A 576,716-nucleotide genomic window follows, 5' to 3' on the forward strand; every position below is an offset into this window, starting at 1 on the left:
CTTGATGCTTTTACTTTTGTGCTTCACTGATCCTCATTTTCCCCACTTTATCTCTCCCCCAACCCTTACATATACTATAGGGGGTCCTTGGGGAGTGGTGAAATTTCCAGAACAATTATTTTACTGAGAAAGCACACATAACTTTAGGCTGTTTGGTGAGTATTGGCTTATCACATTTTGAACAGGTGGGCTGGTGCAGGAAATAGAATCCAGACTTTGACATCAAATTTAGTTCCAGATTATAACTTCACCACTTCCTAGTTCGGTGTTCTCAGGGCATGTTAGACAATCTGTATTAGTCTCAATTTCTGAATTTGCAAAATGGGCATAATAAAACTTGGCAGGATGTTGTAAGGAGTCAGTGTAGTCAGGTGGGTATAGAATCTGGCACGGAACAGGGACTCAGTTTGTTAGCAGCTTCTTTTCATCTCTGTGCCGTTGCTGTTAGAGAGAAGTTAGTTACTAGGTTTCACTTATTGCTTTTTTTTTTTTTTTCAAATTGTTGCTTACTTTCTTGTTCCCTGATGATATCTCTTAGATGTAATGTTGTTCAATTGACTCACATCCTTCATACTTTACATAATATAGTGCTTTACCTAATGTTAAATTTAGTACTTTACATAATATTAAAAGAACAGAACTGCCTTGGAGGTAGATAGAGTCTAGATATCGGGTCATTTTTGTCCTAGTTTGTGAATTTAGGGTTTCTACTTTCATCCAGTTTCTTGCCTGTTTTTGTGACTGTCCCCTTAACCTCTGTTATCAGAGCATCTAGAAATAGTGAAGAATTCACTAAATTAGTAGTCTGGAGTTCAAAGGGCAATTGTTTTATGTAAGTGTTTTAAAAGCTTATCCTCCGAAACGTAAGCAATCCAGTAAATCTACCCAGTGTAAGTGTGTTATGATTGTGATGGATTAACCTCATTCCACTAAAAGAGAAATGCAGAACTCTATGTTGCAGCCAAGGTGCACTGGTTAATGTCCATCATGGATTGACAAAGTGGTTGTTTGGTTGTAAGCTGACATTTTGCTTTCCAACCTCAGAATTTGTTCATGAAATTGGTATGTGCCTTAGAGTCTGCTTAGAGTGAATAAAGGATATGTGCATGTGTGTATGTTTGCTTTGGGAGGAGGGGACTGAATGTGGCCTTGGAAGTTCATAGAAAGGTCATGATGAGTCACCAAAGATCATAATGATAAAACATTATGTTGTGCTTATAATGTTGAGGCCCTATTCTAAGTGCTTCATATATTAATTAATTCACTGAATGCTGACAACATCTCTGTAAGGTAGTTATGATTATTATTCACATTTTACAGATGAGGATACTGAGGCATAGAAAAGTTAAATGACTTGCCCATGATCAAACAGGATTGGCATACAAACTAAAATGGGCCAGCTTCAAATTTGATAATGCCAATTACTATGCTGCCTCTTGCATAATGATGTGGGGTAAGAAGCATTCAGACGTCTTTCATTACCCTTAAAGCCATATTTTTCAGCTAAGTAGCCTCAGCAGAGGCTTCCCTGTGAAGAAACAGCAGAGTGTACTGCTCTTCTCAAGCCTTGTCACTGATGGTGGCAGTTTGGCTCAACAGAATATCTCCCAGTCAATGCTGGGAGGGTTCTGCTCTCCACCTCAGCAGGAGAATATGTAGGTCTGGCTCTAGGGTCTCTCATCATCAGCTCCAGAGATCAGCAGACATGCCACTGTGAAGGGTTGTTGGTAGAGAAGTTGCATTTGATTCTTGAGAGATCTCTGGGAGATTGTACATGGATATTTCAAGGCAAGGAGCAGAGGCTGCTATCTTAGAAGCTTCCCAGTGCAACACTGTAGTGACATCCATGAGGAAGGGAGCAGAGAAAGAATATCACCAGGGCCCAGCGGGACTGTTCTAAGGCCATAAGTGTGAGAGCAGCTGGCTTTCTTACTAGAATCTGGAAAAATGTAACCATGAAAGTGAGATGCTTCAACAACATTTCCATCTGAACCGTACCTTAGGGAGAATTCATATGCCAGGTGGCTTCAAACACAAAATATGGCTGCTAACAGCATTAGGTGTTTTCTATTATCTTAGTCTATTTTCTCTTCTATAACAGAATACCACAGACAGGGTAACTTATAAAGAACAAAAATTTAATTGGCTCATGGGCTTGGAGGGTGAGAAGTCCAAGAGTGTGGCGCTGGCATCCGGCAAGGGTCACCCCATGGCAGAAGAGCAGAAGGTGAAAGCAAATGCACAAGACAGAGAAAAAATAGTGGTTGAACTTATTTTTTTCAGGAGGCCACTCCCACAATAACAGCATTAATCCACTGGCGAGGGCAGAGCCTTCATGCCTAATCACTTTTTAAAGGCCCTGCCTCTTAATAGTGTTACAATGGCACTTAAGATTCCAATATATGAGCTTTTGGGGGACACAATCAAACCATAGCACCTATATGAATGGGTCTGTAAGCATAGGATGCATTCTCTTTGTGTTGAATCTATTCCCAAGGCTAGTCGCTCATTTGTTACTTTTCAAAGTATTTTTTTGATGTTATGTAGGCCCCTGAAATGAATAACTAAACAAATGATTAACCACAGAACTCAGCATCAACATAGGCACATTATGATGCTTTGCATCATCTCTCAATGAGAGATTTTGTGTGACATTTTCCCTACTGCAGGAGGGCTGGAGAACAAAAGATACTCAGAAAATCTATCCTAAATTCAATAATCAGTAATTGTAGTAAAACAATTTAAGAAGAGGTATTTTCTACCTCTATCCTCAGCCTCATAGGAGACCTTTGTTCTTTTGTCTCTGCAGTGGGGAGCATCTTTCCTAAGAGGATATGCTATCTTATGCATTTAAGAGAAAGGGAGAAAAAAATGTGTAATAAGCTAGAGTTACACATGTCTAAGATGTTATTCTCAGTTGTTAATTCAATCAGGGGACTTATCCAGCTTTTTGTCTAGTCGAACGAAGGCATTTGATACCTTGTCTATATTCAAATTGATTTCCTCTTACAAACTAACAGGCGCAAATGACTGCTTAAAATGGATTGATTGATACCATACCCTAGCGTCTGCTAACTCTTAAGATCATAGCTGTTGAGAATCTCAAAAAAGATTTTGGCTCATCGGCCTGCAGTGGAATCCCAACGGGTGTAAAAAAGAAGTAAAGGAGCTGCTGTTGCAACTCCTGCCCTACAAAGGAGGAGAAAGAGCCCACTTTCACTCGGCTCTGTGTTGCCAGGACCAAAAATGACCTTGTTTCTGTTCTCTTGCTTCCATTGCCTGGATCCTATTCTTTATGTCCCTATGCCTCCTTCTCCTCTTCTCTTTCCTTTCTTTCCCTTTTCTCTACTGTCCTGTTTTGTCCTCTTGATTTTCTTCTTTTCCCTTGTCTTTTCATTCTGAGTTTTCCCTTATTGTCATGACAAAATTCAATTTGTGTTTTTCTAGTGGGTAACTATGCTGAACATATTTTCATGGCTTATTTGCCATCCTTTTATCCTGTTTGCCCATCTTTTGATTGGGTTGTTTGTTTTCTTTTGATGGAGCTTGAGATGTATAGATAGATATATATTACGGATATAAGTCCCTTGGAAAATTATTTCATTTACAATTACTTCCTTATCATCTGTGGATTTCATTTTCATTCCCTTAACAGCTTATTTTAGGGTCGGGCGTAGTGGCTCACTCCTGTAATCCCAACACTTTGGGTGGCCAGGGCAGATGGATCACTTGAGGTCAGGAATTCAAGATAAGCCTGGCCTACATGGTAAAACCCCGTCTCTACTAAAAATACAAAAATTAGCCCAGCATGGTAGCACATGCCTATAATCCCAGCTACTCGGGAGGCTGAGTCACGAGAATCGCTTGAACCCAGCAGGTGGAGGTTGTAGTGATCCCAGATCGTGCCACTGCACTCCAGCCTGGGTGACAGAGTGAGACTCTGCCTCAAAAAAAAAAAAAAAAAAAAAAAAAAGTTTATTTTGAAAAGCAGAAGTAGGCCAGGCGGTGGCTCACGCCTGTAATCCCAGCACTTTGGGAGGCCGAGGCGGGTGGATCACGAGGTCAGGAGATCAAGACCATCCTGGCTAACACGGTGAAACCCCATCTCTACTAAAAATACAAAAAATTAGCCGGGCGTGCTGGTAGGTGCCTATAGTCCCAGCTACTGGGGAGGCTGAGGCAGGAGAATGGTGTGAACCTGGGAGGCAGAGCTTGCAGTGAGCTGAGATCGCACCACTGCACTCCAGCCTGGGCGACAGAGCAAGACTCCGTTTCAAAAAAAGAAAAGAAAAGAAAAGAAAAAACAAAAAAGAAAAGCAGAAGTTTTAGATTTTTGCAAAGTCTGATTTATGTAACTTGTTATTTTATGGCTTATGCTTTTTGGTGTTGTACCTGGAAATCTTTGCCTAACCAAGGTCTCAATGAATTTCTTCCATATTTCCTGATGAAAGTTTTATAGTTTTAGGTTTCACAATCATGTCAATGGGCTATTTCAAGTTATTTTTTGGGTATAGTGCAAGATATGAATAAAAGTTCATTTTTTGCATATAGATATCCAATTGTTCCAGCTCCATTTATGGAAAAGTCTATTATTTCTCCAGTGAATTGCCTTTGCAACTGTGTCAATAATCAGTTGAGCATATGTGTAAGTCTATTTCTGGACACTCTGTTATGTTCTATTGGTTTATTTGTCTGTCTTTATGCCAGTACCACACTTTTTAGCTCATGGTAGGTTTATATTAAAACTTTAAAACAGGTAGTGTTAACACTCCAACTTCGTTCTTCTTCTTAAAAGTTATTTTGAATATTCTAGGTCCTGTGCAATGTCATGTGTATTGTAAAGCAGCTTGTCAAACACTACACAAAGTCTGCTGGGATTTTGACTGGGATCACACTAAATCCACAGACAAATTTTGAGATATTTGACATCTTAACAAAATAGAGTCTTCTAATTCATGAATATATCTCCCCATGTATCTATATCTTCTTTAATTTTGCTCAGCAATATTTTCAGTTTCAGTGTGAGATTTTTTAAAAAAATTTCTGGGTATGTAGTAGGTGTATGTATTTGTGGGTTACATGAGATGTTTTGATACAGGCATGCAATGCATAATAATTACATCATGGAGAATGGAGTATCCATCCCCTCAAGCATTTATCCTTTGTGTTATAAACAGTCCAATTATACTCTTTTTGTGATTTGACAATGTACAATTAATTTTTTTTACTGTAGTCACCCTGTTGTGTTACCAAATACTAGGTCTCATTCATTCTTTCTAACTATGGAGTTGGTGGGGGAAGAAAGGAGGGTTATTGGGTTCAGTGTTATATTATCCCTAAATATTTTGTATTTTTGATGCTGACATATGTGGCATTTTAAAATTTTAATCTCAGATTATTTGCTACTAATATTTAGAAAGCCACTTATTTTGTATATTGATTTTGTATTCTGAATCCTTAACAATCTCACTTATCAACTCCAGTAGCTTTTGTAGATTCCATCACATTTTCTACATAAATGATTATGTCATCTGAAAATAAAGACAGTTTCCTTCTTCCTTTCTAATATGTACACATTTTATGTCCTTTTCTTGCTTATTGCACTGAAGAGAACTTCCAGTGCAATACTGAATGAAAGTGATATGTGTACATATTTTGCATTCTTCCTGGTCATAGGAATAAATATTCAGTCTCCCACCATCAATTATGATGTTAGCTGTGGGTTTTTGATGTATGCTCTTTTTCAGGTTGAGGAAGTTCCTTTCTATTCTTAGTTTGCTCATTGTTTCAATGAAGAATGGATGTTGGATTTTGGCAAAAGCTTTTACTGAATATTTTGAAATGATCATATGATATTTCATTTTTTAATAGGGTGAATTACATCAATTATTATTCTTATTCTTATTCTTATTCTTATTCTTATTCTTATTTTGAGAGGGAGTCTCACTCTGTCACCCAGGCTGGAGTGCAATGGCGCGATCTTGGCTCACTGTTCAACTTCTACCCACCGGATTCAAGCAATTCTCCCACCTTAGCCTCCCAAGTAGCTGGGATTACAGGCACCCGCCATAATGCCCAGCTAATTTTTGTATTTTTATAGAGACAGTGTTTCACCATGTTGGTCATGCTGGTCTTGAACTCCTGACCTAAGGCGATCTGCCTGCATCAGCCTCCCAAAGTGCTGGGATTACAAGTGTGAGCCACTGCCCCCAGCCTTAATTTTTAAATTTTAAACTAACCTTGCATTTCTGGGATAAATTCCACTTGGTCATGATGTAACGTCCTTTTAAAAGTAAACATATTATTGGATTTAATTTGCTAGTATTTTATATGTTTATATTTATGTTCGTGAGAGATACCACCTGTACATTTTTTTGTAATGCCTTTGTCTGATTTTGATATTAGGGCAACAATGGTCTCTTATAATTACTTAAGAAGTGTTTCCTTTCTTCAATTTTATGGGGAGTTTATGTGTGATTGGTATTATTTCCTCTTTAAATGTTCGGTAAAATCCACAAGGTCTTTTTCTGGAGGGTTCTGGAGGGTTTTATTTGTGGGAAGGTTTTTTAACTAAAAGTTCAATTTATTTTGTAGCTATAGGGCTATTGAGATTATCCATTTATCCTTGAATGAGCTTTTGGTACTTTGTGGATTTCAAGGGACTTGTTTACTTCATCTTACCCGTCAAATTTATTGAAATAAAATTGTTCATAATATTTTATTCTTATGCTACTATTATATGTAGTGATATCATCTCTAGTGATATAATCTCACTCTCTATATTAATAATTTTTGTCTTTTTTCTTTTTTTCCTAATCAGTCTGGCTAGAGATTTGTCAATTTTATATTCTCACAGAACCGGGTTTAGGTTGCATCCACTATTTTCCCCACTGTTTTTCTGTTTTATATTTTATTGGTTGAAACTTGTATCTTTATTATTTCCTTTTTTCTATCTACTTTGTTTTAATTTGTTCTTTTTTCTAGTTTCTTAAGCTGGAACCTAAGGGCATTGACTTGACACCTTCCCTCTTTTCTAATGTGGGCATTTAGTGCAATAAACATCCCCTTATGTACTGTTTTAGTGGCATCCCACAAATTTTGATATGTAGTGTTTTTATTTTCTTTCAGTTCAAAATAGTTCCAAATTTCTCTTTTGAATTCAAGGAATAATTTATACTAAAGTCCTCATTGTAGACCATGTGGGCTGCTACAGCAAGAAGACCATAGACTTGGTATCTTAAAAACGATAGAAAATTATTTCCTATAGTTCTAGAAGCTGGGGTCAAGTTACCCACAGAATTAGTGTCTGGTGAGGGCCTGCTTCCTTGCTTATAGATGGCAGTCTTCTTGCTGTATCCTAACATGGTGGAAGGGGTCAAGGGAGCTCCTCCCTTTTATCAGAGCACAAATTCTATTATGAGAGCTCTGCCCTCATGACCTAATCACTTCCCAAAAGCACCACTTCCAAATACCCTCACGTTGTGGGTTAGGTTGCGGCACATGAATTCTGGGAAGACACAAACATTCAGTGTATAGTAGTTCACCTGTAAGATAAGCGTAAGATAACAAAACGGGCAATGTCTTCAAAATATACAAATAGAAGTTTCATAATGGTGCTAGGTCGGGGGTCTAAAGTTCAATCTAATCCCATCATTTCTTTGCTCAGAAAACTTCTGTGATATCCCAATGCCTCTGAAATAAAGCTTGAATTAATTTTGCTTCGAGAATTTGAGGCTCTTGAGATCTGGCACCAGCTCAGCTTTCCAGCCTTACTTCCCACAAGTCATGCTCACTTGACTAAACTATATTAGCTAAATAGTCCCCTCATGTGCCCTGTGATTTTCCATGTTGCTTTCTTCATATTTTTCTCTCTAAATGAACTAACTCATCATCACTACTACCCAATCATAATGCCCACCTCAAATGTCACTTTTCCCAGGAAGTGTTCCCAAATTATATTTGTCTGAGGCCATCTTTTCTTCCTCTGAATTTCTGTAGCACCTTTGTTAGTTTTCTGTAGCTTCCATAACAAATTACCACAAATTTAGTAGCTTTAAACAATACAAACTTATTCCCTTACAGTTCTGTAGGTCAGAAGTCCAAGTAGGCTAGGATGGTTTTGCTGCTCCAAGATTCACAAGGTTGAAATGAAGATGTTTGCCAGCTAGACTCTTAATTGGAGAATTATCTTCCAAGATCATTCAAGTTATTGGTGGCATTCAGTTCCTTATGGTTTTAGGACTAAGGTTCCCATTTCTTTCTGGCTGTCATCTGAGGGTCTCCTTAGCTCATCAAACCTCTTCATTTCTTGCACGTGGGCCACTATATCACAGAGCAAACAAATGACATATCTAATCCTTATCATGCCTGAGATCTCTCTGACTTTCCGTTCTATTGTATCTCTCTTCTGCCAGCCAAAGTTCTCTGCTTTTAAGGGCTTATGTGATTTAATTGGTTCCACCCAGATATATCAAGATGATCTCCTATTTTAATGTCCAGGATCTTATTTACATCTGCAAGGTACTTTTTTGCTATGTAAGACAACATATTCACAGGGTCATTGGAGGAGCCTTTCTGCCTACCACAAAACTCTGTTTGAAACTTATTTTCTATCTTGCACTTCAGCTGTTTGCATGTATGTCTTAACTCCTTTTCTAGACTATAAGACCCTGGAGAACAGAAAGTACATCTTATTCATCATTGTGTTACAAAAAAGGCCTAGGACTGGTATATAGTAAATAATCATATAATGCTAGCTGAAGGAATGAAATATAATGATCCTCTACAAAAGCTCTGAGTTACGTATAGCATTCACTCTTAACTTATTGGAGAGATATCTGGGTGGCCAAAGAACTAATGAGTAAGACCTATGGTGTTTATTTAGGCAAGGCAGGAACTGAAATGTGTTTTGGTCTTAATTATAAAGCAGATTATTTTGGTTTTGGGTGTTGCTCCCCATTTTATTGTTTCTGACAGCATTTCAGTTAATTATCCTGAATTTCACAGGTACACCATAATATATATTTAAAATTTTTTAAAAATAATTTTTGTGAGTACACAGTAGATATATATGTTTATGGGGTATGTGAGATATTTTCATACAGGCATGCAATGGATAATAATCACTTCAGCATAAATGGGGTATCCATCACCTCAAGCATTTATCCTTTGTGTTACAAAAAATCAAATTGTATTCTTCCAGTTATTTTAAAATAGACAATTAAATTATTATTGACTATAGACACCCTGTTTGGCTATCAAATAGTAGGTTTTATTCATTCTTTCTATTTTTGTACCCATTAACCATCCTAACATCCTCCACACTCCACCACCCTTCCCGGCCTCTGATAACTATCCTTGCACTATCCATGAGTTCAATTGTTCAAACTTTTAGCTCCCACGAATAAGTGAGAACTCGTGAAATCTGTTTTTCCATACCTAGCTTGTTTCACTTAACATAATGATCTCTAGTTCCATCCATGTTCTTGCAAATGACATAATCTCATTATTTTTTATGACTGAATAGTATTCCATTGTGTATAAGTGCCCCGTTTTCTTTATTCATTTGTATGTTGATGGACACTTAGATTGCTTCCAAATCTTGGCTATTGTGAATAGTTTTGCAATAAATGGGAGTGCAGATATCTCTTTGATATACTAATTACCTTTATTCAGGGTATATACCTAGAAGTAGGATTGCTGGATCAGATGGTAATGCTATTTTTAGTTTTTTGGAAGCTCCAAACTGTTTACCTCAGTGGCTGTACTAATTTACCTTCCCACCAATAGTGTATGAGGGTTCTCTTTTCTCCACATCTTCACCAGCATTTGTTGTTACCTGTCTTTTGGATATAATTCATTTTTACTGTGGTGAGATTATATCTCATTGTAGTAATGAAGACAATCCCATTCTGTGGATTGTCTCTTCCCTTTGTTGATTGTTTCCTTAGCTGTGCAAAGGAGTTAGTTGTGGGATGATTTTAGGACTCCTTTAAATAGAACATTCCCAAGACAGTACTCTAAGTGTATTTTCAATAAAACATTAATAGATGGTCTCTGACTGCATGAAGGTACCATCATAGGTTAGGAAATTGCCACAAGTATAACAAAGAGTTTTGAAAGTTCTAGCTTATAGCTTACTTATTCCAAGCAACAGTGAACAATAGAAAAGCTAGGCCCTCTGATTTCACTATTATTGATTTTGATTTGTATATTTTAGGACTGCTCTGAGAGAAAGAAGAGTGTTCCTGAATAAATTACTAGATTTCTCTAGGATGAAAGGAAAAATCCTAATGGGCAATATAACTGTTTTCTTTCACAAATTTAGATTTCCAGTAAAAGTAATTTTATGCTAAAGTAACCAAAGACCCTGATATTTTTATTAAAAAGTATATATATACATATACATACACATATGCATGTATGTATGATTTACAACATAAAAATACCAAGTTCCAGGCTCCTTAATATGCCTTAACAATTCCAGTAGTATTAGGCATCAAGACTTGCAGTAAACATAATACAGAGGATATTTATGTCTTATTTTATTTTATGTCATCACATCTTGTTTACATTATTCTTTGATGTTCTCATAAGATATAGATTCCTTTCAAATACTCTTGTCAATGGCATTTTGTAAAGGAAAAGCCAGCATTCTAGGAAATCACCATTGTATCTGGAGTTGTAAGAATGTTTTAATATGTTATGACTGTTTGCTTCAGATACAAAAACTCCTGTATCTTTTTTTCTTTTTTTATTATACTTTGAGTTCTGGGATACATGTGCAGAACGTGCAGCTTGTTACACAGGTATACATGTGCCATGGTGGTTTGCTGCACCCATCAACCTGTCATCTACATTAGGTATTTCTCCAATGTTATCCCTCTCCTTACCCCCTACTCCCTGAAAGGCCCCGGTGTGTGATGTTCCCCTCCCTGTGTCCATATGCTCTCATTTAAAAACTCCTATATCTTAATAAACCAGACTTTGTGAATAGATTCCTACGTCATTGTATAATTTGCAGAATTTTGCAGCCATTAAAAAAATAAATTCCTTCCTGAAGATGAATGAATAAACACGTATCTTTGTTTAACTTACATAGGTTCTACAATTGGTTCAAACATATTCTAGTTGTGATTTTAAAGCCTTATAAATATTCAACAAATATTTAAATATTCATCAATTGCTTGCTACTTGAAAGGCACTATGGGTGTTACAAAAATGTATATGACATCAATCCCAGGGTCAAACACACTGGTAGGGGAGAAGATATGTGTATAAATAACTGTAATAAAAGCCCTAAGCTCCAGGTGTGGCTCTAGTAAAATACTATGGAACTTCAGAGGAAGGATTAGGAAATGCATAATGGAGCATATGGCATCTGTTCAGGGAACGGCAATAGCCCATTGAGGTTGTGATGGAAGTTGTATGAAGGTAAATAGACTGCAGTCAGGCTAACAATTTAGGTTGAGATCAGAATTTGAAAAACCTTGGACATAACAATAGGAAATTTGATATTTCCAGAAATTAAATGTTTTTTAATAGACAAGATACTTGATCCCTTCTAGTGTAATCTATCAACCTCTTGACCGCTCTCTGTCATTCACTGGAGACCTTGGCTGACAATCTTCCTCTCCATTCCAAGCCCTGCCACCATCATCTTTGGTGAATCCAACGTCCAAAATGGACAATCTTTCAAATACTCTGGCCTCTCTATTTCTTAATGTTCATCAACTCTCCACTTCAACTACCCACTTCCAGAGCAACACTCTGGACTTTGTCGTTACTAAAAGCTGCTTCATCTTTGAAATCTTGAATTTTTCCACTTTATCAATAGCCATCCATTTTTCCAGTTCTTTCATTCCATTGCTTTTATTACACCTGTACATGGACAGCATCAAGACCTTTATTAGTCCCCTCTCATTATTTCCTTTTCTATGAAGCCTAAATCCTATTGTCCATAATTCTATATTCTTATTAGTATCCTCAGATATTTGAACTATAATTTTTTGCCTTCTTTATATCTATACCAAGGTTGCTGGGGGAAAGAAATCTCCCCACCACAAAAATGAATGACTAAATACCCACCTGGTGTTCAATGTCAACTAGGACTTCCACATTATTCAGCAAACCATCTGTATTTCCCTTATCTTCTGCTTTTCTCTTTTCCACTCCAACCCTATGCTCTCATTCTCACTGTATGATCTCAACTCCTGATTCATGGAGAAAATAGTAGCCATCTCAAGTTAAGCCATTTCTTAACTTCCTTGTACGTCAACTACAAACTAACCAGCCTCCACATCCTGTATATAGCCAGTAACTGAAGCCATAGGGAAGATTAACATTGTCCAGGATGCACTATGTGTATAGAACAGTGATATATTTAGAGTCTATATGGATCACCTACGATGCTGGATTAAAATAGATTCTAGAGTGCTGTGAGGTTATGAAATTGACTAAGGGGCAAGGAAATTTGTATTTTTTACTAAGCACCTTAAGTCATGGTGACACAAGTGTTCAAAGAACCACACTGAAAAATAATGGTCTAGACTAAGACTAGAAGAGAGCTAAGAGCAAAACCTTGCATCACATCGTTATTTAAGAGGAACCCATAAGGACGATCAGGTAGGAAAGGGTAGAGGGGAAAACCAGGAGAGCACTATTCCACAGAAAAGAAGGGAAGAGGGAATTTCAAGTGGTCAAGTGAGGTCAATAATGCCAAATATTCCACAAATGTCAAGTTAAATAAGTGTATTGGATTTATAATAAAATTGAAGGGTGGAGGAGATAGTTGATGATTTGGTAAGAAGCATTTCGCTCTGAGAGAAATGGTATATTACAGTGGCTTATGGAGTGGATTGAAGATAAGGCAGTGTACAAAATGAATATAAAGTTTTCAAGAAGTGCAACTACAAAGGTGATGACATCAGGGCAGCAGCTAGAGGGGATCGTGATATTCTAGACAGAAGACTCCAGGCGGGCAGGGATTGTGTGTGTCTTGTATTATCAAGACCCAGCCCAGTCCCACTAAATATTTGTTGAATGAAATAATTCCTCCAGTTGTGTGTACTTATGTGTTTCTTTCTGTGATACCAACTTAATTAGAATAGTTCTCAAAGATCCTTAGTGGTAAAGTCTGAGGAGGCAAATGGGTGATGATCCTAAACTGCTTAAACGCACTAGTAATTGGGCAAGAAAGAAAGAAAAAGGAGGTGTGTCACTTTCTACGGCTGAGGGACTAACTAGTGGGGCCCCGCCACGAACTGAATATGTCCCTGCAAAATTTATAAATATATATACTTATATATAGATTGTGTATATATATACACATATATAAATATATAAATTATATATATACATATATAAATTTATGTATAAACTAGAAATTATATATATATGTATATATAGTGTTTTTTTGAGACAGGGTCTCACTGTGTCACCAAGGCTGGAGTGCAGTGGTGTGATCTCAAATCACTGCAGCCTCAACCTTCTGAGCTCAAGCAGTCCTTCCACCTCAGCCTCCCAAGTAGCTGGGACTGCAGGCGCACACCACCATATCCGGCTAATTTCTAAATTTTTTGTAGATACAGGGGTCTCACTATGTTACCTAGACTGGTCTTGAAATCCTGGATTGAAGCAATCCTCCTGCCTCGGCCTCTCAAAGTGTTAGGATTGCAGGCATGAGCCACCGCGCCCAGCAAAATTCTTATGTTAAAGCCCTAATCCTCAATGTGTTGGTATTTGGAAGTGTGGCCTTTGGGAGGTAATTAGGATCAGATGAGGTCATGAGTGTGAGGTTCTGGACTGATGGGATTAGTGCCCTTGTAAGAAGAGACACCAGAGAGCTTACTTCTTCATTCTGTCTCCCCCTCTTCACCATGTGAGGACACAGAAAAAAGGCAGCTGTCTGTAAACCAGAAAGAGGGCCCTCACCAGGGAACAGAATTGGCTGGCACCTTGGTCTTGGAATTACCAGCCTACAGAACTGTGAGAAATAAATTCCTGTTGTTTAAACCACCCAGTCTATGGTATTTTGTTATGGCACCCTGAGCTGACTGATACAAGATCCTATTGCTTTTCTTTTGTTCAATGAATGTTTGAATCAGTAAATGTGTGAAATAGGTAGGAAGAAGTTAAGTGTAGAAGTGTGAGTGGGGCTAGATCACATCAGGCTTTGAATTCCAGGTAAGAAATTTGTTATGCTGGACAATTAAAAGTTTTGAGCAGAGAAGTGACAAAATCCATAGACATTTTAAGTGAACATTCCAAACTTAATTATGTTGGATCCTAGATGCCAAATATGAAATATACCTCTGTCTTTCTGCTCACAGTATCTCTAGTCATTTGCTGAGAGACAATGGAACAGAGTGTTTAAACAGTCTGGTAATGGAAAAGACTGGCTCAGGAGTCAAATAGACTTGCTCTCAAATCTGGCTCTGCCACTTATTCTTGGTGTGTCTTCAGTGAGTCTTAGTTTCCTCATCTGTAAAGTCAGGTCTCAAAGGTTAAAATAGATAATAAATACAAAGTATTTGGTATAGGTTAATCACTAAATACATGTCAGCCAACATTACTGCTATTATTGAGAATTAAAGGGAAGTCCTGCTAGGGTTCTCTCTCCAGGTAGTACCTGCTCCTCAGCCAGAAAAAAAAAAAAAAAAAGATTTTCTTTTCTCAGAGCTCTACAAGCTTGGAGGTAACAATAGTGCAGATCATTTCAACTGTTACATTAAATACATCTTAATACCACATGGTAATTCACGTGAAGAATTAGGGTGAAGATAGGAAGTAATAGTTGCTGATAGCTTGACTACTACTGTGTCACTTCACAAAAGGAAGTTGTGATACTTGCATTCTAAGCCCTTCCATGTTTTTGTTTCCAGAAAGCTTGTAAGAGACCCAGTCAATATTGACCAGAATTATTGTTCCTATCTCAGCTAACACAAACATGCTAACACTGAGAAAGTTATAATACAATCTTGAGTAATTTTATTTTGCTGGTCAAATTTAAAACATATACTCTCCTGTACACTCTGCAGCTGAGACTGCAACATCTGAATCCCAGGTGGCTTGCTTCCGTAGTAGAGACAGACAAGGAAGTTGGATCCATCTTTGCTTTCAGTAGGGCATTAAAGAGTCTGCTAGTTATCCATCTCTCTGCACCAATTTTTATGTAATTTTTCAAAGGATTGAGCTATAAAATGCCCTTTGTGGGCACACAGCACTTAAAGTTAATATTTTGTTAACGATTTGTTTAGCTGATTGCCTTTAGCTAAGATAAAATTACCCGTCAGGCTCTGTTTCAAGCCCTTGGACATCAAATGGGAATTTTTAAGCAATTAGAGTGGCATCACCTCTTGCTTTTGAGATCCCCGAAGCAATAAGTTGATGCTTAAACTATTTTTAATTCAGTAGTGGCTGAAAGGACAAATTTCTATGTATTTCTTGTAACACAACCACATTAGGTTCTTCCTTTAGATATTCTTCAATTGTCATAGAATAGCTTCCATCATGTCCATTCCTGGTGTGGATTTTAGATCCTCAAATATCATTTAATAAAAGATTTCACAGGCCTTTGGTTGTAAATATATTTTCAATACCAAAAATATTAGAAACTGGATTTTGAAATGTGAATCATTAAAAAAAAAAAAGAAAATTCACCTTAGGAAAAATAATCTCCTAATGGTGAAGGAATGGGGAAATCTCCAACTAACATCCTTAATGTGGGTTGATTTTTCTAATGCATGGGCTAGTAGTTGCAAGAAGTATTACAAAATTAGAACATAGAAATAATGGCAACTTCTAATTTGTCTGTGTTTTAATCAGACCATGTTTTTCTCATTTGCTCCTTTTTCTCTATTCTCAAAACTTCCTTGAGTATGAGCCTTTTAGCCAGGACTGGCTACATAATTTGGGGAGCTCAGTGAAAAATGAAAATGTGGGGTTTTTGTTCTAAAATTATTAAAAATCTCAAGATGGCAACAGCAGAACTTTAAACTAAGTGCAGGATCCTTCTATGTGTGGGGCCCTGAGTAACTGCACAGGTCACACACCCTTAAAACCAGCTCTGATTCTAGCTTTATAGAATCCCAATATTGAAAACTTCATAGATAATATATCAGCTTTCTGTTGAGTCCACAGTCTGATGGTGTTCAGTATTTTCCAGTGATCAAGACTTTTATCTTTTATCTTCTGTCCTTTTTTTAATGTCTCTTATGCTATATCTTGAAATAGAGGAATATTTTGATATTGTAAGAATCTTCTAAGGTTGTGCTTCCTTTCAGATTTTGTCTTTGATCATTGTATTGAGAAATCTTGCCAAAATATCCCTTGGGTGTGCATTGAGCTTTGATGACAAAGCCACCGTGCAGTAGGTGTTTACTCTCATTGGGGCTTCTCTTCCTCCTAATTGCTAGATTTGTGCTACTCAGTTTGATATTAGAATGCATATATATTTTTTCTGTTTGTTCTCCTAATCAAGAAATATATGAGACCTTTATTTCATTTATGATTGTAGTTTTTAAAACTCAAGTTTAAGAGCTACTTCTCAAACTCTTAACCTAGGAACTTCTTTTCAAGCCAATCTTATCTTCATTCGTAGCTCTATTTACTCTGGTTGTTACAGTCCAAAGCTTTGAGATGATTTTCAGCAATTATCCAGTAATTGGATTAAGGATCTGCTAAATTTTTCATATAACAGATTGCCCTTTTTCAGATTGTGTTAATTCTCTCATTAGGAGCTCTTGAAATTCACAGGTTTGTCAGCATTGGTATATTTACGTGAAGACTTCGATTGCATTGTAGAAAAAAAAATTTGAGTGTTCTTGATTTTACTACCAATGTTTTTCTTCATTAACCTTCTTTACAGATTTGTTTGTTTAGAATTTCATTTTATGCATTACTTTTCTATTCTTTGGGCTATCTACACAAACACTGCTCAATCATGTATCTCAATATCACTGAAACTTTAAAAAACATTGGTCTTATTTAAAGAAGTGCGTGGTACAAAGCTAAACATGTAAAGCGTTATCTGGAAGACTTGTTTTAAGGTAACTGAAATTATCCAATGATGTTATGAAGAACACCTTCCATGGAGACACTACTACAAGAAAATGGTCATTTTTTTCCCTTTTTCGACTTCATAGCAAAGTATCCAGACTCCACTTTTGCATCAAGCCTGAGACCAGACTCTGTAGGCAGTAAGAGTTCATTTTGACTCTGAGGTAGGGTCTTACTCATTTGGCATTTCTGAAATGAACTCCATTATTTTTTGCTTCCCAGTGCCACTTTTCTCCTTATCAAGGGAAGAAACTTTCGCTTGGAGTAGAGCTCAGGCTGCTCAAAGAACAGCAGAAATGGTGAGGTTGGCACTCTCTGTGCGTGTTATGTAGCCATAATTGATTGCCTACTAAACTCTTATAGGGCATGCAAGATCTCTTGCTTCTTTTCTGGCTGTCAGCTCACTTCAGCTTCTGTAAGGCCTACTATTCTTTTAGAAAGCAAGTGGGTCACAACAATTGTAGACCAAGTCAGGCACTCTCGCAAAGCCCAATGTATACAATAGTCCCCACCCACCTTATTCGAAGTTCTGCTTTCTGCAGTTTCAGTTACCTGTGGTCCACCATGGTCTGAAAATATTAAGCGGAAAATTCCAGAAATAAACAATTCATAAGTTTTAAATTGCTCACTGTTCTGAGTAGCATGATGAAATCTTGCCCGTTCTGCCCTGTCACACCTGGGACAGGAATCATCCCTTTGTCTAGTATATGCATGCTGTCTACACTACCTGCCTGGTAGTCACTTAGTAGCCCTCTCAGTTATCAGACTGACAGTCATGGTATTGCAGTGCTTGGGTTCAAAGAACCTTATTTTACTTAAGAATGGCCCCAAAGCATAAAAGCAGTTAAGCTGAGAATTTGAATGTGCCAAAGCAGCCATGAAGTGCTTCTTTTATCTAAAAAGGTGAAAGTCTTGAGATATATATATATATATATATATGATTTGGTATTATCTAGAGTTTCCACCATCCACTGGGGGTCTTGGAATGTACCTCTCATGGATAAGGAGGACCCACTATATTTGCGTCATGTAATATCAAGGAAGCAAGAACTCCAAGCTGCCCTCTGAAAGTGGTTCCTCCCAACTTCTTGCTCTCCCCCACCTGCTAAACTCAGGGTTTGGGGTAAATTTGTGGATGGAGGTCAATTACAGAGGAATTCCGTTCATCTACTTGATAGTAAAGGTAGTCACTAAAGATCAGGAAATTTCAAATAAGTATGAGATATCCTGGAAACTGTTGACTACTTTTTGCTTTCAGGTAAAATTACTGGAAGATATCCGATTCTAATGTCACTAAGCGATGTGGCGTTTATGGTTTCACCTGATATAATTTGTGTGATAAGCGGACTGAGAGGGCTCTCAAGCTTGGCTCAACAGCTGTTGCTGATCATCCAGTGGAGCAGAGATGTATCCATGGTAATCTTCCTGTTGCAGCCAGAATAAGGTTTCCCATAGGGCTTAAAAGCCTGGCATATTTTTGGCATCCTTAATAAATAAAATACTGCATTGCATAAGGGTAAATCTGAAACCTCCTTTTAGAGAGAGGGTGAAAGTGGTGACGTTTGCTATATTATGTCAGTAGAGGGTAGGTAGTGAGAAGGGATTCAAATTGGAGGTTATTAAAACACCTCTATTCTTTTAAGTGTTTCATTTTCTCCATTCTTTTATCATGTAAATGACCAATGAACAACATTCCCAGGGGTATGCGATTGATTGCACATTACAGATGATGAGAAGGATGCTATGTAGAGGGAGACAAATAGTAAATTAAGCAAATTTTATGGAGAAGCATTTTCTCATTTAATGTCCTGTTTGTTTGGGAACATTTAGGGAACGGGGGGAAGAAAGGAAAAACATGTGACAATTTAGAGAACATCTGTAGCTGGGTATGGATGAGTATAGGTCAGGGATTTGCTTATTTAAAGCATAATGAGAACAATATTAAATCTTTTTCTTCCTGCCTCTTTTTAATCGATGCTAGCATATATTTCCCAGATGAGGCAACAAAAATGGTACAGGTTTTGAGAGCAAAGGGAAGGAATTCTAAAGGCAATGACATGGTCATTGGAAGCCTCTGACAAAAAGAACATGCCTCTTAGGAGCTGAGGGGTGACATGTTAGTACATCTCAATGAGTAATTTAACAGTTTGATTAATTGTCACTTTGAGAATCCCACAGGCTCTGATTCAGAGAAGGAAACAGAGGATATCTCATTGGGGATAGTAACATAAGTCACTGATAGCTATGGAGAGCAATGGGCAGCGGGTTTAGAAGGCTTTTAAGAGTGGAGTGGAGTGCTGACAGAAACACATTCATGGTGAAATAGAATAGCTATATCCATGGCTAATAAAGAAGAAGTCAGAGGCTTCGAGGAAAGGCTTTAGAGTCCTAGATAACAGAAGCAGATAGGCTGATGAATTGCATGATACATTCTACATTCTAGTTAGAGCTCGTTGATGAAATTGAAGCAGTGGTTCCCAATTGTTACGGGTAGGGATATTTGTCCCCTCCACATCTCGTGTGGGAATGTGATCCTCAATGCTGAAGGTGGGGCTCAGTAGGAGGTGACTGGATCATGAGGACTTATGCCTTGTTAATGACTTGGTGCCCTCCTCATAGTAATGAGTGAGTTCTCACTCACACGAGAGCTGGTTGTTGAAAGGAGCCAGCATCTCCTCCTCCTTCTCTTGTTCCCTCTTGCCATGTGACATGCGAGCTCCGCCTTTGCCTTCCACCACCATTGTAAGCTTCCTGAGGTCTCACTAGAAGCCAAGCAGATACTGGTGCCATGTTTGTACAGCTTGCAGATCTGTGAGCCAAAATAAACTTCTTTTCATTATAAATTACCCAATCTTAGGTATTTCTTTATAGCAATGCAAAACGGACTAGCACACAAACCCTGATGTTTCTGATTTTAGTAGCCATGAATGGGAATCAAGAATACAGATTCTTAGGGTGTTTAGCAGATGCTGATTCTTGACCAAGCTTGGCAACCACTGTTTTAGGAGAAAGCAATTGCCAAATGACGCGAATTCCATCTAGGCTATATTATCCTATTGTTTAGAAAAAAAAAAGAGTTGTATAATAAAGAATTTGCAGAAAATATGCATTTTTAAATGTGTCATATTTGAGCATCAGCCCCTCTCTCTTTATAAGGCAAGGAGTTTTAATATTACCATAAAACCATATAGTTTAACAAACAGCCAGTGGATCTACTGCTGTTTGGTGATAAAATGCTCAAGTATTCAAGGTTCTTTCTGCGTATGTTTTGTTTATCTGTTGGTGGTGAGACACTTTTTCTGACTTGTTTGCTTGAGAGGGGAAGAGACCAGGTTTAAACAGTCGATCCGCTACACCTTGAATTTGGAAGGAACAGCAAACATTATATGAGTTTATATAAATGAATTATGTCTCAGATGAAAAATATAGTTAAAAAAACCACTAACAGGCATGATTCACAATAGCCAAGAGGAGGAAGTAACCCAAATGTCTATCGAGGTGTGAATGGAAAAACAAAATGTATTTATATACAGTGGAATATTATTCAGCCTTTAAAAGGGAAGAAATCCTGTCACATGCTACTACATGGATGAACCTTGAGGACATTATGCTAGGTGAAATAAACCAATTACAAAAAGCCAAATGCTGTATGATTCCACTTATATGACTATTTAAAGTAGTCAAATTCATAGAAACAGAAAGTTAAATGGTGGTTATCAGGAGGTGGGGGAAGGAGAAAAAGGGGAATTGTTGTTTTAATAAGTACAGTTTCAGATTGCAAGATGAAAAATTTCTGGAGGTTTGTTTCACAACAATGGGGATATATTTAAAACTACTGAATACACCTAAAAATAGTTGAGATGGTAAATTTTGTGTTATGTATATTTTATTATAATTAAAAAAACTTGGCAGTCTCTTACAAACCATCAAGCCATATAGGACATTCTTTTTCAAGCATGTGATAATTTTGAACTCTTGCATATATTTGTACTGAGCTTCCAATAAGTTGTTTTAAAATAGTTTTCAGAAATCGTGTAAATTATTGAAAATATAAACTTTTTAGCTTTTTTATGTCCACAGTTTTTCCATGGATCTCCCTTGCAAATATTGAGTGCACAATGGATTTATTTCTTTGCTTTTCTATTCTGGATTTCATTGTATCATGATCACCATGAAATGGGAAGTACTTGTGGGAAATGCAAACTTCCTGTTCTTCCTTACTTTAGCCCCAGATAGCCTACTCAAAGTTCATATACAGCAAAGGAATATTTTTGTATTCATGGCATTTACATCTCCCAGGTAATCATGATGCTTTCTGTCATGTGCTCTCTGTTTATTACCCCACTAGTGCTTATACAAACTCATGTCTATTTCCATTTTCTTTAGAAGAAGTCTCTGCAATCCATCTCTTATTTAATCATGCCATTACACTTTTCAGAACTCTCTCTAATTTGTTTTGTCTTTCTGGTCTTGAAGAGCCCCCAAATAACATAATTTCTGAGTTACAGAATCTTCTTTTGCCTAAGAAAACTTTGGTGACTATATCGTCCAGACAACACTGGCCTTATAGAGTATAAGAAATGCTTGGACACTCCATAACAACATTTCAGACTTTTGCTATGCATTGAATGAGAAAATGCACAAATGACACAAAATTACCGTGAATTCAGTAACAATTGTTGTATCAATCACAACATCTAGGCACACTTAAAAAGTAAGAGTACACATGTGTGAAGGATGCATTATTTATTCAATCAACAGACAATATTTATTGGGCATATAATTCTAGGCAACTTCTCTAACCTCAAGCCACCCTCCCACCCTCAAAGAGCTCTACAATCCGCTGTTTAGGAGAACCAGTCCTTGATTCCAAGTAAATTTCACTTAAGTCACTCCAGAGAGAGGGTTTTTTAACCTGTCCTAAACAGCTCCAGCAAAGGAGATTCCACAGGCTTGTGCTTCCCATTCCACAAGCTAATGTTGCAGCACTTAATAACTAACTCCTTCATTTCAGGCTCCCTGCCAGCCTGAAACATCTGTGTCAGTCAAAGGCAGTGACTCTGTTTTTCATTCTACTGCTCCTTCTGCCCAAGCCAATATGTACAGTCCTTTCAAAGATGGCCTATGCCACCCAGCCTCATGTTGCAGAGGTGAACAGCAGGGAGCCAGTTCAAGGGATGAGGATTTAGAGACACCAAGGCTCACATCAAATGCTATTTATTGTTATTTCACATGTTGATCTCGAACAAGTTGCTTACACTCCAAGTTTCTGTAACCTTGTTTGGTAAATGGAGGCAAAAGTAGTTGACAGACCACTGTGGGGCTTAGCTAATTAAACTTCTGGCTCTGGACTTATGTTTTCTAAAGGCTGCAAAGCTGACAAATTGCTGCCCTCCTTCTCTTCAGGATCATTAATAAAGCTGTTAAAGAAATTGTGCTCAATACTGACCCCTTGGTGGATAGCTACACCCAGATGAGAAATAAAGTGTGTAGCTATTAATTACTCTCATGGCCCTTGAGGTGCTTTAGAATTCATAGGGATTTTTCTTTATTCAAGTATTCTGATTTAAAAAATACTGTATTAGGCTGGATGAGGTGGCTCACGCTTGTAATCCCAGCACTTAGGAAAGCCAAGACTGGCGATCATCTGAGGTCAGGAGTTCGAGACCAGCCTGATCAATATGGTGAAGCCCCATCTCTCCTAAAAATACAAAAATTAGCCGGGCATGGTGACTGGCACCTGTAATCCCAGCTACTGGGGATGCTGACGCAGGAGAATTGCTTGAACCCAGGAGGTGAATGTTACAGTGAGCCGAGATTGTACCACTGCACTCCAGCCTGGGAGACAGAGCGAGACTCCATCTCAAAAAAATAATAATAATAAAAATAAAATAAAAATACTGTATTGTTATGACTTTGTTCGTGGAGGAAAATGTAGCAGGTAGCATAGTATCATTAAAAGAGTACTGGACAGAAATCAAATGACATCTGTCATTGGCTGATTTTATTATCTTAAATAACAATCTCACCTTGTCTGAGCTTCAGTCTTGTCATGTGTAAAGTGAGGTGATTGAGTGGCTAATCATAAAGGGTTCTTCCAGCTCTCTTTCCAAGATTGTGTGCAGATCACGTTGCAGTCAATTGAGGCTGATGGAATTATTTTTATTTTATTTATGATTATCACATAATAATTGTGTATATTTATTGCATGCAATGTATATATTTATTGCATGCAACGTGATGTTTTGATGCATATGCCCATGGTATAATGATCAAATCGGAGTAATTACCATATCCATCACTTTAAACTTTATTTCTTTGTGTTGACAACATTCAAAATCTTCTCTTCTAGCTATCTTGAAATTTACACTGCATTGTTATAGTCACCCTATTCTGTAATAGAACATCAAAACTTATTCCTCCTGTCTAAAGGTAACTTTGTACCCATTGACTAACCTTCCTGGTGCCCCCCGACCCCTTATTCTTCCCAACCACTGATAACCACTATCCTACTGTCTACTTTTATGAGATTAACTTTTTTAGATTCCACATATGAGTGAGATCATGCAGTGTTTGTTGTTCTGTGCTTGGTTTATTTTACTTAACGTAATGTCCTTCAGGCTGATCCATGTTGTTGCGATGATAGGATTTCATACTGTTTTATGGCGGAATAGTATTCTATATATATATATATATATACACACACACACTATTATATATTTATTCCATATATAATAGTATATATAATATATAATAGTGTTCCATATATATATATACACATATATACAGAGAGAGAGAGAGAGAGTATTCCATTTTATATATATATACACATCACATTTTCTTTATTCATCTGTAGACTGGCATTTATGTTGATTCCATATCTTGGCTATTGTGAATAGTGCTGCCACAAACATGGGTGTGCAGATGTCTCTTCAACATACTAGTTTCATTTCTTTCAGATATATACCCAGCAGTGGGATTGCTGAATCCTATGGTAGTCCTATTTTTACTTTTTTGAGGAACTTCTGTCTGTTTTCCCCAGTAGCTGTACTAGTTTACATTCCCATCAGCAGTATATAAAATTTCCCATTTTCGCCAGAATGTGATTTTTAATCATTTTTATACTACCCATTCTAATTGCAGTGAGGTGTTATCTCATTATGGTTTTGATTTGCATTTCTATGATGACTGATGATCATCAGAGTGATGTTGAACATTTTTAAATATATCTGTTGGCCATTTGTATGTCTTCTTTTAATAAATGCCTACTTAGGTCTTTGGCCCATTTTTATATCAGATTATTTGGTGTTTTCCTATCGAGTGGTTTGAGCTCCTTATATATTCTGGTTATTAATCCCTTTTTAATCCCTTGTTAGATGTGTAGTTTGTAAATATTTTCTCCCATTCTGTAGGTTGTCTCTTCACTTTATTGATTGTTACCTTTGCTGTGTGGAGGTTTTTTATTTGATGTAATCCCAATTGTCCGTTTTTTGCCTTGGTTACCTGCACTTTTGAAGTCAAATTCAAAAAATCCTTCCCCAATCTAATTTCATGGAACATATTCCCTATGTTTTCTTCTAGTAATTTCATAGTTCGGGGTCTTACATTTAAGTATTTAATCAATTATTGATTTTTTTATATGGTGAGAGATAACAGTCTAGATTCATTCTTTTGCATATGGATATCCAGTTTTCCTAGAACCATTTATTGAAGAGTTTGCCCTTTCACTATTACGTGTTCTTAGTGCTTTTGTTGAAAATCAGTTGGTTGTAAATGTGTGGGTTTATTTCTGGGCTCTCTTTCATTCCATTGGTCTATGTGTCTGTTTTTACTGATGGCATTACTTTAGAAAACCTATGAACAGTATAACATATAATATGTGATTAAAAACTATACAATAACATTAGACTAGTAACTCTACAAATAGGTATGTTAGACTTAGCATCTATAATCAAATGATTTTCAAAATAATGAATACTGGAACATTTTAAAAGGCTGTGCCTAGACCTTGGTAGCCTACACCATTCTCCACCTAAAGAAACTAGGGCAACACAGATAACTGGCTGATTTCAGGGCAAGGCCAGGGAAGGTACAAGATAAGCCTAGAGTATCTTGTTATATCAGAAAGCCACGAACTGCTCAAAAAAATAGTGGGGGCATGTCACAAGGACAGAAGAACCAGTTTGGAGGAGCTCCCATTGGCCAAATCTCAGACAATTTCAGTATTAAAATAATAAAGTAATAATCATAAATACTTTTGGAAAAATGTAGAAAATCATGAGCTCATATCAATAAAAAATAAATAACTGTGGAGAAGTGCTTGCTTATAGTAAAATGCTGAATGCTGACTAGTAAGTGTGGAGGAAGTGCTATAGTTAAAAGGTCAGTATTTTGTAAGCATCAAAATAAAGATTGGATAAAATAAAAATCAGTAGATATTAAATCTAGGTAGAAATATTGATGAAGAGGATGTTTAGATGGAATTAAAGCAATCTCACAGACTGCTTATTAGTTGCAAGTGGAAAGACAGTACTTATGCAATGGAGAAGTTGGACAATTATTTGACCAGGCGATCAAAATTAGCATCACGAATGAGGAGCACATACACCGCATGTGTCTTCAGATGTGATTCCTTGAGAAGATCATTACCGTATAACCTACCCTTAGAAAGCACAGCTTATATCTAATCATGAAGAAATATCAGATAAACCCCCTAAAAGGGACATTGAAAATATCAACATCATGAAAAAGAAGAAACTTTATGGAATGTTTCAGATTAAAAGAGGTTAAAAAAAAAACATGACAACTAAATGTAATACTTGACCCCAGACTAAATTCTGTACTGGAGGGAAAAATGCCACAAAGGACATTATTAGGCCAACTATAAAAGGTATGATATGAATATACAGACAGTAGATTAGAAAAAACTAGTATATCAATGTAAATTTATGAAGTTGATAACTTCCACAAAGAAGTTATTCTTACAAAGTGTACACCTGAGGTATTTACAGGTAAAGACACATGATATATGTAATTTACCTCAAATAGTTCAGAAAAAGGGTTCAGAAAAATGCTGTAGTCCTAATTACTCTGGACACTGAGTCAGGAGGATCCCTCGAGCCCAGGAGTTCCAGGCTGCAGTGAGTCATGATCGTGCAACTGCACTTCACCCTGGATGACAGAGGGAGACCTTGTTTCTAAAAATAAATAAAATAATTCAGAAAAACAGTTCTCAAGTAGTTCAGAAAAAGAGGAGATGGAAGAGAGATGGATGGGAGAGAAGTAACTGATGAAGCAAATGTATTAAATGATAGCAAGAAGTGAGGCTAGGTAAAGGTTATAAAGGTGTACATTACACTATTCTTATTTTTGCAACATTTCTGCACATTTTAAATGGTTTCCAAATAAAAAGGTAAAAAACTTTAAGGAGTAAGATATTTCTTTGCTACAATGCCAAAAGCACAATCCATAAAATATTGATAAATTGGACTTCATCGAACATAAAAACTGCTTTTGAAAGACACTGTGAAGAGAATGAAAAGACAAGCGCTAGGCTAGGGGAAAAACATTTGCAAGTCATCTAAAACACTTGCATCCAAATAAAAGACTTATATCCAGAATATATAAAGAACTCACAAAACTAAATAATAAAACAAAAAGAAACAATAAAAATGACGAAAGTATTTGAACGAGCTATGTCACCAAAAAAGGTATATACATGGAAAATAAGCATATGAAAAGATGACCAATCTCATTGGTCATTAGGACAATGCAATTTAAAACAACAATAACATACCAATTCAAACCTACTGGGACGGTTCAAAGTAAAAGACTGACCATATCAATTGTTGATGAGAATATGGGAGAACTGAAACTCTTATGTACTGTCAGTTGGGATTTAAAAAGGTACCACTATTTTGGAAAATGTTTTGACAGTTACTTTTAAAGTCAAATCTGCACTTATCATATGACTTAATCATTACACTTCTAGGTATTTACCCAAGAGAAGTCAAAGCACATTTCCACACAAACACTTCTATAAGAATGTTCACCACTCTGGACAATATGGCTAGACTCCATCTCTACAAATTTTTTTTTAATTTGAAAAATAAAATTAGCCAAGCATGGTGGCATGTGCCTGCAGTCCTTGCTACTCAAGAGGTCAAGGTGGGAGGATCCCTTGAGCCCAGGAGTTCAAGGCTGCTGTGAGTCATGATCATGCCACTGCACTCCAGCCTGTGTGACAGAGCAAGACCTTATCTCAAAAAAAAAAAAAAAAAAAAAAAAAAGAAGAAGAAGAATGTTCATAGCAGCTTTATTTTTATATCCAAAATCAAGAAACAACCCAAACCTGCATCGTGAGGTAAATGGATAAACAAGTTTAGTGGAAGATTACTCAGCAACAAAATGAAGTAGCTATTGATACATGCTGCAATTTAGATAATCTCAAATAAAAATGTATGCCAAGTGAAAGAAGTAGACAAATGAACGTACACACTGCATGGTTCAATTTATATAAAATTCTTTTTTTACTTTTATTTTAGGTTCAGGGGTACATGTGCAGTTTGTTATATAGGTAAATTTGTGTCATGAGTGTTTGTTGTACAGATTATTTTGTCACCCAGGTACTAAGCCTAGTACCCAGTAATTTTTTTCTGCTCCTCTCCATCCTCCCACCCGCCACCCTCAAGTAGGCCACAGTGTCTGTTGTTCCCTTCTTTGTGTCCATGAGTTCTCATCATTTAGCTCCCACTTATGAGTAAGAACATGCGGTATTTGGTTTTCTGTTCCTGCATTAGTTTGCTAAGGATAATGACCTCCAGCTCCATCCATGTTCCTGCAAAAGACATGATCTCATTCTTTTTTGATGGTTGCATAATATTTCATGGTGTCTATGTACCACATTTTCTTTATCTAATCTGTCATTGATGGGCATTTAGGTTGATTCCATGTCTTTGCTATTGTGAATAGTGCTGCAATGAACATACACATGCATGTGTCTTTGTGGTAAAATGATTTATATTCCTCTGGGCATATACCTGGTAGTGGGATTGCTGGGTCAAATGGTAGTTCTGTTTTTAGATCTTTGAGGAATTGCCACACTGCTTTCCACAATGATGGAGCTAATTTACCTTCCCACCAACAGTGTATAAGCATTCTCTTTTCTCTGCAACCTTGTCAGCATCTGCTATATTTTTACTTTTTAATAATAGCCATTCTGACTGGTGAGAGATCGTATCTCATTATGGTTTTGATTTTCATTTCTCTAATGATTAGTGATATTGAGCTTTTTTTCATATGCTTGTTGGCATGTATGTCTTCTTTTGAAAAGTGTCTGTTCATGTCATTTGCCCATGTTTTAATGCGATTGTTTGTTTTTTTCTTGTAAATTTGTTTAATGAACCACTGCATGGTTTCATTCATATAAAATTCTTGAAAATGCAAGCTAATCAAAAGTGACAGCAAGCAGAATGATTGCCTGAGACAGAGCAGGAGGAGGGATTACAAAGGCTCATGAAGAAACTTTTGGGGGTGAAAGATAAGAAATATTATCTTGATTATCGTGATGGGCATATGCATATGCCAAAACTTACCAGATTATACACTTTGATTATGTGCAGTTTATTGTATATCAATTATATCTCAATACATGAAGGCTCCATGCTTTTCCTTTCCTAAGTCCCACTCCTCACTCTTTACTACACAGTAAGTAGTGCAAATAACACTGTTTTTCGTTATAGTAATTTTTTCAGAAATTTGAAGACAAAAATTAAAAAATGATTTACAAAAACCACACACACACCAAAGCTGAGCATCAAAAAAAGTGACAACCATTTTCCTGGATGTCGATGGATAAATGGATAGATAATTGATAGATAGATAGATAGATAGATATCTTCTCCTGCTTCTTCCACCTAATTCTGTTCCTTATCTTTTTCTTCTTCCGACTACTTCTTCTCCTTCTCATCATTCTTCTTTTGACAACTAAGTTTTGAAAAGATTTCATGAAAAGAAAACCATCAGCACCTTGAGATATGGCTTTCCAAGTCCAATTAAAAAGCAATAAAAAATGTATATTCCATTTCAAAGTAATTGCAACTCAAAAATGTATGGGATATAGGCAGTTACATGTCTATTTAATAACAACAACAACAACTTAAAAAGGGACTAATTGGTCCTTATTTCTTCTTAACAAAGATGAAGATTTGGAGGGTAGCACATTTTGGGGGGATGTACGCCTTGTTGAATAAATGAGATGAGGTTGGGAAGGATGGGTTTGAGATAGAAGACCAGACAGGGGATTCCCCTTCATGTATGCAATTGAAGTGAAAATGTCCTTGCCCCCAGACTTAGAAGTTTTATTTGAAGCAAAGGCATTTATGATGCTTACATTAAGTATTAGGTGGAATAAAATATATGATCTCTGCAAACATTGACTCTCTTCTGAGTAGAAACTGATATTAATATTGGGAAAGAGTTCCTGTCTGCACATATTCATCAGTGCAGAGGATCAAAAGATAGATTATTGTTAATGTTTATTCTGACTTCTTAGAGAGGTCATCGAAGTTGTGCAATGTGTGTTGTTAAGCAGCAGCAGAATAAAGATAAAGGATTGAAGGGAAGAATGAATTAGCAAAAATTACATGATAAACATTAAATCCATGTTTTAAGTGGGGCAAGTCCTAATAAGCAGAATATATCCTTGTAAAGATATTAAGCAGAAACAATGTTCTAAAGTATTTTGGTGTGTGCAAATAATTTAAAAGCTTTATAAACAAAATAAAAAGGGTAAGCTTCTTAAAGATTCTCATTTTTTTGGCAACAGAGATAACTTTTGAATTTTTATGTAGTGCAGAACAGTAAACTATGCTTTTCTCTAAAAATTCCTGTGAGTCTTTGGAGACTGAGAAGAGTTAAGAGAAAATATGATGGCAGCATAAAAGCAAAGGGCCCTAAATGGGTACATGGTAGACCAACAGAAAGAATAGAGCTAGCTAGCAATTGAAGGGATGACATCCTAAGTGAGATGAAGTGGATATTTACAAGGCTTTGATGTTCCATGAGGAGGAAAAAACAAGGAAGCTGGCTTCTCTGTGTAAATAGGAACATTAGAGATTAGATTAGCAGTGGCAGCACTCTGAAGTTATACTGAGTTTAAGATCAAGGTAAGTTTTAAGGAGGCTGTTGCTAAGCCAGGGAAGGGAATCCAGGGTAGAATTCATTCAACATCTGAGACTTAAGAAAACGTATCCATTTTTACCTATTTATTATTATTATTATTATTATTATTATTATTATTATTATTTTGAGATGGAGTTTTGCTCTGCTGCCCAGGTTGGAGTGCAGTGGTGCAATGTCGGCTCACTGCAGCCTCCACCTCCTGGGTTCAAGTGATTCTCCTGCCTCAGCCTCCCAAGTAGCTGGGACTACAGGCACCTGCCACCACACCCGGCTAACTTTTTGTGTTTTTAATAGAGATGGGGTTTCACCATGTTGACCAGGCTGGCCTCGAACTCCTGACCTCAGGTGATCTGCCCACCTCAGCCTCCCAAAGTGCTGGGATCACAGGCATGAGCCATCATGCCTGGCCTATTTTGTTTCTTAAAATTCATGTTCTTTATTATGTTTTTATATGTAATCATCTTCTAAATATGATAGCCAATTGTGTTTGTAGATGGTTTAAAAAGACAAAGAAAAGAAAATGAGCAATCTTTGATTAGATTGCAACTTTTTAATCTGCTTCTCAATTCTGTAATCCTGAGGAATGCCAAATTACAGAGATATATGCTACACTGACAGGTGCCACTAATGAGGCAGTGACCTTAATGATAGATGTGGTACCAAGAAGACACTAACCACTCTCTGGACTGTTGAGTGTTTCATAAATGTCACCTAATCCAGCTAGGTCTGATCAGAACGAGATTTTCAATTCAGGGAATCCAGTCATGAAAAATGCTTACGCGGTCTTAAATGTAATTACACCAAGTTTTAGTTCATCTAGGTGTCTCACTATCTCTTCATTAGAACCCAACTAGGGAGAAAACAAGACCTGAAAAGCAAGTAAGTAAATAAAAACAGAAAAAAAAGATTATTAAGGTAACCAAGTAATTTATTTTCACAAGAACAAGATTTTGGAAGCCTAGTTAGTAAATGTAAACCACTTCTAAGATTCCAAAGGAAACAGGCAACTTATTCTTTTTCACACATGCAAAACTTTTCTGATCCTTGAGAAAATATAAGCTTCTTTTCAAAACCTATTTTAAAATTTGAAAATGAAGGCAGAAATGTGATCTTACAATGCAAAAAAGAGAGTTTACATTTGCCAGATTTTTTGAAACCGCTGAAATGCTCATCAACTTTTCAAAGGCTGGTGACAACGCCAAACCATTCAGAGGAGTCCCTTCAACGTCTTCCCCGGCAGTCTCCATCTCTGTCTTTTTTCCTTATGCTTTCGTTACCATGAGAATATCTGCCTCTTTTTCCTTTTCAGCCAATCTATATTCCAATATCATCTTCTCTGTTTCCTCCATTTTTCTTTGTCCACCCTCCATTAATTGGTTACAACATAGAACAAGGTTTTTAAAAAGACAATATGCAAGTGAAATGTAACCTTTTAATTTAAAAACAAGAGGACTAGAAAATCCTATATTTGCTCCTCTTGAGAGAGAAAGAGATCCTTTTTCACTTAGATGATCTTGGATTTTTTCCCCTGTGGGTAAACAGCCATAAGAAAAAGTTCCCTACCCTTAATGTGTGTAGTCAGGGCTGGGCACTGACAAGGATGGCAGGATGAGGAACCAGCAGGAATCCAGGACAAATTCTGCTCCATTCCCTGTTGGGAAGCTTGTTTCTTTATTAAACTCCTGCCTTCACCCCACTTCCTGAGCAATGGAAGAAAAATGTCCTTGCCTCCCCTGCCATGGAATACAGTCATTACTTCTCTTTGCGGGGAGGGATTTGGCGCCTCCTGACCACATAATGCTTTGGAGCTGTAGGAAGACTACAGCTTTTTTTCCTTGTCAGAAAAAAAAAAAAAAAAGTCCTGGTGGGTTTGGTCATGGGACTTCCTATGCAGCAACATCTGGGAGAGTTGCTAACCCTCTCGTTGCTTTCCTGGTCTCCTTCATACTTAATCCTCTGGCTCTCCCACATCCTGTTGCTGTGTTGCCAACAATTCCAGAGGCCCTGGGACACTAACATTTACTGAAACACCATCTTCCATATGCTTGTTTAGGCTGTGAAGGAAATGTCACATGGGGCTTTGTAATCAGAAGATGCTGGTTGAAACTGAACATGTTCACAAACAACATGCTATATTTAATGGATTTTTCTCTACACCCCAGCTTCCTTTCTCTTATAAGAACACGGTCTAGAGGCTGACTCACTATTCTAACTTAAATGAGTGTTCTTAAATTTATCTTATACTTCCTGAACTTTGAATCATAACCAATGCCCAAAACTGCTCTTTTAACACATTAAGTCCTCATCATATGCTGTGAACAAAATAAAAAGTATTGTTATCAATGGAAATCGAGGAGTTCAGTCATCAGAGAATCTTCACGTTAGATAAGACCTTAGTTTGGTTGCTGTACAATGTTTATAAAAGGTCTCTGAACAACCATAGGGCAGCCAATGTCTTATTTCAAATAGCCATGGGATGAGAGATGTGTTGGCTGTTTCTCCTTGCTTAAAGACAGTCTCACTCTGTCGCCAAAGTTGGAATGCAGTGGCATGATCATAGCTCACTGTAACCTTGAATTTCTGGGCTCAAGCGATCCTCTCATTTCAGCCTCCTGAGTAGCCGTGACTACAAGCATGTGCCACCACACCCAGCTAGTTGTTCAATTTTTTTTTTTTTTTTTTTTTTTTTTGTAGAGGCAGGAATCTCACTACGTTACCCAGGCTAGACTCGATGTAGAGCAAAGTGAGAAAAAGGAACCAATTGTTAGTTCTACTCTCCCTTTCTGCAAGAACAGTGATATGGATCTCCAGCATCAGGATGTCACATTGTATTTCAGCATCATCAAGAGCAAGCATAGTAGATTTTCAACCCCACCAATATCTAGAGGGTGGTAGTGACAATTGTGGTTGAAACACAGTTTCAGTTTCAGAGACCTTGGTGGATTTCTTTGGGGCCTGCATCTGTGGATTCTAAGCTCTGCTAATTGAGGTGGTCACTGACAAACAGGACGAATTTTTCAGCAACTGTCAGCACCCACTGGAATTCTCAGAAAAATTCAAGGTATCTCAAATCTTGTATTGGCTATATTGGCTATACCAGCTGTACATTTCCTTTATAGGTTGTATAGAAAAGAAATAGGTGGGGTCTGGCAGAGACGGCAAGCTTTGGATGCTGATGATGCAATCTCAGTACAATCTGGTTAGTGGAATCTGGGGAAAACAGCCTACATTTATATGAACCTTCAAATCCATAAAAACATCCCTCAAATGAAGGGATTGGGTATTGGGGATGGCATCTGTTAATGATAAAGATGTAGAGCAAAGTGAGAAAAAAGAACCAATTGTTAGTTCTACTCTCCGTTTCTCTACAGTGATGGGACAAAAATAGTTAATTTGTGAGATCGTTATATTACCTATTTCCTCCCCTACCCTGTGAAGGAACATGACAATTTTGCTTGTAACTGCATAGCACATCCCTATCTGATATTTTCCTTGTTGATTTATTTATATGATTTGTTGTTTCTCTCCCCATGCTAGAAGGTAAGCTCCAGGATAACAGGAGTTGTTTCTGCTTTTGTTCACTGCTGTACCTCCAACACCAAGGACAATGTCTGGCACGTGGAAAGCACTCAATAAAAATTTGTTTGATGAGTGGATAAATGAATATAGTAAACTGTTTGGAAATTTAAGTGACATTCAACAAAAATAAATCAAATATTTGATGAGTGGCCAAAGTATATCCTTCCAATCCAAAGTAGTGGGTTTTTTGGAATGAGGATACAGTGAATTCTACAAGTGCCATTTCCATTTTGCATTCGTCTGACACTTGTGTAGCGTGTGTGTGTGTGTTTCAACAACTCATGTTTCATAAGAGTATCGTATAATCTGGACTTCAGAGAACAAGATCCTCTGAAACATAAATCACCCTAAGCCTAACAAACTTTAATTAAATTCACATGTCTCTTGTTTCCACAAGGGTATTTAATTATATGTTAGAACATTACCAGAAATTAAACTTGCATTAAATGTCCTTGTATTCACCATAGCATCTTGCATGGTATTGTGTGTAGAGAAATCAATCAGTAAATAGTTGGAGAATTAATGAAGGAGTGAAAGAATTAAACCTATCCTAGCACCCAGTAAATTTAGATTATTGTCCTAAACTAGTTGAAATAAATAGACAACTATGAATCTGGTCTAACAGTAGTTCCCATTTGCTCTGGTAGCTGAAGTAGGAGGTTTGAGATTTACACTAATATGAGTTATGTGTTCTTCAAGTTTTCTTTCTTTTTTCCTTTCTTTCTTTTTTAATTTTTTCTTTTAAATGAACAGATCTCCCAGGACTTTGTGAGGGCTGTATTGGTTTCCAGGGCACTATATTCGAAAAAAAAATGTTTGTAAACATTTTTGAATGTTACTCCTTTTACAATAAAAATATATATGATAAAATCACAGCAATTTTTTGAACATTCAGTAATTTAATTAAATCATTGGATCAGGCACATTAAGGGAAAAGAAGACAAAGTCATGCCTGTGACTCAGTATCAGAATTCTTCAGTTTAGGAAGAATATCTGTACTCACAAAAAAAATAAGAATTTTAAAAGTTTAAAAAATAAAAAAAGAAGAATACCTGGTGCAAAGAGATGAATGAGTTTGATAGAAAGATATTCAAAGTACATACTGTCATTCTTAGTTTTGGAAAAGGAAAAAAAAATAAGAAATAGTGGAATTGAAATGGAAAACCAAGAACCTGTGATCTTAATGTTTTTATAAGAGAAAGAGAGGGAGATAGAGAGAGCAAAAGTTGATTAAGCATATCATATGAACAACGAAAGCAGTATAACTATTTTTCAAAATTAGTGTTAATAAAGAAACTACTTCATAACTAGATTGAAAATTGATTTTAGACAGAGTATGTAGCCTTCTAACCAACAGACTTTGAGGATGAACTAGTCCAAATGAAGAAGTAGCTGCAGAGGCAGGTAGGTTGGGGATAGGCAATGAGAAAATAGTGGTTAAAATCAGATTCTGGCACTTACCTATGATTGAGTGGTGTCCATCCACAGTAGATAATTTCATTCATTTTCTGGCAGCTACCAACGCTGTAGTGTCTAAAAGTGAATCACTAGGTCAACGTACATATTACTTTTATTCCTTCAAACAAATACTTACTGAGCAACTACTGTGTGACTGGCATTGTGCTAGATGCTGAAGATACAGCAGTAAATAAGTCAGACAAACGCCTTGTTCTTAAGGAGTTTCTACTCTAGTTGAGGAGATAATTTCAATTAAACAAATGCGTAAATATGTAATTCCAGATGGTAGTATGTGCTTTTTTAGTTTTGCAAAGATGATGCTGCCCTAACGAAAACACCTTAAAATAGTGTAGCTTCCATAACATACACTTACTTCATTCTCATCTAAAAATCTTACAGGGAGAAGTTCAGTTTTGTAGGATAGCTCTGCTTATGAGGGACATCATTTAGAGAAACACATTTCTTCCATATTGTTATTCTAACATCTCCCAAGACATTACTCTTATCAGCATGGTTGAAGCTAGGTCACTGACATTTGCATTCTGGCTCCCAGGAAGAGGGGAAGAGAGGAAGTCATTTATTTACATAAGCAACTTCTGTTTAAGCAAGTGAGGCAGAAGTTGCACATATCATTTCTGCTCACACTCAACTGGACAGAATTTAGTCACATGACCACACCTGGCTGTGAAGGAAACTGGGAAAAGTGGTCTCTGACAAGGCAACTATGTGCCCAGAAAAAAGAGAAGAAAATATTTGGAGATGCCACTAGCTTAGTGCCACACATGTCATGATGGAAAATTATAGGAGCTGAGGGAAACCTAAGATAGTAGGGAGATCTGGAAAGCTTTAGGGTTTTGGTAACAAAGGTGTCCATCAAAGACATCCCTGCTGTAATAAACAGAATTTGTAAATGAGTCACATATGGCAAAACAGCCTTTGTAGACATATTTGAGGTGACTGATCTAAACATGAGAGATTATCCTGGATTATGCAGGCAGGCCCAATCTAATCATATGCACCTTGTTAAAAGTAGAGAACTTTCTCTGGCTGGAGGGAGAAGAGATGTGATAGAAGGAGAAGGCAGAGAGATTTGAAACATGAGAGGGACTTGACACACCATTGCTGGTTTGGAGATGGAGAAGGCCACATGGCAAGAAATGTGAGTGGCCTCTATCTGGCTAGCTGCCAGCAAGGAAACACAACCCTCAGTGCTACAACCACTTGGAAATGAATTCTGCCAGCAACCTGAATGAGCCTGAAAATGGATTCTCCCTAGAACCTCCAGAAAGGTGCACAGCCCTGATGCCACCTTAATTTGGGCCTTGTGAAACCTGAAGCAGAGAAACCAATTGAGCACACATGGATTTCTAAGTTATATATATGTGAGACAATAAACATGTGGAGTTTTTTTTTCTTTTTTTGAGACATGTCTCACTTTGGTGCCTAGGCTGGAGTGCAGTGGCCCGATCTCAGCTTAGTGCAACCTCCACCTCCCAGGTACAAGCGATTCTCATGCCTCAGTCTCCCAAATAGCTGGGACTACAGGCGTGTGCCACCATGCCTGGCTAATTTTTGTATTTTTAGTAGAGATGGGGTTTTGCCATGTTGCCCAGTCTGGTTTTGAACTCCTGAGCTTAAGTGATCCGGCCGCCTTGGCCTCCCAAAGTCCTGGGGTTACAAGTGAAAGCCGCTGTGCCCGGCCAAAACATGTTGTTTTAAGCTACTGAGTTGGTGGTAAATTATACACTGCAATAGAAAATTATACAGATTTGAAATCTGAAGGCTGAATCTGGAAGGTAGAGGGGTGGAAAAGACAAACAGTTATAGGCAAATGGGTTAGCACATGCACAGGTCCTGGGCAGGAGAAAACATAGAAGTGTGAGGACTGGATCACGGTGAGAGACAGACATTAGCACAATATGATCTTGGAGAGAGAGAGGCAGAAGCCAGGTCATGAGGAGCTTTGGAGTCATGGTAAAACATTTTTTATGAAAACAGTGGCGAGTCGCAAATTTTTGGCCTCAAAATCCCTTTATGCTCTTAAAAATTATTGACAGCCCTCCAAAGATTTTATTTATATGAATGATATCTATCAATATTTGCTTTATTGGAATTTAAGGCTAAGATTTTAAAAATATTTTCTTGTTAATTAATTTATAAACAATAATAAACCCATTATACGTTAACATTTTTATTAAACTAGCCGTGTTTTCCAAAACAAAGCAAAAATAGTAAGAAAAGTGACATCGTTTTACATTTTGCACATCTCTTTAATGTCTGGCTAAATAGAAGAAAGCTAGGTTCTCATCTCTCCTTCTGCATTCAGTGTGTTGTGATGTGTTGTTTGGGTATAGGGATATGGAAAAAAATCCAGCTTCGCAAAGGTATATCGTTGGAAAGGGACGAGGTAATTTAGTAGCCATCTCAGACAATTGTGGATATTCTTCTTTAATACTACAGCAAACTTCAATGAGTGATCATTTCTAAAGAATTAGCTGCAATATACAATCTGCAACCATATCAACAAAATTTTACACTCGTACTTTAAAATCCATTGATCTATCTTGCACTTTGAATGAATCTTTTACCCAAGCATGATTTTGTAACATCATGCCTTGGTTGTCTGAAAAATACTGATACAGTGAGTTATACAGATCTTCCAAATGTTGACACGTTACATTATACAATATCATAAATCACATTCATCAATATCATTTCCAATCTCATCAGAAAAGTCTTTTGTACTGGAAATTTATCGGGTTCACAGTTGCAGATGGAAGTGTTTCAAAATTCTGATTTTCACTTGAAGGCAAAAATTGTATCATTGGTAAAATATCATCAGTTGTTTTCCTATAATTGACAAGCTCACTTATTTCATTTTTGAGAAAATGTCTGCAAAATACACAAGGCTGCATAACCATATAATTTTGCCAGTAGTTCTTTCATGTAAAAATGGTGTTTCATGTAAAAAAGTGGCTAGTACATCTTACAACTCAATTACACAGATGCGTCTCCTCAAGGCAACCATCTTTCTTCAGTATATGATAGAAATGGATTATGCATAGTTTCCGTCTTGATAACATAGAATATTAAAAAGATGTACCCACAGGTTAAGATCTAATAAAAATAATAATATTTACTGATTTATCAAGGACAGTATTATGTGCAAATGGCTTTGTGTATTTTTTTAAACTCTGAGTGTGTGATGGTAAAGAATACAATTACTAACTAGTACAGTTTGGTGCTACTGCCTTGATTTGTGCCAAGGCACCAGCAGTTTTACTCTCTGTTATTTTTGCACTGTCAGTAAAGAAAAAGGCTATAATGTCTTAGTATTATTATGAATATAGATTTGAACTTGTTGACACCCTGTAAGGGTCTTGGGGATGTCTAGGGGTCTGTCCACCAGCCACACTTTGAGAATTTCTATTTACAAAAAAAGAACACTGTCTATGATGGATTTTAAGCAAGGCAGAGACATGACCAGAATTGATTACAGTCAAGAGTTGCCAAAGTTGAACTAAGCACCAATGATTGTATAGTAATAGTATATACACCACAAGCAGTACAATGGCATCAGATGCTCAGACCCTCAATTTCAATTTAAGGTGTATTTACCAAATACCTCCTTTATATTTGTTTGGAAAAAATATGCAAATAAGAAACCTGAAATGTAATAAGAGTTTAAGACATACAAAAATAACCATAATGCAAGGTAAAGAAAGGTAAATTCTAAGAAAGATACAGAGTAATTTGGGTGTTCCGAGGAAGGAAAGATCATATCTATTAATATCTAGGATTATCAAAACAGGTGTCATCAAGTAGGTGCCCATTGAGATGAGCCTTGAAAATAGGATAGTGTGGAAATTAGTAGAGAAATGAGTGTTGGGATATTCTAAGCAAAGGATGCATTATAACGCAAGGAGGTGGGAGAGTGTATTGGTCAGGGTGCTTCAGAGAAACACAACCAATTATACGCATACATATATATATATATACTCGTGTATATATATGTATGTGTGTGTGTATATATATACTCGTGTATATATGTATGTGTATATATGTGTGTGTGTTTATATATATATACACACATGTAATTGAAGAGAGAGAGAGAGAGGGAGAGAGGGATTATAAGTTATTGGCTCTTACAGTTATGAAGGCTTAGAAGTCCCACAATCTGCCATCGTGTGTGTTAGGGTTCTCTAGAGGGACAGAACTAATAGGATAGATGTATATATACATCTCTCCTCCAGTATGTGTATACATCTCTCCTACAGTATGTGTGTGTGTGTATGTGTGTGTATATACATATATATATACACACACAAAAAAGAAAAAATGCATATATATATGCATCCTCTCTCCTTAATAAGTTCTTAATAAACTTAATAAATAATATATGGGAGTTTATTAAAGACAGAGTATGTATGTGTATATATATATATATATACACACACATATATATAGGAGAAGAGATGTGTATGTATATACAATATATATATTCATCTATCCTATTAGTTCTGTCCCTCTAGGGAACCCTATATTTATATATAGGGGAGTTTATTAAGGAGTGTTGAGTCAAACGATCACAAGGTGAAGTTCCACAAGAGGCCATCTGCAAGGTGAGGAGCAAGGAAGCCAGTCCAAATCCCAAAACCTTGGAAGTAGGGAAGTCAAAAGCTTCAGTCTGGGGTCGAAGTTCCAAGAATTCCAAAGCTGAAGAACTTGGAGTCCAATGTTCGCGGGCAGGAAGCATCCAGCATGAGAGAAAGATGAAGGTGAGAAGACTAAGCCAGTCTAACCATTCCACGTTCCTCTGCCTGCTTTTATCCTAGCCTCGCCAGCAGCTGATTAGATGGTGCCCACCCGGATTGAGGGTGGGTCTGCCCCTCCCAGTCCAGTGAATCAAATGTTAATTGCCTTTGGCAACACCCTCACAGACACACCCAAGAACAATACTTTGCATCCTTCATTCTAATCAAGTTGACACTCAATATTAACCATCACAGCCATCTACAAGTACCTTGAAAGCCTGAGATATGCAGATCTGCTGATGTTGATTTCAGCCCAGGACTGAAGCCCTGTGAATCAGGAGCAACCAAGGGTAGGAGAAGATAGATTTTTCAGCTCAAGCAGTCAGGCAGAGTTACTTCACCATTTCTCCGCCTTTTTGTTCTATTCAGGCCTTCAACAACATCAGATCGGATGAGGCTCACCCACATTGGGGAGGGCAATCTGCTTTACTTAGTCTACCAATCCCAATGTTAATCTCTTTCAGAAACACCTTCACAGACATATCCAGAAAAGACCGTGGAGACTCTTAAACTCTGTGCTAAGGCATTAGCATTTCATTTGGCTGGCAAAGAGACCCATCAAATTTTGGGTGTTTCGTTTCATAGACTGCAAGACGTGATTTTTGTACCATGCCAAGTATCTCAGGAGTTGGCCAGCGTGCTTCATTACCAGGGAAGGACACAGTGAAAGAGTTGCCCATGTGGAGTGGTTTTGTGACTATGAGGAAAGTCAAAGTGAGAGCAAAGATAACCAGTGTTATCTAGACATATCTGTTAATTAAGAAAGGTAGCAATAGTTATTTAACAACTAGCATCTTTGTTAAATGAATGAATCCTGCAAATGCCTGCTGCCTTATATTATTTGAAAAGAACATTGTGGATGGATTTGGATTGTTCTAGCTTTCCTAAAAAGTAGTTATACTGACAGTACGTTTTTAAGGTAAGACATAGATTGGAATCTCAGCTCTGCAACTTTGCAGCTGTCAGACCTTTCACAAGCCACTCCAAATGTTTGAATCTCAGTTGTCTCATCTGTGACATGAGTATAATAATAGTGCCGACTATACATAGTAAGATAATGAGATAATGCAGGAAAACATCCTTAGAATAGAGCCTGGCTTGTAGCAAGTGCTCAGTTAATGTCAGCCATTATCATCAACCCTGGTTGAAAGTTTAGGTTTTATTGGACTAAAACAATTTTTTGTAGTAAGTGCATTTTATTTATTGTTGAAATATTAATATGAATCTACTAGGTGCAGAGTCACATTCAAATGCCTAAATCAAAGTGACAAAGTTTTGTTGTTTCACAAACTTTGTTTAAGATGAAGAAGGTTCCCATATACCTGAGTAGCCTCTCCTGCTCCTCAGTTAACCCATAGTTCTGAGTATTACAGTGAGCTATTGCAATTACATTGATACGTACATTTTCTTCCCATCAAGGAGAGATTCTGCAGGTCTCTTTAAAGGAATATGTTTAATGTTTTCACCATAACTATCCAGTCCTCCAGTGCAGGGCAGGAGTTTGACAGGTCTGGGTTACAAATTCTGGCTGTCTTATGTCCCTGATTGATAATTCTGAGCAAGCCATGTAACCTGACTGGATTTCAGCTTTTGTATCTGTAAAATAGGAATAATAATACATACCAAGTAGAGGTATTATGGAGACTAAACAGGAAAAGTATGATCCTTGCTCTAGATATGACAGAGAAAAATGTTAAATGTATAGGTCCATCCTGTTACCAGCTGTTTTAGTGAGTACTAACAAATTAAGAAGCAAGGCTGTTTCCTAAGATTCATGAAACATCAAATCCAAATTCATTTTGTTTTTTCATTTCTGCATAGTCAGGGACAGGTACATGTTGGCCTGATTTAGCTGGCAAATGGCTGGAGTTCTCATTCTCTCTCCTGAAGATAGAGAGAGATGCAGGCTTTGCTAGAGGCAGCCTCACTGCCCTATGTTTAACCCTACAAAAAAAGGCAATGTTCTCAATGTACTGGACAACAGCAGATGAGAAAATGACATCTGACTCAAATTCTGTAGCCCAGAGTTGTTTAGCAAGATTATTCTGTGAAAAGTAACATATTTGGGGCTGGGCGTGGTGGCTCACTCCTGTAATCCCAGCACTTTGGGAGGCCAAGGCAGGCGGATCAGGAGTTCGAGACCAGACTGGCCAACATGGTGAAACCCCGTCTCTACTAAAAATAAACAGATTAGCCGGGCATAGTGGAGGGTGCCCATAATCCCAGCTACTGGGGTGGCTGAGGTGGGAGGATCGCTTGAACCCAGGAAGCAGAGGTTGCAGTGAGCTGAGACTGCGCCACTGTACTCCAGCCTGGGTGACAGAGCAAGACTCTGTCTCAAAAATAAATAAATAAATAAATAAAAAGCCACATATTTGGGAGTCACAAAATTGCTACTTGGATTTATAAGAAAGAATCTAATTAAAGTTTAATGTGTAAGTCTGCTATTTATAATGCTAATGATCTAATATTATTTGTAATATCCTAGAATTGCTCTTTGCTTTGTAAATTAATTACGGACATTTCATCTTGAGGTATTGTGTGAAGCAGTAAATACAATATGAAAGAATTGGAAAAGTGATGGAGACAGAGCCAGGCAATTTCACTTTTGCAGCCCTGTTTGGTCCTTGGTCATACCTCAAGCCTACCACCCACAGTCCTTTCCATATGAAGTAAATAATCAAGTGAGTCAATACTTTCATCCTATTTTTGTTCATTTTAATAGGAACCAGAAATTCTCAGATTTTCATACTAATGTATAGCTCTTCATCTGTAAAATATATTTCAGCATGTTGAAATTAAGCATGAAAAAAGTTAAGCATTTTATTTAAAGATCGGCTTTATCTGATTTAATATTACAGCCTAGATTCTATCTAAAAATCATATTATGGCTTTTCAAAAGTCAATCGGACATGTGCCCGGTGGCATAGGGTACAGCCTGTACTTTGTGCGCTTTTAAAGTAAAAGGAGAGTCAAGCCTTTGGGAACATCCTTGGTTTGCTTTGTGTGGGGTTGTCGCACTCTGTAGCAATCAATCAATTATTCCTTAATTGATAGGGAAAATTGTGTACCATCCATAAAGTCACGTTTGGACATGAAAGTACAAGGTCTATATCTGTGTGTGCTTGCTCCATTTGCTCCTGAATGACAAAACCTGCCAGATTCTCCCTGTAGGCAGTTTGTACAAAGACATAAACTTTTGCAACTGTGTCAAAGAACTTAAAATGTAGACTGCTGAAATGGAAAGAAATCTGAAACGTTCAGATTCCAGAGAAACAATCGCTTCATTTTGTTGAGAATGAAGAAAATAAGACTCAAATATGTGACTGACTTGCCTATGGACACAGAACAAGCCAGAAAGAAGTAGACTCAAACTAGGACCCAAGCATCCTCCCAGGCCGGTGCTCATTCTTAAATGTAGGCTTTGTAAATTGGCCAAGTCATGGTACAATATTGAAAGCCAATAAAAGACAAAAGATTTTTATATCCAGCAATATTTCACAGAAATATTATGATTCCACAGATATATCTCATTCCACATAAATAAAAAGTAGCATTGCTAAGGTACATTTGCCAAGAAACAACCTCAAAAGTGTCAATAAAGGACTTGAAGATAGATTAGAAATGTCTCTGATCATTTTTATGGGGGAATTACCAGTTTGGTTACGATTCTCAGGATCAGGAGAGTTTTATAAATAATCATAGAGCACTTTTTTTTTTTTTTTTTTTTTTTTTTTAGATGGAGTCTCCTTCTGTCGCCCAGGCTGGAGTGCAGTGGCGCGATCTCGGCTCACTGCAACATCTGCCTCCCAGGTTCGAGTGATTCTCATGCCTTAGCCTCCCAAGTAGCTGGGATTACAGGTGCGTGCCACTGCATCCGGCTAATTTTTTGTATTTTAGTGGAGATGGGGTTTCACCATGTTGGCCAAGCTGGTGTCAAACTCCTGACCTCAGGTGATCCTCCCACCTCGGCCCCCCAAAATGCTGGGATTACAGGCGTGAGCCACCACACCCAGCCACTTCTTTAAATTAAAATAAGTAACCTTTTTCTTTTCACTGGCATGCAGAGAAACTATTGGGAGGGAGGTAGAGGAAGAATTATTCAATAAATGATACTGAACAAATGGCAAGTCATTTGGAGGGAAAATTAAGTTAGATTCTATTTGATGCCTTAAAGCAAAATAAACTCCAGGTTATTTAAAGATTTAAATGTAAAAAAAGAAAAGAAAAAAAACTAAAAGTACTATAAGAACTTAACGGTGAGTATTTTATTTTTATAATCTTGGAGTGGAGGATGCTTTTCCAAAGACAGCATAAAAGGCAGAAGCTATTGATAGACGTAAATATATAAGTACGAAAAACGCTTATAGATAGTAAAAACACCATGGTAAAGGTAAATTTCAAACTGGAGAAAACTCATTGTCACACATTAAAAAGGGTTATTATGTATAACGTACAAAGAGCACTAACATATCAGTGACAAGTGAATATCCAAATAGAGAAGTAGGGAAACAACATAAATAACAATTTACCAAAGATACCAAAATTTTCAGTCCAGTACACGAAAAGACAGTCAAATTTACTAATAATTAAAGACAGGGTGAAAAATGGGCTTTTGGGGGGCCTATCAGGTAGCAATGATAGTTTGGTTTTTATTTTGAAATGCTTGTGGTTGGAAAGTGAGTATATTATTCGGGTCCTATTCCCATAGGTGTCATCACTGTCATTTTATTTTCCATAAACAACCAGTTACCAGATTCACGGAAGCCCATTGTTGAGTGTTAAGCAAATCAAAGGCTGCGTTTATTTTTGCCAGGCAAATTCTCTATTCCCTCTGAGTTCTGTGATGTTGTGTATAGCTGAGTAGGAGATATTTTCAAAGTCTGGGCCTTCAGTTAATGTGCACTGTGCATGCCCATGGAGTGATGTGTACATTAGGGAATGAAGAGCTGGCATGAAATTGTGAAATTACTCCCACTGGTATTATATTTGGACAGGCTGACATTAATGGTTCCACAATAATACCTGACAGTTAAACACAGTTTGAATGTAATCAGTTTCCTCAGAAATCAGTAAACCCTGTAATTTGAAACATCTTAGTGACCTTAGTCTATGTTTTTTTTGTTCAACTTTTTTATTATAAGATTTTTCAAACATACAGAAAGATTGAAAGAATAGTACCATGAACACTCGTACATTCACCATTCCGATTCAACAATTAAAACCACGATATTTTAAATGCAGTGGAGGCTTCTTCCTAAACATCCTTCTAGAGCTAAACACATACAAATTTGTTTAGCTCTCACAGGAATGAGATAACATATATATGTACAGTGGAATATCATTCACCTTTAAAGAAGGAAATCTTGCCATTTGTGACAATTTAGATGGACCTAGAGGATGTTAGGCTAAGTGAAATAAGCCAGATACAGGACAAATATTGCATGTCCTCACTTGTATGTGGAATCTATAATTCTGTAAAACACATAGAAGCAGAAAGTAGAATGCTGGTTACTAGGGATGGAGGATGGGGGAAATGGAGAGATGTTGTTCTAGGGGTACAAAGTTTCAGTTATGCAAGATGAATAAGTTCTGAAGATCTAAGGTATAGCATGGTGGCTATAGGTAATAATATCGTACTGCACTGTTGAAATTTGCTAAGAGGGTAGATACTAAGTGTTCTCATCCCCAAAATAGAAAAGGCAACTATGTGAGGAGGTAGATATATTAACCAGCTTGATGGTAGTAATTATTTCACAATGCGTGTATACATATTTATATAGGATATGTATATATATACACCAAGTCATCAAATTGTACACCTTAAATATATACAATGAAAAAGAACTGAGGGTCAGCGCAGTGGCTCACACCTGTAATCCCAGCACTTTGGGAGGCCAAGGCAGGTGAATTGCTTGAGGCCAGGAGTTCAAGACCAGCCTGGGCAACATAGCAAGACTTCGTTTCTACAAAAATTTAAAAAATTAGCCAGGTGTGGTGGCATGTGCCTGTAGTCCCAGCCACTTGGGAGGCTGAAGCAGAAGGATTTCTGGAGCCCTGGAGTTCAAGGCTGCAGTGAGCTATGATCAGATCACCACAGTACTCCAGCCTGGGTGACAGAGTGAGATCCTGTCTCAAAAAAAAAAAAAAAAAAGGAATGAGGTAATGAGATCACACTTTACATATTCTGTTGTTCTGAATATTTTTTAAATGTTTACTTAAAATATATTATAAAAGCAACACTAAATATTCCTCCACAACATCATGTTTAATGGCCGCGTAATATTTTCATAACAAATCCCCTATGGTTAAACATTGGTGGTGATTCCAATTTCTCATTATGATGAAAAAAATGAGATCAATGAACATACATGCATCTTTTTCCCTTCAGGTGGTAATATCCCTGGGTAAATTTCTAGACTGGGATTGAAGAATCAAATGACATGCACATTTTATATTTTGCTAAGTCTACTTTCAGACAAGATTAAATCAGCAGACAGCTCTAAATGTCTACATTTGAGATGTGATGACATCATTTAAATGCTATCATCAGATAATTAGTAGTTCTTTGTAAATAAAATTTCCAGATACCTGAAGCATACCTTGATACCAAATACTTTTTAGCTACTTAGGCTAAAACCCATCTGTAAAATGTACCACATATTCCTCTGACTTCTTAAACAGATGATACTTAAAATCACTTCATAATTATTGCTTTTCTGGATGAAGATTCAAGTCTTGTGATAAGTTTTTCTAGGCTATTTGTTCCCACACTCACTGTCCCCAGATTCTGTATTCTATTCCTGGCACTATCCTTTCTAGTGTATGGAATACAACATCCCTCTCTTTTCTCTTTTCCCCTGCCACACTTGGATAATCTAATATCATATTGCAAGAACCAAGGAAAAAAAAACCAAGATATCCAAACTTACTAAGTAATGATTTATATCCAATTCTAAGTCAATAGAATCTGACCTGAGGCCACTTTTTCTGCAGTGTTGCACATCACTTCTCAGAGTCCTTTTACGCTGACTTTCTACTTGATACCTGGTTGAGATTGCTAAGAATCTGATCTGAAGATAATCAGGTATTTCCACCACAATGCAATAGACTCTTATTTATGTAAACTAATTTCAGTTAAGGCCAAGTCTACATAAAATTTGTATTATTTTTCTTGAGTCAGCTTTGTCCCCAAGCCTAGCCTCTCCAACAAAAAGAGGGAAATATTGGAAGCAGCAGTGCTCGCTCCAGAACAGACTTTTATTAAACTATTCCTTTCCAGTAATTGTTTCCTATTATATATTAAATAGCAAGTCCTACATGTTTATTATGTAAAGCTGTAGTTTTGTACTTGAAACTGGCTTATAAACATAGTCTGCAGATCACATTTTATGGGAAGGAAAAAATATACCCATGTAGCAAGGAATTATCTAAACTAGCAGCATAGCTCTTACTTAAATTCACTTACACTCGAGCACGAGCTGGGTCTACATAATCAAAGTGAAGTGGAGAATTAGAGTAATTTGAGATAATTCAGACCAGAAAAGTCTACCCCAGAACCTTTCACCTAATTGCATCAATTACCTAATTGAAGGAAACCTTGGGGAATTGGGGCTTGAATCATTCTGATAATTGATTTAATTTTCATTTAGTTTGTGTATGAAAATACACCCACACACATTCTACCTTGAAGCTTTCTATTTAGTAACAGGCAAAAGCAGCCTCCATCTCTGGAACTGATATAATTTGTCACTTGTGGTTTCCTCATGTTGGCATATCCCAACCATGAGATTTCATTGGCATGGTCATAATACATCCCTGGAGGAAAGTTTCCATTTTCTACAACTTGAATTATGTAACTATATATTAATTGTTTTTTGAAGGTGAGGAATGGAAAATTCCTACATTTCTCGAATTTGCGTGTCATCCTTGTGCAGGGGCCATGCTAATCTTCTCTGTACCGTTCCAATTTTAGTATATGTGCTGCCGAAACGAGCACGCCTACATTTCTCATGTAGATTTGTTCACCAATTATTTTCTTTTCTTTTTTAAAAAAATGATTTCTTGCTTTTTTGGCATATCTAACATTTTTCAGAAGAAGCTTGAAAAACTTTAGTTGGAGAGAAGAAGGACAGGGGAGATTTTCACTACTAAATTCTGCCAATTCAACAAGAAAGCATTCATATACGATATTCATACAGAACTCAAAAGATTCCACAAAGTACCCAATATACAACTCTCAATATTAACTAAGCCCTCCAAACTGGCAGTAAAGAGCCACTGGTTAGTCCCTTGTTTCTTAAAAGAAAATCATCTCCCTTCTGCTTTCTTTCTATTCCTAGTTTGTTAAGTATTTTTATCGTGAGAAAATACAGTTTCGTCTAATACTTTTTCTGTATGTATTGAGTTGATCATGTGATTTTTATCTTTTGTTCTCTTAATATGGTGTGTTACACTGATTTCTGTATGTAGAAGTAACTGCATTCCTCGGATAAATCCCTTTTAGCCATGGTATATAATCCTTGGTATATGCTGCTAGATTCATTTTACTAATATTTTGTTGAGGATTTTTGTATTTATATTGATATAAGATAGTGATTTTTAGTTTCTTTTCTTGTGACGTTTTTGTATGATTTTGGTGTCAGGGTTGTAATGGCCTCATTGAATGATTGGTAAGTGTCCCCTCCACTTTCATTGTTTGGAAGCATTTGTAAAAAATTAGTGTTTTTTTTTGTTTTGTTTTGTTTTGTTTTGTTTTTTTAAACATTGCGTAGGATTGACCAGTGAAGCCATCTGGGTCCGGGCTTCTATTTTATTATGAATCCAACCTCTTTACTTATTATAGCCCTCTTCAGATTTTCTATTTCTTTATGAGTCAATTGTGCTCACTTGTGTCTCCCTAGGAATTTGTCTTTTTCATCTACATTATCTAACTTGTTGACATGCAATTTTTCATAGTATCCCATTTTATCCCTTTTATTTCTGTAATAATAGGTAAGAAAGACCCATCTTTCATTTCTGGCTTTAATAATGTAAGTCTTTTTTTCACTGTGTCAGTCTAGCTAAACATTTTCCAATTTTGTTAATCTGTTCAAAGAACCAACTTTTGGTTTTGTTGATTTTTATCTATTGTTCTTCTATTTTCTATTTTCATTTATTTATACTCATCTTTATTTTTTCTTCTTTCCTCTTGATTGGGGTTTAGTTTTCTTGTCTTCTTCCAACTTCTGAAAGTAGATAATTTTGTTTCTTTAAATTATATTAGCAAAATTTTCACCACAAGGGCTCTGAGGGTTATCTTCCTCAATTATTTTGGTAACTGGCTTATGTTTTTCTCCTCTTTCCTCTCTTCCTCCAGTATATATTTGATGACTTTGGCACTGATATCCTATCCTCAGCTCCACTAAGCCCCAAATCCATGCTACCTTAACCACCCACCACACTGCTCCCTCTCTGAATCCCACCTCCATGAAGAAATGCTCCTCTGGTAAGATGTTGCACTTAGTTTTCCTCCATTAAGCACAACTTCCATTCCTGCCTCTAACCCCCATTTCCCAACCACACTAGACTGGCCTTTCACCTTCTACTTACTTTGTCTTTTTTTCTGTTCATAAAGTCCCATAACATTCTTCCGCTTATAATTAATTCTATGTAGCCTGGACTCCATTAATTGCCATTTTAGTTCTTTGCTATTCCTTACTATTCTGCTGTGCTTGACTCTTTTCCCAAATTAGCCCCATTGCTCTCTGTCTACTACTCCTGTTTCCTGGAGGCAGACTATGATTGGTTGTAAGAAAGCATGAATGCATTCTAATTTGGATCAATTATTCCTTCCAAAGAATAACGACTGTTACCTGTCTAACAAGTCACTAGTATGGTGCCTGGCACATATTTGAGACACTATGAATGTGACTTCTTTCCCTGTTTCTTCTTATTCTTTCTCTTGTTGACTCTTGTCCACATACTCTTTAATTGCTAATTCTAATCTTTTCCATGCAACTCATGTCTCACATGTTCTGCTCACTAAGCTCTCTCATTCACTTACTTGTCCTTCTCTGTTCCTAGGAAGATAGCAGCAATGCAACATGAGTTGTTTAACCTATCCCCTCAATACCTTTGCCCATCTTCCAAGGCCTTTTCTTATATCTAAAGGATATCAATCCTGCCCTCTCAGTACAGTATTACATTTCCTTCAGTTCACTGACAAACTCCTAGATTGACTGGTTAGCAACAGTTCCATTATGGAGTGGTAGTTTCACAAGGCCTAAACGTAGGTTGGTGTAAAAGTTCATGTGGTGAAAGGAAGTGGTCTCTGCCTCTATTGTCTTTTCTTTGCATCATCTATATGCTTGCCATATAATAGACATTTAATAAATATTTATTGAGCAAATTAATGTACTACACATTATGTCACTGGTTTCATGTACTTTTGACACTTCTGTGATGTTTCCAAGCATCACATCATTTTCTTCATCATTTGGGAGATCAGAATGTGGAAATTCCCCCTCCTTTTTCCTCAACAACCACCCTCATGCTACACCTGTAACTTAAAGCTCTTTATGCAAAAACAGACGTGTCTGATTCCACGTAGTGAGCAGAAGATTACATATAGATTAAAAATCAAAAGAAAATGAACTCTGCTCCAGTGTTAGAAAATAGAGCCAAGGATGGATAAAACCAGAAGATCAGGAATGATGACACAATGCAGTGGCAAATGTTTGAAGAATGGAATAAGGTGCTAGCATTTCTTTCCTGAGATAAAGGTACACGGATAGTCGCTCAGGAAGTCTTCTATGTACTTTACCACAAGGTAGATGAAGTATGCTGTGTAATTTTTTTAGAAGAGTTTTCAAGAAAACTTTAGGTGATTAATGTAAATATCTTACAGCCATGGTTAGCAGAATAAACCTTTTTCTGAATAATATAACAAAATCTTCCTGGTAAAGAAAAGCATGTAAGATATTTCCTTTTGCTTCTGGGAACCAAGAAGCAATAAGGAAGAAATGGTTTAGACACTGAAATGTTAAAATTTAGGAGACATTTCCATGGCCTTGTGAGAGCTGCAGATTTGAACTTGGAAGGCAGCTTAATGGACTAGAAAGAACATGAGTGTCGGGGCTGGACGAGGCATTTAATTCTGGCTTTGCCATTTAGGCTTTTACCTTGAGCACATTCTGAGGAAGAACAAAAAAAAAAAGGTGCCTCTTGGTGACTTACAGGAACACAGTTTCATGGCCTATAATAATGGAGGTGGCCTGAGATGATTTCTTGTTTAGATAGAAAAAGAATGAGGTTTGTGCTGAGTGAGCGCAATGACCTACGTCAAAGCAAACTATTTAGAACCAATTTGGTAGTATCCAGTACTACTTCAGAAATCACAAACCAGTTCCATTACTGCTTGATAGAATCAAAGATGTTCAGTGGCATCAGAAAGGGAGTGTAAGAGATTTTATATCTATGTATTCACAACGACTTCTAAAAGCCTCTGGGCCTTTCCAGCAGCTCTCACTGGGTGATGCAATTAAAATCTGTGTGAATTGAAAAAAAATAAAATTCTTTAAAACTACTCCTCTCAAAATGTTGACAGTAAATGTTTTATCACCCTTGACTCCCTCTTGCTACATTTTGCTAAGGTCCTTAAACCTTGTTTTCCACACTGTTAGGTTGTAGAGAGTCATTTCTGCTTGCCTTTGACATGCACAGTGAGGTAACCACTATGTGCATAGTGAGGTGACCACTATTCAAAGGCAAGCAGAATAATAAGCATACAATAAAAGAGCTTCATAAAGAATCAGGTCTTGGCCAGGCATGATAGTTTATGCCTGTAATCTCAGTGCTTTGGGAGGCTGAGACAGGAGGATCACTTGAGTCCAGGAGCTCAAGACCAGCTGGGCAACATAGCAAGACTCTCTAAAACAAGCTGAAAAAAAATTAGCCTGGCATGGTGGTGTACGCCTGTAGTCTCAACTATACTCCGGAGGCTGAGGCAGGAGGATCCCTTGGCCCAGAAGTTCAAGGTTACAATGAGCTAAATTGCACCACTGCACTCCAGCCTGGGTGACAGAGTGTGACCCTGTCTCAAAAAATTTTTTAATTTAATTTAAATTTTAAAAAGAACCAGAACTTGACTTCTACCCAAGCTTCTGTGACCACATTCACCAAAATATCAAATAAAAATCAGGTATGCTGTATGACAGAAGTCTTGTGTGCTGCTTCTGAGTGTGACAAGTGAGGGATGCAACTTGTACATGGAAATGTTTGAACTTGGGGGCCATTCCCATGATATATAGACACAGATAACAGGGTTTTAAAATCCAGAGTCAGCTTTCTATGGTAGCAGAGAGTAAGGGCATGTGGACAGAGCCAGACGTTGGAGCCACTGAGGCTTGGGTTTGAATTCTAGCACTGCTACATACTACCTGAGTGATCTGTGCTTTAATTCCTTCATCTATCCACATGGACATATTGCTACATAACTCCCAGGTTTGTTTTGGGGACTAAATAATTTGATATTTATAAAGGGCCCGCCCTGTAATAAGTGCTCCATAATTATTAGTTTATGTGTTCACTCATGTATTCATTCGATAAACATTTATCGAGCACTTGCTGTGTGTGGCAATCATTGTACTAGGCGTTGAAACTCAGACAAATGAGATAGAGTGTCTGTTCTTAAGGAGGTCACAATGAAGACAAGAAGACCAAGAAATAGACAATTTAGTTACAGTGTGGAAAATACCACAATATAAATCTGTGCATATGCTGTTAGGAAGGAACAAAAGAGAGATTAGGGCAGGCTTCCCAAAGCAGGTGATGAGCCTTGATGGTTAATTGGGAGCTCTTCCAAGTTACGAGAAGGAGAAAGGCATTCCATAGATAGAAGTAACATGAGCAAAGCCTCAGGGGTGAGAAAGGTGAGAAACAACATAGTACGTGCAGGAGACTACCAGCATTTGGGTATTGCCAAAACATAGTACATGAGGGAGGGAGTTGCCGGAGGTGAGAATGGGGATACGGGCAGGGAAGGTATTGGCAGGCCCTCTTTAATCTTCTCTTCCATCCCTCTTTAATCTTCTCTTCCATCCTTTCTTGGAAAATTCAGAACATGTAATTACAGTAGTTATCGCCAGAGGAGCAGAAGGCCGTTCCTCTCCTGACTGTTTTTGTGGTACATCCGGTAAATAGAAGGGTCATTTTGAGACCACCTACCCGCATTGCCACTTGGCAATCATGAGTACCAGAATGTGTGGAAGAAGAAAACAATTCTTTTGTTTTTTGTTTTTTTTCTCTCTCTCTCTCGGGCGAGGGCAGAAGATTTAAAAGCTGTGAAGTCAAGCTCTCATCAAAGTAGAACTTAGGCAATTAAAAGTTTGGACTCTGGATTCAGACAGACCTGCATTTTAAATTTGCCTTACTATATGTCTTATTACCTCAAGATAGTTATTTAAACCTCCAGGCCTTAGTTTTTCCAGCTGTAAAATGAGTTTAATGAAATCATGCATGTAAAGCACTTAGCACAGTGGTAGGCACATACAAATGCACTATATCAATGTGCTATTGCAATTGTCTGAACACAGTTGGCCAAGATTTTCATAGAAAAGCAATGGGCCTTGAATTTGGACTGGTTATCCCCGTGATGATTTTCAAGTCTTCCTCTATCACCATTGCTTTGACTTCATACCACTTGAGCTTGACTTGACTACACTTTAGGAGGGTCCCCAAGCTTCCGTATTGTTACACCTGTGGCCATAACAACTAGGAATATAACAGACTGTTAACCTGAAAATGTAAAAAGCTATGTTTTTCTTCCTTCTTCTCCAGGCAAGTTCGTGTTAAGGGAAGAACATCCAGGGAAACATAGAAATTAGCCTATGCATTATCAAGCAGATAATGGTCTTGTTTTTAAGACAATGTACCTGCATAAGATACTAAAATGTACCAATATGACTAATTATCTAATTAGAAGGCAATTTGAAGAATTCATGTTTTTGTATAAACTTACTTTGAATTTTAAATTCAACTTCACAAATGGTATTGAGGAAAAATTTTACTTAATTAAGCCTATGTAGCATATTCATTTACAATCTCTTTAAATTCAATTAAATTTAGAAAAGAGTGTTAAAAACTATGGCTAAGAACCCATTGGCAAAATGCTGAACATACAGCTACTATATGAGCCAGCAATTCCAATCCTAAGTATGTACCCAAGATAAATGAAAACACATATCCACACAAAAACTTGTAAAGGAATGTTCATAGCAGCATTATTCAAAATAGAATTTCAACTGAAATGCCCATTAGCTGATGAATGGATAGACAAAATGTGGTATAATCATACAATGGAATATTATTCACCCATGAAAAGGAATGAAATGCTGATCCATGCTGCAACATGGATGAACCTTGAAGACATTATGCCATGTAAAAGAAGCCAGACAAAGGATGCCACATAATACATCATTCCATTTATATTAAATATCCAGAATAGGTAAACCTACAGAGACAGAATGTAGATTAGGAATTGCCAACAGTTGTGAGGAGAGGAGAAAGGGAAGTTAGTTCTTAAAGGGTATAGGGTTTCTTTTCGGGGTGATTAAAATATTCTAAAATTAGATAGTGGTGATGATTGCACAACTCAATGAGTACACTAAAAAGAATTGAATTACACGCTGTAAATGGGTGAAATGTATAGTGTGTATTCAGTGTTTATTGTTGAGATATAATATCTCAATGAAGTTGTTAAAAATCTCTCATTGGCACGCTCCCTATCTTGGAATTTAGAATGTTTATTTCACTTCTGAACAATCCACTTCTCCACTACTGCTGCTTACAGTGTATGGTGAAATGGCTAAGCCTGTCAATGGAAGTGGAAAGGCTAATCATTGTGATTACATATTTGTAAACAGTAAAATAATTCCTTTGCTTTATGTTTAAAAGACTTTCAGAGTAAGTTTCTCACGTTTGTCCTTAGCTAGATTGATTAATTTCATTTCCTGAGTGCTAGCTCACCCCAAGTGCCCCCTGTCCAATTTATACCTTTGCCTAGATAAGTTGCCACAGCCTACCATTACTTCCACAATCAAGTATTAATGACACTTTCCCTCTCTTGAAAAGCTAAGGAAGTTCAAACTGCTGTTAATTAAAACTGTAATCATTTCCTAAATAGGCATAAATAAAAGGGATGTTCTTGCTGTTAAAGTAGAAGCTAGGAGTCTAAATTATCTGTTGCAAGCAAGCACTCGACATTTCTACATGGGGATTAAAAAATAAAAAGATTTTTCTCACATAGCTAGATTTAACAAAAGGATACCAGATCAGGTTAGCACTGAAAGCATATGAATATGGTAAATGAAATGGGAAAGGTTCATTCATGGCTCCTTTACGTGTCAAATTAAACAAGGTCATGATCACTGAAAGTTTTCTTCTCCCTTTTTATGAAAATAATACATTTTGGTGTTATGTAGGACATGACTTAACAGTTCACAGCTAAGGAGTAAATAATTACAGGAAGGCAATGAAGTGAAAGCTGTCTAATGGCCATGTCTTGTGTTCTGCATCAGATGATTAAACAGCAAAATCTTAATTTTAATTAACTTCTTCTACATGATGGCAATAGATTATACATTATCCCATATATTTGCTTGAACTGGAATAGCTGCCTAAAAGCTCTGTTATCTCCAGATAAAATCTAATAAAATTATTTTAAGAAAGAGATTTTCATGGGCACTGAATTCAAGGATAAAGGTATGTTTGGGGCAGAGGGAATAGCAGCTCATTTCTTACCCCCATGAGTTAGTAGTTGTCAGTCTACCACAATTAGGCTATAATATTCACGTGCTAAGACAGGCCAGAGCCTAAGAGATAAGACAACAGTTTGTAACTCACACCTGAGGGAATCTTCAGGATCTGGAAAGAAACTCACACAGCTCCAAAACATCTTAAGAACTACAATACCTTCTAGCAATTCTCAAAATTGGGTCTTTTAAAGGATGTTTTGAACACAGAGATGGGGTGAGGATTAATCAAGGGAACCTTATAAGGAAGTAGTGCTTTGGAGTGTGGGAGACCAAAGTCCTTATTTCAAGGAAACAGCAGAGTCAATAGGAGGATTCTAGAGAGATTCATGCTGCTTTTACTTTTGTGATTGGATCTCTCTCCCACTAGAATGTGGGCTCCTGTCAAGTCAATTTGTTTGGTTCATTGCTGACTTCCTCAGTATATAGTGCATAGTAAGTGCTCTGTAGATTCTTCTGACCTGTAATGCATCAGCACCAAAGAAGTTTGAGAAGGGCTAGGAATCAGGAAATTTGTGCTGTGAGTACCCTTGAGTAGTTCCTTTGTGACTCAAGGAAGGTGGAGGAGTGAGCCCAGTGATGGCCCCATATCAGTGGTTTCCAACCCTGTATGCATACCTAAAATCACCCGAAAAGCTTTTAAAATGCAGATGCCAGGGCCTTACCCGCCGCCCCCCCCCACACACACACACTGAAAATCTGATTTAATTGCTCTGGAGTGGGGCTGGCCATAGGTGTTTGGGTGTGTGTGTGTGTGTTTTAACTAAACCTCCAGTTGATTCTAGTGTATGGCCAAGGTTGAAAGCCACTGCACGATAGGCATATTTGAGGAATTCAATCCACTGACGATTGTGGGTCCTACATGTTGGTATACCAGAGAGTTATCTTTTTGTTTAAAATATGGTTTCTTTGGGCCCACGCCAAGAGATCCTGAATTGGTAGTTTGGCAAGATGCATGAGCCAAGAATCTGCATTTGTAGTAAGCACATGATTCTAATGCAATAGGTCTGAAGACCACACTATCAAAAACAATACCATAGAGCCACTACCTTTGCCATACGAAAGCATTTGGGTAAATTTTTAGACAAGAAACCAGGTAAATGGCTTGGAGGTCTGTTCTTATAATGAAGTGGAACTGTTTCCTTCCTTAAGCCATTAAACACAGGAGGAGGATTGATTTCTCTAATAAGTAGTTCAAAGGTACCAAATTTTCACTGCCTGGGCATTGCTTATCTCAAAACTAATTTGAAATGCAGGCTGGAAACAGCCACTTGTTCCTTCTGCAGTCCCATTGGTCCCATTAAGCCAATCATCTCACACATTTTTGATCCAGTGGACATTACGGTAAACACGTTCGTTTCCTTCCCACCCAGTAGCCTTGCATGAAGTGCAAGAGAACAGTATTCTCATTTTGAAAGACGGAGAGATTAAGGCAGAAACTGACCCCAACGTAGTGTCTAGATTAGATTGGGAAAAATCAAAACCCTGATTTGATCTGTGTCAAAAGCACTTTAACATCCCTGACCTAATTTCATCCTTACTAATCCCTTTATAAGGCAAGGCAGGGGCAGGTGTCATTCTCTTCAGAGCTGACCTTATCCATGGGAGAAGCAGGCAAGCAACTATTGATGGGACCTGAAGAGCGCCTGAAAACCCCACTGCCAATAGGCCTCCCCCATCTTTGATGGCTCAGGTTCCATCTTGAGTAGTGATTCCTTAGGGCTAAGTTTTGTCTTCCCTACAGGTCTTTCAACATGCAGATATTCTAGTAATGGGTTGCATGACATTGGATATATTTAGCAGGTTACCTCTTCTTTGCTAGGGGAGAGAACAAGGAGGGGGAGAGCACTGAGAAACAAGGAAAAGGGGATAATTACTCAAAAGGTCAAGAACCCGAAAAGAGGTAATTATGGTAGGAGGATGTTTTCAATCAGATTCACCTATTTTCCATGTTGCCTGAAGCAGGCCCTGATCCCCAAGTGATAAGTGAAGTTGTTAAGGGACTTTGCCATGTTTCTTAGAGATGTGTTCAGGAATATGTTCCTCACTAATCACAAAAATATCAACACTGAAGGGAAATAAATTGTCTTAGAATTAAGATATCATCTACCTAAATGACCTTCTCTTTTAAATGTTGACAATTGAAGAAGAATCTAGTATTTCAGTACTAAATCAGTCTGGGTGATATTGAATTACACTCTTAACATAGGGAAGAAGTCCTCTTATTTTCCTCTTTGGTAGAGGAAAACGTTTCTCTTTAACTTCTCCCCACCCTGGGTTAATTTGAAGATTCAGTCCATCTTTGCTTTACAGACTCTTTTCTCCTTATTTCTGTGGCTTGTATTAATACAGTCTTTGAAATGAAGAGAAAGTGATCAGGATCTAACTTTAAAGGTGGTAGATAGAAGTTGGATAGGACCCAACAGAAAAATCTAGACTTATAATCCAGAGCTCAGGCAGGCTCCAGAATGTGGAAAAATCGAAATATGGTTACCTCACTGTGGAATCTGCTTTATGGGGGATGTTGACATGGAGATATGAGTCCACATGGCTAGTTCAAAGCAAACTACTAGGCAATGTGTGCTCTTCCCAGAGTTCAATGTAGAGCCCAGGGCCCAAAAGTTACATGCAGGGTAACTGGGTGGTCAAGGTCAGACAAGAACTGTCCTTATAGATGAAAGGATGTCACAGGCAGGCAAATGCCTTGCTGTGACCAACAGAGATAAGATTCAAAGCTAAAGATAAGTGGGTAAACAGTCATGTTAGCTGTCTATAGATATTAGTAGCTGGCACCTTGAATCTGAGACACAAATGACAAAAACACAGTGCTTGCGGAGTTGGGTCATAAGGGAACAGCGGGAAGCCACTGACTCAAGACTGATCCACAGGACCACTGAAGACCTGGGTTCTTGGTCCCAGCTCTGCCATGAGCTTATAGTGCAGATGCCAGGAAATTCACTCATTTATAAAATAAAGAGGCTAAGATACATCAGTCGTTTTAACCATGATATGGCACTGGTGTACTGCAATGATCTCTTATCATTTGTCACTCACAGTAAGGAAGTGTTCATGACCTTGGCCACACTCAGGGAAATGTGTCCTGCACAGAATTATCATCTAATGTGTGATTGTCAAGGGAAAAGTTTGATAATTACCAATCTAAAGCACTGTTTCTCCAATTTTAACGTGTGTACAAGTCATCTGGGAATTTTGTTAAAAGGAAGATCCAGATTCAGTAGATCTGATATGGAGCCTGAGGCTCTGCATTTCCAATGAGCTCCAGGTGATGTCGGTGCTGCTGGTCTATGGACCATGCTACGAGCATAAAAATTCTTACAAGGCATCTTATCAGCTCTGAAATTCGATGATCCCATGTATAACTTCTCACTCTCTTCCAATCAGCCCCTCTCGCCACTCTAGGTCAAGATTGGCCCCAGATATGGGTCCTTGATGAGTCTCCTGATGAGGCCAAGTAGGAAAATCAGAAACTAAGAAGACCGTTGCCCCGTTCTGAACCCATATGCTAACTTCAGTTGCTTGTATGCTGTATGCCAGTAGTCCTGATCTGGGATCTATTATGCTACCAGCTCTTGGCTTTAGTAGAACTCTTTGCCACATCAAATTAGTGGGCAGGATTGGCAGCAAGATCCTCTCTAGGATTCCATGGCATCTTAGAGTGGGGTAGTCTATTTTCATTGGTGAGGTAGGCCCATAAAGACAGAGAAAGAGACACTATTGAGAGGAAAATGTGGTTAATCCATGTGAGACAATTTCCTAAGACTTCTAGAATTAAAATATCCATCTCACTTTTACCTTTTTGCTTTCATGAATAACTACCTTCCACTTTAGATGGTGAATGCTCCTTTTTTATCACTATATACCTATGGCCTAGCACAATACCTAGTGCAGAGCAGTGTTCAGTAAACATTTGTTGAATGAATGAATGAATGAATCAGTCAAGCAATTGGAGCTGCAGTTTACTTAAAGGAGACTTGTTGGGGAATTCAGCCAAAGGAGCAACAGAAGTAGCAGGAGCCAGAGAGCGAGGAAGCATGCACTCATCCAGTCATAATTATCTAAAGTGCCCCTGCCCTTGCACTCCCCTTTGTTGTTCAGTAATACACAACAGGATGCACCTGCCCAGATATGGAAACTCTAGCTGGGTAGATAGGAAAGCTGATACAAAGCCCCTGTTAATTAAAAAGCATTTGCAACTGGAATTGTCTTCTGGCTAACACAAAGTGCCCTGCCTCCTGATGCATTTAATATCTACATGCTTTGAGAATATACAATGAACAGTCTCAGGATTATCTCCTAATCCTGAGCCCAGCAAAGGAAAAAAGATCTATCGAAAGTCACCCACTTTGTTATTTATGATGTCAAAGCCAAAAATTAAATTGATGAACAGCCAGATGGCCAAGGAAATAAAGCATGTTTTTCTATGGGTTTGCGAATGACAATGAAGTTTAAGGGTTTTTTTTGTTTGTTTTTGTTTTGCTCTAATTTTCTCTGATTTTTTTTTCTCCTACTTTTGTCTGAATTTCTAGCCAAATAATAGCACCAATGTTTATGCTAGGACTTTTGGAATGATCTACTCAACTAATTTACACTAAGCTTTGCAAAGTTTAAGGGAATTTCCAATTCAAAAAGAGGATATTAATTAAATCAATGGGATGATTGAAGAGAAGGTGAGTGAGGAAAAAGTGGCAGTGGGGAGAGAATTCTCACCCCTCTTACCTAGAAGTCATCTAGGTAGGCCACCTTACCTATCTGCTATGCTTGTTAACTAGGACCTCTCTGGCCCCACTAAGCAGATTTACCACCAGCAGATTAAAAACAATGTGTCACGGCCAATCCAAATCCATTAATTCTGCAGTTGCATTTTCAAATTAGCCTAGGAAAATCTCCCCTATTGAAATATTGGGACAGATAAGAATTGGTCTGTTTGGCTTAAAGAAGGACTGTTTAGTTGCCTCCTCATCACTCTAAATGACCTGGCCCTCAAATTGGGCAGACTGGGGTGCAAAAAGACCAGAGAAGCCAGCGAGTATTTTGTGAGTTTCAATTGAGAGATCAGTTGTGCTCCCCTGTGACCAAAGACTGAACTGCAGCACAGAAGGGGAGACCCAAAGCAGAGGTTCTTCCTGCTGTAGCCTCACCATAATTACTGTGTGGCTGCTTTGTTTTCCAGGGCAAAGGGGAAAGGGGAGGATATTTAGAAGAGATTTAGGGGAAAACTAAATTCTGCTTCCAGTATTCCTAATTTTCCGCTTGAAAATTAGCAACTCTTTAGTAAAACCCTTGCTAGAGCTCCATTAAGGTTTATGTGTGACAAAGAGTAGCTACTAATGGCCTTTAATGATGAGTAGGTGGATTGCTCAGAATATTACTTATTTAATGAAAAGTAATGGCTGTCTCACTGAAGCGAGGAGAGTAATGCTAAGTGGCCTCTTCACATGTATGTTCCTTTTAGCGCTAGCCTTTGTCGGGGCATACACACTCGAGAGACTCTAAACAAAAAGGACTCATCCCCACCTGGTAACAACCACAACAAAACACACCCAGAAATTGCTTTCAGTCCATTTTCCAAATGCTCCATGGTGCTTCCAACTAATTCTCAACCTCTTTGTGGTTCTAAAGATTGGAGACCACTGATCTAATGCAAACGGACCAGAGAGTAAGACAGTCTAATTTTTTCCCCTCTGAACCAAATCTCCACTAAGTAGCAAGATGATGTCAACGATGACATCTGTATCTTCATTTGGAAAATGAGAGGCTTGGGCTTGAGGGCCTTAAGGGCCATTCCTTGCACCTCTGTTTTTCAGTGCTCCCAAGTTTCTGTTCAGTGTGAAAATGGAAAGGTGATATTACTGAAGCACACACTTGAAACATAATATTTGTTGGTTGATTAAAAGAAAAAACACTTTTCTGGCTTGCTGGCTTCTGGATTTATTCAGCTTGCCAGAGGGTGGGAATAGCACCCTATATCTCTCCTTGCCCAAAAAACACTTGAGAGCTGCTACCTTTCCATTATCTTTTAACAGATTACTCTTTAATTCTTAATACAATTTTTCCCATCTTGTGGTGTGCGGAGCCTTTGCCAGGATTTTTTAGTTAGTTCTTGTTATAATCAGTAAGTTACAATGGAACTAGCCTTTCTTAGACTTATGTCTCATCTTTTCAACCCAGTGACCACAATCATAACAACAACATGACGAGGACTTACTGAATGCCTGCCATGTGCCATGTGCTGTGCTAACTACTTTATACGCATTATCTAATTGAACACTAATGCTGTCTCATAGGGATAGGTATGATTAACCCCCATTTAACAGATGAGTAAGCAGCCTCTGAGAAAGCGGAAACATGAACTAGGTAATACAGCGTGTAAGGGGTTAAACCAGGACTTGAATCCAAAGTCTGACGGACTCCAAAGTCCATGCTCTTTCTACATTAATCCATGATCATGATAATCGAGCTCACAAGCCCGGGCCAGATAGCTTGGGAACTACTCTGCCACAATTCAAGGATAAGTGAATCCTTGTGAATTCTAAAATTATAAAATAAATTTTAAAACCTAGTACTGCGACTAAACTGAATATGGATTTATGAAGAAAGTATACGTGTCTTTTTTGGAAAGTCATCGTCAAAATGATTCTGCTTGCCTGGAGAGTTAACCTGGGAAAATAACTTTTCTTTCGGACATAGGCGATCATGCTCTCCTACAAACACCTTCACTTCTCAACTCGACATCACACTCTTTTCTCTTTTTTCTTTCAGCAAATGGCTTCTGTGGCATTATTATATTTATTAGCTTTGCTTCATTGTGATACTAAGTTACCATAAATATTATAATACTATTAATGCTACTTTACAGTACAATAAAACAAACCAGTAATCCTACAAGAGAAACTATAACAAGCAAACAAACATGTTAGGAATGCATGTAAATAAATAAGGGAATGTAGATTCCAACAAAAAACTAAAATGAGGTGCCCCTTCTCTATTTGGGAAACGCCTATGTATTCTGTAGGAACCAACTCACACAAGTCTGCCTACGTTCTAGAAAAACAGGTAAGCTCATCTATTGAATCCATTCCTCATTTTTATTCCTATGGAAATGTATACTCACCTCTGTCATCACAGCACTTACTACGTTCTTTTCTCCTTATCTACCCCAGGAGATTGTGAATTTCTCCAAGGCAGTGCCCATATTTTATTCATCTCAGTGTGTCCACAGCACCTAGAATGATGCCTAACTCATTAGGAGCTCAATAAACATATACTGAGTAAATGCACCATTTATGCACATTATTCAATAAAAAAATTAATTTTAGATTGCTGTGAAGGGAAACCCATCAGCTACTGGTGTCATTACATAATACAGTCCGCCCTCCATATCTGTGGGGTCTGCATCCATAGATTCAACCAACTGCAGATACAAAATAAAATATTCAGAAAATGCCAGGTGCGGTGACTCACGCATGTAATCCCAGCACTTTGGGAGGCCAAGGCAGGTGGATCACTTGAGGTCAGGAGTTCGAGACCAGCCTGGCCAACATGGCAAAACCCTATCTCTACTAAAAATACAAAAATTAGCCGGGCGTGATGGTGGGCACCTGTAATCCCAGCTACTCTGAGGGCTGAGGCATAAGAATAGCTTGAACCGGAGAGGCGGAGTTTGCAGTGAGCCAAGATCGCGCCACTGCACTCCAGTCTGAGCGAGACTCCGTCAAAAAAAATTCAAAAAATTAAAAATAACAATACAACAATAAAAATAATACAAATTGAAAAGCAATACAGTATCACAATATTGGCCAGGAGCGGTGGCTCACACCTATAATCTCGGCATTTTAAAAGGTTGAGGTGGGCGAATTGCTTGAGCCCAGGAGTTCAAGACCAGCCTGGGTAACATGGTAAAAGCCCATCTCTACAAAAAATACAAAAATTAGCCGGGCGTGGTGGTGCACACCTGTAGTCCCAGCTACTAGGAGGCTGAGGTAGGAGGATCGCCTGAGTCTGGAAGGAAGAGGTTGCAGTGAGCTGTGATCATGCCACTGCATCCCAGCCTGGAAACAGAGCAAGAACTTTTCTAAAGAAAAAAAAAGGCTATTTACATAACATTTATAGTGTATTCGGTGTTATACGTAATCTAGAGAAGATTTAAAGTATACAAGAGGGTGTGTGTATTTGTAGGTCATGTGCAAATACTGTGCCATTTCATATAAGGAGCTTGAGCATCTGCAGGTTTTGGTATTGACAGGTGGCCTGGAACCAATGCTCCTGCAGATACTGAGGGGCGACTGTACAATGGTATGACATTTTTAGGGCTCAACTTGTATCAAAAGTCATAAAATGTTACCAGCCTCATACTCAGTAAACTCACCTCTGTAAATTTATCTTCAGGCAATAATTCAAAAAAATAGATATAAGAACAAATACATCTATAATATTATAATAAGAAGAATATAGAAATCACTTAAAAAGTCCAACAATAGTGAAATTATCAAGCACATTATATCAGCTTGGTGGAATAGAAAGCCAACATTGAAATGCTAGACAAGAAATTTTGTAACAATGTGGAGTGTTGATGAAACACTGGAAGGTTTCAAAAGAAGAATGCAGCATTGTCTATTTATTATGATTACAACGACATAAATTTTCTAAGTATATAAATAACGTTTGGAAGAAGATGAAGGGAAAGGAAAATAGTTGTACTAAAGGTTAAAAATATTGTCTTTAAAAAAAAATATTGTCTTTTAAAAAATGTCCTTTAATGGGGTTATAACATATTTTAATACATTTCTTAAAACTAAGTTAAAAGTTGGCCCTATTTTAAAAACAGATTACATATCTGACATTCATCTATAAGTCAGATGTCTGGTACACCAAAATATTATGCAGCATGGTTGTGTGATTTCAAAATATTCTACTGGAGTTAACCAAATTATAACTGCAACACTGTGAGCTTTCAGTATAAAAGTAGTATAAAACTACATTGTTGGAAAAAAATGGAAAAAATGAGACTTTTATGCTTCTTTTGAATGCCTGTGGTACTTAAGGAAAAGCAGGTTTAATTAGAGGAAGATGAGAAAGGTAGGCAGGTACCTTTGTTGAGATTCTGAAGGGATCTCTGGACAGTTTCAAGGACTTCAGCAGATTAGGGCACTGGTTCATTGTCTAATTTCATGTTGTAATTTATGAATTTCTCCTTGATTCAAGTGCATTGCTAGCATTACTCTTAGGCATTTTTGATTAGGGTCATTATTTTTTTCTTCTTGACACACAAATGAGATGACTGTGGAGGGAGACAGAAAATAAACTTTACTAAGACAAAATTATAATTGAAGCAGAAAAAAAGGACTAAAAGATGGTTGAAGCAGATGTGCCGAAAAATGTAACAAAGAGGCTGAAATAAAATTGTATATATGAAGACAAGAGTGAAACTCTGTGTAAAAAAAATTGAAGACAAAGCCAAGTTTACTGCTGGTAACATAGCAGAGTAAGTATCTTGACTGACCCTTCTGCCTTAAAAAAAAAAATGTTGAATGAAATCTTCAAAAGATCTTAAGAGCTTCAAAGAGCAAGCAAAAGAGTTAGTAATTTCCAGGCCAAAACGTAAGTCAAAACTGAAACCCAGGGATTTAGCGGAGCATTAATAGTACTTCTGAACTAAAGGTATTTACTATACCTGGGGAATCACAATTTGAATTTTCATGGCCTCCTGAGCTATGGGTGACGGAAGATTAAGTTCAGCACTATTCAAAGTAAAAAGTCTAATATTGATTATATAATTATCATGCCTTGTAGGCCTAAAAGAACAGAATACAAACAAAAATCATCGCAAGTATATCTATCTCTCTATCACAGGAGAAGAGCAAATGTATTTGGTGTTCTAAGATTTAATAGTTCTCCAGGAGAATAAGAATATGATCAAAATATTTTTGATAAGTTAAGCATGCATGTTGCCATTTCAAAAATACCCATTAAAAGAATAGACACAAAGTCCATAACTTCCAAATTAAGACAGAGGAAAATGGAATGATAAAATAAATTAAATCCTTCTAAAATAATGAAGAAACATGGAACAGAGAGTACAAATAGAAACAGAATGGCTGAGACAAATGAAAAGCAAAAAATAATATGATAGATATAAATCCAAATAGATCATTAGTTATATCAAATGTAAGTGGACTAAAAGCTCCAGGTAATAAGAAAGATGTTCTGACTAGATTAGTAAAAAGACCAACTAAATGTTGTTTATAAGAGATACATCAGAAAGATAAAAATACAGAAAGATTGAAAGTAAAAATATGGAAATATGCTAAAGAAATATGCTAAAGAAAAATTGAAATTACCTAGGTTAACATCTGTTAAAATAAACGTTGAGACACAAATGATTTCTAAAGATGAAGGCAATCACTTTGAAATAACAATAAGCTTAAATCACAAAAATTATATGATGATTATAAGTTTTTATCTCCCAACACTATAGCCTCAAAAAATGTATAAGCAAATGGCCTATAAAAAGAAATAAAGGCCGAGCGTGGTGGTTCATGCCTGTAATCCCAGCATTTTGGGAAGTTGACAGGGGAGGCCAGGAGTTCAAGACCAGCCTGGGCAATATAGCCAGACCTTGTCTCTATTAAAATTACTAAAAATTAGCTGGACATGGTGGCACACACTGTAGTCCCAGCTACTTGGGAGGCTGAGGTGGAAAGATTACTTGAGCCTGGGAGATCAACACTGCAGTGAGCTGTGATCATGCCACTGCACTCCAGCCTGGGCAACAGAGCAAGACTCTATCTCAAAAAAAAAAAAAAGAAGGAAAGAAGTTCACAGTAGTCGAAGATTTTTAATATACTCCTCTCAGTAATCCATAGAACAAACAGGAAAGAAAAGAATATAAAAAATTATACATATAATAATACATATACAAAAATAATACATATAACAAGTCTCATGATACATATACAAAAAAGAATAAATATAACAACTGTCATAGGGACAAATAAAGATCTTGATACCCAGCAACTGCAAAATACACAATTTTTCCAAGTGTTCATAGAACAGTTTTATGAAACTAAAGCTTCAACAAATTTTCAATTTTCAGAGCCACAAAGTTTACTTTATGTTACAGCAATGAAATACAGTTAGAAGTGAATAACTGAAAGTGACATAGAAAATAGATTTGGAAATAGAGAAACACAATTTTAAGCGGGAGAAATAATAAATTACAATGAAAATTAGAAAGGAATTTGAGCTGAATGATAATGAAAACCATAATGAGAGACTACTACATACCCATGGCATTGACAAGAATTCAGTTGTGTGGCAATACCAAAGTTTGGTGAGTCTGTAGAGCAAAGAGAATGCTCCTGTGCTGCTGATTGAAACATAAATTGGTACAACAAAGTAAAAATCCCAGTAACCTACATGAACATATGCATACTTTATGACCCAGCAATTTCACTCCTAACTATATACCCTAGACACTTTTGCACATGTGTCCCAGCTGTGCACAGGACTGCTCATCGCACTGTCATTTGAAATAGCTTAAACCATTAAGTAGCCCAAATATTGATGATGATAATGCTGATGAAAATAACAACAATAACATGAATGAATACATTGTGAAATAATGCTGATAATGCTGATGATGATGTAGATGAATAAGTTGTGAAATATTCTTACAACAATTTTTTTTTCAAAACAGGCTCTTGCTCTGTCATACAGACTGGAGTGCAGTGGCACGACCATAGCTCACTGCAGCCTTGACCTCCTGGGCTCAAGCGATCCTCCCACCTCAGCCTCCCAAGTAGCTGGGACTACAGGCAAGCACCACCATGCCCAGCTAATTTTTGGATTTTTTACAGAGACAGGGTTTTGCCATGTTGCCCAGGCTAGTCTTGAACTCCTAAGCTCAAGTGATCCTCCTGCCTTGGCTTCTCAAAGTGACTGTATTACAGGCATCAGCCACCGCACCCAGCCACAACAGAATATTTTATCACACAGCAGTGAAAGTGAATGAACTACAGGTACATGAAGCAATATGGAACAATCTCACAAATATAATGTTGAGTGAAATATGCCATTCATAAAAGTATACTGGATCGTTCTATTTATATGAAGTTTTTAAAAAGCAGACAAACTAAACTTTAGACATGCACATCCAGGTGGTACTACTATAAAGATGAGCAGGAGAATGATTAACACAAAATCAGCACTGTGGGTCTCTCTGGGAGGAAGGGTGAGGTGGGGACATGAATGGGAAAGAAATAAAGGGAGCCTCAAAGACTTTGGCATCATTCTACTTTTAACTGGGGTGAAAGTTACATAGGTGTTCTCTTTAATATGATTTTTAAAAATATGACTATGCTTTATATATTTCTCTACATGACATATACTTCACAAAATTAAATCTAAACAATTATATAATTTTTAAAACAGCAAAAAATTGATCATTTTCTCTTTAATTTCCTTTTTTCACTCATCAAGGATTCACTAAAGAAATATCGAGTTCCTACTATGTGCCAGGTGTTGTTTTAGAGAAGACACTGGAGACACAGCGAAATATAAGACAAAGTCCTTGTCTGAAACCTTTTGCGTTACAAGTGACAGGAGACCTAGCACAAAGTGGATCATGTAACTGAAATGTCTAGATTTAGTCTCAGATGAGGTTTGATCTAGCAACTCCATGATGTCACCAAGGTTCTTTCTGTCCTTCTGTCCTGTTCTCTGCAGTGTTACCATTATCTTTAGGTTTCACACGATGCCCCTAAGCAGTGTCAAGTGCCTCTGGATCATAAATGGCTGTAGCAGCTAAATGTCACACATCCTCACACCCATGGAAAAGGGGGTCTGTGTCTCAGCATTTACGGCAAATGTCCTGAGGTTTACCTTAATTCAACCAGCTTACCACTGAGTATATTTCCATCTGTGAAGCAATCAGTAGAACTTTAAGAGAGTGAATCAATTATGTGGCTGGGCTTGGAGTAGGTCATGGCGTCAACATATCCACTCCAAGCACATGGCTGAAACTTATACTTGGGACATTTCACCAATTATGAATCTGGAGCTGTTGCTAGGAGAAAGGAGAATGAAAGTTAGAAGGCAACTAAAATCCTTTTTACCGTCCCTGTTGTTGTGGAGCATATTTTCTTGGGAGGGGTGGGGGACCTGACAATAATCAAGTAAACAAATAAATAAGCAAGACAGAAATAGTAGTAAGTGCTATGATGGTAATAGAATGAAATGCAAGATCCATGAAAACCAGGATTTTTTTTTATCTGTTTTGCTCAATGCAGTACTCCACCTGCCTAGTCCAATGCCTACCTAGCACATAGTAGGCCCTCACTAAGTATTTGTTGAGTTGCGTTGTACTGAATCATAAACAGGGTGAATTGAGAAGCATTGTCTTCCACACACCTTTGTTTATTCCTCCCACCTGAGACATCCTCCACTTTCTGTTTATCCAGGTCTGGTACATCTTTGCAAACTTTGTTGAAATTCTGTCTTCTTCAGGAGGCTTCCATGACATCTCTACTTCTCTTTAACCTCTCTCCTTCCTGATCATTCCCTGCCTCCATCATGGCATTGATCAGCAATGTGCACTTTAGGCTGGGGTTTTATTACATTTTGTAATTTGACAAATACTCATTTGTAATGTAAGTTAAAATTATTTTCTATTTACATGTTTTTTTCAATCCCAAACAGAACATGATTCACCTATGGAAAGGTAGTGTCTCCTTTCCTAGCTTAGCCGTTTACTACCCGCATGTGACGTTGGGTAAATTATTTGGCTGCTCTAAGAGTCAGTTTCCTAGTCTGTAATATGGGGAGAGTACCTCTCTTGTACTGCTTCATCTCTGAGTACTGAGATTTATATGTCAGTGCCTGGCACATGGTAGGTACATGATAAACAGTAGTGGTGATGATGATAACAATAAGGAATTTCCTCTTTTTTCTCCCCCACTCCCTTCAGCACTTAGCCCAGTTAAGAATACATAATTTCAAATGCCTAATAAAGACCTACTGAATTGCCCAAAGATCCTCACTCCCTAGAAATGCCTTGAACTCTATCCCAATTCTGAGCCTCAGTATCTTGAACCTCTTGAATGCATGAGCCAGATCCCTTCAGCAAGAAAGCTGCAGGTTTGACCCCTCTTGCTTGTTTGCCACTGATGTAGAGACCCAGTTGCTGGCCCATTTTGACTTCAGTGTCGACAGGAAATTCCCTGAAGCAAAACCTGTTTAGTAACCATACCGCCGAAATGAAGAAGCTGGGATGGGAGAAAGCAGCAGGAGTAACAGCAGCAAGCACCCTACCCATCAGGGTTTAACTGATCGGTGTATGTAACTGATAGACTCAGCCATTAGTTACATCCACGGTGCTAATACTGAACTAATGAGCACCTGTCATCAGCGTGGGCAGAGTGGCTGAAGAGACACTCGGTAGCTTCCTAATTGACTCAAATGATGGTCTGCGGGTTCCTGGGTGCTAGCTGAGCTGCCACCGGGGGTGGAGGTGGTGCTATTATGCTAATTCTTATGCATCCCATGGGTCATAAAAGAACAGATACTTCATCTGCCAGAGGAGGAATGACAGCAATTAAGGCCATCACGATGCCATGAAGTATTAACGAAACAAATGAGGACTCTCTCTGGGTAGAATCACCCTGGACTTTTGAGGGCGGAAAAAGCCCTGCCTAAATCATTTCTCTTTACTTTTTGTGCTTATAGCCCATGATTGCTCCATTAGATCATTCATGAGCATGGTGTCCCAAATGGAAAGAGTGAGATGCACGGGCTTTCCTCTAATCCCAGCTTCTCTGCCAGCTGGCTTTTCGGGATTAGAGCACATCTGCTGTCTTCTCAGCTGCAAACTTCCCTGCACGATAATTTGGACACAACCCCTTACCCAAATCCACGCCATCCAGCACCACTTCCCATCCTGGAATGAGAGTCAGGGCTAGTGAAAGTCAAAGTCAGTGCCTGGCAAGCAGGTTGAGTAAACAAAGCCTGAGGTCCTCACATAGACATATCACTGGCAGGAAAAGCTGCCGTAAGTCTGTTCCTGGTGTGATTATTCTAGTAATTCAGAGGAAAAGTTGTGAATTAAATGGACTCATTTTTGTTTTTGTTTTTTGACAGAGTCTTGCTCTGTCGCCAGGCTGGAGTGCAGTGGCATGATCTCGGCTCACTGCAACCTCTGCCTCCCGGGTTTAAGCGATTCTCCTGCCTCAGCTTCCCAAGTATCTAGGACTATAGGTGCGCACCACCATGCCCAGCTAATTTTTTGTATTTTTAGTAGAAGTGGGGATTCACCATGTTGGCCAGGATGGTCTCGATCTCCTGACCTCGTGATGTGCCCAGCTTGGCCTCCCAAAGTGTTGGGATTACAGACGTGAGTCACTGCGCCCAGCCGACTTGATTTTAAATGTTGCTATTAATTAGTTATGTGGCCTTCAATAAATACCTAACTTCCCTAGGGTGAAAAAATAGGACCTACTTCATAGAGTAGTTATGAGAATGAAATAAAATAATCTATACGTGGTGTTTGGCACAAATTGTGTGTTCAATAAATGTTAGCTCTTATTATAATTATTGGCAGGGACTGTGATGATATTTGAGAGTAATGACTTTGACCAAAGAGCTGGGAAGACTGATGGTATCTAACATCAGGGTCAGCATGTAGCTGTTCAGTCAGGCTGGCCTTCAAGTAAAATTGGCTAGTTTCATAGACCATAGTGAGCTAGGACATCTGCAATTTGAAAATGAAAAATATTTCCTATGAAGCCTTAGTTGTCAGTATCCAAAAGGTACATTTGGTTCCTGCTATCCCCTGGGGTTCAGCTGGACCAAATGGCTTCAAAAAGGTATAGATGGCAGTTCAGGGTCATTATGGACTAGCAACCTGGTCTGATGGCTAAATAGTAACCTGCAATGAGACATGTACAGTAGGCCTCTGACCCCAGCCCCAATTTACTCCCTTGTTAATTAGTGTGTTAGTTTGGGACCTGCAAGAACTAGATACAGAGACCGGATTAAGTGTTCAATGATTTCACTGGGGGGAACGTGTGAGAGAAAATGGGACTAGAGCCAGAGAGGCCCAGAGTGGCCTCAGACTGCAATGTAAGTCTGACCTTGAAAAATCAAACAGAGAGAGATCAAACAGCAGAGTACGGCAGCTGGAGCCCTTGGTCAGGGATGTTCTCTGTAGTTGGAACAGCAATGCACATTACCATGGCCGCCACAATCAATGACATGGAAGAAATATCTAAAAGACAAAATGATCAAGTTTGCAGATGACACTGAGATGCAATGCTTAGAATCCGGTCTTGCAAGGTTTTGAATGTGTCCTTTTTCAAAGCTGAACATATACAAGAGCTCCTTATATGAACCCATCAGCTTCTTGGGATGCCTCCCCCTATTCTTTCATTGCAGTTGTATAATCAGAATTATATTTTGACAGGTATGAGAAATTATGCTGTGGAGAAATACTTGACAGCATTAAAAGGTATTCAAGTTATATTTTGAATTTAAAGAAAACAGGTTAAAAACTGTCTTTACAGCATGATTTTCATTTTCTTAAAAATTACATATGCATAGGAAAAAATAAAGAAACAGATAAACATAAAAATATCAAAAGTGGCTATATTTAATGTCTTTTAAGCTTCTTTTTGTGTCTCTGCGGTTTCTATTTTCCCACAGTGTATTACTTCTGAGATATTCCCAATGCTGTGGAGTGATCTTCCCTTTCAAAATCCCCTGTACTTACATAAGTGGACCTTCCAAGGGCTGTGTATGCCTCTCACTGGCTCAGCGTTTCTGAGAAAGGATGAAATGAAAAAGTGGTTTATCTCAAGTCTTGTCACCATTTCAACTACCTTCTTAGCTTTTTGCCTCTTGACTTGCTTCTGACCACTGAGAATTGCTAACTCCCTGCCTAGGTCACCATGTCCCCCTGCTGTCCAGACACTCAGCTTTACTTAACTTGAAGCTGCTATGGGATTAGTCCCCTTCGGACCTATTAGCAGTAATAATATCATTCATACATTTCCCTCACTCCTCTGTTTCCTAGAAACAATAATAATGTATAACATTTAATTGAGTGCTCACCACATGCCAGACACTGTGCTAAATACTTTAAATGTATTGACTAATTAAATTCTCTCTATAACTCTGTAATGTTGGTACTATTATTATCCATATTTTACAGATGAAGAAACTGAGACAATGGAGAGTGAATTAAGTGGGCCAAACTCACTCAGCCAGTGAGTGGCAGGGCCAGGATGCTTGCCTACCTTTGCCTGGGGGATTTTTTTTTTTAGTTGCACTCACAAATAAGATTTATCACAGCTAAAGGATACAATGCAAAACCTGCAAAGGGAAAAGGCATGAGAAGGGAAGTCTTAGAGGAAGCCATGTACAAGCTTCCAAGAGTCCTCTCCCTGTGGAGACACATAGGACATGCTTCATTTTCAGCATTACATTTAGAAAACATACATGAAATGTTGTTTACCTGCCTGGAGGATTGATTGCCTGTTGTTTCTTGATCCTGCCTCAAAATGGTCCTATCAACTGCCACTGGCCCACATCCAAGTATGAAAGATCTATATGCAACATTTCTTCAGGCAAGGTACCCCAAGAAGCATCCAGCTATGACTTTGAGAAAGTTATTTACATCCTCTGAGTCTCAGTTTTCCCATCTGTAAACAGGATTAATATTCCTTTGCAGAGTTCTGAAGATGATTGAATGGAAAAAGGTATGAGAGATACCTGATGCCAATTCCCAACACAGGACAGTACTCATTGAGGAGAAAGGTGAAGAAGACATGGAAACAGTCACCTTTAGTTAATGGAAGAGGGAACTCACCTATGAGCACTTTGAAACATTCATTTTCAGAAATCAGAAAAGCACAAGACTGTTCAGAATGGATTTTCAGAGCAACAGCTTTCAAGGTTTGGGCATTTGAAATTTTAAACAGTGGATTCTGGATATTAGCCCTTTGTCATTCTCAGCAAACTAACACAGGAACAGAAAACCAAACACTGCAGGTTCTCACTCATAAGTGGGAGTTGAACAGTGAGAGCACATGGACACAGGGAGGGGAATGTCACACACCAGGGCCTGTCGGGGGGTGGGGGGCTAGGGGAGGGGTAGCATGAGGAGAAATACCTAATGTAGGTGATGGGTTGATGGGTGCAGCAAACCAACATGGCACGTGTATACCTACATAACAAACCGGCACGTTCTGCACATGTATCCCAAAACTTAAAGTATAATTTAAAAAAAAAAGAAATTTTAAACAGTGAAGAAACCACATGACTAACACCTTGTTGGGAAATGTACTGTCATTCAGGTCAATGCAGAGTGCGATGGAAGCATGAAGAAGCTTCCATAAATGAGGAGACCAGAGAAAGGGCCTAAGAAAACTCCCTGGAGGATGTTCACATTGAATTGTGAAGGGTGAGCAGAGCTGATCAAGAAAGGGGGTTAAGGCATTCCAGATACAGAAAACCACATGCACAGAGGCCCAGAGACAAAAATGGCATCGTCATTGTCATTGTCATCATCATCATTGTTCCTATCTTTTGAGTACCTTCTATGTGCTAGACACTAACAGTAGGTGCTTTCTATGTTATTTGAAATCCCCACATAACGTTATAAAGTAAGCATCCTTATACACATTTTACAGATAAGGATACTGCGATCTTAAGAGGTTCAGGCGAGCCATGTAAGTGGTAAAGCATGCAGACTCCAAATCCCAAACTCATTCTGCTGTATGGAGACCCTCCTTTGGAACATGAAAAGCCATGATGAGTTTGCGGAACTGTAGAATACCCAGTGCAGCTGAGATGTATCCAAGGAGTCAAGGGAAACTAGGCTAGAAGAATAAGCAGGGTTTAAGTCCCACAAGGCTTTGAAGGCCATGCTCAGGCATTTCGACTGTATCCTGAGGGACAGGGAATTTTGGAAGCAAAACAGTAAAATGGTGGTGGAGTGACATGATCAGTTTTGTGTCTTTGGTAGCAGTATGCGAATTGAATTAGAAGATCAAGATTGGATGTAAGAAGACCACTTGGGAGCAGCTCAGTGCTTAAGCCCAAGAACAAGGGGCATAAATTATTCAAGTATCTGCTACTTTGGTAAATGGATTTATCAGAAAAATGTCAGAGGTCTTAGTCACTTGTTTCCAGAATCTTCACAAAGTCTTTGCTGCTTCCATTCTCCTTCTTCCTACCTCCCTGCTTCTATTCTTCAGTATGATCACAGACTCCTAAAACAGGGTGCTGTCTAGGAAGGAAATCGCGCAACAGTGGAAAGCTATTACTCACTCTTTTTGGAAGCTTGTTCCCTCAATACTGTGGCAATAAAGAAAATTCTGAGTTTAACGATGGTGGGGATAGAATAGAGGAGTGGTGGAAGCAAGCAGCAATTCTGCCAGTGACACCAATGAAGCCATGTGGTCTTTTTAACCAGGGTACAAGGAACACTTCTCAGCTCTGGATATATTACTCAGATTCTTGCATGAATCAAATAGTGAAAATTCAGGCACACTTTCAGACACCTATGGAAATCTTGGCCATGCTTAACCAGAACTTTATAGAAGTTCATATTCTTTGATCCAATACTTTCATTTCCATGAAATCATTCAAAATACAGCAAAGTTTCATGCATAAAAATTTTAAATACAGTGATATTTATAATAATGAAAACAAAAAAAGGCTAAATGCTAAATCAGTTGGAAAAGGCTAAACTGTACACTCGATCAATTGATTACTATGTAGGCTTTAAAAAATTACATAGCAGGGGAAATGTTTATGCTAAGATACAATTTTAAAAGATAAAATTGTGAAACTTCACAAAGTTACATGTATTCTTATGATCATGTAAAACAAACAAATCATAAGAAAAATTATGCATAAAAGAAAGACTGGAAGGAAATATAACAAAATGGTGAGACGGTATAAATTTTCTACCAACTTTTAAAATATGAATCTATATTTCTTTTATAATAGAAATAATACTGTGGGCTGGGTGCAGTGGCTCACACCTGTAATCCTGGCACTTTGGGAGACTGAGGCAGGTGGATCACCCGAGGTCAGGAGTTCAAGACAAGCCTGACCAACATGGTGAAAACCGGTCGCTACTAAAAATACAAAATTAGCCAGGCGTGGTGGTGGCTGCCTGTAATCCCAGCTACACGGGAGGCTGAGGCAGGAGAATCTCATGAACCCGGGAGGTGGAGGTTGCTGTGAACCAAGATGGCACCACTGTACTCCAGCCTGGACAACAAGAGTGAAACTCCGAAAAAAAAAAGAAAAAGAAAAGAAAGAAAGAAAGTAAGAAAAGAAAGAAAGGAAAGAAAGAAAGGGAAAGAAAAGAAAGGGAAAGGAAAGGAAAGAAAGGAAAAGGAAAAGGGAAAGGGAAAGGAAAGGAAAACAGTTTATTTAAAATTCTGTTTAAAAGTATCTAGAATGCCATGAATTATAAGATGCATTCTGACTTCTTGGACAATAAAATGTCCAAAAAACTTATGTGAGACCCTAGGACTGCCCAACTCTAGCCCTACAAAACAGTGGCCAACTCTGCCCCTCTTTATCCATTTGATTTTGGGCAAGTCACTTAAACTCTCTGAACTTCCATTTATGCCAGGTATAAAATAGAGGTTACACAAAACAGCTTAGCACCAAGCCTGGCTCTTGCACTCAATAAAAGTTAGTTATTATTGCTTGTAATAGTATTGCAATGTCTTCCCTCTAATTCTGATAGAAAGCAAAGATGATTAGAGAAAATTTCCAGCAAGAAGTTTTCCTTTTTGTATGTGAAAATGTGAGGATGGTTTTGGTAGGTCTGCATCCACAAAATGACTTCTCTAATGTTTATATTTTACTTACATTAATTAACACAGAGTCATGACACAGGCAAGGGAGGCATCTAAACAGCAAAGGTCAGATAACAGGTTTCTTTTATACATTTATTTCAAAAGACTCATTGTACTATGTAGAAAAAGAGCATGGGGTTTATGAAACTGCAGGTTACTCGTTTAAACTCTGGGTGCCACACCTCACTGTAGGATTAGAAGGGGGCTCTCTCAGGCATTAGCCTCCTCCCCCAGCACTACTTCCAGGAGCAAACAATTGCAGTCCTTGGCATAAGTGGATTGTGACAAATCTACCTGTGTGAACATTCAGAAAGTCGGTTTATTTATTAATAGCTTTCTCTTGCCCACAATAGATTTCAGACAGCTACATTTAAAAAGAAAATGGGGAGAGCCAAAGCAAGGAATAAGTTCCTACTAGGAACAGATGTATGGGAAAGTATTCTATATTGCATGGAAGGAAGGGGAAATAATGTGGGTCGTTGTGTTGGACTGTGTGGGAAGGTAGTTCAAACCATGATACTAAAGTAAAAGGAAATTTTAATGTACATACACACACACACACACACACACACACACTAGCAATCACAGCAGGCAGCCATGAGCTGCCTAACTCTCCATATGCACAGAATTCATATTGAGCAATGCCAATTGATACTGAACATTCCAAACTCTCTTGCAGGACTTTCACCCTAAAGTGTGCAAAGAATGCATCTTGATCCTTTGAAGAATTACAGAGATGTCTCATCTTTGGAAATTCTTGGAAACCGGAGTTCCTGGAGATTAGAAAAAGGCCAGCTAAAAAAAAATCTACCTTTTCGGAAAGGATAGAGAGTCAACATAGAGATGAAAGATTGAATAACCCAATTTTACTCACAGGATAATATGTTTTTAAAATTCCTCAATGAAAATAAAAAGAACGATAAGAATAGCACAGAGTACTGAGTAACAATCAGCACTACATTATGAAGAAAATAGTCATGCTGACCCAATCTAATTTTTGTTGGGTAACAGATGACAAGCCTAATGGATTTGGGGCAGCAAACAACATAATATGTATTAACCTTGGAAAGGCTTTTGATTCTGCTCCTGGCCGTGACTTACTCATTAACTAGCTTGAAAAATATGGTTCACACCACATACAAATGGCACTAGTGGATGATAGTGACCAGCTGGGTTTTGATAGCTCAGTAAGAACCGGAGATAGGGAATCACAGTGCATATTGTTTCTCAGGGAACTGACCTAAGTCTGATACAATTTAATATTTTCATCAAAACTTCAGTGGGTGGAAGAGAAAACATGCCTGTTAATTACAGGAAAATAAAGGAATGAAGATTTTTAAACCCAGAGATAAGAAAATACATGATAAATGGTAACTATTTTATCCTCTACCTCTAACAGCAAAATGAAAACAGATTTGGAAGAATATAGGAACGAAGGGAAGAAGGGAGATAAGACACTACTAATCTTTGACACGTAGCACCTTCTAGAATAGACAAAAAGGAGGTCAAAGAGTGTGAAGATGAGAGAGCAAGTAAATGATGGGGATCTCAGAGAAGGAGTTCTTTATAAGTGTACAGATAAGGGGAGCCAGTGGAGAAAGCTGAAAAGTCACTTACAAATATAACTGCAGGTCAGGATCTGACAGTGATATGTGACTAGCAATCCATAGGCCTGTTGGAAAAAAGTACACCAGGCCACAAATTGCCAAATATGCCTTAGGAATATGTTTAAGGCACAACTCAGCAAAAGGTAAAATACTCAGCTAAAATGGATGGCATTCGTCATGGCATTTTTTTTCCTGTGAGGGTAAATAGTTAAGGGGTTGAATGTGGACAGAATCTTGATGGAATGTTACCATGGTGCAAGAACATACAGGTCACTCAGAAATCACAAGCATTCAAGAAAATGCAGAATAGGAAGGCAAATGCTTTCAACAAGCCGAAAACCCTGATAGAAGGTTCCAGGTGGTCATAAGGAAAGTGTGGGGGCAATTCTACAGGTCCAGGAATGGATTTGTCATTATTAGTCCGGGGAAGAAAGAAGAGGAGGGGGAATAAGAGATAGAATTGGCTGAAGCAAGAATTCCCCAGAGCCCCAGGAAGCAAATTGTAATGTTTTATACAAAAGGCCAATCTAGCCAGATCACAAAACTCTGATGACAAGTACTAAAAAGTACATGATTGTGTGTTAAGTGACTTAGAAAGCCCTAAAGTGAGACAGGACACAAAAAGTCAAGAGAAAAACATTCTTCAATTAGTTAAGGCAACAAAGGAGGCTGAAGGTAAGAAAAACATGATTTTCCAGTCATCACTCTTGTTCCTCCCCTCAGCCCCTCACATCGTCCCTCTCGGAGAGCTACTGCCAGATGACAACCAGGAAACACTCATAATACAAGTGAACTGTGTGGGCCTGAAAAGAACAAAATTAAGGGGTATTAGGAGCATGTAGTTGTTAATCTCCATCTCATGCAGGTCTTAGCTTTTTGATTTGTTATTGAGGATTATTTGGGTACCTGTGAAACTTTGAGAAGAGAAATAATAACTCTTATAATCCTGGTAATGTCTTTTTAAAGAAATTTATTTTTAAATTTTATAATACATTAATACCTGCTCATTGTTAAAAACATAGAGAGAAGTATATAAGGCAAAATATAGTAATGTTCCTTCACATTGGCAATTCAAATTCTCTCCGCAGAGCTAGAACTAATTAGTATTATCAGTTTGGAGTGTGTTCTACCAGATCTGTTTGTGTATATTTACACACACACTTCTTTAAGTACATAGACACACACACACAGTTCTTTAAGTACATAGACCAGAGATTGGCCCATGTCAGTACATGCAGTTCTGCCTCACTCCTTTTAACAACTGCATATCCTATGGTATTGATAGTTTATTTATTACTGGCCTGATTGATAGACAATTAGATTGATTCTCATTTTCCCCATTTTGTTCTAATTAATGCTGTGATGAAAGCCTTTGTACACACAAATTTGGGCACATACTGAATATTTCTATAGGAGAGGAGACATGCCTCAGAGTCTAATTTCTTGGCATATGCATTCAAATTTTTGATAGAAGCTGCCAAATTGCCATCCAGAATTGCTATTCCAATTTACTCTCAAGGATATATGACAGTATCTCTTGATACTATCAAAACCTCTGGATATTATTTTTTATTTTTATTTTTGCCTGTCTGAGAGGCAAAAATAATGCTTTTTGTTTGGACCTGCATTTCCCCATTATCAATACCTACATTATCCAGTGAGATTAAGCACCTTTTCAAATGTTAGTTTATATTTTTTCTGTGAATTGCTTGTTTAATGACATACTTATTTGGTATGTTTATCTCTTTTTTATGGGTTTATATAAGTTCTTTGTACATTATGGATGTGAATCCTTTGTCATATGTGGTATAGTTATTTTCTTGCAGACTATCATTTGTCTTCCATGTATTGTAACATCTTAAAACAACCTTTAGCCCTAGTGCTGTGGCTCATGCCTGTAATCCCAGCACTTTGGGAGACCAAGGCAGGAGAATCAATTGAGGCCAGGAGTTTGAGACCAGACTAGGCAACATAGGGAGACCTCATTTCTATAAAAAATAACAAAAAATTAGCCTGGAGTTGTAGGGCACACTTGTAGCCCTTAGCTACTTAGGAGGAAGGCTGAAGTGGGAGGATTGTTTGGGCCTAGGAGATTGAGGCTGCAGTGAATTGAGACTCATAAGCCATCTTGTACTGATGTTTCTTTCACCACCCTGTACAGGATTTATGTGGCATAATGTAAATGAACCTCATAATCCAGCCTTGAGAGAAAAGTCTGTAGTAAGAAGGATAAAAAAAATTCTCTGTCCCATCCCACCCATAGCCCGCCACGCATGTTCAATGGGAACAGAATCTGTCATATAAAAAGTGCCAATATGCACCACAGTTTAGTAGCTTGCTGCGTAACTGACAAAACCAAGCTCATAATTAGCTGACAGATTTACAGATTGCATACCCGGTCCCCTTCACCAGGATTTCAGCGCCAAGGATGGGTGTAAATAGATTTTCTTTATTCTCAAACACTGTGGATGATATTTGGTAAAACACTTACATTTCCTGGCTCTCTTCCATGTTTGCTATCTTCCCCATGCTTAGGTCCCATATGGAAAAACAAGAACAAGAACGCTGAATATTTAGAGGGCCTTGATTTCCCTCCTGGCGCCATACACCATCTGCACAGTCACTGCACCATCTTGTGGCCATGCCTGGAAACTGCACACTCCCTGCTCGTAGGCAGCCTGCCAAGATCCCCTCTGCTGAAACCTTGCAACCGGTCTATCACCATCTTGTCTCCTCTTTGCCTCTTTCCAACCACCAAATTAGAAAGGAAAGGCAATGCTAGCGAAGCTTATCCATGGTGTTTTCTTATTTTTCTCTCTTTTAGAGGATGTGTGTGTGTGCACACGTGTGTTTGTGTGTGTGCACACGTGTGTTTGTGTGTGTATGTGCCTACACACCCTGTCAGGACTGCTTCAATGCCTCAACCGGCTTTAAAGGCTCAATCAGGAATCCTGAAATTCAGATAATGGGACTTCCAGAATAAATACTGCACAAAGGTCCTATTCCCTTCAATCATCGATATCACCTTCCCCAAATAGCATCTCTGTATTTGATTTGTAAAAGAATTCCCCTGTAATACTATATAGCTTCTGAAGTGATTTTGACAGAAACAGACACATTTTGCTTCGGCAGTAAAAATGACCCAAAGTAATGCCCTCATTAAAAGCAATAGCAACAAATAAACAAACCAAAATTAGCTTAAACACTACAGAAGGAAATCACCTTACGAAGTCAGTAAAATGGTATGTCTCTGAGGTGTATGATGATGTGACATATTTAACAGAGTTTCCATCTAAGTAGACTGAGGCTGGATCAGTGAAACAAGAAATATGTGACACACTCAGGCAGTGTTGATGAAAACAGGTCACTGCCTTCTTTTGTAAGGGAGTATGGAGCATTTGACAACTCACAAGCTCCAAAGAGTAAGGGTTCAGTCAAGGCCATTGCCTTGGCTTTGTAATGTGTCAACTTGGGTAGGCTTGACCACATTTCCCAGCATTCGCTGTCCTGTATGTTTTCTTTTGGTTGTTGTTTGTTTGTTTTTGAGATGGAGTCTCACTCTATCACCCAGGCTGGAGAGCAGTGGTGCAATCTCAGCTCACTGTAACCTTCACCTCCCAGGTTCAAGCAATTCTGTCTCAGCCTCCTGAGTAGCTGGGATTACAGGCGCGTGTCACCACACTTGACTAATTTTTGTATTTTTAGTAGAGGTGAGGTTTCACCATGTTGGCCAGGCTGGTCTCGAACTCCTGACCTCAAGTGATCCGCCTGCCTCAGCCTCCAAAAGTGCTGGGATTACAGGCCTGAGCCGTGGTGCCTGGCCCTTCTCCTGTACGTTTTGATTAGAGTGTCCACACTCTAATCATCTGTCCACAAGACAGATTCTTGGGGGCCATTCAGAAGGTAGAGGGGAAGCAGCAACAATTTTGCAGCTCACACAGCTTGTTGCTTATGTTCTGGCTCCCTCTGTTGGTGTCAGGGCATGGCTGGGCCTGCAACTGCTCCGTCTCTCCCTGTATCCTCTTTCTCCTTCTCCAATTTTTGGGCCAGGTGTGTGTGTGTGCTGGTCTCTGTAACAGTGTCCTAGCCTCTGCTGGCGGCCTGTGACATCAAGGTCAAGGCAGCAAGTATTAACACACCTTTCAGTCAATCCTCACAGCTTCCACTGTGTTCCTGCTTTCCCCAACTTTACATCCATCTTCACTTCCCAACTGCCCATCCTGTAGACGTCAAGCTTCAACATCAGACACCAAAAACTACCTTACAGAGATGATTTAACCAGCTCCTACAATTACGTGATTTCAAATCCCTGAAACAAATCTCTTTATAGGTAAGCATGCATACTTGTAGTTCTGTTTCTCTCATTGAACCCCTGATGGATACAGCCACATTATGGAAGGGCCTCACACAAAGAAAACCCACCACACCATGAGCTGCCCTTGAAGTTAGTGAAGCTTTTCCAAGAATATAAATTCAATGAAGCAAGGCCTCATAAATTTCCTCTCGGAAAAAATTTAATCCAAACACATGTCTTGAGTGTCTGCTATGGGCAAGTCAATAATTGGAGATGGATAGTGTCTAAAAAGCACATTCTTACCCTAAAGAATATATCCACAGTTCAGTAAGGGAGATAAGGCAGGCACACAAAAATAAAATGTAAGGCAAAATGTGATAAGCTTTGTAAGAGAGGTTCAAAGTGTTGTCAGATTATCTTCCTGACCAAGGATCTAATGTCTAACTGTGTATAGAAAGAACCACAAACACTCCACTTTATCACCTCCAAGGACATGACTACTTGCTTTCAAGTTTTTCAAAGTGTACATAAATCAGGTAGGACAACATCCTAATTAGTCACATGAAAGGCTGTTTATTGCTTGAAGAGAGCTCCTCAGGAGGAGTTGCTAAGTTGGGAGGCTGCCCAAGACCAGGGGTCAGTATGCTGGGTCATGTGCAACTGGGGCCTGTTAGGAAGTGAGCTGCTTGGATGACTGAGATGGAGCGCCCCCTGCTGAAAATGCCTCCATAACCTCAAGAACCACCAGCTGGAGGATTGATATGGGCCTGCTGATAGCCCAGGGCCACCTGCAGAGGAAACTCAAGATGGAAAACATGGAGATCAGGGATGACTAATTCTATTATGAGTGATCCTTCATGACAAAAGCCTTTACAACAGAATTCATTTCAATCTCCATCACTCATTGATTAATTAATTCAATAAACATGGTATAGTAGTCCCACTTTATTTGTGGTTTCCTTTTCCGTGGTTTCAGTTACTGTGACCAACTGCAGTCTGAAACTATTAAGTGGAAAATTCTAGAAATAAACAACTCATAAGTTTTAGATTGCACACTGCTTTGAGGAGTGTAATGAAATCTCGTGCCTTCCTGCCCCATCCTGCCTAAGATATGATTCATCCTTTTGTCCAGTGGATCCATGCTGTAGACACTACCTGCCCATTAGTCACTTTAGTAGCCATCTCAGTTATCAGATGGAAAAAACATAGTATATACAGGGTTTGGTACTATCCATGGTTTCCTGCATCCACAAGGAGTCTGAGAACGTGTACCTCATGGATAAGGGGCCACTACTGTATTGGGTATCTAAAATATTCTTCCTCTCCTGTGATAGCATGCCTTTTTGCATGGTCAGCTCCTTCTCATCCTTCATGTCTCCATTTAAATGTTACCTCCTGGAGTAGCCTTCCTTGATTAACCTAAATGTACTCTCTCTGTTACCCTTTATCACTTTCCTCTATATATTTCATTCGTGGCACTTAGCATGGTTTGGCATTCTAATTGGCTTGGAAGATGTTTTGATTAACATCAGTCTCCAATGCTAGACTGTTAGCTCCACAGGAGCAGATACTGCATCTCTTTTATTCATGTCTGAATACCTGGCATGAGCAGACCGTGGCATGTAGTAGGTTAGGAACTCAGTAAATATTTGTGAAATAAGTGAATAAATGAATGAATGACTACCAAGGCACAGCAAAAGGTGTGGCTCTATGAAGATGACTGGCATAGTCCACCTCTCTGCCTTCCCCAAGCCAACAATCTAGTAAAGGAGACAAATGAGTGGCCATGAGAATGAGTGAGGGAAGTGGCCACAGGCAGTCTTACTTATTACCTCCAAAAAATACACACACATCTACCAAGTTTTGGAAAATGTATTTAAGTCAAGGCAGATAGGATCCTAATTCATCACACAAAATACTATTCCTTACCTTACTGGAATGAGTGCTGGGATGGCAGCTGACACAGTGAGAGCGGGGCACAGAGGAGAGAAAACTAAATTCGGTTTCAGGAAGGTCAGGGAAGACTTGCTAGAAGTGGTAACAACTAAGCAGGATCTGAGGAGAAGTAGGAATTAACTAGGCTAAGATGGTGTATCTACATGCATGCATGTTTGTGTATGTGTGCGTGTGTGTGTGTGGGAGTGTGTGTGTATTATTGAGTGGAGGAGCATTCAGTGATAATGGAGAATAATAGAGTGAAACAGATAAGGAATAGCATGGAAGGCAGAGATTACCACATGCAAAATGTCTAGAGGTGAAATGAGAGATGATGGCAAGAGAGGAGAACTCAAAGAGCTCCTCATGGCTCATACCTGGAGTGTGAGAGGCAAGTGTTAAGTGATGGGACAGGCAAGTCAACAGAGGCCAGATCATGAAAGGCCTTGAATGCCAGACTAAATAATTAGGAATGATGCTTCAAGATATTCACTCAGTGTGCTTTATTTACAAAGATGCCATTTCATTGGTTATGCATCGCCAGGGATTAAAATGAAATACACAAAAAAAATTAACATTTAGTACTAATACTACAGATTTCCCTAGTTTTTCAGGACAAATACTGGAGCATGTAGACACACAGTGGAATAGAATGATAGAAACTGTGATTGCCATGGAAAATGAAGAGCATGTGGTTGATGTATATATTGCCAATGCTGTATGCAACACACAAGAAATCCGAAGGACCGAGATGAGGACACCATATGCATCCATTAACTAGTAGGCATTGTTGGGACTCAACATTGACATTGTTCTTATCCACCAGAAAAAAAGACATCTGCCAACATCAGGCAGATGTTACTCTGTCCAACAAAGTGCCCACTATGTGTAAAATGCAGCACAAGACTCCATGAGAAGAGAATGAGAGAAAATGTCCAGCAAAAAAGAAATCTAGTCTCTGCAGGGATTTCAGGTAGAAGCATTTCCTTTTAGCTATAGTGAATTCAATTACTGGGTAACCTATCAGAACACAATGAATGGGGAAAATAATGTAAAACCCTACCGAGAAAAACAGTGTAGGTGTTCCATAAAAATATACTGAATGAATAAAACATGTTAGTCAAAAGCAATAATCAATTGCTTTAGTGCTAGAAATGTTTGCCACTATTGATCCAATTAAATTGCCAAGCACCAGAACTCTGCTCTAAAATACGGTGCATGCTTTAATTCATTTAATCATTCCCACAAATCTATGGGTTGAATACTGTTATAAATTCAACTTTAGAAATGAGGAAAGTAAGGCTCAGAAAGATGATGTGACTTACGTCAGGTTACACAGCTAATATGTGGTGGAGCCAGGACTATGGACCCCCAAAATTTGGCTCCAGAGACTGTGTTCTTGACCACTATACTATTGTAATAGAAATCCATTCCATTAGGAAATGGAACAGAGTGTGCAAAAGAAAAGTAAGGTAGAAATCCTTTAAAAAATATTTTATTAAAACATTAGTGTAGTGCTGTGAACACTAGCCACAGAGAAACCTGAGATTTTGTCTCAGCTCTGCCACTAACTCCCTGTGTGACCTTAGGCGAGTCAATTGTTCTCTCTGGACCTCAAGGTAAAATGGAAAAAGAGGGGTGGAAACTTGACATGGTTTTGTATGATGGTGTCGGAGTTGAAAGAAGCTTTAAAAATGCTTTTTGATGATTTCAAAAGAAATTTTGCTGCTTCAGATGTATCCCACCCACGAAGTGTGGAGATCACATTCTCTCTTCGATTTACAAAAGTACAGTGTACAGACTGTGTATAGTGATGGTTTTTAATAAGAAATGCAATATATAAAGCACAGAGGGCCCAACTCAGACCAGAGAGACCAAACTATTTTGTTGAACGTTAAAAATATTATCTAATGCCCTCCAGTTGGACCAGGAATTAGGCCTGTGGAAAGCAAAACACAGAATTATTGGTCAAAAACCCTGACACCAAGGGCCAAGCTTGGCCGCTTTCATTTACGAACACTTGAAGAATATTTATGGGTCTAGTAACACTGTGTTCAAGGACCAGGGGCTCCCAAGCTGCCTCTCCAAGGACAAAGTACCAGGCAATTCCCTCCCAAAAAATGTGAACTGGCTATCTTCAGGTCCAGGGCCAAGCACTGAGCAGGGAAAGAATCAATGTCCAAAGAACCTGAAAGAAGGCAGTTGCTTTGTGAATATTCCTAATTGGAAAAGAACCCACTGTTAATTATTAAAGAAGCCAGGAATGATTTCCTAGCTTGGCAGTATCAGGAGCTCAAGGCCCTCCATTCCCCAGTGCTATCCTGGAAGAAGTTTTTGCTATAGAAGAAAGCTCCTGTTTTAGCAAAGAAAACACCAGCAAAGCAAAGTCTTTGGAGGTAGACAAACCTGGGTGTGACACTCAGATCTGCCGCTTGCTAGTTATGTGGCTTGAGACACTCCTCTCTGAACCTCAATTTACTTTTCTGTATAATGGGGAGATAATAAAGTTTACCTGCAAGTGTTTTTAGAAAAATGAAATAAAGCTTCTTTCAGAGATACATACATAACAAAATATATACAGATGATGTCTGGGAGTTGCTTTAATATATTACAGATTGTAGAGAAATTAGTGAGGACACAGATTAAATTAGATTGGCTGAGTTGATAATTACTGAAGTTGAGTGATCGGGAAAGGGGGTTCATGATGCTGTTCTCCCTAGTTTTGCAGATAGAATCTTTCCATAATAAAATGTTTTAAATCATGAATAAGGTGAAGATATTGCACTCTGGATTTAGAACTAGGCTTGATTCTAAAGTGTTAGGCAAGTTAATGAAGCTCTCCTGAGTCTCAGCATATTCCTCTGTAAAATGTGGGAAAGAATTTTTCCTGCCTCACTGGGTGGTTGTGAAGATTAAGTGAGGTGATGCAGCCCAAGCACAGTGGCTCATGCCTGTAATCCTAGCACTTTGGGAGGCTAAGGCAGGAGGATTGCTTGAGCCCAGGAGTTTGAGACCAGCCTGGGCAAAATGGTGAGACTCTCATCTCTACAAAAAAAAAAAAAGAAAAAAAAAATGAGGTGATGCATAAAAAGGCTTAGTACACTGTCTGAGCTGTAATGTAATTTCCACAAATATTAACTGCCACTGCTGCTGTTATATGAAGGGCCAAGAAGAGCTCCTGGCATGCAGTAGGCACTTAATAAATGGTATAGATCATCATCATTACAATTAGCATCAAGAGTCAGACTCTTCACACCTGGTCAGAATAGGCATATATTGGCATTGAAGTCTCCTGGCTGAAGAAGAACTGTCTTCCCTTAGTGGTGTGGGGCTGTAATAACTGTTTCAGTGCCTGAAGTTCAGAAATTTCCGTCCAAGAATAGGACCAACTAAGTAGCTTCAAGTTAAACTGTCAAAACCATCCTCCACAGAGCTTCTGGAGCAGGAGACAGCTGGACATTCAAGAAGGCAGATTCAAGATTCAAAAAGGCAGGAGACAGCTGGAGATTCAACACCAGGTTGTTTCATTCATGGCGGGGGAGCAGTTAGAGCAGTGCTCTTGGCCCCAGGAAAGGGATACAGCTGGGAATCACTTTCTTAATAAGTATTCTCTGACCTCCCTCCTGGCTTCCTGCTTCACTGGCCCTAACTCACAGTAAAATGCTCAATACAGGTTTGTCAAATGAATGGGCTACAAGACAGAAATCAAGTTACCAGAAGCTGGATGCTAGATCAGCAAGCTAGAGCTAGGTAAATAAATGCTTCCAGGCCAGGGTTGGCAGCTCATGCCTGTAATCCCAGCACATTGGGAGCCAAGGTGGGAGGATCACTTGAGCCCGGGATTTCGAGACCAGCGTGGCCAACATAGTAAGACCCTGTCTCAACACAAAATAAAATTATCCAGGTGTGGTGGCTTGCCCCTGTGGTCCCCACTACTTGGGAGGCTGAGGTGGGAGATTCTGATTCTGCAGTGGGGCCTAGAGAATCTGTATTTTTGAACCACATCAGGGAGGATTCTGAAGCCACAGGCTCATAGCTTCTGTTCTGAGAAAGTTTTAGGAAGATGAGCCTGGTGGTCAAGAAAGAGGCTGAAGACAGAAGGATAGTTAAGAAGACATTGGGACCATCCAGGTGGGCTGCATAGAAACCTGCCCTAGAGAGGGAGTGCTGGGAATATGCCAAGGTCCTGGGAGTTTGGAGAAAGCATGTGGACACTGGGAAGGGATGGGAAACTCGACAACTACTGATGCTTGTTAGTGCTTCTTAGGTCAAGCCCTTTTTTTTTTTTTTTTTTTTTTTTTTTGAGACAGGGTCTCGGTCTCTCTTTGTCGCCCAGGCTGGAGTGCAGTGGCACAATCACAGCTCACTGCAACCTTGACCTCCCAGGCTCACATAATCCTCCTGACTTGGCCTCCTGAGTAGCTGAGACTACAGGCACACAATACCATGCCCAGCTAATTTTTATATATTTTGTAGAGAGAGGTTTTGCCATGTTACCTGGGCTGGTCTCGAACTCCTGGGTTCAAGCGATCCTTCCCACTCAGCCTCCCAAAGTATTGGAATTACAGGGATTACAGGCATGAGCCACAGTGCCCAGCCTTCAAGCTCATCCTTGATAAACGCTATTCATCTTAACTAATCAGTGTTCAGGCTCCTTATTTCAACTTCCTTCCTATGTGTTCAGCCTTGTGAAGCCAGAATCCATCTTTTTGACCAAATTCATAATATCTTTGCCATATGGTCTCAAGGGCCTTGATGAACATGTAATCCTACTCTAGGTAGTTTCAGGGACAGAAGACCTCCTTCAGGACTGAGAAAAAAAAAACAATCTTGTGTTTTGGATGAATCCATGAAAAGGCTGATTAAGGTTGGCTCTAGTTGGCTGGTTAGGTCCTCTCAAGCTATGGTGTAGCACTCTCTTTTAAGACTTGACTGTTCTTCTCAGGTCCTTATAAGTCACATGAAATCCAGTAGAGCATTTTTAAGTCACAAAAACTGTTAAACTTTTCTTAGGCCCAGTTAGGCATCATTAAATCTTACTGATATTAGTGAAGTCACAAGATTGAACCAGGCATAATGAAAATAGAATTTGTACAACTTAATGAGATTTGATGAAGATTATTGAACCTTATTCTGTCCTTAAGGCAATAGGACTAAAATTTAAAAATTCAAATTGGATAAATGCAGAAGTTCATTTTTCTTCTTGTTTTTTTTGTTTGTTTAAGTAAAGTGAGCTAGCTGAATTTACAAGTCCTGCGTGTCCCATTCCCTGAGGGCCCTCTGTGACTGCTAATTTGAAAACTAATATGTGCTAACTTTTAATGGGTTATTCTCTCTCCTCCCTCCTAGGTGGCATAAATGCATCTTAATAGGGTCTTCTGGACATGCTCCTTTCCCCCACAGAAGAGAACCTTGGAGTGTAGGCATTCCAGGTACCAAGCCAGGCCCATAAGGGAAGCAGCTAGACCTTTGGAGTCCTCGCAGATCTCATCAGGCAGACAAGCCCATACTCCAGCAATGTTGGGTGGAGAGATGAGTGGGAAAGGGGCAGGGCTGGAAGTGAGTCATCCTTGGCTAAGTGTGATAAAGTAGGTCCCCAATCAGCCAGAGACACCAGATAATGCCTTTTCATTGCTGGAGAGAGAATCTGTGACTCACTTGGCATTTTGTGGGTTACATCTTTCAGAATGTTTCTGTCACTGGCTGCATTTGAAGCTCAGAAGTAAACTTTAAGATAAGTCTTTATACATTTGATTATGTTACATTTGAAACACATTTGTTTTATTTTTTAGAAAGGTTTCCTTAAATTAGTCACAACAGGAAATATACTCTTTTTCTTGCAAATATTTTTAATTCTTGATCTCAGAGTCAGTCTTTAGCTACTGAAGATATAGGAATTCAGCAGACATCTAGTCCTTATGCTAATAACAGTAATAATGCTAATTATAATACTATCAAACACATATACAGTTTATTTTATCATGCCTGTAATCTCGGAACTTTGGGAGGCCATGGCGGGAGGATTGAGCTCAGGAGTTCCAGATCAGCCTGGGCAACATAATGAGACCTTATCTCTACTAAAATTGTAAAAAATTAGCTGGCAGTGGTAGCGTGCACCTGTAGTCCCAGCTACTCGAGAGGCTGAGGCTGAAGGATCAGTTGAGCTCAAGAGGTTGAGGCTGCTATGAACTATGATCACACCACTGCACTCTGACCTCAGTGACAGAATGAGAGTCTGTCTCTAAAAAAATAAAAAGTAAAGTTTATTCTATATCAGGCACAGTGTTAAGTGCTTTACAGATACTAACTCATTTAATCCTCACAACTCTCTGAAGTTACAGCTTTTATTTTCTCCATTTATAGGTGAAGAAACTGAGGCATGGAGAGATTAGAGACTTTCCCAAGGTCACAGAGCTGGTAAGTGGTGGAGCTGGGATTCAAACCCAGGCAGCATGCATATAGAATCTATACTCTCAACCTATAACATCAGCAGTGGTCAATTTGGTTGGGATAAACCATCCATTATATTCCTGTTTTGGAAGGGAATCCATGATACACTGTTGAACTTTTTCATAAAAAAAAAGAAATCAGGTAACAATGAGAACAATATGGTTTTATCCTTTTAAATAAATATATGTGTTTGTGTGTGCGGTTGGGTTGGAGGAAGAGCAGGAGGGAAGGGGGAGGGGGAGAGATAGCAGATTTGAATGTGGCTAGGACAAGGAGGTCTGGAGGAAATCATAATCACAGTAGTTATTTTGGGGACGTGGGAGTTGTATATATAGGTAATTTCACTTTTTAATTTACATACTTATATATTGTTTTAATTTTTAAAAGCATGCGATAAAACACGTACACACATGCGCACACTGCAAGGAACTGGCAGGCATCAGCAATCTAAGACTAATGAAGAACTAATTAAGCTCTCACCTATAATTACTGACACAGCATGTGGCTGGGATTTCTGCAATCCTGAGAGAAAAGACCAGGTTCTCCCGTGCTCTCAGGCCTAAAAGCAGTGACTCTCACATAGTAGGTACTCAGTAAATCTTGTTTGTGGTGGTATGGTATTAGAAAGTATGTTGTTTGAATCACATCCTTCTATTCTCTCGGACTCTGGGGTTATTATAAACTCCGCCAAGTTTTCAATACTTAGGAAATTTTGATTGGCTCTCTAGTTCCAGGGCTGACCAACTTTTTCTTTGTGGGGCAAGAAAATAAGTATTTTAGGCTTTTGGGGCCATAAGATCTCTGTTGCAACCACTCCTGCCGCTGTTGCATGAGAGCAGCCAGAGAAAATATGCAAAGAAATGTGCGTGCTGTGTTCCAATAATACGGTATTTACAAAAGCAGGCAGAGGGCTGCATTTGGCCCCAGGACAGTAGTTTTTGGACCCTGCTCTAGCTGCTCAGAACAGTGCCATTTGCACTGAGAAACAGCTCATTTGCTTTGTTTTCAGGATAGTTTTCTCCTGAAATTCTGAGGGCTTTGCCCATTTGTGAAGGTCTGAGGGATGTACTTTGGAAATTGTGAGGTGTTGATCAAATTCCTTGGACAGTTAAAACTGTCAGGCGGCCTCATTCTTGCCAAGTGAGAGATTTGAGTTGACTTATTCCACAGTCCCAGAGGGTTACGTTCAGAGTCAGCATACTCTGTTTTTTGCTAGAACTTTCTACAAAGTACTCGGCTTTTGTTTCTTTGCTTGGTTCAATCTCTAGAGAAGACAAGAGAGAAGAAACTTCCAGTCCATCTCTGATGGCCATTTGTGCAAAAGGAATACCCTGTCTCCCCTTTCCCAACTTTCAGTGTCAAAAGCAGTGTCTTCAGGTCAATGAATGCAAGAAAGCTGTGGGTTGCACATCGCCAACCTGGACTATTCTATAGTTCTCTTCTGTGACTCAGACCCATCATGCAAATTTTATGCTTCTTTTTACCCCCGTACTCCACCCATGGAAGGAAACCATCCTTCCCATTGTGACAGCTTTATTAGACCCATCACCCAAAGGTAGTCCTGGTTGTACTTGGTTATCACCCCTATTGAGAATCCTAATTAAGTCCTGAGGAACAGAGCCAATTCGTTGTTTCTTCATTCTAGCTCCTCTCTGGGCTGCCTCAATAGTTCATTTCCTTAGCAGGTTTCCTGTCTTTTCTCCACTACAGTTAGAGCGCCCTCCTGTCCATGAGTACCTACCCTCCTCAGGGGAAAAGGGAACCAACCTTTATTTCTGAAATATTTCAAGTTCTTGGACTTTATGTTCCTGTTCACAGATCCTCCCAAGGGGGTGTAGGATCTTTATACAATCAGGCCCTTTGGCAGCCCAAATATTGATCAAGAAACAGTTGACAGGCAAAACCACGTAAGCTGATATGGTTAGACTTTGTGTCCCCACCCAAATCTCATCTTGAATTGTAATTCTCATAATCCCCATGTGTCAAGGGAGAGACCAGGTGGAGGTGATTGAATCATGAGGGTGGTTTCCCCTTTGCTGTTCTTGTGATAGTGAGTTCTCACGAGATCTGATGGTTTTATAAAGGGCTCTTCCCCCTTCACTCAGCACTTCTCCTTCCTGCCACCTTGTGAAGAAGATGCCTTGCTTTTCCTTCACCTTCTGCCATGATTGTGAGTTTCCTGAGGCCTCCTCAACCATGCAGAACTGTGAGTCAATATTAAACCTCTTTCCTTTATAAATTACCCAGTCTCGGGCAGTTCTTTATAGCAGTATGAAAATGGGCTTATACAGTACATATGAATAGTTTACAGGCTAAGGATACTTAACTACACCTCCAACCAAATTTGTAGCTGTCTTCCTCTAATCCCTTGGGACTGACATTTAAAGTCTCTTTGGAAAAGCGCAAGGACAGATCATACCCCACTCCCCCATAGTGCTAACTATAAGAGTTAGTTTGAAAAAATGTGCACATTTTGTGTTTGGGACTTTAAAAACCAATACATTAATGCTTACATTTAAACTCTACCCTGTGGATAGAAGGGAGAATGAAGAGCACTAGTTTTCCTTTCTACATGCTCTTAGATATGCAAGTATTTACTTTAATAAGTTTTAACTTAAAAGATATGCCTTTTCATTTGCATAGCAAACATTGTTTTACACCAGTAGTGTCCAATCTTTTGGCTTTCTTGAGCCACACATAAAATATACTAACACTAATGATAGCGGACGAGCTAAAAAAAAAAAAAAGTCTATGCATAAATATCATAATGTTTTAACAAAGTTTATGAGCTTGTGTTGGGCCACATTCAAAGCCATCCTGGGCCGCATGTGTCTGGTGGGCTGTGGGTTGGACAAGCTTGTACAAAAAACATGGACTCCCAGAAGGAATAACCCCAAATTAAGGCCATTTTAGTGTGAGGGATTAGAATGGGCCATCTAATTTTCATACCTGGCTGCCAAGAGGAAAAAAGGAAATGTCTTGTTGAAAAAAATTCTGTTCTGGTTTGTGAGATCACAATGTCTAGTGGCTGCAAATCTTGAAATTATGAGATTACTCAGAGCCTGTAATTTAAACTTTATTTCATATCTATTGTTAAATTACACAAAATCAGTGAATGGTTTATAAAGCTACACCAATGGACAGATGTTTACAGTTGAAATCATGGGATTTACATAATGGCAAAAATGTATATTTATAACATCCTCTATATACAATAATCAGTATAGACGGAGAAAATGCACTTAATCTTTGCAAATCATGCACACCACAGCAATAACACAAAATGTTTTTTCTGTAACAAGCTTTTCCACTGGCTCAGGCTTCATCCTGCTTTCCAACAATACCTATCAGTTTTAAAAGCAAACATTTTCAATTAAAACTAAAGAAAATTGAAATACCATAGTGATCTACTAACTATTTTAAAAACACAATTGTACACAAAATAGTTTTACTCTAAAACACTGACTTCAAGGTGTGGAAAAATTCCTTTCAGTTTTTTAGCTCTCAGGATTTTCAGGACTGCAATACTGTCAGACAAAACAAAAGCTAGAAATACTGATACAAGCTCAGAGTCAAGAAAATCTATTTTAAACCCAAATACCCAGCTTCTTGTCCAGTTTGTGGCTATATTACTGCAGATGAAACACATGAGCAGATTGTACAAGATCTGACTTTATGGTCACACTTCTAAGCATGTCCCTTGTGAAAACATAAATGCCACTTTCAGTCACTTTGTTTGATTTACAGCTAGGAGGTTAGTGTAAGTCCTTGCATAAGTATATAGCAAAATCCATAGTAAAATGAAAACTGCCCAGAATCATCATGCTTGACAGCACAGTGGGTTACGTACTTCTTTTTATCTTGATCAGCTTGTAATAGATACCATAGAAGTATTTTTGCATCGACTTACACTACCAAATTACTCTGCTCAACTCATATGTTCCTGATATGTAACCTCACTACAGAACACTTTTTACTTTTGCTCTTTTCAAAACAAAAACTTCGTAGAAGGGTTTGCCCACATTATCAAGGTGCTATTGAATAACTCTGGCTAGCCTTCCTAATGCTTATTTTATCCTTTTTTGGCTTTTGTAATTGTCTACAAATCTGTCAACACGAAAAAGAACTAAAGGGCTAGAAATAGTTGGCCCAACTGGAAACATTACAATAGAGATGTACAAAAAGTAAGTAAGAGTTCACATTTTAGGTTAAATTCTATCTGATCAAGAATAACTTCAGCAATATTTTTAGACACATTATCCTGTTCAAGTTTCTTGATTAGGACCTCACTACACAAATATTGATAAAATAATTCTATAGAAAGAAAGTCCTGACTTTAATCCAGGATTATATACCACAATAACTTCAGCAACACACCATTTAGATGATGAAGAAAGATTCTATACATGGGTTAATTTGGAATGAGCACAATTCAGAGAAGCCTTAAAATGAATGAGAAGCAGCGCCAAAATGATTCCAGTATTGTTGAAATTACAGTGCCCTGAAAGCGCCTGGAAATTAGATCTTTACACTGATATTTCATTTTGAAAAAAAAAAAAAAAAAAAAGGTGTTTTGTTTAATGTGAGATACACCCTGTTTAAAACCTTTAAACAGTAGAAGGTAGAAAAAGTTTAAAATTTTAAACATCTCTTAAATATCAAGATATGAGTCCTGTTCTTGAAAAGCCAATATTTTGACATAAAACTACCCATGTTTGGAGAGGAATTTTTTATTTTCTACAGCTCGGTAAGATTCACCATCAGTTGTTATTCTATTTAAATAGATTTCTTGTTAAAATCAGAAGAAAATAAAAGGTTTTATGTTTCATTTTAGTTGCTTTATGTTTATACTTATTCTCACCCCTGGAAAAAATGTTTGATTCCAAGATTGGGTTTTAACAGTGTATCATGAATAATTTAAAGTCCATTTCTTAGCCATAAGTTAAATGGTCACATTTTATGTTTTCATTTTGTCTCCATGACTAATTTAAGAATTTCTTAAAATATCTAAACAGCAATTTCTGGTGAGTCTGGTTTGGCTTTCAGATTTCATATTTAGTCCAACCCCAAAAAGACAATTTAATTCCATGTTGACATTTGTTTTACCTACGCACAGTATAACACTGAATTGAAAGGCAACTGTAAAGGCAACATCTAAACTTTTTTTTTAAACTTCCCCAATGAAGGAAGCAGGACGTGTTTGGACACTTTCATCTTTTAAGCTATGCCATCTTTTCAGTGGCGCTTTGGGAGAAGTACGTACAGGCCTTTTTGAGCCATTTAACGCCATTTCTCTACACTGCCTATGTAGTCGTTGGTGCCATTGCTGGTGTTATCATTCTGCTCCTTGCCTGAGTTCTGCTTCGGGCTTTCCCGGTTCTGCTTCTGGCTTGAACTCTGAGTCAGATTCTGCATCAGATTCTGCATCAGATTCTGAGTCAGGTTCTGATTGGCATTCGGATTTGGGTTCTGACTCTGATTCTGATTCGGATTCTGGCTCTGGCCCTGACCCTGGCTCTGGAAATGGGTCTGAAGGAGCCTTCCCTTCAGAAATTTGCGTTGTTCCTGACGCTTTCGCCTGGCCTCCTGATGCTCTTTCTGCCTCATAAACTGATACCTCTGCAAAAAGAGGTCTTTGGCATAGCTGTACAACTCCATATCCAGAAAATTCAGTCCCTCAATACGCTTTTGAATTTCCTCATTGATCTCTACACTAGAGGCCCTAGTGGTATTATACTGGGTAAATGGCGAAATAAAGTTCATGTTGAAAGTTTTCTCAAACAGATATTGGGTCTTCCGCTGAAACTCAGTGAGGCCGAAGAACGCCATGTGCTTCAGATTTGATTTGGCACTTTCCAGAAGGACCTTGTTTCTTTGCTTTTCAGGCATGACAGAGAGGTTGTAGCAGCCTACCAGGGTCAGGTCGGAGAGCATGCGAACCTGGCGGTTGTTGGCTAGATTGTAGGGACAGTCCATAAACTCTTTGAGGGGGCAGCCAGACCAGTCATCGCCAGTGTAGCAGCTGGGAAGTTCTTCGGAGGTTGGAGGCCTTCCATCGCAGACATGCAGGGATGCTTTCCATGTTGCCCCTCTCTGGACATGCCTCCACTCACTCAAGTACCGGGACACTGGGTCTCGGAGGATGGTGATGTAGTGGAAGTTCCTATGGATGAAGCACAAAAACCAACAGTCAGAGATATGGGTGAAATAAGTGGAGTCATAGAGGTACATGGCACATGTGGTATTCACTGGCCAAAAAGGAAGGCAAAGCAAAAATGACAGGGATCTGATGGCATTTGTCCTGTAAACTGTACTGCAGTCCCCTCTCTGAGTCTCACTAGCCTAGAGATAGCTAATTTTTTCAACCAATTTGCTGATACTTCAGCTAAAACAGGTATGAAAAGGTTAGATTCCAGACATCGACCTTGTCGTGCTTCACTCCCGTTCGCCCTTCCCCTCTTTTTCTCCCTCTCTAACCAAAGACAAAATCTTCCCAATGACACCATTGGCTAACTAGGCAACCACTTTATCTCATGCCCCCCACTCTAAACCACTTAGTGATCATGAAATGGAGACTCAATGGAAGCACATGCTTTATTGGAATGAAATGGAGTTGACAAGTGGGTTCAAATTCTAATCTTATTAAATATGCAATAGCATTTTTTCTAATATCCAGTCTAATCTGCGTATCTTTATGTTTTTAAAAAACTCATTAAATGAGTGTATGATATGATACTCTTGATTCTGGCTGTTGTCATATTATGGCTCATACATTATAGAAGTGGAATGTAGAGATAGGCAGAGTAGCCCAGGGCCTCCAGCAATAAACGCTGTGGTTAGTCACTGACTGAAATAGACATGGTAGCTGCCAATGGCATGTATGCAAGCTACTTACTTGGTTTCCACCTTTGCTCATATGATAATATTCCCAGGATAGGAAACTTAACTCTATCAGCAGCTTCAAAATGTCCCTTTTCCTTATCTACTGAAAGGGCACGTGGATGTCAGCAAGTGTGGAGGCTTTGCTGTATGGCTGTCTTCTCTTTAGGGCTTCAAACAAAGTTCTTTGCTCAAATAGCAGACTAGCAAATATTTAAACCACATGTTAACATACTCACACCATACATGGTAGGCACATGCCCCAGAAACATCAAGTCCATGATACAATAAGGCATACTCAAGGAGAGAACCGTGTCGTTGTGCTTTTCATGAGAAATGAGTTACCACTCAGGTACAGAAGATGAAGGACAAGGCCACAGAAGGGCATATTGTGGAAGGAAAGCAACAATAAGCATTGAATATTAGCATTTAGCTTCTTAAAGGAAACCTGGAGAATGGCTTGCAACTTTTCTGAAATATTCATTCCCATCTGAGGCAGTGGTTATTCTCTACATATGCATGAGGAGCCACAGGGAACCTGCTCAGCCACCTGCTTGACTGAATATTGGCTGATGTCCATTGAGGAAACGTTTCTCCCAACTGGGGCTTCCAGCAACTCAGGCATCCTGAAATCTATCTCCTATGCCTCTATCCTGTACATGGTGCTTGTTCTGCCTGCCATGATCTTCCCTCTTTGGCTGGAAAATTCTACTCATCCTTCAATACCAGTTCAAGTACCATCTCTTCTGTGAAAAAATGTACCCCACTCTGTGTTGCCAGTTATCATTTCTTCCTCTGTGTTGCCATAGCACTTCCATACTTAGCCTTTGTTAAAATATTTGTGATACTGGGGCTGGGCACGGTGGCTCATGCCTATAATCCCAGCACTTTGGGAGGCTGAGGTGGGTGGGTTGCTTGAGGTAAGGAGTTTGAGACCAGCCTGGACAACATGGTGAAACCCCATCTGTTAAAAATACAAAAATTAGCCAGGTGTGGTTGTGCGCTCCTGTAATCCTAGCTACTCAGGAGGCTGAGACACGAGAATCACTTGAACCCAGGAGACGGAGGTTGCAGTGAGCTGTGGTTGTGCCACTGCATTTCAGCCTGGGCAATAGAGCGAGACCTTACCCCTCCACCCCACTGCCCCCCCAAAAAAAATTTGTGATACTGAATTACAATTAATTGTTTATATTTCCACTTAAACTATGTTTTCAAGGACAGGGGCTCTGTCCTATTCTTCTATATAACCCTCATCCCATCCATTCCAGCTTTGTACATTGGCCTTCATCCCTGGCATAAAGCAGAATCTCAGTAACTTCTTTAACTGCTTACTTGATGAACTATCCTGGGGAAGAGGAAGGAGAGAGCTAGGGACATGCCTCATGACATAAAAACTCTGGATAATCTTCCAAGTGCCTTGTAAAAAATCACAGGAAGGTTTTTCTTAAAATAAATCACTTTATATATTTTTTCAGGAAGAAACAAGCATTGGGCACAGGAGAAGCATCTGGGAGTGAGGATGGAAAAGGGGCCAAGAGGGCTTTCACTTGTCTCACTACTTTCCCTAGGACCTGATCTTGTTGGTGTCACTAAAATTCATCTCTATAAGAAGCCACTGCTAAAGAGTAGCAGCTTTTGTTCTCCAGTAGCCTTTACCAACAAAGATGACTACTAAAGCCCTGGGTTCCCTCCTTCCACTCCTAGCTTTAGTACTCATCCATTCAGTGCATACTTATTGAGCCTTTATGCTAGCCCTGAGGCAACAGTTTAGTGGAAATTAGTCTGATTATTTGGAAAAAATAAGAAATTTATTAAGGCCTGTGACACATTTGGATTAACCTTTCAACCAGCTTTTCCAGGCATGCATTGTAATGGGGGGCTGCTCGGTGTTCTAACCCCCCAAAATGGAGTCACCTTCATGCTTAGCTGGAAGTCCTCTTGCCCTAACTTCTTGTATTGGTTTAAGCCTACAGTGACATCTTCTGGTAAATATTAAGAGTGCACCACAGTGCAAGTCTGCAGCTCTCCTTCCTAAACATTGTGCCTAGCCTTTCAGAGCAAATACATCCCAACCACCAGGGTTAATGACACAATCAATGTTTCATAAGCACTACCCCTACCCCAACATGGATAGAGAGAAGGCAACACAGAGACAGACTTTCGGAGAGGGTCTCTCATGTTATGGGTGTGTGGATCCAGTATGCATTCAACTTGAAGGTCACCTAGTGCCCTTAAGAAATACGACAGCCCAACGTAGGCAGCCTCAGTGTCTACACTGTAGGGATTTTCACTGCAGCAGAGAAATTAGAGGGGCACACACATACACACACTCCTGCCTTGGTGATAACAGCCACCTAGACTCAGATGACAACACCTGCAGATATTCAGTGAGTGACAACAGCCCCCTTCTTCCAGGGCAAATAGCCTTGGGGACCCAGAATGCCTCAACTGAAAGCACTTGATGCTGCTTAGAAATACTCCACGTGTAAAAAGAAAGAAAGATCTGCTGAAGGGTAGGTGTCCAGTGTCCAGGGGTCTCCTGAATTGCATGGTGTGTTGGAAGTAGGAAGGCAGGTAAAGATAACACCTGGGAGGTTATGTCAGAAAAAGGATCCAGGATGCTCATTATATCCAAGGAAGAGCTTTTAGGGCAATATCAGAGAAGCACGCTGGGGAATGTGGCTGGGTTGGGGGGCAAACAGAGACATGGCCAGTTTTCCCTCAGTGGTCAGGTCAGGTCAAGACTTGCTTAGTCTTGGCACCTAATGTGTGCCTGGCGCTATGGCAGGCACTGGGGATACAGACAGGGATAAGACATGGAAACCCGGGGAAAGTGTTTCAATTGTGTGTGCCATGAATGCTTGGAGCAAGTGCAGGGTATGATTAAAAAAAAAAAAAAAACGCCTCACACTGATTTCTAACCTAGCCGAAAGATAAGACAAGGGTTTCTGCAGCTTTATTTTGAAAAACAAGAATTAGATGAGGCAACTGGGCATGGTGGGTCACACCTGTAATTCCAGCACTTTGGGAGGCCAAGGCGGGCAGATCACTTGAACCCAGTAGTTCAAGACCACCCTGAACAACATGGTGAAACCCTGTCTCTGCAAAAAATAGAAAAATTAGTGGGTGTGGTGGTGCACACCTGTAGTCTCAGCTACTTGGGAGGCTGAGGCGAGAGGATCACTTGAGCCTAGGAGGTAGAAGCTGCAGTATGCCATGATATCACCACTGCATTCCAGCCTGGGTGACAGAGTGAGACTCCACCTCAAAAAAAAAAAAAAAAATGAGTCAAGGAGAGAGGAAAGGAGTATGAGACAGAAGGATCAGCATGAGCAGAGGCACAGAGGCATAAACCAACCTATTGTGCAAGAGAAACGTGCATCAAAAAACCTCCCGGTGAGTGAAGGAGTAGTGGCAGGAATTGAAGATGGAGACAGAGCCCAGGACCTGGTTGTGAAAGGCCACAGATGCCATATTAAAGCATTCAAAGTTAATTCTGCAGGCAACAGAGAGGCTTTGAAGGGCTTTAAGCAGGGGAATGACATGATGAGGTCTGTGTTTTAGAAAGGTCATTATGTATATGAAGATGAAATTTGTGAAGTTAGTTAAGAGGCCACTGCAGAAGACAAGGCAAAAGAGAAGGAGGAGCAGACTAGAGAAATATTTAGCAGGTAAAAGTGACAAAAGGGATTCAGGGGAGAAAGAGGAAGAGGAGTTAAGGATGCCTCCTAGGGCTCTGGAGGAAGGTCTGAGGTGCCTGCGGGACATCTGAGCAGAGATGAATGAACAGATCTGGCACTCAGAGAGTAACCTGGGCTGAAGATAAGATACGGAGTGGTCAGCACAAAGTGGTAATTTCCAGACCATCATGGTCTATTTAGGGACCTTTTTAAAATTCCACTTGTGTGGCTTCAGATATTCGAAGACAGCATTTACCCCAAGGCTTCTCTTCTTTTTTTTTTAGTTGCTGTTCATAAGTTTATTGTCTATATCTGAAAAAATCATAGAAAATTGTTGGGTTTAGCTCTCAGCAGCCCTTCTTTATGCTGAAAATGGTTTTCAACTATTCTCTATATAGCTTCAAGGCCCCACTATCCTGTTGTCTGCCTGCAAGTGCATTCCACTTTATTGGAACATGGCCCTCTAAGCATGATCTGACAAGCAACAAGAAGGGACAGCCTATCACCTTCCTCATTCTTGACACCATTTCTCTTAATGTGGCCTCAGATCACATGGACCATTTTGGCGGCCACACCATACCACTGATACACAGTAAGCTCAATTGTTTCATTCTTTCACATATATGCCACGCTGGAACTCAATCTATATTGTCAGGAACTGATGCAGTGTATTTGTGGCCCTGTTTAATCTCTTCTTGATGGAGGAAATCTGAGCCTGTCAAAAGACATCTACATTCTGATTATATCCCCCAGTATCTTCACCATACTTTCCTGTTCCTGTTGGCAATGCCTGGATTCAGGCATTGATCAAAACAGAGTAAGATGCAGGTGAGAGCAAGTCTCTGATAGTTGCTGGAAATCTTTCTTCAGGTTGACATGAAACTGAAGGGTGCTGCTGAATGGACTGACTTAATTTTAACTGAATGAGACCAGTTCAGCCCCAGGAAAATCATACTCCGCCTGTTTCACTTAGTAGTAATTGGACAGGACTTTCTTGTGACCAAATGTATCACCTAATTAAAATGACAAGGTGTCACATTTTTAAATTGGAGCCATGACTCCCCATTGGGTTACATGGGTTAATTGAATGGCTGATTGGTGCTTCTGTATGCCCATGGTGCCTTTACAGGCACTACACAATTAAAGGTTTACCACCTTCTACTGAAGGACACTTCTCTGGGTGGCCTTGGACCAACACAATACTCCCCTCATTCTTGCTTGTCATTCTTAAGAATAACTGTAGAATGTGCTGGGAGTGCAGCATCCTGAGCTAGGGAGGAACTGCCTGAAACAGCAAGAGCCTTGTTCCAGTCCTTCCTGGAGAATCTAACATCTTGAGATAGGGAGGAACTGCCTGGGACAGCCCAGCCTTTGTTCCTCTCTCTCTTGGAAGCAGGATGTCCTTCAAAGCTTTGCTAAACGAGTCACATGGCCCCTGAGGTATATAACTCAAGAAAGGCTGCCTTTTGGGGTCCCTCAGCTATGGTGCAAGTGAGGCATGCTTAATCGAGACTCATTCACCCAGGCAGCTTTCTTGAGTCTTGGGAAACCATCTCACAGTGGATCCTAGGCTTCTTTTGTCACTTGCTGCCTATCTGTAAGTAATAAACCCACTTCATGTAACTTGTTGCTTATGAGTGTGTTCTGTCTCACTGAACCCATATAAGTTTATAAACAATGCACAGTGAACCTGCTTTGTGTCTACAAGTTTAGGCCAACTTTTTCCTGTCACTGATAAGCAATTGTCGAAATAATAGCAACAAATGAAAGAGTTGTCCAAGCAAGAAACCAAAGGGCCATCCTTGACTCTTCTAATCTCCCCTCACTACTAAGAGCTAAACATTCACTTAAGTCCTTTCCAGTTTCTAATAGCTCTGAAATCCATCCTTTGCACCACTGCCTGGGGTCAGGCCTTCATCACTTCTCTACTAAAACATTGCAGTAGCATCCTGTCCTACCCTTCAGGTCTCCAGTCCCATGCAACTTCCACACCCCCAGATGGCACATATCTGACCTGTCATTTCCTAATTAAGCACTCCCAATGGCTCCCTATCAACTATGACATGAAGCCAAGCTCCTCCACATGTTAGAGACAGCCTTGTGGAATCCAGCAACCACCTTTCTTTCTGTCCAGCCTTCTCAAGTGAGCTCCCTCTATACAAGTCTTTCTCAATTGCGAGTGATCTTCCATCTCCACTCCCCAAACCCCAACTCTGGGCCACTTGGCAATATCTGGGGATATTTTGGTTGTAACGACTTGGGGAGGGGGTTGGTACTGGCATCTAGTAAGTCAAGTCCAGGGATGCTGCTAAATATCCTATCGTGCACAGTCCCCCTACAACAAAGAAATACCCTGCCTCAGATGCCAATAATGCCAAGGTTGAGAAACCTTGCTCTATACCCTATATGCTGAATTTTCCAAATCAAAGTCCCAGGCAGTGACTCCACAGGTGCTTTGCCTCTGTATATGGAGTGCCCACTCTTTTGAATGGCTTCTATTTATCCTTTGTAGGTTACCTGGCAAAGTCTTTCAAAACTCAACTCAAAGACTGTCTCCTCCGCGAAACCTTCCTTGACCTCCCTGGACAGAGTTAAGCACCCCCTTCTCTGCTCCAGACGCCCTGGTGTTCTCCCATTGTAACATGTATCACAATGTGCTGGGATTGTCAAGCGATTTTTCTGCCTCTTCCACTGGACTATGAGCTCTGGGAGGGTAAGAACCATGTATCTATCCTCAGGGCCTAGCACAATGTTTGACATAAAGTAAGCAATTCATAAAAGATTGTTGAATGAATTTCTGCAGGAGAAGCAGCAGAGCTTATGATGAGCAAATAGGAAAATGCGTATCTTATTCTTTGATAATAAAAAGCCACTAGATGTCACTATGAAATAACAGATATACCATTTTATACCTGTAATGGACATTTTAAGGAGATGTAGCTGTGAAGGAGATTTAGTTATATTTAGCTGTTGTCCCTGACTTTTTGTGTAGTATCCCAGTTTAAAAGAAGGCTGGAGTGTTTAAGGACGTTAAAAATAACTAAACAGTTAAAAACAAGAATCTTATTTTGTATTCTCCTTTTAATAGAACATTCTGAAATAAGTGCCCAAGTTCTAAGTCACAGAATCCTACACTCGTCAGAACAGGAGGAAACCTTTGAGACAGTAAATCATTTAGGTCAAACCCTTCACTTTAAAGGTGGGGATACTGAGGCCCAGAGAGAGACAGGCAAGGACTTGTCCCCAAATCACACCTTGCCAGTAGCCCTTGAGAATCAATCTACCTGAGAGAACTATTTCTGGGCTGTGAAGGCCTGTTATTTTAGCAGACCCTCTTTGTGTCTGCTAGTTACCTAGGATGGCACACTCAACCAGGCCTGAAAGAACTCACTAACCCCCATGAAGGGTAAACAGTTGGCTGCTCAAAGAGGACACTTTCTTACACCAACTACATAGCCAGGAGCTGGGGGTGCTCTGTGCCTGACACTTACACATTAACTCCCAACAATCCTGTGAATCATATATTATTATTCCCTTTTCCAGAATGAAGAAACTGAGACTCAGAAATGATGTGACTCTGGGTCACGCCTCAAGTTAAGTAGGTGTGTTCAGGCTTCAATCCAGTCTCTCTCACTCTAGAAATGGTATTCTTTCCATCCTGGTGCTAGGGCACAAGCCCAGGACTTCTGATTCTATGAATTAACTAAAAAAGTGGTTCCTAAAGTGTTAGCCCAGAACCATCAGCATCAGCATCATTTAGGAACTTGTTAGAAATGCACACTCTCAGGTCCACTCACTGAATCTGAAACTCAGAGGCTGGGGCTTGCCAATCTGCATTTTGGGAAGCCCACCCAGAAATTCTGATATACACACAGTTGAGTTTGAGAATCATTGTCCTAGGCATGTGGCTTCAGAGATCAGAAGTCTCTCAGAAATCCCAGGTGGTATCTAGAGTGTAGACAAGCCAACTGTGCCCCCAAGTGCAAGCCCTATCTTCTCTCTACCCCTTGGAGAAACCCTGGGGGCACCCATTTCCATCGAGGGAAAGTCCAGGGAATGTTGCCTGAGCAAAGTTCTGAGGATCATGCTGTAAACATTTACTTTCCTTTGAGGCTACTGGTTCACGAAAGGCCATGATAAGGTTTTCCCTGCACTACTCAAAGGGGAAATAAATATCAAAGACATTTTTTAATAGAAGGCCAGAAAACCCGTAGCAGTTAAGGTCATAGGAGTGATCAATAAAAAGTTAATTTAAGAAAGGAAACAAATTCTTATCCCAAATCAATAGGAGTGAACATTCTATTATACCTGTAGCATATATATATATATGCTATATATATATATGCTATATATATATTATATATTATATATAATACATATTATATATAATATATTATATATACATATATAATATATTATATATACATATATAATATATATATTATATATATATAAAAGTTCAGCCTTTGCACATCTTGTTCTTGGAGAAACAATGAGTGGTAGAAAAAGAACTGTGGTTGGTGGTCCTAAGTAAACTCTGCCAATAGTTGGGGGGGTTGTATATGACACTGAGTCATTAATGTTGAAGGTCTGGTCTCCTTCCTTGGCTAATGAAGTCTAAAGCAACCACATGGATCCTCCCATTGCATGTAGATCACTGGGTCAAAGCAAGGAGGAAGGCGTTCAAATCAAACAACATTAATAAGTGAGCACAAACTAAATAAAAGTATGGTAAATTGAATCAAAGGCAAACATGCTTCTGATGGAGCTGGACCCCTTAAGCCCTGGAGGTGCTGTTTTAAGTGCTTTTCTTGTGTAGCTCGTATTAGTAGTCCCCAAATAGGAGTTTAATAAATGCTGTTACCAGCAGTGGCAGCAGTCTCATAAAAGAAGTGTGGGACTTCACAAGGGGACTACTTTGAAGCAGACAGACGTGCCGCCTGTAGATGTGCTGTTTTTGGCACATTTGTCACAAGTTTTACGGCTTAGTAGTCATGCTTTACCTAGTGAGAAGAGTGAGCTGTTGCATTTGCAGACAGTGGGTTGCATAGAGGAGTGTGACACATGACTTCATGTAATTGTCTTCACAACACTAGAAAGACCTAAATGATCTGGATGCTGAACCTCTTCCTTTCCCCTTCAAGTTCATGCTGTGGGCTGCTGACTTAGCCAGACTTTCTGGGCTACCCACAGGAGGTGGGGAAGCAAGGTGAACTCTTGGGAGCACAGTGATCTATGAGACAAGCAAGACTTATTAGACACAAGATCTACCAGACACAAAACCAAATCTGAAGAGGCTGAAGGTCTTGCACCCACCAAACATGCTATTAGTTCTCCTTGCAGAAGTTTTCTGCTCTTCTTCACACCTCACCCAAAGGAACAGTTCTGTGGATATAAAGTAACACCTTCATTCATTGATTCTTTTCCTCTGATTAACTAAAAGTAAACCCATCTGTGTGTATTGTGGGGAGTGCCCAAAGGAGCACAAATGGGCTTTCATTAAACAGAAGGATGTTTTTCTATGCGATTCTTTTTCTTTAACAAAGCAGATTTTTTTTTCCTTTGTTGAAAATAAAGAAGATTTCTAATGCCTTTGAATTCAAACTCAAGGTGGAATTCTTCACACAATCAGTCCTGGTGATATTTACTTCTTTTTAAAAGAAATCACTCTCCTCTTTCCCAAAGCCCAGTAGGTTTCAAAGTATATCAATCTAAGGGCTTTTGCAAATAATGAGAAAGCTGAGTTCTTTAACAAGATGTGAAATTCCAAACTTTATGACCCATAGTTGCAGGCCTTTACCCAGAATCCATCCAATTGCTTGACATCATGAAACATTTTGTAGATTACACTGCCTTTCTCCCAATTTTTTGCATTCTAAAATTATTTTGTGAGTCTTGGTTCATTAATAGTCAGTGTATTTTTGAGGTGGAAGAAACTTTTATGAAAATACCCTACAGCATGCAGATTAGGGGAGTGGGGTCCCATGAAGGGATATGATCTGCCCAAGTCACATGGAGACCAGATCTGCCACTGATTAACACACTCAAGCTTCCTGCCTGACTTTCCTTCTAGGAACTCCTCCCTCCACATATGGAACTTCTCAGCTTACTGAGTGTTTCTATGTGACATCTTCTGTCAAACTGCCATCCCTTGAGGACTGGCATCTGGAACTGCCAGAGCTAGGGGTTGGTTCTCTTCCTTCTCCCAACCCTGAAACAAGAGTGCACAGAGGGGAAGAATCATAAGCTCCATGCCACAGTGGACGGGAGGAGGTTGGGGAAATGTCTAAGTGTCCCCACTGGGACTACCATGGTTTGCTCTTCAGATAAACATCCCTAGTGCCTCTTGTCCAGGAATCCATCGCTTTGGTCCTGCCTTTTGATTGATTAGTACATACACATAAAACCCTGCATGTTTCAGGTCTTAACTAAAAAGTAATAAAACTGGTACTTTCATGAAACTCAATCCAGAAACAGCATGTGCAAAGAGGGTACATAGTGCCCTTTTAGCCCTGGAGGTGAGGGGCTTGGCCTTGGGTTGCAAGACAAATGTTTAATCAATCCAAGAACAACATATCAACTCTGAGTGACCTAGAAGTCGCCATAATTAGAGCTGTAGGCATGGTGAGGAAGTTGCATGTATATGGATGCCAGCTTTCAATGGGCTTAGAATTGGAGAGATAGGACTACTATTCAGTGGGGGAGGGGGCAGATAGAGGCACAGTATATTTCAGTGCTAATTGTGTCATACAGAGATTAAGTGAGAAATGAGTTGGGAGAAGAGAGTTGACTGTATTATGGTCATCAAGGAAAGCTTCATAGAAGAGGAGGAATATGATGGATTCTGAAGGACAAAAAGGATTTGACTAGGTGCCTGTATGGTGGTGGGGTGGGTGGACGGCATTCTGACATCAGCAAAGAGCAAAACAGACAGGAAACTAATAAATGTTTTGATTTAACAGGTGCCTGCAGTATGTCAGACACTAGGCTAGAAGCTTTTTTGGAAAATCTATCAAATAGGTGTTAATCCCTTCATTTTAATCACAGTGTATGTCATGAAAAGGGCTTGTTCTAGAGCTGCACTGTCCAATATGGTAGCCATCAGCAATATGTGACTACTGAGCTCTTGAAATGTGACTAGTCTGGACTAAGAAGTGCTTTAAGTTTTCAAGCATAGTAAGATTTCCAAGACTTAGAGGTAGAGAAAATATCTCATGAATTAATTATTATTTATACTGATTACATGTTGAAATAATAATGTGGATATATTGGGTTAAATAAAATATATTATTAAAATTAATTCCATCTGTATCCCCATTTTTTATGTGGCTACTACAAAATTTAAAATTACATAGGTGACTTGCATCATATTTCTTTTTTTGAATTTCAACTTTTATTTCAAATACAGGGGTACATGTGCAGACCTGTTATATGGATATATTGCACGATGCTGAGGTTTAGGGTATGGATCCCATCACTCAGGTGGTGAGCACAATTCCCAATTGGTAGTTTTTCAACCCACAACCCCTTCCTCACCCAACCAAGTAGTCCGTGGTGTCTATTGTTCCCCTGTTTGTGTTCATGTGTGCTCAATGTTTAGCTCCCACTTAGAAGCGAGAACATGAAATACTTGGATTTTTGTTTTTGTTTGATTATTTTTGGAGATGCAGTCTCGCTCTATCTCCTAGGCTGGAGTGAAGTGGTGCGATCTCAGCTCACTGCAACCTCCACCTCCCAGGTTTAAGTGATTCTCCTGCCTTAGCCTCCCGAGTAGCTGAGATTACAGGCATGCACCACAATGCCTAGCTGATTTTTGTATTTTTAGTAGAGATGAGGTTTCACCATGTTAGCCAGGCTGGTCTCAAACTCCTGACCATCTCAAGTGATCTGCCCGCCTCGACCTCCCAAAGTGTTGGGATTACAGGCATGAGCCACCACACCCAGCAATATTTGGTTTTCTGTTCCTGCATTAATTCACTTACGTTTATCGCCTCCAGGTGCATCCATTGCATTGTATTTCTATTTGACAATGCTGATCTACAGCCAGACTGCCTGTGTTCAAATTCCAGTTCTGGCAGTTACTAGCTGCGTCATCTTAGGCAAATAATCTCTCTGTGCTTCTACTTTTCTCATTTACAATGCATGAAAACCATAGAGTCTTTATGAAGATAAAATTTGGTCTTTATATTTGGTCTTTGTGTCCTCACTGACAGATGTGTCTGAGCCTCCAATGTGTGTGCTCTCACCCACTGGGCTGTTCATTCTCATTTGTGCCTGAGCACAGCCTCAGGAGTCACAGGCCAGGAGCACAACTGGCCTGAATGCAGCAGGACATTTGAGTAGGAGGCAGTTGGATATACTGGGATGTGAAATGAGGGATCCAATTATGTGGTTTTTGTGGGCCCCTTACAGAACTGTAGGGCTGGGATCTGAGCATTTTAGAGCTGAGGGGCCCGGGGCAGGGGTATAGCTGGATACCATTTTAGAGCATACTTCGTATTCCACGGATCCTGAAACCAGATAGCCAGCTCCCTTTCCACATCTCTAGATTGTGAGAAATCCAGAGACATACAGAATCATTTCTTTAGGGACCTCCACAGAGACAAGAAATCAAGTAAGAGGCCTTTTTCACATGGTAGGCCATCAATAAATATTAAGGCAATTTTGAGCTAGTGATAGCCAGTCCCACGCATTCACCTGGGCCTGCTGGACATGTGCCGTCTGGGAGGCAGGTACCCTAACTGTGCTTTGGAGAAATCGTTAGAGGAAACCTAGTCAGGAAAAATGCCTGCTCTCAGCATTGTGCTATTTTCCAGAGCAGCACAGGGAAAAAGTTTTCCCCCTAAATGAAGGTTTCCCTTCTTGAGCCCTGGGTTGATTTTGATGAGCTCTAATATTGCTTCAAGGTGCTGAGAGATATGAAGTGCAAACCCTGGCTTTTTCTGGGGGGTGTGGGGGAACAGAACTTTTTAACCATTTGAACTGTAAAGAATTAGAGCCATTCAGAATTTCAAGGGCTGGCAGGGTCATGCCTCCTTTCACCTGGGAAAGTTTTTCCTTCAGATATTCAAGCTGCAAAAGGCATAATTACTGAATAACATGGCTGGGCTACATGTGTGGGGAAATAAGCATTCTATACAGTAACAGGCACAGCCTTGTTTCTTTACATTGATAATACTGGGTGGTGAAAAAAACTCATCCATCCCCCATCCCACCTCTCTAGCTAAGGAATGTGATGTCACACTGGGGCAAGTACAGGAAGGAGGACTGAAGACATGAAGATCCTGATTGAGCAGAAGGAATTATTTTGAAGGTTATGTTAGTGCTGAAACTGACAAGCGTTCTATAAGTTTTGTGCATCAGAGGTTTCTTTTTGATGGCACAGAGACTTTGGACAACTGTGTTTCCCCTTTAAGGCAAAAAGGAGACCTTCCCTGAAATCAGTGGCCTAGTACCGGGGAGTCACAGGGCAGTTGCCCTCATCATCCCTTCTCCACGCACAGTATATTCCTCCAGATTGCAATTTTACATCACACTGCATTGTCCTGAATCCTAGAGAAAAGACATTTTTGTCCAAAATGTGACAGAATAGAAAAACAGTATGTGAAATTAGACAGCTTTGCATGTTGTAAAATATAAGCCATGGCTCTACTTTGATGAAAGCATGAACATTCCATAATTTTTGACAGAATAGAATCTTTTTTTTTTAAAGTGGCACTTTACAAACCTCATCTTGTGCAAAACAGGCTCTTACTTCACTGAAAGTGGGTGGGGCCATTTTACTCATCATGGTTGGGGGCCGTTCAACCAAGGGGGAGCCTGAGAGTGTTCCACACCTCCCTCCATGCACACAATGAGCTCTGGATTACTCTCTCGTTGAGTAAGAGCCATGTCCTATGTGTGGAAACTGGCCACCCGACGAAGGGCAAGGTTCCTGTGAATGGAACCAATGAGAGCCACTCACAGATGAAAAGTGACAAACTCATATTTTTCACAGAGTAGATGGTTTGGCAGACCTCTCAGAGGTTACCTGCTCCAATCACTTTAGCAATGAGAATGCTAAAGCCCAGAGGTGAAGGATAGGGATTCGTCCAGGGTCATTTGACCAGTTTATGGCACAGAAGGGACCCAAAACCAAGTCTCTGACTCCTTGTTCACTTTCCTGAATATCACCCTTAAGATGACCAACAAACAGGAATCAGCTTTAGGCAGAGGCAACCCCTCTATTTGGTTGACGTTCACTTATTCTTTACTGCAAGACTTTAAACCCATAAAAAAGTACTCAAAGTCAATGCTCACATTAAGACAGATGTCTGACGCTGACTTTCCAACTAAGGCAAATGTTAGAGGGCAGAACCTCCCTTGGATTCTTCAAGTCATCATTTACTGTGAGGACATGTCAATGAGAAGAGAGATCTGCTTGCGTGCTGCGTGAGCCACCTACAGAGCTTTCCCTCCTGGCTTGGGCTTTTTTGCCTAGAATTGAGCTTAATTCTCAGAAATAGTGACTCACTGCAAAGTGGATTTAAGGCCAGAAATAATTACTCTAAACGACATTGCCCTTCTCAAAATAGTTTTTCAGAAAAGTCATCTGAAGAAAATTCATTGATATCAGTGCCTGAGAGAAGGAAGGAAGGAAAGAAGGAAGATGGGAAGGAGCGAGGGAGAGAGGAAAGGACAGAAAGAGGGAAGGGAGGAAGAAAGGGGGGAGGGAGGGAAGGAGGGAAGGACAGAAAGAGGGAAGGGAGGAAGAAAGGGGGGAGGGAGGGAAGGAGGGAAGGACAGAAAAAGGGAAGGTGGGAAGATAGGAGTGAGGGAGGGAGGGCTGATTAATCACAATCAGAAATTTGAAAAGGTTTCCACTGTTTTTATAACGTTAGTTTCTCACTCAATCCTATGAAGTATACAGGACAAGATATAAAATTCCCATTTTACAGCTGAGGAAACTGAACCTCAAACAAAGGAGGCAACTTTCCCAAGGATATATAGTTGGTCAGCAATGGGTCTAGGACCAGAACCCAGGTTTCCTAACTCCCAATTCAGTGTTTCCCCCATGTTTTCTCTGTTGCACATTAAGCCTCAAATAAATGGCTGCATACTCCATTTCTCTTATTTTGTCTTGCAAACCAGGCTAGACATTCCTTAAGAGCCAAACTATTTGATATCTCTGCTGTCTGTCAACACATGGCCCAGCACCTTATGGGAACTCAGACTGGTGGGTTAATTGATGAGCCTTCTAGCATGAAGCCTTGAAATCACCCAGGATGCTCCATTTTATCCTCTCCCATCCCACTGCACATCAGTTCCTCCTCCCACCAATCAGAAACAAAGGGCATTGTCCCCTAAACTACACAGGCCCTGAAACTACACAGTCCCAAAATGACTCCACCTCTGGCTGGTGCAGTGCCTCAGGTCCCCAGGTTGGCATTTCCCCAGTCAGAAGAGACTGCTGCACCCACAATACAACTTGTAAGGGTAAAGGAGGCCCCTTCTCCTCCAAATGTTCCCCACTGAGGCCTTAAATCCCACCCTTAGTTACTATTTCTTTGGTCCTTTGTTGTAGCTGGGAGACCTCAGCCCTCCAAGCTTCTCCATTCCTCCTCCTACACCTCCCCCTTCTTCCAGCCTTTCCCCCACTGGACTCTCTCTCTGGGCTTAGTCTGTTCAAAATCTGAGACCTAGAAGGAAAGTCATTAGAAAAACTCATTTCGTCAAAGTGTCATGTACTTAGCACCACCAGAAGCATTTCCATTTTAAAGGGGCAGCCCCTAAGGGGCAATGCTATGCCCTCTTATGGTAGAATTTCAGGCAGCAGTAGGGCAAGTTCTATGGGGCAGGAGGCCATCCAAAAATCACAGAATATAGGAGACCAGCTATTGTGCACAGGTAAAGGCTGCTTCAATAGTCATAATCAGGAAACCTATTCCTTTCTGCTCAAAGAAAGTAAAGGAATTTAAAATGAGGTCTTTTGGTGACAGTTTTGATCAAACACTTTTTCCTTTTCAGAGCCATGAATTGGTCATGAACACACTAAGTTAAAACAAGATTTGATTTCCCCAGGGCTATTTTTGAAGTCCTGTTGTTCCCCTATCCCACCTCCTTCCATTTAACATTCATGAGTTAAGGTGTTACTAGAAATGCACGCAGGGAGAACATGTCGACCTTCACCTTCTACGTGGTGGAAAGAATGTGCTGACAGTTGAAATATGGGCAGGTACATTTTTGGGAGACTGGCATTGCTGCATTTCAGCATACCAAGCACAGTTCAGGTGATGAGTGGGTCACCTTTGAGGTTTTTAAATAATCAGAAGTATTTATATTTCTCAGTTCATTTTCAAGGATTAAAGAGCTATTATTCCAAATCTTTTGAAAGGAATAGCACCCTCTTTCTCGTCTACTTCTAAAAAGTTCTTTATAGCAAATATATATTTATTTTTAACAAAGCACATCTTCTTCCTCATAGAGCCTTACAACATGACTGAGAAATAGACAGCTCCAGTCCATTTCATAGACACTGATATTGGTGCACAGAGAGGTGAAAGGTCACACAGCCAGTAGGTCATCAAGTTACATATGTTTTAAACCCAAGTCTAGATATCCAGACTCATTTTGCTACCCCATGCCACTTTGTTCATTTTATTTTAAAAGGTATTTTGCATGACAGCGAAGAGCTTTCTGCAACACCATAATGGGACAGGCAACCAGGGCCAGCCTTGTGGGGTGTCATAAGTTCAGGAATGCTGGGAAGCACAGCCCCTCCCCAACACAGTTGGCCAGAAATCCACAATGTAAAGTTTATTCCTTTGGTTTAAGAATCTGCCTCCTGTGCATAGGGGATGATAGGAGATAAGGAGTACAGGGTCAAAAGCAATGAAGACTTGTTGGTCATTTGCATGGGGGAGGGACTAAATGACTTCTAAGATATCCCTCCTGCTAGGTGTGGTGGCGTGTGCCTGTAGTCCCTGATACTTGGGACGCTGAAGTGGGAGGACTACTTGAGCCCAGGAGGTTGAGGCTGCAGTGAGCCATGATAGCAGCTCTGCACTCTAGTCTGAATAACAGAGCAAGACCCTGTCTCTTAAAAAAGAAAAAAAAAAGTCGTGTGTCCAAATTCAGGACAAGAAGACAGGCCTCAACTCTAAGTGTACCTGGAGCTCACAGAAGGAAAAGAGCAAGGCCATCTAGTTGGAACACCATGCAATGTAAGAGCCTTTCAGTGGTGCACAGCAGGCAGTCAAGGAAGACTACTGGTGGTAAGGAGAGTGTATTAGTTCATTCCCATGCTGCTGATAAAGACATACCCGAGACTGGGTAACTTATAAAGAAAAGAGGTTTAATGGACTCACAGTTCCACATGTCTGAGGAGGCCTCACAGTCATGGCGGAAGGCAAAGGAGGAGCAAAGGCATGTTTTACATGGCAGCAGGCAAGACAGTGTGTGCAGGGGGACTGCCCTTTATAAAACCATCAGATCTTGTGAGATTTATTCACTATCACAAGAACAGCATGGAAAACCCACCCCTGTGATTCAATTACCTCCTGCCGGGTCCCTCCCACGACACATGGGGATTTTGGGAGCTACAATTCAAGATGAGATTTGAGTGGGGACACAGCCAAACCATATCAGAGTGCCCATATGGACAGGACTGAGATCATAGAAGTGAGGAGAGAGAACATCTCCATCTGCCTTTCCCCTCAGTTTCCTTCCTCTCTCAGTCTCCTCCATGTCCCACCTCATGCTGTGGGCATCCCCTCTTCTTTTTCAGTGACTTCCTCCTCCTCCTGGTTGTTTTGCCATTCTCTGTTCATCTTTTTTCCTGTCCTGACACCATAACTCCCCTTTCTCCCCCTCTATCTTCTCCACCCCTCCAGCCTCTATGTCCCCTCATTGTATTCTGATGAGTCCTCTTTGCTCCACTGTCTCTTAGTTTCCCTTGTCAGTGGCCAAATCAGCTGAAATAAGGCCCAGAGGTGAGCAGCAGGAGAGAAAGCTGAATATGGGTACCCCCAAAGCTTCAGCCTGGGGACAAGCAAGTGAATCCTCAACATGCCTCTGGGAACATGCCTCACTTTTCCCCTTATGCCCCTGCTGGAGAGACCCAAAACTCCTAGGCAGGCATGGTCTTTGTCCAACTGTGTCTTTGGCATCCATCTCCTCTCCTCCCTATACCCATTGGCTTTATTCTTGCTCCTCTAGCATCTGTGCAAACACTGGTAGGAAATGAATGACGTCAAGTTGTTGGATGCAAGAGACTTAACCATGGGACAGGAGGAGAGTGAAGTTTGGCCAAGTGTTTCAGGAGGACAAGAAAGCCTTCCTACCATGGGCATGGGGCACTTGCAAGAGAATCCAGGCAGCATGTCTGACAACAGAGGGCTTTTATAAAATTTCTTTATGCAAGGCAATATAATATAGATCATGAGCATGAGCTCTGCAGCCATTCTGTTGAGGATCTGAATCCAGCTGTACCTCTTATGAGATAGCTGTGTGACTTTGGGAGAGATGCTCTGACTCTGTGCTTCAGTTTCTTCATAAAGTGAAGATGATAATTCTGTCACTTGCCTCATAGAGTGGCTGTAATAACTAAATGAATTAATACTTAGAATTGTGTTTGACACATAGTATAAGGTCAGTAAGCACTGGCAATAATTGTTTGCATAGGGTTGCATGCAGGACTTCAATGACACCTCTAAAAACTGCTTGATTCATGAGTCAGACTTACACATTTTGGGCAGAATGTGTTCTCAGTGCCTGAAGAAGCTGTCCCAGGGCTGAATAGGGTTCACTCTAAGTCACTTCCAAAGTCAAAGGCAGTGGTACCTGTCATTTGCCTTGGAACCACAGACTTTGTCTGTGCACTTCCCGTGGGTCCCAATGCATGAGGACCAAGTGAAAAGTGCTCACAACCTGGCCAAATCTGACCCTGAATGGACCACTTCCTCAGTATGCCAGTGGAAATCAACTACATCTCTCAGCTAAAACAACTGTATTTATCATTCTGAAATCAAATTTTGAACTAGTGGATGGTTCCGGAGCCCTAGGCTTTTGATGTCATTTAACACTGAAAATTGCATGTGGAAAGACAAAAAAAAAAAAAAAAAAAAAAAAAAAAAAAAAAAAAAGCTTGAGTGTAAAAACACAGAGAACAAGTTTAAATTGTAGGCAGATGTAGAACAGTCTAATTTCTCTTTTGTAAGCCTTCGGCTTCTAGTTCTACCTAACCTATACCTGCGCTTTTTGTGGCTGGTTAACAATTCCAAAACGGGGTGGAATTCTCGATCTCTCTCTCTTTTTACTTTCTTTCATGCCTTTAACCTGGTGGTATGGGAAAGCCATCACTTTGACTTACAGTCTGATTCTTGGTTGGGTCAATGGAGATATTATCTTTGTGAGTGGCAAACAAACAACTAACGGGGATAGCTATTCTAGTCCTGGAGCCCTGGGAGGAGGTTCTCAGAGCTAACTAATGTTTCTAAAAGATCCTGAAATGTGTGTGGGGTAACACATATTTTATCATAGTTATTCTGGCTCTGCAAGTGCAATGAAAATGTTAGCCTAGGCATATCAATCGTGTTTTACAGATGACTGTAATTTCCTGAATGTCAAAACTCTAAATTTTTCTACTAAGCAAACTTTTCAGTGGCAAAACAGATTGCCTCCATAATGTATCACTGTGGGCAGGAAAAATGAAATCTTTATGCACTGTATTATGAATCAATGAGGCATTGAGATTCTTGGAAGGATGAGTGGACTCTGGAAAATGAAAAACTGCTGCTATTCCATCTCTACAAACTGCTGATAAGGGAGTGGAGGCTTTGGTGGCATTCAGCATGTGGGCCACAGAAATATCGAATTCAAGTTGAAACCAGTTCCTGTCTTTCCCTGCATTTTGATGGGGTAAATGTCACTGTAGACATAGTGTGAGTCAGGGCATTTAGCAAACCCTTGCCCAAAAGCCCCCTAATGTGATTTCCTTCTGGAATAATGGCTCAGTTGGATTATTGCCACAGGGAGCCAGAGAAGACTGCACCTTTCCTTAAGGGAAAAATGGGCATCAATAGCAAATAATTGTGGAATGTATATCATATGTCTTGCACCATGCTAAGCATTCTACATGGGTTATCTCATTGAAAAATCACAACTCCAGGCTGGGCACGGTGGCTTACGCCTGTAATCCCAGTATTTTGAGAGGCTAAAGCAGGTGGATCATCTGAGATCAGGAGTTCAAGACTAGCCTGGCCAATATGGTGAAACCTTGTCCTACTAAAAATACAAAAATTAGTTGGGCATAGCGGTGGCCGCCTGTAATCCCAGCTACTTGGAAGGCTGAGGCAGGAGAATCTCTTGAACCCAGGAGGCGGAGGTTGCAGTAAGCCTAGATCATGCCACTGCACTCCAGCCTGGGTGACAGAGCGAGACTCTATCTAAAAAAAAGAAAAAAAAATCACAACTCCAAAGTAGGTGATTACAGATGAGGAAACCAAGATTTAGAGAGGTGAAGTAATAAACACAAGCTGAGGCTTGCTGCCAGAACTTCCTGACGCCAGAGTCTGAACTCTTAACTAGAAAGCATTTATCAGTGGTTGGCTATTTTTCAAGATTCTGGGCCAGCTCAGTCCATGGGAAGAGAGGAGTAAAGATATAAAGAGGACTTGCCCTCTTTCCAAGATGTCTGCAGCCTTAAAGGGAAGAGAAGACTTGGACATGAATACACATGATAAAGTCAGATGAACAGTGTCCCCTAAGAGAAGTCCAGAAAACCCATTCTGGAGGTTCAGAGGAAGGTATGGCTGCTTCAGCTGTTGAACATCAGGAGGAATGAAGTCTTGAGAAGTCAGTCCTATTTGGACAAAGAGGTAGAGCTGGAAATGTGTCTGGAGAGAACAGTATGAGCCAAGGCATGGGGTGGCAATGTGCGGCTCAGGGAGTTTGGTTTGCTTAGAGTATGGAGGTCAGTGTGCAGGAGAACAGTGATAGGATGGAATATGAGCTTGGACCAATAACTTGGTGATACATTGTGGACATCTTTCAACTAAAAATCAGTCTGCTCATTTTCTCTGTAAATCCTTGTGCTTTGCCTTTAATATCTTTGCTTTCATATTTATTTTTAAACCAGAGAGTCCTCAGCCCCAGCAAAATTCTAAGGCAGCCAAGTTTGCCTTTGGGGTCCTCAGTGATCCTTCTTGGCCTCTTTTTCTTTCCTTAAAACTCGGTCTCGGTGCCCATCTCTATAACATGGCTTTTACACCCCCTTTTCCAATTCAACCCACCCCTGCCCCAATGCAGGATATGATTATTAAATCCATAGGAGGGTTCTCTTTCTCTTCTTTTTTGTTTTGTTTTAAGAGATGAGGTCTCACTCTGTCGCCCAGGCTGGAGTGCAGTGGTGTGACCACAGCTCATTGCAGACTCAAACTCCTGATTCTTGCATCTTAGCTTCCCAAGTGGCTATGACTACAGGCACATGCCACCACACCTGACTAATTTAAAACAATTTTTTTTTAGAGATAGGGGTCTCACTATGTTGCCCAGGCTTGTCTTGAACTCCTGGTCTCAAATTATCCTCCCACCTTGGCCTTCCAAAGTGTTGGAGCTCAGGCGTGAGCCACCATGCCCAGCTGGGATAAACGCTTAATGGCATTATTTCTGGTCTCAAATCTCTCTCCTACCACTGTAGGAATTCCTTTGAACATTAGAGCAACTAACATATGTATTAAGCCTCTAGTACTCACTATTTCATATTTATTAGCAGAGTTTATTAGAAAGTAAATAAAGTTCCTTGCAGGTATGGAATACAAGACAGGGAAGTTTTGCTTGGAAGGAAAGGCAATACTTGGAGAGTACAGCTGCTGGGAGAAGGAAGTAAAAGGACAACCAAGGGAAGACTGGAGCAAGTGCCCCAAATACTTCCCTCATTTAACCACTTCCCCAGAGTTGATCTATTGTATAAAGTGAGAGAGCCCCGATCTGTTCATGTTTCCATATAATCATTCTCTTCTATTTATATGGTACACATGGATTCAACTTTCAGAAATAGTTCTTAAATACTCTTAGGCATGAGTAAGAAAGGCTTTGGAAGTCATCTCAAATCCTTTGTGGAAGTAGGCAGGATCTAAAAAAATATGTGGGGCAAAAACAGCCTTTCCTTCTTGTTTAACTTCAAGATGTCTTACAAATTGATTTAGAGGCCTTTATTACTCTGTGAGTCACACATTTGGCTTATAGCAGGTTTTGAAAACCAGACTCCATAAAAAGGGCCTAACAGATTGTGAGAAAATTCCAGAGGCACTCTCACCCTGATGGTTCCTGAGTTCACTGCTGGGCCTGCCTGCCTCCTGATACCACCCAAAAAATTGAGAGAACTGCTAGGGCATGAGAATCAGCAGCAGTAGGTATTATTCAGTACCCTCTTCCTCCAGGGGGTGGCATATGATTGGCACACCAAGGGGCTGTTTTTAGGTAGTACTCTCACAACTTGTGTGGGTTGTTGAGAGTGGGAAGGATTTGAGAGATTCCAAACCTGTTATGCGCAGGCAAAAGACAGGCACCCACAGTGCTCACCTAACAATGAAGCTGGGCTTTTCTTTTCAGTTCCTTCCTGCTTCAAACCTATGCTGAAGAGGCCCATTTCTCATTTAGCAGTCAGTCCTCAGAACCTCAAGGAAGCAAGGCTTTTGGAGGGCTCTGCAGGCACAAGCCAGGCTTCCAGTAGTTTCGTGGCTGTTGTTTTCATCCTAGCCACCTCCACAAAGTTCTCCAGCTCTAATGATTCAATCTGTTACCCACTTAGCAATTTTCTTCATTTCTGTCCCTAGACAGTTTCTCTCACACCTCCCCCTATTGTTCTGTTTCTTCTATCTCCAGGATGATCGATGACCCAATAGGCATTTACATTTATAAAGCAATCACATTTACATAAGATAGCTCTTATCTACAGCTGAAAAAGGCACAACTATAATACATATATAATAGAGAGAGCGCCTATTCATCACCCACATTTACAGCGCCTTCTAACAGGATAGACTGTTCTAGGAATTGGTATACGGGGGAGAGAGCCCTATAAAATTTATCACTAAAGGTAATCAATGAGTTCCAACTAACATGCTCCACACCTTGAGGTGAAAATATGCCAAAAATACAGGGAAAACATATTTACTCCTTAAAGTTTGCTGAATTTAATTTGAGCTTTCATCGATTTCATTTAATACAAAGATTATATAATCAGAAAGTCGGCAGCAATTGAAAATACCAAGTCTAGTGTTCACCCATCAGGGCATTTTGGTAATATCTAGTAATGGCAGGAGATTCTCATTTAATTGAATTGGAAATGCAACGTATATTAGCTTACAGAAGCTTAATCAGTGTGATCAAATTAAAACAGGCCACTAAGACATACCATCCTGATTAAGGCACTTGCAAACATGCCACAATTATCAGAGATTTGTGGTGTTAATGATTTAAACTCAGGTTTCTTCTCTAGGGATTCAGACTTAGATTTTTTTTAACTAGACAATTAGAAAACGCCACCCTTTATTTTGAAAAATGTTGCAACAGTATTACTGACATTAATTCTCAAAGAATGCAGAACAGTAAATACCATGTGCTCGTAGTTTTTTTTTTTTTCTTTTAGCGGTCACTGCCTTCTCTTTAAGATGAGGATCATTAATCTCGAAGCTTTAGCTCCTGGGAGTGGTAATGAAGTTTGGCAATGGTGAAGTGACCATTTTTTAAAGTATTAGGGGAAAACTCCACTTTTCTGCTTTCTGCAAAGCAGCTCTAGGTTTCACCAAAAGAGATTTGCTTATAGCACTATTCAAAAAACGCTTTGACTGAACTGGCCTGCTGTCCTGGGTAAAACACTACAGAATTAGTCCATTTCTTTTCAATGTGTTCTTAATAGACCATTATAAACACTATCTTGGGAGATGTGAATTACTTTTTCCCTCCTTTTAAAACTCATCTTCTTGGCCCACCACTTTTAGAATGCAGCAGTATTAAACTACCTGGAAAGGATCTCGTGTTTCTAGCTCCATTATTTGTGTTGATAGTGGTGATGGGGGCTTGTCTAATCATTTGTTTTTACTTTAGTCAGCAAAGCCAGCCCCCTCATTTAACAGCAGAGAAAACAGATTCAGAGAGGCTAGGTGACTTTCTCAAGGTGTCAGAGTTGGTTAGGGTTAGGTCTGGGGACAGACGTGCACAGTCATTTGACTCTCAGGGTTTTTTGCATCCAGCTTAGTCAATTAAGACAAACCCTAAGTCATTGGAATCTGCCTTAAAAGAACTGTGCACTACTGAGTAAGTAACTCTGTTAATGAAAGGACTACTGTGGGTTGAAAGAGGGATGAAGATGAACAGGAGGAGGAGAATGTTGTGCTGAGATGGGGTAGGGGATGCAACTTTCAACAGACACTGCAGCAGTCTTAGATGGCTGAAGCCAGGTCAAGGAAGATGGTTCTAACATCCATCAAAAGCACAATCAGGTCAAACTCATAGAAGCAGAAAGGAGAATGGTAGCTACCAGGGGCTGGGCAAGGGGGTGGTGATGGTTAAAGGGTACAAACTTTCAATTACATAAGATAAATAAGTTCTGGGAATCTACTACACAGCATAGTGCCTATGGCTAACAATACTTGGTTTTATATGTAAAATTTGCTAAGAGGGTAGATCTTATGTTGTAAGTGTTCTTATCAAAAAACAAAACAATAATAATCATGGGGCAGGAGGAAACCTTTAGGGCATGATAGATATATTTATGTCCTTGATGATAGTGATGATTTCACAGATGTATATTTACCTCCAAAACTCAATGAGATATATACATTAAATATAAATAAATATTAAATATATGCAGCTTTTTATATGTCAATCATACTTCAATCAACTGGTTTTTAAAAAGTACTCTCAGGTACAATTTCTCAGATTCAGAAAGGCAGGGACAAGCAGTAGGTTCAAATAGAAGCGCCTGTAGGGTAAGTGTACCCCAGAAGTGCTCCTAGCCCCTCTCTGTAACATCATGAGGTTCAGGGAAATGCAGTGTGTACTATAGTTCGCTCAATACCAAAATCCTCAACAAAATGCTCTTTGTTTAAATAAGCTCAAGAATCTTTAAAGTTCAAGGAGGAAGAATACTTCTTTATTTATCCATTTATTTTAGAACCTTTTCACATATCGAGTTACAGTGCCTGCACTTTCTATGAGATGCTATAAGATGGAATGAGAGAATAGGTGGTCTTTTCTGGCATGTGTTGTATACCTATTCTGTTTACTGCAGATACTTTGCAGATACTTTACTACAGATACTGCAGATACTTTACTCACATCAGCGCATACACTGAGAGCTCATTTTGTACTTTGGTAGGCTCTGTGGAAGATAAAGAAGTACTCCCACTCTTCCTCAAGGAGCCACAGCCAGAACTTTGCTGGAGAGATAAGCAAACAAAGGGAAAGTTAACAAGAAAGAAGACAGTTGTCATTTCCAGAACTTTTTCTTCCAGTGGAGACAGTCCTCCAGCTGAGTCTCCAGCTGCACCTTTCTTATAAAGCACATAGCTTTGTTCCTTGTATTCTAGTTATTTTTGTATATGAATATCTTCTTTACTAGAAAATTAGGTGCTTAAGAGCAGTATCTGTTTCAGCCCTGCTGTCTCCACCTTCTCTCCTCCTTCTTTCACATCCACCTCTCTATGCCCACCCTGCCCCAGCATCTGGTACTGTGCCTATCACATTCTAAATGCACAATAAATAGTTGCTCATTGAATTAATAAACAAATGAATGGCACATCTTAGTGTCTGGTTCAATGCTAAATAGATGCTATTCAGAGGAGGGAGAGATGCCCTCAGGCTGCATCAAGGGAGACATGATGGAGTAAGGGGCACAGTAATTGTTTTGAAATATAAGTAATAACAACGATTCCATTTAATGAGTACCAGTATGTACCAGAAGATTTGCCTGTCATCTCAGTGAACATTCAAGGAATTTCTAGCAGAGAGGGAGGTCCAGTTATTATTCCCATTTTACAAATGAGAAAACTGAGGCTCAAAGAGATTAACTTGTCCAAGGTACTAGAGCTGGGATAGAAACATATATCTTATCTATTTCGAAAGAATGAGCTGTTTTCAATGAACTAGTATTTGGACCTGGGTAGTTGAAGGACACAGGTTATTCAAGATAGGTGCAATGGTATGGAAAAGCAGACATTTTATAGACAAGAAGAAGACCAGTATAACCAAGGGGATGAAGGTTGGGCCTGATGATAACATTATATTGTTGGTGATAAGGTTGAATTTGTTAGTGAATATAATATAAAGAGACAATTTAAAATTTATTTTAAAAATTGTTTATAGGGTTATATAAAATAGCTACAATGTGTATGTATAGCATACAATGAATATGAGGAAAACTCATGGACCCCCTAATGACATTTAAATTAAAAACAAAGACTCCAGCCTAACCATCCGCCTATTTTTTGGGAGAGGATGGCTTAAGCAACTAAAATAATCCTTTCCCCAAGCAAATGGTCTTTCTTCCCCTACAGGTTTCATTACAGCCTAGCACAGAGGCCAGTTTAAGGAAATGGAGTGGAAATAGTGTGTGTTCATTTAGTCTTGAGAGCAGATGCCAGTCGGGGAGCATTACTCAAAACCTGTGGCATTTTTTTTTCCTCCAAGTGTTTCAGATTCAGCCTGGGTGTAGGCTGTAATCTTAGGGAACAATCACCTGTCAGTCTGGTCCTTTTCATCTCTTCAGAGCAATTTGGCCATATGAAAGGAAGCATTTCTTTTTTTCTTCTTTTTTTAAAAAAGCTTGCAAAATTGAGAAAGGGGATTGTGAGATTGTCCAATAGCCAGAACTGCTTTGCCTGTCACTGGGGAGCTGAGGCATGGTGGATAAAGGCGGTTTTCCAATAAAAACCTTGCTCCCTGAGTATTCTCTGGCTGGGTCTACACTGGTAGTTATCAGTTCCTTCTTAGCAACAGGGCTTTTGTATTTTTTATTTATTTTTATTTATTTTTATTTCAATAGCTTTTGGAGTACAAGTGGTTTTTTGTTATATGGATGAATTACATAGTGGTGAATTCTGAGACTTTAGTGCACCCGTCACCCAAGCAGTGTACATTGTATCTAATGTGTAGATTTTTATCCCTGGCCTCTTGAGTCTCAAAGTCCATTATATTGCTCTATATGCCTTTGCAAACTCATAGTTTAGCTCCCACGTATAAGTGTGAACATATGGTTTTTGGTTTTCCATTCTAGCAGCAGCAGGGCTTTAAAAAATGAAATCTAGGCAGATCCCAATATGTAAAATAGATTAAAATGGAGTCACTCAGGAAGAGGTAGAGTGAGGGCCTGGAGCCCCATCTATTTACCACTTCAGACTACCCCATCACTTTCACTCATGGCAGGCTTTGGGGTCCTCCCTCAGAACCCAAGGGCTGTACAGAACATAGACTGAAAACCACTGGTCTACACAGAGGAAAGACATGGTAAGTGCATTGCAATGGCTCTATGAACTCAGGCTCAATGGCCTGGGTGGCTTCTTTATACCTCTTTTAGTCCTTTTTCATCTGCTAGAAGCCAGAATTGGAATGAAGAATGGCTACTGGCAGGCAGAGATTCCCCACCAGGAGGCATTTGCAGGGGAGAGGGACAATATGCCTTTTACTTGGTATTCCTGTTGACTAACACAAATGCCTTGTCCATTGTAGGCATTCAGTAATGAATGGTCACACTGCCTCCCAAATTACAAGAAAGCAGAAAAAAATAACAACATTATGCATGTGTTTCTTCACCACCAAGTGGGGGAATAGAAACCCAGATAATCAGGTAAGGAAACTCGTAGTCTCCAGACTTGATGTGTTTTTTAGGACAAAGCTGGGTATGTGTAGTTAGCCCCTGAAAATATGGCTGCCAATGGAGGGCAAGTGAGAAATGAATAGTCGGTGAGACACTAGGCAAGTGGTTGGGAAAGGACATAACGATCTGTGGGAGAAAAGGGGCAACCTCTGCAAACCTGGCACACAGATGGCAAGAAGACATTCTCAGGGAAAAGGGTAAGAGTCTATCAACTTTACTTGTATGGAGATGCACTTTTTTCCCCCAAAGTTACTGAAAACCACCATGAAGTATGTTCTTGTAATTATTTATTTTTTTTGTAAGGTCTTTGGAGACATTATATTGCTTGTTTTCATATCCTCCTGGTGATGCCAGGAGGAGTGATGAGAATGATTACCTGCATTTCACAGAAGAAGGGGGAGCAGTACTAGGAGAGTGGGCAGTGGCAGCATACTATTAGGTTGGTGCAAAAGTAATTGTGTTTGCCATTAAAAGTAACGGCAAAAACTGCAATTACTTTTGCACCAACCTAATATTTTCTGACAAATATCACAACTGAACAACATACCCTGGTGCCTAGGGTGAAGGCACAAAATGGCTTGATCATCCTTGAAGGGTCCATAGGCACGTATTGGGGAAGTGAAGATAAACATGCAGATGTTGGGTAGAGAACATCTCATTAAAGCCTGTGGAGCACAAATCTCCTCCCCAACCATGATGAGAAAGAAGGACACTCTTGAAGAGCCACTTGGAAGCAAGCCCAGCCTTCTTAATTCCATTAATTATGGTCTTTGATGCCAAAAAAGCGAAACTCTTTAGACTCCAAAGCTGGGAGAATCATTACCTTGGCTCAGCTCCACAATCCAGCCATGCTGTGTCTGCTGAAAGTACCCAGACATCACCCCAAAGAGAACCTTCAATATTTGGGTATGGGCAACACCGTCTAAGCTACTGATGAACTCTCTCTGAATCAACGTCATGGAGTAGTTCTCAGGATTAAATGAAATAATGCATGCATTTAAAGCACTCTGAACAGGGCCTGGTGCGTAGGAAGCACTCAATAAATGTTATTTCTTATTATTTAAAAATTCCAGGCCCTTGCTATATTTGGCAGTCTCTGGCATCTTTGTTGGAATTGAAGTCTGTAAGTTTCTCTACCTGCCTGTAAAGGTGTAAAATATGGTTTTTTCTTTTTTTTTTTTTTTTTGGTCAGGTATGTAAAATTATTTGACTCTAATATCAGAGCACCTTGTGCTTTGGCCAAAAAATACTTTAGGATTTAGAGTTAAAAGGGCCCTGTTTTGAATCATGGCTCTACCGCTTACTATCTACGTGGCTTTGGGCAAAAATATGCTATTTCTCTCAGCCTTAGTTTTCCAATCTGTAAGATATAGATATAATTCCTGCTTCCTAGGATAGTGGGTAAAATTAATTAAATGAAATAACAAAGAGAAGGCTGTTTGCAAATTATAAAGTACTTTACAAGCAAATTCTTTTTTAATTAGGAATTTTAGGCTTAGCCAGACTTGCCTCCCTTCTTCCTTATATCCCTGAATTCACTATGAGCTTTGCAGACAGTGATGGCCAAACATATTATTACACCTGCCATACTGCATGGGCCTAGCCAGTTGATCATTTTGATTAAATGATCCAGTCAACTCAAGAAAGCAGTTTTCTCAGTGTCCTCATCCCCTCCTCTACTCAACCCCACTCAGGTGATCCAAAACACTAGCTCCTGTGATTTCACATAAATATACCCTTGAAGCAACACGATATTCCTCTCAGAACATCTTCACCATCCACAATCTTTCCAGGGATGCTAGGCACCCATGCACTGATGATTTGTGCTTCAAATGCATGTGACATCTTAATTATCTAGTGCAAATGCTACTTTAAGCAAGCACTAACAGATGGTGGCCTGAATTTTATAGCATTGCCAGCATTTTCCAAGCAAAATTTATAGTGCAGTCATCAGTGAGCTGAGTCCAGCCTCATTTTTCTTTTTTCGTTTAAACTTTAGCAAGCGACCATCCTGAAAACCCAAATCATCTTTTCTAATGGAGTAATAGCTATTGCCCGTAACGTTGTTTTATTTCTGTCCTCCCCACTTCCCATTCTTAGGCTGCTTGCCCACAACATATATAGTAGTGAAAGTGTCAGAGCCAGGTGCTGGTATTGGAGTGCCAGGCAATATTGCCCTTAATTGCCCTTATTCTCAAGTTGAAATACTAAAGATAAGGTGGTATTTCACCACTCCCCATAGCCCTTGTAGAAGCTTTTAGCTATATAATCCTATCCCATCTAACTGAGGCCTCCAGCAGCAGGACCAGTCTTCTAATATTTGTGAATCAAAGTCTAGTCTAATATAGTCCCTAAGCACGCAGGTTGTCTTCAGAAGGGGTAGATGAACTTAGCCTCGTGAGACAAGCTCAGATGTGATCTGAGTATTGGCCCTATCACCTACTATGTGACCTTGGACAAGTCAATGTCTTCTGAGATTCCTCCTCAGTAGAAAGGGCTAATAACCCTTACTTTATAGGCCTATTATAATAATTAAACAAGATAATATGTAAAGCACCTTGCACAGTGTTGGACACACAGAAAGTACTCAATAAATTATAATTCATAAAAGTACTATATTTTTGCTGTATGTAAAGAACTATTCCAATTTCTTTACATGCATTAACTGATTTAATATAAATCAAGCCCTTCCTCAAATGTCACCTTTAGTGATGTTTCCCTCAACTACTTTAAATTTACAAGTTTCTTGCCTCCACCATTCCTTATAACTCTCCCCTGCTTTTTCCAAATTATGACTTATTCCCTTTTAAAATAATACATCTTTTACTTGTTTAATGACTGTATCCCTCCATTATAATGGGCATAAGGACAGGGAATTTTGCCTGTTTTGTTCTCTGCTGTATGCCCAGAGCCTAGTGTAGCATCTTGTACCTACTATGCACTCAGTAAAATTTTTGAATGAATAAAGAATTTAATCCTCAAGAAAACCCTATGAAGCAGACACTACTAATAGCTTCTTCTTATAAGTGAAGAAACTGATGCAGAGGGAGAGCAGGTAACCTTCCGAGGGCAATGCTAGGCTTTTAAGGCAGTAATTAGGCTCCAGCATTTGCTGTCTTAACCATTATACTATACTACCTCTTTCAAAGAAGAGAGAGCGAGACAGAGAATATGAATGAAAGAATGAGAATAATGAGAAAAGTGTATATGAGTCTATGAACTTTAGGGTTTATTTTTCTTCTTGTTTTTCACTTTTTCTCCTCCACCTCCCCCTCCTCCCCATGAATAGGATCTACTTTTCTCTGATAAAATGTATCTGTGCAGTACTATGGGAATCTAGCTTTGGACATGCAATAAAGACAGAGATCAACCATTTGTTCCCAAAATAGCATCTTCAGAGGACACTTCCATTGTTCAACTATCTCTCCATTGTTGTATGTGTCTTTTTCCAAACTTAAGTGGGTAGAAATTATTTACACACCAAAAAACTCATAGCTATTTGTATTAGTCCATTCTCACACTGCCATAAAGAACTGCCAAAGACTGAGTAATTTAGAAAGGAAAGAGGTTTAATTGACTACTCACAGTTCTGTATGGCTGGAGAGGACTCAGGAAACTTACAATCATGGTCTAAGGTGAAGGGGAAGCAAGGCACCTTCTTCACAACGTGGAAGGAGGAAGAAGTGCTGAGCAAAGAGGTAAGAGCCCCTTATAAAACCGTCAGTTGTTGTGAGAATTCACTATCACAAGAACAGCACGAGGAAACCGCCCCCATGATTCAATTACTTCCACCTTGTCTCTCCCTTGACACATGGGGATTATGGGGATTACAATTCAAGATGAGATTTGGCTGGGGACACATAGCCTAACCATATCACTATTCAACACTGTATTAAAGGTTTTAACCAGTGCAATAAGGCAAGAAGAAAAAGACATCCATATTGAAAAGGAAGAATAAATCTGTCTTTATTCACAGATAACAATCATCTATGTTGAATATCCAATGAATATCCAGTGGAATCTACCAAAAAAAAAGCTCCTAAAACTTAGTAAGTTTTGCAGAATACAAGATTAATCTACAAAAATCAATTACACTTCTGTTATCTATTAGAAACAATCAGAAATTGAAATAAAACAATACTACTTACCATAGCACCAAAAGTGTGAAATATTTAGGGATATATCTGACAAAAAAATAGGAAAAGCATGTATCCTGAAAACTATAAAACACTGATGAGTGAAATTAAATAAACCGAAATAAATGGATAGATACCCTGAGTTCATGGTGACTCAATATTGTTAAGATGTCAGTTTTCTCCAAATTTGATATACAGATTCAAGGCAATCCTTGCCAAAATCCCAGCAGGCTTCTTTTTTCTTTTTCTTTTTGCAAAAATTTATAGACTGATTCTAAAATTCATATGGAAATGGAAAGGACGTACAATATCCAAAACAAGTTATAAAGGAAGAATGGTTGGGTGCATTGGCTCACACCTGTAATCCCACCACTTTAGGAGGCCAAGGCAGGAGGATTGTTTGAGACCAGCCTGGGCAACATAGTGAGACCCCATCTCTACAAAAAAATTAGCCAGGCATGGTGGCATGTGCCTGTCGTATCAGTTACTTGGGAGGTTGAAGTGGGCCATGATTGCACCACTGTACTCCAGCCTGGGTTGACAGTCTTATCTCAAAAAAAAGAAAGAAAAAAGAATGAAGTTGGAGAGCTCACAGCACCTAATTGCAATACTAGTATAAAGCTGTAGTAATCAAGACAGTGTGGTGCTGGCATAAGGATAAACATATCAATCAATGGAATAACACTGAGTCCAGATATAGACCCAAATACATATGGACAAATGATCTTCAAGAAAGTTGCCAAGGTAGTTCAAAGAAAGCTCAGTTGAGAGCCAGAAAAATGGGGTGGAAGAATTCATAGATCAATGAACAAACAGATGAGGAAAGGAAGGAGGGAAAAGTGAAAGAGAAGGACAGAGAGAGAGAGATTTGCTTTTTATTACGTGGAAAAAAATAGCGTACTGTTTAACATCACTCTTCCTTGCATTCCTAGACTTTCCCAATAGGGAGAGAGATGAGTGGAATTCCAGACAGTACCTGGGAACTGGACAGAACCCTGAGCTCTGCTAGAGCAATATAAGTGAGAATTTTCAACCATGTATGACACATGAGGTAGAAAAAGAGTCACTGAGGACCCCTGTTCTAGAGAGCAGCAGCACATTGCCTCCCTGATTTTTGTATGGCAGTTGAAGGGAGAGAAAAATGGTTCCTTCTTTTCAAGGCTTGATTAACAGAACACTCTTCTTGACTAAGCTATAGAAGCATGACCAGCATGGAAAGTCATATATGTGGGGTTGGGGGGGGGCGGGATTTATTATGTCATGAAGTGTACTGTATATCCTAACCATCACAGAGATGCAGGTGAACTTGCTAAGAAACATTTCCATGGCTGGCCTCTTTCTTCCTGGATCTGTTACTCATTTCTTGTAGCATCTAATCTATGGGCACTGTTTATGTTATTATGTTATATTGTTATTATGGTGCTGGGGCTTTTACTTCCACATTTCAGTAACTGGCGAAAGCAGACAACCAGAAAAACTGAGGCAACCAGAGCTCATCAGAATCATACTGGCCAGGTCACACTGTCCCCTGCTGCAATACATTGGCAGCTGAAACAAGCATAATCACTAGTTGACATTTATTGAGTGCTTGTCATGAGCCAGGCACTATGAGAGCCTTACTTAGTTTATGACATTTAATCCTCACCAACAGCCCAATGAGGTAGGTACAAAGTTAATGAATGGTAGAGTCAGGACTCAAATACAGGTCTATTTAACTCCAAAGCTGATGTTCTTTCAAATACACACAAGGCTGCCTAATTTATTTAAAGATATCTTTGAACAGCCCTTTGCCACAGCTGATTAGCACTAGGTTAAATATCAAAGCATGTCCAGCCTATGTTATTTATCCCCTGTTATTGAAAGTCTTTTTCAAATAGCTTAGGCTAATTTCCTGCCTTATTAATAAATGCACTTTCTGGGATAAACTGGAATTTTTTGTTGTGATCAAAGGTCTCACACTATTCTTGATGGGGGACTACTGAAGGAAAAGGTAGTTAGGCTATAAATGAATTCATCCTTGAGCACACTCCACTAAAAGCCATCTTTAGGAATACATTCTGACATCAGTTTATGCTTTTGTCGTTCATCTTTTTCTACAAAGGTGCAATTGCAAAAAAAAAGAAAAAGAAAAAATAAGCAGTAATATTAATGCTTTCATTTGTCACAAGCTTTTGTGATATTAGACTTAGTCTAATAGATAAACTAAGGAACTATTGACATTATCATCACATAAAACTACAGCAATTACTGGCAAAGTCAAATACTTGGCCAGTGGATTGCTATGTTCATGCAACATACAACCATTTTGAAGAGAACACACACACACATACTTTCATACACACACATACTTTCATACACACACAGTGGCAAAATTAGTGGGGGTTAGCAACAGTCACAACCTAATGTCTTAGAAAAAATACATGGGTCTCAATTAGAGGAAAAAACATAATCACGATATAATATGCAGGACTCTGGTGCCAGCAATGGACATAGAAACAGCTGAAGCCAAACATGAAAATGCACCATGCTGAGTCCAAACAGCGCAAACAAGACTTCATTTTATCTTTCATTTTTTTCTTTTCTTTTTTTTTGAGACAGAGTCTCACTCTGTCACCCAGGCTAGAATGCAGTAGTGTGATCTCAGCTCACTGCAACCTCTGCCTCTTGGGTTCAAATGATTCTCCTGCCTCAGCCTCCCGAGTAGCTGGGACTACAGGCGTGTGCCACCACGCCCGGCTAATTTTCTGTATTTTTGTAGAGATGGGGTTTCACTGTGTTAGGCAGGGTGGTCTTGATCTCCTGACCTCATGGTCCGCCCACTTCGGCCTCCCAAAGTGCTGGGATTACAGGTGTGAGCCACCACACCCAGCCTTCACTTTATTTTTCTAAAGCCGAAAAGTTTTTCATTTGACTCCTGCCAGCCAAAAGCAAAGGGGTGCTGGTATGTTTAGTTTATTTATGAAGCTATGTGCTCTTGACTACTCTTATCTGGATACTACTGAATAGATAAACAGGTTTGTTCACTATAAGGTACTTCTGGCAAAGACAGGTTAAAGCTGGTCTTCCTGTGGCATCTGCTACCAGAGTCAGCTCCAAGTAGATTTGTGGAGTAAGCAGGGCTTGACTTGATCATCTCATATTCCCCTTCTGTACAGCTTCTTTTTCTCCATTTTAATATCCCTCCTTTGCCTAGCTTAATTCATTTAACCCATCACTTATAGTGCTTAATTCAACATTTATAGTATCATTTGCCAGGCACTGTGCTTGGTTGCTCTGCCCTGGCCCCGTAATATTTGTGGCCTTCACTAGTACTTGAAAACTGGACTTGGTCCTTGTTATTCCCTAGCCTGAGCCTATGTGAAAAACATCTCAGACTGAGAGGAGTGATCGAGTTCCATCATCATCTCAACTTTGGGCAATTTAATTTTTAAATGGATGCCTCTGAATGTCATACGTAGATGTAGATATACGTGTGTCTGTTTGTCTATCTACCTATCTAATCTACATCTCCTTAGCTTTGGTTGGCTGATTTGAGGGAGAATAGCTATAGTGATATATGAGTTCTCTATTGCTTCATTGATGGAGTAGATTAGAGGCTTGAGATGGCTCAACAATACTGTTGAGGAAAGGTAGCTGTCCAAATAGAACCAGAAATACCATTATTTTAGAAGAAAAAAATGAAGCAGTTGAGAAGTACATGCTTTTTCCTTTCATCACCGCTACTGCTACATTTTTTTAAAAGTAGGATGATTCTAATTTTTCCAAAAAGTCTCCATTTTCACAGTAGCTGGCAGAGCCCACACAAAAAGAGGGAAGAGCACCTGGCTGGACATCCTGAGATCTGGCTCCTGGCCTCCCTTGGTGCAATTAGCTGAAGTATCTTGCTCTCTGGGAGAAGAATTGTAGCATACATTGCAGTGGAAAGATCATGGGACAAGTATCAGAAGACCAGGTGTCTAGGCTGCCCTCTGCTAGTGGCTAGGTGTGTGCCTCATGGAAAGTGACTTACCTTTCTTGAGTCTCAGTGTCCTTGTGTTCAGCAAAATAATTGGTCTCATGTAAAGTATGAAAATGTTCCAATACCAAATGAACACTATAAAGGCTCTTGGTGGCTACTACACATGCCCAGCTTTGACAGTTTAAGTGCTTTCTGGGGATAATCCAATGGGTCAGCAAATGGATTGACTGTGGTCTGCTGTGTTGGCCAGAATAACAGGCTCACATTACCAAAGGGAACCATATGTGAGGCTAAATGCAGTGGTCTGGCCTGATTGGTCATGAGTCAACCTCTGCAAAACCTATGCTTCCTGATCTCAGTGACACAGTTCTGCACTGATTTTTTTTTTTTTTTCTGTCTTGTCAATTTGGCTCACTGTTGGCATAGAAGAAACTGCTTGCACCTCCCTGAAAGTCATTTCCAGGGTAGTCTGGCTCTGCTGCTCAGACATATCCCATTCCATCTGTTCCTGCCTGAAACAGAGGGCTGCCTACCCAGCTTCACATCCAGGCAATGAAATAGAGCAAGCAGAACTGACGCAACATTCAAGCTGTAGGTTTCCTAAGCGACTCAGCATGCTACACTGAATCTCAGTAGGCTCCAAATGGATTGAAAGTCGGAAAAAGGTGGAATTAGACATTTCATTTTAGCTTTGACCTAATCCACAACTCCAACGTGTTCTGACCAAGACACAGAGGATTCTGCCCCTCTGGAGTGACCGACTTGCATTTTCTTTCTCTAACCTAACCTTGCTACATGAAGGGTAAATGGATAAAATTAAAGAGCTCAGGGATTGCTTCTCAGGAGCCTTTATTGATATCCTCATATGACCTATTTCCCACCCCAACCCTGGCATCAGCTAGGGATTGTAGCACTTAAATACCACGTTGTCATCCTCTGTCCTCCCTACTAAGTCTGTGAGCTGCTTGAGGGCACCTATAGTATTTTATATTTATATGGCCCCAGAGTCTAGTGCAATGGCACAAAGTAAATGCTTAATATATTTTAATTACTACTACTATTATTATCATTGGTGCCAAAGAAGGTTTTTTACCAAAATTGTTCATTTGGATACCTCAGGTGGGCATATGATTATCCTCTTGGAGCCTCAATTTCCTCATGTGTGCAATAGAAATAATAGTGCCTGTTTCATGAGCTTTTGGTAGGCAAGGATTAATGAGACAAAATGTACCAAGTGCTTGGGATGCAGGTTGGCCCATAACACTCAGTCAACACATATTCCTTATTTTTAGCCATGATGCATATTTGGGGCAGCTTGACTTTTGCATTTTTGTTTTCTTCAAAAACAGAGAAGACTGAATTTCTTTTCAGAGAAGAAAAGAACCCTCCTTCTATCTCCCAGCCTGTGTCTGGCCTCAAAATAACATAGGGAAATTCTTAAAAACTGCTCTATATCCTATTGTCATTAGGTCAAATAACATCAGAACATGGCATCCTCTGTGCTGGTTGTTGTGAAAATACACCATGGGGAAAAGCCTTGGGGTGGAGACATCTACCTATCCCCCCTCACCACCACACACACCAAAGCTAACGAAATGCATAGACAGTGCAGCAGGAACTGGCAATCACAACTCTCTCTGAACTAGAACACAGTGCCTAAACATCCATAGGCACTGTTCTATAAAGTGTGAAAAATGCCCTTCATAGTCTCACCATATGCACAGAAGGTCAGTACTGCTCCTGTTGAAAATGATATCCCAAGAAGGAGAAAATGTACAGTAATGGAAAAAAAAAAGAAAAATCTCCTGAAAACTAATGGGAGAGGACTAAGAGGAGGAGCACAGTGCAAGAAACCCTGGCACACATATCTAGGAAGAGGATGTCGGAGAACTTGTAATTTTTCACTAATAACCAACAAAAACAATGAAGAATTCAGAACTAGCTCAGTCTGTGAGTCACTATACATGACAAGTAAAAGACACCTATCTCAAAATGTGCAAAGAGAAAGACCCTTCACCATGGCAGAAGCTTGGGATGTGACCAAGTATGGCAAGTGAGATATAGATCATTTTTTATCTCCTTAAGAATGTATTTATTCAGCCCTCCCACTGTTGAAAACCTGGGTATGGTATTAGGTATGCATTCTCTATGTCATCTTAACTCAGAGTCTACCAATTGCTCCTTTTGTAGCTCACACGGAGATTCTTCACTCAAAAAGTAAGACAGTGAACTCCTGCAAAGCCAAAAGAAACAAGGGAAGGCCCCTTTGGAAAGGCAACAGCAAATCACAAACATCCATAATTATACATCAGGGACTAATAAATGGAGATTGTGCCCTGTGGTTGTTGGTGTGACAGGTAGGTACAAGGTGCCCAGGTAGGGTCTGCCATTGTTGTAAGCATGGAGTTAAAAGAAGTTCTGCAATGCCATCCCTGTTAACTAAGAGTGTGTGTTAACAATGAATTGGGACTAATTTGAAAACATTCAGCTGCCTGGGAATGTGTGCATCAATTCCCTTCCTTCATAATTTATACAGCATTTTGATTGTGGTGCTCAGCAATAAATAACTGAAATGAGTTCTAACTGCTTGGAGATTTAGTTTTATGTCTTTAACAGTGTTTTTTATATTCTGCAAGATAACCCGCATTCAACTTTATATGCAAACCTGAAATGGTATTCAGAGGAAAAGAAGGAAAAAAAGGCAGCCAATAGATCTTTCACTTTGGGAATTGAACATAAGATCATATTCAAAGTGCAGCATTTACGGTCCAATGCTGAATACATAAAATATATGACCATTACAAATTCACCTTTCATTGCAAAGCTGTGCTCTTGTAGTGACATATCTTATTGCTAGATTAGAGCTTTTAGCATGATGAAGGCATCTTTCATCTTCTCCTAGATGCAGGCTGGGTGCTCTTTCTGGACTGAGTTTCTGCCTGTCACAATGCCCCACACCCTGGAGAGAGAGCTTACAGAGCACTCGAGCCATTCACCACAGGGTTGAAGCAACTTCCAAGGGGGAAGTGTCTAATTAGAGGTATGTCATCTGCATGGGATCACACTGCCTGAGTTTGCCACACTTTGCTGAAACCAAAGGGAGAGATCGGCTGGTGTTGTCTTCTGGAATAAGCCCAAAAAAAGTCAATCTAATATCGCAAATATTCAGCCCATACAAGTTTTGGTAATACCAAAAAGACAGCTTCATGTAGGACTTGGTGCATGTTAATTACTAGGAAAAGAATATACATATCATATAAATCAGTGATATGGTTAAAACATAAATGTACTTAAACCAGGAAATTTATGGAAAGGCTTACCAGATTCTTCTAACTCAAGCCTAAACCTCAGTGTATGGATCAAGACAGGTTTTCATGGACTTTGTAAGTCATAAATCAGTGCTGCTGCTGCTGCTTTAATTCTTAAAACTTGTAATCCAACTCTTACATTGCCCTTATGGACTTATGTCCTTGCCCTTCACAGTCAGCCCTAAGCTATCTTTCCAGAGTCATCTCCTGACTTTTCTATCCCTCTCCTCCCTCTTCCCTAGTTCTTCATGCACCCAGTATTACTGACACATGCCTTGCTTGTTTCAATTCCCCAGTGACGAGCCCAGTGGGAGGCACACAGAAGACACTCCACAAATCTTTGTTGAATGAATATGAATAAATGACAAAAGGAGGACAGCACTTGACTTTTTGACAGCTATGTCAGATGTACAGGAGCACTTTTTCACTTACTTCCCACTCTTAGATGTGTTCCGGGTCTTTGTGGATGACGGAGAGTTGGCGCCTGCGTTAGTGTTTGGAGAACCCCGTTTATCCTTACTATACCCACAGAAAGAATAGAAAACATATACACAACAAGGACCACAGAGACAAAAAGCAATTAGTCACTTCATTTAAAGACTTTCAAGGCCAGCTTGCATATCCCCCCACCGCCCCCTGGCCAATCTCTCTCTCTCTCTCCTGTCAAAGTATGATCTTATCCAGTTGTGCCCTTTAAAGGTAGAGAGTGGGAACCACTGGTCAAGTTCAAAGAAAGCTATCCTTTTGGCATTCAAAGCTTGAGCTCATGGATTCCATCAATGATAGCACCACAGCCCAGGCCCCAAGGGGGCCTCTAGTTTAAAAAAAAAGTATAAAAATAACTAGTCTTTAAAATAAAATCCTTTCTTTCCAGGCACTGAATTCTCTTCATTACATGTTCAGTTCTGAAGCTGCTGACTTTTAGTGAATTATGTGGATGCCAAATGACTTCTAAAAGTCTTTGGGAGATACTATCAGATGAATTAATAATTTTCACTCATAATGTTACATGGGAAGTCCGTGAATTCAGATATTCTTTCAGGAGAAGCACCACCTGCTTCATGAGTAATTGAATTTAAATCTCCACCTTCAATAACTCCACAGCTTATGTCAAACCTTGGAAACAATTACGAAATAAATCACAAGGAAGGCCTGCTTAATCTCATCAGGTTAATAAACGCAGACGAATTAATCACCTAAAGGTAAACAAAAAGGAATAATTGATTGGAGTCTTCTTGATTACTTTATTCTATTTCCTTTATCAAACTATTTTACCATTATCTTCAGTTCAGCTGCTCTGCCTTGAAATTATTCCTTTACTTCATCTTCAGATTTCCATGGAAACCAATTCAAAGCCTTTCTCTCCACTTGAAGATGTGTGGAATTATTTATCCTGATTTCATCAGGAAGATTTTTTGTTGTTGTTGGTAAGTTCTACGTCAGCATAACCTTTTATAAAAAGTGAAGGTAAGAAAGAAAAATATGTATCTTTGCTTTTAATGTGTATAATAGAACCTTCCAGTGGCAAAGAATATTGTCTCAGAAAATGTCAAACATCTTTTCAGATATTTATGAACCTTTTAAGTATCTCCAAAACAGGTGTCTGCAAGTAGCTGTATTTATATGTGGGGTGGGCTGGGGGTCACAAAAGATATTCTGCCATGCACCCATCAGCTTCAAATGACTTCATGGATATGATTGGAACAAGAGATAATGATGGGTTCCTGGTGATTGCAAAGGTAATAAAGATGTGTGTGGGTACGGAAAAAGGCTGATCAGGAAAAGTCAGAGAGATAGCAACTGTCCAAGCACTTAAGAGTCAGCATCTAGGCCGGGCGCGGTGGCTCATGCCTGTAATCCCAGCACTTTGGGAGGCCAAGTCAGATGGATCACGAGGTCAGGAGTTCGAGACCAGCCTGGCCAACATAGCAAAACCCCATCTCTACTAAAAATACAAAAAAAAAAAAAAATTACCCGGGGCATGGTGTCGGGCATCTGTAATCCCAGCTACTTGGGAGGCTGAGGCAGGAGAATAGCTTGAACCCGGGAGGTGGAGGTTGCAGTGAGCCAAAATCGTGCAATTGCACTCCAGCCCGGGCAACAGTGCGACGCTCCGTCTCAAGAATAAAACAAAACAAAAAACGTCTAGGGGGTATGAAAAGCAGCTCTTAGAAGTGGGAGATACCCATGTGAGCTCTGGCTCTGCTGTTGGAGTGGATGGCTCTGGAGAGAGTGGACACACATTCTATCCCAGAGGAGGGGGCAGAAATCCACTGGAATGAAGTGCTGGGATTCCTGCACAGTGCAGGGACCATTACCCTGTACCACTCACAGACTCACCAGAATGTGGCCACATTCTGAGTGGGGACTGAAGAACTCACTTGGTGCTGCCTCTATCCATCCATGATGACTTCCTGGCAAAGGATTCTTTAGGGACCTGAGACCAGGGACCATCCTGGCTATACTCCTCACAAATTCAAAATTGTCTCTTCCAGAAGTTTGGCATAGCCTGATGCAAAGAATGCAATATGCTAATATGCTCTGTGTCACTCTTGCACCCTGGTCACTGGCCACTGAGCCTTCCTTCTCCTAGCCCCTCACTTAAGCAGTAGGCAGTGGGAAACTTGGCTGGAAGCATTCAGATACAAGGGATGTTTTTGACGTGTTTCATGCACACTACTGGGCTCAGAGTAGGTGGTCATTTAAGTCATCACTAAATCACTAAGTGCTGAGTCACTAAGTTCATTCATTCACTTTTTTTTTTTTTTTTTTTTTTTTTGATAAAGCAAAATCCGCCACTGCTAAATTCCCACGTCTGCGCCTTGGGCACTAGGGTCCTGTATGGTTTACATTATAACTGACCCTGTTTAAGCTCAATGCAGGAGACAGTAGGACATCAGGGAAAGCTATCAGCTGGCAGCGGCAGCCTCATTATTGTCAACTGGTGCTCTAGCGGGAGGTGGTCCTTTTAAAGGAGCAGTAATCCTTTAAAAGATAGGAATAAGGGCCCCTCTGACCTACTGCCAAATCCCCCAAGTGCAGATATTGAGGAAATGAAAACAAAAACATTCTCAGGAATAAATCACACAGGGAAGGCATTGCACCAAGAATAGGGGTAAAATTAATCAAGTAACTGGAAATGTTTGTTCTGTGCAAATAACAGATCCATAACAGTGATGAAATGTATCTGAAAGGGGGATCAAGAAGAACTTGTGGCTGGCTTGGATCCTCGGAGCTTAATTTTGTAGATGTACTAATTACTGTGGTATAGAAAAGTTTACCTAACATTGACAGAAAAAGTCTTCATTCCTCCACCAAAATCCAGGTCAGTTAGATAAGCCTGGGCAAGATGCCATAATTCTGAAACTCTGAGAGAGAAGGAGATCTAAAGCAGTGATATCAAGGACACTGCAGTTTCTAGAAGGGTCCCATGAGAAATAAAGAGAAAATACTGCAGCTGCAGACTGTCTAGGAACTTCAAAGATCTTTGGGGCAAAGACCTAAAGATTAAGATCCTGCCAAGAACTGTGGTCACTGAAACATCCCGCAATCCCAGGGATTTACAAGAATAAACCCAACCTGTTTCAAAGACACATAGATATAATTTTGGATATATGGGATTGGTGGGGGATGGGTGCTCCTTGATTTAGAGTTCCTAACTTACATATCTGAAACAGATCTACCCCAGTAGTTATTCTTTTGATTTGCCCATTTCTAGACTACTTGTCAGCCCTCGTCACTTTCATCTTGTCTTTGAATTGTAATCTCAAACCTTATGTCCTACAATTTCCAAGGGTATGGATCCAGGCTTCCTCTACCTCACCTGAGTAGCTATCCTTTTCTATGGATAAGCTGCTTGCCTCTCTCTAGTGCCTTACAACCAAGCCTCATTAAAGGCCTGTGAAAACAATTACAGGTGAGTTTCTGTTGGGAAAAGTTAATGAGTGCTAGCTCTCCTTCTGTCTGGTTGGCTGTTCATCTCCATCTATCAAGAAAACCCTTTCCCACAGGTTCCATAAATGTCTCCAGCACTACAAAAGTGAAAAAACAATTTGCAGTATTATGCGCATTGTATTCAGGTGGGAAAACTGCAACTAACCCAACTCTTCAGCATTTTCAAAGTGTTTCTGATTGAATGATTTGATGCTGAAATGGTATCCAGTGTGCTTAAACCAAAATGGCAATCAGACCCACTCCAATCTGAGTTTTGCTGTTTGGTCAAAGCTAATTGTGGGAGAAGAACCCCGTGGCTTAAAACACACCTGACTCACTTTTTTGATGGGTGGCATATAGAAACTTCTGTATCTCCTTTGTAAGCTCTTTTTGGAATTAATTCATCTCAGATCCCTGAAAAATAGTTGTGCTGATACAACTACAATAGTACTGAAATTTTAAGAATTAATTTTCAGGGTCCCAGTAAATTGAAATTGTATTTCAAAAGAACAGGTTTGGCTATGATATTTATTGTCTACATATCTTTTACTAAGCACTTAGCATGTGGTGCTCATAGTGTTGCTTATATTTCATTATTTATCTGTCTCTCCAACTCACTTTTAAATGGGCAGTCAAAAAATATTCATTGAACAAATAAATGAAAAAGCTGCATTTGGGCTCAATGGAAAGAAGTGTCATGATTGAGTATTAATGTCTTGCACCAGTTTGAGAGAAGGAAGTGGTGACACATGTCACATATCTTCCATCCCTGAAGAGGAATGGTCTGGGAGAATTGGACTCCAGTCACTGAAGGTTGGTCATCATGTGCATCACAAAAAAGGTGAGCTTAGAAAGGATTCTCAAGCAAGCTTGCTTGGAGGGTTGCAGAGTGCCTCTGAAATAACATATCTGTTGCATTTGTATAGTCCTTAATGTTTTCCAATGTGTGTTCTTGTAAGTGATAACTGAGATGAAACCCACTTTATTGTTGAGGGTTTGTTTCAAGTCCCTCTGAGGGAAATACTGGCTATTCTTTACTCCCTAGAGATGCCTCTAGGCTCCTGAACACTCCCTGACTGAAAAAATGCACTTAAAACAGATAGACTCTCCCAGGGATAAAAGCTCATCTAGTTGGCCTCCCCAACAGGTGCTTCAGGCCCCTCTCCAACAGATACACCAAGTCGTCATCTTTTGAAAGGTTTTTCAATCATGGTTGTTTCCCCATGAAAACCTGCTTTTCTCTTTTCTAAGAGACTCACATTTCTGAAGTATGTTTGCCCTCGTTCTATTGTTGAGCAAGACAGCTCTTCAAATATTGATTTCCTTTAATTAAAGCTGATAATACTTTTGCATTTCATTTTTTTCTATCTTGTTAGGTTATGTCCTGAGTGGTTTTCTTTGTTCCAAACTTTTTCATTTCTTTTGCCCGAGGTGTCTAAATTAGAGTCCTTTCCCCTTTAAGTATCTTACGCTCATTATCTATATTTCTGATAATCACCTGGCAAAGATAGTTCAGTTCAATTAGATGTGCTTTTATTTAGCATCCTCTTCTAGTTTCCCTTTGCCTAACTATGGATAATAACAGGATTTCTGAGAGAAGGGAAAAGCTCATTTCTATTGCTATGAAGCCCAGTGTAACTATGATCTCAGAAACAGCCTCATAAGTTCAAAGCATTTATTCAGGAATCCCAGGTTCTAATCCTGGCTGCCAGCAAGGCATTTAACTTCTTGCTGTCTTAGTCTTCTTATCTACAAAGCAGAGGGAATTATACTGATCAGGTAAACCATTCACAATGAAGCTCACAGTTACTCTGGAATTGAAAAGCTCTTGGAAAAGGCAGCCAGGGCGCTCACATTATCTTGCCCTCTCCCCTTCCATTAACTTTTCACTCTAGCAGCTCACCACAGGGCATCAGGGACTGCAGCAATGGGCTCATTGATTTTTGTTGCTATTTTGCACTCTTCACCTCTTGGTACATGTTGTTTTTTGCCCAGAGAGTGACAGTCACATCCCTGAATGCCTCATTGGGATCAAGAAAGAACATGAGTCAGTTTCTAAATTATATTATTTTCTCATTTAAGCTGACTAATCCCATGTGTCTTTACCAACAGTATGGACCGTAGTTACAGACTATCAGAGGCCAATAGAACGGTATCTAACAATTGTAAGTGGTATTATACAACTGTTGTGTTCGCATCTAACTCTGGGCTTCTCCATCACATCAGGGATCGAGGAGCAGAAACCATAATTATGGAATTGGATGGTTTGGGGTAATTGAGATCTGAAATATAATGAGAGGCTGGGCTGGAATGGCAGTTAAGGGGTGGAAAGAAACTATGCCTGGCATGGCAAAAGAAAATATGACAGAACTTGGGGATTGACTATGTTTGGGGAATGAGAATAAACCCTAAATGAAAGTCACTGAGAAGGTTTGCAAGTTGGATGACTGAGAACAAATTTACTCTGCCAGTGAAAGAGAGAGTAGTTGGGAGGGAGATTTGGACTAGAGGAGAAGATGACGGATTTAGTTTGGGGCCTATTGAGTTGGGGTATTGATGGACAGTGTCCCAGTAGGCAATTAGAGAGACGGAACTGGAGCTCAAGAAGAAAGACAAGGCAGATGTGCGGTCATTGCTCCAAAGTGGGACTCAAAGCCATGAGATAAGCAGTGAGGCCTGATGCGACAGTGATCCACTATGATTAAGGAGTGTTTCAAGAAGCATCCTATGCCAGAATCTGTTTACTCCCACCCCACTCTATGAGGATTTACAACTGCGTTACAAAGACTTGTATGCCAGAGGTCCAAGTAAAAGCGTCTAAGCCAGGTAATTTAGTTATGTAGAGATTAATGCTAAGGTTAATGAGGGAAAGTGAAGGCCTCGTTCCTGGTGCAGGCCAGTGGCTTTCTTCATCCCATGCCCATAGCCTGCTTCTCCCCATTCTCCCAGCCCACCCAGATTGCTTACAGATGACAAGGCAAGCTGGGTGCCAAGAGATGGGTGGCAATCTTTGGCAACCCATTCCTATAACAAATACCTCACAGAGTACATCCTATGCCGTTTTCACCTTGACGTAAGAAGGACACCCTGGCAAATGAGCAAAATTGAGCTTTCTACCTTGGCTTCACTTGCAGTTCACATCTTTTCTCTTTACCACGGACTAACCGAGTACTAGGATTTATACCTCCAATAGTACTAAAATCTCCTTTTTTTTTTTTTTTTTACATGATTCCCTTCCCTCTTGATTCTCAGTCTCTGCACGTGTCTCACTAACTGGCAACCTCAGCTACCCTCTCTTAGCATCCTGGGTTTGGGGGCAGAGAGCAACCTGTCTGGGAGTAAATCAAGGGCTTTGCCCTTGAAGAGCCGAAGTATCCCAAGCTTCCTGAGTGGAGTTTAGTGTATTAGGCCGGTTTTGAGGGACCTGTGGCCATCACCTTTCCCATACTGAGGTAAGCTTTTGTTGTTAGCCCTGCCTCTGCAACTTCTTACCAACTGAATCCTTTAATGTCTCTGGGTCTCAGTTTCCTATTCTGCCAGTCCTACTTCTTAAGGCCATTACCTAGTTTTGAAAATTATACAATGTTAACCAATTTATCCATTCAGAAAATATTGAATGTGTTTACTCTGTGCCCTTTAATGTGTGTTTACTATGTAGCCTTGGGGATACCACGATGAGTGTGACAAGGTTCCTGCCAGCAGGTGGCCCCAAGGCTAGTGGAGAAGGCAAGCATGTTAACAGCTACATAACAATGCAATGTACCAAGTGGAATAAACAAGTGTGAAAAAATGCTAGGGAAATAAAACAGGAAACAACTGCCTATGCTTGGGAAAGTTAGGGAAAGCAAAGGTAAATGTGAGTTTCCATTATGAAAATTAGAATTTTTGTTTTTGAAGAATTGTAAATCAGAAAAATAGAGTTATGAGAATTTTCACAAAATAGAATGAAATTATGCTTATCCTTAGTTTGAAACAGTTCTCTCTCAATAGTGGGCTCATAGACTTAATCGTACATCAGATAACCTAGAGTATTTTTAAAATGCAGGTGGCAGGGACCCCCAGAGTTTCTGATTCAGCAGGTCTAGGATGGGACCTGAGAATTTACAATTCTATCAGGTTCCCAGATGATGGTAATGTTTCCTGTCTATGGCCCATACTTTGAGAACTACTGCCTCACAGGAAGCATGAGACAACCACACTTGGTGGAAATTGAAAGAGAACAATCAGCCGTATCCATTGTCTCTACTTTCCAAACATCAAAATTCAAATCTGCTGGATAAAGTGCCCACCTGTAGGGCTTCTGAGGAGGGCAGATGAGAATGCAAAGGGCTGCTGACATCCATCTCTGCAAAAGCTCCTCTTTCCTGGGGAAGTGGCAATTACTGCAAACACCACAGAGTGGAGCTCCGTAGCAGGTGAGACAAAGATTGGATCTGACAGCATTAATTGAGCCCGAAGTTCTATTTACTGAAAATGATCCGGCATAATTAAAAATTCACAACTGGAGCCTAGTTGGTGAACATTATACATTAGGGAGTCCCCACAGTAGGCCAGAAAATTCTCAGTGAACTTTTTAGGAAAAGCCAAAGGAGCCAACTGCAATGGCAAGAATTAGCACACGGAGAACAAAGAGAAGTCAGTCAGCCTATTCATTTGGAGGTGAGATTCTGATTTTACACTACAGAATGATACGAACTAAGTGTTGGTGGAGAGGCTCATTTCCTCCTCCCTGGTGAATTACCACTTTGTTTCACTTTCTACTTAATATGTTCTTATGGGATTTTCAAGAATGTCCACTCTGCCTGCACATTACATATTAACTTCTTTAAGGACAAGGGCAAATTGTATTCACAACTGTTCACAATATCTCTGATCACACTTGCCACATACAAGGTTTTCAGCACCTGCTGACTGAAAACCATACCTGGTAAATTAGGCTTCTAACATGTTTACTGAATTGAATTGACTGACTGACGCAAACTAGGTTAGAGGTTTACTAAAGGAGTCATGTGGCTTTGGCTTTTTGTTCAAATTATATGTTAACTCACACTTTATGACTAAAAAGTGACAGCCTATTGCAGAAGTATTTCTTAGCTCTAGTGCCCACAGATAGGAAACTCAAGTAGAGTAAAACCAGTGAGAATTAGCAACTTTGGAGAATGGTGTTACCATACTAACTGGAAGCAGCCCTGGTGTTGTGGAAAAAGCTTGGGCACTGAAATCAGGAAGAGCTGAGGTCATATTCTGTCTTTATAGCTAGAACTTGAACAAGTTGGGTCATTGAGGCAGGGTTGGTCCTACTTAACCAAGACTGCTGATTTTGACATTGGGGCATGGGGTATCCATTCTCTAGCTCCATGTTGTGCCCAAAGCCAAGAGTATTCAAATATTTCCTTATTGCTGAACTTAGCATCTTGAGTACTTTCTAGGGGGCCAAATGCATCTAGTACCTAAAAGTGCATCTGGGCTAGGTGTGGTGGCTCACGTTTGTAATCCCAGCACTTTGGGTGGCTGAGGCAGGAGAATTGTTTGCGCTCAGGAGTCCAAGATCAGCTTGGACAACATAGTAAGACCCTGTCTCTACAAAAACAAAAACAAAATTAGCCGAGTGTGGTAGCACATGCCTGTCATCCTAGCTACTTGAGAGGCTGAGTTGGGAAAATGGCTGGAGCCTGGGAATACAAGGCTGCAGTGAGCTGTGATTGCACCACTGCACTCCAGGCTGGGCAACAGAGCGAGACCTTGTCTCAAAAGCAAACAGTGCATCTGGCTCCTTAGAAATCAAGTAGAAGGGCTATGCCAACAAGATATTGAAAATGCCTTCTGGGGTAGTAAGGAAAGAAAAGTTCCCCCAAACTGTGCGTTCATGTGTCTGTTAAAAACACTGACCCTTTAAACCAAAGGACTTTGTGCTTTTCTCTTCATGTTTATTTACAGGGACAGATGAAACTATTTCAATTTTTAAACTACTTAGTTATCACACATTCAGGCATCATACCTTTGTTTGAATGCGTGTTATTTCTAAGTAGGGTCTCCTTTGCAAATATTATCTATTCTATGATCTGTATTGACCACTTTTAATTTTCCTTTCCAAGTGAAACCCAATTGTCAGCCTCTTTGTGTTGTGTTATAATTTGGAAAATTGAGAATTATTTTAGTGTGCATGAAAACAGAAGACTAAAATTCTGACAATTTATGAAAACAAAGCACATCTTTTTTATATCATCCACTAATCACTGTTAAACGCTAAACCTTGTATAATTTAAACCAATCTACTTCTCTTCATGCACATGAGTTTTTAATCACAGTCTGGTTAAACCCAAGATGCTTAACTGAGCCAAAGAGTGAGGCTCTTTATTGACCCCTCCCCAGACAAGGGAAAGACTCCTAGAAATATAGTTAGAGGAACCCTTAGAAATACAAAAGTAAGGTCCAGAGAGAAGGGATGTATTGAAGGTAAGTATCCAAGGATGCAGTACTGACTTGACAGAACTTAGCTAGCATATAGCAGACAGGGCCATAGCCACCACGGAGTACAGAACAAGGCCAGAAGGCATGGGATCAAAGATGCTGTAACATGAATTAATTATGGCTCCATTTGCCAATATCAGCCATACAAGAAGGGTGGGCAGTCTTATCGGGGAACCTGCCCTGATAGTCACGTAGGTTCTTTTCTGTTTTCCCTAAGCGTCAGCCGGTTTGAGAAATAAAGGGACAGAGTACAAAAGAGAGAAATTTTAAGGCTGGGCGTCCGGGGGAGACATCACATGTCAGTAGGTTCCATGATGCCCCACAAGCCACAAAACCAGCAAGTTTTTATTAGGGAGTTTCAAAAGGAGAGGGAGTGTACGAATAGGGTGTCGGTCACAAAGATCACATACTTCACAAGGTAATAGAATATCACCAGGCAAATGGAGGCAGGGTGAGATCACAGGACCACAGGACTGGGGCGAAATTAAAATTGCTAATGAAGTTTCGGGCACCATTGTCATTGATAACATCTTATCAGGAGACAGGGTTTTCAGAGCAACCGGTCTGACCAAAATTTATTAGGTGGGAATTTCCTCTTCCTAATAAGCCTGGGAGCGCTATGGGAGACTGGGGTCTATTTCACCCCTATAGCCTGGACCATAGAAGACGACCACACCCGGAGGGGGCCAGTTCAGAGACCCACCCCCAGGCGCATATTCTCTTTCCCAGGGATGTTCCTTGCTGAGAAAAAGAATTCAGCGATATTTCTCCCATTTGCTTTTGAAATAAGAGAAATACAGCTCTATTCCACCCAGCTCACCAGCGGTCAGAGTTTAAGGTTATCTCTCTTGTTTCCTAAACATTGCTGTTATCCTGTTCTTTTTTCAAGGTGCCCAGATTTCATATTGTTCAAACACACATGCTCTACAATTTCTGCAGTTAACGCAATTATCACAGGGTCCTGAGGCGACATACATCCTCCTGGGCTTAGGAGATGACAGGATTAAGAGATTAAAGTAAAGACAGGCATAGGAAATCACAAGGGTATTGATTGGGGAAGTGATAAGTGTCCATGAAATCTTCACAATTTATGTTTAGAGACTGCAGTAAGGACAGGCATAAGCAATTATAAAAGTATTAATTTGGGGAACTAATAAATGTCCATGAAATCTTCACAATCCACGTTCTTCTGCCACGGCTTCAGCTGGTCCCTCCATTTGGGGTCCCTGACTTCCCGCAACACAGCCTTCTTTTTTTGTTGGGGAGAGTATGTGGAAGAAGATGACATGTTCAGTTTTGAGCTATGTTGAGTTTTGTGTGCCTGTTGGTACCTCTAGGTAAGATGTTTAGTTGGCAATTGGATAGATGGATGCAGAACTTAGCTGGATATAGAGATCTCAGCTGAAGAATGGTCTTTAGAGATTTGGGAATCTGTGGTAGTTCAAACCTTTAGAAGAGATTACATGAGGAGAGTGTGTAGCATGAGAAGAGAATAGCCTTGGAAGAAGATTAAGGAGGACAGGCCAGAGAAGGAAAAGTGGGCTCAAAGGAGAACAACACCAGAAGGCTTGGGATCAAAGGAGAAACTAGATCTGGGGGCATGAGTATTCCCATCATAATAGACTCATTTGCTGATGGCTGGGCATGGTGGCTCACACCTGTAATCCTAGCACTTTGGGAGGCTGAGTCGGTGGATCACCTGACGTCAGGAGTTCAAGACCAGCCTGGCCAACATGGTGAAAACCCTGTCTCTACTAAAAATACAAAAAAATTAGCTGGGCATGGTGGTGGGTGCCTGTATTCCTAGATACTTGGGAGGCTGAGGCAGGATAATCACTTAAACCCGGGAGGTGGAGGTTGCAGTGAGCCAAGATCAGATCGTGCCATTGCACTCCAGCCTGGGCAACAAGAGCAAAACTCCATCTTAAAAAAAAAAAAAAAAAAAAAAAAGCCTTGTGTTTTGGGTTTCCAGCCGTTACATGTTGCTTTTTCCCTGGTGCACTTATCTGATTAGCTGTGGTATTTCGTCAGTCATCCTGTCCTTCATCCCACCAAGGAGCCTTTGTAATTACATGCAACCTGTTCTCATCAATTCCTGGCAAAGATGACCTGAAGTATGCTGAAGGAAGCATCATGTGCCAAACAAATATAGAATTATTGGCTTTGGATATATTTTTGTTAGTTTGGCCTTATTTATTGCAACAAAAGTTAATTAAAAAAAGAAACTGTTTTAGTACCTCAACTAGATGCCATAACTGTTTTAAAGTTTATGCAAATATGGTTATAACTTCCCAAAGAAACAACAAATCCACCTTTGATTATTGTTCCTGGTTTGTTTCCTTTATTATGTAGAAAATCAGAAATGGGTCTTTTTGCTCTCAACTTGGCTTCAAAACGTCAAGAAAGTCTTGGCTCTGATATAATCAGAATTTAAGGGCTGGGCATGGTGGCTCATGTCTATTATCCCAGCAATTCGGGAGGCCAAGGCAGGAGGATCAATTGAGGCCAGGAGTTTGAGACCAGCCTGAGCAACATGGGGAGACCCCTGTCTCTACAACAAATTAAAAAATAAAAAAAAAATTAAGTCAGCCTTATGCCACGACCTACTTGATGAACACTTCCAAAAGCCTGTGCTTCCTGAGAGTCATGATATCATCTCCATCACCTCTTTGTAATATAGGTTGTGGGCTTTCAAACAATGGTCCTCTGGTTCTCTCTAGCCACAAAACAATCAACTTCTTACTTAATAAATTCTTTAAACCTATACAAACCTGGTGTCCACCCATTTCTCTATACTAAGCACTTTAATCACAGTGCAAGATGTCACTGTCTGGAGGCACTTCTTGGCTTAGAGCAGATGCAGAAGTGGAGAGGTAGAAAACTCCAGTGATAAAAATATGAAAGGTAGAAATCATGCTTATTATTTAAAATGTCTAATGTCTAAATGACATAAAGAGCAAACTCCTTGCAGAGAATGTTCTCATTACTGGCGGAGCAGATGCTACTACAGGAAGAACCTGCCCTATCCCTGACTTCCCTTAACGTTGGTGAGAAAATGGCAGTCTTCACTCTGTTACTGACACTGTCAAGGAAGAGATGCCATAAATGTTAAACCATATTAAACAATTTTCAGACCCCCTCTCAATGGAGGATGTATGAGTCTAGACACCTCAGAAATATACGTTTTACAGAATGATTCTATGTGAGATGGGAAGATAATGTAAGCTGTGAAAGGCTAGAACCTTCACTGGGGCTCAAGAATGTCAGTCTATCATCATGCCTTGGGGAAGTAGACCAGACCTTCAGATCTGAAAGGAGAAGGCCCTGCAAGTAGCAAAGAAGTTTCCAACAGCACAAAGTAGAATTGGCATATAAGGGAACAAGATAGTATTTATCTCAGGGAATCCCAGAATTGGGAAGAGGGGCATCCAGCTAGCTGCCTCGAAGGGATATAAACAATCCTTTGTGGCTTGGGGGCAAAAGAAATGACCTTAAAAAGCTGTTCAGTGCTTCTCCTGGGATTCTTAGAATTATGGATTTTTAGACCCCATCCACTCTAATGACGTTTACTTTTTTTTTTTTTCAGAGCAGTTTATTAGTTACCTTTGACATTCTCAGCTTTGTCTATGGCTTGTGAGAGGCCAGTTCAGCATTGAAGTTTCAGAAGCCCAAGGGGGAAATAAAACCCTAGAAGGCGAGTATGCCCCTCTTACTCTCAAAAAGTTCTGCTGTTTCTTTTAAAAAATTTCCCAGGCCAGGCACGGTGGCTCACACCTGTAATCCCAACACTTTGGGTGGCTGATGCAGGATGATCGCTAGAGCTCAGGTGTTCAAGACAAGTCTGGACAACATAGTGAGGCCTCATCTCTAAATGATAATAATAATAATAACAATAATAATAAAATGATCCGGGCATGGTGGCGCTTGCCTGTAGGCCCAGCTACTCCAGAGGCTGAGATGAGAGGATCACTTGAGCCAGGTAGGTCAAGGCTGCAGTGAGCTATGACCACACCACTGCACTCCAGCCTGGGTGACAGGGTGAGACCCTGTCTCAATCAATCAATCAATCAATCAATCAATCGAGGTAAACAATTAAAAATTTCCCTTAAGGACTCTTTCTCTACTCGTCCTTCGTATGCCTAGGTGGGCATTTTATTTCAGGTAAGGGGTCATGTCCTTTACAGCCTGCTTGCCAGGATGTATCCATGACCTATGGATAATAATGGGCTGTGGAGAACCAACTGCTTTCAGGCATGGGCCCTGACCTATCTAGTTTTAGTTTCTGAGCACAGTACAGAGCCTTTGTTTCCTGCTCAGACTGTCTCTTCTGGAATAGGCTGTCCCCTTCAAGAAATTAGCAGATAGAACAGAGGCAATTTTTAATTCCGTCAAATGATGGTCACAAACTGAAAGTCAAGTAAGACACCAGGTAAAAAATCCTAGCATCCGTAATTGCTACAGGTCAGCACTCCTAGTGCTGGAAGGTTCTGGTTTAAGTGGAAATTTTCTTCTTGACAGCTTTATACAACCAGCTCCAGAGATAAGAAAAAATATTAGAGAAATGCATGCTGCTCTTTGCCTCCCCATCCCCACTTGTCCTGATATTTGGGGGCATACAGAAATTATAATTCATTACTAATATAGGAAAAAAGCATCAACTCTAGTGTAAAAATAGGGGCTGTAAGTAACAGAAATCGATTTTATTTCAAGGAGCACCAGGTCAGAGCAAGTAGCATGGGCCAGGAAGAACACAGTTTGGTGTGTTCGGACCATCACAGACTAGGGTCAGAGCACTATTTTTTATAGTTTATAACCCATCGAGTACCCCAGTTTTGAGAAAGCTTATCCTAAAGCATACCTGTAATATGACCCTGGGGAAGAACAAGATCAGTAGAAATATTTTAGAAGGGATAAGAGACTCATTCTCAAAATCTTAAAGAGCAAGATTACTGAAATTGAATGCGGGGTTAGCTCTGAGTTTCCTAGCAACGAAGGCAATAAACATTAAAAGAAACACGCTGGATAATAGCTTTCTCAACTTGTGATAAAAGAGAAGGTATCATTTTGTCAGGAGAATCAAACTTATTCCTGGTGCCAAAACTATGAAGCACTGATTTTTACAGGATATGTAGGAGCAGTCTCCACAGGACAGTGTCATATATATATATATATATATATATATACACACACACATATATGTATATATATGTATATACAGAGACATTTTAAAAAGTCAAGTTAATTGGGATATACTTTCCATTCAGTAAAATTTACTCATGTCCATTTTTTTTAATAGCAGCTGGGGAAACCACATTGGAAGGTAGGCCAGTAACAGCTAAGCTAAAGTGGCAAATGGGCGGCCTTTCTGTGATCTAACCTGATCCTGGAAAGATGGTGAAAAACCAGGAGGCATGAATTTGAATGCAGGCCTTGGACAAGTGGCTCCCTAAACCACCTGCTCATGGAACAATAGGAAGGATTGCTCCCACTAGATCACCTTGTACCATTGCATTTGGGGCTTTCCTTAGCAGCCCCTTCCCTAGCACAGCTCACTTGTCTGGATCCTGCCCTCTCATCAGCAGTGTTATCTGCTGTCTACATCCTTTTGGGAGCTAGGGAGACTTATCCAAAGGCTGCAGAGAAGCACTCTGATTTTCCTTGGGTCTCTTTCTAGTTATTTGTTCAGGACTCATGAGGTGTTGCTCTGTTGTCCAGCTCTAGCACTTGTTTTCTTTTATCATCATCTACTTCCACTATGTGCAATTCTTTTTCTATGCCTCCTAGCAATTCCTCATGAAAGCTGTTCCTGGGAACAGGGCATTGGCTCATCACCTAAACAATAAATTCAACGATTTGATGCTCTCTGAAGACTAAGAACCCACTTTTTTCTTTCTTGTCTATAGGTTACCGAGGAGCACAGTAAAGAAGTAGATATCTTTTCCCAAAGATATATTCACCTGTAATCAAAGAGGACACACACAGAAAGGTACCAGAGCAAACAGAGGCTCCCTCTTAAGACCTTAACAAATTAAAACCCTAACAAATTAAAACCCATATTAATTAATTCTCTGGCCCTTTATTTGCTTCTGGATTAAATATATTAAGGTGATTTTTCATTCTGACCCAGGTTGTCACAAGCTCAATAATTCACTTAGGGAATTCTGACATCATGTATTTGGCCCTGCATGTCTATGGAGTCAAAAGGAGTAACTCATTAGCAAGCAAGAGATATTAATTAAACTTTTGTAAATTTACACTCATGAAGGATGCTAGCTCCATCCAGATTGTTGGAAGGAGAACCATGCTCATAGTTACTTGGCAAATGTGGAGCCAGTGTAGGCGGTGTGACAAAGTATTGAAGCAGATCTTTAGCAAGCTCACGAGGGCCTGTGTTATACCCAATGCATGCTGGTCCTCTCAAAGTTGTTACCCAGAGAAGCTGTATACAGATTCCAAGGATACTGCTGGCATTCACATTTCCAGAGCTGTTCCCTGGGAACTATCTTCATAGACAGTTATGAGCCACATGAGAAATATCACTCATGACTGTGTAGTCACACCTCACTTCTGGCCCCAACCATAGGACCCAGTCTGATCATCCAATTAGTACATCATCAATACCTTCTCAGGACATTTGACTGATTCCCAAAATTCAATCCACTCTCAAAGGACAAAGATATCTCGCAACCAAGCAGAGTCAAGAGAACATGCTACAGCTGTCAAATGTACTAACCAATACAGCAACATGCAAATGTTGAATATGTTGAAGAAATCAGCACCCTTTTCCATTATGTCAGTTCTGCTATGTTTGTTAAAAATAAATCCATTGCATTCCTTTATTCACTATAGTGCTTTGGCATCATTTTCCCTTTGATTAGAAATCAATCCTAATATTAGTATTCCTAGATAACTTTTCATTAATTTTCACAGTAGAAATAGGTGAAAGGACCAGGTACCAAGCTGAAATGTCCCCTGCCACCAACTTTTAGCTCCTCCCAGCATGTGATCTTTCACTGACTTCTTTAATGAAAAGAGTTCTGCTGACAGGTGAGAAAATGGATTCATATGTCAGTGCTTTCAAAGGTCTATTAAATATAATGTTATTTAAAAGCGTATTAACTATCCTAACCAGTGTCAGACAACAACTAGGGAAGTGCAGGAGCTTGAAGACTAATGTAGATTCTTAAGATGCTGAATGCAAATGTAAATCACAATCCTCACTAATTAAAACTTTGGCCCTTTGATTGCTCCTGGAGCAAGTTCACAAGAGTGATTTTTCATCTCTGCTTGGGTTGACACAAGCCCAATAATTCACTCTGGCATTCTGACATCACTTGCTTGGCTCTGCTTGTCTGTGGAGTCAGAAAAAGTATCTCATTAGGGAAGGAGAGGTATTAATTAGGCTTTTGTAAATAGCAACAGTGTGTGATGCTAGCTCCTGATTTCATCCAGATTGTTGAGAGGAGTGCCACATGCAGAGCTGAAAACCTGGAGTTCTTATTCTAAGCCATCACACCAGTCCCCCCAAGTGATTGGTATGCCTTGGTTCACACAAATGAAAAATAGGATAAAAATAATCCAAGCTTGCCACCTGACTTCGCAGAGTCATGATGCTTATAAGTGGGAAATGGCAGAGTACAATAATGTTTTTATAATTAAAATGTGGTGATGATTCTGGTGCTATACTCATTATGACAGTATAGGCCTTATTGTATAAGTTCACAGCTCAGATCTACTGTTGTTGCAATAACAACCCACTTACCACCTGCTACGGGCAAAATGCTAGTGATACAAAGATATATCTATTATGTGGTCCATACTTTCAAAGAAAATTACTGAATTGTAATATGGAATTCTAGGACACTCCAATGAGCCATCTTCCTTGCCCCTTCAAGCTCAGTCATAGAATGTTTAGAAGAAATAAAGAAATAATTAGTCCATGCCAGTCTGGCTTTCTGCATCCCTTCTAGACCAATATGAGTCCTCTGTTGTGACCATTGTATTCAGCGCTTTTTGTTCTTTGCCAGTCTTGAGCTTCTTTGCCATGCTGCCTGTATGTCTTCTGTCCACTTATCATCTCTCTTTCTCTGGGCAATTTGGAATAGGAGTTGAGACCAGGTGTCTTGGGGAACTCAGCAGAAGGAGAAGGGAGGAGGAGTTTTGATGGTCCCCTCAATGTACTACTTTCTCCTGGGAGAAGGCAGGATAATAAAAAAGGAGAGCCAGGGAACCATGCTCATTTGGATATATATGTTCTGCTATGTTAAAGCAGAAGACTCATTACCTTATCGTGTTGCTGGGCTTAATGAAGCCTCTTGCTGGAGGAACAATCGTACCTGGGGGCAATATAAACATTCATTGGCCCCAAGAAGGGCACTCTTTCAGCCGCTGGGGGAGGGGAGAGTTAATGGAGAGTGGCAGCTGACGGATCAATACTTCTCCGAATGAATTTGATCTTAAGTGACACCTCTTTGGGATAAAAAAAGGGCTGACTGGAAATTATTCAAGGTTATCAGCTAAATGATAGTTTCTGGAGTATTCAGGTGCAACATTTGGAACTTAAACTGGTGGTCCTACAAGAAATCATGACAAAAGCTGTGTTGTCTGTAACCAGCCCAAACAGAAGACACTAGTCAACATTTTTTTTTTTTTGAGACAAAGTCTCGCACTTGTCCCCCAGGCTAGGTGCAATGGCGCAATCTCGGCTCACTGCAACCTCTGCCTCCCAGGTTCAAGTGATTCTCCTGTCTCAGCCTCCCCAGTAGCTGGGATTACAGGTGCCCACCACCACGCCCAGCTAATTTTTGTATTTTTAGTAGAGACGGGGTTTCATCATGTTCGCCAGGCTGCTCTCGAACTCCTGACCTCAGGTGATCCACCCGCCTCGGCCTCCCAAAGTATTGGGATTACAGGCGTGAGCCACCATGCCCAGCCAACATTTCTGACAATCCTCATACAAATCTTCAGTCTAGCAACCAGACTCATCAGAAGATAACTCTGTTTTGATTTCAGAGAAGGTTCCTGAAATATAAATTTAAGCTAGTTATAATGATTTTAGCAGAGCAGAAAAGCCAGGGGATGGGGATGACAGGAACCTTTCTCCTAGACTCCACAACAGCCAAAAGTAAGAGAGCTATGAAAACCCATGAAAAATGACATGGTCTCCAAAATAACATGTAATTGAAAATATATGGTCATAATGGTATGAAACTATTGATTCAAAATGTAAGAAACAATTATGAAAATTACAAAAGTACAGTACTGCATTAGTCCATTCTCATGCTGCTAATAAAGACATACCCAAGACCGGGTAATTTATAAAGGAAAGAGGTTCAATTGACTCACAGTTCAGCATGACTGGGGAGGCCTCAGGAAACTTACAAGCATGGTGGAAGGGGAAGCAAACACATCTTTCTTTGCATGGTGGGAGCAAGGAGAAGTGCCGAGCAAAAGGAGGAAAAGCCCCTTATGAAACCATCAGACCTCCTGAGAACTCACCCCCTATCATGAGAACAGCATGGGGTTAACCACCCCCATGATTAAATTACCTCCCACCAGGTCCCTTCCACAACAAGTGGAGATTGTGGAAACTACAATTCAAGATGAGATTTGGGTGTGGACACAGCCAAACCATATCAAGTACTCATTAAAGTAATCTAGTTTGAAGAGACAGTGATGCAAATCTGAAGCTTAAAGGCCCTTGGTCCTCTTGGCTAGCAGAATAAATTTCAGCAAGTCGCAGAATTCTTAGATCTAAGCTCTAGCTAATACAGGTGCTCAGTGAAGAGGAAGAAGGCAGAAAACTGCCTTAACTGTATGGGCTTCAAAGACAGCTAATCAATGCAAAATATGTCTTGAAACAGCATAAGAAATGATTCTTAGGTTGAATGTCCCAACTTGTAAAATGTGTCCTTCCTGACCTTCCAATGCTGATCCTCAACCCCTTCATTTACCTCCTGGTCATCTGTCCCAAGCTGGAATCAATCCTCCTTCATCCTAGTGAAGAGATCCAGAGAGAAGGTTCGGGTGAGCATTTAAATTCCTGTTTGAGTCCCATTATTCAAAAATGCCCTTGGAAAGCACAGCTTGGTATGGCATTTTGGTGGGAGATGCCATAACAAATAAGTAATTAGCCAGAAATCAGTACAAACAACTGCTTGTTTCCACAATCTGCCTGATAGGAAGTCTGTTGCTGTAGAGGTATTATAAATTAGAATCTACAGCATTTTTTTTAAGTCAAATTGCTGACTTAACCATTCAGGCTTTAACTACAGCTAATCGATACAAAAGTGTCCTCAAACAGTCCGGGGACCCCATTGTTTGCTGCTGGTTATATGAAGCTGGTTGTTACAAAGAGCAAATGAAAAAAATTCCCCTTAATCTCATTTTGAATTACTGGGAAGCTTAATATTACATTTTAGAAAATTGAAATATTTGACGTACCTCTATGGAATACAATTTATAGTTAGACAGGAAGCATAATATTCCACTTTTGTAACTTGTTTCTAAGTACAAGTCATTGAATTAAGTTACATTGAACCAGATTATCCCAATGTCTAAACTCCCCTCTGGTTAAGAGCTGGGCTCCAGAGAAAGTTATTTAACACTTTCAGATCATGAAGATACTTCAGTTTGAAGCAAGCTTGTACAACCCGCAGCCTGCAGGCTGCATGCGGCCCAGAATGGCTTTGAATGCAGCCCAACACAAATTCGTAAGCTTTCTTAAAACATTATGAGATTTTTTTTTCGCTTTTTTTAAATCTTCTCAGCAATCATTTGTGTTCGTGTGTTTTATGTGTGGCCCAAGACAATTATCCTTCTTCCAGTGTGACCCAGGGAAACCAAAAGATTGGCTTAAAGCAAGAGTTGACAAACTCTTTATGTAAATGGCCAGATAGTAAATCTTTTCAGAGTTGCAGACTCTGCTGTTACGGTACAAAAGCAGTCATACACAACATGTAAGTGAATGCATGGCTGTGTTCCAACAAAACTTTATTTACAGACATTGAAATGCGAATTGCATATATTTTTCAAATGTCACAAAACATTGTTCTTAATTTTTTCACCTGTTTGAGAATATAAAAACTATTATTAGCTTACTGGCCATACCAAAAACAAACAAACAAACATGTAATGGACTGGATTTGGCCTGGGGACATAATTTGCCAACCCCTGATGTAAAACCCTAAATTGGCAACTTCCCTAGGAAATGGAAAGAATCTTCAATTTCCCAAAGTACTAACTTCCAAAGCAGAAAGTAGTTGAAGCTCTGGGAGATTCAGGTGTTTTATGTTCAAACATTAGCTGTTTATCCCAGAGAATATAGGAATTTTGAAAAAAGAGTCAACTTTGGTTTGTTCCTCATACAGAGGTTTCTCCCTTAACCTCTTTCTTTCTCCTTAGCCTGTTCCCTTTATCTTCTTCTGTTTTGTCTCCATCCCAGTAACAACAGTTTCTTTTTCGTGTTTTTGGAATTCAAGAGAAGTATCTGGAAATCCATTATCAGCATTTATTCCTGACTTTAAATCTTCCATTGATTTGTCTCCTATATCTCCTCACTGTACGTTAAGTCTATTCCCATTCTGAGACAATTTTATTTTACACGCAGAATATTTTAATGTTTTTATCTACAAATCCTTTAAGAAATTACAGGAACATAAAGTGAAACCTTTCTCAGCCCTCTTTTTAAAAAAGGAGTTCAAACTCCTCTTTGGGTAAGGGATCCCAGTCTACAACACACTGTCCTTTAAAATGCCACCAGTAGAGCCATGGATAACAATGGGAGTTCAACACAAGATGTTATGGTGAAAAGCACTATGCAAACTATAAAGTGGTATCTATGTTATCGTTGGTGGTATTATTATGCCAAGTGCCAAGGATGCTAACTTGTGAAAGTGAATTTTTGTGAAAGAGGCAATGTTTTCACTGGACTACTGGAGTTATTCCCAAGAGACAGATGAAGTACTGCTCCCATCGAAGAAGGCAAAGCAGCTGGGTTATAGACCCAATTCTAGCTCTGCTTCTGCTAAGGACCAGTCGAGGACAAAGGGTAAGTCATTAACTTCTGTGAGCCTTCCTACTTATCTTGCAAAATGGAAAGGTTTGGGAAGACCCTTAAGGGCTCTTCCATGTTATGATCTCTAAGGGTTTGGGCTGTAAATGACAACAGAGGAGGAAAATGAACCTTGCTGAGCAACTACTAGGTGCTACCTCTTAACGTCAGAAAAATGATCACATGAAATAACTCCCTAAACCACTCTTGTCTGGTTGTCCCTAAGCATTATAGGAGCAAAGCAGGTTGTGGTTCCACAGTCAGTTACTTCATGTGTCAAGATTGCCTGGTTGCTGCCATGGTCTTCCCCAAAACAAAGTTTAGATCTTTCTTAAAATTTGTGACTATTTATTACATATCTGGAAGGTTAAGCACAGCACAACCCCAAACAAGAAAAAGTCAATAAGCCCTAAGGTTGTTTTACAGAAATATCTCTATGGGCTGCAGTATTTGAATGCTTTGGGCAAAATAAAACCCTTCAGGACAAAAGCTACTTCTAACACATCATTGAAAAGGCAACAACCGCTGAGGGCTTTCTCTATTCTTTATCTTGAAATCCAGGCAGTTTCTCCCCAGTTCTGTTAAAAATAAATCTCTTTACCCTCACTAGACAAATCTGAATAAGTTGCATATTTTTAACAGTTCCACACTCCTTGGGTATCTTGTCTTAGTCTGACAAGGTACAACATCATGAGTGATCCATATGTGAGGGACAAAGGGGCACTGTGGCTGGCAGGTGTTACCTTTTGACTTCTGCAAGGCTCAAAAGCACTGGCTAAAACCCATGGGGTGAAAAAACAACAGGAAAAGTATCTGTTTTCAAGTTTGCTGCTTGGAGTCTGGGAGGCAGGGGAAGTTAGTTGTTTATAGAACAATTTATGGTTACAATTTCAATGGCTGATTACTTGATTTCTTCATCCAGCTCTTAATCACAGATCAAACACTGGTTCCAACAATGAAGTAATTTTAGGCATGATTACAGTCTCCTACTGAGGACTTTTGCCTAGGAACAAGGAGCTCCCAGCCCACGCTCAGTTTAACAATGATCAGGACAAGTGATGCAACTGCAGTTCTTCCGCCCGGGTGACACAGCCCTTAGGAATATCACTTCCCCCCTTTCACACAGAGAGTTGTTTGCTCGGTGTGGTCAGTGCGGTGATGGTGAGAGTATGGTATTTATCCATCACAGTGCCAACCCGCTCCCTTCTGTGCTCCACAGTTAAGCTACTATTATCTTTGGAAGAAACAGCTATTTTCTCCTTCCCCTGCTTGATAACCGTACGCAGCTCCTTATTGCCTACCTAATCAGGTCTACGTCTCAGCATGGCTTTCAATACCCTCCGAGATGGAACCTGGCCTTACATATTTTCTAAATGCCACACCACAACCCTTCCCAGATCCTCCATGCTGGTCCTTGCCTCTGGGCCTTTACAAAGCCACTTTCTCTAACAGGATAGCACTTCCCCATCTTCTCCTCTCCATAAAATCCTGTTTCTCTTTGAAAACCCACATCTGCCTTTCCTGTTGAATAGTCTTCTCTACAGCCTCAGGCAACAACAAATCGCTTCCTCTTGGCTCCACTTTGCTCAGACCTGATTATATTGCACTGATTCATAAGCTCTGTCTGTACCTTTCTCACTATTTCCACCTTCTGTGGATTGCAGGCTTTTTGAGGGTATGTGGACCATATCTCATGTCCCTATTTCCCCCAACTCCTTTACACCCAGGCTGTGTGGTGCTCGGCAAATGTTTGTTGAATGAGCCTGGATGGCATATAACTGTTAAGTGTTTATTTGATTTATAGCAGAGGGGGTAACAGAAAAATCCTCTTTTGTAGGGGTATGAAATGACCTCCTCCACTCCTGGTAGAAATAGCTACCTATTCTTGGCCACACTCGTGATACCATTTTCCCTCCCACATAGGTAAATGTCTCATATGACGAATACGGTAGATATCAGGGCAGGCAGAGCAGACCCTGTGGACTGACCCAGGTAATAGGCTACAAGTCACAATTACTTTCAGGAAATAGAGGGCTTGAAGTCTAAAACTCTGACATTTGCAGGCAGAGCTGGTTTAAGAGCAATACTAGAAATGGGATCAGAGTCCTGCCACAGCTTCCCAGCCATTGGTGTAGAGGCCAATGCTGCAGAAGTGACCTTCATAAAATTCTCAGACAGCAAAGAAAGCAGGATTTACTAGTGGTATCAAAAGGATCTAGGAATAAAGAGTTTCAGGGAAGGCCAACCTTCTCTAACTGGTGTCTAGGGAAAGATCTCAGAGGGCAGAGCCTGGAAGGGGGAGCAAGATATAAGAAGAAAAGCCATTCCTACAGTGGTGTTTTGAACTCCAGTAGATAGTTAAATAAAGGAGAGGCGATAAAGGAGATGAAGGTTGAGCTCAGTTAAAATTATTAGGGAACCCCATGTTCACTGTGGTTCAATGTGGTTTTTCACCACCAGCCGAGTGTTAACTGTCTAAACCACCTGTTAAATATCTGTCCCTAAAGTCATTAAGATTTTGCTTGAACCCAAGGATAGCTTTTGAATTTAAATAGCCCTTCCAGTCTAGAAAGGGGATTTTGAAAGGGAAGTAAGCTAGTTAATACACAAGCAGAGATTGAACTTTCTTATTTCCCTAAGACACTGAGGATGGTCTCAGCCACCCCCACAACCTGTGTGCACTGAAAACCTCTAAATCACATGTACAGCACCATGTCACCCGTCAATACTCAGGGAATAGGTCTACAATAAATGCACAGATTTTGTTTTTCAAACATATTCCCTGAGAAAAACTGAGAAAGCAATCACAAACATTCAGCAATTTAACGTGTTTTAACATAACCAATTGTTTGAAAATAAGACTCGTGCCCTCATCCCACAAACACTGAGTGCCTACTGGTGCCAGGCACTGTGGAGGGTACTAGAGAGACAAAAATGAATGAGACAACAGCACCAGACTCGAGCGGTGCACAGCCTGGTAAGGGATACAGATGATTCAAAAACAATGTGGGTCCTCTTCTACCACTTGACTGCAGCTGCCCTCTAAAAAGTCATCAGTGACTGCCTGCTGGCCAAGACCAGTGACCTCTTTTTAAGAATTGGACTCCTTGGCAATCCTATTCCTATGACATTTCAAGAAAGACTGGAATGAACATAAGGACCCAGCCCTGCAGATATCTAGGGGAAGAGCATTCCAGGTAGAAAGAGGAGCAAATACAAAGGCCCTGAGGCAGCACGAGGCCTGGTATATTTAAGGTAAAGCAAGGAGAATGGTGTGATTAGAGAGAAATGGGCCAGAGGCAGGGTAATAAAATATAAAGTCAGAGATGGAACTTGCAGGAACCTTGCAGTGTTGGTTGTTGAAGGAGATGGAGAGCCACTGCTGGGCTGGGAAAAGAGGAATGACAACATCTCAATTAACATTTTTATCACTGTGGTTAGACAAGACCGTGGGGTCCAATAGAGGAAGCAGGGGAGCCAGCTAGTAGGCTTTTACAGAAGCCCATGTAAGAAATGATGGCGGCTTGGACTAGGATGACAGAGGTGATGGTGGCGAGAGGCGGTCAAATTCCAGATATATTATGCAGGTGAAGTAGACAGAATTTGCTAGCGGATTAGACATGGCCTGGGGGAGAAAAACATATGCAAAAGATACCTTGAAGATTTTCCCCTGAGCAACTGGTAAGGACAGAGATGCCACTCACTGAGGCGGGGAAGATTGGGAGAGGACCACGTTCTGGGGAAATGTCAGGAGTTTGTCTGGGGGCAGGTGAAGTTTGAGATCCCAACTCGTGAGAGTTGCAGGAGTCTGGACCCCAGGGACGAGGTGGCTCTGGAGATATATGTGGAAGCCAAGCCTCTCTTGTGTCTTTCAGCATCCTCTCTCACTAGCTACAATGACTCAACCAAACCCATCCGCCACTTGGTATAAGAGCAAGCTTGACTGCAGCCAGCCTGGCTTCTTCATCCTCACACATCATGCCCACCCTAGCCTGTGTTCTCAGGGCTCACTTGTCCTGGAAGAGTAAGGCTTCCAGTGATGGCAAAAACCTCTTAAGAAAGTATGGGTGAAATACAGATTGTTATCCTAATGGGTGCAAACAGATTGTTATCCTAATGCACTATCTTTCTCTAAGGAAACACAATTTTGATGGAGTTGCTTTTCATAGATTCTTATAAAATGTACTAGCATCAAAATGTGAAGCTCTAGATGTATTCAAATTGGTGTCCCAGATACCAAAGGAGTTTCTTGAGAAACAAATGCTTAATCAGATTTTCCCAGAGGGGTACCTACTATCAGTTCATGTGCCCTCAGATTAAACTATTGGGGTATTATTTTGGGGAAGGCTGATAAATTATAAGCAGTCAAAGTAAGAAAAATCACACTATATTACTTCTTGCAAAAACCAATGAAAGTGAAATAAACCAGATACTAAAATCCATCTGTAAGTCCTCATCATTTTGCTGCACTCACTTGAGTGCATTGTTAGCACCTTACTAAAGTCATTTGCTGGCTGGGAGCTCGACAAGTACTAATTATTCTCTTCATTTCCATGCCCCTGCAAACAAGACTCACAAAAGTTTAAAAGTGGTTACCTTTGAAAGCCTGGTGAACACAGCCTGCTTAAAATTATCCATAGAACATTACAACCAGACAGATATCCAGACAGAAAGGTGGACAAGAATATGCATGGTAGGTTATATGAGTTTTTTCATCCTCAAGTGTTAAGAGTTAGAAGAGTAGTCTGAGTTCTTCTTCCATTTGGGCATCAGAGGTCATTTGCAGATCCTGACATAACTAATCCTCTGAGTTGGTGGAGGAAAGGGTCAGCCAAGCCAGTCAGAAAAGGTCTGAACGCCAGCCTCCAGGAAGCTGGGCAAGTGCAAGGTAAAAGGAAATCTGCCAAGTTTTCGCCATGGCAGTATCAAAAGCGATGAGACGATTTTGTGGATCTGGCTGCTGCTCTCTGTGATTCACAGTTCACTGGTCTACCACGATTTGGGCTTTGTTCTATTTTTGTGAAACTTGTGTATGCATGTATGTGGCCAGTCTGTCTGTCTCCATGCCTGCCCGTGTATATTTTTACCTACCCACCTGCCTGCCTTTTCATTTACCTAGCAGCTAAGAGTAGAACCAGGGAGTTGGTAAGTTCTATAGAGTCATAGTCTAGTCCATCCCTTCATCTTACACATGAAGAAACCAAGGCCCAGAGAGCAGTGACCTGACCAAGGTCTCTCAGTGAATTTCATGATAGAGTTGGAAGGTAATCAGTAGGGTGGCTGATTTTCAGTTCTTGGTCTCTGTCCACCTCTGGCTCAGCCTCTTGCTACTTTCTCTCTCTGTGTCTCTTTATCTTTGCATTTCTATTCCTGTGCCTGTCTCTGTGTCTCTCACAAACACACGAGTTTTGGGAAATTAACCTTGGTTTGGCAGATGTTCTACTGTTTCACTACTTTCTTACAAATGAACACATCCTTATAAATATTTAGTAGACTCCCATTATTTTACTGCAGTACCTCAGCTCCAAACTTTGGTCATGTTTCGGTAATATTCCCTTTTGCAAAAGGTCACACTAAGCGCCTTTATTATGACACAGATGTTGCTTTCCCTGTGGGACTATTAGGAAATATCTCAAGGCTAGTTTCTTAAATTAATTTTTATGATACCTCTTCTTCCCACAAGTTGACCCTTACCTCAGAGTATTTAAAATACTGCACATATTTCCCCATGGCAAATCAAGAATTCACTTTTAATTTGATCCATACCTTCCAATGTAACTTGTTGATAGTAAAAAAGAAACGAAGAACATTGCTTGCATTTTCATCAAATAACACTGTAATCTATTACATGTCATATACAAAATACCTTTTAACTTGAAAAGTCACAAAAAGAGAATACTCTCTAGGGGATTTTCCCAATCCTGTAGAATGTGACTTGCCACTTTCTGTTTTCTTTGATTTATATGAGAAGGGAAATGAGCATATCAGGTGTGTTGGATATTCTTTCCAGTTTGTTGTCTGTTTTAGATTATAAGCTCCCAGAAGACAGGGCTACATTAATCCTCTGTTCAGTGTCTATCTAGTGTCTTATGCAAACAGTCAATGAATCTGTGCTTTTGGCTCAGATTTGCTACTAGAAATGGAGTTGGTGTTGCAAAAAGAAAAAAAGAGAAGGAAAAATTAAGGCCGGCTCTTCACAACAGGTCACATGAGAGTTATTCTGAATCGGTCTGGTTCTACATTCAAGAAGAAACCACAGAATATTACCTATAAAAGCTACTTATTTTGAAACTAGACCTCACCATTCTACCTGCCTTTAAAACTGGCAGATAGATTGAAAGTGTATGCATGTGAATCATGCCAAGAGTCCAAAGATATTTATATGAGGTGAAGAAATGAACATACCTGCCCTATCACTAGCTTTAGCAAACCATAGAATAGTTCCCTTAGTAGTTTCTGACCCAACAACTCAACCTAGAGCAGACTCCTTGAAATACCAAGTATCTACGTTTATACATATTAGTATGCACTATATTCTGCCACAACGGTTAGTTCTATCTCCCAAATTCAATGTGAGCTCCATAAAGACAGGATCTCTCTCTGATTCACCTCTATACTCAAAGTGCCTGGAAGAGTAGTTGCTCAAGTAAACACCCATGGGGAATATCAATGCTTCTCAAAACAGGGAGCTAACATCACACTAAAGATGCAATTAAATGGCTATCATTGGCTTCTTCTTATTTTACAAAACCATCTCTATTAGATATCCTTTAATGGGGACATGTCTAGAATGATCACTAAAGGGACATGGTAGATACCACTTAAGTTAGTACAAGAAGGAGCACACAAGGGGTCCTCAATTCTTCTATCATGGCTTCCTTTGTCTGTTCATCTTCATCTTGACATTCTAGCTTATAACATTCTTGCCTTTCCTAGACTCAAATTGATTGTATCTCATCGAAGTGGTGTATTAGCATTCTACAGATTTATTTGATACAAAATAGCATAAATGAAACTCCACTTTATTTGGACTAATGAAATGAAAGAACTAAATTATAATTATAATTGTGACAGAATCAAATTTCACATGTACTACATAGTTTGGAATGTCACTGAATGTTTATTTTATGTACCAATATAACAGCTAAAGTACATTTGCCAATGATGACAAGGGTTGACCAGAATTGAGGAGAGGCAGAGAAACGGAGACAGTGCTGTTGGTAGCTATAGATGCCTAAATGCTCACCAAAGGATAACACCCATTGCTGGAGCCCTTTCACTGCCTTTAAAAATATGGGCGTGCTTATCACTAGTTAGTGTAGTATATATTTTTACTGACTCTCAAAAATATTACAGTAATTACATATATACCCTCATTTGGGGGCAAAACCTTTATCAATCAATTTGATCTTCCACTATATATTTATAAGACCTGGCCCCATATCATTTTTGATGTTTCCAAAAATCAAATCCATCCACAAAGGATAAGTTTGCCCCCACAATGAGGTTATTCCAAAGGCTACACATCCCCTATCTAGCACTCCACTTAATTCTTTCATAACATTCATCACAATATGGACACATTTTGTTGACTTGCTTCCTCCAAATTATCTATATCTGCCACCAGAATATAAGCTCCCTGAGAGCAGGAACTATACTTGTCTTATTCAATTGTCATATCTCTAGCATTAAGAATAGTGCTGAATTATGGTAGGTGCTCAATAAGTGTATCTGTAATGACTGAATTAATTAATGTAGTAGTACATTTTCAATCACATTACTGGATAATCACCAAGTTAAGAGGCCCCCTCCAGTTTCTCCAAATCTATTGAAGGACACTACCTGTTTTCCCTCAGCCCCAGAATGACCCAGAGCCAATTGACCTATGATTGTAGGCTATGAAAATTAGTGAACAAAAGTACCCATTGCCAAGACATAAAATACCTCCTGCATGAGAAGGGGAAATCAGAGATCCTGTGCTTAAGATTGTTGTAGGACAGAAAGCTAGGGGCCTTTCCCCAACCCCTACCCCAGTTATCCCACTTTGACTCCAAATAGGGAAATATTCAGGTACTCATGTTAAATTACAGTTACTGTGGGTTAAATTTAAAATCAGCCCCAAGAGTGTTGTTTTATTTATACATATTTTGATAGCATTGTAAAGGAGACACTGAATCTGCTCATATAGAGAGGAATAAATGAGGCTTTCTGGACTCTCCTGGTGGATTGCTTTACATGTGATTTTCATGATCACTGAGTATTAAATCACATGGCTCTTCAACAATAAAACATTGTGTTGTTTTCAGAGAATCTTCATCAAAAAGCTCTTATCCCATTTCATTTTCTCATATAAGATGCAAGCATTTATAATTACAACTAATTCGTTTTTTGAGACTCTCTATTTCATCTCTTATGAATTTCAGAAAACCTCTATTAATTAGGAGAGGTTTTTCCAGCAAAAGAATATCACAGTGACCACTTTCCCCTGCACAGGTTCAGAAAGTGGGTTATCGTCTAAAAGGTGTGAGTCAGAAAATGGCTCCTGCCTAAAGCATCACACAATGTCCATTTCTTCCCTGTAGCTTTTATTCCTTTTCATGCAAACAAGCAGCAGTGAGCTTAAGAAACACTTTACTTTGCCTCATGCATCATCTATGACATTGTCAAATCAATTCATATGAAAAAACGGGAGAAAGACTATGCACAGTCTCCTCACACAGCCTCATGTGGATTTATATGTCAATATAGAAACAATCAGTAAAGGCCATTAAAGACCTATCTATGCCAGTTTAGGATGACTCTGACATTCCACCACTGTACATAGCAGCCTTCTTTTAGGTCTCCTGACAAATGAACAAGAGCTCCCAGGGAAGAGAAGGCAAACTGTGCCCTGTGGTGAGCAGAAATCAAGTTAGAATTGTAGAAGCCATGAGAAGAAAGACCAATGCACCACCAAATGCCGTTTACAGATGGTTTGTACCATACCCATTGCCCAAATTAGAAAAGTGGAAAAGTTTTGAAACCACACAAGATCTTGATGAAGCTCCCTTGTAATTCTAGTGTCTGGCTGATGAGGCAAGGTTGAGAAAATCAATGGAGGTCTGGAAAATCAATGGAGCCCGTTGGATAGTAAGCCAATGAAAGTGAAGGGACAGGAAGCTTCATGGTAGCACAGTGACTGTCATTTTTTTCTGAGGTGCAATTTTAAGCTTTTGGAGAAGAGCCATTTGTCAAGAGGAAATCTTTCAATTCCGAAAGAGGAACAGAAATAATCTAATAGTTTCTAACTTGTTAAATAGTGTTCTCCATTTTATGTGCACACAAGATCATATATATATATGGTTGTGCCATGAGTGCCCTGGTCAAGACAGTGAGACCAAACTAATGGAAAACATTACAGATGAAAAACCTTACAGAATAGAAAAACAGAAAGACAAGGAGAAGGCCACAAATATGCCTGGAAAGAGACCCAAAATACTGAGAACCCTAAACAAAAGACATTTCAATCTTCAGATGGAGAATGGGCTACAGCTGTCATTAAGAATGAGCATTAAAGAGATGATGTGTACCTTTAAATATGGATCCCCAGTCTATAGCCACAATCCTCTCTTTCTTCATTTTATTTTAAGCTAAATATTGAGTTTTAGGCTTTATTTCCAATCCAACCACTCTCACCTCTATGCGATCCTGTACTATCTGTCAGCTGGCCCCAACCCCTCCAAAACAAAATTCCTTTTACCTGTTTCTAAGGGATTTTGTCCACCTTTGTTGGTAAAGTTCTTTGAGCATAATGAATTAAAAGTGCTGGCAACAAACGTAGCGCTAAGAATTAAACAGCAAAAGCAAGCCAAAAAATCAGCGAGTTTAGTTAATTACAAATCAAGATACTGGATAGGATTCAGTTGACTTGTGTTCTTCTCTTGCATCTGCCACTAATTAGCTGCATGTACTTAGATAAGTCATTGTCTTGATGTGCATCTATTTTCTCACCTGCAGAAAATAACAGCCTTTTCAATTAAAATCATACAAGGACTCGCTGTGCTGTGTGCCTTCCTCACTTCTTTCTCTATGCCCCACTCTTTTTCTATGTCAAGAACCTCTGTGACTGTAAATCAGAGTTGCATTTCTAGGAGTTTCCAAATTCTCTTGGTTCCTCTTCTCCTGAAGATTCCTTTACCACAGAATCATGCTCAGCTTTTCTCTGGATTTTTAAAAAAACTGCTTTCCTAAAATCTAGTCATGGAGTTGATTGTTGTATTTAGAACACAACCAAGTATCTGAGTAATAAGTGGAATAGTAAGTGACAACACAGAACTTTTAAAGAAGGGAGATGCAAGGGTACTTGGGATATTGGCAACATTCTGGTGCACCTTCTCCAAACCCACCCCACCTGTTTCCCCATCTTCTCCCACAGAGCTCAATGGGACAGGACGGGAGGTGCGGGAGGAGTTAGGGAAGGCAAACTTTCTAACTCCTACCTCAGTTCCTACCTGGGGCTTTAACTAGGTGCTGAGGAAGACAACAAAATGATGGCTGGAAGAATCCGAATGGCCTTCTAAGAGTTAACATGCTTTTCTTGGCACCTAACTCACTAGCAAGCAACACCTATGCCATATCATTTTGAAACCACCAAACATTTTAGTGGTGTTTGGCTTTTTAGTTTTTTGAAGATTCCCCGTGGTCAAGCTGAAAAGACAATGAACTTTCAGATATTCACATTTAAGAAATTGACAATTGAATCTGCTGTGCTGAATTGCTGCTCTAGCTGGCAGAGGTTAAAACAAGACACAACGTTTTAAGTTCTTGTGACATTTACAAGAATTGTAAAGCTAGCTTTTGCCGGAAAATGTATGCTTAATCTAAGCAATTCTAATACACTGGAAAATGTTCCTACATATCCACTTTACAAAATTAAACAGCATATTGAAAAGAGATTTTGGCTCCGTCTCTGAAAACAACTAATTGTACTACTTTCGAACTAAACAGAACCTCCAGGATCATCTATTTAACTTTGAACACTAATTTTAACAATAGCTTTTCCCTTTACAGAAATAGGCAAAGCTAAATGCTTACTCTTTTTTTTATTAATATTATTATTATTATACTTTAGGCTCTATGGTACATGTGCGCAACGTGCAGGTAAGTTACATATGTATACATGTGCCATGCTGGTGCGCTGCACCCACCAACTCGTCATCTAGCATTAGGTATATCTCCCAATGCTATCCCTCCCCCCTCCCCCCACCCCACAACAGTCCCCAAAGTGTGATGTTCCCCTTCCTGTGTCCATGTGTTCTCATTGATCAATTCCCACCTATGAGTGAGAATATGCGGTGTTTGGTTTTTTGTTCTTGCGATAGTTTACTAAGAATGATGATTTCCAATTTCATCCATGTCCCTACAAAGGACATGAACTCATCATTTTTTATGGCTGCATAGTATTCCATGGTGTATATGTAAATGCTTACTAACTCTTAATGCTTGCATTTTTCTTTCAACAGGTAGTTTGCCTTGAGTAACAAAAATGCACTGAGTAATCAAGTAAAATATCCTTAAAGGATTAGCATCCATTTATATTCTATAACAGGGAAGAGCGTGAACATGCTGAATTCTAATACTGACTACGACAAGAAAAGTGTATTTGACAGGAGACTACATTAGTTTACTCTTCAGGACTAGCTGAAGGGAGGTGGTCCTAATAGTAAAGTGGCAAGAAGCAACAAAATGAGAATGCATACCGAGTCCAGGATATCATGAAATGGAGGAAACCAAAGGACCCAAAGTGTAACTGAAGTCTGTACAAAACCAACAAAAGCAAAGAGCAAAATTCACCTCCTCAGGTAGGCCTTCTCTGATCACTCTCCAACTGTCTGACCATTCTCTGTCCAATGTGTTTGATTTCTTCATGGCACTTACCACTCTCTGTGATAATCTCGTTCATTTACTTGTATACTTTGTTTTCAATTTCCCTCCAACGCACACACACACACACACACACACTTTAAGAAACACAAGAGCAGGGACCTTGTCTGTCGTATTGTCCCCCGTGTCTAGAACAGTGCCTGGATCATAGTAAGTGCTCAATAGATACATATTGAATGAATACATCTAAGAAAGGAAAGAGAAGTTATATTATGATTGATGAAAATCATGAGAATAAAGGCATTTGAGACTCTAAATTCAAGGATGTTTTTAATCATTCTTACCTCCAGTGAGAATAACAGAATGTCTCTAACTCATGCAAGGCAAAGGAAACAGAAGCACTGGCCAATATGCACATCATTATAATGAGAGGTTTTGTGCTGTGAGAGATCTGAAGGAGAAGCTAACATAGTAGAACAGAGGGTGGCTGCCATCTACATAGCTCTGACAGGAGCTCTGGGCATCCAAGTAGATCTCTAGGTTTACTGATGCAGTGAAGGATCCTTGGGACCTGAGAGGGACCATGAAGGGGACTTTGAAACTGACAGCTGGGACCAAGAACACTTGGAATTGAGACTTACAGACAAAGGCCCATGCCAAATTTCTGAAGGGGAGAATGGCGTGCAACCATGAAGTCAAGGAACTCACAAGTAGATGATTCCCACTTGGAGGACAAAACGGTCTTCAAATATGCCATATAGTAGTAGCTCAAACAGGAGTGACTGTACTGCATTTTGAGAAGGTAGAGAATGGGACCATTCTTCTGCAAAAGGGATATTGTCCTCTGTGCTAAAGATACCAGCCCTGAGCCTGCAGTTTCTGTAGAAATAACTCATTTACAACTAATTCTCCTGACAATAGTACACACATTAACCAAGACTTGTCTATTCCTTTACTCTAATTAAGTTTTAGAGTTAGACATAATCATTCTTACCCTGGCTTGAAACACTGGCAAGCCAACTTGAAATGTAAAACCCCAAAGCAATTCAATATTTACTAAATTTAAAGGAAGTAATCAATTTCTAATTCAGATTTATGTACATTCCTTTCCCACTTTAACACTGTCTTATTTCCCTTAAGTTCCTCTTTGGTCATTAAGATTGTCAGCAAGATTATGGCCATTGAACAATTTGTGACATGTTGCAGATATTTCTAAACTAAATTAAATTGTCAATGTACCTGCATATAACAAAAGAAAAATGTATTAGACACTTAAGGACAGAGACCCTATATGTTCTATATTCACAGCTGTGTTGCTCCACAGAGAGCTTGGCATGTGCTGTAAATATCTACAGAATGAATGAAAGAAAAAAATCTATCTATCACTGATAGAATTATTTGCACACATTCAAAATCTCAGGCACACCTGACCCAGCATATGTGTATGTGTCTACACACACATTTGCTCTCACAAAATTCCCACCTGCTCATCATTCAAGTTGAGTACATCATCTTTCCCCTTGGCATGTGCGTTTCTTAAACAAAACACTGAAACAAGATTAACCATAATAAGTGTCCAAAGAAAGACGATTTTGGCCAGGCATGGTGGCTCATGCCGGTAATCCCAGTACTTTGGGAGGCCAAGGTGGGTGGATCACCTGAGGTCAGGAGTCCAAGACCAGCCTGACCAACATAGTGAAACTCTCTACTAAAAATACAAAATTAGCCAGGTGTGGTGGCACATGCCTGAAATCCCAGCTACTTGGGAGGCTGAGGCAGGAGAATCGCTTGAACCCAGGAGGCGGAGGTTGCAGTGAACTGAGATCGCGCCATTGAACTCCAGTCTGGGTAACAAGAGCGAAAAAAACTAGTCTCAAAAAAAAAAAAAGAAAAGAAAAGAAAAGAAAGATGGTTTTAATTAACATTTCTTCCAAACATGCCAATCTTCCAGCACCTAAAAACTGAACTCAATTTTCATCTTAGAAAGCTGTTCCCTTATCCCTAGAAAATATAAACCTTTTAAAGTTCCAACTGCCAATTGACAGAAATTCACAGTTTATCTGTTATGCCTCCCCTGGAAAGCTCAGTTTGAAGCACTTTGCTAACTTAGACCACTGTTACTTCTGCTCAGACTAATGCTCCACACTTGTGCCTCGTTTTCAACCCTTAATACCTCTGAAGCTAGATTCCTTCATCTGCATTCCTGAGAAGGATGACAAAAGCCAGACTATGCTTTCAGTCTCCTAGGACATCCTGCCCTGGAAAGTCTCAGCAGGCAATTGGAAATTAGAGTTAGCCTGGAGCTCCAGAATGAATTAAGGGTTGGAGAGGTCAATTTGGGAATCATTAGTGTAGAGGTTAAAGGTGAAGCTATGTGAGGAGATGAAATTACCCAGGGAGAAAATATAGCAACAGAAGAGAAGCAGATCAATGACAGGACCTTGGGAATTGCTCTATTTAAAGGGGCAGTGGGGGAGGGAGAAGATGTGGGCACACGTGTGTGTGTGTGTGTGTGTGTGTGTCTGTGTACGTATGGAAAAGAGATCCCAACAAAGGAAACCTAAGGAATGTAGAGAAGACATCAAGATAGATTATGAACCCTTTCAAGCAAGAGAATATGTGCAAAAGTGCCAGAATCTCCAAAGAGGTCAAGAAGACTGAGGCCAGGGAAGAGGCCATTGAATTGTGAAACATGGTGATCACAGGTAACCTTTGGGAAAGCAGTCTTTCTGATGCAAATCTTATGAACTTGTGTGCCCAAATATGCATGTGTACAGGTGTTATGTGTAAGTACCCCAAATCACTGTAAGATTAAATATACTATTGAGTGAGGCTGCCACTGGGTATGCCAAAAAACGATGGTAATAACCACCATTATCGACTGTTTACTATGTGCCAGGAACAGTGCTAAGCACTTGATATGCACGATCTCATTTTAATCCTCAAAACAAGCCTATATACTGGCTACATTTCACATATAAGAAAACTACCTGAAGCCAACAGAGATGAACTAAATTACCCAACGTCACACAGCTGGAAAGTAGCAGTGCCAGGATTGGACCCGAGGTCAGTTTGACTCTAAACACCTACACTGTCAGTCACTGATGTAATGTTTCCACTATAGTAATGTTAATTAGGTAATCTATGCATGAAGGAAAGAGAGCTGATATTGGTTGAGTGTCTCATTGCCAGGTGATTTGCATAGAACATCTCCTTTCACACATATACCATCAACATTATGGCTATGTTTAGGTAAGCCTTATGAGGGCATATTTTTAAAATTCTGATTCAGTTGTTTTGAAAATAAGTTGAAGCTATATGATTCCCAAACAACCAGTTATCACTCAAACTTACTATAATAGTTCCCAATGTTTGAAAGGTAAAAAAAAAAAAAGTGTGGCATCATTGATTTGGTGGCTGTTATCAAGATTCAAATTACTGACAATCATACTCATCTGAAAAAGGAGGGAGTGTGACGGGATGATCTTAAAGCTCCCCTCCAGCCTGGACTTTCTATGATTCTTGTATGCAGGTCTAATGCCAATAATTTTAAAGATATGCAATATGTAGTAGATTGTAAATGCAGCAGCAGAACTGATTGGCATGTCAGCATCCTTTTATTCATTAACTTTATAGAGGTCTATTGTTAAAATATTATAAAAATAAGTCTGGCTGTTCAAGGCATTGATTGCTAACTGAAACTTGGAAACTCCATTACAAGATGATACACTGAAAATCCAACAAAATAATTTGCTTACAGTCAACTGCAGACTCTATGATACAGTTGGCTATAGGAAAAAGAGAGAGAGATTGACAGGCACTCTGGCTATTAATGTTTTTGCTGTCCTTAGAAAAACAAATGAGGTTCTGGTCTGAAGCAATTAGTATCGCTGTTAATTGTGCATGTGTGTAGCAATAATACTAGGCATTTGGGATGGCTTCCACTGATTGTTCCCTTTTTTCTCTGGATTACAAAAATCTATTCAGACAACTAAAAAATAGCAAGTACTTATGCAAATTGTTAATTATGAGGCAGAGATAATCATAATCTTGTACATTTATGAAACTGCATATACAATGGGGATTACCAAAAATATTATTTGTTTTATTACTTTACTAGTGGTTGAAAAATATGCTAGCCTTGCAAATAGTTTTCTTACATCATTCAGCTCACCAAAATTCAAAAAGAGCCCCATTGATATTTACCAAAACTGTTTCTTTCCCATCTCACCATCTGTACTCCTCTTTTTTTCTCTCATTAAGACCAGGTATTAGTTGCTCTGGCAATAATTTCTGGTCCAACTAATCAACACCATAATAAAAATAAAGAGTGTGTCAGGATTTGCTTTGTTATACAGCAAAACTGTTTTAAAGAGATGGTGCTATCATCTAGCAATTTTAAAGCAAAAAGAAAACAAAATTCTCAAGACTTCCCCATAAAAGCTATTATAGGGATAGTAGTACCTATGTTATTGACCATTGTCTTAATGGTCATCCACTCCATTTTATTTTACAGGCGAGGAAATTAAGGCTCAGAGTGGAGCTAATGCTTGACAAAAGTCACCTCATTAGTAACAGAACTTGGTACTTTGCCTCCATGACACACCCAATCTATGATATTTAAATGTTCTCCCATACTAATACTGTGTGATTAGGTGTCTATGTGTGTCTGTGCCATTTAGCTCAATAAATTATAATCTGACTACAAAATTAAACACTAAATTTACTATTCTCAGCTGTCAAGTAAATCCACTGAGGCTGTAATGGGAGTATGGAAGCCCAGCTACAGAAAGCTAAACTGGACATCCTCAAAATGGCTCAAGTAGTCTATTTTAATGGGAGTCTGTCCTTGTGGAGAAATGCCAGAGCTACAGTCTTTGCTCTTGCTAACCTATTTGGCCAGGGAGCACAGGGTGGATTGTAGGTGGGTATTAAGAAAAAACAGAGGCACTAGTAAATATTTCTGGAGCCAATAAGCCTACAAAAAGCCAAAGACAGTACTGGTGAGCATCATGACCTTAGAAAACAATGTGCCAAGCGACTAGAGCACACATTTCCAAAATGGCTTATGGTTCTTGCTAGCCTCTCCGGTTCTGGTGGCAATATGATGGTACAGCTCTTAGCAACAGTTGTTGCCTGCAGGGGCATCATCCGGGAGCATTCTCAGCATCCCTCTTCCCCACAGAGAGGAACTTTCTTGTATTTGATTAGATTTGCTCTCCTGCAGGGTTCATGTCATAAAGGCCTCTGGCCTATGGGATTACTTGTAAATATGCAAGTCTACGTATTTACATACGTTAAAAGCCCTGATGTTTTCAAATAATTGATTTCCCTTCAAGGAAACGCTGACCTACTTGTTCTCTAAATCACAATCCAGCCTAGGGACTGGCAGACGTGCCTGAAGCACTGTAAAGAACACTTTGCCAACGGTTGGGGTTTTCTTAACAACACACTCTACTATGTCATCCTATTTCAGCAAAAAGAGGAAAAAGAGCTAATGACCTACTACACACCTGTCTGGGGTGATCGCCCTGAACATTCATCCCCCTTCTGAACTAAGTCAGCCTTCAGAACTGAGACTCCAAGCCTGGGTAGTTTCAGCTGTTTTAAACTAAAAAAAAAAAAAAAAAAAAAAGCCCTGGAAAGAATTTGTCCAAGCCAAAAAGTTAATTATTTGTTGTACTGAAATTAAACTGACAGGCAACTGCAGAGTCTCTTTTTTCTAGCTTACTTGGGTTCAGTCAAACTAAAAATACATTGTTACTTACCTTGCTGCATCTAGAATCTGAAAAATCCTCCACCTGTTAAAGGAACAGTAAAACCAGTCGCTAGCAAGAGCTTGGTAGGAGAGGAGATAAAATAATAAAAGTTTTCCATTGTACTTTAAGAGCATATTTCTCCAGCTTCCCAAACCTCAGGGAAACAGCTCATAGATGGCTTCTCCACTTTGCTCCCCACTGGCTCCTCTCAAGTAATGGGGAGATTCCCAATCAGAAGGCTAAAAGGGGCAAGGCTGCACTGAGAGCCAGATCCCTGGAGGGCTGTGGTCTGGGAATGATGGATCTACCACTCACTCATGCTAATTCCATTCCCCTTCACAGACAGCAATGGGAATCTAGGTAAAAAAAACAAAAGCCAATAAAACAAAACCCAAACCAAACCCAACCCTGTGGTATCACTGAAATGGAAATGACTGATTGAAAGGTCCTAGGAGGAATTGGCAGGGATTTTTCATATTATCAGGAATATATGAAACACAAATAACAAAAGGAAAATAAAGAACAATTAGACTTTACTGATGCTCTTTAAAAAGATGAAAATTCAAAGCACACATAAGGTGATATATAAATCATCTCTCTAGTCCCTTCCACCCAAACACAAGACATCTATCAAAGTAAGCAATGTTTCCCCATTCAAAAAACATGCTTAGCTGTTTTTATAATGTATGTCTTAAGGGTCACAAAACACTCATTCCACTGTGTGAGTTTCTGATATTATTAGCAGGCAGAGACTGTGAAGTTATACACAGGTCAGTTGCTAATTTGAGGGTTCAAATGGGCTCAGTTAGCCTTTTGTTTTTTATTATGCCAGAACAAGGAATTTTACAATGTAGCAACACTTCTTTTATGCCCGAAGTGGGCTATATAGCCTGTGCCTTTTCTTGGGAGAAATGTTTCTTTACAGCAAATATGCTTTGCAGGCCTTAGAAGTTAGTTAAGAGAGCCTTTTTTAATAGCATGGCTAGCAGCAGAGCCTTTGAATCATCTTTTGAGAAGCAATACATAGCTCTTTTATTATCAGTCTCTGGTGTGGTTAAGCCCCCTTTCCCTGTTTCTGAGCTGTTAAGACTGCTGGGGAAGCAAATGTCATGAGAAACAAAAGCGATATACTTGGTGAGGCCTAACATCAAATCTGTTAGATAAGACACTCCTATTAGTGGACTTACCATCCAGAGCCCAATGTGCTCGTCTTCTACTCCAGCCGCAAGAAATAAGTAATCTACAGTGTACTGACCTACCCCATGATTTAGAGTCCCTACACAGTGAAGAGAGGCTATGATCCCTTCCACAAAATTTGGCCTTGTGAACAAAAATAACACAACTTTGGGTGAAAAGACAAAACACACACACACACATACACACAAGAAAATATTTTTAAAAGGAAAACATAAAGCCATATATTGATTCCTAGGATCAGAAAATTCCAAAGTTAAGTATGCAGCAGTTTCCAAAGCCATAATTTTTTTATTTCACTGTACTAATAGAAATTCTCAAATAATGTTAAGTGTATAAATAATTGATTTATATGGGAACAGGATCAAATTTAACTTTAATCAAGGAACTATTATTGTCTCTTGAGATTTTTTTTATTTCTAGGTAAACTTCTTGACTGCCTTATAAAATTTGCCCGGTGATTGCACTGAGAAGACTTTTGGAAGCTCATTGCCTTACCTGGGAGCCCAGGTGGGAAGAGGTGGAGTATTGAATGACGATCCGTGAAGACGTTACAGGTGTATCAATCAAAAGGGTGGCCAGTCATCGGAAGTGAGCCAAAGTTCATAGGGAAAAGGTAAAACAAAAGATACATACGAATTAGAAGAAAATGAATTAATTTTAAGAACCCATTTTATGCATATGCACACACACTCTCTTTGGGAAGGTTCTTTAATGAAATCCTTTTAAAAGGCCCTTTAATCATGATGTTTTATTAAAAAATATTTATTATCTATTATGTGCTAGCCGTTGTTAGAGGTACTGAGGATATAGTAATGAATAAAACAGACAAAAATCCCTGACTCTACAGAGTTTACAATCTTGTGGAATATTTTTAGGCCATCTGCTTGGAAAAGAGTTCTACAGAAATGTACTGTATATTATCAATTCTAGGAAAGAGTTTCTCCCTGTTTTATTTATGCCTTTGTTTATGTATGGAGAACATACTTGATGGCATCAGATTAAACATTCGCATTAGAAAGAATTCTCTTTCAGATTGGAAGGGACATTATAAATTCATAATTTCTCCTTGTGGAAAGCCCTCCCAACAGGCTGTAAATCAGGTTTCTTTTCAGCTGGGCCATTTGCTGCCCAGAGAATGCCACGTGGTTGCACCTTGAAATACTGTAAAAACAGGAAGCCTCTAAGTGGCAGTTTCATAATACTGTAGTCCCACATCCCAACAGAGTCTTTCTCATTTGTTGCTGTCATGTTCTTTAACAGCTGGCCTGGCTGACACTCTAAGATGGGATTCATCAGCCCTCAGCAAGCCACATCCTGGGAAAGCAGCAGCACTGGATGGACAAAAGGAGCTGTGGTTATCATGCCCATGACCCAGACACTGGCTGGAGAAAAGGCCATAGGAATAACCCTCCTCTGAGCCAGCTTCCAGAAGATGTGACTAAATGTCACTCAAATGGTACTTAGGCAACTGACTAAGCATCCAATCAGCAGGGAAGGCAAAAGATGAAAATGAAGAGAACACATATATAGCACTGGAGTAATGGGAATAGCGGGAGACTTGGGAATCCAAAAGCTCCAGGTGTGGATTCATCCTAATCAGGAACCTCAGACCATGACACTTATGCTTGGCATTTACATTCTCAGGGTGGGTGCTTAGGGCCTGAGAAATGAAAGTGAAACGATTCACTTTCGTATGAAGGATCCAAATTAAGACCTGGAAAACCCAGGATGAGGTAAAAATCCAAGAGCCCTTGACTGAGAATCAGGATCCCTGGTTTTTAATCCAGGTTTTACCAATGACTCATTTGATCTTGGGCAAATTCTCTTCTCCACTCTCCCAGTGGGCTGTATGACACGAAGGAGCTTGACAAGATAGTTTCTAAAATTCCCCCAGTTCCAATATTCTTTCATTCTCTAATAGCTTTCCTTTGAATTTGCATGCCATGTTACTTAGAAGTATACCAATCCCTAGTCATTTTCTCAGTACAACATGCTATTAGTAGTTCATAGAGCCCAGAGCACAGCCTTCAAAGAGTTTATGAGTAAATGGGAGTATGTCCAAAATCATAATGGCCAAATTTAAATGCAGCTGAACATCATCCTGTCCAGAGAAATAGCTTTGTTAATTTGAAACATAGAGTGGCAGATTCTTTATGATGGAAAAATTATACAAGGAAACTTAATTGAGAAAAACAAGAAAAATCGAATTGATGAAGAATTGACCCTCTGGCACCGCCACCACCCTCCACATTTCTCTTTCTGTTCATGCAGGTTCTTCATCTGCCAGGAGCCTGGGATATTGGTGATGGCTGTTCATTAGCAGAGACCTCCACAGCCACACACTTCCATATAACGGCTAGAGAGAAGGAAGTTGTTAAGAAACCCACACCAACACTGTTTGGGTCAGATTGCAAACCTGCAGCAGATAGTACACTCTATGATAAATAACTGCTTACCACTGTTCCAGAGCTGCCAAGCAAATGGTCCATTCAACCTCTCTGTTTTCTGACACTGAACTGGTGTGCTCACCCTCCCTTTAACTGCCACACCAAGAGCTGATGTGTTTTAGAATTTCCACGTTCTCCCATGTAGAATGCCCTTCCACCATCATTCTGGTCTCACCTACTCTATTGCTGCTCAGAAACCCACCACTTCCTTTTGTATCTCAAGCCACCTTCCTCATTTGATCTCTGAAGGCCAAATACAGTATATCCTAGCAAAAAATGCCTTATGTTAATACATGCTAAATTTTATTTCCCTAAATGGAAAGGGGTGTGGTGCCCCCAAAGTCCCAGGCTAAGGACTCTTGCTCAAACTGGTGGAGGTGAATGGAGGAGCCAGGCAAAGGACCTGGGTGTTTCTTAAGGCCCTATGCAAAACAAGCTGCTGGTCTTTTTTACTTGCAAAGTGTTAAAATGCTTGACCTCAGCCTTTTGCTTATGCACAGTCCTGAGAGGTGGTATGGGACCATGAAATAAGTCCAGTAGTCACACAGACTGGATTCTGGTCCTAACGCTCTTTCACTTACCAACTGCATGACACTGCAAAGGCACCTTAATCTCTCAGCCCTGATTTCCTCACCTACAAAATGGGGACAAGCTTGGGCATGGTAGCTCACGCCTGTAATCCCAGCACTTTGGGAGGCGGAGCAGGTGGCTCACCTGAGGTCAGGAGTTCGAGATCAGCCTGGCCAACATGGAGAAACCTCGTCTCTACTAAAAATACAAAAACTAGCCTGGCATGGTGGCAGGCGCCTGTATTCCCAGCTACACAGGAGGCTGAGGCAGGAGAATCACCTGAACCCGGGAGGAGGAGGTTGCAGTAAGCCGAGATCATGCCACTGCACTGCAGCCTGGGTGACAGGGTGAGACTCTGTCTCAACAAAGCAAAACAAAACAAAAAAAACAGCAAAAAACAAAGTGGGGACAAGTATAGTTTCTACACTGGTGATGATCACCATCTTTAACAACAGATATGGTATCGGAACTGACCAATCAGAAGAAAAGACAGCCCTATCAGAGCAGAAACCAACAGCAAACAACATGGGTAGGTACGCCCATGTGTTTCAGTCTAGAAGGGTAATTCCTAAAGTACTTGGGAGGATTAGATGTGATCATGCATGTAAATCATGTAGCAGAATGTCAGGTCCACAGTCATCATACAATACGTTTTAGGCATTATTACTGTCACCTAGGGAGGAAGATCAATCAGAGAATTGTCTAGAGGCATAGTGAGTCTGCGGCAGGCCTGCCACACAGCTCGCAGCCCCCTGTAGCTGAGCCATCTTGTTGCCCTGGGAAAAGAACCAGCTTTTCAAAAGCAGAGCTCAAAGACACGTGCATGTAAAGGCCATGGGGAAAGTAACCACATCACTGATATGGGAGAGGGCTGTCCCCTACATCTGTGTTCTACTGTTTGACCGCTCTTAATTCCTCCTTGTTCCATGCCAAGTCCACTGGAAATCATGCATACCTCATGAGAGAGAGCTCCTTATGTTTGGCATGAGAATACTGGAACCCAGAATATTCTTTCAAATATGTATTCTTTGAGTATTTGTTTTAACATCCCAAGGAATAGCCTTTGGCACAACTGTGAAGTCCCCTGAGGTTGTCTTGACTGCTCTTTTCAGTGTCTGCCCTCCCCCGAGATACTAAACCTGGTTTCCAGACCTACCCTCCCATCCTTTCGTTCCCTGCCAGCTGACAAGGATTCCAACCTGATCCTTGCTTTTGGGCAAGAGCATCTCAAGACTTCAGAGCCTTCTAGATCCAGAGGAATGATCCTATATTGGTTTGATCTCCAGTCCTATGACATTTAAAAAGGACATATTTTTGATAGGGATGTGTCCTCATATCTTTCCACTTGTACTACCTTAAATGACACAATCCATAAACACAGAGCTATTCTAGTTATGTCAAAAACTCTTAGGTTCAGAGCCATTGGTCACTTATTCCCTAGAATGGACATTGGAGGAGAGAGAAAAATATAGCACAAGGTAACAGAAAGAGGCCTGGAATAGAAATAAAAAACTGATACCCCAATGCCAGCTCTGCCATTAACTGGCTGTGAAACCCTGGGCAACCCCATTCCCAAATGAAGATGGCTGCCCGTTTCCCTATCTCTACAGTGATGGTGTTGGACTAGCTGATTTCCCAAAGGTCCCTGTTCATGATAACATTTTTTTTTTTTTTTTAGATGGAGTCTCCCTCTGTTGCCCAGGCTGTGCAGTGGCTCAATCTCGGCTCACTGCAACCTCTGCCTCCCAGGATCAAGCGATTCTCCTGCCTCAGCCTCCTGAGTAGCTGGGACTACAGGTGCCCGCCACCACACCCGGCTAATTTTTCGTATTTTTAGTAGAGATAAGGTTTTGCCATATTGGCCAGGCTGGTCTGGTCTCAAACTCCTGACCTCAAGTTATCCACCTGCCTTGGCCTCCCAAAGTGTTGGGATTACAGGCATAAGCCACCATGCCCGGCCAATAACATTCTAAGACTTTATAATGAATTTGACTCAATCAGGAACATTCCTATGAAGGATAGCCTAGGTTCTTACAAGCAGAGACTTAGACAAAAACACTCATTCATTCCTCTAGCAAACGCTGGGGCCAAAGTCAGAGTAGATAAGTCTGTCTTCAGTGTGCCACTCTTCCCATCAAGTGCCCAGAGCCCCTGCCCCACACTGGCTCCTTAGGGAAGGACACATGGGCATGCCTGAGATTCTGGCTGGTGCCTAGCACACAAGTGAGGGATCAGGCTTAACTTGGACATAATGAGCAAATTTGAGGGGACCTACTGATGGCTTAGTGTGGTAACTCTCTGAGGTTATATTTGGACTGAGCCATAAACCTAAAACAATGACTAATACAGGCAAATAAGCCCCTCTGTGTTGGCAAATCATTTCGGTACCATCCTACTGACAGCATAGAGTCACCTTCTACCCCAGGGTGCCTACCATATCTTGTTCGATTCGGAACTCAAGTGGCTGCTATGGATGACTGATATGGGAAGTTCTGGCCGAACACGGTGGCTCATGTCTGTATTCCCAACACTTTGGGAAGCCAAGGTGGGAGGAACTCTTGAGCCCAGGAGTTCAAGACCAACCTGAATAACATAGTGAGACCCCATCTCTACAAAAAAATACGAAAAATAGCTGGGCATGGTGTCATGTGCCTGTGGTCCCAGCTACTCTGGAGGCTGAGGCAGGAGGAGCGCTTGAGCCCAGGAGTTCAAGGCTGCAGTGAGCCATGATCATGTCACTGCACTCCAGCTTGGGCAACAGAGTAACACTGTCTCTAAAACCAAAACAAAACAAAAGTTATTTCTGTAATCATCAATCATAAACTCAGGGATATGTCTTCTAGTGATCTTTTAGAGACCTCTAGTGTCACCCAACCCTTCCCTGACCCTGAGACTTTGAGAGGGCAGGGACTTGCCACAGATCACAGAGCACATCAGTGCCAGAGACAAAACCAAGTCCATTTGTCCCTTTACTTGACAGCACATCATCCACCCTGTGTCCATCAGAGCCTGCTAGGGGCAGCAGACAAGCAAGCACCTGCTCTCCCAGACTCAATCACACAACACTTCAGAACAATTCACAGAGCAAGGGCTGCAAAAGATTGGGAAAACAACCATAAAAGACCCCAAGGATTTGAAATTCTTCCTTCTCAGTAGCTGTTAAGTTGTAAACACATTCTCCTGTGCTTCTCTCCACATTTTGTTTTCTGCCTAAATGTGCTTTCACTACATCACATGGTAACAATCAGAGATTCTTGTATCTCTTTCATTTTGAGAAATAATGCCTTATACCTGGATCGTATATTGCCAAAGCACCGACTGCATTTTGGAAACCAAGTGGATCTGATAGGGAAGACTGCCAAACAGCCCTTTTCAAATAGTGTTTTATCTGTTGGCGATCCAGTCAATTCTCAGTTGCACATGTCTTGTCTAAGCTGTTTGTCTGTGGTCTGCAGTCCTTACAGAAACTGCCCCCTCCTCATCTCCTCTCTCACACCCCTGCCCAGCAGATTTTAGTAAAAATTTCCCATTTTGGCATCATAAGAGTGCCCTCTAGTGCTGATCTAATTAACAATCTAGACACTGAAGGATTCTTGTTTTTGTGGAAAACGAGTTTGTCTATAACTTGTCCTTGGCTATGGCAGGATACATTGTTTCTGAAAACATTCCCACAGCACCTATTTGACAATTTAGTCTTTCAGAAAGCAGTGAAAAGGATGTTTTGCCATTGAACAAACAAAGTAAAACAAAATAAAACAAAATTGAAGGCCATAAAATAAAAGCTGGCTTGTTTTCCCTTCAGAGAAGCCTTTCCACTCATGATGTGGGGGAGCTAGTTGAGTTATAAAAAAAATGTGCATAGGTACAGGCTGACTTCTTCAACTGAAACTTGACAATGATTTTCATATGTGTTTTGGAGTTCTGCAAACGCAAGCACCTGTATTTGTATGGTAGGTTCCAGTGATGAATTTCAATTTGATCATATACATACAGTATTTTTGACTTAAAGGAAAGAAAGAACGAATAAGGAATCCCTTAGAAATTTTCTGGGTATAACAGGGCCTGCTTTCTGTTAATAAAGGCTGAAAAGTTTCATTTACAAGGTAAGTATATATATGTGTACTGGGAGTTATTTTATCCCATTTTATTTCCATGTTTCAGATCTTTGGGTCTGGAAGGTCCACAAATGATGCTATTTCAGCACTGTTTCAAATCAGAAGGAAGGTTTTCATTGTATCTTTTACACAGCATCACAAGGGGCTGCTACTCTATGGAATCCAAAATATTTTATGCTGACACAGGCCAAGGATGGCAAGCTGCCAACACAAGATATAACTGCTTCATTCACATTTTTACACATTTAAAACACAGAGAACGAAAAACTCCCTAACAAGTAATGATTTGGCTAGTGCTAAAATAAGGATCAAGATCATTCTCAGGGAGTATTCCACCAAGTCACTAAAAGGATCAGACAATGGAGACACATGAAATGGTCCATTTGGATATATGTCACCTGCTTTCAGCAAAGGAGCTTAGGTCTCTGCTGAAGTCAAGGCATGGTGGGAACCACTGGATTTGGTCTGAAACTTCCTTCCAGCCAGCCCCAAATGAAAAGAGGCCATGTGCTAGAGTGAAGTGAGCACAAGCACAGGAGTTGATGGAACTATGTTCATATCCCGGCTCTCCTACTTTTCATTGGTCACTTCAAACCTGTTAGTCTAATTTTTCTCAATAAAACTGTGACTTCCTTGTGATCAATAATACCTAACAGGGCACAAACCAGGTGATTAATGAAACTTGCTGAATTTAATACAACTAACGGTTTTGATGAAAGATATGAAAACTACCCCCACATTGTCCAGATGTTTCCAAAGATCTGAGTGTCCGGGGTCAAGTACATGAAACATCTGGATAATTAACTTCATTGTCAAAAATCCATGAAAAAGGCTTTAAGCCATTGCTGTTCTTGTCCCCATGCACCTTGCTAGTAGTCTCTGTCACTGTGGCAAATCCACACATCCAGGGCTGTGCTTGAGACCCGTGGCTAAAGGATTCTTTCTGTTTCGCAGGTGTAATATTCATAATTGGATTAACACCGCTGATCCCGATGGAGGCGCTATTTTTGAAATATCATGACCACTTCAACAGTTTTGTGGGCTTCAGACAACTGTCTACATGAAGGTGTAGCACCATTGTGAGCGCAAACTTGCTTTCCATGAGGAAACAGGTATCCTTTTATTGGAGGAGTCTCAGTTTCATGTCTTACCTGTAGTTTCAAAACCAGGACCAAAAAATACCCAGTGCTTTTTTCCTAAGCATATAAAATATGGACCAAGTTTGCCAAACCATCTGGCAGAGTACACAAAACATCTTTTCTAGAATTATTGGAAATTTTACCTAAATGACAAACAATAACAATCATACCATTAGCTAACATTTAATGAGTGCTTACTACATGCCAGATGCCACACACTATAGGAATTATCTCATTTCATCCTGAACAAAAGTCTATACTCATTGCCTAAATGAGAAAACTGAGGCTCAGAGGGACTTGCATGATAAGTGGTAGAGTCTGGATTCAAATCCAGAGTTGTAGGATGCTGGGACCCAAGCTCATGAGCCACTCAGCTGTACTAACTATATTTCATTTTGCCTTGACAGCAACCCTGTGAGGTAGGCAGCATTCTTCTCACTTTACAGGGAAGTCAGAGAGGCTCAAAGAGAAATTTGCTCAAGGTCATACAGTTAATAAGTGAAGGCGCTGAGATGGGAATATTCAATATTTCCTGTCTCCAAATCCTACACCTTGTCTAATTCTAATGCACTGTGTACCATGCCTACACAAGGCACTAATGTGGAGAGGGATCACTGTATATAATCTCTCTGGGCATATCACACCTCCACTGAGAGCTGGGGACTGCATCCTACTTACTGTACAAGGCTGCAGCACACTCTGAAGTGCTTCCTGTTTGCCTCTCTTTAGGCCTCTCATGGGACTATTTTTCATTTTGAATTCCAGAATTCAAGTGCTTGGCTATGAGTGCCAAGCACTTGAATACACAAGGAACAGAGGTAGTAGCTCATTTGAAGATGAAAACCTGGTATAAATCTTCACCATAGCTATGCTGCTCCCCTAGGACATAAATCAGGTAGCAGTGGATGGGCCAGGGACCCACAGGGAAAGAGAAGTTGGCAGACAGATCAGGTCTCTCTCTCTCTCTCTCTTTGAAGCAGTGGGGGGTGAGGTGCTCCTTGCTATTATACCTATATTTCTTATCTATAGGAAAATGCAATCAAATTACATATAGACAGAATCCAAAAAGTCCAAGCCAAGATAACCAAGGGGGGGAAGAAAGTGGAAGAAGCTAGAGTATGTGACTCATTCCAGCAGGGCCCATGTAACTACAATGGTAAGAAGGGCAATGTCGCCTTGAGAAAGAGTTGTGCTTGCCAAATGATCAGGGCCATTCTCTAGCACAGTGAACCAGGCCATTCAGAATTTGACCTTGACATCATTTAAAAACCTATCAAAGTTGGAAGGTACCCTTAAAGACCATCAAGCCCAAACTCTGCATTTTGTAGGTCCTGAGAGAGAAAGGGACTCAACCAAGGTCACACAGTCATAACAGGGTCAAAACCATCTCTCAGACCTTGTGAATTCCAGTTCAGGAGTCTTAAAAGTACCAAGGTCCCTCTACAATAAAATGAATGCAGCAATCTATGCTAGAGAGATAGGAGGAAAAAGGTGAGTTGAGAGCCAGTGGCAGAGATCCAGGCATGAGGACTGGACATTGTTTAATTAGAACAATAGCCCCTGTAAGATGCTCTTTCCTATCTCCTTTTACAGGTGAGGAAATCAAGGCTCAGAGGTAAAGGGCTTTGACAAGGTCATTCATCTAAGACATAAAGAATGGGACTTGCAGGTTGATCTGACTCCAAAGCCTATGTGCTTTTCACACTAGCAATGTTTTGGCCCCTTCGTTTCTCTGTGGCTATCTCCCAATTAGAAATGATGCCCCTTCAAGTTACAAGTGAGTTTTCACATGTTCATTTTTTGCAATTGTAATGAACATTGAATGAGCCCTCATCTGCAAACCCAGTTCTGACAAAGCCTTGGCTGATGCCTGATTCTCACTTCCCAGGAATAACTTTGGACTGCCCTTGTCTTCAGGATCCAAGGAAAACAGGCAGAAAGCCATCAGAATAGCTTGTCAACTCCTTCATAACCACAGAGGGCTTTATAATCTCCCCACAGAAACTGCTGTACCACCTAAGGTTGCTGGGGCTGCCTGTCTGACTGTGACATCCAAGCTACTATTTAGCTGGGATGATGCTGTGGGAGTTTCTTCCTGCCTAAGGGCAAAGGATACAGCTGCAGTCTGCATCCAACACTAGGCGGTACTTGCCTCCACACACAGCCCCACCATGGTTTCCCTGTAGCCATGGTGTCTCTTCTTTCAGAAAAGCTGATAGACACTGAAGTAGTGGGGACAGCCCCTGGAGTAGGAAGAAGAATTCAGAACTGCTTATTTGAAGTTGAACTTGCTGAATTGCTAATTGTATAAGTGGCACATCATTAGACTGCTTGCTCATTCCTCCTCATGAAAATGGGGACACCCCATATATCCTACAGGCAGTGCAGAAATCATCAGGCAGCTGGGTTTGTGTAAATCGAATCCTAGTTTCCCACTGACATACATTCTGATCAATCTCCAACTGCCCAACAGTTGGCAGTTGCCCTTCACACTCTGCCTTTAAGCTACTGTGCCCCCAGCCCCTCATCAAGTAGGTAATGATCTGGAAACTCACATGAATTGCTGCTGAGAGGAAAGCCCAATTTAAAGGGATCTTTCCAAAACAACCAGAAAATAAATAATAAAATGGAAGGAGTAAGTCCTTACTCATCAATAATAACACTGAATATAAACGGACTAAACTCTTCAATCAAAAGACACAGAGTGGCTGAATTTATTTAAAAAAAAAAATGACCCGATGATTTGTTGCCTACAAGAAACACACTGCACTTATAAAGACACAAATAGACTGAAAATAAAGGGATGGAAAAAGATATTCCATGCCAATGGAAACAAACAAACAAACAAAAAAAGAGTAGGACTAGCTATACTTGTATCAGACAAAATAGATTTCAAGACAAAAACAATAAGAAAAGAAAAAGAAGGTCACTATATAATGATACAGGGGTCAATTCAGAAAGAGGATATAATAATTTTAAATATATATGCACCCAACACTGGAGCACCTAGATATATAAAGCAAATATCATTACAGTGAAAGAGAGAGATAGGTCCCAATACGATAATAGTCAGATTCCAACACCCCACTTTCAGCATTGGATCTATCTTCCAGACCGAAAACCAAGAAAGAGACACCAGACTTAATCTGCACTGTAGACTAAATGGATCTAATAGATACTTACAGAACATTTCATCCAATGGCTGCAGAATACACTTTATTTTCCTCAGCACATGGATCATTCTCAAGGATAGACCATATGTTAGGTCAGAAAACCAGCCATAAAACATTTTAAAAACCTGAAATAATATCAAGCATCTTTTCTGTCTGCAATGGAATAAAGCTAGAAATCAAAAATGAGAAGAATTTGGGGAACTACAAAAATATATAAAAACTAAACAATATGCTCATGAATGACCAGTGGATAATGAAGAAATTAAGAAGGAATTGAAAAACATCTTGAAACAAATGATAATAGAAGCACAACATCCCAAAGCCTATGGGATACAGTAAAAGCAGTACTAAGAGATAAGTTTATAGCTATAAGTGCCTACATCAAAAAAGAGGAAAAACCTGTCTTCAAAGAGAATGATCTAACTTCTTGTCATTTGGGGTGACTGTTGTAAGCTTTCATTAGATTCTGCTTATCAGGTTAAGAAAGTTCATTTTAATTTTTATTTGCTAAGAGTTCTTCAAAATCATGAATTATTTTGGAATAATAAAAATTCATTTCCCCCATCCATTGAAATATTTATTTCTTTTCTTTTGCTGAAGTGGTTTAATTATACTAATTAGGTTTTCTAGTGTGAAGCCATCTGAAATTGGACTCCATGCATTATTTATTTTATACATTGCTGGTTCAATTTAATAATAATTGATGTAGGTACTTTTAAATTTATGTTTTAAAATAAATATGGCTTATTATCTATCCTTCTTGCAAAAAAGAGGAAAAACTTCAAATAAGCAACCTAACAATGCATCTTAAAGAACCAGAGAAACAAGAGCAAACCAAACCCAAAACAGTAGAAGAAATAACGAAGATCAGAGCAGAAATAAATGCAATGTAAATGAAGAAAACAATACAAAAGATCAGTGAAACAAAGAGTTGGTTCATAAGACTATTTTGTGATGCATTAAATAATTTACTATTGCAAAGTTGGGGTTTTTAAGGACAGTTAAAAGCTTTCAGGTATGCCAAAATAATGTTGAAAACTTTTCATGATTAAAGAAAGTCACAATATGCATTAAAAAAGGGATCAGGTAATTTTTAAAATAAATCCATGCTCTAAATGTTATTTAAAAGTTTTCAGGTTGTTCCCCAGAATGTTTTTGAAAAACAGGTGTTTTTGTAAAACAACTCTATGGAGAAATGTTAACATTTTCATAATAAAACTAATAGAGTCCAGTCCTGAGAACAATGCCAGATATACGTAGTAGAAAAAGACCACAAATATTTTTGAATACATGAAGTAGTATTTTCCATTAGGTTTAGGTCCCAATTATGAATTAGGAACAGTCATGTCATTTGACAAAATATACAGTGAGGCTAAAGGAAAGAATGCTTTGTAGAAACATTGTGCTGTGAAGGTGATTGAGATTTCAAATATTCAAACATATAGGTGTATTAAAATAAAATTATGTTATAAATAAAAAAACAAACAAAAAAGCAAACAAAAACCCCAAAAAGTTGGTTTTTCTTACTAAGGGAAAAAGAGAAAAGATCCAAATAAATAAAAAATCAGATATGAAAAAGGAGACAGTCCAACTAATAGTGGAAAAAGTCAAAGGATCATTAGTGGCCAGTATGAGCAAGTATATGCCAAAAAATTGGAAAATCCAGAAGAAATGGACAAATTCCTAGACACATACAACCTTGACCAAGACTGAACCATGAGGAAATCCTAAACCTGAACAGACCAATAGCAAGTCATGAGATCAAAGCTGTAATAAAAGACTCCTAGTAAAGAAAAGCCCTGGACCTCATGACCTCACTGTTGAATTCTACCAAACATTTAAAGAAGAGCTAATACCAATCCTACTCAAACTATTCTGGGAAATAGAGGAAGAGGGAATACTTCCAAACTCATTCTACCAGGCCAGTATTACCCTGATACCAAAACCAAAGACACATCAAAAAAAGAAAACTACAGGCCAATATCGCTAATGAATATTGATGCAGAAATCCTCAACAAAACACTAGCAAACTGAATTCAACAATATATTAAAAAGATCATTCATCATGACCAAGTGGGAAATATCCTGGATGCTAGAATGGCTCAACATACACAAATCAACCAGTGTGATACATCATATCAGCAGAATGAAGGACAAAAACTATATGATCATTTCAATTAATGCTGAAAACACATTTCATAAAATTCAATCTCTCCATGATAAAAACCCTCAAAAAAATGGGTATACAAGGAACATAGCTCAACATAATAAAAGCTATGTATGACACAGCCACAGCTAGTATCATACTAAATGAGGAAAAATTGAAAGTGTTTCCCCTAAGATCTGGAACATGACAAGGATGCCTGCTGTCACCACTGTTAACCAATATAGTACTGAAAGTCCTAGCTAGCATAATCAGACAAGAGAATGAAACTCGCAGTTTTGGCCGAGCACAGTGGCTCACACCTGTAATCCCAGCACTTTGGGAGGCCGAGGCGGGCGGATCACAAGGTCAGGAGATTGAGACCATCCTGGCTAACACAGTGAAACCCCATCTCTACTAAAAATACAAAAAAAAATTAGCCAGGTGTGGTGGCGGGTGCTTGTAGTCCCAGCTACTTGGGAGGCTGAGGCAGGAGAATGGCGTGAACCTGGGATCACACGGGGCCACGGCCGAGATCGCGCCACTGCACTCCAGCCTGGTGACAGAGCAAGATTCCGTTTCAAAAAAAAAAAAGAAAAGAAAGAAACAAATGATGGCATCCAAATTGAAAAAGAAGAAATCAAATTAGCCTTGTTTGCAGATGATATGATCTTATATTGGTAAAATCTGAAGACTCCACCAAAAACTATTAGAACTGGTAAACAAATTCAGTAAAATTGCAATTACAAAATCAACATAAAAAATCAGTAGCATTTCTATACGCCAACAGTGAACAATCTAAAAAAGAAATTTAAAAAGTAATCCCATTTACAATAGCCACAAATATAATCAAATACCTAGGAATCAACTTAGTCAAAGAAAACGATCTCTATAAAAAAGTATGAAACACTGATGAAGGAAATTGAAGAGGACACCAAAAAATGGAAAGATATTCCATGTCCGTGGATTGGAAGAATCAATATTGTTAAAATGTCCATACTGCCAAAGCAATCTACAGATTTGATGCAATCCCTATCAAAATAACAGTGATATCCTTCAAAGAAATAGCAAAAAAATCATCCTAAAATTTCTACGGAACCACGAAAGACCCAGAATAGCCAAAACTATCCTTAGCAAAAAGAACAAAACTGGAGGAATCACACTACTTGATTTCAAATTATATTACAGAGCTATAGCAACCAAAACAGCATGGCACTGGCATAAAAACAGACAGGTCAATGGAACAGAGTAGAGAACCCCAACACAAATCCATACATGGACAGTGAACTGATTTTTGATAAAATTGCCAAGAACATACACTGGGGAAAAGACAGTCCTTTCAATAAATGGTGCTGGAAAACCTGAATATCCATATGCAAAAGAATGAAACTAGACCCCTATTTCTTGCCATATGAAAATCAAATCAAAATGGATTAAAGACTTAAATCTAAGATATCAAACTCTAAAACTACTACAAGAAAACATTAGGGAAAGTCTCCAGGACATTTGTTTGGGCAAAGATTTCTTGAGCAATACCCTACACGCACAGGCAACCAAAGCAAAATGGACAAATGGGCTCACATGAAGTTAAAAAGCTTCTGCAGAGCAAAGGATATAATAAATAAAGTGAAGAGAGAAATAATATAATATAATAATATAATAAATAAAGTGAAGAGAAAAAATATTTTCAAACTACTGACATTACAAGGGATTAATAAACATAATACATAAGGAGCTCAAACAAGTTTATAGAAAAATCTAATAATCTGATTAAGCAATGGGCAAAAGATTTAAACAGACATTTCTCAAAAGAAGACATGCAAATGGCAAACAGGTATATGGAAAGGTGCTCAACATCACTGATTATCAGAGAAATAAAAACTACAATAAGATCTCATCTCACCCCAGTTAAAATGGCTTATATCTAAAAGACAGGCAATAACAAATGCTGGCAAGAATGTGGAGAAAAGGGAACCCTCATACACTGCTGATGGGAATGTAAATTAGTATGACTGCCATGGAGAACAGTTTGGAGGTTCCTCAAAAACTAAAAATAGAGCTACCATACGATCCAGCAATTCCACTGCTGAGTATATACGCAAGAGAAAGGAAATCAGTATATGGAAAAGATATCTGCACTCCCATGTTTGTTGCAGCACTGTTCACAATAGCTAAAATTTGGAAGCAACCTAAGGTGTCCACCAACGGATGGATGGATAAAGAAAATGTGGTACTTATATATAATGGAGTACTATTCAGCCATAAAAAAGAATGAGACCCTGTCATTGCAACAAATGGATGGAACTGGAAGTCATTATGCTAAGGGAAATAAGCCAGGCATAGAAGAACAAACATCACATGTTCTCACTTATTTGTGGGATCTAAAAATCAAAACAATTGAACTCATGAAGATAGAAAGTAGAAGGATAGTTACCAGAGGATGGGAAGGGTAGTTGAAGGGGGTGGGGGGAAGGTGGGGATGGTTAACGAATACAAAAATAGAAAGAATGAATAAGACCTAGTATTTGATATCTCAACATGGTGACTATAGTCAATAATAATTTAATTGTACCCTTTAAAATAACTAAGTGTAACCGGGCTGTTTGTAACACAAAGGATAAATACTTGAGGGGATGGATACCCCATTTTCCATGATGTGATTATTATGCATTGCATGCCTGTACCAAAACATCTCAGGTACCCCAGAAATATATACACCTACTATGTACCCACAAAAAATTAAAATTAAAAATTAAAAAATAATAAAAAATAAAAAGTAAAGGAATCTTTTCCTAGAGAAACCCTTTGAATCTAGCCAGGCAGTTATTTTATATTTTAGATGAAGGTCTCTCCCAAAACACAGTCACACTGGTTTTTGATTCAAATTGTATTCTTTACTTTTCTGACATGTATCTAAATTTCTAACAGCTTTATGGAGGTATAATTCACATACCATGCAATTCATCCAATTAAAGTATACAATGGGTTTTAGTATATTCACAGACATGTGCAACCATCACCACCAGTCCATTTCTGAACATTTTCAGTCACCTCCAAAGAAACCCTGTACTCTTTAGCTGTCCCTGGCCTATCTGGCTATTCCTTCCAGCCCCTACTACCATTCATCTACTTTCCATCTCAGTGGATTTTCCTATTCTGGACATTTCAAATAAATGTAATCATATAACATTGACATTTTGTATCTGGCTTTTTTTTCACTCACATAATGTTTTCAAGGTTCATCCATATTGTAGCATTTATCAGTACTTCATTCCATTTCATGGGCTGGATAATGTTCCATTTTATAGATATCCACAATTTTTTTTAAAGTAAAATGCATCTAAACAGTCTCATCCCCTTATTAAAGCTGAGATCTCTCTCTTACTCTTTTTGAATCTCCATAGGCCAAATCTCCTATTTTTCTACATCCTGTCCAATTTTTATATCTCATTTTTGAAAAAAGTGTTTTTAGTGAATAGTAATGAAACCCTAATCAAAACCCCAATATGACTGTTTATGGAACTTAAGTTTACTTTGAGGTTCATTTGAAATAAATAACCTTAAAAAAAAAACTAAAACTAAAACAATCTCATCCCCACTCACTCGACAAATCCATAGATCTGTTCTGAGCACCAGCTGTGGTAGAACTATTACTAGCATTATTGGCGGGGGCATAGAGATGAATAAAGAGGAGTCACAAACATATTCATTCATTCATTCAGCAAATATCTATTGTCTCCTATGTGCTGGGAATGGTGCTTAGGCACTTGGAATTCAAGGGTGAACAAGACATGGTCCCTGCTTTGCATGAGCCCACAGTGAAGACAGCAATATGGGAAACCATACATGATATCTCCACAGTATATAACTATTGAGTGTCTACGAGTTATTGGAAGCCCATTTCCCACTCTGGAAGAGTCCACGGCCCAGGCTTGGGTTCCTTATTCCACAAACATTCATAAGAGAAACTAGCTCGAAAGAGGGTAGCAGCCACAGATTCAGATGTTTTGTTTTGTTTTGTTGTTCATTTGTTTTGAATTTTTTATTGAGGAGAAATTCATGTAACACAAAATGAACCATTTTAAAGTGTGTAATTCAGTGGAATTTAGTACATGTCGTGCAGCTGTCACCTCTATCTAGTTCGTCACCTTAGAAGAAAACCTTGTACCCATTAAGTAAAGCAGTCACTCTCCCTTCCACCCTCCCCTCAGCTCCTGGCAATCATCTGTTTTCTGTCTCTACGGATTTGTCTATTGTGGATTATTCATATAAATGGAATCATACAGTATGTGGTCTTTCTTGTCTGGCTTCTTTCACTTAGGGCATCAAGTTTCTGAGATTCATCCATGTTGTAGCATGTACCAATCAGCATGTCAGTCTTTTTTACAGCTAAACAATATTCCATTGTATGGACACACCACGTTTTGTTTATCCATTCATCCATTGATGGGCATTGGGGTTGTTTCCATTTTTTCACTATCATGATTAATGCTGCTATGAATGTTCATGTACAAGTTTCTATGTGGACATATGTTTTCATTTCTCTTAGATATATACCTAAGAGTAGAATTGCCGGATCATATAATACTCTAACTTTTTGAGAAACTGCCAAAGTGTTTTCCACAGCAGCTGCAACATTTTACATTCCCACCAGCAATGGACAAGGGTTCCGGTTTCTCCCAGGGATTCAGTTTTATTTCTTACTTTCAGAGAAGAGTTCCACTAAATTGGAAACACTCAATTAGCCCAAATGATTGACCCTAATGGTGGGCTTTTGAGTCTGGGCCTCTTAATTAATGCCTAGGCTGGTGGGAGAAACAAAACAAATAAGGACAAGGCAGCGGGTGTGGGAGCCTCCCCTCCTCCACAGCTCTGAGAGTACTTCTGCGCATGCTCACAGCCTAACGCGGGCATGTTGGCAAGATGGCTGTGGAACTGTCCCCTGACCCACATAGATGGGATTCACAGCATCAGGCCCAGCAGAGGGCTGAGGAGAGAACATTCTTGGCTGTAAGAGCCAAGCCTAGGAAAACCCAGAAGGTGATTTTATAAAGGGAATAACATGAAATCAATAATGACTCTGGCAATAAGGGAAAGAACAGCACGGCCTTCTTTATTAAACAAGAAATTGGAGGAAGCTTCAATGGGTTGTGAAGGCACTTAGATCCCATGGTATTCAACACTGGCTCCTGTCCCTTGGAATGAAAGTTCGACATAAATCTAGGAAATAAATAATAATGATGAATGTCTAGCTCTAAAGATGACGACATATATCACTGAAACTTGCCCTTATGGCCCATCTCTCTGCTTCAGTGATCAGACAGCTCGACAAATATTGAATCCCCTCCACCTTCAGCCTGTATCACTCCCTGGGCAGGTCAGTCCCATTGTGAAGTGGCATTAAATCTTTCAAGTCATTCAGTGGCATTTTCATGTGCTAAGACTGTCACTGTCAAGACGACATGCCAGTCACTGTCCAGGAAGAGCTGAGGCACAATGCCAAAGGACCCTCCTCAAAGCCCAAGAGTTTGCATCCTTAGGGGAGAAAAATCCCAGTGATAGGATCTCAATCAGCTCCCAAATCCTTCTATCTTCAGTAACCTAAGATTAAGGTGGGTGAATTTCAAACACTTTTAGAAGCAGACTCCTTTTTTCAAATAAAATCTTCCAGGAACTTCATTATATAAAATAGAAAAACTGAGCTGCTTAAATAAAGAGGGGATACAGTGAAGGGGGAGGGAGAGAGAGAAGAGCTGCCATTCATTGCCCAGCAGGATGGGCACTGTACATCTCCAGGGAGTGCCATTCAGGTAGAGAAGCAGTTCTCAAAGTGTGGTATAAAGACACTGGTGGTCCCCAAGATCATTCAGGCAGTCCGTAAGGTCCTCTCTTTTCCAAATATACGTCTGTGTGAGGCTGGATTTTCTTCATATACTTCAACCAAAACAACATATCACAACAGATCAAATGTAGAAGCTGATAGGAGAATCCATGTATCATCTATGGAGCCAGATATCAAAGACATTTGCAAAACATAAAACAATGCCACTCAGTTATTTTTTTTTACTTTGGAAATAGGTTTTTTTTTTATAAAAATATGTTAATATGCAATAGGTACTATTGTTCTTTTAAATGGATTAATACATATTTTTGAAAATTTCTCAGTTTTAAATAATGCAGTCAATATCAACAGATAAATCCCACATGAACCAAAGCTCTTTGAGGTCCTCAGTCATTTTTAAGAGTATAAAGGAGTCCTGAGACGGAAACGTTTGAGAACTGTTGACATAGACTATGATGTGAATGGCAGTTTGTTCTTGAGGCTCTAGGTGGTCAGTTAGAGGGTCTGGGTTCTGCCTGCTCAGTCTCCTCTTCCACCTTCCATACCCCTGAGGCAGCCCTCAGGGTGCCTCCTCAGAACCCTGAGAGTCCAAGTTTGAAAATAATTGATCGAGTCCAGCCTCCTCATTTTAGAGACCAAGAAACTTAAGGAAGCTGAGATTTTGGATCTGCAAGTCAAGAAAAGCAGAAGAGCTGGGGTTACATCCAAGTCTTCTTCAGGGAGCTTCTCTTCCCTTACACTGCGCTGCCACTACAATAACACAGCAGCTATCATTTGTTGCACTCTCCTCTGTGCTCAGAAGCTGTGCTAAGAAGCACTACGCCCTGTGCATTCCAGACTGAGCCACCCCCTCACTGCCTCCTTGTTTCCACTCAGCAAGCACATTTGGCCTGTAATGCTCCATGTTTGCTAAAGTGACAAGGAGAGAAAAGCAGGCAACAGGCTGCCCTCTCTCCTCTACCATATCCATATCTGAATCAAGCCGGCTCTGGCCTTCTCAGTGCAAGGAATTTAACCTGGCATCAGCTTCCCGAGAACATCTTGATAAGCAGCATGCAACCCACCAGAGAGGGATTTTCGAAAAGCCAGGAATCAATTAATTTAATCAGGTTCCTGCATAGTTCAAGAAAAGCCCATGTGGGCAACAACTGGGAGGTGAAGAGCAGCGTCATGGCGGCTTGCCACGTTGTGACTCCACAGAGTGTGTCTTTGTGCCTCCTGCCCTCTGCACAGCTCCCATCCTGTGAAATCACTCTGCTCGGAAGGGGTGAGCTGAAAATGCGGTTGAGCTAATCCCTGTGCCACCAGAATACAGCAGCAGGACACATAGTTCCTGAAAAGGCCCCTAAAATTGCCCATTCATCTTCCAGAATGGCAGAGCTGGGAAGGCCCACAGAGACTGGCCAGCCAGGAAACTAAGCTAGAAGTACACATCGGAGTGACCTGGGAAGGCATTGAAACACACAGACCTGCAGAGCCCTGCCCCAGGGGAAGCCCTGCTTTAGTTAGCTGGGGATGGACTCTGTGTGTGTGTGTACACATATACACACTCCTGGTGGGTACCAATGAAAACCCAACACCCTCTCCTCATCCTACAGATGGGGAACAAAGATAGAGGGCAAGAGATTTACTTTAGGATACACAGAGAGTTCAAGAAACAGCTGGAATGAGAACCCAGATATCCTGACTCTGATGCTCCCATGCTCAACTGAGGGGAACTGACTCCCATGCTCAACTGAGGGGAAAACTAGTGTATGCATGCATGTGTGTATGTCAGGGAGTGGAGGAAGGTAAGGGAGCATTCAGAAATAACGAAGCCACTTTTATTTGATTCATCCTCTTCATTTCACATTCTCTCCCTTCTCTTCCAATGTAATCACTGACTGGGTCCAAGCCTCATAGTTTATAGATGAAGAGCCTGAGGGCCAGAGTGGAGATGGGAGTTGCTCTGGATCCAATTTAGGACCCAGATCTCTGTGCTTTCTTGCCTGTGTTCCTTCTACTACATTTTGACCCCTAAGATACATCCCGAGAGAAATATATTATCATAGACGGTATTTCATTATTATTCCTCCTACCAAGAGGCAAATCTTGTTAGAAGCCAGCACACTCGGACCGGGCGCAGTGGCTCACACCTGTAATCCCAGCACTTTGGGAGGCCAAGGCGGGCGGATCATGAGGTCAGGAGATCGAGACCATCCTGGCTAACACGGTGAAACCCCGTCTCTACTAAAAATACAAAAAATTAGCTGGGCGTGGTGGCGGGCGCCTGTAGTCCCAGCTACTCGGGAGGCTGAGGCAGGAGAATGGTGTGAACCTGCGAGGCAGAGCTTGCAGTGAGTGGAGATCACGCCACTGCACTCCAGCCTGGGTGACAGAGTGAGACTCCGTCTCAGAAGAGAAAAGAAAAAAGAAAAAAAAAAAGAAAAGAAAATTGGGGAAGCCAGCACACTCCGTGGTTCTACAGCATCAGCCTGCCCTGGGAGCTACTCTGACTGCTTTTTTTCCAACCTAAACTCATATTTCAGGGCCGCCCTGGAAATATTGGTAAAGCCAGTGCTGCTAATACAGACAAATGATGGCAATCCTAAAGGGTAGTGTTGCACTGAAATAAATTATTTGCATAGGTGGGATTTCTCTTTTAATTTTACTATGTTAAGGTTACAAATTGTTTTCTGGCCTTTATGTATAATTAAATATAGATGCTCTTGGAGCTTAATGTCAGTTTAAATTTTAGTCTTTGGAAAGTAATTTGTTTGCACGTTCAATGAACAAACCATTTCTTATTGGTTTCAAAGACCCAGGCTCATGCATCATGAATCAAGGTTGCCTTTATCAAAGCTAAAAAGGTCAGGCAAAGTAGGCTTCTAACTCCAGTTTAGCCACCCCCTACAAGAGAAAAATCAAGGTTTTGGTTCTCTGTCTTAAGTGCACATATGACTTAGTTTCGTTAGGCATAGGAATAATAATACAAATGATTCATCTGTTCCCTCTCCACACACACAAGACCAGTTAAATACTGCTTGATATGGTTTGGCCATGTCCCCATCCAAATCTCACCTTGAATTGTAATAATCCCCACGTGTCAAAGGCGAGGCCAAGTGGAGATAATTGAATCATGGGGGTGGTTTCCCCTATGCTGTTGTTGTGGTGGTAAGTCTCACTAGATCTGATGGTTTTATAAATGGGAGTTCCTCTGCACAAGGTCTCTTACCTGCTGCCATGTAAGATGTGACTTTGCTTCTCCTTTACCTTCTGCCATGATTGTGAGGGCTCCCCAGCCATGTGGAACTGTGAGTCCATTAAATGTCTTTCCTTTATAAATTACCCAGTCTCGGCTATGTCTTTATTAGCAGCATGAAAATGAGCGAATATGCTGCTCATTATGCTACCAAGGATCAAACCATTGGGAGGGCTTTGAACTATTCCTCTGCTCTCTGGGCCTCAGTTCCCTCATATTACATTTAAAGAGATCTCTGAAGTTCTTTCAGCTCTGATAATCTAAGGTAACTAGACACAGAAAGGTATCCCTAGCAGTAATTTTAAATGACACTGGTTTGTCTTAAAAAGCAGTTTATAAGGCTTGAAGTGTTTTAGGCCAAGCAATCACCAAGGACATTAGAGCCATGAGTTCTTAGGCAACCTTCTTCCTCTACCTTTCCTCCCTTTGTCCTCTACTCTCAGAAAGATGTCAGCTGTCTCTGTCCCTCTCTCAATGGCTCCAAGGATATTCCCACTCCTTTAGACAGCCCTGCAGTTCCAGAAATCTCTTCCTCTCATGCATTTTCCAATCTCTTAGGGTTCCCCTACTAAATGTGCATGTATACTAGGGCTCATAAGGAGTTATTTGCTCATTGACACTACACGACCAAGATATATTGTTAAGTGAAAATAAGAACAGGCTATTAAACAGGATATCTAGTATGATACTATTTCCCCTACCCAAACCCCACAAGTAAACCAATCAGCCACTCTTTCTGGACATGGATTAAGTCTAGACTAGCTACGGGTCTCTTTTGCTTGCCTCTCAAAGTTAACAAAGCAGAATTTTGGAAGTCACCTCACAAGTACTTACTAATGAGCTCTCTGTTTTATCTTTCTTTGAGCTAATCTGAGGTATTAACATTTGCAGAAACTCTCTTTTTCAAAAGATGTTGAAACTCTACTTTAATTTGAATTCCTTACATGGTTAAGACCATAGGATTCAGAACAGCAAAAAGCTTTAGAGTCTAAATGTTCCATATTAGAAAGATAAGATTTAACAGTAAGCACGGAAAGGTCTAGAAGAGTGTTAGCAGTGGATCTGGAACTGAGGTGATCTCATGTAGAGTTCATCTGATGCTAAGTGTTTTATGCTATTTTCTCATGTGATTCTAACAACCATTCCTTTACATGAGGTATTTTCATTTCATTTTACAGATGAAGCACAGAGAGATTAAGCTACTTACCCATGATCAAAGCTAGCAAATGGTAGAGATGAGTGGAGACTTGAACTTAGTCATTTCTTTCTAAAGTCTATGAACTTTACCTATATTTTAGGGTCATGTGATGTTAAAAAAAAAGCAACAGTCTAGGAATCTTAGACTTGAGTTCTAGTCTCAGCTTAACTACTAATCCTCTGACTCCCTGAGACAATGAAAACTCCATACTAGATCACCTCTTAGGTTACTGGCAGCTCTCAAATTTCTTGATTCTTAATAGAATCAAGAAAACTTGCATTAATATGCAGACGGCAGAGAAAGGATGGTGACGGAATAGCCCAAGATGACAGTGATGTTTCTATCTTGGACAAAAAAGTGGCACTTAATTAACAAAACGGGAAGGCATGATGATGAGTTTGGTTTCTGATTGGTGGGTCTAGAAAGTTGGCAACACATACTTATAGGAATGTCCATGAGGTCTTTAAGAAATCTAAGAAATCCCAGTTAGAGAAAGGGAGAAAGAAGACCTAGCAACAAAGAAAAGCAGGGAAAAAAAATCACAGAAATAACATATCAATCAAGCCAAGACAAGATAGCATTTTAAAATGGGAGGTGAAATAAAGTGGTCAGAGTTGGTGAAAACTAGGCGAGAGAGCCAAGTCACTCCCACTTGTGAACTCTCACAGCCTTTTCCCCTCCCTGAAGATATGCATTTCCCCACATGGGCTCCCAAGGTAAGGGTGAATCTCCCCTTTTCTTTAGATTCCTGGTTGTAATAGGCACTCAGTGTTCTTCCACCGAATTGAATTGCACTGGGCTGACTGGTTTCAACCACCATAGCCTTACAGGCTGTCTCTTTACAAGCCAAGCCAATAGGCTTCCTGAAAAACAGAAAGGCAGGAGCAAACAGCTACAAACCAAAGCACCATGTTTAGGAAAAGAAAATGCCATGTTGGCCCTTTCAGTCAAACCTGCATAGGCCTGGATACCGTCTTTAGCTGTGTCATCTATGAATGAGAACAGAAAGAGCAATGACAGAGAGACCTGCAAAGATATGGTATGTGACTAGAGATCAGTACAGCTACAATGGGATGTGTCTTTTCCAGAAAGAAAGTTGGTGGGGAGATGGGGATGGGGGTTGGTGGCTGGTGGTGTGTGTGAGAAGAGGCTTAGGGAAATATGAGAATAACAAAAATTAAATAAATAAAAAGGCAGTTTCATTGTCATTTCAATTTGGGAAACCAAATTGTATTGTTTTCTTGATTTTTCAAACATACTTGAAAGATGTAAACACAAGAGCAAAAAAATAATGAAGTCTTGTCAATATTCTGAATCAGTTGTCAGCAGAGCCATCCCTCAAACACAGCTGTCATTTGGTGCTCCAGCTTCCTGGGAAAGAGGCTTGTACGTGCCCAGAATCATCATTGTCACACTGATGGGGGATGGTATCAAGGCAGCCCAAGTAAGGCAGGCTAGGACGCGGGCTCCATAGGCAAGATAAATGTTTCAGAGCCTTTTGGGCAAAAGCTCCAGGATCTAGAAGGTCAAAGCAGGTGTCAAAAACATGTAAAGATTCCAGGAAATTCCAAGGAAAAAAGCATGCAAGACACCAGGTGGGAAAACCGACCCGTGACAAAAAAATTCGGGCAGTTAATCATGCCTGTGGGGTCAGGAAGGTTGCAAAGGTCTGAGTAGGCCAGTAATCTGAAATAAAGGTGTGTGAGGAAAGTTCCTGGCGTCAATCACTACAGCTTAAACAGGAAGGCTGGTCTCAAGGCCTTCTCCAGTTCTGCTTTCTCTGGACGTCCACGTGGAGCTGGGATATAGCTGGGCTTTGGCCTGAGGACGCCACAGAGAAAGAACTGTTCGAGCTGGAGACCCAGGGCCTTGTGACTTTTCCTGATATCAGGATTGAGCACTATTCATCTTCTCCCTTAAAAAAAAGAGGAATTTTGCAGCACTGCAACTGTGTGCTTTTTTTTTTTTTTTCAACTGTGTGCTTTTTTTTTTTTTTTTTTTTTGTGAGTCGGAGTTTCACTCTGTCACCCAGAGTGGAGTGCAGTAATGCGATCCTGGCTCACTACAAACTCCACCTCCTGGGTTCAAGCGATTCTCCTGCCTCAGCCGCCTGAGTAGCTGGGATTACACGCCATGCGTGAACTACCAGGCCCGGCTAATTTTTGTATTTTTAGTAGAGACAGGGATTCACCATGTTGGCCAGGCTGGTCTCAAACTCCTGACCTCAAGCAATCCACCCGCCTCGGCCTCCCAAAGTGCTGGGATTACAGGTGTGAGCTACCGTGCCTGGACAACTGCAAACTGTGTTCTAAGCAACCAGACACTATAGTGAAGGCCACATAGGGCCTCAGTTTCCCTTTCTGTAAAACAGATAAAGGGGTAAGAATTATACAAGAGTATCATTGGAAGCATCTGACTCCAAGTTTGACTGATTTAATCAAAAGTCTTACGAATAGCCCTCTTAACACTAGGTCTGGTACTCAAAGTCTCCTGAGCGTCCCATCAAAGGAATGAAAACACACACATATAGCTTCTGTTAGTTTGCACAATTTTTCCTCTTTTCTTTTAGGTTTAACGTCTTTTAAGTACTCTCTATTCTAGATTGCTTAGCCTATGAATTGATCATTTGCAACACTCTTAAACACAGGTAGCTTGTATTTCTAATGATATGGTGTAAGTTGCAGGGTCCCTGCCAGGGGTGGTATGTAGTAGTGCAGAGTGACTCCAGTAGGGTGACAGCTCAGGATGGCAGCAGGGTTCATTGTGAATCACCTCCCATCTTACAAAAGTGATCATGCTGTATGTTCTTATGCATATGCATTGCCCACCATGATACTATGCATGAGGTAGTCACACCGTTGATATTGCTGAATGAGAGAATGAATAAATATATACATGAATGAATGATCAAACACACCTAAGATGGAAGGGTGGTATCAGGTGATGGGCCTGAGTATCTTATATAAATACGAGATTCCTCCTTGCCCCTCTTGAAAAGAAACCTCAATGCAGACCATTTTCTTTGTGAAAGGAACAAAGTGGACCCATATGTCCACATTGGTAGGGAATTAAAAAGATAGAAAAGAATTGAGTTTATAAGAATATTGGTAGGAACAAGACACTTGGGTCATCCCATGAAGGCAATTTCAGTTTGGACCAAAAGAGGACAAACCTGAATTCACAGAATGAATGCTTGAGCTGTAAGGTACCACTGAGCTCATCTGACTTAACGATCTCATTTTACACATGGAGACCCTGAGGCTCAGAAGGGAGGTACCACTTGACATAGATCACATAGCTCGACCCTGTGGGGAGTCGAGCAAAAAAATCTTAGACTGAGAATAACCTGGGTTTTGGGAACCTGGATAAACTGAAGAACATAGTGAAAAATGGCTTCAAACCTAGTCTTCATATCAATGTATGGACCTGAGAGTCCCTTCCTGGTAACTCACTTGGCCCCTTACATATCCTAACATCTGCTAGACAACAGTTTCTGGTGCTCTTGGGAAGGGATGTGCACTGCTGTCATGAGAACTTACTGGGCAAGGTTGGGCTAATGGAGTGGGACAACAGTTAGCAGTTGGATGGAAGCAAACACGCACAAAGCTTTTGGTATTTCCATTCGTTTCCACTGGGGCCCTCCCTTTATCTTCTAGTTCCTCCCACCTTTAGCAACACGGTGGGGAGAGATGGTCAGGAGCTATGGCAGGAGTCTACCCCTGCAAGCCCATCTGCCAGAATAAATTCAGCTTAAATACCAGTTTAACTAACTTTCTAATGGATTCAACTAATTGTTTATTTGAATCATTTCACTGAATTTCTCAGGTCCATTCCGGGAAAACAGTCAAACCAGCGGAAGGGGCAAGCACAGCTGTTTGGCATTTCTCTAGTTAGAACATACCCTGCCCCCACTAGGGCAAGAATGAAGGCTCCAAAGCCAGGGCAGGCAAGTGCCCGCTGCAGCAGCTGGCAGATTAGGTGTGGGAGGGCTGGTGTGACTTCCTGCTGAGTTCTGAGATTGAGTTCCTGGAAGTAGGCGCCTCTGCACCAGAGAAGATGCCTGCAGGGTTTGATCAGGACCTCATGGTGTTGGCTCCCATGGCCAGTGCCCATCCTGCTCTCAAACCCACTGAGCTGTTTCTGTTCTCTGCCAAACCTTGGGTCTAGGCCAGAGCAGGTTTCTGACCTAGTCCTGACCTGAACCGGCAGCCCTCAGTGAGTCACCTCCCTCTTAGAGCTCTCACTGAACTTGGAAGAGTCAGCCTATCCTGTCTTTTCTGGCTTGTTCTTCCTTCCTGTGTATTTCTCTTGCCGCCTCTGTGAGAAGGAAAACTCTACTGTGTCTTCCTTGCCCTTCTTCATAGTCCCTGGAATGGGACAGGGACCATCCGTGTACAGGGATAACCAGTAATGGACTGAATCTCAGCTTCCTTTGCCTAACTCACAGATAGCATCCCAAGGTCATAGAAAGTTGTCTTCCTGCCTGTTGCTTTCCCATGACATTGACAAATCCGAGTGGGTCTGTGACTAGACCTTGCAGTGGAAGTGTACAAATGCTCTCCCAAGGCAGGATGCAGAGTTGTGGGAAAAGAATGGAGCAAGATTGCTGACAGCTCTAAGGAAACCTCTGCATTTTGATATCAATGGTTAATCTACTGTGTCACATCTCTTAAGAAACTAAACAAAATGCAGTAACTGCTATGACATTGAAGCTGTGTTGCAAAAACGATATTGTAGAGCAAATAACTATCTTATACTGGCTATTTTATGCCTTATTGAACAAGCAGCAGTTTATGGAAACAACGTTTCATAAATATGGTTGCAGATTACTGAGTGGAGACTGCTAGAATTTGCAGCAAGGTGGACTCATTGGTTTCTTCATTCTCCCCCTAAGCTCCTTCCATGTTCGCCCTACTCTGGACCTTAGCTAGCATGTGGCCCCACATCCAAGCACATCTTTCAAGGTCTAAGAGACAATGTATGAGGTATCATGGGAGGGGTCAGAGCTATAGCAAGACCAACATAAACTCAATAAAAGGAGATACTTGAATGAAACTAGACCCTGGATTTTGTGGAGGGCTGGAACAAGCCTCAGACTGGGATTCAGGAAACCTGGACTGCAGTCCTATCTTATCCACCAGCTACACAAGTCACTTTGCCACTGGGAGTCACTTCAACTCAGGATCCTCATCTGGAAAATGCAGATAAATGTACTTGTTCTCCCTGCCTCCCAGGGTTTGTGAGAGGAAAAGGTGCCTTTAGAAGCTTCACAGACTATAAATCACTAGACGCGCACCAGGGATGGGATTATCACTATCATTATACTTTGAAGAAGCGGTCTCCAGAGGCGGTGAGCAAGTTCCTTAATCACAGTATTTAAAGAGAGACTGCCTGAACCAGTGTGTCGGGTAGTCACCGAGGGGATTTCAGTGGCATTGGTGGGGCTGACACTAGATGTACTCCAAGGTCCTTTTAAGCTCTAACTCCATGAGTCCAGAATGTCCAGGCTTTTAATCATTTTCTTAGTAGTGACTGTGTGTTTAAGCTGGACTATCATTCCCTTAGCCTCATTTTTTATTCTATAAATTGTGGCTCATGCCTGTAATCCCAGCACTTTGGGAGGCCGAGGCAGACGGATCACTTGAGGTCGGGAGATCGAGACCAGCCTGGCCAACATGGTTAAATCCCGTTTCTACTAAAAATACAAAAATTAGTCGGCTGTGGTGCTGGGTGCCTGTAATCTCAGCTACTCCTGAGGCTGAGGCACGATAATTGCTTGAACCCAGGGGGCAGAGGTTGCAGTGAGCCGAGATCACATCACTGCACTACAGCCTGGGTGACAGAGCAAGACTCCATTTCAAAAATAAAAAAGGTATATTGTACAAAGAGGAGACACGATTAGTTTTGTACCCTGAGAGAATTTTTTAAAAAATATTATGCCATAAGCGTTTTCCTAAAATCTTAAATCCTTAAATATTTGCTAAGAACATGATTTTGGATAAATTGCTATGTAATATTCTAGCCTATGATTATACCTTAGTTTAAGAAACACTTTTTAGACATTCAGAGTCTTGGTTTTTTCTATTATAATAGGGAAAGTTAAGATTTGTAGACATAAACAGTAGTGTCTGATGATTTCTTTATGTGAAATCTAGTAAGAAAGCTACGGGGTCAAAGCGCATAGACATTTTTAATTCTCTTGATTACATTGTCAACATGTTCTCCATAAAGGCTGAGTAATTTATGACTCCCACCAGCAGTGTAGAAAAACAACCATTTCACGAGATCTTCGTCAACCCTGGGAATTTTGATTTTAACATTTCTCAGCTAATTTTATATGCAAAAATAATTTCTCTTGTTAGTTTTAATTTACAGTTCATTGATTACAAGTGAAGTTGATTTTTTGCCTTTTGTTTATTACCTACTTGTACGTAATCTGTTGTGAATTGTCCTTTGTATCAGCCCCTTTTAGAACCTACTATTCACACTGCTCTGCAGATGTAATCAGAGTGTTGAGCCATCAATACCAAAGGAGAACAGGATTTTCTGAATGAGCCGAACCCCATCAGAAGCTCCTAGAGCTTCTCTCCCAGCAAACCATTCACAATAGCGGGGGTGTGGGGGTGCTGAAATCCGGCAGTGATTTGTATTTCCCTGCGTTTACTTCTCCTGCTCTGCTTCTTGTATAAGAGCTAATGAGCAGCAAAGCTGACAAAAGACTAAGAAAAAAAGAGAAGAAAGGGCATAGTTAATCCCTTAAGTAGGACTGAGGAATGGGTGGTGTTTGCCTTTAGAAAGGAGGAAAAAATTCAGGACTTTTTTTTTTCAGCCATGCAGTTTCCAATATGTACCACTGGATGGCAATCCTCTATTGGTTAGGCAAAAAGCTCCTACCTGCCAAGGCTAGGGAAACTGAGGAAGCAGCTGCTGAAACTGAGAGATAGGCACATGCAAGGCAGCTAACAGTTGAATACAGGTGGCCTTTAGACACCACTGGGAACATGGATCACTGATGTGCAAGGAAATGAAAAGCAAGGAGTATATATTACAGACAATGACACAGACTGGCTAAGGAGAGTCAGAGAAGGGAATGCATTTCTTCCTACTTCATTTGTTCCTTCTTTTCCTCTGCTCTATATTGGGTATAATTTGATTTACCTTTTTGTGCTTGAAAAGGCAAAATTACCTACTTTGGGCATACAATTGTCAGTAAGTACTGCATGCTTCTGGGAGATGGAGTGGGGTGGATGCTGCTCTTGCACTATGGGAACCCTGAATTGCCCAAGCCTGGCCAGCTGTGCCGGCAAAGCCATTCAGAAAAGCAGTGCCACAGTTCCTGGGAGCAGAGAATAGAAAGCAAACCCACAGCCTCTTTAAGACTTGTTCTAGCCCTAAAGGCAGCATGGTGTAGAAGAAACAGCACTGGTTTTGTTTTTGGTTTCGTTTTTGTTTTTTTTTGAGACAGTCTTGCTCTGTTGCCCAAGCTGGAGTACAGTGGTGTGATCTTGGCTCACTGAAGCTCTGCCTCCCGGGTCCAAGCAATTCTCCTGCCTCAGCATCCCAAGTAGCTGGGACTACAGGTGCATGCCACCATGCCTGGCTAACTTGTGTATTTTTAGTAGAGATTGGATTTCACCATGTTGGTCAGGCTGGTCTCGAACTCCTGACCTCAAGTGATCTGCCCATCTCAGCATCCCAAAGTGCTGGGATTACAGGCATGAGCCACCATGCCTGGCCAACAGCATGGGTTTGAGGGCAATTAGCCTCAGATTCGTTTCAGCTTGGATTCTTATAGTTATGCGGTTTTGGGCAAGTTACCACATCTCTCTCAGCCTTGCTGTCTTCCTCTATAAAATGGAGGATAACAGCACCTACCTCACTGCGTATAAGAGATACTGCCACTGTTGTTATTATTAATACATCCAAGTTCCTCCCAGGGATGCAAAAAGAGTAGTTATAATACTCATTAAGACCCTGGGATCTGGCAGTACTAAGTCTGCAACTTACTAGCTGTGTGTCACTTCCATGAGTCATCCCTCCTCTCTATCTGTAAAAGGGACTAATACCAATGCCAACTCCATAGGATTTTATAAGGATCAAAAGAGAAAATGTACACAAAGCATACAGCACAGTGCCTGTCACACAAGACACAGTCATTGGTAGGTGCTATTCATGGCAGTAGTAACAGTATTGTAAAAAATCTCTCCCAGTATTCTGAGAGCACAGTCAAGAAAAAGGATGTGCACATCTAGTGCTGAGATGAAAAGGTCTTGTATGGTCAGCCAGTGTGTGGAACCAGGCAGGTCTGAGAAAGAATGGGCAGCAGGACACAATCCAAAGACGGAAGCTGCTATTTCGAACTGGGGATCATTTGCCTACAATGTGGTTTTGGTTCTTTTTAAAGGTGCAAGACAGACGTTTGCACTTGGATTCAGCTGTTTCTCTTAAGTCACTAAAATAGTCAAAGGTCAAATCTGGAAGAAACCTTCCAATCCAACACCCTCTGGAAATTGAAACCCAGAGATGGGCAATGGCTTGCTTCCGTAAGTCACAGGATGAGTCAGTTGTCTAGCAGGAAATGGGTTCCAGACCCCAAGACCATCAATAAGGGCTCCTCCCACTGTGTACTCCACCCCTAGACAGGCTACCACATGGTTAGTCCTTTAGAGAGCCCATTGCATAAAGGCCAAACAAGGACTTCCCCAAATTGGGGTGAGCCATTGTTGTGTATCCTCATCTAGCCCATCTAGCCTTATTGTAACCAGCCAAATCTTCCCAACAACAGGTGCAATATAGGTTTTTTGTGTGTTTCTGTCCATTCAAAATCTGACTCTCATTTTTGTATGCACCGATTTAAGGAAACAATTACATGGATAATCCACAAGTCACACATGTATATCTGGCTTTCCGTGTCACTACGTAATTTCCTTAATTTATGAAGTTCAGACAAATACTTAAAATCATACACATTTCTCACATTCCTCAACACTTAAAAGGATTTAGGAGTTCAAGGTAAGCCTTATAGAGTCCTGTCTAGGCACCATGGTAACATTTCAGGTAAATGCCTCCAGATGACCAGCAGTGCATGTTTGAAAGTATAGGTGCAGCAGGTAGGGTTTTCAGGAAGGCTAAATGAGGAGCACACATGTCAATTCAAGACTCACAAAACCACAAAGAGCAATGGGGGAGATGGTGGCATGATTAAGCACCATCATGTGTCTCTGCAACACACAACGCCTAATTAAAAAACGCAACCAAAATAATCAAGAAAGTGGGATACAAAAAGCCAATGACTGGCTGGAATCATGGGCCAAAACCAAGAGATATTTGACAAGGATAAAGGTCAAGCTGCAATCCAAGGTTTTAGAATATCAATTAGGTAGAAGCTGGGGGAGACCTGGTTTCACAGCAGGCCTTACAATAGGACCTTGGGGCTTTCATTGACGGGAAGCTCTGCATAAGCAAACAGGAATGAGTGGGGCAGGGTTATGAAAAGGCTAGGCCACAGGGCATAGATCTAGGGTTCATTTTGTATCCCACACTCCACGTGGGAGTAAATGGCAAACCAAAACACAACCAAAAAAAGGGGACTGCAATGACTAGCACTAAGGAAAATGCATCCTACTGAGGAGTGACTGAAGAACTAGGGCAATTTCCCAGTAACTATCATGATATTGATGGCGATTGATAATCATAAAAACCAGCATTTATTGACCACTTACATACCAAGCCCATTACTAAAGGCTTACATCACCTCATCCTTCAGCTATGAGAGAGGGCGAGGGAAGTGGGACCTACTAAGAGGTTTTAAACTGACTTGCCCTAGGCACCCAGCTAGGAAGTGGTAGAGCCAGAATTCGAACCCAGATCATCTGACACCAAAGTCTGTGTCCTATCCACTGCACCAATTGCAGCGGTTTTTGTTTGTTTGTTTGTTTGTTTTTTGAGACAAGGTCTCACTCTGTTGCCCAGGCTGGAATGCAATGATGTGAACATGGCTTACTGCAGCCTCAATCTCCTGGGCTTAAAGAATTCTCTCACTTCACCCTCCTGAGTAGCTGTGACACCCAGGTACTGAGCAAAGGTGTGCTGCCATGCTTGGCTAATTTTGTCTGTGTGTGTGTGTGTGTGTAGAAACGGGTCTTGCCATGTTGCCCAGGTTGATCTCAAACTCCTGGCCTCAAGCGATCTCCTGCCTTGGCCTCCCAAAGTGCTTGGATTACAGGCATGAGCCACCGTGCCTGGCCTGCAGCATTCTATTTTATAAGAATCATCAATGCTACCATTTATTAGATGCTTCCTATGTATATGCATCAAGCATTTTTCTAAGCATTTTCTGTGTCTAACCTCACTGAACTCTCCCAACAACCCTATGAAGTACATAATATATTTACTTCTATGGCTGGAGGAAGCAACTGAGGCTCAGAGAGGTCAAATCACTTGCTCAAGTCCACACAGCTGAGAAGCTTTAGAGTCACTACAGAGCTGTGCTCTCTTCTCTCCTTAAGAAGAAACTTGGAGGTAATAAGCTACACGGCCCCTGAGATCTGAAGGACTACAGTATGATGAGGAAGAAGATTCACCCATAGTCATGGTACCCCAGTGCACTTGATATCTTTTTTACTCAAATGTGGTTCCAATAGCTTGTGTCAACTGGGCTCCAGTGATTGCTAAGCAGATGCTTTTGGCGTCAGCTGTTTATCTGGCCTCCCAAGTTATAGCATTGTAGTTTCTTCTTGAGTGGCTCTGCCAGCCCAGTCAATCAAATAACCTATCAGCCTATCAGTCCACTCAGCTGAATTGTTTTTTTCACTCTATTGATCTGTTTGGCTGCACAGAATACATTGACAGGATGCCTCAGGGTTATGTAAACACACCCCTCCTCCTACTGAGGGCTCTCTCTGTAAGCCTCAAACCTCAAAAGCCCCAAAGTCAAAGATCTGTTTCCACCATGTACCCACTACACATTCAGACCAAAGAAAATGAATGAATGGAAGCCAGGTATCAAACATTCTCTCACTCACAGTTTAAAATTACTTAGAACTGCTCTGGCTGTACTATTATGAATGTACTTTGGAGGTAACTTTTTTATGCTTTGGGTTTTTTTTATTTGTTTGTTTTAACTTTTAGTTTATATTCAGGCGTTACATGTACAGGTTTGTTACCTGGGTATATTGTGTAATTGCTGAGGTTTGGGGTAAGAATGATCCCATCACCCAGGTACTGAGCAAAGTATCCAACAGGTTTTTTTATTATTATTATTTTGAGACAGAGTCTTGCTCTGTCACCCAGGCTGGAGTGCAGTGGCGCAATCTTGGCTCACTGTAACCTCTGCCTCCCAGGTTCAAGCAATCCTCCTGCCTCAGCCTCCTGAATAGCTGGGACTAAGGAGCACATCACCATGCCCAGCTAGTTTTCCCATTTTTGGTGGAAACAGGGTTTCACCATGTTGGCCAGGCTGTCTCCAACTCCTGATCTCAAAGGATCTGCCCGCCTTAGCCTCCCGAAGTGCTGGGATTACAGGCGTGAGCCACCGCGCCCAGCCCCAATAGTTTTTTTTTAAAGACCTGAAATTCTGTAATCTGTGAGGAAGGACTAGATACTCTGCCCAAGCAATGAAATCAAAGTCAAAATTATGAGTGTCTGGGGCCTTATAAAGCATGGTGGGAAGAGAATTGCCTTCCCCAAATACTTTGTACCCTTACCCATGTGCTTGATGTGGACCCAGACACAACTTTAAGACTGAAGCAAAGCTCTAGGTGAGAGCAGAATGAGTATTTCTCTCAAAATCTGTTGTGTCTCAAACCTTCACAGAGTTGGGGAAAATCCTGAGAGTTCTGGTTTCAAGGGTCACTGGCTTTTAGAATCCCTTAGAAAGTAACTGAGAACAAGGAGAGAATACATTATCACCTTCTACTTAGATCAGTGGTTCTCAATTCTGGCTGCACATTAAAAAACATCTAGAGAGTGTTTCCAAGGCTGACCCATGAGATTCTGACGCAGTTGGTATGAGTAGGGCCTGAGCAACAATTGTTTTTCTTATTAACTCTGGTATCAGTTTCTGTTTTTTTCTTACTTAAAATCTTAGGTGAATTTTCAACTTTACATAAAAAGGTTTGAATGTGCAGTCAGCACTGAGAATGACAGACAACGCTTCCTACAACAGCCTTGGCTACAGTACAAAAAAAGAGATGTTTTGCTCACTTTCCTGGAGCAAATGAGTCTAAGTAAAAGATACTGCCTCCAATGACCCAGGATCCTACGGTACACGGCTTTTAGGAATGGGAATATCTTTGAATGTAAACCTGTAGGGCTTACTCCAAGGCCAGAGAATGAAAACCAAGCTATAGGTTGGTGCAAAAGTTAATGTGGTTTTTGCCATTAAAAGTAAATGTAAACCTGTAGGGCTTACTCCAAGGCCAGAGAATGAAAACCAAGCTATAGGTTGGTGCAAAAGTTAATGTGGTTTTTGCCATTAAAAGTAAGGGCGGCCGGGCACGGTGCAATCCCAGCACTTTGGGAGGCTGAGGCAGGCGGATCACGAGATCAGGAGATCGAGACCATCCTGGCTAACACGGTGAAACCCCATCTCTACTAAAAATACAAAAAAATTAGCCGGGCGTGGTGGTGGGCACCTGTAGTCCCAGCTACTCGGGAGGCTGAGGCAGGAGAATGGCGTGAACCCAGGAGGCAGAGCTTGCAGTGAGCCAAAATCGTGCCACTGCACTCCAGCGACAGAGTGAGACTCCGTCTCAAAAAAAAAGGTAAGGGCAAAAACCACAATTACTTTTGCACCAACCTAATACATTTATATGGGAAAAAACATTCTGACCTGAAGCTCTGGCCTCCTCATAATCAGCCAATCCCCACCTCACTCCCTCTGCCTAGGAAGATGCCTCCCTCGAATAATGTTTAGGTGAAGGACAACAGAATTCAGCCATGGCCTTTCAGTCTAACTGAAATCTATTGAACAACCTGTATCCTGTTCCTGAAGTCTACAGTCACAGACATCCAAGCAAAACAATCCCATGGACCCACCAGGGATTGCACAGGTGGGCCCATGGCAGACATACCACCACAGAGCAGGGCTCTTCAGAACTTGAGCTAGCAGAGTCCCATGAAGTATCCTGCCCAGTGAATAATAAACAACTCGTTTGGATTTCCCATTTCCCTACCTACAGTGGTTGGTTTTTCAATTCACCGAAGAAACAGGAGTCAAACTTCTGTTACCATGGGAATCTGAGTTCTCGGTCATTTAAAAAACACTGATTGTCTACTTTGGGCTAGACCCCGTGCTATCCACTTGGGACATGGAGAAGACATGGTCCCTGTCCTCAAGAAGTTCCAAGCCCAGAGAAAGAGACAGATGAGTCAACCATGACAGACAGTTGATAAAGGCTAAGGTGAGGAGGGGTTGTGCAACTCAGTCTTGGAAATCAGGAAATGCTCCCTGGAGGAGGTGATGCATGAACTGTGCCTCAGTATGAAGGTTTGAGGACAAAACCTGTGCCACAAGGGGACTTAGGTCTATAACATGGCTTTGTCCACCTGAATCTCCTCTGTAACTGAGGAACTTCATTGATTCTCTACTTACAAGGCATATAACATAGGAAAGCTCACTGGAAGGGAAATGTGACTAGAAATAGACAAGGCTGTTTACCTAACGGAGGAGAGCAGCAAGTAGGCCTGTCCCTCTTTTCTATAACTTTCCCTATTGGCAGCAATTAAAGCATGCCCCTGCCTCTCCAGGAGACTAATCTGCTGCTTGGGACTGCTGAGAGAGACTGCAGCCCATAGTTGCAAAGACTAGAAGAAAGAACCCTGAGTTCAAATCTTGGCTCTATCTCCATGGCTGTGTGACTATGAGCAAGTCCCTTCCTCTCTGTGGGCCTCAGTTTTCCCATTTGTACAAGGGGGAGGGAGGTTGGGCTCAATGTTCTCCAAGGCCCCTTCCAGCCCTAATGCTCTCAGATCTTTTGCTCGCCCAAGGTTAGACAGGCACAGGGCAAAAACAAAAGTCCAGCCAGAGAGGAGTCAGCTGTCTCATCTATTTGCAGATGTTGGGACTACCAGAGGATGCTGCTTCTTGGGGCTCCACACTCTCCAGATGTGAGGCTCAGTCTCCTCCCCACTATGGGAAGGAAACTGCAGGCTGGCCAGGTTTGGAAAACAAAGCCATGTGGAAGGCATGCCATGAGTGACAAAAATCCTATGTTATTTTCTTTGATTTTTTTTAAAAGGTTGACATTTTTCAAAATAAAGCTGTTACTTCTCTGCCACAATGCATGGGCCAGTCAGCGTGTTCATGAATCAGACATCAAATATTTTCTTTCTTCCCCAACATAGCTCTCTCTGTGGGAACAGAGTCTAGTATCAATAATAGCATTAGAGGGGAACTACCCTTCGACATACCTAAGCTGCAATTCCAACCTGCCAAGCAGGGAAAAAGTGATCCCAAATCCTATAGCCGTTAGTGTCTACTTCTTTTCTTTTGAAGGACCCTTTGATTTCTTTCTTTCTTTTCATCTTCTTTGGCTTTTCAAGCCTATCCTGAACACTTTGGTGATACTCAGGAGGTCGTTAGGCGTTTGCCTCTTGTTAAGCCTCACTCAGAAAAGGACTGCTGGTAGTAGAACCAAAATAAATCTTCTCACATTTAACTCCTCTCTCCCACAAAGCGGCTGTCCTTGGCTGCCACCACTGTTGCCACAATTTAAAGGAAGGTGGCTACATATCAACCTTTGGTGCCAGGGAGGAGCCGTCCACAATGACACACACTTGACCATCTACAAATGCTGACCAGGATGGAGCTGAGTCCTAACACATGGATCATACTTGGGAAAAACCTTTCTACAGCCAGATGCTCCTTTTTTTTTTTTTTTTTTTGAGACGGGGTCTCACTCTGTCACCCAGGCTGGAGTGCAGTGGTGCAATCATGGCTCACTGCAGCCTTGATCTCCTGGGCTCAAACAATCCTCCTACCTCACCTGCCCAAGAATCTAGGACCACAGGTGTGTGCCACCACATGCAGATGATTTATTATTATTACTATTATTTGTAGAGACAGGATTTTGCAGTGTTACTCAGGCTGGTCTTGAACTCCTGGGCTCAAGCAATCCACCTGCCAAAGGCATATAACACAGGCAAGCCTCCCAAAGTGCTGGGGTTACAAGCATGGGCCACTGTTCCCAGCCTCAGATGCTCTTGATTTCATTTATTCTCTGGAAAACTTGTGCCCATGGGAGGCCTCTCATCTCTAAACTGAGATTCCCCAAATACGGCAAATGCATGCATGCCTTTGCTCACACAGTTCTCCTCGCTTGGAATAGCCTTCCCACCTGACCCAGCTCAAATATCACCTCCTCTGAGCAGCCTTTCCTGACCCTCTCCCCTCGCAGGCAGAGTAATCCATCCTTCCTTCGGATTCTCACAGCACACTTTGTTCTTGCCGCTACCATGGCACTTATTACATTACATTAGAGCCAGGTGGTGACTGCCTTTTACCTCTGAGTGACTGTGAGCTTCTTGAGGACAGGGGCTTCAGCTAATATTGGAACAATTAGCCTTGGGCTCAGCCCATAAAATTTTCAGAGCTTGAATTGAAGGGGTAAATTCAGACTTCAGCAATGAAGTTGGAAAGCAGTCCTCCCCAGCCATAAAATTTTGTAACTGTACAAATAAAATGTGGTCCCACAGACACACTTGTTTTGGGGGCTTGGGGAGGTACATATTTGGCCATGTTAGACTGGTCTAGAAATCACCATTCCCTTAACTAAACTCACCAGATGGTTGGCAATCAAGCTCAATCACTTAGTTAAGGTGAACAAACTTGATATGTCTGTGTCAGGCAACAGACAGCTGGCTAAGTGACTGACACCCCTGAGCCACAGGCCACATGCTTATGGGGAATGGAATAGTGTATGGGGGTTGGGAGAGGACAAGGGATTCTGGATGCATTTATTTTGAACTGGGTGATGCACTTGTATAAAAGCAAATTGGAACCGTTGACAGAGTCATTCAGCAGTATCAAAGATCTATAGTCACTGCAGCCTGGTGCGGGGAGTGCTACTAGTTACAGTTGCTTGGCTGTAAACAAAATCTCCCCTGGAATGAAGCATTTTAATTTGAAGTGATTCTATCAGGAGCAGCTGACAAACCTTTCAAGGAAGCTGGCAGTGTTAAGAGGAACCTCTATACCAATAGGAAAGGGCTTTGAAAAGAGCTAATGAAGTTTCAGCACGCAGCCCTGAACATGAGCTAGGCCCATTTAGCTACTGGTCAGTGTGTTTCAGAAACAAAGCAAATTAACCGGGGTGGGGGGCCTAGGGAGGCCACACCCCCCAGCTTCCTTCTTGAAGTTTCCTGCAAAACACCAAGAGCCAACAGCCTCATCCCCAGCCAGTCTCCTACCACAATCTGTGGGGCCAGATCCAGCCTTCTCTCCAGACTGGACACAGTCGAGTTTGGGCATGTGTACTTGTAACATTCTTCTCCAATTGCAGTGCCTGGTACAAGACCATGAACCTGGTAGGTGCTCAATAAATGTTGACTGACTTGAATTTCTGGAGGAAATTTTTGTTTGGTTTTCCTAGAAGTGAAAGATGCCCATCAAAAAAAAAAAAAAAAAGAGATCCAAGGAAACGCTGCAAAGGCGACTTTGCTGGTCAGTATCACACCAACAGGAAATGGGGTAAGGAGTGAGCAAGTAAACCAAAAGCCACAACAATCTATTTTTAAAACTACAACAATATGTGGGCTGTACAGTAGTGCTGCTAGCTTTGTTTTCATCTACAGACATCTGTTTAGGGTTTCTTTGGCTCCAGCACTTTATTTTGTGGTGTGATGGGCCAAGGGTATGGGAACTGGGTAGAATCACATGGATATATATGTGTGTAGTTCCCCAAACAGGCATAATGTTGTCTACAGAAGATAAAGGAGCTCTCAGGATACTGCAATTTAACAAATACCCAGGAAATTCCCCTGTCTCTAAATCCCTACCACCTCTAACCTGTAGCTGGGACCTCAAATTACACCATTAGTACACCAAGCCTTTGGCTTCAGTATTCACCCCTGTGCTTGGAAGCTTAGTACATCTCTCTTGATGTTTCATTCAGCGAAGGTGGGGAGTATGTAATAAGCCACAAACACCAGGCTGTATGATCTGTTGCTACTCAGATCTTTGACAGCATGGCAAACCAGCTCCAAGCCGACAGTGGGAGGGATGGTGGCTTAACCAGGGGATGAGGTGCAGGGCACAGACTCTAATTCAAAAAGAGAAAGGAGGCAAATCATAGACGCATGTGGTCCTGGTAGAGCAAGCTAAATGGAGATTTCACAGGCCAAGAATTTGTTTTGGAAACGCTATTCATGGTTTCTTAATCCACAGTCTAGTCACCCACAGCTCAGCCCAACCTCCGGGTACACAAAGAAAGATCTGGGTAGAGGACAGCTGCCATTCTGGATCCACCCCCACTCCAAAGAACTCTTAGAAGCAGTGTGTCTCCTGAGGTGGGGTGGGGCGGGGGGGGGGCTTATTTCCTGTGGCAACAGCTGCTTCTGTCTCCCACTTTTCAATGAGGTCATCTAGTCTTCAACTGCACAATCAAAAACAGTAAAGAGCAGGCCTCTGGAGTTATGATTGTCATTAAAACTAAACTCCATCAGCACATTCTCAGGACTGCACCTGGGAAGGCAGATGCAGGATGCTGCCCATTCTCAGGGCTGCTCCTAGCTCCCACGGATCTAAGTGCAAAGCCCAGACAGGGGTCATCATACATTCCAAATGCAAAGAATTTATGGACAGGGGAGGAAGGAGGAGCAAGACTCTGAGCCACTTTCTTCTGGAAACCCTTTCTTGACCAAAGACCTCCCCTTCTTCCTGTGAGCATGGAAAAGGAAGGACAAGAAATCTCAGTCGTAGGGGATACCACCTTGGAAAACCATCATTTTTCACACTGTCGCTTCCGGGATTCTCCCAAGAGCAAGCTATTGTTCCTGAGCCATTTCCCATGTATTAACCAGCACGAAGGACACACTCCAACAAAGCTGGCAGGCCTCCTGCAACATGTCTCCAGAGTTATTCCTGGGTCTGTACTCTAGTGGAAGTGTCTCCTACCCCAGTCCCAAGCTGCAGAGTTTCAATGATGAGAGCTATCATCCAGTAGGCACCTTTCCTGCACCAGGCAATGGGATGAGTGTTTGAATGAGCTCCTTTAATCTCACAGCAACTGTACCAGCATCTTCATTTTATAGATAAAGACACTGTGGCTCTGTGGGGGCTACATGACTTGCCCAGGTCACACAATTAAGAAATTCTGGGACCCAAACCCAAGCCTCTCTGAAACCAGAGCCAATGGTCATATACATGAAACTGGACAAAGTCTCTGGCATTCACTGTGCAGCATTTCCCCTGCTAAATCCCATGTGGTGGAACTGTTAAAGAACTGACACCAGGCCTGGCGTGGTGGCTCATGCCTGTAATCTCAGCACTTTGGGAGGCCGAGGCGGGCAGATCGCCTGAAGTCAGGAGTTCGAGCCCAGCCTGGCCAACGTGGCGAATCCCCGTCTCTACTGAAAACACAAAATTTAGCCGGGTGTGGTGGTACACATCTGTGGTCCCAGCTACTTGGGTGACTGAGGCAGGAGAATCGCTTGAATCTGGGAGGCGGAGGTTGCAATGAGCCAAGATTGCATCACTGCACTCCAGCCTGGGTGACACAGTGAGACTCCGTCTCAAAAAAAAAAAAAAAAAGAACTGACACCAGATTTAGATTTAGCCACTTCTTCCAATGAGACTCAGACTGCCTAGCTTTGAAGGATCCTCCCACGGAGACACTGATCAGAAATGGGATGGTACGCTCTGTGAGTTAGTATCAGAATCACCTTCTCCCAGATCCCAATTCCTCGCAAAACACATCTTTCTGCCAAGTGAAGTCAGCTCAATGTTGTACTTTCATGGCTGCAGTTTTCCCTGAGGGAATAAAGTGAAAGCAGTGTCTCCACCCAGCTTTCTGCTCCAGGCTGGCAGCTTCTTCACCCTGAGGAAGACAGTGAGGAGAAGTCCGTGCCTATGACATTATGTCTTAATTGAACACTTGTCCTCTCTAATTGGTATTGATGTAAAAAGAGGGAATGGAGGAAAGAGCAACAGGAGAGACGAAACCCACTTTAGTCATGTCATTTTCTAGGACAAAGGTCCAGGCTTCCAGAGCTCTATCTGAGAGGCAGGCCCAGGCAGCAGAGGGTCCAATGCTCTTTGCGAGGATGGCTTTGCTTGGCAGGAATAAAGCAGCTGCAGGAGAAGCTCATGGCTTTGCTTGGCAGGAATAAAACAGCTGCAGGAGAAGCTCTGGCTGCTGGGCACAGCATTATAACCTTTCTTGGACTATACTGTTTCTGTGGCTTAGGCTTCCAACCACTGCCTCTTCTCTTCACAGGGCTGTACAACTGCAACTTTCGGAAGTGCACACTGAGCTTCATCTAAAGTCATTCCTTGTCAGAAGCCAAGGAATGTAATTCAGCTTATGCTAAGGAGAAGGTTGTGGAGGAAAGAATACTGTGGATTTATTTATATACAAATAAAGAGAATGCAGTGTGTACAGGTGATATGGTTTGGCTGTGTCCCCATCCAAATCTCACCTTGAATTGTAATAATCCCCCATGTCAAGATGGGGAGAGGTGGAGATAATTGACTCATGGGGGCGGTTCCCCCCATACTGTTTCTCGTGGTAGTGAATAAGTCTCATGAGATCTGATGGTTTTATAAATGGGAGTTCCCCTGCACAAGCTTTCTTGCCTGCCACCATGTAAGGTGTGACTTTGCTTCTCCTTTGCCTTCTGCCACGACTGTGAGACCTCCCTAGCCATGTGGAACTGTGAGTTCATTAAACCACTTTACTTTATAAATTACCCAGTTTCGGGTATGTCTTTATTAGCAGCATGAGAACAGACTAATACAACAGGTATCTCCTAGGAAATCCAGTGCTACAAATGTATTTTGCATTCAGACAGCAGGGCCAGGATGAAGGTGAGGCAAGCAAGGCACTCACCTTGTGTGTAAAATTTAAGGGGGCACCAAAACATTCAGCCATCAAGATACTTTTTCAAATAATGTTTTGTATTTTAGAATAGTTTTGGATCTCCAGAAAAATTGTGAAATAGCACAATGAGTTCCCATAAGCCCCACACCCAGTTTCCCACATAAACATCTCTTGATTAATAAGGTACCTTTGTCACAATTAATGAGCTAATATCAATTTATTATTAACTAAAGTCTATGCTTTATTTAGATTTCCTTAGTTTTTACTTTTTTCGGTTGCAGGATCCCACATTACATCTAGTTGTCACATATCCTTGAGCTCCTCTTGGCTGTGACAATTTCTCAGACTTTTCTGGATTTTGATGACTTGATAATTTCGAGGAGTACTGGTCAGCTGTTTTGTAGAATACCACTCTATTGGAATTTTTCTGATGTTTTTCTCATAAGTAGGCTGTGGTTATGGATTATAGGGAAGAAGACCACACAGATAAAGTGCTATTCGCATCTCATCATATCCAAAGACACATACAATCAGCATGATTTATGATCGGTGATGTTCACATTGATCACCTGGCTGAGACAGTATTTGTCAGGTTAATCCACGGTAAGGACACTTGTCTTTCCCTTTCCATACTGCACCTTTTTTTTTTTTTTTTTTTTTTTTTTTTTTTGGAAATGGGGTCTTGCTCTGTCGCCCAGGCTGGAGTGCAGTGGAGAAATCTTGACTCACTGAAACCTCCGCCTCCCTGGTTCATGCCATTCTCCTGCCTCAGCCTCCCAAGTAGCTGGGACTACAGGTGCCTGCCACCACGCCCATCTAATTTTTTATATTTTTAGTAGAGACCGGGTTTCACCATGTTAGCCAGGATGGTCTTGATCTCCAGACCTCGTGATCCGCCCGCCTCGGCCTCCCAAAGTGCTGAGATTACAGATGTTAGCCACCACACCCGGCCTGCACCCTTTTTTTTTTTTGACAGGATCTTGCTCTACTGCCCAGGCTGGAGTGCAGTGGCATGATCACGACTCACTGCAGCCTCAACCTCCCAGGCTCAAGTGATCCTCCCATGTCAGCCTCAAGAGTAGCTGGGACTACAGGCACATGCCACCACGCCTGGCTAATTATTAATTTTTTTGTAGAGAGGGAGTCTCACTATGTTGCCCAGGCTGGTCTCAAACTCCTGGTCTCAAGCAATCCTCCTGCCTCAACCTCCCACAGTGCTGGGATTTCAGGCATGCGGCACCACGCCTGGCCCATACTATACTCTTTTACAAGGAGGTCACTATTCACAGTTCATACTTAAGGAGTGAGGAGTTACACTCCACCTCCTTGAGGGCAGAGTATCTACACAAATTATTTGGAATTATCCTGCACAAAAGATTTGTCTATCATCCATTTATTTAATCATTTAATTATATCAGTATGGACTGTTGGATGTTTATTTTATACTTTGGGTTATAGTCCAATAATACTAGTATATTTTCTCAAGTTTTTATACCTTTGGCTATTGGTAGCTCTTTTAGTTGGCTCCTGTGATGTTTTGCTTTTTGTTTTTGTTTGTGTATTTGTTAACACTTCCTTACTTTCTGGCAATACAAGATGTTCCAGGCTTATCTTGTGTATTTTCCGCCTCAGTCCTGGAATCGGCCATTTCTCCAAGGAGCCCTGGTTGCTTTTATTGAAAAACAGTATTAGAAAACAAACAAGATTTGGATTCTACTTGAATAAATAATATTTAAGGCAATGTTTTTTGTTTTTTTTTTGTTTGTTTGTTTGTTTAAGTCAAGAAAATATGGCCCACAGGATGGCTGCCTGATTCTGTATATAAAGTTTAACTGGAATCAAGGATGGTGTTAGGGTGGGTCAAGAGAGGCAGGGGTGTGCAAGGGCAGAGTTGAAAACTGTATTTAAATGTTTGATATTTGTTCATTTTGGATTTGTCTACATTAATTTTGAGTCTTTAAAACATATCATTACAGCTACTCAGGAAACCAAGGCAGGAGGATCACTTGAGCTCAAGAGTTCCATGATTGCGCCTATGAATAGACACTGCACTCCAGCCTGGGCAACATAAGTAGAAACTTCTTTTTTAAAAAATCATATCATTAAAATGTTATTTATGTTGATTACTGATTTTTTGGTACCCCCTTTAGTTTGGGCCTTGTTGGAAAGCAATCTGGCTTCAGGTCAGTGGCCCAACTGAATTTGTTACTGCTTTCTGAAAAAGGGTGTAGCTTAAGGCCAGTGTCTTCCTGGGCAATGGAATCTCCCAATGGAGCCACGTATTAAAGCCATAGAATTCCAGGCCTCAGCCCAGCCCTCCAAAATCACGACAATGATCTACTTCTGGTGTTTGGCAACCACTAAGGTAAGCTGTCTAACACAGGTCTGTGGATAGGGAGGTGGTTTGATAAAAACATACTCCAAAATGATCATCCTTTATTTTGTGTAGAATAATGGCAATTTTTCTAAAATTTCAAATAATACTGAAGGATGGGGAGGTGTACTTGTGGTTCTAATTGGAATCTGGGTCTTTAAAGATGACATTGATCCTGAGCATGTATGTCCCAGAAATTCCATTTTGGATTAATGAAAGCTGGAGTCTGTGCCCTGTGCATCTTCTCTTCCTCTTCCATCAACTCAACAAGATGAGGGGAGAGCAGCTCCTCATTTAGACTTTCTCTTCATCTGCCCACAAATATGTGCTGATCTCTCTCATTGACTCCTTTGCCCTGAAGGCTCGCTCTCCCTCTCCCACCTCCTTTCCCCCTTTCTTGATCTCTTGCACTCTCTTGCTTTTGCTCGCCCAGCCTCCTGGCCCCACAGATTCCCTTTGCTGTCACTGGTGCTTTTTTTCAAGGTTGCTGGCACTCCCATGTGTGCTCTCTTGCTCCTGCATGAGCTTTCTCCATCCATCTTGGGCTCTTTCCCTACCTCTGAAACACTGGCTTGCTGTCACCTTCTCAGGCCTGACTGTGATCTCGCTTTCTTTATTGCTTTCTCCTACTCTCTTTCTTTCTTCCTGTCTCTCTTCAAGTGGCTCTCTCTCACACGTTCTTGCCCTCCCATTCCCCTGTGCATGGTGTGTGTGTGTGTGTGTGTGTGTGTGTGTGTCTTTTCAGTACCCAAGAGTCATGAGTAATTTCCCTAAATACAGAGTACCCCAGAGCAGAACAAGAACAAGCCTGATCTCACAGGGAGAACAGGAAAGATAATAATTTTTTATTCACAAGAAGAAAAATGCCACTGGATCCAAGGTTCTCAAGAGTGGTCTCAGAAAACGTAAAGCCCTGGGGGTAAAAGGTGCTGTAAAAGACATAGGTGTGTAATATAACATTGTCTATTACAGATAAAGCCAATAGCCTCATTAGAAGCAATCAAAGTCACAAGGAGCATCCGCTGGGAAACCCTAACAGCTGGGGCTATTTAGGACTAATTGCTTAACTCGCCCTTAGGCACAGGAAGCTTAGGCTGAAGGAGGAAGACATTTAACTCACCTCAAATGTGTTACTAGCAAAGGAACTTCCCAAAGTAGAAGAGCCATCATCTCTGAGAAGTCAGAGAGGCTTCTGAAGAGTTGCTAAAGGATTTCAGAAACAAGCCTCGAGCACAGAGTCACTGGTTAAGCCCCTGGTTTCTGCCACCAAAGCAGTCGGGCAGGCTCACTTCCTCACCTCCAGAAACTTCTCTCTGTCCACTCTCTGCCAGGGAACAAAGTTGTAATATGATTCGTGGCACCTGGGCAGATGCTGGGTTCATGTGTGGGTGTGGTGAGAATGCAGAGTAGGGTGGGGACATCCTGAAGAGCAAAATGGAGAGAAACGAGAGGGAGCTCCAAGTGGGGGCTAGCCCTTTGTGTTCTCTCTCTCTCTCTCTCAGCACCCCCACCCACCACGTGCAACTTCCCTCGCACCCCCATAAGCAAAAAGTTAGGAAGGGATGATTTAGGCAGTGCTTTAGTGTTTTGTGATATTTCTAGAAGTCTTTAGACAAACACAGGTCAGGGGCCAAAATAAGACTTTGGCCGTTTCTCTTTGTGATATTTGCCTTTTATGAGAGATTTAGCCAGCATGTTTTGGGCTCATTTATAGGACTCCATCTAACTGCAGCAAAATGCAAAAATCATTCAGTTTCCAGAATGCAGTCTGATTTTTCATAAATACTTTCCTTCGGGAACAGAAAGGGCTAATTCAGAAGGAGATGCTAAATCTCCCACCGAGTGAATAGAGGCAAAATTCATTCTTCCCAAATTTGAACACACATGAGAAAAACAAAATACCCTTGGGCATACAACTTTCAGAAATTTATATTTATTAAAACCCAAAGATGGGTCTTCAAAAATACTTGTCAAATTTACTGATGTGGAGGAAGTTAACCCATAAATGTTAAAACTCATCCTGCAACTTTACTTAATGTATTTTCAGTCACAGATAATGGCCAATAATTAAAAACTTTCTTAGTAAAGTAGGAACTGTGAATAAATAGAAATGAGTGAGAAGACTTACTTCAGGGTCAGCTTTTCTGAATGAAACTTCTTATCTTTTTCAACAGGCACCTCCTCACCAGGTGATTCTGCTGCAGGCTAAAGTGTGCGGATCAGTGATTTAATACAAGACCCAACAGAGGAAGCACATTCAAGTTACAGACACTCTTCATATATTTCCTTCTAGAATTCATATGAGAGTCCCAATCACCACCCATCAAAGCAAGGTTTGTCCAATTATGTTAGTCTTCTCTACTCACTTTTCTGGTCTTAAAGGCTACAGAAAAGTTGCCCAAGGCAAGGACATGGTTTCCTAAGAAGAGGATGCTCTTGATGACATTGACCAAAGCTTTGCACCCCACACAAGCAGAAAACCTGCCTCAACATTGATTGCCAAGTAGCCTGCAGAGCCTAAAGAAAGGGTCTCCCTTTCAGCTCCCAAGGCCAACAAAAGCCTCCTCAGGCAGGCCCACAGCTCCAAGGGCAAACTGGCTGACCTACAAAAGCCTTCACATACATTTGCCAAATCCCATAGTATTTTTACCACTGAGTCCTCTTAACTGTTGGTCCTTCTTCTCACTTCTCACTTGAGCATCAAGCCAACTGGAGTTTCCCTCCTTTCCCCTTTTCAGCTGACTCATCAAGCCTGTCTCGTCTGCACACAGCCTGATATAGAAAGCCTATAAACCATCCCCGTGCAAAGTGGCCAGCTCCACTGTATTTGAGTGCTGAAGAGCTGAGCCCCTCCAACCTGGGTGGTGTAAGTAGATGGGCAGCTGCAGAAATAGACAACCAGGAACTTCAAAGGGCCACATTTCCCCTGAGGGTTATTTGGTGCCTCCCAAGACTAAAATTCCTTCCTTGGAATGTGGCAAGATGGAAATTAAATGCAAAGAGGCTGACCTGCTAACCTCTTCCTAGGCTTTACCATCATTTGTTTATAGGGGGTTTAGAAAATCTTTCCCTCCCCTTACTCAAAGTTTCAAGCTCCTTTTCTCTCTCAGCTACCAGGCAAAGAAAATAATGTGAAATATGGGCAATAAGTATTAAAGGAGTAATTTCTGTGTTGGCCTGAATGAAACTATATCACTTCTGATTTTTCACTTCACTCTCTGATAATCAGAGTATATTTCTTTTATTTAGGAATATGTTTCTGATTGATTTTTGGAAAAAAGCTCACTATCTATCTAGCCTTCCTGAACTTCTCAGATTTATGGAATGGCAAATGATCTGAAAGCAACATTAAAAAAAGATTTGGTAGGTGGGGGTGATGGGGAGTGATTGTTTAATGCATACGGGTCTCATTTTGGGGTGCTGAAAATGTTTTGAAACTAGATAGTGGTGAAATTTCACAACATTATGAGTGTCACTAAATGCCACTGAATAGTATAATTTTAAACAGTGAATGTTATGTTATGTGAATTTCACCCCAATAAAAAAAAGCAAATAATTTGGCAATGGAGAAACTTGTTCTGCCTTCTGAGCAGCAAAGAAACATAACCTAGAAGATGCAAAATCTTCAACAGCAACAACAACAACAACAATACAATCAGCTAAGATCACCATGCTTGGTGATAATAGCAAACATTTACTGATCACATGGGCCAGGCACTGTGCTAAATTACATGCCCTATTTCACTGAATCCCCACACGACAATCCTATGAGGTAGGTTCTATTTATGATTCACTGAGGAAGTAGAGGCTCAGAGAAGTTAAGTAGTATCCTCAAGGTCACATGGCTAATAAGTAAAGACATGGCTCCAACTCACTGCTATCTAATTCCAGAGTACATGCTCTTGATGGCATGTGTAGGTGACCAATCAGTGTGCATATAGGAGGAAGAGTTTTCTGTGTCTATAAAAGCTCGGTTTTTGAGGTGAGTGGGGTGAGCTCCTTGAAATGGCACACATGAGAAAAGGCAGAATTCGTGACCACAGCATTGGCCACCAGAGCAGTAATGTAGGGTGAGGCCAGGGAGAGAGTAGATGATATGGTTTGGCTGTGTCCCCACCAAAATCTCATCTTGAGTTGCAGTTCCCGTAATCCCCATGTGTCATGGGAGGGACTTGGTGGGAGGTAATTGAATCATGGAGGCGGTTACCCCCATGCTGTTCTTGTGATAGTGCGTTCTCACGACATCTGATGTTTTTATAAGGAACTTTTCCCCTTTTGCTCATTCTTCTTCTTCCTGCCACCTTGTGAAGAAGGACATGTTTGCTTCCCCTTCCACCATAATTGTAAGTTTCCTGAGGCCTCTTCAGCCCTGCGAAACTGTGAGTCAATTAAACTTCTTCCCTTTATAGATTACCCAGTCTCGGCTATTTCTTTGTAGCAGTGTGAGAACGGACTGTATCTACTCAGAGCAAAGAAAAGTTTTAGCAAGGAGAAAGTGTGCAAGTACAAGTGTGTGTATATATGAGCATGTGTGAAGAGAGAGAGGGCACAGGCATGGGAGAGAATGAGCACTTCAGGTTCAGTGGAGGGGGCAGGGCGAGTAAATGCCCACCTTTCCACTCTGCTCTCAACACACAAAACTCACCCTTGTAGGCTGGGAATCCCTCACTTGTAAGTGTGCTTGCCTGAAGGAAAAAAGGAATTTGAGGCCCAGGCCAAAGGCGTTATCCTTTTTTTTCTTTAAAAACAAAAACATATGTAAACAACCGAAATAAGGCTCAATAAAACCTTGATAACTAACAAGACTTGCAATTACTCAATGTGGGGTGATATGATTCGTAGTCATTCAGTTTAACTAAAAAGAGGGCATTGTTTCCTGGGATAAGATATGGGTGAAAAAAAATCACTTTTTGCCTAAGAATCTTCCATCATATGCAAGGAATAAATGGTGGAAAAAGACTTTTGCCTCTGCTTTGGAGCTGAGAAGCCTGCAGAGACCTGGCTAACTGACCCTGGAAACTTTCAGAAAGGTACAGAAAATGAAGCAAAATTACCCTTTATCTGTCTGAGCACAATTCACTAGATTAAGGCCCTCCACAGGCAAAGTACATCCATTCTTGGTGCAACACCGTCTGCAAACTCTCAGAGTGAAAAGAACTTCTGATTCTCAGGGACTGAAAAGGGTCCTGGGAAATGAGTGCCCAGAAGTCAATGGGCCTGCTGCTGTGGGAGGGGAGACACTGCCAATGGGATCCCACTGAGAGAGAAACCCCAGGAGCCCACCCCAGCAGGGGGCGAACCAGCACCAGGGCATTCTGAGAAGCCAATCCTGGAAGTGGGCATGAAGGCCTTTGACCCTGAAAGCATGGATCCCAAACCCTGCCATTTCCCAGGTCAATCATCCTCTCGCCAGCATCTCTACTTCCCTGTGGGCAGAGGCAGATAATGAAGTGCCTGTTCTGGCTCATGCTGTTGCTTTACAAAGGGAGTTTTTCTGTAATTGGTCCATGCAAGGAGAGTTATTACATCTTCCGAACCGTTAGGTCCCAAATGGCAATACTGAAGCACAATGGCTACAGTCACAGCCTTTGGAGACAGTATATTCATAGCCACTTCCCGTAGAGTGACACGGAAGACAGAAATGGCCGAGAAATGTGTGCACTGGCCTTATGAAACACGGGTCTGAATCTTCTGTAAAAACTCCATTGAAGTTTTCACCCCTTGTATTACTTACGGATCCACAAGGTAATTCCTCCTTACCCTAATTACTTCATCTGTACAATGGGGGTAATTATATGCATACATCATGAAGACATTTGTGAGGATTAAATGGGATAATGCAGCTATTGCTTAGTGCAATAGCTGGCGCATGATGAGCTCTCAAAGAATATTAGCTATTACTGATATGAAATAATTCATCATTATTATTCAGCATTATAAAGCAGCTTGTGTCTTCTGAAGAATAGACACCTCTCCATTTATCAGATGAGTACTAGATAATCCATCATGTTTCACTTATTGTCTTGGCTTGAACTCAAAGTCAAATTGAATGTTCAAATTCAGTAATTCTAATGCTACTAGATATTGAGCTCTTTGAGGGCAGGAGCCATGTTTTACTCAGCTCTGTATTTTTAGTGGCAATCCCAGGGCCAGGTTCACAGTGCTTATGAAATGTGTGAGATGACTTCTACCCCAAGTTCTTGATAGAACCATTGTTCATGTTCATGTCTTCTTCTCCCTTGACTTTCTTCCACAAGGTTTCAGATCTTTTTGTAAACTTCAAATTGCTTAATAGACAGATTTTCTTCAGATCCTTTTCAGAAATAGGTGGGGAATAAATAATACTGATTCTGAAATATTTATTTACAATAACCCTACATATCTCACCTAAAATGGAGAGTGGTACATGTCCAAAGTAGGATGACAATGTTACTGAGGATCCAGAGGGAAAGGAATGTGGAGGCCAGGGACAGGGACAAGAATGGCAGAGGCCACAAAAGACCCAGAAACAAGCTTTCAGACATATTGGTACATATTGGCATCATGTCAGCTGCTGATGACCCTTTCCAAGAGGCTGGCTTAAAACAGCATTTCCCCTTGGGCCTCTGTTGCTAACATAGCCCAGGAGGGAAAACTCACTCTTCCTTTTTTCCTATTCTTAATGTTTTTGGAAAGGATAAGGGACAGGGAGTTGCCAGCAACAGAGCATCATGGTTAAGAATTTTTCTACTTTTCAATTGACTCAGCTTCAGTCTTAACTCTGTCACTTACTATCATGTGACCCTGAGTACGTTTCTTAACCTCTCTGAATGTCATTTTCCTCCTCTGTAAAATGCAGATGACAATAGTGATATGATCCTCACTAGGTTGTTGTGAAGATTAAATTAAAATTATGTGAAGTGTCTGGGACATAGTAAGAGTTCAATAAATGTGAGTTGCTATGATTATGTGTCCTGCAGTCATTAACTACAGGCTCGAATAACTGAGCACCTCAGGATGATGGAAAGACCAGACTAGAAGCCATGGGTTCAAGCCTTGAAGAGTGGCTTGTGGGGTCAGGGATCAGAGATTAAAGGGCATACCTAGTTCCTCATTTGTAACATGGTAAAAATGTAGGATCTATCTATTTCCCACAAGTAAAATTTTAAGAATTTAATGAGCTAACGCATGTGAAAGTACTTTGCGAAATGCAATCATTCTGTGCAGATGTAAGTGGTAGTCTCACTGGGCATTCCCAGAGAGAGGGAAACATTATGTTTAGCTCATAAATACTTGGGTTTTAATCCTTTGACGGCTTTCCTGCTAGCACACCGTGGTACGGAGAAACAGCAGACAGTGCAGACTCGAGATGTTCTCTCTGCACCGAGCTGGGCTCTGCTCTCAAACCCCTCCATGTCCCACCCTGTTCAGGAGCTTTTAAGATGGCCTTGTCATTTTTAAAGGTTCTTTTCACCAAGTCATCAGTTTTAGGCATCATCTTGCAACTGTGACATGTCTAATCTTGCTCACTTGACCATGCTAGGGCCATGGCGAAGTGACTGAGAGCTTGGAGCTGCCTGTCACAGCTAATGGCTCAGCCCACACAAGACTTAGAGGCTGCTTGTGTCATCCTCTGTCCAGTTGGCAGACGGAGAGGTGTGAAGAGTTGTCATCCATCACCAAATAGAAAGCAATCTCTCCTGATGGAAATAAAACAATCAATATGTTTGGATTTCAATCACAGAGAATATGTTTTCTCAGAATAGGTCTTAATCAGTGTGTGCCCTGACAGATAGCATGTTGGTGTGAAGCATAAGCTGTGCAAGAACAAATGTCACTTGGAATACCAAAATAGATTTAATAGAAGAAACATACATCAGAATGTATCTTTGTTCCCTACCTCCTTACAGAATTTGTGAGACAATTCTTGTAACATGGTTACCTGACTCACTGGACTGCCAGCATTTCAACATTAGGAAAGAATGAATTTTCCAAAAAAAGGAGCAGTGCATTTCTATTTCTGGGAGACTCTCCCATATTTAGAGCTAAAAAGAACCTTAAGATCTTTCAACCTAGTTTGCTCCTTTTATAAAAGGAAATGAAGTCCCAAAAGGGCAACTGACATGCCCAAGGTCACACAGCCAGTCAGTGGCAGAGCCACAGTATAAATCCAAGAAATACTAATCATTTTGGAATCAGAAAATATGCAGTAAAACAGCAACTAAAGGCATCTGAACAACCATTGACATTTTGGTAACACTAACAAAACAATGGTGGGTGGTCTATACTTCTTATTCTAGATGATTCCTAAAATCCCTTCAGCATTGGCAGTCTGGGAGTTTATGATGTGACATTTGCATTACATCTCTTGGGGACCAAATCCCTATTTTATGAGGTGTAAGTTGTGGTGACACACATTGAATATAAACCTTCAAGCAGACAGTTGAAAAGTAGAAAATTCAACCAGCCTGTTTCATGTGTTCTGATGGGAAATGCCCCTCCTTATTTAATTGTCTGTTGAGTGCCCCTGCAAAAATCTACCTCCTTCCAGGCCAAGCTCAATCTTCCCTACTTAACAAGTTAATGAACACCCACTCACAAGAATGGGCTTTTTCTTTCTCCAAGAACCAAAGGTGTGATTTCAGGAAATGTCTTCCATCTGGTTACAATTTTTTAAAACAACAGTAATTGCTGGGGTGGTTTTGGGGGTGTTCTCAATTCTACATTTTTGGACATTTTCTCCCAATCGTACTGCAGAACAAACAAGCCAGAGAAGACCCAACACTTCCCAGTTTTATTCTCTCACCTCCCACTTGCTCAGACCAGAAAGAGTAAAGAGATTCTGGTCTTGAGTATTTTATTTGAGGCTTCTCACTTCCAGAACTTCAGGTGAATATAGCAAGTGTAGTTTTAAGTACTACAGAGTGCTAAGCACTGGGTAAGACCTGGGCCATGGTGTATGAGTTGGGGTGCAGGATGGCTACAACTGCTCCCCTGTCCTTCAGCAGCTTGCAAGCCTGGAAGAGAGAGATGCAAACTTCTCACTAGAATTTGTTGCAGAACAAAATGCCTTCTATGGGAGGCACAAGTGGGAGAGATATAAAATGAACAATTATTCCAGTGAAGAGGAAGATCACAAACACCTCAAGGACAAGAGAACATTAGCACTAAGCTTTAAAGAATGCGTGTGGAGATACATGTGTGTTAATGCAAGGAGAATCTTCTGTTAACACTAATTACCATTTAATAACCAGAAAAACACATTGTAGACTTTGTGTGTGTGCGTGTTTCAATAGATTTATTTCTATTTTTTATTTTTTTTTTTGACACACGGTCTTGCACTGTCACTCAGACTGGAGTGCAGTGGTATGAACATATCTTGCTGAAGCCTCAACCTCCTGGGCTCAAGTGATCCTCCCACCTCAGTCTCCCGAGTAGCTGGCACCACGGGCGTGCACCACCATGCCTAGCTAATATTTTTTGTAAAGACACGGTCTCATATTGTTGCCCAGGCTGGTCTTCAACTCCTGGGCTCAAGCAATCCTCCTGCCTCGGCCTCCCAAAGTGCTGGGATTATAGGCATGAGCCACTGCACCCAGCCCTAGATTTTAAAATAATATTACTTAACATTTCTTGAGTGCCAACTGTAGGTTCAGCACAATACTAAGTGCTCCACATTTATTATCTCATGTAATCATCATAGCAACCTTACATGGACTAGTATGCATTATTCCCCTTTTTAAGTTTAGGAAACCAAGGCCCAAGGACTTCCAGCTAGTCAGTGGCAGAGCCTGGATTTCAAGCCAGGCAGTCTGACTCAAAGCCAAGCAGTTTTCTAAAGGTGTGGGCTGCATATACCACTAGCCTTAGACTCACGTGGCAAAGCCTGTTAAAAGTGCAGATTCTGAGCCTTGGCCCAGACTCAGGAACCAGAATCCTGTTATATGGGGCACAGGAATTTGTATTTTCAACAAGACTCCAAGATGAAACTAATGCAACTAATGTTTGAAAATCACTGTAGTACGGCATTCATTTGCATGGAGAAAGCTAGAATATTACTACAGGGATCCCAGAACAAATGAAGAGCAGTCAAAATTATTGGTAAATGAATCTTTCACCATTAATTTAACTAACTAAAATAACAAATTCACTTTATATTTTGAAATGATATGATTGATATCATATCTAAGAAAGGCAGGCCTAAAAGGCTGGCCATCTGGGATTTCAGGGGAACAAAAGAAGTGGTTAAATGGAGGGCAGAAACTATAGAAAGGAAGGTGAATCAGTATGCGAAGGCAATGGCTCTGGAGGACAATGTCACAAAGTGGAATCTTGGGGTCCTGACAGTCTAATCCTGGCCCTGCCACTAAACAGGCCAGTTGACCTAGAGCACTCAACTTTTCCAGGTATGTTAGTCTGTACTCACACTGCTATAAAGACATACCTGAGACTGGGTAATTTATGAAGAAGAGAGGTTTAATTGATGCACAGTTCCACAGACTGCACAGGAAGCATGGGTGTGAGGCCTGCGGTGATGTGATTGCATTTTCATACCACCAATTCTCACCTAATTTTAATATCATGAAATGCACTCAATTGTAAATCAATATCACATGTAATGAAGTCTTGCTTCCATACTCAGAAGATACCTTTATTAGGCACTTACCATGTTCCAGTGAATGGTTGAGGTACTTTTACATGGATTATCCTATTTCATTCTCTCAATAACCCTATGCAGCAAATAATTATTGTATTATCATTTTGCAGCTGAGAACAATGAGGCTCTGCAAGGTTGAGTAACTCAACTTGCCCAGTGTCACACAGCTGGAAAATGACAGAGCTTGGATTGGAACTCGATTATCTGACCTCAACGACCTGATTACAAAGGACTTCTATAGCAGTCCATGCAAGATCAGCCAGTTCTAGGTAGGCAAAAAAGGCCAAGGACAAAGAACATAGTCTCCCTCAAAAAGAGGTTCAATGGAACTACTGCTCCAGCAGACTTCAAGATGACTGAGACCTTCCATCCACAAGGGGCAACGCCACCGCTGCTGTCAATCCTGCTACTCCTCTCCCTTTTCTCTTTTTGAGACAAGGTCTCGCTCTGTCACCCAGGCTGGAATGCAGTGGCGTAATCACAGCTCACTGTAGCCTCGACTTCCAGTGCTCAAGCAATCTTCCCACCTCAGCATCCTGAGTAGCTGGGACTACAAGCACACATCACCATGCCCAGTGATTTTTTTTTAATTTTTAGTAGAGAAGAGGTCTCGCTGTGTTGCCCAAGCTGGTCTTGAAGTGATCAAGTGATCACTGTCAAATGGGAATAGTAATAATTTCCAGGGTGTTTGTGAGGATCATCAGATACTAAGGATTTTACTTGTTTTTATTTTCCTTATATGATGTACACATTGTTTACATTGAAAAAAATTATTTCTCCAAACTGGAATCTAACTTCCATGGGTATGGTGGGTCTGATAAAGTAACCAAGTGATCCTCCCACCTCAGCCTCCCAAAATGCTGAGACTGCAGGCACGAGCCACCCTGCCAGGCCGCCACTCTTCTCAACTGCCCTTTATTGAGCCTCTATGCTTGGCATGGTGCTCCTATGCTTTGCACACTTAATCTCATTTAATTTCTGCTCCCCTTTGAGGTGGGTAGTATGATGCTTGTTACTTTTTGAATGATGAACCTGAACCACAGAGAGGTTAAGTAACTTGCCCAAGATCATAATTCCTAAGCAGGAGGGCTGAGATTCAAAACAACACCTGGCTCAACACAAAGGCTTTCCTTTTAACCACGATGCTGTGGTGCTTCCACTTAACTTAGTAGACCTAGCCAGGGTCTCTCAGAGTTCATACATCTTTATGTTGAAGGCTATGCTAATGACCCAAGGTATCTATATCTCCCATGGGCTCCATTAAGTCAAATCTCAGGGTGGCAGCACTTTGGGAGGCTGAGGCAGGCAGATCACTTGGGGTCAGGAGTTCGAGACAAGCCTGGCCAAAATGGTGAAACCCCATCTCTACTAAAAATACAAAAATTAGCCGGGTGTGGTGGTGGACACCTTGAGTCCCAGCTACTCGGGGGCTAGGGTGGGAGAATCACTTGAACCCCAGAGGTGAAGGTTGCAGTGAGCCAAGATCATGCCATTGTACTCCAGCCTGGGTGACAGAGTGAGACTCTGTCTCAAAAAAAAAACAAAAAACAAAAAACAAAAAAAAAACCAAAAACCTCAGGGTGAGTGGGATCTACCTAGTAAAAGAAATACCAAATACTTTATCAGACCCACCATACCCATGGAACTTAAGATTCTAGTTTGGAGAAATAATTTTTTCAATGTAAAGAATGTATACATCATATAAGGAAAATAAAAACAGGTAAAATCCTTAGTATCTGATGATCTTCACAAACACCTTGAGAAAGTATTACTATTCCCATTTGACAGATGACGAAAATGATCATTCACTTGTCCAGCAACTGAGCTATGCAAAATGCAGGACTCTGCACAAAAACTGAGAATTCTCCCACTGGAGTGTAGTGACTATTGGGAATAGGCTTGGCTTTTCAGCTTCCTTATCATGTTCAACCTCTCATCTCTCTTACTTTCGCTAGGCTTGCCCATTGGTGTGGTTTTTGGATTTTGTGGATCTTTACATTAGAACATACTGAGTTTTCTTTCTCAGAAGAAATGTCTGCCTACATAAATCCAAGCCATGGGCTTCTCATAGTACTCCTTTTTACATTTCATCAAAATTTTACTTTTCATCAAAATTCTGGGCATAAGCAACATTCAAATTTGCTTCTTTTATGTGGTGTGATTAAAAGTCCTGTATAGTGCCTGTACGAATCATCCACCCTCCTGAAAGCTTCTCTGTAATAACATTTCCACCTTTGAATAATGTGCTGATCCATTGATTAAATCAGTTCCAAAGGTTGAATCAGTGAGGTAAAATTGGCAGGCAGGAAGGTAATGCCAGACACTAATTCCCTTTCCTCGGGGTGAGCTCTATAAATGTGTAGCAATAGAATAGCTTTGTAATCTTCAGGGAAGTCTACAGTGCTGAAATTAAACCCATCAGACAAAGAATACCTTTTCCCAACCACAAATTATCCTGCATTTTATGAGCAACAGGTAAACAAGTAACTTTTGAAAGCAAGAAGACAATAATATTTTCCATTCTGCAAAGGTTTTATTTCACAAAGGCCTGCAGCATTAGTACTTTAGAAGAACAGTTAATTTGTCCTCATTCTTTTGAAACCTGGAGGCACACAATGCATGGGCTCCAGAAGGGGAGAAGTCAGCACACATCACCGAAATAGACCAGTTTCCACCACCTAACAGGAAAGCAGCTCAGGGGGAAAAGTGTGTTCATCAATTGCATTTCACAGACATCCTCTGCAGCTTTTCCAGCCACTAACTTTTTTTGCCAGACACTTAGAGTCCTTGAATGCTTGTTTAATTTCAGACTACAATAGTCATTATTCAGCGATGGCACAAGAAACAAATATCACCTACTGCTAAAAAGCTTTGGGCTTGGTAGACAATTCCAGGCCAGCAATAGGCATGTTGTCACGGTTCTACCAAGAAAAAATATACTCCAGGTGCGTCAAATGAGGTAGGTGCAAAAGCGGAAGTGACCAACAGTTGTGTAGATCAGAACTTGCAATTGCTTTGAATGTCTGATTTTAATAAGTCTTGGTGTCACAGGATGTGGAGAGCCAACACTGTCTTCTGCAGCAACCCATGCCGAGACTCACTTTCTCTGAGACAAGGGGCAAGCTACCCTTTTGTTACTCATTTATGTTTGGTACAACTCGCTTGTGATATGTTCTTCACCAAAAAGGTTGTCATTATCATCAGATCGTCATCTTAATTTGAGACTGTAGTAGTACTAAGTGTTTTGCATTTGTTACTTCATTGAATCATCACAAAACCCTTGGAAGATAGGAAACATCATTACCAAAGCAATGGTAGTTATCATCTCCTGAGTGCTGCTATAGTGTTATGTGCCACACATTCTCCTAAGAACATTATACACATTATCTCATTTCCTTCTTACAAGAACTCTGTTATTCATCCTGTTTTACACATGAGAAAACAGAAGATCAGAGACATCAGGTAACCTCTCCAAAGTCACTGCTATAATGGGTAGAAGAATCAGAACTGGAACCCAGGTCGTTCAAATTCCAGCTCGCACACACTTTTCCCTGCTACTGGATTTTAACATTCTGGGGGGCCAAGAACTGTGTTTAGTTCATCCATGCATCACTCATAGCACCTAACTCAAGCTCTGACACATAACAGAGAATCAATAAAATTTGGATGGCCTCTCTGAGGTTATGCCAACACCATTCATCCAGTTCACTCTTAGCTCTGTAAAGATAATTTATAAATGTATGTAAATAAACAACCTGCGCCACTGCTTATTCTTCCCCCCAAATCCCAGTACTATTACATTGAGAGAGCTCTCCCTGGTGTTTTTCAATTATCTTAAACAAACTGGCTTCCCCTCTGGTGGTAGTGGTCATTCTGTCTCTCCTTGGAGGCAAAGGGATGTATTGGGTAAGTCTTTCAATTCCTCGGGTCTGCCATTTTGGAACTTCCTTCAACTGCATTTGAGAAATATTCATCTACGGCGGTAGATGCTTAAATTAGTAGGGCTCTTCTGGTGGGCAGTGTGGCTAATACAACACAAGCCATAAAAATGTGTATACCCTTACACATGATGTTCAAAATGGAATTAATTAATTATAATTATCAAAAATAGCAGAATAAAAAGAGAAAATATCTTAAATGATCAATAAGGAAATAGTAAATTCTGGTAGATGCTAAAAGTGAAGTCTTATGCAGCCATTAAAATTTTTATTTTCAGAGAATATTTAATGACTTGGTAAATGGTCACAATACGATGTATGGTGAGTAAGATGGTCCCGGACACTAAAGTCTAGGAGAGGAGGCATGGACTATGCCAACAATTATAAACCTAATTATTATAAAGAAAGTTAGGATCACAATTTGTATCTTACCACAATGCAAGGCACATAGTAGGTGCTCAGTAAATATGTAACAAGTGAAAGAAAGAATGAATGAATGCAAGCAAACAAACAAACAGTGTAAGAAACTAAAGTAAAATGATACACTTTGGGTTGTGAGACTGCAGGTGATCTTTATTTTCTTTTTAGTATTTTATGGATGTTTAACTTTGTTTTCTAATGAACAATGTATTACTCTCAATATCTGAAAAATATCTTACTGAATGGATACTACCTACAAAGGAAGCAGAGGAGCCAAATCTGTTCATGTAAAGAGAAAAATGTGAGTGAGAAAAGTAAGAACTATCTGGAGAACCTGGGGGTATTTTTCAGATAAGATGTTATTTTTTTGCCATAGGATGACAAGAAGCAGCGGTTGAAACCCCCCCTTTGTGTTCGGCATATAACTTTAGAAGTGAAGACAACTTTTAATTATTCAATTAGTCTCAAAAGAAGGAAATGGGGAAGCACATCACAAAAATGGGCTTCTTGTCCTTTGAGTTCAAATTCAAAGTATAAGTTGGTTGCTTGAGCTTGGGCCCCAGGAATCCCTGCTCGCATGGGAAGCCTTGGGAATAGAAAACAGGCAAAGCCTTGGGTAAAATACTGTCACATCAAATCATCTTTGAAGTAACTTTCATAATGAGACTTGAAGATACTGTATTTGCCTAAAAATAAAGTTTGGAGTGAGTTCAAAATTTGTAATTTATGAGAGCCTTTGGCATATATTGGATGACTTCATTTTGATCTCCTCTTTGATGTGATGTATCACTCGATTTTCTTTTCTCCTACCAGTGTTCTTCGATGTGTACAACAGAGCCCTTTATTTTCAGAAAAGCAATTAGCATGAAATGTTACTTATGGTGTCCTAAACTATGTGTTCTATAAATGGTAAATTGTTGTAATTACCAGAAGATGAAAGTCATATATTGGATACATTCTTATAATTATTATAAAGAAATGGCCTGGTCATGGACTGAAATCAAATTACAGATGCATAAAATTCAATTTCACTTTTCTCGAGATCTGTGTAAAAGTTGAACACACACAAAATGTGGTTTCAAATGTAACATGCTGGCACAGAAGCAGTTTCTGCACAGACGCTGTGAAATGACACATTTCTAGAATTTTCCGTGCCGTCTCAAGGCCCGGTTGTGTTTTCTTGTGACCACCACACTCGAAATTTTAAAAGTGCTAACATCTGGTTTAGCAGATCCCCAATCCCTCTTTTTCATTTGCTTTATGAGGAAATAAAACAACAACACACCAAACTAAAGATGCAAGAAGGGAAATATTGTACTGGCAAGGCCATTTCTGAGGCAAAGTATAAGACTTTCACAATTGTTAATATATATATAATTAATATATGTATATATTGCATACAATATAAATAATTGTATGCAATATAATTCTATTGTACACAATATAAATAATTGTAGGCAATATAATGATATTGTACTCAATATAAAAAATTGTATGCAATATAATTATATTGTACACAATATAATTAATTGTAATGATTAATATACAGTTTATAAAATATAGAATTATATTATTAATATAATATATACTTAATAGAATATATAAATATATATTTATATATTTTATATGTAACTTTTTATTTATATATAAATTTATATATAAATTTATATATAAATTTATATATAAATATATTTATTTATATATTTTTAATATATTATAAATATAATATATTAAAAATATATTATAAATATATATTTATAAATATATAATATAATATAATATAATATATATTATATAATAGAAAATATAATATATTTTATAAATATAAATATATAAAAATTATTATTAAATATTATATTTAATAATATATTTAACATATAATATATTATATAAATTTAATAATATATTAAATATATATAAAATTACAATATATATAAAATATAACATATGTTATATGATATATTATATTATATATTATATAATGAAAAATATAATATACAATATAAAATATAATATATTATATAATATGAAATATATTATATAATATAAAACATATTATATAATATAAAATATAATATAATATATTATATAATATAAAATATAATATATTTATATAATCCAATTATATTAATATATAATTTAGATTATATATTAATATATAATATATTAATGTAATCTTTTATATTTATATATTTATATAAAGATATAAAAATAATATATTATACATATGCTTATATATTATAACACATTAATATAAACTTTCATATTTATAGATTTACAATCTATATATTATAAATATATAATATATTATATTAAAGATATTAATATATTAATCATGTTAATATATTGATTATATATTATATACTATATAATATATATTAATACATATTATAAATATGTAATATATAATAAATATGTATTATATATTTATAATATAATATATACATATAATATATTTATAATCCAAAAGTCAGTGTTAACTCATTAACATTATAGGATAGTCATATAAAAAAGACCAGGAATAACCAGTGTTGACAAAGATGTGGAGAAATTGGAACCCTCATGCACTACTGGTAGGAGTGTAAAATATTGCAGCCATTTTGCAATACAGTCTGACAGTCCCTCAAAAAGTTAAATTTGAAATCATCATATGACCCAGCAATTCCGCTCCTAGGTATATACCCAAGAGAAATGAAATCAGCTGTCCACCCACAAACCTCTATATGAATGCTCATAGCAGCTCCATTCATAATAGCCGAGAAATGGAAATAACCCAAATGTCCATCAATGGATAAACAGATAAATAAAATGTGATTAACTCATACAATGGAATGTTATTTGGTCACAAAAAAGAAGTGAAGCTCTGACAGTGCTAGAGCAGGGATGCACCTTGAAAACATTTAGCTAAATGAAAAAAGCCAGACACAAAAGATCACATATTGTGTGATTCTGTTTACATGAAATGTTCAATATAGGTAAATCCATAGAGATAGTAAGCAGATTTGTGACCACCAAAAGCTGGAGAGAAAAGGAAATGTGGAGTGCCTGCTGACAATTATGGGATTTCCTATGGAGGTGTGAAAACTGCTCCAGAATTAGTAGTGATGGTGGCACAACTCTGAATAAACTAAAAACCACTCAATTGTATGCCTTATAAGGGTGAATTGTATATCATAGGAATTATATTTCGATAAAGCTGCTATTTTTAAAACTCAATATTAAATGGATGAACTGAAAATGAAGATGATTATTCAAATAATGTCTGCGTCAAAAATGGAAAGTTTATGAATTCCACAGCATATGATTTAAAGGGGGAAATGTAGAGCATCTACTGTGTTCCAGACACTGTTTTAAGGGCTGGGAATAGAGAATGGACATAACAAAGTCCCTGCCCTCATAAATTTCACATTCCGAGGACTCAGCTTTACACAATCTGGTAGATGGGTGTGACTTTAGGTTTGGAGGAACTCCCAGAAGAAGGTTTAGGGGGTTGAGAGAAAAGCTCCTGAACCTCCTTGTTCATTTATAAAACAGTGTTATTTACTGTTTTCTGCTCTCCATCCCAAACATTTATTTTTAGGACCAAGTGCAAATAGTCTTGCTTCTTGAAAAATTGCTCCTACAGACCGTGTCTCAAAACTGCTATGAAGCTAAATCCCAGCTTCTCATGCAGAGAGACCTTATCTAACTGGGGAAAGCCAGAGTGAGTCATGAAAGGCATAGACGACTGAAGTTGAGGCTGGTTTAAGCACCTTTGGGGAACAGATCAGCATGACCTATATTTACAGATTTACAGGAATCATCACAATTCATTTTATGTAAACTTGGGTTATTGAACACTTTAGGACTGCTCCAGTTTTAAAGGAGTTTCCCCTTCAAAGTAGCTTTTTTTTTTTTTCCTTTTTGATCTGGAGTCTCGCTCTGTCGCCCAGGCTGGAGTGCAGTCCTGTGGTCCTGGCTCACTGCAACCTCTGCCTTCTGAGTTCAAGTGATTCTCCTGCCTCAGCCTCCAGAGTAGTGGGGATTACAGGTGTGCACCACCACACCCAGCTAATTTGGGTAGTTTTAGTAGAGACAGGGTTTCACCATGTTGGCCAGGCTGGTCTCGAGCTTCTGACCTCAAGAGATCTTCCCGCCTTGGCCTCCAAAATTGCTGGGATTACAAGCGTGAGCCACTGCGCCCGGCCCAAAGTACCGTTTTCTTCATGATCCATCTCTGCTCCATGGACTGCAGTGGTTACCACTGCTGATGACACTAAGTAGCCTGTTTTCCAAAACACTTTTATCAGATCCAGGGGCATCCTGTCCATCAACCTTACTTCCACTCTTTCCCTAAATATACAGCTTCTCTGCTTCCCTCCACCAGCTGAGCAGAGCACCTAGCTTTTCCCTACAGACACCATGCTAGTTCTGTTCTCATGTTACTCAAAATGCCCATACCTTTCTCTCTACATTACTTTTCAAAACCAAGTATAAATTCAACCTCCTCCAGGAAGCTTTCTACAGTTCTCCAGACCATAGTGACCTTAGGTATGCCACACACAGCTACTCAATTACCTCAGCTCAGTGGTGAGCTCCTTGAGGTCAGCGATCATATGGTTTGCCGCTCTTCCTCCAGTTCCTCTCACACAGTAAGAGGCATGTAGAAGCTTCAGGGCTAGTACTGATTCTGCAAGCTTATCCTACCTCAGATATATGAAAGGGTACATTGAGTATTTCCTTTTCTAAGTGAAATTACTAAAAAGATTTCTTTATGAGACATAATGCAAGAAAACGGGGGTGTTGTTTCTGCTTCTTTACTATATAAACAGCTTGAATAATACTGAGCCTTCCACTGACTCACCATCTGCCGAGGCCACATCATTTTATTGCTAAATGGCAAGCTGATTGAGCTCAGATTCACTGAACCAAACTATGGGACTTTTAAAACTGTTCTCATGCCATTTTCTACCTTAACTTTTAGATTTTAATAATTTTGAGATTAGTTGTGATAGAGATCATCTCTATCACCTTTCCGCTACTAAACCAAGTGAATTTTCCTCTTGCAGCTAACTCGTGCTTCAATGATATCAGCCACAGTACAAGGCTCATGTTTTGCAGCCATTTTTGTTTGTCTTAGGTCCTGAAAAAAAGAAGTCCTGAAATCACGTTGTTGCTCTAAACATTCAAATACTCAAATTTAGATGCTGATTATGTGGAGTTCATCATGGACATTCTACATGCCATGTAGTTGTTAAACTCATCAATGTAAATACTATAAATTTTGACAAAATGAAAGAAAAGTTTTTTTCAGGTGCATGCAACAATTGTATGATCAGGGGGTGGATGGCAAATAAGATAATACATTGCCATATTATTGGAGGAGAGAAAGTGCTGGCAAAATTGATTGAGAACATTTTGAAAGAAATATGAAAGTGGCACAACATAATTGAAAAGAGAATTGTCGCAAGACACAGTTGCAAAGAGAACTGTCTGAAGAATATGGATTTTAGTCCCAGGAGTTAATCTAAAAGACCTAATGAAGTATATTAATGTGAAGAACAAGACAATTACTTTCAAAGACAAATCTGTGGCATCTACATCTTCTGATCTCCAAATCACAGGCAAAAAGGAGAAAGAAAAACAAATCTGCAGAATCTACCCTATGACATGAGCGATGTGATGTCTAGTGCACACAAAGCTTAAGAGATGCTATTGCTGCATTAGGAATCTGTGTTCACTATTTCAATTTGTTTTCCCCTCTCTCTTTGTAAAAGCATGGATAAGGGGAGTTACAGCCCTTCCCCCACGCATCCTCACTCCAAACCATCCTACACACTACTGGCAGAGTCACTATCCAAACCCCCCTTGCATCCTGCCGCTCTTTTAAACTGGCATTGTGGCAACCAGCCTACCTTATTCGCCTCATTGTCCACTATCTGCATTCCTCTCCATTCACTCAAGCCTGTCAGTTTAGTCACTAGGCCATCCCACAAACCCACCAAATTGCAGCACCACAGTCTTAGAACCATAGCACATGCAATTTTCTATACCTGCAATAATCTTGCCACTTATCAAAATCCCACTCAGTTTTTTAAAGGTCCAGTTTAAGTCTCTGATTACTCCAGCTCATTCACGCCAGTGAATTCCCCTCCCTCTTACTTCCTCATTTGACTGTCTCATACTAATTTGCATGACAGATCACTTTTTACACCAGTGGTTTGCAGTAGGAGGCGATTTTGCATCACAGAGGAAACGGAAGGCCATGGAAATGTCTAGACATTTCTCATTGTTACAACTAGGAAGGGGGTACAAATGGCATCTAGTGGGCCAGGGCCAGGCCAGGGATGCTGCTAAACATCCTACAATGCACAGGGCAACCCCCTACAACAAAGAATTATCTAGCTCAGAATGTCAATAGAACCAGTGTTGAGAAGGGTTGTCTCTTCAACAGGATTGGAAGCTGTCTGAGCAGGAACATTGGCATTCCCTGTGTCTAGTACGGTGCTGAGTATCTACGATAGCATCCCTCGATAAATGTGTGTTGATTATATGTCACCAACTATCTGATTCAGTAAAAAGAAAAAAAATAAGTTAAAATGATGGATTTGGCTTTCTTCTACTTTTATCTAATGAAGTTTAAATATCACTTTTATTTTATTTTATTTTATTTTATTTTATTTTATTTTATTTTATTTATTTATTTATTGAGACGGAGTCTCACTGTTGCCCAGGCTGGAGTGCAGTGGCATGATCTTGGCTCATTGCAACCTCTGCCTCTAGGATTCAAGTGATTCTCCTGCCTCAGCCTCCCGAGTAGCTGAGATTACAGGCATGCCACCACCACACCCAGCTAATTTTTTTTTTTTTTTTTGTATTTTTAGTAGAGACGGGGTTTCACCATGTTGGCCAGGCTGGTCTCAAAATTCTGACCTCAGGTGATCCACCCGCCTAGGCCTCCCAAAGTGCTGGGATTACAGGCCTGAGCCACCACACCCGGCCTAAATATCACTTTTAAAGAATGGCATTTTAGACTAATGCTCCATGTCCTTTCCTCTTAAGCTCTTTATGAGATGGATAGCCCTTACTAAGAAAATGGGGACAGCGAGTAGTTGAGGGACTTGTCTGAAGTTGTGGATTATGATGGACCTTGAGAGAACAGTTCTCAGTCTTTCATGTTCCACGTAGTTGTGTCTGAACAGAATATAGACAATTAATTCACTCATTCAGCAGACTTTGAATGAATTCCAATTATGCAGCAGACACTGGGCTATGCTCACTTCTCCAGTTTTGGTATGATGCATTTATTGCTGCAGGCCAGAAGTCATGTCACTGTCATGGCATACATTTTCCCATGAAAATAATGCTGCAATCTTGACCAGAGATTAGGCTCCAAGTATATCACAGATACGACTATGCATGTAACATAAAGGCAATCACAACCAAATTATAGTGTAGCTTCTATAATAAATTAAAATAGACAATTGTTCTATAAGTTCTTTAAATAAACAATGGCCTGTGGATACAATGATGTATATATTCAACATGCAGAATACAACTCTATTAAATATAAATTCAACTCAATCTGAATAAAGTAGTTAAAAATGTATATCAGATGCTGGATTGAGCAAAAAATGTTTTTTTGTTTTGTTTTTTTTGTTGTTGTTGTTTTTTGTTTTTGAGATGGAGTCTCACTCTGTTGCACAGGCTGGAGTGCAGTGGCACAATCTTGGCTCACTGCAACTTCCGCCTCCCAGGTTCAAGTGATTCTCCTGTCTCAGCCTCCTGAGTAGCTGGGATTACAGGTGCGTGCCACCACACCCAGCTAATTTTTTTTTGTATTTTTAGTAGAGACGGGGTTTCACCATGTTGGTCAGACTGGTCTCAAACTCCTGAGCTCGTGATCTGCCCACCTCAGCCTCCTGAAGTGCTAGGATTATAGGCCCGGCCAAAATGTTTTTACCTTCTACTAATTAGAGAGGACTTGGGAGGTAGTATGTGAAGCTGAATTTAAAGCCCTAAATCTTTTCTAAAAGTTGCCTTAAATGAGTTGGAATTGGCCTTTTCTTTTTCTCCAAGGCCTTCTTGACACTTGGCTGCCAGCTATCAGAACATTTCACACTTCCTGAAAAGCTATAAAAACATTTAGCTGATCATCAGCACTACGTTTCTTTTTTCAAAAGGTGCTTCAAAACATTTTTCCAAAAAAATGTAAAAACAAGAATAAACAGTATCCTGGAATGGAGGAAGGAAACAGAGAGAATTGCTGTGTGGGTGTTTAATTAGGCAGCAACCACCTGCTTGAGCAGCACAGGGAAAAGCAAAGGGGTGCACAAACTGCCAGCAGGGAATGGAGGACTGGATCAAGTCACAAGGAAAAATTGGTGGCAACTAAGGCTGGAATACGTGCTATGTGTGCTTGGGCAATGGCTGTGATTTAGCAGCAGTTCAATCCACTCTGAAAACAAGACTCCATCCTTTAAAACATGCTTCATACCTCATTGGTGATATTTTACATCCTTTCCCCAGACCCATGAGGACCATCTAGTAAGTGAAGCTGCTCTGAAGTAGATTAAATGTGCAAGCTGCATCCTAGCAGTTAAGCCCCATCTAATCTAAGAATTAGTGAAAATTCATAATTTGCACTGGATGCAAATATCACATTACTATCATTTCAAGTAAAATGCCTGAAAGAGTACAGCAGAACTGTCAGATGCTGATATCTTACAGGGTAGTCTGAAATTGGATTAAAACCTCTATAGTTTTTTTTTTTTTAGCTCATTAAGACATAAGCTGCAAAATAAACTTAAGAGAAAAGAATGCAAAGCTTCTCTAAATTAATGGAGGCAGAGGCAATATTTGCAGAGGTTAATTTGAAGAAGATTCATTTGGGATTGTTTCAGCAAGCCTTATGATCCTCCACATTGGCCCCATCTCCCCTGCCACGTCCAGAACACATAATAATAATGAAAAATCAGCATTTCTTGAACCTTTACCATGTGCCTGGTCTGTGCTAAGTAGTTCACAGGAGTAAATTCCCCTGTTCCTCCCAATAACCCTATAAGGTTGGTACTCTTACTATTGCCAGTTTACAGATAAGGAAACTGAGACTCAGAGAGATAGTGGATAGCCCAAACACACATAGCTAGCAAGTGGCACAGTCATAATTCTAACCCAGGAGGTCTGCCCCCTGAGTCCCTAGCTCCAGCTCCATCCACTGTCAGTCACCCACCTTCACTCACATCCCTTCTCCAGATGGTCCTCCACATCTGTGAGCTGCATTTCTCACAGGAGTGGATGAAGCTGCCCTTACGGGGGAGGCATCAGAAACCACCGTGCACATGCAAGATCAGCTACATGGAATACATGTTGAGCCCATCTCTGATTTGCACAGGAGCCAAGCTTCACTGACTTTGTTCAGTCTCCATATGGCCAGCCCTTTACACATCAAGAGCTCTGGTACCTGGCTGCCATCTCCCTCCCTGTGTTTAAGATAAACTTTCCCTCCTTTGCCTCCCAAAGGATTGTGATCTTTTCATCATCCAAATAATTTTTAGACCTACCCTCTCCTTCAGTATAAAACTGCCCTCATGCCTCCCTTCATCCTGGCTGAAAACAACGTCTCTGATGTGAGCGCATAATAGCTACCATTTATAGAGCACTTACCAAGTGCCATTTATAGAGCACTTACCAAGCACTTACCAAGCACTATGCCAGGCACTTTGCATGCATCCTATCATTGAACCCTCATAACTATTCCATGAGATAGACACTAGTATTGTTCCTATTTTACAGATGAGGACATTGAGTCTCAGTTAGATCAATTGATTTGCCCAAGGTAACCCATCAGGGCAGTGCCAGAGGCTGGATTAGGGCCTGAAGCTATGGCTCGTTGACAGGTCATTTTACTTGCCCAGCCTCAGTGTACTCACTCATCTGTTACATGATGAAAATAAGTTTCCACCTAATGGAGTTGTTGTGAGAATGACATGAGATAATGCAGGCAAAGACAGCACAGTGCCTGAACAGAGTAAGCCCTTGACAATGAATATTCGCCTTACTGATGAGCAGGATTCATGAGGTGGGCTGCTACTCTGAGCCCTCAGCCTCAAGATGACTGGAAAACTGAATACAGATCCAGGCTAACTAGCTGAAGCTGAGCCTTGAGCCTGTCTTAGGAGCAGGGGATAAGGTGCCTTTGGGTTTTGTTTCTGTGCCAAGATGTTATTATCCACCATATACCTACAATCGAGCCTATCTCCACACCATCTAGGTGAGACAGCACACTGTGGCACATGCTATTGTGGACTGTAGCTGAACACATTAGCAAACACTCTGGATTGACATGTCCTCCAACCATACCTAGCTATAAGGTTTCTCACATATACTGTCTTACCAAAAACTAGAAAGGATAATACTGTTTTCTGTTGGGTCGGTGATGAGTCCAAACTTCTGACAGGAGATAAAGGTAGTCATAACGTGAAAAGATATAAGACAATAACCCAATTGGTTTGAAAGGTTAGAAGGCTAGGTAGACATAGAATAACTTCATATGTCCTAAGTGTAATATTCAAAGTATAAAAGAAGATTCTAAGTAAAAAGAAGGGGTGTCTACTTCTCCCTTGCAGAAAATAAGAGAAAGCTTTATAGAGGGGAAGACAGTTGAGCTGGGTCTTCAAAGATGAGTTGAAGGCAGGCCGAGATGGTGAGGGGAGGGGAATAGCTTTTTAAGCAAAAAACAAAAACAAAAAAACAAAAACAAAACCACAACACAGAGGTATGTGAGGAAGATGAGTATTCTCAAGAATGGTGAGAGTAGTGAGAATTTAAGGGGGAGAGGTGGCTAGACAGGTGTATTAGTCCGTTTTTATACTGCTATAAAGAACTGCCCGAGACTGGGCAATTTATAAAGAAAGAGGTTCAACTGACTCACAGCTCCACATGGCTGGGGAGGCCTCAGGGAACTTATAATTGAGGTGGAAGGTGCACAGGAAGCAAGGCACGTCTTACATGGTGGCAGGAGACAGAGCACAGGCAGGGGAAACTGCTACTCATAAAACCATCCGATCTCATGAGAACTCACTCACTATCACAAGAATAGCATGGTGGGAATTGCCCCCATGATTCAATCACCTCCACCTGGTCTCTCCCTTGAAACATGGGGATTATGGGGATTACAATTCAAGATGAGATTTGGGTGGGGACACAAAGCCTAACCATATCAACAGGTGAACAGAGGTCAGATGAACAAGAGCCTTGTATGGCAGGCCAAGGATCACAGCATTCATCCTGTGGTTTCAAATGTGTTCTGCAGAAGGTTGTGAGCAGACCTCATGCTTAAAAATATGAGTGTTTGGGAGGAGGGGTGATTCCATGATGAAATCCATTTGGGATGCTGAAGTATATAAATGTAAGCCTGTTTTTAACTTAAGGGATTCTCAGGACATTTAATATGCTATCTGAATCTCCAAAAGGAAACAAAAAATATAGTACACAGAAAGTTTCCAAAGCTACTTGACCACAGTGGTCCTATTTTTCACAGAGTATCCTGGAAAAACAGGTTGCAAATGTACTTTGGAAAATAGAGGTTCTGAGAGCCATGGAACAGTTTAATTAGCACCTCAAAAGATCTCTGTCAGCGCCATGGAAAACAGACTCGTGCAGTGAAGCAGATTCAGAGAGACTTTTTAGGAGGCTCTTGAAAAGAATCCTCACTTAAAGAAGGAGTCTTGGGCATAGAGAAGAGAGAGATCATCTCTAAGAAATAATCACAAAACAGAATGCAGAGAACTTGATGGACTGATTTAGACGAGTGAGTGAGGGAAAAGATACACCCAAGTTGCTGGCTTCATAGATCCTGCAAAGGGGGTTGAATGGGGTGGTGGTTAGGGGAAATGCTTGATTCCTTTTGGGAGTGTGTGGAGCCTCTGTAGGATATCCCAGATGAATAAGTCTAGTAGGCAGTAGATGGATAAGCCTGAAGCTTAGGTGAGAGGTCAGGACTGCAGAGGTAGATTTGAGATTGATCAGCATAAAGCTGGTACACCTATGAGAATGAATGAGATAGTCCAATTCAAGAGAGAGAGAGAGACCATTTGTGCTAAATACTATGAAGGCAGGTTAGATAAGGACTGATTCGGGTTGGGTTTGATGGTTTGGTCATCAAATGACCTATGGGAGTATTGCTTCATTGGAGATGCTGGGATAGAAGCCAGATTCAAGAACCAAAGAAGAATGGAAGGTGAAACTATGGAGAAAGCAAATCTAGGCAACATTTAGGAGAAAAAAAGTAACAATATGTATATCCTTTTAAAAAGACATAGGGGAAGAGGGTCATGAGAGGTGAAGTAAAAGAAGCATAACTTCAATTACATGTCAGGTTAACCCAGGTTCTTACACAGTTTGTGTAACCTTGAGTAAATCATGTCAGTGACCTGGGCCTCAGTTTCTAAATCCATAAAATTGGGATAGTAATCATAGGCACCTCAGGGCATACTTTGAAAATCAAATTATTTGCTAGGGTATCATATGGGTGAATGAATACCCTGGTGCCTGGTGCTTGGCACACAGTGGGTATTCCACAAGTGTTCAATCTCATTTCCTAAATCACAGAGACAATGAAATAATGCTGGTGCTGTTTTGCAGACTCAAAATCTTGACACAGATTTGTGTGATAGATGGAGAGAGTGTCTGTAAGTCTCTCTCAAATTTGTCTCTTTGTCAGGAACCTGAAACCTGCCCAGACACGTGCAGTCTCTTCTCTCCCAAGCCCCAGTCCTTGTTTGTTTAAGTCATTCGCCACCATCTGAAGCAGCTGGAACTTTCCCCTTCATCTCTACCCACCCACACACACCCAAAGTGGGCCCTGGGGTCCCTGGCAGGGCAAATTTCCTCAACAATAGCTTTCTTTCACCCAAATGCACACAGGGGCCTCCTGAGGGAATTCCCAGGGAGACCCCAAGCCTGGGAATTTCAGTCTGGAATTGCTGCACTCTAGGAACCCCTCCCTCAGGTCCCAATAACTCTGCCTCAGGAAGCCCTCTCCAGGAAGGCCAGCCCAGGAGCACTGAGGCTTGTATTGGGAAAGTTCCTGGGAATGAAGCCTTAAATGGAAGATGAGGTCTTCTTTGCTTGGGGCCTCCTAAAAGTCCCCTCTACACAGACTTTTGCACACTGGGAGAGTCATAAAGTAATGAAGGCAAGCAATTCTTTTGAATGCAGAAGGCAAGCGTTGCCAAAAATATTCCCCTGGAAAGCTAGCAATATTAGCTGGAATCAGGCAGGAAAGGGAGGCAATCCAAACCACCGAAGCAAGGTGCCGAAGGAATTTGGCACAGGCATTCGGAGTACTGAGGCCAACGTATACACTTCTCACTCTTGTCACCATGAAGAATGTGACTCTCCCTCTAAGTTGCAAGCGGATGGGTGAGCAGAGCAGAAAAATGTCCCCAAATTCAACAAGACACTCTAAGTTAGGGCTTCTCCACCTCGGTTGCACATGAGTCACCTGACAAGCCTTAAAAATTACAAACGCCCCGATTCTCACTTAAGACTGAATGAATTACAATCTTAGACATGGGAACTGAGCCTCAATGTCTCTTTTTGCTTGTTTGTTTGTTTGTTGAGGCAGTCTCGCTCTGTCACCCAGGCTGGAGAGCAGTGGTGCAATCTCGGCTCACCGCAACCGGCGCCTCCCAGGTTCAAGCGATTCTCCTGCCTCAGCCTCCCGAGCAGCTGGGATTACAGGCACACGCCACCACGCCTGGCTAGTTTTTGTATTTTTAGTAGAGACAGGGTTTTGCTATGTTAGCTAGGCTGGTCTCAAACTCCTGGCCTCAAGTGATCTGCCTGCCTTGGCCTCCAAACGTGCTGGGATCACAGGTGTGAGCCTCAGTGTTTCTGAAAAGCTCCCTGGGTGACTGAAATCGCAGCCAGGGTTGAGAATACTTCCAGAACATGTAAAATGCTCAAGCATAATGCCTAACACACAATGGTTGTGAGCTAAACAAGAGCCCCCTCTTCTGCTTTCTCAGCAGACACCAACCACACCATTGAAAGAAACTGCATTTGGTTGGGCTGGCACCACATCAAAAAACAATCCCACAGATTGTCAAATGAGGTCCTAAAGAAATGACCAGATGGTATTTGAAATCTTTACACATTAGGCTCAACCACTTCCAGGTGCCAGACGTGTCCCTTGGGAAAGCTCTCTAGAATCCGTCCTTTTCTGTCCCACTCTACCTCGTCCTTGGTTCGATTCAGAAAAGTGGATATCCTTGTCCAGAGATATGGACCCCTGAGTCACTCCAGATTGCAGGCCCCAGTTGTAATAGTGACTGAAACACATTTGTTAGCTGTCTCCTTAGCCTTTCAATATTTGATATAAACCTTCTCACTCAGTTACACTTTTCAATTTAAAAGCTACATTTGAGTCTTCTCAACTTAATTGAGGCAAAAGAAGACAATTAAACATTTTATCAAAGTCAAGTCTTACTGGCAGCTTTCAACATACCCCCAGAGAGACCTTGCATGGCAACTCTATCACACAAGACTTCAGGCTGATGCTGAGGCTCAAGTGTGGCCCTTGGAAGTGTTCAGAAGACAGAAATGTGGAGAACCGAAGCATGAAATTGCTTTGAAATGATGAAACAAAGATCCATTTTTCTTCCCAATCAAATCATCCCTGGAAATCCTGACAGCAGGTTTACTCAACGACCTTGAAATCTAATCTCTAGCATTGCTGGTCATACTTTGGTCCCCTGTTCAGCACATCGTACTATAATGCAGCCCATTTGACTATAAATCACTCCCAAAGGGACACACTAACATCATTGGACACTTGGAGGATGGCTTCTAACACGATCACTGAATTGAACTGAAGTGCAAAAATACCTTCTGCCAGCTCCAAAACACTCATTGCTCAAATGGCAATGCCATGATGGAAGTTAAAATTGGGGCAGACCAGCCCCAAAACTAGGCTGAGTTCATGTGCTCTCAGAGGTAGAACGATTCCAAAAACGTGGGGACAGGGAGACTGAAAATTTCATTCTCATCCTTGCAATTACTATGGGATTATGTTATTTACAACCAACTGAGGGAGCACTGTCGAGTTCTGGTTACCATAGTAGAAAGGGCACTGCACTGGGAGACAGCCGAGTCCATTCTTGGATCTGCTGCTATCCAGCTGTATGATTTTTGAGAGATACAGACAAGTGATTATACCCAAGGTCTACAGCACCACTGATGAGCTGTGTGACCCCATAGGCAAGTCACTTAACTTCTCTGTGTCTCAGTTCCCTCATCTGTAAATGGGAATCATAATAGTTTCTACTTCACTGGGTTGTTCTGAGGATTAAATGGGGTAATATACAGTAAACGCTTAGAACAGTGGCTGCCACGTGTGCATTACTTTGTAAATTTTAGTTATCAGTACTTTGTTTGTAGCTATAAAATGAAAATTGGACTCAGTGACCCCAAGCCCCCTTCGAGCTGGATGACTATGTTCCATTTATGTGACATCTAGAACCTCTGCCAGATGTGGAAGTTGAAGCACCAGCTTATGGTAGGAATGCCAGGGCCAGCCTGCTTGCTTTTACAGTAAAATCTTGAAGATGTGGCATAATTGGGGAATGGGTCATTCTGGTTAACCAAGTATTCCAAACTACAAAGGTTCAGCACTTTACATTTTCTCAGGAGTCACTCAGCTGTCCCTCCTACCACCACCTTGAGCTTTGTCATTACTTTTAGTGGTGAAACTGGCAATTACCTTTGCACCAACCTGATAGTTCTCTCTGAGGTTTTGCCATCCTCAAAGCTGCATCTTTAATCCTTGTCATTATCTTCTTTCTCTTTGCTTCCTGTCTTTGTTTCTATTACTTTTTTTTTTTTTTGGACAGAGTTTCGCTCTTGTTACCCAGGCTGGATGGAGTGCCAAGGCCCTGTCTCAGCTCACTGAAACCTCTGCCTCCTGGGTTCAAGCGACTCTCCTACCTCAGCCTCCCAAGTAGCTGGGATTACAGGCGCCTGCCACCATGCCCGGCTAATTTTTGTATTTTTAGTAAAGATGAGGTTTCACCATGTTGGTCAGGCTGGTCTCGAACTCCTGACCTCAGGCAATCCACTCGCCTTAGCCTCCCAAAGTGCTGGGATTACAGGCGTGAGCCACCACGCCCGGCCTATTTCTATCACTTTCTTGATCCCTTTGTCTTCCTTCTTGGATCCACATATTGTCTCTACCTGGACCCTCTCTCCAGTCTAACCCCTCTTAGCTCCTACTCATCTTCATGTCTCAAATTAAACATAAATCCCAAGTTGGGTCAAAGGTCCCTAATATATGCTTTCATAGCACTTGCTTCTTCTTTTAGAGCACTTACCACCATTAAAACTATATACTCCAAAGTGTATGTGTGTGTGTATATATATATACATACGTATATATACACATATATATACGTATATATATATATATGTGTATATATATACGTATATATATATATATTTTCAATACGGAGTCTTGCTCTGTCACCCAGGCTGGAGTGCAGTGGTGCGATCTCGGCTCACTGCAACCTCCATCTCCCAGATTCAAACGATTCTCCTGCCTCAGCCTCCCAAGTAGCTGGGATTACAGGCACCCGCCACCACGCCCAGCTAATGTTTGTATTTTTAGTAGAGATGGGGTTTCACCATTTTGGCCAGGCTAGTCTCGAACTCCTGACCTCATGATCCACCTGTCTTGGCCTCCCAAAATGCTGGGATTACAGGCGTGAGCCACCGTGCCTGGCTTATATACTCCAAAGTATTTTTAACACAGAGGCTCACGCCTGTAATCCCTGCACTTTGGGAGGCTGAGGCAGGTGGACCACCTGAGGTCAGGAGTTCGAGACCAGCCTGGTGAACATGGCAAAATCCCCATCTCTACTAAGAATACAAAACTTAGCTGGGCGTTGTGGTACATGCCTGTAATCCCAGCTGCTCAGGAGGCTGAAGCAGGAGAATCACTTGAACCCGGGAGGCAGAGATTGCAGTGAGCAGAGTTCAAGCCACTGCACTCCAGCCTAGGTGACGGAGCGAGACTCCATCTCAAAAAAAAAAGGTATTTTTGGATGAATTGATCACATGTGTTTATCTGTCCATCATTCATTCATTCATCCCTTTGGTTATTCAAGGTATTTCTCTTTGTTTGGTTATGAAACTAACTATAGCGTATTGAATAACCCTTGAAGTCTCAGTGTTTGGATCTTTTTTCATGTTGTTTGCAGAATGATTCTTTGCAACCAAAAGCATATTCAGAAAATAGAGACAAGCATACCTCATTTCATTGTGCCTCAAATATACTGGGATTTTTACAAATTGAAGATTTGTAGTAACCCTGCATTGAGTAAGTCTATTGGCTCCATTTTTCCAACAGCATGTGCTCACTTCATGTCTCTGTGTTACATTTTGGTAATTTTCATAATATTTCAAATTTTTTCATTATTACTATATCGGTTATGGTCATCTGTAATCAGTGATCATTGATGTTACTCTTGCAATTATTTGGGGGCACCATAAACTGCACCCAAATAAACTGGTGAACTTAATTGGTAAAAGTTGTGAGTGTTCAGACTGCTCTACTAACTAGCCATTCCTTCATCTCTCTCCCTCTTCTTGGGCCTTGCTATTTCCTGAGACACAACAATACTGAAATTAGGCCAGCGATTACCCTACAATGGTCTCTAAGTGTTCAAGTGAAAGAAAAAGTCCCACATCTCTCACTTTAAATCAAAAGCTGGAAATGATTAAACTTAGTGAGGAAGGCACGTTAAAAGCCAAGATAGTCTGAAAACTAGGCCTCTTGGTAAAAGCTAGGCCTCTTGTGCCAAACAGTTTGTCAAGTTGTGATTGATCAGGAAGAGTTCTTGAAGGAAATTAAAAGTGCCACTCTGGTGAACCCACAAATGATAAGAAAGCAAAACAGCCTTATTGCGGATATGGAGAACATTTTAGTGGTCTGGATAGATCAAAACAGCCACAACATTCCCTTAAGCCAAAGCCTGATCCAGAGCAAGGCTCTAACTCTCTTCAATTCTGTGAAGGCTAAGAGTGCTGAGGAGGCTGCAGAACACAAGTTGGAAGCTAGCAGAGGTTGGTTCATGAGGTTTAAGGAAAGAAGCTGTCTCCAGAACATAAAAGTTCAAAGTGAAACAGCAAGTACTGAGTTAAAAGCTATAGCCAGTTATCCAGAAGACACACGTAAGATCATTTATGAAGGTGGCTATGCCAAACAACAGATTTTCAATGTAGATTAAACAGACTTATATTGGAAGTAAATGCCATCTAGGGCTTTCATAGCTAGAGAGAAATCTATATTTGGCTTCAAAGCTTCAACGGACAGCATCACTCTCTTGTTAGGAGCTAATGTAGCTGATGACTTTAAGTTGAAGCTAATGCTCATTTACCATTTCAAAACTCCTGGGGCCATTAAGAATTATGTTAAATCTACTTAGTCAGTAATCTATAAATGGAACAACAAAACCTGGATGACAGCACATCTGTTTATAGCATGGTTTAGTGAATATTTTAAACCCACCATTGAGACCTACTGCTCAGAAAAATGATTCCTTTCAAAATATTGTTGCTCACTGACCTGGTCACCTGAGAGCTCTGATGGAGATCTACACAGAGCTCTACAAAGAGATCAATGTTGTTTTCATGCCTGCTAACACAACATCCATTCTTCAGTTCATGGATCAAGGAATAATTTCACCTTTCAAGTCTTATCATTTAAGAAATACATTTTGTAAGGCTATAGCTGCCATAGTGATTCTTCTGATGGATCTGGGAAAAGTAAAGTAAAAACCTTCTGGAATGGATCTACCACTCTAGATGTCATTAAGAACATTTGTAATTCAATGGAGGAGGTCAAAATTTCAACATTAATGGGAGTTTGGAAGAAGCTGATTCCAACCCTCATTAATCACTTTGGGGGCTCAAGACTTCAGTGGAGGAAGTCATTGCAGATGTGGTGGAAACAGCAAGAGAACTAGAATTAGAGGAGGAGCCTGAAGATGTGACTGGATTGCTACAATCTCATGATCAAACTTGAAGGAATGAGTAGTTGCTTCTTAAGGATTAGCAAAGAAAGTGGTTTCTTGAGATAGAATCTACTCCTGGTGAAGATGCTGTGAATAGTGTTGAAATGACAAGAAAACATTTAGAATATTACATAAACTTAGTTGATAAAGCACCAGCAGAGTTTGAGAAGATGGACTCCAATTTTGAAAGAAGTTTTACTGTGGGTAAAATGCTCTCAAACAGCATCACATGCTACAGAGAAATCTTTTGTGAAAGGAAGAGTCAATTGATGTGGCAAACTCCATTGTTGTCTTATTTTAAGAAAGTGCCACAGCCACCCCAACCTTTAGCAACCACCACCCTGATTAGTCAGCAACCATGCACATCGAGGCAAGACCCTTCACCAGCAAAACAATGACAACTCATTGAAAGCTTAGATGATAGCCTCTTTTTTTTTAGCAATAAACTCTTTTTAAATTAAGGCATGTACATTTTTTAGTCATCATAATGTTATTTCACACTTAATAGAACATAGTATGTTGTAAATATAACTTCTATATGCACTAGGAAACCAAAAAATTCATGTGACTCACTGTTTTGCAATATTCATGTTATTGTGGGGTGGTCTGGAACGAAACCCGCAGTATCTCTAAGATATGCCTGTATTCAAAAGTATTTTCGTATAAATGGATGATATGTATTCATGTATCCATTCATTCACTCATCTTTTCAGTTATTCAAAGCATTTTGGTCATGAAACTAATTATAGAGTATTGGATAATCCTTGAAGTCACAGTATTTGGCTCTCTTTCATGATGTTTGTAGAATGACGCTTTGCAACCAAAAATGAATTCAGAAAATAGATACATACATATCTCTAAAAGTAGCACTGTTCTGGGTACAAAGGCATTAAAAGAGTGACTAACAATGGTTAAACTTTAAAATGCCTATTACATTTTCTTACATGTTGGTGAAATAATTTTGTAAACCTTCTTCAGGCTAGGCATGGTGGCTCACGCCTGTAATCTCAACACTTTGGGAAGCCGGGGTGGGAAGATGACTTGAGGCCAGAAGTTCAAGACCAGCCTAGTCTGGTCAACATGGTGAGATCCCATCTCTACATTTTTTTTTAATTAGCCAAATGTGGTGGCATGTGCCTGTAGTTCCAGCTACTTGGGAGGCTGAGGCAGGAGGATTGCTTTAGCCCAGGAGTTTGAGGCTGCAGTGAGCCATGACTGCACCACTGCATTCCAGCCTGGGTGACAGAGCAAGACTCTGTCTCAAAAAGCTAAAATACCCTCTTCAAAGAAAATCTTAAGATATGTTTGTGGTCAAAGACATGGAATGGTGACTATCACTTCTCACTGTATAGTATTTTGGGTAATATATTCTGGGAACCACCCTCAGAAAACTTGTAAGTATACCATTGTCTATTTTGCCAAAACCTTTAATTTTTACCAACACTCAAAATACTTGATACCACAGTCAATATTTAACTAATGAATAAATATTTTTAGTTGAATTAAAGGAGTACTGGCTTTCCAGCATGGACCTCCAGTTCCCTCTTCATAATTCTCATCGCAATATGATTTCCTAGAAATATGAGCTTATTGATGAGGCTTTAACAAAAGATATCTATGTCCATCAACAATGGTTAGAAATCACTATCCAATTTATAAAACGAGTATTTTCTTTTTCAGATGTCAAAATAATATTTTGTTACTTTGGACTGATTCCCTTTAAAGTCCGAAACTGGGTGTAGTTTGAGGTGTGAACTAGCAAAAAAGTTTTTCTTTTCTTTTTTCTTGTCCTTTCTTTAAATAAGCAAAAAGAAGATTTAACCAGTGAAGTGTACAGCTCAATGTTTTGGGTTTGTCATGTTAAACCAGGGTTTTAAAAAAGCTACTCCTTTTTCTCTTGAAAGTTACAATTTCCTAGTGAGAGCCCATTTCTACAAAAAAAAAAAAAAAAAAATCAAACAAATAGCTGGGTGTAGTGGCACATACTTGTAGTCCCAGCTACTTGAGAGGCTGAAGTGGGAGGATCACTTGAGCCCAGGAAATTGAGGCTGCAGTAAGCCATAACTGTGCCACTGCACTTCAGCCTGGGCAACAAAGCAAGAGTCTGTCTCCAGAAAAAAAAGAGTCACACTTTCCTATATAAACATTAAAAATTACTTTGTAGCAGCTCCTTTCATTAATAGAATATCTGCATTGTTGTAGAAGAAAAGTACCTAAGCTATTTCACTCTCAAAGGGAATAGCAATCTGAATTAGGCTTTGTCAGGTCCTGGAAAAACATGAGAATGGGAATAATTGGGTCCTGATCCTCATGATAGAGCACCTACCCAAGTGGGCACAAGGTGGTTAAGCGTAGACACAGCTTAAAACCAAAGGTTCTTGTTTCCTCTCCTCCGCCATGGCATCAGTGCTCTTCAAGGGAGTTCTTTGTTTTGGGAATTAGAACTTTAAAATCTAGGTAGCAGCAAGGTAGGCTGGGTGGAACCTGAAGGTCCTAAGATCTGAGAGAAGACAGGAGTTAGGAGCCAAAACTAAGGTTAGGAACTGTTAATCTAGCTCAAGCTTCTGAACTGCAAGTGCACATCAGAATAATCTGAAGTAAACTTTCATTTATATAACAGCTTTACTGAAATATAATTCACATACCATACAATTCTCCCATTTAAAGTGTACAATTTGAGGTTTTTAGTATATTATCAGTCATGCAACCATTGCCATAATCAATTTAAGAACATTTTTAACATCTCAGATAAAAACTTCATATCCTTTAACTATTATCTACCAATCTTCCTCTTTCCCCATCACCTGCCAGCCACTAATCTGCTTTCTGTCTCTATGGATTTGCTTATTCTAATATTTCATATAAATGGAATCATATAATAAATGGCCTTTGTGTCTGGCTTCTATCACTTAGTGTATTGTCTCCATAGTTTATCCATGTTGTAGCATATATCAGTCCTGTTTATGAATAAATCGCATGCCATTATATGGATATACCACATGTTGTTTACCCCTTCATCAGTTGATGGGCATGTAGATTGCTTCCACCTTTTAGCTGATGTGTTTTTAAGATATAGTGAGTTATCAATTAGGACCAAAAATCAGGTCCACAACAACTCTAGAAGAATCCCTGGGAATGTTTCCCATGACAAGTTGCAAATCTCCAAATCAACTCCTTTTTTTTTTTTTTTTTTTTTTTTGAGATGGAGTCTTGCTCTGTCGCCCAGGCTGGAGTGCAGTGGCGCAATCTCAGCTCACAACAACCTCCGCCTCCTGGGTTCAGGTGATTTTCCTGCCTCAGCCTCCTGAGTAGCTGGGATTACAGGCACCCACCACCACGCCTGGCTAATTTTTGTATTTTTAGTAGAGACGGGGTTTCAACATGTTGGTGAGACTGGTCTCAAACTCCTGACCTCAGGTGATCCACCCATCTCAGCCTCCCAAAGTACTGGGATTACAGCATGAGCCACCGCACCCGGCCCAAATCAACTCTTTTTACATGCCAGCCCCTGTGCTAGATGCTGGGCTTGTCGACCAGAATGGAATATGTCCCTGATTTCAGGTAGAAACAGTACTGAAAGAGAGAGAGATGAGGAGGGAGTGTTTTCTTCTAATGGTTCCCATCTTCCTCCTGTATCTTTATTGGCCTGCTACAGAATTGGTCAGAGGTTTAGCTTTGTTGACAGAAGGTGTCAACCTAAATACTTACATAGGAACATTTGGCTTGACTGCTATGCCTAGACTTATCACATTTAATAATATTTGGTACCCTGAGCATGGTGTACAGATGTCAAATCAAGTACAATTAGAGTTGGGGTGAAAACGTTTGATATTTTACAATTAAACATTTTTCAGGACAAGAAATCAAAGTAGCTATGTTCCTGATAATGTGTCAAGGAAGGAGCCTGAGAGAATGCTAACCAAAAGCAATCGAAATCTCACTTTGTTCATGTTAACTTCTTCCTTTTGGAATTTCAACTGCTTAATTATAATCCCGAAACTGTGTTTGATTCATTCTTGACAAGACCATATGTGCCCGTTTTGCCGGATTCTAGTAAAATAGATATTCCGTGCCACGTTTCACCACTCTGCCATTTGTAAAATTAGCAATTTCAGGGAAGCAAAAGGCTACTTGCCGTTTTGCTGGATCAGCACCTCATTTGGTCTGCTTGCATATGCTGTGAGTAGAATTAAAGAATGCACAATTTTGTCTCTAGATAAATACATTTGAATGCAAAATAGATGCAAAGCTGTGTCTTGAGAGACAGAGTTCATTTAAATCTCAAACTAGCTCTCATATCAGAAATATAGTGCTTGGACTTAGATGAAGGCTTCCTTCTGCTCTGGAAATGTGCTTTAAGGACGAGGGAACCTGTCCACCAAGGGGGTAGGATAGCACCAATTTTCTCTCCTCCAAAGGACAATGTCAATTATGTGACTACCCTTTGTTAAATTTCTTATAATCACTTATGTGTATGTGGAGCTTTAGACTTCGGAAATGCTTTCACATATGTCTCCTTATTTATTTATTTATTTTTGAAACAGGGTCTTACTCTGTTGTCCAGGCTGGAGTGTAGTGGCATAATCATGGCTCACTGCAGCCCTGTCCTCCCAGGCTCAAGTGATCCTCTCACCTCAGTTTCCTGATTAGCTGGGACTAGAGGTGCATTTCACCACTCCTGGATGATGATGATGATGATGATGATGATGATGATGATGATGATGATGATTATTATTATTATTATTATTATTATTATTTGTAGAGACAGGGTTTTGCCATGTTGCCCAGGCTGGTCTCGAACTCCTGGGCTCAAGCAATCCTCCCACCTCGGCCTCGCACAGTTCTGGGATTATAAGCATAAGCCACTGCACCTGGCCCTCATTTAATCTTTGCAATGATCCAGCAGTGCATAATGGGAAAGGATTATGCTAGTCACTGTGCAGTTGCAGAAGTTGTAATTAAGAAACTTGCCCACAGTCATACACCTCAGACATGGTAGAGCTGGCCTTGATGTTAGTCCTTCTGGCACCCATCGCAAGGTCCTTTCCACTGCCCCAAAGTACTGGGGGCCACCTTAGGATTGTCACCCTGTCTAGTATGCATGGGTCTTTGTCCTGAAAGCACACTTCCAGACTGAAGTCCAAGTTTGACTCCCTAAGAACCTGCAGGCAGTGGCATTCATAGGCGGGAGCAAAGGGAAAGGTAATTAAACTGGGAGACATAGAAATCTGTCGTCTTCAGCTTTTCCCCTCTTTTCCCTAGCTGGGACTACTCCTTCCTTCCACTTCACTGAGACTGAGAGGGAAGGGGATGGTGCTGAAGTCTTTCCCCCAATCACCTACCAACCGCAAATCTGCTTTCTGTTTCTATGGATTTGCCTATTCTGATATTTCATATAAATGGAATCAAACAATAATATGGCCTTTTGTGTCTGGCTTCTATCAACTGAGTGTAATGTCTCCATGGTTTATCCATGGAAGGCTGTGAGTATTTCAAAGCCACCCTCCGCATTCTTCTTACCATTCTTTGACTGTGCTGATAGGGGCTGAAGGAATGTGGAATCCTCCCTGTGAGAGATTCCTGTGTGGCCCTACTCCCAGAGCTGCTTAGGCAGATCTGGCTGGCTGCACAAGAGCCACAGCCGACGTGCTCAAAGCCCTTCCATAGGAGAAGTTGTGATCCTTTAGTGAAATTTACATGTACTTTTCTTCACTTGCTGGACTTCCTAACAGTATAGAGAACAAGGGCTTTGAAGTAACAGAGACCTTTTTTTTATGAAACAGAGTTTCACTGTGTCCCTCAGGCTGGAGTGCAGTGGTATACTCTTGGCTCACTTCAGCCTCAAGCTCCCCAGGCTCAGGTAATTCTCCCACCTCAACCTCCCAAGTAGCTTGGACTACAGGCGTGCACCACCATGCCTGGCTAACTTTTGTATTTTTTTTTTTTTGGTAGGGACACGGTTTTGCCATGTTGCCCAGGCTGGTCTCAAACTCCAGGGCTCAAGCAATCCACCCACCTTGGCCTCCCAAAGTGCTGGGATTACAGGCATGCACCACCGCACCCAGCCTCAGACAGACCTTTAACCAAAGCAGCTCTGTGACTTCTTAGCTGTATGACCTTGAACAACTTAATGTTTAAGTCTCAGTTTTCTCATCTGTAACATGGGGATAGTATCCTCCACCTCACAGGATCCATGTGAGGATGACATGAGATGAGGCTGGTAGCATAGGGCCTGGCATGTGGCACTTACCATTGACAGATATTATTTTAAAGAAATTCTCAAAGCTTAATAATATTTATTGCACATGTTCAGGGAAAGGTTTGGGTCAAGGGTGAGGCAGAGTTCTGAGAATCTTCTCCAAGTTTCCCCTCTGCTCAGCAGAGACTGACTGCCTATGGATCTGCAAATCACATCTAACTTGTTTCTGTTCCCCTTATGAAAGCTCGTTAACTATGAATATTTTCCATCCAACCTACTGAATTCCTACTGCCACCTGGATACCATTTTCCTCTTTTTAATTCTTGCTGCCCTTGATGGCACCATAACTGAGTCTGGCCTAGGGTATGCTCTAAGTACCTACCATATGCTTTCAATAAAAAGAGAATGACTGTGCTCTGATTGCATTAAAGTGGCAATCACACATGGACTGGTAAATTTAACGGGAGTGTTTTCTAAGAAGCTTTCATTTGGACTTCCAGTGCCCATCACATAAAATGCAATGATCATGTTGGAACAGCAGTGTAGCTTTGAAATAAGCAAAGGTCCATTCACCAAATAGGCCTTAACTGAGACATCTTCAGAGGTGCCCAGCCAGATGGTCACTATTAAAGTCAATAGGCTTTCCATGGCAAGTGGAGCCCTGGGCTCTGACAACTACTTTCAACCATTCCCCTCACGTTAGGCTACTGATGCAGTCCCAATCCATGGTGCAAGGGCAACAGAGCAGTTAAAGTCCCTGAAAGGGACAAGACATGCAACGATCTTTTGGAGCCAATTAACCCCCTGTTTCATCAGTAGGGGGTGAAGCACTACTACATTTCTTATTTTCTTCAGCCTACTTTTAAGTAACTGAGAGCTTAATGTAAACCCAAAGTGCTAAAATCATATAAAGGAAACGAAAATTTAGGGTGAAGGTGAAGGGGTGGATTTGTAAACACACTGCATTATATTCTTTGAGCCAGAAAACTTCAGTAGTCCCTGATTAGCCTGCCTGCTTGTCCTTAGCAAGAGGATTCTGGGAAGGTAAAAGCACCCTGACTGAAGCGGGGTATTGGGCTTAATTCAAATGAATAAAAGTAACTCCAATTTCAAGAAGTCCATAGCCCACAGGTGCTAAAAAGACACAAAGATTCAATTAATCTGCCATATCCTTTCTCCTTGATTGTAGTGGGTACTTGGTTGATGGAGAGAGCTACGAAGTTGATGGGAAGATGCTAAGCTCAAAGCTAAGTCATAGGGATGGAAGCTGTAATGCCAAGCCCTTTATATATTCCAAGTCAGATGAAAGCTTAAGCCTTCAGACTGCCGAACTGCAGATTGATTAGCTTACCACCCTGTAAAAAGCACTTGCCAAGAACACCATCACTATTGGAATTCTGGCCTTTATCCTCTCTGAAACTTGACAGGGAGAATGGAATTCCATTTAATGCCTAACTTGTAAACGTAAAGCTGTCACTTTAAGACTCTGAGTGCGAACAGAGGTTTGGACCTAATTCCTTCTCTCTAGTGATGGCAGTGGAGTGTGTGTATGCACATGTGTGTGCATTAGGAGAAGGAGGAGATGGAGAACAAGAGGAAAGTTCTCATTTGTTCCTCTGAAAGAAGAGCTGATCTGAGTATTGATCTAGTTGACCATCTAGAAAGAGTGACAAGAAAGGGAGTCAAGTTGAGGCCGGGTGTAGTGGCTCATGCCTGTAATCCCAGCACTTTGGGAGGCTGAGGCGGGTGGATCACCTGAGGTCAGGAGTTCAAGACCAGCCTGGCCAATACGGTGAAACACAGTCTCTACTAAAAAAATACAAAATTAGCTGGGCATAGTAGTGCATGCCTGTAATCCCAGCTACTCAAGAGACTGAGGCAGGAGAATCGCTTGAACCTGGGAGGTGGAGGTTGCAGTGAGCCCAGATCGTGCCTCTGCACTCCAGCCTGGGTGACAGAATGAGACTTTGTCTCAAAAAAAAAAAAAGGGAGTCAAGTTGAAAGAAGGAGGTAGGGCGGGGGGCGGGAGTGTCCCATTCACAAGGGGAAAGCTGCTTTTCCCTTCAATACACCCCATACCTCCCCAATGCTGGATGCTCTCAGGAGACTGCCTGGATACATGCAAGGAAGGAAGCAAAAGGGGCCCCTACCGCATATTGTTGTTTGGAACCTCAGAAGGATGCAGCATTATCGTAGAAGTCCAGGATTTTAGCGACTTGAAAAGGAATGCAGATCTTCAGATTGAGATTCTCATCCAATACCCATTCCACCAACCAGGAAACTGAGGTCCCAAGAGGAACAGGGACCTCCTGGGGTCACTCAGCAGAATAGCCAGCAGGGATCCTTGTTTTCCTGTTCACAAGTCAACAGTTGTCTCACCAAGCCATGCCGCCTCTTTATAGTTTATGATTTTTAGCATGTTACTTTTCTTTATATTTTTGAAAGTGCAGTCACTTGTGTATTACTCATTCAGGCTTCATAGCACACTGATGTATTCCAGTATTGTCCTATTTGTGCTGTTTTATAAAAAACGTCCCCTGAAGCATGTCAAAACATATAGTTAGTTATTTTAAAGGGAAAAAAAGGCTCAGTAAACCTCTACAGAATACATCTTTTGAGTTTGCATAATAAAAAGTTGATTATGTTAAATCAAATCATTTACGTCAAGTGTTTGGCTTTAGGCTGATCTCAAGTTCAAGGTGGACAAGCCTCCAGATCTGATGGAGCTACCAACATCCTGCTACAATGTCCCAAGCTCTCACACTTCCAAAGCACTCAGGGGACAGAGTTACATACCTTCACAGTAGCACTTATCTCAGGGTTTTCTAATGATCTGTTTACTTCTTTTCTTCCCTAGCTGACTGTGATCGCCTCAAGAGTGAGAATTCCCTCATGTCTATGTCCCCAGAACCTTGCAAGGAGGCCTGACCCAGGGTAATTGCTCAGTAAATGTTTGCTAAATAAGTTATTAGAATAGCATTATTCCACTTTACAAAGTTCTACCTATGTTGCCCAGGCTGGTGTTGAACTCCTGGGCAGAATCCTTAAGAGGAAGAGCAGCACCATTAACAAGAGGTGAGTTTCTAGGCTTTAGAAGTCCTTTCAGAGAAACTGATGGTTAAACTTTGGGAAAAATTGCAATATTCATAAATGCACTTATCTGATTAAAAATGTCTCTAATTAGACACTAATTAGACAGCTGAGGTGCTATGGAGTAGAACAGTGTTATCCCATGTAAACCCCTAAATCCTGATGCCTGGGTCACTTTATTTCATCCAAGACATTTTTAGTGTCAATTTCCCCATAAATCATCATGTTCTCTTTTACTTTTTTTTTTAACTGTTTTGAGACAGGGTCTTGCCCTGTCATCCAGGCTGGAGTGCAGTGGTACAATCACTGCTCACTGCAGCCTCAACCTTCCAGGCTCAATCAATCCTCCAACCTCAGCCTCCCAAGAAGCTATACTACAGGTGCATGCCATCACGTCTGCCTAATTTTTGTTTTTTGCATTTTTTGGTAGAAACAGGGTCTCACTATGTTGCCCAGGCTGGTCTCAAACTCCTGGGATCAGGCAATCCACCCACTTTGGCCTCCAAAAGTGCTAGGATTACAGGTGTGAGCTGCTGTGCCCAGCCCTCTTTTATTTTTGAGCTGTTGAATCTACTTCTGCCACAGAATGGTTTTGTGAGCAGTATGTATGCCATGATAACCTCTCTGAGCTCCACTTTCTTCATCCAGAATTGGGGATAATATCATTATCAACCACATAGGATTGTGGAGGTGATTCAATGAAGTAATGTGTGTGAGATGCCTAGTGCACTTCAGAAGTTCTCAATAAATCTAATGATTTATCTGCTGCTCTCATAAATACTTCACAGGACACATTGTTCTCTTTACCTCTTTACCTGCTGGCAAAGGTTGAACTAAAAGTGAACAATAAAGTTGAAGGTGAGGTGAGATGCGAGGAAGGACCAATTCTCAAGAGTCTGGAACATGCCATAACAGTGCTGTAGACCCTCAGGCCATGGACCGGGTCACACAGCAGGAGGTGAGTGGTAGATGAGCGAGCTAAGCTTCATCTGTATTTACAGCCATTCCCTATCACTTGCATTACTGCCTGAGCTCTGTTCTGCCTCTAGTCAGATCAGTAGTGGCATTAGATTCTCATGGCAGTGTAAACCCTATTGTGAACTGCACATGTGAGGGATCTAAGTTGTGTGCTCTTTATGAGAATCTAATGCCTGATGATCTGTCACTGTCTCCCATCACCTCCAGATGGGATCATCTAATTGCAGGAAAACAAGCTCAGGGCGCCCACTGATTCCACATTATAGTGAGTTGTAAAATTATTTCATTATATATTGCAACATAATAATTATCAAAATAAAGTGCACAATAAATGTAATGCACTTGAACCATCCTGAAACCATCCCCCACCCCCTAAGCCCATGGAAACATTGTCTTCCATGAAACTGGTCCCTGGTGCTAAAAAAGTTGGGGACCACTGCTGTACAGCACCTCACTCCCACCATCCCTTATGTTGACTGCTGCCCCACATGCCTGCCTAAGCCCCAGAGCCCACCTTGCAGTGGGGAACTCCATCATACCATGACCTGCAATTGTGAGCTCCAGAGGGACTACATGCTGACTGGCCGGTTTCTAACTGGGTCACAGAGTTTGGTTTTGTGCCCCCACCCAAATCTCATCTCAAATTGTAATCCCCAGGTGTTGAGGGAGAAACCTGGTGGGAGGTGATTGGATCATAGGGGTGGTTTCTCCCATGCTCTTCTCGTGATAGTGAGTGAATTCTCATGAGATCTGATGGTTTTATAAATGGTTGGCTGTTCCTCCTTCACTTTCTTCTCTCACCTGCTGCCATGTAAGACATTCATGCTTCCCCTTCAGCCATAATTGTAAGTTTCCTGAGGCCTCCCCAGCCGTGCGGAACTTTGAGTCCATTAAATCTCTTTTCTTTATAAATTATCCAGTCTCAGGCAGTTATTTATAGCAGTGTGAAAACCAACTAATACACTAGGTATTGTTCCTGACTCCTGACTCTGGTGTTTCAAGGGGTATACCCAGAAACCCATGACACAGGATCTTGGCTCATGCCTCCTGGGAGAAATTCACCAACAGGAAGAAGAGAATTGCTTGAACCCGGGAGGCAGAGGTTGCAGTGAGTCGAGATCGCATCACTGCACTCCAGCCTGGGTGACAAAGCAAGACTCTGTCTCAAAAAAAAAAAAATTCTATAGTTATAATATCCTCCTATTTTCTTGCTCAGTCCCATTTGCAGCTTACTCATTCTCCCTCCTTTCTCTTGTGTTGGATTCATTTTATATTCTTTGATTAGTTTTACTGCCTTGAAAATTGAATATTGATTATGAGATAAAGTATGGAAAGAAACAACATTTTTTACTTGAAAAGAAGACTTGGCAGGATTGTCCTCTGATGGATTACACAGTGAGCTTCCTAAAGCCAGACCACCCCACAGGCCAGTAGAATTGCAGCGCCAGGTGGATGCTATCTGTTTCCTTCCTCCCTTGGTCCAACAAGGGACTACAGCTTAGAATGGCCTTCTCTTGGGTTCCTTACTTGCTAGGGATCTCCACTTTCCCAGAGAACTTCTGCTGCCTGTACTTTAGCATGTAGCACTGTTAAGCTCATAGCATAGTAGTAAGAAGGAAAACATTAAATGTGTGCATCCTCAAAGGATTTGGAACAAAGGATGGTTCTAGGATGCCCTATGAAACCATCTTCCCAAGTAAGGATTCCTACCATTAGTTTAAAAATTGTTACCTAAGGGATCCAATTAAACATGTGGCTTTTGTTTTTTATTGACAACAAAAACGATCTAACAGATAAATACAGGATGAGATGTTTATCTTCTCCAGGGCAAATATTAATGTGAAGCTGTAAGGTAAATGGTGGGATTTTTATAGAGGTCTAAATAGTTTATAGATTTTAATTGGGAGCTGTTCTGAATGAATGCCATTAACATTGCTTGTAATATAAAATAGCTGTATAACATATAATTAAATAAATCAACTCATTAATGAACGCATTTGTCAAAGGCAGGTGATGATGACAAGGAACGCCATAAGTGGTACTACAGAAAACTACCATGATGTTGCTATAGCTCATGGAAAACTAACCAAGTGAGAAGAGAAAAATGAAACCTTGGTTATGCAAAAGTGGTGACACTCATGTAATCTGCTTATTGTTTTTGTCTAAAACCCAGGCAGCACAAGGATAATAACAGATCTCAATAAGTTTTTGTCATACTTCCTTTGTCATCAATTGTCTTGGACTTGAAGAGAAGCCCGGATGCATCTTTTCTCTGTCCTCAAGTGTGTGGTCTTCTCATGCAGCAAGGCTGCCTGCCTTTTCAGTTTCGCAGATGAAGGGGACACTGTAAAATAGTAACACTTTCCCAGGAAAATACATCTTCATTCCAAAATAAACTATGAGATTCTACAAACAGAGCAGAGCAGCTATTTCCCCTAGAAGATGACTCGTGGCTAAACTTCTCGGGGAGCTAACGAATATTTCAAAGGCAAGCGATAACAGGTGAAAATGCACTCAGATACTGCCTGGGAACCACAGGGCACCAGGAATGCACCTTCACCTCTGCGTCTCATATTTTGCATGCGAAAACACCAAACTGAGCCTCTGTGATTTTTCCAGGCTCAGGAAAGTTTCAGTGTCAGGAAGAGTGGCTTTAGATCTGCCTTACAATGATTGGAACCAGGACTGAAGAAAGCCTGGTGAAGGAGAGGAGATCAAGCAGAAGGGGAAAGGGGCTCAAACGCTCTCCTTTCACTGTAGTTACCAAGCCAGGCTTGGGGTCTCCCTAGAGGAAATTGCCTTGCTAATAAACTTAATCTCCCCAACCCCATTCTGTCCTTCCTCAGGAACATGATCAACAGGGCTGCTTGATGACAGCCATGAGAAGGAGGCCAGGTAGAAGACATTTCAAGGAAGTCAAGACTGGCCCAAGGCCAGCCCTGCCCAGTTAGATGTTCGGTCCAGTTCCTTCCAGATCCGAGGCTCTCTACTTGGTTAGCTAAGCAGCCAGCTTCTCTCCTTTGTTTGCCCCTTATTGGCCGCCTACTAGTTAGAGCTTCTTCACTTACTTTTCCTAGTCTCTTCTTTTTCCTAGTCTCCCAGAAAATAGCTCCCTTTTACTTGTTTTCCTAGTTTCTTGCTTTACCTCTAGGTCTCTAGCTCTACCATATCTGCAAGATATGACCTAATGGACACCCATACAAGAGAAGGGCCCTATAGAAGTTGACATGCATGGTACAGAAAATGGGGTGGAAGGCAGCAGACATGCTTTATTTTATTTTATTATTTGAGTCAGAGTCTTGCTTTGTCACCCAGGCTGGAGTGCAGTGACACGATCTTGGCTCACTGCAACCTCCACCTCTCTGGTTCAAGTGATTCTCGTGCCTTAGCCTCCTGAGTAACTGGGATTACAGGTGCCCACCACCATTCCCGGCTAATTTTTGTATTTTTAGTAGAGATGGGGTTTCGCCATGTTGGCCAGGCTGGTCCCGAACTCCTGGCCTCAAGTGATCCACCCACCTCGGCCTCTCAAAGTGCTGGGATAACAGGCGTGAGCCACAGCGCCAGGTCCTCAGATGCATTTTAGAATTTCAAAAATTTTCTTAGAATTGCCAGCTGCTGTCTTGGGTAAGTGATTTCCTGAGCCTCAGCTTCCCCGTCTATAACATACGTTTACAAATACTAATCTACCTCAGAGAATTATGAGTAGCATTACATGAAATAGTATTTGTGAGCCCTCTGCACAATGCCTGGCACATAGGAAGTACTAAAAGGTTATTGTTTTTATTAATCAGGAGGTGTGACTTTGACACATGCTTCCCTGTACAAAGAAACAGCTTAAAAACAGCTCTCACTGGCCATGGCAGGGGATAAAACTCCAGGCTGTTATTTTTATTATTAAATCAAAACTATATTGATAATTTATATATGAAAATCAATGCTGAACTAAAATAATTGGCTTTATTTACACCTTTGAGCCTATGCCTGTTATAAAATTGTGACTCCAGTGAATAAATATGGCAAAAGGACTGTTGACAGAAGGTTTTCTCCCTTAAGCTTCTTCTCTGAGCTCGGGAGGCCAAAAGATTCTGTGGGAGTTCACAGCTCAGTGGCACTGCCATGATTGTCTCTTGTTGGCCATATCCATTGCCAGCATCCACTGCTTAGAACCCTGCCCTGAGGAAGTGTGCAGATACCTGGACACCACATACCACCTAGCCCAGAGGAAACACATGCACCAGAGGCTGGAAGTCCCAGTGCTCTTCTTGGCCTCATCTTGAGGAAGAAGGCAGAAGCCCACAAGTTGCTATACTACATGGTGTCAGCATCTCTAGCCATACTCACTGCTCTTCTCCTGCTTCACCCATTCATAAGAAAAAGGGGGGTGGGCATCGTGGTTCACACCTGTAATCCCAGCACTTTGGGAGGCTGAGGCAGGAGGATCGCTCGAGCTCAGAAGTTTGAGACCAGCCTGGGCAACATGGTGAAACCTCATTTCTACAAAATAAAAAATTTTTAAAAATTAGTTAGGTATGTGCCTATAGTCCCAGCTACTTGGGAGGCTGAGGTGGGAGGACTGCTTGAGCCCGGGAGGTTGAGGCTGCTATGAGCCGAGATCAAACCACTACACTCCAGCCTGAGCAACAGAACAAGAACTTATGTCAAAATAAATAAATAAAGAAAGAAAGAAAGAAAGAAAAAAGACACAGGGCATTGGCTCTGTTACTTTACTGAAGTGGTAGTTTGGACACTGAAACTGATTCTTCTTTAAAGCAACTTGTTGAGATAGGCAGATTTATACCCTGTATAATATCATCAAAATGGAAGTCCACTGCTACAGTGTACAAAGAGGAAATTCTGATACATATATACGTATATATATACATATATACATATATACACATATATATACACACACGTATATATATACATATATACACACACATATATACATACATATACATATATACACATATACACACATATATACATATATGTATATATATGTGTGTGTGTATATATATATATATATATATATATATATATATATACACATAGCTACTAACTGCCATGGTCCACAGATGTTCAGTGTGCCTCTCAGAGGACAGTAAGAAAGGAAAGGCAGGCTAGAAGGTGAAAGGAGCCAGGACCAGCCCTGCAGAGGAGGTTCAAATATGAAACCTGAGGGTGTGAGTCAAGACTGTTTGGTAGATTGCAGATCTGGTGACCTTGGAGTGTCAATTCTATACGGACGTGGCCACCTTTGGCCTTCGCTGGTCTTTGTCAGTGTGGTCTTCTGGTGGTACCCAGAAGTACGGGGCACAACATGGGCAAATCAAATGTTAAAAAGTACATCTCTCCTTAAGACGAGTCCCTTAAGTGTGAAAGCCCAAATATAGGAAATGAGAGGAGGGGAGAAGTCTCGGGTCTGAGAGATTTTCTCAACAAGATCTGGCCCAACAGCTCCTCTACAGCCTCCCTGCCTCCCCCATCCCCCTTGGGGCAAACCAGTCTCTGACCCCTCTCACCAGCAGCTTTCCTAGCCTCTTCCCTGACAGAGACACCCAGATTGGTTCATCTGCATAGCTCGGCTAAACACATACCTACCCCTAGGAGGCCAGACCTCCAAATGTCCCCCCTCTCCCAGCCCCAAGAATACCTCATCCCTACTGAAAAGGCATCTCACTGCGACCACAGGCCAGATACAAGATGAATCTGAGGACCAGAGCTCCAGAGCTTTTAGCTCCTAAATGGGAAAAACTCCTGCCCCCACTTTCACAATCCAAAAGTGCGCATTATGTTTGTGTGTCGGATGGCTGCACGTTTTGTAAAGCATATGAAATTTAATATCTCACAAGTATTCAAATCTAGTTCCAGTACTCAGACACCCACTAGAGGCCACCTTAGTTGAACAGATTGAGTAGACTGGGTTTATTACACAATGTTTTGCCTTCAAACAGGATATTGTATCTACATCAGCAAGGAGATATTAATATCAATATCATTCCCTCAGATCTCCAGGCCCCTTCCAATCTTGATATTCCAAGATTTTATAATTCTCTACAGAGATTGCCTTTTAGGGGAGAACAGGGTGTTATGGTGGTATTTGCTCAGATGAGACTTTGCCTTGGTATACCACATTCACAACCAACCCAGAGTCCTAGTACACTAACACAAGCAATTCAATTCATCTTACAAGGAGAAACTAATCATCCATTCTCTCCTCCTTGCAGAGAAGGTACCGATAGAGGAAAAGAAAACAAGAGAATCTGTAAATTCTCCTAACCAATATTGCTGCTACTTCTAAATTCTTTCTGATCCCTCAAAGACACAAAGTGAGTCCTTAGCTAAAACTGCCACAAAAGCCTCATCTCATTTGTCTTACATGGACTTGTGTAATTTATTTTTTTTTCTTTTTGTTATGACTTGTATAATTTCTTCCTTTGTAAATCACTCTCCACACACAAACACACGCAGTCAGAGTTTTGGAATAACAATGATGATAATCTGCAAATAATTCCTGAACTATCTATCACAGTGATGTTCCAGAGATATGGCTAAATATCTTAGGGCAGGTGGTCAGCAAGATGGCAAATATTTAGGCTTTCTAGGCCATAGAATCTCTATCACAACCACTCAACTCTGCTATGATAGAGCAAAAGCAGCCATAGACAATATATAAATGAGTGAGCACAGTTGTGTTCCAATAAAACTTTATTTATGGACACTGAAATTTGAATTTGTTATAATTTCCCTATGCCACGAAACAGCACTCCTTTTGATTTTTTTCAACCTTTTATAAATATGAAAATCATTGTTAGCTCACAGGCAAGCTGCAGGCCGTGGTTTGCGGGCCCTGTCCTAGAGGAAAACTGTGTAGCATCTTATACCCCTAATTGAGAGGGTAAGTAAATTATCACAATTATGATGACATATGAGCTCATGGTATGCGCCAGGGATAAGGCTAAGCTAACGAAATGGGGTCTTTGGTTTAGTCTTCACAACTAACCTATGTGATTGGGACTATTGTGCCCATTTTACAAATGAGGACACTGAGACACAAGAAAGGTAAAACGAGTTACCCAAGACTGCACAGCTACTAAGTATTAGGTTGGTGCAAAAGTATTTGTGGTTACTTTTAATGGCCAAAATGGCAATTACTTTCGGACCAACCTAATAGTAGATCCAGGATTGGAACCACACCTGACTGACTCCAAGACCTGAGCTCCTTACCACTCTCTATAGAAAGGGAGTGCCAAATCCACACTCATTAAACTACCCCAATTATGTGAAATCCTGTCCCAGGAAGATGTAAATACAATGGCTCCAAATAAAAATCGTATCAGGTACATGAACTAGTGGGCCTGAGATGGCCACAATTCACTTAAAATTTAAAGAGTTGAAACCATTTTCATTACGTTTTCAGCGAAGCCCTTAAAATGCCTGATTCTTCTCATAGCTAAACTAAGATAAATCACTAAAGAGAGCCTAAAGAATAAAGGGGGTCCAATGAGTAGAGCTGAAGGGAGATTAGTGCCGTCGGGGTAGGGGAGGAGGAGGAAGTGGACAGTGCCAGGGCTCATGCTTATAGGGACTTATTTCTGTCTTTACTAAATTTCTGATGCTCTTTATCGAGCTCAGGTCAGAGTAGGCCAAAAATGCGGAATGTGGCAAAATTGAAAATGTTAACACCTTAAAAGACATAAAATGATTCAGGAAACAGCTGATAGATTCTTCACTGTGAGAAGCGAAAACTCTAGGAAAAGAAAAATCACGAGGCATGATTTTGGCTGAAATGCAAGCACTGCGAAAGGACACTAAGGAAAGTGACTAAAAGCAGAGGGTGCTGGGCATCAGAGCAAGACGGCGCTAGCATTGAACAGCTCCTGGGAGGGTCATGTCACAGCTGAGAGTGCGCTGGCTGGCATTCCCTCCAGAAGACTGGGAGAAACTCAGCAGCAGTGGTTGGCCATTAGCGCCCAAAGGAAAGCCTCCTGAAAACTCTTCTGTGACAGCACACAAGGATCCCTACAAGACAATTCCAATTTGGCTGGCTTGGTGCATTTACTTCCAAGCTAGATGTGTCTCTGCAGCCTTTCCTTGCCCAATTGGAAATCTCGCTCTTGTGGAGCTGCTGAGAAAATAGCTTTCTCTAAAATCCCTGTTCCAGAAGATCAGGCAGGTGAATGAAAATCACTATCTGAATAAGACACAGGATGAATAAAAACAAGGGAGATATACAAAAAGGGAGATATTCCACTCAAACCCCTAACTACTCCCCGAAAGCCTCTCTTTACATTTCCAAATGTCACACTCCACACTTAAATTAACATGCCTTTTTTCCTAATAGGGAAAAAGTGTCCAATTTGTTTTGATATTTAAAAATGTGCCTGTAATATAACTGATTCCTGTAACTGAAGGCCACAGGGCAATGGAGAGTATTTGACCTGGAAACTCTGAAGTTTTTACATCCCCTGCCCCATGTGTCTTGGGAGGGCATTATCAGGCTACCCCACTTGCCTGGGCTCATGGCTCCACTTTCTCCAAAATCCTAGCACTTGGAAAATCTAAGTTGTCAAAGACAATGGGGAAAGAAGGCCTTTCAGAAGCAATGGATACTTTACAGAACTGTAGGAACCTATCATTGCTTTTGGGGTCAAGATCAAATTCCTACCCACTAGAATAAGGAAGACAAAAAAGTGGCATGAGTTTAAATTCAGGTTCCCAAGGAAAAAGTCAACAAAAATGGCAAACAAAGAAATTAGAGCGAAATGGCTAAGAGATGCTAAATGACTGCTCCCAATTCCATATGTGTGGGACACATGTGGTGAGGGTTCTCAGGTCAGTGCACTGGACCACAGCCTTCCCTCTAGAGGCTCTCGGGTGGGGCAAGGGTAGAGAATGACCATCGCACCACTACCTTCACACAAGACTGCATTAGTGCCAGTTACATCCAGTCCCAGATTTAATAAAATGTGTAAACTAGGATTTCTCATGCATCAAACGCAAGAAGTAGAAGGTGGGACCCTGGCATTCATTTTTGTTTGTTTGTTTGTTTTTTGAGATGGAGTCTCACTCACTTTGTCACCCAGGCTGGAGTGCACTGGTGTGATCTTGGCTCACTGCAACCTCCACCTCCTGGGTTCAAGCCATTCTCCTGCATCAGCCTACAGAGTAGCTGGGACTACAGGCCTGTGCTACCACGCCTGGCTAATTTTTGTATTTTTAGTAGAGATTGGGTTTCCCCATGTTGGCCAGGCTGATCTCAGACTCCTGACCTCAGGTGATCCTCCAGCCTCAGCCTCCGAAAGTGCTGGGATTATAGGCATGAGCTACCATGCCCCGCCCTGGCATTCATTTTTTAAACAAGCCCTGTAGGTGATTCTGATGCAGATGGTTCAGGGACCACACTGTGAAAAACACTATTTACTTAACCTGCTCAATCAGAATCTCTGAGAATAGATCCCAAGAATTAGCAGAAATTCATTCAACAAATACGTTTTGAGTACTGACAATGTAGTTGGCACTGTGGTTCGTATCAGGAATGCAACAGCATCATGGTCCCTGCCTTTCCTGAGCTCGGGCATTACCTGCAGGCCTCTGATCCCACATTTTAACTAAGGATCTGAGCAATGAAAACCTCATACAACTGGCTAAATAACTGAAGTTTCTTCTTATCGTTTCTTTTCTTTCCTGTCCATGTTCTCTTTGCTTGGATTACTATTCTAAGAAAGGTATTGTCCAAGCAACAACCTCAACTTTATGATCCTATCACATGGCCCATAAACCACCTCGATGCTTCATACCATTACCATGAGCTTCCCCAGGACAAAAATACATATTATAACAAGCAATGCAAAACAAACCAACAATGCCTCCTGACCTGCATTGAAAAATAACACTTTATCAGTTTAATCCAACTCCATTGTTCTTTGTGACAAGTAAAAGATTATATGAGATTGTCTGAAGAGCAGACAGAGAGCGTTCGTTTCAGCATCTGCCTCTAAGAGACCAAGAGGCCTGAATCATAAGCTGGAAATAAGGAGAAGAATAAGTGCTCCCTTCCCCACTGAGTCTTCAGTTTTCTGAACCTTCAATGACGCTGGTTCCAATCTTGGTGTTAAGAGATACTAGAATAATATTTCTGAAAATATTAAGGGATAGCCTGCATCAGTATCACTTTAGGCTGAGCATGGTGGCTCACACCTGTAATCCCAGTGCTTTGACAGGCCGAGGTGGGAGGATTGCTTGAGCCCAGGAGTTTGAGATCAGCCTTGGCAACATAATGACACCTCATCTCTACAATTTTTTTTTAAACAGCTAGGCCTGGTGGTGCATGCCTGTAGTTCTAGCTATTTGGGAGGCTGAGGCAGGAGGATTGCTTGAGCCTGGGAGTTTGAGGCTGCAGTGAGCTGTGATGGCACCATTGCACTCCAGCCTGGGTGGCAGAGTGAGACCATGAGAAAGAAAGAAAGAAGGAAGGAAGGAAGGAAAGAAGGAAGGAAGGAAGGAGAGAGAAAGAGAGACAGAGACAGAAAGAGAGAAAGAGAAAGAAAAAAATCACTTTGAGAAGCTTGCTAAATATGTAGATTCCGAGGCTTTACTGAAACCTACTGTAGTAGATTAACTGCATTAGTGGCCCCAGTGACCTCTCTACATCCTTGCTATTGCCCTCTTTGTACACCCCTCCCACTCTGAATCTCCACTCAGCCATGTAACTTGCTTTGGCCAATGGGATGTTAGCAAATAGGATGCAAGCAGAGACTTGAAAAGCTTATGTGCATTTCTTCTTGTTCCCTCATATTATTGTGCTTGCTTGCTTAGACCCCTGCCACAGCACAAAAACAAGCCTGGGCTGATGTTTTGAGGATGAGAGGCCACGTAGAGCATATTAAAGTCATCCCAACTGAGGCCATCCTGGAAGAGCCAAGCCCTGGTTAACCCACCGGCTGACTGCAGCTGAGTACATCTATGATCAGCGAAGCCTGGCCCAGATGAGCAGAACCATCCAGCCAACTTATAGGCTATAAAATAATAAACAGTTATGTTAAATCACTTAGTTTTGGGGGTGGCTTGTTATATAGCACAAACTAGCTGATATACCTACTAAATTAGTTTGATGGAAGAGATGATTTTGTGAATCCACATTTTTAACAAGTTCTCCAAGTGATTGGTTCTCATGCACTTTCAAGTTTGATCATGTCACTATTGTGTACACAGCAGTGAGAAAGAAAGTGATATGTCAACTGGCTTAAATGTAATGCACACAAACCTGAATCATAGTTCTGCTAAGAGGTAGCTCTTACACGAGGTGTCTGCTCTGGATTTGCTATCTGTCAGCAGTGGAAAGAGCCACTACTCTAGGTTATGAACAACCCAGGAGACCCCAGTCAAGCTAAAACGGTGGCTCTAGAAGGTTTTTTTTTAATGGTGGTAAAACTTATTTTAAGTCTTTTTTTTTTTTTTTTTTTAACATATATAGGTTGACTTTATTCTTTATAATAACTGAATAGCATTTTATAAGCCGGGGGTAACATAATTTATTTAATTATTCTTTCACTGATGGACTTTTCAATTGTTTTATCTTCCTTATATTCTTTCTTTTACTTTTCTTTTTTCTGTCCTTCCTTCCCTTCATTTCTTCCTTCATAGGTTATAGGTGGGAGTCAAATAAAGTATTTCTAAGTATATAGTTCAGTGGCATTAAGTACATTCACATTGTTGTGCAACCATAACCACCATCTCCAGAACTTTTTTCATCTTTCCAAATTGAAAGTCCATACTCCATTCCTCCCTTTTGCAGCATCTGGCAACCTCTGCTCTCTGGCTCTATGAATATGACTACTCTAGGTACTTCATACAAGGGGAATCATACAGTGATTTTGTAACTGGCTTATTTCACTTAGCATAATGTCTTCAAAGTTCACCCATCCATCACTTACCATAATGTCTTCAAGGTGTAGCTGTGTCAGAACTTACTTTGTTTTAAAGGCTGAATTATATATATATATATATATATATATATATATATATAACATTTTGTTTGTACAGTCTTGATACAGGCATGCAATGTGTATTAATCTCATCACGTAAAATGGGATATCTGTCCCCTCATGTATTTATTATCCTTTGTGTTACAAATAATCTAATTATACTCTTTTAGTTATTTTAAAATGTACAATTAAATTATTATTGACTATAGTCGCAAATATCTATTTAAATCCTTGCTTTCAGTTCTTTTGGTTCTGTATTCATAAGTGGAATTGCTGGATTATATGGTAATTCTACTTTTAATTTTTTTGAGAAAGCACCATACTGTTTTCCACAGTAGCTGCACCATTTTATATTCCCACCAGCAGTGCACAAAGGTTCCAATTTCTCCGCATCCTCAATAATACTTACTTTACTTTTAATTTTCTTTTAATAATGGACATCCTGGCCGGGTACGGTGGTTCACACCTGTAATCCCAGCACTTCGAGAGGCCACGGTGGGCGGATCACGAGGTCAGGAGTTCGAAATCAGCCTGGCCAACATGGTGAAACCCTGTCTCTACTAAGAATACAAAAATTAGCCAGGCATGGTGGTGCACGCCTGTAATCCCAGCTACTCTGGAGGCTGAGGCAGGAGAATTGCTTGAACCCAGGAGGCAGAGGTTGCAGTGAGCCGAGATCGCACCACTGCACTCCAGCCTGGGCAACAGAGCAAGACTCCATCTCAAAAAACAATAATAATAATAATAATAATAATAATAATAATAATAAAATAATAATAATAATGGCCATCCTAATGGGTGTGAAGTGGTATTTCAATGTGATTTTGATTTGCATTTCCCTAATGATTAATGCTGTTGAGCATCTTTTCATTTGCTTATTGGCCATTTGTATATCTTTTTTTTTTTTTTTGGAGAAATTATTCAAGCCCTTCTCCCACATTTAAATCAAGTAGGTTTTTGTGTTTGGTTTTGTTGGTCTTGTTTCCATAAGGATTTTACATAGTGTAAAAAGAGCAAGGTTTCTTAGGCAGAGAATTCTAAATTAAAGAAAAGAATCAATCACAAATGCCTCAGACTCTGTTGGAAAAAGCCTTTAGTTTATCTGTGCCCCTGTGCATCCTTGCTTCAAAACCCCATCTCAGAGGAAGGGCTCAAGTCCATAGCTAACCATCTCTCTGCGGTTTCCTATTTCCTTTTGGTCCTCTTGCTACCTCTCCAATCTTTATCCTTTATCCCCCAATTTCTCCCCTTTTACTAGCTCCTTCTTCACTGACTCACTCCTTTCAGCCAAAACAAATGCTCAACTTTCTCCATAATTTAAAAAAAAAGTTATTCAGGATCTGTTTGTCTTCAAGATTCTGTCATCTCTCTATACCTTACCAGACAAGTTTCTAGAAAGAGTTGTCTACACTTATGTCTCCAGGTCTCCATTCCTCATTCAGTTTCCAAACCACTGTCACATAATTTCCACCCATAATATTCTACTTGGTTTGCTTCTTATTACTCAATAACCTCTTTAATTACTAAATTACTTAATTACTAAATCCAAGGGACATTCTTCAGTCTATCTCATTTGGCCATTCTTTAGCGCTTAGCAATGTTGACCTCCCTTTCCTTATTGAGATTCCCTTCTCCCATGATTTAGATGCTCTCTCTCACTTACTCTTGGTCCTCTTGCTACCTCTCCAACTGTTTCCTCATGGTTCAGGTTGTTTGTTACATTTATTCCACCCAGATCACACATATAGATATTCCCCAGGGTTCCATCCTTGTTTTCCCTCAAGCTTCAGACGCATATGTCCATCTGCTTACTGAACACGTGGAGGACTCAGAGAAAGTTAGATTATAATAAAATTGAATTGACTTTCCTGCCTTTTCTAAACTGTTGCCCAGGCTTCTTATCTCAGTCCATCAGTTCAACCCGTCACAACATACAGGCTGGAAAAATCATGCCTTCATTGTTGACTCTCTTTGACTCTTGCTCTGACCACATCAAATTGGTCACATGTCCTGTCTTGTCAATCCCTCTCTCATATGTGTCCCCTCCTCTCCATTACCACGCCCCTAGTTCATGTCCTTGCTGCCTTTTACCTACCGTAAAAGCCTCACAATTGACTTTTTTGCCTCTGATCTCCCCTCCATTTAAGTTGTCCCCTACACTGCCACTAGAGAAAGCAAATAAATAAGTGAATAAATATGCAGTTGGATAAATAAACTGCAACGAAAATATGTTTCCCTATGTTCAAGAACATTTATTTTATTTTATTTATTTATTTATATTTATTTATTTATTTATTTATTTATTTATTTGAGACGGAGTCTTGCTCTGTTGCCCAGGCTGGAGTGCAGTGGCACAATCTCAGGTCACTGCAACGTTTGCCTCCCAGGTTCAAGCAATTCTCTGCCTCAGCCTCCTGAGTAGCTGGGATTACAGGCGCCCGCCACGATGCCCGGCTAATTTTTTTGTATTTTTAGTAGAAACGGGGTTTCACCATCTTGGCCGGGATGGTCTCGAACTCCTGACCTTGTGATCCACCCGCCTCGGCCTCCCAAAGTGCTGGGATTATAGGCGTGAGCCACGGCCTGGCCTTCAGGAACATTTAAAGCTCCCATTTTCCATAACGTCCAAGCTGGTACAGAAGTTCAGGAGTTGGTGTGGTATATGGAGAGGGAATAAGCATTAGCATCAGAGAGAGACTTCAGTTTGAATCTAGAGTCTGCCACATATTGGGTGTGATATTGATCAGTTTACGTCACCTCTCTACACTGCTTCCTCAGGATGATTGTGAGAATCAAAATAGTTACCCATGCATATCTAGTACTTGGTATTTTACAGAGCCTGTTATATAGTGTTTTTGTTTTTGTTTTTCTTTTTCTTAGACGTTGTCTCACTCTGTCACCCAGGTTGGAGTGCAGTGGCGCGATCTCGGCTCACTTCTCTGCCTCCCAGGATCAAGCAATTCTTGTGCCTCAGCCTCCCAAGTAGCTGGGATTACAGGAGTGAGCCACTGCGCCCAGCCTCAGAACCTGGTATATATTAGGTGTTCAGTAAGTATAAATTCTCCTCCCTTTTCCTACTGAGCACGGTCCCATCTATATTCAGGCTCGTCTCCCAGGACATGTTGCAAAACCCTATGCTCTGAACACATACAACACTTAGCCTTTCCCAAACCACGGCAAATACTTTCTTTTCTCCACTTCTACTGTTACCTCAGCCTGGAATGTCTTCTTCTCTCACCCTCTTCAGTCTGATGAAATCTGGCTCACATTTTAAAACCCAAGTCAAATGCCACAGCCTCCTTGAAGCCTTTCTTATACCCTTTATGCTTCATACATACTTTATTTGGGGCACTTCCTGTTGCTTGCCTTGATTTATAGCTACATATCTGTTCACCTGCCTTCCTTACCTGACTGAACTTAGGCATTTGAACTCTGTTATAAACATCATTTTTATACCTAGCCCCTAACACTCAAAAATATATGTTGGAAGAAACGAAATAGAAATTATGTATGAATACAGTCAGGATTTAAAACCTGAAGAACAAATATTTAAAATATACTTTAGGACATTATGAAATGTTTTTATATTTAATAACTAGGTAATGAAATAAATAACAATCATTTTATGTATCGATTATTCTGTGCCAAACACTATTTTAAGTACTTCATATAGAAACTCATTTAATCTTCACAAGAGTCCTATAAGGTAGTTACAATTATTATTTCAAAACAAATGAGGAAACTGAAGCTGAGAGAGGTTAAGTAACTTGCCTGAGGTCACACAGCCTATAAAAGGTAAGCTGAGAATCAAATCCACACAGTCTGGCTCTAGAATCCATGCTCTCAACTGTTACTATGCTCCAGAAGTTTGTATTGTAATTAACATTGCAACAGGCTAAGATGGCACAATACATGAGTTTTAATTTTGGCTCTGTTAGCTTTTTGTTCTTGGGCAAATCATTTCTTGTCTTTGGGCCTCAGTTTCCTCATATGTGAAATGAGAAGATTATATCTGATTATCTTCTTAGTGCCTCTCAATATCAACATTCTATGATGCTATGATAAGTACGCTTCACCTGCCTGATGTCTCTTTCAATAGCTTGCTAACCTCTCAAAGGCAGGTACTGTGTTTTAGTCAAATTTGTTTCTCCACAGTGGTTGCCTAGGGCTGTGAGTGATAAGCGGATGGGAAAGTGATGGCTAAAGGATGCGGGGTTTCTTTCTAGAGTGATGAAATGTTCTAAAATAGACTGTAGTGATGGTTTCACAACTCTTTGACTATACCAAAAATCACTGAACTGTACATTTTAAATGAATGAATTATATGGTATATTTATTATATCTCAATGAAGCTATTAACAAAAAAATTATATCCCCGGGCCCCAGCACATAGCGTTACTCAACAAATGTTTTTTGAGTGATGAACAGTTGTACTACATGGCTTTTAATCTGAAGATTCTGAGTCTATTAATGGAACAATTTGTGCGTACTTACCAGTTCTTTGCATGTGAACTGGCACTTCTAAAAGTGTGCTCTACTTGGCAGTTTAAATAACCCCTTTGCCAACTTACTTTCTTCTTGTCATAGATGTTTCAAGTTTGTTCTTCACACTGTTTGAATTATTACCTTTTGAATTAATAGGGGCTCAATTAAAGAGGTTTAACTGTATTTCTGATAACAATGTTCACTGCTATGCTGCCCACGAACAGATTAAACTAGTCCCCAAGATTCAAAGGTTATAAATTGCTCTGAGTTCTTCAAGTGAGAGACCTAATAGGAAAAGGTGGTGTCACTACTGTAATTAGTCTTCAGGTACAAAATTAGTTATTTGAACCAAATGGGTAGGGAGTGATTGTCAATGACTGTTTTCCACCTCAAAGGAAATAAAAGGAGCATATTAATTACTGGGAATATAGTCTGAAGTTTGTGCAAGGGTCTCTACTGGAGGGAAGTTTTCTCAAAATATTTGCTGGCTTATAATTAGCTCATGCATCTGACTGACTTAGGAAAAAAGAGAAAAAAATCTGAAAAACAACAACTTTGAGACCAAATGTTAAGCGACTGTACTTGAGAAAACCCAACTCCAAAGACAGCAACTTTAGAGTTCACTGCCAACAAAGAGTAATGAAGCTTCCGGGCCCTAGGAAGTCTCGCTGCCAGCTGGGTTCTGTGCCTCAGTACAAAGAGGCCCATTAGGCTGAGAGGCAGACAACAGAACCAGCATGGACTCAGGGCTCTAATCGGCGGTGATTAGAGAACAAAATGAAAAGTAAAATAAGATCGCAGCAGGTAAAATTAGGGAAACAGTGGAGGCCACAAAGTTAAACCTTGGAACATGTAATCAAGGTGATTAAAAACTCAGGCTGCTCCACCTTGTTACTCACCATCTTGCCAACTCACCGTACACTCTTCACAATCACAGCCAATTTTTGCTCTGATTTTTAAGAATGCTCCATCCTAGAGACTCCACTACAGTCAATTTGCATTGAGGTGGTTGAACAGGATTCGCATCTCCCCCCATCTTCCCCTCAATAAGCTTGGCATACCTTGTAGAGACCTACATTTGAATCATGTCAATATGCAGAGGGTTTGGGTGGCTTCTGGTTGGTCACTTGGAAATAAAAGGCAGGGGAGATTATGCATAGTAATCAGGAAATGAAACACCACATAGATTCATGGGGCCTGCAGAGTTACCTAGCCCATACTCGGGGGTACCTTATAACCAATTGGAACAATCTAGTGAGCCAGCTGGGAGAAGAATGGGCTTGGAAATCAGTGTAACAGCCCTCCAGGGAACACTGATTGAAAGTAAAATGCCTATGCTTTGCCAAGCCATTTCTCTTTAAAAACTCTAATAAATTATCTTTTGACCATGTTGATTCTTTTCATTCGTCCAGCCAAGACTTATGGAGTCACACCTTTGAGAATGATTCCTAAGATGAAATCTACACAGAGCTGGCAGTGTGCAAATCAATTCAATTGAACAAATATCAATAAACATCCCACTACATGTCAGGCACTGTGCTGGAGATATGCAAGTAAATAAAAAGGAAATTGCAGTCAAAAGTGATTAAAAGCAGGAGCTAGACTGTTTGGCCTCAAATCCCAGTGCTGTCACTTATTAGCTTTATAATCTCTCTTAGTCTCAGTTTCCCCTTCTGTAAAATGGGCATGATAATCATACCTACCTCTGATAGCTATGGTGAGAATGAAATGAGTTTGCTTAAGTTCATGCACATATTCATGAATCATATTCATGCCTGGCAAGTGCTATATGCACTTTAGGATTATGTGGAAGTTACTAACCCTCTTGTGTGTCATGGACTTCTTCAAGAAGTTGATGAAAACTCTGGCCTATCTGCCTTGAATATACACACATATTTTTGCATGTAGTTTGAAGGGCTTTATGGATACTGAAAGGCTCTACAAAACCTAGGTGAAGAGCCCAATTTTGTGGGAGAGACCCCCAAAAGGTTTGTAATCCTAATACACGTGTGCCCCGACCCCTAGTTATTAATAGTTGTACTGTGTGACACTATTTCGGCTTTCAAGAGAGACAATGCAAGACAGCGGTTAAGAGCACGGGCTGCAGGGTAGAAGAGCTCTATGTTCTAAGCTTGACCCACCACTTACTGGTTGGTTGAGTGACTTCAGGCAAGTCACTTAAGTTTTTCGAGCCTCAATTTTCATATCTGCAAAATAGAGTATTACCCCACAGAGTTGGCAAGAGGGATGATGCCTTGGCATATGTCTGGCACCAGATAAACACTGCAAAACTGTCACTAATACTAATAATATACATTAGGGATAGGCAATAACTGCCATCAAAATATAGAATGATGATCAGGAAGGAACTATTCTGCACTAGGATTAAAACAAGCAGCTGGAGGTTTTGTCTCTTGAAAATTACAAGTTCATGTTTCTCACCTACAACTAAAATCTGTATTCATCTGTAATGGAAATGTGTGCAAAACTCAGTCAGGGCTTGCTGTGGAAGAGCAAAAGGCAAGAGGTTGGTGTCCACTGACTTTCTCAATGCATAAAAGCCAGTCTATTTTCTGTATTATCAGAGCTAATGCAACATGCCAAGAGAAATAGGTAGGTGTGACCAATTGGGAGTTTCTTTCCATTCCACCAGACTGTTGAATATCTCACCATATCCTTTGTCATCCAAATCAGCAGTGAAAAGCACTGTCAGCCAACCCCCAGCACATTCAGCACATAGGTTGCTTAATTAAATATGCCACTGAATGGGCTATAGAATTCTATTGCTGATTCTGACAGGTGAAAGACAGAAGGGACAATTTCCTGGGTTTTTATTTAAGGTGTATTTTCAATGTATCCTCCACAGAGGGTGTCCCAGGCTGCATTAATTTTTATATTTTTTTTTCTAAACTCAACTCTACACAGAATGAGCTAGTTGATGAAAACAAGTCTAAAATCAGTAATGCCACCATTGTCCCCACACTAAGAACCAACGTGCAATGGGTGGATTAGGCCATTATGAAAGATTTAGACAATGTTGCAAAGCAGTGTTGGGAAACAGGCTCTCTTTCCACCATTCTCAGTGTTAATGCCTTTAAATCAGGAGTGGGTAACCATTCCTCAGTACCAACTGGAGGTATGGCATTTGTATATAGCAAATGGACCTAACAAGTTATAAACCATGCTGAATTTACGGATTATGTGAATGTTGTTAAATGAAAACTTGCAAAACCTGGGATTCACCAGCTTTGAAAAGAAAATGCTGGAGACAAAAAATTAAATACAATACAATACAACGGTCTGGCACACTGAGCTAGGAGCTCACCAGAACTAGCTAGTGTCCAGGCCCCATCAGTAGCACCAACTGCATGTGATGTGTAGAAAAGACAATACCCAGAGAACTAAGAGTATGACCCATGCTTCCTAGAAATCCAACCTTTCTGAAATAAATGATAAAGAAAGACAAGGTTCCAAAACAGCATTCTCTTTTGGAAGAATTTGAGGATTGGAAGAAATCCTCCCTTCTACTTTCCCACCTGGAGAGAGAATTGCAGTTGTCATGCTCCATGTCCCCTGCCATCCCAGAGCCAAGCACTTGACCTGACAAAATTGAACTTGCAAGAGAGAGCCCTCTCAAGCACCTTGCTTCCTCCCTTTAGTCTAAGCTGCTGCATATGTGATAGCATGAGTCCTTAACACCAAGACTGCAACAAAACACACCGATAGAGCCCACCCAGTAGCTTAGCAACTGTTTTTATTTCTTTAGGCTTTTTTGAGAAGTAGAGAAAAGAAAAAGAGCTTTGTCAAAGTGAATGTCACGCCACCGTATTTCTTCCCACTTCACGGGGGTGGGGGTGAGGAAGAGGCTTGGCCAAATGTTAATTGTGAGCTCTGAAGCGTTTCATTCTAAGGCCCAAGGACGAAGGCTGTAAGGCAGCAAGGGTGGCTCTTCCCGCTTTTAGAAGGCACTATGCAAACTGGCTGCCCTAGTAGGCACCTTGAGCCTCCCCAGCCTGAGGCCTATTGAAGGCAAGCAGACTATGCCCTTAATGCCAGCCAGTTTTTTTTTTAAGAGAGAGTTTGAGAGTCTGATCCTCTCAATGCAAAGGCCTCCTGCTTCACTGCTATTGTCTTTGTCCAAAATTGACAGATGAAAGACCCTAATAGATAGGGCCCGAGTCAAAGCAATCAACCCTATTTCAAAATGCAGAAAGTTGGGCATCGCCATAGGTCTGTCCTAGAGCTAGGGTAGATGGAGGTAGGTAGGAGAGGGGGCAGCCAGAGGACTGATAACAATCCCTAGAGATTTCTGAACCCAGGGGCCAGAGAAAAGAAGAATGGAAAAGAGATTTTCCTTGTAGGCATCGGAGAAAGCCCATGCAACGTGTGAGAAAGGACAGACAGCAGGCTGAAGACCAAACCACAAGACTAGCATGCAGGGAATGGTGGAGTTATCCAGGGAGCTGTGGGCAAAAGGAGCTTCAGATGGCTGCTATCTAGAACCACTGGCATGAGCTAAATCTATGATGGTGCATAAGCGTGAATGCTCGCTCTGGTAATTGATAGGAATATTTGGGGTAATGGGGCATGAGCACTGTAATCAACCACAAGTTGGATCAAGGGCCGGAGCTGCTCTTCCATTCAATCAGAATTGAATGGTCACTAGGCTGATGGTAGGGTGTACAGTGTTAGTGTGATGGCAAACTGGGCAGGATATTTACTCTAACTCCACCCCTGTGAGCTGGAACACTGAGAATGTCCTGTTTCTACCCTCCACAGCCTAGGACATTCAGTGTCACTGCAAGGAGGAAAAACTCCTTGTTTTTTGGCATCAGTTCCCATTAACAAATTAGGGTTTAATTATGAAATTCAGATCTCCTCCTTCTCAAAGTGATTTGACTGATAATTCTCACCACCTCCCCCTACCATAAAACCCTCATTAACAAAGATAGATAACATTCCTTTTAAATAAGAGAATATTTCTTACTTATAGTTACTGAGAGATCATCAAAAGCAGTTTTTCCTCACTCTAATGAAATCATAGTTCCTGCTTCCCATTCCCATTCTTTTTTTTTTTTTTTTTTTTGAGACAGAGTCTCTCTCTGTCGCCCAGGCTGGAGTGCAGTGGCGCGATCTCGACTCACTGCAAGTTCCACCTCCTGGGTTCATGCCATTCTCCTGCCTCAGCCTCACAAGTAGCTGGGACTACAGGCACCCACCACCACGCCCAGCTAATTTTTTGTATTTTTAGTAGAGACGGGGTTTCACCGTGTTAGCCAGGATGGTCTTGATCTCCTGACCTTGTGATCCGCCCACCTCGGCCTCCCAAAGTGCTGGGATTACAGGCGTGAGCCACCGCACTTGGCCCCCATTCCCATTCTTTAGAGGCAAGAAGAGGCATCTGAGTGATCCCAGTGACCCCCTCCCGACCCAGGCCCTCCAACCCCCAGGGTCTAGGTTCTCAGAATCCAATACCAGAGCTGGAGAATGCCAAAATGAAGAATCTAAAAGAGTCCAGTTCTAACAAATATAACAGCTAATACTATACTCAGAAAGCATTTGCTGGCACTGCACGGTGGCTCACGCCTATAATCCCAACACTTTGGGAGGCTGAGGTAGGAGGATTGCTTGAGCCCAGGAGTTTGAGATCAGCCTGGGCAACATGGCGAAACCCTGTCTCTACTGAAAATACTAAAATTAGCTGAGAGTGGTGGCATGCGCCTGTAATCCCAGCTACTCGGGAGGCTGAGGTGGGAGGATCACTTGAGTCTGGGAAGTGGAGGTTGCTGTGAGCTGAGATCTCACCACTGCACTCCAGCCTGGGTGACAGAGCCAGACCCCATCTCAAAAAATAAATAAATAAAAGCACTTGCTATGTGCCAAGCAATGTTCCAGCACTTGACAATACAAACTCATTTAATCTTCATAATAACCCTAGGAGTAGGTACTTTTATTGTCCCTGTTAACAGGTGAGGGAACTGAGCCACAGAGTGTATAAGTGACTTGCCCAAGTCAGAAAGTTAATAAGTGGTAAAGATGCAAATATCCAGAGTTCAGCTCCAGAGTCTGCACACTTGTGTCATAAAAACTCAGAAGAGCTGGCTCTGTCGAGTAGGCCAAAGTGATTTCTGTGTCCGTTTCTTCCCCTGGCCCAGAGCTACCTCTCCTTCCATCCCTGCCCGTGGTCTCAGAGAGGACACCCTCTCTGATTTCAGAGCCGCATCCTGCTCAGCAACTCAGGCTTGCACTGAGGAGCTGGGCAAACCAAGACCATGGAGGAAGGAGAAGAGCAAGGCCCAGTACAATCTCTCCTCATGCTCTAGCTAAGAGAAAAGGATCCTGGCAGCTCCCCAAACTCTGCCTGGACTCCTGATATGTGCTATGTCACTTTCAAATATATCCAGATTATTACCCCAATACTTCACCTGAAGTGTCCTAATGAAATATGAGTGGATATTAACTAAGCTATAAAATCCATAAAACTGCTGCTTTACAAGAGACATTTACCTATGAATCAGCAGTTGGGTTAATTCATTATTTAGCAGGGTTGTTATTTATAGCATATTACAGCTTGGTAAATTATTTATATGTGCTTGTTTCTGTGCATGATTTTCCCTTAAGAGAGGGAAAATGTTTATCAACCATTCAGGGAGGTTGTTTCAGTCAGAGGCCTACTGTCAAAATAGCTTGGGCTAGTTTCTCTTTCTTACTTCCTGCATAAGATTCCCGTCTGGAAGGAACAGGGGCTGACAGAACTATAACCAAATCAGGCATTTAGCCATTACTGGGGAGCCAAGAGTCCACTGTAAAGCAGCATTTCCCATTGTGTGTTCTGCTACAAGTCCCATGGAACATGGACTACGAAATAAAGGCTCTGTAGGAAGACTAAGTTTGGTTAATACTGGGTTAAAGTCAAAGTTACAAACTGCAAGACTTTGACAAAAAAGTTTGAAAGCTGTATAGCCTTTAATATAAGAACGAACATGTCTTTTAAGTCTCCAAGAGGAAGATATGGAATGGCTTGACTATGGAGTCCTTTTTATGCACAAATCTCATGGGGACTAGAACCTATGTTAGGAACACTCCTCTAAGAAGTATTTCTCATGCTGAAATGGAACTTACATATTTTTTTAATTTTTTTATTTCAATAGCTTTTGGGGTACAAGTGGTTTTGGGTTATATGTATGAATTACACAGTGGTGAATTCTGAGATTTCAGTGCACCTGTCACCTGAGTAGTATACGTTGTACCTAATGTGTAGTTTTTTTTTTAACCCTGGCCTACTCCCACCCTCCTCCCTCTGAGTCTCTGAAGTCCATTGTATCACTCTGCATGCCTTTGTAGACTCACAGCTTAGCTTCCACTTATAAGTCAGAACAAATGAATTTTGGTTTTTCACTCCTATGTTACTTCACTTAGAATAATGCCTCTAGGCCAGGCATGATGGCTCATACCTGTAATGCCAGCACTTTGGGAGGCCAAGGCTGGTGGATCACTTGAGGTTGGGAGTTCGAGACCAGCCTGGCCAACATGGTGAAACCCTGTCTCCACTAAAAATACAAAAAAAAAAAAAAAAGCCACCTGTAGACCCAGCTACTTAGGAGGCTGAGGCACAAAAATCACTTGAACCCAGGAGGTGGAGGTTGCAGTCAGCTGATATCAATCACACCACTGTACTCCAGCCTGGGCAAGAGTGAGACTTCATAAAAAAAAATGATAATAATAATAATGGCCTCCAGCTCCATCCAAGTTGCTGCAAAAGACATTATTTCATTTTTTTAATGGCTGAGTAGTATTCCGTGGGTTATATATACCACATTTTCTTTATCCACTCATTAGTTGATGGAGAAAATTTCTATTTTGGTAAATTTGGGGCCTGAACTCTGCCATCTTGTCCATCCCTGAGATATTGTGAAGTGGAATAGTCAACATGGACCAATCTATTGATGCAATACAGAAACAATCTAGCCCAGCTACACCTAAACACCTCTAAGAAGTATCTGCACTGCATCATTCAGCGCACCATTGTATTTTTGGGGGTTTGTTCATTGCTTCGTGTTTTTTAGTCCTGTCCTCTAAAATGACTACGTTTCACTATGGCAGGGACTGTCTTCTGCCTCTTTGGTCCCTCCTTGTACTGCATAAGCATGACAAGCACCAGGTCCCAGCAAATGCAATGATAAGCAGCAAACATTAAGTAGCAACTAGCTATTTCAGGCCTTAGCTTTCTAAAATGATTTTGCTTCCAAGCAAAAGTAGAAAAGCAGACAGTGTATCTTTGAACAAAGGCCATAAAGTGAAATGATGGCCAAAGTCAGAAGAAAAAGGGTAAAGGAATTCAAAGTGTTGGGACCTTTGAGGCCAGACTTAGAGGGAATCACTGCTCTATGTTGTGAACAGTTTGTCAGATAAGGAAGGCAGCCTGAATACCTGCCAGAAGGCCTGGCCTCTATTCTATGGTTACTCTAAGCGTTTTGTTGTTGTTGTTACTCTAAGTATTTTTATTCTATGATTTATTCTCCAACTGGAACCGTATTCCAAGTAAGGGATACCATTAAACTTTAATTTTAAAAGTCATTGCTTTTCTTTTAAATGCGAGTTTAAAAGATTTGCTGCATTAAAAAGTGCCATTTTATTATATTCAGCAGGGTCAACATTTTTTCCATTTGAAGGACATCTGATTTTATTGAAATCCATAAGGCTATAGAGGCCACTTACCAAAAACTCATTTTATAGCAATCATTACTGAAATCCATCTCTTAATTCAGGGATACCTTCATCTATGATAAAGTTTGTCAACTGTTAACCCTAGAAAGCTAAAACAACTACTTAGTGATTGAAATACACTTCCTAATCTGAATGTGTTGCTTTCTATGGAGAAGGCCTTTGGCAAACACTAGCATAGCTCATTGGGTGGAGAGAGTCCTGATGTGGGCCCAAGCTCGGACACTTCTAAAACTGTGTGACTCTGGGCAAAGTCCTTTCCTCTCTAAGCCTCTGTTTTCTGTTCTATAAGAACAGGGCCTTGAACTAAAAGGTCTCTGAGATCCCAGTATTCTAGTATGATACTGGGGTATACGAGGAGAGAGAAAGGAGGAAACTAACTAGTGGAACACTGGGTTGTAAAGACCTGAGTCAGTGACCTCAGTCAACTTCCAGGGGCATCATGCTAAAAGGCCCATTTGTATCTGTTCAGAAGACACAAACTGCAGAGACTCCTTGGCCTGCAAATTCTCTGTCATATGTTGAGGTGGTACGTCGGCACTTGGGCAGCACCTTTGTCAATAGGGCTGGGGGGCGTCCCATTAATCAAACACAGAGATCACTGCTTCCAACATTCTCAGTAGCGTATCTCCTGATGGTTAAAGTAAAGGCTCTGAACTCAGAAGGCTCTGTATTCAAAATTTTGCTATGCCAACTTTCTGGATGTGTGACCTTGGACAGGTACTTCTACCTCTCTAGAGATTCCACTTTCTCATTTGTAATATTCAGTGACAAAAAAATGCAAAGAATTTGATACAGGTACTGGACCCTAATCAGGAACATGCTAGCTGCGATTATTATTTTCATTCCTGTTGTTAACTGAGGTCTCTTAGCCATCTTTCTATATAGTCCAACTCTCTTTACTACAGCCAAAAGGAATCCCATCTTTCTTTCTACAATTTCCTTTATGTGAATTCTCAGTTATAGCCAAGCTAATCTACTCTCTGTGTCACAATGCTTCTGTACCTGTGCTCAAGCTGTCTCCCCCACCTGAACTGCTTGCTTTCCTCTTTCCCCATCTCAGACAAATATTATACTTTGTCCAATGTCCTTTGTCCTCCATGACCATCTCAAATAGTAGGGATAACTTTCTCCTCTAAACTCACAATCCTAAACTGCCAGAATCACTTGCTTGAGAATTAATCACAAAAACTGCCTTGTGCTTGGACACATTATAAATTACAACCAAAATGATTTCACTTTTCACGTGTGACTGCTTTACGGTAGAGGCTGCACTGCAACCTTTTGTCTCCCCACTCTAGTGCCTAGCACGGAGCATGGGACCAATAAACATACTGAGTCATTTTTTGTTTTGGTTTTGGTTTTGCCTATGAACAAACATAGCTCCATCTTTATAAGAAAGACTCCACTAGAAGTTTCTTTGGGCCTGTGCTGGCCAATATGATCACCAGTAGCCACATATAGCTCTTGAGTACTTGAAATATAGCCAGCCTAAGAGGAGGTGGGCTGTAAGTATAAATTACACACCAGATTTCTAAGACTTAGAACAAAAACAGGCAAAATATCTCATTAATATTTTTATGTTATTTACATGTCAAGGTGATAATATTTGGGGCCTACTCAGTTAAATTAAATATATATTATTAAAATTAATTTCACATGTTTCTACATTTTTAAATTGACTACTAAAAAACTTTAAAATTATATATATGGCTCACATTACATTTCTATATATATATATTATATATATATAAAAAATATATATATAAAGCATGTGAACACACTGATAATTAGATGAACTAATTATTTTACCACTGTTCTTTTCAGAGAACACCTATAACAACCTACTGGTATTTGAATTTCACGTCTGTTCTAATCTAACACCGTAGGTGTGAACTGTTCACGGGTCCTTGGAGGGAATGGGAGCTCCTGATCTGCATGCCTGTCTACAGAGTCCTGGTAAAGGAATGTACTATGGTCAGGCCATCTCCTTCCAGCTCGATGTGTTTTTGTTATTAATTAAGATGACTGAAAACTCCTTGGTGAAATACTAAAATAAAATATGGCCAAAAAGGTTTCCACATGCAAGTGGGGAGGGTGGCAAAGGAACAAACTCAGTGACCAATGTTGGATAATTATATTGATTTTAAGGCAGCAATTGGGCATTTCCTAACGCACTTCCATTGATAAGAAATCACTCAAAGGCCCTCCATCCATTCACAAGGACCATTTGTACCTTTATGCTGACAGTGGCTACAGTGTCTTCCCAACAGAACCCCATCTTTGTCATAGCATTATTCAAGCCTAGAAATTGTTGAGTGCTCTGTGAACACAACTTCTATAGGTGCTGTGGGAGCTGCAAAAGATAGAACTCCAACACTGAAGGGTCCTGTAAACTTACTATGGTTCACAGTGTCAGGGAAGGCTTCATAGGGCATGCCACACTGGATAAGTGACAGTTTGTTATGGCACAGGATGTTACAGCAAAGGACGAGAAAGATACGAAGGAAAAGGAAAACAGGAGGAGGATGTGTGTCCTGGAATGTGTCAACAGTGAGAAAAGAGGGAAAAAAAGAAAGAAAAGAGGGAAGGAAAGAGGCAAAGAGGAAATGTAACTGTGAGACTCTGGACATGTTTCAATTACCTCCCTTTAAAGGGAGATTTATATAGATCAACCTCATAAACTTATTGCAAATATTAAATGGATTATTACATATGAAAGCCCCTAACGTTGTTCCTAGCCTCCATCTTTGTTAATTTCCTCCCCTCCTTGCTTTTCATGTTGGGCTTACACCTCTTGATTTCTGACTTGGGACACTGAATTTACACCTACAACCACTGCTGAGCCGTTAAGTTCTTGCTCGTGATGTTCCGAACCTTGATGTTGCCCCTCGATTTTGCTGTTAGAAAGGATTTCAGGTGCTTCATAACTCATGAAGAGCCAGTCTATCTCAGAAAGGACAGCTTTCACGGAAAATTGGGAGCCATGATTTTCATCAAAATGAACAACAAAATGACTGTTTAGTCTCAGCAAGGGAGTATTTACTGTCTGAACCTATATTTCGAACTTGATTGACCAAAACAAACATACCATTTTATCTGCCCAATCCTAATCACTCTGGGAGATCCACTTTTAATCTACTTCCTAGGGACTTGCCATGGCAAAGTATTGCAGGATTTGCAAACCAAGCACTTCATACCCTCTGTTTTAACTCATCTATAGAAAGAAAACAGCCAGGAGCATTTGGGGGTGGGGGTGTTTCTTTAAAGTCAGCATGGCTCCTACTTTATTTCTGTAACACACCTTCATTGTCACCCCCTACCTGCTACCGCACATGGTTCAGAACAGATGGTAGTGGTTTTGTTAATTCTTGAAGGGAAAAAAAAGGTAGTGGATAAGCTGCACATAGTCACAAAGTGATCCCTAAGGCAACCTGGGCACAGGATAGCTAAGCTCAATACAGGCAACTGGACAGCAATGAAATAAAGACTGTGCATATCTTCTCAGGCCTGCCAATGTGAGGTGGCAGAAATCTGAGCGACACCAAAGCCATGGCAATCTTCCTTCAGAGACTGCCTGTTAAAATCATTTCAGATGAGAGAACATTTCCGAAATCACTCAAAAATGAGGGACTTTCAGAATAGTGGTTACCTTGGGGGTGGGTGGAGACACCGAGTGGGCACTACATACCAACTAGGCACTAGAAAACTTCCTGGGGATAATGGAAACATCATATTATATATATATATACACACACACACACACACACAAACATAGGTGTGATTTATATATATAAATATATACACAGCATATATATATTTATATATTTAAGTATATATATGTTGTACATATATTTATAATTTAAGTATATAAATATACATATGCTGTATTTATATATTTAAATATGTAGCTATATATATGCTGTACATATATTTTATATATACAAATCACACCTATCCTTTTTTAATCTAGCATTATAACATAAGAATTTTCTAACATTAATTACCATGTTTTCATTTTTAAAAAATGATTACATAATAGTCTATGGAGTAGATTCATGTTAATATAATTAACTACTTGTTGCTGGAAACCTAAATATTTTCCAACTTCCTCTTATTCTGATCTGGAAAGATCTAAGTTAATATCTAAGCTGGAAAGTATCTAAGTTAATCTTGTGTTGGATCCTGTAGGTAAGGAATATATATATATACTTATATTTATATTTATTTATGTAAATATATGTGAAACACATGTTTATGCATAAATTAAGCCTATGTGTATATGATTTACACTAACATATAAATCATATATATGATATATCATATATAAATATAAATGCTGCTCAGATAGATCAATCTATGTATCTATGTATTTATGTATGTATGTATGTATCTGTCTACAGAGAGAGAGATCTGGGATCTGGGTGGCATTTACCCAAATGTAGGTATGTAAAAATTCCCCACGCCTATGCACTGAAGACTTGTCCAGTTTATTGTATGTAAATTATACTCACTAAAATAAATTTAATGTTAACTGCACCCATGTACAGGTCCAGAGGAAGACTCAAGCCTTGCTCCTGCCAGCCATGTCAACTGGCACAGCTCTTCAGGAAGGCAATTTGCCACTACATATCAAGGGCCTTAAAATAGGTTGAGAATCTTTGACTCAGTAATCCCATTTCCGGATGTCTCTTCTGAGGAAATCATTTGAAACATGAGAAAAATGATGTGCAGGGTGATGGTGAAACAAATCACTGGATAGAAGATGTACTTGCCCGTGTATGACTAGGTTATGTTCTGTGAACATGTCAGGTTAAAAAAGCAGGATACAAAAGCTTGTTTGTTCATGATGACTTACTTGTACTGACAAAAAAGGAACAGAGAGAACAAAAAAGACAAAAAGTACCACACAATTGTCACAATATTTATGTTGTGATGAGGGAATTTTTTGTGATTTCTTTTGTGTCTCTCTCCTGTGGTTGCCTTAGAATGACTTTGTGTCTGTGCACAACATAGCCACCACTGGTGTTTTCTATGAAGTACAGTTATATAATTTGCAAAACAAAATCAGGGAGCAGGGAACCCAAAGGTTTCTGGATGGATCTGCCCTTAACAATTGCATCAGGTGACAGCGTGCTGGCAGTCCTCACAGCGCTCGCTCGCTCTCGGCGCATCCTCTGCCTGGGCTACCACTTTGGCAGCACTTGAGGAGCCCTTCAGCCCACCGCTGCACTGTGGGAGCCCCTTTCTGGGCTGGCCAAGGCCAGAGCCCACTCCCTCAGCTTGCAGGGAGGTGTGGAGGGAGAGGCGCGAGCAGGAACCGGGGTTGCGTGCAGCGCTTGCCGGCCAGCTGGAGTTCCGGGTGGGCTTGAGCCTGGCGGGCCCCGCACTCGGAGCAGCCAGCCAGCCCTGACGGCCCCGGGCAATGAGGGACTTAGCACCCGGGCCAGCGGCTGCGGAGGGTGTACTGGGTCCCCCAGCAGTGCCAGCTCACCAGCGCTGGGCTCGATTTCTCGCCGGGCCTTAGCTGCCTTCCCGAGGGGCAGGCCTCGGGGCTGCAGCCCGCCATGCCTGAGCCTTCCCCCGCCTCTGTGGGGTCCTGTGCAGCCCGAGCCTCCCCAACAAGCACCACCCCCTGCTCCACGGTGCCCAGTCCCATCGACCGCCCAAGGGCTGAGGAGTGCGAGCGCATGGCGCAGGACTGGCAGGCAGCTCCACCTTCAGCCCCAGTGCGGGATCCACTAGGTGAAGCCAGCTGGGCTCCTGAGTCTGGTGAGGACGTGGAGAGTCTTTATATCTAGCTCAGGGATTGTAAACACACCAATCGGCACTCTGTATCTAGCTCAAGGTTTGTAAACACACCAATCAGCACCCTGTGTTTAGCTCAAGGTTTGTGAGTGCACCACTGGACACTGTATCTAGCTGCTCTGGTGGGGCCTTGGAGAACCTTTATGTCTAGCTCAGGGATTGTAAACACACCAATCGGCACTCTGTATCTAGCTCAAGGACTGTAAACACACCAATCAGCACCCTGTGTTTAGCTCAAGGTTTGTGAATACAATCGACACTCTATCTAGCTGCTCTGGTGGGGCCTTTGAGAACCTGTGTATCCAAACTCTGTATCTAACTAACCTGATGGGGTTGTAGAGAACCTTTGTATCTAGCTCAGGGATTGCAAACGCACCAATCAGTGCTCTGTCAAAACAGGCCACTCGGCTCTACCAATCAGCAGGATGTGGGTGGGGCCAGATAAGAGAATAAAAGCAGGCTGCCGAAGCCAGCATTGGCAACCCGCTCGGGTCCCCTTCCACACTGTGGAAGCCTTGTTCTTTCGCTCTTTGCAATAAATCTTGCTACTGCTCACTCTTTGGGTCCACGCTGCTTTTATGAGCTGTAACACTCACCGCGAAGATCTGCAGCTTCACTCCTGAACCCAGCGAGACCACAAGCCCACCAGGAGGAACGAACAACTCCAGATGCGCTGCCTTAAGAGCTGTAACACTCACCGCAAAGGTCTGCAGCTTCACTCCTGAGCCAGCGAGACTACGAACCCACCAGAAGGAAGAAACTCCAAACACATCCGAACATCAGAAGGAGCAAACTGCAGATGCACCACCTTAAGAGCTGTAACACTCACCGCGAGGGTCCGCGGCTTCATTCTTGACATCAGCGAGACCAAGAACCCACCAATTCCGGACACAGTATCAAGCCAGACAAATTAATAAAATGATACTTCTTAAAGTAATTCCATACCTGCATGACTTCTCTTATATTTGTACCATGATTTAAATATCTTCCAGAGTGCTTTTACATATAAACATCAAATTCTGAGAAAGAGGGAATGATGAAATGCAAACCTAAAGGGGCCTTTGGATTGGATCATACAGGGCCCACTACGACAGACATGGGACCAGGTCACCCAGTGCCTGAAAAGGCAAAACGACTATAGAGGTAAAGTCCTTCAGATCCCTGTCATCTCGTAAGAAATTCTGATCTGGTTCTAGCCTTGATTTATTCTGCTAGCTGGAGCAATTCCAGGGCAAGCAAATTGAGACTCACATTTTTTCCACCGCCTATAATAAAAACAAGCATTTTTAAGCATTCTTCATCATCCCCTGCTACTTCTTACATTTTAAACACAAAATTTTACATTCCTGTCACTTCTCAGAACTTCCAGAGATTTTCTCCTTTCTACCTGTAAGAAGTTTGAGAACAATTTCATTTTTCCCCTCCAGGTTTTCCATTAGCTAAAACCATTAGAAAGAGCCTGAACCTTGTCTTTATGAGGCCTCCTTCAAAGTAGGCTGTCACTGGGGTTGATGGTCCGGTTACAAGATTGAAGACTTGGGCTCTGTAAAGAACTGCTCTTGAAAAGTCATTAGTGAGGTCCCCAAGGCCCAAGTTTTTACACCCAGTGCAGGAATTCCCAGTGCATTTTACCCCCAGTGAATACATAAATTCCATTAATCCACATGTACCTTTCTACTATTGCCCAAGAGAATGGCTACATATGCAGAATACAAAAGAAGGCAGTGAAGGGGGCGACAGGGAAGACACTAGGGGTTATTTTGTTTGATTTTAAAGATTTCAAAGAAGACATATGTCAAGAAACTATCTCAGGACTTTTGTTTTTCCAGAACTTTCAATAACTTTCTTTCCTTTAGGTCTCTGAGACCTAACTGGAAATCCTGTGACAAACTATATGTACCTGTAATTTCATTATGCTGGATTAAGGGCCAAATAATAAACATGAGGAGAAAGAGATTTCCCAGAAACCTGACAAAGAGAGGACAGAAAACAACTCTGAAATACTGTGATGTTATTATATAGGCAGACGAATTCCACTAACCGACTTTGTAGCATAAAACAAAACACTTAACTAACCCCGGCATTGGTCTTCTAATCTGTAAAATAAGGGGTTCCAACAAAATAGCCTTCCAGTTTCCAGAATTTCTGGTACAAAATGAGAGCCTAAGAGGATGTTGAAGTGGGAGGCTCAAGATGTCCGAGACAAGGAGGACTAACAACGTGCAGGCCTCTCCTCTGTAAGTCCCAGCTACTTACAGACATTCTACAGCACACGAGCTCGTCCAACTACCTTCTGGACACTGCCTCTCAGTTCTCAGAACCGAGATACTTCGGAAATGGTTCTCATCTACTAAAATGTACCCGACAGCCGTACTTAATGAGGCTGGAAGGAACACTTCGGTTCTGTTCCAGGGGAGAAACAAAAGGGTCAGGCCTGTCTTAGGCAGAAGCCACCCAGGGCAACAATGTTTCTCTTCACAGTGAGCTTTCCCACCTGTCAACAGATGCTTAAAGCAACAGGATGAATCTGAAACAGCTGAGTTGGACACCAAAGTGGAACAAGGCAGCTGTTTCTTGCCTTTCAGTATAAAAAGCCTGGCAATTATGTTGAGAAGGATCTGGTGGTCCATAAATATGAACGCTTTGCACATTCTCTTCTTTCTGTGGTTTTTAGGGCTTGAGTTATTTAACTGAAATAGCTGCAGAGCAACCAAAAGGTTTATGCTACAGGTAGGCCAAAGAAGCAAACATTATAGGAGACAAAGGATAATAATAAATTACCATGGTGAGGCGAGGAGAGCTAGGGAGTCTCTGAGCTTCAGAATTAAGCTCCAATAGAAATAATAGATTGTATGACGTTCACTTGCAAAAGTTCATCTCCAACCAGTACTTAAGTACTAATCATTTGAAGGTCACTTATCTGAATGTTTTGATAAAAGCTAATATAAATAATAGATTTAAGATCAGGACATGTAAATTAGGGGTGCATTATGATTACAAAGATAATTTTTAATTTATATTCTGAAAGTTTCAAAAGCTCTAAATCTAAACAAGGATAGACATCAATTCTGAGAAAACAGTTTATTAAAAAAATTTTTTATCACAGATTTTCCAATATTTATGCCATGTGTTTTATGTATACCATTGTGTTTGGCAATTTCATTACAAGCCAAAATATTAATGAAAAGGTTAAGTATTGATATTTAATCCAGAGTACACGGGGCCATATACTCTATGCTACATTTTCATCTAGTTTAAAAATAATTTTTTCTCTTCCTTTTTAAATTATTTATATTTTCAATTCCATGAGCTAAAAAAGTTGGCATTAATTCGTTTTTGTTTATTTGCCTTTCCAATAGTTTTTTTTCATTTTAATATATGAGACTACATATGTGATCATTAAACTTAATCACTGTATTTTGAAATGTGAAAAAATACAGAAGAAAAATCAGTCCCAATTTGCTACTAACTTACATACACTGTTAGCCTTCTGGAAAATTTCTTTCTGTTCTGTTTTTCTATGTATGAGACTTGTTCTTGTTGTCAGTAACAGCTTTATTGAGATATAATTTACATAACATACAACACATCCATGTAAGTGTACCATTCAGTGTTTTTAGCATATTCACTGACGCAACCCTCACCACAATCAATTTTGTAACATTTTCATCACTCCCAGAAGAAACCCCACGTCCCTTGGCCAATGATTCCACAACCCTCATTATTCCCAGACCCTGGCAACTACTAATCCACTTTCTGTCTTTATAGATTTGCCTATTGTTGTTGTTTTACATTTCTAATTATATTATATATTTTTATCCTTTTTGACCTAACATTATAACATAAGCATTTTCTAACATTAATTACCATGTTTTCATTTTTTAAAAATGATTACATAAGTTTATCAAGTAGATTTACGTTAATATATTTAACTACCTGTTTCTGGAAACTTGAATACTTTCCAACTTCCTCTTATTTTGATCTGTTAATGTTGTGTTGGGCCCCGTACATAAGCAATTGATCCAAGATTCATTCATTGGAATGTGAGTGCCAACTGTGACATTAGGGCAATGCCAGCCCTCCTGCCAGCCTGTATTTCTCCTTCTCTGTCAGAGTTTAGTGCTTGGCTAGAATTCTGCCCATGAAACACTTGGCATGTAGTGGCTAACCTTGTCAAGGGGAAACTAGGGCTCAAAAGTGACCCCGTGACCAGCTGTCAGATGCCGGATGTCTAGTGTCCTGATATCTTCCTGATCTGATCAGTATCACACCCAGAATACTATTCCTCCATTTGGCATTGTAATCTGATGCCCTCAGGCTGCAGCCAGAAGCACACAGCAATTAGGAAACCTGTAAAAATCTAGTCCCCACTCAGGGAAGTAAGCAGGAGGCTTCCCCAGGAGCATTCACAGGAAGGGAAGTTGCACATTCCACTCTCCCCAGTGTGAAAAGTGATGGGACAACACACAGCAAACCTGGAGGGAACATCTGTTTTCAGGGCCATATCTTAAACCTGATAATGACCGCTGTTAAGGATGAAATGTTAATAACTACAGGTAACACTGAGCATTTACATGCTGTTTATATGCACAATCACATTCTATTATCCATCCTTATTTGGCAGATACAGAAACTGAGGCTCTCCTGCTATGTAACCTGCCCAAGGTCACACAGCTCTCTGCACCCCATCCTCCCACTCCCTAAAAAAGTGGCATAGGCAGGACTCAACTCCATTCTTTTCCCGTGCCAAAGTTCAAGCCGTCTCATTCATTTAAATGCCATCCACCTACTATAAAAGAAGAGGAACGAGGCAATATCATGTGTTTATTAGAACACTTACTATGCACCAAGCCCTGCGTAAAATACTTCCTCACATATAAGCACTCAATACATGTGTGAGTTAAAAGCATGCCCATTTTACAGTTAAACAAACTGAGGCTTTGAGAGGTTAAATGATCTGTCTGACCTCTCAGAGCTTAACGATGGCCCAGCTGTGATGAAATCCCTGATTCCAGCTAAAAGAGCTTATTGTTATTCCGCGGCTTAAAGAAAAATGCCTCTGCTTTAGGTCATTCATACAGTCAGGGTCCTGTGGCAACATCATTATTTGAAGACCCAAGGCTCAGGAAATTGCACTTTGGCCAAGTTAAAGAAAAGCAGGCTAAACTCATCTCAGGGGGCAATGAGTTCTGAATACTTCATTTCCAAGTGTAAGATAAACTCAACGGAAAAGATATAATTTTCTTCGTGATTTGAGAATTGCACATCACACAAAAATGTGCACTTTGTCAAACCTTTGTAGTTCACCTTTACGCTTTACAGACCTCTTGGGAAGCAGAAAAATATGACAATTATGCAAATAGCAGTGTTGAGCCAATTATATGGAAAAGTGGGTGTACTGAAAGGCAAAAAGGGTTTGGCAAAACTTGAGCTTCCCTTCTTAACAATGAAGAGTTTAAATTCAAATACATTTTTGGCAAACATGAGGGCATAGGTGGCTCTCGCTTTCTCCCTAGGTGTTATTAGTGCCAGAGGGCTCCTAGTCCTTTGTTTTCAGCTTTTAATAACCCAAGTGCTTTCTAATGGTATTTTAAGTGAGTTGCTAAAATGTTCAGAATTCATTTCTCCATATTGAGCTTCACAGAGATGATTCTCAGCAAGCAAATAAAAATAAGCATTTAAAAAGATTTCTTCTCTCATCAAATGGTGAAGAAATCCATTCCTTTTAGCCTGTTCCATGCTTGAAAAGGTTAGTGTGGCCTTTGGAAAATACCAGGCTGTGCATTCCATACACTGTTAATGATTCCCGGGATGCGCTGACACTTTTGAGGACATCTTAACCTTTTAAAAATGGGGCCTCCATTGTCTTACCTTAATAAGCAGTTTGCTCACCTTATGTCTTACAAAGGCCACCAAGGTGGAAAATACATATGAGATGAAAAGCTGCACGGATGAGTGGTATAACAGAAGGAGGAGGACGGAGCACCAATTACATAAAACACAACCTGCAGAGCACCTCCCTCACTGGTCTCTGACCCCAACCCAGTAAAGACAGTAATGATAGCGGCTCTCTTAAACAGTACCCGATGATTACTTCTCCTCTCAGTATCTTCCTGGACGTCCTCCTCCAAATTGTAGCTGTATGAAGGTAACTCAAATACACATTTATGTATCTCCTTGTAGTCACAAAACTTCAGGTTCACCAAGTGGTCCTTGTGGTTTAGAGAACCAGATTGATAAGAAATCTGCTATGAACATTTTCGGCCACACCTGTAATCCCAGCACTTTGGAGGCCGAGATGAGCAGATCACCTGAGGTCAGGAGTTTGAGACCAGCCTGGCCAACATGGCGAAACCCCGTCTCCACTAAAAATACAAAAATTAGCCGGGCGAGGTGGCAGGCGCCTGTAATCCTAGCTACTTGGGAGGCTGAGGCAGGAGAATCGCTTGAACCTGGGAGGTGGAGGTTGCAGTGAGCTGAGATTGTGACACTGCACTCCAGCTTGGGTGACAGAGAAAGACTGTCTGGGGTGGAGGGGGGAAGAAATCTGCTAGAAACATTTTACTTTCCTGTTTCGATGCCTCAGATATTCTGGGGGCAAGAGCTCTGAGCTGTCTGGAGCACCCTTTCGAATTCTTGAGCCTATTAATCCCTTATAAATCTCTACACATTTTTTAGGCTCTTCAAGTGAAGCAGTGGACCACACACTTTTTTAGCACAGCTCCAGAGTCCCCTATGTGGAGTTAGCTGGCCCCTCTTCCAGATTCCCATAGTACTTTCTTCCCCCAGCAGTTTAAAACTTTTATTGAGCATCTGCTATATGCAACACTTTGTGCTGGGTTCTTGGGTTACAGATGTGGCATCACATAGTCCTCGCCTTCAAGGAGCTCAAGACCAAGTGGGTTGCACTTCTGTGGGGTTTCTGTAAAGTTAAAATAGTTAATATGAGACCCTTTTCATGTGTAATTTACAATCTATCCGTAAACATGAGGGAGTCTCAAGGGCACTGGCAACAGGGCACCTTAAGGTTGCTAGGGCAGGGGGCCCCTGGCAGATTCTAAGCCTTTCCTATTGCTTCCAGATGAACAAATAAAGGCAAGTGAGTTTAGGTTGGTTAATGTCAGGCCTTGATTATAAGGCCAAGAAATTTGAACATAGTTGGACATAATTTTTCATGAAAGGAGTCAGAATAAATAAAGCCTCTAACAGGGAATGTATATTCATTTGTGTGTCCTATAGAATTAAAAATTCTAGCTTCCGCAGTGTAAAACAAGATATTAAAAACTCCTTTGAACAATCTGTTTGTGGGAAATGAGGATTCATTTAGGATTCATCAGAGCAAAGAGGTTTACTTGAGCCTTGAGGTGGAGAGAAATGGCATTATAAATCCATTTTAAAAAGAAAAGCCAAAAACGCCTAGAAAGCATTTTGCAGTACAAGAGAAAAGCAATTTACTTGTTACTGCTTCAATTTCTTAAATCATCTGGCTTCATAGATCAACACTAACTCTCTTTAAATCTACCAAATGAAATTCCATCCAATGACTCATTACCCAGGGCAAGCCACAAATTGTGATTTGTGATCCAGTAGTTCCTCCAGGAAATGTGGGAAAAATGATTGTCCAGGAAAACAGTATAGCCGTGTGTGTGTGTGTGTGTGTGTGTGTGTGTGTAAATAGACACCGTTCACGTGCCTACCTGATTCTGCTCCATGATGTCCAGATTAGGAAAACTGATCATAAATGGCCCTGTGACTTCCTAGACAGGTGTTTCTGACTGAATGCTGGCCCCACTGGCCACAGTTTGCAGTGAAACTAGCAGAATGCAGAAAGCCTGGCTTCACTCTGATTGAGTTCAGGCAGTGTCACTGAATCCCTACCTCAAACAGGAACCCTGTGTGGCAAGTTCCTGTGAAACAGTCCTTATTGTTTCCCTCCATTAGCACTTCTTTCATATCCAGGCAAGCCATTCTCTACAGAGTAGAATTTGGGAAAAGAAAACCCCGAAACTCAGATCTAATCTCTCATTCAAACTGTTCTGCACACTTCTAGAACTATGACTGCAGGTGCCCAAGGAGAGTTCAGAGAGTTCTCAGCTTGACCCTGTTTCTCAGAATCATCCTTTCATCTCACAACCATTTTTTGTTTGCTGTACTCTGTGCATTATTTGATCCAGCCCCATCTTGTAAGGAGTGACTGCTTAATCAATGGCTTTGCTGTGAACAATTAACATGAGACACAAATAGCCATAATAAATATATATTTTTTTCTCCTCACAAAAACACAAGTTTCTTTATGGCACAGGCATAGTTGCCATCATCAAGTGGTTATTTAGTCTGATGCAGCATATTTTACAGTAATTATGTTTTTATGGCTGTATTCCTTCAGACTTACATAGAAACATCATTTTAATTATCATAAATTCTTTAACCATCTGACTCTTCTGTGAACACAAGCTCTCCCCGCCCACCCACTTCACCAGATCCTGGCAGGCCTACAGCAAAGCTTCACAACACACTATTTCCCTTCTTGCTCACGAAACATATCTGCCCTGCCCTCTCCACCCTTTTACTGCCAGAGAGAGTCATCAATTCTGTCCAGAAAGATGTCACTCATCAGATGAGATCCCAGGAACCATCCACTGGTTGCTCTGTATCTGAAAGCAAGTAGGTCATTAGCAAAGAAGTATCTCAATTCCACTATCTAGCACCAGATGGTGATTACAGTGAAGGGAGCTATGAGATCTCCAAAGGATAGGCCTGGATTAAAAGGGTGGTCTAAGGAGGCTTTGGCTCCTAGGACCCAGAATTATAAATTACAGTATCTGAATTGAAATTAAACTCTACTTGGCAACACCGAATTTAGTATCTTATCATTTTAACTTGGACTTGATTTTTTTCTCACTAAAAAAGGACTTACATAGAAATTCCAAAAGGACATATATTACTTCCAAATGAATGCAAGAAGGTTTTATCTTTTGCTGAATCACACTTGACTATAGAAAAAGTGGTTCTGGATTTCAATATCGTGAGCTGAAAAATTCAGTTGTAAATGACAAGTCAAGTGTGAGGAACATACCACCTGCCGTCACTATTTTTTAAAAAAAAAAACCCAATTAAAAAGCGGGCAAAATACATGAATAGTCATTTTTCAAGAAGACATACAAATGACCAACAAGCATATAAGAAAATGCTCAACATCATTACTCATCAGAGAAATGCAAATTAAAACCACAATGAGATACCATCTTACACCAGTCACAATGGTTATTATTAAAAAGTCGAAAAAAAAAACAGATGTTGGCAAGAATGCAGAGAAAAGAGAAAGCTTATACACTGTTGGTGGGAATGCAAATTAGTACAACCTCTATGGAAAACAGTATGAAGATTCCTCAAAAACAAAAAACAAAAATAGAACCACCATTTGATCCAGCAATCCTACTACTGTGATTTACCCAAAGGAAAAGAAATCATTATATCAAAAAGACATCTTCACTCATGTTAATCACAGCTATCCACAATAGCAAAGACACGGAATTGATCTAAGTGCCCATCAATGGATGACTGCATACAGAAAATGTAGTGTATATATATACACACACACACACCATGGCATACTATGCAACCATAAAAAAGAAGGAAATTATGTCTTCTGTAGCAACATGGATGTAACTGAGGGCCATTATCTTAGGTCAAACAACTCAGAAACAGAAAGTCAAATACCTAACGCTGTCACTTATAAGTAGGCACTAAATAATGTGCACGCATGCACATAGAGTGTGGAATAATAAACACTGGAACCTCGGAAGGGTGGGAGTATGGGAAGGGGTTGAGGGATGAGAAATTACTTAATAGATACAGTGTACATCATTCCAATGATGATTACACTAAAAGCCTAAACTCCATCACTAGGCAATATATCCATGTAACAAAACTGCACTTGTAAACCTTAAATTTATACACATTAAAAAAATGTTGCCTGTGAGGATCAACAATTGTTCAAGATGATAAGGATCTGCAACCAGAAGAGGAGGGTAAAAAACAGCTCCCCATGGAAGTGGGAAGATGCAAATGAGTATCCTCTTCAAATTAGAGCCTCTGGCCGAGCACGGTGGCTCATGCCTGTAATCCCAACACTTTGGGAGGCTGAGACACATAAATCACTTGAGGTCAGGAGTTCAAGACCAGCCTGGCCAACATGGTGAAACCCCATCTCTACTAAAAATACAAAAATTAGCCAGGCATGGTGGTGCACGCCTGTAATCTCAGCTACTCGGGAAGCTGAGCAGGAGAATCACTTGAACCCAGCAGGCAGAGTTTGCAGTGAGCTGAGATTTTGCCACTGCACTCCAGCCTGAGCAATAGAGTGAGACTCTGTCTCAAAAAAATAATAATAAATAAATTAGAGCCTCTGCAGAAGTAGTAAGAGCAACTGAAGAGCTGTGAACTGGGTCTAACCACTTGGCTCTTGACTATGAAACAAGTATCTTTAGTTCTAATTTGATATTATATCCATAAAGATCCAGTTAATTTAACAATTGAATTTAGTTGCATGAGGTAGAGGGGAGACTCAGAATCATGAGATCAATAATGCAGGTTCCCAAAGTCAATCAAGCCCAAATATTTTGAAATGGGGCAAGCGTTGGGTATCCCTCCTCCCCACTCTCCCTTTCTCTTTCCCTTTGTCACTCCCTCCTCCTCTTCCCCTTCCTCTTCATCCTCCCTCTCTCTCCTTCCCTCCCTTTCTCTCTAAGTACCTAACACATGTTACTAATATTATTGGGATTTTAAAAGCCTGTATATTGCAAGAATGTTTTGAGTATTAAATGGAATTGGGTGTGTGGAAATGCCTAGTACAGTGCCTGATACATTTTGGAAGCTCATAAAATATTCATTTCACTCTATTTCTCCTTTCCTTCCCCTTTTTTTCCTCTTCCTACTTTGCTCTTCCTACAGCCATTGTGTCCTTATCTGGCCATGACTAAGAATTGAAGTCAATTCTAATATATGTGCAGGTACAAAAATGCATAAATATTAGCACTTATTCTTAAATCATTCTGTATGCTGCCTGTTCTTAATGATAAAAGCGGTTATGTTGAACATTTTCTATTTCCCTTTCATATATAATGCATACCATGTTTGTGTTTTATTAACTTCACAGGGGTGGTTCATAAAAATCACAAAGCAATTTTAAAACTGGAGTGGGCCAGTGGAAAGCAGTAGGCTTACAGAGCTTAATTCTTTTTCAAGTGCAACAAAGTTGTTCTTAAATTCTAGTTACAAGTGGCGAGAAAGCCCTAACAGAGGAAATGAAATCACATGATCTCATACAATCACCCAATTTCATCCTTTGAAGGAAATTCAGTCTCTCAATTATTTTTATGAGAAATAATGAGCTAGTACTCTTACACAGAACTATGGAAGAAACTTGAGACTTACCAACTTTAGAAGAGCTCCAAAGATTTATTGTTCATTTTTCCAAAGGTCTCCAATGAGACTGCTTTTCTTATCTGGAGGTTTTTTCCCCCAAAATCAAGAAAATATCTATAATCAGTATACATATTGCTTAGTTGCTGCATCCTTGGTCCTTCATATACTCCACAAATACTCTTCTAGTACCTCCTCTGTAGAAGACCCTTGGCATCTTGTGAATATCCCTACTGGGTATCAAACTGGGCAACAGAAGTACCACTCACCTTTCTGTATAGAAAATCGACAGGCATGATACTCTTTATGAAGCTCAGGGTAGGGAGGCATTGCTGGCAATGAAGCTTACTATGGGAATTAAATGAGGAGCCTTCTTGCCAGCAATAGGGCTCCCAATAGAATTAAGAGCAAACTAAAAGGGTGCTGGCAGCAGCAGTCAGTTTGGTGAGCTACCATATAAAATGGGGAGGCCCTACTGTGACAATTCTCAAAAGTACACTTCAGTTGAACTTGATACCCAAATAGCCAGTTAAAAGGTGAAAAAAGCAAGCAACCACGCATCATGTTGTATAAAGACAAAATGCTGGCTTTGCTGATTTGTTTTTACAAAGCGTAGTATTTTTTTACAACGAAATTAGTCAATTATTTTTATAATCTATAGGCCTGTCATACTAGGTTAAACATTTTCTCTGTTTTCATAGAAATAGGTTAGTGAAACTGATGGACACAGCTAACATGACCATCAGGTGAAGATCAAAGGAAAGATGAAGGGTTGTATCTTTTAAAGTTTAGAAGATCGAAGATGAAAGACGTTGGGTTAAGGAGGAAACAGGCTATGAAGACATGATATCAAACGCAAATGATTAAAGGTTAGAAAAAATCCAACCCATTGAATTTAGAGGTTTTGCCTACATAACAGGAGGGGAAGCACTTGAGATAATTCGGTCACTACATCAGCTAGTTCTGACTGAATAGATCAAATCACCCTACCACTTTCCAGCAGCCACAATGGGCTTTGAGTCCATTCCACACAGAGCCACAAACAACAGCTCAGGCTGGCGAATGCTCCCTGACAAGGTTTTCCACCTCTCTGTGGGAACCGTATCTGCTCAATTTTGGTTTCGTTGCAATTATACGCAGCCTAATTTCAGCAAATTCATTTTTCACACAGCAGTTTCATTTATTTATTTATTTTCATGTTCAGCGGATTGGTCCCTAATCACCAAACAGCTTGTGCGCAAGTACCCCTAAATATGTTAACTCGAACTCATAATGCAAGTGCATTGTGCTGCTGTAATGACTTTTCATTACCACCTCTAATTAAATGTTTTGCTAAACTATCAGGAAAATATTTTCCTTTTGATTCCCAGAAAATCCCGAGAGAGAAGGACAGAGAGAAACAGTGCTTCCAGGCTGGCCTGTTCTCTTCCTCCCCTCCCGCTGCCCTGAATAGACAGCTCTGTGGATGAAGGCAGGGGCTTTTCCAGATTACCACACACAGTAGAATACTCTCACTGGTCATCAGTGCATCCGACAGAAGCAGCCTCTGAAGGAGATAGATCCTGGTGACTCTATTCCCATATGAGGGGCCTGCCATGCCTGGGATGTTTAAGCCAGCCCAGTCCTTATCCACAATTCATTATAGACTTGGAACCAGAGGGGGATCTCTAGCTCCACTGCAAGTATCTGGATAAATGGCTACTGATTTAACAGCAATGCATTTATAAGAAAATGATGTTGAGAAACCATTCTATTTCTCCAAGGAGCAGAGCCACCACACATTTACACAAGGCTGTTCTTGCTTGTATACACATACAACACAGTATGCTTCTAGGCGCAGTTGCATTCCAGGCAGCCCCAAGTGGCAGTCTCCCATTTTGGCATCTGTTGATAGGAGGTTATCTCCACCTCCTACTTGGCTCACACTATCTTCCTCATCTTATAAATAGCAAGTGACCACTTTCTGCTGCAAATAAATTCTTCATAAGTATTATATCCGTTAAAAGTTCTCAATGCTACCTGAACTAATCATGTTTACCATTTCATTTCCAGAATGTCCAAATAAAAAATGCTAAAAATTCCTTCAAAAACAAATAATTGATCATGAATTAAATAAACCACTTATGTATTTTCATGTGTGAACATTGTTAAGTATCATACCACTTACATGGGTTTTGGTGTTCATTGTGAAAGCATCAAGATGTCCTTAATATTTTGCAAAGCAACAAGAATAATAAAGTTAAATGATGTGTGTTTTTTTTTAAATTCCTAAAGGGAAACTTACTCATCTACATACATGTGCAAAACAGTCCTGATTTGGGCATCAATGTGATGCCTTTTTTAAATATAAAAAAGTGGGTATAAATAGATTCACATGCCAAACCTCCAAACACAGCTTGGAGGAGGCTTTAGCAATCAACAGTTCATTATGAGTCAGCAGTGTGAGAGACTATCACAGAAACTAGTTAATTGGGCATTACTAGAAATATATTACCTAGAACGAGGGGATTGTAGATGATAGCATTCTGATTTGTGCTGGTCAGAACACTCCCAAAATGCGATCTTCAATTCTAGCTGCCATGACTTTATGAGGGACAAAGACAAAACAGACAAAACAACACAGGGAAGAGTCTGTAAAGCACAAATACATGAGAAAAGTTTGGAAAGGCTCTTTTCCCTGAGGAAGTTACCTTAAGGAAGGCATACAAATTGTGTTCTTATATTCAAAGGACCATAGAAGAGGGGTGGAACTTATGCTCAGTTACTTTAGGGAGCAGAAGACAAATGAATAAAATGAATTTGGGGAAAGTTACACAGAGATAAATTTCCACTCAATGTGGGGAATAATTTCATAACAATTCCAGCTGTGCTGCCTCATGAAATCCTACATTCACTTTTATAGGAAGGTTTACATGAGATCAGTCAGCAATTGTTTATCAGAATCCCTGTGAAGAGTTCACACATCTTCTAGAGAGGTGGCTTTTAACTTTTTGGGGGAGTGGGGATGAAGGAGGTTTCCTGGACTCATCCTATAGAAAATAATGAAAGCTCTGAATCTCTTCTCAAGAAAAATGCATAGACACATAGCCTTTTCAGGGAAGCCACTGACTAACCCAGATGAAGAACCGTTGAGCTAGAGGGCTGAAATAGAGGGGCTCTAATGTCTCTTCCATCCTGGATAGCCATGATCCTCCTGTATTCTAAGTCTTGATCTACAGGTACAAATAATAACATTTCTGATCTTACAGGGTATTTAAGTTGTGAACTCAAGATCTGGAACTAAATTTAATAAAGGTTCTGCCTGGATGAGCTAATTTTTCCCTTCTCATCTTCCTCTCATTTCTCTTAGCATCACTACTGTCTCTCCCTTCAGCTCCACTTCCAAATGGGGTGCTCTTACCAGGGCAGCCATCAGCAGAATGAGCTCTCCAGCTAATCCACTGACTTCCAGCAGGCCACTCTTTACTTTTCTGGCCCCCTCCCAACACCACAGGGACTCCCATAAGTGGAATCAACACCCACGGACCTGATGCTGATGGAGCATAAACAAGCTCTTGACAATATCAGTGAAATTACAGAGCCATATTTTTAGGTCAAGTCTTCATCACTGAATAATCTAATCCTAAGGATAAAAATTATATAGATAAAGAAGTCTCAAGGCTATTCTCTCGATTAAAGTCAGTTTAGCTCCATTCAATCAGCATTTCAGAGGCATCTACTATGCTGAGCACCATATGTCGTGCTAGATGAATAAAGTTTCCAACTTTATTCATCACTGGAAAACTCCAGTTTTCCAGTGTTTCCAAACTGGAGTTTTCCAGTGTTGGTATCCTAAATGAACTACTAAAATCGAATATTCTGGGTGCTATGATAGAGTCTCTCTAGGATTAAAACTCAAAGGTCTGGAGAAAATATAAATTTTAAATAAATATATGTGTAGTTATAATATATAATTATTATATATTAATAATTAATAATTATAATTATTAATATATACATTATACATATTGTGTATTTCATCGAGAGAGAGAGATTGATTTAGAGGATGAGTCTCAATCACTGATTAATCTAATCCTAAGAATAAAAATTACATAGATAAATATCAGGGGATATTCTCTCAATGTCAATGTCAATTTAGTTCAATTATATGTGAATGTGTGTTGCATGTGTGTATGTATAATATAAGCAGCTGAAATGTAAAGCTTAGCTTTCTAACATCTCTATGTATGATGAGAGACACAATCAGCCATAATTCAAAAGGGAAGAACATAATTTAGCATCAGTTTAATTGCAACAAAATTGAGGTAGAAGCTCTCTAAATTAAATATATACAAAAAGCTCTGGGAAAGGTCTCCACACTTATTACCTGGCACATAGGAGGTATAAAAGAATTCTACTGAAAGAATGTAAATAACTGAACAACTCTCAGAGTTAATCAGGAAGCAATTCTCAAAATCCCTATGAACATTAGATGTTACCTTACAACTCTAGGTTGAGAGGCTATTCGTTGTGCACATAAAAAATCCAGAAATCCCATCCGGCAACTTGAGCTTCTTAAAATATTTCTTCTAGCTCCCAGACCATGACAGTATATATAGAAATAGATAACTTATTTAGCAGTCTCAAAAGTCCTCGGTGCCTTCCTTGAGTCCACACTGAGGCACTAAAAGACTCCCATCAAACACGTTATTCATAAGAAGTTTATTTTCTCAGCCCCTAACAGAATAAAAGTCACAAAATGAAGGGTCTTTTACAAAAGTTAAGCTCTAGACCAGGGATTAGCGTGCTTTTGCTGTAAAACGCCAGAAAATAAATATTTTAGGCTTTGTGGGCCATAAGGTCTCTGTTGCAACTACTCTAGTTTTGTTTCGAGAAAGCAGCATAAATAACACATAAATAAGTGTGGTTGTGTTCTGATAACCCCTCCATAAGGACAATGAAATGTGAGTTTCATATAATTTCATGTAACTTTCACGTCACAAAATCTTCTTTTGACTGTTTCCTACCATTTAACCAGGTAAAAACCATTCTTAGTTTGTGTGCCACAGAAACACAGCAGGCAAGGTAGAATGGCTGTAGCTTTTGGCCTCTGCTCTACTCTTGGGGATCAAAAATTGCACATTTGTCCCTTGGAAAAAACATTTTAGTTGTCTGGTAGTTTCACTCCAGTGAAAAATTTCATCTCGAGTGAATAAGATAATCAGAACTCTCTTAGTAGGACCCTTATACCAAGCTCATCTCAAGTGGTTTGTTTGCAGGATGCAATATCATTGAAAGCTGAAATGAGAGTCTGATGATCTTGACCAACAGTGGGGTCAATGTGGTCATTAAGTCAGCAACTCTAGCATTATTTGGCCTGATACAGAAATCAGAATAGATGCAAGAACTTTTTCCTTAAATCAGATCCCATTAGAGACAGCAGGACCTGCCTACCAGTCACAGTGATTCTCTATCTGTCTAGGCATGTGGAACTAATATCACTGGAACAGTGCTTAGAGTGAATGGATTTTGCCAAGCAACAACCTATGCATCCTTGTTTCCCCCCACCCCATGCTCTTATGAGTGTAGATACTTTTCTTTCTGCTGATGTGGCATTTGGAGACTCCATTTGCAGAGCAGTGGTGCTTGGCTAAACTCTCTCTTGCTAATCTAACTGGGTGGGAGAACATACAAATGCCATTCTAGATCACACCAGCTCTCTACTAGGGAAGTCTGGGAGTACCAAAAGTGTAAAAAAGAAAAAAAAAACTGAGCACAGCACCTCCTAATGATCATCAGTCCACCTGCCATGGAATCCCATGCCAGTCTAGGAAAACAATTTGCTTTTGGTTAAGAGGAAAGTTCCCTGAATTTGGTATTAATAGTCGATCAGAAGCAAGAGGGGTTCATGCATGAAGCTGGAGGTACTGCAGATATGTTCGTTGATGATATATATGAAGTCCAAGAAGATCTTGAAACGCTACAGTTGTATGATTTCTAACCAGATGAAATTAAATAGGAATAAGCAAAAGATCCTGACTTGAGTCAACAAAGCTACCTTCACAAGCACAGAGAAAAAATTTGGAAGGAATATGGACACATGTGGCTTGAAGCAGAGTTCTGTAACCTTGATGCTATTAACATTCTGGGTTGGATAATTCTTTGTCATGGGGGGCTGTCTTGTGCATCCCTGTTGCATGGTTAGCAGTATCTCTGGACTCTACCAATTAGATGCCAGTAGTATACCATCCCCCAAGCCATAAAAATCAAAATTGTGTCCAGACATTGCCAAATGTCCTGGGGACGTTGTGGGAGATGACAGTATCACCCCAGTTGAGAACCAGTGGCTTAGAGGAAGCACAGACAATAATAAAATTTTTATCAAGTACAAGTTGAATAGGAATCTCCAGTATGATGAGACCACCAAAAGAACTAACAGAAACTTGGATTCCACTGCTGAATCAAAGTTAAGTATAAAGACGGAGATCATCAACACTAGTGAGACCATATCTGAACATTGTTAAGAGGAATATGGAAGAACTGGAGCCTATTTCTATCAGAGGGACCAAAAGGGAGAGGGAGAATCAAATACATGTTATCAGAGGAACAGATGTGCAACTTCTCACCCCACCCTCAAGTCTTCCTTAATTCAGGTTAATCAACCTCACTGCAGCTGAGATGGAAAGGAAGGGTGAGACTGGAATGTGACATAAAGCTCCGAAGGGCTGGCATAGCGAAGAACATTAGACTTGTTTTGTATGGTTCCAAGAAGCCCAGCTAGCATCAGTGCATGACAGCAATGGGAAAAAGATTTCAACTCAATCAATGGAAGGTGTTCTAATGCCCTGTCTTTGAGAACATCATGCATAGGCAAGGATAACAACCTGGCTGTAGAAACAGCTGGTGCATCAGATGGGGGTGGGTGGTGGAGTAGATGACTTTTAAGGGATCTTCCAGCCCTTAGATTCTAATCAGTAAGTAAACGGAATGCTGCCAGGGCTGTGTTTTTTTTCTGAGCAGGCTAAGAAGGCAATACCCTAAAGCACATATACTAAAGATGCCCAGTACTGTATTTAACACGAGATCAGAAAGATCGCTTGTTCTCACTGTTCCTTTGAAAAAATATGGCTTGTCTGATAATCAAATAATGAAGCACCATCCAACCTGCCTTCCTCAGCACTGTCTCCATGCTCAGAGATGTATCCCTCCTGGGTAGGATGGATGGTAATGAGCCTGTCATAGGACGAAGCTTGGCATCAGCCCATGCCCAAAGCTAACTCAAAAGGAAACAAAGAAAACTGTTTTCCACATCCTTTTTGTTCAAAGGAGTAGTGTCCTCTAGAATTCCTGGCCCTCTTCCACAGGGTGGTGCCTTCTACTTTCCTGGCACTTAGCCTCAGTGGCGCTCAGCACACATTCATCTGGCTGTCACTTGGGCCGTTTTCATAGATGAGCACCATGGACTCTTGGGGACTGCAAAAGAGAGGTCTCTTAACTCCCGAAAACACAAGAGCCCAGAATATACTGCTTATAATCACTCACGGATTGTTAAGAAAATTCTATGCAGACTCCAAGAGAATCCTTACTGAAACTTGTTACTGAAAGCCAACAGCATGTGGCAGGAAACCCTAAAGTAGTGGAAGTACCGAAGTGTCTAACTCTGGAAACAGCACTCTCCCTAAACTCCCACATTCCAATGACTGCAAATTGCTAAAAGGGCCATGACTGGAAAGATGCATGCTTACAGAGTCCTTGATCTTTCCTCACATACTCAAATGTACCCAGATTCCTATATAGCTTATCTTAAAATGGGAAAATGAGAAAAATCTCTTTGTCCTTGAGCTAGTAAAAAAAAAAAAAAAAAAAAAAAAAAAAATGGGTGTGCACAGGGGAAAGCTTGATAACTGGATAAAATTCAAACGCATAGGTTTGGAGAGGTCTTCTATTTCCTTCATCATTAATGACTGATAAAGCTCAGCAAGCCAATAAAACAAAAAGCAAACAAAGATAAAAATCTCTTTTTAATGTCCGTTTTTCTCTCTGTTATAATTTTTAATAAATTCTTTCTGGTAATATTTTGATTGCAAAGATAATCTTTGCCTTTATTCCTCTAGGCAACACAGCATATTAACTCTCCAGTCCCCCCAATGGCAATGCAAAGACACAGTCAAAAACGTGGATGCAAGAAGAAGATATTTTAACTACACATACTGTACTGCTGGCTTTTAAAGAGCCAAAGAAAGAGGTGTATACAGAAAAAAAATCAAGTGGGGAGGTTGCCAGGCCAACAAAACTATCTTTTCAAATAAAAATCATTATAATCACAGAAGCCTATGTTAGATCACAGGGGTTACACTAACAATATCAGACAATCATTCTGACTGCTGGGAAACACTGTACTGCAAACATTAGCACACAAAAAAAATACTTTTCAGCATTCACCCTCAGCAGAACCCAAGTACTCAATAGTAAATATCTTTGGAAATGTTTCAGTGGGGCACACTGACTTTATAAATTACTTACTTGGTGACATTAAAAATGTCAGTAAATCTGCTTTATCTAATACACGAATAATAAGGTTTGATGCATATTTCTTTTACAAACCTCCTATTAACCAAAGGTACATTAGCATCCATCAAATGACCTTTGTACACAAAACTGCCTATGATAACATCAGAAAATTTTTAGAAAAGCTAGAAGATAGCAGTGTTAAACCATCTAAACATTATAAGACTATAAACTAATCATCTTCCCACTTGCAGAGACTTACAGAAGAGAGAGGTTCTTTCAAAATAATCCAGTTCAACCCTTCTATTTTACAGAAAAGGATATCAAAGTCCAGAGAGGCAAAATGACTTGACCAAGATCACATAGCATGATATGAAAAAATAAGTTAGAACCTAAGTCAACTACCTCTTAGCAGAAGGCTATTTCTCCATGCACTAACAACACATCCTCATTTTCTACATCAAGATGAGTTGACTTTTGGCATCTAAGAAACCAAGAGACAGATTTCAGTGGGACTTTGTGTTTGGGAAAAAATACGTTGTATGGTTTTATAATGTTCCCTAAAAAGTTTATTTTTAGAGTATTTTGTGAGAAAGACTTTCATTTTCTTTTTCTTTTAAAGCCCACATCGTAGCCAATGTATTATTACGTAAATAATGACATGCTCTGGTGAGCCAATTTTCCTCACTTTTTATTCTCTTTAAAGCTTACCTCTGGCCTAGAATTGGTCTGTGGCCACCAGATGAAGGTGCCAGCACATTTTCCCACACTCTCTTTTTCTAAGGAGCAGAGAGTCAGAAACAGTGAAGGCTGACAGACAGTGCAATATACCAGTACAAATCAGGCAATCTGAGCTCCAGTTTGTGTGACTTTTGCAAATCTCAATTTCTTCTTATCTAAAATGAGGGGAGCACCTATGAATCAGTTGCTAACAACACTGGGACCAAGCATTTCGAATTTGGTTTACTTGCACCATTGCCCCCTGGGGAGACAGAAGAAAAGGACGGAGGTGGAGATAGAGGCGTTAAAGCACAGGTGGGAAGTCTACACATACAGATGTATGAACATAATTTACTTTAACTATGAAGTCTAAAGTCCAGATAAGAAAATGCTATTTTCTACATCTATACACACACACACACACACACACACACACACACACACACACGCTCCCACATCATACACACTGATGTATTCTCATCAATGCATCATCAATACAACCTGATATATTCTCTCCCAAGAGCTAGGTCAAAGCTGCCTGGTTTGATTTTATGTGCAGAGCAACTTCTCAAGCACTAGATGTTGAACATCAGTTTACCTTTCCCTTTCTTTAACAATCCTGTGTAAATGATTATTGTTCTACTAACCTAACATTTTCTGCCATGAATTGTCCTCTTCCAGCTTCACAATTAATGGTCTATTTTTTGTAAAATTGAGAGGCATTAATCTATGCAAAGATTAGTAGAAGAGCTATAAAGCCTGTGTTATGAATATAATATTAACCTTATCCAACCTGTGCTGTAAGTCACTGAGTTCCTAGGATCTCAGCACATATCAAGAAGCTAAGGTTATTTCCACATAATACTAAGAAACACAATACAAACCATTAAAGAGGGGTGGAGAGAATAAAAGAGAGAATTTAGTATTAATCAAGTTTCTCTTTTCTATTCTACCCGAGGGTAGCCAAAATGCAATCCAGAGACTCCAAAATCAACTTCAGAAATAAACATCCACTATTATGTCCTTACTACATAAGACACATGTTGTAATACCTCCCGTAAGATAAGTAAGTGTTAGAAACATCCTAGTCTCTGGCATCAGAAAGGCCTGGGTTCAACCCCTAACTTGCCACTGTGTGAGTCTGGGAAAGTCGCTTAACTTCTCAACTTCAGGGTTGTTGTAAGGGTGAAATTAAACAATGCATGGAAAGGATCTAGCAAGAACTTAATTGGCATTACTGCCCTCCTCTTGAGGGTTAATGTGGGCAATGGAAACAATATGCATAACCAGAGACAATTTAAATATCACATCATAAATTGGCTGGCTTCACAGATCTATATCATGCATTTCCAACAAGGGTGATATTGTTCATAAGGGGAAGAAAATTGATTTGGGGGGAAAGTGAAAAAAAAAGATATTACAGTAGTTTGTGGCCCTTCACATCCAATTCTCCTCCCCTAAATCTTTTTCCTTAGTATTTAAGTTCTCTCATTAGGATTATTTAAATTGAATTTCCTCCTTAGGGGATGATCTTTTTCAAAAGGTTGTGAGGCCAGGCAGGGTGGCTCACACCCATTATCCCAGCACTTTGGGAAGCTAAGGAGAGAGAATAGCTTGAGGCCAGGAGTTTGAGACCAGTCTGGGCAACACAGCAAGACCGTGTCTCTACAAAAAAGTTTAAAACTTAGTTGGGTGTGGTGTTGCATGCCTGTAGTTTTAGCTATTCCAGAGGCTGAGGAGGGAGGATCACTTGAGCCCAGGAGTTCAAGGCTGCAGTGAGCTGATTGCACCACTGCACTCCAGCCTGGGCAACAGAGTGAGACCCTGTCTCTTAAAAAAAGAGAGAAACTTATGAAACACTGATCTGTATCCTTTGCATTATTGAAAAGATGCACTCCTGGAAATTTTCACCGTTTCCCTACGCTGGGACTCAAAAAACTGCCGTGTTATCAGTACAAGGGACAGGAGTAACTCCAAAGGGCATTTGATATTATGCATGATATTACATGCTGTATAAACATGACATTGTCTCTATTTTTAATATAATCATAGTAAATTCCATTTACTGGGGTTTACCTCATAAACCTTATATATGTCCCTCTTCCTAGCATCCAATTTCCAGCCCTATTTCTAATCCATTTCAGAAAGACAATATCAATGTTACTCACCTTTTCAATCAGGACTTGGGCTAAACAATTCTATATCAGAACATTCTTGCAGCAGATGTAGATTAAATCTAAAGCTTCATCCTTGCCTATTTGCATTGTTATCCACCCACAGAAATTCACTGCGTTTTCAAAGGTGACCTCCTTGGAATAAATCCATTCAGCTGTCTCTAATGAATCTGTAGGTGTCAAAGTCTTCTCCTACCCTGTCATCAATTAATCAGCCTAGGGACCCATTCCAGTATAAAATTCCAATTATGGCCCTGTAGTTACCTAGAGCCATTCTATAAAATGGATAAATGGATGCCACAGCTAGTTAAGTCCCTTAAGTATCAGGGTTCTGATTAAAGTAGGAGAGGGGTTCAGAATGAGAGGAGGCCAACACACAGCTGATGGCCCCAGGCTCTGCTACCTGTCCTTGATCATCCCTGAAAGCTTGGAGACACTAGGTAACTTCAACTGCAGATTTATTTGGTCATTTATTTATAGCCAGCTGCCAATAATCTGTAGTCCTGGGGTACAACATAAACATGGATAACTAAAATCTATAATCTCTCAACACACCATAGGCAAGAGTGTCAGCTCCTTCCTCATTAAACTGTTCTACCTGCACAAGCTGTAAGATAAAAAGTAAAATCGTTTCCATCTACCCCCCCATTCTCAGTTTTAAACAAAATTTGTTTTTGTTCTTGTTTTGAGACAGTGTCTCTTGCTCTGTCACCCAGACTGGAGTGCAGTGATGCAATCATAGCTCACTGCAACCTCGAACTCCTGGGCTCAAGCAATCCTCCTGACTCAGTTTCCTGAGTAGCTGGGACTACAGGCGTGGGTTAGGGTGCCTGGCTTTTTTTTTTTTTTTTAGAGATGGTCTCTTGCTTTGTTGCCCAGGCTTGTCTTGAATTCCTGGGCTCAAATGATCCTCCTGCCTCAGCCTCCCAAAGTGCTGAGATTACAGGCATGAGCCACCGCGCCCCACCCTACACAAACTTTAAATCTGGAGTTTACAAAGGTAAAAGGTAGGCATTCAGACAACAAGAAGTAAAATGAGATAGAATACTCCCCAGTAAGGATAATCAGACTATGAATAATCAAGAGCTGCACCCATTGTTACCCAGAAACATCAAGTCTTCTCATGTTTTACACCAAGCCCTACATTATGATTGTAAGTGAATCAGGGTGGGGCGCTTACAATCCTAGAGTTGGCACTGTGGGAGGCATGAAGCAGAAACTCAAGAGCCAGTTAGGGACTAATGTACATCAAAAGCACAAATAGGCCAGGCACGATGGCTCATGCCTATAATTCCAGCACTGTGGGAGGATCACTTGAGCCCAGGAGATTGAGACCAGCCTGGGCAACATGACAAAACCCTGATTCTACAAAAAATACAAAAATTAGCTGGACCTGGTGGTATGCACAGGTAGTCGAAACTACTCGGGAGGCCGAGGTGGGAGGATTATCTGAGCCTGTGGAGGTGAAGGCTGCAGTGAGCCTTCAGTGCAGTGGTGATCACACCACTGCACTCCAGCTCGGGTGACAGTGAGACCCTGTCTCAAAATAAATAAATAAATAAAGCACAAATACCCCAAAACCATATCACCATATTCCCCATTTGGAAAAAGGACCAGCAGATCATCTTAACAGCATTTTGGAATCTGTGCAATTCTCACAGCTTTTACTCTATCGCTAGTCACAACGCTATTCTTTGCTGAGATTTTTAAAGACTGCCATCTTCATGATCCTACAACATCCATCGTTTCAGAGGGATATCTTGTTTGAGGAGACTCAGACTTAATTACTTTTCATCTGTCTTAAAGAATTCAGGTACTAACCTATTCATGTCAATGTGAATAAAACAGCAAAAAGTAGTTGCTATGGCCAAGTGCTGTGAAATAAGAAAAACTGTGTTTCTTGTCCTGGTATCTGCTTCTAACAAACAGCAGGATCTTGGATAAGCATCTGTACTTCAACGCCTTCACCTATGAAACTCAGACTATAATCTCTGCCCTCCTGGGCAGAATAAAATAAGTGCAAAAACATTTTAAAGAGCATAAACCACTACATGTGTTTAACTTACTGCAAGACACTTGAATCTGGAAGTTAAGCATAATATATTTGTGGTCCTTTCAAATTTACAGTAATATGACAATAAATTAAAATAATTTTAATAGACACAAGGAACTTTCTGCTTTTAAAAACTGTAGTAAGACTATTTCTTTTACATTACAGAAACACTTTAAAAAGATCTTTTAAGTGCTTATTGTGAGAAAAAAGTAATATTGCTTTCTTATGCCCTTTACAAACCTTTACTCTGGACTCAACTGACTAAAATTAACAGCTAGCATTGTTTTGACTTGTTCTAACACAGACGAACCGAATTTCAAATCATTCAACCTCACCTCTTCTCTCCTTCACTCCTGGCAGCCAAGAAGTGAATTGTGCATTCCGTCTGGCCTTTTGATAATTTCCAAAATGCTAGAGAAAATGATCAGCTTTAAATTTCCCAAGGTGAGTTCAAGAAACTCCGTGCTTAATGTACTTTGCTCTCTCATTCAAATGTATTTGAACTGAGTTTTAAAATGTCCATGTGGGAAAAGTTCAACCTCCGTAGCCTGTTACCTTCAAATATTCCCACTCAGTGGATTGAGTAGAGATACTCCAAGGGGTGAACCTTCACCAAGAACCTCTTCAATAGCTTTTCAATCCATTGACCAGCACTGGGGCTCTCCAGCACTCACAATGATTTAAGAGCCATCATTTGTTGAGGTTCTACCATGTTCTATGTGCCAAACATCACACCAGTGCTTTATAGACATAGTCTCATTTTATTCTCACCACAATCCTTCCAGATAGGCATTATGCCTATTTTAAGATAATGAAATTGACTCTCAGAAAAGTGAAATGGCTTGCTTAAAAAGACCAGATTTTAAGTTTCACGAGAGCAGGAACCATGTCTATTTATTCACCAACATAAATTCCCCAGTGCCTGACATAATGTCTGTAAAATAGTAGGTATGGCATAAATATTTGTTTAACAACTGATTCAGTAAAATGGCACTATGAACACATTGCTATATCAACACAGAATTCACTGGGGCTGGAGGACTGGAGAAGGGATGATGTATTAACATGAAACAAGTGATTTTTCAATAACATTAACAATAATAAACAGTTCCCAGCCACCCACTAACTAGAAATTTGTAAAACTGTTGGACTGTGTTTAATCCTCTACTCCCTACATTGGCATGGCCCAAATCTTGGGACCACCTCAGTTGCCATTCGGAATTCAACTACAATAGTTTAAAATGACTCTCACTGTTCCCTGCTCATGCAAAGAAGTGACTTTCTAAAATAAAAGCATTTCCTTTCCATGCCAGGCAACTAGATGTGGTTCTGGGAGTTGGTCAGTGCTTTCCTTATTGCTAATTGCAATGCTCACAGTACCCTGGAAACGACAACCAAAGGCAGGCCGTTTTTTGAGTTACTGTGTACATTTAAACTTGACATGTGTTAAATTATGGGTGGAAAACAGAACCTTCATCCCCTTAGACCAATGCTGTTTAATAATTAAACCTGAATTGTAACAGTATGCATTCCAAAAAGAACACATTTAGTTGCCTTGCTCAGACAATATATTAATACCAATATTACCTTACTATCATAGTCCCCACCCTTATCTGTGGTTTCACTTTCAATTTTCAGTGAGCCATGGTCACTCACAGTCAGGAAATACATGATCACAGTATAAGATATTCTGAGAGAAAAAGACTACATTCATATAATTTTTATTACAGCATATTATTATAATTGTTCTATTTTATTGTTGTCGTTGTTAATCTTACTGTGCCTAATTTATAAGTTAAACTTTATCACAGGTAAGTATGTGTAGGAAAGAACATAGTATATGTAGGGTTTCAGGCATCCGCCGGGGGTCTTGGAACACATTCCCCGCAGATAAAGGGGGACAACGTACCTTGAAACTGAAACTTAAACAATGTGACAATGATCACTGGATTGCAAACACTATAAAAATCATACAGGAGTACATTTATCTTTTCTTCAGATTCCTTAAAGTCATTCCATTTTTTAAAAGCTCTGTTTTTTCAATAATGACCAAATGCTGCTTCCAAAAAAGAAATTTAAGAGACAATTATTATTAATAAACTAATAATCCTCCAGCAGTGCTAACTACAATCCCGCTGACAGCCAGAGGAAAAAAAAAGAAAGATGTAAAAACAGTAAAAGCTATTTTGGGGAACTCATTAAAAAAGAAAAACAATATCCCCAAAATAAACACTCAAGCTGCGTCAAATCAGGTACCAAATTGTTTGGAAATGAAATTATCTTTGAGAGGATATTTACTATAAGCAGTCAAGATTTAAACAAAGAAAATTATAAGAGAAAAAAAGGCTCAATTTTGTCCTGAGTATTTATCATGGTTAAACAGGCAATCTCCTGCAGCTTGAGAATCCAAGGCTAAAACTCTGGGGGATGCTCTCAGGCCAGAGGACTAAAGGAAATAAATGAAAGAAGGCTGATGTTATAATGGGAGAAAATACTTCAAAAACTGAGTAACAGCTCATTGTGAGCTTGGCACTCAAGACGGAAATACAACAGCCACTATCTTTGGGCTAAACAAATTGATGATATAAAAACAAAGGAATGATCTAGGCAAACATGGATATAAAAATATCCAAAGGTGAACCACTGAAAAAGGGCATCCTCGGCCGGGCGCGGTGGCTCACGCCTGTAATCCCACTTTGGGAGGCCGAGGCGGGTGGATCACGAGGTCAGGGGTTCGAGACCAGCCTGACCAACATGGTGAAACCCCACCTCTACTAAAAATACAAAAATTAGCTGGGCGTGGTGGTGGGCGCCTGTAATACCAGCTACTCAGGAGGCTGAGGCAGGAGAACTGCTTGAACCCAGGAGGCAGAGGTTGCAGTGAGCTGTTATCGTGCCACTGCATGCCAGCCTGGGCGACAGAGAGAGACTCCATCTCAAAAAAAAAAAAAAAAAAAGAAAAGAAAGAAAGAAAGAAAAAGAAAAAGAAAAGAAAAGAAAAGAAAAAGGACATCCTTGTTATTTTCCTCACAGTACTGGATATTAGGCAAAAATAGATGACCAAGAAAGCAATTAAAAGTACGGCGGTTGATTAAAGAAAAAAATAATAGGAAGGAAAAATGGAAACATCTGTGAAACCTTCAGTGTACATAGAAGAACACACTTGGTCCAGAGAAGGAAGTGATTTGGTTGAGTCTACACACAGCTAGTAAATGGCAGATCTGGACAAGAACAGAAAGTTCCATGATGGCACAGACTTTTGTCTGTTTTTGTTCATTGGAACAAAGACTGAAACATAGTACAGTCTCAATGAATATTTGTTGAAGGAAGGGAGGAAAGGTGGAAGGAAGGATAAATTCAATTGAATTCAAAAAGTATCCATTACACAATGTCCTTGTGAGGAATTCCAAGACAGTGCACGGCATGGCACCTAACTATAAATTCGTGAAATTGTTGGACTGCCTTTAATTACCTACTCCCTAAATTGACATGGCCCAAATCTTGGGACCATCTCAGTTGCCATTTGGAATTCAGCTACAACAGTTTAAAATGACCCTCACTGTTCTTTGCTCATGGAGAGAAGTGACTTTCTGAAATAAAACATTTCCTTTCCATACCAGGAAACTAGTATGTGGTTTCCTGAATTGGTCCAGGAGCTTACAGTCTATCTGGGGTAAACAAGATGTACACAGGAAACGGTGACTCACTACCAAATGTTATACACTGAGAGCCAAATAAATGGTGTGTACGTCAGCCCTGCAGAAAGTTTGATGAATAGAGACTCAGCTATGAACTGTTGTAGACAGTGAATCTTGATGGTGAAACAAGAGGCACTAAATGCCAGTAAAGCCTCTTGACTTCCCGGTGTAACAGGATCTTGTCTAATGATATTGATGAAAAAATTCTTCACAGTTTTCAGAGTGCTTTCAGTTTGCCTTACCTCCTGTGTTCCTAACAAAGTACTAGGTGGTGGGCAAGAATGGGATGCTGATCTTCACTGAAAAGTAGAAAGAAGACGTAGTCTCTGAAATGAGAATTCAATCCAGCACGGTATGTGATGGCACCTATCCATCTCGGGGAAGTTGAGAGTCTTAATGTGGATGTTGTTAGCATATGTGAGATAAGAAGATGCAAGATTGGCACAGACAAGTTTAGAAAAAGGGATTGTTTGGCAGTGCAATAGAATCAAAGCACATCCAGGAAATGTGGAGATGGTGGAGAAGAGGCAAGCACTTCCTCTAGCACACAAGTTCATCTATTCTCTCCCTTGTTCTGCAACAGTAGACAATATCCCCTCCTGGGATAGCTAGGGCTACCACTAGCACATAATGGTGTCTTTATGTGGAATATCAAAAGGTAACTTATCTTGGCACCCGTTCTTCTAGGTCGGCATGGCCTCACTCCAGAGCACAGGGCTTAGTGAGCAAAGCACGGGCTGCATTTCAGCTCCCATTCATTTTCTCAGCCAGGTGTCTTTGTACAATGCACAAACTGAACACCCAGATATGTCGGCCCCGGAAATAGCCCATTCAGTCTTTGACCTGCTATATTAGAAAGTGCTTCCTTTTACAGAGTCTAAGTACACCTTCCAGTGGGATTTGTTGTGCCCTTTCTAGCCACATGGGAATAGCTAAGCTCCTCTTCCCAGAGACAGTCCTTCAAACACTTAGACTGCTTTTGTGCCCTTCTTCAATCAAGCTACCCATGTAGCTATCTCCTTGCAAAGAAAACCAAACCAGCCCCAAAGCCACAGCAGAACTACAGTGCCATTGAAAACACACTTGTAGCAGAGCTATCATAAAGGGACTTGAAATACAAGGAAGAACTATATACAGACAAGGATCATGACAAATTTATCAACACTCTAATGGAAGCAATCAAAGCATTAAAGGTGAGGAAAAGCAGAAGTAGCTGAATATGCAGGATACATGCACTCGAAAGAGCCCCAGAGTAAAAATAAAGAGGAAATGGAGAATTGGAGGAACATTAGGACAAAATGAGGGGGAAAGCGTAGTGGAACTATAAAGAATTCCAGACATACAGGCTAAAGGATAGGGATATGAACTGCTTAGGAAAAGAAGAAAAGAAAAGAGGAGGGGAGGAAAGAAAGGGAGGGAAGGAGAGAGTGAGAGGAAGGAGGGAAGGAAGGGAGGAAGAGGGAGGGAGGGAGGGATAGGAAAGAAAGAATGAAGAAAAGAAGGCAGGAAGGGAGGGAGCTAGAAAGAAAAGAAGGAAGGGAGGGAGGAAGGGAGGGAGAGAGAAACAAAGGAAGGAAAGAAGGAAGGAAGGAAGAAGGAAGGAAGGAAAGAAGGAAGGAAGGAAAGAAGGAAAGAAGGAAGGAAGGAAGTGAGGGAGGGAGGGACGGAGGGAAGGAAGGGAGAGAAGGAGGGAGATGGAGAGACGGGAGAGGAAAGAATGAAAAGAATTGGGAGGGAAAAGAGAAAGGCAAGCAGGGAAAGGAGGGAGGGAGAGAAGGAAAAATGTCTTCTTATATTCATACCCAAGTCTAGTTGTCTGGTTTGGGTGTCAGAGTTCACTAATGAATGTGAGGCAGGAGAAGCCAAACCAATGCCTTCCAGATCATTATGCATTTACCATATTTATTGAAACAGTAGCTCTGTATCAGGCATCTGCGCATGTGTGGGGGACACAGTGGGTAATTTGTTGATTTTTTCCCCTACGGGAAATCCACATCAAATGAGCTCTGCAAAATCTGGCTTGAATGATCCTCTCCCTGGTAATGGGCATATCTGAGCTTATGAGCGGCATATTGTCAGTCTGTAGTTGATTGGTTTTATAGTGCCTCAGATGGGCTTTTTCCAAGTCCAGGGCATTTGGATTTTCTTCTGGTATTTCATGTTCATAAAACTCAGTTTAATGTGCCACAGCACATTCTACCAGATGCCCTCTCCTTTCACTTTCAGTACCTCTGCTAAATCTGCCCACACAGAGTCTTTGTGCATCCTTTCTTTTGCCAACCATCACACAGTAAATCTCCTTGCATAAAGCAGTGCTTTCTTCTACAGATTATGTTTGACTGAAGGCTGGATAATTCTGATCACTTGCTGCTCATCAAAATGAGGAGTACGTGTCTGAGGGCAAAGGAGAAAAAAAGGCAGCTTCCAACAGGAAACAATGCTTTATGAATATCCTTCATTTCTGTGACTGTGTTTCCATTTCTAGTTTGTGTTTATTGAGAAAATAGGACAAAGGTAAATAAAAATAAAAACAAGTCCCATGACCCTAACATACCAACTGTTTTTGTTTGCCTTGAGTTCACTTCTAGTCTGGGTCCTTAGGCATGTGTATCTTTGTTTTTTTTTTTTTTGGACATGGAGTCTTGCTGTGTCACCCAGGCTGGAGTGCAGTGGTGCAATCTCGGCTCACCACAACCTCCACTTCACAGGTTCAAGTGATTTTCCTGCCTCAGCCTCCCAAGTAGCTGGGATTACAGTCATAGTATGCCATTACACCCAGCTAATTTTTGTATTTTTTTTAGTAGAGAAGGGGTTTCACCATGTTGGCCAGGCTGGTCTTGAACTCCTGACCTCAAGTGATCTGCCTGCCTTGGCCTCCCTAAGTGCTGGGATTACAGGCATGAGCCACCACCTGGCCCTCATGTGTATCTTTTGACAGGATTGAAATTTTAGACAAGATACAAATGTGTATACTGCTGTTTTTCATTTGCCATTACAAACAATTTCCATGTTGCTATACAGTGGCCATAATTATCACTTTAACAGATGCGTAGTATTCTACAGAGTATATGTATCATAATATATTTAATGGCCTTCACCAATGACTCAGCATTTTAGATTGCTTCCCTTCCTTTCCTTATTAGGGCTAACTCTATAAATTAAAATCTTCACATTATTTAATATATGGCCTTTCCTCTACTTTAAAGGTTTGATGGTAAAAGGAGGTGAATTTTCCTTAGGATTTTTTTCTCAGATAAATTTTCAAGGGCGGATTATTAAGTCAGACTGAATGAACATTTTTATGGTTCTTGATTACTTCATCAAATTTGCTTCCTAAATCAGAGTAATTTTAGCTGCCGCAGGCAGCATATACAGCAGTTTTCTGCCTTATCTTCAACACAAAGAATTATTATTTTCTTAAATGTTTGCTAATTCAAAAGGCATAAGATGCTATCTTGTCATCACTTAATTTGTACCTCTTTGAAAAGCCCTAATTCAACTATTCCCCATAAGCTCAATCACTAGTTATATCCCCTGGTGTGTGAACTGTCTGTTCACGTTCTTTTCCATTAGCTTTCTCGGGTATCTTAAGGTTTTCTTATTGATAATGTAATTATCACCCTTGTCTTTCTTATTCATTGCAAATATTCCCCAAATCTGTTTTCCTTTTTATTCTATGTATATTTTTATTGTTCATTAGTCTTTATTTCTTAAGCAGTCAAATCTGTAATTTTTTCCTTCATGATTTCTTCAGAACTTACCATGGAACAGATGGTTTCTTAAATGAATTTTCTGCTGTTTCTTGTCTGTGATTTGATTTTTTAAACAAGTTTGTTCTTTAATAATTGAATCTTATGCCATTTGAAATCTATTTTCATACAATATACTAGGTTAGGAGCTTATGAATGTTTAATTGGTAACCAGTATTTCCCAAGTCATTAGTTAAATAGCTCTTCCTTTCTTATTCTTTTGTGATTTCATCACATTAATATATGAATATAAATATAACACAAGAACATCTATTTTCATACCTGTACATTTTTTCTTCTGTTCCATTAGCCATACTTCTATTTTGGGACCAGGGTGCTGTTTTAATGACTGTTGTCCTTTATTGTATAATTATCGGTTTTATTTCTTTCAATGGTTAATTGCAAATGTACCAGAGGTGTTTCTTTACAAATGTGGATACAAAAAGAGCAGGCACAGTCTAAATAGTGGCCATACACTATAGGGATAAGGACACACTTCAAAATCAAATCCCTGCTCTGCCATTTGCAAGTTCTGTGATCTTGAGAAAATTATTTAATTTCTTTGAACTGTAGCTTCTCTACATGTAATATGAGAATCAAAGTACTTGTATCTGCATCATCTCAATACCATAGCCACTGGCCACACTAGCTATTTACATTTTAATTAATCAAAACTAAACAAAATTAAAACTTTAATTTCTTGGTCGCACTAGAAACATTTTCAGTGCTCAATATTCACATGTGTTAATGGCTACCAGAGTTAGGCGGTGCTAGTATTATAAAACATTTCCATCATCACAGAAATGTTTATTGGCCAGACCTGTGTAGGGTTGCCGTGACAACTAAATATTTCATGGAAAGCACTTAGTACACAATCTAGCACATACTAATCACTTCATGGTAACCGTAGTTGCAGTAGTGAAAGTTTGAACCACGAAGTACCTACAAGGAAAATGGAAAGGATCTACATCAAGAAAGCTTATCTGCACCTCAGAGTAAGAGACCATTTAGAAATCAATGGCTGAAGAAGCTGAGGAAATTCACCTGTCTGATCAAGGTGAACAAGCAGGGCCTCAGCCCCAGAATACAATTTCAAATGGTGTTCGGATTCTTCAGGATTGGGATCTGGCACCCTCTGCAGAACAACCTCTCCTGGAAAAGAGGTGGTTTTCTCAGAGAGAATATACATGGAAGTGTTTCAACTCTGTTCTACATGGAACATTCATTGTCTATAATTTGGTGTCTTGAGTGAAATCCTCACACAAGAGTGCCTCTTAAGGGTCTGAGCAATCAGTGTCAGTTGGCAATATAATTAGTAACTAAACTATCACGTTAGAGTTATAGATCAGTGACTTATACATTTGCCTGTTTTTTCCACTTTTATTACATATTTATTTATTTAAAGAGACAGAGTCTCATGCTGTTGCCCAGGCTCAAGGGCAGTGGGCACAATCATGGCTCACTGCAGCCCCCAATTCCTGGGCTTAAGTGATCCTCCCAACTCAGCCTCCTGAGTAGCTGGGACTGCAGGCACACAGTGACACATCCAGCTAACTTAATTTTTTTTTTTTTTTTGAGATGGGGTTTCACCATGTTGCCCAGGCTGGTCTCAAACTCCTTGCCTCAAGTGATCCTCCTGCCTTGGCCTCCTAAACTGCTGCGATTATAGGCATGAGCCACTGCATCTGGCCATATTTTGTTGTTAAAATCTTTCCTCCAAAGTTTGATAAACTCTGGGTGAGCTGATGAAACTGAATTGAGGATCAGCAAAGTAAAAGACTTCAGGAACTTAATCAAGGGAGTTTCTACCCAAGAGACTCTATTTAAAAAGAGCTCTTCTTTCCTCATAAGCATCGTATCCATTGCAAACAAGAACCACTTATCTTCATCCCTAAAAGTATCCATCAGTATGCAGACAATTAAATATTGAAGAAGGCTTACTATGCCTTCTAAACATTACTCATGAAGGAACGGGCAGCAATCTTTGCTGTTCTGCAGCCTCCGCTGATGATACCCAGGCAAACAGGTTCTGGATTGGACCTCCAGCAAACTCCAGCAGACCTGCAGCAGAGGGGCCTGACTGTTAGAAGGAAAACTAACAAACAGAAAAGAATAGCATCAACATCAACAAAAAGGACATCCACAGAGAAACCCCATATGAAGGTCACCAACATCAAAGACCAAAGGTAGATAAATTCATGAAGATGAGGAAAAACCATCGCAAAACGGCTGAAAATTCCAAAAACCAGCACACCTCTTCTCCTCCAAAGGATCACAACTCCTCGCGAGCAAGGGAACAAAAATGGACGGAGAATGACATGGACGAATTGACAGAAGTAGGCTTCAGAAGGTGGGTAATAACAAACTCCTTCGAGCTAAAGGAGCATGTTCTAACCCAATGCAAGGAAACTAAGAACCTTGAAAAAAGGTTAGAGGAATTGCTAACTAGAATAACCAGTTTGGAGAAGAACATAAATGACCTGATGGAGCTGAAAACACAGCATGAGAACTTCACGAAGGATACACAAGCATAAACAGCCAAATTGATCAAGCAGAAGAAAGGATATCAGAGACTGAAAATCAACTTAATGAAATAAAGTGTGAAGACAAGATTGGAAAAAAAAAAAGAATGAAAAGGAACAAACAAAACCTCCAAGAAATATGGGACTATGTGAAAAGACCAAACCTACGCTTGATTGGTGTACTTGAAATTGATGGGAAGAATGGATCCAAGTTGGAAAACGCTCTTCAGGATATTATCCAGGAGAACGTCCCCAACCTAGCAAGACAGGCCAACATTCAAACTGAGGAAATACAGAGAACACCACAAAGATACACCTCCAGAAGAGCAACCCTAAGACACGTAATCATCAGATTCACCAAGGTTGAAATGAAGGAAAAAATGTTAAGGGCAGCCAGAAAGAAAGGTTGTGTTACCCATCAATGGAAGCCCATCAGACTAACAGCAGATCTCTCTGCAGAAACCCTACAAGCCAGAAGAGAGTGGGGGGCCAATATTCAACATTCTTAAAGAAAACAATTTTCAACCCAGCATTTCATATTCAGCCAAACGAAGCTTCATAAGCAAAGGAGAAATAAAATGCTTTACAGACAAGCAAATGCTGAGAGATTTTGTCACCAATAGGCTGCCTTACAACAGCACCTGAATGAAGCACTAAATATGGAAAGGAAAAACCAGTACCAGTCACTGCAAAAACATACAAAATTGTAAAGACCATCGACACTATGAAGAAACTGCATCAACTAACAGGAAGAATAACCAGCTAGAATCATAATGAAAGGATCAAATTCACACATAACAATATTAACCTTAAATGTAAATGGGCTAAATGCCCTAATTAAAAGACAAAGACTGGCAAATTGGATAAAGAGTCAAGACCCATCAGTGTGCTGTATTCAGGAGTCCCATCTCATGTGCAAAGACACAGATAGGCTCAAAATAAAGGGATGGAGAAAGACTTACCAAGTAAATGCAAAGTAAAACAAAGCAGGGGTTGCAATCCTAGTCTCAGATAAAACAGACTTTAAACCAACAAAGATCAAAAAAGAGAAAGAAGGGCATTACATAATGATAAAGGGATCAATGCAACAAGAAAAGCTAACTATCCTAAATATATGTGCACCCAATACATGAGCACCCAGATTCATATAGCAAGTTCTTAGAGACCTATAAAGAAACTTAGACTCCGACACAATAATAGTGGGAGACTTTAACACCCCACTGTCAATATTTGATCAATGAGACAAAAAATTAACAAGGATATTCAGGACTTGAACTCAGCTCTGGACCAAATGGACCTAATAAACATCTACAGAACTCTCCACCCCAAATCAACAGAATATACATTCTTCTCAGCACCACATGGCACTTATTCTAAAACTGACCACATAATTGGAAGTAAAACATTCCTCAGCAAATGCAAAAGAACAGAAATCATAACAGTCTCTCAGACCACAGTGCAATCAAATTAGAATTCAGGATTAAGAACCTTACTCAAGACCTCATGACTACATGGAAACTAAACAACCTGCTCCTGAATGACTACTGAGTAAATAACAAAATTAAAGCAGAAATAAATAAGTTCTTTGAAACCAATGAGAACAAAGACACAATATACCAGAATCTCTGAGACACAGCTAAAGCAGTGTTTAGAAGGAAATTTATAGCACTAAATGCCCACAGGAGAAACCGGGAAAGATCTAAAATCGACACCCTAACATCACAATTAACAGACCTAGAGAAGCAAGAGCAAACAAATTCAAAAGCTAGCAGAAGACAAGAAATAACTAAGATCAGAGCAGAACTGAAGGAGATGGAGAGACGAAAAACCCTTCAAAAAATCAATGAATCCAGGAGGTGTTTTTTTTTGAAAAGACTAACAAAATAGAAGGCTAGCCAGACTAATAAAGAAGAAAAGAGAGAAGAATCAAATAGACACAATAAAATGATCAATGGGATACCATCACGGATCCCAAAGAAATACAAACTACCATCAGAGAATACTATAAACACCTCTATGCAAATAAACTAGAAAATCTAGAAGAAATGGGTAAATTCCTGGACACATACACCCTCCCAAGAGTAAACCAGGAAGAAGTCAAATCCCTGAATAGGCCAATAACAAGTTCTGAAATTGAGGCAGTAATAGCCTACCAACGAAGGACCAGAAGGGTTCACAGCTGAATTCTACCAGAGGTACAAAGAAGAGCTAGTACCATTCCTTCTGAAACTATTCCAATCAATAGAAAAAGAGGGACTCCTCCCTAACTCATTTTATGAGGCCAGCATCATCCTGATACCAAAACCTGGCAGAGACACAACAAAAAAAGAAAATTTCAGATCAATATCCTTGATGAACATTGATGTGAAAATCCTCAATGAAATACTGGCAAACCGAATCCAGCAGCACATCAAAAAGCTTATCCACCATGATCAAGTCAGCTTCATTCCTGGGAAGCAAGGCTGGTTCAACATATGCAAATCAATAAACATAATCCATCACATAAACAGAACCAATCACAAAAACCACATGATTATCTCAATACATGCAGAAAAGGCCTTTGATAAAATTCAACATGCCCTCATGCTAAAAACTCTCAATAAACTAGGTATTGATGGAATGTATCTCAAAATAACAAGAGCTATTTAGTACAAACCCACAGCCAATATCATACTGAATGGGCAAAAGCTGGAAGCATTCCCTTTGAAAACTGGCACAAGACAAGGATGCCCTCTCTCAACACTTCTTTTCAACATAGTATTGGAAGTTCTGGCCAGGGAAATCAGGCAAGAGAAAGAAATAAAGGGTATTCAAATAGGAAGAGAGGAAGTCAAATTGTCTCTGTTTGCAGATGACATGATTGTATTTTTGGAAAACCACATTGTCTCAGCCCAAAATCTCCTTAAGCTGATAAACAACTTCAGCAAAGTCTCATGATACAAAATCAATGTGCAAAAATCACAAGCATTCCTATACACCAATAATAGACAAGCAGAGAGCCAAATCATGAGTGAACTCCCATTCACAATTGCTACAAAGAGAATAAAACACCTAGGAATACAACTTATAAGGTATGTGAAGGACCTCTTCAAGGAGAACTATAAACCACTGTTCAAGGAAATAAGAGAGGACACAAACAAATGGAAAAATATTCAATTTTCATGGATAGGAAGAATGAATATCATGAAAATGGCCATACTGCCCAAAGTAATTTATAGATTCAATGCTATCCCCATCAAGCTACCATTGGCTTTCTTCACAGAATTGGAAAAAAAACTACTTTAAATTTCATATGGAACAAAAAAAGAGCCCATGTAGCCAAGACAATCCTAAGCAAAAAGAACAAAGCTGGAGGCATCACGCTACCTGACTTCAAACTATACTATAAGGCTACAGTAACCAAAACAGCATAGTACTGGTACCAAAACAGATACATTGACCAATGGAACAGAACAGAGGCCTCAGAAATAATACCACACATCTACAACCATCTGATTTTGACAAAACTATCAAAAACAAGCAATGGGGAAAGGATTTCCTATTTAATAAATGGTGTTGGGAAAACAGCTAGCCACATGCAGAAAACTGAAACTGGGCCCCTTCCTTACACCTTATACAAAAATTAACTCAAGATGGATTAAAGACTTAAACATAAGACCTAAAACCATAAAATCCCTAGAAGAAAACCTAGGCAATATCATTCAGGCATTGGCATGGGCAAAGACTTCATGACTAAAAGACCAAAAGCAACTGCAACAAAAGCCAAAATGGACAAACGGAATCTAATTAAACTAAACAGCTGTGCACAGCAAAAAAAAACTATCATCAGAGTGAACAGGCAACCTACAGATTGGGAGAAAATTTTTGCAATCTATCCATCTGACAAAGGGCCAATATCCAGAATGTACAAGGAACTTAAATTTACAAGAAAAAAACAAACAACCCCATCAAAAAATGGGTGAAGGATATGACCAAACACTTCTCCAAAGAAGACATTTATGTGGCCAACAAACATATGAAAAAAAGCTCATCATCAGTGGTCATTAGAGAAATGCAAATCAAAACCACAATGAGATACTATCTCATGCCCAGTTAGAATGGCGATCATTAAAAAGTCAGGAAAAAACAGATGCTGGAGAGGATGTGGAGAAACAGGAACGCTTTTACACTGCACTGTTGGTGGGAGTGTAAATTAGTTCAACCATTGTGGAAGACAGTGTGGCGATTCCTCAAAGATCTAGAACCAGAAATACCATTTGACCCAGCAATCCCATTACTGGGTATATACCCAGAGGATAATAAATCATTCTACTATAAAGACACATGCACACGTATGTTTATTGCAGCACTGTTCACAATAGAAAAGTCTTGGAACCAACCCAAATGCCCATCAATGACAGACTGGATAAAGAAAATGTGGCACATAAACACCATGGAATACTATGCAGCCAGAAAAAGGATGATTTCATGTTCTTTGCAGGGACATGGATGAAGTTGGAAACCATCATTCTCAGCGAACTAACACAGGAACAGAAAATCAAACACCACATATTCTCACTCATAAGTGGGAGGTGAACAATGAGAACACATGGACTCAGGGAGGGGAACATAACTCACGGGAGCCTGTTGGGGGAGTGAGGGGCTAGGGGAGGGATATTATTAGGAGAAATATCTAATGTAGATGACGGGTTGATAAGTGCAGCAAACCACCATGGCATGTGTATACCTATGTAACAAACCTGAACGTTCTGCACATGTATCTTAATACTTAAAAGTGTAATAACAAAATAACAAAACAAATATTCCTCATATTGTCAGCAGCGTAAAAATGCTCTGCTTTCCAACAAATGCGTTAAGCTCTAGCCACTGTGTTCCCTTGCCTTCCAACATCTTTTTAGGGGGTCACTTCTCACCAAGATTAGTTGGTATGTGCTAAAGACATGAGCACATTCCAGTATTATTCTGGGGCACGAAACCTGCATCTACTGGGAGTAGGAAGATCTCCAAATGATTCACATCAGTTGTCCTTTATTGGTGCAGATAACTGACTGATAGTCATAGTCATTCATAGTCTGACTCAAGATATCAGTTTAAAATCCCATATAAATAAGGTCCTTGTACTAGATTTTTGAAAGTCAGTCTTTCAATTACTTCTCCACTTGTTTAAACTACCTGTATGGAAAATATTGCAAAGAACAGACTGTCTCCTATGAGCTTTTTTAAGCCTTAGAATGTTAAAACTAGTGAGGGACTTAGAGGGGACTAAGAGACTCCTCGTTTTACAGATCAGGATGCAAGAGGGAATGGAGGAGAAGTGACTTACCAAAGGTCACAGCTAATTACTGGCAGAGTCACTAGAACCAATATGCACTCATTCCCAGCAGAGTGCTTCTGGAACAAAATCAAGTGCTTCTGTAGTATTTTGCACACATAACAATAACTCTTGGAATTTAACAGATCCCTTAATGTGATCATATAAACTCTGTAGGTTTGCTTATTATTTAATACATACAGTGTTCATAACCAGAAAAGGTTTATTGAGAAGCTGACTCCTTATCCCTTTGGGATACTAAGAAACTACCAAGATTGCTGTGTTTTGAAAGCAGGAAAAAATAAATCAATGTGAGATCGTTTCAGAATTTTATCACACAAAGAGGCTTTACAACATAGACACTTTTAACAATAAAAAAAGGTAACCATGATAAAATCGATAAAATGCTCTTTCTGAACAAGCTGATCAAAGCTCTGCAGAGGCCCACAGCTTTCTTCCAAGAGTCCTTCAGGAGTAAAAGCAATGCACTGCTGAGTCCCATGGCTAAATCACATGAATGCCCAGCCATTCCCAAACCAGCCCATCACCTCCTGCAATCTCTCAAAACTGCATTAAGGCCAGTTAAACGTCTCAGGAATCAAAAATCAGAAAGAAGAGGAAAGCGTTGGCACTAGTAAACACTGAAATATGTAACATGCCTATTTTGCGATGGGGTGCTCAATGCCAAGTCTACATGAGGTACTAATTGCTCTGTTTTACTCTATTACTGCTACTGTAAATGCACAGGATCAGGCTCGATGCTCCACTCACTCCTTTTCTACTATATGGGTGATATAAGCTTGTTGCTGTTTCTAGCCCCACATGTCCTCTTACATTTCTTCCAGGGAAGACAGGAAACTAAGTTATTCTGTGGGTGGCAACAAGAAGCTTTGGGTCATCACTCATGCATCTATCTTAATATCATGTTATTCCAGAGCTCTCCTTCCCAGCAATTTTCCCATGCCCTCAGACCTCTGGTTATGAAAAGATATTAAAATACCAGCATTTGGTTTGAGAATTAGATGCCTCTGTGGCAAACTTCATTAAAGTGCATTTGCCTGAAGCATCCATTCATATTTATGGAAATCATATGCCCAGCACTGTGTATGCATAAATGAAATATGCACTCCCTGCTCTTAGGAAGCTCACAGTTTGGTGGATCTGGGTCTTATTAATCACTAAATTCCAGCATAGACTTAATTTCAAAACACATTTGTTGATTGACAAGGGAGGGAGAGAATGAATGGATGAACGAATGAATGGCTTTAAAGACATGAGCAGTCATCGGTTAAACAAACTTATGAACTTGTTAAGAATAGAAGTATCGATATACTGAATGAGCAGCAACAAGCACTAGATATGGGATCTGGAGAGGAGAGAATTGCCCTGGACCTTGGGTGAAATTGTGAGTAGCCCTCAATGTAGGTTCCTATGAGATGAAGCCAAATCTCACCATCCTCTTGGCAGACAAATTGTCCTCCAAGTGAAGAGACATTGTCTTTATGCATTTGACAGCCTTCTACACCTCTCTGCTTCTGAGAGCAGTCCCACACACCAGATTTCTCTTCATGCAGCCAGAGGCCTTGTACACTGCCCTCCACGAGGTCTATCGATAACCCTGAAACTACAGGCTTGCCCTAGATCAGAGAGGGCACTTCCAGAGCATTCCTGCTCTGGCCTTGGGAATGATCTGTGTGTACTTTAGACAAACATGTGATCCATAAAAACTTGCAAGAAGAATTTGGCCTAGAGCTGTCCCTGCAAAAAAGAAAGATTTTGAATCAATCAACACAACCAACTATGCAACTTTGTTTCAATTTTAAAACACCTTCCAGCTGGGCATGGTGGCTCACTCCTGTAATCTCAGCACTTTGGGAGGCCGAGACAGGCGGATCATGAGGTCAAGAGATTGAGGCCATCCTGGCCAACATGGTGAAACCCCGTCTCTACTAAAAATACAAAAATTAGCTGGGTGTGGTGGCACACACCTGTAGTCCCAGCTACTCAGGAGGCTGAGGCAGGAGAATTGCTTGAACCCGGGAGGCAGAGGTTGCAGTGAGTGGAGATCATGCCACTGCACTCCAGCCTGGCAAAAGAGCAAGACTCAGTCTAAAAACAAAAAACAAAACAAAAAAACACCTTCCTTAGGGCACAAGAGAAGCCAAAGAGGCCGGTCATGATAGAGACCTCCACACAACAGCCCAGGATGCCAGATCATAGTCAAACTCCGCGGTACTGATGAGAAGTCTCTCATGGTTCCTTGGGACCCCTACATGTGTTTCCACCCTTTCCAACTGGCTATGTGAGAATAGAAAACCGAAATCCCAGCTCAGTCTTGGTCTAGCACAACATCTGGCCCAAGATGACTGCCAAAGACCTCCCTGGACTTGACTGGTTGTTCTGCCATGTGGGAGAGGCTCCCCAACACCTCCTCTGGAAGGGGGGGCCCATGGCAGAAAATGGGCAGCAGAGAGTCAGGGATGTTCTCTCTGCCTCTACCTCAGAGACAGCCAAGAGTATGAAGTCCAAGTAGAGCAGAAGTCCAAGAGTAGAGGAAATGAAGTCCACCACCCAGTGACAAGAAGCTGTTGACTACTCTCTAATGAGAAGCATGATTCATGAGCAAAGCAATGAAGCTACAGGGAATGCCAAGGCCTGTGACAGGAAACAGGTAGCTGGGGAAGGAGTTCAGATTGGAGACTATGGTTCCAGCAGGTGGCATGTATTGCCAACTTGATTGTCACAGCAGGTACCCAAGGTGTTTATGCATCCCCCAGAGTAGAGAGTGAGCGAAAGGGCAGACTGATTTTAAACATGGGAGTTTAAATGTAATGTTTGCTTCAGTTCAAGGTTCAGGTTCATGATTTAAGTGGTTTGAGGATCCTTGGTTAGAGTTCACGTCTCTGGAGATGGAGCTTTGGTATCTGTATGCCCAGCCATGCTGGAGAGGGAGTGAACAATCTTAAAGTCCCCAATCTGCAAAGGCTAGCAGGCTGGAATTGAAAAAAAAAAGTCAGGATCTCAGCCAGCTGTTTCCTTTATCTCTCTCAGCCTGTGTCAGCAGCAGCCAAGATGTCTGGGCATTTTGTTATGGGCTGAGGATCTTGTAAGCTTACAATTGGCACAGATTTTTCTGGAAAGCTCCTCTTGGGGAGCCTCGATGAATGGCAGGGGAGACCTTGAATGAATTCATTTTCCTTAGCTGATAGAAATGGGGATGTAACACCTCTGTGGAAAAACACACTTAAGCCCAAAGTCTACAGCCAAAGGCTTGGACTAGAAGTAGATGTTTTATTTTAAAATCCAGCCTGCTTTGAAGATCACAAACTTTGCAGGGAGTGGAGAAAGTGAAGGGACACACTTGGTTCTACACGACACTCTGTTTGCTGTTAGCCCATAAAAATACTGCCTCAGGGTATTCAAAAGGATGTGAAGTGATCCAAGAAAAAAAAAAACTCAGCCTCTTTGGAAGAGATTTTGTAATTGAAGGTTTTTGTCAATTGGTCATTTCAATGTGGGAGATTTAAAAACGACCATGGTCCTACAATGAGAGGCTTCAGTAATGAGAAGATCCTGAAATACCTCTCTTCCAAAATGCAGGTCTATAATCAGGTGCTGTGACAAATATGTGCTTGCTTGTGTAATCCTCTGAGCACCCCAATCCCTTTGTGTTGAAAATGTCAAGGTACAAAGGGGATTGGAAGATGGGCAATTTGTGTGAGAATGGAAGGCCTAATCTACCTTCACCTTAGGCAAACTTCATTAACCTTTGAGATACCAGTCCTCAACTACTAGAGAACTGAGACCCATCCAGAGTTACACAGGCATCAGGTGCAATTAATTGGAATCTGGATCTCCTGACCTTCCTGAATCTTTCAGTAGTTCTTTCAGGGGTAGAGCTTTAAGTGAGGCTATTTGTAATCCGGAGACAGAATAACAGCTTATTTTCAGGTAATCAGCATTGCGGGGTAGGTGTTTACCATTAGGATTGTCTTTCCTTGCAAGTTTTAGTTTTGAGGCTTAATTGCCTTTGGTCCCAGGAAAGATAAATCAGCTACAGGGTGGAGAGGTTCTGGGAAGTATGTGTGGGTGGGAAAAAGAGGGATAGAGGGAGGGAGGCGGGTGCACAGTCCTGAAGGAACACCCACTCCTTTATGGTGGGAGTGGGGTGAGAGACAGCTGAAGAGGCAGAAGAGTGAGCGACTGCTAAGGAATTAGCTCTGGTTCCAGCCCACCAGCAGGGGCCCCATCACTCCTTGATGTTAACCCTTGGTTTACCTTGGCAAAGAAAAATCACACTCCTTTGCTGGCAGCTGCCATTGCTGTTTCAATACACATAACACCTTCAAGTGGGAAATGTAGAGGGGAAAACATTTTTCTTAGTTTTCTTCTAAAAAGCCAAGGCAGGAGTATGTGTAAGTAAATATGATATTTCCTCTACATCAAGGACGTGAATTCTAAAAGAATAATATTTAGTCCTTCTTATTGGCTGCCATTCAAAGGCCTGGAAACATTTACTAGCAAATTTAATTACTTTGCATTTTATAGCTGAGAAGTTGGAACTAACAAGGCTACATTTTTTTAAGTTGCCTAATCCAAGGTACAAGCAGCCTGATTTAAATGCACATCCCCCAAGGGCTGGAAAAGCCTCACATCAGGACAGTCCCGAGAGGGGAATTCATATTCAGGCAACATTTATTAAACACCTCCTATTTGCTAAGCACTTCCACATATGTTATTCTACTTAATCCTCACAATAACCCAGTAAGAAAGGTAGGCATTTACATCTCTATTTTACAGATAAGAAAAAAATGAAGCTCTAAAAATGGAAATGTACTATGTGTGTTTGCACTTACAATTTCTTAAAGGTTTGCGCGTATATTCGTTCTTTTAATCCTTACAGCATTTTTTCAAATTATGTATGTCAGATATTAATATTTACAAAGCTTAAAATGAGGAAACTATATTTAGAAAACTGAAGTAACTGAAAGTCACCCTACTAATCTGTAGCAAGTCTGGGGCTTGATTCCTTCAGCTCTAACCTTTCAGCTCTGTCCACTTAGGGTCAGACCCCCTTTCACACAGGCCATTTGACTCAATGAATGCTGCCCAAAAGGATCAGCTCGTTATAATAAGGAAGGTTGTTCCTACAGCAAACATGCATGTGCCAAGAACTATGTAAGACACTGTAGGATCGAATCCAAACTGTGTACTTGCTTTTCTCAAGTATCTGCTAGTCAAATGGGACAGTGGCTAGCAGCTCATTGAACCCTACAATAAGCTACACCTTGGCAAGCAGGGAACATAAGAGAACAGATGATGAAGCCCTTGGTACTAACAGTGATAAACCCATCAATTCTACTGTATGGAAAGGGGAGACAAGAGAGGCATCTTGGAGGAGACGGTCTTGGAAATCAAGTAGGAGATGGAGTTGATTGGCATTCCAAAAGTAGGAAACCACGTGAGTAAAAATATTTAAAAGGAGGAGGGGAAAAATAGCCATTTGAGGGATAGGATATAAAACCTCCTCGGGCAAGATGTATTCCTTAATAAGCAGTTGTAAAATTGCTACTGATGCAGGAGTTTCTGCTCCCTGGCTCAGTTAAATCCAGGTTCTCATCTCATGACTAGGAAGAATTAGGCACACAGACACATTAAAGGGTGAAGAGGGCAGAATTTATTAAGTGAAAAGAAAGCTCTCAGTAAGGAGAGGGGTCCTCCAAGCACAACTGAATACCAGGGCCACCACACAAGAACTGATGAGGCCAGGCTCCACCCCTGCATAAGGTGTGAACTCCTAGTGGCTCCATCCCATTCCCCCAGTGGGCCTCCAGTATGCTGTGGGCATGCCCAGGCAAGCCCCCTGTGCAGGTTCCCTTATCTGCACAAAACATCTGGTGTCAACACTTGTGGGGGCAGGTCGGAGATTCTCCGGGGAACCTTCCCTATCTGCCTAGGGATTTGGCTGTCTCCTGCCTCTATCACTACCAAGGCTGTAGCAATTGGATCAGCTCATGTTCAATGTGAATTTTAAAGTGAACAGAGATTCTATGCTACACAGAGTGTACTTGCTTTTTTCTTTTTATTTTTAATGCTCAAAGACGGTGAATGATGCCAAATGCCAATGAATAGCTTCTAAATGACAATAGAAAGGAAAACAGAATTGCAAAGACTGCACAAAATATTAATTTTAAAAAGTAAGATCATTTGGAATATAAATCAAGGATCATAAACCTATCATACTGTCAAAATTTGGAACATTTTCCATAAGGTACCACATCCAAGATACCACATACAATCAGACAATTTTCTTGGATATTACAACAACTCTAATATAGAGCACCACAAAATGCTTCCCTGGCACCCTGAGCTAGTCCCAATCCTGAAATAAAGACCAGCAAATAAGTAATGATGCCTGGGAAAGCAATATTTGAAAACCCCATTTCCAAGATGAAGAGTGTCATAAAAACAAATTAAATAAACTTCACCCTAGCCAGCAGTGCCCCCGTTGCTCAAGTTCCCCAAACAGATTGCTTGACAAAAACCAATACAGTTCACGAGAATTTCTAATTACAAGCATTTAAGGAATTAGGATCTATGTTGAATTAGCAAGTTGGAATGCAAAACTCACAGTTCCAAGGGCCTTCTACCGCTTCTCCCTAAGCAGGAGAATAATGAGTACTGGCTTAAATCACTGCAAAGCAGCTGATACTACAGGGGCTAACCTCATGGGGAATTATGACCTGTAACTAGAGTCCTGTGCTAAGGTGTGCTAAGGTGAGCTAAGATTGAAAATGCTCCCCCATCACACTCATTGCCTAACAGCCACCCATCATAGAAATCCTGTGCATCATAAAGAAGAAAGCTTGTTCTAAACTGTAACCCATTTCAGGCCATTGTAAATGTAGAAAGTGTGGCTACATCTCAACTCGTGAAAACACATTCTTTGGGCCTTCTTTGAAATCCTATCACATCCTGGTAAGTACAACAAGAAACTGACACCCTCCTAGGACTTCAGTGAAAACCTATACTATTCAACCACAAAGAGGTGGTTAAACTAAGGAAGCACAGGGTTTCTCTTAAGGAGGCTTAGCCAGGCTGTTATGGTTGAAATCAGAGGAGTCTGAATTTTCAGGCCAGAAGGAACCTTAGAAATCAGATTTTGACTTCAGTTCAATCTTCAATTCAATTTATTCTAATCCATCACATACCAATTGAATGCCTTCTTAGTACAAGCCTCTGTTCTGGGTACTGGAAATACAAGTTGAAGATTCATTCCCTATGCTGTAGCAGCTCATTGAGTAATGGGGGAGACAGTCAACAAAAAAGCCAAAAGACCTGTGAGGCCATGAAACACTTTCCCCATCATTTGGGAGCTGAGCACCTACAATGTGATCACTATTCCTCCCCGGCACATCTCCTCCACTTCTTGTTCTTGCCTGTTAGTATACTACACTCCAAAAAATACACTGAGCTAGACTTCAGAAGGTACTTGAACCCAACCTTGTACCTAACACAGAAGCCCCTCTGCAGAATGAATGCCTAGCGGCTGGCATCCAACTTCTGCTGGAATACTCCAGGTGTGAACTAAAACTTCTCCAGGATTTGGCATTACACCACAAATGTTAAAAAATGTTTATTCACTGATGTATTTCTCAAGCAGTTTCATGCCTTCCTTTCCTTTTCTGCATCTCTCTACTGCCCCCAACCAAAATTAAAATAAATACTGGTAAAGAAATTCAGAGAGGCCAGGTGCGGTGGCTCATGCCCGTAATCCCAGCACTTTGGGAGGTCAAGGTGGGTGGATCAACTAAGGTCAGGAGTTCGAGACCAGCCTGGTCCACATGGTGAAACCCCATCTCTCCTAAAAATACAAAAATTAACTGGGCGTGGTGGCATGCACCTGTACTCCCAGCTACTTGGGAGGCTGAGGCAGGAGAATCACTTGAACCTGGGCGGCAGAAGTTGCAGCGAGCCACTACACTCCAGCCTAGATGGCAGAGTGAGACTCTGTCTAAAAAAAAAAAAAAAAGATTCAGAGAGAAGAATCTTATCTGGGAAGATGTGTTGCAAATTTAGCAGAGACTATTTAACCAACAACTTTGTTTTTCTTTTTTTTTATTACTATACTTTAAGTTCCAGGGTACATGTGCACAACGTGCAGCTTTGTTACATATGTATACATGTGCCATGTTGGTGTGCTGCACCCATTAACTCGTCATTTACATTAGGTATCTCTCCTAATGCTATCCCTCCTCACTACCCCCACCCCATGACAGGCCCTCATGTGTGATGTTCCTCTTCCTGTGTCCAAGTGTACTCATTGTTCAATTCCCATCTATGAGTGAGAACATGCAGTGTTTGGTTTTCTGTCCTTGTGATAGTTTGCTGAGAATGACGGTTTCCAGCTTCATCCATGTCCCTATAAAGGACATGCACTCATCATTTTTATGGCTGCATAGTATTCCATGGTGTGTATGTGCCACATTTTCTTAATCCAGTCTATCATTGTTGGACATTTGGGTTGGTTCCAATTCTTTGCTATTGTGAATAGTGCCACAATAAACATATGGGTGCATGTGTCTTTATAGCAGCATGACTTATAATCCTTTGGGTATATACCCAGTAATGGGATGGCTGGGTCAAATGGTATTTCTAGTTCTAGATCCTTGAGGAATCGCCACACTGTCTTCCACAATGGTTGAACCAGTTTACAGTCTCACCAACAGTGTAAAAGTGTTCCTATTTCTCCATATCCTCTCCAGCACCTGTTGTTTCCTGACTTTTTAATGATCACCATTCTAACTGGTGTGAGATGGTATCTCATTGTGGTTTTGATTTGCATTTCTCTGATGGCCAGTGATGATGAGCATGTTTTCATGTGTCTGTTGGCTGCATACATGTCTTCTTTTGAGAAGTGTCTATTCATATCCTTTGCCCACTTTTTGATGGGGTTGTTTGTTTTTCTTGTAAATTTGTTTGAGTTCTTTGTAGATTCTGGATATTAGCCCTTTGTCCGATGGGTAGATTGCAAAAATTTTCTCCCATTCTGTAGGTTGCCTGTTCACTCTGATGGTAGTTTCTTTTGCTGTGCAGAAGCTCTTTAGTTTAATTAGATCCCATTTGTCAATTTTGGCTTTTGCTGTCATTGCTTTTGGTGTTTTAGTCATGAAGTCCTTGCCCATGCCTATGTCCTGAATGGTAATGCCTAGGTTTTCTTCTAGGGTTTTTATGGTTTTAGGTCTAACATTTAAGTCTTTAATCCATCTTGAATTAATTTTTGTATAAGGTATAAGGAAGGGATCCAGTTTCAGCTTTCTACATATGGCTAGCCAGTTTTTCCAACACCATTTATTAAATAGGGAATCCTTTCCCCATTTCTTGTTTTTGTCAGGTTTGTCAAAGATCAGATGGTTGTAGATGTGTGGTATTATTTCTGAGGGCCCTGTTCTGTTCCATTGGGCTATATCTCTGTTTTGGTACCAGTACCATGCTGTTTTGGTTACTGTAGCCTTGTAGTGTAGTTTGAAGTCAGGTAGCCTGATGCCTCCAGCCTTGTTCTTTTGGCTTAGGATTGACTTGGAAATGCAGGCTCTTTTTTGGTTCCATATGAACTTTAAAGTAGTTTTTTCCAATTCTGTAAAGAAAGTCATTGGTAGCTTGATGGGGATGGCATTGAATCTGTAAATTACTTTGGGCAGTATGGCCATTTTCACGATATTGATTCTTCCTATCCATGAGCATAGAATGTTCTTCCATTTGTTTGTGTCCTCTTTTATTTCGTTGAGCAGTGGTTTGTAGTTCTCCTTGAAGAGGTCCTTCACATCCCTTGTAAGTTGGATTCCTAGGTATTTTATTCTCTTTGAAGCAATTGTGAATGGTAGTTCACTCATGATTTGGCTCTTTGTTTGTCTGTTATAGGTGTATAAGAATGCTTGTGATTTTTGCACACTGACTTTGTATCCTGAGACTTTTCTGAAGTTGCTTATCAGCTTAAGGAGATTTTGGGCTGAGATGATGGGGTTTTCTAAATATACAATCATGTCATCTGCAAACAGGGACAATTTGACTTCCTCTTTTCCTAATTGAATACCCTTTATTTCCTTCTCCTGCCTGATTGCCCTGGCCAGAACTTCCAACACTATGTTGAATAGGAGTGGTGAGAGAGGGCATCCTTGTCTTGTACCAGTTTTCAAAGGGAATGCTTCCAGTTTTTGCCCATTCAGTATGATATTGGCTGTGAGATTGTCATAAATAGTTCTTATTATTTTGAGATACATCCCATCAATACCGAATTTATTGAGAGTTTTTAGCATGAAGGGCTGTTGAATTTTGTCAAAGGCCTTTTCTGCATCTATTGAGATAATCATGTGGTTTTTGTCTTTGGGACTGTTTATATGCTTGATTACGTTTATTGATTTGCATATGTTGAACCAGCCTTGCATCCCAGGGATGAAGCCCACTTGATCATGGTGGATAAGCTTTTTGATGTGCTGCTGGATTCGGTTTGCCAGTATTTTATTGAGGATTTTTGCATCGATGTTCATCAGGGATATTGGTCTAAAATTCTTTTTTGTATGTGTCTCTGCCAGGCTTTGGTATCAGGATGATGCTGGCCTCATAAAATGAGTTAGGGAGGATTCCCTCTTTTTCTATTGATTGGAATAGTTTCAGAAGGAATGGTACCAGCTCCTCCTTGTACCTCTGGTAGAATTCGGCTGTGAATCTGTCTGGTCCTGGACTTTTTTTGGCTGGTAGGCTATTAATTATTGCCTCGATTTCGGAGCCTGTTATTGGTCTATTCAGGGATTCAACTTCTTCCTGGTTTAGTCTTGGGAGAGTGTATGTGTCCAGGAATTTATCCATTTCTTCTAGATTTTCTGGTTTATTTGCGTAGAGGTGTTTATAGTATTCTCTGATGGTAGTTTGCATTTCTGTGGGATCGGTGGTGATATCTCCTTTATCATTTTTTATTGCATTAACCAACAACTTTTCATTGAGTGCCTAACATATGTCAAGCATATATTGTACAGAGGGCCCTTAGCATAAGTGACTCCATCTTAGAAAAAGACTGCATCTTACATTTCATAGGGCACTTTTTTAAGAGGGTCAAGATGTTTTGCTTAATAAATAAAGACTGCATCCAACCAGATAAGGACATAGGCATACTTTTCCTCTATCAGTCCTCACCAGAGGACTCTGTGGCCATAAAAGGAGCAGGACTTCAGCAGCTCCAAATGGCTGTCTTAACTGACACCATCTTGCTTTCACTCGTGATAAGCACCCAGCATCTGCCACCAAAGCCTCTGCCCACATGAGACTCTTCCTTGCAAAACTGACAAACCAGCTGGTCCAGACCAGGACATTCTTTTTGTCTACATCTGTCTTCCTGGACTGGTTCATTAACCCCTTTTCCTATCCTCCTTCTCTTGATGTTAAATGTTACTTTGTTTGTTGTGGAATGTTCAATCTGTAACATATATATATAGATGAAATGTACTGTTTTGTGTGGTTTGCAATATTGACTGACTTATGGAGTGGCTTGTGCCTCTGTGGCATGGCTCTGACTTCCGAGTGAATGGGAAGTACGAAGGAGAATTGCCTCCTTGGGAACTCCATGTAGCTCATGGATTTTGTGATTGAAATAGCATCAATACAAGTCTGACACTGTGGAAAGACACAAACATGTGTGAAACTGGTTATCTCTGACCTTACACCATTCACAATACATATAAATAGAAATTATTTTTATATACAATGGTAGTAAGAGAAGAGAAGGAGGGAGAGAGATGAAGGATGGAAAGGAGAGAGACCATGAGAAATAATAAATTTGAAAGTCCAAATTAAACCACTATCTGAAGATGTTATGATGTTTTGAGTGCTACTCCTTTGCTCTGATCCAGTGCTAGGCTGCTCTGGGGATGCAAGAATGAGTAAGAATAAAAGATTATTCTTGCAGCCAGGAGGAAATTAAAAAATTACAACTAAAACAAAAATGACAATTCCACAAGACGTTAAGTGCCATCACAAAGTACAAAGTGCTATAGAGAAAAGAGTAACTGTGTCTAATCTGGGGCACAGAGAGTGATCTGACTGGTAGGAATGTGGAAGAGGAGTGCAAAATAATTTTCAAAATTAATTTGAAGATAAAATTGGCCAGATTTGGCAACCAATTAGATGAGAAGAATGATGGGACGTGTTAAAGATAACTGAAGGCTTGGGATCAAACATATCAGATCATGTTTGTAGACTAACAGCATGGAGTCAGAGGAGAAGATGAAATGACTGTTAAGGAGAGATACTGTGGGAGCAAGAAGAGAGATACTGTTGAGGAGTGGTATTGTTGGAGCAAGGTCCTGCAAGTGGTGATAGAGAGTGGGAATAAAATTTAAGAATTCTTCATGTCGTAGAAGGTAATTCTTCAACAATGAGAAGTAAGTAACAACATTATTATAATATATACTTTACATTAAATAAAATATAAAGTGGGGAGGTGTAAACCCAAGAGAACCAAAAAGATGTCTGCACTAAAATTTGTATGCAAAAGTTCACAGCAGCATTATCCACAACAGAAAAAATGTGGAACCAATCCAATGTCCATCAAGTGATAAACAGATAAACCAAATATGATCTACCCTTATAATGGACTATTATTCAGCAATGAAAAGGAATGAAGCAATGATTCATGCTACAACTTCTGGTATCCAGGAGCTGGTGGGAAAGAGAAATGAGAAGAGATTGCTAATGGGCACAGGGTTTATTTCTGGGTGACGAAAACATTCTGGAATCAGATAGTGATGGTAGTCATACATCTTTGTGATTATACTAACAGTCACACACAGTTGTGTACTCTGAATGGTGAATTTTACCTTAGGTAAATTATATCTCAATTTAAAAAAATGAAATCGGAAGTCATGGGTTCTATACTGTGTGGCCAACATCTTTTCAGAAAGCGAGAAGGAGGGTCATCTGCTGAGATTGAAGAAGCTAGAAAGGAGAGCTACTGGAGACCAAAAAAGCCTTTGGTAAAACTGCTGAGAGGAAAGAATATACCGTCATAATAATCATAACAACTAAAACTTACAGAGAACACATATGATGTAAGATGGCCCAGTAGAAAGTAATAGCCAGGGCAGACTTGAAAATAGCTTAACCCTGAATGAGCAACTCTACCCAAACACAGACCCACCAACAGAAGATAGTAGCCTTAATGGCACAACATGTTTGGTCACAGCCTCTGTACACTAAACTACACAGACAGAGAAACGAACCAATAGAAAGCCAGGTTTAAAAATAAAAAACAAGAATTTAAAAACTGAGCACAGACATCGGGGGCTACACACGATGTGGGAGACATAATTCACATATTTAGATCAGGCAAGTTAATAAACAAAGAAACTACCAAACAAACAAAGAAAAACAGCAACAACACCAACCATCAGAGGAAAAACATCAGAATCCATAGTTGCTACAATATATTATGTAAAATGTGAGTTTTGAACAAAAAATTAGAGAGAAACAGAAAAGTGAGATGTGCTCAGGAAAAACAAAGCAATCAATAGAGTTTCTGGATGTCCCCATATATTGGACTTGCTGGATGAGAACTTCAAAAGACCTCTTATAAATATGTTCATCACAGAACTAAAGGAACCCACGTTTAAAGAGTTGAAGTATGACAACAAAAATAACAAATTCTTTAAATCCTCAGTAAGGACAGAAAAATTATTTTACAAAAAACTAAATGGAAGTTCTGAAGTGGAAAACTGGAGAAAGAGAAATTAAAATTTTCCCACAGAGCCCCAACAGCAGATTCAAGATGGAGAAGAAAGAATTTGTGAACTGGAAGATAAATCTATAGAAATTATCTTATTTGAAGAAGAAAAGAAAAAGGACTGAATAAAAATAAACAGCCTCAGAGACCTATGAAACATCAAGTATCATGTGATTAATGAAAATTCTAGGAGAGAAGACAAAAAGGGAGTAAAAAATTTGAAGAAATTATAGCTAAAAATTTCCCAAATTTGATTAAAAAATAAATAGCCTACAACCAAAAAGATCAAAGAATCCCAAGTAGGATTAATACAAAAATTCTACACCTAGGAACATAATGGCCAAAATGTTGAAAGCCCAAAGAGAGAGACTGAGGGGAGGGAAGGGGAAGATAATGATGTAGACAAAAACAAAAAAGAGAAGACAGGATAGAAAAATCTAGAAAGAAACAACAGAAAAAAACCTCTTATGTACAGTAGAGCATCAATACAATTAATGCTCTTTTTGTCTGAAACAATGGAGGCTGTAGGTAGTGGAGTAACATTCAAAATGCTGAAAGGGCCAGGCATGGTGCTCACGCCTGTAATCCCAGCACTTTGGGAGGCCAAGGAGGGCAGATCACTTGAGGTCAGGAGTTTGAGACCAGCCTGGCCAACATGATGAAACCCCGTCTCTACTAAAAATACAAAAATTAGCTGAGTGTGGTGGCCCACACCTGTAGTCCCAGCTACTCAGGAGGCTGAGGCAGGACAATTGCTTGAACCCAGGCACAGAGGTTGCAGTGAGCTGAGATTAGGCCACTGCACTCCAGTCTGGGTGACAGAGCAAGACTCTGTCTCAAAAAAAGAAAAAATTGCTGAAAGATGAAAAAAGGCAACCAATAATTCTACATGCAGTAAAACAGTCCTTTGAAAATGAAGGCAAAATAAGGCTATTCCCAGATAAACAAAGTCTGAGAGAATTCATTATAGGCAGAACTGATAAAGGACTTGTATCTACACTATATAAAGAGCTCTTACAACTCAATAATGAGAACATAAACCAACTATAAGCAAAATATTTGAATAGGCATTTCATCAAAGGAGATCTATGAATGTTTAATAAGTATATGCTGTCAATTGTCATTAGACATCAGGGAAATTAAATTAAAAGCAAAAGGAGAACCACTGTACATTCACTAGAGTGACTGTAATAAAAGATAGGCAATAACAAGTATTGTTGAGAATGTGGTGAAACTGGAATCTCATATATTGCTATTGAGAAGGTATAATGGTACTGACACTTTTAAAAATTCTTTGTCAGTTTCTTAAAAATTAAACACACACTTACCATATAACCCAGCAATTCCACTCCTAGGTACAGATCTAAGAGGAATGAAAATATATTTCCACACAAAGAGCTGTATACAAATATTCATAGCAACATTATTCATAATTGGAAACATTGAAGAAACAATTCAAATATCTATCTACTGATGAATGGACACACAAAATGTGGTATAGCCACTAAATGGAATATTATTTGGCCATCAAAAGGAATAAAGTACTGATACATGATGCCACATGCACAAACCCCCAAAATATTATAATGTGTGAAAGAAGTCAGATGCAAAAGACTACATGTTATATGGCTCCATTTATATGAATGCCAAGAAAAAGCAAAAATATGGAAAGTGGTTCACTCAGTGGTTGCCAGAGGTCAAGAGTGAAAATGGCAATTGACTACAATTGCCTGTTTGTAAACAGGCACATTGGAATTTTGTGGGGTAATGGAAGTGTTCTAAAACTAGATTATGACAATAGCACAACTGTATAAATATTCTAAAATCATTAAATTGTACAATTACAGTTGGTAGATTTTTTTTTAAGAAAGAGTTTGTATTCATCTGTTCTCATGCTGTTAATAAAGACATTCTCTTTTTTTTTTTTTTCTTTTATTGTAATTATTATTATTATTATTATTATTATACTTTAGGTTTTATGGTACATGTGCCCAATGTGCAGTAAGTTACATATGTATACATGTGCCATGCTGGTGCACTGCACCCACCAACTCGTCATCTAGCGCTCGAGACTGGGTAATTTATAAAGATTAATAATGGACTCTTAGTTCCACATGGCTGGGGAGGCCGCACAATCATGGTGGAAGACAAAGGAAGAACAAAGGGACATCTTACATGGTGGCAGGCAATAAAGAGCTTGTGCAGGGGAACTCCCATTTATAAAACCATCAGATCTCATGAGACTTATTCACTATCACAAGAACAGCACAAGAAATACCCACCCCCATGATTCAATTATCTCCCACCAGTTCCCTCCCACGACACGTGGGAATTATGAGAGTTACAATTCAAAATGAAATTTGGGTGGGGACACAGCCAAACCGTATCAGAGTTTCATTACAGTTGCCCAGGCTGGAGTGCAACAGCATGATCACAGCTCACTGCAACCTCTGCCTCCTGGGCTCAAGCAATTCTCATGCCTCAGCCTCCTGAGTAGCTGGATTACAGGCACGCACCACCATGCCCTGCTAATTTTTCTATTTTTTGTAGAGACAGGATTTCACCATGTTGCTTGGGCTGGTCGTGAACTCTTGGGCTCAAGTGATCTGCCCTCCTCGGCCTCCCAAAGTGCTGGGATTCCAGGTGTGAGCCACCGTGCCCTGCCACAATTGGTAGACTTTATGGTATATAATTCATACCTCGATAGAGCTGATGTGTATGTGCTTGTGTGCATGTGTGTGTGTGTGTGTGTGTTTGTACTTTGTGTGCCATTCACTGTGTTATAAGTGCTTTCCATATATGATCTCATTTAGTATTCACAAGCAATCCCCTAAGGTGAGGAGCAATCCCAATTTACAGGTGAGGAAAACTAAAGCCTAAGATTAGATCAATTTATCAATTTTCCCAATTATACAGGCAGCAAGTAGCAGACCCAGGATTTCAGTGTCTAAGTCTCATCAGTTGCCTGTGCTTAGGCTATTAACTGCTGTGCCATCCTGCCTCTCTGAGAAGATGGCAAGAGAGGAATACAAGAGCATCCAAGAGAGCATTCAAGCAGTAGGGAGGGCCCAGCTAAGATCAGAAAGCACTACTGATCTGTGTACCCGATGAGCATCATTTTGCAACTTTTTCCACCAACACTTGGTACTTCAAGAGCAGAGAGATTATGCTGGGGATTAAATCAAGAATGATATAAGATTATGGTGTTGAAGGATTTTGGAATTATGAGTCATCTGTTGAAATGACTGGCAATGGTGTGCAGGATACAGGAGAGTGTGAATCCATGGCAAGAGAAGGGGGGAAGTGGCTGAAAGTAGGGAGAAGCTTCTATACTGGGTCAAAGGGAACGGTATGAAGATCAATGAGTCCTGGGAATACCAAGAGCAGATTCTGAGGTGAGAAAGGAAGAGATGTATGTAGTCCAAGATGTATGTAGTCCGAGATGTATGTAGTCCAAGATGAATGTAGTCAGAGGTTGAGGTCTTAGGAGCGGATCCACATACAGAAGTATAAGGTTAAATATGTGACCTTGATAGTGGGTATGTGAGGGAAGTAGAATGGAGCAGAAATGCAGATCATCAAAGCTAGGAAGGTGGAGAAACAGAGAGGCAATGTGGAAGTAAGTAGCAACTAGCTCTGATGTTCTGGGTGGAAGGAAAGACGATGATAGATAAATGCCACCATCATTCTTTACAGAACTAGAAAAAACAATCCTAAAATTAGTCCACATAGCCAAAGCAAGACTAAGCAAAAAGAACAAATCTGGAGGCATCACATTGCCTGACTTCAAACTATACTACAAGGCTACAGTCACCAAAACAACATGGTACTAGTATAAAAATAGGCCAAAGACCAAGGGAACAGAATAGATAACACAAAGATTTTTAATTTCTCCTCCAATAACTGAAAGAGTTAAGGTTCATAGGCAACAGTAACTCTTTGTACCCAATGCTCTTGTTAAAGAGGACATATTGTTTTTGGCCTAGAAAGTAATAACAACAGTTAGCATTTAGTGAGTACTTGCTATGTGCCAGTCATTGGGCTGTGTGCTTGACATAGATCATTTCATTTAATCTGAAAACTACCCCATGAGAGCAGCATTATCTATCACTATTATTATTAGCATCATTATTCTTATGTTGCAGGAAGAAGAAACTGAGACTACAGAGGACAATAATGTACCAAGGTCATACAACTATTAAGTGGAATAATTGGGATTTGAATCCATGCAGTCTGACTCCAAGGCCATGGCTCATAAGTGCTCAGGTCTATGAAAATGATGGAAATGTATTAGGTTGGTGCACAAGTAATTGCAGTTTTTGCCATTAAAAGTAATGGCAAAACCCACAATTACTTGTGCACCAACCTAATAAAAATGAGTAGGGGTGGGTTTTAAATGTAGGCTTCTATGGCCATTATTGGGATCAGAGCTGTTTCCATGTTGAATCGTCAGAATGGTTTGGTGTGCTCAGAACACCTTGAGCTCATCTATATGTATTCTTTTTGGTTTCTGTAACTCTAATTACCTCCTGGGGACTAATAATCAAACATTGATCAAGCTCATTTTGCAGATAGATATTGAAAATGCAGAAACCTGGGTAAGTAACGATGAGCCTCACTTCTACGGCATTGCTGGCTGAGGTTGCTACATGCACAGCCCTAATGACAATCACAAGGGTGGAAAAGGGAAGCGGAAGGTCACTGACTTTCAGCTCTAGGGAAATTAGGGAGTACTTCTGCCTGGGCTTTGGCTGACAGTCATCTGGAAAGTTATCTAAAAGGCCTAGTGCATTTATTTTTACCTAATTATAGCATTCAACCGGCATTCTCCAAGGGCTTCAATTATGTAGTCAGCAGCCTGAGAACTCACAGCACCTGATACAAATAAATTGCATATATTACTATGTATTCTTCTTGGTCAAAGAGGTGATGGGGAATTCCAGAACCATTAGAAGGAGTGCACCTTTCTCCTGGAGCAGTGGTTTGCAAGTCCAAGGAGAATGTGATGAACAGTTCCGATTCTTTCCTCAGAACATGTACAAAGAAACATATATGAATGACTGTATATATGAACATGGGGAGGAGGAGTGTGAATCTTCCCGAAGCACATTCAAAGACCCCTGCTTAGAGTGTCAGCAATGTGAAGCTGAATTCAGCAAGTGGGGCAAAACTGTCGTCATCTGGATAATACTGTTTTGATAAACATTTGGATAAGCAGGTTTCCTTACCCAAATGTTTACCAAAAAAAAAAAAAAAAAAATGTTAACTGAAAGAACAAAATGTTTTATCAATTAGAACTTTGCTTCATTTTCAATATGGTCTTCAAAAACAAAAACAAAAAATATATCCTGTAAATTTCCAACAGTATTTTTGTTAAAAATATCCAATCGGGTTATAAGATTCTTGACTCCCCTTGTATTTCTCATAGTGCATACTCTCGCTACTCAAAATGTGGTCCATGGATCAGTAGCAGCAGCAGCACCTTGGAAGTTCATAGAAACACAGAATCAAGGCCTCATGCCAGAGGTATAAGATCAGAATCTGCGTTTCCCAAGATTCCCAGGTGATATGTATATGGTCGTCCCTCAGTATTCGTGGAGTATTGCAATGTTCCAAGACCCCCTGTGGTACCAAAATCCACAAATGTTCAAGAGCCTGATATAAAATGGCAATGCAGGCTGGGCATGGTGGCTCACACCTGTAATCCCAGCACTTTGGGAGGCCAAAGCAGGCTGATCACTTGAGGTCAGGAGTTCAATACCAGCCTGGCCAATATGGTGAAACCCCGTCTCTACTAAAAATACAAAAATTAGTTGGGTGTGGGGGTGCATGTCTGTAATCCCAGCTACCCTGGAAGCTGAGGCAGGAGAATCATCTGAACCTGGGAGGTGGAAGTTGCAGTGAGCCGAGATTGTGCCACTGCACTCCAGCCTGGGTGACAGAGTGAGACTCCATCTTAAAAAGAAACCCAAACAAACAAATTAAAAAAAAGGCAAAGTATTTGCGTATAACCTCCACACATCCCCCATATGCTTTAAGTCATCTCTAGATTGCTTCTCGTATCCAATAAATGTAAATGCTATATAAACAGTTGTTACACTGTATTGCTTTTAAAATTTGTCTTATTTTTATTGTTGTATTGTTCTGTTTTATTGCTTTTAATTTGAAATATTTTCTATCTGTGGTAGGTTGAATCCATAAATGTGGAACCCACGGATATAGAGGGCCAACTGTGTACATACTGCGTTTGAGAAGCGTTGATATACACAGTAGAGACATCAGAACATAAAGAGGCAGTGAGATGTGGTAGAATGAGGACCTGGACTCTGAGCCAAGCTCTACCATTTGCTAGCATCTGAGGTTGGGCACATTCCTCAACCTCTGAGGATGCTTCCTTAACTCTAGCAGCACCACAAAGGGTTGTTGTGCTTGACTTATAGTATTCACTTGATAAACAGTAGTCACTGTTCCCACTGTTAAGATTTGTATTACATCTTAGTAACTGTCATTTACCAGGGCTTAGTAAACTAAAAATCTCCCTGTAGATGTAAATGGAAGGAAAGGAGAGGGAGCAGTGTGCAATTGCTCTAAGCAGAGTGAGTGGCCCAGATGGTTCATAGGACTTCTATGTGCAAAGTTAAGGGTCTGAGGCTCTATTGACTGTCTCTCAAATGTGTGCCTCTGGGCACAAAGGAGAGGACTGAAGCAAAGTCTCAGGGTATGAGCTCCAATGCTAGGCAGACAGCATTGTTCATGAAGTTCAACAGAGCTCTTCCCAGGCTGGGAGACATTCACCCAGGAGCTGGGTGGCAGTGGAGGAGGACGAGGGTGCCCTATGCCAAGATCTGCCTGGAGCCAAGACAGATAGGGTTGGGGAAGAATGAATATGGCATTGAGGTCTATTGAATGCTACTAAACAGGGTGTCTATTTACTATAGGCATACAGCTTGCTGTGTTTCCCCAATACACAATCCTGAGCCTAATTTCCAAATGATAAGGGAAAAAGTCAGGCCCAGAGCCCAAACCTTAACACTCCAGATCCAGTTTTTTTCTCCCACTGCATCCCAGGAGCTTCATCCAGAGCTCACTAATTATCTGGAATCTCCATTTAATATGCTTGGGGCTCCATATAAAGTGGGACTGTTCAAATACACTTCTGGCAACCAGCAAATCAAAACTCAAGTGCTTTTGAGGGAATCACAGGTGAACTCGTGAAGTCCATTTTGAGGCTACAGCATCATGATATAGTCATGATGGGTTTCAGGTTTTTTTTTTTTTTTTTTTTTTTTTTTTTGCGGGGGAGAGGTGGGGAGAGAGACAAAGTTTTGTTCTTGTTGCCCAGTCTGGATTGCAGTGGCACAGTCTCGGCTCACTGCAACCTCTACCTCCTGGGTTCAAGCGATTCTTTACCTCAGCCTCCTGAGTAGCTGGGATTACAGGCATGTGCCACCACGCCCGGCTGATTTTTGTATTTTTAGTAGAGATGGGGTTTCACCATGTTGGTCAGGCTAGTCACGAACTCCTGACGTCAGGTGTTCCACCCGTCTCAGCCTCCCAAAGTGCTGGAATTACAGGTGTGAGCCACTGCGCCAGGCCCGGGTTTCAGATTTTTTGAAATTCCTATTGTTATGTTATGTTATGTTATGTTATGTTATATGTTATGTTATGTTATGTATGTTATGTTATGTTATGTTATATGTTATGTTACTGTATGCTATTTATTTATTTTGATGTTATTTTCTTTTCTGAGACGGAGTCTTGTTCTGTTGCCCAGGCTGGAGTGCAGTGGCATGATCTCAGCTCACTGCAACCTCTGCCTCTGGGGTTCAAGTGATTCTCCTGCTTCAGCTTCCTGAGTAGCTGGGATTACAGGCATGTGCCACCATGTCCGACTAATTTTTGTATTTTTGTAGAGACAGGGTTTCACCATGTTGGCCAGGCTGGTCTCGAGCTCCTGACCTCAAGTGATCCACCAGCCTCAGCCTCCCAAAATGCTGGGATTACAGGCATGAGCCACTGAGCCCGGCCTATTTTTATAATATAAAAGATCATTAGGAAAGTCATGTACTTCATTTTTAAAAGATGATACAGTTTCCAAAGGGACAGAATACAAGGCTAAAAGGCAGGAAGTCCAGTTTCACATGAGAAGCAGAATATGGCCAAGAAAACTAAGTGAATGCGTATTTTTAAATTTCACTTCAAGTGCCACCAACTTAATTTTAGCTACAAAACCAAAACCTCTTCTTTCTTTTTGTCTCGCAGTTCAAATTCTATCACTGATCTCTTGGGTTTCCCTATTCAAATAAATGAATAAATTAAAATTTTTCTCCTCTAACTCATTACATTTTACTGTCACTTAAATTTAACACAGGGAGCATGCCACCAGGAAGAAGGTAGCAATTGTATTACTTTATGTTGAAGTGTGTTCGTTAATCTTACCACGGAGACAGAAAAAATTCTTATTTTATTAAATACAATGGCTCCTCATTTTTCTAGCGTCATTACAGAAAGCAGTGTTGCACTGTGATAACTGAAAGTACTTCTCAATAAATGAAAATTATTTTTTAATTCTAGCTACTTCCATGGAAATCATTCTAAAATGTCATGTATACTTCTCTTCTATAAGGTACAATGTATATAATGATATACATATATATACACATATATATGATATATATAAAATACAATGATTACAATTTAGCCTTTTCATTTGTATATTTGTGTGTATATATAAAATATATATACATAGACACACACTTTATTCTGTGCTTTATGCATGTCAGGCATTAGATGAGGGGCTTTATATGCATTTTGTCTCAGTCTTTAGGAATATCTATTACTGTACTAGGTTATGATAATGTGATGCTCAATGACGATACTGACATATAAACAACTATCTGGCAGCTGGTCATACTTGTTAGTTCATCTATTTCCTCTCACTGGTATCAATCATCACTTCTGCTTGCTGACACTGGGCTGCGGGTTCTAATCTGTTGCCTTACATCTTATCAATGGACTGACAGTGACTCTGAATGCCTATGGTGTATACTACATGACTTTGATGAAAACTGCAACTCAGGTGCCTCTTTTGGTTCTATAGGCGCGTCACTCCAATACTGTCACCAGGCAGATCTTCATGTTAAATAATTGGAGGAATAACAAACATGAAGAGTTTAAAGACTTTATGTTAAGTGAATTAATCCAGGCATAGAAAGACAAACATCATATGTTCTCACTTATTTGTGGGATCTAAAAGTCAAAACAATTGAACTCAAGGAGACAGAGAGTAGAAGGATGATTACCAGAGGCTGGGAAGGGAAGTGAGGGGCTGGGGATGGGTGAGGATGGTTAATGGGTACAAAAACAATAGTTAGAAAGAATGAGCCGGGAGTGGTGGCTCACGCCTGTAATCCCAGCACTTTGGGAGGCCAAGGCGGGTGGATCACAAGGTCAGGAGATCGAGACCATCCTGGCTAACACGGTAAAACCTCGTCTCTACTAAAAATACAAAAAAAATTAGCCAGGCATGGTGGTGGACACCTGTAGTCCCAGCTACTCGGGAGGCTGAGGCAGGAGAATGGCATGAACCCGGGAGGCGGAGCTTGCAGTGAGCCAAGATTGTGCCACTGCACTCCATCCCGGGCTACAGAGTCAGACTCCACCTCAAAAAAAAAAAAAAAAGAATGAATAAGACCTACTATTTGATAGCACAATAAGGTGACTACAGTCAATAATAACTTAAATGCACATTATAAAATAACTTAACGAGTGTAACTGGATTGTTTGTAACTCAAAGGGTAAATGCTTGAGGGGATGGATACCCCATTTTACATGATGTGATTATTCTGTATTACATGCCTGTATTAAAACATCTCACGTACCCCATAAATACATATATCTACTATGTACCCACAAAAAATTAAAAATTAAACAGTGGAAACACTGATTGCCTCGAAAGAGAAGGGCAATGTTAAAATCAGTGTTTTGCTCATATTAGGAACTCAGTGAATATTCTATGATTGGGAATTTTGAGCAGGTTATAATACGAATATAGGGGTGCTATGTCATAAACATCTAGAAAGAGATTCAAAGTACCATGTGAGAAAGTCAGAAAGATCATCTAACCAAATCCAAGGTAAATGCTGATAATTCAAAGCATTAGAAGGATTTCGACAGCATGTGATCCATCAGGAAAGACTAACTGAAAGAGCCAACTAAGTCTTGAGTTTTGAAGGAACATGACATTTAAAGGCAGCAGTGATTAAGGTCTAATCAGGAGACAATGAGGAAGTCCACCATCTAGTGTTGAAGGAAGCAACACGACAAAACTATAAGATGGAATTCTATCAGAAGGTGGAACATTTTAGAGGTTGAGAGATACCCGTTGCCGAGTAACATCAAGGCTCTTCCTGAGCTGGAGTCACCTAAAATAGATACTTGGAGGTGCTGGGGGCGGGGGGAGTGGGGGCAAGGGATGCAAAGAATCGTGGTCAGTGCCAAATAATGCCAAGATTGATTTGGAAGAACAGGAAATCCCAACTCAGGTGGAGACATGAAGACAAAAGTACAGAGTATGGAGTCAAAAAGCCTGGGTTCTAGTCCTAGCTCAGCCAATCACTAATCTGTATAGCCTTTAAGTATATAATTAAACCTCTCTATATCTGAATTTCCTCATCTATAAAATGGTAATAGTGATAGCACCCACCTCATAGGCAGACGTGAGGATTCAGTGAAAGATAATATATAAACTTAGCACAGTGCAAGGCACATAATAAGCACTGAATAAATGGTAACTTTTATTATTCAGAGATCAGTGATATGACTTGCTCTTTAGACATGCAAAAAATAGGGAAGGCAGCTCCACGAATAGGGGACATACAAGAAAGTGTGGATGTGACAACTTCTGCCCTATGCTGATGTTCACCACCTCCCTCTGCCCTCTTCCATTTACAATCTTAGTAACATATGTGTTTCAATTCTCATCATTTTGGACCTAGGGCGAATGGAGTCATTGTATACTCTCAGAAAAGTCACTTTATTTCTGTTGCTAAATATCCCCTTAACCATGATGCTGTTAACCTGAGTGACTTAAAGTTCTAAATCAGAAGTCCCCATCCCTGGGCCACGAATGGGTACTGGTCCATGGCTTGTTACGAACCAGGCTGCACAGCAGGTGGTGAGCAGTGGGCCAGCAAGCATTACTGCCTGAGCTCCGCCTCCTGTCAGATCACTGGCGTCATTAGATTCTTATAGGAGTGCCAACCCTATTGTGAACCATGCATGCAACGGATCTAGGTTGCGCTCCTCATGAGAATCTAATGCTTGATGATCTGAGATGGAACAGTTTCATCCCGAAACCATCCCCCACCTCCCCCTGTCCGTGGAAAAATTGTCTTCTACGAAACTGTTCCCTGGTGCCAAAATGATTGGGGAACACTGCCCTAAATGGCTTAATATCTTCCTAATAGTTTAGAAAACCAAATGTTTTCTCTTCTAGATGCTTCTACTAATTACTCAGTTTGAAAAAAAGGTGTCCTGTCATATATGCTCTCTTTATCAACATAAGGTTATATATATATATAAGCTTCTCTGCATTTTAATAAGCTGAAGAATTAGCCCTTGAATAGCCAAACAATGAAAGTTCAGTCTGACATCACAAACACGTATTAACAACTTTTGCTTCCAACCATGATGGAGTAAAAGCAATCAGATTAAACAACTAAAAAACCGGACAAAATACATGAAAAAAAAATGGCTTTCAGATACTAGACAACAGTCAGTACAAGATTGCTAGCCCTCAGAGAAGGGGAACAAATGAGGCACCCCTAAATCTTCCCTAGCTTACTGACTGGAGAGGCTTTCCACGATGCAGTGCAAACAGCCCAGTGATTTCCTGCATTGAGAAGACAGAAATCAGGGAACGGGGAGGCCAAAATAATTAAAACTTGTGGGAAAAAGTTCCAGAGAGAAGAGAGCTACATAGGAGAGAGCTCTAGAGGTCTTAAGATGGATCCCTTTATGTCTTTGGCTGAGTACTGATTGGCATACGTATGGGAGGAAACTACCCAAGACCAATAAAAGAATTGCTAAAAAAAGAAAAAGTAGGAGGGCCAGTCCCCAGAAGCTCACAAAGACACAGGAACAGTTTGTGTTCCTACCAGCAAAATGGAAAGACCTTGTAATATATGGGGCAATAATTAGAGCCCTCAAAAGTGTATTGTCTTGGTAGTGAAATAAAATTAGCTGCAGGCTAAAGGCTACATTGATGCTACCCTAAGAAAGCATAAAAATCAAGCCTCAAAAGGATCAAACTGATTCCAATTAACTGCATGCCGGTTCAAAGTTTAATAGTATTTAAAGAAATATGATAAAATAAAGCAACCCAAAAATATAAAATCCATAATGTCCAACATCCAATCAAAAATTATCAGACATGCAAAGAATTAGAAAGATACAACTCTTAAATGGAGAAAAATCAATCAACAGAAACAAACTAAGATGACACAAATTATAGACTTAACATATAAGGACATTAAAATATAGTCATTATATATATGCTCCCATATAATAGGGGAGCTAGAGGAAAGACTGGGCAGGTTAAGTAGAAACATGGAGGGTATAGGAAAGACTCAAATCAAACATCTAGACATGAAACATACAGTATCTGTAATGAAAAATACATAGGCTGGGATTTCTAGTACAATAGACACTGCAGAAGATGAGTGAATCTAGACACAGCAATAGAAACTGGTCAAAATGAAATACATAGAGAAAAAAGACTGAGACAAACAGAACAGAGCATCAATTAGCTATGGGAAACACCACAGGGTTCAATGAAGTACCAAAATATTTGAAGAAAAAGGACCAAAAGTTTTGCAAATTTTATGAAAACTATAAATGTGCAAGTCTAAAAATTTCAATGGACTGTAAGCCAAAAATAAAAGGAAAAAAACACACCATAGCAAATCATTATCTAAGTACTGAAAAAATGTGAAAGTTGTTCAAAGGAACAAAGATAAAAATGATGGCATACTTCTCATCAGAAGCTATGCAAACCAAAAACAATAGTGTGACATCTTTGAAGTATTGAAAGAAAAAGCTGACACCTTATCGTTCTATTTCCAGAAAAAAAAAAAAAAACTGTCTTTCAAAAATTAGGTGAAATAAGGGAGGAGTCTGAGAAAATTACTGCCAGAAGTCCAGCTGTTTTTGGATCAGTTATCATCGGTACAGAGAAACGCTATTGATTTTTATAAGTTCCTGCATTTTCTTATTAGTTTTTATCATTTTTCTACCCATTACCTTGTTTTTCTTCTGCAGATGATCATACCAACTGCAAGTAATGATAGTTTTATATCTTCCCTTCCAATTCTTACACTTCTTATTTCTTTTTCCTTTTTTGAGGGAGAATTCATTGCAAGGAGACCACCACTATAAGAAATAATAAAGTTCTTTCATCACAAGGAAAATAACACCAGATGGAATGCTGGAGCTACAAAAAGGAATGAAGAACACTGTAAATGATAAAAATGTGAGTAAATATTAAATATTGGTTTCTCATTTGTAAAATCCCTTTAAAAGATAATTATTTAAGTCAAAAATAATAGGCCAGATATAGTGGCTCATGCCTATAATCTTAGCGCTTTTGGAGGCTTAGGTGGGAGGACTGCTTGAGGCCAAGAGTTCAAGAACAGCCTAGGCAACATAGCAAGACCCCATCTCTAATAAATAAACTAATTAAATAATACTATATTGTACTATATGTGGTATAACATATGTAGAAAAATGATGAAAAAGGTAGTTCAAAGGCTGAGAAGAGGAAAATTAAAATATATTGTTATGGGTTTTCACATGAATAATATACCATCTAAAATGGTATATTATTATTTCAAGGTAGAATATTAAAAGTTAGAAGGATGTTATGGTAGGCAGCCTCTAAGATGACTTCCAATGATCCACAACATCTGTTATTCATGTCATTGTGTAATACCTGCCCTTTGAATGGGTGATGGATATAATGACTCATAACAAATGGAATAGCACAAAAGTACTAAGATGTCACGTCCAAGATTACAGTACAAAAAAAAAAGACTCTGCCTTCTCTCTTGTTCACCCTCTCTTATTATCTTTCACTTTCTCTGATGAAAATAGCTGCTATGTGGCAAACTGCCCTATGTAGAGTTCCATGGGGCAAGGAACTGACGGGGGTTTCCAGCTGACAGTCAGTGATGAACTGAGGCCTTCAGTCCAACAGACTACAAGGAACTGAATCCTGCCAACAACCACATACATGAGCTTAGAATTGTATCCTCCCTCAATCAAGCCTTCAGAAGAAATGACTGCAGCCCCAGCCAACATCTTGATTGCAGCCTTGTGAGAGACCTTGAGCCAGAGAACCCAGCAAAGCCATGCCTAGATTCCTAACTCACATAAACTATTAGATAATAAATGTTTGTTGTTTTAAGCCACTAAATTCAAGGACAGGTTGTCATGCAGCAATATATAACCTAGTTATATATGTGTACTAATACTAAATTGTTATATATTGTATGTCCTGGAATAAACACCAGGAAAAACAAAAAATAAAGAGCATTACTAATGAGCCTATAATAGAAATAACATGAAATCTTAAAAATAATCATTCCAATAGACAGCAAGAAAAGAGTTTAAAAGCACCAAACATTTATTGAGCATCCACCATAGTAAAAGCAGGGAGTCATATGCTAAGAATATAAAGTCCCTGCCTGGACTTAAAAAATTTCATATTTTCAGTACTGGGCAGTAACTCAGAAAAGTACATGAAGGAAAACAATTCTAGGTATGGTACCCAAATGTCCCATGCCTTGGCAGTTTAAGGGCAGAACAGTCTCTTAGGTACGGGGAAAACCAGGGAAGCAGTTTTGAGATGGACCTTGAAGAATGGCACAATTTTCAGCAAGCAGAGATGTAAAAGAAAGGCAAAATATCCCAAGCAAAGAGTACACAGGATCAAAGGCTCAGTTGAGAAAGCTAGAGAGATATGTTGAGGGGAAAAGTCGGAGGAGGGAAGGCCAGAGACTTTACAGGAGACCCAGAATATTGCTTTGTAACAGAGATCTAAAGAAGAGAGGGTGGTATAAAGGGGTATGGGCCATAAGATTTAATGTTGTTGAAGGAGTACGGAGGGCACCGAAAAAAAGGCCACTGGAATTGGTTTAGGCATAGGCACAGTCTAATCCAGAAATTGTATCAATTTGCAGCCTTCCCTACTACCAGACCAGTGACACATATCACTCATTTTTTTTTATCTTTTATTTTTATTTATTTTATTTTTTTTTAGAGACAGGGTCTTGCTCTGTTACCCAGGCTGGAGTGCAGTTGTGTGATCTTGGCTCACTACAGCCTCCACCTCCTGGGCTCAAGCAATCCTCCCACCTCAGCCTCCTTCCTGAGTAGCTGGGACCACAGGCGTGTGCCACCATGCCCAGCTAGTTTTTGTATTTTTTGGTAGAGGCAGGATTTCACCATGTTGCCCAGGCAGGTCTCAAACTCCTGAGCTCAAACAATTTGCCAGCCTTGGCTTCCCAAAGTGTTGGGATTACAGGTGTGAGCCACTGCACCAGGCCAGATTACACTAATTAATGACAGCACTGAGACTGTACCTGGCCTCAGATTCCTTCTTAACAATCCTTCAGGCAGCTACTACCAAAACATCAGAATTGGTACAGGAGATGAAATATATTTGTTACCTGTGGCCTGATAATTTAAGAAGCCTGGTCTGTAGGGAATGAAGGATGTAAAGACCTTACTTTGGCATCCAACAACGAGGCTCATTGTATGTAGGGTGAAAAACAAGAAGGCCCTCCTCTAACTGGGAAGCTTGTAGTCTTTCCAAAATCATGCATATCTTAGAAGGATAAAATCAAGCAGGCTTTAAGAAGGAAGTCTACAATTTCCAAAGCAGCAAGACCACCTAAATCCATCCTGATAATCAATAGCTTAAAGAAAAAAGGAGAATGGACTTCCTCAACCTGATAAAGAATAACTAGAAAAAACCCACAACTAACATCAGACTTCATGGTGAAAGAATGAATACTTTCCCCTTGAGATCAGAAACAAGACAAGGATAATTTTTCTAGCCACTTTTATTCAACATTGTACTGGAAGTTTTAGGTAGGCCAATTAGGCAAGACAAGGAAATACAAGCACCCCAATTGGAAAAGAGGATGTAAAACTATTTGCAGACGACATGATCTTGTATATAGAAAATCCTAAGGAATAAAGTAAACATTTATTAGAACTAATAAACAATTTCAATAAGGTTGCAGGATACATGACCAATATACAACAATTTTATATCTATATAGTAGCAATGGGCAAACCAAAAATGAAATTAAGAACACCATTCCATTTACAATAGCATTGCTAGAAATTAAATACTTAAGAATCAATTTAATAAAATAAGCCTAAAATTTATACTCTGAAAACTAAAATATATTGTAGAAAGAAATTAAAGAGGACCTAAATAAATGGGAAAACATCCCATGTGCACGAATCAGAAAACTTGATATTGTTAACATGACAATACCTCCCAAAATGATCTACAGATGCAATGTAATCCCTATCAAAATCTTCCTTTTCTTTGCAGAAATCAATGAGTTGATCATAAAATTCACATAGAACTATAAAAGACCCAGAATATCCAAAACAATCATGAAAACCAGAACAAAGTTGGAGGACTCACTTCTCAATTTCAAAACATTAATCAAGACAATAAAATATGGTATTGGCATAAGTATAGATAAATAGAATTAAGAGTCCAGATCCTCATATTTTTAGTCAACGATTTTCAACAAGGGTGCTAAAACAGTGGGGAAAAATCCAGTGAGAAAATAATAGCCTTTGTTTCACATCACAATATCAATTTTTATTACATAGGATTTGTGACCATTATTTTGCAGCATAAAAATATGACTTTCTTGTTTTCATGCTAATATTTCACAATCTATAATACATAGTTTCTTAAAAGATAAACTCAAAAAAGTAGTTTTTAACCACAATTCTGTTACTTGGTTTTAAAAAATTACTATATATTATGTTGCAGTAATTGATATGCTCACTTTATAGATTAGTCATAGCATACACACAATGTTTTCATCCATATGTACAAATCAAAGACTGCAGTAAGCACCCATGTGGCCATGGCCCAAAGGTAGCCTCCCTCAGGTCCCTCTGGTCAGCAACATCCCCTCCCTCACCAAAAGGTCTCCACTTCTTCACTTTTGTGATCATTATCTTCTTGCTGCTTGCTACCCAATATAGCAATATTAAGTAGCAATAAATTAGGTATTACCACCTAATATAGATGGAAAGAAATTAGGCATTGCCAAGTAATATCTAATTTACCACCTAATATAGTTTAGTTTCTCCTGTTTATGAACTTCATATAAATGGAGTTATATTTTAAATTTTCTTGATTTGCCCTTCTCAGTTAATATTGTGAAACTTAGCCTCATGTGTTGTTTAGCATTCCATTGTATGAATATATCATAAGTTGCCCATAGTCCTATTGTTAAAAGTTTCCGGCTTTTACTATTAAAAACTATGAATATTCTCATTTTTGTGTCTCATAGTGCAATATCTAAGGTCAACAGTTATGAGGTCATTCCTGGGTCAAAAGAGTATGCATATCTTCCACTTTATTAGAGTGTCAAACTGTTTCCTTCTTTTCTTTTTTTATTTTCTTTCTTTTTTTTCTCTTTTTGTGTGTGTGTGTGTGTGTGTGTGTGTGTGTGTGTGTGTAGAGACAGGGTCTCATTCTCACTCAGGCCGTAATGCAGTGGCACAACCTCAAACTCCTGGGCTCGAGGCATCCTCCCACCTCAGCCTCCTTAGTAGCTGGGACTACAGGCCCACACCACCAGGCCCAGCTAATTTTTTTTTTTCTGTAAAGACAGAGATCTCGCTATGTGGCCCAGGCTGGTCTCAAACTCCTGGGCTCAAGCAATCCTCCCACGTTGGCCTCCCAAAGTGCTGAGATTACAGGCGTGAGCCACCAAAGCCGGCCCCAAACTGTTTTCTAACCTGCTTGTACCAGCTTACACTCACAGAATTGAGTAAAACTCCATCCCCACAGTACCAAGGCTTGGTGCTTTGGACATTTTTAGTTTTGCCAATCTCATGGTATAACGGTGCCTCATCATGATTTTAATATGCATTTTTGATTACTAATAAGGCCAAATACATTTTTTGTTTATTGCTCATTTTCTCTTCTCTTTTTGTATAGTACTTAATGGTCTTTCCCATATTTATTTATTTATTTATTTTTCCCAGCTATAGTTCTTCTCTATGTATTCCAGATAACCAACAAACACTGTTGTAATGCTTTTGCAAATATCTTCTTCCAACTTGTGGTTGGTCTTGTTATGATCCTTATGACATCTTTTGAAGAACAAAATGACTTCCCTTCAATGAAACTGAATATATGAACTTTTCCTTTACAGTTACTGCTTCAATGGCTTGTTGAAGAAGTTATTTTCTATCCTGAGGTCATGGAGACACTCTCCTATATTATCTATCTTTAAAGAGCATTTTAGCTTTACTTTTCACATCTAGATTTTTCATAAATCTGGAATTTATTTTTTGTGCATATGATAAGGTAGTAATCTGGGAAAAAGTTTTCCACACATGGCTGTCAAATTGTTCTACCACACTTACTGAAAAGTCAATTATTTCACCACTGATCTGCAATTTCTCCTCTAAGAAATGTCAAAATCCATGTATTCCTGGATCTGTTTCTCAAATTCTCTTCCACTGGTCTAGACAACTACTACAACACTAACACAAAGTCTTATTTATTATAGCCTGACATTTGGAGAGGCAAGTATGCCCATTTTGTTGTTTAAGAATACCATGTCAGCTGAGGTGGGAGGATCACTTGAGCCAAGGAATTTGAGACCAGCCTGGGCAACATAGGGAGACCCCATCTCTATATTAAAAAAAAATTAAAAGAATATTTTGTCTTAATTTTGCTACTTCCGTTACCTCACAAGTTTAAGAATCAGCTTAACAGCCTAGGCAACATAGTGGGACACTGTCTCTATGAAAACAATTTTTTTAATTAGCCAGGTGTGGTGGTGTAGGCCTGTAGTCCCAGCTACTCAGGAGGCTCAGGTGGGAGGATCACTTGAGTCTGGGAGGTTGAGGCTGCAGTGAGCTGAGATCACGCCACTGCATTCCAGCCTGGGTGACAAAGTAAGACACTATTTCAAAAAAAAAGAATCAGATTAACAAATCCCACAAAAATGCTTGAGGTTTTGATTGCAATTACACTGGATCTGTGGATCAATTTGGGGAGAATTAACAGTTTTATAATATCACGTCATCTAATCTACAGGTGCAGTCTATCTGCCCACTTAGCTAGCTCATGTTGAATGCTTCTCAATAAAGCTTTAGAAACTTCAAAGAGGTCTTGCATGGCTTTTGTTAGGTTTTTCCTAAACACTTAATGTTTTTTGGTAACACTGCAAATGACATATTTCTCTAAATGTTATTTTTTGTGTATTGAAAGGCAATTGATTTTTGTACTGAATTTATATCCAACTGCTTAAACATTATTAATTCTAAACATTTATTGTAATAAATCCATAAGAATAATTATGGATTTTCTATTTGTACAATCATATCTATGCAACATAAAAGTTTTGCTTCTTTCTCCTCAATTCTCATATTATTTTATTTTTCTCACTGATACAGTTTGAATACTTGCCCCTTCCAATCTCATGTTGAAATTTCATCCCCAGTGTTAGAGGTGGGGCCTGATGGGAGGTGTTTGGGCCATGAGGGTAGATCCCTCGTGAATGGGCTTGGTGCTATCCTCATGGTAATGACTGAGTTCTCACTCTAGCAGGTCCCTCGAGAAGTGATTTTTTTTTCTTTTTGTTTTTTGAGATGGAGTCTCACTCTGTTGCCCAGACTGGAGTGGCTCACTGTAACCTCCACCTCCCAGGTTCAAGCAATTCTCCTGCCTCAGCCTCCCGAGTAGCTGGAATTACAGGCACCCACCACACCCAGTTAATTTTTATATTTTTAGTAGACACAGGGTTTTACCATGTTGGCCAGGCTGATCTTGAACTCCTGACCTCAGGTGATCTGACCACCTCGGCCTCCCAAAGTGCTGGGATTACGGGCATGAGCCACCGTGCCCAGCCAAAAAGTGATTCTTAAACAGAGCCTAGCACTCCCTCTCTACTCTCTTCCTCTCTCACACAATGTGATGTCTGCTCTCCCTTGCCTTCTGCCATTAGTGGAAGCTTTCTGAGGTCAACCCAGAAGCAGATGCCAGCACCACATTTCTTGTACTGCCTACAGAACCATAAGCCAAATAAAACCTCTTTTCTTTATAAATTACCCAGCTTCAGGTTCGTTTATAGCAACATAAATGGACTAAGACACTTGCTTCTCTGTGCTATCTAGGGGTACAGCAAATTATTAAAGGGCTAACCAAAGGCACCCTTGTCTTGTGCCTTTCTGAAATTTCCTCCAACAACTCTATGAGTTTAACAGCCAAACCAAGATATGGAAATTTTGGGCAACAGAAAGAGCTGTGGCATAACTGTGCCATTCTTCCCTAGCTACTGAACCTTCTGCTTTACCCACAATACAATCCATTAACTTTCCACTAGATGCCTCTGCAATGATAAAATACTCTGGCAAGATATTGTAAGTAAAAAGGAATCTTGTAAGTTTCTGTAAGTGTCTCCAAGTTAATGTGGTTGAAACTGAATGGGTCATTACAGATGAAGCCCCAGAGCGTGGTCATCATGCCACCATCACTGAGGCCTGCTTACCACAACCTCATACTCACCTCACTGGAAGTTGCCCCATGCATGGCTGCTATGGGGCAGGGAGGGAACTGTTAACAATAGCCTTTTCAGCAAATGATTCTGGGTCAAGTCGACATCCACATGCAAATGGACAAAGAAGGACCCCTACTTTATACCATATTCAAAAACTAACTTGAAATCGATCAGAGACAGAAATGTAAGAGCTAAAACAATAAAACTCTTAGAAGAAAACACAGTTGTAAATCTTCATGTCCTTGGATAGGCAATGACTTCTTAGCTATGATGCCAAAAACACAAACAACAAAAGAAAAAACACATAAACTGGAAATCATCAAAATTTTAAACTTTCATGCTTCAAAGAACATCAAGAAAGAAAACTCACAGAATGGGCAGAAGTTTTTACAAATCCTGTCACTGATAAAAGACTTGTACCTAGACTATATAAAGAACAATTATAACTCAATAACTTAAGACAAGTAATCCAATTTTCAAATAAGCAAAGAATCTGAATAGATACTTCTCTATATAAAATATACAAATAGAAATTAAGCAGATAAAAAGATGATCAATATAATTAATCATTAGGAAAATGCAAATCAAAACTTCAATGAGGTAACCCTTCACAAACCTGCTAAGACAGCTATTTTGAAAAAGACAGATTATAACAAGTGTTGGAAAGGATGTGGAGAAACTGAAACCCTCATACATTGCTGGTGTAAATATAAAACGGTGCAGCTACATTGGAAAACAGCCTGACAATTCCTCAAATGATTAAACACAGAGTTATCACATGACCCAGCAATTCTACTCCATGAGAAATGAAAACAAATGTCTGCACAAAGAGTTGTAGACAAATCATAGCAGCATTATTCACAATAGTTAAAAACTGAAAACAATCTGAATGTCCATCAACCAATGAATGAATGAATTGTGCATTCATGCAATGGAATGTTATTCAGCAATAAAATGAAATGAATTACTGCTTGATGCTACAACATGATGAACCAAGAAGACAGTCACAAAGGACCACACACTGTATTTGTCCATTTATGTGAAATTATCAGAATGCACAAATCTCTAGAAACAGAAAGTAGATTAGTAGTTGCCTAGAGGTGTGAGGAATGGGGAGACTAGGAGTGAAGGCTAAAGAGTGAGGGGTTTCTTTTCTGGGGAATTATAATATTCTAAAATTGATTGTGGTTTTGGATGTACAACTTTGTAAGTATACTAAAAACCACTGAATTTTAGCCTTTAAATGGGAAACTTTATGGTATGTCAATTATACATCAAAAAAGTAGCTGACTTATATATGGGTTTCTTGTGCCATTGCTTTCCTAAACTAGAAAGGATAGAAGTATTTCAAAGCCAGACCCATTGAAGAACTCCACTGGAAAAAAAAAAAAACAACCCCACTGGAAGCCCAGGTTTGGGATTAGGCACTTCCAGGGCCTGCAGTTTGCTGGACTTCACCCAGCATGGAGCCAGTCACCAGGCTGTCATTTTTGATTAGAGACAATGGGTAGCTATGAGGTGTTACAGCCTGGCTACCATATAAATGTGATTTTCTGCCTGAACAAATTCTGCTCTAATTAAGTAAAATATTTTTAAATGATTATCAAAACAGGGCTACTCCTCAGTTCTCTCAAAACACGAAAATGCCAGAATTTTAATGCCTGGGGGTTTCCCAAAGTGAGTTGAACACGCTCTTGTTTCCTGAACTGAGGCAGACAGAGGTTTTTCAACTGTCAACTCCACACTGATTCAATTTACCTCATGGCCCAGTGGCTACACACTGGTATATTTGCCACAGCTAAAGTGGAATTAGCAACGCAAGACTATATACTAGGACTAAATACAAAGAAGTAAACAAACACAGTGTCTTTACTAAGAGCTATTGATTGGAACTGTTTTTTAAAAACAAAACTTTAAGGTTACTTTTTTTTTCTAGCTACACTCACGAAAATAGAATGCTTTCCTGAGGCTGAGGAAGGTACGGAGGAAGGGGTACACACTGTGAAGTCATTCCTCAAACCATAACAAATTGAAAGCTGTAGTTTAATATATGACCCAGATGGTAAGTTTTGTAATGATTTTACATTTACAGTATCTTATATTTTTCCTGGGGCATTATATTTCATTTGGCAATAGTTCTCATCCTGGTTTCCCTCCAGCTGCATTTCAAAGGCAAAAAATGTACATTACTTCATCTTGTGGTTTAATCTTGGTATACGAAACATTACATCAGCAGCAATAATTTCTTGTAATCACCTCTGCCCTGTAGCAAGGTCCTTAGGGAGATAGTATTTCATGCATCATAATTTAACCACCACCAAGAATGACCATCACTTAAATAGCTACAGAGGTGGAAATAAATGAGGACATCAGACACCCCCACCCATCCTGCTTAAACTACATTCTTCACTGGATAGAAGAGATGATCATTGAGCATAAATTTCTAATATATTCATGTTCGCTCTACCATTTGACATTCTGGAATCCTGAAAGCCTTCAAATTCGGTCCTGAATCTTATAATGAGAACATTTTATTCGTTTCTTTCTAATTCTTGTAAAAACTGGTTGCCATGAATCTAGACTGTTACCAACAGTTCCTGGAATTTTAGTTAAGAATAAACTGTAGATCCAAACAAATCTAAGCATCCTATTTTAGTAAAATGCTTTCTACTTTATAGCTGGAACAAATCATCCCAGAACCAATTCTTGTTCACCAGTTTTGCATGGTCAACACTGAATATGAAAGAACATAACCTTGAAAAGTATGATCACCCAGGAAAAAAAAGGGAGGAGGGGAACAAGAAGCCTAGATTTGGGCTCCATTATCTTTTCTCAGTGGGCAATGTAAAGGCAACTTATATACACTCTTTCAAAGAGCATGATTTTCTTTAAGTCACTACTAAAGAACACCCTGATGATCAGTACTATGGAGAATTTAGATTTTTTTAGTGCCTTCACTAATCCCATTGATGAAATTACAGCTGTATTAGAAAGAAGAATGGTAAGTATTTTATGCCTATCAGACATAAAGCAGGAAAGTAAAACTTGCAGAGTCAAAGGGAAATCAGTTCCAGGGCAGAAAGTAAAATCCTGGCCTTACATTCATTTGTTCCAGGGCCTATCCAACACAGGGATGGTTTTATATTTCTATCACTGGTTCTTTGCCTTTCGTCCATTTGCCTCGGTAAATACAAGCCTCTGATGGAACAGGAATCCTGCAGCATGACATATATTAAAAATCCTAGAGGGGGCTGGGTGTGGTAGCTCATGCTTATAATCCCAACACTTTGGGAGGCCGAGGCAGGTGGATCACTTGAGGTCAGGAGTTTCAGACCAGCCTGGCCAACATGGTGAAACCCTATCTCTACTAAAAATACAAAAATTAGCCAGGTGTGGTGGCACATGCCTGTAATCCCAGCTACCAGGGAGGCTGAGGCAGGAGAATCACTTGAACTCGGGAGGCGGAGGTTGCATTGAGCTGAGATTGCACCACTGCACTCCAGCCTGGGTGACAGCGAGATGCTATCTCAAAAAAAAAAAAAAAAAAATCTTACAGGGGAACTATTTGTCAGTATTTTACCAGTAGCCTGCTCTCATGGGCACATAAAAGACCATTCCTAACTCATTTCCTTCCCACCGCTCCTGGCCCCCTAACCATCCTGATCCCATCCTGCTCCTACCAAAAACTCAGCAGACAAACAAGCTTGAAGGGAAGTTTCATGACATGAGCCTCTGCTGCTAACTCTTGAATTAGATACACCAACAAAGCAGTAATTGTCCATTGGGAGTTCCAGACGGCAATGGGTCTGTCAAAGAATTACCTCTAAATAAAGGACTTAGGCAAGCACATCATCAGGCAAGGACATTTATCCCAGGGACAAATCAACCTCAGGGTCTTTGCAATTGTGATTACTTCAGCCTGGACTTCCCCTGGCTTTGCTATGGCTAATTCTTTCACATGATCCCTTAGATTTGTTTAAATGTGACCTCTTTAGAGCTGCCTTTTGTGAGCACAGACTTTTTTTTTTTTTTTTTTTTTTTTGAGACGGAGTCTCGCTCTGTCGCCCAGGTTGGAGTGCAGTGGCGCAATCTCGGCTCACTGCAAGCTCCGCCTCCCGGGTTAACGCCATTCTCCTTCCTCAGCCTCCCGAGTAGCTGGGACTACAAGCACCCACCACCACGCCCGGCTAATTTTTTGTATTTTTAGTGGAGACAGGGTGTCACTGTGTTAGCCAGGATGGTCGTGATCTCCTGACCTCGTGATCTGCCTGTCTCGGCCTCCCAAAGTGCTGGGATTACAGGTGTAAACCACCGCACCTGGCCTCGTGAGCACACACTCTTAAGGAATTCTCTCCTCCTCCAACCACAAAACACTCTATCATATATCCCTGTAGTTACGTCCACAGACTCTGGAATCAGACAAACCCTGGCTACTGCCACTCACTAGTGTAGCCTGGGGCAAATCACTTGTTCTCTTGAGTCTCCTGACCCACATCTGTATGATCACCATTGCAAAGTAACAACAATAAAGCCTAAAGAGAAGCAAACACTAAATTGAAAATTAGGTAGCCTACCCTTTAGGTCTGTTCTGCAACTAACCTGGTAGGTGACCTGAAACAAGTTGCTTCCCCTCATGAGGCATCAGTTTCCTCTTATGTTCATTGGAGGGACTGGATTCGATGAAAGTCACCTGTTCTGCATCTGGACAGTCTGTGTTTTCACATTTCTGTCCCAAGATCACAGCTGCCCGAGTGCTGGTCCTAACCTGGGACCACTTGGGCTATCCCCTCCCTCTCCCAAATACCATTCAATTCGACTCAATACAATGCATGATTTAATAAATGTAGGCTGTGGCATCCTGTTTTATATGGAGCTAGAAAGGTATTTTATAACCAACAAAGGAGTCAGGGTCATCTGTAGTTCGTGGTACAGAATTTAACCCTCTGTGATTGTGCTAACATTTCTCTTGGAACTTTCTTGACAAATCCAAATGCTCATGTTTGTGCTCTTTCATTTGATAAATTTTGTCCCTTTTACTGACCCATTGTAAAATCTCCCAACTCATGGCTCAGATGGGGCTCTATTCTGCTTTTGCTCCTGCCTCTGTGTACTGCTCATAGCAGCAGAAGGCAGACAAGTCTTAGGCAGACAGGGGCAAGTCCCTGATAAAACCCCACCTTCAAACCATAGAGAGTTTAAAGCTTGAAAGCCAAGCTACAAGTCCTAGATAAATCCATGGACAAAACTGAGAAACTCTCTTCCCATCTGGCATGCTTTCCTTTAACTGATCCCCATCTTTCACCTATTTTACATATGCCTACCCTTCCCTAATTGTCTTTTTATACTGTCGTGCCCACCTTTGAGTGGTGCCCTTGTTTTAGCCTTTTTTGAATACTCACAAACCAATCAGTATGCATCCCCCTTCTGAGCCCGTAAAAATTCCAGACTCAGCCACACTTTGGGACCACCACTCGAGGGCTGGCCTCTCAAGTCCCCTCTCTACTGAGAGCTGCCATGCAATAAAACTCTCCTCACACTTCAGTTGTCAATGTAACCTCATTCTTCTTGGACGTGGGACAAGAACTCAGAACCTGCCAAACGTGGGTACAAAGAAAGCTGTAAAACTGTAGCCCTCTGCCCTCCACCAGTGCCAGGCAGCCACTTCATGCTCCAGGAAGCAGCAGCAGGGCCAGCCTAGCCCTGGGGCTGTGGGCTGGAGCAGGGCAACAGGACTGAAAGAGCTATTAACACACCCCTGTTTGCTCAGGCTATGGACGGTGGGACTAAAACAACTGTTAGCACACTGTAACACCCACTCTGGGGCTTTGAGGTTGTTGGCATCCCTGTTCAGATGCCACTGTGTTCCCCTCATCCAGATGTCAGCACACAAGGGGGAAGCTGGTTGCAGCATGCCTGGCCCAGCTGCAGGTTGAGTGTGGATCCTGTGGCAAGTGTGGGATCTGGGCAGGAGTGCAAGCCAAGCACAGCCCCCTGGGCTAAGTGAGCAGGGTGCCTCCTGCAGCAAGCCCAGGGCCTGAGTGAGATCCAGGCATGGCCATCGCTGGCTGCAGAGGTCTCTGGCTGGCGAAGTTACACTGAAAAATCCTCTGTCACTGACTTTCCTGGTGAAGTGCTTGTTCCCACTACCCTTAGGTGGCATCTTCTACAACTCAGCCCTTCCCACTTAGTCAACCACAATTTATAAGCCCCAGTCCTATGAGGATTGAGGTTATAGCAAGTAAAGTGAGTTCACAGTTCGTGATTTGGGATTGGGGAATATGTTACCCATAAAGAGCCTGTTCCACCAAATCAAACGGGATTATATATTGTCCTGGAAAATGACGGCTGATTAACCAGCCCCTCTCTCCCCCTCTCCTGCTCCCTCAGGCTTCCCACTGCCTGCTCTAAAATGCTGTCCTTTCACCCAGCCTTTTCAATACTGACTTACTAAGTTACTATGGAATTATTTCCATTGAATTACACAAAACTCACTGACTAAACAACTTAGACAAAAATGTGATTTTTTTTTTGCTTCAATAATAAAAGCAAACCTTTCTGTTTAACCCATTCTGCTCTCCCAAAGGGAGAAAAAGATTATGGTGTCATGATGTTGCTAATAGTTACTTCCTTCCCTGACAGTGTGCTTTCTGTATTATATCATCATTTTATTAAACCCACATATAAATGCTTAAATTGACCAGGGAGTTTTGGAATTCACTGACAATTACCACTTCCATAATCTCCCTGTGAATAAGGCAAAAAGGGGACCTCATCTGACAAGACCAAATCATGTAACTTCTGGCTCTGAAGCCTGTCTGTGTGCAGAATTAAGGGTAATCATAGCCTACAGCATTTAAGCCTAACCACCAAATGTTCTTTAGAATCTTAAACTTGTTTGCAGGGTGGTTTACTTATAATTGTGTGTTTAGTTATTTTTTTCCTTTTAACCAAGTGAAATTAACAGCACAGAGCTTGCCAACTCTGTAGATGGCAACTTTCTATTCATTCAGAAGAGGGAAATTCAGGGGCGTGGCAGGACCATTTTTTGGGCAGCCATCTAACCAACACAACGGCCCTGACCCGGGGGGCACAAGGCCAGAATTCAGAAGATTCAACATCTTGATGCGACTGGATCATTGCTTTCTGAACCTCAGTGGACATCCAAAGGGCCTGCTGAGCTGGGCTTGCTCTCTCAAACACACAAAAGGGACCAAACAAGTTGGTAGGGTTTATGCTTTCCTTTTACATTTTTAAGTATTAAGATTTATAACCATTTTTGTGCCAGCTTAAAAATGATCAACCATTTAAAACTTCAGAAAAGTCACATGTCACCACATTTTTAAAAGGAAAGATGTATTTTCAAAGGGAAAACTGCAGCATGCAGCATGCAAAATTGCAGATCAAGAAGCAGCCAAGTGAAATGAGTCCTTGAGGCTCTCCTGTAACCAGCCTGAACTGGACACAGATTACCCAAAGCAGCAGCTAATCCCCACATTAGCCACTGGACGGTTCCTCAGCTCCTCCTTGGTTTGGCACTCTCACTAGCAGTGCAGGAAGCACTGCCATTGGCCATTAGCCCATTGTTAAACCTTAGCTGTCTCTGTTATGATAAAATACCCAATGCTGAGTATAAGGCCATCCTCAGGGCTCAGGGCTCAGGGCTCAGGGCTCAGGCTATTGCATCAACTTGTAGTTGAAATCACCCAGTGACATGGGGTTTCTGGGATATCAATGACTCAACGTCCCTGGTGAAGATGAGCTGCTTTCAGCAATAAAATGATGTTCTTGCAAGCTTCTAGTGAATAACTCTTTCCTCAAGACGTATCTTTAGATTTATGTTTTGCTTTAATGTGTAACAACATTGAATGTGCAACACTTAAGTGAGGACCCACGGATGGTCTTCTCAGTTCTGTTAACTGTCTGCATGATCTTGAGCCAATTGCTTATCCTCCCTGGGTATCAGTTTTCTCATCCATACAATGGAGGTGATTGTCTTAATAATGATGATAATGTCTTAATAATGATGATGATGATATCCTCCTTGCTCCACCTAACAAGCTGTGGTAAAGATGTGAGGAAAAGGAGAATATAAAATTGTTCTGTAAAATGTAAAGGGCTATAGTAACATAAAATGTTCTTATCATTGGTAACTTTTTTTTTTTTTTTTGAGACAGAGTCTTTCTCTGTTGCCCAGGCCAGAGTGCAATGGTGCAATCTCAGCTCACTGCAACCTCCACTTCCCAGGTTCAAGCTATTCTCCTGCCTCAGCCCCCCAAGTAGCTGGGATTACAGGTGTGCGCCACCACGCCTGGCTATTTTTTTTTCGTATTTTTAGTAGAGACAGGGTTTCACCATGTTGGTCAGGCTGGTCTCAAACTCCTGACCTCGTGATCCTCCTGCCTCGGCCTCCCAAAGTGCTGGGATTACAGACGTGAGCCACTGGGCCCGGCCTATCATTGGTAACTTTTAATAAGATGGGTTTACAATTCCTGCATGCAAACCAAGTCATGGCAAAGGAAAGCTGTGCTGGTGATGCAATATGGCTGTAGACAAAAGGTATTGTAACATTGTGAAGAGAACTGCAGTGGCAGTCAAGAAGTCCGAGTTCTAGCCCCAGCCCTGCTGCTAACTATCTGTATGACCTTCTCCTGTCTGGACCTCTACAAAACAAATGGGTTAGATTAGGTCAATTTTCAAACTCTGTAGGAGCAGAAATCTGTGACCTGAAACCATAGGCATTAGCTCAATCTATATAATAGCAATGAAACAGTGCTTACCCAATTGTGTAAAATTATACTGTTTAACAGAAAACATTATATTTCTTTAATTTGATGATGGACAGTGTGATAGTTAATATTAAGTGTCAACTTGATTGGATTGAGGGATGCAAAGTATTGTTCCTGGATATGTTTGTGAGAGTGTTGCCATAGGAGATTAACATTTGAGTCAGCAGACTGTTATGGGTAGACCCACCCTCAATCTGGGTGACCACCATTCAATTGGCTGCCAGTGTGGCTAGAACAAAGCAGGAAGAAGAAGGTGGAATTAGCTGACTTCCTAGTCTTCCAGCTTTCATCTTTCTCCTGTGCTGGATGCTTCCTGCCCCTGAACATCAGACTCCGGATTCTTCAGCTTTTGGACTCTTGGACTTACACCAGTGGTTTACCAAGGGCTCTCAGGCCTTCAGCCACAGATTGAAGGTTGTACTGTCTGCTTCCCTACTTTTGAGGTTGTGGGACTCAAACTGAGCCACTACTGGCTTCCTTCCTCCTCAGCTTACAGATGGCCTATCGTGGGACTTCACCTCGTGATCGTGTGAGTCAATTCTCCTTAATGAACTCCCTTTCATATATATACATCTATCCTATTAGTTCTGTCCCTCCAGAGAACCCTGACTAATACTGTATTTAATTGAAGTTCATATCTAAAATAAGGATGGGTCTTAGAATGACTGCATACATTCTTTTAATATTCCTGAAATGTCAGTATTAATTGATGGTGCAAACTACAACTAATGGCATCTTAGCATCAAGAACATATGGTGCTTTGGATTTTCCCTGACCTTGATGTCCCTTCTCCAAACAATTGAGATCTGAGGAACATAGTTTGAAAACTACTGGACTAGAAGATTTCTAGGGGGCATTACAAATCTGACATTCTATGGTTTAAATACCATACACATGACTATGAGAAATGGTGGCAAGGTTCTGTCCAAGCATATTCAAAACATGACCATGTTGAGGCCAGGCATGGTGGCTTACACCTATATTCCCACCGCTTTGGAAGGCTGAGGCAGGCGGATCACTTGAGGCCAGGAGTTTGAGACCCATTTGGCCAACATGGTGAAATCATGTCTCTACTAAAAATACAAAAAATTAGCGGGGCATGGTGGTGTGTGCCTGTAGTCCCAGCTACTTGGGAGGCTGAGGCAGGAGAACCCGGGAACCGGAAGTTGCAGTGAGCAAAGATTGCACCACTGCACTCCAGCCTGGGTGGAGACTCCCTCTCAAAAAAAAAAAAAAAAAAAGACCCTGTTGAAAGATGTTTCTTTTGTGACTAAAAAGACCAGCTCTAAAGGCAGTTCTCAAAAAGGGGATTTCAAGAAGTTAGAGCCACCTTTACATGGTTGGAAATGCTGTGTATCCTTACAAGGTGACCTGTCAAAAGGCACACATCTCATTTAGAGCCACATTTAAACAGAGCCACGTGACCCCACAGGAGAGGGAATGTGTTTCCGCTTTAAGGTGAGAAAAGCTTAGAAAAGTCCTGGGCCTGCCTGACCAGGGACAAATGGGGTAGCTAGAGCCCAATTAGCTGCAGTGTGGTTAATAACCATGATAACTGCCCTTACTGTGTGCAACACACTTTATCCATGATCTCCTCAACACAAGTCCAGGAGTGTAAAAAGACAGGCACTGTCCTCCCCATTTTAGAGATGATGAAACTGAAGACCTGACAACTGAAATAAATTGCCCAAAATTTCTCAGCTAATAAACAGCAGTGCTAGTGATTTAAACTGCTTCTTCAGGGTTCAGAGTCCACATCATCTCCTATTTCACTGCATGCCCATAGGCCTTACAATACGGAGTCCCCAAGCAAACTTAGCTCTGTTTGGGATCAGGTTTGTTTTAACAGAGGGGCTTCTTTTGGTGGCAATGAACATGCCACTCTCACTGCCATGTGTGGAGGGTCTTATTCCTTAAGCGTGGTCTCCCCCTATGAAATCTTCAGGATCTCTGAAAGTTTTCCAAACTGTCCCTTCTGGAAGAGCCAGATGAGAGACACAGGGGCAACCCTGGTAGCTTGATTAAACCAAGCCATAATGATGGCATAGACCTTGAGAGGCAGTTTTGCCAGGAGGACAAAGCGTGTCTTTCTGACAGCTATAGGTGGACAAAAAGCTAAGACACTTGGTGCTGAGGGCCAGAAATTTTTTAAACTGGCCACTAGCAGCCATAATTTCTAAGATGGGAGGTATTTTCCCCCACCCCTTCAGAAAGCCTTCAGAAGTACAATTCAATTGGAGCCCATTTGCTACCTGCTTGGAATGTGATCAGGTGGGACATGATCTCTCTTCCTGGGTAGTCTTAGTGAAGCCCAGCTGGCTTCTCTATTTGCTCTGGAAAAAGCCCCACAGCCTACTTGACAGCCAGCCAAACAGTCACCCTGTTAATGGTCCCTGTTCTAAATACAATTGGCAGGTTAGCTCAGAATAAATGGCCTGCCGAAGGCAAGAAAGCCCTGCTAACTCTTCTGATGACACCTTCAGATTGACCATAGGTCCACACCACTTCTTTATGCTCAGTCCTTAATTATTCATGCTAACAGAGGGGAACAATGTCAATGACTATCTAGAAGAAGAGATAATGAGAGGGTAATTCCTACTGGGTGGTGGACTATGTTTGATGATGACTTTACAAAATTACCTTCCCAATTATGTTTTCTTTAATGAATCATGAAATAAGTTGCCTTTTCTGGTTTGGCAGTGGCAGAGAGTCTTTAATGAGATGTGTGTAATAGGGGGAGGGACTCCTCTGACCAATTCTCCATAGTTAACCACTAGCAGACTAGACCACTGCAGGACTAGCAGCACATACAACCAACTGTCACTATGAAAAGACTGGCTAATCATTTAGTGCAAGTGGCTAGAATATTCACTTAATCCCATAGGCACAACCATAGTTTAACATGATAATGGAAAATAAAAGATGAGATGCGATTTTCAAATTTCCTGTACCATAAAGTCACATAAACTCTCCTCTCTGAATGGGTCAATTTCCATGATATAATTTTTCATTTTAGGACTTCTCTAAGAAGACAGAGAAGAGCATCACTGACTTCCAAAAGCCTAAGGAAGACTCTCTGGAGTTTTTCCTGAAACACAATATAGGTTTCATGTTAATTATTTCTTGAGATTTATAGGAGCTGAAAAACTAAAGAAAATGTGAAATTATTGAAAAAGGGTATTTTGTGCAGCTTCCCTTTCTTAACATCTGCATACAGCCTTTTGATAGAGCATATTAAGGTACAGTTTTTACAACTTTGATCTTGCATTAGTGAATTCCTTCAAGTCAAATGCACTTCATTTTGTTCCTCACTCTTGAGTTGTAAATGGCCATTGGAAATCTCAGAAGAACTGGACACTCAGGCTACAAAGCAGCCATCCAAGGTGTGATTGCTCTGTTGCCACTGGGAGGCATTTCACTGGGCAAATTTCTGCCCTTGTAAGCACTTCTTCTCACTGAAATGATTTAAAGCTGCCTGAACACATCTGAAAACCTGATTTACCCTTTAAGATTTCATTTGATTGATCTTCCCAGCACTTCTCTCCAGAGAGAGCCAGCTGTAAGCATTAGTCAGCGTACGGAAAACCCTGGAAAGATGAACAAAGAACAACCCCCATGATTAGTTGCTAAATTAAAGAGGGAAGAAAACAAATTCTACCAAATGTCAACAGAGCTCAGCATTCTCCCCTGAATGAAGCCACACTCCAGCAGTGGGAAGTAGACGGTGGGGGGCTGGCTGAAGACTGGAAAGTGACATGGAAGTAAAAATTAAAAATTTCTGAGATAGATTCGGCCTGTCCATCCACCCACCAAAAGGACAGGATGCCTTCCTCTTCTTGTCTCCTGAAGTCTGGCCATCCCAGATACAGTAGGTCTCAGAAAGCACAGCAGGCTCCTTCTTTAAGGTGGAAATGAAAATGCCTAGTCCTGGAAGTATGTCAATCTCCTGAAGCCACCCAAGGCACTGCATCCCATTCCCAGGACAGGTTCAGTATCATCGATGCTTACATCTCCGTGAGAATGTGCACACAGTAACCATCTACCAAACCCCAACTAAAAAAACAGAAAAAATAATCTGGAAGAAAAAGGAAATGGCAAAACATCTTTTAGGTACAGGATATGGAACAAATTGTTGATCGATGTACACTAAAATTCTCAGTAATTCAAATGTAAAAGGAACATGAGCAAGGGATTTTGGACTGATGGGACCCAGACTAGCTAACATTTTGATTTAAAAGAAAAAAAAACAGTGAGGCATCTGATCTGCCAGAGACTCTGAAAGAATAGATAACAAGTTATTGGGGTTTTAGCATAAATGACATGAAAAAGCTTGTCTGGTCCAAGAGCCAATACTTTTGGCATGTTGGATGCCTGCCCAGCTAGCTAACCAGCAACTGGCTAGATGGATGCAGGAGACAATAACTGTAGGCAGCTCCGTCTGCATGGGTTGGTCCCTACTACTGGTCCACCAGTACTCTAAGCTCTTGGCTCTTCAGTCCTCACATTGTTTTGCCCCTGCCTCTGCTCCCACCCAATATAAAGGCAATCTAACCACAGAAGGGCTGTTACTTTATCCTACATTGAAAGCCCCTTAACAATGGATTGACATGCCCAAAGATGTATTTGAGAGATATCATCTTGGCTGCAGTATAGACAGTGGAGTGGAGGATAAAGAGCAGATAGACTACACGAAAGCTATTGCAATAATCTCTGCAGTGAAATGATGAAAGCTTCAGCTAAAGTGGTGGCAACAGAAACAGACATGAGTTGGGACAAAGGAGATAGAGACAACATGACTTGGTGATGGATTAAATTTTGGAGATAAGGTAGACACCAGGGTCTAGACCTTTACTACTTAAGGTGTAGTCTGCAGACCAACAGCATCAGCCTCACCTGGGAGATTGTTAAAAATGTAGAATCTCATGCCCCACCCCTGACCTACTGAATCAGAATCTTCATTTTCACAAAACTCAGTGATTCATGTGCATAGCTAAGTTTGAAAAGTGCTGGTTTGGAAAACATTCAGGTTCCTGAAAAGCTGGCTATCGTGCCATCCCCTTAAAGACAAAAAATTGGATTTGGCTTTTGGCAGGTTGAATTCATGGTGCTTGAAAATTATAATTTTGCTTATTCAACATACAATAATTGAATACTGCAGACAAAGACACTGGGAAGACAGATATGAAAGACATAGTCTCCCATCTGGTAAAACAAAAGAAAACAGAAACAAAAACCAGGCAATTACACTACAGCATGGTAAGTGCCATGTTTGAAGTATGAGAGAGCTCCCATCAGGTAAAACAAAATAAAACAAAAACAAAAGCCAGGCAATTACACTATAGCATGGTGAGTGCCATGCTTGAGGTATTCACTGGCTACAATTTGAGTAAATTACCCAAAGACTGTTTACCTTCCTGCTTTCATCCTGGAGTTATGAGTCAGCCCGGATCCCGCCTGGGCAGGTCATGTTGTTGGCTCAGTCAATGAGAAGCCCATATCATCCTTCAGCCAGACATGTCAATGGCTTAATCAGGACCCCTGGGCTTCTTTCCTTCAAATCGTATGGTTGGAGTTAGAAAGTAGGATAATATTTTATGGAGTAAGTAATTTGGCTCATTAGATGCTGATGAGCTATCATTTCTATCTATTGCCTTACAAGTCAAATCTCTGAAAGGAGTAAAGCCAGAAAGCTATAGACATAAAGAAGCATCTTCATTTTCACAAATAAACACTCTTTCAAAAAACTTCCTAAGCAGGGCCGGGCATGGTGGCTCACGCCTGTAATCCCAGCACTTTGGGAGGCCAAGGTGGGCGGATCACGAGGTCAGGAGATAGAGACCATCCTGGCTAACACGGTGAAACCCCGTCTTTACTAAAAATACAAAACCAAAAAAATTAGCCAGGTGTGGTGGCGGGCACCTGTAGTTCCAGCTACTCCAAGCAAAAAAACAACTTCCTAGGCAGATGTGGATAGCATCACCTTGGCTCAACCAAAAAGGCTTTTCTTTGTCCACAGGTGCCCAATGATGCCGGTTGTCTCCATTTATTCCACCTCTTCAAATGCAGCTCATTAATAACAAGCGAGCAAATGCCATTTAAGCCACATGGCCATGGTCCTTATCCAAATCTGACCAACATTTCAGGGCTCCTTTTGGCAGTGTCAACGAAAAGAGTTAAACTGTAAGATATTTGAAGTGATTTATTTTGAGCCAAATAGGAGCGACCATGGCCCATGACACAACCCTCAGGAGGTCCTGAGACCATGTGCCCAAGGTGGTCGCGGTGCAGCTTGGTTGTATACATTTTAGAGAGGCATGGGATTTCAATGAAATACATTTAAGAAATATATTGGTTCGGTTCAGAAAGGCGGGACAACTTGAAGGGGAGAGCCTCCGGCTTCATAGGTAGGTTTAAAATTTTTCTGTGGCTCATGCCTGTAATCCCAACACTTTGGGAGGCTTGGCGGGTGGATCACTTGAGGCCAGGAATTTGAGACCAGTCTGCCCAACATGGCAAAACCCTGTCTCTACTAAAAATACAAAAATTAGCCGGGCATGGTAGCACACGCCTTTAATCCCAGCTACTTGGGACGCTGAGGCATGAGAATCGCTTGAGCCTGGGAGGCATAGGTTGCAGTGAGCCAAGATTGCAGTAGGGCACTCCAGTCTGGGTGACAGAGCTGGACTCTGTCTCAAAAAAAAAAAAAAAAAAAAAAAAAATTCTGGTTGACAACTGGTTGAGTTTATCTAAATAAAGGCCTAGGATCAATAGAAAGGAAATGTTTGGGATAAGATAAAGGATTGTGAAGACCAAAGTTCTTATTGTGCAGAAGAAGTCTCCAGGTAGGAAGATTCCAAGAGAACAGATTGTAAATGCTTCTTATCAGACTTAAGGTCTGCGTTGATGTTAATGCCAGAGAGGTAATCATGAGGCATGTCCCACCACCACATCCTGTCATGACTTGAACCAGTCTTTCAAGTTAAATTTTAAGAATGCCTTGGTCGAGGAGGAAGTGCATTTAGATGGTTGGGGGGTAGGTCTCAGCATTTTATTTTTGGTTTACAAGAGCAACACTTTCTTCCTGGCTTTCTTTAGTGCCATCTTTTCCCAACTATGTTTATTGATATTACTAATCCCTGTTATATTTGGTCTACGTGTTTTGCTCCCCCAGTGATTTATTTTCTGGCAATATATTTATATTTACAAAACCATAGACTCTACTTAATATGAGACAACATATTTTTCAGTACAGCTCAAAGTGCTCTTACATGATCTAATTATCAGTCCAGCATCTCCATGAGTTAAGTGATAGTAGGTATTCATTTCCACTTCACCATTAAGGAGACTGAAGCAGACAGCACTTTAGGGGCTTTGTCTAGAGCCACTGAGCTAAGCAGAGAATGGAACCTGGGTACCATTAGTCCAAGGAATAGTGCCATACACCACAGGCCCGCTCCATATGTAATAGCATTTGTAAATAGACAATTCACATTTGCAATTAAAAAAAACAAATCTCTAAGCATCAAGAAATATCCATAGAAGTCCATAAAATTTTTGCATTGCCTGGAATTCAGCAAAAATGTAATTTTCCTTTCAAGCATCCAATACTAGCCAGCATATCTTGTAGTCTAAAAAAAATGAAAATTTTTTTTACAATAACTATTCCCCAGTTAAAATCTGTCACCAGGTAAAGCCTTGTTCTTTAGCTGTCCCACAGCATCGCAAGCTACGATACGTAACTTCCTTCAGGTATGGCACATAAGCTAAATTTTGCCTCTTCTCAATAAATCCAGCTCAAGTTGGAAACCAGGAATATTTATGGGACACATCGAGACCATTAATAAAACCAAATTTTATTGAATATATGCAAAAATCTGATAATATAAATGTCTTGAGATCATTAAAGTATTTCGTGCTAAAGGGAAGAGCAACAATAGTTGCAAAGTCACAGCATTTGACACATTTTAGGTTTGAAACAGTTAATGAGTCATCAACAGATGCCCTCAAATGTGTTCCTATAAGCCTGAGGGAAAAATTGAATAGAATCAATCCTCGCTTAGCCTAAAATTAAAAGCATACATACCAATAATCACTGTGGTATTGTGATTTATAAGAAATATATATTTTGATTTTCATTCCTCCAAAAACTGTTGGAATCTCTGAAGTGATAAATGTTTTGTGTGCTAATGAATGACTGATGGCTGGGGGCTCCTGGATAGCCTCAGGATGAAGGCTGGTTGCCAAGGGAACCAACCATGTGATTAGAGGGTTGAAACTTTCAGCCAGACCAGCCCCACCACCTCTAGAAAAGGGAGAGGGGTTTAAGATTGAGTTATTGATGGGGCATGGTGGCTCACGTCCATAATCCCAGGACTTTGTGGGAGGCTGAGGTAGGCAGACCGCTTGAGCTCAGGAGCTCCAGACCAGGCTGGGCAACATGGCGAAACGCCGCCTCTAGGAAAAACAAAAATTAGCCGTGTGTCGTGGTGTGTGCCAGCAGTCCCAGTTACTCAGGAGGCTGAGGTGGGAGGATTGCTTGAGCCTGGGAGTTCGAGACCAGCCTGGAAAAGAAAGTGAGACCGTGCGCCTGTGGTCCCAGCTACTCAGGAGGTGGAAGTGGGATGATTACTTGAACCCAGGAGGCAGAGGTTGCAGTGAGCTGTGATCGCGCCACTGCACTCCAGCCTAGGTGATAGGGTGAGACCCTGTCTCAAAACAAAAGATAAAAAGAGAGACTGAATTATTACCAATGACAAATGATTTAATCAGTCCTGCCTAATGAAGTCTCCACAAAACCCCAAAAAGACAGAGTTTAGAATGCTTCCATATTGGTGAACACATGGAGGTGACAAGAGGCTCTGCATCCCTCCCCACATACCTTTCCTTATGTACCTTGGCATCTGGCTGTTCATCTGTATCCTTTATTGTATCCTTTCTTAAATAATAAACCAGTAAATGTAAGCAAGTGTTCCTTGAGTTCTGTGACCTGTCCTAGCTAATTGTCACACCCAAGGAGGGGGTTGTGGAAACCTTGATTTACAGCCAGAAGTACAGGTGACAACCTGGGACTGGAGATAGGTGTCTGAAGGGGAGGGGGCAGACTTGTGGGACTGAGCCCTTAATCTATGGGGCCTGCACTAATGCTGGTTAGTTTCAGAACTGAATTGAGTTTAAGACAGCCAGATAGTGTCGGAGTATTGGTCTCTGTGGGAAAATTCACACATTTTGATGACCAGAAGTGTGTGAGTGTATAGAGGAAAGAAAGAACAGTTTGATTTTTTTGTTTACAGCAACCTAATGATATTCTTTATTATTAGGTGGGCATGAATTAGGATTTACTTTTAAATAAAGCAACATATTTTAATATTAGCAAGAATCTTACAATTTTTCTAATAACACTTTAAAATGTTATTAATAGAATGAAACCAGAAGCTAAATAATGATTAAATAACATTTAAAGAGCAACTCATACATTATAAAGCCCTCTCACTTACATACAGTATTTGGGCCTCAAAACAGTCCCATGAGGTAGCATTCTCCTTTTACAAATGAGGAAACTGAAGGTCAGAAGTAGGTGCAGTGATTAACCCAAAGTCTCATGATTGGTAAGTGAAAGAGCCATCACGTAAACTCAAGTCTGTGTGACTCCAAATCCTAGAAAGCTTAAATAGCTGATTCTAGATTCCCAAGAATAAATATCTTCATTAGTAATTTGACTGGTTAGAGATAATTCCCACAATATTAAATTTTTTACTCTAAAATTGTCACTCTCACTTCTCCACGAACAACTGTGATCTAGAGAAATCTGCGTTTTTGGAGAGCGGTATATAGAAAAGAAAGAGAGGAAAAAGAAAATACAAGCATTTACTTTTTTCCAGTGTACACATTTCATGGCAAGAAGGTACAGTTGTTCTCCACTGCTCTTGGGCTTGGCAACTGCAATGGGAAGGAATGGGCATCCAAATGCTAGTCTTCAGAGGCATTCCAGGTATCCCTCACTTAGGGCCTTGAAGCTGGGCTTAGGTAAGTAGGGCCTTCTCTCCATTGTGCATGGCTATCTCTTGTCAATCCATTCTAAGGTTTAGCATCCCATTTGGTCCAGAACAGCCTCTTCCAATCCTGTCTGTTTAGGTCCAGTTGTTTGGATTTTATCCTTAGCAACTAGCGAGGAAAACCTGTCTATGCATTGCAAATAACATTTCCTTTTAACATATTTTGAAATTATTTTAAGTGAGATAAATGAGACAAAGCACCTCAAAACTCCCAGTATGGCTGAGCGCAGTAGCTCACGCCTATAATCCTAGCACTTTGGGAGGCCAAGGCGGGTGGATCACTTGAGGCCAGGAGTTCTAGACCAGTCTGGCCAACGTGGAGAAAACCTATGTCTACTAAAAATACAAAAATTAGCTGGGCGTGGTGGTGTGTGCCTGTAATCCCAGCTACTTGGGAGGCTGAGGCAGGAGAATCACTTGAACCCAGGAGGTGGAGGTTGCAGTAAACTGAGATTGCACCACTGCACTCCAGCTTGGGTGACGGAGGGGGACTCAGTCTCAAAAACAAAACAAAACAAACAAACAAAAAAACCCTCCCAGTCTATGTCTACAGTACTGAGCCCCCCATCCACAGATCCACTGCCCGTGGGCATCTCAACATGGCGACTCCACAGTCTCCCCAAATTCCACAAGTAAACAAAGACTGTCTCCCATTTCCCTGCTTATCACAGCTTCTCCAGTCTTCTCAAGGCAGAATGCTTGGCAGAAACTTCCTTGCTTCCTCACTCTCATCCCTACCATCTATATCTTTTACTTGCAGCATTCTTTCTATTCTTCCTCCTAAACCTCCTGAATCCATTCACCGCTCTGCATTCCCCACAATCACTTCCCCAAGCCAAACCACAACCCTGTCTCCCTGGGCTGCTCCCTGCAGCCTTCTAACTCACTGCCATGTTCTTGCCACTCTCCAGCCCCTTCACACAGAAGACAGAGGAATTCAGTAAAAACACAAATCAAATTAAATGACTCCTCTACTTAAAAGTCCCAATGCCTTCTCACTGCTCTCAGACTAAAGTCCAAAATATGTCGCATATCCTACAGAGCTCTCTAGGTGTCCTGGTTTCTATCAAATTCTGAGGTCACAGATCTCATTCTAGCCCATAAGTACAAGCAACTCTTCCTCTTGTAACTCCCTTTACTCATGCTGCTTCCTAAGGTTTCCCCCAATCCTTGCCTGGTTATGGATCCTTGGGGACTGCATTGGGCCATACTTGCATTGCTATAAAGAAATGCTTGAGTTTGAGACTAGCCCGGGCAACATGGCAAAACCCTGTGTCTACAAAAAATACAAAAAATTAGCCAGGCATGTGCCTGTAGTTCCAGCTACTCTGGAGGCTGAGGAGGGAGGATCGCTTGTGCCCGGGAGACAGAGGTTGCAGTGATAAGAGAACACAACATTACACTCCAGCCTGGGCTACAGAGTGAAACCCTGTCTCAAAAAAAAAAAAAAAGAAAAGAAAAGAAAAAAGAAAAAGAAAGAAATGCCAGAGACTGGGTAATTTATAAAGAAAAGAGGTTTAATTAGCTCATGGTTCTGTAGGCTGTACAAGAAACAGTGTTAGCATCTGCTTGGCTTTTGGGGGGGCTTCAGGAAGATTCCAATCATGGTGGAAGGTTAAAGGGTAGCAGACGTGTCACATGGCAAAAGCAGGAGGAGAGAGACAGTGGTCAAGAGGAGTTGCCACACACTTTTTTTTTTTTTTTTTTTGGGACGGAGTCTCACTCTATTGCCCAGGCTGGAGTGCAGTGGGGCAATCTTGGCTCACTGCACCTCCTGGGTTCAAGCAATTCTCCTGCCTCAGCCTCTCAAGTAGCTGGGATTACAGGCACACACCACCATGCCTGGCTAATTTTTGTAGTTTTAGTAGAGATGGAGTTTCACCATGTTGGCCAGGCTGGTCTCAAACTTCTGGCCTCAAACTCCCACCTCAGCCTCCCAAAATGCTGGGATTACAGGCATGTGCCACTTCGCCCAGCTGCCACACACTTTCAAATGACCAGATCTCATGTGAATTCAGATGAGAGCTCCCTTATCACCAAGTGGATGGCCCAAGGCATTCATGAGGGATCTGCCTCTATGATCCAAATACCTCCCACCAGGCCCCACCTCTAATATTGTGGATTACATTTCAACATGAGATTTGGGCAGAGACAAATATCCAAACTATATCAGGGACTCAACTCAGGTGTCACCTCCATCAACAGAGCCTACCCTGATTTGAGAACCCTTGTTCTCTATTGTCACAGCAACCTGTGCTCACCTTTATCATAGCACTGAATACCCTATTTGATTGTCTCCTCTCAGTAGTCTATGAACTCTCCAAAATCAGTACCTATGGCACTGCTAGCTCTGTAACCCCAGGACCTAACACAGATCCTGGCACACAGTAAGCACTTCATACTGAATGAATTAATAGCAAAGAGTCCAACTTCATACAAATAGGCCATGTTATTAGGTCTATCTTGGTGTCAACCAGTTTATAGTCAATTTTTGTTTCTATTCATGCTGAGTCAGTGGCAGGCAGCAGATGGAGATTTGCAGATCATACATAATTGCAACTCTCCAAAACCAAATGCCTACAAAGGCAATGGAGGGACAGATGCAACTAAAGCAACAAAAGGCTAGGGGCATATTTGATAAAAATATATGGACTTTGAAAATTTGATCCCTGAAAAAAAAATTGAGCCACTACAGCCCTTGATGTACAGAGTAGTAGACTCAGCAACATGATCTTATTGAGCTAAAATTATGTGAGTGCAACACGGAGCCTCAAAGACTTAAAAAGCCAACCCAGATCATTCAAGAAAACAGAAATAGGTGAACTAGATTTCTAGTTCTGGACAAGACGGAGTATACACATTTCTGTCTATTCCTCCAACTAATTCTAGATTTTACAAAAAACACACATGACAAGCCAGGTGCCATAGTGTGAGCCTACAGTCCTACCTACTTGGGAGGCTGAGGTGGAAGGATCACTTGAGGCCAGTAATTTGAGGCTGCAGTGAGCTGTGATCAGACCTGTGATAGCCACTGTACTCCAGCCTGACATAATACATAAAACAAGCAAAAGAAGGCACTGAAAAATAGAAAGATATATCATGTAGGCATCAATCAAAAAGCAATAAGTAGCTATACTAATATTAGATAAAGTAGACTTTGGAACACAAAATTACCAAGAATGTAGGGGGACATTACATAATGATAAAAGGGTCAATCAACCAAGAACACACAGCCATTCTAAATGTGTGTGTAACAAACAACAGAAATGCAAAATATATAAAGTGAAAACTGATGGAACTAAAAGGAGAAATAGACAAATCCACAATTATAGTTAGAAACTTCGACCTCCTCTCTGGAAAACTGATAGAAAAACTAGAGAGAAAAACAACAAGGGTATGCAAAAGGTCCACAAAACCAAATTAAGCAAACAGGACCTAACCACAGGTAGGAGACTATTTCAGGAAGTCCCCCAAGGACTCAAGACTCTTCTTCCCCCAGAGACATCAGGATAAGCAGACGGAGGTTGAAAAAGGGACTCGGTTATAGCTAACAGCTAGATATAGGATGCTCCTTTGTCCCCATGAGCCTAAGACTCTCTTCCCTTTCCCAGAGGCATCAAAGTGGGTGGACAGAACCAGTAAAAGAGACCCAATTGTGGCAAGTGGCCCATTCTGGGAAGCTTTTTTTTTTCCCTTTGCTTTTTTTTTTTGTTGCTGTTGTTGCTTTGTTTTGTTTTGTTTTGCTTTAGATGGAGCCTTGCTCTGTCATCCAGGCTAGAGTGCATTGGCATGATCTCGGCTCACTGCAACCTCCACCTTCCAGGTTCAAGTGATTCTCATGCCTCAGCCTCCTTAGTAGCTGGGATTACAAACATGTGACACCACACCTGGCTAATTTTGTATTTTAATTTTGTAGAGATAGGGTTTTGCCATGCTGGCCAGGCTGGTCTCGAACTCCTGACTTCTGGTGATCCACCCACCTCGGCCTCCCAAAGTGTTGGGATTACAGGTGTGAGCCACTGCACCCAGCCACTGGAAAGGCTCTTTGTCCCTATTGGCCTGACACTCTCCTCCCCTGCCCAGAGACACTGAGGCAGGCTGGAAGAGCTACCAAAAGAGACAACTGCAGCAAGTATATGGGTCTAAGAGGCTTATTAGTCCCCATGGACCCAAGACTTTCCTCCCCAAACCTGAGACACCAGGCTGGATAATACTATTAGGAGGATCTCAATACAACCCTCTCCCACCAAAAGACACCCAAGGGCTTGGCTTGGGGAAAGTCCTTGGCTTCCTTAGGCAGCACTAACAGAGACCAGTGAAAGTCCAATAATACTAAATAAACAGAGGAGACCTAAATAACAACACAAATGCTGTGAAAATTAAACTCACAGTGGAACCACAGCCAAAAAAAGTAGGCCAAGACCTATATGCTAAACCTAAACAGGGAGACTGCTTGCTAAAATAAAAGATTTAAATAGGACCCAGCATCCCTGAACATAATGTATAATATGTCTTGGAGCCAATAAAAAAAAATCATCCATCATACCTAAAACCAAGAAAATTGTGACTTAGCTCTGTAGGCATCTCCCCAGTAAAACAACCATACTGGTGAAAATTCTAAAGCAGCCATTTACTGTCTCTGGAAATGTTCTTAATGCATATAGCAAATAAGGAAAGATTTATTCAAGGAAGTCTACTAACTTTGGTAGAAAGAGGGAGAGTCTGTAGCACTTGAGCCATGATCTACTCCCTCCCCTTCACCCAGCAGGACCAGTACAGGTGGGTGTGGACAAAAAGAGGAGATACCCACAATTCCTAGCTCCCAGTCAAGAGCTATGTATCTCCCCAGGAGAGCAAGGCCTCTAGAATTCTCATCAACATCAGCTCTTTGTTGCAAAGGCTAAACTCCAGGCAAGCATGGCCAAGAAGACAGGGGCTCCCTTCCTCAACAATGTCTCCAGTTATAGGATGGAGACTATACTTCAGGCATAGCAGAGCAACAACACTGGACCCCCCAGTCACCACTGGTCTAGCTCACTATCAGCAAAGAAGCTCCATATCAGGAGAGGCAAACTGAGAAGACCAGAGGATACTGACTCCACGAATACCCAGCTAGAAAAGAAGCAATGTCATTTTGAGAGAAACAAGACCCCTGTCCTTGCCTTCAACTCCAAAGCAATGGCTCAGACACTGTACACTAAGAGAAAGGCAAGCCATAAAACAGAGAGCTCTAAAGCTCTCCCCAAAGGAACTGACTTTTTACTATAGCATAAGGGAAAGTACAACCCTGAAGGTCCTCTGAGAAAAAAATGGAAATCTTGGTGGTAAGCATTTAAGAGGATGTGTAACAGCGAAAAGCTAAATCATAGGAAAGCTAACATTAGATAACCTGAAAAAGAGCCAGCAAAGAAGAGCCCCTTTGGGGTTAGAACAAATCTCAAAGACTGGCCTCAAAAAATACCCCAGCAAGGCCAGGTGCGGTGGCTCATGCCTGTAATCCCAGCACTTTGGGAGGCAGAGGTGGGCGGATCACGAGGTCAGGAGATCGAGACCATCCTGGCTAACACAGTGAAACCCCGTCTCTACTAAAAATACAAAAAATTAGGCGGGCGTGGTGGCGGGCGCCTGTAGTCCCAGCTACTCGGGAGGCTGAGGCAGGAGAATGGTGTGAACCCGGGAGGCAGAGCTTGCAGTGAGCCGAGATTGCGCCACTGCACTCCAGCCTGGGCGACAGAGCCAGACTCCATCTCAAAAAAAAAAAAAAAAGTACCCCAGCAAAAGTGTCCAGACTAAATTTGATCAGACTGTGGAGCAATTGATGCTCCAGGACATTGTCAAAAACAATACAGCAATCACCCAACAATTAGTGGAGTCTAACAGATAGATGTGATAACAACAGAGGCAGACTGTTTAACAGAAATATCAGGGAAAGACACAAAGAAATCCCTGCTAAAACTGTTATCCCAATGTGACTCTGCACATGCCCAAGACAGCCCTCTGACATCAAAGGATTCACACAGGGGAGAAATACGTTTTAGTAAAATAGTTCAGACAAGTCCCAGAATAAATAAGCAAACAGCAACAAATACACAACCCAGTGAAGGTGGAGGAGAATCATTATCCAGAGTTTCAAAAGGTCCAGTTTCCAACAAAATATTATGAGACATGAAAAGACGTAGAAAGGTGTGACCCATACACAAGAGAAAAAGGCAAGCAATGGCATCTATCTGTGACAGGGCCCAGATGTCACACTTAACAAAGAATTCAAAGCAGCCTTTAGAAAGAGTGTTGAAACTAATGAAAACCATACTTAAAGAAGTAAAGGAAGGCATAATGACAATGTCTCATTAAATATATAATATCCATAAAAGGATATTACGTCTATATTATATAATATATAATATTTTTCTATATATTTCTGTATTTAGAATAGAATATATATTCTATTCTATATATAGTCTATATTCTATAATATATATTTATATATAATATATATTTTCTATATATATTTTCTATAATATGTCTATGTTATATAATATAGACATTATAAAAATGAAACCAATGAACACTCTGAAATTGAAAAGAATAATTGAAATTAAAAATTTACTGCAAGGGCTGGGCGCAGTGGCTCACGCCTGTAATCCCAGCACTTTGGGAGGCCTAGGTAGGCAGATCACTTGAGGCCAGGAGTTGGAGACCAGCCTGGCCAACATGGTGAAACCCCCTCTCTACTAAAAATGCAAAAATTAGCCAGGCATGGTGGCATGCATCTGTAATCCCAGCTACTCGGGAGGCTGAGGTGGGAGAACTGCTTGAACCCAGGAGACAGAGGTTGCAGTGAGCCGAGATCACACCAGTGCCCTCCAGCCTGGGTGACAGAGCAAGATTCTGTCTCAATTTTAAAAAAAATTACTACGAGGCCTTCGGCAGACAATTTGAGCTGGCAGGATAAATAATCAGCAACCTTGAAGATATTTCAGTAGACATTATGCAATCTGAAAACAGAGAGAGAAAGAAGGTATAAAAATGGACAGAATCTCAGAGAAATATGGGACACCAAAAAGCACACCAGAATACACCTAATGGAAGAGTACCAGAAAGAGAAAGAAGCAGAAAAAAAAAATCCTAATGGCTAATACCTTCTCTAAGCTGGAAGAAAAATTAATCTACACGTGCAAGTAGCTCAATAAACTCCAAGTAGGATAACCAAAAAGAGATCCTAACACAGACATACCACACTAAAAATGTTAAAAAGAGGAAGAGAAACTCTTAAAAGCAGTAAGAGAAAAGTGACCCATCACACACAGAGAAACCCCAATAACATTGACAGCTAACTTCTCATCAGACACAATAGAGGACAAAGGCAGTGGGACGGCATTCAACATGCTTAGCAAAAGAAATCAATAATTAAGAATTGTATATCCAGCTAAAGTATTTTCGAAACTGAAAGCAATATAAAGACATTCACAGAAAACAAAGTATCTCATGTTAACAGTCCTGCATTACAAGAAATAATAAAGAAAAATTCTCCAGCTGAAAGCAAGTGGGACCAGGTGTTAATTCAAGTCCACATGAAAGAAAAAATCAGCTCATTTGAAGATAATAATGTAATAATTAAATAATAATGTAATAATACTAATAAAATACAGTATAAATGCATATTTACTCCCCTTTTCTCGTAACAAACTTTGAAAAGCAATAAAAAAATAGGTATATAATTGTATTGTTGGGACCATAAAATATATACATTTAACATATGACAATAACAAACCAAAAGAAATGTGTTGGAACAAGGCTGTACTGGAGTGAGGAAATACAAAATGGTAACTTAAATGGACAGAAACAAACAAACAGAACCAGTAATGGTACATAAGGTGGTTTATAAGAAACTCAATAAATATACTTGTTCTCTCACTTCTCTTACCTTCTTTAGAAGACATAAAATTTCATTAAGTAATAATTATAACAATGTGCTGCTGAGTTTGTAACATTTATAGATGTAAAATTTATAACAATAACAGCACAAAAAAAGGGAAGAAGACACAGAGCTATCTAGGAAAACACTTATAGAGCTTATTGTAATTAAGTTACTATAAATATGAAGTAGATTCTGATAATTTAATATATATAGATTAAGCCCTAGAGAATACATTGAGAAAATAACAACAAAATACAGTAGAAAATCATTAAGGGAATTAAAATGTTACACTGGAAAGCATTAACTTAATATAAGACAAAGCAGTACAGGAGCAATAGGGGAACAAAAAAGACATGAGATATATGGAAAATCAAAATAAGGTGGATCAAGCTATATCATTAATATTGTTCAATGTAGATGGATGAAACAATCCAATCAAAAGGCACAGACTGCCAGAATGAAATAAAAACCAAACAAGATCCAGCTATATGCTGTCTACAAGAAACACACATTATAGATAGAAAAAGACAGAAATCATTTGAGAGGAAAAAGAAGAGAAAAGACATCATGGAAACAAGAACCACAAGAAATATGGAATGGCTATACTAATATCAGAGAAAATAAATATTACAAAATTACTAAAGAGAGAATTTTTATAATGATAAAGAAACAATGCATCAAGAAAACATAACAATTATAAATATATATGCAGCTAACAACAGATCCCTAAAACACATGAAGTAAAAACTGACAGGACCAAAGGGAAAAATAGATAATTCAATAATAATAATTGGAGACTTCAATATCCCAATTTCAATAATGGATGGAACAACTAGAAAAAGATCAATGGAGAAATAGAAGTCTTAAACAGCACAATAAACTAACAAGTTTTAGCAAACATCTATAGAACACTCCACCACCAACAGCAAAATAGTCTTCTCAGATGCACACAGAACATTCTCTAGGATAGAGCATATGTTAGGCCATAAGATGTGTCTCAACATATTTTTTTTTTTTCCAGCTAGGGTCTTACTCTGTCACCTAGGCTTCAGTGCAGTGGCACAATCTCAGCTCACTGCAACCTCCACCTCCCAGGACTCAAGTGATCCTCCCACCTCAGCCTCCAGAGTAGCTGGGACTGCAGGTGTGCACCACCACACTCAGCTATTTTTTTGTATTTTTGGTAGAAATAGAGTTTTGCCATGTTGCCCAGACTGGTCGTGAAGTCTCAATATATTTAAAACAGTTGAATCATACAATGTATGTTCTCTAATCACGGTGGAATGAAATTATAAATCATTTACAGAAGGAAATTTGGGAAATTCACAAATATGTGAAAAATTAAACATCACACTGCAAAATAACCAATAAGTCAAGCAAAAAAATCACAAAGGAAATCAGAAAATTGTTTGATACAAATGAAAATGAAACCAAACATACCAAAACCTATGGGATGAAGCAAAACATATCAAAGCTTATGGGATGAAGTGATCTGAAATCTTTTCTTTTTGAAAATATAGGCATTTACAGCTATAATTTGAAAAAATTCAAATCACTAATATAACTCTATATCATAAGATACTGAAAAGGGAAGAACACACTAAACCTAAAGCAAGCAAAAGAAAAGAAATATTATAGATTCTAGGGAATTGAGAGTTGAAAAAGAATAAAATCAATGAAAACAAAAATGGATTCTTTGAAGAGATCAACAAAATTGATAAAACAACTTATACTGAACAAAAAGAGAAAAGACTCAATTATTAAAATCAGGAATGAAAGAGGGGACATTAATACTATCCTTTAACAATAAATTGAATTATAAGGTAATGCTATGAACAGCTGCATGCCAATAAACTGGATAACTTGGAAAGAACGCACAAGTTACCAGAAAGACAATAAACTACTGAAATTAACTCACAAAGAAATAAAAAACTCAATTGAACTATAAAAAGTAAAGTGATCGAATAAATAATTTTAACTTACCACAGAGAAAAGCCCAGGCCCATATATTTCTCTAGTGAATTACACCAAAAATTTAAAAAGAATTAACACCAAGCTTTTGCAAACTCTTTAAAAAAACAGAAAAGGAGAAAATATCTCTCAACACATTCTGTGAGACTAGTGTTACTCTAATACCAAATTCAGACAAAGACATCAAAGGAAAACTATAGACCAATGTCTCCTATGAATATAGATACAGCTAGAGGCCATTTATTCTAAGCAAATTAACACAGGAACAGAAAACCAAATATTGCATGTCCTTACCTATAAGTGAGAGCTAAACACTGAGTACACTTAGATACAAAGAGAAGAACAATAGAAACCAGGGCCTACTTGAGGGTGGAGAGTGGGAGGGAGATGAGGGTTGAAAAACTACTTGTCAGATACTATGCCCACTACCTGGGTCATGAAATCATTTGTACACCAAACCCCAGTGACATGCAATTTACCCATCTAACAAACCTGTGCATGTACACTTGAACCTAAAATAAAAGTTGAGAAAGAAAAAAAAAAAAAGAAAGAAAATGCATCTAAATTGAAAAAGAGAAAGTCAAATTGTCTCTGTTTGCAGATGACATTGTCTTATATATAGAAAACCCTAAAAACTCCATCAAAAATATCTTAGAACTGTTTAATGAATTTAGTAAAGTTGCAGGACACAAAAATCAACATACAAAAGTCAATAGTGTTTTGATACACCACTAACTAGCTGAAAAGGAAATCAAGAAAGTAATTCCATTTATAGCAGCTACAAAAAAATAAAATAACAAGGAATAAATTTAACCAAGGAAGTAAAATAAAAACAATAAAACTCTGAAGAAATTGAAGAAGACACAAAAAAGGAAAGACATCACATGCTCATAGATTGAAAGAATTAATATTGTTAAAATGTCCACACTACCCAAAGCAATCTACAGATTCAATGCAATCCCTGTCAAAATACCAATAACATTCTTCATAGAAATAGAAAAAAACAAATTCTGAAATTTGTATGAAACTACAGAAGACCCTGAACAGCTGAAGCAATACTGAGCAAAAAGGACAACGCTGGAGGCAAGACACTACATGACTTCAAATTATACTAGAAAGTTATAGTAACCACAACAGCATGACATTGATATAAAAACAGATACATAGACCAATGGAACAGAGTAGAAAACCCAGAAAAAAAATCTGTGTATTTACATCTAACTGATTTTCAACAAAGGCACTAAGAATATATATTGGGAAAAGGGCACCCTCTTCAATAACTTGTGCTGGGAAAATTGGATAGCCACATGCAGAAGAATAAAACTGGACCCTTAGCCCTCATCATGTGCAAAAATCAACTCAAGATTAAAGACTTAAACATAAGACCTAAAACTATGAAAATACTAGAAGAAAATCTAAGCAATCCAGCAATACATAAAAAAAGATTATGCACCATGACTAAGTAGGATTTGTCAAGAGAATGCGAGGTTGGCTTACTACCTGCGAGTAAATTAATGTAAAACACTATATCAATAGAATAAAGAGGTAGGGTGTGGTGACTCACACCTGTAATCCCAGCATGTAGGAGGCCAAGGCAGGAGGACCTCCTGAGCCCAGGAGTTTGAGACCAGCCTGGACAACATAGTGAGACCCCATCTCTACAATAAAAAATAAAATTATCTGGGCATAGTGATGCACACTTGTAGTCCCAGCTATTCAAGAGGCTGAGGTGGGGGGATTGCTTGAGCCCAGGAAGTTGAAGCTTCAGTGAGCCATGATCATGCCACTGCACTCCACCCTGGGCAACAAAGGGAAACCCTGTCTCAAAAAAAAATAATAAACAAATAAAAAATAAAGAGAAAAAAACACAATTATCTCAGGAGATGCAGAATAATCATGACAAAATCCAACATCCATTCATTATTTGTTTTTTTTTTAAAAAAAAACACTCATCAAACTAAGAATAAGAGAACTTCCTCAATCTGATAAAAGACACCTAGGAAAAAAAGACACCTAGAGCTCACATATTTAATAGTGATAGACTGGGCAGAGAGCAGTGGCTCACACCTGTTATCCCAACACTTTGGGAGGCCGAGGCAGTACACCAGTTGAGCCCAGGAGTCCAAGACCAGCCTGGGCAACATAGCAAGACCCCGTCTCTACACAGAATTTAAAAATTAGTCAGGCGTAGTGATCCTTGCCTATAGTTCTTCCTACTTGGAAGGCTGAGGTGGGAGGTTTCCTCAAGCCCCAGGAGGTTGAGAGTGCAGTGAGCTGTGATCATGCCACTGCATCCCAACCTGAATGACAGTGAGACCTTGTCTCAAATAATAATAATAATAATAATAATAATAATAATAAAAGACTGAATGCTTTCCCCTGAGATCAAAAACAAGATAAAGAAGTTCATTATAGCCACTTCTAGTTCACATTTTACTGGAGATTCTAGCCAAGGAAGTAAGGCAGGAAAAGGAAATAAAATTCATCAACACTGAATAGTAAGAAATAAAAGTGTCTATTTACAGATAACATAAGCATGTTGTATTAGTCCATTTGTGTTGCTATAAAGGAATGTCTGAGACTGGGTAACATAAAAAAGAAGTTTATCTGGCTTACAGTTCTGCAGGCTGTACAGAGAGCATAGTGTTGGCTTCTGCTTCTGGCAAGGGCCTCAGGAAGCTTAGAATCGTGGTGGAAGGTGAAGCGAAGCCAGTGTGTCACATGGCAAGAGAGGGAGCAAGAGAGAGAGGTGAAAGTGCCAGACTCTTTTAAGCAAACAGATGTCATGTGACCTCATTATCACAGGGAGGGCACTGAGCCATTCATGAGAAAGCTGCTCCTATAATCCAAACACCTCCCACCAGGCCCCACCTCCAACATTAGGGATTACATTTCAACATGAGATTGTGGAGAACACACATCCGAACTCTATCATTTGTATATAGAAAATCTTGAGGGATACTCTGAAAAACTATTAGAACTTAAAAATGAATTCAGCAAGGCTGCAGCATACAAGATCAATATTTAAAAATTAACTGTCCAGGCACAGTGGCTCATGCCTGTAATCCCAGCACTCTGGGAGGCCAAGGCGGGCAGATGACTTGAGGTCAGGAGTTTGAGACCAGACTGGGCAACATGGTGAAACCCCATCTCTACTAAAAATACAAAAATTAGCCGGGCATGGTGGCATGCACCTGTAATCCCAGCTACTCAGGAGGCTGAGGCAGGAGAATTGCTTGAACCTGGGAGGCAGAGGTTGCAGTGAGCCGAGATTGCGCCACCGCACTCCAGCCTGGCTGACAGAGACTCTGTTGCAAAACAAACAAACAAACAAAACTATCTTTTTATATAGTAGCAATGAACAATCCAAAAATGAAAAAAATTCAATTTATAATAATATCAAAAGAGTAAAACACTTATAAATAAATTTAACAAAATAAGTTCAAAACTTACAATCTAAAGGCTTCAAATTAGCACTGAAAGAATTTAAAGAAGACCTAAACAAATGGAAAAATAGCCCATGTTTTTGAATTGAAAAACAATATTGTCCATATGGCAATACTCCCCAAAATTGATCTACAGATTTAATACAATCCCTAAAAAAATCCCAACCGGCTTCTTTGCAGATATTGATAAGCTGATGCTAAAATTCACAATGAAATTCAAGGTGCCAAGAATAGCCAAAACAATCTAGAGAAAGAAAAAATAAATAAAAGATTCGCACTTCCTGCTTTCAAAACTAGCTACAAAGCAACAGTAGTCAAGACTGTGTGTCACTTGATTAAAGATAGCTTTATAGACAAGTAAAATAGAATCCAGAAATAAACCCAAACATTTATGATCAACCGATTTTGTATAATGGTACCAAGGAAAATGAATAAAGAAAAACAGTCTTCAACAAAGGATTCTGGGACAAATATTACCTAAATAAAAAAGGATAAAGTTATACCAATCTTATGGGTGTGTCTCCTTTTTCACAATATGCACAAAAATTAACTTGAAATAGATCATTGGCCTTACTGTAAAAGGTTAAACTATAAAACTCTTAAAAGCAGATATAGGAGTAAATTTTTGTGATCACTAGGCAAAGCCTTCAGAAGTGACAAAGAAAAAAATTAAATTGGACTTCATCAAAATTTAAAACTTTCCTGCTTCAATGGGTATCTTCAAGAAAGTGAAGCACCAGCCACTGAATGGGGGTAAAATGTTTGCAAAGCGTATATCTTATAAGAGACTTGAACCCAGAATATGTTTTAAAAAAACCAATTAATACTAAAAAGAAAAAGAAATCACACAATTAAGAATGTCAAACAACCTGTATAGATATTTCTCCAGAGAAGATACTCAAATGGGCAATAGGCACATGAAAAGATGTTTAACATCATTAGCCATCAGAAAAATGCAAATCAATACCACAATGAGATACAACTTCACACTCCTAAGATGGCTGTAACGAAAATAGCTGATACCACATCTCTCCATCTTGGCAGGTTTACTGCATACAAGAGCCCCCTCTGTTAACCAGAAAGTACTTCGTCCTGGAGTCAGATCCCAGCAAATCAGAAGAGCTGGATTTTGTGGTCGCAGGCTTGTTTGCAGTCAGCATAGAAATCTGACCTCTGTGACATTCTCTAGAGAAGGCATTCTCAGCCAAAGGTCACAACCTGAAACCCCGCACCCAGTCCTTGGACACTGAAGCCATAATCTTCCTACAACGAATAATGGTTACATCACCATGATTTAAAGCAAAACAAACATGACATTGAAAGGGGAATATCACAATCCTGCCCATTCCAGTCCAATCAGAATTTTTAAAACAGAAGAGTTCGTCAATGCAACTGCTAACTTTCATACATACGAACACTGTATGTAGCCTTTCACTTAGCATTCAGCTGAACTCTGGAAAATTATGAGCCACTTTCCCATAATGGCATTAGGCAAGGTGGCTGCAACACAAGATGCTCTAACTGAGACGAGCTGAGCTAATCTGGCTGCATTAAACAGTCCAGCTGATCCACATACCTTTAGTTCTCCCCATATCAAAAGCACACCCCTTCCCATACAGGAGGCAGCCAAAAAGTGTACTTTCAGTCTCGTCCTAATCGATCTCGTGACATGTAGGTCTCTAAAACCCTCACTAATAATTTTTTAAGACCACTGGATTAAATAGAAGTCTCAGTCAAAGCTGCATGTATGCAAATTCTGGCACTTTAAATGGGTTCTCTCCTTAAGTGCATAAACCAAAAAGCATGGGAACAATTGGATTAAGAAAGCAAGTGTTCTTTTTTAACCCCCTCTAATTGGCATTAAGTCACCAATCGTCAAACACACATCACTTGCTTAATTATTTTGTGTGCACGTGTATATCTTTATAACTTCATAAACATATAAACGAGAGGGAGATGCAGATTTAATGTACACCCATATGGCGATCAATATAAAAGCTTCCAGAAGATTGTAGAATGCTGTACTAATGCTAAAATGATCTTTTTTATTTTTTATTTGCTTAAGTCACAAAAACAAACTGAAGGAGGCAGATGCAAAGCACAGATCCTTACCTAAAAGCAGAAATACTCAGACCATTTTGTTCAACAATGTAATTTTTAAAAAATACCTTGCTTCAGCTTCATATTCTCATATTAGTATAATTATCTTTCATAAATCTTATAGTGTGTTTATACATAAAATCATTTTTACATGTTCATGAAGTTTTTTATTGAAGTAATTTTTCATAAATAGCCTACTACGCATCATTCACACCAATATGCTTCATTTCAGCATTGCTTTAACGCGCTGGAGCTGGCCTATTATACTCTTAGAACATACTGTGCCACTTTCAGCAAAAACAAATCACAGAAATAAGTATTTTTGCCTCTAGAGTATCTGGCAATGAGCTCAAATAGTTCATCAACTTTCAAGCTGTTTTGTCAGTTAATTTTCCACTTAGCAAAGTCTCAGCCATGAGGCATCAGCTGAAGTGGCCATCAGCCCAATGTCACACTGGCCTCTGGTTGTTTTTTTATGGTTCTTCCATACCTTCAACCTAATTTCTTTGCCTCCAACATTAATAATGCCTGCCAGGCTGGTAGGCCCATGCTAAGTTGCATTCTCTTTAATGGCACTTTTTTATGGCCTTCAGCTTTGCATAATGGCACTTTTCTAAAGCTGCCTCTTCCAAAAGGAAGAGAATGGTCACTCCTATGGGAATGTGCTACTCGTATTTGGTTATTTCAGCAACAAAATGGATTCTTATTATCTTCACGATGAGCCCCCAAAATCAGAACAGGCTTCAGGATTCATTTCACCCGGGACTCCTCCCTTGGTTTTTGAAAGAAAGCATCTTTATTTCACTGGCTCCTGTGTTCCCAGATTACAAGAGATGCCCTGCCTGAACTCATTTATATTACCCTCCAAAGGCTGTGTCTACACTGACCAAACGCAGCAAAAAGCAATGGTCATTTATAGAAACAGGTCACAATTGGTCAAAGCAATGCAACTAACTGCTAATGAGACAAATGCCAACATTCTAAAAGGAGCAAGATTCTTTGGCCTCTTACAAATTTTGCATAGTGTATGTACCAAAAATGCAGTCTACAAGGGGGTAGAAATTAAAATACAGTTAAGGTCCTCATTTTTCTTATTTGAAAAAAAACCTGAATCTTTTCTCTAGCGTCTTTTTTTATTTCCATTAAAACATCATACTTATGTGTAAATCTTCAATGTAAAAAGTCTTTGAAATAACTTGGGCATCTAAATCTTTAAGAGGGGAAAAAAGAGCTGCAGAGTTCACCTTGAAAGAGTGACTTTTATTAAATTTTTAAAAGGTGTTTTTTAAAAACAAGCTAATATGTTGGATCTTGGTATCTCCAGATAGTTACTTCAGGTCTCCATTCCACTTAGCTTGTATAGACTTAGCCACAGAAAAGAGAAAGGTTTTTAGAGATTTGTCTGAGAATTTAGTAGACATTAAAATATACCAGACAGGCCAAATATCCCAGTTGATTTTAAATGCCAGCTCCAATACTGTGTAGCTGTGAAGATTTAGCAGGTTATGTATCTTGTCCAGTTCTCTGTTTTCTCATCTTTAAATGGAGTTTTAAAACATCTACCTCAGAGGTACAAAGAGGAGCTGGTACCATTCCTTCTGAAACTATTCCAATCAATAGAAAAAGAGGGAATCTTCCCTAATTCATTTTATGAGGCCAGCATCATCCTGATACCAAAGCCTGGCAGAGACACAACAAAAAAAGAGAATTTTAGACCAATATCCCTGATGAACATCGATGCAAAAATCCTCAATAAAATACTGGCAAATCGAATCCAGCAGCACATCAAAAAGCTTATCCACCATGATCAAGTGGGCTTCATCCCTGGAATGCAAGGCTGGTTCAACATACACAAATCAATAAATGTAATCCAGCATACAAACAGAACCAAAGACAAAAACCACATGATTATCTCAATAGATGCAGAAAAGGCCTTTGACAAAATTTAACAGCCGTTCATGCTAAAAACTCTCGATAAGTTAGGTATTGATGGGACGTATCTCAAAATAATACGAGCTATTTATGACAAACCCACAGCCAATATCATACTGAATAGGCAAAAACTGGAAGCATTCCCTTTGAAAACTGGCACAAGACAGGGATGCCCTCTCTCACCACTCCTATTCAACATAGTGTTGGAAGTTCTGGCCAGGGCAATCAGGCAGGAGAAGGAAATAAAGGGTACTCAGTTAGGAAAAGAGGAAGTCAAATTGTCCCTGTTTGCAGATGACATGATTGTATATTTAGGAAACCCCATCGTCTCAGCCCAAAACCTCCTTAAGCTGATAAGCAACTTCAGCAAAGTCTCAGGATACAAAATCAATATGCAAAAATCACAAGCATTCTTATACACCAATAACAGACAAACAGAGAGCCAAATCATGAGTGAACTACCATTCACAATTGCTTCAAAGAGAATAAAATACCTAGGAATCCAACTTACAAGGGATGTGAAGGACCTCTTCAAGGAGAACTACAAACCACTGCTCAATGAAATAAAAGAGGACACAAACAAATGGAAGAACATTCCATGCTCATGGATAGGAAGAATCAATATCGTGAAAATGGCCATACTGCCCAAGGTAATTTATAGATTCAATGCCATCCCCATCAAGCTACCAATGACTTTCTTCACAGAATTGGAAAAAACTACTTTAAAGTTCATATGGAACCAAAAAAGAGCCTGTATTGCCAAGTCAATCCTAAGCCAAAAGAACAAGGCTGGAGGCATCACGCTACCTGACTTCAAACTATACTACAAGGCTACAGTAACCAAAACAGCATGGTACTGCTGCCAAAACAGAGATATAGATCAATGGAACAGAACAGAGCCCTCAAAAATAATACCACACATCTACAACCATCTGATCTTTGACAAACCTCACAAAAACAAGAAATGGGGAAAGGATTCCTTACTTAATAAACGGTGTTGGGAAAACTGGCTAGCCCTATGTAGAAAGCTGAAACCGGATCCCTTCCTTACACCTTATACAAAAATTAATTCAAGATGGATTAAACACTTAAATGTTAGACCTAAAATAATAAAAACCCTAGAAGAAAACCTAGGCAATACCATTCAGGACAGAGGCATGGGCAAGGACTTCATGTCTAAAACACCAAAAGCAATGGCAACAAAAGCCAAAATTGACAAATGGGATCTAATTAAACTAAAGAGCTTCTGCACAGCAAAAGTAACTACCATCAGAGTGAACAGGCAACCTACAGAATGGGAGAAAATTTTTGCAATCTACCCATCTGACAAAGGGCTAATATCCAGAATCTACAAAGAACTCAAACAGATTTACAAGAAAAAAACAAACAACCCCATCAAAAAGTGGGCGAAGGATATGAACAGACACTTCTCAAAAGAAGACATTTATGCAGCCAAAAAACACATGAAAAAATGCTCACCATCACTGGCCATCAGAGAAATGCAAATCAAAACCACAATGAGATACCATCTCACACCAGTTAGAATGGCGATCATTAAAATGTCAGGAAACAACAGGTGTTGGAGAGGATGTGGAGAAATAGGAACACTTTTACACTGTTGGTGGGTCTGTAAACTAGTTCAACCATTGTGGAAGACAGTGTGGCAATTCCTCAAAGATCTAGAACTAGAAATACTGTTTGACCCAGCCATCCCATTACTGGGTATACACCCAAAGGATTATAAATCATGCTGCTATAAAGACACATGCACACATGTTTATTGTGACACTATTCACAATAGCAAAGACTTGGACCCAACCCAAATGTCCAACAATGATAGACTGGATTAAGAAAATGTGGCACATATACACCATGGAATACTATGCAGCCATAAAAAGGATGAGTTCATGTCCTTTGTAGGAACATGGATGAAGCTGGAAACCATAATTCTCAGCAAACTATCACAAGGACAGAAAACCAAACACCGCATGTTCTCACTCATAGGTGGGAATTGAACAATGACAACACTTGGACACAGGGTGGGGAACATCACACACTGGGGCCCGTTGTGGGGTGAGGGGAGGCAGGAGGGATAGCATTAGGAGATGTACCTAATGTAAATGATGAGTTAATGGGTGCAGCACACCAACATGGCACATGTATACATATGCAATAAACCTGCACGTTGTGCACATGTACCCTAGAACTTAAAGTATATATAAAAAAATCTACCTCAGAGGGTTGTTGTGAGAATTAAATGAGAAAATATATAATATGCTCCTTGCACAGGACCTGGCTCAGTAGGTACCCCAAAATAGTAACAGATCTTCATGGAAAGTAAGGCCAAGTTACCTGGGTCAAACTACCTAAGTCTTGGAGTTCTTCACTTTTGTATGGCAATTAAGAAACGTTATGTGGTTGGTGAAGGATTGGTAATACTTACAAATATAGCAAACTACTAACGTTACTTCACACGCACTCAGGTATAACACAACACTCGATGTTTAAGCACTGCATATGATCAGATAGTGTGGTCTACAAGATAACTCATTCACTGAAGTTTTTCAAGACTAATTTTAGGGCTCAGTATATGGTCTATTTTCAAAAGTGTTCCATATGCACTTGAGTGTGTATTCTTCCAATTGGGTGCAGATTTTATATATATATATGTGTGTGTGTGTGTGTGTGTGTGTATGTGTGTGTATGTGTGTATTTTAGATGTATATGTATATGTGTGTGTGTATATATATATCCATTATATTGAGTTTTTTAATCGTGTTGTTCAAATCCTCTGTATCCTTATCCATTTTTTGTTCATTTTACCTATCAATTTCTGAAAAAAAAAATCAGATTTTATAATTTCTGCTTTTAGCTCTGCCAGCTTTTGCTTTATACATTTCAAACTTATAGTATTAAGCATATGCAAGTTTAGAATTGTTATCTGAAAAAAAAACTGAACTGTTAATCATTACACAGTGATCTGTTTATCCCCAATAATGGTTCTACCTTAAAGTCTGTTTTGTCTGATATCAACATAGCCACATCAGTTTACTTCTGGCTAGTGTTTGCATAGTGTACCTATTCCAATCCTTTTTGTGTGCTTTATGTTCTTATGTTTTACCTTTGTCTCTTATACACAGCATATAGCTGGATTTTTTATTTTCACCCATTGTGATAATCTAGGTCTTAACTGGTGAGTTTATTCAACTCCTATTTATTGTAATAACTGAAGAGTTGGCTGCCATGTTCAAAGAGCCCTTTAAAAGTATTTCTGGGTTGTATGATGTAACTTGGTCACCCTAGTCAATTTCTAAATACTCTTTGCTTGCATTGACTCTCCTGTAGTAAGTTAGCAAAAACCCAAGGATCTTTATGAGTAAATTGAAGCTAATACTACACTGAAGATTTGCAGTTATTAGTACAGTTATGGGAGAAAGTCAATTAATGCAAGGAATGGTGCACACAGGTCTAATCCATTTGAGGTAAATCAATACACTGCACATTTCAATTGCTCTGTATTCGCACAGAACAGTGCATGGAAGCAACTCATTAGAACTAAACTCTTCATAAGAAACAGACCAATTCTCTCAGACTCACTAGGGCATCTCCACTAGTAAAATTTAAAAAGCAATCAAACTGAATAAGAAGTCCTCTTTGCAGACACTTACATTGGGGAAGAACAAGATTCTTGACAATTCAGAGTAAATGAAGTGCAAATTATTCTCTTATAATATAACTCAGAATTGAAGCTTAAATTGTGACTGAAAAAGAGCCCACAGTTTAATCAGAAAAATACATTTATTGATAATTCCCATGAGCTCCTATTTGATACATTTATATCATAGGATAACAAGTTCAAAACTATTGCCAAGTTATAAATATGGAATTTATGCACAATTTGCATGTATTAAATTGTATTTTGAATCTGCATGTGTGCCTATATTTGAATATTTATAATATTCCAGAAAAAGCACAGTGGAATGTACAAGACAGATTTATTTAGTGTAATGCTCTGAAATGTGTCAAAGTCTTCAACACAGTTTTTAGAGGCAAAATGGCAGAAATAACAAATGGGATGCAATAAGACCAACTGAATAATCTGCAAAGTTCAGTACCTAGTAAAATGAGAAAAGCTCTTTTGCCAATAAATATTTTACTAAAGTTTAGACAAATATTTATCTAAGCTTACAAGGACATTGTTTTAGAGGACATATGCCATTAAGTGGATTATTCATTATCCTTTAATGGAAAGGGGGAAATTCCCATCCATACATCTCTTTTTAAACTCAGTGACTAAATACCTCATTTCATGTGTCACAGAACGTCAATATTAGCTTTTCAACTGTGAGGGACATTCTTTACACTGTGAAAACAACTAGTACCTATGGTGTAGTTTCAGTGGAGTTTCAACAAGAAGATTATGCACCTCACTATATGTGTATAGAGTGGTCCCTCAGATATTGGAATAGTTGGACAATGACATTTCTAATCAACTTTATTTATGGTTAACTGGGGGTAATACTCCTATGCAGTGAAACTTCTCTAGGAGGGGGCTGCTTAGCAAAGTGAACTCTCCTTTTCTGCTGGATGAAAGCAACACATAACACTAACTGATATAAGCTCCCAGTTATGCATGTTTAGAACTATAGCCCTTTACCAACCCCAAGATTTTAACTCTTCCAGCCAGACCATCAGCCCGGTGTCAACCGACTAAGAAAGAAGCTCATGGAGATCCAAAGTCCAGACTATCTCGGATGGCTCTGGCTGAGCAGAATAAGCTTTATATTTCCAACTGTGTACCACTATTAACTTCCTGTTCCATATAATTTATAAATTAAAATTTATAATTTATAAATGAGGAAGAAACAATAGCAATTCACTCAGGTAGCTCTATACCATACTGGTATAAAAAGAGTTCCATGCATTGTGTGGGAATATGATAACAGTCAGTTATCGAAAATCAGCAGCCAATGTCTGACTCATCACCTCTGCCTTTCAGGGTGAGGGTTTATTAGGGCTGAGGCTACTCTCCTCATTAAGGGCTCCCAGGATATCAAGAAGCTAATGAAATAACCAGCCAGGAACCAAAAAAGTAGACCTGCGTGTAATTAATCACAGCTTAGTAAAACATTATTTTAAAAATTGTTAATGCTTATTGTTATTATATAAGTAGTAATGTAGACTCAAAGAAAATTCAAAACCTTCAGAAAAGCAGAATAAGAAAATAAATCACTAATAGATCTATTAATTTTCTATTATTTTTTTCTTCCAGTCTCTGTCTTTTATGCTTAGATTTGGGAGGGGTAGGAGATGATTTCTCTTGCTCGCTCGCTCGTTCTCTTTTTTTCTTTAACATAATTGTAGTCGTACTGGGTCCATAATTTTCTCTCTCTTTTTCTGTTAGCATTAAATCACTAGCAATTTTCCATGCTCTATCAAAGGACATTTAAGTGGTTTTATAATAATCCTTCAAGTGGATGTACTGAGATTTCTTGAACCATTCTTCTCCATGTGGATGTTCAGATTGTTTCCAATTTGTTGCACTTATAATAACTCCAGTTAGCCTCCTAGTATGTGTTCTCATAGCATCCTGTACTTTTCCCCCATGGCACTTCATACAATTTTAAGTAATTGATAATTTGTTTTCTGTCTATCTTTCCCACTCCTATGAAGGCAGGGACCACATCTACCTGGTTCTTCCCGGTAACCCCAGCACATAGCACAGGGATAGCAGATACTCAATAAATATTTGCTGAATCAATAAATGAGAGAATGAATGAAAGCATGTATAAAAGTATGTTTTTCTGCAAAATCCCAGAAAAGAAATTATGGGTCATAGAAATAAATATTTTTATATTCTGTGTTTACACTACTTAATTTATTTCCAAAAAGATCATTGAAGTTACATTCCCACTGACAATGTATGAGAATTTTGATATTTACCATGCCCTTGTCAGCACTGTCTATTTTTTTTGTTTGGTGGTGATATATGTTGGGTTTTGCTTTGTTTGTTTGTTTGTTTGTTTGTTTTAATCAGGGTTAGAGAGGCAAAAAAAGTATTCTATGTTTAAATGTGCATTTCTTTAGTACCAGCGAAATAAAACAGTTTTTCCATGTCTGCAAACTAGTTGGGGGTCCTATGTTGTAAACTGTCTGGTCATGTCCTTTGATTCTCTAATCAGCTCATGAGAGTTCTTTGTACAGTAACGATTTCAACTTTGTGTCTGTTGTAATTGTGCATATTATTACCAGTTTGAAACCTTTTCATTTTGGCTTTTTTTGACAGATAAGCATATCTTATTCTTATGTAATCATAATTATCGATCTTTTTTCCTTTATTCAAACATCCTTTTCCTTGGCTAAGAGTCCCATATGTGAATTGCAGCTATCATTTAAATAACAACGCCAATTGTGAATTCAGATTAACTGGGTCCACAGATTCCCACATATAATGTACGACGGAGCCCTAACCTGCCCCAGAGCCCCAGTTGTCACCTCCTTATAAGGCCTGTCCACTAGAAATCTAGGCAACAGGAACCAGTCATGACTTCTTAGTACTCTCCAGCCCAAACCAGATCCTCTTCTCAACCTCTCTGTTTTGGTGGCTGGTACCACCTACATTCCAGACTAGATACCAGGGAGATAGCTTTACCTAGACTCTGACCTTTATTTACTTTCACGGTGTTTTTGCACTCTTTCCATCCAAGAGCTTCTCATACTTACTGGGGTTCCTCATTGCCATTCAAGTCCTCCACAGTGGAGCCTAACCCCATCTACTTCCCTAACCATTATTTCTCCAAGCATGAACCTTTCGGGTCTGGCCAGACCTGCCTAGGTGAGGTTGCTGGACCTCAAAAGGTCATGAGGACTCCATGCCCACCCACAATGCCTCCTTTCTTCTTAATACAACTCTCCTACTCCCAGAGGCCTTCTCAAAAGGATGTCTCCTTTTCCTGGCCTATTCCTCATACTTTAGAAAGGAAAGGGCCCTGGAAAGCATCTCATTTAAATCTCCAATTGTATAGATAAGACACTGAGACCAAGGGAAGGAAAAGGGCTTGTCCAAAATCTAAATTTCCTCTCCCAGCACCTGTCTACATTACATAGTCCTGCACTTCACATGCTAATCTTTATGGACTTGAGGCTGAAGATGGTTCTCTTGGCTTTTTTGGTTTCATCTTGGCTCTAATCTCCCCACAACTGCTAGCACCATGCCAGAGACATAATAGTTACTCCATCTGCTTTGCCGATTAGACCCAAACTACAACATAACAGATGGACTTTTCTCTATTTTTTGTATATTCTGGTAAATGTATGACATTTTAAAGACATTACTGATTTTCAAATTATTTTCAAACAAAATCCATTTTTTAATTAAATATCTAAAGTACCAAATTGTTCTGTTCTACCATAAGCTCTGTGAGACAGAGAATGATGTCTCTTCCCTGGAATATAATGAACAGTTTCACAAAATCTTGTTTAATGAATGACAGAAAAAAACGGATGGCTATTCTTTTAATGTCATTACATACTACCTCAGTTGATGACTGATATCCATGAAAGACAAGCTCTAGCATTTTAATTGCCACATAGCACAGATCTAAAATTATTATTAAGTGATGTTAATTCTGAATAGCCTTTTGTACTACCTGAGAACTTACAGCTTTGTAAGGACTCCAACACCATGTTCGACATCCATGCAAAGATGCTAATTAATACTACTGGCATTCTACAGATATTGTAATGGTAGATTTCTCCCCCTCTTCTATGAAATAGCTAAGATGGTACCACAGCTCTCAAAGACAGCTGAAGAAATGTATCCTCAGCTAAGTAAAACTGAGAGCCCAACAGCTTAGAGCCTGATGAACCACATGACCAGTACTGACCACTGGCTGTAACAGTCCATTCTGCTTAATGCCTCAGCCTATACCACAAGCCTGTTGTGTCATTTTGCCTCACTGCAAAATCAAGGAAGAGAAAGAGGGAAAGCGTGGGCTTGTGAGGCATGATCAGGTACACACACTCTATAGTTACAGCTCTTTCAAAATAGAGCCACCTTTTAAAAACAAATAGGAAGAAAAGAAAGCTTTTCCCACAATTTAAAAAAAAATAGAATGACCAAAAAAAACTTTTCTCCATCTAAACAAACACTTTTCAGTCCTTTCCCATCAATGATATGCTACTGGATTCGAGATGATAATTAATTACTCTTCCAGCTGCCTCAGCCTGCTCCCATCCTGCTTAGCTTTGCAGGGATTCCCAACATGGCAATGAAAGGCCCCTCTGCATTCTAGCCACAAGACCTACCCCTGGTGAATAAAACACCTCAAGGATGTAGAAATCTGTTCTTCTCCCAATGGGTGTGGTAACCCTGGCCCAATCACTCATCCAAACTGAAAATTTTAGAGATGCTAAAAGTCTAGGGTACAACATGAATATGATCAGATTCTTTGACTTGTATAGCCATGGACCCTGACCTCTCAACCCCATTCTGTGCATGCCGGCCAGCATGATACCTAGTGATGAAAAAGGAGGCTAGTGCTATTTCTTTGGGCCCAGTTCTGAATTCCCCCTACAGAACAAATGGCACACTAGAGTTGGCTACAAACAGAGGAAATTTGGCCTGAGAAAAGCCTGCAGAATTTGGGACTTTTAACAGCTTGTGAGCAACAATGTTTGGATACACTTTTAAAAATGGTCTCAGAAATTCTAAACTGAGCAGGACCCTGAGTGACTGCAAACAACATACTGGCAGACAGATTGATGAAATCCAATTTCTTATTTTTTAAAAATATTATTCTTAATAAACAACTTGAGCCTTTCACCAGCCAAGCACTCTCTCTCTCTCTCTTTGTCCTCTGCAGGCAACGTGATCACGGTCGTTTCTATTCAGCAGTTATATATCACCCAAGCACTTAACCATCCGCGGAGGCAGAGAAGCATCGCAAATGTAGCACTGGAAGCAGGATTCAGAGTCTTGGCTTGCAGCCACAATAGCCTCTGATACCCCCCCTAATGTGGATGAATGGCTGTGAGTCAGTAGGTGGTTCCTATCGCAGCTGAAGGCTCCTACTGAAGCTCATCCAACCAGGCCTCAGCCCACTCCCATCCTGCTCAGCTTTGCAGGGATTCCCAACATGGCAATGAAAGACCCCTCTGCAATCTAGCCACAAAACCTATCCCCAGTGAATAGAAAGCCTTAGGAATGTAGAAATCCTTTCTTCTCCCAATGGGTGTGGTAATTCTGGCCCAAAAACTCATCCAAACTCACATGTTGTAAAATGACTGACGATGATAATGATGTAGGTGATAACAACAGCCAACATTTATTGTGTTCATTCACTTTGTGGGAATGACTAACTCAAGACCTCACTGTAGTTTTGCAAAAAACCCTTGTTCATCAAGGTGCAGTCAACAGAGCAAGGGTTGTGGAGTCAGACAGAAGTGGAGTCAGATTCCTGCTGTGCCGCTAAAAAAACTCAGTGACCCCGGGGAAGCCCTTTAGCCTTTTTGGGCTTCATTCTCATCTGATAAATGGGGATCCTTTTGTCCACTCTGGCCTCTTGCTGAAGATGGTGCAAGTTTACAGAGGAATACCAGAGATAAGGGATATGAATGCTTGTCATAAACTGGAGTGCACTCTCTACACAGGATCTGGTCGAGGGTCACATGGCTGGTTAGTGGCTGGCCTAGAACTAAGGCCCAGCTGTCTGAACTCCCAGGCCAGAAAGGTGGAACTGTTGTTCCCCTCAGTTGAGAGGAGTACAGAGACCACCAGCTGGCATGGAGAGGCTGTTTCACACAGGAACTCCCAAAAGCAGACTCTCCCATTTCCACGCACCAGCTTCTCACCCCCACATTTCACCATCGGTGCAGCTGCCTTTACCTCTAAATTTTCGCCTCGCACAGACACATACAATAGTCACATACACACACTCTCTCATTCTCACACACACATGCACACCTTAGCTCTTACAGATTATCAGAACTCACAGAACTGGTCCTGCAACCCCCTAGGGGATCTGTCAACATCCAGGGAAATTCTGGAACCCCTAGGCTATCCCTATTCTTCAAAGTGAATATTTCTGGAGGTGGGCAGGAATGAATGAAATAAAAAGGTGCCCTTGAGGTAGCAATGCATTTCTCTAGCAAATTTTATTTCATTTTTGCAAACACCGTAAAATCCAGTAACTGTGACTTTTTAGAACATGGTTGTTCTTTGATTAGACTAGATGCTACTGTGGTATCACCCTTTTAATAACCAAGAAAATCCTATGTCATTTCAAATAATTTTACTTCAATTTGGGACAATCCAAGAGGCTTTGAGGGGTTCTGGTTATCTTCTGGAGAGTGCGGGAAGGAATCTGCCAGAGGACTGTAGCCACCAAACAGATAATCTAGACCACATTAATAATGTGTGTTTATAGACATCATACCCTGACCTACATGTTCAAAAGGATCAGTAAAGGCACATGTGCCCCATGGAACTCCAGACAAGGCCATGGCTTTCATGGTGACCAAGACCTTGTTTTCACTTCTCTGCTATAGTCGTGGCTGTGGAATTCTACTTTTGCCCAGAAGAGCTTTTTAAATATTACCACCTCTCACTACACCTACAAGGTCTGTCAGTATGAGAAATTCTTTTCAATATTGCCAAATTGTTTGGGAACTTATTAAACACCAGAATACTGTTGTGACAATGACTTACACAATTGTACCAATGGATTGAGGTCCTGGGGCTAAGGTTTTCTTGGGGTGGAAGAAAAAATTTGTTAGTATTGGAAAGGAAATACAAGTTTGGCAGATTCTGTCACAATTCCAGCATTTGAGAAGGGACACTGTAAACTGAGAGAAGAGAGAGTGAAGAGGAGAGCCAGGGGGTGATGTTCCCCCTAAATCTCAATGGTAATCTGAAAGTCAGAGGGCTCTAGGGCTCTATTTGCTGCAGTTGGACAGAAAAATCCACACTGGTTGTTGCGTTCTAACAGTCACCTGCAAAGCATCCCCTTGTCCAGGGTACCAAGTGCACCCGGGGGGTGGGGACGGGAAACAGACATGTCCTTGCCGGCCCAGAGACCCCATCCAGAGGACTCCAGGCCATGAAACTCACCTTGTGCACCCCTTGGACTCCCTGCTTCAGCCCAGATTTGTTTTAAGGAGACTTGCGAAACAGTAGCCCTGGCTGGACTAACTGCACCCCATAGCACTCACTTCCCCCACCCCACCACCGCCCACTTTACAGTACTGCATGACCTCTGGCAACTGGACATCGCGTCTGGAGGGAGGAAAATACCCTTGCTTCTGGCTACAGACTATTAATAAATCAGCTTTTACCGCATCAGCGCAGGCTGACAGAACATGGGCTGGCAGCGCCCCATGCCGGGGCTCGGGTTTTTAAAATATTTTTTGTAAATCAGGAGAGGCTCCTGGTGACTGAACCCCACATGGGGTCCAGGGCACCATCCCAGCCCGCCCTTCGGTCCGCGGGGTGCCCCCGGCACTCCCAAAGAGCCACGGATGCCTCTCATGCAGCCAGTAGTGATAAGCAAGTCTGGGAACCATGAGCTCTCCTTGGATGTCGGAAAATAGCGACAGAGGGACACCCAGTCCCCCGGGAAGAGCAGAGCCAGAGCGGGGAAGGAGAGAGGTGATAAAAGTCCGGCAAGAAGAGAAAAACAGAAAGGGTAAGAGAGAAAAAGAATAAAAGCGAGAGAGGGGAATGGAAAGAAGGAAACAGCGAGCAAACAGGAGCAGACAAGATCTAGGGCACAAGAGAGAAAGAGGGAGAACAAGGCAAATAGACGAAGTGGGGTGGATAAGGGGGGGAGGGAAGAATGCGGGCGCCGAAAGGAGGAAGAGAGCGCTGAAAGGAGACTTCGGAACCCGGGTGCAGAGTAGAAGAAAGGAGGGATCCAGAGACGCTGCACGGAGAGCGCGGCTCTTTAGGGCTCTCCAGTGCGGAGACTGAGTGCGATGCCCCGTCCCAGCGGCCAGTGGGGCGCTCGTTCCGGGCCGCTCGGCCGCCTCCCCCGCACGCTCTCTCAACCATCACGCAGGCCACCCTGCGGACAGACAGACGGTCAGTCCGGGGCCGGAGTGGAAAGCCTTTCTGTGGCCGCCACAGCGCGGCGAACGTGCGCTACTGGGCGCCGAGCACCTGCCCAGCCGGGGTGCAAACGCCCGGGCGCCAGGGTGCGCGCTAGGTCCCCGGCTTGGGCCAGCCGCGCCTCCCAGCCCTCCGCCCGCCTAGGCCCGGGTCCCGCTCGACTACCGGCGCGCACTCACCTGGACGGTCTCAGCCTGGCGTCGCGCTTGCCGTCCACCACGGAGGGCACACAGCTGGTGAGCTCGGTCCAGTCGGCGTGCAACCCACAGCTCCAGCCCGTGGAGAACCTGGAGAAGAGCCAGGTCTCCCGCTTACCCGGCCGGTGGCAAGTGCATTTCTTCTGACCCACGCGGCACTCGCACGGCTGCTCCAGCTGGATGTTGCGCACCAAGTGGCGGCCGAAAGTGGTGCCCCCGGTCTTCTGGATGTGCAGGAACACGATCAGGTCATCGCCCTTGATGTCGAAGTCTACCTTGCGCAGGAGGTCGCCGCGGGTGAAATTGTAGCGGGGCACGAACCTGGCGGAGCTCTCATCCTCCGAGCGGTACGGGTCCGGCACCGGGGAGCTGAACGCCTGCAGGCGGAGGAGCTGGCATTCTGTGCCGGGGCACACGTATTGGAGGACGATCACGGCAAATAGGAAGAGCATCACCAAAGCTAGCAGCAGCTTGTTGGATTTCTCATCCATGTTCCCGACGCTGGGGGAAACCCAAGCTCGTTACGTCAATCCCGCAGCTCAGCCCGCGCTCGCCGTGCCCCCGCACCGCCCCCTTCCCCTGGAGCCGCTGCTGCGCCCCTCTCCCCCCCCCCGCCCCCGCACCGCACCGAGTACTCCACGGCGGCGGCGGCTGCGGCGGCGGCTCCCTTCCCCGCTTCCTTCCTTCCCGGCAGGCTCAGCGCTGTGGTTTCTGCGGCACACACACACCCCCACCCCGACTCCTTCCCGCGGGCCGTTCGCCCCCTCCCCCCGCCAGAGCTCTCCGGAGCTCCCCGGAGCCCCTCCACGGGGTTTAGCCCCAGTGGGACCCCTCCAGGCCCAGTCGCCCCACTCTTCAACTCACGCCCCCAGTCCGGGCCCCCGCGTGTCTCGCTCCACTCTCGGTGGCTCCGGCTCCCATCCCCATCCCGCTTCGTCCGCCGGACTCTCCGGGCTCTTCTGCCCCTATCCCCTTTGGAGCGCACACCTCTGTCCGGGTTTCTCCCCGCATGCCCCGAAGCCCTCCTTTTGCCCGCGCCTGCGCCCGCTTGCCCACCCGGGAGGCGGCCTCGAGGGAGCTCGGAGCCGGGGGCTCAGAGTTACCCTGGGGGAATGAGCCGGCCGGCAGCCCGACTTGCTAGCGGAGACGCTGCGCTGCCGGTGCCCGCGGAACAGTGGCGACGGAGCCGCGGAGTAGCCAAATGCGCGCCGCACCCCTCCGGAGACCCCAGCCCGGCCACCAATGGCCAGCTGGAACTTTACGCCCTTCTCTACCCCCCGCGGCTGCCTTCCCTCCCCGTACAGCACCTTCGCACCCTGGCCTGGGAGCGCGAACCCCGCTTTCACCCAGAACGTACCTGGCCAGGGGGCCGAAAATCTTGGAGAAGATCGCACCGAGCACGTGCTTCAGCGAGTGGCCCAGGGCGGCCAGGCCCCGAGTGAGCAGGGCCCGGCAGAGGGAGCCCAGGTCCCAGCGTCGCCTGAGGACGTGCATCCGCCTGCGGCGGCCCCGGGACAGCAGCGCGAAAAGCGGGGCGCACGCGGCTCCCGCCAGGGAAGAAGACGCCTTTCGGGGCTTGTCCAGGAGCGGCCGGGTGTGGAATCCGTGAGACACACCCCTAGGAGGGCCCGCGCGAACTGAGGCGGCGACCGACCCGGGCCGGCTGGCTGCCAATTCGGCCTCTACTCTGGAATGCCTGCGGGGACAGGTGGTGCGGGCGGGCGCTCCTCGCTCCGGTTGCCGCGGCGGCTCGAACGCCCGGACTGCACACACAGGCAGTGCCATTCCCCCCTTCAGGCAACTCAGGGTACTAAGGATCACGAGCGAGCTTGAATTTATATAATAATACCTCACGCCTAAGAGCTCGAGCCACTTCACAAGCAGAGAACCTGGGTTTTCTCTTTTCTTGGAGTACGGAGGTCACTCCGCTTAGCGCATCACTCCACTTTGGCTCGTAATTTCAACCTCTCCTAAAATAGCAAAGGCGCAAATTGGAGCTTTTCCGTCTCTCTCTGCCAATTTCCATTCTCCAGCGGAAGCGGGGGCATTTTCTGAAAAGGTAAGTCAGCATGATAAAAAGACAGCATGACCAAAAAGCATTACAGAATGAGAATCTGACCTTTTTTAGAGCACAGACTGTCTTCTTGCTGAATCCTGTGTACCAAACCCTGTGCCTGCAGGAGGGCTTGACTCATAAAGGGTTTGTTGAATGAATGGATACATAACTAAAAACTCCATCAGAATGAGACCGTCTAATCCAAGGTAATGTGACACATGAGGAAACTGAGGCCCAGAGAGGGGTAGGGACGTGCCCAAGGTCACACAGCAGAGCCCCAGGGTTTGAACCCAAGAAACCCAGCACCATCCACCTATTTCCTGATACTAACACCACGTTCTCTAATAAATAGGCACAGATCTTCCTCAAGCTCCAGTGTCCGAAAGGCTCTTTTCTGCTGCTGGACCAGGAATGCAGGGTTTAACAGGGAAAGAATGGATGTCCCTTCAGGAAAAGGACCCTGGGAACTCAGGACTCAGTCTGTCCTCATCTGATTGATCAAAGGGGCTTGCTGTACATCAGGACACTGGTGTTTCCGTGACTGAGTGTGCAACTCCCTCCATTCCCACTGCTGCAGAAGGGGCACCGGTTGGCAGCAGTGTTTCTGAGCAGTGCTGTTGGCACTGGGGCCACTGTGGGAGAATGTGGACCACGAGCTGAGTCCTGGGGTGGAGGCATGTCCTTCCTGGAGACAGGCTCTCCCAGTATCTCCCTCGCTGAGCTCTGCTCCATCCCTTTCCTGTTCTATCTATGCCATTAAGCGGCAAGCCTAAGAATAGTCTAGAAGTCCTGGGAAATCTGTCACTGGGCAGCCCTGGGATAATCACTTGCCCTTCCTGAGCCTCAGTTTTCTTGTCTGTAAGATAGGACGAATTATGTCCTCTGTTTTGACCAACTGAGTCACCGTGGGGATGAAATGTAGAAACCTTTAGGCCACTCCAAATGTGAGGCTGTGTTACCTGTTGCTCTAAGCTCAATTTGCCAACTGCGTCACAGGCCAAATAAGGAACAGGCCGTTCTCGGGCAATTTTGTGGCTGTGCACCCTGTCTTTACCACCCCCTAGAATTCCCAGCCCTGGCTAGACTTCTACGTGCCCCCAAACCTACTGGGGACAGTGAGGGACCCTTTGTCCAGCTGCGGACATAAGGGATAGTGGATTTTTTGGGAGTCCTGAATTTCTAGCATTCCAGGCATCTCCTGTCCTGAGGTTCCAGGAACACTCTGAAAACCCAATGAACTTGTACGAAGAAGCCAGATGCAGTAACTTACAAGGTTGACCTCTCAGCTTCCCCAAGAGCTCCCCTGGTGCCCAGGCTGGTAGGTCTGGGCCTGCTCCCCCGAGGGCAGCTTAGGGTGTGAGCCAGGGTAGTGGGAAGCTATGGGGATGGCCCCGGAGCTCTGCCTGCCAGCTGCCCCTGCCTTCTGCTTGGCCACTCACTGCAGTCAACCTCTTTAGCCTACCCAATAGGTGGCTCTCCTCATGGTGTCGCATAAAGATTCCCTGCCATTACACCACCTTTGTATGTAATGGCATTCAGTGGGTGCCTAGGAAAGTATTTCTGAAACAGGTGGGTCACAGATTGAAGCCCTCAGCAGCTAAACTATGGAGTTTCTACTGTAAGAGGGATTAGTGGCATTGGAACACAAGAAAGTGCCTTGGGTGGAGGGAAGGGGGAGGTGGTAAACAGTACAGGGGAAAAGTCAGGTTTTACTCATTTGAGTTGTGAAAAGGAATGTGTCCACACACATGCACACACACTCACAGTCCAACCTTCAGAGAAAGGGCCAGTGAGGTTGATAGTTGCAGAGCAAGAGGGACAAGGTGGGGCTGTAAAGTTCAGTTTCTGAGATATAATATGTCACTAGGATTTTTGCATTTAGAGGCCCTTCCTCCACCCCCTCATGCTGTGAGGAACAAAGAAATGAACCTCTCATACAGGAATTCATATATCAGGGCTCCTGGAAGTATAAGAAAACAGTCTTTGTGGGGAGCAGGGAGTCCCACAAGCCTCAGAAGATCCCTCCAGGATTGAAGAGGCTTTTTGCTGAGAAGCAGGGAATATTTCCTACGTGTGTCCCAAGAGCCATGTTCTCCCGAGGCCAAGGCTGGGCCTTGGCTGCTGCATGTTGAAGAGGCCTCTTGTAATCTCGGCTGGTCTCTGCTCCCAGGAGCGGGTTCCTCTCAGGCAGTGAATGACAAAGGCTCAAATGCTCTAGATTTTGGCCTTTTGGGGAAAGACTGGGGGTAGGAGGCAAAAAAAAAAAAAAAAAAGGGAAGAGAACTGGCCGAACTGTCAAGTCTTCGGTTTTCCATCTCCTTAATTCTAACACCAACTGGAGTTGCTGTGTATACATATATTTGGGATTCAGTACCTGGAAGGCGAGGAGAACTCTGTCATCTGAGCAGGGCTTCTGGTTGTCTCTATGGTGTGGTATGATTTTCATTATTTTCCCAGAACCGTCCTTCCATGGTTTCCAATGAAAAGGTTGATGATTCTGGGAGCACAAAGGTCAGCCTGGCTTGCATGCTAAGCAGCACAAGGCCAGACATGCATTTGGTTCCTGTAATCTGAGACAACAGTGGGAGTTAGTTGCAAGAGCACTGGCCTGGGAGTCCAGAGATCTGGGCTCATGTCTTAACTCTGACACTAATGAGACTATATAAATATTTTTTATATATATATATACATAATATATATATGACCCTGAGGAAGCCACTTGCTCACTTTTGGGCTCAACTTCCTTATCTGTGAGATGGCAAGGTTGACTTTGTGAGTCAAGGGGCACTTTCCTGATCTGACATTCCTTGTCACATGTTTACCTTTACTGTCTTCCTCAAAGGCTGAAGGACTGCCAAAGACTCAGGGCCTTAGCCTGGGGGGAATGACTTAGACCTGGTCTTACCTGCATTCTGTGGCATTTGCATCACTGGATCCCACCAGGCCAGCAGCAGCTGCAATTGTTCTGGGCCCATATTACAAGGGTGACAGCAGGGTACCCTGTTCAAATTAGAACAGAAATAGTGGAAACTTCATATTAAAGAAAGCATGACATTCTTTCTAGAAAGCATAGATGATGCCTTCCCCTCATCCTGAGCATTCTCTTCAACCCTGGCTTTCTAGCTGTCTCTCATTTTGTGAAAACGTTCATACTCTCAATAATAGGCAATTCTGTCACAAAGATCGAAGGCATGCAAACTACTGAGTTGATTGGTTTCTGTTCTTATGTGTCTCTCCAAACAGAATGAATAGCAGTACTTAATGAAAACACTGTCCTGCAATTCAGGCTTTAATATTATAAACAGGCTGGGTGTGTTATATGCATCACTCTCAATAGTCATTTATTTTCCCCCACAAAACACTGAGTTTTATTTTTCTAGCCTAACAAAACATGGGGCTCAAGGAGTTAAAAAAAAGGAGGTGCCAGGGTGCTGTATATGCTAAATCAATATGTGCTGAGAAGGTAGGATAAGCACTGGAATGGGGCTCATAGTAGACCCAACCCTGTGAACAAGCAGCCCGATGACCGGCCCTCTCCTGATGAAGGATTCCCACCATTTCACTAGCAGTGAAATTCCCTTTTTTTTTTGAGATGGAGTCTCACTCTGTCACCCTGGCTGGAGTGCAGTGGTATGTTCTCAGCTCACTGCAGCCTCCACCTCCTGGGTTCAAGCGATTCTCATGCCTCAACCTCCCAAGTAGCTGGGATTACAGACACGCACCACCATGCCTGGCTACTTTTTGTATTTTTAGTAGAGACGGGGTTTGGCCATGTTGGCCAAGCTGGTCTCGAACTTGTGACCGCAGGTGATCCACCCACCTCGGCCTCCCAAAGTGCTGGAATTACAGGCGTGGGCCACTGTGCCCAGCCAAAATTCCCGCTTTTCACTGACAACGAATGGAAGAGTCAGCTCATGCAGGGCTTTTAAAGCTACAATAAACCAAGGCCTAACAACCATAGGCAGCAGGCCAGACTGCTCCTGGAACAGTCATCTCACTTCTTTGGGCCTCAGTTTCCACTCTTAGAAAATATCCTGGGCTGGGTTTGGTGGCTTACACTTGTAGTTCCAACACTTTGGGAGGCCAAGGCAGGTGGATCGCTGGAACACAGAAATTTGAGACCAGCCTGGGCAACATAGCGAAACCCCGTGTCTACAAAAAAAAAAAAAAAAATACAAAAAATTAGCTGGGCATGGTGGCATGCACCTGTGGTCCCAAGCTACTCGGGAGGCTGAGGTTGGAGGATCCATTGAGCCTGAGAGACTGAGGGTGCAGTGAGCCATGACCATACTACTGCACTCCAGCCTGGGTGACAGAGTGAGACCCTGTCTCAAAAAAAGAAAAAGAAGAAGAAGAAGAAGAAAGTAGCCTGACAAGGTACCTCCAAAAAGCTGGTTTAGGGGTATAGTAAAGAGGAATCCAATCTCAAACGAGTGCTTTTGAAGAGAAGAGAGCATAGGTTTGGAGAGCACACTGCCCTGTGGGGTTTAATTAGGGCTCTGTGAGTTCATAAGAACCTCAATTTTCTCATCCATGAAAATGAGGTTAATGATGGCTACCTCAGTGGGCTGTCATGCGAGTTAACTAAAATAATCTACTGAGAACACTTAGTCTAGTTCTTGAAAAAGCAGACCTTCAGAAAATGCTTGCTTTTTTCCACCTCTTTTGACTCAATGTCTTTGATTTGATATCTTTGTTATATCTTCACAGTAGCAACACACATATACTTAATGACAGGCAACTGGCTATGGGCCTAATTTTGTCCTAGGCTGGCTTTGCCACATCCTATTTTTTTATCTGCAGTCTTTTCTCACCCTCCCTCCACGTCTCTCCAGTGCTCTCCTGGCTCATGTCCCATGGAGGAGGAAAGCCTCTGATCCACTGTGTCACATTGAGGGATGGGACATATACACATGTCCCCTTCCAAGATATATCAACAAGAAAAGAGGAGATGGCATTGCTTAACCCTAATGGATGGTCCTTCCCATGGGATACTAGGAAACACAGAAAATAGAGCAGTGGAGGAGATGCTTGGAGAGCTGAGATAGAGAGTGGAAGAGAGCTATAGGTAAATAAAGAGGAGAACTTACAGGGCGAGCCCTACTTTAAACTCTTGACACTAATTTTAAGCTCCATTCGCTTCAAAAGTTAATGGTTGATCTGGCCGGAGGGGTTTCCATTTGAGCAACTGGTCAAACCACAGCAGTTGAGATTAAAAAACAAGGTCAAGTTTGCATTCATCCTGCTTGAGCCTTAGCTGAGCAAGCCCCATCGACAGAGCCCTGGGCTGGCAGCACCAGTTCACAGTGGCAGAGTAAAAAAAGCACCAAGTGGGATGCCAAGAAAACAATGTTTGAGTCCCAGTTCTGCCTCTGGCTCACTGTGTGACCCTTGGTGAGTCACTTGATGTCTCTGGGATTTAGTTGCCGACTTTGGTAAAATGAGGGGCTGCCTTAGATGACCAGGAAAGCCCCTCCCAGCAGGAGCCTTATGTGATCTGAGCTATGCTAGCTAATGAGAAGGCTGGGAAGGGACACCACTCTCTTCTGGCTGTTGTGTCAGCAAAGATACACCACCAAATATGACCCTCCAGTTAGTCACTGAGTCACAAAAGCAGAAGAAGGACTTAAATGAGGAGCAAACTTTCTCAGATCATAGGGATAAGACAGAAAGTTGAAAATAAGGCTTCTGGGCCTTTACTGACTTGGATGGTAAAGTCAAGGCTGAAAGACTGAGATAAAGTCATGTCAAGAGCTTACCTCCACGGCCAGGTGCAGTGGCTCATGCCTGTAATTCCAGCAATTTGGGAGGCCGAGGTGGACGGATCACCTGAGGTCAGGAGTTCGAGACCAGCCTGGTCAACATGGTGAAACTCTACTAAAATATATCTCTACTAAAATACAAACATTAGCTGGGTGTGGTCGTGTGTGCCTATAATCCCAGCTACTTGGGAGACTGAGGCAGGAGAATCGCTTGGACCTTGGAGGCAGAGGCTGCAGTCAGCCAAGAACATGCCACTGCACTCCAGCCTGGGCAACAGAGCAAGACTTCATCTCAAAATAAAAATAAAAATAAACAACTGACCTCCAGCTAACACAAAAGCCCAAGGTAGGTTTTGATAATGGTAATGATAAAAACAAAAATGGCCTTGCCTGACCCACAGTTTCCCATTTATTTTTATACTCTGGGATCTCAGCAAGAGAGGAACACACCCATTGCCTTACTGGTCCCTGTGGGAGTCCTAGTTTTGAATACTAAAATACAAGAGTTGAAAATTATATCTTAGGTCAACCTGAAGAATTTGAAGGAAGCAGGCTTCAAGGCCAAAGTTGCTCCCAGGAAAAGGATTTATTTGTCATTCAAATGGGCTGGAAAGGAAATGCCTTATAAGCATAATCCAGGAAAAGAGAAATTACTTTAGAGAAGCCATACTTGTCATAGACTAAATGAAAATTATTTTTTAATAAGAAAGAGCCAGACCAGAGGCTCCTAAAGCCCCTAACTGGGCTTTATAGTAAAACCTGAGAAAGGACTTGCTTCTTTAATACATATTCTCAAGATCCACATTTCACAAAATGGCATAAAAATGCAGAAAGCTACAGCATTGGAGCAGATGAGAGAAATGAACTTGGTAAAAAGCACTTTGAATATTTATCTTCTGTACTGAAGAAAGTTGCCTTAATGGTTATCATCATGTGGGAGATTTAGCTGAAGCAGAAGATGATATTTAATCCCCAATGAGAAGAGACAAAATGCAATTGGTAGCACTCAATAAAGGGTTAGAAATGCAACAGGCATGGGGAGAGGGGTCTACCTGTTGTCGAGGGTGCCAGTTTCGAAGATCTGCACAGTGATCAGGATGGCTGGCTATAGTGGTGTCTCCTGTAGGTTGACCTCAGGATGGTTAGCAAATAGTGCCAATAATAGCTCCCATACTGAAGACTGAACATCTGCTGTATGTCAGATACTGTACTAAACGCTTTGCATGCACTATCTCAAGTAGCATTGCCAACAACCCAATGAGATAGTTACTTCTGTTGTACTTACTTTACAAATGAGTAAACTGGAGTTCCATATTACAGCCACACAGCTGGAATTATAGAGGTGGAACTTGAACCCAGATCTATCTAAGTCACGAGCCAATAATAACTCTAATGTCTCCCTGATCATCATCCAGCTCCAGGGTGTCTGAGTTTGATTAGAGAATATGAGACATCCTGTTCCAAAATACAATGTCAAGAGACTTAGATAATCCTCATCCCAGGCCGGAGAGCTGGACAGAGAGGGATTGTGTGCGTGCGTGCATGTGTGTGTGTGTGTGTGAGCACACATGGACACATGCTGTCATGCACACGCTCTGAGAGCAGTGAAGAAGATAGAGAGCCCAAAGCCTGAATTTTAGTAAAGAGGGAAGCAGAGATGAAGACACTGCTGACTAGACAACTCAATACACACACAACCTTGGGATGTCACCCACATGATTTGACACTGTTATCTTTGGGAAATGTCACAAGCAACTTTGTCCACTCTACTAAACAATAGCCTTCTGAAAGTCTAGGACTTTGGCTTCTTCATTTTTAAAAATTCTTCACAATGCTCAATAACAATCACATTTAGTCTAGGGTTTCTCAGTTTACCCAATATTTTCACAGACACTGACTGGATCTTTACAATAATTCTACAAGGCTGCTGTTAGTGTCTTCACTTTATTTATGAGAAAATGGAGTCCCTCAGGGCTGAAGAAACATGGCTAGGGTCTCACAACATGTGTGGAATTGCCACTTCTGACCTCTCCCTTAGCTCCCCCAAGCACACATACCAACGTCAGACAATGCCCACAGCACCTCACAACGGATCTGGGACAGAGGAGGTGCTCAAGAAATGTTAGTTTTTCCCTTACTTGCCAATTTATGACTTAAAATGTTTTCTTTCCACTAACTACATTCTACCAGGTACCCAATATCTTCAACGGAGACTAGTCCATGTTCTCAGAGAACTTACCATCGATATAAGGAAATATAATACACGTAATATGCAAGAGCCTGAGGATAATGACTGACTAATCTGTGGCACTAGCTCTAATGCAGTGACACTCAGCGGATGGCTCACAGATGTCTGGAATGGCCAGAAAAGCCTCCCTACTGAACATTGGGAGGGCCTGGAAGAGCTAATCAATCTGCCCACCCACCCATTCTTTTTTGCCTTGGTCCCAGAAAGAGGAATTTTGGCTGACAGAAACTGTTTTGACCACCTTTTCTTGTTGTACTCAGGGCATCAGTCCCTTCCTTGTTCACAGGGTTGTATACAAAGTGTCCTAGCCCTCCCCAACTACAAATTCTACCCTCAATCTGCAGTGACAAGAGTGTGACATGGCGGAGTCTTTCATCAAGAGAGCAGTATGTAGCCTCACAAACACAGTACAGGCTGTGTCAACATGCACAACTCAGTTGCAGAACAAATAGTTGATTTTTTTAGACCAAGTCAATAAGCTGCTTTTCACAGGGAGAAGAGGGACCAGGATAGGCACAGTTTAAACAAGAAGACACTCTGCATTTTACCCTAATGTTTCCATTGTTCTATATCTTGCCAGTGGTTGGTAGCAAGTCAAAGCAAAAACTGACATTTGGTGTTCCAGAGTCTTCTGGAAGAGAGCCAACTAATGAATTACCAGATGAACAGCTTTTGGCTCACTTACCAAGGACAAATCTTATGCCAGCTGAGATGCTAAGATGCTGTAGCAATAGCAAACTAACAACCACAATAACAACACAATAATTTACAAGGATGATTGCAAGAATGCAGGACAGACAATTTTCTTTGTTGGCTGTAATCTGGAAATATGTTTAGTTTTGATTTTTCATCCACATTAGATGCTCATAACATGACATTCTAAACAGAGACATTTTAGGCTGCTTATCAACTGAGAATTATTTTTATTCACCATTCATTTCATCAAAAACAGCTGATATAGATTTCATCAAATGATAAGGGAGATTAGTATGATGTAAAAAAATTCACGACAAGGCACAAGGCTCACACCTGTAACCCCAGCACTTTAAGAGGCAGAGGCGGGAGGATCAGATCGCTTGAGTCCAGGTGTTCAAGACCCTGTTTCTATAAATAAATAAATAAATAAATAGTGGGGCATGGTGGGGCACGCCTGTGGTCCCAGCTAATCCGGAAGCTGAAGCGGGAAGATCACTTGAGCCTGGGAGATTGAGCTTGCAGTGAGCCATGATCACACCACTGCACTGCAGCCTGGGTGACAGAGTGAGACCCTTCTAAAAAAAATCACTATAAAGATGTATTGTATTCTTTTGCTCTGCCTTATAACACTACCGTTCATCTAATAGACAAACTAAGGATAGAAGATTCAGGCTGAATTGTCCCTTCTCTCCACCAATACCCCCTATACTAGTCTGAAATGACAAGGTAGGAGCTCCTGTTAGCAATATTTACAGACCATTCTTCACATAAAAGAATATAAGAACTCTCAAAAAGCTAAATAAACAGAGTACTCTAAACAAGCCCTCTTCCTGTCCTTTCCTCAGAAGTCTGCTGCAAAGGCTCTTGGTCAGTGCCACAGGCTGTTCTTTTATCTCAGTAACCGGAGTGCCTTTGCAAAGCTGGCCTGGAGGTCAGGTCTCAGGCTCACTCCCCGGTATTCAGTGAATTCTTAGTCAAGTCCAAGCTTGAGTCAGCTGCCTCCATTGTAAGTCTTTTGCAATTCGATGGATAGCTTGGTCCTTATGTCTTGAGGATTGGAATCTCCTGGGCAGGGATTGGATTTCACTTTCCATGTCTACAGTGTTTGCACTAAGGTTATTAATATATTCTCTACAGGAGGGATCATATTGAGAGCAAGCTGAAATTCACATAACAAAGCCTGTGGCTTGAAGCTACGCCGGGCCAAGCCCCCAGGGGGATACTGGGTAACCCTGAGCAGCCAGTCACCCTTGGAGAACATTGAGAAGCGTCCGAGTCTACCCTTTCTGGGACACAGCATCTTTCTATATTAGACCCACTCTCCCAGACTTCCCACCATACCTGGAGGTGCCCTGCAATGCCAACGAGGGAAAATGTAATCTGAGGAACACTCATTTCCACCATGGTGTGAGGGACTCAGAGGATTCCCTTTCCCAAAGTTCCATTTAGAATGAAATGAATGAATAATTTATACCAGGGTAAGAGTCAATAAGACCATTAAAGGAGCAGGCAACTGCAATGGAAAGAGCACACTCTCTAGGATCAGACCAGGATTTGAAACTCAGTTCTGCTCTTTACTAACTGTGTGGCCTTAGGCAAGCAGTTAGCCTACCAGTGCCTCAGTTTCCTCCTCTGTCTCTGTACAATAGGTATGATACTAATCAACAACCTTGTAAGGTATGCATGTAAAACTAGAGGATAATATACATAAAAGGCCTTTTACAGGCCCTTACAGAGAATGGGTATCCAACAAATGGCAGTTACTGTTATTAAACAAAGCAGGAGAGATGTCTGGGAACTTCTTAATGTCTTTCAAATCACAGCCCTAGGTGAATGTTTATATCCACTCTAGACAAGAGTTACCCTGTTCAAATACACCATTGGATCTATACATATGTTTTTTTTTCATTGTTTTGTTTTGTTTTTGAGACAGGGTCTCGCTCTGTTGCCCAGGCTGGAGTGCAGTGGCACAATCATGGCTCGCTGCAGCCTCGACCTCCCTGGGCTCAAGCAGTTCTCCCATCCCAGCCTCCCAAGTATCTGAGACTACAGGTGCCTGCCACCACGCCTGGCCAATGTTTTGTATTTTTCATAGAGGCAGGGTTTTGACATGTTGCCCAGGCTGGTGTTGAGCTCCTGGGCTCAAGTGATCCTCCCACCTCAGCCTCCTGGGTTGCTGGGACTACAGGTGCATGCCTCTGTGCCTGGCTAATTTTTGTATATTTTGTAGAAACAGAGTTTCACCATGTTGCCCAAGCTGTTCTAGAACTTCTGGGCTCAAGCAATCCTCCCACTTTGGCCTCCCAAAGTGCTGGGATTACAGGTGTGAACCGCCATGCCCAGCTTATACATACGTTTTAATACTTTTCTGCCTTCATGTTTTTAATAACCCAAGTAAGGCTTGACTGAAACTCTTTGTAAATGTTCAAATATCATAGAAGGTGCAAAAATTCCTCTTGACCCCCATACAATTCCGTTCCCTTCCCCTGATGTAGCTGCTGTTTTCAGTTTGTTTTGTATGTTGGAGGGCCTTTATTGTAACCAAGTACACATATGAATACACATATTAAAATAAAGAATGCTGTTTTGTGGTTTTTTAAAAAGGAAAACGTATGTTTTGGATGTACGCTTTTGATATTTTATTGAACTATAATATATACATGGAAAAGTGAACATAAGTGTACAATTGATGAAACATACATGAACTGAACATACCTATGTAATCAGCCCTCATATCAAGAAATGCTGCCATCACCTCAAAAGCCTCTCTTGTGCCCCGTTCCAGTCAATAAATCCCCACCAGTGGCCACTATTCTGATTTATATCAGCATAGATTAGTTTGGCCTGCTTTTGTACTTTATATAAATCAAATCACAGAGCGTATTAGTTTTATACTGCTATGTAACAAATTGCCACAAATACCACAGCTTAAAACAACACAGATCTATTCTCAGAGTTTCTGTAGGTCAAAAATCCAGGCACAGTGTGGGTGGATTCCCTTCTTAGGGGCTTATGGGGTTCAAATCAAGGTATCAGCCAGGGTTGTGATCTCATCTGGGGCCTGAGGTCCTCTTCCAAGCTTACTAGTTGTTGGCAGGGTTCATTTCCTTGCAGTTAAAAAACAGAGGTCTCTATTTTCTTGTTGGGTGTCAACCAGGGGTCACACTCAACAACTAGAGGTCATCTACATTCCTTATCACAAGGCCTCCTCCACTTTCAAGGCAGCAACAGAGAATTTCTCTCATATCAGTCTCCCTCAAGCTTCAACTCGCCGACTTCTTCTTCTGCAAGCAGTCTAGGAATACACTTTGCTTTTAAAGGAACTCACGTGGTTAAATCAGGCCCACCTAGATAATCTCCCTATTTTAAGGTAACCGATTTGGGACTTTAATTACATGCACAAAATTCCTTTATGGTGGTACCTAGATTAGTGTTTGATTGAATAACTGGGAGACGGTCTGTGTACACCAGGGTCATGAAATCTTGGAGGACCACTTAGAAATCTGCCTACCACATACAGTATTTACTGTCTCAGGCTTTCTTCACTCAAAATTATGTTTATGACATTCATCCATATCGTAAGGGGTTATAGTTAATCCATTCTCATTGCTGTGAAGTATTCCATTGTGTGAATACACCACATTTTATTCATCCAACATTTCTTCATATTGGTGGGCATTGTCCTTATTTTAAGTGCTGGGCTGTTATGAATAGTGATCCCACAAACAGCACATTTGGTGAACATGTGTACATATAGATTGAACAAGAAACACACTTTTTTTCTGTTATAAGACCCTAAGAATTTGGAGTTCTTTGTTGCCATAATATAATCCAGCCTATTCTGACTGATTCAGAAAGCTGGGAATAGAATCAGTGCTATTACTGAAGGCAATAGATACTGCCATATTGCCATATTGCCCTTACATGTGGCATGTAAACCACATGCTTACCAGCACATGGTATGATATATGTGTGTATATTTGCATGAACTTTGGCCAACCTGAACTTTATCTTCTACATTTATAAAATAAGGACACTGCCCTGTGTAAAGATCCAGGAGAACATGCTTAACCTCCCTGCCTGCCCCAGCATGAACATTATCAACCCACACCATGGATATCCCGTACTGTGCTCTATTATTTCATGGAACTTAACACTCTTAGATATTCCATATGTTTACCAAACTTACAGTGTTTATTGTTTGCTTTCTATCTCTACCCACTAGGATATAAACTTCTGCATGCAGGTATCTCTTTAGTTTAGCCAGTTTACTGATATATCCCAAGGGCCTAGAAAAATTTCTGATACATAGTAAGTGCTTAAAAATATTTGAGTGAACAAGTGTTAACTCAGGGTATGAAATTTGATGATGATGATTAATAATAATAAATTAATTTCATAGCTACAGTGAGCATATTTTCTAAACAAAACAATTAGAACACTGACTGGAAAAAAACTTAGCTGCACTTAAATGTGGGGAAAGATTTAATTATGCATTTACACCCACGGAAAGTCCTTTATTTCACTTTCCCTACCTCATTTTTAATTTTATTTTACATAGTTGCATTATACATCATTTTTGGATACTCTTCATTCTTTCTGAACATTCCTATAAAATTGAGACTACTATAGGAATCTCAAGCAAGATTTAAAGTTGCTCCTTTCACAGGGCTTTGTACCATACAAAACCAATGAACATTTGTTTTTGCAAATTCTTTCCTGAAATGTCCTCCCTTCTTTCTGCAATTATTTATATTCTGCTCTTCCTTCAAGATCAGAGTCATTTGGGGTCTACGGCAGAGTTGTCAAAGAGAACTTCTTTGATGATGGTAATATTCTTTATCTGCACTCTTCAATACGATAGTCACCAGCTGCACGCAGCTACTGAGCCCTTGAAATGTGGCTAGTGTGACTGAGGAACTTAATTTTATTTTATTTATTTATTTTTATTTTTATTTTTTGAGACAGAGTTTCACTCTTGTTGCCCAGGCTGGAGTGCAATGGCGCGATCTCGGCTCACTGCAACCTCCGCCTCCTGGGTTGGGTTCAAGTGATTCTCCTGCCTCAGCCTCCCGAGTAGGTAGGATTATAGGTACCCACCACCACGCCCAGCTAATTTTTTGTATTTTTAGTAGAGATGGGGTTTCACCATGTTGGCCAGGCAGGTCTCGAACTCCTGACCTCAGGTGATCCACCTGCCTCGGGCTCCCAAAGTGTTGCGATTACAGGCGTGAGCCACTGCACCCGGCTGAGGAGCTTAATTTTAATCAATTTAATTTTAATTGAATTTAATTTCAAGTAAGTTACATTTAAATGGGCACAAGTGGCTGCTGGCTGCCATATTGGACAGCACAGCTCTAAAGAAAAGGGTGGAAAAATGGGACCCATTTTTGATCCTTTGTGGCAGCTAAAGGGATTCCAAGACCCACAGGTCAGACAGAAAGGTACTCATGTCCCTTTCTTTACAACTCCTGCCCCCAGATGAGAGACAGAAGGACAGAGTGCTCTAACCCATTCTCTTCAGGTAGGGGAGCTTGGGCTAGCGGGGAGGAGGAGGACATGTTTTTGATGAGTTCAACTGAGGCCCCTGCAGTGATTGGGCATCACCTTGCCTTGTTCCTTCATGTGGTCATTGGTTTAGGCTATGTCTACACAGACCCACTGAGTCAAGCTAGAGGTCTGAATGTGAAATAGGAATTACAGAGACATAGATTTGACATCCCACACAGTTCCCCAGCTCCTACTGTGCTTGTGCAGCTCACCCTGGAGGCATATGCAGAGAGGCATTCAGTCTACTTGCCAGGGCTTGGACATTTCAGAGATGACGGTAATTACTGAAGCAGGTAATAGATCATAAGGAAGTAAAGTCTAGATAGGTGATCCAATAAATAAAATAACCAGACCCAGGGCTTCAGAGAAAAAGAATATTTCCTACTTTGAGATACTTCTTGGAGCAAAGCATATCTGGCTCTTAAGTGTACTGTTATGAAATTAATTTGAAGTTGAGAAACTGTAATATATTACAGCTATCAGTCTCCCTGGACGGTTTTACAATCAACATGTAGGATATGAAAAAAGAAAGATGCCAATAACATATTAATGTGGTATTCGGTGTTCAATCTTTTTTATGTAGCAGAATATTACAGCTGAGGAAAAAATGATCAAAAAGTTGGTTCTCTTTTATACAAAGAAACAGAAGAAGGAAACTTGAACTTTAAATTATCTCATCTGTCACTTTCCATTGATTGAGTCTTGCTCATTAAGATAAATTCCAAGTGAGACTATCATTTTTATCTTTTGAGCTCTCCAGAAATGTATGCCTTTCAGGTGTCTTGCCTTTCTTTCTTTTCTTTCTTTCTTTCTTTCTTTCTTTCTTTCTTTCTTTCTTTCTTTCTTTCTTTCTTTCTTTCTTTCTTTTTCTTTCTGTCTTTTCTTCCTTTTCTTTCTTTCTTTTTCTTTTTTTCTTTCTTTTCTTTTATTTTGCTTTCTTTTCTTTTCTTTTGCTTTCCCCCCATATATGCAGCTTCCAAGGAGAAATGAGACACTGTATCTTATGGTCTTTCCCTTTTTAATTGAGTTCCTCTGGAAATGTATGCACCTGCAGTTTAACACCTGATGCGCACCTACAGATATACCCAAAATCAGACATCTCTCTTTTCTCTATTTTGTATGCCATATTGGTACAAGAAGGGTATGTGGCTTCTCTCTGACAGAAGAGAACCCAAACACAACTCTACCATAAACCAACTGTGGGATCTTGGGAGAGTCATTTACTCTGATTCTTAGCTTCACCATCTGCTGAAAAGTAAATAATAAGGAACACAGCAGGATGGCTAAGTGAGACTTTTGGCTGGTTCCCACTAACTGCTTTCTTCTGACTTAGTTTCCTTTCTCTCTTAGCACGCTGTGGCTCTGTTCAGTGGGTTATTTCAACCTCCCCCCAATAATTAATGCTGATATGATATGGACATTCCGAGTAACTGGCAGATATCGGGTGCTCAGTAAACATAAATGCACCCATCTCTCCATTCTGCTCTTGGCAAAGTAGCTAGAGCTGGATGGCAAAAAGCTGCCCCCTTGTTCTTCCCCCTGCCCTTCATTGCTAGGGATAAAGTGATGGGACAAAGCAGGAAGCAGTCATATGTTCAAATCAATAATTCAGGGCCAGATAGACCCTGTGTAAAAGGGGAAAGTCAGAAGTGGACCTTCATCACACACCTCCTTCCCCACCCACTTCACCCCTGTGATTTACTTCCCTACTGCCCCTACCTGTTGGCTCAGTACGCTCTTTTTCCCTTCTTGCACCATATCAACCTTCCCCACTCCCAATCGATGATACTAATGTGTGGGTGAGTGATAATCCCCCTCTGTTCATGGACATTTGCATATAGGTCAGAATCTTCAGTTAAAACCTGTCTTCCTCTGCATGTGACATCTCACGCATCCAACAGTGGGAGAATTGCCTCCATTTCAAAGGTCTTTTCTGGAGTTCTGGAAGTAGAACTGTGTAATTACATACCCACAGGAATAAGCCAACACTGCTAGCCTCTTGAACTACAGACGTGACCAACCATTTCTCTCTCTCTCTTTTTTTAGACAGTCTCACTCTGTCACCCAGGCTGGAGTGCGGTGGAGCAATCTCGGCTCACTGCAACCTCTGCCTCCCGGGTTCAAGCGACTCTCCTGCCTCAGTCTCCCAAGTAGCTAGGATTACAGGCGCCCACCACCATGCTCAGCTAATTTTTTGCATTTTTTAGTGGAGACGGGGTTTCGCCCTCTTGGCCAGGCTGGTCTCGAACTCCTGACCTCAGGTGATCCGCCCGCCTCGGCCTCCCAAATTGCTGAGATTACAGGCGTGAGCCACCCCACTGGACCCCAACCATTTCTCAATGGAAATTGCCCAGGTAGTTACCATAAATAAGAAAACCTTCTAGGACCCTGTCAGTTTGAACAGCAGGGGGCAGCAGAGAGCAGTTTGTCAGAGACACAGGGGCAGAACAAATGTGGTTGGATAAAATGATGGAAAGAGTTTGAAAAGAGGTTTAAGAGACGACAGACTAGAGAGGAGAGTAAGGCTGATGCCAAGAGAACAAACAAAATCAGAGGAACAGGTCTAGGACTGGGGCATTGAGATGATTTGGATGTTTGCCCCCTGCAAATCTCGTGTTTAAATGTAATCCCCATTGTTGGAGGTGGGGCCTGGTGGGAGGTGTTTGGATCACGCCAGGGGCAGATCCCTCATGAATGGCTTAGCGCCATCCCGTTGGTGATGAGTGAATTCTTGGTCTGGTAGTTCATGTGAGATTTGGTTGTTTAAAAGTGCGTGGCACCTCCCTGCTGTCTTTCTAGCGCCCTCTCTCACCGTGCAATGCCTTCTCCCTCTTCACCTTCCGCCATGATTGCAAGCTTCCTGAAGCCCTCACCAGAAGCAGATGCTGGCACCATGCTTCCGGTACAGCCTGCAGATAAGCCAAAATATACCTCTTTTCTTTATAAATTATCCGGTCTCAGGCATTCTTTACAGCAACGCAAATGGACAAATGCAGCCTTGAACAGACAGCATTGGAGCTGGGGGTAGGGAATAATGAAGGAACCTGTGTCCCCAAATAAGAGCTCTAGGGAGGAAGTAAATCATTCTTCAAGAGACTAGAGCAGCCCTTCTCAAGCTTTTGCGGATTGTGAAAAGACCTAGGTTTGAGAATTCGATGAAATCAAGGGTCTTCTCCAGAGAAAAGTAAACATGAATGATAAATTTTACAATAAAACTCAAGGGGCTTTCAGCTCCCACCCCTGTCCCACAGAAAGATTCTAAGTCCAAAATTAATCTAGGCTTCAGAGACAGTAAAAGCGAAGTCATTGATCATTCAGGCTGCTTGTCCTCCTGGAGGTGTGGACCTGGGGCTGCCTTCTCACTAGGGAACGGACCTAGGCCTGTCTTCAGAGTGACTTGGGTTTGTACTGGTTCTAACAATCCCAAAGTAGCCCTGGGCTTTGGAGTTTATCAAGGATCCACATACACAGATTTTGATGGGACCCACTGCTACTCCCTACTGCTCTCCACTAGCTAACATATTGATATGTTCCTAAGTGCTCAGGACTTTGCATTCCTTACCTAAATAAGTTGTTACAACAACAAAAAAAAGTACTCTTGTTATCCCCATTTTAGAAAATGACAAAACTGAGGTTAAACCACTTGCCTAGGTTCAGAGAGCTGGCCAGCTACAGAGGTGGTGTATTAGTTCGTTCTCACATTGCTATAAAGAAATACCTGAAACTGGGTAATTTATAAAGAAAAGAAGTTTAATTAGCTAACAGTTCCACAGACTGTACAGGAAGCATGAAGCTGTCTGCTCAGCTTCTGGGTTGGCCTCAGGAAACTTGCAATCATGGAGGAAGGTGAAAGGGGACGCAGGCTTTTTACATGGTATAGAGTAGGAGCAAGAGAGAGGGGGGAGGTGGTACGCATTTTTAAACAACCAGATCTCAAGATAACTCACTCACTATTATGAGAACAGCACTGAGGGTATGGTGCTAAGCCATTCATAAAGGACCACCCCCATGATCCAGTCACCTCCCACCAGGCCCCACCTCCAACACTGGGGATTACAATTCTATATTAGATTTGATTGGTACACAGATCCAAACCATATCAGGTGGGATGGGCATCCAAGTCACTCTGAGCCCTAAGTCTTGGGTATTCAACATGATCTATACTGATTACCAGGTTCAGCTCAAACTTCAGAGCTTTCAGAACAACAGTTAAGCATCATTATATGTAGAGACAATGTTCTGAAAATCAGTTTCAAGTCTTTACTTCTGATGAGTGGGGAAGAGCCTGGCCATTGAGATCTTTGTCCAATGTTTGGTTAGGCAGGTGAGACACCCACCTGGAGGAAGCAGGATTTTCTCACTTTCTCCATCTCTCAGTTAACATTGCCACTTCTTTAAACACATGAACCTCAGATGACTACATAGGTTTGTGAGTACAAAAACATTTCCACTCCAAAACCCATGCAGCTCATTGAATAGTGTAGCTAGATTTTCTTCATCTGCCTTGTTATGTTCTCCTACATTTTTTTGTTAAGACGGTGTCTCCCTGTGTGTTGCCCAGGCTGCAGTGTAGTGGCACGATCGTGGCTGACTACAACCTCTGCCTCCTGAATTCAAACAATTCTCATGCCTTAGCCTCTCCAGTAGCTGGGATTGCAGACACTCGCCACCACGCCCGGCTAATTTTTGTATTTTTAGTAGAGACAGGGTTTCACCACGTTGGCCAGGCTGATCTCGAACTCCTGACCTCAAGTGATCCACCCACCTCAGCCTCCCAAAGTGCTGGGACTACAGGCATGAGCCACCACCTCCAGCCATGTTCTGCTAGATTTTAATTGACAAAGTGTACCTATTAGAGAGATTGTTTTAGAAAAGAGAGATCCCCTGTGGAGTGGTGGTGACTGACTTTACACTTCCCTACCATCATCCTTTGCAGTTTCCTCCCCACTTGAGGACAGAAGTTTAGATCTCTTAGTTGATTATGTGAACAGGTGGCAAGAAAACATGGGTTCAAAACCTGCTGCAGTAGTTGGCCTATACACACAAAAATCAATTTCTTTAAATAATTTTCTTAAAACAACAGGTGTTTGTTAACTTACTTCCTGAAAACCCTTACAGAACAGAAAAAATATGAACACAAATAGCAGGCATTTTACAGAATAACGAAGCCAGATCCAAAATCATATAAATAACAGATTCCTGTGGGTTAGTTTAGTTTGTCTTCATATACAAAACTCAGTTACCTTCCCTGTTGTTCAATCTGCTGTCATCTTAGATACACAGAGCTTTTCACCAGCTGTATAAAGAAATTGGATCAAAGCTTCCTACAATAAAATGAAAAATAATTAAAAATGATGTTTCTCAACTTCCCTGCAATGGTGTGGCATTATGGCTGATATCCAGGAAATATTCAATGTGGTGAGTTTTGCTATACTTCCTATATTAAAGCAAAAAAAAAATTTTTTTTTTTTTTGAGACGGAGTCTCACTCTGTCACCCAGGCTGGAGTGCAATGACACGATCTCGGCTCACTGCAACCTCCGCCTCCCGAGTTCAAGCGATTCTCCTGCCTCACCCTCCTGAGTAGCTGGGATTACAGGCGTGCACCACCATGCCCAGATAATTTTTGTATTTTTAGTAGAGACAGGGTTTCACAATGTTGGCCAGGCTGGTCTCGAACTCCTGACCTCAGGTGATCCACCCACCTCGGCCTCCCAAAGTGCTGGGATTACAGGCGTAAGCCACTGTGCCCCACCTAAAGCAAAAATTTTTATTGAGACAGTCTTGCTCTGTCGCCCAGGCTGCGGTACAGTGGTGTGATCAAGGCTCAGTGCAGCCTCGCACTCCTGGACTCAAGTGATCTTCACACTTCAGCCTCTGGAGCAGCTGGGACTACTAGCTAATGCCACCATACCCAGCAAATCTATTTTTTGTAGAGACGAGGTCTCACTATGTTGCTCAGGCTGGTCTTGAATTCTTAGGCTGAAGCAATCCTCCTACCTCGGCCTCCCAAAGTGCTGGGATTACAGGCATAAGCCACCATGCCCAACCTATATTAAAGCAAATTTTTAAGAGATTTTTATTTATTTGTTATAATTACCTGGAATCATGAGTGTCCAGTCACTCTGACATTTTACCTCAAAGATACAGTTTTCTCAGCAGGAAATAAAAATAATTAACATGATTTCCTTACATGTTTCTGAAGAATACAGTGGTCTCAATGACATACTCTGCAATGACATACTCTGCTCTCTGGGCATGCAATGTGGCAAAACAGCTACCCATACAGGGGAATTGCTTCCTACAAAACTGCAGTCCTCAAGGGGGAGAAAGAAGAAAAGAGGAGAGGGGAAGAAGAGGAGAAAGTGGAAGAAGAGAAAAAGAGATGGGAAAAGGGGGTAAGGAAAGTAGGAAGTGTGGTGGGGGAAGAAAATTCTTGAGAGCAGCCTTGATAGGTGTGTGTGTGTGTGTGCATGCACACACCATGCCCAAACTGACAGGGATATTGAACTTGAAATGCACTAGCTGAAATGCGGAGCCAAATGAGTAATTAATTACCCAAAAGAAATTAAGTTTTTAACCAGAAAAGAATGAGATATCTTAAAGAGGCAGGGTTTAGTAATTTCTTCATCAGTGGAAATGGGGACTCGTGAACAGGTTGAGATCAGTTATAGAGAAAGTTACATTGCTACACAGATGAGTCACCGAAATCACAAATCTGTGACAAGATGCCAACCCCTACAAAATTTCCAAGTGGTATCAAAATGTTTGCATGTCTTTAGGCACTTCCTCTTAATCTACAATTGAACTTCATGGAATAGTAGTTTTGCAATACCTTATCAGCTATTATGTGAAGAAAGTGCTTCATGGATAAAGAAATATAGGAAAAGCTGAGTTAAATAAAAGAGACAGGTATTTGTAATTGCAGGGCTTCTCAGAATCTTTATTGCTAATTGACATTGTACATCTCCCATAGGGGGACATAGCACATTATAAAAAGTTTCTCGCCTAGCAATTCCATTTTGGGTATATACTCAAAGAAATATAGATCATTCTACCATAAAGACATGTGCACACTTCTGTTCATTGCAGAACTATTCACAACAGCAAAAACATGGAATCAACCTAAATGCTTATCTGTAATAGACTGGATTGAAAAAAATGTGATACATATACACCATGGAATACTATGCAGCCATAAAAAAGAATGAGATCATGTCCTTTTCAGCAACATGGATGGATTTGGAGGCCATTATCCTAAGTGAATTTATGCAGGAACAGAAAACCAAATGCCACATGTTCTTACTTACATAAGTGGTAGCTAAACAACAAGAACACATGGACACAAAGAAGGGGACAATAGACACCAGGGCCTACTTGAGGGAGGAGGACAGGAGGAAGGAAAGGATCAAAAAATTACCTATTGAGTACTACGCTTATTACCTGGATGACAAAATAATCTGTACAACAAACCCCTGTGACATGCTGTTTACCTACATAACAAACCTGTGTGTGTACTCCTAAACCTAAAATATATATTTTTTTAAAAAGAGTTTCTTGGCCAGGTGCAGTGGCTCAAGCCTGTAATCTTTTGGAGGCTGAGGAGGGAGGATCGCTTGAACCCAGTAGTTTGAAACCAACCTGGACAATGTAGTAAGACCCTGTCTTTACAAAAAATTTAAAAATTTGTTGGCATGGTGGCATATGCCTGTAGTCCCAATTACTTGGGAAGCTGAGTCAGGAGAACCATTTGAGCCCAGGAGTTCAATGCTGTAGCGAGCTGTGATTGCATCACTGCTCTCCAGCAGGGGCGACAGAGCAAGACCCCGTCTCAAAAAAAAAAAAAGAGTTTTTTTTCTTTTTTTTCTTTTTTGAGACAGAGTCTCGCTCTGTCCTCCAGGCTGGAGTGCAGTGGTGTGATCTCGGCTCACTGCAACATTTGCCTCCCGGGTTCACGCCATTCTCCTGCCTCAGCCTCCCGAGTAGCTGGGACTACAGGTGCCTGCCACCACGCCCCACTAATTTTTTGTATTTTTAGTAGCGACGGGGGTTCACCGTGTTAGCCAGGATGGTCTCAATCTCCTGACCTCGTGATCCGCCCGCCTCGGCCTCCCAAAGAAAAAACGAGTTTCTTAAACATACTTGTCAGGGAATTCATTGTTCACAAAATGCCTATTAATATCTCATTGATCTAGTAGTCCCTGAAAGAGTTTGGAAAATATGGCTTTATAATTTAAGGTGCTTTCTAGGGTATCTAGACCTAGAACACAGAGGGGAAAAATGGGGGTCCCTAAAATCGTCAATGGAGCTCCAAAGACAAACGTTTCCAGCTTCTCAAATTTGCTTTGACTGGCCCGGGGCTGGTCATAGTAAGAACCTTCTTTTTGTTTTTTTCTGAGGGTAGTGGACAAACTTCTGACTGACTCCACTAAGTACAGCTTCTTTCCAGTCTTCTTTAGCAGGCTTAGCTGTGAACAGGGATTAGGCTGGGTCTAGCCCAACACTTTGCAAATAAATCCAGAGGGCAAACAGCAGGGTCCTCCAAGCCACCAGGCGACCCCAATCACTTACATGATGCCCAAAGACCGCAGCCTGAAGTCATAGCTCCTAGACATTTCACCCATAATGGACGGTTAGTGGGACTTGGAGGAGGGGGAGAAATGAATCCAATGAAAATGGCAGGGAAAGAGTCTGTCAGTTCTAGAGTGAAGGGGTGTGATTCTTGGAATATTTTATTTTTGTTTTTGCCGTAAGAATGATGTCCAGGTTCAATAATTTTAACAGGGGCCTAGGTGTTGGCTGAGACCAAAAGCAGAAAAATTCTGCCATTTCACACTTTTGTGACCTTAAATAACCCCCGTATTATTGGGAAAGTGATATTTACTCTAAAGCCTCTTTCTTGTGCTTTTCCATGAATGTGGAGTGCCATTCTCTCCTGGAACAACTAAGTTTCTATCAAAACTCCAAAATATGGAAAGTTTGGTAATGGAGTGTGAGGTTAGTGGAATGTAATCTTTCTGCCCTCCTTCTGAAGGTCTCTGATGTTTCCCATGTAATTATCTTTGACATTTAATTGAAAGCATCATTTTTTTTTAATAAAGCAACCCATTTGAGCCCTTGGTGGTCACTTAAGACCAACTTCATTGCCATTTGGCACTCATCCGAGACCAAGATTATGTAGTAGCTGTATGGTTCAGCTCCGTCTGCTATAGACATCTATTGATTTTGTGGTTATTGGGGAAGTGGTGTCTTATTCGTGTTTTCAAGTTCCATCTTACAATGAAGGTTCTTTGGCTTTCCATGGTTTCATAGCTGCGAAATCAATGATGACTTCAGTAGCACTGACAATGTACTATATTTTTGAAAAGAAAATTGAAAAATTATTACCTGATGGATGAGAAATGGTTTTGGCATTTAAAAACAGAAAATGCTTCTCCATATCTCTTCTAAATTATGTCTGATGTTGACATTAGCATTTATGTAATTCATCCAATTGTGGGAGCCATCATGTACTAATTCTTAACAAAAGTAAAAGCTATTACAGTGGGGAATAACATTCCTTCAAAGGCTTCATTTCAGTCCTCTTCTTCTATGCATTTTGTATCAATTCCATGGTATTTAACTTATTTTGCTTTAATTCTATTCTGGCAAATGCTGAAGAGGACATAAGGGGGCATCTAGAATTAAAGCCGAAATGAACGAGACAGTAGGCCTTAGTCCAAACATTTGCATTCATTCAGGAGAGGCTTAATGGGCAATATTGAAAGGTATCAGATTTCTTTTTGTAACGAGGGCCAAATCTTCACTTAACAGAAGGCAATTTTGATAAATAGAGAAACAAAATATAAGGCTTAATTTTGGGGTAATCTTAACAGAAAATTATAATGTGCCTATCTGTGATAAGACCAGAGGAAAGCATCATCCTACCTCAGTTTCCCCACAGTAGTTGGTTTGGAAGGCTAAAAGCAAAAAGATCCAAAATGTCTGCAGATGAAACTGAGTACATGTTTAGGAGCCGTCTTTCCACAGTAAAGATGCGGGCAGCAGGACCACATCCCATCAGCTCAGTCTGAAGACAGGGAGTGGTTCATGCTCATTAAGCTCACCAACCTGTGTCTCCACCAGGGAGAACATGGTGGCAGCCAGGGTTGTTGCTAAGGTGCTCTGGGTACTACCTCAACAAGGGTCATCTTGCCAAGCTGAAAACAGGCAGATGAGTATTGTCGGTGATGGGAATAGTCCATGCAAAAGAAAGGAACCATCAAAGAGTGCATTCTAGAAATAGACAAGTACAGTGTGACATAGAGTAGGTGACCAGAAAGGGTCCTAAAGGGAGTCTGGGACCATATTTTATAGAGCTTCTTATGCCATACTGAGTTTGTATTTGGTTTTGGAGAAAAGTAAGCCCTCGGGCAAAGAGGAGAGCATTCTATAAATGGGGAAAGACTGGCAAGATGTCCTTCTTCCTCTTCTCTCCCTGGGGATTCATCAGGACAGACTTAGCTCAAACACTATCACCACAGATTCTGTGAGACTCTCTGACCAACCCCACCACTCTACACACACAGACACACTCCACAGATAATACTTCCTCCTTGACGTTCCCATTTCACCTCGTAATTGCCTTTATCCTGCACTTAGAGCAATCTAGTGTGTGAATCTGTGAACATGCCTGCTTCCTCAACTAGAGCATGCATCTGCTGAAGATCAGGGAATGTGCTTTATCTATCTCTGTACATTGCCTGGTGCATAATAGGAATTCAGTGTATGTTTGCTGGATGAAAGACATTCTATTTTCTGCAGACAACATAGCAGGCTCAGAGTTTGATTCTGCTTACAGAAAGAGGGTGTAGTGTTAAGATTTTCCTTCTTAATACATTAGGAGGATATGACCCATGTAGTTCACAACCACTGATTTCTAGTCAATTGAGATTTGTGCAAAACCCACTAAGGATGAGTTGTGTTTATTATTTGTTTGCAGTACATTACAGCTAATGCTTTGGTATTCAAAATCCACTGTACTTTCGCCTCATTTTGTTCTAAAAAAGAAACCAGGAAATATTCTTTCCTCTTTAAGTAATGGACATGATGAGCCAAGAAAAATACATTAAAGAACACGTGCATTCACTTTTCGTTTGTCTTAGATCAAAATTAGATGTTTCTCCTCCATTATCTCATAAAAGCATGTGATTTATAAAAGAAACTGAAATGAGTGTCATTAAAACTGATTACCCTAAGTGAATGGTGACGTACATGTGGGTATACAATTGTGATTATAATATTAGAGAAAGTAATCTAATGAACAGTGGGATAATGTGATTTTGTGGTGTTAGTAAAAGACTAAAAGCAGAGCCCCTTGGTGAAATCGCACCTGCTGATCTGAAACAGGGCCCGAATGGGAACCAGGGACAACAACTGTCTCGGCCTCAACCCTCTGATGCCACTCACGGTGGACAGTGCCCTCAGGCTGCCCCAGCTGCTCAGAGTCCTCTTTACCCCATATTGCAGTAACAATTCTGAGCCTGCCTGTCTTATGCAGAAACCAGGAGACAGAAGAGCACGCAGAACAGGAAGGGGAAGGAATGTTCTCTGAGAGAGGAACAGGTCTGTTGAGCACACCTTTCCACAGATGCACACAACTCCCAACTGGAATAACTGTTGCTTCCTCCTCTGCTCATTGCGTCTCTGATCCCTCCCCGTCCTGCGAGCTCTGGCTCCTGCTGCATCAGTGACCTTCCTCCTCCTTGCATCTCATCCCTCTCTCACATGACAGTAGATCCTCCACCTCTCTGAGCTTCTCAACCCCCAAAATCCTTAAATTGCATAATCTTTCCTCTCTGCTTACCTTCCACACCAAACTGACAGTAGATGCACCCCATCCTTGCTCCCTCTCCTTGCTCACCCTTCCCTGCCTCCTTTGCCCTCTGAGTCTAGAGCTGACGGCCTCATCCTTCTGGCCTGCTTTCCAATGACATAAGGGAACGTCTCGGTAGTGAATGCCACTTCCTCTTAGCAGCTCTCCTTCACATCTCACCTCTCAGAAGCATTTGATGACTGCTTGGAATTCTCCTTGCATTTAGGATTCCAATATTTACCTCCTCTGACACCATTTCCCTAATGCACTCCTCCATTCCTGCCACCTACATGTGGGTATCTTCAAAACTGTCCACATCTTGCCTCTGCTTTCCCTCACAGATGTTTTCTTTTCCCATGACTTAGATGACCTGGTATCACTCTGTGGTAGGCTCTCAAATCTATGAATCCAGCCAACCATGCTGCCCCTTGCTCCTCGCTCCTGTTGTCACACAGACAGTCTTCCCTCTTCGTCATTTGCCCTCTGCCCCTGTGGCATAGTTCACTGTGGTGCCATGCATTTCACCATTATGGTCCAAAGTCAGAGATTCAGATAAAAACAGCCTCAACATCCAGCTCTGCCACGTACTTCCAATCTGACTTCGGACAAGTTTCTTCACCAGTCTGAGTCAGTTTCCTCATTTGTAGAAGCAAAGATAATGCTTCATCCATGCCTCCTGTCTTTGTTGTGAGAATGAAGAGAATCCATGTAAATCACCTGGACCATAGTAATTATTCCATAGGTTTTAGCTGTTATTATTAATGTACTCAGTAGATATTTACTGAATAAGAATGAACTATGGTGATGCTTCAGGTACTGTAATAGGAAGATGGGAGGAAGGCACGAGATTTGAAGACTTTTGAGCCTCCTCACATCTTATAGCATGAAGTGAAGGCCCCTTCTCCAATGTGGGCCAATCTAACCCAGTGAGAATGACTAACCTTTGTGAAATATTACTTTTTAAAATTGCAGGTAAGTAATATAATCATCCTCCAGATTAAGCTGTTTATTCACTGTAGCCTACTCTATATGATCCCCCTTATGAGGTGATTCCAATCTTTGTTGATTAAACAGTGATATAGTTTGGATATTTTTTCCTGCCCAGTGTTCATGTTGAATTATAATTCCCAATGCTACAGGTGGGGCCTGGTGGGAGGTGTTAGGATCATGGGGGCATATCTCTTATGGTTTGATGCTGTCTTTGAGACAGTGAGTGAATCTCAAGCGATCTGGTCATTGAAAAGTGTGTGACACCTCCCCCTCTCACTCTTTCTCTCTCTTGCTCCTGCTTTCACCATGTGACATGCCTGCTCCCCCTTTGCCTTCTGCCATGATTGTAAGCTTTCTGAGTCCTCATCAGAAGTGGAGCAGATGTCCAGTGACATGATTCCTGTTCAGCCTGCAGAACTGTGAGCCAATTAAACCTCTTTTCTTTATAAATTACCCAGTCTCAGGTATTTCTTCAAAACAATGTAAGAATGGTCTAATACAATTACCTCAATGAAAATTGCACAAAAGAAATGTGCTGTCAAAGAAAAAAAATCACCATTTGATTCTCTTGAAATTAAAATGCCCCTCCCCAACTCAGCCAGGTTATCTTTCTGGGATATAACAGGCTTTTTCTCCTAAGTAGATTTTTCACACAAATCAAGGAGTCACCTCCCTAAAGAATTTTCCCCCAATGTGTGAGGGAGTCAGCACTTTGATTAGCAATTTTTCATTGTTTCTTGACTGCTCTGATCTGTTCTTAAGACTACTTTTAAAAATAAACTTTGTTTAGAATCATTTTATATTTACAGAGAAGTTGCAGAGTTCCTGTATGCTTGTCATCCAGTTCCCCCCTAATGCTAACATCTTGCATAACAGTGGTACATTTGTCAAAACTGAGAAGTTGGCATTGATACATTACTATTATTAAACTACAAACTTCATTCAGCTATCACTAGTTTTGTCATTGATGTTTTTCTTTTTCTATTCCAGGATCTGATTCAGGATACCACATTGCATTTAGTCATCATGTCCTTTTAATAAATATTCAGCTGATAGTGAATCATGCTCAATCATTAATTATCAAAAGGTTCTCTGCTGCATGACAGTATATAAAACCTGTGAAATTAAAAGTGAGGTGGGGAAAGCTGGCCAAAATGGAACCTAGACCAGTCATCCAAATAAGCAAAATTAGTTGGAAAAAATTTTTTTTCAGATGGTATCAAAGTGCAATGTTAAAAATTTTGTTTCTTTGTCCTTCCCGCATCCCAGAACTTTCTTGAGTTTGTCTCTCCAGGAAGGATGAGCACCTCCACACTCAAGGTTTGACTGTGTTGAAGCTACATCATTGATCATCAAATCAGAAGAAACAAGGAGTTGTTTTAGTCTTCACTGGAAGCACACCTATGTGACCTTGAGCAAGTGTATTCAGCCATTCTTGGTCTCCCTTTCCCCATCTGTAAAATGTGTGGTTTGTTGATGGCTGGTCTGTGGATCTGTTGCATCAGAATCACCTGGAAAGCCGTTGAAAATGCTAATTTTCAGGTCCTAGCCCACTCACGAATATCTTTGCAGTTGGGCCAGGGGATCTATAGTTTCATACACGCACAGACACACACGTGTGCGCACGCACACACAAACATACACAGTCACTCCCAAGTGATTTGGATCCACAGCAGGGTTTGGGACACACTGGATTAAACAATCTTCCTGCTTGCCTGAATTCAGGGGCAAAAAAATAGCCCTGGGAAATATCCTTTAATAGGAGGCCAGGAAAAGGGATCAGCCTCTTTGCAGAAGCAGGTTTGGTGCTTCAGGGAGCTACCAAGACTATCTTCTTAAGAAACAATCCCCACTTCCCAGGCTTCTCTTTCATTCTACCTGGGCATTCAGTGTATAATGCATATGTAGCCTACAAAGTCAAAGAACTGGCTTTCTGTGCATTTTATTTAAATTGGTTTTAAGGAAAGTGGCTAAAGAGGAGCACTGAGGTAAATGAAAGTTTCACAAAGACATTGGAATTTGAGTAAATGACAACTTATCTTTGTTGTATTTGAAGTTTCTGCATTGATTACTTTTCATTCCCTACTTGGAAGTACATAATATAAAAAGGAAATGATTTCACATGATATAGTAAGTTAATCCAGTTATTTTACTTGCACTCTGCCTTTTAAGAAACGCTCTTAACTATATTCTGAGGGCCAATAAATAACAAGGAAATATTAGCAAGTTGATTTTGTCTGTGATTTCTGCAACTTTCTGTTTTAATTGACAGAACCTCAGAGCTTAAAAAAGGAATCATATAATCAAGACAGATTATAGATCAAATAAATAATTTTATTAAATGAGAAAACTGAAGAAAATCAAAATGCAAATAGGCAGTACCATTATATAAAAATTTGACTCAATTAATAATTAGTCACTCCACATCACAATTGTTTGAGGCACCAATTTTCCTGCATTTACAGATAAAGAAACTGAGGTCAAATGCACAAGATTTCATAGAGTAGGTGACATAGAAATTCAGTCCAGGTCCAAGGTCTCTAATGCCACATTCCAGAGATGTTTTTAGCAGGCTTATTTATGAACAAGAAATAGTATATAAATGTTTAGGGAATATACTACACATCTACTTGGTGTATACAGTCATTAAAATGGATAAGCACCCTTACATCCTGCAGATGAGAGAATAAATTGGTACCACTGAGCCAGGTGCAGTGGCTCTTGCCCATAGTCTGAACTACTCGGGAGGCTGAAGTGGGAGGATTGCTTGAGCCCAGGAGTATGAGGCTGCAGTGAGCTGTGATTGCACTGCTGCATTCCAGCCTGGGCAACAAAGCAAGACCCGCCTCTTAAAAAAATAAAAATAAAAATAAAAAATAACTGATACAATCATTCCAGAAAGCAATTTAGCAATCTCCATAAAGTGTCTTTTCAAAGTTCACACTCTTTGCCCCAGTAATTCACTCTCTGGGAACTTATCCTAAGGTAATAATCAGAAATTTGGCAAGAGGCTTATTTGCAAAACTGTGCATTAAAACAGTACTTTAAAAAATGAAAAACCTAGAAGGAAACTAAAGGTTCCAAATTAATGAGTTAGATAAGTGATAGCTCTTTATATGATATAATATCACATAAATACAAAAAAATGGTGTTTTAATGGTGTAGGAAACTGTTTATAATATTTTAAGGAAAAGGGCATGATCAAAATATTGTATGTATACTATGATCCCAATTTTCTTGAAAGAAAAATGTGTGCATGTGTAAAGAAAACAGGACTGAAAAGAAATACATTAGCATATTTAAAGTGTCTTAAAATGTAAAAGAGTGTTAAGGTGGTTCTCTCTCTATGGTGAAATTAGAGTTCATTCTTTAGTCTCTTCTTCGAGCCTTTCCGAATTTTGAACTCTCGTTAGTAAGAAACAAACCACTTTTATGATCAGAAGGAACACAATGTAATTTTTAAGAGAAATGAAAACCGCAGATTATAAAAAAGTAATAACAGAAAAATCCTATGATATGTTTAGTAAAAAAAAAAATTGCATACACAGTAGAGTTTATGAAGATATGTACATAAATAATTATAACTCTGCAGAGGAAGGATTAGATGAAAGCACACAAAATATTAAAGGTGTTTGGGTTTAAATGGCAAAAATAAAGTGAATCTCTTCTATAGCTTTTTATTTTCAAAAATTGTATTAAGGCCAGGCGCAATGGCTCATGCCTGTAATCCCAGCATTTTGTGAGGCCAAGGCGGGCAGACCACCTGAGGTCAGGAGTTCGAGATCAGCTTGGCCAACATGGTGAAACCCCGTCTCTACTAAAAACACAAAAATTAGCCAGGTGTGGTGGTGCATGCCTGTAGTCTCAGCTACTTGGGAGACTGAGACAGGAGAATCGCTTGAACCCAGGAGGCAGAGGTTGCAGTGAGCCGAGGTTGCAGTGAGCCGAGATTGCATAACTCTACTCCAGCCTGGGTGACAGAGAGAGACTCTGTCTCAAAAAAAAATTTGTATTAATATGATTTTTAAATAATGTTTACAAGTTCCTTCATCTTCCCTGCCACCCCCATCCCCAATTCTCACAACCTAGATTATAACTCTGCACAGCACACAAGCTGTGCAGCTAAGAGCACACAAGCTGTAGAATCAGTCACAAGTGAGCTCCCACCTTGGCTCTGAAATTTACTTGCTGTGTGTCCTTTGGCAATTATTTTCTTTGAGAAACTCGTATGAAAAATAGCATAGCACCTGGCTCCCCAGATTACCAGGATCATGAAAGGAGATGATGGATGCTAATTGCTTAGCATATTTCTGCTAGAATCACTAGAGCTTTGTGGCCATTAGAGTTAGGGAGCTTGATGAGTCTGGGGTTTTCACTAGCGTGTCTTTGGCTTCACTCTTGATCTTACTTTGCCAGGCCCCAGAAAAGTAGGGGTGAAGTTGGCAGGTCTTCTGAACCCTGCTTGTAGCATGAGAAAACTAGTCAATAGTCTAGAGAGGAGAACTTGGATGAAAACATGTTCTTCCTAGTCCCACAATGGATGTCTCTGTCTTGGGTAACCCACTTGGGATTCAAAGTGAATTCCAACTTTGGTCAGTGTGCTCAACCTTAGGTTATTGAACTTCAACTCAAAGGTGTGTTTTTAATCAATGCCTTTCCTTCTTCTAAATACACATGCTTTTAAGGAATAATGGCGGGTGCTCAGATAGGGCATGGAGAGGCATACATATAGACACACACAAGGATGCCTGCCAATATCTTTCTGCAGGACTTCCATTCTGTCTTGTGGTCCATCACTCAATTCAAGCCTTTGGGTCAACTACCTAACTCTCCTAAAATGGAGTATTAATGTGTATTCAATCACATGTCAGTGTCATGCATTTGTTAGGGACTTCCTCTAATCAGATAGCTGGGAATGAGGTCTGAGGGAACATGGGTTTTGAAGACACAGTAATTTCAAAATTCGGGACACTAGCTGAGTCTAGTCTAAGTGTAGAGTCAAAGGCAAGGAGGTGAGGAACTCATGGAGACTGCCCAGCTCTGTGCTGGTGAAAAGCAGCTACCTTCAGTTCTTCATTTCCCTCAGCTCTAAAATGGCCCAGTGGTTCAGGCCTTCTCTGCCTCTTGAAATCATCATTATTTTTTAGTATTAACAGACACTAGTGGTTCAGGGCATGAGGTCTAAGTCAGTCACACATGGACTCCAAGTCAGAATTCCCATCTTAGCTGTGGAACCTCAAAGAATGTTTTGAAATGATGGCACCTTCTACCAAGAAGTGCTGGAATGATCAAGTGAGATGTTACAACTAGGCAACAGCACAGATTCTGACACTAAAAAAGCTTTCAATAAATAAGAACAAGTATTATTCTACTCCTTGAGCTTACTTGTATTCTTAATGACTTCTGCAGTTCCAAAATTCCTTGCTCTCATGGAAAACAAACATGCAACCTTCTCTCTGATCTGTGGAAGCTGACAGTGCATAGAAATACTAGCAGCAGCAATTCCTGTCTCAGGGCTTTCTGAGACCATGGTTACTCACATAACTGTCTCATACAGAGCCTGGCTGAACGAAGACACCAAACACTTGGCTATCTTTCCCCATCAGCTGGGGGCCAGTGGAACTGGGCATTGCAAGCCTTATCTGAACTATAACAAAAATTCATTATTAGACTCTCATTACAAGCGTAGGGTCAGGTGTGGTGGCTCACACCTGTAATCCCAGCACTTTGGGAGGCCAAGGTGGGAGGATCACTTGAGCCCAGGAGTTCGAAGACCAGCCTGGGCAACACAGGAAGACCCCGTCCCTACCAAAAATTAAAAATTATCCAGGCATGGTGGTGTGTGCCTGTGATTCCAGCTACTTGGGAGGCTGAGGTGGGAGGATAACTTGAGCCCGGGAGGTCTAGGCTGCAGTGAGCTATGATCAAGCCACTATACTCCAGCCTGGGCTGCAGAGTGAGACCTTGTCTCTAAAAAAATTTTTAAAATGAAAAATAAAAAATGAGCTTAAGTCAATGTTCTGAAATGGAGTCAGGTTAATAGTAATATCCTAAATGTCACTGTCATCTGCTAACCTAACACTTTAGTCCCTTACAAACTCCTCACCACCCAGAGCAGCATTTCAAAGAATCTCTGGGGAGATGGGCATACACAATGGGAACACTATGTTGGTTGGTGCATAAGTGAAGATAGCTGGGTAAAAATGGCTCGCAGCCTAATGGACAACTCATTCCTTAATGCAGAAAAGGTAATAATAGGGATATAAATAAAGTTCCAGCTGCTATAGGAGAGCAGGAGAGGAGGTTATTTGAATGCTCCAACAAGACATGAGACACAGCAGCTTGGGCCCCTCCAGCTCAAATGGCAATAATAGAGTTGCTGACACCTGCAGCCCAAGATACCTATGAAATCCCAGGGAGACTTCCATGCCCGATCACCCAGCATGGCACATCCATAAGATGGACAGACTGCCACAGTGTTACTCTCCTTTCCCATGGCGGGAGATTTTAATGACTATGATAATAAGGTAATTGGATGAAATGTGTAAACTATGGTAAGCTGTACAGACAGGACATGCAATTTTAGTAAATTGGAAATTTTATACAAGCAGTATTAAGAGTATTAATTTTTAAGGAACACATATGCAAAAAATAATCTTTCACTAGCTGACCCCTTTGGATTCTGTCCTTACAGGGACTTTATTAGACCAGGCAATATGGTATAGTGAGAAACACTTCAAACTCAAGGGACCAACAGTCTGCTGCAGATGTGACAAGAAGTGAACTGTGTACCCACTCCTTCCAGTCCAGCTTCTCATGACTTCTGGACGGATCTTCAGCAGAACCATGTGAAGTCTCTGCTTCTACCATACCCTTAGCAGGATCAAGAGATGCTCCCACCACACCCACAATCTCCAAATATGTATTTGTGGCCTTCATGAAGTGGTCAAAAGGATCACTTCTCATAGGGCGATATTAGATTACCTACTGCCTTTCTTACCTTAACAAGGGGGAGAACTTCCATCCTGGCTTGGCCTGGAGATCCTATACCCTGCCACTGACTCCCCATCCTCAGTACATGAGTTTATATAGCTCAGAGTTTTGCCCTGGAACACTGCATGATGTACCTATTAGAACCACAAGCTTCCTTGGTCACACTTGTATTTATTGTGAATAATAATTTAAAAAATCTACAAGTGGAAGCTTTATAATAACAACAAAATTATTGGGAAAATGTAAGTATTTCATAAAACCCAAAATACAACTCCAAAAAATCCAAAGCAACACATCACAGGTGCAGAAACAAGGGTAGCTCAGGAGGATTAAACATTAGGTCTTCTAAATAATGTTCTCTGTACTAAGACGGCATTAATGAGACCTAGCAAGCCATCACTCAGTCTCGCCGTCTAGTTCCAAACTCCAAAATTAAGAGGTTAAGTGTTGAGATAGGTTCAACTAGAGTGAGGTGACAAAGATCAAACCAAGTAGCTATGGCCAGCGAACTCAGTCACCACAGCAAATAGAAGGATGTGTGTGTAGTGGATAGTTCACAGAGAAAAGATTCCTGCTGGACAGACCAATCAGCCTGAGACTGTCATCCCATAGGATACAAATACACTACGTATCATATTTTGACATCTGCTGATAAGTAAAATTCCAAGGTTCCTTGTGTAAGCACAAGCATACATACTGTAAACAATGAAAACAACCCAAAGTCCATGCCAAGGCCAAACCAAAGGTACAGCACACCGAGGGCTGATGTCACAGGACCCCTCTTTGATTTGAAGTCCTCCAGGTGAAGTTTATGGCTTCTGTAGAACTGCTGTGATTATTTGAGATTCACAAATCTACAGACTGAAAGTTAATCTTTTTTGAGACAGGGTCTCACTCTGTCACCCAGGCTGGAGTGCAGTAGTGCGATCTCGGCTCACTGTAACCTCCTCCTCCCAGGCTCAAGCAATCCTCCCATCTCAGCCTCCTGGGTACAAGAGCATGCCACCACACACAGCTAATTTTTTTATTTTTTGTAGAGACTGGGTATCATCCTGTTGCCTAGGCTGGTCTTGAACTCCTGGGCTTAAGTGATGCACCTGCTTCAGCCTCCCAAGGTGCTGAAATTACAGGCATGAGCCACTGTGCCCAGCCTGAAAATTAATCTGAAACACTGCCAATGTAAAATATTACATACAAATTGAAGAATCAAGGCAAAAATAATTATGTGGAAGCTCTGAATGGCATTTCCCATTTCTGCAGTAGAAACATTCTTCTCCCTGAGTTCTAACATCAAAAAACATTTGAGGGGGAACATTCATTTGTTATTTTGGGAAGTTCTGTGTTTGACTATGAAGCCAGATTCCTAGACCCATCTATTCTGGGCTCTGAAAGAGAAGCACAGGTGCTTGGGTCCTGCCTAAAAGTACATTCCACATGCTGTAGATCAGCACTTTGACTATATAGTCTGTAGTTTCCAAGCTCATACGATAGTGGAGTCTATAACAGGTCTTTACAGCTTTCCATAAGGCTGCATAATGATACCTGACCGATGGTATAGATTGAGAAAAATCAGTGAATAGCATTGGGCTATTCAAGCCACTGCTATTCTTCGATCAAGTTGTTAAGAAGTAGTACAGTAGTACAGTAGGCGTGAATATTAAAACAAAGGGCAAGAGAAGCTCAGAAGCCCCACCCCAATCCAATGTTAGGTGGCCTGTCTGGCAGGACTCATTAATTATTATTATTATTATTGTTATTATTAGAGACAGAGTCTTGCTCTGTTGCCCAGGCTAGAGTGCAGTGGTGCAATCTCAGCTTACTGCAACCTCTGCCTCCTGGGTTCAAGCGATTCTCACGCCCCAGCCTCCCAAGTAGCTGGAATTACAGATGTGTACCACCATGCCCGGCAAATTTTTCTATTTTTAGTAGAAACAGGGTTTCGCCATATTGGCCAGGCTGGTCTCGAACCCCTCACCTCATGTAATCTTCCCGCTTCGGCCTCCCAAAATGTTGGGATTACAGGGGTGAGGCACCATGCCCTTCCAGGATTCTTTGGATAAATTATCAGATATAAATTCTTATATTGTGATATTGGAGTAAGCACAACAGCCTGAGTGAGAGTACAAACCCAAATCCAGAGGCATCCAGAGGAGATCATTCAAACTGCCATTGTATCTCACATGCAGAGAACAACTAAATTACCTGCCACGTCAATCATCCTATAGCCTCCTAAGTTCTTCAGAGATGTTTGAATCAGTTTGTAAGCCAATAGAATGCATGGATAGAACAAATCCTGTCCAATGGAAACTGATAAAATTATGCCTAAGTTATCCCATCCACCAAGTCAAGGCTTGAGGTAGATCTGAAGTAGTTCATGAGTAGATAAGAGTGCATGGAAAAAACAAATTACACATCAAAATCATGGGGAATCCCAATTATAATTGTTTTCCTTTTAACCACTGACACAAGTACCCTGAAATTGGCTCAGGAGTGTAGATATATCAAGGTATTCCCCAGTGGCAGCCCAACAGCATAGGCAGTCTGACAAAGAAAACTGGACTCCCAGAAAGAACATCAACAGAAAAGTAGGACCAAGACACAACCCCATGAAGGTCACATTGCCAATTTTAGATGCAGGACCTGTGCCTCAATTTAAGAGGCAAAAAGAGCTCCCGTGGCTTCTACTTCATCTCCCTATCATGGTGGCCTTTTGCTCCAATGGTCAGCAAGTCAAGGTGAATTTTCACAAATGCTTAACATGTAATATGCTCACATGTTCGTTTCTATTATGTTTTAGATTATATTAATGAACAATGGATGACAAAAATGTGGAAAATATTTGGAGGAATCTCAAACTCCCTCCAGGTAAGTTTTTCTAAATGTGTGTTGAGTCTTGTACTCCTTGACAGCCAGATATATGTGAAAAGAACTTCAACCTGGCCGGGCGCGTTGGCTCACACCTGTAATCCCAGCACTTTGGGAGGCCAAGGCGGGCGGATCACTTGAGGTCAGGAGTTCGAGACCAGCCTGGCCAACATATAGTGAAACCCCATCTCTACTAAAAAATACAACAATTAGCCTGGCGTGGTGGCACACGCCTGTAGTCCCAGCTACTTGGGAAGCTGAGGCAGGATAATCGCTTGAACCCGGGAGGTGGAGGTTGCAGTGAGCCGAGATCGCGCCAGTGTACTCCAGCCTGGGTGACGGAGCAAGACTCCGTCTCAATCTCTCTCTCTCTCTCTCTCTCAAAAAAAGAAAAAGTTCACAAATACAAACAATTGCATATATTGTGTAAAACTCTAGATGAAGAACCCAAGATCTAAAGATTGTATACTCAATCAATTCCTATATCCCTCAGTATCATAAATTCCAAGAATTGTGTGTAACATCCTCTTCCCCGCCCCGCACCCCCAACACAAAAAATAAGACTGACAATGTGTCCAGCTCGTTTAATAAACTTCCTTCAGGTTGTGTGCATAATGTCCAAATTCTTTGCATGAGTTGAATACTACATGGCAACTTCCCAATTTTTACATTTCATGCTGCTGCAAACTTTCACCACAGAGAAATTTAAAACTTTCTCATTGCTGATTAAAAAATTTAAAGCTCTCAATTTAAAGCAAAGCAGCCAATATAAATTTCTTCACATAGGAACTGAGATCCTCAAAGACTTTTATTCACAGGTTAAGAAATGTATCATATCTGAACAATTTATATTTTGAATTTTATATCCCCTCCTCCAAAATGACATTTTTGCTTGGACTAGATTCCCAAACCTTCAGTTGATAGGTTCAAAAGAAATAAATAAAGAAAATAAACTATTTTATAGCTTATCTTCAATATTTTAAAATTTTTCAAAGTTTTGAATTTTTCAATACTTTGAAATATTAAGGATCTTCAGTATAGCAAAGTTGATTTCTAAATGGTACTAATATGATTTCACAATGTTACACAAAGCCATGTCATGAAAATGACATGAAAATAAAGAACACAGAAAGTTAAAAAAAAAAAAAGTCTCCTAGAAATTACTACTGTTATTAGGTTGCTTTATTCTCTTCCAGACTGTTTTCTACACATATCAAAATGGGATCATAGCATATTAGCTTTTCTAAAACTCCCTGTTTTTATTTGATATTGCTTAAACATTTTTTCAGTAACATTAGATATACATTTGCTTCACTTTTAACCACAAAGTAGTATTCCATTTTCTGGCCATACTGCAATTTATTTAACCATACCTATTAATGAACAGTTGCAAACAGCTAGAGCCCAAGAAAAGCCAAACTCTGCTCTCCATAACCCAACAAGTAGTTATTTTAGAGGCTAAGTCATTTCTAATGCTGAAGCAATCAAACACTCTACCAGTCTTTTAAAATGTCTTCAACACCTCTCTCCAACCTCTGGTTGTCACCTTCTCTTTCTTACCCTTCAGATATTTTTGAAACCTAAATTATGTCCCTATCATCTACTCCTCCATTTACCTCTTCCCATAAATCTCAATTATTCTCTTACTCTGAAGTGCTTCACTGTACATGCCAAATATCCTGAATTGGAAGAGACATGGCCAATTTATTTTAAAGAAAAGCATCAGAATTTTTTCTTTCTTCTTCTTTGCTGCTATAAGGCAAGAGGATATTTCTTTCTAATCCCAGAGCCTATGTAGCCCCCTAGTCCCTCCCATCTTTCCACAAAGATAATAGGTGGTAAGCACCTGACAAATGCACTTATAATTGCAAAAATGCTCCCAACTGTGTAACTTTAACATAGCTATACACAGTACTCCATTCACCTTATTTATTCATAGCAATTCTACAGGTGGCAGGGGAGGTGGAGATGGTTAATGGATACCAAAAAATAGTTAGAAAGAATAAATAAGGCCTAGTATTTGATAGCACAACAGGGTGGCTATAGTCAATAATAACTTAATTGTACATTTTTAAATAATGAAAAGAGTATAATTGGATTGTAACTCAAAGGATAAATGCTTAAGGGGATGGATACCCCATTCTACATGATATGTTTATTTCACGTTGCATGCCTGTATCAAAATATCTCATGTCCCCCACAAATATATACACCTATTATGTACCCACAAAAATAAAAAATAATTTTTTTAATCAGAGCAATTCCACAAATATTTTATAGCAGACACCTGAGTCACAGCGTGCCTATAAGAGACAGCACCCCCACCCACAACTCAGACTGATTCCTGTTGCTCTTATTTGGCTCTCAGTCTCAGATTTTAACGATCTAAATTCTGTACCTCACACATATCCTTTCATGTTTTTAGCGTGGACACACTGTCTGTCTGGGTTCTGACTTCAGTTTCAGCCCCAGACCATGTCAATGGGCTTATTCTCATCTCTACATATAGAACATATGGGCCACAGTGCCTCATCCCAGGTACCAACATCAAGCCCCCATGCCCCAACCTGGGGCAGTCTGCACCTGGAGGGCCTCCTTGCTTTCAAGGACAATTTGGATGCCATATACTATCTACAAAATACTTTTAGTATCATATGATAATCCATTCAGTCTTTGCTTCAAGAGTTCACAGTTGACTAAAATCAAACTATAAAGTATATGCACAGCTGTAATCATAATACAGAAAAAAAGTATCTGTTTAGTATTTTTTCTGTTCTCTTGGATATGCCTATATAATCATCATCTCAATCATTAATAATGATCAAAAATGCTATTAAGCCCCTTCTTTGACTGGGCCTTTCTAGTTTCTTCCATTGTCTTTGAGAAAGATAGTTACTATGCTCCATGCTTCTAGACAGGAAGCATCATGTAAGTTCTTACTAGGAAACACTTGCAGGTGATTTCCTTTTTAATGAACATACACCCTTTTCCTTTCTTGACCTGCTTCAATAAAGTGGTGCTGGCAATGAAACAAGTACATTTGTGAATGGGTTGCAAAGCCACAAACCCAACTAGCCTGCTCCTGGTAACCCAGGCAGTTAACTAATTAGCCTTCAAATGCAAACTTTGAGTAAGACTTTCTGTGGTGCTGGAGAAAGAGCTCCAGCAGCCGAATTATTAGAAGGGAAGTATGGAAGAGCTGCAAAACATGAAAAAGCCTGGAACAAAATTGTTGTTAAGGAATGTAATCAATGATTGGTATGTATATGTCTTGAGCAGAAAGCAGGTACACAAATGAGAACAGTTTTTGGGGAGAGAAAGGAAAAAGAAGGAACAGATTCCAGTGCCATCCTCTCAGATAAGGATGATTCTCTGCCTGCTTTTTGTGACAATAGATCATATATATCACTAGCTCACCTATTAATATCTACTTCCTTCTGGAATACAGCAGAAAGTCTTAATGCTACAAAGACACATCAGAGTCAGTCAGTCTAGTTCAACACCCTTATTTGACATGTGAAGAAACAGGCCCAGAAAGGGTGAGGTGGCTTGATAAAGGACCTAGTCAATATCAGAACTAGAGGTGAGTGAGGTTCAAGCCTCTTAACATCGAATCTAGTGCACTTTCTCTATAAAATTCTTCCTCTCAAAAAATCATATGGCACATGTAATCTGCAGCATCTTTCAAAAAAAATCAATTCAAAGATTTTTTTTTTTCTGTTTAGATATGACTCCTCTGGCAGCAAATCTTTCACCTTTTGAAACTGAAAAGTACTGACTGAAATTTCACTTGGACCGATTCACCAGAGAAATCATATTTGCATCTGCATGTTGTATATATAATGTAAATAGATTTTTATCTTTCTGTCCTTGGCTTAGTTTGATGCTTCAGTTTGGCTGCACTCATCTGTAGGCACCAACTAGCAGGAAATGCTGGACTTACGGAAGGAATACACCATGCCCTGCAAGCAATCTGAAGTCATGGCAACCTAGGTCCATTGAGATGGCACCTCACTCTGTACCAAGAACAAAGAGACTCTAAATAACATTCTGTTTCCCATTCATGATCATCCCGGCAGCCATGGAGTAGCCAGAGGTCACCCATCTTTTACTATGTCACCAAATTAGACAGTACCTAAAGACTGTCTCATTCTAGAAACTCCTCTGGAGGGGAATATGATCAGGTATCAACATAGGTAGCTTCAGACAAGAAAAAGGAAACTGCTGCAAAACGGACAACCCTCCCCTACATGCATACTGCCAAAGGGCCAAATGTCCTTCCCTCACACGGGCAGTTTTTATGGGTAAGTGAACTCAGGGTTCCAATTTTTGTAAATAGTATAATATTCCCCCAAACAAATTATAAAATCCACGATAGACCCTAGCTGAAGTACAAGCAAAAATGGATCGTCGGTTACATGGACATTTATGAACTGATCTGAGTGCAGCAGTCCTAGGTATAGCAATGTGTTTACAGAAATATGAATCCTCCGTTGAACAGCAACAAGAGTACAAACACCTGTCCTCATTCCCTTCATTTTTGATTCCCCACACCTGCAGTCCTGTTGACCGCTACTGCTAGGAGGGGAAATGGAATTATTCTCCACTCTCTGAGGGAGCTGCATTCCCGATTCCCAAGGGTAGGGTAGGGTGACCATTTTGAAGGCTGGGTGTTTGTATGTCAGCAAGCACATATATTCATTTCAGCTTCCTGAAGCATTTATGAACATAGGTTAGTCATATTTCAGCCACAATATGGGGAGATAAGACAGCCAGGAGATCTCATAGGTAGGCTGTGAGGAATAAATAATGAAAAAGCACTTTGTAAAATATGAAGTATGATCTTAATGCTCAATGGCATAAGATACGTTACTTTACCATTAGCCTACTTTATCACAAGCCGCCTGGAAGGGAGGCAAATGCTAGACATCCTCAGCACAGCCTCTAGTTATGGATGAGGTCACAGAGAACAAAGTAACTTTGGCTGGAACTGTTTCATCTAAAATAAAATCCAGTAATTAAAATTTTTCAGAAACATTCAGTTCTTGGGGTCTCATGACCCCCATTTACTATTTGAAATAAACCTTGTAATAAGGTATTAATAAAAGCTGATTTAATCCATTCATTTCATCTGGAAAAACACCACTAACAATGTATTGATTTTTTTTCCTTCATAAAGAAGGTGACATTACCAGGTACTCGAGCCTAGGATAGTCTAATAAAGAGGCAGAACACAGAGTTAAAATTGTAAATTCGAGCCCCAAACTTGCAATTCATTTTGCAATACTGAAGCCAGGAAACTAACGCCACTTTGAAACACTGGTATATAACAGAGAACTGAGACCAAACTATGTATACAAGGCTGACACCATGGAAAAATTGGAAAAACAAAAATTGGCATAGGCCTATAGCTTCTGAAAAACAAGCAAACTTTCTTGCAAAGCTGAAGATACAATATGAATAAGTGCTTTCTCTTTTTTATGGAATTTATAATCAAGATGAGAAGAAAAACATGTATGATATAAAGAAAGGACAGGGCCGTCTATAAAATATTACAGGCAGAACCTGTCATCATCCTTCTTTCTGCACCGCCACCCATCTTACACCCACAAAAAGAGAAAACATTCTGGCCCTAAACAGCTACTACTGTAAATTGCATATTTAATGAAGGCTATTCATAAAGGTTCCCGTGCCTTCTTTTAAAAGCAAGCTCCCAGGCTAGGTGCAGTGGCTTATGCCTGTAATCCCAGCACTCTGGGAAGCGGAGGCAGGTGGATCACTTGAGCCCAGGAGTTCGAGACCAGCCTGGGCAACATGGAGAAACCCTGTCTCTACAAAAAAATACAAAAATTAGCTGGGCGTGGTGGCACACAGCTGTAGTCCCAGCTACTTGGGAGGCTGAGGCGGTATTGCTTGAGCCCAGAAGGTCAAGGCTGTAGTGAGCTGTGTTCATACCACTGCACTCCACCCTGAGTGACAGAAGGATACTCTGTCTCAAAAAAAAAAAAAAAAAAAAAAAAAAAAAAAGCAAGCAGGCTCCCATACAGGCTCCCATACATACATAAATGAAATGTTATGATGCCTAGATTTTGCTTCAAAATAATCTCATGCTGTTAGGAAGGGGGAGCAGGTAGAGATTACATCCCATTCATCATGGGTTGATAATTGTTATAGACAGATGATGAGGACATAAAGTTTCTTTGTATTACTTTTCAGCTTTCACATTTTTGAACATTTCCGCAGAGGTTGCAAAGCTAAACACACATTTATCAGGCCATCTTGCAGTTATTGGTGGCCGTATGCAAAATGTATTGTCTGGGGGTGCAATACATAGGTTGAAAGGAGGAACCATAAGGCCAACATGCTAAGGAAGGCAGAGCTGAACAAATGCTAAAGCATGACTCCTCATGGCAGTCGATTTCCTACAGTACAAACAGAATGATTCCCCACACTACCTGCTATAACACACATATGTTTACACTATTGTTCAGTTGGGTTTTCAATTATGTGCAACCAAATACATTCCTACCCTGTTCAGGAAGATAGTCAATGTCTCTCTAAGAGAACCCAAGAGGGATATGTGTGCTGGTAAATGTTTAACAACCAGCTCTCTGAAAGGCAAAAAGGAAAGACCTGATTTGTAGTATTTACCAACTTCCACGGAGTAAACACTCCCACCATGACTAAGGTCAAGTTATCAACAGATGTCACCAAATGTAGGATTGGAAAGAAATGTGCACAATCATCTTGTACCAGTACAAACCAGCTCTGGCACATCACTGAATATGTGCTATCTACACTTCTCAGGAACCCAGACTCAAGCAATTTGCTTAGAAATTGCCTATAACCCCATAGACAAACGGCACTGGAAAAGGGGGTGGTGTGGCATGTAGAGAAGAGGGATAGGAAAGAGGAGGGAAATGGGAAAAGTGTAAGTCCTTTGGAGTCTGTAATTACTTACCAAACTGGAAAACATTAATTTTGACCCATAGCTTTCTTCAGGGATTAAGAACTTTAGAATTCTAAGATATTAACAATGTGGGAAGTGTTTTGCAGTATTTATTTATTCTGTTTTACTCCTAAATTTGGTCTCATAACCATCGTGTAGTCCTAGAATACAGATGTACCCTTGTTTAACACTTAAGAATATACATGACATTTTTTGGCAGGGAGGGTATCCATCCCCTCAAGCATTTATTCTTTGTATTACAAACAATCCAGTTATATCCTTAGTTTAGTGTTTTGTGTTTGTTTTTTTTTTTTTTGTTTTCATTTTTGTTTTTTTTCGGAGTCTCACTCTGTCGCCCAGGCTGGAGTGCAATGGCACAATCTCGGCTCACTGCAAAAATCCGTCTCTACTAAAAATACACCACCACCAAAATAGCCGGGCATGGTGGCATGCACCTGGGGTCCCAGCTATTTGGGAGGCTTAGGTGGGATTGCTTGAGCTCAGGAGATTGAGGCTGCAGTGAGCCATGATTACGCCACTGCACTCCAGCCTGGGCGACAGAGCAAGACCCTGTCTCAAAAAAAAAAAAAAAAAAAAAAAAGAAGTGGCAATCTTTGAGGACTCTTCTCACTGCAACCCCAACCAGTCTGGGGTAGAGCAACAGACAGGGCAGGTTTCACTTGGTGGCTGTTGGATCAAGACCTAAAACCATGGCTAATGTGGTCATTTCTGTAATGAAAACAAACACAGTAGCTTGTTTTCTTTTTTTATGGAATTTATGCCCCTAAAAATAACAACAAACCCCACAGAGACAGCATGTGAAAAATATTATCAATTTTCACATTTACTCCTTAGACTTGGTAGTTTTCAATTTTAAGAATAACAACTCAGATCCCTGGCACTTCAGTTGCACTTACAGATAATTGCTTGTAAAATGAAAAGGGCAAAAAGAAAATTAGAAGCTTCTAAAAGAGGAAACTGAAAATCCTTTAGAGAAGATAATCATTTTCAATAATGGTCATAATTATTGCTAAAGGATACTCTCTGCTTAGCAAACTTTTCATTTCCTACTTGTATTTCTCTCTGCTAATCTCCAGCTTCTCCCTCAGAATTACTAATGTGCTCCCAAATGGAAAAAATATGGCCATTACAGCAAAAACCAAGTGGCTCATATGACTAAATTAAATATGTTTTATCCCTACCAGACTCAGGAGTGATTTTTAGGATTCAATCCTTGGTCTCTTTACCCCAGGGCCCTGGATGACACCAGCCAGAGGAGGGTGGAGTTTTAGTAAGGAAGTCTTCACCTTGACAGTGCAACTGCTATCATGCCAACAACTGGGGAGGCCCAGCGGCTGAGAAAAGGAAAGTTTTCATGTGCTGTAAAGGAAGGTTAAGAGGAGTGAGAGAGATGCAAGAATGAATAAGAGGCAATTGAAGAATGTGATACTTTGAGGAAAGGCAGTCTTGGGGAGGAGACTGAATGGAGGGTGCTAATAAATGGAGAGGTTTTAGAGACTGAATGAAGTGACAGCAGACATAAAAGTGGGCTATGAGAGATGAGTGGACTCAATCCAAAGTAAAAGTAGTCTATTATGTAATGAACCGGGCTGCTGCATACGGAGGGGCTGAAGAACAATGGGCTTGCATGTTTCATCGAGTAGAGTAGAAAACTGTCTGCCTGAAAACTAGGCAGAGGCTTTATGGGAACTGGGGACAGTCCTATGGGTGTTTTGCAGCTACCCTAGGCCTTCTGGGTAGGCCCTGATCAAAGGGTACCAATCGTGCCCAAGGATATCCAGTATGCACCAGAGGACATACTGGTGGTCTAAGCCATCTCATAAACTGCTCAGTCCCATGATGCCCAGGGCCCTGTAGCAGCAGTAAAATCTCAGGTATAGAAAATAATTGTTGCATCAGGTCAGCTTCTGTCTGGTGCTTTCATTACCACCAGTGATTCTTTCCTAATGCAAATCAGTAGACCTTCTCTGCATCAAAAAGACTGGAAGGAAAGCAGGGGTGGTATGTTAGTATAAAAAATTCTGACTGGGCACGGTGGCTCGCCCTGTAATCTCAGCACTTTGGGAGGCCAAGGCAGGTGGTCAGGAGTTTGAGGCCAGCCTGGCCAACTTGGTGAAACCCCTTCTCTACTAAAAATACAAAAATTAGCAGGGCATAGTAGCGTGTGCCTGTAATCCCAGGCTACTCGGGAGGCTGAGGCATGAGCATCGCTAAACCTGGGAGGCAGATGTTGCACTGAGCCTAGATCGTGCCACTGCACTCCAGCCTGGCCGACAGAGTAAGACTGTCTCAAAAAAAAAAACAAAAAAAAACTGTGTGTCTGTGTCTTTCTTTCCTCAAACCTAAGAGCCTTAAAGCCTATGTCTGCAGATGAGCTAGCCTAATCACCTTTTTGGAGCATCCATGACTGTGGAATGAATGCATACCTTGTTTTTAAATTTTTAGGTGAAGCAAGTATTCTGTGGGGTAGAAAATGGTGGGATCAGGGGTTTTAGGCAAGATTATGAAGGGACCTTTCAAGTATTTGGGGACTATGTTGCTGAAAACATACAAGTATTAAGCCTTTCACGTTACAGATGGATCCAGGGTTGGGGAATATGCCTTTTGAGCTATTTCCCAAGGGTCAAAAAAAACTGAGGCTCAGAAATTTACTAGCTCAGCAAACAAGATTCCAATCTACATAGGCCAAGGTTTTGGTGATATTGAAGTGAAGAAGTTCTCCCAGTTATCAATGTATCATCTTTTAGTTCCAAATTCATCCATCAATAAGTGCTCTGTGATAATGGACAGAATTCTTTAAAACATTCCAAAATGAAAATGCTGAGCTTTACCAGTAGAGGGCGATGGAAGGACATTGCAGGAGAAAGGGGCTCTGCTGTTTCATGCAGCTGGTACTGTGGAGTGGGTCAGTGGTGTGGATATGAGAAAGTCTGGGGAAGAAGTATGTGGACAGATGACTCAGAATGGACACAGACTGTGAAGATATCAGGTAGACAAAATTATGCACCCTGTCAATGTCAGTCAGCTTCTTTCTCCAGCCATCTGAGTGCTTGCACAACAGGCCTGTGGACAAAGTGGCACTGGTGGCAGAGATGGAAGCTGGGCACAGGCAAAACAACATGAACCTCCCCTCATGAAGGCTGGCCTGGCTAAAGCTATCTTGATGGCCTAACCTGCTGATGGCAGTGATGAACACTGAGCCCCAGATATGGCACCATTCCTAAGATGACCAACCAGCCACCTACTGCCAGACTGACTACACTGGACCTCTTCCACCACGGAGGCAAATATTTGTCCTCACTAAAATAGATACAGAGATCTGGGTATAAATATAGATATGGGTTTGTCTTCCCTACTAGTAATGCTTCTCTCAGCACCACCATCCATAGACTCACAGAATGCCCAATCTTCCATCATGGCATTCCACACAGCCCTGAATCTTATCAGCAAAGGAATTCATCTCACAGCAAAAGAAGTGTGGCAAGGGTCTCATACCTATGGATGTAACTGGTCTTGTGACATTCCTCATTACCCAGAAACAGCTGGTCCAACTGAAAGGTGGAGTGGCTTACTGAAGACTCAGTTGCAGTGCCGATTAGAAGAAAACATCCTGACTGGATGGGATTCAGCTCACAGGATGCAGTTTGTGCTTTAAATGTGAGACCACAGTGTGGTGTTATCTTCTCCATACCCATAATACATGGGCTAAGAAATCAGGGAGTGGCAACAGGGGTGGCTTCTCTCACGATTACACCTAATAACCCACTTCCTGAATTTTTGCTTTCCATTTCAGGAATTTTGAGCTCTGCTCATTTAGAGATACTGGTTCCCAAGGTGGGGATGCTTCCACCAGAGGCACAACAGTATTTCCACTGAATTGGAAGTTGTAAGTGCCATTTGGCCATTTTGGTCTCCTTGTGCTGCTGAAAATACTGGCATAAGGAGGGGTTAATCTACTAGTCATGGATCCTGATTACCAAAGAGAAATCAGGTTGCTGCTACACATTGGAGCCAAGGAAGACTACGGGTCAAAACAACAACAGCAACAACAAACAAATCTGGACTTTGGTAAAGAGAGGCTTTATTTGAAGGGACCGTTGAAACAGGAGGAATGGGACTACTGTGGTAGGGATAACCCTCTGACCATAATATCTGCAAGTATCTCAAAAATCAGGTAGAAAGGGTTTTTCTGCAAGTATCTCAAAAGTCAGGTAGAAAGGGTTTTTCTTTTACAGGAAGAATTAAGGCAGGCTAGAAATAACCAGATACAAGGGCATGAAATGAGTATGTGGCATAATTGGACAATCAATCAAAGACGTCTTTCTTGGCCAGGCACAGTGGCTCACGCCTGTAATCCCAGCACTTTGGGAGGCCGAGGCAGGTGGATGATTTGAAGTAAGGAGTTTGAGACCAGTGTGGCCAACATGGTGAAACCCCATCTCTACTAAAAATACAAAAAACATAGCTGGGAAATGTGGCATGCACCCGTAGTCCCAGCTACTCGGGAGGCTGAGGCACGAGAATTGTTTAAACCCTGGAGGCGGAGGTTGCAGTGAGCCGAGATCGCACCACTGCACTCCACCGTGGGTGATAGAGTGAGACTCCGTCTCAAAAAAAAAAAAAAAAAAGTCTTTCTTTTTGGTCAGCTGATTTTCCTGGAGGGATCATTAAGGAAAGGAGGGGCTGTTCTGCATTGTGATACTTGCTCAGGCTGAGAGTGTGGGTCAAAGTTCAGGAGCCTGTGGAGGGGGAGAAGCCAGACTAAAGTTTGCTCAAGTCAAGTTAGTTGGTATTTTGTCCAGATTGGTCAGTGGGGACAACCAGGTCAGTTCAATTTTGATACGGTTTCACTCTGTGTCCCCACCCAAATCTCATGTTGAATTGTAATCCCCAGTGTTGGAGGTGGGGCCTGGTGAGAAGTGATTAGATTATGGGGGTGGTTTCTAATGGTTTAGCACCATCCGCTAGTGCTGTCTTGTAATAGAGTTCTCATGAGGATCTGGTTGTTTAAAAAAGTGTGTGGCAACTTCCCCTTCGCTCTCTCTCCTGCTCCACCATGTGAAGGTGTGCCTGCTTCCCCTTTTGCTTTCCACCGTAATTGCAAGTTTCCTAAGACCTCCCCAGCCTTGTTACCTATACAGCCTGCAGAACTGTGAGCCAATTAAACATCTTTTCTTTATAAATTACCAAGTCTCCGGTAGTTCTTTATAGCAATGCGAGAACAGTCTAATACAAATTTATATGACGAAGAATGGGAATTTGGAGAGTCTGTGTCTGGCCTAGTCATCAGTAAGTAAACAAGGAGGTCATGCACAACTCATATGGAGAAGCGTGATTCTTTGCAGTAAGTCATTTCCTGGAGCACAAAAGGGTGAGAGAATTCATCACTGTTTTCTAGTGTCACAGGGTCACTCAGGTCAAGTTCCACATTGTCATCTGGAACCCAGGAGAGTCTCTGGGGAACCTCTTAGTACTTCCATGCTATATTAGTTTTCTATTGCTGCTGTAACAAATTACCACAAAATTAGCAGCTTAAAACACAAATTTATTATCTTACAATTCTGGAGGTCCTAAGTCAGAAATAGCTCCTACTGGGCTAAATCAAAGTGCCAGAGTGGCTGTGTTCCTTCCAGAGGTGCTAAGAGGGAATCCATTTTCTTTCCTTTTCCGGCTTCTAGAGGCCACCCGTATTCCTTGGCTCATGGCCCCATCCTCCATATTTGAAGCCAGCAATGTCAAGCTGAGCCTTCCTATGATATCATCTTTCTGGTTCTTTCTCCTTCTTCCACTTCTAAGAACCTTTGTGATTACACTGGGCCCACCCAGATCATCCAGGATCACCTTTCTTTCTCTTTCTTTTTTCCCTCCTTCCTTCCTTCCTTCCTTTCTTTCTTCTTTCTTTCTTTCTTTTATGGAGTTTCGCTCTTGTTGCCCAAGCTGGAGTGCAATGGTACGGTCTTGGCTCACTGCAACCTCCACCTCCCAGGTTCAAGAAATTCTCCTGCCTCAGCCTCCAGAGAAGGGATAACCTTTCATTTTAAGATAAGGTGATAAGCAGACTTAATTCCACCTGCAATTTCCCTTTGCCATGTAACATATCATATTCAGAGATTCTGGGGATTAGGATATGGTTATCTTTGAGGGGGCCATTATTCTGCCAACTACATTCAGGATATTATGTCTGTTGGGGATTAGGATGGGTTTCCACTCATTCAAAGGAAGTATGTCACTTGGTAGGGACACAGCATTGTCTTTTGGGGAATACAAGAAAGTGTTTTTATCCTGATGTTTGGATGATGAGTAGGGATCTGGCAATAGGAGTTTGTTCCTGCATATTTGTCATGTCTGTAGTCACCTCCGCCACCCTGGGCAACACTGCCCATCTGCCAGCCTTTCTCCTGTTAAATGTTGTTCAGCAGGAATGACATCATTCATGCACTGACCAGCTTTTCAAGTACATGCTGTTGGCTGTTGTGGGGACAGATGATGAGTGGAATTCAGCATTGATATGAGAGTAATCAGTGTATATGATGAACACAATGTGTAGTTCCCAAATCCTGAATGACCTCAACAAGGATTGCTGTATTCATCAGATAGCCTATTGAAATATTTAATGAGACCATTATATGAATTGTAGAGGTCACTGGACATGTTAAATGGCAATGTGGTACTACAAACGGGAAACTCCCAGTGGGGTGAGAGTTTATCAGTGTTCATTCATCCATATTGGTCACCTGCTGTGAAGATGACAACACTGGGGTAGGTGAGAAAATTCAGTTAATCTTCTGTATCTTCGAGTTCCACATCCATGGATTCAACCAACCATGGATCAAAAATATTAGGAAAAAAGAATAAAAAATAACAAAACAACAAAAAATATGAATAACCAATACAGCACAACTATTTACATAGAATTTACATTGTATTAGGTATGATAACCAATTTAGAGATTATTTAAAGTGTATGGGAGGATGTACATAGGTAATACACAAATATTATGCCATTTTATACAAGGGACGTGGCATCTACAGATTTTGGTATCTGCAAGGTGGAGGTGTTCCTGGAACCAATGCCCCACAGATACTGAGGAAAGGCTGTATACGTCATATACAGGTAGGAAAGTGCAGAGATATCATATTTCTATTCAACAGTGGCTCTTTAGATTGAATTACTTTCCAAAAGATATAGCAAATGAGAGGTTTTTCCAAGACTTAGCTTTCCTATTGGTTTTGCAGAATATTTTATGGTTTGTGGTGGATAAATTGATACAGACTTGAAGAAACCAGAAGTGAATTACATTATATTCATTTCTTAAGAATTTCACGAAGATGGCCGAATAGGAACAGCTCCGGTCTACAGCTCCCAGCGTGAGCGACGCAGAAGACGGGTGATTTCTGCATTTCCATCTGAGGTACTAGGTTCATCTCACTAGGGAGTGCCAGACAGTGGGTGCAGGACAGTGGGTGCAGTGCACTGGGCGTGAGCCAAAGCAGGGCGAGGCATTGCCTCACTTGGGAAGTGCAAGGGGTCAGGGAGTTCCCTTTCCTAGTCAAAGAAAGGGGTGACAGACGGCACCTGGAAAATCGGGTCACTCCCACCCTAATACTGCGCTTTTCCAACGGGCTTAAAAAACAGCACACCAGGAGATTATATCCCGCACCTGGCTTGGAGGGTCCTATGCCCACAGAGTCTCGCTGATTGCTAGCACAGCAGTCTGAGATCAAACAGAACCAAAGACAAAAACCACATGATTATCTCAATAGATGCAGAAAAGGCCTTTGACAAAATTCAACAACGCTTCATGCTAAAAACTCTCAATAAATTAGGTATTGATGGGACGTATCTCAAAATAATAAGAGCTATCTATGACAAACCCACAGCCAATATCATACTGAATGGGCAAAAACTGGAAGCATTCCCTTTGAAAACTGGCACAAGACAGGGATGCCCTCTCTCACCACTCCTATTCAACATAGTGTTGGAAGTTCTGGCCAGGGCAATCAGGCAGGAGAAGGAAATAAAGGGTATTCAATTAGGAAAAGAGGAAGTCAAATTGTCCCTGTTTGCAGATGACATGATTGTATATCAGAAAACCCCATTGTCTCAGCCCAAAATCTCCTTAAGCTGATAAGCAACTTCAGCAAAGTCTCAGGATACAAAATCAATGTGCAAAAATCACAAGCATTCTTATACACCAATAACAGACAAACAGAGAGCCAAATTATGAGTGAACTACCATTCACAATTGCTTCAAAGAGAATAAAATACCTAGGAATCCAACTTACAAGGGATGTGAAGGACCTCTTCAAGGAGAACTACAAACCACTGCTCAATGAAATAAAAGAGGATACAAACAAATGGAAGAACATTCCATGATCATGGGTAGGAAGAATCAATATCATGAAAACGGCCATACTGCCCAAGGTAATTTATAGATTCAATGCCATCCCCATCAAGCTACCAATGACTTTCTTCACAGAATTGGAAAAACTACTTTAAAGTTCATATGGAACCAAAAAAGAGCCCGCATAGCCAAGTCAATCCTAAGCCAAAAGAACAAAGCTGGAGGCATCACGCTACCTGACTTCAAACTATACTACAAGGCTACAGTAACCAATACAACATGGTACTGCTACCAAAACAGAGATGTAGACCAATGGAACAGAACAGAGCCCTCAGAAATAATGCCACATATCTACAACTATCTGATTTTTGACAAACCTGACAAAAACAAGAAATGGGGAAAGGATTACCTATTTAATAAATGGTGCTGGGAAAACTGGCTGGCCATATGTAGAAAGCTGAAACTGGATCCCTTCCTTACACCTTATACAAAAATTAATTCAAGATGGATTAAAGACTTAAATGTTAGACCTAAAACCACAAAAACCCTAGAAGAAAACCTAGGCAATACCATTCAGGACATAGGCAAGGGCAAGGACTTCATGTCTAAAACACCAAAACCAATGGCAACAAAAGCCAAAACTGACAAATGGGGTTTAATTAAACTAAAGAGCTTCTGCACAGCAAAGGAAACTACCATCAGAGTGAACAGGCAACCTACAAAATGGGAGAAAATTTTCGCAACCTACTCATCTGACAAAGGGCTAATATCCAGAATCTATAATGAACTCTAACAAATTTACAAGAAAAAAACAAACAACCCCATCAAAAAGTGGGTGAAGGATATCAACAGACACTTCTCAAAAGAAGACATTTATGCAGCCAAAAGACACATGAAAACATGCTCATCATCACTGGCCATCAGAGAAATGCAAATCCAAACCACAATGAGATACCATCTCACACCAGTTAGAATGGCAATCATTAAAAAGTCAGGAAACAACAGGTGCTGGAGAGGATGTGGAGAAATAGGAACACTTTTACACTGTTGGTGGGACTGTAAACTAGTTCAACTATTGTGGAAGTCAGTGTGGTGATTCCTCAGGAATCTAGAACTAGAAATACCATTTGACCCAGCCATCCCATTACTGGGTATATACCCAAAGGATTATAAACCATGCTGCTATAAAGACACATGCATACGTATGTTTATTGCAGCACTAGTCACAATAGCGAAGACTTGGAACCAACCCAAATATCCAACAACGATAGACTGGATTAAGAAAATGTGGCACATAGAGGAGCCAAGATGGCTGAATAGGAACAGCTCCAGTCTACAGCTCCCAGCGCGAGCCACGCAGAAGACGGGTGATTTCTGCATTTCCATCTGAGGTACCGTGTTCATCTCACTAGGGAGTGCCAGACAGTGGGCGCAGATCAGTGGGTGAGCACACCGTGCGCCAGCCAAAGCAGGGGCGAGGCATTGCCTCACTCGGAAAGCGCAAGGGGTCAGGGAGTTCCCCTTCCAGGGGTGACAGACGGCACCTGGAAAATCGGGCCACTCCCACCCGAATACTGTGCTTTTCCGACGGGCTTAGGAAACGGTGCCCCAGCAGAGTATAGCCCGCACCTGGCTCAGAGGGTCCTACGCCCACGGAGTCTCGCTGATTGCTAGCACAGCAGTCTGAGATCAAGCAGCAAGTCGGCAGCGAGGCTGGGGGAGGGGCGCCCGCCATTGCCCAGGCTCGCTTAGGTAAACAAAGCAGCCTGGAAGCTTGAACTGGGTGGAGCCCACCACAGCTCAAGGAGGCCTGCCTGCCTCTGTAGGCTCCACCTCTGGGGGCAGGGCACAGACAAACAAAAAGACAGCAGTAACCTCTGCAGACTTAAATGTCCCTGTCTGACAGCTGTGAGGAGAGCAGTGGTTCTCCCAGCACGCAGCTGGAGATCTGAGAACGGGCTGACTGCCTCCTCAAGTGGGTCCCTGACCCCTGACACCCGAGCAGCCTAACTGGGAGGCACCCCCCAGCAGGGGCAGACTGACACCTCACACGGCCGGCCAGGTACTCCAACAGACCTGCAGCTGAGGGTTCTGTCTGTTAGAAGGAAAACTAACAGAAAGGACATCCACACAAAAAACCCATCTGTACATCACCATCATCAAAGACCAAAAGTAGATAAAACCACAAAAATGGGGAAAAAACAGAGCAGAAAAACTGGAAACTCTAAAAACCAGAGTACCTCTCCTCCTCCAAAGGAACGCAGTTCCTCACCAGCAACGGAACAAAGCTGGACGGAGAATGACTTTGACGAGCTGAGAGCAGAAGTCTTCAGACGATCAAATTACTCCGAGCTACGGGAGGATATTCAAACCAAAGGCAAAGAAGTTGAAAACTTTGAAAAAAATTTAGAAGAATGTATAACTAGAATAACCAATACAGAGAAGTGCTTAAAGGAGCTGATGGAGCTGAAAACCAAGGCTCGAGAACTACGTGAAGAATGCAGAAGCCTCAGGAGCCGATGTGATCAAATGGAAGAAAGGGTATCAGCCCTGGAAGATGAAATGAATGAAATGAAGCGAGAAGGGAAGTTTAGAGAAAAAAGAATAAAAAGAAACGAGCAAAGCCTCCAAGAAATGTGGGACTATGTGAAAAGACCAAATCTACGTCTGATTGGTGTACCTGAAAGTGATGGGGAGAATGGAAACAAGTTGGAAAATACTCTGCAGGATATTATCCAGGAGAACTTCCCCAATCTAGCAAGGCAGGCCAACATTCAGATTCAGGAAATACAGAGAACGCCACAAAGATACTCCTCGAGAAGAGCAACTCCAAGACACATAATTGTCAGATTCACCAAAGTTGAAATGAAGGAAAAAATGTTAAGGGCAGCCAGAGAGAAAGGACGGGTTACCATCAAAGGGAAGCCCATCAGACTAACAGCGGATCTCTCGGCAGAAACCCTACAAGCCAGAAGAGAGTGGGGGCCAATATTCAACATTCTTAAAGAAAAGAATTTTCAACCCAGAATTTCATATCCAGCCAAACTAAGCTTCATAAGTGAAGGAGAAATAAAATACTTCACAGACAAACAAATGCTGAGAGATTTTGTCACCACCAGGCCTGCCCTAAAAGAGCTCTTGAAGGAAGCGCTAAACATGGAAAGGCACAACCGGTACCAGCCACTGCAAAATCATACCGAAATGTAAAGACCATTGAGACTAGGAAGAGACTGCATCAACTAACGAGCAAAATATCCAGCTAACATCATAATGACAGGATCAGATTCACACATAACAATATTAACTTTAAATGTAAATGGACTGAATGCTCCAATTAAAAGACACAGACTGGCAAATTGGATAAAGACTCAAGACCCATCAGTGTGCTGTATTCAGGAAACCCATCTCACGTGCAGAGACACACATAGGCTCAAAATAAAAGGATGGAGGAAGATCTACCAAGCAAATGGAAAACAAAAAAAGGCAGGGGTTGCAATCCTAGTCTCTGATAAAACAGACTTTAAACCAACAAAGATCAAAAGAGACAAAGAAGGCCATTACATAATGGTAAAGGGATTAATTCAACAAGAAGAGCTAACTATCCTAAATATATATGCACCCAATACAGGAGCACCCAGATTCATAAAGCAAGTCCTGAGTGACCTACAAAGAGACTTAGACTCCCACACATTAATAATGGGAGACTTTAACACCCCACTGTCAACATTAGACAGATCAATGAGACAGAAAGTCAACAAGGATAGCCAGGAATTGAACTCAGCTCTGCACCAAGCGGACCTAATAGACATCTACAGAACTCTCCACCCCAAATCAACAGAATATACATTTTCTTCAGCACCACACCACACCTATTCCAAAATTGACCACATAGTTGGAAGTAAAGCACTCTTCAGCAAATGTAAAAGAACAGAAATTGTAACAAACTGTCTCTCAGATCACAGGGCAATCAAGCTAGAACTCAGGATTAAGAATCTCACTCAAAACCGCTCAACTACGTGGAAACTGAACAACCTGCTCCTGAATGACTACTGGGTACATAACGAAATGAAGGCAGAAATAAAGATGTTCTTTGAAACCAACGAGAACCAAGACACAACATACCAGAATCTCTGGGATGCATTCAAAGCAGTGTGTAGAGGGAAATTTATAGCACTAAATGCCCACAAGAGAAAGCAGGAAAGATCCAAAATTGACACCCTAACATCACAATTAAAAGAACTAGAAAAGCAAGAGCAAACACATTCAAAAGCTAGCAGAAGGCAAGAAATAACTAAAATCAGAGCAGAACTGAAGGAAATAGAGACACAAAAAACCCTTCAAAAAATTAATGAATCCAGGAGCTGGTTTTTTGAAAGGATCAACAAAATTGATAGACCGCTAGCAAGATTAATAAAGAAAAAAAGAGAGAAGAATCAAATAGATGCAATAAAAAATGATAAAGGGGATATCACCACCGATCCCACAGAAATACAAACTACCATCAGAGAATATTACAAACACCTCTATGCAAATAAACTAGAAAATCTAGAAGAAATGGATAAATTCCTCAACACATACACCCTCCGAAGACTAAACCAAGAAGAAGTTGAATCTCTGAATAGACCAATAACAGGAGCTGAAATTGTGGCAATAATCAACAGCTTACCAACCAAAAAAAGTCCAGGACCAGATGGGTTCACAGCCGAATTCTACCAGAGGTACAAGGAGGAGCTGGTACCATTCCTTCTGAAACTATTCCAATCAATAGAAAAAGAGGGAATCCTCCCTAACTCATTTTATGAGGCCAGCATCATCCTGATACCAAAGCCTGGCAGAGACACAACAAAAAAAGAGAATTTTAGACCAATATCCTTGATGAACATTGATGCAAAAATCCTCAATAAAATACTGGCAAACCGAATCCAGCAGCACATCAAAAAGCTTATCCACCATGATCAAGTGGGCTTCATCCCTGGGATGCAAGGCTGGTTCAATATACGCAAATCAATAAATGTAATCCAGCATATAAACAGAACCAAAGACAAAAACCACATGATTATCTCAATAGATGCAGAAAAGGCCTTTGACAAAATTCAACAACCCTTCATGCTAAAAACTCTCAATAAATTAGGTATTGATGGGACGTATCTCAAAATAATAAGAGCTATCTATGACAAACCCACAGCCAATATCATACTGAATGGGCAAAAACTGGAAGCATTCCCTTTGAAAACTGGCACAAGACAGGGATGCCCTCTCTCGCCACTTCTATTCAACATAGTGTTGGAAGTTCTGGCCAGGGCAATTAGGCAGGAGAAGGAAATCAAGGGTATTCAATTAGGAAAAGAGGAAGTCAAATTGTCCCTGTTTGCAGATGACATGATAGTATATCTAGAAAACCCCATTGTCTCAGCCCAAAATCTCCATAAGCTGATAAGCAACTTCAGCAAAGTCTCAGGATACAAAATCAATGTGCAAAAATCACAAGCATTCTTATACATCAATAACAGACAAACAGAGAGCCAAATCATGAGTGAACTCCCATTCACAATTGCTTCAAAGAGAATAAAATACCTAGGAATCCAACTTACAAGGGATGTGAAAGACCTCTTCAAGGAGAACTACAAACCACTGCTCAAGGAAATAAAAGAGGATACAAACAAATGGAAGAACATTCCATGCTCATGGGTAGGAAGAATCAATATCATGAAAATGGCCATCCTTCCCAAGGTAATTTACAGATTCAATGCCATCCCCATCAAGCTACCAATGACTTTCTTCACAGAATTGGAAAAAACTACTTTAAAGTTCATATGGAACCAAAAAAGAGCCCGCATCGCCAAGTCAATCCTAAGCCAAAAGAACAAAGCTGGAGGCATCACACTACCTGACTTCAAACTATACTACAAGGCTACAGTAACCAAAACAGCATGGTACTGGTACCAAAACAGAGATATAGATCAACGGAACAGAACAGAGCCGTCAGAAATAATGCCACATATCTACAACCATCTGATCTTTGACAAACCTGAGAAAAACAAGAAATGGGGAAAGGATTCCCTATTTAATAAATGGTGCTGGGAAAACTGGCTAGCCGTATGTAGAAAGCTGAAACTGGATCCCTTCCTTACACCTTATACAAAAATCAATTCAAGATGGATTAAAGACTTGAATGTTAGACCTAAAACCATAAAAACCCTAGAAGAAAACCTAGGCAATACCATTCAGGACATAGGCATGGGCAAGGACTTCATGTCTAAAACACCAAAAGCAATGGCAACAAAAGCCAAAATTGACAAATGGGATCTAATTAAACTAAAGAGCTTCTGCACAGCAAAGGAAACTACCATCAGAGTGAACAGGCAACCTACAAAATGGGAGAAAATTTTCGCAACCTACTCATCTGACAAAGGGCTAATATCCAGAATCTACAATGAACTCCAACAAATTTACAAGAAAAAAACAAACAACCCCATCAAAAAGTGGGCGAAGGACATGAACAGACACTTCTCAAAAGAAGACATTTATGCAGCCAAAAAACACATGAAAAAATGCTCACCATCACTGGCCATCAGAGAAATGCAAATCCAAACCACAATGAGATACCATCTCACACCAGTTAGAATGGCAATCATTAAAAAGTCAGGAAACAACAGGTGCTGGAGAGGATGTGGAGAAATAGGAACACTTTTACACTGTTGGTGGGACTGTAAACTAGTTCAACCCTTGTGGAAGTCAGTGTGGCGATTCCTCAGGGATCTAGAACTAGAAATTCCATTCGACCCAGCCATCCCATTACTGGGTATATACCCAAAGGACTATAAATCATGCTGCTATAAAGACACATGCACACGTATGTTTATTGCCGCATTATTCACAATAGCAAAGACTTGGAACCAACCCAAATGTCCAACAATGATAGACTGGATTAAGAAAATGTGGCACATATACACCATGGAATACTATGCAGCCATAAAAAATGATGAGTTCATGTCCTTTGTAGGGACATGGATGAAATTGGAAATCATCATTCTCAGTAAACTATCGCAAGAACAAAAAACCAAACACTGCATATTCTCACTCATAGGTGGGAATTGAACAATGAGAACACATGGACACAGGAAGGGGAACATCACACTTCGGGGACTGTTGTGGGTTGGGGGGAGGGGGGAGGGATAGCATTGGGAGATATACCTAATGCTAGATGACGAGTTGGTGGGTGCAGCGCACCAGCATGGCACATGTATACATACGTAACTTACCTGCACATTGGGCACATGTACCATAAAACCTAAAGTATAATAATAATAATAATAATAATAATAATAAAAGAAAAAAATTTAAAAAAAGAAAAAAAAAAAGCATTGGGAAAGCCTAAATGGTCTACAGGCCAGTTGGAAGAGAAGTGACACAACTCTCAGAAAGGGAAAGAATGAATGAATGAAAGAATGTGCTTTCTGGGGAGGAACAGTCAGCATTTTTGACAATTTGTAAGAGGCAGTTCAGTGGAGTAGTTAAGACCATGAACGCTAGGGCCAGATTCTGCTTCTTCATATTTTCACAGCCTTGGGAAAGTTATTCTCTCTGTGCCACACTTTGTTTATCTGAAACATGAAGACAACTACAGCATCTTCTTTACAGAGTTCTTCTAAAAATTAAATGAGTTAATTTTTGTAAAATCCTTCAAAGAGTCCCAGCCATATGTTAAGTTCCATATAAATACTTTTCTAATAAAAATAAAATTTTGGAGTTATAAGCAAAAAAAAAAAAAAAAAAAAAAAAGAAAATGTGGCACATATACACCATGGAATACTATGCAGCCATAAAAAATGATGAGTTCATGTCCTTTGTAGGGACATGGATGAAACTGGAAACCATCATTCTCAGCAAACTATCGCAAGGACAGAAAACCAAACACCGCGTGTTCTCACTCATAGGTGGGAATTGAACAATGAGAACCCATGAACACAGGAAGGGGAACATCACACTCTGGGGACTGTTGTGGGGTGGGGGGAGGGGGGAGGGATACCATTAGGAGATATACCTAATGCTAAATGACCAGTTAATGGGTGCAGCACACCAACATGGCACATGTGTACATATGTAACAAACCTGCACATTGTGCACATGTACCCTAAAACATAAAGTGTAATTAAAAAAAAGCACTATTTGGAGATATACCCTATATATTGAAAGCTAATAGAGGAGAATATCAGTATATATGAATTACAAAATTAGGGTTGGGTGTGCTCTATGGCTAGAATACGCAAATCTAATTTTTTGCTTTTGCTTTTATATATTTCTTTTATGCATTTGAAATATTAAAATTCCCTATAGCTCCAAAAAAATCACAAAGTTATAAGTGAATTGTATAACCTCTTACTATTGTCTCAATGTAGGCATAAATGCCACTTTATTTCTTCATGTTGGATTTGTTTCACTGGGACACTGTTTTGTGGAGAATGTAGATGGGGTGTCACTTGCTCTCCTGCACACACAATTATGTTATCTTTAGCATAAGTAGCAGTCTCCCTGGATACAAGAGACCATTAATCAGCACATCCTCTCACATTCATTAAATATAAGTGAGCAATCTAAATATGCTCAGCCAGCTCTTTAGTGATCACTCAGCTTGGTGGGGGTTTGGTCACTGTTCTTGATGGCTTACCTCCTATTTAGAGGGTAGAGTTTTAGGTTTTGCTTTAGTGCCGCTGTTTGTCGTAATATGAGAATGAGGCATTCCACATGTTATGCCATTGGTAGACTCACCCTTTCACTTGAGGTGCCCTTTTCCAACATGTCTGAATTCTGTGCAACTTTCAAGGCTTAACTCAGTTGCCATGTCTGTCTTTAAGCTTTCTCTAATGAACCCAGGCCACAGCAATCTCCTTCCTCTGGAATTTTATCACTCTCAATGTCTTGTGCCTCTCTTTGGCACTGTATGGTGTCATCAGTTATATTTTCATGTATACATCATAGACTCAAAGGGTTATTAGTTGACTAAATTGATTGATTGCAGTCTGGTCTAGAGGGGTAGCACTGGGAATGAGTGAAAAAGAAGAGACAGATGATTGATTGGCTATATGGTGGTTGAGAAAGAGGGTGGAGTTTAAGTTGATGCTATTATTTCAAGGTTGGTAGCCCCACTGACAGAAATGAATCAAGCTTTCTATTCTCAGCTAGATTATCTACCTTTTGTCTGCTAGTATAGATGAAGTACTCAATTAATCCTTGTTGAGGTTAATTGAATTCACTTCAACTGGAACCTTTTCTCTATCTTTTTGGTATTGGTCCAAAGTCTCAGTGTAGTGCTCTCCATGCCATTCTCTCATATTTGGGCTTGTTCTTGCCAGACGTTGCAGAAAATGGTATTCATACAAATCTGCCACCCCGTGTTCCTTATTCTCTGCATGTATCCTACATGGGTAAATCGTGTTCACTACCACACTCTCTGATACAGACTCTGTCCTGATGCATCTCTCAATGCCCCAACTTCCTTTCTCCCTCCTCCTAACCATTTTCGTTTCTACCATAGGCTTAATTTGGAGGAGAAAAGCATCTCGCCTCATGAACACTGAGTATTTTATCTATCCAGGGCTTTTCCCTTTGCCAATAGGAATATTCCCAAGTGATATCTTCCTAATGGGGAATTTTAAGCACTAGCAGGATGATAGCCTAAAGAAGGGGTTGGCAAGCTTTGTCTTTAAAGGGCCAGATAGTACATCTTTTAGTTTTTGTAGGCCTTTTCACAACTGCTCAACTCTGCTGTTGTAGTTAGACAATATCTAAATGAATTATTAGGCAACATGTAACTGACTGATATGGCTGTGTTCCAATACAATTTAATTTACAAAAACAGACAGCAGGCCAGATTTAGTCCACAGACCGTAGTTTGCTCAACTCTAGTCTACAGTCTTAATTTTTGGCATTTCCACTGTCTGTGAAATAATAACAGAAAAGCAATGGCCATTTCTCGCCATCTACCTATCGCTCCCTTATATGTATCCCATATACGTATATGTATATGTATATGTGTGTGTGTGTGTATATATATATATCTTGCATTTCAGTGACAGGAAACTTTGTGATGTGCAGAAAAGGCAAGGAAGAATGTTTTTCCACTGAGAACCTTGGCTGTGAATATTACAGATGCTAGCATTCCAGACAGAACTGCACAGATGCCTTAGAGAAGCATCAAGGGCTGGTTATGCATAGAAGTAGAATTAAAGAAGGAAAATTAGAAAGAGTGTCTATCAGATGAAAATACTCATTCTTGGGAAACTTCCAATTTTATGTAGTAAGTTTTATGGACTGGTGTAAGACAATCATAGTTCTTGCAATAATGAAACTGAATAGTTGTTTGAGAGTTTTTCTAAGTAGCCTAAGGAACAATTTCCTCAAGAAGTGGGTTTTTGTAGGTTTTTTTGTCCTTAATATTGTCCAACTGAAATTTTTTTCCTAAGAATCTGCTTATCCTGTAACGATTTAGGATTATAACACAAAACATAGTGTGTATTAACAAAACTGACCATTTTGTTCATGCTTTTCTTAAGGCACACTGAGTTTCTGGACTTAAATAATACATGTGAGGATAAGTTTTATGTGTCAACTTGGCTAGACTACAGTCCCCAGTTATTTAATCAAACGGTAATCTAGGTGATGCTGTGAAGGTATTTTGTAGATATGGTTAACATCTACAATAAGTTCACTTTACGTAAAGGAGATTACTCTTGATGATGTGGGTGGGCCTCATCCAATCAGTTGAAGGCTTTGAGAGCAAAACCGGAGTTACCGGAGGAATTTTTGCCTTAGGACTATAGCAGTTTCCAGCCTGCCTGCTTGCCTTGTGGATTTCAGAATCAAGACTGCAACACTGACTCTTCATGAGTCTCCAGCCTGCTGGCCTGCCCTACAAAATCCAGACTGCTAGCTGTGTTAGTTAGGGTTCTCCATAGAAAAAGAACCAATAGGAAAGAGATAGATGATAGATAAATAGATGATAGATAGATGATAGATAGATAGATAGATAGATAGATAGATAGATAGATAGATAGACAGACATTTATCATAAGGGATTGGCTTATGTGATTATGGAGGCCGAGAAGTCCCATGATCTGCCGTCTGCAAACTGGAGGCCCAGGAAAGCCAATGGTGTAGTTCCAGTCCAAACCCAAAGGCCTGAGAATGAGGGGAGTAAATGGTATAAATCCCAATTTGAGTCTGAAGCCTGAGAATCAGGAGCAATGATGTCTGAGGGCAAGAGACCATAGATATCCCAGCTGTAGCAGAGAGCAAATTTGCCCTTCCTGTGCCTTTTTGTTCTATTCAGGTGCTAAACAATTTGGATGATGCTCACATGCATTGATAAGCATCATCTTTTTTTTCGTTTTGAAACAGAGTCTCACTCTGTTGCCCAGGCTGGAGTGCAGTGGTGCAATCTTGGCTCACTGCAACCTCTGCCTCCACGGTTCAAGTGATTCTTGTGCCTCAGCCTCCTGAATAGCTGGGATTACAGACATGCACCACCACACCCAGCTAATTTTTGTATTTTCAGTAGAGACGGGGTTCTGCCATGTTGGTCAGTCTGGTCTTGAACTCCTGGCCTCAAGTGATCCACCTGCCTCGGCCTCCCAAAGTGCTGGGATTACAAGCATAAGCCACCACGCTCGGCCTGATCTTCTTTACTGAGTCTGATTCAAATCCTAATCTCTTCCAGAAACACTTTCACAGACACAACCAGAAATAATGTTTTACCAGCTATCTGGGCATACCTTAGCTCAGTCACATTGATGCATAAATCATCACACCAGCTCCAACACATGAGACAATTCTTTAAATCAATCTCTCTCTCTCTCGACACACACACACACACACACACACACACACACACACACACACACATATCCTGTTGGTTGTTTCTCTGGTGAACGCTCACTGATACATTGAAAGAGTAGCCTGGCTGTATTTCTAGCAGAAAAACTGGAAAATATGTTTATGTGTTGGCTAAATTATTCCAGGACAAGGGTCAGCTGTGCCTAGAATACCAGTAATCTCAGATATAAAACTTTCAGATGTACATTGGGGGAAATATACCACCCTGCTAGGTTATAGAAACAAACTTTTCTAAGGCTTCTCTTTTGAAATATTTTTTACTGGGTGAGGTCAACACAGAGTAGAAATGTAAGCAGGTTGATAGGAGATGAACATAGACAGTAGAGAGTGATGTCTGAAGTCCCTGTCATTGACATGTGAAACTGATCTCCAGTCACCCCATAAAACTCTTAGTGTTCTTTATTGTCATCCACATAGCAGATGAAGCATGAAAATAAGAGGTTCTCAATTAATATCTCAGCTATCTCTTTTCAGACGTTAGAGAAGCAACCAAAGTCCTGTGATTCTGAATCCAGCATTCTTTGCACTGCTTTACATCAAAATACGACACTAAATAAAATCAGAACAAAAGACCCCACATTAAAGTCTTTAAATGGAATATTATAGCTAGACTATCTCATATGCTCAGCCTCCATATCAGTCTGGGTCCAATCAGGAGAGAGAAACTATTTAAACAGGAGAATTTTAATATAAGGAATTATTAAACTATGGTAAGAGTATCTATAAGAAAAATCCATATAGTTTCTGTAGGGGACAAGGCCCTTGGCCTTGTGGTTTCACTTAAAAATCAACTTGCAAAAGGCAGATTAATTGGAGAAAAGTCATACACATTTATTTAATGTATATATAGATGAGAGCCTTCAGAATGAAAGGCCCAAACATACAGGAGACATTGCTCATTTTTATGCTTAGGTTCAATAATGTATGGAGAGCTGTGTAGAAATATGATTGGACAAAAAGGTATGCTCTAATGCTAATAGACTGAGTGGGAAAATCCAGCAAAATTTCACTATCTAGATTGTTCCTGGCCTCTCTGAGCATGGGGTAGGTCCCTCTCTGGAATGGGAGTCTCGTGACCTACAGTCAAATAAGGTAGGTCAGATAATTTCTTTATTGCCAGTTTTTATATAGAAAAGAAAAGGGAAAATTAGAGTAATATTTTTAGCATTTATGCTGGCTTTGGGGAAAAAGGGTTCTGGTTTCTATGACCCACCTTGGGGAAGTAAGATTCTAGCTTCTATGGCTAGCCCCAGGGGAGAATGGGACTGAGACAGGAGGGCAGGATGTCAAAGAAAAACTTTTGCTTCTGAGGCCTCCATTTGGGGGTATTGTTTTCTAAGTCCCAACATATCCAAAGGCCGAGGGAGAGTACCCAAGGAAGGACAAATTTGGAAAGGTGCCCCAATCTACAGGGCTAAGGTTCAGACCTTGCTGAAAGTCTATTGTAGTTGCAGTCCAATGGATTGCAGAAAAGTCAGCCAGTTTGAGGCAGACCTGTTCTGCAGTCACTGAGCAAACAGGAAGCAACCCTCCAGAGGGCAGACAAGGCACAGTTAGGATGCAGGCAAGCCCCAGACAGCGCTCGATGCAAGGGCATGCAGAGGGAGCGGGATCCCCAGTGGTAACCCTCTAGCACATAGACAGGGCTATAGTCAATGGCCAAGTATGTGGTCATGCAGAGGAACTAGGAGTGCTAGTGTGGCAGGAGGCCTGGAGTGTACCATATCCTGTCAGGAGAGCTGGATGTTATAAGAACTGTGGAATACCAAACCGGGAAGGACTCAGGAACAGAGGGAGTCAGTACACTGGTGCAGGTGTCCATGTAAAGATGGCAATAGCAAAGTGATCACCAGACCAGGCTGGAGCTGTGAGGGCATCAGAAACCACACATTCTGGGTCTGTGGCTGGCATAGGGCACCACCAGATACTCTCACAGCCACACTGTTAACCCACCACAAACTGGAAACAGCAGAAATCCCTTCCACTTGGAATGCAGCTGTAGTGCTCATTACTGAGAAAGCACAACATATGTTTACTGGAAAGGAGAAATGCCTAAAGCAATTCTGTCCATTATCGCTGAGCATGTATTGAAGGTGAATTTGAAGGTGAGGTGCAATACATTGATAACAGGCACAGTCTACCCTCTTGGTTGCCTCCATATGAACCCCTTGACACACATCAAAATTCCCTTGCAGCAGCAAAACAACGTTTTCTACCTAACATGATACATCAATCCTTCTTGTAAGTGAAGTGCTCACTCTTACCTAAAGTTAGATGACCAGGATGGATTCTCCAGTGATTGCAATTATCATGGGATCCATTAAGTATTCCTCAAATTCAGTCAGGTGCCCACTGAATATTATCTTACCTAAAGACAAGTAAAGTTAATCTCCCATGAAGTTGGGCATAAAATTAAAAATAAGAACCAGGATAGAAAAAAAAGAAGTACACATATTCGAATAAAAGCATCCATATGATAAACATAGAGAAATATGCAAAGTAACAATAGTCTTTGTTTCTGTAATTTGTCTCAAGGTCTGAGCTCTTCAATTACCAATTATAATTTTCTCTCAGCTAAAATTTTAAAAACTTTATTTACTTCAGTTCTTTACCTAATAAGGCTATCCAAACTTTCATTTCCCAGGGGTCTCAGTCCTGAACCACCCTACATTTTTTGTTGTTGAGGTAGATTTCCATTAACATTTACTATTGAGCATGTGCAATATGGAGAATAATGGCATTGCAAAGATGTCCACATCCTAATCCTTGAAAATTTAATATGTTGTGTTACAAGACATATGGGAATTAAGATTGCTGATTTAGGCTGGGCATGGTGGCTCATGTATGCAATCCCTGTGCTTTGGGAGGCCAAGGTGGGAGGACTGCTTGAAGCCAGGGGTTTGAGACCAGCGTGGGCAACAAGACCTGGTCTCTACACACACACACACATACACATTAAACAGGTGTGATGGTGAGCACCTATAGTCCTAGCTATTCAGGAGGCTGAGGTGGGAGGATCATTTGAGCCCAGGAATTCAAGGTTACACTGAGCTATGATCGCACTACTGCACTCCAGCCTGGGCAACAGAGCAAGACCCTGTCTTAATAAATAGAATCTTTAAAATACTGCTGATTTAAAATAGGGATATTATCCTGGATTATCTCAGTGAGCTCAATCTAATTACAATGGCTCTTAAAAGTGGAAAAGGAAGACAGAAAAGGGAGAACCAGAGATGGCAGCGTGAGAACTCAATCCAACATTGCTGACTTTGAAGATGGAGGAATGAAGCCATGAGTCCAGGAATGCAGGCAGCTTCCAGAAGCTGGAAAAGGCAAAGAAACAGATTGTGTCTTCAGAGCATCTAAGATTGCAGCCCCACTGACACCTTCATTTTAGCCAAGTGATAATCATCTTGGACTCTTAATCTCCAGGACCGTAAGATTTAAAAAACTATGTTGTTATAAGCTATTAAATTTGTAGTAATATGTTACAGAAGCAATAGGAAATGAACACACTGAAAGTCAAACTTTTATTTCCATGGATTACTTGAAAACTTGACCCATAAATTAAGAGAACAAATTTATATACATAATAGTCACTGAGTCACTTAAGAACTTTTAATCTTTTATTTGAAAACATACCATGTAGATACTATACAAGCATTCATAGTGCATTCAGAATTTCTTCTCACAGAGCAACAATGGATTGCAGCCACGATCCTCCCTGTCATGGATACCCCTACCATCTTCTTCACATTTCATTTTGCCCTGCATTTGGAAGTGCTACATGCTGAAGAGCAGCGTGTCCAGGATGTAAACTCTGTACTAAAATATCAAGTTATTAGCATCTTCACACTCCTTTCAAAACAAAACAACTTTCCTTCCCTCTTACCAAAATCCTGTTCTGATATCTATGTAACTGGGCTCAACATAAACTACTCTAGAGGCCAAAAAACTGAAATTTAGAAACCAAACTGTCACTCTCCTCTAAATGCAACTCCAGTCTTATTCTTCAGCTGCTGAAGTACTACAGAAGTTGAACAATCACTCCTTGTGTCTGTAAAACCTTCTTCCCTAAGAGTGATCAATTCAATCTATGATATTCCCTCCTATATACCTTAGCAATCTTCAGGTCTCATAAGACCTCCTTCTAGGTAAACTGTGTTCTGAATACAATCTCCAAGCTTTGGAATCTGGTTTTCCTCTTATAGGGTATTACCTACTAATAACTTCCCCACACCACTAATATCCAACTCACCTATTTTAAAGGATCCTAGGCTTAAGAGCATCAATAAGCACTTGGATTAATACAACTATACTGAAGCCATACCCCATATACAAGGGGGCACATTCCTATTGGTAAAGGTGTGACTGAAAATTCAATCCTATGTTATGTGAGAAAACCTCTTAGTACAAGTCATTTGTTCACAGCAAAGGCACAAAGTACAACAGATTCACTGCCTCAAAGGCAGGAAAAGGTTATGATACAGCGGTGGCACATGCTTGATGGCAAAATTATTAAATCCCCTGGATTTTGATGAAATATGACCACCCTAGGATGCATGCATCTTTCCCCAGAAGCAGAACATCTTCATATGGAGTTTCTGATGTTGTATCAAATAAGTAACAAGTAATACTTTCAAATTCTACAAGTCCACTTTAAAGCATATATTGCTTACTCATTGAAGAAACAAGATCACCACACTATAAGGTACAGAGATGTTAAAAAAAAAAAAAAATCTGGAATTAGTCATGTAATGTTGAATGCAGAGGATTATTCAAGGTTTTGCAGATAAAGTCCAGGTAAACAAAGTTCCTCTGAGGCAATGAAAGTGCCCCTCTAAGAAGACTAACATAGCAAGGTGGGCTCAGACCACCAAGGGCCAAGAGCTTGCTAGCAGACACACAGGAAATGTGGGCCAATTTCTTAAAAGCAAATCAATCTGGAGATTTGACTTGGCGTTTAGCCTCATCTATATATGCCCAAGAGGATTCAAAAGTTATCAGCCTCATTTTTCATTGCCAGGATCCCAGCAACTATTTTTTTCCACCAAATTGCAGAGTATGATTAGAAGTGATTTTTGTGAGTTTGGCTTTTAATAAGTTCACAAAGGCAAGGCATACATTAATATGAAAAACACAAAAATGTAATCAAAACCTTTTACAAAATAAGCAATTTAAATATACAACCAAGGTAGTGTATGTAGTAGAGTAGTGGTTCTCAACCTGTATCGAGCATCACAGTCTCCATCAGATTGCTATCCCTTACCCCAAGTTTCTGAATCAGTAGGTCTATAGTGGAACCCAAGATTTTGCATTTCACCATGCTCCTGGTGCTGCTAGTTTAAGGAGCATACTTTTTAAACCACTGCATTAGAACATGGAAAGAGGCAGGAAGATTGCTTGAGGCCAGGAGTTCAAGTCCAGCCTGGGCAGCATAGTGAGACCCTGTCTCTACAAAAAGCAAAAAAAAAAAAAAAAAAAAAAAAATAGCTAGGCCTGGTCGCACACACTTATAGTCCCATCTCAAGCAAGAAGAGAAGTCCCTCTCTTTTCAGGAGGCTGAGAGAGAATCGCTTGATGCCAGGAGTTTGAGGCTGCAGTAAGTTATTATTGAAGGACTGCACTCTAGCCAGGATGACAGAGCGAGACCCTGACTATATTAAAATGAAGAAGAACACGGAAAACACAATTTCAGTCTTGTAGGAGAGAAGGATGCTCATCAGCCAGAGCTATGGGATTGAGGTGTCTGTGTCAGGGTTAGAATGGAGATATCCCCATTAAATGTTTCTGTTTGACCTTTGGTCCTAGACTAATTGCATTTTCATCTCTGGATAAAGTTTAGAGTTTTCCTTCCATAGAGGAAGTGGTATCGAGTGAGACAGTCAAGCAGATCTGTACAAAGAGGAGTACGTTCTTCTTATTTCTTCAGAAGGGTCTCCTCTACCTCCTTGCTATTAAGCTGGGCATTCTCTTCTCTTTTCAACATCTCTTCAAAGATCTCATTATGCACGTAAAAGAAGATGTACCCAGTGCAACGCCTATCCTCCTGCATCTGGGCCTCCTGGATACCTAACACCTGCATATCATTGTAAGTGAACCAGATCTGTTTCTCAAAGTCATAGGCATCACAGATATAATGGCCTGACTTTAGAGTCTTCCCAAGATGGCTGACAACACTAATGAGCCGGTAGGTATGATCTCCCTTATCATCATTTCTTTTTGTTTCCTTGGCTTTAGATTTTATCTTATCTAAAATGTCTTTGTTTCTTGGGTTCTTATTGGAACCCAATGCAAGTAGGAAATTCCTGTTAGACTTCTGGAGATTTAATTTTGTAGGTCTTAGGAGATTCTTTGTGTGCCCCTGGGCACCTGGCTTTGGAAAGCTTCGAGGCAGTGCCTGCTGAGGGGCTTGTTCACAGATTCTCATACCGTCACACTGCTGAGTCTGTTCAGACACTTTTTGGAATCTTTCTGGAATTCTGATATTTTTATCTTCATACAAATCTTTAGTAGGATTGATAATCCTATCAAAAGCTACAAACTTACTGGTTTTCACATATTTCTTTCGTTTTGGATTTTCGGGCACTGTTTGAAAGTGAACTTCTGCGAGACGTGTGCCTGGGCTGCTGGCAGGTTTACCTCCAGCTTTGTGGAACTGACAAAGTGAGGTATCTTCCAGATATGCCATTAAGTGAGCTAATGGTTCTTTTTCAATGAATGCTCGATCTCCTGAGTATACAGATTCTGGCTCATTTGGTTTAGAATTTTTTCCAAGGTACTTTTGCTGCTGTCTTCTGCTTGTCCCTTTAAAGACTGCCTGGCCTTTTTTTAGTTCAGACTCCTTATCTGATCCAATGTGTGAAGCCAGGATATCTTTGGATTCCTTTGTTGAAGGCCATGATATGCTGATGCTTCCAGAAGTCATCTTTCGAATAACTTTTAATAATTGGAAATCTGTAATTTCTCCATCCTCACTCAAGGGAAGAGGTGGTCTGGTGCCTTCATTGCAATGAGAAGACACCTTTAAATATTTGGAAATGATGACTTCCTGGTCATCCTTCTTTAATGCACAAAACTCATTCAAGCTATAGCGTTTGAGGTGAACAATAAGGATTCTAGGTAGCCTACTGAATGAGTGCACTCCAACAGAAGTCTTGTGCTTACATTTTGCACATGTATACTCAAGCTCTTCTGCTCCAAAAAAAAGATCAAAAGTAGACTGAATAGATGAAGGATGTGCTTTTATTCTTTGGGGAAGGTTGATGGAGAGGTAATTATTCAGTTCTGTCTTGAGAATAACCTGACCACAAGCTTTACAAGCAATGGAGTGCAACAACTCTAACTCAAAATTAGTAATGACAGGGCAAGAAAACCCATTGGTGTCAGGATCATCAGCAAAAACCTGTTTAGGAAAATTATCTTCCCCAAATTCACTTTTAGGCTTCCAAATTGTGTTGAGTTTTTCCATGTTATCTTTCAGCTGATCTAAACAGTGAGCTAAAAACTCATGAGCATCGTTCTGTGCATTGCCATGGAATATCTCTGCAACTGCTGAAATGGCCTTTTTAAGATTCAAGAGTAACATCTCCTTGATTTCTATATTATAGGTATCTTTAAAAAAAAGTAGCCACGCCAAGCACATGGTAAGAGCATTAAGGGGAATTTTACCCCATGGGAAACTCTGATTAAGTAAATCATCAGCAAACGATGGGATTGAAAGTAGAGACTGTAACACTGCATTCATATAACAGGTGTTTCCCAAATTGGGGAGGCCGTGGCATATTTTCTCTGGAAATAATTCAAAAAATAGTTTTAATTTATCCCACTTTGTGTAACCATCACTATACCCTGGTTGTAACAGAAATGCCAAAACCATTTTCTCAGTGAGAGCTTGGAGAAGTCCAATGTCATCTAGGTAAGGATTTCCAGTAGCGTTCATGATGCATGAAGATTCACATTCCAATTTCTTATTCTCTTCTAACTCTTTTAACTTCAATCGTTTCTCTCTATTATAGCTTACACACCTCGAACGATCTGCCTTGGATTTCTTGTATTCTACAGAATTATTTTCTTTCAAGAATTCCTCATTCATCTCTGAGCTAGATGAGAGCATTCTTTTCCTCTTCTCGTGCTGATTTTCTGATAACTCTCCGCAAGTAAGTGTTGATGATTTTGATGTAAGCAAAGGCATCCTCTGAAGGACACCTGTCCCACTTCCTTTTGCTATCTCAAAAGATTTGCTACTTGATTTCTCATCAACTTTGTGGAATGAAGTTTTGTTGATTTCCTTCTGTGTTGTTGTGCTAGAAAAGACACTCCCACCCTTACCAGGTCTCACAGGTGGCTGAACCTCGTTTTGATGAACTCTGTCCAAGAATATCTTCAATTGTTCAGCATCTGTGGAGGACAATCCTTCAATAAACAAGACATTATTATTTTGTAAAGTTAAATGCAGGTAATTTTGGTTTCCTCTATAGGATCTAAGGACTACATTTTGAATATTATCACTTAGCTGAAAAGTGTTATATTTTCCACTTTTGAAATACAGCACCAGTCTATCTTTCTTCTCTCCTTCCACTGCTTCAATGAATGCTTCTTTTGACTTAGACATCCCAGTCTTGCAGTTCCCTATTTGGACAAAACCACGTAGGAATAGGGCAGCCATGTTTTCTTTACAAATAAAATATACGTATCTCCGATTACTGATAATCTTGAAGTTCCAATCTGTTTTGCAAGTTCAGCTGTGAAGACAACACCAAAGAAATAGTTCATTAGTTCTCTACACAGAATGATCCTATTTCTAGTATTGGTTTTATACTAGAGTCTAGTTCAGGTTCTAGATATCCAGCTCTTCAGTAATGAGACCAATGCCTTTTGAGAGCCTTCCATGGCTGCATGAAGGCAGAGTCTTGATTCCCAAGACAAGAACACTATGGGAAAAATCAGGAAACATTCTTTAAACTATTACAGAAATGCTTTGCTTCAACAAAACTCAAACTCTACACTCATACACTACATGCAGTTTCCACCAAAATACTGGACTCCATTCTGATTAATTTCCCAACTTCAATTGATATCATGAAACACCTGGAAGACTTTCAGTACATAACTGAAAGTATACTCAATAGAGTCTCAAGTGCATGCATACAATATGCTAATCTTCCTGTCACAGAATGACCCCATGGGGCAACTACAATAAGTGAATGAGAAAGTGAAGGCACTATGTGGCCCTCAACTCAGTAACAGATGAATTGTTCCTTGATGTCTAGAGGATCTCATACATGGGCCACTCGAAGTAAATCAGTCTACCTCCCTCCAAATCTAGCTATGTTCCTATATTTCACTTGGCACTGGGGAACATCATTGCATTCTACTTGCTCATTCAACAAAAGTTTAAGAATAACAACTTCTTACCCATTAGATATAGGCTAGTGAGACTCCTGCAGGCAACTCTGGCTATAAGGCCCACTTAACCAGAGCTAGCTCCCTGTATTCAAAACCAGTGAGGAAGAATTAGATGTACTTAATCACTGAAAATCAGAATCTCTGAACAACTCTGGAGCCAATGTGAATTACTGAATAAGTTAGCAGACAGCACTACAAATGTTTGCATCAGAAAGTATACATCCAAGAATTAGTTGGAAGCTGTTTCCTCCTCAGTAGTTAAATATTCTTCCTGAATCTTCTCTATGCTATTAACTTGCTTAAGCAAACCCCATCTTTATGAATAATACTGAAGGAAACTTCTGCTCAGTCCCTGTTCAAATTATCAAAATCTTAAAATTGGTGAAACATAAATTAATGAGATTTTTGTTTTATGAAGTATTTCATCTATCAACCTATGTTCAGCGAAGTAGAGATGGCATCCATCCATATACGAAAGTGCATATGCATCCAAGTAAGAGAATGGTTATATTTTTCATGGTAGAAATGGGGCCATAAAAACATTCAAGCATAGCACAAATTTAAGTTCTCTGGATTATTTCTATTTCACTGTGCTACTATAGATGCTAAGTAAGGATTTAAACTATTTTCTCTCCACAGAAAAAGCAGTCTTAATTGTTCCTTTTTATTTCAACAACTTGAGAGAACCTGCAACCATAGAACCACTTGCAGCATATTTTAAAATTTTGCACCCAGCTCATCTGTATTTATCAAAAATTATTATCTTCTTTCTATTGGTAGATGAAATAATCTAAGACCCTCTTGACATTTCTTCTCTCTGCCCTCAAAAATACAGTTAAGAGACATTCCTTTCTCACAGTCCATCCTGACTACATTTCATTCCAGATGAAAGGAGGCTTATTTGAGCCCACTGAGCATGGAAAGTAAAGGTTAACAACCATCTTGCTGATGTACAAGTTGAGTGGTCTAACCACTGCCGACATCTCAAGCTTAAATCCTGTTCTTCATTCTGCCTTGATTGCTTGCTTTGAGAGTATTTTAAACTAAAATGTATTGTTTCTCCAAGACTCCACTGAAGAGCACTATGTGACTATTCCATACAGCCTAAAATAAACTTCAGCATTCCTCCTCCCTTCTCACCCCCACACCAGATTCAAAACGTATAGATGACAGCTGTGTTCAAAAGTTATGAAAGCCAACATGCATTTCTCTCATTTTACCTACAAACTCAATCCATTCAATTTGATTGATCAACTACTAGTGCAACACTTCAGACTCAAAGGATAGCCAGCCACTCACAAAACTATACCACTTCTGTCAGATTTGGAGGCATGACCTATGGTGCCAAGCAGCTGGTTGTCCAGTTAAAAAAAAAACCCTAATAGAAATGTCTGCTCCATTATTAATTTACTAATTCACTCTACATTGATCTTCGTGGTCACTGAGACAGTTGCTGAGCATCTACTTTATGCTGCCTGCATATTATGATTTGTTGAGTATCTGCTCAATGTTGGGTATTGCAGCCGGTGCTCTCAGGGACACAATGGATGTGAGGATTCACTGTACCTAAATGATTTAGACTCTAAACATCACTGTGTAATCGTCACAATAAAAGACGGGACTCCTGTAATTTAATGAAGGTTTGTGTTGCTTTTGGAGTATTTACCTTCTGTATCCTCCATTTATATCTCACACCACTCAGGCTTTCATTATTTCAAGAGGTAGAAGAACTTGAAGACAAATCTGTATACACCTTTCAAATCTGAATTTGCACTTCTCAATCCCAAAGTGTACATTACAAAAGAGTAATAAAAATAAGAAAACGAGACAAAAATTATTTTCTTTCAAGTATTTTGGTGAAATGGATGATGCTTTAAGAAGAGAACCATTTGTTTTGAAAAGTTTAGAGGGAGCTATGGCCTGGAGGCAGATTAATAAACTCTAGAAGGGTCGTTAGGCTCAATGACTATGAGAAACTAACATTTCTAGGTCAGTTCTCCTCTGCTGACATGAGTACAAACTGTCATCAATTATATAAAATTGAGTATGTGTTTATCTTACTGAATAGGTTAAGGTCAAGATATATGGCAGTGTGGTACAGGTGGTACGTGTTTTAATTATAATTTTTTCACAACTTCATGAAAACATGTGAAGAGAACAAAGATATACTGAGAAATCCTGCTAAGTTACCTAAGCAAATCTCATGGAATGCAAATGAAGTACCCATGAGGTGGTGTGCCAACCCATGAATGCAGTAAGTGGAAAGACAAAGCCAGGTAATGATTATATGAGTTTCTAACCATTTCTGGGTATCTCCAATAATCCCAAGCAAGAGTTTTGAAAAGCAAAACAACTTCAACTCACATTTATTTTAAACTACACTTAGCTTAGTGATCTTGGATAAGCCAATTCCTCTATTAGGGCCCATTAAACAAATCGGGAAATGATCATAAAACTCTCTTTGAGGACTCCATTCTGTGAAACTATACTTCTAAGTACAAAATACTTACACTGGATTTCCCAAGACAGGCCAAATAAAAGATACCTTCTCCAACAGTTAGATGGTATGCACTAAATCTGGACTTGCACACCAGGGGCACAATACAAAAAAATATGGGAGGATGGGTAGGGAAGGGATATTCTAAGTTTGGCAATTGAGAATAGAAGATATTCAAAAGCCAGAAAGCATCCATTCATTCATTAAATAAATATGTATGGAGTACTAGAAAGCATTACATTAAGCTCTAGGTATAGAAGAATGAAAAAAAACCACAAAATCCATGCTCTCGAAAAATTTTAATTCTAGCAGGGGGATAGAAAATATAGTACATACACACAAAATACGGAGAACACCAGATGGTGGCAACTGCTAAAGAAAACAAAGTTAGAGGAGGCTAGGTGCAGTGGCTCATGCCTGTAATCCCAGAATTTGGGGAGGCTGAGGCAGATGGATCACCTCAGGTCAGGAGTTTGAGACCAGCCTGGCCAACATGGTGAAACCCTGTCTCTACTAAAAATACAAAAATTAGCCAGGCATAGTGGCATGTGTCTGTTTATATCCAGCTACTCGGGAGGCTGAGGCAGGAGAATTACTTGAACCTGAGAAGCAGAGGTTGCAGTGCGCCGAGATCATGCCACTGCACTCTAGCCTGGGCAACAGAGCGAAACTCTGTCTCAAAAAAAAAAAAAAAAAAAAAAAAACCAACCAACCAACCAACCAAACAAAAACCCAAAGTTAGAGGAACTGAATTTGTCAGTGGTGATGGGGATGTGCTGCCTTATATAGGGGGTTCTGGGAAGGCCTAACACGTGATGACAATATGCAGCAGGGTGTTGAAGAAAGTGAACAAATACCTAAATGTAGGGTGCCCCAGGCAGGAGGAAGAGTAAATGAAAAGGCCCTCAGGTGGGAATGGACTTGGCATGTTGGAAACAGAAAGCAGGCCAGTGTGACTGGAGCATGGTAAAAGATTTGAAGAGAAAGAAGTTGTGGAAGTTTTGTAAAAGAGCGGGAGACTAAATGGACTAGTAACCTTGCTGAGCAGCACCAAGGGCTGACTTAGGCTAGTAGTCATATATTTACAGCAAGACCAATCTGCATATTTTTTCTCCAGCCACGTTTAGCTGTCTAGTTGCCACGGTTCAGGTGTGTAATAGGCAGAGCCTTGAATTTAACTTGCTTGAAATTTTGCCATTCATAAGTAACCAAGTAAGAGCAAAATGGGAGCTGAAGGTGTAGAGAAAAAAATGATTATAAGTACGGACCCAGAAAGGGTGGAATGGAACAATGAACAGAAACACATGAAAAGGCCTAAATATCACAAAATACTACGGAGTAGGGGAGAAGCATCAGGGGAGTAGGTGTCCAGCTCTCATTTCAGCAGCTATAATTCCATCCCCTGATTCTAAGCAGCTGTCAACTGCTTGCAGACTTTCTTCTCCTATTCTCCTCCCACCTTCCTTTCTGTTCTTCTATTCATTCTCATCCCGGCTCCAAAGCTGGAAGTAACTAATGGAAATGGAAGTGGAGAGTTGAATGTTAGGGGCATGTAGACTGGGTTAGAGACAGACATGATCAGATGCAGGGAGTCGGGGACAGCAGGCAGAAGGGGAAAGGAAATCCTCCCCTCCCTTTTTTTTACCCTCCAAAGTTTGGGTTAAAGGTCAACACATCAAGAGACACACTGCCTCTAGAGCATTAGCAATTAAATCCTGTTATTATGTTTGGTCCCAGCTTCAGTGTGCATGGCTTTTCAAAATGATTGGATCAGGGCAGCCTTTCTTTTTCTTTCTCTAGTTTAAAGGTGTATTTCTGTACTCAACAAACGTCCGAGTCATTGTGTTGCAGAGAAATGCCATTATTTTGTCTCTTGACATACACTGCACATAAATCTCTCCATAGGAGGCCCTGACCAAAATGGGAAGAATTCTCTAGACTAGCAAATTGTTCCCATGAACTATTCAAGTTTGAACCCTTTCTGAGGGACAGATTTGGCAGAGCATTTTTTTCACTCTTTTAAAATTATGCTAGTGCTATTAATACAACATAGTTGATTAGGAAAACAGAATGCAAAGATTATTTTCCAAAATTTAAATATGAATTCATTAAGAAAGAGTGCTCTTTCATGAGAAAGCATGTATTTGTTACACTGAAATAATGATAAATGAGGTTTTCTTGAAATTAATCCTTCTTCTCCTGTTGGAATCTTCCTAGTATTTTGCAGCCCTTTCTGCTAACTATTGCAATTCATTTGTTTATTCACTTACTAACCAAAATATGTTGATACCTAGTCAACTATGGACATTAACTATGGTCCATATCCAAACATGAAGCAGTAAAATATTCCTGACCTCAGGTTTTAAGATAAATACAAACAATGGCCGTGCAAGGGAAATATCTTAATTTAAAAAGTAAAATTCAGTTAGTGTTACCTAAAAGTCCATGTATTTTCTGCTATCTTAGCTTTTTGTAGCATTTCCTCTCTGCCTGGAATTCCCTAATAATTCCCTTACTTTTGTCTTAGTTCTATCCTTCTTAATTTTTAAAGACCCAGTTCAAGTCACACTTTATTTCGATGATTCCCAGGTTTGAGTTTTCCTGCCTCAGAATTCACCAATCATTCACTTTTTGTAAGACTGTTACTTTGCCTGTGATACCCTGCAATGCTGCTCCATATTACCCGACCACAAAGTTAATAGCTATCAGAGGATGAATTTATTTTCAGTGCATGTGTGCAGCCAAATTTTCCTTTGCCGAGAGAAACCATAAAGTTGGACAAGTAGGACTCCTTTAAGGGTTAGGACCAAAGAATATTAACTTTCCTGAGGAAAACAGCATCTAAAGTTTTAAAATAAGGGCTGATGGGTCAGGAAAAGATGAAATTAATGGGCTAGAACTGTTATGGGAACATCAAGCTGACTATGACATGAAGGCAAGGTTAAATAAGACAGGAGACTAAACAGATGTACACCTCAATCTATCAAATTTTAAATGCATACACACTTTAATGAAGCAATTATTCTATTAAGTTTGTGTCCTACATAGTTGAAAACTATAAATCTTTCTAACAATCAGTATCTTTGATCATTTTTAAAGGACCTATAAAATGAGACTTTTCTTCTTGTCTCATGACACTGGCAAAGATGCAAAACTGAGTAACAAGAACTATAATACATTGCACAAGAATTACCATACATGTGAAGAATATAGTTATCAAAGATTATTTAAAGAAGGCTGGGCATGGTGGCTCATGCCTGTGATCCCAGCACTTTGGGAGACCGAGGTGGGAGGATCTCTTGAGCTCAGGAGTTCAAGACTACAGTGAGCTGTGATAGTGCCAGCCTGGCAATAGAGCAATACCATGTCTCTTACAAAAAAAAATTATTTAAAGTAAGGAAATTCATTAATAGAGAACACTGTGGCATTTCCCTGATTCCCATGTCCAAGTCAAGTAGGAGAAGGGGTACTAAAATTGGAAAATCACTTACAAAAGATTTCAGACTGCATCTTACACCCTGGCTGGATACTCACTGAGAAGCCAAAATCTGTAAGCTACACTGATAATAGAGTGTGAGAGTCATGGGAAAATCTGACATCTTTACTCTGGAGTTAGAGGGGCAAAAACACTGGTGCCTGACTGAAACTGGTGAAGTCATGATACTGAAAGAATCCCACATGACATGGCAAAAGGAGGCAAAAGTGAAAGCAAGTTCTACTCCCTCTATTTGGAGAAGAAATGGTACAAGATTCTATGTACTAAGTGGGAGATAACTGGATTACAAGAAAATCATCCAAAGGAATTATTTGCTGGAAAAACATGATCCTGCAAGAAAGAGGCTCTTTTGGACACACTGCAGGAGAGCAGAAAATAAGGGGGAAATCACAAAAGATTAGCTGGAGACCTCAGCTTATCAAAGAATGGTACTAAGTGTTGGTCCCAAGGGGAAGAGTTTCCAAAGAATTTGGTAATGCCTACCATGACAGAACCAGCTTGTAGAGCCTATTATGACAGAAAACATTGGGGAGTTAAAACCACAAACACACATGGTGCTAAATAAAAATGTTTTGTCCATATTTTCTTCATCTATGGAGACTAATTTAGCCAAAATCCCACCCGCCTCCTTTATTATTATTATTTTTTTCCTGTCTCATCTGGATGGAGAATCAACTTGCATTTCTTAGGCTTTTTCTCTCATTTCCTTTCTTTCCCTTGTCTTTTCCAAATGAGACATCCAAATCTTACAGACCTTTCAGGCAAATATGCACAATAATGGATCAGCACGTAAAGAGTAGAAACAAGAGGTAAAGCAATTCTGTCCCAAAGTAGAGGAGAATCACAGCAGAACAGAAATCATCAATGATTCCAGCTTTAAAGTACCAGTTGAGGCTGGGTGCGGTGGCTCACGCCTGTAATCCCAGCACTTTGGGAGGCCAAGGCAGGTGGATCACTTGAGCCCAAGAGTTTGAGACCAGCCTGAGCAACATGGTAAGACCCTGTCTCTACAAAAAATACAAAAATGTGGGCTGAGACAGGAGGATTGCTTGAACCCAGGAGGTGGAGGCTACAGTGAGCTGTGATCATGTCATTGCACTCCAGCCTGGGTGACAGAGCAAGACCCTCTAAAAAAAAAAAATATATATATATATATATATATATATATACACATACATATACATATACACATATATATATACACATATATACATATACATATACACATATATATACACATATATATACATATATACACACACATATATATATATAAAGTACCAGTTGAAGAAGCTCATTTTTTTAAGATTTTTTTTTTAAGTTCTGGGATACATGTGCTGAATGTGCAGGTTTGTTACATAGGTATACATGTGCCATGGTCGTTTGCTACACCTATGAACCCATCATCTAGGTTTTAAGCTCCATATACATTAGGTATTTCTCCTAATGCTCTTCCTCCCCTTTCCCCCACCCACCAGCAGGCCCTGGTGTGTGATGTTCCTCTCCCTGTGTCCATGTGTTCAGCTCATTGTTCAGCTCCCACTTATGAGTGAGAACATGCGGTGTTTGGTTTTCTGTTCCTGTGTTAGTTTGCTGAGGATGATGGTTTCCAGCTTCATCCATGTCCCTGCAAAGGACATGAACTCATTCTTTTTTATGGCTGCATGGTGTTCCATGGTTGTATATGTGCCATATTTTCTTTATTCATTCAGTAATTGAAGGGCATTTGGGTTGGTTCCAAGTCTTTGCTATTGTAAATATTGCTGCAATAAACACACATGTGCATGTGCCTTTATAGTAGAATGATTTATTATTCTTTGGGTCTATACCCAGTAATGAGATTGCCGGGTCAAATGGTATTTCTGGTTCTAGATCCTTGAGGAATTGCCACACTGTCTTCCACAATGGTTGAACTAGTTCACACTCCCAATAACAGTGTAAAAGCATTCCTATTTCTCTGCATCCTTGCCAGCATCTGTTGTTTCCAGACTTTTTAATGATCACCGTTCTAACTGGTGTAAGATGGTATCTCATTGTGGTTTTGATTTGCATTTCTCTAATGACCAGTGATGATGAGCTTTTATTCATACGTTTGTTGGCCACATAAATGTCTTCTTTTGAGGAGTGTCTGTTTATATCCTTCACCCACTTTTTGATGGGGTTGTTTTTTTTCTTGTAAATTTGTTTAAGTTCTTTGTAGATTCTGGATATTAGACCTTTGTCAGATGGATAGATTGCAAAAAATTTCTCCCATTCTGTAGGTTGGCTGTTCACTCTGAGGATAAATTCTTTTGCTGAGCAGAAGCACTTTAGCTTAATTAGATCGCATTTGTCAATTTTGGCTTTTGTTGCAATTGCTTTTGGTGTTTTAGTCACGAAGTCTTCGCCCATACCTATGTCCTGAATGGTATTGCCTAGGTTTTCTTCTAGGATTTTTATAGTTTTAGGTTTTACATTTAAGTCTTTAATCCATCTTGAGTTAATTTTTGTTTAAGATGTAAGGAGAGGCTCCAGTTTCTGTTTTCTGCATATGGCTAGCCAGTTTTCCTAACACCATTTGTTAAATAGGGAATCCTTTCCACATTGTTTGTTTTTGTCAGGTTTGGTGAAGATCAGATGGTTGTAGATGTGTGCTGTTATTTCTGAAGCCTCTGTTTTGTTCCATTGGTCTATGTATCTGTTTTGGTACCAGTACCATGCTGTTTTGGTTACTGTAGCCTTGTAGTATAGTTTGAACTCAGGTAGCATGATGCCTCCAGCATTGTTCTTTTTGCTTAGGATTGTCTTAGCTATATGGGCTCTTTTTTGATTCCATATGAAGTTTAAGGAAGTTTTTTCTAGTTATGTGAAAAAGCAAATGGTAGCTTGATGGGAATAGCATTGAATCTATAAATTACTTTGGGCAGTATGGTCATGTTCATACTGATTCTTCCTATCCATGAACATGGAATTTTTTTTCCATTTGTTTGTGTCTTCTCTGATTTCCTTGAGCAGTGGTTTGTAGTTCTCCTTGAAGAGGTCCTTCATGTCCTTGTAAGTTGTGTTCCTAGGTATTTTCTTTGTGGCAATTGTGAATGGGAGTTTACTCATGATTTGGCTCTCTGCTTGTCTATTATTGGTGTATAGGAATGCTTGTGATTTTAGCACATTCATTTTGTGTCCTAAGAATTTGCTGAAGTTGTTTATTAGCTTAAGGAGATTTGGGGCTGAGAAAATGGGGTTTTCTAAATATACAATCATTTCTGCAAACAGAGACAATTTGAATTCTTCTCTTCCTATTTGAATACCCTTTATTTCTTTCTCTTGCCTGATTGCTCTGGCCAGAACTTCCAATACTATGTTGAATAGGAGTGGTGAGAGAGGGCATCCTTGTCTTCTGCCGGTTTTCAAAGGGAATGCTTCCAGCTTTTGCCCATTCAGTATGATATTGGCTATGGGTTTGTCAATAAATAGCTCTTATTATTTTGAGATATGTTGCATCAATACCTAGTTTATTGAGAGATTTTAGCATGAAGGGGTGTTGAATTTTATTGAAGGCCTTTTCTGCATCCATTGAGATAACCGTGTGGTTTTTGTCATTGGTTCTGTTTATGTGATGGATTAAGTTTATTGATTTGCATATGTTTAACCAGTCTTGCATCCCAGGGACGAAGCTGGCTTGATTGTGGTAGATAAGCTTTTTGATGAGCTGCTAGATTCAGTTTGCCAGTATTTTGTTGAGGATTTTTACATTGATGTTCATCAGTGATACTGTCCTGAAATTTTCTTTTTTGTTGTCTCTGCCAGGTTTTGGAATCAGGATGATGCTGGCCTCATAAAATGAGTTACGGAGTAGTCCCTCTTTTTCTATTGTTTGGAATAGTTTCAGAAGGAATGATACCAGCTCCTCTTTGTACCTCTGGTAGAACTTGGCTGTGAATCCATGTGGTCCTGGGCTGTTATTGGTTGGTAGGCTTCTAATTACTGCCTCAATTTCAGAACTTGTTTTTGGTCTATTCAGGGATTTCACTTCTTCCTGGTTTAGTCTTGGGAGAGTGTATGTGTCCAGGAATGTATCCATTTCTTCTAGATTTTCTAGTTTATTTGTGTAGAGGTGTTTATAGTATTCTCTGATGGTAGTTTGTATTTCTGTGGGGTCAGTGGTGACAGCCCCTTTATCATTTTTATTGCGTCTACTTGATTATTCTCTCTTTTCTTCTTTATTAGTCTGACTATTGGTCTATCTATTTTTGTTAATCTTTTCAAAAAACCAGCTCCTGGACTCAATGGTTTTTTTAACGGTTTTTCATGTCTCTATCTCTTTCAGTTCTTCTCTAATCTTAGTTATTTCTTGTCTTCTGCTAGCTTTTGAATTTGTTTGCTTTTCCTTCTCTAGTTCTTTTAATTGTGATGTTAGGGTGTCAATTTTAGATCTTTCCTGCTTTCTGATGTGGGCATTTTGTGCTATAAATTTCCCTCTAAACACTGCTTTAGCTGTGTCCCAGAGATTCTGTTACATTGTCTCTTTTTTCTCCTCCGTTTCAAAGGACTTCGTTATTTCTGTCTTAAATGTGTTATTTACTCAGTAGTCATTCAGGAGCAGGTTGTTCAGTTTCCATGTAGTTGTGTGGTTTTGAGTGAGTTTCTTAATCCTGAGTTCTAATTTGATTGCACTGTGGACTGAGAGGCTGTTTGTTTGATTTCTGTTATTTTGCACTTGCTGAGGAGTGTTTTACTTCCAATTATGTGGTCAAATTTAGAATATGTGCTTTGTGGTGCTGAGAGAATATGTGCTTTGTGGTGCTGAGAGGAATGTATATTCTGTTGATTTGGGGTGGAGAGTTCTGTAGATACCTATTAGGTCTGCTTGGTCCAGAGCTGAGTTCAAGTCCTAAATATCCTTGTTAATTTTCTGTTTCATTGATCTGTCTAATATTGACAGTGGTGTGTTAAAGTCTCCCACTATTATTGTGTGGGAGTATATGTGTCTTTGTAGGTCTCTAAGAACTTTTTTTATGAATCTGGGTGCTCCTGTATTGGGTGCATATACATTTAGGATAGTTAGTTCTTCTTGCTGCATTTGATCCCTTTACCATTATGTAATGCCCTTCTTTGCCTTTTTTGATCTTTGTTGGTTTAAAGTCTGTTTTATCAGAGACTAAGATTGCAACCCCTGCTTTTTTTTTTTGCTTTCCATTTGCTTGGTAAATATTCCTCCATCTCTTTATTTCGAGCCTATGTGTGTCTTTGTATGTGAGATGTGTCTCTTGAATACAGCACACTGAACGATCTTGACTCTTTATACAATTTGCCAGTCTGTGTCTTTTAATTGGAGCATTTAGCCCATTTACATTTAAGGTTAATATTGTTATGTTTGAATTTGATCCTATTATCATGATGCTAGCTGGTTATTTTGCACATTAGTTGATGCAGTTTCTTCATAGTATCATTAGTCTTTATATTTTGGTGTGTTTTTGCAGTGGCTGGTACCGGTTTTTCCTTCCATATTTAGTGCTTCCTTCAGGAGCTCTTGTAATGCAGGCCTGGTGGTGATAAAATCCCTCAGCATTTGCTTGTCTGGAAAGGATTTTATTTCTCCTTCACTGGTGAACCTTAGTTTGGCTGGATATGAAATTCTGGGTTGAAAGTTCTTTTGTTTAAGAATGTTGAATATTAGCCCCCACTCTTTTCTGGCTTGTAGGGTTTCTGTAGAAAGATTTGCTGTTAGTCTGATGGGGTTCCCTTTGTAGATGACTGACCTTTCTCTCTGGCTGCTCTTAACACTTTTTCCTTCATTTCAACCTTGGAGAATCTGATGATTATGTGTCTTGGGGTTGCTCTTCTTGAAGAGTATCTTAGTGGTATTCTCTGTATTTCCTGAATTTGAATGTTGGCCTGTCTTGCTAGGTTGGGGAAGTTCTCCACAATAATATCCTGAAGTGTGTTTTCCGACTTGGTTCCATTCTCCCTGTCACTTTCAGGTACCCCAATCAAACCATAGGTTTGGTCTTTTCACATAGTCCTATATTTCTTGGAAGCTTTGTTTGTTCCTTTTCATTCTTTTTTCTCTAAACTTGTCTTCATACATTATTTCAGTAAGGTGACCTTCATTCTCTGATATCCTTTCTTCTGCTTGATTGATTTGGCTATTGATACTTGTTTATGCTTCACGAAGTTCTTCTGCTGTGTTTTTTAGCTCCATCAGGTAATTTATGTTCTTCTCTAAACTAGTTATTCTAGTTAGCAGTTCTTGTAACTTTTTATCAAGGTTCTTCGCTTCCTTGCATTGGTTTAAAACATGCTCCTTGAGCTCAGAGGAGTTTGTTATTACCCACCTTCTGAAGACTACTTCTGCCAATTCATCAGTCTCATTCTCCATTTAGTTTTGTGCCTTTGCTGGAGAGGAGTTGCAATCATTTGGAGGAGATGAGGCATTCTGGTTTTTGGAATTTTCAGGGTTTTTGTGCTGGTTTTTCCTCATCTTCATTGATTTATCTACCTTTGATCTTTGAGGTTGATGACCTTTGGATGGTATTTTTGTGTGGGGGTCTTTTTTATTGATGTTGATGTTGTTGCCTTCTGTTTGTTAGTTTTCCCTCTAACAGTCAGGCCCCTCTTCTGCAGGTCTGCTGCAGTTTGCTTGAGGTTCACTCCAGGCCCTGTTCACCTGGGTATCACCAGTGGAGATTGCAGAACAGCAAAGATTGCTGCCTGCTCCTTCCTCTGGAAGCTTCATCCCAGAGGTGCACCAGCCTGATGCCAGCTGGAATTCTCCTGTATGAGGTGTCTGTCAACCCCTGTTGGGAAGTCTCTCCCAGTCAGGAGTCATGGGAGACAGGGACCCACTTAAGGAGGCAGTCTGTCCCTTAGCAGAGCTGGTGTGCTGTGCTGGGAGAATCCCCTTTGTCAGGATCCACTGCTCACTTCAGAGCCAGCAGGCAGGAAGGATTAAGTTTGCTGAAGCTGTGCCCACAGCCACCTTTCCTCCTATGTGCTCTGTCCTAGGGAGATGAGAGTTTTATCTATAAGCCTCCGACTGGGTCTGCTTCCTTTCCTCCAAAGATGCCCTGCCCAGTGAGGAGGAATCTAGAGAGGCAGTCTGGTCATAGCCATTTTGCTGCACTGTGGTGAATTCTGCCCAGTCCAAATCTTCCAGCCTCCTTAGCATTGTCACAGTAAAACCGCCTACTAAAGCCTCAGTAATTGTGGATGCTCCTCCCCACATCAAGCCTGATCATCCCAGGTTGACTTCAGACTGCTGTGCTGGCAGTGAGAATTTCAAGCCAGTGGTTCTTAGCTTGCTGGGCTCCATGGGACTGGGACCCACTGAATGAGACCACTTGGCTCCCTGACTTCAGCCCCCTTTCCAGGGGAGTGAATAGTTCTGTCTCGCTGGGGTTCCAGGCACTGCTGTGGTATGAAAAAAAAACTCCTGCAGCTAGCTCAGTGTCTGCCCAAACAGCCACCCAGTTTTGTGCTTGAGACCCAGGGCCCTGGTGGTGTAGACACATGAGGGAATCTCTTGATCTGCAGATTCCAAAAACCATGGGAAAAGCATAATACCCAGGCCAGATAGCACAGTGCCTCCCGCCTTCCCTTGGCTGAGGGAGGGAGGTTCCCTAGCTCCTTGTACTTCCTGGGTGAAGTAATGCCCCACCCTGCTTCTGCTCACTCTCTGTGGGTTGCACCCACTGCCTAACCAGTCCCAGTGAGATGAACTGGGTACCTCAGTTGGAAATGCAGAAATCACCTGCCTTCTGCATTGGTCTTGCTGGGAGCTGCAGACTGGCACTGTTTCTATTCAGCCATCTTGGCCCCTCCTCCAAAGAGCTCAATATTTATTTAAGTCTGTCAACAACAACAGAAAAACAAATTGCCACTTTTTTGGCAAGCAAGGAGTGCTTCCACCTATTGAGGACACAGTATTAATTGTATTTATGTGTACAATATCAGTGCCTGTCACTGCTAGGAATCCTTATTCTCTAAGCATGTGAATGGCTAGACACTATACTCAAAAAGTAAGAGGGAAGACCTGGAACCAATTTTGACAGTAAAGCAACATGAAGCCTAAAAAAACACACAGTCTAGACTTGAGTTAGGAAAGGAAAAAAAAAAGGCCTTTGTTTAATTCCCTCAAATATCTGGAGTGCTGACAGGAATCCAGGAAAGGTACTAAGTATTTCTGGGCAGAGTTAGTTTGGTGTCAATAAACTGATTCAGACAATAAGTGCTTAAGCATTCAGAGAAGGAACTGGTGGAGGTGGTGTAAGCTATCAGAAAGTAGTCAAATTGAAGGGGGGACCCGAAAAAGGATGAGGATTTTGAGAAGGTACTGGATTGGGAACACCTTAAGCACTGTACAGGGATTCACTTGCTTTAAAATTTCATTAGGTAAAAAGAAAGGTGAGATTGTAGGAAGTTTTAGAAGCCTACTGTAGGCCAATGATAACTGAGCTACCAGTGCTAAAAGATTTCCTGGGCTACTGAAGCCCCCAGACACACAGGTCCTTTTCCCTCACACTGTATGTGTAATCTTACTTAGTTTGGACTTTCTGTCCAGAGTAACCCTCAACTTCACTCATATCTGACATCCCATTACAACGTTCTTGGCTCAGCAGAACTTCCAGCCCTGATCCTGCTGTCCTTTGCTCTCTTGTCCTTACTGGTAAACCTGTTTTTAACCCTTCACTGACATCTTTGCTTGCAAGTCCTGACACTTGACTAAGGAGCACTGCCACAGCAGACAGGCGGGGCTGGGGCTTGTCCCATATCAAGTGCTTCCTGCTGGAAGCAGTGGCTCATGCCTGTAATCTCAACAGTTTGGGAGGCCAACATGGGAGAATCACTTGAGCCCAGGAGTTCGAGACTAACCTTGGCAACATAGCAAGACTCCATCTCTACGAAAAATAGAAAAAAAATAGCTGAGTGTGGTGGCATGTTCCTGTGGTCCTAGCTACTCAGGAGGCTGAGGTGGGAGGATCGGTTCAGGAGGCCGAGGTGGCAGTGAGCCGTGATTGCACTCAAGCCTGGGCCTGTGTTACAAAAAACAAAACAAAACAAAACAAAACAAAAAACTTCCAAAGCCATTGCAAACGAAGATTATTGCTCCATAAAAAAAAAAAAAATAGCTCAAAAAGAAGTAAGTCCACAAGTGAGCAGATGGTTAAGTATGCATCGGTTTTGTCTTTGGATTTCTGTCAAAAAGCTCTGGCACTTGACCTTTGAAGGAAATCCGAGGGTAAACTGCACTATTTGTGCCCACCCACCCATCTACTACTCTCCTCACATTCTTCTTTGAAATAAATACGCTGGGAAGTCTGAATAAGGAAAACAAATCACAAGCTGACAGCTTATGATAATGAGAGGTGACAGCATGCTGGCAGCCCTCGCAGCCCTCGCTCGCTCTTGGCGCCTCCTCGGCCTCAGCGCCCACTCTGGCCGCGGTTGAGGAGCCCTTCAGCCCACCGCTGCACTGTGGGAGCCCCTTCCTGGGATGGCCAAGGCCGAAGCCGGCTCCCTCAGCTTGCGGGGAGGTGTGGAGGCAGAGGCACGGGTGGGAACCGGGGCTGCGTGCGGCGCTTGTGGGCGAGCTAGAGTTCCAGGTGGGCGTGGGCTTGGCAGGCCCTGCACTCGGAGCTGCCGGCCGTCCCTGCCAGCCCCGGGCAGTGAGGGGCTTAGCACCTGGACCAGCAGCTGCAGAGGGTGCGCTGGGTCCCCCAGCAGTGCCGGCCCACCAGCGCTGCGCTTGATTTCTCACCGGGTCTTAGCTGCCTCCCCATGGGGCAGGGCTCGGGACCTGCAGCCCGCCATGCCTGAGCCTCCCCTGCCCCCCACTGTGGGCTCCTGTGTGGCCCGAGCCTCCCCAACGAGCGCCGCCCCCTGCTTCACTGTGCCTGGTCCCATCGAGTGCCCAAGGGCTGAGGAGTGCGAGCACAAGGGGCAGGACTGGCAGGCAGCTCCACCTGCGGCCCCAGTGTGGGATCCGCTGAGTGAAGCCAGCTGGGCTCCTGAGTCTAGTGGGGACTTGGAGAACCTTTATGTCTAGCTAAGGGATTGTAAATACACCAGTCAGCACTCTGTCTAGCTCAGGGTTTGTAAATGCACCAATCAGTGCTCTGTATCTAGCTAATCTGGTGGGGACTTGGAGAACCTTTTTGTCTAGCTAAGGGCTTGTGAATACACCAATCAGCACTCTGTGTCTAGCTCAAGGTTTGTAAATACACCAATCTGCGTTCTGTGTCTAGCTGATCTGGTGGGGACTTGGAGAACCTTTTTGTCTAGCTAAGGGATTGTGAATACAGCAATCGGCACTCTATCTAGCGCAAGGTTTGTAAATGCACCAATCAACACTCTGTGTCTAGCTCAGGGTTTGTAAATACACCAATCAGCACTCTGTATCTAGCTAATCTAGTGGGGACTTGGAGAACTTTTGTGTCTAGCTCAGGGATTGTAAATGCACCAATCAGCACCCTGTCAAAACGAACCAATCAGCTCTCTGTAAGACAGACCAATCAGCTCTCTGTAAAATGGACCAATCAGCAGGATGTGGGTGGGGCCAGATAAGAGAATAAAAGCAGGCTGCCCTAGCCAGCAGTGGCAACCTGCTCGAGTCCACTTCCACACCATGGAAGCTTTGTTCTTTCACTCTTTGCAATAAATCTTGCTACTGCTCACTCTTTGGGTCTACACTGCCTTTATGAGCTGTAACACTCGTCGCAAAGGTCTGCACCTTCACTCCTGAAGCCATCAAGACCATGAACCCACTGGGAGTAACGAACAACTCCAGACACGCTGCTTTATGAGCTGTAACACTCACCGTGAAGGTCTGCAGCTTCACTCCTGAGTCAGCGAGACCACAAACCCACCAGAAGGAAGAAACTCCGAACACATTCGAACATCAGAAGGAACAAACTCCAGACATGCAGACTTTAAGAACTGTAACACTCACCGCGAGGGTCCGCGGCTTCATTCTTGAAGTCAGTGCGACCAAGAACCCACCAATTCCGGACACAATAATAAAAGAGTTAATTCTTGCCATTGATTATTCCAACAATCATTGTTGGGTCAAGGTCATCCTGGGAACATCCATGACCACAGGTCCAATTTTGGAAAGGAAAAGGTATTGATCCAACTACAGAGTAGTGGGTAAGTTCATTTTTCAACAAGCAGGAGTATGACAGAGGTCTCCCTGGAATGTTTTGGGGTGGTCCTACAAGGATTCCTTGGTACTTATCCTTCTATCAATGTCCTCATCCCCAAAAAGCCTTGCAGAGATACTATTGGGACACTAATGGAATAGATTCCACCGCTGCGGATCAATCAGGGGTTGTTTGGCCTCACACGACACAAGGGGGAGCTATAGCATTTTCATTTCCAAGGTAAAGAGGGCAGCAATTCTTCAATGCATCTTCAGCTTAGTTAAGGATAACTGCAACACACACCTAGCAAGAGCTGTGAGGAAATTTTACATAGACGCTTATTTGGAAAATGAACTTGAAAATGTATTAAATGCCACAGGTATTGGAATGAAAATCCCTCAGAATGCCTTAAAAATGCCAATTTGTCTTATCTAAAGGATCAGTCTCCTGAGCAGATTTGTAAAGTTGCCTTAATTTGTCCATTGTTTTTAAAACTTGTCCTGAGATATCCTTAAGATTGGATTCCCAAAACCTAAATCATACCTCTAACCCCTAAAAAAGTGATTATCATTCATCTCCCTATTTAGATGGTCCCTGATTCTGCATACCAGATATTCTTCCTCTTTGCTGCCATTTAAAAAGTGTGTGTGAGACGAGAGAGAGAGAGAGAGAAACAGAGAGACCCAAAAATCAAAGAAAATCAATGCTTGCACAGTTATTTGGAGCTTTGCAGCTCCTGCTTCCTGGAGTCTATAACCCACTGTTTGACAAAAACAGGGCTCTCAGCTCAGTCACCTTGGAAAAAAAAGGAACCCATAAAGCTCTGATGAGAAAATGAGCAGCTGCTGTGGATTTGCATACTTCAACATAATCCTAAGAGTCCAATAAACCACCTCATCCCTCTTCTTTCCCTGCTATTTTAGTGATTTTTATGTGATACTAATGGAGGCCATCCTCAAAGTAAGGAATGCACAGAACCAAGAAAACTGCTCCATGTTCTGAGCTTCATTTATAAAAAGCAGAGCCAAGAAAACATGCTACTTAGCTACAGAAAGCGCCCAGCAGCCTTCAAAAATAAGAGTTTAAACCTCAACCAATGGCTCTGCTTTCATTTTTCCTCCACAGGACTATGGCAAAATGAAAACCCTTACTTGCCCCGAATGAACCCATAAAGAAGAAAGGAAGCCATGACCAGCCAAGCAGTAGTAGGCTTTAGCATGAAACAGCAGGCTACCATCCAAACTCTGCAAACTTATGTCCAGTGATCAAGGCCTAGCTCAAATGCTATCTTCTCCATGAATGTGTCCACTATTCTCCCAACCTAATAGTATGTCTATTCCCTCAATTCTTGCCCTTTGCCTCTGTGAATTTTAAAATACATGAAGTACTTGGAGAGCAACAGGGCATATATATTTCTTCTAGTACATAGGTTCCAAGAAGCAAACCATCTACCCCAACACAATTTAGTTTCTTCATTAACATGAGTCTACTGTTGCACTATATTCACCAGTATTGCTTTACTATTCCACGAGACTCTTGCCCAGGAAGATATAAATTGCAAATAGCTTTGCTGCTCATCCCAGCAACTCTTCAATAGAACGTGCAATGGACTGAACGTTTATCCCCACCTTCCCCCCATATTCAGATGTTGAAATCCTAACTCCAAAGTGATGGTAGAAGGAGGTGTGGTTTTGGGGAGGTGATTAGGTCTTGAGGGCAGAGGCCTTATGACTGGAATTAGTGTCCTTATTAAAGAGATCACAGAGAACTAGTTATCCCTTTTCACCATGGTGATGACACAGCAAGAAGACCCCATCTGTTGAACCAAGAAGAGTGCCCTTACTAGACACCAAATTTGCTGGCACCTTAACCTCAAACTTCCCAGTCTCCAGAACTGTGAGAAATAAATTTTCATTGTTTACAAGCCACCCAGTTTATGATATTTTGTTATAGCAGACCAAACAGACCAAGACAAAAAGCATGAACTTTGTACCCTGAGACTTTTTGAATTTCTTCCCTCCCAATCTGTTTTTCCATGATCATCAACTTTAAACCATTACATCATAATCTTTACCTAATTTTAATCAATTCCCCCCTCTCACTAAGCCAGACTTTAAAGTCTCAATATCCTGGCATTGCCTTTCCCTTCCTAAAATGCTATCAGATTTTGTCAAGGTAGAGTTCCCCCCTACAGTGCTAAACCATAAACTCGGGTAGCTTTACCTTGGCAACAGGTTATTCTGGTGATATTTTGAAGAGCCAGTATTTGACATGCCCAAACAATAACTGTTAATTATAAAGTAATTAATTCATGGGACTAAATGACAGGATTGGTTTGGATATGACATGCATAGTATAATTACAGAGTTCTTATTTGGGGTTTGACTTGGGAGCCATTGAAGGGGATTTGGCTTTGATTGTTTGTATATCCCTATTTTCATAATCATTCCTTCGTGGATTTTACTTTTTCATGCCTTTGACTGAACACATGAGAGCACATGTGACAGAACCTTCATACCCTGGAGCAGGTGCTATTTTAAAGCCAACAACATAGTGGAACAGTTGCATTCTTTTTTTTTGTTTTGAGATGGAGTCTGGCTCTGTCGCCCAGGCTGGAGTGCAGTGGCACAATCTTGGCTCACTGCAAGCTCCGCCTCCTGGGTTCACGCCATTCTCCTGGCTCAGCCTCCGGAGTAGCTGGGACCACAGGCGCCCGCCACCATGCCCGGCTAATTTTTTGTATTTTTAGTAGAGACGGGGTTTCACCGTGTTAGCCAGGATGGTCTCGATTTCCTGACCTCGTGATCTGCCCGCCTGGGCCCCCCAAAGTGCTTGGATTACAGGCGTGAGCCACCGCGCCCGGCCCAGTTGCATTCCTTAAAGGCCACTTGTTTTTGCTCCATTAAGCAAAACACCCTTGGAATTTGGTGAACCACCTATGCTTACTTCTCTGAGGAGCTGCTGGACATGTCACTCACCATATAGGTAAAGAGACAGATGGAGAGAAAAGATTCATGAGAGCAGGTTGATCAATAATACATTGATTTACTCAGTGCCTCCCGATGAGAGTCAGAATTCATGAGAATTTCCTTTGGAACTTGCAATTTTCTCACTGAAAGAGACAATGAATTGTACTGGGCATTTTCTACTGCGGTTGTTTTCAACAATTTCTAGTGTACTTTTTCATGTGTGTGGAGGGGTTACACATTTAATGATTTCTAAATACTAAGCCAGGGATATTTCCCACTGAATCATGAAACTTGGGTCACAAAAAAAACTTGTTCATGCTCCTCATTTACAAATGAGAAAAATAAGCCTATGGGTAAATTACTTGTTCAAGGGCACAAAGCTAATTCCCTCATATTCTTTCAATATCAGTACATAGACTGTCAAATACACATCCTCATAGCTAGGGACTGAACTCAGATCAGATTCTCCACTGATTACCTGTGCTGTATTTTCCTAAAAAACACAATTTCCATTTGTGTCTTCTGGATATGTGAAAACAAAGCACATCTCTAGAAGAAACCAAGATCTTCTCAACCTATAGATGCTTATCCTAGTTATTTACTTCCTTGCTGAGTGCTTGAAAAACATGCACAGACACATACACAGAGACTGAATGGACCAGGGAAATGAGTTATGTGAAAGGTTAAATTTCTTTGTATGAAAAAAATGAGACCAATGCTCAAGAATATTGGACATGTTCTAACTAATGCACTAGAATGGGTGGTCGCCAAGTATTTGGTTTTCATTGCTAAGGTTTTATTCCTTATACAAAGGGAGTTAGAAATAAAGGCCAGGTATGAGAAGATGATGTTTACTCCTCTGAAATACTTTCACCTCTAGCTATAGCCACAAGGTGATTAATGATGTCTACTTCAGGCAGCACAGGCAAACCAGATAAATTTTTGTTTAGAAATCAAGAATACCAGCAATAAACCAGATTGTGTGTGCATATACTTTTAGATAAATAAGAAAACAGTTTAACATTTCCCATTTACTATTTGTAAAATAGCCCACTTAAATAAATGACCAAAGAAAGAAGGAATTCAAATACACAGAGCACTCTTATCTCTGACTTCTAATATTCCTTTTTTTCTAACTAACGTCTTTTGTCCCCCTCACCATCACCCAAGGTTATTTGCACACTTTAAACCAGGTGTTTCCATTTATAGCTTGATATTACATAGAATCTAGGTGATAACAGCCTTTCTGCTTTTTATTACTCTTACATACATCTTTGCTTCTGCACTTCTCCCACTCTAGCCCTTCTCATGGTGAGGATCTAAAAAGCTTTCTAAAGGGTGAGCAACACTTTGAGCCTCCAGCTATTCTGCCTTCTGTCTTTTAAAACACTCAATTTTACCATCTAGTTTCTTAAAGAGGCAATGCATTTTAACCACCATAAAAATGAAAACATAGAATTAAGGCTAAAACAGATTCCTTCATCATCACCACAATTTTTAACTAGTCTCAAATGACTTATTTGTGACCACTTAGGTCCTCACTATATTGTAATGTTAAGCAGCTCAATGAATGAAAACACCACAAATTGCTCATGTACTTTTAGCTAATCATATTCACTAGAGGATAGAATAGACTATAAAGGTATAATTTTTTTTAAAAAAAGAAGCAATAATATTAAGCAGGACAGAAATGTTTAAGAAGCCATGTTATCTACTTAAAAGAATGTTGATCAAACATCAGAAGACCAGATGCTTAGTGTCTGCTCTGCTGCTAGCAAGCTCTGAGAACTGTAAATTAACTATGTTCCTTCACTGATCCTATTTTATCTAGTACAGCACTGTGCAACAGAACACTCCACAGTGACAGAAAAGTGTTATATCCACACTGTTAATATGGTAGCCACAAGCCATATGTGGTTACTGAATGCTTGAATATGACTAATGAGAGTAGGAACCTGAATTTTATTTAATTTTTAATTTAAATAGTTACAAGTAGCTAGTAGCTATCATATTTGACAGTACAAATCTAAGATCTATAAAATAAGGTGACTCTAGGCATAGCTTAATACCTTGACAGTTCTGGAAAATCTATTGTGATATCTAATTCTGTTTGGCAGGTACTAGAGGTTTGCTGACCCAAACCCCCATCCACAGCATTTCCCTTTCCAATCCCCTTTCTAGGATATGGAGGACATATGACACAGCTGTCAACCAACAGCAGAAGTCTACTGAGTTTGCTGGTCTGATAAAGACAGACACGTTTAGAAGGATCCATTTTGCCATTCGACATTCACTTTTTCCCTTTTCATTGGCTGAATACATATACGACAGCTGGAATGAGGAAATAAAGCACCATGAGACAAGTATAAAGAAGATGACTGGAATAAGGAAGCCTCCCTAGGCTCATTAGACAAGAAATATGAAGATGAAATACAACCAGAATTGAAAAGTAAAAAGATTTAAGAACATTGTTCCTTGAAGATGCCATTGAGCCACTGCAATAACCACCCTACTTATTTAAGCTATTGTAGCTGTGTTTTGTTACTTGCAGTTGAAAGCCCAGGACCACTGGATATGGAATACCATGAGGTTTAAGCATAAAAGTCGAGAAGAAAAGTCATTTCAGATTAGTTGAATTGGAAAGCTAGCAAGTGCAGGATGGCAAGGTAAAATGAAAGATCACGAGAGCATTGATCCTTAATGATGTGGAGCTAGCTACTACACAAGGAATGAATTTACTACCAACACATTTTCTGTGATATGACAGTTAAACAAACTCTTATTTGATTAAGAGCCTGTAGTTGGGGTTACATGCAGTAAAAATTTTTGTTACTTCAAAGTCAAACATGCCTAAATGATTCTGTACTTAGTTTTAATCATTAATTCCATATTCATGTAGGGAAGAAGCCTTAAATAGAAATTTTGACCGCCCAAGATACAGTTGTTATGTGAAACAATTAAAATAATTAAACTCCTACTTAAGTCGCTAGAGTTCCTTGCAGTGAATGGCTTCCTAACTGACGTTCTGTTTAAGTCTCTATTTTACGTTCAAGGTTTGCTTATAGTATGACATAGATGGGATTTTGACAGATAATGATGCACTGGCAAACAATAGAGATCAAACTGTAGAAAAGAGTGATCAATATCAGTAAAAGGCAGTAGAAAAGCATGAAGAATGGTGCAATAGCAGTTAATATCCTTATGGATGTAGTCCAAAGTCATGAGAATGTGGAATTTACTGAGTCCAAGATGTGGCCCCAGAGATAAAAGGTGAAAAATTGATTTATGATAGTGGAGTCTGAATTCAAGAGAGATTACAGTAGACAATCAGTTACACACTTAGAGAGTTCAGGTAGCACACTTGGGTGGAAATGGGGACTCGACATTCAGATCACAAATGGCGTTTAAGTGGGTCTAAATGTTTACAGGGCTTTAAAACCATTTGAAGAACCACTTTAAAATGCAGGAAAGGGAGTGAATGTGTTCGTGACTACCGAAAACGTGGAAAAAAAAGTAAAATTGGATTTTTATTCCTATTAAAGTCTATTCACATAACTGATTCCACAATTCTGGAAAGAAGTTCCTCCACAGATATCACTGAAAACATCAACTTGATTGTCTTTTGGTTATTTTCAGTTGGAAAGAGAATGAGTGTGTTTGTGATTCCAGCCAGGAAGTTGTTTAACAAAGAGTCCCAGGAAAAGCAGTGGGACTGCCATATGCATTTCAGGGAGAATCTGAAGAGTGCTGAGCAGAGTAAGAATAGAATATAGTAGACTGCTGTTGATTTTGTTAGTCAGTAGACAATCAGAGCGCTGCCTGCCCATCATGGGACAACAGGGCATCCAAGCCATGTGGGGAAAATGAGATCTCCCTTCCAGTTTGAAGGTCTCTCCTTATAATGTAGATGGGGAGGGGGGTGAGAGGACTGGTAGCTGTCTCCTATTGCCACATGGAAAAGGCATCTTCCTGTGTGAGGAAAGAGCCAAGACTCAGAGAACCAAAGGAAGCAGAACTGGGAAAAAGAAAGAAAATACTATATGTGAAACTAAGTGTCACCAAATAATTTCCCAGTAACATGCCATAAATTCCCTTACTTAAAAGCTACTTCGAATTGTTTTTCTGACACCTTCAATCAAAAGTGACCCCACTCATATACCATGTCTACAGTACTCATTTCAGAATATACGGTTATTCCAAGAAGCCCATGATATAAGTATAATGTTAAGAAAGCAGGATATTAACCATGAGTATAATATGAGCTCATGTCTTCTTAAAATATGAATAGAAAAAGTACAGAGGGCTGGCGCGGTTGCTCACACCTATAATCCCAGCACTTTGGGAGGCCAAGGCGGGTGGATTACTTGAGGTCAGAAGTTTGAGACCAGTCTGGGCAACACGGTGAAACCCTGTCTCTATTGAAAATACAAAAATTATCCAGGCACGGTGGTGCATGCCTGTAGTCCCAGCTGCTCAGGAGGCTGAGGCAGGAGAATCACTTGAACCTGAGAGACACAAGTTGCAGTGAGCTGAGATTGTACCACTGCACTCCAGTCTGGGCAACAGAGTGAGACTCTTTTTTTTTTTTTTTTTTTTTTAAAATATTAGCCCTTTTTAAAAAAAAAAAAAAAGGAAAAAAAAAGTATAGAGGGCTAATATTCCCTGCTGGCATAAAATAGATTCATACCTGAGACAAGCAAAGAGTATAGGCTTAATTTTTTAATGTGAAAACTCAGGAGCCAAGTTAATGTTCTTTTCTAGACGTAAGTAAATCCTGCATGGCAACGGGCCACAAAGCAGGGAGATCTCTTAGGTTGGTAAATGTAGGGATTTAAGAATTCTTGGTGATGATGGGATGTAAGAGATCCCTAGTTTCACAACCAAGTTTGTCAGATAGGTAAATTCAGGTCAGAGAGGTTTTAAGTGTTTGAACCAAGACTAGAACTCAAAGCACCTATTTAAGTACAGTCTCCTTTTTCCAGTCTACCTTAGCATTGGGCTAAGCCTTTTTACTCATTAAGTGAAAGGCTGGGAGGGCACATTCCAGAGATGGGAAGCAACAGAAAAGTCAGAAAGTACAAGGAGTTGTGCTGGGCTAGAGAGGAGAGTTTGGGTAATGAGGATATTTGTTATTTCAGTAACTAAACTCTCCTGGATAAGCTCTAAGAATGTCTGCCTAATCCTGATTTCTATTTTCTAGTCCATACAGTCAGAATATGTTCTAGGGGTTATGCTTCCTACATACGGGCAAAAGGTTAACAGCCTTTCAGAGATTCTCAAGAAGTGACTCATTCAGAGTCCTCTAGACAGCATTTAATTCTTTAACTATAGATGAGGTTTGACCGGGTGGGAATGTCATTGGTCTTACAGCTCCAATTAATTTTTTTACCTTCCTCTTTTCCACTCACTTTACATTTTCCCTCCTGAGTTTTAATGATGCAAACAGCACTGAGGCACCATCATCTTCCATACCTAAACTGAAATGGATTCACATAATAGTTTTACAGCACTGAGCATTCAAGTCACAATTGCTGTCTGGTTTGCCTAGCTCTGCTTAATGGCCAACAGAAAATACTCTCAGAGACCTTTATAGGAAAGCAGAGGACTTCTTAACATAATAATAGCATCTTAACAATTCGCTGGAATGCATTATGGGCTTAGCTGGTTTTAAGATTCTGGCCCTTTCCAAGCTTCTGATGTACTTTTTTTCTTCTCACTCCCCAAAATGAACCTCATTCTCTTAATTTATCAGTCACTCAAAATCTGAGTGACTTGAAAATTGAAGACCATCCACTTGGATAAATTATTTGGTGTAATAATGCCTAACGATACAACCTAAATAATCATAGCAAACTCTGCCCTCAAGATCCCAGTCCCATATTCTATTACCCCATAAGGCTATTGAATCAGCCTGACTCACAGAATAACTGGTTCTTAGGTACTGCCAATGAACTGCAGTGTTGACAGTAAAATTACGTGTACTATTTATCAGCTTAAAGATCTATTATAGTCCTAGAGGACAATCACAGAGATGGCTGCTGCTTAAATGCAGATGGCTGGAACTCCAATTATAATGACTGACCTGAAGTACAGTAGCTAGTGAGGGAGCTCAGGTACTAATGACATCCTTAAAATAATGCATCTGAAATTTTCAACAGATACATGCTCATGAATACTTTGAATGAAAAAAAAAAGCTTAAAGTGGCTGTCTGCACTTACTGAAAAGGAAGTGAGAAAAAATATTTCTTTCACTTAGTTTTAGGGGAAGTGATGTATAACAGTTGCTGGGATTGGGGAAGGGATGTAGTTAATTATACACAGCATTAGTTTCCTGATTGAATGGGATATCCCAGCTATCATAAGGTTGCCAATGAGATTAGAGCTGCATAGGCACAGAGATGGCCCTTGCAGTGGAAATCATTACATTAGGTGTCAGGTGATGGAAATCACAAGCAAGGAATGCAAACCCCCATTGGCAGACCCAGATTAGAGTCAGCCATGGAGTTAAATTATTATGTGAAATGCCATTCTGCTATTAAAACACAAAGAGACAAAGAGACAAGCCAAACTGCCCTTTAAACATGTAAACACCAAGCTTCCACAGACGGAATTTATTTGTCCTTTACATGTAGGCAATACTCAGTAGCTATTGCCTCTAATGATCCTCCAGGGCTAGAGAAAAAGATGGAAGATGTCATAGTCAGCTCAGGTTGCCATAACAGATACCAAAGACTGGGTTGCCTAAACAACAGAAATGTCTGTTCACACAGTTCTGGAGGCTGCAAAGTCCAAGAAAAAGTCCAGCAAGGTTTTGTTTCTGGTGAGGCCTCTCTTCCTGACTTGCAGATGTGGTCATTTGTCTTCTTGTGGCCTTTTCTTGGTGTGTATGTACGTACGGGAAGAGAAAGAGATCTCTCCTTGTAAGGCCACCAGTCCCATCAGATTAGAAGCCTACCTTTATGACTTCATTTAACTTCAATTACCTCCTAAAAGCTCTATCTCCAAATACAGTCGTATTGGGGGTTAGAGCTTCAAAGTACAAATTTTGCAGGAAAATGCAATTCAGTCTGTAACAGAGGTAATGCCCTTTTGGGCTGGGAGTGAGTATGATTATTTTGTTCCAGTGAGACTTGTTTTCTCTACATGGAAATAATCCACAGAATATAATAAGCAAAAGGGGTATAATCAGGGTCCTGCAGTGATCTATTAAACACACTGCCCATGTAGAACATAAGTAAGTGCACAGTAGTATTTAATAGCAAATTTTTCAAAGAGCCAAATAAATCTTGGCAATATTAGTTCAGGTACATCAAACTGTGGACATCTGGATCCTCCTCCCCAAATATCTGAGCCCTCCCATTTTCTAACTCTTCTCTCTCACAATCCCTGGCTGTTAATAGGGAAGGTGTGATGACAACTGGTTTGGGCCTTTTCCTTCTTCCTATCTGTGGACCCCCTGACATTCCCCACCCTCATTCCTTTGTGACCCATATGACTTTATTTCCTGAAAACCCAAAGCTAGAGATTCCTAGGAAGAGCCAATTAGGGGATTTCTCTTTGTTAGAAGCTAGACTAGCAGCCCTGTGACTCACAGGCAGAGATTTGGTACAGGAATTCAGCATTTGAAATTACATACAATCATAAGGTATACCTCAGGTGAGTCATCCTTAATGTAAATTTTGAAAGTCATTCAAAAGTTATTTGCTCAAAGAACCTTGGCATAACGCAGTTGAAAAAACAAATGATAGGCACTGTTCATTATCAGCTGCTATTATGGCTGTTGTCACTATATGCAATCTTTCTTCCTTTTACTACCAATGGCCCATTTCCTCTTAAGGGAAAATAAAAGGCAAGTCAGTCTTCACCTTGAAAAATTTTGCTTAAATTCTTGTGAATACCCATATTAATTCAACAGAGCTTCTAAGACTGGTGAGTGCCAATTAAACATGGCCCCCAAATGCATTCACAGGTCTGGCTAAGTAACCCAAGCTCTCTGGGGTCTTTATTCTACTATGCCTTGCAGCCATAGCATGCTAGACACTGATACATAAACTAAACAAGATCTTTTATGAGCTCAGCCTTTGCATGCACTCTATCATCTACATAGAGACCGCTATGCTTCAGCAAACTCCTGATCAATCACTATTCATTTAAAAATGTTTAATTTTTTTTAATTTTACTTTAAGTTCTGGGATACATGTGCAGAATGTGCAGATTTGTTACATAGGTATACATGTGCCATGGTGGTTTGCTGCACCTATCAGCCCGTCATCTAGGTTTTAAGCCCTGCATGCGTTAGGTATAAAAAGTTTTAATATTGTAAACAGACTTTATTATTTTAGAAAGTTTTAGATTTTCTAAAACTAAAACTAATATACCACAGGATCAGTAGTGATGACCTCTCTCTTTCATTTCTGGTATTAGTAATTTGTGTCTTTGTTTTATTTGTTAGCCTTGCTAGGAGTTTGTCGATTTTACAGAGCTTTCCAAAGAACCAGATTTTAGTTTTGTTGATTTTCTCATTCTCTATTGTTTTCCTATTTTTAATTTCAGTGATTTCCCCTTTAATTCATATTGTCTCTTTTACTTACGTTTGCCTTAGGATTAAATTGTTCTTCTTTCTCTAGTTTCCTAAAGTATAAGCTAAACTAATTGATTTGAGATCTTTCTTCTTTTCTAGTATACGTATTTAATGCTATAAATTTTCCTCTAAGCATTGCTTTTGCTACATCCCTACAGATTTTGGTAAGTTGTATTTTCACTTTTGTTTAGTTTAAAATACTTTCTAATTTATCTGTACACTTTGTTGTTGACCCAGCTGTTCAAAAGTGTGCTGTTTAATCACCAAATGTTTTGGGACTTTACAATCATCTTTGTTATTTTAATTTTAATTTCATTGGGGTCTGAGAATATACTTTACATTATATATACATATATATATATATATATATATTTTTTTTTTTTTTTTTTGAGACAGAGTCTCGCTCTGTCACCCAGGTTGGAGTGCAGTGGTGCGATCTCGGCTCACTGCAAGCTCTGCCTCCCGGGTTCACGCCATTTTCCTCCCTCAGCCTCCCAAGTAGCTGGGACTACAGGCACCCGCCACCATGCCCGGCTAATTTTTTGTATTTTTTTCAGTAGAGACGCGGTTTCATCATGTTAGCCAGGATGGTCTCAATCTCCTGACCTCGTGATCCACCTGTCTCGGCCTCCCAAAGTGCTGGGATTACAGGCGTGATATATATTCTTTTACATTTGTTTAGGTGTTTCATATGGACCAGAACCTGTTCTATAATGATGAATGTTCCGTGTGAGCTTGAGAATATGTATGCTACTGCTGTCAAAGTAATCTATAAATGTCAATTAGATCAAGTTGATTTATGGTGCTGTTCAAGTCAACCATACATTACTGATTTTCTGCCTGCTTGATCTATTAATTAAAGAGGTGTGTTAAAACCTCCAAGTATAAATAGTGGAGGTCTATTCTTCTTGCAGTTCTATCAGCTTTTGTCTTACACATTTCAACAAACTGTTGTTAGATACACACAGATTAAGGATTGTTATGTCTTACTGGTGAATTGACCCCTTTTATCATTATGCAATGCCTACTTTTATCCCTGAAAAAATTCCATGTTCTGAAGTTTGCTCTGTCTGAAAATGATATAGCTACTCCAGGTTTCTTTTTATTTATCTTCCTCCATCTCTTTCCTTATGAAGTACTTAAATCTTTATATTTAAAGTGGATTTCTTTTTAGACGACATATATTCGGGGCCTTAGTTTTTCATCTACTTTGACAGTCTTTTTTAATCTACATATTCATACAATTCACATTTAAAGTGATTATTGACATAGATGGATTAATAACTACTATGTTGGTAACCGTTTTCTATTTATTGTTCTTTATCTTTCTTTTTTCTTTTTGAGATAGAGTCTCACTCTGTTGCCCAGGCTAGAGTGCAGTGGCTTGATCTCAGCTTGTTTCACTGCAATTTCTGCCTTCTGGGCTCAAGCAATCCTCCCACCTCAGCCTCCCTAGTAGCTGGGATTACAGGCGTCTGCCACCATACCTGGGTAATTTTTGTATTTTTAGTAGAGACAGGGTTTTGCAATGTTGGCCAGGCTGGTCTCGAACTGCTGACCTCAAGTGATCCACCTGCCTCGGCCTCCCAAAATGCTGGGATTACAGTGTGAGCCACTGTGCCCAGTCTCTTTTCTCTTCCCCTCCATTTCTGCCATCTCCGGTTTTAACTGAGCATTTCATATGATCTCCTTTCATCCCCTCTCCTAGCATATTAATAATACTTTTACCAACATAAGACAAAAAACTTCAGGAACTCCTAATACAAGTTGAATCTCTCTCAATTATTTTATTGTAACAGGAGGCATGATAACACACATAGCAGTTAAGAGCAACTGCTCTAGTGTTCCAATGCCTGTGGTTTTAATCCAAAAGCCTTACTGGATGAACAATAATCCAACCTCTTTAAGGCTCAGCATCTTATCTTACATTTATACACCGAGAACTAGCCTTTACCTTACCAGATAGCTGTAAGAATGTAATGTATTTGCACTTTGGCTGGCACATATTAAGCACTCAACAAATGCTAATTGTTATTGTTGTTGGTGCCATTACTTCACAGAACCAAAATCTGGTGACAAAGTTGACAATGTCAAAAAGAATCCAAGCATCCTAGATTTGGAGGCTCCCTGGGATCACAGGATCGCTCTAGGTACAAAACAGTCCACTAAATTAATTCTTAGGACTTCTCTCCCCCTAAAGTTCTTGGCTAGCCAGGCCACTTTTCTGAGTGACTTCAAACCCTCAAAGCTCCAGACTACTCCATAAACAGGTTCAGGACCTAGCTAAGGACTTCTGTTTAACAGAAGCTTGCTTACCCTCCACTCTTCCTCTTCCTTAAAATTACTGACAATGATCTCCAACAGATTGTTACAAAGGAAAGAATGATCTCAGACTCATGATACAAGAAAATGCTAATAATTTGGAGGTATAAGAGTGCTAATAATTGCTAATACCCTATGGTTCTGCTCTGTTGAAATGCAGCCTGTTCAGCAGATTAGTATAAGAGCACAGAAGACTGACAACAGGCCATTGCCAAATCCTTCCCTGCAACCCAAAATTTCCCAAGTCCAAGATGCTAAATGGCAGAAATAGGCATTAATCAAACTGGTATTCAATACTGCAGTGAAATGAAGATTTAGTGTATGAGAGTAGTTTTTATTTTTATGTAAGCATTTCTCTAAGAGCCTGAAGCCCTCTTCTGCTGTAGCAGGAGACAGTGTGACATACAGGAGTCCTAACAATTCCTAATACCCTATGGTTCTGCTCTGTTGAAATGCATTCTGTTCAGTAGGTTAATGCTGAAAGCACTAAAATCTGACACTAGGTCTTGCCTTGAAATTAGACAAAAATAAAAAGAAACCATTATTCCCCACAATATAAATATTTTACTTAAATGTTATTTTCCTAATGCTAATGATCTAATAATTTACTTTTTCTTCCTGGATAGCAAAAAAGAAAAATCCTTCTTCTTACAGTTGTTTCAAATGCTTATATAGAACATCATAACTACACTTTAAAATCTTTACATTTAGAAATTGGGTACTATATTATCAGTCCAGGAGGCACTGCTGTGAAAGATAACTTACTATTCTAAAATATCTATTTAAAATAAAGATAATTAAAGAAAACATAAGAGAAAAAAATTAATATTTTTAAAAGTTGCATTAATTCATGTAAAAAAATTCACTAACAAATATACTGGGGCAATCTTAAAGGCAAACCCTTTCCAAACTCTGTAAAAGCTAAGTTTATCTTAATATTATCAGAATAGTTTAAGACTCAGTTTCAGAATACACTAAAGCTAAATAGTTGGTCCTCTGTATTCCATTGGTTCTGTATCTGTGGATTCAACTAAGGATCAAAAATATTCAGAAAAAAAATTCCAAGTTTCAAAAAGCAAAACTTTGAATCTTTAGGAATGAATTGATATGTAGGTACTGTATTATATTAGGTATTCTAAGTAATCTAGAGATTATTTAAAGTACACAGGAGGACATAGGTAGATTATATGCAAATATTATGCCATTTTACATATGGGATTCAAGCATCCAAGGATTTTGGTATCTGTGGGGATTCCTGGAACCAATCCCCCAGAGATACCAAAGAACAATTGTATTTATGGTGGTTTTTCTAAATATTAATAACAAAAAAAGTTTGCTCATTACCTTGACACATGTTAAAAAAAAAAAGACTATAACAGGATTTTATTAATTGCTTGGTTGGTTGAAGTTAATGTTTTCTCAAGTCCTAAGATACTGTACTCTGGAACACCTTCTCTTCTTCTTAAATCCAGATATGCAAAAGCATGGTCATTTTAGAGTCATGAAAGCTCCAATGAGGCAGAATGAATAGCAATGTGTGCTGAGGGTCTTATTTCTCTCAATCGCTTTTAAGTATGGAAGACATGCTGACACGCCCCCATCTGTCATTTCCAAAATTACAATCTGTATTGTAATGATTGTAAAGTGAGGAATGGCATGTGAAATGTTTGCCCTAATAAGAGCTGCTTATGGGGGCAAGATGGCCGAATAGGAACAGCTCCAGTCGGCAGCTCCCAGCAAGACCAACGCAGAAGGCGGGTGATTTCTGCATTTCCAACTGAGGTACCCTGTTAATCTCACTGGGACTGATTAGGCAGTGGGTACAGCCTACAGAGTATGAGCAGAAGCAGGGTGAGACATCACTTCACCCAGGAAGTGCAAGGAGCTGGGGGGCCTCCCTTTCCCAACCAAAGGAAGCCATGAGGGACTTTGCTATCCAGCCTAGACACTACACTTTTCCCAGGGTTTTTGCAATCCAGAGATCAGGAGATTCCCTCGTGTGCTTATATCACCAGGCCCCTGGGTTTCAAGCAAAAAACTGGGCAACTGTTAGGGCAGACACTGAGCTAGCTGCAGGAGGTTCTCCCCAACCAGTGGTGCCTGGAACCCGAGCGAGACAGAACCATTCACTCCCCTGAAAAGTTCCCTCCCCGCTCAGCAGGTCCCACTCTCATGAAGCCCAGTAAGCTAAGAACCACTGGCTTGAAATTCTCACAGCCAGTACAGCAGTCTGAAGTCGACCTGAGACAATTGAGCTTGGTGTGGGGAGGGGCTTCTGCCATTAATGAGGCTTGAGTAGGTGGTTTTCCCGTCAGTGGTAAGGACTGGGCAGAACTTAACACAGCATGGCAAAGTGGTTGTGGTCAGACTGCCTCTCTAGATTCCTCTTCACTGGGCAGGGCATCTATGAAAGAATGGCAGCAGCCCCAGTCAGGGGCTTATAGATAAAACTCCCATCTCCCAGGGACAGAGCACCTGGGGGAAGGGGCAGCTGTGGGCACAGCTTCAGCTCACTTAAACGTCTCTGCCTGCCAGCTCTGAAGAGAGCAGTGGATCCTGACAAGGAGGGTTCTCTCAGCATAGCACTTGAGCTCTGCTAAGGGACAGACTGTCTCCTCAAGTAGGTCCCTGACCCCTGTGCCTCCTGACTGGGAGAGACTTCCTAAGAGGGGTTGACAGACACCTCATACAGGAGAGGTCTGGCTGGCAACAGGCCGGCACCCTTCTGGGGTGAAGCTTCCAGAGGAAGAAGCAGGCAGCAATCTTTTTCTGTAGCCCCCGCTGGTAATACCCAGGCAAGTAGGGTCTGGAGTGGACCTCCAACAAATTGCAGCACACCTGCAGAAAAGGGGCCTAACTGTTAGAGGAAAAACTAACAAAGAGAAAGCAATAACATCCACATCAACAAAAAGGACCCCCCCACCACAAAACCCCTTCCAAAGTAAATCCACAAAGATGAGGAAAAAGCAGCACAATCATTGATAATTCCAAAAACCAGAATGCCTCATCTCCACATGATCACAACTCTTCTCCAGCAAGGGCACAAAACTGGATAGAGAATGAGTTTGATGAATTGACAGAAGTAGGCTTCAGAGGGCAGGTAATAACAAACTCCTCTGAGCTAAAGGAGTGTGTTCTAACCCAATGCAAGGAAGCAAAGAACACTGAAAAAAGTTACAGGAACTGCTAGCTAGAATAACCACTTTAGAGAAGAACAAAAATGACCTGATGGAGCTGAAAAACACAGCACAGGAACTTTGTGAAGCATACACAAGTATCAACAGCCGAATGGACCAAGTGGAAGAAAGGATATCAGAGATTGATGATCGACTTACTGAAATAAGGTGTGAGGACAGGATTAGAGAAAAAAGGATGAAAGGGAATGAACAAAGCCTCCAAGAAATATGGGACTATGTGAAAAGACCAAACCTACGATTGATTGGGGTACCTGAAAGTGATGGGGAGAATGGAACCAAGTTGGAAAACACACTTCAGGATATTATCATGGAGAACTTCCCCAACCTAGCAAGACAGGCCAACATTCAAATTCAGGAAATACAGAGAACACCACTAAGATATTCCTCGAGAAGAGCAACCCCAAGACATGTAATCATCATATTCTCCAAGGTTGAAATGAAGGGAAAAATGTTAAGGCCAGCCAGAGAGAAAAGTCAGGTTACCTGCAAAGGGAAGCCCATCACACTAACAGTGGATCTCTCTGCAGAAAACCTACAACCCAGAAGAGAGTGAGGGCCAATATTCAACATTCTTAAATAAAAGAATTTTCAACCCAGAATTTCATATCCAGCCAAACTAAGGTTCACCAGTGAAGGAGAAATAAAAACCTTTACAGGCAAGCAAATGCTGAGGGATTTTGTCACCACCAGGCCTGCCTTACAAGAGCTCCTGAAGGAAGCACTAAACATGGAAAGGAAAAACCGGTACCAGACACTGCAAAAACACACCAAAATATAAAGACCAATGACACTATGAAAAACCTGCATCAACTAATGTGCAAAATAACCAGCTAGCAGCATGATGACAAGATCAAATTCACACATAACAATATCAACCTTAAATGTAAATGGACAAAATGCCCCAATTAAAAGTCACAGACTGGAAAACCGGATAAAGAATAAAGACCCATTGGTATGCTGTATTCATGAGATCTATCTCATGTGCAAAGGCACACATAGGCTCAAAATAAAGGAATGGAGGAATATTTAGCAAGCAAATGGAAAGCAAAAAAAGCATGGGTTGCCATCCTAGTCTCTGATAAAACAGACTTTGAACCAACAAAGATCAAAAAAGACAAAGAAGGGAATTACATAATGGTAAAGGGATTGATGCAACAAGAAGAGCTAACTATCCTAAATATATATGCACCCAATACAGGAGCACCCAGATTCATAAAGCAAGTCCTTAGAGACCTACAAAGAGACTTAGACTCCCACACAATAATAATGGGAGACTTTAACACCCCACTGTCAACATTAGACAGATCAATGAGACAGAAAGTTAACAAGGATATCCAGGACTTGAACTCAGCTCTGCATCAAGCAGACCTAACAGACATCTACAGAACTCTCCACCCCAAATCAACAGAATATACATTCTTCTCAGCACCACACCACACTTATTCCAAAATTGACCACATAGTTGGAAGTAAAGCACTCCTCAGCAAATGTAAAAGAACAGAAATTATAACAAACTGTCTGTCAGACCACTATGCAATCAAACTAGAACTCAGGATTAAGAAACTCACTCAAAACCACACAACTACATGGAAACTGAACAACCTGCTCCTGAATGACTACTAGGTAGATAATGAAATGAAGGCAGAAATATCAAAGTTCTTTGAAACCAATAAGAACAAAGACACAATGTACCAGAATCTCTGGGACACAGCTACTAAGCAGTATTAAGAGAGAAATTTATAGCACTAAATACCCACATCAGAAAGTGGGAAAGATCTAAAAGCGACACCCTAACATCACAATTAAAAGAACCAGAGAAGCAAGAGCAAACAAATACAAAATCTAGCAGAAGACAGGAAATAACCAATGTCAGAGCAGAAATGAAGGAGATAGAGACACACAAAACCTTTCAAAAAATCAGTGAATCCAGGAGCTCATTTTTGGAAAGATTAACAAAATAGATAGAACACTAGCCAGACTAATAAAGAAGAAAAGAAAGAAGAATCAAATAGACACAATAAAAAACGATAAAGGGGTTATCATCACTGATGCCACAGAAATATAAACTACCATCAGAGAATACTATAAACACCTCTATGCAAATAAACTAGAAAGTCTAGAAGAAATGGATGAATTCCTGGACACATACACCCTCCCAAGACTAAACCAGGAAGAAGTCAAATCCCTGAATAGACCAAAAACAAGTTCTGAAATTGAGGCAGTAATTAATAGCCTACCAACCAAAAAAAGCCCAGGACCAGACAGATTCACAGCCGAATTCTACCAGCTGTACAAAGAGGAGCTGGTACCATTCCTTCTGAAACCATTCCAAACAATAGAAAAAGAGGGACTCCTCCCTAACTCATTTTATGAGGCCAGCATCATCCTGATACCAAAACCTGGCAGAGACACAACAAAAAAAGAAAATTTCAGGCTAATATCCCTGATGAACATCAATGCGAAAATCCTCAACAAAATACTGGCAAACTGAATCCAGCAGCTCATCAAAAAGCTTATCCACCATGATCACATCAGCTTCACCCCTGGGATGCAAGGCTGGTTCAATATACCCAAATCAATAAATGCAATCCATCACATAAACAGAACCAATGACAAAAACCACATGAATATCTCAATGGATGCAAAAAAGGCCTTCGATAAAATCCAATACCCCTTCATGCTAAAAACTCTCAATAAAGTAGGTATTGATGCAACATATCTCAAAATAATAAGAGAGCTATTTATGACAAACCCACAGCCAATATCATACTGAATAAGCAAAAGCTGGAAGCATTCCCTTTGAAAACTGGCACAAGACAAGGATGCCCTCTCTCACCACTTCTATTCAACATAGTATTGGAAGTTCTGGCCAGAGCAATCAGGCAAGAGAAAGAAATAAAGGGTATTCAAATAGGAAGAGAGGAAGTCAAAATGTCTCTGTTTGCAGATGACATGATTGTATATTTAGAAAACCCTATTGTCTCAGCCCAGAAACTCCCTAAGCTGATAAACAACTTCAGCAAATTCTCAGGATACGAAATGAATGTGCAAAAATCACAAGCATTCCTATACACCAATAATAGACAAGCAGAGAGCCAAATCATGAGTGAACTCCCATTCACAATTGCTACGAAGAGAATAAAACACCTAGGAATACAACTTACAAGGGAAATGAAGGACCTCTTCAAGGAGAACTACAATCACTGTTCAAGGAAATCAGAGAGGACACAAACAAATGGAAAAAAAATCCACACTCACGGATAGAAGAATCAAAATCATGAAAATGGCCATACTGCCCAAAGTAATTTATAAATTCAATGCTATTCCCATCAAGCTACCATTTACTTTCTTCACAGAATTAGAAAAAACTACTGTAAATTTCATATGGAACCAAAAAGCAGCCCACATAGCCAAGAGAATCCTAAGCAAAAAGAACAAAGCTGGAGGCACCATGCTACCTGGCTTCAAACTAGTCTACAAGGCTACAGTAACCCAAACAGCATGGTACTGGTACCAAAACAGATACGTAGACCAATAGAACAGAACAGAGGCCTCAGAAATAACTTCACACATATACAACTATCTGATCTGGAGAAATCTGATAAAAACAAGCAATGGGGAAAGGATTCCCTATTTAATAAATGGTGCTGGGAAAACTGGCTAGCCATATGCAGAAAACAGAAAGTGAATCCCTTCCTTCCACCTTATGCAAAAATTAACTCAAGATGAATTAAAGACTTAAATGTAAAACTCAAAACCATAAAAACTCTAGAAGAAGACCTAGGCAATACCATCGAGGACATAGGGATGGGCAAAGACTTCATGAATAAAACACCAAAAGCAACTGCAACAAAAGCCAAAATTGACAAATGGGATCTAATTAAACTAAACAACTGCTCAGCAAAAGAAACTATCATCAGAGTGAACAAGCAACCTACAGAATGGGAGAAAATTTTTGCAGTCTATCCATCTGACAAAGGGCTAATATCCAGAATCTACAAGGGACTTAAACAAATTTACAAGAAAAAAGCAAACAATCCCATCAAAAATTAGGTGAAGAAAATGAACAGACACTTCTCAAAAGAAGACATTTATGCAGCCAACAGACATATGAAAAAAAGCTCATCATCACTGGTCATTAGAGAAATATTGCAAGTCAAAACCATAATGAGATACCATCTCACACCAGTTAGAATGGCGATCTTTAAAAAGTCTGTAAACAACAGATGCTGGCAAGGATGTGCAGAAATAGGAACTCTTTTACACTGTAGGTGGGAGTGTAAATTAGTTCAACCATTGTGGAAGACAGTGTGGTGATTCCTCATGGATCTAGAACCAGAAATACCATTTGGCCTGGCAATCCCATTACTGGGTATAGACCCAAAGGATTATAAATCATTCTACTATAAAGACACATGCATACATATGTTTATTGCAGCAATATTTCCAACAGCAAAGACTTGGAACCAACCCAAATGCCCATCAATGACCGAATGAATAAAGAAAATGTTGCACATATAACCATGGAATACTTTGTAGCCATAAAAAATAATGAGTTCATATCCTTTGCAGGGACATGGATAAAGCTGGAAACCATCATCCTCAGCAAACTAACACAGGAACAGAAAACAAACACCGCATGTTCTCACTCATAATTGGGAGTTGAACAATGAGAACACATGGACACCGGGAGAAGAACATCAGACACAGGGGCCTCTCAGGGAGTGAGGGGAGAGGGAGGGAGAGCATTAGGACAAATACCTAATGCATGTGGGGCTTAAAACCTAGATGATGGGTTGATAGGTACAGCTAACCACCATGGCACATGTATACCTATGTGACGAACCTGCACATTCAGCACATGTATCCCAGAACTTAAAGTTTACAAAGTAAGAGCAGCTTATGTTAACAATGAATTAAAAAAACAGATAAAGGAAACAGTTCCTTAAAGAAGCAGTACCTCAATAGCAAAGACATGGGATCAGCCTAAACACTTGTTATTATCAATGGTGGGCTGCATAAAGAAAATGTGGTACATATATACCATAGAGTACTATGTAACCATAAACAAGAATGAAATGATGTCTCTTGCAGCAATATGGATGGAGCTGGAAGCTATTATCCTAAGCAAATTAACATGGGAACAGAAAAATCAATACTGCATATTTTCACTTTTAAGTGGGAGTTAAACATTGAGTACCAGTGGACACAAAGAAGAGAACAATAGACACCAGGGCCTACTTGAGGGTAGAGGGAGGAAGGAGGGTGAGGATCAAAAAACTACCAATTGATTACTATGCTAATTAGCTGGATGATTAAGTAATCTGTACACAAAACCTCCACAACACTCAATTTACCCATGTAACAAACCTGCACATATACCTCCTGAACCTAAAAGTTGGAAAGAAAGAGAAAATAAAATATCAAGAAGAAATGTTAAAAAATAAAATATAAAATAATATTACACTCTGAAAAATAAGCAGTGCTTTCTAGCTCTAAATTCTAAGATGAAGCTCTAAAATCAGAAGCCTCACCCTTCTCTCAATCTTGCTTTCAGCATCCCAAGACAGTTTAAGTAGTGGTGGGAAATTTTTTCATTTGCCTGTAGGCAAAAGGCTTTGGTCAATGACCCAGCAAGAGAAATGGCTAGAGCTAAGTGTGCCAGGAATCTTGCAGTAAGTAAGTGGCTGGATGAGTCCATTATCTGGAGATTCCAATCAGCACAAAACACAACATTGCAGGAAAATTCTAAAGAACTTGTGGAACAAGAAGAATGCAATATATTTCAAGATGTAAAGTTAGATGCAGTGCTTAAATGACTTCTTTATATATAATAAGCAAAAACAATTTGGATTATCAAGGTGGTTATTTTGGAGGTGTTCTGCTAATTAAGAATGAGCTAATTATTAACTCATATCAATAGAGTGCTTATTGTAGATTTAAAAATTCATAATTTTCTGATAGGGAGACTCCTACGCAAGTAACATGTCCTCTTCTTCCATTTATTATTTGAGATGTTTTTTAATGGCTCATTTAATAATGTGTGACCCTTGTACTACTTTTATTTACTCCAATTACAGAGAAAATGGTATAAAAATCAGCTGTAGCACAGTTCACATGATAAATTCTACTCAAAGCCCAAGTCTGGCATTGTGAAAGGCAACTTACGTGATATTTTGACAATTATAAGGAAGTCTTTAATTGTGCCTTACGTTGCAAAATGGCATTCCAAGAGAAGGAGAAGGTGCATTTTCATGAGAAATTAAGGAGGACGACAGAGAGGAAAGGAAAAGGAATATTTTTTATTTGTTAGAGAACAAATCTAAGGATTAGAAACAAAAACTTCTTTGTCTACTAACACGATGGTTGGAGTCACAATTATGAATGAGAAGCTTAAGAGAGAAGAATGGGACCCAGAAAGACCCAGGGAATGGAGGTGGTGGGGAGTGTACTGCGGCCTAAAAAAAGGTGTCCAGTGAAGTATGAGTCTCACAATCTTGCGAATGTATTCCCAGAAAATAAAGGTGAAATGTTAAAGAGACACATGTAAGAAATATAAATATTACAGAGGATTGGTCCAGGAGACACAATATCTGAGTAATAAAAGATCCACAAAGATAGAAGAAAGAAAACAGAGGAAAGAAAATAACCATAGGCTTATGGGTTTGAACTTTGAATTCTATCAATCAAATGTGAGGTCTAAATAAATATATTTTCAAAAAGTCAACAATTCAGAAACTGCCTCACACACACGTTTCCTAGGAGTTTACTTAATGATTTTCTCCAACAAAATAAGAGCATCATAAAAGAGAAAGAGTGCTCTTGACAACCATGAAATGTAAAAGTAAAGGGCAGAGGGCAGAATGTGAAAGGGACAGAAGTGAAGGGAAGAAGAGAATTGCAAAATAAATGTCCTTGTAAGCATGGAGTCTTGACTCAAGAAGAGATGGAAGTTGAAGTACAGTGGCTGAAGTTGCAGAAGCAACTAACAGAGAACTTAGTAGTGACATACATTTTGGCAGAAGAGACAAGAGGAAAGATGAGGGTAGGGCACATGAACTATTACAGCAAAAGACGATAGAGGATCTCCTAAGATAAAAATTTAAATAATGGTCAAGCTAGTATATGGAGACAAAGAAATAGCCAGAAGAATTTAAAACAAATATGAAGAGGGTAGAAGGGGATAGAGAAACATGGGAGAGAAGGCTGTTGATCTTTATCAGAAACCCATCTGTACATTTGAAGATATTTATATTTTTTTAACTTCAAAAGGCTTTTAATTTAGATAAATGGAGTAAAGTCAACCTTTATGGTATTTCTGTCCTCTTCTCCAGTGTGCTGGCATATTCCAGGTCTAGCCATCCACCTATTAAGAATCTGGACACCTTGGACTCCTCCTGTTTACTCCTAAGAACTCCAGGGAACCTGTTCACTCATTATACCTTCCAGTCTTGTATGTCTGCATTTTCTCGAGAGTCTTTAAGATGTGGTCTTTGCAGCACTCTCAGCATGTCAATTCTTTGTTGCTCTTCTAACAAAATTCATTCCCCTCTAACATTTAATTACTCTGATTTTCCAGTTGATCTGATGTGTTTAATGTGAGTTATATAAATTTCTCATATGAATGATTGAATGTTGATGGTCTGGTTTATCTTCCAGTCATATTAAAACCAGCTAATTTTCTCTTCTCAGAAAATTGTGAGTGTTTGGGTGGTATTTAATTATTATTGGCTGACATATTTAAGCTCCGGGGTGAGTATAAAGATATTTTCAACTTAATAGGTTTAAGATGTCATTATTCCATGCTGATGAATTTCTACTTGTTAGGAGAAAATCTTCCAGAATTAATGAATCTATTTGGACATCCTGATACAGCTTGAAGCCTCAGTTATACAAACCTTGACTATAAAATTAAATGATGGCCGGGTGTGGTGGCTCACTCCTGTAATCCCAGCAATTTGGGAGGCTGAGGCGGGAGGATCACCTGAGACCAGGAGTTTGGGACCAGCCTGGCCAACATGGTGAAACCCCATCTCTACTAAAAATACAAAAATTAGCCAGGCATGGTGGCACGCCCCTGTGGTCCTAGCTACTGGAGAGGTTAAGGCAGGAGAACTGCTTGAATCCAGGAAGCAGATGTTGCAGTGAGCTGAGATTGCGCCACTGCACTCCAGCCTGGGAAACAAGAGTGAAACTCCATCACAAAAATAATAATAATAATAATACATAAATAAATGGTACTGGATAAAAACTAAAACAAACATACCCCCAACATGTGCAAATAAATATCTGAAAGCTGAATAAATACAGACATAAGCAGCCTAGGGACAAGTTTACTAAGAGCTTTTGAAATGTTTTCAGTACAGCCTATAATAACATAAACACTTTAAATCTGATTTATTTGAAAGGATTTGTGTGAAATACCACTCATAGCTTCCTCACACAGGATGTATCTCCTCCCACCTCTTACAGTCCAGAAACAGTAACTCAACTCATTAAATATTAGGTTGAAAAAGGTTCAATTAAAAAAAACTTTAAAAGCAACCCAACAATAAAGTAAAACCACCATGCAATAGTCCAAAAGGATTAACAACATAATTAATTATTATTCTAATAACAAATGCCATATATAGAAGCAGGCTTGATGCTGCAGTACACTTGTAACAATGCGACACAGTTTTTTGCCTAAATGTTTGGTCTTCAGATTACCTAGTGAGAGCATTTTTCTCTTTGTTTATTTCGTTTGCCTGGTTCTGGGCACTGTCCTACCTTATTGGATGCTTGGACTGTGCATTCCCTTCATTGCCTAGAATAAGACTGAGTAAATAAAACATTATAAGGGACTTTAGGGATCATCCATTAGAATGCTCTAATTTTATATCATAGGAAACCTGGGAAGGTAAAAGGTTGGCCCCACGGTCACCTGGCTGCTTAGTAAAGACATCCAGCATAGGGGCCACAGTACGTGGTAGGCAGTCAAATATCTTATTACCCAATAAAGAAATAACTACTTAGGTAAGATTAACAGGAATTCCTACCCTGGGTAATACATTGGGCACCCAATGTAATCCTTGAATCTCTAGAAAACTACAAAAGTGTATGGCTATGTGCAAAGGCCTATTTTTCCAAGTATATGATATACAATGTCAACAGAGTAACAAATTGATCTGTGATCAAAGAAAATGTTAAGAATCACTACTTTAGAACAAATAAAAATGCAGCCCTACAAACAGAACTCTTGGCCTTACAGATGGTATAACCTGCCATGATAACCCTGTTCTGTGTGCAAGTGTGTATGCATGCGCATGCATGGCACACAAAAATGCGCCAGATGAGGAAAAGTATTACCCACAAACAGGCATGCTATCACATATCCTTTAACTCTCCACTCAGCCATTTCAAATATATACATTCACATATATAGGACTTCTATAAAGTCCTTGTCTGCCTTCACCCTTCAATAACACAATGGTTAAGTATGATAGAGCATTCTGTAAATGGCATGTAAAGAAAAATTTACTACATTTTAAAGTGATAGCACTGTGCATTTGAACATAACACTATTATTTCAAATCATGTGAACAAATGAATAATGGCTACCATAAACAGGAAGGTATAAGCTGTGCCCTTTGGCAAGAAGAATTTTGGTCCTTATCAGCTCTAAGAAAAAAAATCCAAAACACTTTAAATGACATTTGCAGATGGTTTGTATCCTGTCTACCACCAGTTTAGCTCTTCACCAAATTGTATACTCAAGAGCTGGAAGAAACCTTATAGGTCACATGGGCTGACCTCCTACCCTCTTGAGGAGACCCTTTCACAGCACTTGACAGCCTGTGAACACAGACTAGCCTGAATTGGACAATCAGCCAGAAAAATAGACAGCCAACTTGGTTCATAACTGTTTTACTGTTTTCATACTGCTTTATAAAATGATTTGGAATACAGTTTTCTGAAAAAGTATTATAAGCATTTATTGCATTTTTTTCATACAGTCCCTTTAAAACTAGGATAAATAATTCAAATGGAATAATGTCAAAGAAATTGCAATAAACGGGGGTGATATGTACTCCAAGGCAGTTGGCAATCAGTGTACAACAACATTCATACTAATTGTAGCTTTTATTAAGTAGAAAACCAGTACTCCATTCACAGAGTTAACACTGGCTTTGTACTTCACTCTCATTACTCATTTCAATATATAAGCAAAATAATGAGTTATTAAATATCCTCAATCTACTCTATTAATATAATAGAACTCCAAGCTTATTTGCTGAATTCATGGAGCTAGAGATGATGGTTGTCCAAAGCTGTTTCATGGGATTAAAAAAAAAACACACTTTTCTCCAAGGACATCTAATGGTTCTATTTATTTCTTATTTTGCCCAATGAGTTCTCCAACTTCACAGAAAATAAGTGCCTAAGAAACTCCCTTGTGCCTATACCTTATAGAAACACTTGAATGCTGATATAAAGCCTTAGATCCGGGTCCAGACCTCAAAGGTAGCGCTTACTACTTTCTACCTATGAATTTCATGCTTATAAAGCATGTTTATTATATGCTCAGAAGCTGCTGGACGGCTAAACCCCTATCAACTTCAACTATGCATGCTCACACCACTCTCCCCTTCTACCCCTAACACCTCAACCCTAACCCCAGTCTAGCTCTGGAAATAAACATTCAAGAAACCCTATACAACTTTGAATTCCAGAAGGATGGCAAAGTCTTTCTAATGACTGAATGTCTCATGCAATACATATTAGTTAGTCTAAGTAATAACATTCACCACTTAGTTGCATGACATTTCTTCCTAAATATTGATGCAGTTATTAAACAGAGGTGTGGCCAGAGCATGGTCACCGAGATTCCTGACCTAGTCCCATATCTGGCCTTGTGACTGTAGATAAATCCTTTCACTATAGTTCCATTCCTCCATCTGAAAAAAAGAGATAATGTACTGCCTTTATAACTATCAACTTCCTGGAAGTTTGAGTTTTGAGTTCTCCAGAGAGGGAAGGTACACAGTGGAATGGAACCAACAACATATAGCAGGAGGCACGACTTTGGTCTCAGCTCAATCACAATCTGGGTGGCCTTTATCCCACTAAAGGCCACTTCTTTACTGAAACATTGGGAAGTGATCCCCAAGGGCCCTTCTGGCTTTGCCAGTATCAGACTGTGGACTAAGTATTAGGGAAGAGTTCTGGGAAGCTCTTGAACATGGCCTAGCTCATCTTATCAGGAATTCAATATGAAAGAGAACATATATGGTCCTGTGTGTTCATTTCCCAGTATTAGATGTGATGTCCTTTCTTTACATGTATATAACTTCTTAACCTCTATGTACCCTGTGCTTTTTTCACTTCCAGAGTGCACTGGAATAGTTCTTTGAATACTCTGTTGAGGAATCAAACATACAGACACACACTGCACACGCATAACCAGATCCCTCAGAAAAACAACTGAGAAGCTTAGATTAAGAAGTAGCTGGTCTCATTTGCATACTCAGGAAAGAAAATTGTATGTGGCACAACAAACAGCCATTCCTTTCCTGATCTTGCAAAATAATCAACATTACAACCGTGTGTACATGTATGTGCATGCATCTGTTTAGTAGCCTTGAACTACATTAACATGCTATGATCTGGTATTTCTCTCATCAGTTCCTCTGTAGAGGAGCAGCAAAGCTTAATGCAAAATTCAGTCTAAACTTTTAACACAGTGTTTCTGACAACTCTAGAGATTTATAGCCTGAATGTAGAATTATTCCGCTGTTCTTTTATTTCTCATTCAAATGCAAAGAAATTAATTTTCTGGCCATAATTTCAGTACTTCAGGGATATTACCAGGACAGAAGTAAAAATAGAACACCAATATATTGTCAAGTCCTATGGCTGAGTGTGACTAATAGCTATAGTGTCACAGATGTAATAATCTAATAAAGCCTCTGTACTCAGGGTCGAATGACATTAGTGCTTAGGAAAGATGTAAGTCTGGTTGCAGCAGCAGATTGCAATCAGCAACTCAGCATTAAAGACGGCAGTTCCTATTGTGTCCTCCCACTTTTATACCCTTACCACATACCTTTTTCTTCTCCAGTACTCTCTCCTTCCCCTCTGTTGATTCTTACTCTTGCTCTATCCTTGCAAAGCTAGAACAAATTGCACCCCACCATTAAGATTTTCTAAGATTTCTTGACCTAAACTGCAATGTATCCTTTCCTTCAAGTCATTATACAGATAGAGTGAATTTAAGTTACTTTTGCCTCTCTAACTAGACTGTGAGGTTCTGAGGGAAAATTTCTTTCTTTGCCACGTGTTTTCATATTTTTTGCAAAGTCTGGCCTTGTCCCGAGTTATTTCAAGTATGTGATGCATTATTTCTTGAGCAAATCTATTTTCCTCAATGTTTGTATCTACCAAATGAGATAGGAAAATTACTCTGAAGTTCTCTCCAGCTCTCCTATTTCATGATGGTACAGATTTGGACTCATGGTCAAGTACCACACTGCAATGGAAGATGGTAAGATATTAGGGCAGGAATCGCTAAGAGCAGCATTCCAGGCAGAGAAAAATAGCACAAGTAAAAGCCCTTAGACGGAAAGTATTTGGCATGCAAATGGAACAAAACAAAGTCCCAGAGTTATAGGAGGAGGTAAAAAATAAGAAAAAAAATATATGTCAGACAGGTTGTCAGACAGTTCACCAACATTAAACAGAACTGAGATGCAGAGGTGTTGTGTTTTAAATACAGCTATTTTATCCACAGCCCTATAGCTACAGGTGAAGGGAAATTAGAAGAAGAGAAAATCCTATTCTAGCTTAATAGGAAATCCAGACTATTTGAGTACCTTTACACACGTTAGCCCATCTTTTTAGAGTTGCATTAGTCTATTAAATCCTTTGTGAAATCAGAGGCAATGCAAACAGGGTTACAGTATTATTTAAATTACCAAAGTCTGAGAGTTTAGGATAAATATGTACAAATAGGTAGAAAGGCAGGAATTTATCAACTTGATGGATTAACAGGTCATCAGAAGCCCAAACTGATTGTTTCCAATGCCAAAAATTTCCATATGATTAAGAACCAAATTCACTATAATGTAGTTTATTTGGTTCATACGAAATTTTCAAACATGCAGTCTCTAGGGAAAACCATCAAAGCGTTTCTTGGTGCTCTAGATGCTAGGGAGCTTTAAACTACGTGATGCCTTTCACCTAGCAAGAAACAGAATGAATTTATGATGCTATGAAATTTCCTCTTCCACAATGGTGACAGACTCATATAAAGGCTAACTCTTTGAGCTCATAAGATTGCATAAGACTATAGGACTGGGTCAAAAATTATGCAAGGCAGCCTTTAAGATGGCCCCTAACAGTCCTTATGTTCTAGTATTCACACCCTTGTGCAATCTCCTCCCCTTGAGGGTGGACTGGTCTTACTGACTAGTTTCTATCAAAGAGAACACAGTAGAAAGGACAGGATGTTGCTTCCAAGATTGAGTTACAAAAAGACTGGCTTCTATTTTGACAGACTTCTCTTGCTATTACTCACTCTGAAAGAAACTAGCTGCCATGTTGGGAGCTGTCCAGTGGAGAAGCCCAGGTGGCAAGCAACTGATGTCTCCAGCCAACGACCAGTAAGGATCTGAGGCCTGCCAATAGCCACATGAGTGATCTCGGAAGCAGATCTTCCTCAAGGTGCTCCCTGCAGATAATACAGCTCCGGCAAACAACTGGATCATAGCTTCCTAGGAGACCCTGTGCTACAAGCTATTCAGATAAGCCACACTCATATATTCTACATCCACAGAAACCTGGAAATAATAAATGTGTATTATTTTAAGCTAAGCTTTGAAGTAATTTCTTATAAATCAATATATAGCTAATACAGACATCCATTTGGAAGAGTAACCAATGCTAAGCACTGGGGACAGCCTCCTGTAGCAATTTCCTTCTTCACTACAAAGTCTCAAAAGCTCTTCAAAATTAACAAACGAATACACAAGCTCTAGGTTACCAAGAAGCCATAACATATGGCAAAGTACAATGTACTTTCTCCTGTGTCCATTTATTTTCTACAACAGTGTAAGAACCATTAGAAGGAAATCACACCTGACTATTAAATTAAGAGAACTAATCAATAATATTGACTTGATGTTTGTGTAGCCTAGAGATATCTGACTTTGGTATAACTATTTATCTTGGGAGAACCAAATTTTAACTACTGGCCCAATGTTAAATATAATCCTCCTATATTTTACCTACCCTAATCTGTGAGCTGAGCAACCCATTCTCCAGTATATGGCACGATGAATTTTTTTAAAATCTATACTATGTAGCTTGTAGCTGGAGCTAACTAGTGAAGCCAGCAATAGGGCCAGAATGGAAGCTAGACAGGAAAGAATCACCGGGATTTCATTTTCAGATATACTACAAAGAAGGCAAAAAGCTGCCTCAGGTTGGCCAGATGAGTTTTGCTTCTAGTGTTGCACTCAGCATGTTAGAGTATATCTGTCCCAGTATAGTTTGGATGTATGCTCCCTCCAAATCTCATGTTGAAATATGACCGATAATGTTGGAGGTGGGCCTAGTGGAAGGTGTTTAGATTATGGGGGCGGATCCCTCATGAATGTTTTGGTCCTTGCAGTAATAAATGAGTTCGCACTCTGAGTTCATGTGAGATCTAGTTGTTTAAAATAACCTTGGCTGGGTGCGGTGGCTCACGCTTGTAACCCCAATACTTTGAGAGGCCAAGGTGGGCAGATCACTTGAGACCAGTAGTTCTAGACCAGCCTGGACAACATGATGAAACCTCGCCTCTACTAAAAATACAAAAAAATTAGCCGAGCGTGGTGGTGTGTGCCTGTAGTCTCAGCAACTCAGGAGGCTGAGGTGGGAGAATCACCTGAGCCCAGGAAGTTGAGGCTGCAGTGAGTCGTGATCATGCCACTGCACTCCATCTTGGGCAATGGCAGTCAGACTCCGTCTCAAACAAAACAAAACAAAACAAAAAGAGCCAGCCACTTCCTCTCTTGCTTGCTCCTGCTCTTGCCATGTGACACGCCTGCTCCCCCTTTGCCTTCCACTATGATTGTCAGCTTCCTGAGGCCTCACCAGAAGCCAAGCAGATGCTAGTGCCTTGCCTCTATTTGCCTGCAGAACTCTGAGTGCAAATAAGTATCTTTACAAACTACCCAGTCTCATGAATCCCTTTGTAGCAACCCAAAATAAACTAACACAGCCCCCAAATATTTTATTTCGTTTTTAAGGATTAACCTTAATGAAAACCCCTCTGAACTTGCCCTCCATTCTCTCTCTTGTTTAGTCACTTTCTGAAGGAGTGGAGGAAAATCATGTACAGTCGTTGTTGTTAATATACACTTGACTTTTTCAAGCTAGGCTGAGCCCAGGTATTGAAGAAAGTTAGTTAAATGACATTTCAGAAGCTTAGTCATCCTAAAAAAAACTTCTTTTCGACTAAGTTTAAGCAGAAAACATAATTGCATTTAGGTAGAAAGGCATAAAAATCAACAACAAGCAAAATCATTTGCTTTATCAATGCTACCACGACCATTCATAAAGTACAGAGTGCTTCTGCATGCTGACAACTGAAAGCATCTACCTCCTTACAGCTCACTGTCTGCATGGACATGATTCTACTCTTTGGTTGTCTTCAGTAATATAATTTTATTATTCTACCATACCCATCAACATAACTTTACTAGTCCAGGTAACTCTTGCACAGGAAGGACAAAATGCAAATAACTGTTCATTTCAGAAACTTCTACTGTACCCATCAACATAACTTTACTAGTCCAGGTCATTCTTGCACAGGAAGAAAAAACCTGAAAATAACGGTTCATTTCAGAAACTTCCAGAAGAAATATTCAAATGAACAGCAAACAGACATTCAGCAGATAGGATTAAAATCAAAGCTCTTGCCTCAAAAGCTTCCCCTAGTTGTGTCCACCAATCAAAACTATTCTATCATGATCCTTACCCAATCCTGATCAAGCTTCTACATTCAAAGAGCTACCTTAAATCACACTCCAAAACTCATAAATATCCAGACTGTGCATGCCCCTCCATCATGCTATTAAGACTCTGTCAAGGTAGTGCTCCTCCTCACCACAGTCAGGATAAACTCAATTTTGCCTTAGCAACAGATTATTCCGGTGGCATTTTTGAGGACCCAGAATTAACAATACTCCTAACTCCTTCTACTCTCACAACAGCCCCTTTAAGAAGCTGGAACAGATCTTAGCTCCATTTTATAGTTAAGGAAACGAAAGTTCAGAGGAGTTAAGTAATCTGCCGAATCAAAGATGATGAGCAGTGGAAGAATTTTTTTAAATAGAAGAAAACAGAATAAGAGACTTCTTAATACCAAGTATGAGATCTTAGAAGTCGACCTGTACATACAGGGGAATAAAAGATCTTGAAGACCAGAAGGGACAGATAAAAATAGAAAAGAAATAAACCCAGGCCTCCATTCTCTTCAAGAGTGCATTTAGATACAGAAGGATGTTTAAATTGTTAAAGATGACAAAGGACGACCAGTACCCAAAAACCTAACAATTGAAATGAGGCAAGAATTTAAAAATTAGAATGGAGTGACTCCAATTCCCATTTCTTACAGAAGCCAAGAAAGAGAAAATTATTAAGAAGCACATGGTGGAGCTGCAGATGAAATGTGGCGGTAATTGGGAAACTGGCAATTAGGAAATCACTTCTTGAAAATTAAGATAAAAAATATAGATGAATGAGAAGGAAAGTGCAGCAATATCAGTATAAAATACTAACAAGACTAGTAGATGATTTTCTAGTGACAGTTATTATAGCTGGACATATATGAGTTACATGTTTCCTAAGGCCACATGGCAGAAAAATTTATGGAATTAGTGTCCAGAGGAAAGGCACATCAAAGATAAAAACATGATAAAGAAGAGCCAAATGGAAGAAGTACAGACAAAAACAAGGCTTGGTTTTGTTTACTGTGGATAGTCTGATGAAGTTCATGAAAAGAAAGTAAGATTTAGTTGAAGAATGGATGCTTTTAACAGACATAAAACACATCATTTCAGAGGTGTCACTATAGTTAGGCCTCACAAACAAGATCATGTTTTAAAAAATAAAGATCTAGGCCAGAAAACCAGGAGAATCAGAAGAAAGAAGGCACTGAAACCTAGTACACAGAACTAGCCCAACATCAGAAAAAGACGCTGACAAATGTAAGGAGTTAAAATTTTAAATTCAGCTAAGCCCCCCTGAAAATCAGTGAGGGATTACAAGAGGGAACTGAAGTATTACAGGCAGCAACCACCACTGCAGATTAAGGCACAGCAGAAAGACATGGAATAGGGAAAGGCTGAAGGAAAACTGTCAAGGATTATGTTGGAACAACATCACTTACTTAGAAGTCTGTTCTAAGTAACACAACTCCCCAATTAAGTGAGGAGTTTAAGATGCCACTTCTCCCCAGAACCATTTTTTCACAAGCCCAAAAGAAATCCACAAAAAAGGCAGGGCCAGCAAACCCTATAGCAGCAAAACCTATACCAGCTCAGAATTGCAGAATTCACAGCGAAAATGGAAAGGAGCTGCCCCCATCACCAATATCCCAACTTTGCAAGAAGGTAGTACTCTCTCATATACTCAAAATAGGCATTGGTATCTGCTTCTTCCTTACAATTATTTGGAGCATTCTATCAAGGACCTTTATTTCTCTTTAATTCTTTGATGCCCTGCTGTTCTGAATAGAGGCAATCCAATCCAATTCCGAACTACTCATTTTCCACTGAGGCAAAGGTGTTTAGAAAGAAATGAATCAAATATATAAACTAATTCTAAGAAGGGAAAGGTTCTCAGACGGTGATACCCTTACAAATGGGATGATCAAATTGCCCCCAAAGTACTTCCCAGCTCACACACACTTTCCCTTCACTCCTTTTATATTGCCTAATTTGGCCTGTCTCCTCCTGGTTTTCTGTGAACTCATGAAGCTCATATGCCTAAGACTTTGAGCTATCATTTTGCAGGCTGAGAAACTACAACTAATAAATTAGTAGTTAAAACACCTGCAGTGGAGCCCAACTCTCCTGCATTTTGGTGAATAAAAATACTTTTCTGGGATAAAAAAAATTTGTTCTCAGTCTCCAGATGATAAAAAGATGATGATTAACACTACTTACTATCTTTTCCTCATGTATAAAGAGCACTCAGTCTTTCTGTCACTTTATTTTTATTTATTTATTTTTATTTATTTATTTTTATTTATTTTTTTTTGAGACAGAGTCGTGCTCTGTCATCCAGGCTGGAGTGCAGTAGCGCGATCTCCACTCACTGCAACCTCTGCCTCCCGGATTCAAGAGATTTTCCAGCCTCACCTCCCAAGTAGCTGGGATTACAGGTATGCGCCACCACACCCAGCTAAGTTTGTATTTTTAGTAGAGATGGGGTTTCACCTTGTTGGTCAGGTTGGTCTTGAACTCTTGACCTCGGGTGATCCACACGCCTCAGCCTCCCAAAGTGCTGGGATTACAGGCGTGAGCCACCACGCCCGGCTATGTCACTTTAATAACAGACAGAAAGATGATAGCATTAGGAGCATGGAGCTACCAGCTTTTTGCCCAAGTGTTTAAAAAGTGAACCACAGATGTAACACACATTTAAGTATTTAAAGCAACTGATACATCTCAAACTGAGATTGCCTTCAAGGGTACTAAAATTTAAAGATTCATCTAATGTCCAACTAAAAATCATCTTAGGTATTATCATTAGTTGAAGCAAACTACAAGGCACAGGGTGTGAAGAGACATGAAAGTTTAAAAAAAAACTGAGTGGCAACAGTACTGGACATTTTTTTGAATGCCCACATTCTAAAGCTGAAAGCCAGAGAGAGGAGTAGTGTCTGCAAAATGCCATAGTTTTATCTCTAGCTATGTATATATATATATGTTCTTCCATATTTGCTGGCTGTATCTTGGGCCACATAACGAAAGTCCCAAACCTGTGATACCCTTGGGTTGCTTGTCCAGCTGGAGAGATGTTGAAGCAGAGAGAGAAGTAGGAAGGGAGAAGCGGACAGGAGACAGTGCCTTGAACATACATGGTCCACATCACCTTTCACATCAAAGGCCTTTGTCTTCCTGTTTGCTTTATTGTCATCCTCAAAAGCAGCTCTACAAAAAACCGCTGTTCACAGCCCTTTCCCTACCTCTAGGCTGTAGGTCCTTAAGGTAAGAAACCATTCTTATTTGTTATTCCATGTTTCCTGATGCCCTTTTTCTGGGGATCCAAGCTCTGTAACACTTCTCCCCTGTAACTCTTCTCCCCTCAGACAGATAACAAAAGTGGTCAGAGAACCACATCTTAAATCCTTTTAGTGCTCTCATATTTTTCTAAGCAGTTTTCAGTAGTTTTTTCTACAATCACACAACCACATGTTGTAGCTTCTGGATAAGCAAAGTGATTAAGAAATGGAGGAATGATGGTAGGTTAAGGAACTATTATTTTTGTGAGTAAACCTCCTGGAGCTATTTGAGTCTCTAAACGCCACACATTTCGTAGAAGTTTGATAGAAATTAAAACAAAACACAAACCTCTAGCTCCTAACTGGTTTGTATACCCAATGAGTAGCTGGCTAATCTCTACTCTGAAGAGCCCTGCACAGACAGACTGCAGGAAATGCATGTCAGTCCCATAGCTGGACTCTCAGTGACCAAGAGATAAGACTTTTTGGGATCACTTCTGACTCATTAGAACACCATGAAAAATAAAAGTTTCAAAAAATGCCTGCGTGTGATAAGTAAAATGAAATGAGACAGTAGGGTCAATGCACTATGAGAGAACCCCTCATTTTAATAAAGTAATCATTACAGCCCTTGATTCTATTAACAAGTGACAAAATAAGGTAGCAAGAAGGGAGAAAAAGCTTTTCAAGGTAAGGGCAATATTTATGTCATTAAGATGCACCAAGTTACCTTCTACTCTGGGTATATGTATAATGAATCCAGCTAAACCATGGACAAGAAACATTTGGAAATTAGATAAAATTGATTCCTAGTCTCCAGTAAAAGTTCAAGGTGAGGGGAGGAGGCGAGGAGCAGACTCAGTTGGGAAACAAGTCATTATCAACTCCTCTGGAATACCAATAAACCTCAGTTTAGTTAAAGCATTTTTCTATGAAATTTTATAAACATTCCTCTGTGATCCCTTGACGTTTCCAAGCTAACATACATGTGCAAATGGAGGACAGGTTTACGTAATGGCCAAAAATGAGAGAGGCTGACAATTGGTGGCTGGACAGTGTTTTCTGCTTAACAGAGGAATCAAAATATCCACTGGGTTTAAATACCCAAATGACCTATGCTTATACTGACCAGGTGTGTAGGGTGACTTTGTTTTGATCAAAAGTCCAAGGGAACAGAGGACTTGTTGGATTTTGGGTTTCCTGATGGCTTGGTGCCAGCTATGGATTTAGTTGATAAGGCCCAGTTTCTTTGTGTACATATTTGAATTAAATAAGCACCTTTGATGGACAAGGCCTCTAACTGGTTCTAATTAACACTCATATAGGCTATGAAAACCTTCATCTGCATCCATTTTGTTTTCTGAGTCAAAATAATACATATTTTTAAAATACTTCTCCTCTGTTACTTATATATATCCTTACCTCCACAAGGATCCTGAGAGGCAAGCACTTAGCAAGCAGCCCAGGTTAAAGCAGAGACAGGGAATCTGTTGGGAAGAGGTCAAAATTAGGGGAAAAAAGAAGTTGCTCTAAGCAGCAGTCTATACATACTCCTTTGTGTACTATAAATACTTCTTGCTCTCTTCCCACCATGCTTCCAGTTTCCATCTTTCCCTGTCCGTTCTACTGAAGTCCTTGCCCCGTCATCAATCACTATATCACCAGAAGAAGGACCCATGCAAGGAGAGCAGAGCCTCTATCCTGACTCCGGGAGAAGAGCTTAAGCCAAAGCTCACAGGTCTTCTATTTGAGATATCTGGCAGTATGAGGCTCTCCTGAAGTACTTGTGGCTATCCAGAGTGCTTATGCAGTATTCCACTCCAACGGCCTGAAGATTCTGCCTGATCCAGCCACAGTACAGCACCCTCATTAGCTTCTTCTAGGCCTTGAGCACAACTTATTTGTTTAGTTAGTTTGTTTATTTATTTATTTAGTGTCACTCTGTCACCCAGGCTGGAGGGCAGTGGTGCGATCACAGCTTACTGCAGCCTCAACCTCCCAAGCTCAAGTGATCCTCCCACCTCAGCCTCCCAAGCTGCTGGGACTACAGGTGTGACATCACCCCCAGCTAATTTTTTAAAACTTTTTGTAGAGATGGGGTCTAGCCACATTGCCCAGGCTGGTCTCAAACTGCTGTGCTGAAGCTATCCTCCTGCCTTGGCTGCCCAAAGTGCTGGGATTACAGGCGTAAGCCACCGGGCCTGGCCTGGAGCAGAACTTCTTTTTTTTTTTTTTTTTGAGACGGAACCTCACTCTGTCGCCCAGGCTGGGGTGCAGTGGTGCGATCTCGGCTCACGGCAACCTCTGCCTCCCAGGTTCAAGCAATTCTCCTGCCTCAGCCTCCCAAAGTGCTAGGATTACAGGCATGAGCCACCGTGCCTGGCCCATAACTTCTTAAATTGTGTCTACACACAAACACGTATAAGTGTCTTTTGTCCCCTTTATTTTTAATTTTTTTATTTCCATAGGTTATTGGGGAACGGGTGGTGTTTGGTTACATGAATAAGTTCTTTAGTGGTGATGTGTGAGATTTGGGTGCACCCAACTCCTGAGCAGTATACACTGCACTCAATTTGTAGTCTTTTATCCCTCACCCCCTTCCCACCCTTTCCTCCTGAGTCTCCTAAGTCCATTGTGTCAGTCTTTTTTTTTTTGAGACAGAGTCTCGCTCTGTCGCCCAGGCTGGAATACAGTGGCACAATCTTGGCTCACTGCAACTTCTGCCCCCGAGGTTCAAGTGATTCTCGTGCCTCAGCCTCCCAAGTAGCTGGGATTATAGGTGACTACCACCACGCCTGGCTAATTTTTGTATTTTTAGCAGAGACGGGGTTTTGCCATGTTGGTCAGGCTGGTCTTGAACTTGAGGTCAGGACCTCAGGTGACCCACCTGCCTCAGCCTCCCAAAGTGTTGGGATTACAGGCATGAGCCACTGCGCCTGGCCCATTGCGTCATTCTTATGCTTTTGCATCCTCATAGCTTAGCTCCCACTTATGAATGAGAACAATGTTTGATTTTCCATTCCTGAGTTACTTCACTTAGAATAATAGATGCCTCACTTAAACCTGAGGTCCTTCACTAGGAGGCAGCTTATTCCTAGTACTAATTCCACACACTAAGAATAGAAATATGAACAGGACATAGAAAGCCTCTCTCACTTGTGTTTACATCAATGGGCAGTCCTACAACTGGTCTGCATCAAGCCAAATGAACAGAACTGCAACTGTTCCTACAAGGATCCTACAGGGTCTTTTCACCACTCCTATATATGCTGCTACTGAAGTCATACAGACAATACATCTGCATTAACCATACAACTTGTTAAATGCTACACTGTACAATGCTTTTCAGAACATTAGATGCAACGAAAACTAGAATCTTTAAAATAAATTCACTGAATTTTTATGTCTTTCCCAATTGTGTGCATAATATTTGAGTCTAGTAACATGGACTAGAGTCAGATATCTGAATGAGAAAGCATAGATTTACTGTAGGTCCTCAAATAAGGTCATCTTCTACAACATTGTTTCCTTATAAAATTGGTGAGGAAAAAAAAATCAATTCCCGGCTGGGGCTACTGTCTGGGTGGAGTCTGCATGAGTTTTCTCCACGTACTCATTTCCTCCCACATCCAGAAGATGTGTACATTGGGTTAACTGGCGTGCCTAAATGGTCCCAGTGTGAGTCAGTGTGGGTGTGTGTGTGAGTGCACCTGGTGATGTAATGTCCTGCCCAGGGTTGGTTCCAGCCTTGCACCCTGAGCTGCTGGGATAAGATCCAGCCACCTGTGACTGCTTGAAACAGAGTAAGTGGGTTAGAAAATGACTCAATGAATGAATACAAAATATTGTAAAATAAAAATTCAGAAAGTCTATGATAATCATACAAATGCACAACAATAAATGACGTTGTGCTAAAGTGCTCAGTGAGCTTTGCCGTATTTGTGATTGTTTTTGAACTGCATGGTGGTAGGAGATACTTCTTAGAATTTTCACTTTGCAAATGTTTCTTCCTTAATTTAAATCCACCATCACGGCTGGGAATGGTGGCTCATGCCTGTAAAACCAGCACATTGGAAGGCTGAGGTGGGAGGGTTGTTTGATGCCAAGAGTTAAAGACCAGCCTGGGCAACGTGGTGAGACCTTGTCTCCACAATTTTTAAAAAAGAATTAGCCAGGCATGGTGGCACACACCTGTAGTCCCAGCTACTCTGGAGGCTGAGGTGGGAGGATCACTTGAGCCCAGGAGTTTGAGGCTGCCGTGAGCCATGTTTACATCACAGCACTCCAGCCCTGGTGACACAGCAAGACCCCAACTCTTAAAAAGTGATAATAGTAAGTCCGGACGCAGTGGCTCATGCCTGTAATCCCAGCACTTTGGGAGGCCGAGGCGGGCGGATCATTTGAGGTCAGGAGTTCAAGACCAGCCTGACCAACATGGTGAAACCCCGTCTCTACTAAAAATACAAAAAAATTAGCCAGGCATCATGGCAGGAACCTGTAATCCCAGCTACTAGGGAGGCTGAGGCAGGAGAATTGCTTGAATCTGGGAGGCGGAGTTTGCAGTGAGCCGAGATCACACCACTGCACTTCAGCGTGGGTGACAGAGTGAGACTTTGTCTCAAAAAAAAAAAAAAAAAGGTAACAATAATAAAAACAAATAAACCCACCACCGAAATGACCACCACGACTCACTGATTCACCAAGAGCTGGGTAATTATTGTATCTTGTTTTTGTTAACCTTTCTTAAAGGTATAGATAGCTCACCTTTATTTCAGTGTTTAATATAGTAAAAGTGTTTTCAGTCTTTATTTAGAAGTTTGGTGATGTTTTCATGACCAGACATATATGCCATGGAGACCTAACTCTTGCTTATATCAATCAGCCAATGGTAAATTTGGTTTTGTCATAAGTCATTTTGCTTCAAAAGTTGCAGTTCACTAGAACTTATTGAAGACATTAAGTGAGACTTACTGTACTTACTAAAATTCAATATAAAGACTCCTCACTAGAACAAATATGGATATTTTTCATAGAAAGATTAGTTAGAAGAACATTAAAATGTTAGCAGTGGTCATAATTCTATGCCGTTCGATTGCCAGTAATTTCTTTAATTTATTCAGTGTTGTGTAAGAGCTGGCTTATATGAGGTGGTAAGTGCACATCTCTTCCAAAATCTGCATTCAGTGTGACAACACTTGAAATTGGTGATGGTGGAATTATTTACACCTTAGAAATTGACAAATGCCACATATCAGGTTTTTTCTCTTCTTTTGGAGAGTCACTTGTTAAACAAAAAGCATACCACTTTTTGTGGTCTCTAGACTTTCCTTGTGAACACATAAAAATTACAATTTGAGGTTACTTTTAAAGAATGAAATTTGAGTAAATTAATCTTTGTGTGTATAGCACGTTTTCATGAAGTATTAAGAAAAATATGTTTTTCTCCATAAAAGATCTATAAACCCAAATACCCTTGCCCTAAAATTTCCACTACAATTTAATTTCTCTCCTGTACCCATATAAACAAGCATGAAAACATGAGTGTGGAGAGAGGAAATCACACCAAGAATTTATAGCACGTGAAAATTTCAAGGCCAGGTATGGTGGCTCACACTTGTAATCCCAGAATTTTGTGAGACTAAGGTGAGAGGATTGCTTGAGGCCAGAAGTTCCAGACCAGCCTGGGCAACATAGGGACATCCCATTTCAACAAAAAAAGTAAAAAATGAGCTGGGCATGGTGATAGTGCCTCTAGTCCCAGCTACTCAGGGGGCTGAGGCATGAGGAGTGCTTGAGCCCAGGAGTTCAAGACTGCAGTGAGCCATGATCATGCCACTGCACTCCAGCCTGGGTGACAGAGTAAGACCCTGTCTCAAAATTTTTTCTTTCAAATAATTAGTAGCCATTGACAGAGTAGACCCCAGATGAGTTAAAGCAGCAGTCCCCAACCTTGTTGGTACCAGGGATCAGTTTCGTGGAAGACAATTTTTCCATAGACCGGGGGTGGAGGGATGGTTTCGGGATAAAATTGGATCCACCTCAGGATCATAAGACATTAGATTCTCATAAGGAGTGTGCAACCTAGATCCCTTGCATGTGCAGTTTACAATAGGGTTTGTGCTCCTATGAAAATCTAGTATCGCTGCTGAGCTGACAGGAGGTGGAGCTCAGGTGGTAATGTTTGCTCGCCAGGCTGCTTACCTCTTACTGTGTGGCCCGGTTCCTAACAGGCCACCACCCAGTACCAGTCCACGGCCCAGGGTTTGGAAACCCCTGAGTTAAAGGGCAAAGGACTGGACCTCTTAGGAATCAAGAAGCCAGGTCCCACTTTAAGTTCTGAATAGGGTCACTTTCACCTTTCCTAGGTTTCTACCTCTTGGGTTTCTACCTCTGCCCAAACAGAGATTAACCCTTTTGGATTCCTCTACCTTGTGACTTACTTTTTAAATGCCAATACTTAGAGAAACTACCAAAGAAGAGACCCAAGATGAATGTGAAGAGCAGTGGGTAGAACAAGTGTGTGCAAAAGGAGAAGGTGTCCCACTTATAGTTGGGATTCATTCTTTTTTTCGTCTAGCAAATGAGCTAAGGTCACTATCAGACCACTTGATGAAGGAACTTGGTGGCAAAGCTCCATTAAGTGGTTTTAGGTAGAGTTTTTTTTTTTCCTAAATAACTCTGGCCCCAGTTTTTACTGGATGGGAAATAACAACAATGATTTCCACCTTCCATGGTTTAAAGTAATTTAGCCATTTACATGGATAAATCAAAAGGCTTTGAAATGTCAACGTGCTATGTAACAGACACTTTAGTTTCTAAAAAAAAGAAATGTGGATTTTTTTTTTTTACCTTGGTTGGGTGAACTTCAGATTACATGATGCTACCAGAATAAAATATGTGCTAACAGAAAAGTAGAGGAATCACAGGTATCTACTGAGACTAAAGGTTAAAAGATACTCTTAGGATAGTGCATATTTATATTAAGCATTTAATCCTCCATTTCTTACTTTGTCAAGTGTCTTCACCTAATCTTCAGTGAACTAATCACAACCCAAATGTGACTTTTTACAGGTGAGGAAAGAAATTTCTAGGACTGGTAGTTAATAGGCACCTTCCATCCCAGATAGCTACAGTCCTGCTAGATGCTGAACTATGATGCTAGCCTCAGTGTAATGTGTCCTAGTTGGTCGGAACAGAACTCAGCTCAGAGCAAGAAAAAATCTGAGATCCTTAGCCAGATTACAGGGTTGTGGTTTCCCAAGAGAAGACAGTATAATCTATGAGGAATGTGCAATACCTGAGAAAGGAAAGAAAATAAATAAAGGAAGGTGGGAGAGGTGCTAAACCAAGCACTGTATGTCCTCCCTCCAATATGTGCATTCAGGAAATGGAGAGCTCATTCATGAGTGCCTGTTGTGTACTAGACGCATTACAAAGATTATGACACTTGATTCTTACAACATTCTGATAGCAAAGAAGGATTCCTGTTTTGCAGAAAAGGAAAACTGAGGCCCAAAGAGTTAGTTAGGAACTAAGGATAGAAAGTTACTGATGGCCAGATGCAGTGGCTCACACCTGTAATCCCAGCACTTTGGGAGGCTGAGGTAGGAGGACTGCTTGAGCCCAGGAGTTTGAGAATAGCCTGGGCAACACAGTGAGACCCCACTCTACAGAAAATAAAAAATTAGCTGAGTGTGGTGACACACACATGTAGCCCCATTTACTCAGAATGCTGAAGTTGGAGGATCACTTGAGCCAAGGAGTTTGAGAACAGCCAGGAGTTCTACAAAAAATAAAAAATTAGCTGAGCATAGTGACATACCTGTAGCCGCAGTTAGGAGGCTGAGGTGGGAGGATCACTTGAGTTCAGGAGGTCAAGGCTGCAGTGAGCTGTGATTGCATCACTACACTTCAGCTTGGGTAACAGAGACCCTGTGTCAAGAAAAAAAAAAAAAAGAAAGAAAGTTAGTTACTGGTAAATCAGGCTTAAACTGAGGTCTGTCTGACTCCAAAGCAATCCAAGAGGAAATTTACAAAGCACCAGAGTGAAAACTACATAATTCAGGCATTTACAGATGTTATTAAGAAGTACAAATCATAAGGCTTACTGTTAAATGGCTGCAGGGAAAGACCACATTCCAGAACATATGCCATAGCAGGCAACAACTCCAGAAGTGTAAACTTTGGTTAGAAGATCCCCACTCTAAGGTTTGGTATTCCCATGTACTGAAAGCTTGAATCCCAAATTGATATGAAATTCTATCATTCATCAGAAAGGAATTTTGACCCAGTTACTGTATACCTTGCCTGAAAATTGACAGCAATGGTGAAATCAAGTTCAGACAGAGGACCTCCACATGTTTGAAACAAACAGATCAGATAGCAATCTAGGGGGAACAGCACAGATACAGGAATGCTTACCAATCAACCCCTGTGGTTGGCTGCTGTATAGAGCAGAGACTATGACCTGGACAGGCACAAGAGAGAGCATTTATTATATGAGAGCATTCAACATAACCCAAATAACATTAGCACTTTTGTCATGATCTATTTACCCAAATTCATTCATCCCACTGTACTTCTTTTGTGTAACAAGACAGGAAACACAAGGCTTAGGGGGGAGCCTTAGCATGCAAACCCCAAATCTTTGTCCCCAGCTTCCAATGCCTGAATTCATTGACAATTTTTAACAGTGTCACAAAGTGTGAAAATACTGTTAGAAACCAGCTGAGCTGCCAGACTACTGCCTTACAGTGAAAATGAGCCCAGTGTCTTTCAGACTCAGAAACTGGAAGCTTGTTGTACCAGCAATGTCTGCAGAGCAAGGAAATGGACAACAATGTATGGAAGAGTAAACATCTGAAGGAGTAATAACCTACATATTACTTTAATTGCTGGCGTATACCTTCAGGAACCCTAGCAAATAAATGTCACAAGTGGAGCAGGCTGGCAGACTACCATTCCCTGACACCTACTTGGTCCTCAGGACCTGTCTTTTCCCTCTTTGTATATATAAGGCTGGCTTTCAAATTACCTTCAGACCCATATTCTCATACCTGAAACAAAGGCACCTGAGCAGCACTCCGCACTCCTTAACTCTTGAAGTTTTCTACAATCCAGTCCAGTCCCTCCTGCTGCTGTCTCTTACTGGTTTTCCAAAAAAATAGAAATAAAGATCAGAACTTCGGTGTTAAAAAGTCAAAATCAGGTTTATTTGAAATCAGAACAGTCTAAGTTTGTCAATGTCTCTGTAACAGTGGCACCCACAGTGTACATGAGGAACACAATTAAGAAGTAGAAAAAGATGCCCCTGTCTAATGAAAGGAACAGGTTGTAGAAAGAGAGTCAGTATCATGGAATCGGCAGTGCTTAGGAAGAGTGACTACCACTGTTGGTAGTCCCTATCTCTAGAACTCTAGGAAGGGGTTTCAATACCATCATTAATGATGCACAGGGGACAGGAGGAGGGGGCTGCCCTTCATAAGACACTAGTCACCTCACACAATGTAAGGACACCCTGAACTTGTCTAGGTGATCTTGACAATTGATTCCAGTTCCATCTTTTTCACATTACAGTACCATAGGCTCACTGGTACTGGACTTTTCCATCACAGGTTCTGAAGGAGATGGTGACTGTATGAATCTGCCAAGAGACTTGCCTGTGGATGGACAGCCCAGCACCACTGCAGGAAAATTACATAACTTGGAACTCATTTTGGTGGATGGCTGGGGCACACTTCCTTTTCCACTTATTCAGAGAAACTTCTGAAAATGGTTGGTTGGACCAAGGTACCCAATCATGCAGGGTGAAACATAATAGGAACTGCATTAGTCTTGTGGTTACAAGATCAGATAAGACTACTGCTTCAGAGGTTTGACTGTCCCTTCAAAATAAACTATAGTTCATTTTGCTTTAATCAAACATTATAGGGGAATTATATATTAAGCTAATAGGCAAGATCTCAACTTCTAGAAAGGGGAGTCTCAAAGATGTCAGTTGATTGTATTCATTACCATGGTGAAAAAGACTCATATAGGATCACAGATAACAAATTTTTGAAATTGGAGGTTTGAGTTGTTCACCAGGTTATACAATAGCATTCTCATGGTGTATTCGTGTCAGTAATTAGTAGCACAGTAAGTTAGAAAACCATGGACATCAGAAAGAAGCTAGTATCATTTAGGATAATTTCACGAATAATTGCAACCATTAAATAATGTTGGTGCCATCTGACACTGAGAATAGATCTTCAAAGAAATAATCCACAAAAGTTTACAGTTGCTAATATTGGCTTTTGTGGGTATGCTCTTTGGAAAATATCCCCTCTAGGATTCTATGGGTGAAGTGGACATAAGAAAAGTGTCTTCGGCCTAATACCTGGATCTAAATTCTAAATTCTAGGGTTAGATTATTATTTAAGATCTAGGGCTCTGCTCAAAAAGTCAGGATCTGTGAGGCTAGTTAATATCTTAATTCCTGAAATCCTGGCACCTTATATTAGCAAAGGCAGAGGTAGCTTTCATTCTTACCAACAACTGATTTTTCAGGTTTCTAAATTCAATCTAGAAGGATATTTGGAAAACACCAACTTTCTACCAATAAAGGTACTAATAAGTCATTCAGATGCTAGATAATATATATAATTCAAATCCAAATCAAGAATAAACCAGGCTAGGCCAGGCACAGTGGCTCACGCCTATAATCTCAGCACTTGGGAGGTTGAGGCAGGTGAATCTCTTGAGCCCAGGAGCTGGAGACCAGCCTGGGCAACATGGCAAAACCCCATCTCTCAAAAACAAAAAGAAAAACAAAACAAAACAACAACAACGACAACAAACCATGCATTGTGCTGTGCACATCCCAGCTACCAGCTACTTGGGAGGATGAGGTGGGGGGATCACTTGAGCCCAGGAAGGCAGAGGTTGCAGTGAGCTAAGATCACTGCCACTGCACTCCAGCCTGGGTGACAGAGTGAAACCTCTCTCTCTCAAAAAAACAAAAAGTAAAATTAAATAAACATTTTAATCAGTATCCAGAAAAATTACTAGATTAAATCATTCAACAAATATTACTTGAGTGCCTGCTATATATCAGGCACTATTAGAGACACCACGTTTACAGCACGGAAGAAAAAAGTTCTTGCACCCGTGGAGCTTAAAGTCTACTGAGGAGGAAGAAAAATTAGCCAGGCGTGGTGGCACATGCCTATAGTCTCAGCTACTCAGGAGGCTAAGGTGGAAGGATTGCTTGAGCCCAGAAGTCAAGGCTGCAGTGAACCACGATGGCACCACTGCACTCTAGCCTAGGTGACAGAGTGAGACTCTGTGTCCAGAAAAGAAAAAAAAAAATATCCTCAACTCTCATAGCATTATTTAACAGATAATGTCAAAAAAGAAATATAAGCCAGGTGCAGTGGCTCACGTCTATAATCCGAGCATTTTGGGAGGCCAAGGGGGGTGGATCGCTTAAACCCAGGAGTTGGAGATCAGCCTGGGCAACATGGCAAATCCCATCTCTATAAAAAATACAAAAATTAGCCAGGCGGGTTGGCATATGCCTTCAGTCCCAGCTACTCAGGAGGCTGAGGTGGAAGGATCACTTGAGCCCAGGAGGTCGAGGCTGTAGTGTGCCACGATCACACCACTGCACTCCATCCTGAGTAACAAAGCCAGACCCTGTCTCAAAAAAAAAAAAAAAAAGTAAACGAGGCGAAAGACTAATAAGTAATTTCAATCAGCACCATTTAAAAAAATACTTGCACTTTATCCTCAAAGCAAAAATCTTGTTTCTCAGTGATTATGCTCAAGTTTTTGAGAGAGACTAAAGTTTTCCTTTAATTTTAATTATCCCACTGAATACACAATAGGAGTCACAAAACGGCAGTAGGAATGTAAAGAAGCCAGTGCTGCCAATTTAAAACGGCTGCCCTTTAAGTGTTACTTGTACCACTGTGGCACACTGCGTGGCTAAGGGACAGGGCTGGTGCATGCCAGTCAGGGAGTGAGCAGAGGATCCAGAAGGATCTAGAAGGGTCTACTTCCATTTTCTCTCCTAACCTGGCCCTAGACAACTTCTGTCCTCCTTATTCTTAAATAGAAACCATTTTTTTTTTTTTTCTGGGAAGGAACACCTTGGAAAGAGGACCTATGCCAAAATGTATAAATACCATTATATTAAACACACAACTATACTATACAATAAAATTCAGATGAGGAAACATGACTTCCAACGGCTGTTCACTGCCAGAAAGTAAACATTCAATCTTACAGTTAATTTCCTCATTTACACACTGAAATACCTCAGTCTTTTAAAGGAAATGTATGCAAAAAACTCGAGCAGAATTGAATACATTGAACCTCAACACACAATTGTTTCAGGATATGATATCCCAAAAAACTTTCTGCAGTGGCTGGTGATCGGCACTTGTGACAATTTAGTGTCCTAAAACAAGCTCTCAGGCAAATTAGCAATGTGTGCATTTTTACATTAAAAATATCACAAAAGGGCTGGGCACAGTGGCTCACACCTGTAACCCCAGCACTTTGGAAAGCCGAGGAGGGTGGATCACCTGAGGTAAGGAGTTCAAGACCAGTCTGGCCAACTTGGTGAAACCCCGTCTCTACTAAAAATAGAAAAATTAGCTGGGCATAGGGGCGGGCACCTGTAATCCCAGCTACTTGGGAGGCTGAGGCAGCAGAATCACTTGAACCTGGGAGGCAGACATTGCAGTGAGCTGGGATCGTGCCACTGCGCTCCAGCCTGGGCGACAGAACAAGACTCTGTCAAAAAAAAAAGAAAAGAAAAGAAAGAAAATGCCACAAAACATTCTTTGAATTAGAAAATTCTTTTCGTTATTTGTAAATTGAAGATAATACAAAACTTTCTTCACACAAAATTTACGAAAAGGACTAGAACCCACATTTAATGGAATAAAATGCTACCGAACACAGAATTCCTCTGTAAAATAAAATTCCAAATTCCATTAAATGGCAGCCGATGATAAGACACTTAAGTGCAGTCACTGGTGCAAAACATTAAGGACACAGCCAGATGATTAAATTGTGCATTTGTAAATCAAGATTACTCCAAAACTTTTATTTTATAAGGAAATTAATGAAGAGGAAACAATACCAGAATTTGGACAAATAAAATTATACGAAATAGGCTGTTCTGTTATCAAATGCACTCAATCGACCGTTAATTTCCTCTACTGCAAACTGAAACTTGTACAAAACCTTTCATAAGAAACCTATGAAGTTTCCAATGCCAACAATATTTTTTTAAGAGACAGGGTCTCGCTCTGTCGCCTAGGCTGCAGTACAGTGGCGCAGACGCAGCTCACTTCAGGCTTGTCCTCCTGGGCTAAAGAGGTCCTCATACGTGGCCAAGACTACTCAGGAACACCACATCTGGCTATTTATTTATTTATTTTGAGATGTAGTCCCACTGTGTCGCCCAGGCTAGAGTGCAGTGGCACAATTTCGGCTCACTGCAACCTTCGCCTCCTGGTTTCAAGTGAGTCTCTTGCCTCAGTCTCCCCAGTAGATGGGATTATGGGCACATATCACCATGCCTGGCTAATTTTCATATTTTTAGTAGAGATGGGGTTTCACCATGTTGACCAGGCTAGTCTCGAACTCCTGACCTCAGGAGACCCACTCACTTCAGCCTCCCAAAGTGCTGGGATTACAGGCGTGAGCCATGGTGCCCAGCCAAATTTTTTTTTTTTTTTTTTTTTTTTTTTTGTAGAAATGAGGTCTCCCTCTACTGCTCAGGCTGGTCTCTAACTCCTGGACTCAAGCCTCCTTCCCACCTCCCAAAGCACTGGGATTACAAACACTAGCCACCACAGCTAGAGAGGCAGAGCATCCATATTGTTTGTAAAACATCAAATGCAGTGAAGACCAAACTTTCCAAGGCAAATGCATGAAAAATATGAGAAGCACTCTTTGTGGAATACAATTAAATTCACAACTATACTGTATAAAAATGCAAAATAGCGAATGACCAACAGGAGGCTAGCTGAAGTTGTCAATGAACAATTCCTGCACTGACCAGACAATATTTTCAAGTTTTAAATACCAGAAAACTTTTCTTTTATTTGAAAGTTAGTGGATGAAAGAACCGACTCCAAAAGATAACAAATATTACATTTTTAAAAGAAAAAAATACAAACAACATCAAAGCAACTAATGGCCATTAACTGACCTAATACCGTGCACAATCCCTCCCAGTGAGAAGCTGATTCTTTCCAGGTCCAAACTAACAGAAAGAGAGGCCAGGCGTGCTGACTCACATCTGTAATCCCAGCAGTTTTGGAGGCCGAGGCGGGTGGACCACCTGAGGTCAGCTGTGGGAGCTCAGCCTGAACAATATGGTGAATCTCCGTCTCTACTAAAAATACAAAAACTAGCCAGGCGTTGTGGCAGGCGCCTGTAATCCCAGTTACTCGGGAGGATGAGGCAGGAGAATCGCTTAAATCCAGCAGGCGGAGGTTGCAGTGAGCCGAGATCATGCCACTGCATGACAGCCTGGATGACAAAATGAGACTCCATCTCAAAAAAATAATAATAATAAAATAAAAAGAAAAGAAAAAGTATACTATTACATTTCATATAGTCACATATAAAGAGCACACTACAAATATCTAACTATCAATAACTATTTCGAATGAAAAGCAAATTGATCTTACAATAGTTTGTGGAAGAAGTCGACACCCCTGACACACCAACGCTCCACCACAAGCCCACTTAACAGTCCAAAACAAAATGGGCCCCGCCACAGGGGCAGGCTTCTTTTATTGCCAGTGTATGGCTCCACCCTCAAAGATCCTGACTGGTTGTGACTGAAACAATTGACCCGGATACTGTCTACTCCCAACTTCTCTATAACAGGAAAGTCCGTCCACACCCCGGGCCTTTGCTCCTTATTGGTGGGAAGGATTATTGCTTGGAGGTTTTGCGCGTGCAGTGGCAGGAACTGTGGGGAACGGAAGGAAAAAACTATCACAAAGTAACTCCCACGAGACTTTCTGCGTGGTTCCCGCAATGAATTCAAATAACGCGCCAACCGCTTTTACATTTTTTGCATATTATTGCCTTGTACGGGAAAGATCTTCCCAGCCATTTCTACCATTGGGATGAGACTCAATTCGTAGCAGGGAATTGAAACCCACCCCTCAGCATTTATGTTTGGGAAAAAGGAACGGGCGTGATGTCAGGACGGGGATCTACAGTGAAAAATGAGCCTAAATAGCTGCACACCTGACAATTGTGCATAGGAAGTAAGGGCATTAAATTGGGAATGGTGCCGCCATTGCAGGAGAGTTAAACAGAATGGGCATTAAACTAAGTGAGCATAGGCAATTAGGAGAGATTTTATATGACTGGGAGAATGGATGTGGGGTGATAAGAGGACTGAGGAAGGGGATCACGAGTAGAACTAGGAAATGGCCATACTAGCGTTTGAATCCATGACCCTCTAGCACCAATGTCTGTGTTGTAGACCACCATTTAAGAGTAATCAGCCTCCTACGGGAATGTCCTTTCCCTCCATCTCTGCCCACCAATTAGGTCCCAGCTCAAACACAGCCTCCTCCATGATGCATTCACTGATCCTTTCCCTCTCTTAACAGGCCCTCTCTCGCTGCTACCAGGTGGGGAATATGGGAAAACATTAGAATTGGGGTGCAAGGGAGTGCTGTCAGCACTGGCATCAGTTAGCACCGGGCTGGATGTGGCGAGAAGGACCCAGATTTGTGCTGGGATGTTTGCATTTGTTAGGTTGCAGAAATTCTGTAAAATCTAGCGCAAAAAAATAAACTAGCCCATACCTGTCTCCTGACTGGTCAGAGAATTATAAATTTAGACTACAGTTGAAAGTAAACTTGGTAGGGCTGGGCGTGGTGACTCACGCCTGTAATCCCAGCACTTTGGCAGGCCGAGCAGGTGGATTACCTGAGGTCAGGAGTCTGAGGCCAGCCTGGCCAACATGGTGAAACCGCATCTCTACCAAAAGGACAAAAAAAATTAGTCACGCGTGGTGGCACGTTCCTCTGATCCCAGCTACTCGGGAGGCTGAGGAAGGAGAATCGCTTGAATCCCAGAGGCAGAGGTTGCAGTGAGCCGAGATAGCTCCACTGCACTCCAGCCTCGGCGACAGAGTTAGAGTCTGTCCGAAGAAAAAGAAAAAAAAAAAAAAAAAGGCACTGCAAAATATAAGATAAAATGCAAAATCAGTTTCTTGGTAGCCACTGTGCTGTCCCGGCACCTGCTCAACCAACCGTGGCATGTATTTCCTCATTTTTAAGTGAAAACCACCACAAAACTTTAGACAGCATACATGAGTGGACCAAAAGCAATATTTAAACAAATAAAATATTAGAGTCATCACTTTGGAAGGTAAAACACAACACTGTGACCAAATTCAGCTAAGGGACCCAAATTGTCTTAAATCCAAAGCCCTCTAGACTATTTAAGTATGCCATTAAACATGTTAAAGTATAGTATTTGCTGCACTTGGAGGCTCATGCCTATAATCCCAGCAGTTTTGGAGGCCGAGGCGGGTGGACCACCTGAGGTCAGCTGTGGGAGCTCAGCCTGAACAATATGGTGAATCTCCGTCTCTACTAAAAATACAAAAACTAGCCAGGCGTTGTGGCAGGCGCCTGTAATCCCAGTTACTCGGGAGGATGAGGCAGGAGAATCGCTTAAATCCAGCAGGCGGAGGTTGCAGTGAGCCGAGATCATGCCACTGCATGACAGCCTGGATGACAAAATGAGACTCCATCTCAAAAAAATAATAATAATAAAATAAAAAGAAAAGAAAAAGTATACTATTACATTTCATATAGTCACATATAAAGAGCACACTACAAATATCTAACTATCAATAACTATTTCGAATGAAAAGCAAATTGATCTTACAATAGTTTGTGGAAGAAGTCGACACCCCTGACACACCAACGCTCCACCACAAGCCCACTTAACAGTCCAAAACAAAATGGGCCCCGCCACAGGGGCAGGCTTCTTTTATTGCCAGTGTATGGCTCCACCCTCAAAGATCCTGACTGGTTGTGACTGAAACAATTGACCCGGATACTGTCTACTCCCAACTTCTCTATAACAGGAAAGTCCGTCCACACCCCGGGCCTTTGCTCCTTATTGGTGGGAAGGATTATTGCTTGGAGGTTTTGCGCGTGCAGTGGCAGGAACTGTGGGGAACGGAAGGAAAAAACTATCACAAAGTAACTCCCACGAGACTTTCTGCGTGGTTCCCGCAATGAATTCAAATAACGCGCCAACCGCTTTTACATTTTTTGCATATTATTGCCTTGTACGGGAAAGATCTTCCCAGCCATTTCTACCATTGGGATGAGACTCAATTCGTAGCAGGGAATTGAAACCCACCCCTCAGCATTTATGTTTGGGAAAAAGGAACGGGCGTGATGTCAGGACGGGGATCTACAGTGAAAAATGAGCCTAAATAGCTGCACACCTGACAATTGTGCATAGGAAGTAAGGGCATTAAATTGGGAATGGTGCCGCCATTGCAGGAGAGTTAAACAGAATGGGCATTAAACTAAGTGAGCATAGGCAATTAGGAGAGATTTTATATGACTGGGAGAATGGATGTGGGGTGATAAGAGGACTGAGGAAGGGGATCACGAGTAGAACTAGGAAATGGCCATACTAGCGTTTGAATCCATGACCCTCTAGCACCAATGTCTGTGTTGTAGACCACCATTTAAGAGTAATCAGCCTCCTACGGGAATGTCCTTTCCCTCCATCTCTGCCCACCAATTAGGTCCCAGCTCAAACACAGCCTCCTCCATGATGCATTCACTGATCCTTTCCCTCTCTTAACAGGCCCTCTCTCGCTGCTACCAGGTGGGGAATATGGGAAAACATTAGAATTGGGGTGCAAGGGAGTGCTGTCAGCACTGGCATCAGTTAGCACCGGGCTGGATGTGGCGAGAAGGACCCAGATTTGTGCTGGGATGTTTGCATTTGTTAGGTTGCAGAAATTCTGTAAAATCTAGCGCAAAAAAATAAACTAGCCCATACCTGTCTCCTGACTGGTCAGAGAATTATAAATTTAGACTACAGTTGAAAGTAAACTTGGTAGGGCTGGGCGTGGTGACTCACGCCTGTAATCCCAGCACTTTGGCAGGCCGAGCAGGTGGATTACCTGAGGTCAGGAGTCTGAGGCCAGCCTGGCCAACATGGTGAAACCGCATCTCTACCAAAAGGACAAAAAAAATTAGTCACGCGTGGTGGCACGTTCCTCTGATCCCAGCTACTCGGGAGGCTGAGGAAGGAGAATCGCTTGAATCCCAGAGGCAGAGGTTGCAGTGAGCCGAGATAGCTCCACTGCACTCCAGCCTCGGCGACAGAGTTAGAGTCTGTCCGAAGAAAAAGAAAAAAAAAAAAAAAAAAGGCACTGCAAAATATAAGATAAAATGCAAAATCAGTTTCTTGGTAGCCACTGTGCTGTCCCGGCACCTGCTCAACCAACCGTGGCATGTATTTCCTCATTTTTAAGTGAAAACCACCACAAAACTTTAGACAGCATACATGAGTGGACCAAAAGCAATATTTAAACAAATAAAATATTAGAGTCATCACTTTGGAAGGTAAAACACAACACTGTGACCAAATTCAGCTAAGGGACCCAAATTGTCTTAAATCCAAAGCCCTCTAGACTATTTAAGTATGCCATTAAACATGTTAAAGTATAGTATTTGCTGCACTTGGAGGCTCATGCCTATAATCCCAGCAGTTTTGGAGGCCGAGGCGGGTGGACCACCTGAGGTCAGCTGTGGGAGCTCAGCCTGAACAATATGGTGAATCTCCGTCTCTACTAAAAATACAAAAACTAGCCAGGCGTTGTGGCAGGCGCCTGTAATCCCAGTTACTCGGGAGGATGAGGCAGGAGAATCGCTTAAATCCAGCAGGCGGAGGTTGCAGTGAGCCGAGATCATGCCACTGCATGACAGCCTGGATGACAAAATGAGACTCCATCTCAAAAAAATAATAATAATAAAATAAAAAGAAAAGAAAAAGTATACTATTACATTTCATATAGTCACATATAAAGAGCACACTACAAATATCTAACTATCAATAACTATTTCGAATGAAAAGCAAATTGATCTTACAATAGTTTGTGGAAGAAGTCGACACCCCTGACACACCAACGCTCCACCACAAGCCCACTTAACAGTCCAAAACAAAATGGGCCCCGCCACAGGGGCAGGCTTCTTTTATTGCCAGTGTATGGCTCCACCCTCAAAGATCCTGACTGGTTGTGACTGAAACAATTGACCCGGATACTGTCTACTCCCAACTTCTCTATAACAGGAAAGTCCGTCCACACCCCGGGCCTTTGCTCCTTATTGGTGGGAAGGATTATTGCTTGGAGGTTTTGCGCGTGCAGTGGCAGGAACTGTGGGGAACGGAAGGAAAAAACTATCACAAAGTAACTCCCACGAGACTTTCTGCGTGGTTCCCGCAATGAATTCAAATAACGCGCCAACCGCTTTTACATTTTTTGCATATTATTGCCTTGTACGGGAAAGATCTTCCCAGCCATTTCTACCATTGGGATGAGACTCAATTCGTAGCAGGGAATTGAAACCCACCCCTCAGCATTTATGTTTGGGAAAAAGGAACGGGCGTGATGTCAGGACGGGGATCTACAGTGAAAAATGAGCCTAAATAGCTGCACACCTGACAATTGTGCATAGGAAGTAAGGGCATTAAATTGGGAATGGTGCCGCCATTGCAGGAGAGTTAAACAGAATGGGCATTAAACTAAGTGAGCATAGGCAATTAGGAGAGATTTTATATGACTGGGAGAATGGATGTGGGGTGATAAGAGGACTGAGGAAGGGGATCACGAGTAGAACTAGGAAATGGCCATACTAGCGTTTGAATCCATGACCCTCTAGCACCAATGTCTGTGTTGTAGACCACCATTTAAGAGTAATCAGCCTCCTACGGGAATGTCCTTTCCCTCCATCTCTGCCCACCAATTAGGTCCCAGCTCAAACACAGCCTCCTCCATGATGCATTCACTGATCCTTTCCCTCTCTTAACAGGCCCTCTCTCGCTGCTACCAGGTGGGGAATATGGGAAAACATTAGAATTGGGGTGCAAGGGAGTGCTGTCAGCACTGGCATCAGTTAGCACCGGGCTGGATGTGGCGAGAAGGACCCAGATTTGTGCTGGGATGTTTGCATTTGTTAGGTTGCAGAAATTCTGTAAAATCTAGCGCAAAAAAATAAACTAGCCCATACCTGTCTCCTGACTGGTCAGAGAATTATAAATTTAGACTACAGTTGAAAGTAAACTTGGTAGGGCTGGGCGTGGTGACTCATGCCTGTAATCCCAGCACTTTGGCAGGCCGAGCAGGTGGATTACCTGAGGTCAGGAGTCTGAGGCCAGCCTGGCCAACATGGTGAAACCGCATCTCTACCAAAAGGACAAAAAAAATTAGTCACGCGTGGTGGCACGTTCCTCTGATCCCAGCTACTCGGGAGGCTGAGGAAGGAGAATCGCTTGAATCCCAGAGGCAGAGGTTGCAGTGAGCCGAGATAGCTCCACTGCACTCCAGCCTCGGCGACAGAGTTAGAGTCTGTCCGAAGAAAAAGAAAAAAAAAAAAAAAAAGGCACTGCAAAATATAAGATAAAATGCAAAATCAGTTTCTTGGCAGCCACTGTGCCGTCCTGGCACCTGCTCAACCAACCGTGGCATGTATTTCCTCATTTTTAAGTGAAAACCACCACAAAACTTTAGACAGCATACATGAGTGGACCGAATTTATTTCAAATAGCATCATCTTACTTATCTGTTTACAATTATGTTCAATAGTTTCTGAAATTTCTAAAATCTCCCTTCCTTCATTTTTTTCTTCACTGTTGACAGAATATTCTTTATTTAACTGTGAATTTGATAGTTATTTTGTTCTAATAATGTTAAAGACATGATAATTTTCTGCATTTTTCTATCTAAATTTCTAAGAGCTTTTATACTTTTAATTCCTTTCCACATGGATATTTCTCCGTTTCCTAAACATTGCACCACTTAGCTGTTTGTATGCCATATTTGTCTGAAAAGTGTTTAGTATGTATTTAAAATGTTTATTATTAATGAATACATTTAACGAGTAAAAACATAGCAAAGATTTGATTAATTTATATGATTTAAATTCATTTATATAAGTTATATTAGTTAACAAATATAACTTTTAAATTAATTAATATAAATTATAATATTTGAAATCAAATATGTGCACATACATTTAGCATCAAAAATAACAATTTGCACCAAACAGCAGAAAATTACTCACTAGGTTTCCAGACAAATTTGCTTAAGAAAAAAATAGTGCAAAATAATTTCGTATAAAAGAATGTATAATAATAGTTTTAAGTGAATTAAGTATAAAAGATTCCTGGTAACTTGTCTATTTTCCTGCTTTAGAAAATATGTTTTTGTAAAATTTTGATATTTGATCAAGTTTCATTTGTGAAAAGTAAAATGTATTAAGAAACAGGTGTGTATTTTTAAATTTTATATTATTTTATTTTATTATACTATAAGTTCTGGGATACATTTGCAGAATGTGCAGGTTTGTTACATAGATATACACCTGCCATGGTGGTTTGCTGCACCCATAAATCCATCATGTATATTAGGTATTTCTCCTAATGCTATCCCTCTTCTAGCCACCCACCCCCCAACAGGCCCCAGTGTGTGATGTTCCCCTTCCTGTGTCCATGTGTTCTCATTGTTCAACTCCCACTTATGATTGAGAACATGCAGTGTTTGGTTTTCTGTTCCTTTGTTAGTTTGCTGAGAATGATGGTTTCTAGCTTTATCCATGTCCCTGCAAAGGACACGAACTCATCCTTTTTTATGGCTGCATAGTATTCCATGGTGTGTATGTGCCACATTTTCTTTATCCAGTCAATCATTGTTGGACATTTGGGTTGGTTCCCAGTCTTCGCTATTGTGAATAGTGCTGCAATAAACAAACGTGTGCATGTGTCTTTATAGTAGAATGATTTATCATCCTTTGAGTTTATACCCAGCAATGGGATTGCTGAGTCAAATGGTATTTCTGGTTCTAGGTCCTCGAGGAATTGCCACACCATTTTCCACAATGGTTGAACTAATTTACACTCCCAACAACAGTGTAAAGTGTTCCTATTTCTCCACATCCTCCCCAGCATCTGTTGTTTCCTGACTTTTTAATGATCACCATTCTAACTGGCGTGAGATGTTACCTCATTGTGGTTTTGATTTGCATTTCTCTAATAACCAGTGATGATGAGCCTTTTTTCATATGTTTGTTGGCTGCATCCAAACACATATTTGTAATAAAATAAAATTTTCCCTTTTATCCTACATTATTGTAGACTAAAGCTATAAACAATAGGAAAAAATCATCAGCTTCCATCATGATCATATCCACATAAGTTCTAGAACAGAAAAGGCTAAACTATGGTGTCATAAATTACAACTGGGGTTGTCTGGGGGAATTAGAGCAGACACTGAATGGAAATACATATACATATATATGGGGAGTTTCTGGTTGATAGTATTATTCTATATTTTTATTTGTGTTTTGGTTGCCCAGATGCATAGATTTGTCAAAAGCTTGCAAGTGATATTCTTAAGATTAGTACATTCATTATATATAAATTGTACCTAACACAAAATAGGGAAGCATATTCTAGTTTTGCAAAAGCAGTGTGAGATCCTAACAGCCTTTCCCTCCTGCTAATTATAACTATAAATTTTGGATAAAATATGAAAACTAGCTGGGCACCATGGCACACACTTTTAATCCCAGCATTTTGGGAGGCCAAGGCGGGCAGATCGCTTGAGCCCAGAAGTTTAAGACCAGCCTGGACAACATGGCAAAACCCTGTTTCTACAAATACAAAAAAAATTAGCTGGTCATGGTGTCACACACCTGTAGTCCAAGCTACTAGGGAGGTGAAGGTGACAGTGTCACTTGAGCCCCAGAGGTCCAGGCTTCAGTGAGCAGAGATCGTGCCACTGCACTCCAGCTTGGGCAACAAAGTGGGACCCTGTATCAAAAAAAACAAAACAAAACAAAAAAAACTACTATCTGTGGATGGATAAAACAATCCAACCAAAACACAGGGATTGTCCAAATGGATTTTAAAAATATATGATCCAACTACATGCTGTCTATAGAATATATACTTTAAACAAAATAAAGAAATTGAAAATAAAGGGATAGAAAAGGATATATCATGCAAATAACAATCATGGGAAAGCGGGAGTGGTTATACTAATATCAGACAAAATAGACTTTAAAACAAAAAATGTTATTGAGATAAAGACATTTTATAATGGCAAAGGGTCAATCTATCTGGAAGATATAATAAGTATAAACATATGGTAATTACATTAAACAAAAATATAATACAAAATACATTAAACAAAACTGACAGAACTGAGGAGATAAACAATTCACCAGTAACATTTATAGAATTTAATACCTCACTTTCAATAATAAATGGAACAACTTAAAAGATCAACAAAGCAATGGAAGACTTGCAGAACACTATAAACAAATTAGTGCTAACAAATATCTCTAGAACACAGAGTATCTTCTCCAACGAAATTGCAATTAAAATAGAAATCAGTAATAAATATAAATTTGAGAAACTCACTCGTAAGTGGAAATTAAACAACACACTCAAGCACCTAATGGACCAAGAAGAAATTAAAAAGGAAATGAGAAAATACTTTGAGATAGGATGCAGCTAAAGTAGTAATTTGAGAGAAATAGACCATCTGAACAAACCTCTATCAAGGTAAAAGACTAAATCAGTAATTTTAAAAACTATACCCAAAACAAGGCTCCGCCAGGTGGCTTCACCAATCAATTATACAAAACATTCAAAGAACAATACCAATTTGTCATGGTTAATTTAATCTGTCAACTTGACTTGGCCACAGGATGCCCAGATAGCTGGTTCAACATTTCTGGGTGTGTCTGTGAGGATGTTTCCAGAAGAGGTTAGCACTTGAATTGGCAGACTGAGGGAAGCAAATGGCCCTCCCCAGTGTGGGTGAACTCATCCAATCTACAGAGGACCTGAATAGAACAAAAAGGTGAAGGAAAGTTGAGTGAACTCTGACGGCTGAGTTGGGAAATTAGTCTTCTCCTGCCCTTAGTGCTCTTGGTTCTAAGGCCTTCAGACTCTGACTGGAATCTACAATATCAGTTTTCTGGCTCTCACACCCTTAAATGATGTCACTGGCTTTCCTGGGTCTCCAGCTTACAGATGGCAGATTGTGGGACTCCTTAGCCTCTATAATCATGTAAATGTAAACCAATATTTTATAATAATTACCTTGTAATAAATATGTCTCTCTCTCCATATATATGAATATATACTCATATATATATACAAATATATATTCATATATATATACACTATCATGTGGGTCTCTTTATATATGTGTGTATATTATCTATATACACACACATGGATATATATACACATACTATATATATAAATAAATATATATTTATAATATAAATATATTTAATTTAATTTATTTATATTTATGTTTTGGTCAATGACCAACCATGTATAC

The 576,716-nt window shown here is 40.6% G+C and overlaps 2 protein-coding genes, 1 non-coding gene and 1 pseudogene across 8 annotated transcripts; all 4 read right to left on the reverse strand.

Annotated features, from left to right (window-relative positions):
- Positions 1-47,983: 47,983 nt before the first annotated feature.
- LOC112131080 (U6 spliceosomal RNA) lies at positions 47,984-48,090 on the reverse strand. The gene has a single exon (XR_002913227.1). It is a non-coding gene; the product is annotated as a U6 spliceosomal RNA (small nuclear RNA).
- A 46,032-nt stretch (positions 48,091-94,122) lies between these two features.
- HS6ST2 (heparan sulfate 6-O-sulfotransferase 2) lies at positions 94,123-425,061 on the reverse strand. 6 transcript variants are annotated; one of them, XM_024241121.2, is made up of 5 exons: positions 424,367-425,061; positions 422,992-423,510; positions 176,964-176,996; positions 137,310-137,396; positions 94,123-97,222 (listed from the first exon to the last, which is right to left on the reverse strand). In XM_024241121.2, exons 1-5 carry the CDS (start codon positions 424,792-424,794, stop codon positions 96,340-96,342), a joined length of 1,950 nt encoding a protein of 649 aa, XP_024096889.2. In that variant the 5' UTR covers positions 424,795-425,061; the 3' UTR covers positions 94,123-96,339. The 6 variants fall into 6 exon arrangements, with proteins under 6 accessions (XP_024096889.2, XP_009233531.3, XP_054401056.1 ...); XM_054545081.1 differs by lacking the exon at positions 424,367-425,061 and adding an exon at positions 424,113-424,203 and having other exon boundaries at positions 94,125-97,222; XM_054545082.2 differs by lacking the exon at positions 424,367-425,061 and adding an exon at positions 423,874-423,897 and having other exon boundaries at positions 94,125-97,222.
- LOC129053055 (N-alpha-acetyltransferase 20-like) lies at positions 371,421-394,763 on the reverse strand (annotated as a pseudogene).
- A 67,780-nt stretch (positions 425,062-492,841) lies between the features above and the next one.
- Positions 492,842-566,843, reverse strand: USP26 (ubiquitin specific peptidase 26). Its single transcript, XM_054545083.1, has 6 exons — positions 566,764-566,843; positions 561,127-561,217; positions 560,492-560,537; positions 559,893-560,002; positions 553,493-553,557; positions 492,842-497,972 (listed from the first exon to the last, which is right to left on the reverse strand). The coding sequence occupies exon 6, from the start codon at positions 497,894-497,896 to the stop codon at positions 495,149-495,151; it is 2,748 nt and encodes a 915-aa protein (XP_054401058.1). The 5' UTR covers positions 497,897-497,972; positions 553,493-553,557; positions 559,893-560,002; positions 560,492-560,537; positions 561,127-561,217; positions 566,764-566,843; the 3' UTR covers positions 492,842-495,148.
- Positions 566,844-576,716: the final 9,873 nt, after the last annotated feature.

This window comes from Pongo abelii, chromosome X, assembly GCF_028885655.2.
Source record: "Pongo abelii isolate AG06213 chromosome X, NHGRI_mPonAbe1-v2.0_pri, whole genome shotgun sequence".
Taxonomy (NCBI): domain Eukaryota; kingdom Metazoa; phylum Chordata; class Mammalia; order Primates; family Hominidae; genus Pongo; species Pongo abelii.

What these genes read in the sequence shown, in the direction of transcription:
- USP26 (XM_054545083.1), bottom strand. Translation starts at nt 497,896, where the DNA reads ATGGCTGCCCTATTCCTACGTGGTTTTGTCCAAATAGGGAACTGCAAG.
- HS6ST2 (XM_024241121.2), bottom strand. Translation starts at nt 424,794, where the DNA reads ATGGCACTGCCTGTGTGTGCAGTCCGGGCGTTCGAGCCGCCGCGGCAA. An exon ending in ATTTTCGGCCCCCTGGCCAG is followed by an intron (nt 423,511 to 424,366) that starts GTACGTTCTGGG and finishes GGTTTCCCCCAG; the next exon opens with CGTCGGGAACATGGATGAGA. An exon ending in AACACATCTAAGAGTGGGAA is followed by an intron (nt 97,223 to 137,309) that starts GTAAGTGAAAAA and finishes CTTCATCCATAG; the next exon opens with GAACTTCCACTACATCACCA.